The following is a 546,486-nucleotide window of genomic DNA, read 5'->3' on the forward strand; positions in this document are numbered from 1 at the left end:
TTTGCAATTGTTTGTAGTAACAATAATTTCGTTTGTAGTTTTATCAATTAATAAATAAAAAAAATTTTTTAAATGATTCGCACCCGACATTGAGATATCGCAAATCCGCTTGCGCAGTCTTCTTTAGAATCGTTTGTAGTGATTTTCCTTTCGTTTGTAGTTGAGCGGTTCAAAAGTTATAAATTATAAACAATTGTTTATTCGTCCAAAAGGTAAATTTGTTAATTTTAAAGATATCGTAAATCCGCTTGCGCAAGCGAATTTAAAAAATCTTAAAAATTGACAAAGTTAGTTCTTGGACGAATAAACAATTGTTTATAACTTTTGAACCGCTCAACTACAAACGAAAGGAAAATCACTACAAACAACTACAAACGATTCTAAAGAAGACTGCGCAAGCGGATTTGCGATATCTCAATGTCGGGTGCGAGTCATTTAAAAAATTCTTTTTATTTATTAATTGATAAAACTACAAACGAAATTATTGTTACTACAAACAACTACAAACGAAATGCTATCATTTTCCATTTAAAAAAATTAATTTTTAAAAAGTAGGGTGCTAGGTTCACATAGCTCGTCGTGTGCGAATAATATTTTATTACTTTATCAATAGAATTTATTATTTAAATATTTGTAAATGAAATTTAAAAAAAATTGTAAGAAATGATAACATTATTAATGCTATTATCGCGATATTTGTCGAAATTATTCGAACGAGGAATGAAAACGTGCAGGGATGAAAAGAGTTCGGACGCGTTACTATTGTCGCTTATATCGGACGGATAATCACTGAAATTGGCTGACCAGTGATACTTTCTATCCCTGATTAATCGCCAGATTCGGTAAAAATCACTTTCTCATTATTATTGCATATGTACATTATATTGCATATTATATGCGCGTATATAATATGACTCATTCGAGCGAGATTTGTTAAATAATTTTGTCGAAACGCCCATATATACATGATGTTATATGATATAAAACTTTCTGTTTTTTTCCCCCCGATTTCAAACGGTAAGAGTTTCATACGTCGTGTGAGCTATGTGAACCTAGCACCCTACTTTTTAAAAATTAATTTTTCAAAACGGAAAATGATAGCATTTCGTTTGTAGTTGTTTGTAGTAACAATAATTTCGTTTGTAGTTTTATCAATTAATAAATAAAAAGAATTTTTTAAATGACTCGCACCCGACATTGAGATATCGCAAATCCGCTTGCACAGTCTTCTTTAGAATCGTTTGTAGTTGTTTGTAGTGATTTTCCTTTCGTTTGTAGTTGAGCGGTTCAAAAGTTATAAACAATTGTATATAACTTTTGAACCGCTCAACTACAAACGAAAGGAAAATCACTACAACCAACTACAAACGATTCTAAAGAAGACTGTGCAAGCGGATTTGCGATATCTCAATGTCGGGTGCGAGTCATTTAAAAAATTCTTTTTATTTATTAATTGATAAAACTACAAACGAAATTATTGTTACTACAAACAATTACAAACGAAATGCTATCATTTTCCGTTTAAAAAAATTAATTTTTAAAAAGTCGAGTGCTAGGTTCACATAGCTGTATTCAACCACATCATAGGAAATTAAACGTCAGATCACATCGCGATATTACGCGCGTTTTGAACCTTTGTGTGAATTGTAAGGACATGTTCAAATATACTATTAAAATGTTAAGTGAAATAGTGAAATTAAATTTTTGGCATATGAGCAACTCTTCGATAAGAACGAGAGCAAAATGTATAGTTAAAACGAATTCTTTGTAACAGTGTATATTGTATTGATATGCAATCGTTGAATCTTGCAAAAATAAACAAAATTAAATAATATCATATAATCATAACAAAGATATGTAAAAATGTTATAAATATAAAAAAATGTTAATTAAATTTTATATGAGACTAATAGTCCCATATATTTCCGATTAATCAATGGCATCTCAAAAATATCACATTTCGATAAAAAAAAACTCTGTTTCATCTATAAATGCTACTATATTTTTTTCTTTAAATTTCATTTATTTAATATAACTTTAAGTTCTTTAATTTTGCTTTAGACTGCAGCATGAATAACGAGCGAGTAGAGAGCTTCGGGATGTGAGATTCGTCGCAGTTTCAAGTTTCTTTATCGCAATTTACGCTATAATCAATCCGACATCACGCTGCTTCTTACACAATAGCCAGAATCGACAAGAGGAATAAACATCTTCTCGCATTTCTCGCTTTGTTACAACATTTTCCTCTTCAAAAACTCATTAGAATTGTAAAAACGGAGGAAAACATTTTATTCTTTCATCTCGCAGCGATACTTATTTCGACACAAAACGATACGTTCTCGTATCTCGTATAAAGTATATTAGTCCATTAGAACATCTTTCATCCCTGCGTTTGCCGCTCTTTTTATTTCGCCGATTCAACCAAAGTTGTATGATTCACGTTCGTGTAATCTGCGCATTAACTTCTTCGCGTAAATTGCGACTTGATAACGTGTGCTTTTTTTTAACGGTGTCCAGCTGTTCCCTGACCGTGCTAATTGCCGCAAAAAATATGCAGAGTGTATCTTGCATCATCGTCGACCGATGTCCTTTGAATTCTAGCGAACGTTATAGACCAGAAGGGTTTATTAGGGTCATTGGAAAAGTCTCGACCTAATTTTTCAGTTAATTTTAACGTCACTTCATGTTATTTTAACAGAGCTTTAATTCAACGCTTAATTGAAAAGAATATTTTTATGAAGAGAAAAATTCTCAGGGAATATATTCTCTCAGATTATAAGTACGGTGCTTGTATTTGCATAACGTGTCAATGAACTCTGATTTTTACCAAAAATATTGATCGTTCGTATAATGTCGGGAAAAAAAAGAAATTACAGTATAGCCAAATTCTCTAATTGTTGTACGTTTAAGCCCGCATCCGGATCGTTACTAAATTTCGGTGCATTTACAAACGCTAGTCAAATATTGTATGTACGTTCGATGGAAACAGCACCAGGATCGCTCGTTCCTCTCATGAAATTGTTTTATCGCTTTCACGAAAAATACGAAATGATTCATCGGATGTTGGCTCGGATGTTGGCACCGATCTTGCGTTTTTTTCAGAAAATATGTCAAAAATTTCGCGAGTAAAAACTGAAAAAGTTCGCACGAGCTAAAACGTCGATTTCGTTATCTCGAATGATAAAATATACATATAACGGTGTCTTGTCTCTTAATTGAAGAAGCTATATGAAAAAAACCCTATTTATAAAAAAACTCATAAGAAATTTATAAAAAAAGCCTTCCCCTTCTCTTTCTCTTTCCGAGTCTCATATTTGAGATAGTAATTAAGCAATATAAATAAAACTTTCTCGCTCTAAAAAACAAAAAAATTCGCAAAATTGTTAATGTAATGTAATGTAATGCAAATATAAATAATATTATACCGCCGTCGCGTATAACGCTAAGATAAATTAAGCTCGACTTACGTCGCTATAGTTACGGCAGGTAACGTGCAAACTGAATATGAAAGCCGACATGTACTTAAGTATTATAATTCTCTTATGTACATTTCTCCTCATAAAATTTTAAATATATAAATTAATGTGAGGCATATTATATTTTCATACGACGCTTTCTCTGAAATAAATAGGACAATGCATCATATCTCTCGGAGATATGTATTAAGTCAGAACTAAAATTGATGATCTCATTAGACAGGAAGCCCCGAGGGATTCGTACGAGTAATAGAAAAGGGATAGAAGGTCAGTAGGTAGGTATTAGAGGGAAAGCGGAAGTAACAGATACACACCGCCGAATAGAGGATGGCGCATCCAGAAACTCGGTCGACCCTTATCACGCTTGGCAGTAAATCCACGCTCTGGCTTTAATCCTGTTTAAATAGTAATTAATACGTTCGAGTTATCACGGTAACCAATGTAATTTAAAGACGCACCACCGTGCGCGCAAATCTCCAACCTCGTACCAATGAAGCATTCAAGAAACTTGGAGAGGATTTTAATCTGAGCCACTTCGCGTTTTACACGTTTCTCTCGTAATCTAAACCGCCTTCTCTTCGAACGACTCCGCGGAACTTTTATTTTAACGCGAAAACAAGATTTCAACTCGGATAAACGTGGCACTGTTTCGGACACTCGACAAAAATGTAACAGAAACGCTGCGACAAATAATCACATTCCCTATCAATGCGGGTAACGACAAACGGAAAACGTGATATTGCATTTTATCAAAGTGTAAAACGTGATATACCGATGGAAAATTCGTTTTCGCGAAATTACGGCTAAAATCGGACAAATATAGCATCGTTTGACCAATTCGATAAAAAATAAAACGAAAAATGATACCCACGCGCTATCAACGTCAATAATATTGAAAAAAAATTTATTGTGCTTGTGTGCACTGTGACTTGTACAATATAAACGTCATGTGTAATAATTGGAGCGTTGAATCTCGTTAATCATTCTACGTAAAATCGCATTCTGCACTTGCTATTTGCAGTTGATCTTCAATATGATTTTTTGAGAATAGTTTTAATAATAATAATCTTTGTTTCCCTGTAGGATTAAACGATAAAGCGACTTTCTCGAGCCACGTTGCAGCAAACACCGCGTGTTTGCGCCAACCAAACCCTTTCGTTATGCTCTTTACGCTCTAAAACGCTCTCTTTACGCTCCGAGACCGGGATCGACTTTGAGCAAAAGGTCCGCGAATTCGTTTCCGCTCACAAGAAAGGTACACCGCGTACTCACGCCTTTATCAGCGCACAGCATTCCCTCGGAATGTGCGAGCGAGGCTTTCGCAACATGCGGCGGATGCCAACGCCACACACATGGTGGTATCGCGCTCCAAAGTCAGTAATTATGCATCGACTGTTTAATGGATGTAATGCAGACGAGCCACGACGATGCCGCGGAATCCACGATGCATGAGCTTTTCGGCGCGCTGGTATATTATATAACTTCGTCGGCCTCGCGCCGATGTGTTTGCGCGACTCCGCGTAACAACATCAGGAACGCACAATATTGCGAGCTCTAGAGCACTTTGAAGTTACCGAGTGCGTGCAGCGAGGAGACGCTTTTACATTAGTTAAATAATATTTAAACGATAAAAAGTTTCATAAAAAATGTACTCGCGACTTTAAGTATATCCCTTTCTTGCGTCCTCGAATTCTCGTATTCCTTGCGCGAAATAAATTCCACGAGATTTCCGAAATATCGTTACATGTCGGCGTAGAAAAACCTTTTACGAGCATATCATTAAGCAAACTGTTACATCGCCCGTGGCTCATATCGCTCTTCAAGGCAGTCGGTTTGCCGGAGAGATCCGCGAGCGCGTCGAAAAATCCGCGAAGCTTCCCTCTTTGAAATGTGTGTGGAATTTCAACTTGACAAATGGTATCTTCCACTTCAGGCCCATAATTCGAGGTCCGACGCAGCGTTTTGTGATAAAACTTTTATATAAATCCCATGGTGCTTTTAGCGGTGCGCTCAAAATGACCCAGTGCTGGTACATTATTCAACTTGAGTTACAAAGGTAAGCGAATGGGACTCGTTTCGGAAACAGTTACAGGTCGCGGCGTACGAGTTAAGGCATTTCAATTTTACGTGAAAAGCACAGAAAGAGAGAGAGAGAGGGAGAGAGAAGAGAATCCGCCATCGTGTAGCGGAAACAGAATGTCGCAACTGTGATAGCGTCTCGTATCAGAGAGACGATCGAAAAGTTAAATAACGCGATGGAGCGTGAAATATCTCGCATGTACGGAATTTCCCGAGTAGAAATTTGGTCCGGCATTCCTGATCTAGCGTTTGCCAAATAAGGCACAAATATGGTTTTTGAATGGTATACCGAATTCGGTAAGCCAGATCCGGTAATTATTTGGGTTTTATCAGTTTCTAAATAAATACAAAAAATTCTTTTTTACAATAATAAATATATACATTTATGATTTGTTAAAATTTCAATAGTGAATAAACAAATTCTTGTGCAAATAATTGTAATAAAAGAAATTAAATAATGTATTTTAAGTTTGGCGCATAAGTCTGGTCCGAATAATTGCCGGATCTGACTGCCTAATCTGATTATTATTAGGCAGTCAAATCCGGCAATTATTCGGACCAGATTAATGTGCCAAATCTAAAAAAAATATATGTAATTTCTTTTATTACAATTATTGCACAAGTATTTGTTTATTCATTATTAAAATTTTTACAAATTTTTAATTATATACATTTTACAAAATTTTAAATCATATACAATATGTTGATAGCGAACATATATACAATACGTTGGTATCGAAAATATTCAGATATTTTCGGATATCGATCGTAGCGCCATTAGTGCGTATATATATATGTATTTTGAACTTTTATTGACATTTGAGTCTTTGGGCTTATTGTCGTAACGAAAGTTATATAAGTGAGTTAGTGTTAACAAGATTTAGAATATTTAATTAAACATTTTGTTTCTTATTTGAGTGTTCAGTTTTTGGTTAAATGGATGAAGTAGAGCGTCATCGTATGCGTATACGTGAATTGGCACGTTTACGAATGTCAGAGCATCGAAGAAGACAAAGAGAGAGAAGACGAGAAGACATGTTTGAACATAATCGTGAAAACTATGATATTTTATTAGAAGAAATGCTAAATAGTGACGAGCCAAATATAGAAAATTTTAATTTAGAAAACTCTAGATCCGAAAACAACGATAATCGAGAATTAGAAGTAGAAGAAAATTTACATACATCCTCAAATACTAATGAAACAGCAAGCGATTACAATGAAAGTAACGATAATGATGAACACGGCGAAGAAAATGAAAATGAACAGCAAATTCATGTAAACGCGGATATTCGTGAAGCCAGTATCATAGAAGATGATTTTTCAGATTGTTTTGAATGTTATGACACAGAGATTGAAGAACTTCGAGAATGGGCTTTATTAGGAAATCCTGCAATTTCTCATTCTCGTTTAGAAGCATTGCTGAAGATTTTGAGGCGCCGACTATTACCTCAACTACCATGCTGTGCTAAAACTTTCCTGGGAACTACATCAAATTATAAGATCGAAAAATTTAATAATGACGAAGAAAGTGAGTTTATTTATTTTGGTCTCTCGAATCACCTTCAACAATATGTTAACCCAGAATTACACGAAGGAGCGGACACAATCTATCTTATAATTAACGTTGATGGAGTGCAATTGTTCCGCTCAAGTTCTAAACAATTTTGGCCTATACTGTGTCAAGTTGACTGCGAAGACACTCCTTATGAACCTTTTCCGGTCGCCATATTTTCAGGTAATAAAAAACCTAACAACTTGGACAAATTTTTGGAAGATTTCATCAACGAAATCAATGAATTAAATATAAATGGATTATTGGTAGATAATCACTTGTTCAAGATTTCTATAAAAGCATTTGTTTGTGATACTCCTGCACGTGCTTTCTTGAAAAAAATCAAGGGTCACGGAGCTTATTGGGCATGTGAAAGATGTACGGTGCGGGGAGAGTGGATTGAAAATCGAGTAATCTATCCTAGTGACGATTCTGAAGAGAGAAGTGATGAGTCTTTTCGTCAACAAACTAATTCCAGTCACCACACTGGTGTATCACCTTTAATTAATATTAGACCACCTGTAGATATGATTTTTCAATTTGTCCTTGATTTCATGCACCTCGTATGTTTGGGTGTAATGAAAAAATTATTACATTATTGGTTGCATAGTAAACTAACAATTAAATTGAGTCACAATGCTCAAATGTTATTGTCAAAACGTTTGATAAATTTGCAGTCTCAAATACCTGAAGAATTTCAGAGAACTACGAGATCTTTAGTAGATGTTGAAAAATTCAAAGCTGTTGAATTTAAATTTCTCCTTTTATATGCTGGGCCAATAACTTTTAAAAAAATATTGCCTGAACAAATTTATAAGCATTTTCTGCTTCTGCACGCCGCTTGTAGAGTATTATGCTCGAAAAAAACAGCTTTACAATATTGTGATTTTGCGAAAACATGGCTCAAGACCTTCGTTAAATTATCAGCATCGATGTACGGAAAAAGCAGTTTGATTGGAAATATGCATTATCTTGTCCATTTGACTGATGACGTAAAATATATGAAACGTCCTATTTCCAGCATTACAGCCTTCCCATTTGAAAATGCTCTGGGGAAGATAAAAAAATGTTTGAGATCAGGCAATAAACCTCTCGCACAAATATGTCGACGTTTACATGAAAAATTTTCTATATCGAAAAGACCTGAAAGACTTCCTTCCATAAAAATAGTGAGAAGTCTTTGTGCAGATGCATCTGGGAAAATTATTATAAAGCGAGTATTTTATAAAGGTGTAATTCTAACGCCAAAGGCACCAAATAATACAATTTTGTTGGATAATGGAACACTCTTGATGATCGACGAAATCTACCTTCCACCTAATGAGACTTTGGACAATATTAAAATTCGTGGCATTAAGTTAGAGAAAAAGAAACCGCTGTTTACGTATCCCTGTGATTCAATTGATTTAGAAATGTGGTATGTTAAGAAAAATTACAGAAGTGTAGTCGTGTGTAATTTAAATTGCACTTCGCAAAAAATGGTAACTTTGGATATGAGCGACGAAAAAAAGGAGAGAATTTATACGATGCCATTGTTACATATGTAACATTCTGATGTGTAAAAGCATGTAAAAAATTAATCTTTTAAATTGTTTTAATTGTCCTTAACGCGATTAGGTATGTATAATTTTGGATACCATATTATATTATAAGTGTTCTTGAATTTTGTTTGTTCTTTAAACATCCTGAAAATGTATTTAAATTTTTCATAGATTCTTGATTTTTTGATTACTTCTAAATATTCAGCTAAAGAGTAGTTGAGACTATTCGAGAAAAAATATTTTATCTTATTTTGTAAATAATATATACAATATATTTTTTATTTATAGATTTTTAATGCATATATTAATTTTCAGTAACATGCAATTATATCGACTTGATAAAGAAAATGAAGTTTTTAGTTTCTTCTACATCTTTATAATACTATTGGAAAATCGTGCAATTTCCTTGAAATGTCCTGGAAATGTCCTTAAATTTCATTTTCAAATTTTACTAGACACCCTGTTTGTAAACAAATAAAAAAAAAACAAAAAAGGATAGCGCATAATGATTATTTGTTTGGCAACGCTAGTTTCAATATGTCAACTGAAAAGGTATGATATAACCTTTGTGATATCTTTATGTACTCGTAATTTTTTCATGATTTAAACAGTTTATTATAATATATGTTGATGTATCTTATAATTCTTTTCTAGATGCAATCAAAGTATAAATTAGTGGTTTTTGTGCAAAATAAAGGGAGATTGAAGACTATTGAAATTATACCTTCAGCATGGATTTATCACGATAATTTACTTGATAAGTTATTTGCTTATTACCCTGAGAATAAATTAAATAATAAAGATACGTGGAGAAAAATTGAGGAATCAATTAAACAATGCAAACCACCACAAAAGTCGTGGCCTGTATACGAAGTAGATATACGTGGCACTGCAGGTAAAAAATATATATATATATATATATATATATATATATTATGCGTTATTATGCGATTGAAATCTGTCAATATTAAGTGTGTACTATGCATAACTAGTAAAATTTATGCTTAAGAACAATTTTTGACACATTATGCTATTATGCTCAAAGCATAAAGTACCTATCCCTAAGTATATTATATTACAATATATTATATTTATTATATTATTTATTTATTACATTATTTATTAAAAATGTGTGTAATACAACTGTTACAGATACTTATCGAAACTTCACTGTATCTCTTGCCTGAGGCTTCTAACGTAATCTATTTTACTTCAAATTGGTCGAGATGTTTTTATTCTCGCGTTGAAAAAGACGCATTCCGCCAATATTTTTAATCGAATTGTCCGACTAATCACCGATTTTTTAAATGATCAAAATTTATGTTGAAAATTTAAAATATATAATACCTTTGATTGTATAATAAAATGTAATGCGTTTAACGATATTGGAAAAATTGCTGCTGTGTAATTATAAAAATGACGAATTAAAGATCGTCAGAGGAGGAGGCGGGGAGGTCGCGCTAATTACGGCGCAATGTTCGCGCAATCGATCGCGACGCGATACTGCCACACGCACGGAATTTCCGTATGCGAGATCGTGTATACACAGCTATAGTTATGTAAAGCAGACACCGTCGCGGCACAAAGAGAAGCCTGCGGAAAGATTGCGCGACACGTCCCGCGCGATTTGGATGCGAATTCAGGCAGAAGTCACGGGCAACAGTCGCCGCGGGACTGATGTTGACGATGCGTTGTTGATAATGATGATGATGATGACGAGGAGGAGGACAGCGATACCAGGGATAGCCGGAAGGGGACACACGTCGTGTCATCCGCGAGTGACATTCCGGTGGACAACGGGGTTTCCGGTTTCTAGTGCTTCCCGAGAACCTCCTGCGACGAAAATGACAGATATATAATCCACCCTGTACCCCGTGTATACATAACGGATGGCGGTATCTCTCGAGATAGAGCCGTCAAAGTGAATCCTGCCAAAGTACACCAAAGGATTTGCCGCCGCACTGCATCGACAAAGACGGACCACCGGTTCGCCGCAGCTACAGGAAGTTACGGCGAAAAACATGGAAATCCCCGGTGGGTAAGCAAGATTCCCGTATCCGCAGGAGCACGAATTTTCGGCAAGGATCAGTCGCAAGGTCGACGCGATGCTTTCGACCGTGTTTGACGCGCGAATAAACTGGACCGGAGATCCCGGGTATATATACATAGATTGACCGATCGTTTAATCAGCGAGAGATTGAACGATCGCGCAATGTTATCGGTTATGAAGTTAATGGATTTTGAAAATAAATGTAGCAACGGCAATAATGGATATGTATGGCGATATATAATGGATCAATTTAGACCTTATCGTTATTAAATCTCCATTTAATAACTCGCAATGATAAATGTAGTAAATAATGGTCAAATGCAATTTTAATGTTACGTTATTATGTAGCTGATAATTGTTGCACTAAATTAGTGTGTGTGCTAAATATAATACTAAAATATAATACTAAATTACAGTAAATGTTATCAAATATTGTGTAATTGAATTTTGATACATAATAATGACATATATAATAATAATTAGGAATGTAATTCAATATATCGAAATCTACTCACTTATTAAAAATCTCCGTTTCGACGTTAAACGACTCTACCGTATAATCTCAATTAAAATTATTTATATTTTATTTCAAGAAATTTTGTCTAATAATAACAATATTGTCAAGACGACGTCGATGATCCTTTCAGAGATCCGAATTTCGCGGATTAATATTCGATAGAAGAAAGTGACTCGTAAAAGTACAACGTTTGCGGATAGGCAAGCAAATTGCGAAGCAGATTTCCATCTTTGTACCGTCGAATCCAGTCGCTGAGTGGGAATATTAAAAGCGATACGTCGTGTTGACGTATCGGCTTGTCGAAAATACCGTCACGTTGATGCCAACCAACGAAAAGCAGACATATAACGGTGAAATACGAAGCTGTTCTCCCGTAAATCTACGTGGGAAAATATGCAATCTTGCAAGCTAGACATCAATTTAATTAGAATAAAGAGCTCGCTTAAAAATTGTTTGTTCTTTCTCATATATTCTGTTAAATATGTTCTCGCAGCTCTAGTCTATTAAAATTAATCGAACAATTTAAGAAAAAATTTTTTTAAATAAAATATAAAATTTATATTCTGTCTTTTACTAATATTTTATATAATAATACATTATGCACATTATATTTAAATGTAATGTGTCTGTGTGTGTAGAATGATGATTACACAAACATATTTAAATGTTAAATATGTAATATAAATGCGAGACGGGCGAATTAAAAGAGCGCCAAAGTGCCAGAGAAAAGTTGAAAGAAAACGGGAGAAAATTTTTGCACTATATCTTTTTGCACCCCGAGTGCGCTCCTAGTTGGATATCTTCCTCGTATTTCTCAAAAGTAACGAAAAAACGCGGACACATTTGCATTAGAACAAGTCACTCGCTTGCGTGCATTTTCCAAAACCGTACATTAAAACCGACTATAAATCCCCGACCTGGATTTCAGTTCCGCTCGCAAATTACCAGGAACAAATGATGCCGTCCACTCTTGTGCCTCGATAAAATTTCGTGGCATGATAAACAAAAAAAAATATATGAGAAAGAAAATAAAGAATTTTGTAGGAAAAAAAATACCTCATCAAAAGATCAGCGATAAAAGATATCAGAAAATATAATCACGAAAAATTAATAAAGAAACTATAATCTGTATGCATGTGCTTTGCATATAACATATGAATTTAAAATATAAAATTTACAAATACAAACTAATTGAAAAAAAGATAGACTCTCCCGCATTGCCAAAGACAATAAAAAGATAGATGTACAGTGACAAAAGTAGAGATAAAATTATAATAAATTGTTCTGATCTAGAACCTCTGAGGACAATCAGAAATTATCTAAAAAAATAAATAACATATAATTCGCACAGCTGATTTAACGACAGGCAAAGAGAGAAAGGGAGAGGATATAATCTCCCGCATTACCATCAAAGACAACAATACAAGAAATAAATTTAAAAAATCGTATACAGTGACGGAAATAGAGATAAAATTATAATAAATTGTTCTGGTCTAGAATCTTTGAGAACAATCAGAAATTATCTAGAAAAACAAATAACAATTTGCACAGCTGACTTAATGACAGGAAAAGAGAGAAAGAGAGGGAGAGGAAATGGAGAAAAAAAGAGCGAACACTTGTCGCGAATAAAAGGGTTCGCGCCGTCGAGCGATTTCAACACACTGGAAGGTTGTAATTTAATCTACCGTAGAATATTCAGTACCATCGGCACGCACATCCGCCGGCCGGTGTGTATTTTCCAGGGACGGTCTACGCCGCGTGTGTAAACCGCACGGGGGTGAATGTGTGCATGTATGCACTCCTGCAACGGCACACGTTCTCCAGGTAACTAAGCGCGGGCGCGTTTCCGGTTCGAGTGCTCCGTGGAATTTGCGGGAGCTGGATGATATTCGGAGAGCCGGGCACCTCCTCCCCTTCCCTACTTCAACCCCTTTATCCGTCTATCTATCTCTCTACCCTCTCGTCCGATCTTCGTTCGTTCCGCGCGCACGGATTTAATCCGCGGGGAATTTCCAGAGCGAGCCCCAGACAACCCCCGAATTGGCGCAACCTTTGAACTTGGGACCAGTGATTATCGACGCCTGCGATCGCCAAATCGGTCGAATTCGAATTCGCCCGATCAAAACGCGATAACGCCGTTGCGCTTCCATACGGGTCGTGTACCGGGTATACGATGACGTGGGGGTGAGATTTCAACCTCTCTCTGTAAGGTTATCGCGCGTGACACGGCACGTTTCGTATCAACGACCTTTAGGTGATTTCGGCAGACATTAAATACGTTTAAAGAGATGTATATTTTCATAGCTACATTCTATCTCTCGATATGTGTCTATTTTTCTCGAATAAATGTATTTAATTCTATTAGCTTCTTTCTTTTTCTCTCTTTCTCTTTCATTCACTCGTTATTCCGTGATTTCTGTTTATGGCGGATCGCTCAGTTGTCCGACACAAAGCCGTTAAAATTATTAGATCGTTCCATAAAGTTTTTTTGTACGTTTTGCTGTTTTAAACTGCGCGGGTAAAACACCAAGATTTATGAAAACGTTTTATACATATAGTGTCATATACGTTGTACTTATAGCTCGTCGTTTCGAAAGTTTTATTCCCGAACACTTTATGAGACTTAGTTAGCAATAAAACGCTCGAGATTTAATGCTATTAAAAATTAGAATTGGGATAATATAGCTGAAAAATTTAAATATTTTGTACGTTGGATAAAACTTTCAGTCAGAGTCTCAAAATAATTAAGATCAACTAAAGAGGCTGAACATTTTGCACATTAGATAATCGAACATTGACGTCATTGAAAAATTACCGGCGAGCCACCTATTTTCAGAGAGAAAAATCGAGGTATGAAGATTTAATGAAGCATAACAGTTAAAAGAAAAGAAAAAAAAGAAAAAAAGAGAGCGAGAGCAATCAAACTGTAGAATTTAACGGTCTATTTCGCATTGAATCTATCGATTCAATTGCTTTATTCCCTTAACGTTAATCTCTGCTTCATTAACACTCGATTCGGGTACGAAGTAAACGAAAAATGCCCTTCCTCCCACGAATCTATTTCTCTTATACCGCGTCGTTAAATAATACATCGTTCTAAATAAAAAACGTTAAATATTTTCGAAAAGAAATTTGTTGCAGAAAATCGTGCAAAGATAAATACAGAATTCTTTTTGCATAAGAACAAATAATTATAATCATGAAGAAGATGTTTATATATATATCATTGTCTATATGTAAATTATTTGTGTCAAAAGATAAAAATTATTTTATTATATAAAAAAATTATGTTCAAAAATATTCACGTTTTCGAGTGTAAAGCTTAAAATTTTCTTCGTTTTTCTCTTTCAATTTCTAATGCAATTATAATAAACTATAATGTAAGAAGCGATTAGGCAAACGCGCGTGCTATTTCCATCAAAGAAGCAGTCGCGACATCGCTTTGAGGGGCTCGAAAGGATAACTTCAAGCTCTCGCCACTGAATTTCGTTATGACGTTGAAAAGTTACAGTCGCGCCCCTCCTCCTCTCTCTTCTATATTATCGGAGTTTCATATTACGAAGGAAGTTTCTGCTTCGTAGATTATCGAAGCCGGATACAATCCCTGCACCAACGGATTTCTCAGCCTCAGCCGGCCAGATTGTTGCGCAAGATCTGCGAGAAAGGTCTGCGTTCGCGTAAAAGCGTCCAATTAAAAAAAAGGGACGATAAATGGATATTACGGAAGTAATTCTCGAATAAGTCTCGAACGCGCGAGCGCTTTCGAATAAATTTTAAACGAACAAGTTACTTAAATGCAACGCGATCTCACACCTTTGCAAAAAAATGAGCTGATGATACAGCTGAATATATCACGCGATTAAAACTTTGCGCAGTCGCACCCCGAGGAATGGCAACACATATACTCAACTCCGAAATCTTGTGTACTCTTCTCACTTCGCGAAAGGCAACTGTGTACGTTAGTACTTTACGAACTCACTCTTCTAGCGAAGAACATTTGCTCAGCGTGAAAATTGATGAGATACATCGCGCAGAATTAGAGACCGCAATAAAATACGCTCCTTAAGAGTAGCGAAAGTAAACTTGTCTCGCTCTCTCGCGAAAGATCAATCGTTTTTCGTTTCCCACCCGTGTTTTATATTTTACATCAAATCTCGCACTACGAATATTACAGATTCTACAGATTCTCATCACCTCGCCGACACAATTGATAGCTTTTACAACGGAAGACGTACGCTCTTGCTGTAATAATCAACGCCGCGAATTCGCATGCGACTGCGTTAAGGATTAACGTTCACGCCCATACCAGACGCCACTGAGCTACGTATATTCGATGTCTCGTTTACCATGTCTGTGTGCTAATTGTGAAGTAATAGACAGACTTTACCCGCGCGCACGTATACAGACGCCGCGCCGGGGTTCGCAAGAAACAAGGCGCATTAAGCGTAAACCGCGCGGTAACATTCCGCCCATCTTGGCGCATGTAACTGGAAGTTGCGGAATGGAGTTGGTGGAGAAACTGCGCGCGCGGAGGATAAATGTTAGATTATGTACAAAACATATACACACAGATCGCCGCGGAAATCGTGGCGCGCGAATTAAGGCGCCACGCTCAAGAAAGAAAACTGTGTTGCCCCCCTAAAATGTACAACCCCCAATCCTCGCTTTTATACACAATCGCGTTATTCGTTAACTTCGCCTTACCGCGAGTGTTGCGGTTGCACTAAAGCACACAAAACGGTCTCTCTTTAAAAATCTCTTATTACGTTTTCCGCAATTGAATTTTCTATATCCCCTGCTCTTGCGCGTGAAATAAATTTCTCTCGCGCGATAAAAAAGTTTAAAATATTAATATTAATTTCTTGTAATTTTTGTATCATTAATAATTTTCGATTGGATAATTTAAAGCGCGTGACACATCCTGTATTATATATACGTTATTACGCTGTATGTATAGCTTTCGCAATAGAATTCCAATTGAACGTTTACAATAACGTTCGTTAATCAAAACTTTGATCACGCTCCAATTAATTTATTTAATGTTACATGCATTATTTTGTATGCGCGTATTCCGCGCATCGCGAACACAAATATTATTTCATGCGTTGTCATGTACGTGTCTTTGGTGCGATTAGTTCATGCTTGCAAATTACATTCGTGCAACATTCGGCGTACCATTTCGACGACTGTTTATAATTTTTCGCGCTTAATTGCTATAAATACCGCGCCACGTTTGCTCTTCCAATTACAAGCGAATTACGATTACTGCGTTGCGTGTTGCAAAGTGAACCTATATATGTGAATCGCGCGCTTCTCGCGCTCGAGCTAATCTACATTGTTAATATATACACGCGCGTAGCGTGTCACAAAACTGTAGTTAACGTTTTAAATGCGTTACAAAAACAGAGGAAAATACGACGAGCAGTCGTGGGCGTTTTTAATGACAATTTAAATGAGAAAACTCGGCGAGAAAGAGAGAGACCGATGTCGCGTTTATCCGTTTCGCAAAACGAAATAACGAGCGATGACATATCCTCGCGAAACATTATTTTTTTCGATTACGATATTACACGATATTACACGTGTCGCTGCAACTCGAAGCAGATTGCGTCGATTTTTTTCGGGACAGATTCATGATCGTGCCGATCCGATCGCAAACTCGATCGCGTAATCGATCGACAAGTCGGCTTATCGCGGATAGACATTCGTGTCACGCATTAAAATTCGCATATATAATGGCGACGCTGATGTCCGAATATCCGGGCGGACAGTCCAACAATGATGGTCGGAATCGATTATCAAAATTCGCTGAAATACGCGCGCGATCCCATGCGAAAACCGCGATATTCTGAGGTATCGATGTATCGATGTAACAGAGTTAATGTCGCGAAATGCGATCGTGATTCTGACGTTTGCAAAAAATATTCTGCAACGTATATGTTATCATCGCGGATATAAGAAATACCATGTGCCAAGTGTCAAACGTCAAAAACGTCAAAATGATATATTTATGGTGAGAAGAATGAATGAGGGATGACGATAACGCGATCAATATTTCCGCGAACAAATTGTCATTCGATACAGCCGGACACAGTTATACTTACTTTGTAATCCCACGGCTTTAATTGCAATCGAAACTAGCTGGTACTAGGGCGAGGCGAAGCGCATCGACGCCGAAATTTATACGCTCACGTAATTATGTTGGCTTATTGGCAACAACGGCCGCGTTATCGAGCCGCAATAAAATGCCCAGCCAGCGGCGGCACAAAGCGATCCATCGTTCGCTAGTTTATCGGAATAATCCATACTAGACAAGCTATAATAACTCGTAATAATAGGCGGCGATAATGTCCTGGAATGGAAGGCGCGCTCGTTCATTCAACGTTTTAATCAATTTCGCGCAAACCCGCGAAGACTCGCAAACTCGATGATCCTGATCACGAGTTGGGATTAAAGTTACATTCTCGAGTTTAACGTTACGCCCGTAATATGCATAAGACCAAGCCGAATTGTGCCGAATTTAGATTTCAATCCCGAGTTTCCCATAGGAATTATAAGCGCGCAATTTCAACTCGGTCGAACAATATGTTCTGCTGAATGTGAAAGATTATAATATTGATAACATATATATGGGTCTTCTAACTTTGTCAAAAATAACTCTCTGATTTTCCCAATTCTTTGGAAAATGCAGAAATGTGATATTCTGAAAATTGTGTGCACGTATGAAAGAAATATTCGCTTATCATTTCTGTTGCAAAAGAAATGCGGAATGAAAAATACTGTGTATATAGCTTTGAGAGATCGGTTTTGAGAAGGAAAAAATGATTCAATCTGCAGATACTGGAGGATCAGAGGATATTCAAGTCTTTTTATAAACGATCACAAAATGTGACAGTGATTATTGGCATAATCGTAAAACAATCGATAAAATCAAATCCCGTATTTCGCATCGACGCGATAGCGATGATTTTTTTTATTGCACTCTAAAAAAACGATAGAAGATACTCGGTTAAAAAATCCCCTGTTTTTTGATCATCTGGTGTTACATTGTGCGACGAATTACATTGACACGGTAAACTGTTTTTTATAATCGATTATTACCTCGCCTGGCGTTATTACTACGGTAGGCTTCTATTTGCGAAGGCATTTATGCGAGGAAAAACCGATACCGAAATTCCTTCATCCACAGCCACTTTAGATACTTTGGCGAATATCGGTATTCCCATAACGTACAGTTGCGGCTAAAATTTTCATTTATTCATGCTGTACTGTTATATAGCATCTCACAAGATAACCTGACCTGACCATTTGTACGGAAAAATATTATTTCATGTATCATATAAAATAAAATAAAAATAATTTATGCTTGAAAAGTAAGTTTTGACGAAAAAAAAGCGTTTGAGAATTTTAAAAGATGTAGAAAATAAAAATTTAAATAACCGCGCTCTTCTGCACATATTTCAATTATCTGAAGTAAATTATAATTAATATGTTATTTATCTGAAATAAATAATAAAAATTTAAAAAAATATCGCGGTATTTCGTATGGCGTACGAGCGTTTCATGGGTTCTACGCGTCCACCCTCGTCTTGATCATAATCACGAGAGAAGGGTTTTAATTTCCGTCCTCTATCCTCCACTCTTCCGCTCGCTGCCGCTTTCCTTCAGGACGATACGACATGGTCGTCGATCGAACCGATCGCCGGGAGGAATCTCGCTTATCTCCTACGACAACAACAACGACGGACGACGAGAGGTGGCGAGAAGAGGAGGAAGAGGACGAGGAAAACGAGAACGAGAACGATAACGGAGATCAAGCCCCGTGTCGGGCTTGTGAGAAACAGCCATATCGATCGGGCATTGCGCATGGAAGCCGGAGGAGCGTTTCGAATCATCGTGGTCGAGCAAGCCCCGTGCAAGCCCCGGCATCGCATCGCCTTGTCTCGCTTCCTCCCTCGTCGTTATCCCATCCAGGTTCCCAGCTGGCGGTCCTCTCCCGCCTTTTCCGTTTCGCACGCCGATGTCCCGATGACATCGGCAAAAGGAGCCGAGCGGTGCTCGCGACAAGATTATCCCGTTAACAATGCGCGCCAACTCGCCCCCGAGATCCATCCTGCATTATCGCGAAACTTTTCCCGTAGCCGTTTCCAGCCAGTCCTCTTCCCTCCTCGTCCTCGGCTCCTTCGACGAGAAAACGGCTTCTTCGCGCGCTTCTCCTCTCGAAGTGAGAAGTATTACCTTGCCTTCGCCTGTCGCCAGGGCGACAATGTACTCGAAAAGTACCTTTCCTCCCATTGCATTTAGGCGAGAGAGAGAGAGAGAGAGAGAGAGAGAGAGAGAGAGATCCTTCTTCGCAGCATGATAAATTCGTACGTCCATTAAGCCGTACGCGGCTAAATCGATTATGCAGCTGTGTACAACGTTGCGGTGGTAACAGATCTTCGAGGCCGTAAATCATTAGCCACATCGATGTATAATCCAAAGTGGACTGATAGATCCGTACGTCCACGTAGATTCGCATAGATTCTCGTTTATAATTAGATACAATGACAAGAGATTTGATGGACGACCTATAGTCGCTTCTCTCTACTCCCCATCCCGAATGAAATACAACAGTTCGAATTATTCACGCGATATTACATGTTTCACGAAATCATTTTTACGCATCCTTTTCATTGACGCTCTCGTATAAAAGTTTTCGATTCAAATTAATTAATATATTATGAATTCTTCTTTTTCCCCAAATTCTTCATTTTAATGCAAAATTGACCTATTCATCGGTGTATAATATATATACTATTATTATTCTAACTTATTTATTTTTGCATCTTACTAAAGTATCATTTATAAAAATATTAATTCTCAAGAAGTAGATAAAAAAACAGTTTTCATTACTAGTTTAACGACGTTTCTCTTCCGATTTAGTTTATTATATTCTAGTGAAAAAAACTTGTTGCAACCAGCAGAACTCAAATGCAGGTTCTTGCAGACATTTTATATTTTTATTTTCTGTATAGTGGTAATAAAAAATGCAGGTCTCGCAGGAAGAAGAGAACTCGGAGATCGTGAGCGGCATACGAGAAACGTCGAGGGGGGGCAAAGAAATCCGAAGAAAATGGACACGTTTCCGATACTTTGGCGTGAGAATCGCGCATCGTTGATCGCGAACTTCCGATTTGCCGCACGATAGCTTCTTTAGCTCTGACGAGTCCTTTCATTCTCACGTCAGGACGTCTGCTCTCACGCGAGTGAGTATCATTGATCCTTCCGCCGCGAGAGAGAACACATATACGGTGTAGCGTGACTTCAATCCCAGCATACTACGCGGCTGAGAAGATTATCCTTTCCAGGGAATCGAACCGAAACAGAGAGTCCCCTCCGCGAGCGTATTATAAGGATTGTATTTCTCTTATTCCCGAGGAAAATCGAGAACCTATGCCGCTATTGCAATTTCAGAGTCGGAAATTCTCAATTAACGTACGCAAATATTATAGGTTCGCGATCAGTATGTAAATATTAATCAATCAAAAAATATTCCTCTCCTTCATCCCTGTCTCTATTTAAAATCGTAATGTTTTATTAATCGTCAAAATATGTACGAAGTTTCTATTTTTTAGCATCGTTTGACTACATTATGTTTTCATTTTTAAAAACATATATATTTCAAAAGCATATTTTGCAGAATTATTTTTTCATCGATATAATTAATCGATAAATATTGAGCACAATGAACATTGAACATGGGAAAAAGAATTTGCGAAGTTAAATGGAAAAGTGATACTAAGAAGAATTATATGTTTCTATACCAGACCTATTATTTGGATTAGCTCCAATGTTTTCTTATACGGTACGATATATATGTTATATTTGCGAAAAGCATTACTTTCCTATGTGGCACGATTCTCGATATAATATAAGAAAGATTAATTTTTCGTTGAACGCGTCTTACGATGGTGATACATCGATAATGTGCGGGAAAACGTGCCCGTCGCGAATGAAAGTCTGCGAAAAGCTTGTTAAGCTTTTCATATTCGTCGAAATAACGACGAGGATGAAGTAGCGTTACTCAAACTTTAGATAAGGGACCGTACATATTAATCATAATTTTACCTTTTATTTTTTTTCGCACGAGACGTATGTGACTTGCGTAATTACGTCGCGGAGCAAGGGACGGATGAAATTCGTCGAGTTAAAATTTCGCTGCGCAAGACTACCTCTCTGCGTCGGAGATCAAGACGGAGAGAAAAAGAGCAAAATAAACGGAGAAATGAAAAACTCGACTCCTAAAATTTCACGAGACGCTTTATCAAAATGAAATGAGTCGTAAGATTATATACACGGAGCGTCTCGCGACTCTCCGTGTCATAACTTCGAAATCTAATTTTCCAAAGTTATCTTGAATTAAAAATTCTACGTGAATTCTACGTGAATTCTACATGAATATGGGTGGCCTAGAGTTGGAAACTCGAGGAATTATTCAGAATCGGATCCATGCTCACCTAACATTCTACAATCGGGATCGCGTCAGAAATCTGATCTCAAAATTACGGCATAAAGTCTGCGGGGAGTACATTGTATAATGTCATTTCATCTTTTTTTTTAATAACGTTCTACAAACAGCTTCTACAACATAAAAACCAATTTCAAGCTTTCTTGTGTAATAAAAATAAAAATCTTATTGCTAATTATTATATAACATTTCTTTATAAGAAACCTTATAAACGTAGTGCGAGACTTCGTAAAATTGTAAGTACTTTAAGAATTCGTAAATATACAACTACGGTGCAACTATAAACGAATTATAAACGCCACAAAGTGGCAATGAGACAATCAATATGCGAGGATTTTATCATAAATGATTTTCGGCCTCATGTCAGATCTTTCTCTATATTTCCGAATGCAATTTTAGCGCAAAATGCCGTCGTTGAGCAACGTTATGTAGCTTCTTTACCGGGCATATCGAGAAGCTCTATCCAGATGCGAAAAATAATTCAGACATGCGAGGAAGAAAAGCTCACGTCATGCTGTACGTAAGGTTTTTCTTTTTTCTTTCTCCGTCCTGTTCGATGCGTGAAATACGCCGACATATCTCGGCATCGGCGGGAAATTATATTTTTATACGAAAGATCACACGCATAAGATACGGCCACGTGTTGGACACGTATTGGCAATGAAGCATAGAAACGAATGTAGGTTGGACTGTGACAAGGAAACATTCGCGACTGCTGCTTCCCGATTTTGACAAACTTTAAAAAGATCGGAGCTCACAATCAGAGTAGCTCAAAGTAAGGGACACTCGCATTTTTTTGTACAAGATGTTCCAGCCATCGAGATTATATTAATTTTTTTTTAGAGTTTACCCTGAAAATCATGAATATTTATCACAATAAAAAATAATAATATTTATCGTAATAAAATATAAAATGTTTGATTAATTTTACTATATAGTTTAGTAAAAACATAAACATAAAATTCTTTCCATACCATATTATCCCATGATTATCATGATTTTTAGGGTAAATTCTAAGAGAAGATTCTCTTTGTGTATCTTTCTAATATTTTTTCCTTCGCACATATTGAAACAAATCGATAATTATGATGCCAATTAATAAGATGTTTTAATTCCTGAATCTTAAGAAAATTTAAGTTTATTATTTTAATTAAAAATTTTTAATTATTAAAATATATAAAATGTTAAAAATGAGATAGTTTTCGATTATTAATATTTAACTCGCGACAGTGACATTCACACTTGCAACGTGAAAACAAAATGATAGAAAAGTATGACCAATGATTCGCGGGGTAAGCGACATGTGAAAATCTTCGATGGAAAATTTCGCATGGATACTTGAAGGCAGCTTTACGCTTTCTGCCTTGCGACGACGCGGATGCGATATCTCGTCGAAAAATGAGACGATAAAAGCGCGGCCTGAATAAAAGTCAAGATGTTTTCGTTTTACACACAGACGCCTGTCTCACATGTGAGCGAAATATGCGTGGCAAATTTCCGAGATCGGCTCACTGGAAAATTCTGCACGCCGTCGTAGAGTTTTATTTAAATTTTTCCAACAAGGACTCTTATACCTTTGGCGCAATACGCGCACTCGCTTTATTTATCGCTTTATCGCGTTAACGTTGTTTATTCGCGTTCGCGAGTTTTTCGCTCGATGATCGCCAGTGCCTCGCCCTACATCCCTTTTGGCCTTTTTATTTTTATATTCCGTTCGTTGCGCCGCGAAATCGTACCGATAACGAGGAAAAAGCGCCGTACCAACGAGGCGACGAACAAATTCCCGCGAAATTCCGCCAATTATGAAATCCGCGCACGCGTCCGTAAATAACGGAAAAAAATAACGCGTGCGCGGCTTGACGGGACAACAATAACGAGATTTCGCTGCAGCTGAACGTTTCTCGTCGTGGATTTCGCGAACGTGATTTCTGCGGCAAAAATTTCTACACGATGCGGCAACGATCTTTAGAACAAAGGGACAGAACCGAAGCGAATCGGAGCAAAAATGTTACTTTCTTTGCTTCGCTTTGAAACAATGCCATTTTATCCAAGTCGTCACAAGAACGTATGGTTACACCAAGATGATCGCTATTAGAAAGATATTTTTCTGGAGTAGAAATAAATGATACGAAAAAGACCGCCAGTATTAATATACCTGATGATATTTCTCAGATTCCGAAACTATTATATTCGAGTAAGAAAAACGAAATAAAAATCTAGAAAACGTTGAACAAACAGCTGATTAGAGTGTCGTATAAAATAATTTTTCCACAAATTAGCCAATTTTTCTCTCTCGAAATAAAATTTTTTCTTTACTTTCGTTTTAACTCAGTGTGTTCTCGGTTGCGCTTATATAAAGACCCTTTTCATATTCTCAGATATATAGACCGTACGGTTGAAGTTTTGACATATTTCTCACCCGGCAAGAAGATTCACTCGAATGCGTGCGTCGAAGTGTCTCATCGCGGTGACACGCAGCACCATATGTTCGAACGTCAGAGATACGCGCGGAGTGGAGCAGCAGCCGCTCGAGATAATCGCTCTTATTGTTGCCGAGAGAATTTCGCCGTCGTTGCTCTACGCGACTGAGGTGACTCGAAAGTTTTGCCGACTGCAAGAGAGAGGATGAGCCGCGGCGACGATCATTTCAGACTCGCGACTGCCTCGCCCTCGTCTTTCTCAACAGCCGCGAAAAGTCTTCGGAGAAACAGTTGTATGGAAGGTGAAAGAGAGAGAGAGAGAGAGAGTGAGAAAAAAAAGCAAGAGCTGGTGGAGAGAACAAAAAAAAAATGATCAAAGAGAGAACGAACAGCGAGAAGGAGAAAGGAAGGCGGAGGAGGAGGAAAACGAAACCGAAGAAAACTCTGAAAAGCATTTCCGCGTCTCCGGGAAAATTCGTTATCGAGAATCGAGGGAGTTTACGCGAACGTGCGCGCGTATCTAAATGAAGCGCGTACACGTTAATGCCATATCGAAGGGTCTGTCTCTGTCTGTCGACTGCTAAGCTTTGAAAGGACGAGTACTCGAGAGACTTTCAATATGAACAGCAAGAAACGCGTGAATCCCTCGAAAATGAAGGTTTAATGGGTCGTGACTTTTCTCTTCTTCGAGTCTTTCGTTCGACGTGGAAAAGCGGGGACAACGATATCGAGGATTTTTTTTCATTTCCTTGGCGCGAAATAATTGTATAAAAATATCGTATAATCCATTCTTTTTTAATGATATTCATGAAATGTGAGCTACGAATCTGCTTCACAATTCGACGTATTTTTCCTCTCAACGTAATTTACATAATTTAAAATAATTATAAGAACATATCTATATCGCGCGTCAAATTTTTATAAAATTAAATTACTATATCAAAATTCAAATTAGATATGAAAGTTTTAGAAAAAAATTATATCACGGTCGCGTTTAAATTTGTCACGAAATTGATCAAACATTGGAAATCGCACGTCGTATTCAATTCTCGCTGAAAACGCGTACTTTCCCCAGTTGCGGCTTTTCCAGACGCTGTGCCAGTTATTTATTACCTCGCGATCCGATTGGGAGGTCTCGTCGTTTCGATCGACTGCGGCCAAACTTGCCAACGTGGAAGTTTAAACCCATGTGCGAGAGAGAAGCGCCCGCGCAACCTGACAGATCCGATTTAAATTAGATCCGGAGTTGGCTTAATGGTCACGTCTGCGCGTACGTCTATGCATGCACCCCTAAGAGTTATTTATTGTCTCGACTGGCTGGTTTGTCGATGAGCTAAGCAAGGTTGAATAGAAGCTTCCTCTCGCCATTCGCAAACTTTATGCGGATGTGAAAGGAAAGGCAGGAAAAGTTATTTATGCGTAGCAAAGAGATTTATCTACAAATATATAAAATATCTATACGTTCGCACATCGCTCTAAGCAGAATTTTATTACACAATCTCTTTTACTAAAATAGAATTCGTTGTATATTTCTATAAAATTCCTTCCCCTTCCCCAAATGATATATCATCGCTTTATGTATAAATGCAATAAATGTGACTAAGCAATCTCTTAGTAATTAGTATAAATATCTATTGATTTTTTAATGAAAAAATGACCAACGCGCACAATCTTTTTTTTCTTTCAATTGTGATTTCTGAAAAAGCGATTCAGCAGCTATAATTTCTTTTTCCATTGTAAGTGGATGAGAGAAGAAGAAGACTTTAAAGATCAATTATTGCGAACTTCTTTAGAATTTATCAGGATCGTTGCAGCTATTTACGTTGATAAACAATGTCCTTCGATCTAACAAAATCCCCGCGGGTTCATCTTCTTCCACGGAATGCGATCCAATTATTCGCCCGGGGTTATCTCATATCTATCTCGGTACCTCTCGAGAACGACGAAAGTTAGCCATGCAGTAAGACCGACAACGAATGAGGACGGCCTTCATCTCCAAGCAACGGGGCTGCGAGTGGCTTCTCCGATCAGTCGAGATTTCGATCAAAGAAGCCCGGTAACCGATGAAGAAGAGATGGCCGTCCTGGATAAACTCCATTCCTTGTCTACCTCCCACTTCCCCTTACAAGAAGTACGAGGAGAGAAAAAGTCGACAACATCATCGAAGTGAGTAAGAGAGGGGATCGAGATAATAATGACGTTCCCTAATAAAAAGAGAAACCGTGATACTAGCGTTCGCTGGAGAGAAGCGACCTTTCTCGTCCTCGTCCTCGTCCTCGTCGTCGTCGTCGTCGTCGTCGTTATCATCCTGGTTGCCACTCGAGACGAACGAACAGTCCACCGAGGAAAATTGTGTCTCTTGGAAACGCCAGATGAGTGAGTGAGGAGGAGAGAAGAGGCGACGGAGAATAAAGAGATGGCGGAACGGGATGGAAATGGTACCGGTGTTGATGGTGGTGTAGTGGTGCCGGATGGTCCCGATGGTAAGTTAGAATAAGGACTCGCCCGTAGGGAGGAGAGCAGGGGAGACCAAAGGAATTTACGATACTCCGTGCCAATAGTCGTTCGAGGCTTTCGCTTACTTACGATTCGCGCGAGATTGGGCCGAGGCGAGAGTGGCTCGTTCTCTCGTCGTCCGGCTCCTTTCCTCCCTCTTCCAGGACGGAAACGCTTATCGTTGAATTACGAGCGCGGGACACGGTTAAATTCTACAGAGCGGACAAAGGGGCGATTCAAATTAAATGCTCGCCTTTTCCACCTCCATCTCGTCCTTTTACCTGTGCGCCACGTTGCCGCCACCATTCCTGATCCTCCTTCTCTTTCCCTCAGCTTTTCTTAGTGCAACCCTTATCCCTCTTCTCGTCTCTATTTCGCTCCGCCATTGCTTTCAGAAGCGGCCGCTTTTCTCCTGGGCCGTTCAGTGCCACCCTCTCTCAACCACCCCGCACTCTTTCTTACATCGTATGTACGAGAGGGTAACGACCGAAGAGTAAAAGACGAAGAGAGAGAGAGAGAGAGAGAGAGAGAGAGAGAGAGAGAGAGAGAGAGAGAGAGAGAGAGAGAGAGAGAAGAGAGAAAAGAGCATCGCACGTACTAGTCCCTTTCCCGCTTTCATCCACTTTCATTAGCGGCACCGCGAGCCCTCGGCATCCCTCTCGGCATAGATTACGAACTGCGCGCAGGAATTATCCATCGCAAACCCTTGCGAACAACCGAAAAGAGATTTTGCTTCGTCCAAACGACCATTGTATGGAGTGAAAAAAAAGATGTTAATGACTTGAAATCTCTCTGACGTGCGAGCGAGAAAAAACAATCGCTTTGACGAATTTCCATTTTCACGACAACAATGAGAATTTGATTTGTATGCTCTTTATATATTGATAATTCAAAAATTTTTGAGAAATTTTTGATTTCGAAATCAGAATTGTTATTGGGGTCTCGCAAATGAAACGGTGTCTCCTCATTTTCGACAAAAGATATTATGCCTTGTTCATCAAATCTTTCAAATTACTCAATACTCTGTGTATAATAAATATAATTAATATTAGCTTAACTGTCAACTTTGTCTATTTTGCTTTGTCTCTGGCAAACGTATAGAATTCATAGCACATATGTAGGCACATACAACTATCTGTATTTCACTGTTTACTCTAATATAATTGAATTATATTACACATATATTGAATATTCTGGAAAGTTTGTAAGAGTATTTGTAAAGTAAAGATAATAAATGCACTTATTCAATATACATTTAAACAGTTTTCTTTTCGTAAAAAATTATTATGGAAAACTGCACATACTTTGTATGTAATATTTTGCATTATAGATAATTTTCACATATTTCATATTGTATTATAAATAAAAGAATATTTTTAAAAAATTGATATGATACAAATTATGTACTCCTTTCTGTACCGTTGTCTATATTCGATATAAATATCGAATATTTGCGCGATTACTTCATTTTCATATTTATACGATGTAACTAAAACCGTTCGGGAGAAAAGATCTACATATACTCGTATCATATATCCATTAATCAAGATATCAGCGAAAGATAATGAGAGAATGAACGAGTTACTCGAGATTACTTATTTGTTCTATGAAAGGAAATTTGGTTTAATTATGCTTCGCGGAATTCTTCGTTCTTTCTTACGAAAATCTCTTTAGATAAACATTCTTTCTGTTATACTTCTTAGCGTATTTGTGCGAAATAATATTTTTAAAAATGTACTTCTCTTTTTCCTCTAATTTTTTTCTCTTTTCCTCTCTTTTATTTTATAAAGTTTTTAAATTATGAACAAAAATGAAAATATATAGTTAAATATCTACTATCGAGTAATAAAAAGGAACATTATTTTTCATGTGCTTTTATAACCGATATAAATGTACACACATATACATATACACAAATATTAAATATTTTTTAATAAAGTAAAATGTGCGTTTAAAGAGTCAACTAGACAAACTTAAACATGTTAAAGTGACATCATCGAGTATATATGGGAAGCTGCAAATCTAGCAGATAGTAAAGCATATTTTTGAAAACCCGGCGAAATAGTATTCAGACTGAAACATTAATTTATCGTAATAGCAAGAGCTACGTATGGGTTACGAGCGCATGACAGTATCTGGATGATCCGGATGAAGCTTATTCTAAAATTTTCATTGTTACGCGAATGTATTATTGAAAGCATCAATTATTCATGATAAAAGGTCGGTTAATGGATCATGCGAAAAAGGACCGTATGGAAAGCATTTGTAAGCACTGTTCATGAATCGATAAGCATATCATAATGTAATTGCAATCTTGTTCTTGTAACTGCAATCTTTTTCTTGCATTCTTCTGCAATTACAATTTTTCTCTTTTTTTTTTTCAGTCTTTCATAGACGTTTGCGCGGCTAATATTTCTAGCCATGCTCTCCATAATCCGGAAATTATTAATTCGCTTTCTACAATCCTGAAACGGAATAAATCGGATTTATCGGTCAAAAAGGAAGAAATTAAATATTGGTCTGTTACTCGGCGCTTTTGCATTCAGGTCACCGAGTATTCACGATAACGAGCCACTTCGATATAATGACAAGTACTTGGTGCAGCTTTTATGGAAGTGGATGCACTCCGCTCGGTAAAAGTAGACGACGCTTGCCCCGATAAGGTCTAATTGTAGCTTTTCGTATAATGCTTATTTTTTTACGCGCGACGCAAATATCGCTTGCTCGTCTCGATGATTCTCAAACGTGCGTAGAGATAATTTTTCTTTACTACAATGTGAAAATATGTGTACATATTGTGTACATCAACAGTCACAAAATTATATAAAATCCTAAATTTCAAAAAATTCTTAATAAAGATAAGCCTAATTAAATTATATAAAAATTATAGTTCAAAATTCGTCGAGGAAATTCTGGGAAAATGTTTGACTTTTCGCAACATGCTGTGTAAATGCTCTTGTGTATACAGAGCAAAAGCCACTGGTTTTTTGGGTTGGTCTTCGCGAAATTGAGAGAGCTACATTTCGTTCGTTTCGATGCTGCGCGACGTTATTTCGATCTTGCACAATGGTTCCGCGTTTCACCGTTCATATTTATGAAAATAAAATCGGGCGAGCGCGGAAACACACGTGAAAGGGAAAGAGAGAAAATTAAAGATAACTATGTCTCAGTGGAGAACGAGCACCGATCCGGATCATCGGCTATTTATGACTAGAACGGAGACTCGGTTTACGATTTTCGATCTTCTGAACGAAATAGCTCGGGCAAAATTGGACCCATGCGACAGACGACCGATTCTACGGTTTTTTGATGATCAAAAAGTCAACTTACGCAACCGAGTACCTCCGCCAACGTCGTTGCAACGGAACTTTTGGAACTTTTATCATAAAGGATCTCCTATCCACGAACATCATGTTATCGCTGAGCGCAAGTGTTGTACATCCCGTAAATATTTCTCGATTTTACTGTCGGAACATGCGGTACCGCCGGAGTCTGGATCGTGTATCAAAAGAGACAAATCTTGACGATAAAGTTTTACAAATTTAAAAAATTTATTAACACGATTTTTGCATTTTTTAAGAATGTAGATTTTTGCACTTAATTTCATTAAGTTTATTTTATTAATTTTATCAAGAATCGTTGAATTGATTCCGAAACGTTGCATAGCGAAAGACGTTCTTTGAATTTTAAACTCGAGAGATTAACAATCCAGAGACCGATATGACAGTGCATCGCTTCTTCGTGTGCTATAAGATCTATCGGCGATCTTCCACTTACGTTTGTGGATTTTGACGCGATGCTATTGAGTATTCAGAGCAGCGAATGGCAGCGCTCGTTAATGACTCTCGGTATTCCGCTAGAAGTGCCATCCGTCGAATTGGAATTTCTCATTGGACGCGTAGTCGGCGAAGCACACAAAGTAGGAGAGATAGATAGAGAGAGAGAGGAGAGAGGAAAAGGGAGAAAGAGAGAACCGATTTCGCGACGGAAGTTGACTCTCTCCCTGAGCTATTGGCTGCCTTCGGCATTCGCGGGGAACAAGGATCTATCGGCTCAAATACAATCGAATTTTATTAACCACGCCGGATGAAGATATAGCTGACAAGATTATGTGGCTCATTCGCCGCCCTTTCCCGGGTGTCTTTAGCTCCTTACTTTCCTCAAATTTAAAACGCTCTCCCGATGTAATTTTTTATGCGCGTTCGGAATAAGGTAGAGTTAAGTAGAGTGAAATGTTTCGAGGTCACCCAGCCTTCCGAGTAAAGTCTTTTTATAGAAGAGTGATAAAAAAAAAAAAAGAATAAAGATATAATCTTCGCAAACTCTTATTCACGAAAGTGGTTCATGAATTTTGACGGAATTGTAAATTTTATTGTGCAAGTTTGAACGATGTAAGCTATATCGTGCAAAAGTCTTCCACAGGATACAAATTTTATTTTTTCTTGAAAAGAAGAAACTATTCATTTTTCTTATTATAATTTTGAAACCTTTTTAATTTTGTCGAATTTTGAATTAACTGTTAATAAAATATGCATAAAAGAAAAAAAAATTTAATTTAAAGATTTTGGAAAAAAATCCCTTGATAAATTGCTAAAAAGAGTCTCAATTTAAAGATAAGAAACATTTTCTGGAATTGTTGATAGTTTTATCGTAACCGAGAGATTTTCTGCATTTGTCAGGGCATCAGGGTCTTTTATATAATACTGTTAAGAGAGAAAGGATATAAAACGGCAGAACGACCGGCCATCTCGATAATGATCGCAGAAAAGAGAAAGCGTCAGATTTACTCCTTAATAAGGTGGTGGCAATATCCTACGCGCCGAAGCGCTTCGTTACTCTACGACAAACGATTCCATTACTCGCAGGCAGGTCGTTTTCATCAACGTTTCTGATGGAAAAAAAGAAACCTGTATAATATCACCCATAAATCATTCGACGGTCACTGCCAGACTGATATATCAATTAGAGGGAAAAATGGAAGCGGTTGCGCATACAGCAGAGTCGAGAAAAACAAACGTGGTAAAAAATGATGATTAAAAAGAGAGAGATGTTCTTTAAAAAATGAAAGTTAATGTGAGACAACTAAGCACGAATAAATTCCACGCCTGCTGGCATTTGTTCTCTTGCTAGCATTATTACGAAATTTTCGCGAATTTCGACTTTTATAATTTCATAGTACTATTATTGCAAAAATCAAGAATACTACAAATATATTGATGCAAGCACAATATTCGAAATTTCAACTTGGTATTTTTAAGAAAACAATTCAACCCAATTAATCAAGATGCTGATAATTTACAGTGATTGCAATCCAGAAGCATTTTGAAATAATTTAATTACTTTCTCATCGCATATATGTATATTAGTTCCCGCGATGCGGAATGGTAATAATTTGACGTAGACCAAGAGAAAGAGAGGGGGGGGGGAGGAAATACAGAGGCAGAGAAGTTGGTAAACGTTGCTGTTTGACGTAAGGGCGGTCCGGCAAGAATTTCAGTTGCGCGCGTATTGTATATAGCGTTGACTGCGAGATGGTAGCGGGCAATGGGAATATATGGACCGCTATAGTCGTTGTACGCGTTGGTCTCATCGTGAGGGGAATGCGTGCCTCCGGTCCGCATAGTAATACAGGCGGTAATGCAGCGGTGCCCTTATTGTAAATTACGAAGGGAGTGCTTAATGCACTGCCGTAGGCGATATGCACTGCGGATTTCCCACACTGCGCTGGAGAGCGATCGAGCCGAGAGAGAGATGTAATAATTGAATACTTAGTTATACAGATCGATGAAACAATTCTCTCAATTGTCTATCGCTGGTACGCATTAATTAACTCGCGAATGCTAACGTCTCCCCTCGTCTCATAATTACATCTGTAAATGTCGCGAGAGTCTTTCCTCAAGGTTATTTTATCTAAATCGAAAAAATATCCAGCTTTAATATTATTTTTTGAAACAAGACAGATGTACGATCGAATAAAAAACATATTTTTCTGCGGTTTTTGAAGAAAGGATTTGCTGGCCGAGACAAACGTCCCATATGAAGTAAGAGTCCAGTTAATCGAACGAAATAAAAAAAGGAAATCAATCTCAAGTGATTGATCAAAGAAGAAATATTAGTAAAGTTTAAAAAAATCGCGCATTTATCCAAAAAAGAGGTAACGCGTGTAATTGCAATGTTATAAACGCGAATATCGCTCTAAGTAACATCTATGGGTATCGCTCTGGTATCGACTGCATATCCGGACAGATACCTTTTGCGTCACAGTTCCACAATCATTATCCTTCGTATCGTGCAATACGGCCCGACGATATCCAATGGGACAGCTGCGTGACGCGATAAAACGTCGGCCGGCCGCATCGGCGGGCATCAGCTCGGCCGAGAGCTTTTACGAGCTCGCTCTCGCCATCCGGGACCGATCGTCGGATTACGTGGGAATTTGGATCACCCCCTATACGTCTCCTCGTTCTCTCTCTTTCTCTCGCCGTCGAGCGAAAATTACGCCGCAACGAGCACTTTGGCTCGCGAAACGCGCATAGCCCACGTGCATAGCCGCTGCTTCATTGCTGAAGCCCCAAAACTGCTCAGTCGTAAACAACGCTAAGACGCGACTGCTTTTATCATTTGCATAATTCGAATAATTTGCAACGTCCTACATTTTGCATGTGCTTAATTCGTCGATAGCGTTTTCACGCGGAATTAAAGATCATGTGTTGTGTAGTAATAATAAGTGACAAAATTAACAATTTTTTAGAGTATATAACTACATATGTAATAAAAAAAATATATATGTATATATAAAGATATGATAAAATTATAAAAACAAAAAAATGTTTATTCGCGAGAATTTCTCTCGAGAATATTTTATTTAACTTGAAAAAATATCCAGCTCTATAGTATTATTTGCGTGTTGAAAGAAGAGAGACGTTTGGCCGTTTTTATAAAATGGAAAATAGTTGTATTAACAAACGCGCACGTGAAGACAAATACAGTAAAATGTAATTAACGTAAATTGCCAAAATACGGTACGCGCGAGAAATGATAAGTCCGCGGGCGGTGAGTAACATCATATAATATGGAAGATGTATCGTCGAGTTTATTAAAGTTAATCGCGACGCGCGCGTGCGCTTTATTCGCCGCGATCGTGCATACAGAGTCGACTGATTAAACAGATTGTCATACATTGCTTATCACACGTACTCTATTTACAGGTGTATAACGCGGCGTATATATAATAAATGCGCGTCCAACCGGTCAGCCCCGTATGTTCGCCGACACGTCTGACGGTACACAACGCCGACGCGATGTATGTTTCAGGAAGTTTGCCCAGGCGCCATGGTTATGCATTCGGGCGTCGTCGTGGGGCCAGTGTCATCAAATTTTGCATACCCGGCTTTTATTCGCTCGTGGTCCGGCGATTTCATTTGCATTCGAAATTCCCGGTCCGGACAAGAATTTTCGCTTCTCGATCTCTCTACTCCCTTTTTTTTTTTCCTGTCGCGAGACAACAAAACTGTGTTCTCCGATTCTCTCCCGTTGAGAGATAATCGAGGAGGAAAAATCCCATGGCGGCGAAAGGAGAAAGGAGAGACAGTTGAGAAAAAGTAGCACGAAAAGAATGCCGTTAAGTTCGATTCACTACTCATTGTCAATTTTGTCAATTCTCGACAAATTGGATGACGATGGGATGATACTCGCTCACAATCAGTCGCGATCGAAAAGAAAACTGGCCGCAAAAAATCTCGCGAAATCTTCGCAGGACTCGAGTCAATTTAAAATTCCTCGCAATGAAAACGCGCATTCTCCGTCTCGCCAATAACACGACGATCACATTCCATCGAGAGAAACGAAGAAAACGCGAAAAAACGGCATGTTGTAGAACCAAAAATTAAAAGAGAAAAAAATTATTTTCACATAATTGGCACTTTCATTAAATTAACAACTCTTTTTATTACGTGAATTTTCATAAAATTAAAAAATAGCTTTAAAGCAGAACGCAAAGGAAAGTTTCCATGTGTCCCGGCTATTACTGGCTTGTATAATAACGAGATAATCAACTTTTCCTGACAGATTGTCACGCACATGACGTGCTTCATCTCGAATAAAAAACGTTTAAAACTTTAACCTTCATATTTATGCGAAAATACTTTTAACAAACAAATTTATCGTCGCCTTTTTTCATAAGTGATGTCATAGGCGATGGATACATATATATGTATAAACGTATTCCAGTCATCTCTCGACGGAGGTCGTAGCTCCCGCGGTACCGAGCGAACCGTACCGGATGCAGAACTGTTACGACGATCCACGAACGCGCTGAGTCAGGGTCAAGCCTCGGATTATGAGAACTGGCATCACCAAGCGTTCCCCTCCGAAAACGCTTCGGCGACACATTTCTACTTACACATGTGTAATTTACACCCCGCCGTAATTTACACCCTGCCCCACGTAGAAATTGCCCCTTCTGTTTGCCAATGTTTTCGGTATGCAAATGCAGGAAATGTAATGTCTAATATATATATATATAAATCGAGAAAAGCTCTGTATATACGTAATTAGAAAAGCTATCTCTAAACGTATAATATTTACACTACACTGAGAGAATTTTCTCTTGGAATTTACCCTGAAAAATATGGAAAGAATTTTATGAGAATTTCTATGATTAATATTTATCACAATAAAATTAATAACATCTATCACAATAAAATATAAAATATGTTTGATTAATTTTACCAAACTGCATAATAAAATTAATCAAACATATTTTATATTTTATTGTGATAGATGTTATTTTTATTGTGATAAATATTAATCAACAAAATTCTTTCCATACCATATTGTCCCACGATTATCATGATTTTCAGGGTAAATTCTAAGAAAAAATTCTCTGTGTATACGTACATGTATTCTGTAAAAATATCGCTTTTAAATCAAAAACAGTATCCCAATGTTTACATAATTATGACGCGAATATCGTTACGGAAGAGCGCAAATGTCACTGCGCGAAGAGGATGATATCCACTATCGAAGATATACATAGCTGCATCTCGCGCGCATAAGACGACTTTACGGATAACTTTCGCGACACCCTCTCTCCTTCCGTTTCCTTGCCTCGCTTTGCATTTTCGCCGGTTTACCATTTCCAGTGCGAGTGCATCGTACCGCCGGCAAACAACCCCCCCCCCCCATTTCCGGTTCTCCCGAAAGGATTCCGCTAAAAGTTTCGACTATTTCGCGCGATAACCGTCGCACCGCCGCTAACTCGTTCATGCATATAGCTGCATACGTCTGTTCACAGTCGGTGTATATCTACTAGTACGAATACATACGTACACAGGCGTGCGAGAATAAATATAGCGTGGACGCGCGGAAGAAAGGGAGAAAAAGAGAAAGAGAAACGGTAAAGGAATATCCCTCTGTTCACCGGAAATGCACCGCCTTCTTTGTTCACCTAGCGCCATTCACTCCGTTTCTTCACGATATTGTAAAACCTGTAATACCAAGCTTGGCCCGCGGTTAAAACGAAAATAACAGTCACGTTAAACTCGCGTTTTAACACCTCCGAGGCTTTCGCCATAGGAAACCCTGCTCCCGAATTCTCTTGCTAAAATGGTACTCCTGCTATCACCGAATTTAATTTTGAATATTACATTAATTTGCAACAACGTTCATTGACGTTATATTGTAACTGTATGAATATCGTATTTGTTTATTCAGATTAGGATTTGTTTATTTAAGGCATATTGTTCTCTATATATCGTAGTGCCAATGAATTATACTATGCATATATATTGTACAATTAAAAAAAAAGATATGAGGTATCACAAAGTTTTTTTATTGCATGTCACCCCTGTGTGTCACCAGGTAATGCCAGTTTATGGCAAAAATATTTTTTTATCTCTCACACAGAAAGCGCAACATTACAATTTATATCCTTCGCACGACACAAGTATCGAAATATGTTACATCGACCGTACAAATTAGTAGCCTAACGTAAGCCGGATTTAATAAGCCGGTGCATTCAAGAGCGAAGAGTCACTCGCTTGGAGAGAAATTTCTCGCGAAAGCGAGAAAGCAGCTCTCGCATTTTATTTCCCAAAATTCGATATTGTTCGGATACGATCCCGTGAAGCGTCGATTAACGACGCCGATTTATATTCGGGCGCATTTCTGCGTTACTCTCGCTATCGCTGCACTTGGTCGGTCGCCGGCTTTTATTCGCGGATTCGCGCGCAGTGTCACGCAAAAATGCATCACCATTGTGTGCGAGAGGAGACGCGGCTTTGAAGTCGCACGGAATTCACATTCGCGGAATGCTAACTACGTACACGGGCTTTATGAACGGATGTGATGCGCGTCTGGAATCTCGGCTAACGCGCCGCTGTCGTGATGATGCTTACCGGCGACGAAAATAAAACGGATGTTGGCGCAATATCGTCTTTATTTGCGTACATTTTATTACCGAAAAGATCTAATTGTAAGTGCGATTTCATATTGGAAGGTGTGGATTGTTTCTACGCGGACGAATCGTCGCGATCTCGTTTTGTATAGAGATTCATTGGCGCATAAATTATAGCGACGCCTAAAGTGATGGAAGATACGGCCCATTTTAAATAATTTCCTCTCTAGCGTATAATAATGTAAAGAGAAACTGATATAATGTTATTTTAAATTGTGTAGAGTCAGAGAGAGAGAGAGAGAGAGAGAGAGATATATACATATTGAGAGAGTTGCATATTGTAATTAAAGGTAAAAAATTATTATATGTATCTTACTTGTACTCTCAATTCACTCTTAATAGATTGTAATATCGATTATTTAAATTGTTTAATTAAAACTTTGAATTAAATTGAATTATTTTATGAAATAATTCTCCATATATTAATAAACCCGTATTTTCATATCTTTGCTTTAAAAAAGTTAAATACAATAAAGTATAAAATGTGTTGAAAATATATAATTCGTTAATTATATAATTTTCAAGCATATCTAACAAAAAAAATATTAAAAATTAAATTATTAAATTGTTGCAATTGTAATTACACACTCTCTTCTCTCATTCTTTATTTATTTGAGCGGCTTTTACGTGCAAGTTCACGAGGAACATTAAATCGTGCGTCACGTGCGGCATAAATATTCGCGAAATATTCGCTCCAACCGTCTCGTCGCAAAAATATTTAATTTAAAAAACAAAAAAAAAACTGACAGGATAGTTTCTTTCGCCTTTAAAATGTTTCGCAAAACTGAGGCGTTCCTGTGAAACTTGATAATGACAATCGGCGGTACAAAGAAGCGGACTTCTCGCATCGGCGAGAATTTCCCTCTTGAACTTTCCCGAAACGTTCTCAGCAGCTTTGTATTGTGACATCGTAAAACGCGCGAAAGAAAGGGCCTTTTGTCGTACTCGGTATTGCGTCTGAAACTTTGCGATTTGCACGCTCCATACATAATCGTGAAGAAAGAATTCGGCCGCGTGCTAGAATGAGTACTGCATGAAGCGTGAATATGAGAAGAAAAAAGAATTGAAATCATTGTTCACATGCCATATATATTGTCATTTTCTTATACATATACGCGCGTGTAAATGAAGATAAGGTTTATCTGATAATAAAGTATCGTTCAATTTTCTCGTCACTTTGGTGATGAACAAGAGATATGATTTACAAAAAAGCTATTTTTTTCCCCTTCTCGCCTGTCAATTCGGCGATTGTTGCTGCGTCAATACGCGTGTATTCGATAATCAATTCATCGATAATATGTCAGGTGGGTTTCTGCGAGACAAAAAAAAGGAATGGCCGACTGAAAGCAGTATTACGCTTCATCTCTCATTACCGAAAAGGCGTAGCGTTCGTTTTCCATACGAAAAATCTCGGCGCATTCGCGCACGCGGAATCAGCGGCCGGGCAAATAGAAACGAAAGAGTTGTGCGCGTCGACGAGCGCGCCGAATGAATTTTTAACCTGATTTCGTAAACGAGCGAAATGAAAAACGCGTCGACGCGTCAACAGAAAAATTGCGCCGCCTCGGTACCAAAAATTTGCCAATCAGGCAAAACGTCAATTCGCGCAACGCGCTCGTCTCACTGCGAAACTGCATCCTTCCCTCCCTTCGTTTTAGTGACAAATATGTTAACATTGTCTGAAGAAACTCAATATTTGAAGATAAATAGATATTAATAAGATAGATGTGCTTTAAGAAAAGCAAAATAGATGAGCATTATTAATTTTAGAATTACAATATAAATTAGAATATAATATAAATTAGAATATAATATAATTTAGAAAAACCTATAGATATTTATTTTAATTTATATTTTTTTCGAATTATTAATATAATTTAGCAAATATAATAATATTATATCAATGTAGAACAATGTGTGTAAACATGTCATGAATCAATAATTCCAAAAAAATTAAAACTGTTTTGTAAAGCAAAAATAACAATGTTTTTTCGTGTTTTTTAATATCCTTTTTTACGAATGATTATTACGTTCAAATATTTTTTCATGAATATTACGCTATGTATTATTTTATATGACAAAAACAAGTACGACTTGTTTTGCGAGAAAGAAATTGAGTGGATGGAAAGCTTTGTATCTATCGGTGCGCGTACGATGTGCGTAAAAGGGAAACAAAGAATATCTTTTCGCGAAAGTACCTAATTTCGCAATAGCGGATCAAACGACAAAGTCTCTTCAGACAGTTAGCGAAATGGTTTCTTCGACTACAAAGGGATTTTCAATAAGTTTTAGAGCTATTATATAAATTATTTTCCGAAGTCGTTTGATCGAACAACTTTCTATCATATCTTTGTTTAAAGAGCCCTGCTCCGAAACTTGCAACTTATGATAAAAGAAAAAAATAAATAAATAAAGCTAACATTAAATCGTTCATCATATACACAATACTCATTTTTCACTTTCCAGGGCAGACCTATTAAATACAGATCCGTCTCCCCTATTCGCCAAGTTGAAAATCAATTAAATGTGAATTTTTTTTAATACGCCTGGGTTAACAACTGCGTTCAATTTCAGGGAGTACATTATTTCTCTTTCGATTGTATGTGTTTATCATTTATTATTTTTAAGCCGAACACTCATGTGATGTCGGTTTTATGATTTCTCATATCTACTGAAAAGTGAAAAAATGCAATGTAGTAAAGTATCGAGAAAATTATTTGATAGTTTCACGCTGCTTTTATTAAAAATTGCTGAAAATATAAAAAAATGTTTCCGCTTTATTTACCGTAAGCCATTTGTCTTTATTCGACAATACTTCGTTCGATACCATCGTTATTTAAATTTTTTAATCAAAATAATCTAATATTTTTTAGTTTAAAGCAATTCATATTAATTATCAGAAAAACATTATGTTTTTAGACTGCACGCGACGAACGTAATTGCATAAGTGATACGAAAAGCGATATACGAGCATAAAACATTTTTCTCGATCTTTTAATAATTTTTTTCAACTCAGTTTGTTTTCTTTAAATTACAAGATTTTTCTTTCTTGTAACTTTTCTGTTCACAAATGTGAAAATAAATATAGTATTTATTATACATATATTTAATAGATTAATGAATATTTTCGAGATGCCATTTAGAGTATGGCCATTTTTTAAATATAGAAAGAAGATAAAACTAATTAATTTTGTTTTAAAAACTCAAATTAGAATATAAGAAGTTTTTATATACCTATGGGTTATATGCAAAAATATAAATAAATCAAAAAGTTTTAAAATATCAAATGATATGCTTCACGAAACAGTCAAATCCCGTGAAGAGTTGGCGCTTTTCGGAATTAGGCAAACTGCCATGATCAACGGATGCGGATAAACTAACGGTGAAAGCGTCGCACGTTTCGCACTCTGACGCGTCATGAAAATTCGTTTGCCATCATACAATCGCGACGATTAACGATGTTGAAAATTCAATCGCGAGATCGCATTGACGATGAATATAAATCATCGATTTACCGATTCCGAGTCCGACGAAGAGCGTAACGTGTCGCAGAGAAGGAATATACAATTCGATAGTAAAATATTCACCCTGATCCATTTTCGTATGCATTTTTTAATTGTCAGTAATGGGGTTAGTGAAGCACATTTTAGCACGATTTACCTATCGCATATTGGCTGAAAGTGGCATTTTTAACAAATGTATAAACTGCAGTATACAATTAATAGGACTGGAATATACTGAATTCTTTATATATATATTAAAACCCGTTACTTAATAATATAATTATATTTTTTAAAATAAAATCCTGACTTCAATTACCTCAATTAGGAAAAAATATCTCGCGCTTTTCGCGTCCCACCGAAATGCGCGAGGGATAGACAGAAAGTAAAATAAAAAGCTCTGAGGGTGGAAAGGATATGCTCGACTCTCTCTCTCGAGAATATAAACTTCCGCAAAGTGTAAGGGCGGTGGAGACAAACAGATGCGCGAACTTTTGCGCGCGGCGACGTTGGAAAAAAGGAAATAAGCGATTTTTGAAAGATGTAATTTTCCCTGAACGAGACAGCTGCATCAGAAATGAGAGTCCTAACATTATCGATGACAATTATACACGAATCTTCAGATATCTTTGAATTTGCAGAGAAATTTTTGCACGATAAAAAGATACGCGAATTGATCGAGAAACGAAATGTCGCATTGATTTTAAAATTATTTCAGAAATATCCATTATACGATGACAGCCGGTATCCAATTAAACTTATCAATTGCTTTCTCGTGCATCGGTCGCGAAGGGCCGAGAAGCTCTTCTTATTACGGCGTACAGTTACTGCGGTTCGGTTACGGCAATCGTTGTTGCGCGAGAACATCGTGGCTTCCGGCGTCTTGCTGGCAAGACGCGCGATAGCGAGAGGCGATTCTCGGCGAGACATGCAGCAGCAGCAGCATCTTCCTCTCACAAGTTCTCCCTCTGTTCCCTCCAACCCTCTTCCCAACCCCTTCGCGCCCTCTCTTTGCCGCTGCACCCTGCTTTCACGAGAAGAGACGCGAGAATCGATCCGGCGCGAGAGAAGAGATGCACTCCACCGCGACACCCGACGACGACGTCGGCGTCGACGTCTCCTCTCAGGCGGCGGTAAGCCATCTCTTCTCTCGCCGGTTCCTACGAAACGAAAATCTTAAAGCGAGAGAGAGAGAGAATTTGGGCGACGACATTACGGCGACATCACGGCAGACCTTACCGCCTCTCATCAGTCTCTCGTGCCTTTTAATTGCATCCATTACGATGGATGTCACCTTTTCTCGTCTCGTCGTCACGCGACACTTCTCGCATTTAACGACCGGCCGTTCTCCACGCTCGATGATCCCATCCCGTAACAATCTTTTTCCTATTGTATCGCGCTTTTTTTCAGTTTTCTTTTTAATTATTTATTCAACGTCTTTGGAAATTAATTTTCGTAGATATAAAAATACATAACAGGACGGAAATTTTCATGTGAATCACAATACATTATAAATAATTTGAGTGTTGAAATAGAATATATAAATAAAATAAATTATTCTATAGATAACTGATATTAGATATCAAAGAATTCTCTCAATAAATCTTCTGTCTAGCGCATAATTTTAATTACGAGCGCAACTTATTCATCGTCTTAAATTGATATCTTATAAATCGTGATGTAAAGATGCAACTTCTCGATTACGAATGTTATGAGTGCCAACGAGAATGTGGTGAAACTGGAGTTACGGTATATTTTCGCCAAACACGTGTTAATATTCATGAAACTATCATCGCGCCATGCGCGCGAAGCTCGTTCGAAACGACATATTGGTCGCGCCGGCGGATTATGCGTTTTATTACAATAAATAATCGCGACCGAGTAAAACGCACTCACGTCAACCGTGTCCGATGATGGATCGGATGCGGCGCGGAGTAAAAACACGGCGTAAATCACGCGAGAATCGATACGACGGGCGTCCCATCACCCGACGACAAAAACTTTCCCGTACCGTGTACATCGGCGCGAATTTTAATAGGCATCTATAAACATTTGCGTATTTTATTATAAACCAAGTGGGACAGAAATCCTACCGATTTGCACAGAGTTAATATATAGCACCGTGTAACTCAATCGCCGCGTGTAAATCAATAGCGTTACATTTCCGCTGTAAAAATCACGTTCGATAGGGCGTTTCGAGCTTATGCCTGACATATTTTCCACGTTTCCGCCATGCCCGATAAAATATATATCGCCGGTCGCGTCGATTCTTCAGGCTACAGCGGACAATGAAAAGCGGAAAATCGAATTAATTTACACTTAAAGCTTCGAATGATCGGTGATTGGAAACTGGATTTCGTCATGCCGCCGGCAGTGCGAGCACGGATTGGCAATACGTTAAAATTGAATTTCGAGTCGCGCCCGAAATATTGTGCCTCTCGTGTTTTTAGTTTAAAACAGCTTTGTTCTATTCCGCTCGAAACTTTGTGTATATATATATATACATATGTGTGTGTGTGTGTGTGTGTGTATTGCTCAGTTCAAACTAAAACGAAATATTTGTGACATTTTTCAAGCGTCTTTCTCGATAATTGGGTAATTCCTTTAATAAACTGGTAGATATTAAATTATATCGAAATTTAGAAAATCTAGCCTATATTGTATAATAATTTTCAACGTTTCGTATAATATCACTGTCATTATTATGGTTTCCCACGGGTATGCTAAACTATACGCTGGTATTCAATATATTTGCTTACTGATGAATAAATATCTTGATAACAAGCCATGCATAACATTCGGACAAACTTGTGATACATGACACACATGTTCTGAGCTGGCAAATACATTCAATTATTACAAAATTTAACTGTTGCGAAAATTGATTGCGCTTGCCAAATACAGATCGTTTACATTTCATATTGCTTAACGCGCGAATGCCATTTCCGCGTCGTATAATAAATATCACGCAAATATATCGAGTCCTTCGTTCGATTAGTGTGCCTTAATAAATGCAAATTGAACTAAACTTTTCGTGCTTCATCCAAATTCTGCGCCATCAATTTATTTTCCATGATGTATGAAGCTTGCGTTTATAAACGCGACGTTGAAATAAATGGAATTAAAAAAAAATAAAATATCAGAGATATATATCCCCTGATATTGGAAATTTTTTAAACGGCAAATTCTTTGATATAAATTTGAAATTGATTTCCTGCATTTATGTTTACTTAAATATTTAATTTGAGTTTTAAATATAATACGATCGTTACGCATGCACAGTAATATGCAAAACGCAATAAAAGATTAAAATCAAATCTGTGTGCCGCAAAGTAGATTTATAAATTAAAAATACATAATAAAAAATTATTTTTGTCGCAACAACAAAAAATTTTTTTTTTTTGCGACAAAAAAATCGGTTTCGAAAATTCGTCAAAAAAATTTGCATAAAAAAATTGTCTGAATCATATTGCGAACAACGAACCACTTTCTGTATCTCGTGACAATGGAATGAGTAAAAAAAATAAATGCTCGTTCGTGCGTATTTTTAGAGAATGAGCGAATACGTTCGCACCGCGTAAAAAATCGCTAAAAAGGCAGATAATTTTGCGTGGCTGGTATCCGCAACACGTGTTTCGCGACAAGGGCGATAAGATGCCCTGCTCCCCCTTTTACAGTAAAGCATAAAAGATATCGCAGAAAATGCGTGTTTCATAAGATACGAGCAATCACCGGAGATGGAAATCCTGAAAACCTGAATGATACTCTGCGAGAGCCTAGACAATATCTTCCGGCATCTCCGCCCTACGCGGCGTCGGACGTAAAACAGAGATTTATCTTTAGTATATAACAGTCGCTTCAGCAACACACACACACACACACACACACACACACACACGTACACATATATATATAATATATGCACGGTGAAGTCAGTGATGTCAGAAGCGAAGATATGTACCGAAATTTTCGTGATATACAAATTACGCTTTCTTATTAAAATATGTGCGATTATAAAAAAAAGGCTTAAATTGATCTAAAATTTTTGAAAATATTTTACGTGTCGAAATAATTCAATAATGATTACATAGTTTAATGCAAATCTGACAACAGTTTGTATTTATGATCCTCATGCATGTATTACAAAGCCGCTCTCCAGATACAATTGCTGACGATATCAATATAAAATCCGAAATTTGAATGCTGACAATATTACGTCAATCCTTGAATTATTATAAAGACCACTATATACACCATCATGCTATTGTTGCCCGGTATATATTGCCACCGGCGACCATATAAATAAAGATACACCCTCTCGTTCCGACCGCCCTCGATTATTATCCGCGGAAAATCGAATCGATTACACCCAGGAGGCCCTATTATATCGATATTGTTACCCTCGAAGCTCAAACATTATTATTAGTTGAGGCGAGTCTCTCTCTCTCCCTTTCTCCCTTTCTCTTTTGTTCTCTCTCTCTCTTTCTATCAACAATGCGAAGCGACAATTTCATTTGCCATTCAATTCACTAAGCTATATAATTGCACGATGTGAAAATGAGGGCATCGTGATGTTATAATAATTAAAATCTAGGATTCGTGTTACATCAATAATCTCAGTACGACGATAATCAATAATTAAAATTTACATATATACTATTTAAGGATTATTATTCTATGTTATTAGTCAAATTTTTTCATTTTAGATACTAGAGATATAAAAGAGATGTCAATTATTTCAATGAAAAAATTTTTATGATTACAAAAACCTTAATTTTCAATTTTTAAGGCGCACATTCACAGTTTATGTTGTGATTAAAATGATTGCAAATATGGCAATAACAAAAAAAATATATAAAACATTTAAGACATTGTCGCATTCTATGTAAAACACGCACACGATAAATATTTGTTAATTGAATATTAAAAATCGAATAAAAAAGAAATTGCAAATAAAATTGTAATTCGATAAATATATAATAAAAGAGAATTGCCGTCAGTGCTTTTCTGGTTTTTATATATATCAAAGCGCATTTTGATTTTCGGATTCAATGTTGGGCGAATGTATCGAAAATGTCTGTGCCGACGTGATTGCGAAAGGATGGTAGTGTATTTTTCACGTTACAGCGACAGGTGGACATGATCGATGGTTAGATTCGCATCCTTTGTGCGATTTGCGCCAGTGTAAACTAGCAATGGGATCAAACGCTAATCAAATCAGAAATTTTTTTTTTATGCAAAATTACAGTCGCAAGAACAGAATTAATTATTTTGAGTCAGAGAGAGAGAGAGAGAGAGAGAGAGAGAGAGAGAGAGAGAGAGAGAGAGAGAGAGAGAGAGAGAGATATTTTAATTAAAAAATAATAATTTACAATTGTTCCTCTTTAAGATTTTTATATAGTAATTAAATATAATATAAATTGATAAAGAGAATTAATACTCTTTTGTGGAAACTATTTTTCTTATTACTTTTTTTGTACTTTAATAAATATTCCATACTACTTTACTATGAAAATATATGATAATAAATTATGCAAGTTTACATTTTTTTAGTTGTTCAGTAATATTTTTTTGAAGAAAAGGTAGTCTCAATTTTACATTTGCTACAGTGTCTACACTGTCTGTAAAATTAAAACGAATGGAGCGACTAAACAAGAAAGTTTCATATTAGCCAAAGACAGACGGAGAATATTTCTTACAGTATGGTTACAACTCTCGTTTAAGAACGACCAAATAAGAAGTATAATATGCAGCGTGTAACAATCTCCCGAGGAGAATTTAATTACTCCCACTGGTTTTAAATGTAGAAATACACACTGAGGTCCACCAAAGAATATGTCCATTATGTTAAAATTTCTCTTTGAACATTTCTTCCTTAATTATGTTCTGTCGCAGGAGACTAAATATAAAAGACTGAATATATAATAGTATACATATATAAACATAAATATACATATATGTATATAATTATAATATATACATAAATTATAAATATATACATATGTATATATTTATAATTATATGTATATATTTATTATTTATACAATAATTAACTCTTTAGGGGAGATAAAAGATATTTTACAATTTGTATGATAAATATTACATTCAAGGTTAAAAATTCATTAAATTTCAAAATTATTTTTCCATTTTCCATTAACATTTCTTTTGACATTTAATTATATTATTATACATTTAATTATTTTTATTATTTTTTGTACTCTTTGACATTTCATAAATAATTAGTACATAATTAATCGTTAACTATTTCGGAGAAATTAAAAAAATATGTCAGATTTATTCAAATCCATTTCACTGAATTTAACATGTTTCTATTATAACAAAATTTTCTGTCTAAAATATTTGATTAAATTTTCGTTTAAATTCATGATAAATTAAATGGGCAATAGTCATCAGCATTTTTGGAGGAAAAACTAGAAAATAGTTCGACTTGTATATTGATAAAAAAAATGTTGTCTAAGAGTACACTTTTTCCAAGATTACGTTAGAACTTTTTTTACGAGAAAGAGAGATTACGCAGCACTAAATATTATCATTATTAGAATTAGGGGGGATAAAACAAACTTGAATCGATTTTAACGAAAGGGTCTATGATCGCTAAGGAAGAAAGAAAGGACGAAAATGAGGATGAGGAACTGTCGTAAAGGACCAGACTTCAACAGCGATTCTTGTCACTTCCGAACGCGAGTCGGAGCTCCCCTCTTTAGGCAAGGTAGCAGATGTTCTCTACGACATGCTCTCGCGCCAGAGAACTTCCCTCCTCCGACGGAAATGCGCTTAACTAGCCGTCACCACCCGATGCCATTCGCCGTTTCGGCCTCCCCCGAGCAACCAACCAGCCAACCATCCACCTTTGTCGCCTCCAGCAGACCCTAAACAAATCCTCAACCGCCGAGAGAACAACCCTTCCGCTTTTCCGACTAAGACTTGCAAACCATTTTCGACTAAGCCGCGCTTTTCTTTCAATAACCTTTCGTCATTGTAGGGAAAGAGAGAGAGAGAGAGAGAGAGAGAGAGAGAGAGAGAGAGAGAGAGAGAGAAATGAGGTAAAAAATTGCATAATTAACTATCGAGATATTTAACTCTCTTGTTTTAACTCTTTCGCTTCTAGTGTATTATCGACAATGGTGAACGTAATTTTATTTGCTTGCGTAATAACTTTAAAATTATTTAGCAATGCAAAACAAGTTGGGGGACCGTCATCAATGCGTGCGATATACGGTATTAACGTTATTACAAAGTTTAACAGATTAATCAGTTTATTAATTCCATCGCAAATATTTTAGTTCACGGACGTGTTCTGAATTAAGTCAAGGAAAATTATGTTGAAACTCAGAGCTAAACAGAGCCCTTGAAGAATGAAAGCGTGAGATATTAACGTGAAAGGAATTCTCTGGCACGTAGATAATGTAATCGTATCTCTCGCAGTGAGAAGAGTATTATCTTTATAACTTCACATCTCAGAGTAACAGGAATACTATGCTTTTTACGAAAGATGTATTAGAATTGTTTCGTATCTCCCTCTGCAAGGATCTCCATGTGCATCGCGTCATAGTTTCAAGAGGAGTCATTGCTTCTTTAATTAAGATTATTAAGATAGTTTAACTCTTGTGAGCGAAGATAACTTTATCACCGCTCTCGAGAGTTGCCGTAAAATCAATTGTATTGTCAGCTAAATAGAATCGCTGCTAGAATTGCAAAATGCAGAGCTATTCCAGCGAAATATATTGCTAAAATAACTAGCTCGATATCACAGGCATGCGATGTCAACGTAATTTAGTGAACGTGACAAGAAAAAACTGTCTGCGCGATAACATTTGCATGAACATTCTGTGCCAAGTGTATATGTATCACATTCGAAAATATATCAATACTTATTTGAATAATAGTTTGAGTAAATAATAATGATGTGATATTATTCAGAATAATATCTCTGAAAATTCTATATTATGTGAAGAAGTAATAAATTATTATTACATAAAAAGAAATATGTATATTCAAGTAAAAATTGTTATTCTTCTAAATATTAACATAATGATAATATTAATAATTAAAATAATAATTATATAAATCCATACAAAATTTTATATATATTCGTTATACAACTAGATTAATTTTAATCAAAAAGAAGTGAATATACATTTTTTTTGCTTGCTTGTTAATTTAAGATAATAAGGATAAGTCAATCAAATGTTATTGATCGAGAAAGTGGTTTTCGGAAATTGTTAGCTTGGTCTGTGCATAATGAAGAATCTCGGATGGGATTCTTGCGAGAGAGCCGGGATTGTAGGGAAAATTTACAAAATGCGCTTGGCGATTTCTCACGAGCAGGCCGCGAACCGCGCGCGAATGGAACGAGCTTGCGGGGACGAAGTGCTTTTGCACGTGTTACATCTGTTAGTTCCGACTTGCAATACCGACTTGCGTCGCGTGACGAGAATTTCGCCAGGAGCAAGGAAATGCGCTTTTAACTAACTGTCACCGCCCGATGTTATGAGCCACTCCACGAGCCAAACCCGCCCTCGTAGTCCGCGAACAAATGTCCGCTTCATAGCCGACCTATCCAGGAACTTACAATTAGTTGAGTTCTCGAATAACTGCCGCGAGACGTAATTATCATATTTCTGTACGTAGCAAGCACAGCTTCCGAAAGCGGTTTACGGTTATTTAACTATGCATATATTGTACATATTTAGCGCAAATTTTTGATAAATTAATTAATTATTTCTTCATCAACATATTTTTAATTAATGATTAAAATTCATCAGGATAAAAAATCCAAAATACATAATTTACAACGTAATCTGCTGTAATCTGTTCGAATATTTTAATTGTGATCCTCACAATAATTGTATGATTTAAAAATTATAAATCCTAAAATATTTATTTTGCTTGAGTTTCACATAGTTTTTATTTTCTATTTGCGAATCTAAATTCGAGGCAAACGTGGTCCGAAGATTTATTCGTTAAATCGGAAATGCTAGACGGCTATTAATTTCCGGTAATCGCGCAAAAAGAGACAAGTGACGCGCGAACTCCCGGGCAAAAATGATTTACAGCTCGCGTCATTAGGCGCGGGAAACACGTTCCCAACTGCCAGTCGCACTCTACTGCCACACATTCGGTGCCCACATTCATTCCCCGCATTCTCTGACCCTACTAAACAAATGCCCTCTCTCCCGTCGTGGGCAACCCTTCCTGAGAGCTTAATCAAGTTTGCTCCTAACTAAAAGTTACGAGCGCGCAGAACGTTCAGAATCGAGAATTGCTTTCGCGCTTTACTATTGTAACTCCTCACTCGCGAAAATATTTTTCATACATTTCATACGTTTAGCTAGAAGTGCACCAATAATACCGATCTTTAGCGAGATAACCTGAATGTATGTGATTGCAATTTCTTTTTAATTCTCCATAAATCTACTTGAATTCACGTAAAATTTTAATTAAAACTTTCAATTTCTTTTTCTACCTTGTTAAGAAAAATATTTAATTTATAAATACTCTGTAATTAGTGTAAAATGATATAAAAAGAAATAATTTCAATTTTTTAATTATATTTTCACATTATAATTTGGAAGAAATTTATTTATGTAAATAAAAAATAACTTTATTTTTTACAAGATAACATTTCATGTTTTAAAAGTAGAAAGAAAAATAAGTCATTAATTAAACATAATCTCTGCTAAAAAGAGGCATGTTGGAAACATCCTATATATATATATATATATATATATATATATATATATATATATATATATATATATGTATATGTATATGCAATTCGCGCAACTACATCGGTAAGGCTTTTAAAGATATCACAGACATTCTTTTTACGCAAATAAAATCCCTTTCGCAACTAGTAAAGTTTCAATTCTCCCGATAGAATTTTTTGGTTCAATTCCCTTCGTAAATTGAAACATTGCTTCACGAGTGATTACAGTAAGGTTCTTTAAATCGATATAAACTGCAAACTCTTAGCTGGTAATAAAAATAATTAAATCCTCGCCAAAAATCAATAGAGACAAAAAGAGAAAGAGAACAAAAGAGGGAGAAAGAAAAAAAGAAAGAGAGTCGCGCAAATAACAAAAATATATTATGCATAAGTAATTAAGTTTTTAAAATTATATCGCACTGCATCCAGAAACAGATTTATAGAATATTAAAGAAGTTAAAATATTAAAACATAAAGAGTTTAAAATATTTAAACAGGATGGTTCACGTAACACGATTTTTGAGACATTTCCGACAGTTATTAAAAAAAAAGTATAATAAAAATTAATCTGCTTTACACAAGCTATAACATGCAATAAAAAATTTAAAACAAAATTTTTTTTTATAAAGGATCAATGTCACCTTGAATTTTTAAAATGGAACCACCATATTTTTTATATAAATCGATTCCTCACAATATTCTGCATAAAAAGTTATAAGAGTAGGATGGTCAAAAAGTCAAAAAGTTTATACTTTAATTTGACATAATCTTACATAAATTATGAAATATCTTTCGATTGATCAAAAATCAATATTTTACGAGATATTTCATAATTTATGTAAGATTATGTCAAATTAAAGTATAAACTTTTTGACTTTTTGACCATCCTACCCTCATAACTTTTTATGCAGAATATTTTGAGGAATCGATTTATATAAAAAAAAATATAGTGGTTCCATTAAAAAAATTCAAAGTAACATTGATTTTTTAATAAAAAATTTGTTTTACATTTTTTTATTGCATGTTATAGCTTGCGTAAAGCAGATTAATTTTTACTATATAAACTTTTTTTTAAACTGTCGAAAATGCCTAAAAAATCATGGCGACTGTTATATGAACCACCCTGTATAAGATACTAAAGCAACGGTGGATAATAAATATTTCTAACGAATCCGGTACGTGTCATTCATGTGAATAGACTTTTAAGTCGAACGGTCGGACTTTAGTTGGTTACAACGAGACCTTTCTAAATATTGCAGTCTTTAATCCGCAAATGTGTTGTAATTAAAGTAAGGCTGGGTTAAAGTTCTTGTAATAAGCTAGGCGTGCAGGCCCACTCCAATTTCGGTTGCTAGGGAACTAATCTTCCGAACACTTCGTGGATTCCGCGCATTTCGATTTGCCGAAATTACTTTGATCTAACAAATGTGTCAGTGAAACTATGCGATAAAATACGATTTACGTTCAGTATAGAGATTATTGATGAACTCTATCAACGCAGGATGGATTTAAGATTCTGGGTCAATTATAATAGTCATGTTTATAATATTTTCGCAATGTAATATTTTCCTTTTGTCATATATTGAAATATAAGTTCAATTTTTGCCTTAATTTTATTAAAAAAGAAATAAAGAATATTTATATTTTTAAATGTTTTCAATAAGAATTTACGAGAATTAATTAAATTTTACAAATATTTGACAATTTAATATAAATTTGAATGATAAAATGATAAAAATATAAAAAGCTTGATGGAAATGATTGTACGCGTGTACATTTTTCGAGATAAAATAAGTAAAAATAGATTTCTTGCAATTGCGAGGATTAGTATTAAACTATTGAGTTTAATTAGCATTAAACTCTAGTCTCGTACTCTCTTATCTCTCACAATCAGTATTTTTAAAACGTGAAATGTGTCGGGCGTGCCAGCTTAATTCTTTGATTTTAGATATCGCATGGTTCTAAAATCGCTCGGGATTCTCGAAGCGGCTTAAATCGAGATCATGTATAGCGTAAGAATTTTCGTAAGACAGTTCGTTTCACTTACCCTATCGGCTGTTTCAGGCATCCTCGATTTCTGCATTCCCCTCTGAAAAAGAAAAGAAACATTTCATTATTAATAAATTTCATAGCTTTGCACGCATTATCCTATCTAAATGTTATGAATACATCTATGAAAGATCGATCCTCGGATCAGTTTGTGAATCCACATATCATCCTTCTCTACTGTCGGATTTACTGTGATATGCAGCTGAAGAGGAATCATCCGGGGAAAATAAGAGAGATCGAAGGAAAGTATATCGCGGGCCTCTTTTCTATCGCGGCTCGCACGTGCCAGGAAAGAGAAGAAAAAAAAAGAAGGAAAAATAACAAAACAAGAAATGCATCACATCGCGAATCGGAATGTACCCCGCGCTGAATTTCCCTCGAGAAAATCACCTATCCCCCAACTTCGATCCTTGTTCCCGCAGACAGGAATGAAATATCTATTTGCATACGCGAGCCCCGGTCTCGCGGCGGTCTCTGAACTCCCGACAAGGTAAATAACGATCTGAAATTCTCGCGGCGGCACCTTCGATGGCGGCGGCGGCGGTTGCGAATCGCCGAGAGAACCGCTTTTCTTCGATAAATGAGTTATTCACCATTTAGTATTCGTCGAACAGTGGCCCAGAGTGAAAAGAGCAATGAGCATTTGTCCTTTTGCAACTTTGACGACAAGGGGGAAATTATTTCGCGGATCCTGAATACGAAAATATTCACAATGAAGATGTACTAAGAGCGTGCAGGCATAGAAAATGAAAAATTTTTAATAAATTGTCAAGATAAAGACATGACATTAAAAAAAAGTCAGAGTCAGAGATTAAGATAAGATCATTTCTCTGATGATCTTATTAAATTGTTCAGAAACAGGCTTGCCTCTCTCTAAATTCCTATCTCGATTTCCATCCGCGAGACAAACGCAGAATATAATGGGACCTGATTATAATTTTTTTTTCTTCAGCTTGACGTTACATCGAGACATAATCCGATAAATGTATAATTTCGCAGCGCCGTTGTGTATGCAAAGAGATCAAAGAGATCAAAGCGCGAGTGGATGCTCTACGACGCTTTTATGTCGAGAGGCTGTTGGCTCGAAGCTAAGGAAAGAAATTAAACGCAAACACGAATTGTACAACGAATCGGCAAAGTAATGTCGAAACGTATTGACTTACGTCTATGCGGAGTACTGCAAAGAGATGTATATCAGTTACAGAACTATGCTATCGAGGCAATTTCGAGTGAATCTTCTGCCGCAAGAAAGTCATAACTCCATCCTCCATACTTCAAGTCAGAATCCATATATCTCGTATATATTCGCTCTCGCGTAGAACATTTTAATCTTTATTTTATAGATTATTTTATAGATTGATTTTATATTTTCCTTAACTAAAACTTTGTACTGTACTTCTGGTCTATTATATATGTATAACATCGATTAGAATATTTATTTGAAATAATTTTATGTTAAAGCCAATTCTTTTTAATAACAATTCAATATAAATATTTTTATATCACGTTATATATTTTTGAATAACATTCTTTCTTTCGACGGCACGAACAAAAAGCATAATTTTTCGATGACGTGAAATAGAGGAAAGGATGGAGAAAATTACGTATAATACAAACATGATACAATTTGTTCTGTGCGCGAATTAATACTAACGCGTATTATGCATAATGAATACAGATGTTATAAAGCCATAATAGATTAGAGCACTTTGTTGCGCATCAATATGCTATAGAAATCCGGTCTGCTCTATATGCGCCAGAATTGGGAATCTATTGTGATGCGTTTCGCTTCGACTGCAATTCGGTAACTTCATTAATTAAACAATGGCGCGTTCAGCGTGACGTCTTAACGAGGAACAGCGACGACTGTCACAGTTCCTCGACCGACCTGAATAGCAGTCTCTTAGCTTGAGAATAATAGTGATCCATAAGTCCTATGTGTAACGCGTTTAAAGGGAGCCGACCTTTGTAATTAAATATAGATATATAGATTAGTTATGCAAGGTAATATTTAAGCCTCAATTTCAAAATATCTATTTTCCTTCTCGCATGTAAATCCCGTCAATTACGTCACTATATAAAATAAATGAATTCCCGCATTAAGTCACTATAAATAAATGACGTACTTTAAAATTAGAGATAGAAATGTATTGATTTCTAATATTAATTTAAACTCGACAAGAAGAACCAGCATTAATTTTTAAAAGCAAAAAAAAAAACATTTTAGTATAAAAATTCAATTTAATTGCGAATATTCATAAATTCGTAAATGTATGTGTGAATAAATAGAAAGTATACAAAACGATACAATTTAAACCGATACGTTTTGTATAAACAAAAAATGACTACGTAGCAACATTAATCCTCTTGCCATAGTTCATCATACTGTTAGTACCGTGAAAGATAATATCACAAGACGAATATATTGCGATAATACACTGAAGTGGAGTGCAGCAAGTAAAGTGCCACGCGTGTCTATATATGTACGCTCGTGCTAGTTAAAGGGTTGACTAACGTGATCCAGCGCGTTAGTTATGATAAATGGCCAGACAGTCGTGGCGAAACTCCGGCTTATAAATCTATCTTACTGTCAACCTTGCACGGCCTACGACCGCTGACCGTTCTCGAGGCAATAGATCGTATAATATAACTTATTTGCCTCTCGAATTTGAGATTGCGGTGAGCATCGCGATTATAAGCATGCGATCTAAACTTTTGAATACCTAATATATGCAAACGAATTTGACACGTCGAATTTAACTGATATAAATAGATCTGTCAGTTATTACGATTTTCATCAAAAGTGCAAAAATAAAATTGAAAAAAAAACCAAAATATTTTAAACTCTAATTGTATGAAGAATGCTAACAAATTAGAATTTGCTACAAAATTATTTATGACGATATATATATATATATACATATATATAGATTTATGGGGATTCGAAACATAATTAAAACTCATATTTTATTACCGAAAGTTTATTTATAGATTTATACTTTTGCAATATTTCCAGCCACAAATAAAGCATCGGGAGAACGAACGTAAAAGAAGAATATGAGGTCCCTCGCGAAGACGGAAAAACTCACGCAGCTGGTCTTCGAACCATACTTTCGATTAGTCTTTCCCGCAAGAAATTTTTTCCTTGACGTCGCAAATGGAGCTGTCAGTCGCGACGACGAAGCAACGACGGACAGTTTTATAGTAAAAGTTTCTTCGACAGCGGCAAAAGGGGAAGAACAGACCGAAGTAACATGACGGTTCGAAATCTCGAACGAAGGCAGTCTCGAGAGCTATACGTACATGCCCTTTACGCACGTGCTAACGCATGTCTGACACACTGTAAGGCTCCAAAATAGCTTGCGACTCCTTATTACATTGCAAACGCTGACATCTCTTTCAAAGAATGAAAGAGTTGTGAAAAATTGAAAACAAAGGAAAAGACGCTGGTTCCTCTCCTTACTTGTGTTTGTACATTTTATAAAAGAAAAGAAATACGAATAATACATTTGTATTCTTCTTTCTAAAATATTAAACTTTACGTTAATAAGCCACCGTTTTGCATCATTGTGATACTTTTATTCGACATAAAATCTGAAGTGAATTTTTAATTTCAAGAAAATCTGGATTTTCAATTATTTATAATTCCAACGTTATGAACAACTCAATGTCTCTTCGTTGAGAAAAATAATATTTAAAAAATGACGTAGAGAAAGAGAGAGAGAAAAAGTAAAAAAAGAAGAGAAACGGTAAGAATAGCTAATACTATAGGATACTTTGTGCAACTAAAATATAGAGCTCCAGAGGATCAATGGCCACAGACACTTTGTTGGCGAGCCACGAGTATGTCTGATTTAAGAGTTGAGTGCCGGTGATCCGCTACGACAGTCACTAACTCACATTTCATGGCGGTGAGAGAGTAACCGCGCTTTGGGAGGGAAACACACTGGTGAAAGAACGGTAATCCCGCGAGCAAAGTTGAGCGCGCGTCCCGTTTCGATTAGAGATCTCTGCATCTTGCGGTTTCGGAAGAAAACGTTCAACTCGCGTAGAGCAGTAAAAAAAAAGAACCATCGTGGAATATAAAACTTTCCGACGCGGAAGAGTCAGAAAGAATAAGCATTGTAATAAGTGCCCGGCGCCGTGACGTCTGAAGCGAATCCGAAAGAAGATTTCGCTACAAAAATATTTTCGTAAGCGTCCAAAGAGAACGGATCGTATAGACGCGAAAGAACCTAATTAAAGAGTGCATCTCTAATAAGCAAATACTCAAAAGAGCAATCGTCCGAGCTCTCTTTACTGGGTATAATAATGCTTTAGGGAACAATCTATTTTACGATTAGAGACTGGTGGATAAGTGAAATTAACTGCCTTTTACATTAGAGAAAGAACAATGAACCTTATCTCTTTTTCTAAACTCTGTATTCTCTTTCTTTAATCGTACCAATTATTTGAGAGACAAAGTAAGTCATTTTATTCTCCTCCGTAACAACTGTTTCCTCTGAGAAAAAAAATGGTCAAGTATTTTTACATTTCATTACAAACTTTTTTTTTAATGTCAAAATGTTTAGCATATTTATAAAAAATTTGAAAGTTTTCAGTGATTTGTACTATTTCAAAAATAACTAATACAATCTTAAGATTTTTTTAGATATACCTAAAAAATGCTGGAAACCATCCAAAGCCGCAAGGCATGAATTAAAAGTATATATAAATAACAAAAAAATTTCTATACTACATATCATATACATTTTCTATATACTATTTAATATTTCTCTATTATAAATATTAAAAATATTCTATTTCTATTTTAAAATTCTTTTCCGAAAAGGCGTTAAATTGTTAAAAAAATGTTACGTAAAATGTCTCATTAATGCTGAATAAAAATTATTTTCTGCGAAATACGTTGCACAGAAACTACTTTTAATTATTTTTTACAGCGTGCTTTGCAAGCGAGGATTAAGCGTACGGCAACGAAAATTAATTTTCTTCTTGCGTTTGCCTTATATATATTATTTACTCCCGGTTACGTGTTAACAAGAAGTGACACTATGCTAAGCAGGTATCGCACATTTAAGAGGATTTAATTGTATCGCGCATTTTATATTCTAAAACGAATTTGTTGAACGCGTACAAAATCGTATCTTTTCGTGACACATTAGAGAAAAGAAATTATTATTTACACGAAAAATATACTTCAAATATAGAATAATATATTTCAAAATTGCTTTAAAAAAATTGTCTAATAATAATTAGCGATTCTTCAAGCGTGCAAACGTTAAAAGAAATTCCTTCGTTGTACATTCTAGGAATGTCGACCGACCGGGGACTTTCTACAAAATGAAACGGGGAACCCGTCAATGCGCGCGCCATCGTGTCGCTCGTTGAAAGTTCTGACTTAATTAACATCGAAATTCGTTACAATTCCCGTGCTCGTCCGTCGCTGCGGCTTGCGTAACTGCATCTGCTTAAGCACGCGCGACGTAATCCTCGGCGCTGAGAGTTAATTAGTTCATAATTCTCCTCAACAATGCCTTTATTTGCGCGAGTAGACAATCAACAGCTTCGCGTAATTCACAGCCGATAACGGCGTGTTATTAAACAATATATTATTTGACAATCATATTGATGTTTTCTTGGTTTCCTTCCGTTATATTCACAATGATAAAAAAATTAGATATCCAAAGTATTAAGTAAACGTAAAACATATAAAATAATTATATTGATCTTTCTTTCTCTCTCTTTCATGCTCTTTAATTTTCGATACTTATTTCTCTTTATTATTTTGAAAAAATAGATTGCTTGATATATAAGAAGAGTGTATAGTTTAATTAAAAATCGTGTGTTAAGTGACTGTAAGTGCCTCACTTTGTTTCAGCATGCGTTTCAGCAAACCATTTGTTATTCGGCATCTTTCGAAGATTTGTACGTTTTTCTAGCAAAGCGGAAATTCTTTCAAACCAAGCGAATAATATCAAAAGTTTACGAAATTTGCGAGCGAAAAGGTTCTGGAGATAAGGTTCTGGAGATGCCTACTTAACCTCCATCTCCTTTGTGTCCCTTTCTCCCTTATTCTCTGTTCGATAGTATCTACCTAATTTCCCCTTCTTGGTCTATCCTATTAGCTAAAGCTGATCATTAATGGAAGTCGATTGACTTAAAAAAGTAATCAAAGCGAAAGCAAGCGGCTTTGTAAATACTCGACTAACGATTTAAATCACAGCGATTACTAAGGAATATCGAACGTGGACAAAAATGAAAATCTCATTAAAATCTTATTTATTTCTATTTTTATGTTTAACTGTAAGTATTATATATTATAAAAATAATCATCTCTCATATATTATATTATTATATACCTATTTTATATATACATTATTCACGCGCTTTTCTCTGAAGTTTTTTTCTGATTTGAAAAAGCAGATATGCATTCAAACGTTTACGCGTTTATATTTTCCATTACGCGAAAAAATCAAATAATATCAGCGAGATTCCAAACTCAATCGTCGCAAATGCGTGGAAATATTTAAATGACCACTCGAGGTGTTGCAGTCTCGCGTTTCGATAAAGCATTTCAAACGGTTTGAATAATATACTGAATTCTCTCCATCGTTGGTCGGCGATTCGAAATTTTAATCTCGTCCGGCGGTGGTGCGACTGCCGAGTAAGATTAACTCTGTTTTTCACTTTCACCGAATTAAAATCCATTTTCATAAGCGTTCGCGCGCGGCCGCCGCATTCGGTGCGACGCTTTAACTCAGCGCAAAACAACGGGACCGTAACTTTTGATTAAGACGACCGAGGAATTAAAGTCCTTCCCGCCGGTAAAAGAAGAAAAAAAAAACACGAAGCGGGCGCGAAAGAAAGGACAGAAGAGAGGAAAAGCGAGAAAATTTATGCGCATTTACGTGAAAACAGCGCCGTTTCCGGTGGTTGCGCGCGCAAAAAAGGATGGCGGAAAAAGAGGAAGATCGTGTGTAAAGAGAAGTGCAATTCTAATCGCCTTTTCTTTGTCATGATGGTCGCCGCTTTTTGAAGAACAAAGGAGAGACGTGGAGCTTTCCTCCTCTCTCAATCTGACGAAAAGAGACTTCAGGATCGATCGATGAACTTTACAAACGCGCGCCGTCCTTTCGTCGCGTAACAAAGAGATTAAAACGAGAGATAAACGCTGAACAAAATTGTATACACCAATATCTAGTAATGGCTACTAAAAGATAAGATCTGAGATAAAATATAAAATATATTCAGTTTTATATATTAATTTATTCCTTCGAATATCGATGACGAATTAATATTATACTACGTTACTATTGATTGGAGAAGATCAACCATTTATATCTGTTTTTGAGAGATATAGTAGTAATTTTATTGTTTTCAATCTGCATGTGTTGCAAGACGTGAAAATATCTCGAGTATGAAAGTATTGAGTAACTCAATACCCATCTTTCAAAGTAATACTTAATTTTGTTAAATAATTCCTATTTTTTAAATTAAAATCAAAGCAGGCCTCGAATTTGTACACCAAAATGTCCTCAGCAATTTATCCCTTGGATTAATACTGTCTTTGATGCTGCAATACAGTGCGGTTAAAGCGTCATCTCCGCACAGCTTTTCTTGTCAGTAATTGCTACTTAATGCTTAATTGTTATTTAACTCGAAGACTTAAAAGACTCTTAATACTCACGTCAGTTATCTTGCATTATAATTTCAGAGACCGAGAAGATTTCAAGAAAATATAACAGAAACTTCATTTTACTAAAATTAAAAGTTGGAGAATTGAATGATAAAGAAACAACAATAATGCAAATAAAGTAATGAAGAAATGTAATGTGTGTAATTAAATTTTTCCTTAAAATAAATTATTTAGTTGCAAAATATTTTATCATATTATTCTCTAGAGTTCTGTATAGAAACTTCCTTGTTTAACATAATAATAATTAAGAAACTGAAATCAAATATGCGACCAAAAAATATTTTTCAGATCTTAATGCAACAGATCTAAATGCAATGCTCTTGTGTGTCATAAATTTTAATTAATATAATCTTCAATATTTTTCTTTGAAATGAATTGTATTAAAAAGATACGTGAATAGATTATATTTCACTTCTCGTATTTTTAGCGGACAAATCACGCAAGAATCGCGATTTAATTTCGGAATGCGAGACGATTCGTACAATCGCACAGTCGTACACGGAGCAGCGCTCTTCGTCCGAATAACGAACTGTATCGCGGATGTATCTTACAAGATGAAGACGACTTAACGGATTTCACCCTGCCTTACGTAGCGGAAGCGATTACATCCGCCGGATTACCGTAACACGCGACTATACGTTCCGTCGCGGTTCCTCAGAATATCCTTCGGCGAATTTGTCTTTTAGAGTAAGTGCCCCAGTCTTAAAATCGAGATTCCGTGGGGTTACCTATGTACTCACGTCGAGAGGAGTTGCGGGCACGAGTCCTACCACGAGCAAATCCGCCAGGTTCAAATTTCATTAAGCCGTAATCCGCCAGGATCTCTCGCTCTTCGACTGTACACGGTAATTTAGCAGATTAAGCGATGCGCCGTACGTCCACGAGATAACGCGTACGAAAAGCCACGCCGCCCTTCTCCCCCTTTCCATAATGTTAACCTCCTTCTCGCCGGAAAATAGAAGAAAGAACTTTGAAGACGCAAGTTACGCGAAGCTTCACTTGAGAACTTCTCATGATAGTCATTTAAAGTTTGATCGCGGTGTGTCCGCAGCAAAGAAAAAAAACAACATTACTATACACAGAATGTGACTTTTTTTATGAGTCCGCTGAATATCAATATTATATAGATTTAAAATTTAATATTATTTAACTCAAATTTTGTATATGGGAGTGATTCTAAAATTCTCTCACGAAATATACTCTTCATCCAAATTTTAACGCGACTATTTTGGTGAATTAAAAATCGACACTTCTTTAATATATTTAGGCAAAATTCATATCAATATATGTATATAATTTTTTACTTATAATTATAATTTTTTAATTATAAGCGATGGGTTAATTAAAGATTGCAATTTGCAGGCATGTTTTTTGCTGACATGCAATTAAACCAGAAGAAAGTTTTATCGTTCACTTAAATTCAAATAGACTCGACTCTTTTGTTGAATATTTCATCTCGAACTATATATTGTTAGAATGAAGATGGATTGCGATCAGCATTTATTCCGCAGTGGGATTCAGATAATCTACTTTCGCCCATACAATTAGTTTACCCGACGTAAAACAAACATTCTCCTTTATCATTAATTATCCGCTTGCCAATCTCATCGACCACTACGATCAAACAATCGATTCAACACAATCAAACAAGGCAATGGAATTATTCGGCACATTGAAATCATCCTAAATATTTATATTACTCCCAGTAAGCGACAGAATATTTTCCAATCATTTATATTAGATATAATGGCAAATAAATTATGCGGTCTGTATTTTGCAAAATTGGGTACTTCTCATAACGCTAACTATATTGTCTTAAATAATTGAAAATCGTGCAATTTATAATTATATTTTTGTTAAAATAATCCTCTTCCTCAAATCAAGATACACAATTTGCTCCGTTATATATTTTTCTTCATCTTTTATCTTACATAATATTTTTTGACTGCAAAAAAATATTTTCTTAAATGTTAATTAAAACTGTCCTTAAATGGAAAATTATCGAAACATATAAAAAAATTAACATTTAATCATAAAAATCTCTCTCTTTCTTGTTTCTATCATTATTTATTGTTCAAACATAAAACTCTGTTTTAATTATATGTATAGTTATTTAATTGTTGCAAATAAGAAATAAATAAAATGTATTTATCTCAAAAATATTCATAAAAATCTATAGTTTTTTTTAAATCCACATTACGAGAGTGATTATAAGATAGCTGAAACTTATATTGAAGCATAACTTATTTGCTGATATTGATATTTCGTACACCGATTTTTTTCCAAACATCCTAAATATAGGGACAAGCCATCTGTCGCGTATGTGTTTCGTCATGTTTCAGACAAGATTCAAACACCTCGTTATCATTACCGTACAGAAACATGACACAATCAAACTCATATACCATCCTCATCCAATCGAATGGACTAGCAGCCTTTGATAAGGCACTTAAGGTTGTAGGATCGTGTCTCTGATCAAGCACAGTCAACTCCGATCGAAATACGGATCACGTGTGTCCGCTGACGGCAAATCTGGTCCCTTGTATCGAGGCGCATTTGCTGCTAGTATACACGATGCCTAAATACGGAGCCTACTTGCTTGATTACTCCTTTGATCCTCTCCGCCATGTTCCTCTCATTAAGCTGCGCCGCGTTAAGATCCCGCCGTATCCTGGCGAGCGAATTTATCGTCGCGAAATGCATTTCCGCATCGAGCAAAGCCTGTGGCTTAAATTTCATTATGGCGATTACGCGCGACGGACCATAATGCATCATGAATAAAGCCGATGTCGCATCGTGCACAGAATAGCGATATCTCCCCTCTGTATATGAAACACTCGTGTAGATATAGCTTCCTTCCGTATCGATATATTAATCATTTTAGATTTACTTCCTTTTACTACATCTCTTGAATACAGAAATATTTTTGAGATAATTTCCGATTATATATGATGACAAATCATAATGTTTCTTAAACTTTCCTCTCAATTAAATTTTAATTTTTCAGAATTTTTATTCAGAGTTTAATTGTCCAGAAAAAGAAAGACACAGGTAGAAAAAGAATAAGAGAGAGATAGATATTATTCATTATTGAATATTCAAAAGTTGCAACAGATGTCGACTACTCGAAATCTTCTCCGAGAAAAAAAAAATCTATCCAAATTAATTAAAGCACAGTTTCGCCATGAACATTTTATACTTAATTAATTAGTTAACTATATGATACTTTATTATAGAACTTTGCAAACTTTGTTTAAACTGTAATTATATCACAGTGCTACGTAACTATCTGCATCGAGTGAATCAAACCTGAGGCAGTTCTCGTAATGTCTGTCGGGTACGGCTGTCCTTCGTTATTTAGTTCCGAGGGAATTTAGTGGACCAAGTGATATTACCAACTCCGGGATTATTTAGAAGCCCGCGACCGCAAGATCCCACAAATTCTGGCGCGCAAGGTGCGAGCGCAATACACTGCACACTCGCTACTGTACTACAGATGGCGTATTTACGAATATGTTTCACAGAGAAATCGACATATTCGCCGGATATGACATCTCCCGATATCCGTACTATTTCCCAGTCTATATCCCGTCGCGTGACTGATTAATATTTCTTTCTCTCTCTTTCTCTTTCCCTCTAATCAGTTATAGTAACAGCTCTTTCAAATAATAGTCTTGACTGAAAATTTAATAAAGCATTTCCGGTTTTACGTGAACGATATTATGCATTGAAAAAAATATGTGTTGAGAAAATCAAAGAGCATATTTTTAACATACACACATACACAAAGACCGGATGCGGCAATATATTTTTGCGCCTCTGTCATTCACCTGTGAATGGCATCGCAGTTATTGCTCGCACAACATCTCTCATTATTATCTGATATCGCGTTTTTCATGGCAAAAAAAAAAAAATAAAAAAAACAGACATACCAATTTAATTAAAAATTAATGCCAGATTTTTCTCGTAAAATATAATCCTCTCATTATAAGTATTAAGAGAAACGTGATGCAGCATGTAATTAAAATTGAACGAATTAAAATTTAACAATAAGTCAGTGCTTGAAAGTAGAAGCGAGTTTTCCTTCACGTTCATTGAAAAAATATTACGACATTGTTCAGGGGAATATTTTATTTCTAAATAGTACTTTGGAGAGAGCAAATACATTTGCGTGATCCTTTTGAGAAATTCTACCTTAAAGAAAATATTTATAATTATTCCTCAAGCAATGTCAGAAGTATTTAAGATTTGTTCAATTCGTCAAAGAAAATCGCCCAAGCGCGTTGCTCAAGTTTTGCGCAAACCTTTCGAAACTCTCTCGCACTAAGCGCGATTCGTTCGCCGAGCGAACATCCGAGCAAAAATATGCGTGCGCGATGTTATTCCATCTCTACTTAGAGTTTCGCAGTGTTTTCATGCAAAGTAAAATACGCGCCTGGCATCGCAGCACCTGGACAAACTCCGGTTAAGGGAGACGAGATGGAGATCGTCAATAGTGTTTCCTCGGGACGATGTCTCGTGAACTAGAAATCCATGTCTATTCACCCGTAAGACGCGATATCGTAGACGTCACTCGCGATTTCTTCGCTTCCCCTCCCTTCGCGAAACTCTCTCTCTTTCCTCTATAACTCGGAGAAAATCAACGACGACAGGGATGAATAGAGTACATGGCAGAACACGGGATATCGTTGCACTTTCGATAAAACGCGCCGCCAACCGGAAAATATTTCATAACAGGCACACGATCGTGCTCTCCCTCGGATACTCACATGCAATTCGAAGCGGTAAAGTAGAAAAAGGCTCTCCCCCCCAAAGTTCATCTTCCGTTATCATATCGACCGTCAGATTTTGTACCGTTTCGCATCGTAAAAATCGATCGAAGAGTCTCTAAAATTATGATCGGAAAAATCTGACACAATCCATCAATCTGCTATATCTTTCAATGCGGAGCAACAAGTGCTAGTGACACGAATACTAAAAGATTAAATGTATATGGAGTGCTTGCGGAGTACGAATCTTTCTGCCTTTCGATCATGTGGTTGTCGAGGAATAGCAAATTCACTTCATAAAGTTGTTCGAGACGCAGGGATTCCGAAATATAGATCATATATGTACACGTTACACACAAATAAGCATGTTCCGGAAGTATAGACACAAAGATACGCGCTGTCGATCTTCCTCGCGCGTTCACCAAGCTTCTCCCTCCGGGAGAGACTTTTGTCGCGACACGAAGGGCGGATCGGAAACATATCGAAGTGGTGTTTTATATTTCGTTTCGTTAGCCCATCGAAAGTTCAACGAACCGTACCGTGTACCGACGTCGCGTCGATAAACAATTTCGGCAACTTCGTGCAAAATTCGCTCTCGTACAGTTGTATCTGGTATGCGGGTTACTGCGCGCGAGTGTGTACCTTTTTTATTACAATGCAAACGAAGCGCGCGATAGTTAGAGGTTTTCCAAAACAACACGATTGTACTTCGAAAAATAAGCGTCGGTCGATCTATTCTCACTTGACGGTGCACTTGACGCTTAAATGCAAATATATATTTTTTAATATTTATAGTTATATAGCGGGTTCTTTACACACGTTGAATGTAAATAGAAATATTTCAGATAAATTAGCTCAATGCGATATTACAGTTAAATGCGATATGCAGTCTGTATGCTTAAAATCTCTTTCCTAATATAGAATATATATTAAACTTCCCGGAAATTTTATGTATTGTATGCACTATACGTCGGCGCTCGCGTCAAACTATTCATCGCCATTAATTAACTTTAATTGAGCACGTTTATGAAGGCCAATTTCGTAATAGATTTTCGTTTCAGAAAACTTCAGCAACAAAATTTTATAGTATTACATTCAGAATAAAAAGCATTACATGAAATATGTTTCTCATTTTCAATTTCAAATTAATGTTTATTATATAAATATAATTTTATTATATCTATTAATTTATTAAATATTATTTTACGAGATATACAAGAAGCTAGACATATTTCACTTTACTTTAAAAATCAGTTTTTGTTTGTCCATGTGATGCTTGTGTATTGTATATTATATATACTATTTTTTTCACATATGCACAATATAATAAATTGCTAAAAGTGTGTGAGCTAGCTGAAGATACTAAATAATGTGCTACTGTCGTTCGCTCACGATATCGCAAACTTCTTTGATTCAATTTTTTAACTGCGCTCTTTCGCATAAAAAAATCAAGAATATTTGCTTATAAATATAAAACAATAAATTTGTCACCGGTCGGATGCACTTTTTTATCAAGTATCATTAAAGTGAACGGGCTTGGTCGTATAAATGCATCGCGCGTGATCAAGTTAAAATTTTATGAAAGGTTTCGCGAGCTGTACTCGCGCGAGCGAGTAAAAGGATTATTAACGCGAGTATAGAAAACTGGAGCTTTTCCTGTCCTCGAAAGTTCCTCAACGCGCCTCGTTGAACTTCCGGTAACATTATACATTCTCACAATTTCTCGTTGCAGGTTCAAACGACACCAACACATTACTTCTTTCCTCTTCAACATTTTTTAAATATATGTAAATGAGTCATGTGTGTGTATAACAACGAATCTATTCGGATTTTATTTTTTTCCTGAAATTTTAAATTGCAAGAAAGATGATGTGATGTATTAAATCGTAATAAGAATAAGAGATTGTAAAAAAAACGACACATTAGAGTCACGTTATTCTTTGTAGCTTTTCATTTACCCATATGCCTAGCAATGGCAAACTCGTCGATAAATCGGGTGCGTGAAGTTGGCACCCCTATGTTATGCTATCATAGTTCTGTTAAGAGTTCTGAGTTAAGCCTACGGCACACGGTACGATTTTTCGTACTGGATCTAATAAGATTTAGTAAGATATTAGAAATGCTGCATTCTGATTGGTGCATTTTTAGTATGTTACTAAATCTTATCAGATCCAGTACGAAAAATCGTACCGTGTGCTGTAGGCTTTACTCAGAACTCTTAAAAGAAGTTCTCTTGCAGGGGCTTATCGAACGAAGATGATCAAGAGAGCGACATCGCCGCGACGCACTGAAGTCGCCGAAAGACACAAGCAAGACGAATATTGAGCGAGATTCACGGCCGACGAGATCAATCTCGCGCGTGCGACGCGATCGGATTTATACAATAATTAACCGCCAAAAGGTTGCGCGCTTCTTGCCGGTCCGCGAAAGGACGAGTGTATTAATTAGCGTCTTTGGTGGTTAATTATCGTATAAATCCGATCGCGTCGCACGTACCAATATCGTAATCGCGATCGCACGCGCGAGATTGATCTCGTTGATCGTGAATCTCGCTTGCGTCCTTCGGCGACTTGAGTGCGTCGCGGCGAAGTCGCTCTCTTGATCATCTTCGTTCGATAAGCCCCTGCGAAAAGTGGGTCTTGGAAAAAGCGGCAACGCGAAAATGGAGCTTCGGTTTTATTCGCGCGCGAATAAGCTCTCGCGAGTCTCGCGTTTTACCGAAACGCGTCGAAGATTATGATAGCTAAAACCCGGGCGTCGCCGCGAACGAAAAGAAATAACGCGAGGGCAAGTGTTTCGAAACTTCTACGAGAAGGAGGCCCGGGGAGGCATCGGACAACAAAGGAGCAACCGTGAAGTGAGTAAATTTACATTGTTGAATAGTTACATAGTTCCTGATTAGTTTTTGAAAGAGTTTTGCAATTTTTATAGAGATAAAAAAACAATTTCAATATCGAAGATATTTTTAAAATATCAAGTTCTGGGGAAAGACGTTAGAGTTCTGAATCGTACTCGATAAGACAAGAAAAAACGTGAAAACCGCATGGCTCTATCTATTATAGTTTCGAAGAGATTGATTTTTTAAAATTAATACACTTTTACGAAACATTTAGAAAATCACGAACTCTAACGTTTTTCACGAGAACTTGATATTTTAGAAATATCTTCGATATTGAAGGTATGTTTTTTTATCTAAAAATTGCAGAACTATTTCAAAAAATAATCAGGAACTATATAACTATTTAAAAGAACCTTAAAACTCTGATCAAAACTATTAGAACTCGATGTGTAAACAAATGTGAAGTTGGGACCCCTATTTTTTGAAACTGATTTTCGTAATCGTAATGACCGGAACTATTTCTAAAAATGATCAAGAACTCTTCCTATGGTTCTAAATAACTCAGAACTCTTAACAGAACTATGATAGCATAACATAGGGGTGCCAACTTCACACACCCCGATAAATCTGTGATTCATAAGCACGCAATGAATACATTTATATCTGCATAATACATGACTAATCATGCAGGACTAATCCTGTTTACCCGATTACTTATTAAACAGAAAAGATCGTTCCTCGAGCTTGCATATTTGTAGGATATAATGTATATTTGTTGACGCGTTAAAAAGTTTTTAGGATTTTTTAATGATAAAATAATATTTTAAGATAATATTTTAACACATCAGTATCGTAATGCCGAAATTGTATTGTATATTGTATATTCGGTATTAAATAAAAAAGTAGCGAAAAAGATATTAATAATCCACGGATAAAAAAGCGTTTACATAAAAAAAAAAAAAAAAACAATTTTATGAAAAATATCCAATAAACCGTTTTTATTGAATATTTTTCACAAAATTAATATTTTTCGCAATTGCAATTTTTTCTCTTTTTTATCTATTTACAAAAAGCTTACAAAAATATGATTGCTAAATAATATTGATAATATAAAGGTAAGCAATAAAATTTGTATTTCGATTTACGTAAATATTAAAAAATAAAAAAAGATTTTATTCCCACATTTATAATTTAGTGTTGAAAAATATAAAAAATATCAATATTCATGCAATGTATATACATATATCGTAAAAATATCAATAATTTTATAACTTCTTGATATATGATTAACGCAATAAAAAAAATTTAGTTAGAGACAAAAATAAAAATACGTTTATAATTATTATTATAAAAAACTTATTCAACTTTTTGATCCGTAATTATACCTATGATATTTAATCGACAATGTATTGCATGCTGTCATAAATAAAATATTACTGTGTTAGACGAGTCTTGAAGACTTTAATTCTCAGTAATTGCTCAATCCTACGACGTGACATCATGCATATATATCTGACGTCCTATGAAATCTTTCTTTATTCGATAAAATCTAGCGATACGTCATAAGTCTATGTAATATCGCAGAAAATGCATCTATCGTCGCATGGCAACTTTCTACAATTCGCATCGCTTCTCGATTCGTGCAAATGTTGCTCTCGCGACTCGATAATCTCGCCATAAAGCGCCTTAGGTCTCTAATTTTGCAAGTTATAGGCGAAAAAATTGTGCCGCATTTATCGTCACATTCACTTAAGAAGTATGATAAAGTCACTTGTCGTAAAAACGTATAATGATTGAAATAATATCATGAAAAAAATATGTCGTCAGAGAAACCTAGCGCACAACATTTAAGTTGTATAATATTCTTCGGATAGCTAACAGGTTCTCGTCAGTCTAATAATTTTTATAATAATTGATACACGCGATAAATTTATTTTCAAGTGCATATAATTAAAATAAGTAAAACCATCTCCAATTGGATAAAAAAAAATGCGCGTGCAAGAGAGACATGATAGAAAAATTTTTATCTCGAGAAATTCTTTACAACGTTGCTTGAAATGTAATATGGAGAAAGATAGCGACTCGCTAAGTATCAGATCTAATCATTATTGATGCAATCGCGGTCGCAGGGGACGGCGGTGCAGAATGCAGCATCATCGCAGAAAATTAAAATGTTAAACGGCACGCAGATGCAAATGAGATATCGACTCTTATCGGGATGTACGCTGAAGAGAGTATCGCGCGTCTCATCCTGCGTTTCTTATCGCATCGCATCGCAAATATCGCGCGAATACGGACACGTTGGTCCTCTGCATCAGCAGAGAACAGGTAAAACGGGCGGGATATCAGCGTCGAAAACGGCCGGCGACGACGAGCGCATTCTCTTCCTTGCCAGGAATTTCGTGAGCTCTCTGTTTTCAGCGATCGCGCATAAGTGTAACGCGCGCGAGAGAGCATACCGAGATAACGCGAGTATCACAACGGAAACTATGTTATTCGCTCAGCTATATCGCCTTTCATTATGCAACCTGACGTAGAAATTCCCATGACGGCGAATAACCGTTCTCGACAAAAGAATAAGACCGAAAATTCATACGGGCGAGCGATTTTTCTCCCGAGCGTGTTTGCGATCGAGATGAATCGGGCGAGAGATTATTTGACAAGTAGAAAAATGTTAGAATCTACGATCCATATTTTTATGTCGCGCCACATTCGACGCAAATATGATTCGTATAAAACAAATAAATAAAATTGTAAATTAGACGACATGTGTGTATACCGCTAAATACAGAGTGTGCAAATGGGCTTACGTAAATACGATCAGAATGCGTGAGATAGATATGATGCGTGAGGTAGAATATTTACGAATTAGTAGTGTTTCGCACGTTTAAAACGACTAATGCGAGCAAATAGCAATAACACTTTATTCGAATTTTACTTCGGTCAGTTGGTTTCAATGGAATTTTTGGCTAATAAATGTCATTTCTAAAAGATGAAGTGTTGGTGTTTATAGCTTGCGCTCATATTTCCCTCCGCTAATTCAGTTTACGCATGAAAATCCATGTGTACATACATAGCTTTTAATTTTCGCTAACTGGAATATTATTTCACCAAAATATAATGCGAATTATAATTCTTATAAATTCTAATAAATTTCTAATAAATTCATAGTAGTATAAATCGAAAAAATATGTAATGGAAAAAATTCAGGATATTTGCAATTAATTTTGATCAAAATAATACGACAGAGAAATTATTTATACATTAAGATGTATTAATAAATTCAGTTTCAACAATATACGTGACCTTTTAAAGAAGAATCACAACATTCAATGCAAAAAGAATATTATTTAAAAAATCGTGTTATATTTAACACAAGAATGAATTATTAATGATTAATTATACTAATATTTTTAATTATTATATTATCTTTTTATCATGTATTAACTTTTTTGTGTGTCACATCGTAAGTGTCACATTGTATGTGAAAAAAAGTATTATCAAATGAGTGATCACTCGAGTGTATTCCGAAACAATACTCTTGTTACGGAATCAAGAGCGATCGCTCCCTACTTCATCAAAGAAATTTCGTGAACCGGATGATCCCACACTGGAGCATGAATAGAAACGAAATCTGCATTGCGTAAACGGAATCGGCGAGTGGTGGCAGAGCGGCGCGTTCTTAACAGAGGCGTGTTTAAAAAGCGAGAGTCGATCTTAATGAGGCGAGTTACGTGTCTATCCCAGGCCTAACGCGATATCTCCGCGCTCTATGATGCAAAGAACACACGGCGAAAATAGCATTCACAGCGTGTCCCGCTCTTGTACCCTACATTTGCTCATTACGTCACGTCGCACTGTGAAAAATTACAATAAAACCTGGTATGGTATAATTTAATTTAGCCGCGCCTAAGAGATCGCATGACTATATGCATAATGGCAGCATAACACGTACGTACAAACCGTCGTAAACAGTTAGCAGATTGTATAACGGGAAAAATGTGTTGTGCGAGTATAGTGTACGAGTGGACCGAGGGGATCAAGAAAGAGAGAGATGATAGACATAACTGTGAAATTTTATCGCGTCAAACACGATATAGATTTCAATCAATGCGCCGCAACGGGAGCGTTCATTTGATAAGAGTAATTGATAATGTGCGCGTTCTGCTGAAAGTAAATCCGAATACCCCGTTTTGTTCGATATTTTCAGTTAGATGACTCGAATTCCATTGATAACGGCAAATGTTATGTGTATATCAAATGTATTTCCGTTACATCTTTCGAAAAGAGCGAAACCGGAATTAACGTCACACATCACGCTATACATATACGCATGCGATTGATCATGAAATACCCGGAGCGTTAATCAATTGATGAAATTGTCGAATGTAACGTTAGCGTCTGCTAAATTGCTTCATTTTACATACGCAAAACATATATGCATTATTTTCAGAATTAAACATTTTGAGTTTTTTTTCCGTCGCATCATATAATTTATGCCGTTGTACTTTTACAAGGATAATATAGTATAATTAAACAGAATAATTAATTCACACAAATATAGAATTCCAACGTAACACTCAAGAAGAAAAATAAAAGAATCGCAAAATGTATAATTCATTAGTTTAAAAGTTCAAGGTGTTCACATTCGCGAAATAATACGCGAATCGCGGATTTAATTGTCTGCAAAGGTCTTCCTCGACAATTCACTGCAGCACAAAATGTGCGCTGTAACTGAATAAAAGAAATCAAAATAAATTCTGTTACACTGTTTGTGCAAGACTGAATAAGTGGAGTTAAACCTTTATGCGACGCATAAAAGCGAACGACAGGGCGCATCGACGATTACCAATAAAAACGGAGAGAGAATATAGTGTATATATACATGCGCGTTACATCGCGGTTGTATACAATTGTTTTACAGCTCGGCTTTCCACGGCACGATTTATATCGCCGTTGGCTTTCGCGCGACTGCTGTTTTACCGCGGCTACGTCACCGGTCCGAAGCGGTCCTTTTTACACCGGAGAGGCCGGAATAACGTCAGGCCGTTCGTTTCCTGACGAGGAAAAACAGCCGTAAACGCTATCTTTGATTGCGCGCACAATCCTAAATATTAATCCAATAGCTATCTACGAGTTTTACCAATATGTAAAAAGTCGCGCTCATCTCGGGAAAGTTACCGAGAAATTCTTGCGCCTCAAGTGAGGAGAATTTGAAATTTATTTTATTAAAGTACAATAAAGTAAATAAATTTATTTATTAATACGAGAAACTAGTTTCAAACGACAAGAAAATTTACTATCGGCATTAATCCGATATAGCCAGCTGCGACTTGTATCATTCATTATTCGTTTACGAGTTCGGTAAAAATTTGTGCACAACTGGGAAATTAGAAAATTATTATTTGTTTTATTAAGATAAGTTATTTGAGAGAGTATTAGGATATGTGTAAGGGAGAGAACTTTTTTTTCGCGCAATCCGGAAGAGAAATTTATTCGATCCGCGGGGAATTTTCGAAGCTTCAAAGTTGTGGCAGCTCCATGATACGAGATCCGCGATACGTGCGCGACACGTGTAACTCTATTTCCTTAGGGAGAATAAAAATCGACACGATACGATCGTCGTTCGATCGTTTCTACCGTCGTCGTGAGGCTTTTACGACGCTTGTATACGAGCTCCCGTCACCGCTAACTCCTTTTCTCCCCTTCTTTCTCTCACCATTCATTAAATTCTATTACTCTCGTGCCTTTTTCACTCTCGTTTCACAACGCAACAGCAGCGCCTTCAAATCCCAGACGTTTTCAGCCTTTAAAAACGAGATATTTCGTTTTATCGCTCGGCGAAATAAGCAAAGTGTTTACACAGAGCAAACCCGATGCGAAAGTCACCGCACGACTGATCGTTGATCTCCTTTCTGTTAACGGTACGCAGATTGTTACGAGAGAACTCCGCTCTACGACGTACATCTCGACGGCATTGACAAGCGCGTAATTACACGTTATCAGCGTTGACCTTTATTGACATGATTTTAATTGCGTTGTAACTAGTAACGTACTAAAAGCACCTATATATTGCGTAGCGAAAATATGGATTAATATGATACCTAGACTTTCTCTTTATAAAATTTAGAAAAAAAAATTATATTTCGGATTAATAAACATTCTATATACCTTGTTTTTCTTAAAGATTATTTCTCATTAGATCTCATTTAATTTATTTCGATAGTAAAATTTATCTAGAAAATCCTCCTAATATATACAAGTTCTTGCATTATTCCGATTTTCAAATGGAAATGCATTGATTTACTATTATTATGTAAATATAATTTCGCTATTTACAACTTAAAAAAATCATGTAGTAAAGCGCGATAAATAAGTAAGCTTCCATCGATATATCCGTACATACGTGTTACCTCGTCATTCAGTTATAAAATACAGCCTTTTCCGTTTATATCTTCGTATTATATTCCTCCCTCCCCGTGCTATAACGCATTTCTAGTTCACATCTATAGGCATGAACAGCTCGGCTTATTGGGTGAGCAGAATACGGTAAGCGGCATCGTCGACACGAAGGTTGTGCGAGCGAATATACCTGCCGTGGATGCACGTGCCAACTCGTGAGGATACATGCCGGTATTACGCTTCTATATGTGTGTCTGTGTGTGTGTATTCACGTGCGTCGCACATACGGGAGATGTATTCGCGTTGATATATAGCAGTGCACCGAGTGCATCACATATATATACACCATATATATACACCATATATGTACATACATACACACGGTGTTGGGCAGCCGCCGTGGTTAGAACTGTGTACGACGTGCGTGACAGGAGCATCTATGTACGACCGCGCAATGCATATACAAACACATACGGAGTGCACCAAAAATGATTCACGTACATACACGTAACAATCGCGCGCTCGTGAAACGTGGGAAACTTCTTACTTAATACAAAAAAAGAAAAAAAAATATCATTCGCGCGCGAGTGCTCAGTGTTGGGAAAAGTTATTAGTAATTTTATGTGAGTGTTGTAATATTATTCAAGAATAGTTTCTACACGTCGCGTTTCTCTCTCTTTTCAAATTATAAATTCAAAATGTTTTTAATTTAATTTCACTAAATGTTTCTTTGACTTTTCGAAAGTTAAAAAGCAGAAATAATAAAATTTGATTAGTCATTTATTTTTAAGTGGATTTCACTTGTAAATTAGTCCGCGATCTAAAAGAAGATATTTAATATTTATTAAGCAATATAAATTGAGCAATTTACTGTAAATGAGGTGGCTCGTTGAAGCTAAAATATATACTTTATACTTATAGTAAATTACGTTTCGTTTAAACGCTAATTGTAAGAAATTGTAACGAGTCTAGATCTGTTTATCGCGTTGCCCGAAAACATCCAACAAGCAGCGACTCTCTTCGGGGTCTCTTTATTCGGTCGCACGTTGCGATCCGTTAGCACATCCTCTGGGTCATCGACCATGCGGCCGCTACGCGTAGGAGATCGCGCGCAGGTAGCGATGGCCCTCGACCCGATACTCTCGCTTGCAAATTTTCAAGCGCTGCAAGCACGGGCGCTTGTTAAGCTCCTTCGATGTCCTCAGAATTGTTAGCATTACCGCGAGTCTCGCGTAAGAGTGCTTGAATGCCAATGTACTTGAAAGCGATGTATTGTGTATATATGTATTATGTATATATTAGTTGCATACAAATTTGTATAAATAAAATTGAAACAATTTTAGCAGCGACTAGAAGAGCGTTGCTTTAAAATAGAAGTGCGAAACGAAAGCATACATTTCATAATTAATTTTTTGTCTTTACTATAGTTTTCACTTTGTCTCTTTGCAATATTTACACATTTTTTCCCATCGTCTCCTGTAAAAGCTAATACTTTTGACTTTAAAACGTAAGAAAATATGTTTATAATAAATTTCCTCACATTTTCCGAATCATTTGCTTCCATAAATACGAAAGGAAGAATCTGCTGCATTTTATTTATATGCGACGCATTATTTCATCATCTTCAACAACGCGAACGGTTTGACGCTTTGCCAGAAAATTCTTGATAAAATAAATAAAATTTAAATCTCTTTTCCGTACGCGTGCACAAAGCAGGCATTACGAAGAGTTTACGCCGTCGATTATTTTCGATACGTCGCGCGAGAGTATCGATGCCATCGCTACTAGCACATCTCGCGTTCGCGAATATCCTCCGGCGGATCCTGACCTCGCCTCGAGCTCCTCGCGCGTGGTATTCCGACTCGAGATACCTCTCCTCGAGTAGAAGAGATACTTCCAGTACGAGTGCGTGGCATGCGAATCTCACGGGGGAATGCGCGTTATACAAGGTGTTTCCGATCAAAAATACGCATAAAGGAATTATTTCTTTTTTATTCTACGTTATACGCAAATAAACAAAATAATTTATTAAAATACTTGAACATTTCTGAAATAAATTTTTCACGTTAAAGCGAAGAAAATGTATTTATAAACGTGTATTTGGAATGCGCGAAAGTAACTATGTCAGCTAAATAGAGATGAAATGAGAGCAACTCCTTAATTAAAATCAAAATGTTTCAATGTACAATAAACTTGCTAATATTACAATCGATACAAGTACCATAAAATGTTCTCATATTTGAACAACACTCTGTATTAATAATTATTTAACGTGAAAAGCTTTCGTGTGTGCTGTAGAATTTGAAATTTGCGTTAAAACGCCAAGCTAATGTGTTATTCGTGCTTTTACGGTGTTTACAAAAATTTGCGATGTTTTTGCGGACAATTCTTGAATCATCCGATTGATGTAACATGTTTTTTTTTTTTTTTACAAAGCACCCCGTACGTGGCGTAAATACCGAGGGAAATCCTCCAATGCAAAGTTCTGTCGGATCTCCCAGTCGACCGTATGATAAATCACTTTCCGGACACCCATACATCTGTATACCAGTATAGTTTCGGATTCCTATCTATCATATCCAATTGAAACAACAGCGTAACTTCGTTACGAGATCTGCGTGAGTCCGTGCATTTTTTTCCGTCGTCGCACGCAAGTTATTTTCCGCGGGAATGCAATTATGGTCATGTGACGTTGGTCGATTAGCCGCATGCAATTAGAATTAGAGAATCAGACTTCGCGTCGCGGGAAACTTTCGCATTGCAAATTCGAGCGCATTATTGAATTCGGAGCGCGAATACGTGTTTAACATCGGGATTTAATCGGGCGAATACGTGCCGCGATTTGAATATCGAATTTAATTTTTCGATTCGTCGATACACCGATATAATCCCTGTTGGAAATTCGTCGTTGGATAGTCGCCGCACGACAAAAATCGCGAAAGAATTTGTGCTCGAGGAAGTCGGAAGACACGTTACGCACGTACGCAATAAACGCGCCTCGCGTCTGCTGTATTTCCGTCTACTATAAAGGTAAAGCGACATACCGGAATAACGGTTTAAACTAACGTTGCCTACATGGTATATCATCAAGATCGCAGGACCGTCTCTAGTCGGAGACAGTTGGGGACGATACTAATTCGGCCTTTAATCGAACATTAATGTTCTAGAGATTTAAAGAAAGTTACTCTAAAGTTGTTCTAAAATATTAATTTAATATATACAATTTTTTGACATACAAAATATCTCAGCTGGATTTTTTTTAACTGTAAATTCTTTAATCAATTGAGCAGATATAAGAATTTTTATTTAAAGCTTGGTTATTAAAATATCTCTATGTTGACAAATTTACAAAATTGTAAAAAAATAATATGCTATATTAAATATATAATACAAATAATCTGTATCAGCTGTATCAATAATTTTTAAGTCCTTTTTAATTTCTTTTTACTAATCGCAGATTGATTGGTATTTCCTCGCATAGTTTTTTTTCTATGAACAAGCTGATTGATGATATATCTTTAAAATAACAAAAATATCAGCGAAATAAATTACAGGATATTACAATTACGTGTTAATTCGAATCGTACATTACTTTCATATTAATTCCGTTTCAAGCGCAAAGTAATATCGATAGAACAGACCTGGAACGCGACCGCGCTTAATTTAATAACGACTATATACGAGCGCGTGAGATTGAATTTATGAAGTCGCAAACTTCCAGTTTTACGTCCTAACAAGATTACAAGTTCGCAACCTTTTCATTCCGGAAAAGCCGAAATGGCGCGAGGCGCGTCATATATATAGAACGCTCCTAGAAGCGAAATACTTTAATTGATTCTAATAAGAGACGCAATAATCTCTCCACGAAATTCCATCTTTGCGTATATAGTGTGCCCGTTTTATTTTATACCTAACGTTTTCAAAAATTTAACGAAAGTTATCTTCGCTGTTCTAATAAAAATGATAATGCATATATAATGTTCCAGAATTATCAATCTTGTGAAGCTTTTTTTAACATCAATAATATCGTGGAAATTGAGCATTTTTAATTTCTTACTTTTTCATTTTTAATTTTAATGTAAAGTAACTGAGACTCAAATTAAAATTTTATTAAAGTAAAGTAATTCAAATTGCATGATAAGTAATATTGCATTATTTATGAGCGGCTCTCTAGATTAATTCGAAAGAAGCAGTTCACTTATCGCACTTATTATAGTTGCTCAAAAAACTATTAATATATCAATATACTTTTAATGAAGAAAAAATCGGTATCAAATTTCACAAAAGTAACGTTAATTATTCATTTATCATTAAACTTTGCATTATTATAGCTATCACAATGTGTGAATATGTGTAGCATCAGGTAAAAGCTTCGATTTAAATTTTAATGATAGATCTTTAACGAAAAATCCGCGTGCTTCAATATTAATAAACCTTGAAGCGCTTCTGAAAGCGCAACAAAGCATTCGTGCGTAATGATCAAACTTGTTATATATCGAACATACTCCACGAGAGATATCTATCACGCGGGCTCGTTTGTAGCTCTCCCGCATAATCACGACAATCAAGTGCCTATTTCAGCAATACAATCAAGGCGACGTATTGTTTGATTAGCCTAACAAAGACACACGAGGCTAATGGATATCTTAATGGCGATTCTGCTGAATGTGGTAGATCAATTTCATAGACGACTCTCTGCATTCAAGAGGATAATAAAAAAAATTGCAATAGCTCGTTTAAATCGATTATCGAATTAAAAGAACAAAACGATGGAAAATAAAAAGAATTTCTTGTAATTGAACTAAATCCAAAAATTCCAAAAGAATCATAATTCTAAAAAGATCTAATCAATATAATTCTAAAATAATTAATTTATTCTAAAAAGATTTCTCAATTTTTATATATAAATTTGCCTGAATTCTTAAATAAAAATAAATATGCCAGTATCTCGCAAAAGTGCTATTTATAATACATGGCAAGATCGATAACTGCAAAGATTCTACGGCTTAATAATATATTTAAATAAAATAAATTTTTTTAAACAAATATATTTAAACAAATATATCTTCGGCGAAGTTTATTTTTTAGATTAATAATAGAAATTTTTTTTGTCAATCTAATTTGCATTTAATTTAAACAAAAACTTTATTTTGATTTGTTAAAAATATTATCGCAGTAAATATTTCCATTATAAAGCTTTCCTGTCAGCATAAAAAATTACTAGTGCGCATCAAAAATATTTAATAATTAGCGGCGCGGTAAATAAGATATTAATATTTTACAATTTCAAAAAGCTTTATCACAAAAGTGCGCTAATTTTTAATGCCGTTTATAATTAACAATCGAGACCGACCGTATAAAAGTTACGAAAATAGCCTCGTGGTCAGCAATATGGGGCAGCAATATTTCAATACGCCCAATGTTTACCGGAAGCGTATTGAAACCAGTTTAATATCGTTCTATTTTCAGCTTAAAATGTTTTAATCGTTTTGTACCTAGTTACATATTTGCCTACTTTTTACTCAAACAGAAGTGTTTAACATTGCCATAGATATTTTCAACAAGTTAAGCAGCCAAGTTATTATTTATTTTGTGGAAAATATCAGAAAGATTATATATAGCTCTAGAGAAAAACACTATCAATTATAACGATACTATTTTTAAAAAAACAGGTGCTAACTTTACGGGGAGGTATTTAAAAATTTGACGTTTCGAATACGTAGACGCAATTCTTTCGCAGCAGGTCAGTTGAAGTTTTCCGACCCGGAGACTTTCGTTCCCGAGAACGATTCCGTGTTCATTCCTGCATGAACATACGGAGATCCCTACCACGCGGATAGACTTTCACCGCGGCGTTCGCCAGCACCTCGGTGACGATCGGCCGACCTTGCATGCCTTGAGTACCAATACTCGTATTACGCGGAATAAACAACCAGCTCGCTTACGAATCGATACGGAATCAGAATCGAAGTTAACAATTCCAACAAAATTCACCGCAATCGCGAAACGCGAGATTTTTTTCAAATCGTGAACTTGAGTGACTCAGGCAAGACGATGCGAATTCGGAATCATATTTCAACGAGAAACGATGGAAGAAAATATGCGATAAACAACTTAAATCTTTTGATTTTTCGTTGTAATATAATTAATTTGCGTGTGAATATAATTTATACGAATCTCGGGATTTTGAAAATCTAGGCTATGAAAAATGCAGGCATCTGTAAATGCGGAAAGTTCACGATTTATTGCAAGCTGTCATTCATTAGACCGCATTAGACTAAGATTCGCATCCATTGCAAGGAGAGAAAAAGGAAGAAAGGCAACAAGTAAAAGGAAATTTCAAGTCTCGCTGTGATATTCGGTTTCAATTAAATCCGAGGATTCGCGCGCTTAATGAAAAATGTGCCGAGAACTTTCCGCTTCAAGCGCTCTTCTCCGGGAACGATTATTGCCTGGCGGATGCGCCGGAGCATTTCTCTCGGGAAGCCGTTTCCTACGGTTTTATAAAGCGATATGCTCAGGTTCCCTCGAAACGCAACGACGAATACCGAAAGCAAAGCCGCTCGTTCACTCATTCGTTCTTTATAGCGCACAAATTCGCTTCCGCGTCTTTGCCTCGTTTTTAATTCACATAACTTTCACACGTTCGTAAGACGCTAACCATTATAACAAAAGCTTGCACAAAAAAAAAAACAATATTCTCAGACTGTATGTGATATAATGCTTTTTCCATACGAAATAGATAGTTGAAAAAGTAAGTAAGCTAGAAGAAAAATGTATTCATTTAAATTGACGAATAATTAAATTGCCTATAGAAATTGTTAAAGATAAATAAGTTTTGCGTTTTTAGCAGATTTATATTTTGCTCTTTTTATATTTATATATTGTTACAAAATTAAAAAATAAATTGTCAAATACATGAACATGTGGACCGGTGAAAAATTAATTCGCGAAGCTAATTAAAAGTCATTTTCATCGAGATAACTAAATCATACAAAAAATCGATCTTTCGACCGAAGTTTTGGAAGATAAAAAAGAAATATTCATAGAGCGTCGTTCTCTTTCTCTCTCGCAAAATAATTGAAAAAAATACTGCAAAATCGGCGACTCGAACATATTTGTGTTCTCATGGAGAACCGTTGCTCAAGGGTCAAAAAATCGGTCGACACTGGCCAGCGGTGATGCCGTTTTACGCGTGTTGCAAAATCAATGGGTGGTAACAAGGACGCGATCGGTAAACAATGCGCCGCGGCAGAAAATATTGCGCTGCTGCAATAGACCCGTGTAACACTTTGCTTTTACCTCGACGAGCCTGCCGCCGAAATACGACTGGGTAAATATTTGGAAACGCTTTCCTCTGTATAAAATATAAAATCCGCGCGCGAAAAACGTCGAAAAACATCGCTCTGCAACTCGAGCGATAGACACGTATTATTTTACCTAATTATTGTATACGCGACGAGAAGAGACAGCCCACGATCGATTGTTTGTGTCCATTACAAATGCGACGGTAACTTTTAAAGTACACCTTACATCGCACGTGAAAAATTTTCCTGTGTTACACACGGTGTCGTCAGACGAAATCAAGATGAATCTCCAAAGTTTATCTTATAGCAATGGAACAACACCTCGTATACGTACAAACGTTGGCAAAAGAGCATGTTTCTTTTTTTAACAGCATATTCTACACAGAGAGAACTTTCTTTTAGAATTTACCATGAAAATCATGGTAATCGTGGGACAATATGGTATAGAAAGAATTTTATGAGAATATCTGATTAATATTTATCACAATAAAAATAATAATATCTACACGTTAAAATATAAACCATGTTTGATTAATTTTACCGTGCAGTTTAGTAAAATTAATCAAATATGTTTTATATTTTATTGTGATAGATATTATTATTTTTATTGTGATAAATATTAATCAGAGAAATTCTCATAAAATTCTTTCCATACCATGTATTGTCCCACGATTTACCACGATTTTCAGGGTAAATTCTAAGAGAAAATTCTTTCCGTGTATATACAAATTCTTCCAAATAATTTTTGAATTGTACAAAAAAAATTTATATATAAATCCAATTACGGAGAGAAAGGCGAAAGGGCTATTTCGAGAAAGGGGATGCTGTATAGCATCTCTCTAATTATACCATTATTATTTCAAGGGTTAACGCGCACTGTGCTCTCTCCAAATGGTAACATATACACTATGTTGTACCAGGAGACCGCACGGCGATTTCGGTTCATTATCGCGACTGCTCGCGAGGCAAACTTAGACCGCGAGTTTCGTAATTGCTACATCCAGCGAAGTGTTGCATCTCCGCATGAGCGCGAAAACAAGCCGAATTGAGTAAGGCGTTCGCAACCGGCGAAACTTTACATTAACGATATTACACCCCCGCGCGTCCGTATAAATAAGATTTTGTCGAGCGGTGGATGCGCATATTTTGAAAAGATATAGTCTTTCGTGAAACTTACAATTGCATATTCAGCTGATTTACGTGGAAAAAAAAAAAAAAAAAAAAAAAAAAAAACTACACGTAACATTACAATAGACTTTACGACAAATTTGCTATTAATATAAACGAGAATCACAAAGAAAAATTAATATAGAGGATTATAAAATAATTATAACATATTATATCATAATTGCAGCATATTTTACTTGTGGAAAAAGCGTGAACGATATTGTTCGAGTTAAAATAAAAAATATCGGACGTATTATATTCGCGCTAAAAACATTCCAGATATTATTGTTCAACATCAATCATTGTTAATATCAAAAGTCAGAATGTACTTCAATTATTCATTATTTTTTTAGCTATAGAAATATTCGAATAAGAAATGTTTTTTATCTAGATCAATTTTACATTGGAAAAATTTATTTGTCCACATAATCTATTTTTATTTGTTGTCATCATAATCAATTTTTATTGTGTGTATTTGTTTTTTCCGCCTCACAAATTTAAATGATAAATATTAATATCTAGATTACAAGTCAGAAATAGTGCACAGCTGCACAATGAAAAAGGTTGATGAACATGAAAATAGCGTACGATTCAGGAGCAAATCGAAATATTACAATGCCTGAAAACCGGACAGTTAAAACAGGCAGCGACCCAGAAATTTTTAATATATATTTCCTCTCTTTATATCGGATCAACTTATTATTAGAAGAATCTCGGACAAGTCAATCTTTCTTTAATGGAAATGTCATTTTCTACTAGTTCTCGATATTGAATATCCTTATAGAATTAACAATCAAATTAAAATTCTATAAAGACAAAATCCATTTAAAACTAAACAAAGAAAAAGTATATATAGATATGTACATATACATACATATAAATAATAATAATAAAATATATATATATTTATATATATTTCTCTTCATTTAATTTTAAATAGATTTTATTTCTCTCAACAGAATTTTAATTTATTTATTAATTCTAGAGATATTCACAATATCGATAATTAGTTGTGATGAAAACATTTCTGTTAAGAAAATATTAATTTTAATATGTATTTTTTTTTATTTGTTTATTTTCATACGTACTAGAATTTTTTCCACTCGCTTATGTAAGAAACTTGCTATTAACGGTAAAATAGTAACGATAGTATAGTACAAGAATAAGATATAGAGAGATAAGTCTCTATAATTCCTATATGGCCCCCCTAATTACACGATTTAATATTTAAAACGGATCTCTAAATTATATATTATTGAATATAATCATTTAGATAATTCTTGCTCAAAAATACAGAAACTGCATGGGATTCAGATCGCAAAATAATACTCATATAATCGCAAAAAATATATAGTTGAAATAATTCTCTATGCTTAAAACATTAATCCAAATATCTTTTTTCGGAGAAGAGAGGGAAGTGCGAATCCTCATAGATTAGACATTAAAGATATTATTAATAAATTATTACTAATAAATATTAATTTTTCTTATACTTTAATAAATATATTATTAGTAAATATTAATTTTCTCTATACTTCTTTCTACTACTTTATATCAGATAATTATTAGAATAAGAAATACGATCATGAAAATAAATTCGAAATCTTTGATCTAGCCTTTATGTATACATGCTGCTTCCGTACTCTTCTCCTGCATCTACCTATAGATCTGTTCGTTTCAATTGCTCTTTCTATTCTTTGCCTCTCTCTCTCTTTCTCTCACTCTTTTCCTTCTTCCTAAAACATTCAACTCAAATATAATTTTTCCATTTTAAATGCAAAAAATACAAGAAAGTGCAGCTAAAACGAACAAATTTTATTTTCTGAGCCTGAAGCGATAATATTTGCCGCATAGTTGCATCTGCAGCCCTCAAATGCTCGTTTTTTCTTTTGAAAAGGAAAAGGGACTCACCGAATGGCGACGACTCGTTCCGCGTGTCTGCCCGTCATTCTCGAAGAGTCCTGGGCAGGTCGTTCTGCGTGGGAAGAGTCACGACGAGCAGATCACTCCATGCCAGGAAATCCGAACGACGACGACGACGCGCACTAGCCTTCAAAGCAGAAGATGTCTCTCGCGAATTTTGCACGAACGGAAACGAAAGGCACACGGAAAGAGACTCCCGCCGATTCTTGCCGCGCGCGGAACACGAAATTTGACGTCACGATTTTCGTCGTCACACGTTGGCAATCCTCGCTCGAGTTATCGAAATTTAGCCGCGCGTCTATGAGAGCGCGCGCGAAATTTGAAAATTGCAAATTCAGATTTGCCCGATTAAACGCGACGTCGCGCTTCGCGAGTTTTTTTTTTTTACTAGTTTGCAGATATTTTACATATGTAAAATATCGATATTTTTCTATTGTTCACTATTATGATACATATATATATATATATATTTAAAGATGTACATACATATATATATCTAAAGAAAAAAAAGAATTAATCTTGTTTTTAATTTTATTTCTAATTTTATTTCTTGAGCTGAAAGATAAAGTTTTATTTATTCTCTCTCCAATTTATTGTGTGATATATTAGGCATCGTTAATAATAAGTGAAGATAATATAGCACTCGAGAGATTAAAGAGAATTAAAGAAATTACACTGATTGAGTTACTTGCTTTCAATTACGTTTCTAAAAGATCGAGTCAATAAAACGAAGACTTCGTGTACTTTGATTTACTCAATTCGTTACAAAGGCAATTGTAATTAAATTCCTTCCATCTGTGCTCCGATGCAACCATAATTACGCGCATATATGTGTTCGTTAATCCTTACCGCTGGGAATAATTAATAAATAATCATTTTAGTTTATAAACACAATTATGTAAATTGAATATAATCGATTATATAGAAAAATTGGCCATTACAATAGCAAAAGTATTTAAAAATAAATAAAAAAATAATTAATATCAAATATATTATTTATCTGTAAAAACTTTTTCACACAAGTAATAAAATTATCAGATATACGATAAAAAAATTATCTCACCGATGTAAAATATTTATCACAAAAATCAAACATAAAAAAGAACCTCACCTCAACTTTTTATAACTTTATTTTATAACTTGCTTTTTGTATTTATAAAATTCGATAAAAAATGCTTAATATATTTTTTATTAATTTATTATATTATTAATAATTACGCGTTATAGTTTTGCACAAAAAAATATTACCAATCGGCAATGTATGTGCATAGTTTTATGAGCAAGAAAAATTTTAAATATGAAAAAGTACTTTAATAACACAATTTATACGTTTAAGATTAGTAAAATCAAATTAATAATATTCTTCCTATCACAAGTAATCCTATCACGAGCTATTCTTTTTTCTTTTTTTTTCTTTGATTATAAATATATATTCTCTGGATAAAATTCAATCTTCACAAAATGTTAAGAAAATATTGAGAAGCTATAATAGTAAAATCTCCGCGTTATTGATAAAACATCTTTTAATAATATACAAGAATATATATAATGTAATTTAATATTATTACATTTTCTTTTACTTTTGCGTACAACTTTGATAACTGATTGTAAATCTCGAAAACATCGGTCAGAAACATCAATGTCAATAAAGTATTTTCTCAATGTAAACATAGAGTAAAAGGACTTATCTGTATGAGAAAGACACTTCTTCTTCCGCGTCCTCGAATCATTATATTAAAGTTTAAAAATTACACAATTTTCCGACACGATGAGCGATTCACTTGAATGATATTAACAGCGAATAAACAGAAACCGGCTTCAACGGATGCTTCGAGATAAAGTCCGACAATGCGAAACGAGCGAAAAGAAAGAAAGATTTTTGCTCGGACGGCAAAACTTTTCCTCGAACTCGAGAATTCTGTGAATTGTACGCGCGGCTAGCACCAATCGCGAGCGAGGATCGCCGGTAAGAGACAATCACGCGCGAACGGACGCGAACGTGCAACGACACGTAAACACCGGCAACTTCATACGACAGCAGCGAAGTAAGTCAGACAGAGACGCGGCAATCTTCAAGACGAGGAAGAATTTTCAAAAAAAAACTGCCTCGCGTAGAAGAATGAGACGCGCGTCTGTCATCCTCTACTCCTCCGTGTTGCACGAGATGTGTGCGGAGAGAAAGAGAGAGATATTCGCGTTCCTCCGGGATATTACACTCTCGTCCCTGCTCCACGCGATTTGTCACCGCGAGCCCGGATCGCACGGCTCGGCTCGTAACGGAACGGAACCCGGAGAAAGAGATACGCGTGTCTGTACGTGTTGTATTATGCCTGCGTATCGTACGATCGAACAAATTAACTCACCGGGAGGCGGCGGAATTTCCGAGAAACTCAGACCCGGGACGAGATCGTGATCGCGAACGTTTACGTTACACCAGCCCCGCTTGAGCAACCGACTCGACCGTACCCGTGAAAGGCGACTACCACTCTGAACTAAGCGCTGCGTCGCCGCGAGTGGGGGAGCTCGGCCTTTCCTCCCCCTCCCTCTGTCTCGCTCGCGCTCACCGAACACGCGCATGTTCTCTCCCTCCCACTACCTTGATCTAGCGGAGCTCGTCGAAAGAGCCGCCGGCGGGGACCTCCATAGCTTTAGACATTGCTCACCAGATGCCACTATTGAACGGCGTGTATCGATGACAACATAGAGATATATATATATATTTTGTATTTGTGTTTCAACTCTGATATTTATCGAGTGGAGAATTCAGGCTTATTTATAAAATTAAAATATATATGTACCTTATAGAGTTGTTTATACTTTCATTATCTTTCTCATTACTTTTGTAAGTTACGTTTTGTATAAATATTATACATATATTCGATAAAAACATGCACATGACATTTTTTAATATTCTTAATCTTTGTTCCTTTATTTCAATTACATTGAATTGTTTGTGAAAATAAATCATTTATCTCTTTTTTTCTTTTTACAGAAAAAATATAAATTATATTTTCCTAAACTAAGATTTTATATAAAATATCGTAGTAATTTATAGTTTTTTCAAGGAATATTTAGTAATAAAATTTATCTTTATTATGAAAAAATGAACGTTTTACATATGGCTGGTGTTTAATATACGGTGCGTTATTCCGTAAAGGTACAGTAAAAATTATGCTAAATCATACAGATAACGAAGAAGTGACAAACATCAAAATAAAAAAGAAAATGATTAAAGCAAAAATCAAATATCTTGAATCGTATTTCTATATCTATCTCAGATTATATTTTACAAGAGCTGAAGTGTCAGTCTTCGCTATTGTTAAGATTGTAATGTCCAAAGAATTTGTAATAGAATTAAACAATTTAAAGTTTAATTATTTTATCAAAGTGAAAGATTTGTTTAATTTTGCATGTTTGAGGCATAAAATGTTCGATGATTTTATCAATTATTACATGAGCTTTCTACATTTAACTAAAAACTCTTGGTACACTTTGAATCATAATTAAACTGTCAAAATTCTGGAATTGATTTTTATAATGACTGTATTGTGATTCTGACAGGAAAAACGCGCAAAAAACTTGTATACTAGTAAAAGAGCAAAGAAATTTTAAGATATTTAAATAGCAGTTCGAAGATTGAAAACTTTATCATATATTTCTATACACATTTGGCAAAATGTGGAGTCATTCGAGTCATAAACTCGGAAGTTACATGTGTAAACGTCCGCCTTGCATTTCTTTTTCTTTCTTTTTCTTTTTGCTGCTGTGATGAATCCGACGATAAGGAAATCTTTACTGCTTAATCCATATGTTGGAATATCGCACACTGGCGTGTTAAAATTTGTTTAAACGTTAAATAATAAACCAAATTACAACGTCGTACATTAATGTTTTTGTGAAGATAAATTGTCGAAAATGATACTTTGTTTAAAAACAAATTAACAAAACGTATCTTTGACAGTACGTGACGCAATTTAAAAACGATTTAAATGAAATAAAATTAAGCACAAATGATTCGGTAAAAGAATCGATAGCTTCGCGATATATCGTAAATAATTAAACATAGTAATTGAAGACGTTTTCACACGCCTTCTGATGCTTCCGCAGTGTTCGTAAATTGCAAACTGTACCAAAGACTGTCGTTATCTCGAGCAAGCCATGCTACAACGCATCGCTCGCAACACACTAAAAATTTCCTACTCTCGGTCTACAATTCTCCCTGTCTTGCCCATTTGTCAATTGTATGATGAACATTTGTCTTTTCTTTACTCTCATTTTTATCTATATTAAATTATATCAATATACTGTTTTATTTATATATCTATATATATCTCTATGTATATATCACGCCAGTCTCCTCATCGATTTAGTAACCTAGGTACACTTTGTCAACAAACACTGGATCAACTCTTCCATCCTCCCATTTGCCCACGAATCTTGAAATGTTCAATATCAATTATCGCTAAATTATGCTGGCTTCTGCGAACCCTTCTTGCCAATAAGCGATTTGTGGATATGTGGAATGACACCTATAATCAAATAAGAAACACGCATAAAATTTTTGCATTTTTATCAATGTAAATTATGTGAAGAAAAATATTAAAATTTTGTATAATAACTAAAATGTATACAAAAACTTTGATAACACAAGAGTACAAACTGCTACACTATATTATTACCTCAATTAATAATAAAATTAATAATTCTTAAAGTTATATATTGACAATTAAGTTACGCATTAATAATTAGTATAAATTATAGGTTATACAAAAACAATAATAATAAAAGAAATACCTCCTCCTGCAATAGTTGCTTTAATGAGACTATCTAATTCTTCATCACCACGTATGGCAAGTTGCAGATGTCTAGGTGTAATACGTTTGACTTTCAGATCCTTTGATGCATTTCCCGCCAATTCCAATACCTGAACAGAAAAAATTATAATTATTTAATAAAGTATTTCAACTTTCAAAGTTTAACAATAGAAACTTTGGAGCACGATCATATAATAACACATTTAAAAATAATATTAATTTCACTAACGCATATTACATATTATCTATTCAATTATGTATCCAACATCAGTCTTGCCTTAAATCTTGCATCGTTATAATAAATGCAAATTATTATACGTAAGACATTTAAAATTAATATTATTTTCACTAGTATGTTTATTCAGATTCAATTATATAACTGTTATTTTAAACTCTTGTGATATGAATACAAATTAAAGTTACTATTTTTGTAAGACAATTGATCGATTAATACATATTTATATATGTAATTTTTTTCTCTCTTTATATCATATTCTTTACTTTTATTTACATATAATGACGCAATAAATCTATTAAATTATTCAAAAATTTTATAGTTTGAAAGATTAGTAATTCTAAATATTTCAAAGCTTAACAAAAGAATTCTATCAGTTGAAAATAAAAGCAAAAATATCTGACAAACACAATCTCAAGCACAATATATATATCTAATATTTCTTTTTATTATTATATTCACTTTCTTTTCTTGCCTTTAATAATTATTCAAATAATTATCACAACTAACAAACAGGTTTACAATGTTAGCTAGTGTTATTTCTTTTACATAACAATATTTTTTAAAGAAACTCTCAAAGAGGTGTACAGATAAATAATGGAATAAAATTGTTAATGAATAAACAAAACATGTATATAATATATCGATAACAATTATAATCACATAAAAAATAAAAGAAAATAATAAATTATACAAATTATATATTGTTTGCTAAATAAAATAAACTTCTTGAAAATTTTAATCTCAATAAGCATGTAATGTCCTGATATTTTTAATTGACCATGAATTTCGTTTAAAAAAAAGCGGGAAAATAAGCCATGTTGTTTTGACGACTGCAATGCCCTCTGCATTCTGTGACGTTGCTGTTTATAACAGCTGTTCTCTATCGCATATCTACATTCTCTCTCTTTATTCATTATTCAGTCTTTCTTCCTCTTTTCGCGTTTTGCGCTGCCGCAAAGATTATTCGATATTTAATATTTAATTATTAAATATATTTATGTTCAATTAATTACATTACACACAGACGTAATACAATTATCGTAAATTTAAAAAAAACTTACATTTATATCAAATAAATTATTAAATGTAACTGTGGTGAGAAAAGAAATATATAATTTAATAATTAATGATTAGATATTAATAGCACTAATGTATTGCAACGCAATAACAATTGAAACAATTTTTCAACGCCGAACATGTTAAAGTTTCTTTTAATCTTCAATCTTATCCTTACATTTTGATCATCTATTTCATCGTTATCATTTTGTAATATGTATTTACTGTTCGCTCCTTACACACATTTCATTTCCCTTCTCTTAATAGCTCGTCATTTTTTGTAAATGTTTTTATATTTTTATTGTTACGTTATTATATTGATATATACTCAATCTCTCGCAGGATCTAATGGAGAGCTTTAGTTTCAATTTCAGAATCAATTACAATCTTTCTCGCATTTTCTCTTCTCTCTCCCCTCTTTCTCTTTCACTCACTCACACATACATACACACACTCACTTACCTCGGCCGTGAGGTATTCCAAAATGGCTGCGCTATACACTGCCGCAGTAGCGCCTACTCGACCATGACTCGTGGTTCTGTTTTTCAAATGCCTGTGAATTCTGCCCACTGGGAACTGCAATAAACCACTAAATTAGCTACGTTTTTTTTTTACTCCAGACACGAGTCAAATGAAACAAGAACGTATTCGTAATTGGACAGACGGTATATACAAACATATATACATATACATACATATATATATATTTTTAAAGACTGATGAAAAAAACTAACGTTACACTATGATACGCAGGAATGTACATAATACGTGTAGTGATACAAAAAGCTCGATCATACATCTGATTGAATTGTAAAATTGAAAATTCGCAAAACAAAGATATTCGTAGTTATAATAAATTTTATAATTTGATCAACAATTATTACGTTACATCATATTTTTCTCTCTTTCTTGAATATTATCAATAATACACGTAAAATATATTTGGTACCGAATTAGAAATTTTGCATTGTATCCAATCTATTTTGAGAGAGAGTTCTATCACAAAATAAATACTATTTATATAATTATCAATGACAGCATGGTAGATATGACATAACAAGAAAAAACGTATAAGAAATATTAGTTTTATATATGCATTTTATTCACAATGTTGCTGAACATTGAATTTGAATAACACACATTAAAGTAAATAAAAGACTTAAAACAATTTGAATAACGATAGAATAAATAAAAAGCAAACGTATTGTAAATACTGGCAATAAAGCAAAAATATTATAAATACTGACGTAATGAATAATAAATCTAATTAAATAAAATCGTGGAAAAAAAATTAACGAAGTTATATAGTAACATTCTGTGTATATAGAATATTTCTTGATTATATAGAAAGGATATAATATATAAAAACTCTGGATTAAATATAAAAATGACAAAAAATATATATATGTATGTATATAAATTTTATAAATCTTTTTAATTTATGTAAATTTCTTAACATTTATATTTTATTTGAATTTATAAAACTGCTTAAAAATTGTGAAATAATTTGTGATGCATTAGATATATTTAAAGATATGTGTTTAGGAGTAGGCAGATCATTTTAAGCGTTTCTTGGTAAAGTGAGCAGTCGTTCGTAACATGCTAAAAAACACCCTGTATATATCTAGCGAATAAACTATATAAATAATGTTTGATCCGAACGTAGTTCTCAGAGCAAACACTCTCAGCTAATATGTATTCACAATCATTGAGTTATAGAAGCAGTTTTTTCTCCAATACACAAGACGTTTCTCTAGATTTCTATGAATCTTTTAAGACTCCAAACAATTTATTTAAAAAAGGTATATTACAAATCACATTAAAAAATAATTAATAAATCTTTATATAAAGATTTAAAATATTTAATATTGATTCAATATTTTTTCCTACTGTCATCTTAAATATGCTAGTCTCAAAATCAATAATTTACTGTCGATTGACAACTTTTATGATCGGAAAATTTTATATTAAAATATTTTACACAAGTATATATATGTAGAATAATGAATAATATATGACAATATGATGAGCGATAATATAATATTAATCAATGAGGGATATTCTTCGTGTGTGATACAATCGATATACGAGAGCAGAAATTAGTATTTCATTATCTATATCAATATGAATAACGACGTTAATAGTTGGGATTAATTACTTCGAAATTTTTTTATCGAAATTTTAATTCACGCCCGGTGTCCTCGCGTGTCTTAATTCGCCACTGACGATGCGTCTAGTGACTTCTGCCGGAACTTGTACCGACGACGTCGTCGTCCACGAGCCGAATGTTTTTCGGACGAGATTTACGCACGCGTCTACTATCCGTCCACGCGACATCCGGTCATCGGTCACGGCGTCAGCAGCTCTCGACGAGGTTGAATATCGAGCGATAAACGATGACATGGATTTCCGCGACACGTTCCGCGAGACGGCGAGCCCGGGATCGTCGTCCAGCCTCATCGAAACTCGTCGTCGTCGACCCGGGTTCCGTTTTCGCGGAAATAACGCGCCAACGCACACATTCCGCCTCGTCATTTCGGTATCTCGCGTCGCTTTGTGTCTGTGCTATATTTCTCCGACGAGAGCAGGAATTTTCCACTCCCTCGCCGAAAACGCGCGCGAATATCGGACCTCATCTCGTTCTCACGCTACGAATATCGAGCGGTTACGATTTGGCTCTCTCTCTCTCTCTCTCTTCCGCCTCTGCTTCTATCCGTTTCTCTCCCTCCTTCTCTCGCGCACTACAGCTTTTGGCACGAAGTTTCGTCATCCGATGTACGCCCAGAGACGCGTTTGAGAGAATCTCGCTCTAAAGGCGCATCCCGATCGTTGCTCTAAAATTCCGTTCGTGGATTCTCTCTCGCGCGTCGATTGCATGACACTCTCGTAAATGCCTGCTTTCCCCTCTCCCCTCCTTTCTCCCCTAGGCATGGTCGATATTGTTGCACAATAATTTTGTCACCGCTGATACCGAGTACATACACGATCGACATGTCGAAATATCGCGCTTCCATGAAATATATATAAGACTGAGATCGATGAAAATAAGAATCTGAAGCGTCTATCTAGCAGCCGAGAAAATTAAAAAATTAATCAAAATTTGAATTTTATACATAATTGTATCATTTTTTATTCGTCCACATTTATCAGATCGTATCACACGAGCATACGTTTTCTTTATTATTCTAATCATAATACATTTAACTTCGAGATAAGATTAAGACACGATATAGTCCACAAAAGTAGTTAAAAATTTTTTTATCTTCCAAGCACACACTAAACATACCCGTGTTTTCACAAAGGTATCATTCAATGAATCACATCGTGTAACAAAAATATTTAGCTGTCAATTGAAGCTCTTCTAATATGATTAATTTCTGCACGTCCTGTACATATGTATGTTTCAAAATACGATCGAAGCATAATTAATTTGTCTGACGTTCGTCGGCGAAATGTCTCGGAAGATATCTTGTAGACATGCTGATCTCTTTCCGGATACGAACTATATCTCCAAGTAATCTTATTTGCCAAATATTATTAGCGACGAAATTATCGCGCAGTAATATCGACTCGTAACGTAGGTGCCCGCCACTTCAGGTCCCTATTCACATGCCGCATTTAGCGCTAAATCAGCTAAATGTAGCCGTGCTGTGATCTTCGTAGACAAAGAATGTTGGACTGCGTTTTTATGTCAAATGTGGAAGGTGGACGTGTGGATTTTGTTCATCGATGTGGACATGGAAAAGACGGACATTCAATTACCATTCGAAGGACAGATTGTGCTTTACTTTAATTTACTAAGAAACCTTAATTAACTAAGAATTTTAATCACGACGGTGGAAACGACACATGATAACGTATCAGAAACAAAATTAATTGTTGTAATTCTCTCTCCTCACAAATAACGATAACGCTAATTCCTAGACATGTATTATTCCATTTCTTTTATCAACCGAAGGGAAATATTTAAATATTTAAAAGTACTCGGATTTCTATTAAACCAGTTTCAATTAAATCAAACGGAGAATGTATAAATCTAAAATTCCAAAATTATTAAAAAGCATTTAACTTTGCGGCTGCTAACTTTTATTACGAGCAAACTTGATGAAATGATTAAATATTAATATTTAATTATCCAGTAATCTATATTGCAATCGCGTAATAATTTACAATAATTGTAAATTAAGTAAAAAATCGCGTTCACTTGAATTTGTGTGGTGAAGAAAGGTTTATCAGGTTTGGAAAAAAAATAATATCTTTTTCGCTAGATATGACTGCTTTCGAACACGTTCTGTATTATGTAAGAACTTCGATTTCATTCGATGGAGTTTTGCCACACGTATCATCGAAATATATTAGTGTAAAATTGCATTTCGCGTCGAATGGCAGGGGGAATAAGGGAGAGCAAGAGAGGGAAGGAATATTCCTGTTCGACGAGGCGTACGAATTTTATTACAGAGCGATAATAATCTAAAAATTCGCGATGCCTCTTATGTGCGTTTAATATGATGAACCACGAGCCGATCGATGAGATAATTACGATTAAAACGACGCGCGATTGACGAATGGATAGACCGAAGAGCCGTTCGAATTTGCACTTCTCGCGCCTCGTCGATTCGATCCGACCGCCAAATCGTATTAAATAATTCCGTGTAATCGGCACGAGGTGATTAAGTCGATGGATAAATGCCGGTGCACGCGATGGTCGTTATCTATATATTCTCGAATATCGTCGCGATGAACGTAAACACGGTACACAAATATTTAAAAAAAAGAAAAAAAAAAGAAGCCGGCGTCCAGTGTATCGATGACAACCGCAGGGACGGAAACAACAAACGCGAACGGAAACGACGCCTCGCTCGCGTCGCTCGTCTGAGACGGAGCTTCCGATTGTACACAAAAGTCGAATTGGCGCGATCGCGACGAGAAATAACATTTTTGCGCGGCAAAAATTGATCGGCGATTTACAGCGCGTCGCCGAGGTCGCCGAAGAGTCTGCTAATCGTCGCCGAAACGATCCCGGGGAACGAGTAATTTTAATCGAAGAGGCCGGTCTCTCCCGGCTCTCTCACTCGCGCGTTTGAAAACGGTCGCTCGCCGCACGCGACATATTCGAAAAATAAACCGTCTCCGCACGCTCGCTTCTCGAAGCTTCGACGTGACGCGTGTAAAGCGAGAAACGCGGCGACGTATCCGGGCGAGCAGCGAGACGCCGAGAAGCTCGTTGCCGGTCGCGAGTGCCTAGAGTCGGCCGGGATTTTTCGCGCCAACCATGATGATTTAACCTGTAAAGCCGTGCGCGAGAGAGAGAAGAAGAAACCGTTAATCGGTCGAGTACGCGCGAGCGACGAAGAGCACGAGCGTGTTTGCTCCGAATCGATTCCGCCGAGCCGTAACAACACGTTCGACGTCTCACGTAACGACTCACCTGCAGGCCGGCCCTAGCCGAGCGCGAGACCGCCTTCGCCTTCGCCTTGCCCGAGTCCTTGCCCGCCTTACCGCCAGCCTGTTCGGACACAAAAATCACGGTTAATTTGCGAGCTGCAGCCGCGAAACTCCGTCAGTGCACGGGGCAGGGTCCGCCGCGCGCGGGGACGTCGACGGCGGTCGCGGATGGCCGTCGCGCGCGTCAAAAACACGCGGATACTCACCATTGCGCGACGTGGATATTCGGCACACACACAGCACGAAAGACTTGCGAGCAGTCACGAACGACGCCGTCTAAACGCGACGAGCCCGCCAAATGCGCTTGGCGCTACTGACGCGTCCCGCGGTCGCATCACGTGACCGAGCGCCAGCCAATGGGAGCCGAGCGGCGAGCGAACCGAGCGCCGTCTGGCGGCGCACTCGACGAGTTCGCGAGTCTGCCTGTATAAGCATAGACTATGGAGTTACTATAGATAGACATGCGCGCTTCTATTGTGAAAACGAATGGACGACATTAGTGAAAAAGAACGATAGAGAGTCGAATCCTCTCTTTCTCTCCCGATTACTCGAAAATATATTTGATTTTCTATTATTCTGTCTCTTTTCTGACTTTTCTATTCTGTTATTCTCTCTGATACTGATTTCTTGCATCCAGTGAAAACGCATAATCTATGTATAAACATGAGTCTATGGCGAAGACGTTTCCGGCCAAGACTCGTGCGCGTCACGCGTACTTATATGCGTGAACAATTCCTGGTCGTCTCGTCGTTCGTCGTTATATGCTCGTCGATAAGATACGACGGGTCGTATGAATAAAAATGAAGTAAAAACAAGGTAGAGTATACTTACTGTAATTCGTTTATGTATCTCGATATAAAAAACTGGGTAAATCAAGCCGTATATTTATTGTTGATGACTTTTTCGACGTTACGCGTTACAAGCGTACGTATTGTGAAATGTACTACTATAATAATTGCCAACTTCATCCTTTATGTATATGTACTTTTATATATATATATATAATTTTATATTAGAAATAGATTTCGATATATATATACACACTCTCTTTTTACAATATCGAAATCTATTTCTAATGTTTGGATATATAAATTGAAAACAATTTTTTACTATTATTAAAACAGGTGTTCCAATCTCATTACAAATAACAAAAAGCTGTCTTTACACATTTAATGTGACTAAGTGAATAATATTGACTCACAATAATATATAAAAAGATTCTAATATAAAATATATGTTTACAAAACTTTATTTGACAAATATTATTTCTTGCAATAATATTCATTAATAGAGCTATATATGGTATACGTTAATTTAAAAAATATATTTTCATATATTAATAACAGAAATATCTTAATTTTGAAAAATAATAAATCGAAATGCAACACAATATATAGATCATAGAGAAATATATTGTTAGAATATTCTATGATATATGGTTTAATTACATTTCTTTAAACGGATTAAATTACATATTTGTTACAACAAAAAAAGAATAAGGAAGAATAATAAATTTATAAAGAACGAAAATCTAGAATATATGTGCATCACGATATTGCGTGAAAATAAAAAGCGGACAAACGGTAATTATTGCTCTTTATTGGCATTTAAAAAGGCACTGATTTTATACAAAAATTTTGTATATAGAAAATATATATTGCTACGGAGTAAACATGAAAATGAGATACTAGAAGGAGCGCGAACGCGAATTTTTATATTAATTAAACCTTGTGATCTAACGCGTGATCTAATTTCGTAATATATATTTCAGAACAGTATACATTCTCTCGGAAGACGGAACATTCTCTCTGGTTCTCGGAAGGAGAATTAATTTCTACGATCAATTTTATGGATCTATTGTTGGACGGCGAAACGGACAATTAATAACATGGCGAGGCGATCATAAAATGGTGAGTAAATATTATGTAATTCGTACTATTCAAATATCTCGATTTGTCGATAAAAAGTCCAATAGTCCACTTATATTTATTTTTAACTTTACAGTCGCATGACTATTTCTCGAAAAATTTTCTCTTCTTTTAAATGACAAATTCTATTTATTATAATTTACTTATCATTTACGTTCTATTTATACGTTTATAATTGAGAGATACATCTTCCCTTTATCCGAATTCAAATTCTCCAAATTATTTCTAAATCGAATCCTTTGTATTTCTCCGCCTGGAAAGAGCGAATATCTGCTCTTGCATGGTTTAGTTGTACGTACACCTTGAATCGTATAGTTCCTTCGACTTGAATTCGAATTAATTGAATCATGCGACTGTAAGTATCGAGATGCATCAACGTTCGATTGCATATTGGAATTTGAATTCTCCCTGTATATCTGCGTAAATCGATTGTATAATTGCGAATTGCATCAATCCGCAACGATGAGGCTTATATTATTGAGGAGCGCAGTTGAAGCAGTTCGATTGTTGGTTGCTTGGCATATATGTAACGAGGGGACCAAGGTATATCGGCATCGCGACGATGCCTCGTCGCGCGGTATCGACTCGTCGATGCGTGCGGACCTGCGTGCTACTGCATCCGCACATGCGTGTTTGCGACGATTTTTCCCGCCATTTTTATCCATCCTCCCTGCCATGTCCTGCCCTGCCCTGCCCTGCCCTTTCCTTTCCTGCACGTCACCTGCGCCCTTTGCGCCTTCCTTGACCGTTTGCCCGTCCTGCTATTGTGTTCCGTATCTATTCTGTCTCGTACTGTCGCTCGCGCTCGTCTTTCTCGTATCCTTCTCCGAGGAGAAGGATTCAGCATTTCTCTAATGCTCATGATTCGCCTCGGCTAACTCATCGCATTTGTCATCTATGTCGTCCTGAAATTATAATTATTCATGCTGTCAGAATTAATTATATCACGCAATGTCAGAAAAATCTTGTCGAAGGATAATAATTTTACATAATTCTACCTAATACAGATGCCCGATTAATCTGATTTTTTAATATTTCTATATATCATCATTAATATCATTACTATTTAGAATTGCATTAAAGAATATTTTATTTAGAAAATAAACAGAAATATTGCACATGTGAATGGAGAGTTTATGTAAAAAATGTTTGACACATTGTGTAATAAAATATTCTTTCTCGTTTAGGAGGAAATAGTCAGGAGAAAAAGATATAAATACCTCGTTGAGCTCTAGACATTTGCCCCACTCGATCAGCGTAATCTTATGATCGTTGTCGGTGTCGCAGGAGTCAAGGAAGGGTGCGATGCAATGTTCGAGGGCCATTAAAGGTGCCCTGATCGGGAAGAGCTCGTGCCTGGACACCGTTCGATCGTGCGGATGTCCGTCCAGGTCGCACCATTTCCAAATAGCCGCGTTCGCCCAACGCAATGTGTGATTGGTTTCGGCCTCGCGTTGCATCTTCAGATAATGCGATGGCAATTCTTGACGATCCGCCAAATCGCGCATGATATTGAACAACCAGTCGCGCATTCGTCTGGGAAAATCAACCCTGTCCTCTTCCTTGCACATCTGCGCGCATCGACAAACAAATTTAACATTTATAAAGTGATCTGAAAAGCATTTTGAAAAGATTTCGAGAGAATCGATAAAAATTTTATCTCTAAATAATTTTTTAATCTTAAATCTATGAGGGCGAATACGTCGGTTAGTAAAAACATTGTTTACGTAATCATAGCAATCATTGCAACATTATTTTGCTGTATAAAAGTAATAGATAATAATAGATAAATAGATCATATATCATATTGATAAATCGGAGCGTGTTCGTTGTATCGAGAAACAAATATTTGGAAAAAAGAAATAACGAAACATTTGAATTTGAAAAATCTCTGGCTTTTTCTTTTTCAATCAAGAAAAAAAACAAATGTTTGTTTATAAAAATAGATAGATGCACAAACAAATATTTTTTTTCTATAGAATACAAATTCGTAAAAGTGTGATTTTTTGTTTAACAAAATTTTGTTCCTAGAAAAATACGGTTTTTGAAAAGCGATATAGATATTTTTCCAAAAGACTAAAATAATTGAGGTTTCAGTTTCCCATTTACAATTAACGGTATGAAAAGCGTCATACCTGTAACGGAATAATACTTACGGGCATCTGTCGACATTCGCCATAATACTCGATGTGAACATGTTGATAGTCGGGACCCCTACACCTGGCGTCACCGGTATCGCAAAAGCAACGTGCTTGATAGACCTCACAGTCGCTGCCGAAGGTCTCATTATAATTGGTGCAGACCTTGCGGCGCGGATCGACCTCCTGGTTACAGAGTTCCACGCAAATGCACTCGGCCGTTCCCTTCTCCGTATTCTAAAATAAAATCGAAGAAATTCCACAAAACATTCTCCTTTTTATTATATCGTCTATCGCATAAAAAGAATATTAAATTCTTACAGGGTATTGAAATATTAAGAGATGCACTCTTTCTGATTCCTTACATTTTATTTATTTTTGCATTTTTGCTTCATTGAATATTAAACGTTGGAGATGATAAAAAAAGATCTGATGAAAGATCACAAATAAACTCAAGTGAGAGCTTCGAGATTTTTTAAGAATCTTAAAGATTAAAAAATTTAATTTAGGATAAATTATCTAGGACAAATATTTTTAAGCTAATTATTCGCAACACGCATGAATCAATCTTTATTGTTTGCCATATGTTGTATGGCAATTATATTAGAATTTGTATAAAAAATATTTTCTTTTCGACGAACCTTGCAAACGCGACCAGCGCCGCAGTGTTTGTCCAGGCACGGGTCTGCCTGGAGCTGCTGCTTCGATCCAGCCTCGTTTCTACCATTTTCGAGAGTGACCTCAGCGTCCTCCGCCTCCTCGGCTATTTCATCAGCTTCCAGCATGTTCATGATCTCATCTTGCACAGGTACCTCCGTTGTAGTCGTACGATGTCGATATTTCCGTCTGCGCTGAGAATCGATACAGATTAAATTCGATTAAATTGCCCTTTCTCTCTCTTGTATTTTTTATATTTTAAACAATAGAAGATAGTCCAATAATTTTATATATAACCAATATTCTCTTCTTTTTATAGAGTATTGTATTTTAAATAATTTATACGTAACACACGGGGGAAAAATTGTTGGAAGAATTTGAAAGACGAGAATTCAATTTAATTATTACATCTTTGAATTAAAATTTTTTTTTGCATGCGACTTTGTGACAAAATTGAAAAGATTTTATGATAATTGATTAAACGTGTCGTTGAACGATAGTAATACCTGTTGGGCAGACACGTCCACTATCAGGACCGCCAGGACCAACGCGACCAACAGTAGCTGCAGCTTCACCCGCATTGCGATTTCTATGACAAATTGATATCGATGAATATGCGCGATGCATCTCCCTTAAATTAATGAATATAGAGTAGAGAAGATGATCTCAGTCTTAAAGTTTAATAGCTTCTGGAATGCAAAATCGTATCAGTTATCGCTACAAAACGGAGAGCTAAAAAACTAACTCTTCTATTTTTTTAAGTACGATCCCGACTTGAGTTATCAAGGTCTCATTCCTCTTCTAGCTGACTCAGAGTAATTTATCAAAAAAATTTCCGATAGCCTTCGAATTCTGCACATTTCAATACCGTGAAAAATAAAAAAATTCAGATTTTTCTCGGAATAGATCCAAGCCTCGGTGTCGAAACGGGTTAATATCCCTGGGCTAAATCGGGTGCAAGCGAGTCTGAATGTGTAAATAAATCAACCATCCATTTCTCGCGTCCATTGCTTTATTACCACGACGTTCTCAATTGACGTTGGCACGAAAGACGAGAGAGAGTGAGTCGTTCGAAAAATCTACTTAAGTCGACTGCGTAACGCGAACACGCATGCACGCACGCACCGATGAACGCGGGTCAACCCGAGACCAACGATAAATCTTGTGGACCTTAATAGGAGCAACGAAGCGATAACCTAGATATATATATATATATATTTAAAAATCAAGAATCGCGTTTCACAGAGATACATCCGGACGAGCGGATCTCGAGCGCGCTTTTAATCCGCGCGACTTCGTTCCTTCATTCTCGTCACCTTTTGCGGATGCATATGACATAATAATCGGTCACGATGTCGCCTCATTATTGCATTTTAACGACGACGAAGGACGCACGCGGTATAACGTCAGCAATCGCATGCTGCCTTCGTCAGCGATGAAATTTGAACATGATCGAATTCGCTTTATATCTCAATCATGTGATTGTAAAATCTTTAACTTAATAAGAAACATATTTAATATTTGAATGTTACATGATTATTATCTATAAGATGAGCAATACTTCTGAATTTATAAATTAAAACAGATACCATTAATGTTACTTATATAAAATTTTTTTTTTTTTGCCTAGTTGTCATGTTGTTTTCAATCATATTTTTTATTTTAATATAAATAAAATGACAATTATATAAAGAGAAAGAGAAAAAGAGCGATGACAGATTCAACGCACACATGTGAAATATTTACAAAAAACTTACGATGTATACATGTCGTTGGAACGTAAATATCTCGCGATGATACCATGTATCAGTGTTCGGTTAATAAAACACAAGCGTTTCCGAGTCGTCCATGAGTTAAACACATTACGTTCACTGTCGAGCTTTAATTCTGCCTAATTGCATTTGAGATGTCTATGGTTTGTTAAGTTAATGTTGGATTAGTTCATGAATTTTGTAGTCAAAAGACAATTTGTGCTACGTTTTTTCATTTCTCTGGCATGAAAAAGACCATAGATATAATAAGTATAATTATGTTATGTTATGAGAGGGTAATTACCACAATTCACGAATAATTGGTGGAAATTCCAAATCCGTGCTTATCCGATGTAATTTTCATTAAATAATGATCGTCATTTATAGAAAATTAATTCTCTCTAAAATAACATTTTTTATTGAGAAAAAAAATTAATGTAAAAAGAAGCAACATGTTGATATTCGATTGTGCATAATTACTTTCGAGAGAATTTCTATCCAAAATGCAAACACATCCTTATATTTCAATGTATAAATAAAAAAGTGAATATATATTAATTATATTCAGGTTTTAATACATCAAATCATAAAGAAATGATAAATGAGAACTGGCCATTGGATTAATAATTGATGTCGTAATGTGTACATCCAGAAAGACTGCTAATCTTATCAAAACAGTCACAACTTTCCGCGAAAAATTGCGTAATACTTTATTTCGGTGGCTATTAATACGCAACTTATATAGACTGAATGAGAGAAGGGTTACGTCTTTTCCACGCGGAGATGAAGCTGGATGCTGATTCGCGACCGCTCGACATCATCTCGTCGTTGCAGCGCGTTCGCGGTGTGTCGCGCGGTTCTCCGGAAAGCGTAATGATCGTACACGCAATGTGCGTAGGAATCGCACGCGTGGCACATGGCCCCTTTTTTTATCTTAACGTGGGCGAATCGTTTGCGTGGGCGGACGAAAGACGAACGAGAATTTTATTTTAACGAATAAGCTACATCTCGAATATTACTTAACTTCATATTATTTAAATTATTTATATGGAAATAACTGGAATTAATGATTCGTGCTACCAATAGGATCTGTAATACGCCGATTGATCAATGTGCGCACAGAGATTTTCGCAATTTTAATTAGAGTACAATGCAAAATTAATTTTAATTAAAATACAATGCAATAAATGATCTAATGATAAAACAGATGAAACGCAAAGTACAATTTATTTCAATACGGATTGTAATGAAAAGCAAATCAATATGTGTATGAATATACCTACATACATATATAATTTTGGAATATAATAATAAATAATGTCTCAATTAAAATCGATACATGCGTGAATAAATTAATATGGAACAAATGTATTACTTTCTGAAAAAAAATAAATATATATACATATTCCTATATCTATATCCGTATATATATACATATATACATATATACATATAGAGAAGAGAGAGAAGAGAAATATAGAGCGAATTGATTTTATTAATAAAGAGTAATGTATAGATTAAAAAATGTGGATGAATGTATCAATGTAAAATGAAATAATATAGAAGCTAGTATGTTGTAGTAGTAAGATGCTGGAAATACGTTGTTTTCAACATTTCATCCACTTAGGTCAACCATTACGCCCACGAAACATATAATCCTATAAAGCTTGGAACATCAGGAACTTGTCTTTCCCATGTTCAAGTGTTAGCTCCACCAACGCGGAATTAAAAGTTAATTAGTTTGCTGACGAATTATTCGAGCTGAATGCGTTGATTCAATTCATTTAATTGCTCGTCCAAGTCGTCGTTATTTGCTCATCGAGGAAGTTTATACACAAATTAATATTAATATGAATTATGTGTATGTAGAACATATAAGAAACTGTATAGGATATATAGACAGAAAGAATTTTCTCTTATTGTTAGAATTTATCCTGAAAATGGTAATCGTGGGACATGGTATGGAAAGAATTTTATGAGAATTTCTCTGATTAATATTTATCACAGTAAAAAATAATATCTATCACAGTAAAAAATAATATCTATCACAATAAAATAGAAAATATGTTTGATTAATTTTACTATATAGTTTAGTAAAATTAATCAAACATTTTTTTATATTTTATTGTGACAGATTGTGATAAATATTAATCAGAGAAATTCTCATAAAATTCTTCCCATATCATATTGTCTCACGATTATCATAATTTTCAGAGTAAATTCTAAGAGAAAATTCTCTCTATGTATAATATAAAACCTAATGAAAATTATTCAAATGCATTTCTACGAAGTTATTCTGGAAAAACAGAGCTGTAAAAATTTATTGCAAGATTGTGTAATGTGATGATACGTAATTTAATCAAATTTTCACAGAATCCAGGAATTATCTGATCTATGATACTCAAGATTTTAAATCTTATTACTCATTTTTTAATCTTGTTTTTCAAAGGAATGATATATATCTGTGCATTTTCTTCAAAGGAATAAATTTGAAAAAAGAGTACGTTTGCAAGCTTTTTATCGATCTTACAATTAATCTTGAATACCATGAAAAGAGGTCGAATGATTGTGTGTATGTGAGTGTTACTATAGTTCGAAGTTACAAAATCACAGAAAGACGATTAGTATTCTATTTTAAATTCTATTCTATTTTAAATCTATATTAATAGAAAATTGTGAATATCGTATTTTACGCTATCTTTCATATACAAATTAATTTTCTTATTTATAACTCTATATTATAAGTGCATTATTTTAATGAGTGAGTTAAGCATTACATAAACTATAAATGCATACGCGAGACTTTTCATTAACAATTATAATAATATAGCATCTTTCTTTTCTGGGTCTCCGTATAATAAGAGTATCTCAATGAACAAAGGATGTTGGATTTCCGTCTGAGAAAGGATACGATTTCCGAATAATATAAAATAGGAGATAAGTTAGTTGTGACTACGCCTGATATAAAACGTATTCATCGTATACAGTTTTATAACTGACTCATACTAATACTATGTTTATGAGACGCTTTCGCCGCAGTAATTAATTTAAAATATATTATTTTCGTTTCAATCAATTTATTTGTGTGTAATTCGGAATGTGAATTATGTATCTTTATTTATTTATTTATTTATGAATTTATAAATAAATTGGCGCGCGCGATAAGAAAGTTTAACAGAAATTTAGTTTCTAAAAGTTTTTAAAGTTAAAGAAATTTCGTTAGAAATTGAAAAATCCTGAAATTATCTGTAAAAAGGGTCTTTTATGACGGTCCTTTATGTATATATCTATAAATTCTGACCGTAGAAGCAATCCACTGTCAGTCTATTCATTTCCATGAGTGTCTACGTGCAATTTTTCTAATTCTAACAAAACGTCCAGGTACCTGCGTTATTTGATTTATTTGATACGGTGTCCCCTATATACCATAAGTCTGACACATGTATTTTATTACTTTTACTTTTAAAGTTGTAAATATTACTATTATTATGTTCTATAGATTAATAACGATCGAATTAGTTCGAAATATTTCTTGATAGCTCTTCGTGTTTTAACATATAGAAGTATATCTTTTTTATAATATAAAAAGCAAATTTAACTATCAAAGAATTGGACAGATTAATTAATTTATTAGATATGAAAATTTTAGATACGAAATGATATTTCAAATTGTAAAAATACTGATAATATCCGCAAGATATCGTACAGTAAATAAACATGCATTTGGATATAAATGATCTATTATATTAATTAATTAACACAAATAACAACAGTGATAAAAAATATATCAATATAGAAACCGCACGATAGAAGTCAAGATAAGATCTTGACAAGACGAAAAGTCACAAGTCGATCGTACCTCGCGTTGGCTTTCCTCACGAACCGCTTTTTCTGTCGTTCACCCGGGGCTTTTCTTTCTCAAGAAGGATCGAGAAACAGCCCTCCAAATCGGCCGCTGGACCGTTACTGACTGCGCCAGAAGCCAGAACCAGAGGCGCGTCGCAGCATCGCGTCGAGTTGTCCGGAGCGCGCGGTCAGAGAGGAGAGATGATCTCATCTCCTGCGTGCATTTTTTCTTTCTTCCTACACCCTCGTCTGATCTTTCCGCCGCGCGTATGCTTTGCTGTCACTCTTATGCATCCGTCTTACGCAATGTGCGTACGACTCGCGCATAACAATTGTCTCCGCAAAATTTTTACTTTCTTCTTCCAACTCGATACCGATATTCGCGAGGGTTGCTTTAATTTCTAATCAGAAATTTCGTGACGCTCTAAAAATTGGCGTGAACTTATTAATAATCGAATCAAAATTGGATTTAATCATGCCTAGATTTAAAAAAATTATTGTTTTAATGGAAATTAGAAATTCACGTCTTGATATTAAGAAATTTGTTATGCTAATCGGCAGTAAAAATATTTTAAAATCTTGCTTGCATTATATCTAATTCCATTAATATATACATAATGACGATAAGATTTAATTTATGTATAAACATGATTATAAATTTCGCATCTATACTATATATATGTATATACATTATCTAGATGTACATTTTATGACGAGTCCATAATGTGCTTAGCAATTTCGGCAAAATCAATTACGGTCACCGGAAATGTGACTTATTTATGCACGAAACCAACTAACAAAATTCGTACTAAAATCAAAGATGAGCATGTTGCGATAAATAAAGAGATGCTATAATAAGGGTTGTAGTAAGGTATAGGTATATGTATTATATACTAAATGCAAAAAGTTACAATACATCTGTTTGTTCTTTTTCATTTTTTTTTCCCCTTTAACATTATCTTTTTTTTCTTTTTCTTCTTTATCGCAGTAACGTTGTTTTCAATTTGTTGGTATACACACAAATTGGCCTGGCAGACCGAAATAAAAATGTATGCTACAAAAATTCATAACTTATTAACCGCCATCTTCTAATTATTATTATTACATTATTATAATTATTTGTATAATTTTTCTGCATATTCTTTCCTTCGTTTTCATTATTATATATATATATATATTTATCTTTATTATTAATTATTATATAATATAGTTACTTAAAAACGAAAACATTCACACCAAAAATTTGCAGAGCTCCTCTTTCAAGTATGTAAAGCGATAATCTCGCGTGAACTACGGTTTTTGAACACGTTGTACTTGAACACACGGATATGCATATGGACAAGGATGTAATATATGGAATCAAACGGTGTGAGACTGAATGTGTAGAACATTTTATAGTAAGTGGCAGGCGAAAATTTCGGAAGTCATATAATCTGCAATTACAAATATTAAATAACTACTATATTATCCAGCGATTATATCGTCAGCGTAAAATATTTTTTTTTTTCTCTCTCTCCCTCATTATCTTTTTTCTTTGAATACGTAAATTGCGCAATTGTTTGACTGAAGTACTAGATATATATTTATATAAACCGGCCTCTTAAATTGGAATAAAAATGATCATGGAGATATCGTCTATTTCCCGTGACGTTTAATGTACAAGTGGATATATAATTAGAGACAATTTTTTTTCTTATTCATACAAATATTCCTTTAAATATGCTCTACATATGTATACAAAGTCAAAGAGCAACTGGCATTTTATTATTTGAACTTTCTCCTTCTAGGCGCGTATATCGGCATCATCTCTTGCATATGGTAAAGGAAAAATATTTTACCACTGCAGTATTATACGTGGATTTCGTTTAAATCAACGAATATTGAATAAATTTACTTTTGCAAAAATTTTGCATTAATCAAGCACGTTCCGCATTTAATATCAGCACGCCAGTTTCGTGTTTATTCTGTTTTGATGTTAATTGTATTTCCTTGGGAATTTGGCACAGAAAACATGCATATATCATTTTAATTTCCTTTTTAATTTGCATTTGTATCTATCGCTCATAAAATATGAATAAAAGAAAAGTAAGATTCTTAACTATTCGCGAATGTCCATGATTTCCAAGGAATTACAGATGTTAACTTCAGTCAAAATGTTAAACGAGTTTATAGCGAGATAATATAGCGATAAAAACGTGTTCTATTTAGTACGTGTTTTATATGGTAAGAAGATGTCATGTGTAAATGTTATAAATATCTTATTTTTATTTTCGAAGATGTATAAACTACGGAATAGAATGATCTCGAAAGGATTCTTAATATTTTAATTAAATTCACATTTTTATGACATTTGAAATAAAAATTAATATTTTATGTGTTATGCTATAATCTTAATTCTTGTAAGAATTTTATATAGGTATTATTAATCGCTAATCACACGATAAACGTTTACCATATCTTTAAAACACGATCAAAATCATAAAACACACGCCATATATTTTATTTTCTGCCGCAAGGAAGAGAGAAGTGATAAAGTGCTTCACATCCTGTATATTTTTGTTTCAGATTTAATGATAAATTTTTCTTCTTTTTTTATAACAATACTAAAGTGCCAATTACGTGATAACTATATCGACAAAAATCCGGAAATACGTTTCCGCGTATACTAAACTAACTTAGAAAGGATTTGATAAATTTAATTTTCATTATGTTTTCTATATACGTAGTGTTTAATATCTATAACGAAATATAGATATAAGTTTAAAATTGAAACGCGTTACATTATCCAACGAGGACGCATATCCAAAAAAAGGATGCTTAGCGGCAAATTTTGTTCTTTCTTTTTTTTTTGTTTTCGCTAATTATCGAAAATAGTAAACCGCAGAAGCGCAGCCACGCGAAACCAATATCTTTATCCGTCTCTGGATCAGAGTGGCCGCATCATCGTCATCGTCTTCGCCGTCCCGGGGCTCTATTAAAAACGAGACATCAATATCGCGCGTAAGTAATACTACATGATGAATATTATTCACTAGAGGTTGCATGTTAAAAAAATGTAACATTAAACGGGTTAAGGATGGGGTCCCGGGCGGGCGCGCCGAGGAGTCGCGGGAACGCGGTCATCATGTCCCAGACACGCAGAGGTATCGCAACGCATTTTCTTTATATTTTCGATTACAAACTACTGCGGTTGTGGAATCGCGTTCGTTCATGATCAACGTTAAAAATCTCTACAATAATCTCGACGAAATGCAAGCTGGACAAACTTTCTTTCGCTCTCTCACATACACATCACACACACAAAATACTCGTTTTCTCTCTCTCTTTCTCTCGCGACATGCTTTTTGTCGACATCATAAATTTAGTTATTGATTGCAACGCTCTATTCCTCATCTTCCGACGCGTCGATCATTTACAATTTACATTGTTGTCGTATCGCCATATCACCTCGATTTTCTCACGACTTTGATTCTTTGACATTTTCGACACTGAAAATTATACAATAGTTTCGCAGAGGTGAGTGAGATGAGGCAGATAGGCCAGAATAGACGCATTACCCAGTCACTAATAATTGCAGAATTCTTTTCGCACACTACTTAAACTGTTGCTGACTAGAATTCTTGTTTTGCTATATTCTAAATAATTTAGTGCATATGAATGTATTGCGTTGAGAAATATGAATAGATTATATTATCTAAAGAGAAATTAGAAAACATGTATTCCAAGAAAAATGCTGCTCGTACAATTTTGTATGTATTCTAATTGAATCATGGCACTTTTGCATAACAAATCGTTATTTATAACAAGAGCAGCACGATGTATGACGATTTTACATATTGAATTTATATGAATATGTGTGTCGGTAGTATTCCTGACTTGTATATAGATTCAATATTGTATAAAATTTCTCATATATTCTGTGTAATTTTCTCTAAAAATTCACAGAAGGATAAAGTCTTCTTTTAGATATTTATTAAGTAAAAGTTTTATAATTCAATTAAACGAATACACAATTGTACAAACAGCATTTTTCTTGGAATATGATATATTCTAATTGTTATTCATGACAAACTTGCGAAAGACTTTAATAAATGGCTGAGAAAAAAAACTATTACGCGTAAAAACTACATATAGTTTTTCTTTGTCGAGTATATTTTTTGCTGGTTGCAGTTTCCGTTTAATGTTCGGCGCGTCGCGAATTCTGCGATCATTAGAAAACTTGACCTTGGCCGAAATACTACCTCGTGATCGTAAATTTAGCGATACGTCAGATCATGCGCGTGCGCGATTCTTATTAATTTTATACCTAAACAAAAGTAATAATAATAATAATATGTGTGTATAGGAAAGGGAGGTAGATGCTAGAATAGAAAGATTCTATAAAATGGGTTTGTAGCGTAGAAAGATATTGGGAAAAATAATGGTTTTTAGAAGAAAACTGAGAAAAGAAGAGGGAGGGAAGAGATCAGGAAAAAGGTAGGCTCGCGAATAAAAAGTTCTGGACTGCAACAAGACGAGGCCAGAGTTGCGGAAAAACGGCGAGACCAGTTGCTGCAGTCTAGAAGTATCGTCCTCTTTACGATCGATACCGGTCGATCGATGATCGGCAACAAGAATAGAAAAAAGAACGTGTAGGAAAAAAGAAATTAAGCTTTTCTTTTTCCTTTTTTTTGCCGCGTGCAACCGGGATACAACTTTAGGATTTTGTGTAGTTGTTACACCGGAATTCGTTCCGCGCTATCAATACAGATTCTTCACCTGCGACAACGGGACGGTTTCGTCGACTCAAAAGCGTACAAGACTATACAGCGACATTCCGTTGCCATTTTTTTCGATGCAATCTTTGATCGCCCCGTAGTTACATGGTGTGTGCAATGAACTTTGCTTCGCTGTCATCTCGTCTTGCAATTCGGTGAGTAGAAGGAAACGCGCGAAGTGACAAATGCCACGCAATATTCTAAAACCTCACAAAAAGAGAGTTTCGACACAATTTCCCGATTTCAGATCACGTCCCGTCGCCTCTTCCTGTTCATTTAAATTTCCCACACTCCGATAACGTTCTCCATTAAGCTTCCTTTGGACTTGTCGCACGGCTGCACGTGTGTGTCTACATTTACGTTCCGTTTGTATGCTTGGCGTCGTAAAGTCCTCCGGGATTGCCCGATTGTCGATGTACGAAGGACGAACTCGAACCGATGATCATCGGCTCTTTTAAACTTACAACACGTACCACTGAGCTCGAGGTCTCGCGCGAGAAAAAACGTAATCCTCGTCCGAGATTTCGACGAAGTCGTGTCTTCTGATGTTCGAGATCGTGTTTCGTACGACTTCTTTTTGAGCTACGTCATCTAGTATCGGCTGTTGTTGTTGTTGCTTGTCGAACATTGTTGCAAGCGACATTTAAGCGTATGAGGGTGGCGCCGGTGATATAAGGTCGTGCGGCATACGAAATAGTCTTGGATTTCATTTCTCGAAATGAAGATGGCATATGCATGATGGTACTGGTGTGACTTTTACTCAATAGAGAGGAAATTAGGAGGTTGTTGCGACTGTTCCGTACTGTGGCCGGTATTAGCGACGGTTCTGGTAACCGGGATTGCTTGGATTGCCCGGTTGCCGCATGCCACCGCCGCCCCTGCTGCCATCGCCGCTCCGTGAAAATCCTCCACGACCACCCCGCGGATGTTGTCCGCCTCTCATTACGCCTCCAGGTCCACCTGATATTAAATCAATATCGGATCAGTAAACTGAAAGTTTTATTAATTTCAATAAATTGGAAAATTAATCTAGAAATTACCTGGTCCACGTTGTTGTTGTTGCTGCTGTTGGCCCATGGAACGCATACCGCCATCGCCGGAGTTCAATCTTCCGCCACTGCCGTCCATCATTCTAGGCCTCACCTTCTTTTCTTCCACATTCAACTTTTGTCCACTCTCGTCGGGATAATAAATAGGCTGAAACAACAATGGAAGTTTCATTTTTATTAAATTTTCTTAATTATTTGTCTAAAGCATTGTCGATATTTATCTAAAAGACAAACGTACCAGAGAGTTCAACACCTTTGTCACAACTTGTTGATCTTCGAACGTAATAAATCCATAATTAGGCACTCGCGCAGTGTTGTTTCCGCCTTGAGGGCCTTTGCATCTGTCGTTTGATTTACTGTGCACGCGCAGTTCAGCAACTCTACCATAACGCTCGAATACTTGGCGCAAATCATTCTCGGAAGCGTTGTGTGGTAAATTACCCAAGAAAAGTTGATGAGCATCACTGTATTGTCCCGGTCTTGTGCCACGACGTTCTCCATCTAAAAAATATTATCATACACAACAATATAAAATAAATATACTTCCCAAGAAAAAAAGATAAAAAAATAATTAATATAAAAAAATGTACATATATGTAGATCTTATTTTCATAAAACAAGATTTACATCCTTTAAGTAATCATTTTTTAAGTTGTCAATATCTATTTCATCTTTTATATTTATTGCATTTTTTACCTCTTTGTACTAGTCCTGTTCTCAGACCACGTTGCTGCTGGGGATGTTGTTGCTGTGGCGGCGCTTGATTTCCGCCCACTCGATGCACCTGTTGTTGAGCCGCGGATACGTTGTTGGGAACAGACATAGAAGTCGGTACGTTATTTGCAGGATGCAAAGGCGATCGGTCATCCAAACGTAAATTCGTCATAGGTGGCTACAAAGAAAGATTTATTATTCATCGTATTCTTCAGAAATCACGATGTCACATTGAGACGATTGTTACTTACCGGAGACATGGACAGTTTAGGAGCTTGAGGGCTAGTAACACTGGTGGTACTTGGGAAAGACTTTACTAAATTAGCATAAGTCTTGGGTCCACTATTGTTGACAGTAGTACTCGAAACTTGATGCTCGGGCTCGGCCTCTTGCGCGGACGCAGTAAACGATTCTGCCTCAGGCTGGTCATTCCTTTCCTCCGTCTGAGTCTGCGGTTCATTTTCAACCTGTTGTTGTTGCTGCTGCTGTTGTTGTTCGCCATTACTCAACTCTGCTTCTTGCACAAATTGGGACTGCGCGGTTGGTTCCGTTATATACGGATGCTGCTGGGCTGGAGGTGGCGGCGGCGGTTGTTGTTGCTGCTGTGGAGGCTGCTGATTGATCACCTCTTCGTGCACCGTTCCATTCAGAACTTGCTGCATTACCGGATGAACCTGACCCTGATCAATAAATGTTTGCAAATAGAACTATAATCAATGATAAATTGTAAAAATTAGACAGTGTGCAAATTCAATTTATATTCAAACTATACATTTATCTTTTTTAACAATGTAGAATTTCTATATTTTATTTTTGCCTTTCCCCTTATTTATGCATATAATTTACTGCACCCTCAAATAGTTTTTAATTTTTGTATAATAATTACATTAATATAATAATGTTTTATATACTAACATGTGGCTGTGGTGCCGCAGCGTAATACATCGGTTGTTGTTGCTGAAGGGGAGGCTGTTGCGCCGGAATGAGAGGCGGTTGAGCTTGCTGCTCGGCCGCTTGAGTCGGAGCTGTCAATTGTTGCGCCTGACTCTGGTGTTCATCTTCTTCAGGTTCGGATCGACCGATTTCCTCAACCTCTCTCTCGCCGCTTTCACCGCCGTCCCCTCCGCTCACATCAGCCTCATCCTCCTCGGGGAATATCAAGTCTTGGTAGCGGAAGATATCGTTGTGCACATAGTAGGTTTTAGGTGCTTGCACCGCCAACACGAAGGTTTGCGTGAACCGACGCATTGGTTGTCCAGCGTTGGACAATTCTCCGGATACCTATGAAATAAATATATAGTAATAATCACATAATAATGAATACATATATATATATATATATATATATATATAAACATATAATGAAATAAATATATAGAAATAATCGCATTAAGATATTCTTGAAATTACAAATACTAAAAATTAAATATTTTATCATACAAAAATGTTATTTTAAATAAATTGAAGCAAATTATCATGTCTATATAAAGCAGAGTGATGATGAATCTCTAATGTTAGATGGGAACGTAAAAATGATACATTCAATACATTGTATGTACATATTTAAACATTGTATTTATTTCTCTTCATAAGAGAAATAAAATATTATCTTGTGTAATTCTTTTATACTCGATCTAATTTATGTAAAGTTGACATAGTTTACCTGAACAACAACTCCATTCTCGAGAGTAAGCTGAGAATCCACTTGACTTATTTTTGCATGACAATCACGAAAGTTCAGTTGTTGAATTTTCTGGTGTATCTGTTTTTGACCGATCGCCGGAATACACTCTCGATTGGAATCCAAACCTCCATGCACAAAGGAAGAATGCTGATTGTAGAACCTAATTCATAAAATTCATAAAAAGTTTAGTTGCGCAGTTGAAATATTCATTAAATTAAAAAAAAAAAAGAAATTAGGTTTGAATAAAATTCAAACTTTTATGTTGCTCTAATTGTGATAAGAAATCTTTAACAAAGATAAAACTGAAAAAAATTATAGATAACTCAAATACCTATGAAGATGGGCAGGAGCTTGATTCAGCAAAGTATAATATTGTCGGACAAACTCACGACCTACACTTTGTGGAGAAGGAGATGCCTCCATGACCATTTTCTTACTTTCTATCTCTCTCTTTTAAAGTGATATTTTGCTGGAAACAGCAAGTTAAATGTTTAGTTGTAAAATCTTAAAATTATTAAGGCAGATATCTGAAACAAAAGAAAACATATTTATTAGAATATCATAATATATCAAAAATCTAAAAAATTATTAGAATTGTGCGCAGAACATATCGATAGAATTTATATATTTTAATATAGTGCACAGAGGTTCTTTATAGCAACATAATCTAATAAAATTCATAAGACATTAATATATATTAAAAATTATATTTATTATTATCAATTATACAATACAAATTACAATATAAAGTTGAGCAGTAATGTTATTATAATTGAGTTATAATATCTGAATATAATTTTATCGCATATTGTTAGCAATATACAATTAATATAAAAAAATCAACTTATTATTGATTATACATATACAAATTATAAAATTTCAGAAAATATATATTGCTCACACAAAATTTCTTCAGCATTATTATTCATATATGACACATATGCAAATATAAAATTATATATAACAATATATATATATAAAAACAAGTGTGCATCAATTTCAATTATTTTTCTCGAAAAAATATATAAATTTTATTACTTATTATTATATAAAATATATAAATACGTGTTAACTACATATATTACTCATTATTAAAATATATTATTCATTAATATTTCATTATTCGATGCCAGTCGGATTTTAGACATAGATTGATTTGATTAAACTACTTATTATATAATAAATAATGTATTTTATCATAATAAAAAAATATTCCAGCAATTTTAAAGGTCACATAAATCGGAAATCGTCAAATTTAAGATATACATGCATCTCTCTTTCGAGTATAAAATTCTCTGCTAATATCCTAGGCTATCTAAATGATCGCGCGTGCAAGAGCTTATCCAAAATCATGTTTCATCATTTATTACAGCGTTCAAATAATCGGAGCGATATGGCATGCGGCAAACACAAAGGGACAGGCGACGCGCGTAGAGGTAGAGGATGGCAAAATTTTCGCATGCCATCTCTTCTCTCCTCCCCCACTCTCTTAATCTCTCTCCCTCTACCTGGCGATTCCGACCACGCTGAGCTACAACGTACATATTCCGTAGCACGTGTCTCTCTTTCTCTTTCTCTTCGCTCTCTCGCCCCCCGAAGAATTTATCTATCTAGAAAATTCGCTTCGTTTGCATCCGCGACGCGGAAGAGAAAAAGAAAGAAAAAAAAGCTGAGGCGGACGGCCGAGATCGGTTCCATCTCGCGGATGCGAGAATGCGCGGTCGCGCCCGGTCGCTCGCGCAAGCATGGCGATGTCTCGGGAAACATGGGCCGCGACACGACAACGCGAGCGAGAATAATCGGACGGCCGAGATGAGCGAGTCGTCGACGACAGACGACACCCCCACGAGAGCGATTTCTCTCGCTCGTCCCGTCCGAAATCGGAGCCACACGACATTCGACAACGTGGTCCCTCCAGTGTTCCTCTCGACGGGGGTCGGCTACGGAGAGCGAGCGCCACGAGAGCGAGAGCGAGCGCGATCGCTTCTTCTCGTGGGGCAGGAGGGCGAGAGCCCGATGAACATGCGAGATGGACGAGATTATGATGGCGAAATTATAGCCTTTACCTGACTTGGACAAAAAACGCTCTCGCGTTTGCAGCACTCTCTTCTGGCACCTCGCCGGTTGTGGGTGCTTTTGTCGCGCGGGAAGCCGACGAACACGAACGCAGTAAACGAGGGTTCGCGAGGGTGGGACGCCTCACGCGCGAGCAAACTCCGAGAACGCAGAGTCCACGGTCGTGATATCAATTATAAAAACAGTTCGCAGCGTCCTATGTATTATCGTATATGTGCGCGAGTTTATCTTACTTCTCTTGTGTACTGATCGTAGCGGCACTGTGTCAGCAAATGCAGATGCAGCACGCAAGACAGGAGGAATCAGCAACATACGAGAGGCGTCGTTGTGACTCAGATGGGAAAATATCTACCAGTATCGTGCCGGAAGTGTACTCCCTGGTGGCGGAAACGCAAACTACCTATTTTTTATCCTACAACTTTTCCAGCGCATTTCTCTTCCACCCTTTCGTTCCTGTCATTTTTTTTACGCACCGCTGACTTGTAAAATTTATGAATGTAATTATCTCTTTACAAAAGAATACGTCTCGCCCTCGTCTATAAAATTTGAGAAATCAAAGATCCTCGCATCTATATAATCTTAAGTCAATGGTACGCAGGCGCAAACGTCGACCACGTGACGTCTAGTTGACAAGCTAGTGCTTAGGGCGATATTACATGTGGACAAGTTTGACAGATACGCTGATTGGCTGGAGGATAGGGAATTTTTAAGATTCCGAAAGAATTCTAAATAGTTGTTCTCGCGTCCACTAGGGGCGCTGATAGGCGTCCGTCCGTTGGTGATCCTTTCGTGCGTGAGTTTCCCTGAAGAGCTGTTAATTTCTGAATCCCATGTTGTGTCGCGTAAAATCGTAGTAAGTCGGAGCAAGAGGTACAAGTTGACCAGGTGTGATCCGTCAAAAGGAAAGCTGATAGAAATGTAGCTTGCCACGAGTCGAACGAGCTCTTTCGTGGCTTTCTAACGTTAAGGAAACTAGTTCGATTTGATAACGTTATAATAAAGGAGCCCGCCTTCGTTCCATGACTTCCCCACTCGATCATACGTGAGTAAATGTATGCAGCATTCAGTGTGTTATTTTCCGCGACACGATTTAACACTCGATTTAGTTTGGAACGTAAACGAATCTCGCGGGGAGAATCGACGCGTGAAAAAAAATCGACATTAACCAGGATTTCCGACGTACGCGAGTATGCGAATTGGACGGAGGGAAATTCCGCGCAACGAGAAACGTCTGTTTCTTGCGCTCCGTTTATCAATGCACTGTTGCATTACACAACTTATGATGATCTCGATTGATATTTTAGGTTAACAGAAGATGACAGTATTAGAAACAGGGGAAGAAGCAGATAAACGCTCGGTTCCTCCCAGAAAGAAGTTCTGCCTGTCTCTGTCGGGTCGCGGACGTACAATTCCCATCGTCGTCTCGCAGCCCCCTCATACATCTACAAGAGGGGGCCTTCTGGATACATCAGACTATTCACTCAGTATGCGTTTTTCTTTTTAGTAACACATTTCATTGACAATAGATATATAATTCCAATGAAACAGTGACATCTTAATTACATAATACCATTCTGTTTGTAAAGGTACAAGCAAAATGTTGAATGGCTACCGAAATCAGCTGAGCAATCACCAAGACGGAAGTTACGATGTTTCCGGTGGTACAGAAGGATTTAGGATAGCCACCTTGTGTAATCTAGGAAATACCTGCTTCCTCAATAGTGTATTATATACTTTACGGTTTGCACCTTCCTTCTTGCACAATTTACATCACTTAGCCACTGATTTATCTAATCTAAATGATAAGCAACTTCAAACAAAAGTAAGTACTAGACAAATAGATTGCATGTAAAGAAAGGATTTTATATATATATATATATATATATATATATATATATATATATATATATAATTTTGCTATATAATATTGTATGGATGAATTATGATTGCTTGCAGCACTCATATTCACATTTGTGACACTCAAAAAGAAACTTTTTATATTAACTTTTAATATTAACAAAGCACAATAACTTTAATACGATAACGACAATTATAATTTCTCTGAGAAAAATTCTATCACTCAATTGCAAAACATTTCTTGTGAAGTGCTATGAATTGTGTTAAACTTATAATCAACTGTTCTTTTTATCGATTTGTTGTCTCAAAGAATTTATTAAATGATATTTGCATATGATATAATTTTAATTTTATAATTGTTTCGTTATTTTTATTGTATTGCTGAATATATATCAGTATGGATGTAACAATATTATATATTATACTATATATTATATATTATACTAACATCTCAAGCTGTTAATTTTTTTTCTTTACAGGCCAAATCTTCTTCATTAGGTAGAACAGGTGTATCATTAACATCGAGCAGTAGTCGTAGCTTGAGCAGTAAAGATCTATTGACATTGGCCGGACCAACAGTGGAAGCCAATAAACCGCATATTCAAATAGCCACTGAAAAATTACATGAACTCTTCATGGCATTGCGAGCATCGGAGGCAAGAGAGAATAATGAGCCGTACCAACCGGATGCCTTTTTACAAGCTCTTAGGTATATAGATTGTTATTGTAAAAATAATTTGTTCCACATTGTTTTATTCACATTGTTTTATTGATTTTTATAGAGAGGTAAATCCGATATTCGAAGGAAATCAACAGCAGGATGCTCACGAGCTTTTGGTCTGCTTACTTGATAACATCAGAGAAACTTTCCAACTATTGGTCAGACACAGAGAAAGCCAATTTGGTCAAAGCAACGGTGGCTTTCCCGACTTCACTACGGATCACTCGACGACGGATGTGCAATCGGAGAGTAGCGGTTCCGGGAAGAGGAGTATTCGCAAAAGAAAAAAGAAGAAGTTTCCGAGTAGGGGAAGCTCAGTCTGTCTTGTACAGCCAAACACGAATGGTGTCGCGACAGTCGCGAGACCGTATGAAAACGGCCACGCGGAATTCGTCGAGAGTAACGGCGAGATAGGGACGCGCAAGCCAGAGAGCAAAAAGTGCTTCATCTCGGAGGACTTCGAGGGGATCAGCTTATTGCGCACGACGTGTCTTGAGTGCGAACATGTGACAGAACGTAAGGAAACGTTTTGCGACATATGCGTACCCATCGACATTGATCGTTCGAACGAGAAAGGTGTGTATTTAATCGATTAATTTTGAGATCTATTTGTAAAAATACGCGATATAAAGAGACATTTTATATCCTTCTTCGTAGACGACGACGGTCGATCGGTAGATAGCAGCGAAGTGTACAAACGCGCCGTAGTAACTAGCGAATTGCTTTGGGGGACGGAGAAATATTGGTGCGCACGTTGTCTACGATATAACGAAGCTCGCAGAGCCGTATGTTTTCCCTTGTTGCCGAGACTTCTCATCTTGCAGTTGAAGAGATTTTCCACCGCCGCTGGGTAAGTTTAGTTTACGATTGTTTGATTAGAACTATTAAGGCTAGAAGCAACAGGTTACATAAAAGTTATGTAATTAATATCGCGAAATTATACAGTTAAAACTTTCTTGAAAAATACGGGAAATAATTGTTTGTAATATTCTTGAAACTCATTTGATTGTAATTATAAAAATTACAATCTTTAAATTTTTATTGAAATAATCCAGAAAAACTGGCTTAACTTATTCTTTAAAAATTTAACTACATTTTTGACTCTCTACATTTAGATTATAATGACGAAAAATTTTCTTCGATATCCCGTATTGCGATTATAATTATAAATATACGTATTGCGATTACAATTAAAATATACGTGTGCAGTTCAATGGAGAAGATCAATAATCACATGCCAACGCCGCTTACCTTGCAATGCTTTTGCGAGGAGTGCAGCAACGATCAGACCCGCGGGACAACAGATGGTGGTGGCGGAACAGAGTCGCGGCATGTATACAAATTGTACTCAGTCATAATGCACCAGGGTGCAACGATGACCGCCGGCCATTACGTCGCTTACGCACGTTTGCCGGATGACTCCGCGTATGCGGAGTACTTCCATTGCGATCGTGATAACAAGCGGCAGAACTCGGGCCAGGGCAGCGTTATGAGTGTGAACTCGTCGTCGTCGTCGTCCTCCTCTTCCTCTGACAAAGCATCGGGCATACTCAAATACTTCAGGAGCAAACCCAGCGCGAGCGAGAACAAGGAACAACTGGTGAATAGAATCGGGTGTCGCAGCGTGGATTGCTGCGGGATCAGGCGCAACAAGCAAGTTGTCAGTCCTTGGCTGGAGTGTGATGACGAGGCGGTGCATGTGATCCCGCTGCGAGAGCTCGAGGACAAACTGGCGCCCAATCCGCGAAACTCCGCCACTCCCTATCTCCTGTTTTACGTAAGGTCGACGACATAAATAGGCGTACTTTGTCTTCCTGAACCGGAAGTGTACATCAAAATGTCTCTGTTTGGAATTCCAAGCGAAGCAGCAGCGAGCAGTACGGTGACAAAATGGGCCTCGTTCTTCCCAACATTGTTTCTCCTTTCCTCTCTTCGCCTTCTCTAACGACTGTGTTGTGATGTATCGCACATTCCAGACCTGAATTATTCTTCCTGTGTATGTGTCGCATCAGGCGCTTTAGATGCGTGAGCGTGTATAATTTCGTAGGGTATAAAATTGATAAAATTGTTCGCCAAACATATTACGTTAGATTTTCAGCAATCGGATGATGTACAAAGAATCGATATGTACCCAGTAAGCAAAATGTGCGCGAATGTCAGCAAATTGGCAATAGATTTATTCAAAGTTGCTGGTAAATTGAGATTAGTTATATCTAATTAGGCTTGTGACCTGCCTAAGGCAGAGCCTGCTCATAGAAGTTGACCGCAGATTGGCGATGGAAACCGAGCAGAATCTGCTAACAAACTTATAACTTGACGTCATATTTTATTTAAACGGTTAAAAGTTGCAGATCCCATTCGGGTTTTATCACCAATTCGTCATCTTAATCGGCAATAATAGATATTGTTCTTTGTAGTGTTTTTCCTGTAAATTTCTTTTTACTGACAACAAAATTTGTCAGGTAAGATTTGCTCTCGATAGACTTGGCTATTTGGGTACATGAAATATCGTCAACATAACGAAATATGAGCGCGTGTTCGCGTGTAGACTATTTTAGCCTTAGTTGGGACGTGGAACGTTTTATTATTGAGTTAATTTTAATTGTAAAAGAATAAAAAAAATTATGTATTCTTGACATATACTTTTGCTTGTCTTCGGGCCATATCGTAAGTCGTAAGATGGAAGCACCTGAACCAACCCACTCATCGCCGCGCATGATAGACGTCATTACGACGTAGCTTGAATATTTTAGATCGTCGTTTATTGTGAACATCCGTCATTCCCTCGAGTCCTTTCCGAATTAATCGATTACCTGCTGGAAAGCAGTACAATTCAATATCTAGCTTCGAGCCTAAATAAAAACATCCGCGTAACGTTTGATAAATTGCGAATTATATACAATCTATAACGAAGAGTCTGTTGGTAGATAAAAAATTAAAAGATTATTTTTATATTATTATATAAGGAATTCTTGGAAATTCGTTAATTCGTACTTTAGATTTTAGACAAATAATAGGCGGGATTTGTCTTTACCGAATATGCGCACATACGTTCGGAATGTCGTGTGTATACATATACTGAAATATTTGTATGGTGTCAGCTCAATCATACGTGGCTACATCCATATATCGATTATTTTCATAGGGGGTCAGTAGTGGAGTAGCGTTCCACCTGTCAGTCGGACATATAGTAGTTGCAACTACTTCCGGACGTGATACATTCAGTAGTTCGTATCTCTTAGATAGAACACGTTCTTACACTGCTATGTTCTCGGCACTTTCCGAGTAAGGCAAAGGGTAAGTGAATAAAATAATTGAAATGTTTAATCAAATATGCTTCCGTATTTGAAGATGTAATTCTATAATTATTAAATATATGTACGACGACGCGAATGCAAAATTAAAAACTGCGATGAAAAACTTTATACATAATATTACGTTTGTTGAGCCTGAAAACTGTATCAGTAACTTTTATCGATATATTATTTTTTGTTTATATTTTTCTTTATTTTAAAGTCAATAATAGTTTATATTATATATACTTTGTATTTAAAAGAAAAATCATCGCTGTATTTAATGTTTTCGCATACATTATTTTATGATTTTACAAATTTTTGATAAGTGTGCTTGTGTGTAATCTATATTATTTTATCGGATTTAAAGCCGACGCTATTACTAAAAAGATTTTTTATATAAAAAATTTATTATATCTATGACTATTTTAATAATGATCAAATTTTACATTCCAAGCACTCTTACATATCATTATTCATTTTGAATTTCTTAATAAGTTTTCTTCTTTATGTGCATATAATGTCCGACTATACAACGTGTGCGAAACACATTATTAAACATCGAATTCATTATCATTATGGTGAGTAAAGTAAAATCAAATAAAAATAATTATTTGTTGACGTGAATACACGCATCAATTTATGCAATCGAAACCACGTAAATCATACAGACACAATTTTCAACAAGAAATCTAACAAGATCATGCAAAATTTATCTTCGTGATTTTTTTCGGCATTTATTTATGTATAGTAAAAGTTCACGAAATTTCAAGTTTTTCTTCACAGTGCATATTATTATATATTTGCATTCTGTTTCACTGAACGAACATGATCGATACACCAGTCGTTCACGACGAAGGCACCGATAAATGGATGTCACGATATATATCTGCGCATTGTTCACGAAATGTCACATTTTATCGTCACCTAGACGAAAATACTTCGTTTCCGTCGCGAAATTATTTTCCTACGTTATCGAAGCGAATCAACCCAGATACGTCAAGTATTTCACCGCGAGGGATGCGCGTTTCAACCCTTCTTGGTGTTTAAAGATGCGCACGACAAGATTCGTAGTAGGTCACCTATCACCACGTGTAATCATCCTCGAGTCGAACTGCAACGTAGTGCACTGTCTCGTGAATGGTATACTTATGCAATGCTAGAGTGAACGATAGGCATGAGAAAAAAATATTACACGCGTTATTCGATCGATTAATCAATGATGCGTAATAAGGGAGAGTAATTGAATTAACGAGTCGAAACAAAGATAAAACAAGTCTTCTTAACAGAAAATACAAAAAACATAATGAATGATACAATGCTTTTACTTGTTATTTGTTAGAGAAAAATTAATGATTTAATATCTTTAATTTATCTAATAAATAATAGCAAGAGCACTTTCGAAGCGTTTGCTTCGTTACATGAAATCATTTTCTTTATCTTCTATGATCCAAATTATTAGTCATATTTTATTCCAAAGCATTTTTTAATTAAAAGTAAATTTGTACCGCTTCATAACTATTTTTCTCTTTGATTATTTCTACTCATTATTATATTTATTACAGACATATTTGAATCGAATAAATTATCATTATGAAGCACCAACAAATAACTGTGGATATGACGAACATGGTGTTTACTGCTTGCTCTTATTTGGCGCTTGCCGGAGCAGTCTGGATATTCCTACGTCTTATTCAGGCATGCTTTTGGCTGCCAAAACATTTAAAAAGGCAAAATGACGTTCAAAGAATGTTGCAAGATAAGGTAAACTTGAATATTTATTAATTCAATTTTAATTATTTTTGTTTCTCTTCAATCAATGTATACTCTCACAAATTATTTAAAATTTATCTGATTTTATCTATTCTTCTGTGTTGTATTTGAAAAAGATAATTAATTTAAGAATAAGCGTTTAAAAAGAATTTTATCAAAGACTTATTGATTATTTTAAACTAATGGCACGTTCTTTCAGGTTGACAGTTATGAAAAGTATGTGTTAGAATCCGAAGAGAAGGAAAAGGCGGAAATGTTGGATCAGATCGACGACGAGAAGAAAAGTCTCGAGATGTCAGAGAAATGGAAGGAACGACGGGAATGTCTAGACATGCTCAAGCGAGAGCTGCAAAGAGTTCGCGAAGGCAAAGATATGTCCGATTGGGACGCTTTGCTAGAAGAGGAACTAAAGAAGCATGAACTAGACTCCAATCTTTTAGATGAAGAGGAAGAAGAGGAGGAAAACTCTAAGAAGGATCTTAATAAGGAAAAAAGCGAAGAAAAAAGTGAGAAAAAGAATAAGAAAATCGAGCTGAAGAAGGAAAAGTAACAATTACATCGAGTGCTTTAAAAGTGCCTTACTAAGACTGTTGAATTGTTTTATGAGAATTTATATACGTAGGTACGTAGAAGAATATTTATAAAACGTAAACCTCTTCAAACAGTTTTGTAAAATATTCTATATACTAAACAATAATATTCTATACACTAAAATATATTCTGTATTAATAATTAAAAAATGGGCTTAATATATAGGACAAGTGTTCTTACATTGCTATTATTATATTGATAATCTAATTTTATTCACGATTTAATTTATCAATATACAGACAGAATACAGTTTTTAAAATAATTCTAAATTTAATCAAAATTTATAAAAAACATTTATATTGTGTGAAAATGCAATCAGTGTAAGGAATGCTTCTCGTAGTAATTACCACAATACAATTAAAGAGAGATGAGCATTTAAATAAAGGCGTATTTAAATATTTTCAAAGCAGAAATTACATATATGTATATATATATACATATATAAAATGTTGTTTTATAATTAGTGTAAAATTATTTTTTTTTATGTTAAAAAAAAGAATTATAATATTTAAGAAAAAAAAGTGATCACTTTTTCATATTCAATAATTATCTGCTAAGAGTGGAGAAGCTTTATATATATATATCTAAACAGATATAGACTATATATATATAGACAAATAATATCACTAATTCATTTCATTGTGTTGCCATTATTGCGATCAATATACAAAACAAATGTAACGTAAATGCCTACCTCGACAAACTTCTGCCTCTGTTTCTAATAATACCTGCTTTTACTAAACGTGTCATGTGTGTCGATATTCTATGTGTGCAATAATAATCAAATTAATTTAATTGTCATGAAGCGGTGGCACTATCTGCAAAAACTGAGCTTAATTAGGGAGATAATGCAATTTTTAAAATATTTATTTACATAAAAATATTTATATCTTAACGTTACGAACAAAAAATACGATATGTATTAGTGGTATTATATACACACATATTTACATATTTCTGTATAAGCATGTGTTATTTTACGAAGGTTTCTAGGTAGATATAAGAAACACATTTTTGCAAATCAAAATAGCGTGACCGAAAGAATAATAATTATATATGTATAGAAGAATTATATGGACCATATGCAATAATGATTTATATATGGTATAACTATTGTATTTTTAATTGTTGAGTTTGTGTGTTTTTATATAACATATTATATTACCTTTATTGTGTGAAATTAATTATTTTTGTATAGAAATTCAATTCTTGATTTATTAAATATTGTCTGAACGATATATTTTGGCTTTTAAAATGTAAACATTATTTTGAAGAGCTACTTGTTTTATTTAATCATAGTACAGCTGTGTGTTGTTAGTTGTATAGTGTGTTATTGTCTTTGGCTTTAATGCATTGGTATCGAATAAGCAGGTACATGCGTCACCTTTCTTTGTTCTACCTGTCGGTGCCATTGTACGAAAGTCAAGGTCAGTGGCAGACTAATTTAAAAAGCAATTTACTGGCGTAGCTCCAACTAGAACGGTGATTATATTTTCTTCAGCAACAGAGAGAACTCTCTATACAGATGAAACAAAGATTTAGACATTTTGCGGTGTCATAATGAAGTCTTAAAATTTTTTGTTTTATTTTAATGCCAAGTTGTTGAATTAATTTGTATGAATTTTTTAAAACAAGATTCGTTTTTTATATTTAATACAATATTAGATTATGATCGATATGCAATATTAAATAATTAAACTTTAAATTAAAATCTATAAAAAGCAAAGATTTCGAGCAAGCAAATAGTACATGAACAATAATTTATTTTTGAAAATTAAAATGTCTTGATGTTTTAAGAGAAATTCGATGTACAAGTTAATGAAAAAAATCTTCACTTAAAATCAAGAATTTATTGTGTCACTTTGTACATGTCGAGTATATTATATGGTGCATTTCGTTGCATGCAAGATCACTTTTTTCCATCGAGATTATGTCAACTTGAATGGATGAGCATCAGTAGACAGATATTGATTACTCTACATAAAATATTATGCATTTACGTTGACATAATGTTCACATGGAGAGTGTACATATTTTTTTTCATACGACAATAATAACAATCTTTTATATCTTTATATAGTAAGCGCACATTACATTGAACAATATAAATACTAAAAAAATCTTAATAAACATGTATTTTAACACATCTTTTTTTTGTTTTTCGCTATTATTGTTTTTTAGCAATAATTATCAATTAATAAATTTTCGATGAGTTATAGTTTTGTATTTTCCTGCAAATACAATTACTTTAGATTAATTTTAATGCTCAATTCTCTTTATTACGATAAATCTAAATTTTTTTCATTAATTAATCTTTATTTTTTATTCTTTCAGGTGATTACATCTGTTGAGCACGATGCAACTTGGCTACGTAGTTACCACATTCGCCGCTAGATGGCGGCAGCGTCGGGATTTCCGCCATTTCGCGCGACTCGCGAAGCACAACAGTCGTTGGTCGGATGGCGCTGAGTGTGTGTGCGTGCGCGGAGTTCGGAGTGTCGAAACTCGGAGTTGACGAACGAGCACGGGGAACCCGTTCCCTGGGACAAGCAATAAGCGAACGTTTCCGTGTCGTCGCTCGCGTGTCGCACGACGCGAATCGCGAAAACGCGTGAAAGTGTCGATCGTGTCGCGCATCGCTCTCGCGCGCGTCAGCAGCGATGTCGGCCTCCGACCAACGGCGGATCGCGCCCCTGTGAAAGTGCAGACGTTCGTCCTATGTACAGCCGCGTCGCGAACCCGAAGAGGATCGGTCACGATGGGAGCCGTGTCGCCAAGCATCCCCTTAAGGACGTGGCGAACGTCGACAACGTCGACAGCGACGATTCCGCGTCGTCCTGCCAGCTAGGAGGACGACACGTTCCCGCCAAGTAAGTAAGTGCCGAGTCTACGAAACAGTTTGTTGTTCTTTACGTTTGACGGTTTTCATCCATCTGTCATGCGTGTCAATTCGTTTTTTGATACATTTTCGATATTGAACGCTAAATTATGCGCAAGTGTCCCGCAACAATTCTATTTTCATACAATTTCGATGTACGTTAGTACGCTATTAATAACGACCAACTTCACGACGTACACGATGAGCCTCGTGAAATTGACATGCACAGTGCTTATCTCGACGAATTATCGAATATATACATTTCTTGTCCTGCATCACGCGATTACAAATGCGTCGTTCACGTTGAGCTATGGTGTGTGCAGATTTTTTGTTCGCATTTCCGTGTATATATTTCATAAGGATAGCACGCGAGGAATCAAAGCCGCGCCTGCGCGCCACTCGCGCACGATTCTAACTTCCTCCCCCCCCCCTCCCCCCTCTCGTCATCCATTTCAATATATTCAAAATGTTGCTTAAAAATATATATTTTCATAGATTTATTTTTAACAAATGTACATTCCCATTTTTTCGCGTCTTTGAAAAATTATAAATTATTCCAATGTATATTCACGCATGTATCAAAATAAAAGCAATGAAATATATAATCTATATATATATATGTATATATTATATATTTAGATTATATATTTAGATAAATTTCATTGCTTTTATTTTGATACATGTGTGAATATACATTGGAATAATTTATAATTTTTCAAAGACGCGAAAAAATGGGAATTTCGAAGGACGACATTGGCAAATGAGGGATTAAATAGTAATAAGAAAATCAATCTTCTCTGCACAAGTGATGCACCGTGAACACAGTTGATGTACGCGGCGTTTTCGCTTTGCTCGTGCAGATGAAGAGCATGGACGATCGATACGTTTGCGTGCCTTTTGACGATCTCTCTGACGCAAAATCTCGGTTAACAAAACGTCATTGAGAAGGTCAAGGATTCCCGCATGACCCTGTTTCTTTAACCGGGAAAGGACAAGACTTATCTTTCGCAGTGTTTTCGATCCGCACGATTTGCATTTTTACAAAACAATTTATGCTTTTTACTTAAAATAAAAACTATTCATGAAAGTACTAAGAATCTATGCGTTATTTTACATTGTTTTTGCATTTTATCTTACATATTTCAGTCTGTGAAAATTTATTTAAAAAATAAAATATATATAAAAATAATCATCCATTTATATTGTAAATCACTCATCATTTTAAACCTTTACAAATTTTATCTGAAAAAATGAGTTTTTATTCTTCTTTTATTTCATTCTTCTGCTATCAAATGCAGAAATTGCTACAGCAAAGGCCAAGCTTCATGAAACTATTTAATATATGTACAATCAAGGAGGCCTCTCGATTCGGAATTCTAGAATTAAAATTTGGATGTAAATAATAACATAAAATCAAGCTTAAAATACTTTTTATGTTAAAAATTTATCTTTATTATACTTTCACAACTATTTCTGATTGTGCAAATCGAAAACACTATTATAATTAAAAAAAAAAAAGATTCGATAAATTCGTAGAAATAAACCGCTTACTTATAATATTTCGATAATATTATTTAATGCGATACACATAGTACCCTTTTCAGCTTATACAAAGTTATAAATCTTGCACAATTTCCTTTATTCTTTTACCCACAATTACTTTTGTTTTATCTCTCTATCTATAATAGAGTTATTAATACAGATTTACCAGAGACACATCTTTATCTAATTTTAATAATCTTGTTGGCCAAAAACTCTTATTAATTTTTTTAATTAGAACTAATTACATGCTTGTCTTTCAAGCACTGTTTTCTATTAAAAAATGATGCTGCGATCTCGCGCATTCTATATATGTTCGAGTACAAAGGATAAACACGCGTAAATTATCGAGTGCAACATCTATTCGAGGTAGACGCATCGATTCTGCGCAATACTATTCACAGCGTTACGCGTGCATTATGAAGGCACTGCAGGTCGTGCAGGTTCAACAATTCGCGAATGAGAGCTTTGTGTATTTAGAATTTCGTTACGCAGGCAATGAGTACCGTATATGGCTGTCAGGTGATCGACGACGAAGGTCAATGACCGTTGACCTCCGATCGTACATATGATGTCATTGATTAAGAGTTCCATCGCGAATCTATATTTCTTTTGACACGGATGTCTCCAAAGCGCGGAATAATTTTTTTGACAATTTGTCAAAATCTTTTTCTGATGTAGATATTTCACATTGAGGCTAAACAGATTTTCACGAATTAAGTTTTAAAAGATATTAATGAAAAATAAAACTTTGTTTTTCGGTTTATTTTATATTGCTAACTTTATCTAAATAAGTTTTAATTGAGACCTACTTTTTTGTGTGTGCTAAAAAATGTTTAATATGGAAAAATGAAAAATGAAATTACGGTTTTACAATAGTTTCATTAAAAATATCGAGAGATAATTTTCGATCTTTTATTAGATTACGATAATAATGAGAATTAATAAGAATTAATAGATATTTTTTAAATATATTAATATAAGGATTTTCAGAATGGTATGTCGATACTTTAATTTGCTGATTATAATTTATATACCATTGTAAATATTTTATTCAATTATTCAATTATTAAATTTATTTATTGAAAGAAAAAATTTATTTAAATTTATTTATTGAAAGAAACATTAAAATAATTTGACGGTATATTATTGTGTACTGTACACAGAGAGAATTTTCTCTTATAATTTACCCTGAAAATCATGGTAATCGTGGAATAATATGGTATGGAAACAATTTTATGAGAATTTCTCTGATTAATAATTATCACAAAAAAAATAATAATATATATTACAATAAAATATAAAATATGTTTGATTAATTTTACTATGCAATTTAGTAAAATTAATCAAACATATTTTATATTTTATCAAACATGTTTTATATTGTGATAGATATTATTATATATTTTTATTGTGATAAATATTAATCAGAGAAATTTTCATAAAATTCTTTCCATACCATATTGTTCCACGATTATCACGATTTTTAAGGTAAATTCTAAGAAAAAATTCTCTCAGTGTAAGAATTACTAATATTCGAGTATTTTGGACTAACAAATTTTTGAAAGAAAATCATATTGAACAAAGATTTAACAAAACCTATAGATTATTTGATGGATACTATACGATTTCTCGTGTGTGCCACTGAGCCAATTTGTTTCGTGCCTGGTTTATTCTCCAAATTGCAAGGGAGAGAATTCTATTTGAATTCTATCGAATTTCACGTTCGCTATTCAAATTGCATATAAAGAATCGGTCGGCTAACAATAGCGAATTATACATTTCATCTCTCGATGGATCGTAACAGTTTAACAATTAATAGAAAAGTTATCAGGTCTACTATTCGACAGTATAAATTGCGCAAATGTGGTAGAGACAATATTTCTATATTTGATAACAGAAGAATAAAAACTCATTTTTCAGATAAAATTTACGAAGATTTAAAATGATAGGTAATTTACAGTACTAGAACAACACAAGCATGCGCTATGTGCGCGCCACTCCTCGATTTTTTTATATAAAAAAGAATGATGTTTTTATATCAAGTTTATTTAAACTTGATTAATATTTTTTGACAGAAATCAGCTGTTTGAAGCGTTAATTTGCTAATTAAATTTTAAAATAATAATAGGTTGTAAAAATTAAAATAGTAACATGTTGTAAATAATATGTTATAATACCTTATCTGTGATTAATATTTTTTGACAGAAATCAGCTGATAACTGTCAAAAATATTAATCGAGTTTAAAGAATTATGACATATTATTTGAAACATTATATAATTTTAATTTTTATAACATATTTTTATTTTAAAAATTAATTAGCAAATTAACTCTTTTTTCAGCTGATTTCTGTCAAAAATATTAATCGCAGATAAGGCATTATAACATATTATTTACAACATATTACTATTTTAAATTTTATAACCTATTATTATTTTAATATTTGATTAGCAAATTAACGCTTTATTAATATTTTTTGACAGAAATCAGCTGATTAAAGCGTTAATTTGCTAATTAAATTTTAAAATAATATGTTATAGAAATTAAAATAATAATATGTTTTAAATAATATGTCATAATTCTTTAAACTCGATTAATATTTTTGACAGTTATCAGCTGATTTCTGTCAAAAAATATTAATCGCATATAAGCCATTATAACATATTATTTACAACATATTACTATTTTAATATTTTTAACGTATTATTATTTTAAAATTTAATTAGCAAATTAACGCTTTTTTAATACTTTTTGACAGAAATCAGCTGATTAAAGCGTTAATTTGCTAATTAAATTTTAAAATAATATTATGCTATAACAATTAAAATAATAATATGTTTTAAATAAAATGTTATAGTACTTTAAACTTGATTAATATTTTTTGACAGTTATCAGCTGATTTCTGTATCATTCTTTTTAACGTAAAATCGAGGAATGGTTGTGTTCTAGTCCCTTTCTAAAAAAGGTCGATTCTCACAAATATTGTTGCCTCTTTTTCGCGATGTTGATTAGCTGCCTTGATTTGCGTTGTGCGTTATATTCATAGCATCGAGAGGCTGTCATCGCGAGGATTAGCAGTTTGACAGTTTGTCCCAAATAAAATAAAATAAAATAATATTATGTTTTGAATAATGTTATAATACTTTAAACTCGATTAATATTTTTGATAGTTATCAGCTGATTTCTGTCAAAAAATATTAATCGCGGACAAAGTATATTATAATTATATATTATAACATATTATATTATTTACAACATATTATAATTAAAATAATAATATTATGTAAGTAATATAATACTTTATCCGCGATTAATATTTTTTGACAGAAATCAGCTGATAACTGTCAAAAATATTAATCGAGTATAAGTATTATAACATTATTTAAAACATAATATTATATTTTTTAATTTTATTTTGGACAAACTGTCAAACTGCTAACCCTCACGATGCCAGCTGCTCGATGCTATGAATATAACGCACATCGCGAATCGGGACAGCCAATCAACATTGGAAAAGCGACAACAATATCAATAACATGCCTTTTTTAGAAAGGGGATAAATGGATGATTTATTTTATTTTTGAAATAAATTTTTACAGACTGAAACACATGTAAGATGATATGCAAAAATAATGTAAAATAACGCATTGATTCTTAGTATTTCTCCATGAATAGCTTTTATTTTAAAAAGCATAAATTGTTTTGTAAAAATCTATGTTACAATAGAAATTTTCTTGTATTATACATATACTTCGAAATCATTTGCAATGTATATATATTGCAGTATGGAAATTATTTATCGTTGCAAAAATTTGTTTATGTGACTTTTAGCTTCTGTTACACAGAATTAAATTATTAATGTTAATTAGTTCATATTTATCGCAGATTGCATTTTCTTAAAAAATTCTACTTCCATCAAGCGATAAATCTCTTTTTGGTTTTAGCGAAAATGGCGTATTGATTTTACAATATCGGTTTTTTTCCATATTCTCCACAATACAGCTGAATATGCGTATTTATCGTAAAATATAAATATCTTGGGGCGTTCGACATGCGATGTTTTCACTGCGAACATATTTCAGTCTTGGTTGCGGATTCACAAATAGCGCGATGTTCCACATGTGAAATTGCACGTTGCTGCATTTGGCGGGAGATGTTCGCATCTTCCGGCAGTTAAATAAATCGTATATGCACTCTCTCTCGTGAAACGAAAAAATCCGCGATTCGCTACGAACTGTCATAACAGTTTGAAGCGATCAAACGAAACCGAGATATAATAGACATTTAGAATTTGAATATTTTAGAAAAATAATTTTATATATTTACCAGCATATACTATAATTCAATCAGTATTAATTGCGCTTTTGGAATTGCTTATTTTTTATTAAATATATTTAATTTAATTTAATTTAATTGCTTATTATTTTATTAAATTATTTATGAGCTTTGATATTGCTTGTTTAAAAAAAAATAAGATTAAAATTTTCTATAATTTTTGGATTAAAAATTTGACATTAGTGACAATCAATCAAAAAATCAATAACTACATTTTTGCTGACTAAAACATTTCCGATTACTGTGCAGTCGCGTATTTTTTTCTCTCCTCGAATATCAATAAAATTTATAACTTAAAGTTATATTATTGCAATTTGCACTCGATTTCTATCAAAACAAGTAACAATTTTGTTACAAAAAATTTTATTACTTTTCCGATTCCGATTTAGTTTCAAATGGATTTGATAAGGATTTTAATTTGAAGCATACCTATGCTATATTATAAATTAAAGCCTGATAAAAGAAAACTGTTCCAAATTATTTAAAGACTCTGTTGATGAAAGAAAGTCTGTATACTGCTTAGAATTCGTAATTAGCTATTCAAGAAGAAAATTCTAACCGCGACTGGATATTTCATGTAGCGATTGCTGTTTGGATTAGTCCGCTCTAGATACGTCATTTATCGAAAATACGCGCATATACGTGCCATTTCCTTCAGCTGCATTCATCGCGGAATCTGCATATGCCATTCACTATTCTCGGTTTATCGATTTTCGGTATGTAAAGCTTTATGTGATGTATTTCTAATTAAAGTATCATTCTTGCTGAGGGTCAATGGAGTTACAAGACGAAAATCGTAATTGCGTCTATATATTACATTTTATACATATTATTTGTGTTTTGAAAACGTAAATTTCTATATATATACAATGTCTCATCGGTTGATATTTTAATTTGCATCTTATTCAATTATAAAGAGTTAAAAGTCTCTTTATCGAAAAAAATAATGATCGTTATCTGTTTGGAAATATTTTATTTTCAATTCTTAATATTTTTGTAAACCTTAATTAATTAATATATTCTGTCAAAACAAAATTTTAAACTTTAATAGAAACTTAAGTCTTGACTGTCGAACTTTCATTAAACTTCGCGATCCATCGCGAAATTACTATCTAAAAATGAAGTTTTAAAGCTTATTACAAGTTGAACGTGAATAAAGTAAATAGACGTGCTAAAACTCGCTTATGATTAATATAATTTTTGGTCTTGCAATCTTATTTATCCGCTGTCTTAACACGTGCGTTAGCTCATATTAGAATATATGCGTTCGTAATAGCACTGCAGATTCGACAAAGGATTGGCTGACGCAATGGAAGTCGAATCGCGAATAACTTGCATACTCGCAATTTCCTCCGACTATACCTTCGTCATCGAGTAGACCGTCTGTCTCATTCACAGCGATTCCCGGCATCTATCTATGTAGAAAGGCCGACTATCACGCAGCTCCGTTCTATCGATCCGCAGCAGCCGGGCATCCTGCATCTCTCCCTCCTCCCGACACATACATACACATACATATATATCTTTCTCTCGCGCTCTTCATCCCCTCGTTCACCTCTACACTTCTACATTCGTGCATTACACCCACGCTTCCCTCAATCCACCCTCATCCTCCATAGTTTCCGCGGATGAAGAGACGAGTTCCTCAACCTCCGTTTTCCATCGTCTATATCGAAAAACGCGAGCAGCAATGAGATCTATTTCGTTATAGCGTTCGTTGTCTGCTCGGTCGCGATAGACAGCTTTCGATATTGTTCGTGACAGTCAAGTCGATCAAGATTCTATCGCTAATTCTCATATGTTGAAATGCGAAATTATATTTCATGCTATTAGGATTTCCGTACGGGATGCTTCAGACAACTGTAAAGATATAGCAGTCTAATATACAATAATGGAAAAATATGTGATCTTGGCAAAAATAAAAAAATTATATTTACCCTTTTTTTTAACATCAATTTTGCTACTGAACATGATTGATTAAAATTCGGAATTACTTTTATAAGTTTTTCTCGATATATATGTCTCGCGTAAAGCTCGCGATAGAAACAGCTGGAGCGACAAAGATCCGATTCACGCTTCTTATTGTTCATTGCAACGAGAAATGAACGGAAAGTGCATTAACTCGTCGCAGCTGCGTCCTTTCTCCGCTGCTGCTACGCTTCTCCTCGATAAATTTCTCGGAAACGTCACAATTGCATTGCGCTCGTAATATAATTCGCGACTATCGAGGAATTTCGTCGTGCGGCAGCTTGCGAATTCTCCCGATTCTTATTTCGATCTCTCTTGCGAGACTGCAAAGAGCAACACGAGAGAAATTCTGTAGGAAATAAAGTGCCATTTGTCGCATTCTTAATGCAATTTTTGTCGACGGAAGAAAACTTGTTTTTATTCGTGATTTCACTTATTAGCATAAAAGATCGTTCTGTTTGTAATAGACACGCTCACTGAGATATCAACAAAAAATATATATTTGCAGAAACCTTGCATTTAGTAAGATAATTTTATAATAATATAAAATAATATATTCATTATATTTATTCTTTATTCTATATTCTAATGCGTATATTAATATATACCTATTAATAATAATATAATTATTATCATATTAATAATATATCATATACCTATAATATTTTTGATTAAAGTTAATTAATTCAATTTTTCTCATTCGAAGAAAGACTTTCTTTAAATGAATTTCTTTGAATGACTTTCTGCACTCGTCTTTGTTTCGAAATTACGCTACTAATTTTTCTCAAAGATGAACTTTTAAAGTTCACAGATTCCTCGAGTAATTGAAAATATAAGAACATTTTATCTGGAACTCTTTTAAATATGTTAATTGTCTAACATTCCATTTGAAAGAATTTCTCTGTGGCTCTTTCCTTCTTATTATACTTACAATTAGCATTTCATGTAGAACCCTATGCAGCTTTTTTCTTTCTATCCCCCCTTCCTCCCCCATAAAGAAATAGTTACAAAATATGAAATAAAAAAAAAACATCTAAAACATGAAATATAAAAAACTTTTTTTGCAAAAATTTTTATGTTTTTTTTATTGTACTTATTCCTTAATAATAACTTTAGAAATTTGAGATCATATGACATTTAATAAAATATTAATAGTCTTTTAGATCGGTTTTACGCGATTTATCTTTAGCCTTTTTAAACAACTCAGGCTCTGTTACGCTTGGGCTGACATTCTCGATATTTTCGTAGCCTCCAGGTCCTAGAATGCAGTAGGTTGCCCTTTTATTTATAGGAACCGACGGTGTCAACGGCCCAGACGATTTGCTTGCCGAGCTTGTCTCTAAGCTCGTCTCAAAAGAGATTCACGATTATTTGTAGAAATAAGGAAACAGAAAGTCTTTTTTATCGCGAAATCTTCGGTCTTACTCAGCATGAATTTTATTGAGAGATGCCGGATCTCCATGGACTTTCATTTGAACACAAGTCGCGAAAATTTACATAATTACATAATTTCAGTTTAAATTGCAGTTTCCATTTTATTAAAACGCACGATAATTTTTTAAAAATAATTTACAATACACGCGCGTTCTATGATAAAAGTAATATAAGACAAAATTTTATTCCTTCACATTTATATTCTCCTTTATCATATTCTTTAGAATTCTAAATTTTGTCTTATGATTTCCAATGATGTTTCATTCTGTATAATATGTACATACATCTATGAATCGGCCGCCTATGAGCACGCGTCGCAGATTTCGAAACGGCGCAATTTTTAACCGATGACGACGCCAAGTTAGATAACCGAAGTTGCATAGCGAAAAGTCATTCTGCTTGCCAGAATGTCATCAGGAGGCCTCGCGAACGATTAGTCTGTAATCGGTCTCGTCGACAGGACGATCATTTTCTCTGTAAACGATCGGCGCGAGTATCATGGGCGAAGTGTACTCCATCTTGCGCGTAATTGAGGGATGGACCCAGAATAACGTGGATCCGAAGACTGTCCGAAGTTGTTCGAAAAGCGAAACTGTAGATCGCGAAATCAAATCTGTCGATCGATCCTGTGACAGCTTCCTCGTCGACGAGCCGGTCCTTCGCGATCTTCTGCGCGGTATATCCACGGAGCACGATCTCTTTGAGGTCGCGTGCACGATCAATCGGCTAGTCTTTTTCTACGTCATCGTAAGATGGATCAATCTCGAGCTGTGGATTCTCTTGGGCGGCAGCTCCTAGGCTACATAACAAATTCGTGGCAAAAAAAAAATTGCGCAAAGAATTTTGGAAAAAATGCAGAGCGTTTTTCGTCGTTGGATCGTTAGAGAAATGTTCTCGAATAGCTTCAAATAGATGAGAGAATCCGTGGAATAAAATTAAAACCTCCGTGTCTTGAATAGTTGACTAGGATAAATTAATAATAATTGTGAGTCAGCTTAATTGCGAATGTGTTTTAATCGAGTCATATAAATGAGATTTATGAATGCATTCATTTAGAAGTGCTGTGCTGGTATCTCGAAAATCAGTTTTGCCATTATGATATACCACAAGTTTTTTTTCATCTTGCTATTCGTCGATGCTTTTTGTATAATTGAAAATAATTCTGAATTACGTGAATTATTTTTGTCGAGAAATAAATATGTACATATTTATCTGGAGATTTTAATGTAATATCTTTTACCTTTATTTTGCTATATGTAGAATGCTTTCTAGATTTTATGAGACATGTTTATTTTTAGAAAAATATTTTTATGCAAGAGAGATATTGAAATGTTTTTAAATGAAAGATTTATCTTGTTATATATTTATACATGGGCAAAACGCATTAAATTATGCATCTGTTTTTACAAATTTTAAATAAAGTAACTGCAACTATATCAAAGGAGTAAAAGAATGCAATGTTATGTGTATAACAAATAAGAAATTTTCTGAATTTAGGAGGAAAAACTTGTAAAAACTTTATATGTAATAGTTGATAGAAACGGGAAAAAATATATAAAGCATTTATTAATTATTAACATTAGAAAAGATAATAGAAAGTTGTGTGCGTATATGTGATATTTTCAACAAACTTATATTTTTAAGAATGAAGCTGCGCGCGTTAATAATTGCATTACGGTCACATGATTTTTGGCATATGTATATTATGTAATGAGGGTAATGCTATAAATAATTTGTTGCAACATGCTTTTTACTCGAACGTATACGCGTGAATTTCTTCGGCACTTGAATATATTTTTATCTGTTATGGGGCAGAACTCGCCATTAAATTTGCCTCAAGTTAACGCGAAAAAAAGTATGCGATTCTCGGACAAATGACGCGGTCTTATTTTCGTATGTCTGACAATTTTCCAGGGACGTTCCTTCCATAAATTTTCGCGTACCTCGAAACGTAGATTCTCAGATCAAGTCCCATATGCAATGAGATTTACGAAGAAGACAGATATTTTTAACTATGATGAACAAAATCTAACGGATTTATAAATAACAATATTTTTTTTAATGCAAAATTATTAGCAAGAGAAACGCATTTTTGAGCACTTCTATCATAGAAGTACGGCGCGATTTATCTAAAAAAAAGTAAAGATCGCGAATTTGCCTTTGGCATTCGTTGTTCACAAATAAGTTTGTCCACTAGATCAATATCTATAGTTTGAGAACAATACCTGATACTGCTTTACGAAAACTTGTTCCGGAAATATTGATCGACCATTTGCACACCATTGTGTAATATATAATGGAGCTTTTATTCATGGACATAATAACAGGAAATACAGACAATGTCGGATGTAATATCACCTATAACATGATATTTTAATATCATCAAAATTGTTGCGAGAATATAGTAATACAATTATACTAAAACTAATTTTGTTTCTTTTTTAAATTAAAAATTTTATAATTTATTCGAGAGAGCCGAATATATTCCATATAGGCTGTATGAATAGTTTTATTTATTTAGATTAGAGACCACTTTACCTTTTCATAATTCCATCCAAGATACATTTGATATCGCACATTGTTCATAGACTATATTTACAAGCAAAATAATGAATCTACGATGATATGCAGTACTAGTAGTATAACTACGCGAATTCGGTTCAAACCGAGAAGTGTAAATTTATATAATGCGAAATACGAGATTGTCATACCCGATAACTAGCGAACGTCATTTCCATATTACATTACATGGTTCAATTACAGTGTAGTGATATATATCCATCCGAAATTACACGTCGAAATCACGAGGCGCCGGGATTCGTTATCGTTTGAAGGTTGAGTTTCGCAGAAGCGCGCGGAATTAATACGTATATCATTTATACCCTCCATTGTATCGTCCTTTTGCGCTCGCAAAGTTCACAGACCGAACGCGTTTTGAACCCAAGTCGACTATGATGACGATGACTTACGCTTCAGATCCTCGTGTGGGATCGTCGTGTGAGATCTATGGGATGACTCAGCGCTCAGAAAATGCGAAGGGGCTACATGCAAAGCTTTGTCCCGCACGGTGGGAAAACGCGTGCAGTGCTTCTGTTGTGCGTTTTGCCTCGCTTTAAAGCGACGATGTGTGACGCGTGTTATAGCCGGTTTAACTCACCGTTGGCGTCTCATTAGAGCGAATAATTCCTCCTCTACGCTCGTTTGAAAGATGCAGCGATGTCCCAGTCGTTATTTAAACAGAGTTTATTTAAACTACAATAGTCTTGCGTCTTGTATCGCGAAAGTATCTCCGTCAGTTTTTCCCCACTGGGGAGAAATGCTGAATATGCTTTCCTTCTCTTTATTTAATTCCAAAATCGGCAAAAAACTTTATTGTCCGCTGCATTAATTTTTGTAAACTTTTTTTGTCTAGCTGAACTGTGTTTTATATTCGTCATATTATTTCTTTTATGCATCAGATCTTTCGTTCTTTATTTGCCTCGCGAATTATCCTGTAATAAATGACGTATGTCACAGTCGAGCGTTAACCTTGTGTAAAAACAATTTGCACAGAGTCTAATTCGAGTCTAACAGCATTCCGGAGTGTCTCGCTGGGAGATGGCCTATTTCTAGAATCTGTCACGTCCTGAGTCTTGAAACTTACGCGATTTAATTTTCAATTCATCCTCGATGTGTCATTTATAGTATTACTGCGACACACGTAGATATCTTATTCCTAGAGTTCATTAAATACGAAACCGACTTTCTGACATCGTATCTCGAAACGTTATATTTTCCTAATTTAATAATATTTGATAATTTTCTGTTAATTGGATAATACATAGTTGTGTATCTATATGAAAACTTAATATCTTACTTTTAATAAATTAAGTTTTCAATACAGAAAATGATAATGTTTTATTCGTATCTTAAAGTCAGGCGAGTCATTTAAAAAAAAATTTTTTTATTTCGACTACAAATAAAGTTATTGTTATTATTATAATATTATATAAACAAAGTATCATTTTCTCAAATTATCATTTTCTATATTAATAAAATTTAATTTGCTAAAAATAGGATAAATTCTCACATAAATTGGTCTATATGCTTGTTATACAATATAGATATTTATAATTATTATATCATATATAAATAGGAGCTTTCTGCATCTTGCAACAATGAAGTGCTAATCTAATGGATTATTATTATTATTATTATTTATAATTATGGACAATTATTATTAATAATTAATTTTATGAAAACAATTTATTCAATTACTCTTTTATTCATAAATTAAAATTAATAATGAGGTCGATATATAAATTTAATCGGATATGAAATTGCGTCGATCGGCGACATTATATAGAAAGGATCGTGTCGGTGACATGCCGTACCTCGCGTGACCAGATATCTCCTCCAACTTTTGGATAATTTACAGCTGCCGCGAGAGTGTTCCGAGTCGAAGGTTCAAGGATACTGCGGGGAAGCGTCGTGTTGGCGCACCGTAAAAAATCTCGTAACGTTAGATCGTACGTCGTGAAAAAAAGATAGACAACGAGTGAGAATTATCAGGGCGACTCAGGCGGTCTGGCGCAATAATTTTCACTTCGGTGACGCGCAGTATCGAGATAAGTAGCGAATCGTTTGATAAGAGAGACGCTCGGCTTGCTCCGATTTTAATTCCGTTCTCTTCTCGTGAAACATCGATTATTTTACGGATATATTAACGAGAGAAACGGCGCGAAAGCGAATTATCAGTACCGTGGAATAGTATTTTAATTCTCGGACCGTGATCTCGTTTTAATTCACACTCGTCCGGCCGACTTGTTCGCGACTTTTCTCCTTAATCCGCCCTTTCGTTTCTCTTGAAGTTTCTTACTTTGCTATCCTAATATTTTGATAGATAGCTCTTTAACGCAGCGTGTATTTTTAACGTACATTAAGAAACGAACTTTTGTTTACGTTCGCAGTGCTCGGGATCATTGTTTTCCATGAGTTATGACATTCCATTTTCATTTATTATCAGAGCAATCGCGTGAGAAACTGAAAATGGCGAACACATTATATTCATTGCTACTATTTATTTTCGCATATTTTCCGGGACGCCTTCTACAAACAACTTCACATTCATTCTTTTATGACATGTGTTTTTTTAATGCTCAAAGCTTCTTTCTCGAAGTAAGATTGATTCAGTTCACGTCACGGAGTTATAAAAAGGCAGCAAAGCGCTTCTAATTTTGATAAAACGGTGTCGATATGGATCTCTGTACTAATGAACTATTATCAATCAAGCGTCAAGACAGACCGTGCACTTATTTTGGGCTTGTGCTATTTTTCTCCTCATCTTGTCGCATTTAATGGAATATAATGGCTATTAATCTCGAGAGAATAAGTTAAACATTAGCTCTGCTCTTAAAGTTGAAAATTTATTTTATATCGAGATGAAAGAACCGCGAAAGATTCTCACAATAGTTACTTAACTATTATTAAGATAGTATTTATTGCGGTCTTTGTAAAGTAAGAAGATCGATGTCGTTATATTGTGCACTTCCAGCTATTAAAAAATATTTTTAATCTTATTGCATCTCTATATATATTCGATATTTTAAATAAAATATAAAGATAAATACATTTTTTTTTGCATTTTTTCGCGTGTATTAAGTTAAACATTCTAAGATTGCAATGTAATAGAATTTTTGCTAGTTAGAACCATCTTTATCAGTAAATTCAACTATCTTGGGGGGGGGGGGTATGATGGTTTACGTTAAACTCACGCTATCTCCGTCGACCATCAGCTGTACTTTATGAACATACTGCATTGATGCACTTTGCAGCTCTCGAAAGTCACTCGACGCGATCACGCTTCATATCGTTTCGTGGCTGCAAGCTTCGGTTATGAAGCAGATTTCGGTAGATGAAATTAAGCTCGTAGATCCACTTCCTCGGGCATTAATTAGTTCGTTCTAACATACACGGAAAAGCAATCTTTCAAGTATGACTTGGGAATTCAGCGTTGATACGTGATATAATTTAAAAATGGTTCATTTCAAATTCTATATATTTTTTAATAACCCGCGATTATTATATTAATTTTAGAATATGATTGCTCGATTGTTAAAAATATTACTCGTACATAAACTCATTTTTATATGAAATTCCAGGCTCTTATTCGATTCGCATAGTCTCTCACAAATTTTTTTTATTCTTCGGCATTTTAAATCGTAAAAAAAAAATGAGGAAAGGAAACAAATTGTCTATCATTGTCTTGAATTTGTGGAAAAAAAGATTCGAGTTTAATTTCTTCAGGAAGATTATTAATTTACATTTTTAAAAATATTTATATTAAATGTTGTACTCGTTAGAAAGAACGTAACAAAATAAAGATACTTTTTAATCGTGCGCAAGTAGGACGTCGGATGCCTCACGCTTATGCTCCAGCGAGCGGATGATAATTATCATAATGCGCTCGCACTACTTCCTGCCGCTACTCGCTCGGCGATACACGGTCGCGCAGGCTGCAACTGCAGTCTCGTCCTTGTGCATCTCGGTCATGACGTAGCGCACAAAGCTCGATCGAACATCCGAACACCCACACGTCCGAGCGAGAAAAGTTTTCGTCCATCAGGAATTTTTGCGAGTTATTTCAACTGCCCGCAGATTTTGTGAACGCCTTGAACAAATTGCAGTAAATTAGAAAATTAGATAATATAAATGTGTATCAAAGTGCTAAATTTTGATATTATATCTGATAAAAAATTCTCCTAATTTTCTAAACGATGGAAATCGTTTATTATACAAAAGAACATTATATTATGGAACGGCTCTTTAATTTATTAAATCTACGATTCGTTTATTTTAAAGATTCACGGTATCTTTAGTTGCTAGCTTAAGCAAAGCAGCTCTTGCGCTCGACTGATGATACCGTGCTTTGCTAAGACTAACGATGAAAGATTTACGTGTCTCGAATAGATGTGGCTAAAACGATGAGTGTTGAATTTATTTTGAGTTGACCTACACTCGCAGAGTTCTCTGTAACTCCATCGTGTCTCTCGTTCGTGCTTTCTTCCGAGATCTTTCTTTCCAAAAATTATAAGAAAAGTGTCACTGTAATCTCGATCTATAATAATTTAGTTGACTCAGAAATCCCTACGCAGCGTCGTCATTATTAAAAAATTACTAATGATAGCTCGCGTTTTCAAACACTTTTAATATCATGTTTTTTATTTATCGAATCGAACCGAAATTTATTAGGACGCGTTCTTAATAGTTTTTAAATTAAACTTGTTCAGATACGGTATGTATAATGATGCATTTGCTACATGGATAACATAAATATATTGCGCTTGTAATATCGTCCCTTGGGAGCTCGGTTTACTCGTATCATCAACCTCAGCCTCAGTTGTGGCATAATTAATAGCTTCATCCTGCTTGTGCAAGTTGGCGAACGCACATTAAAGCAAGAAATAGTGGTGCTAGGTTTACGAAGCTCGATACTTGTTATCGCAAATCTATCGCGAGACTTCGAAAACGTACACGAGAAATGTATATATGTGTATCCGATAAATTGTTAATTACCAATCATTATCACCACTTAATTTTGTGTGTTACTGATATAATATGAGTAACAGGCGATGCACAACAAGTTTTGGAATAAACATATGCGCGAGAGAAATGAATTTAGTTTAAAAAAGAAATTAAAGAGTATTTGAGATAAAATATAGTTTAATATGTCAAATGCGCATTCGCGACATTCAACTGCAGAGAGAAGAAAATTGAAAAGAGGAATAATAGGATTTCAGTGAATTCCGGGTCTTTGAGAGGATCTGGAGATAGCTTCGCCGTGCAACGCACAATCTCGTGTTCACGCTCCGTTTCCTATCCAAGTATGTTTAAAGCGTTAAGCGATTCCTTTGCACATCGGTATTTTCGAGTTTTACTGCGTCGAATTTAATGAGCCGCCGTAAATGAATTAATAGGCCACCTTAATTAATCTATTAATAATTTAATTGATCGAAATAATTGCTTTAATTATATATACGGTATCGAGCAGCCTGGTATACATAACAGTTCATGTACCTACGTGTTACGGGGCAGGCAAAGCAGTCGATTACCCTTTATCTCAATTTACCCGTGATTTTTCCGCCTCTCCTTTTTTTAGCCCCATCGTGTCTCGGAGCCTTTTTCCAATCCTCTGGAGCCTCTTATCGATCCGCAATCCACCCATTTGGAAATATCTTGGGGGATAGGTCAAACGCTTCGGCAGATAGTATGTCGAGAGATTGAAAATAATAGGGTGACGTCGGATATCTGACGGATTCTACATCGTTGCGTCATAGATTCGCGTCTGCCTCCGATTTAGCTTGGTCCGTGCGATCTTGTGCGGTCACGTTATCTGCGGCGAAAAAATTTCGATAGGATAATCCATTAAAAACAACGGAAGTGCCAATATATTTCGATCGATAACCTAATTAAAATAATCGACTTAAAAAGCATAATGCCTCTCTCTCTCTCTCTCTCTGCGAAAAGTTACATTTTTGAAATATTAACCGGATCTTTGCAATACTTTTAAAAGCTTCTATAAAGACATTTCGAGTTCACTGCGATATACGAGAGCCATATTTAACTTTTAAGGATTGAGAAATATTGGAGAGATAAAAGCAAAATTAAAAGGTCAACAAATTTCACGAAATATTAACTTGAAATGCTTTTAATGACATTTTTATTTTTTCTCGCGAAATAATAACAAATAAATTATAAGGTATACGAACTGTGCAAAAATACAATAAAATAAAAAGTATAAAATCTCTCTCAATATTATATTTTCTATTTTTTTATTGTATTGTTCTATAATTGAAAGTACGCAAAAAATTTGATCATTGTTTTTGCAATATCGCGCCTTTGTTTAATTTACAAACAGATTTTAAATAATGAACCACCCTGACGTCTAGATGATGACGTCATCAGAACATCAATTCTTTCTGCATTGCAGAGCAATGCTCATTCATTGTCGATGAGCTCGGACATAAAGTAAGTTATGTCCGGCACGGATGAAATAATAAGTATCGAGAAATAGCGTTAGCACCGACGAAGTTACCGCGGATGCCTTTTATATTTTCATCCCACGGGCGCAACTTATTTTCATTCAAACGCCGTGGACGCGGTATATCAGCATTTCCATGCATGTATGAAAGCTTTGCGACCGACAGTTGCTATTCTACAGCAAACAGGTGTTCACTTATTCCGGTGACGTCGTTGTTGCATCCGTAAACCCAGTATACTCGCATTATTATGTCCGGGATGTATGGGAGGGGTTTGATCACGTACTAATGTCCGCGCTCGTAAACCGTTTTACGAGTGTAATACACGTCGGTGTATACCTACCTTCCGATAACATCAATAATTTCTTACGCAAAATTATTAATAAACGATAAAGCCGAAATTAATTTACATATTTTCGCATATATCTTTCCCTTATAATAGATCATTAACGTAAAAATTACATCGCGAGATGAGATACTGCGTGATGTACCCATAGTCATACCCGAACGTTATTTTAGGACACGTAGGGCTAAAATCGACGCGTTCCGAAATACCTGACCGGGAACACGATGACGTACCCCGTTTGCGGTTCACGCTCGTCTCCGTTCTCGCCGCTTTATCTAGTGTGTGACACGTGTTCCTCGGAGGTTCGGAGGTCGAAGCGGTCGGTGGCGACGAGAGGGTTGAAGGTATCAACCCTCATGGTACGCGGCACTGCGACACAGCTTTGCTGCGCCGCGGGGGTGGTGACGGCGATGATGACGACGACGCTGGGTGGCGGCGGCGGTTGTGGCGCGGCGAGGAGATGGTATAGCGGCAGCAGTAGCGGCGTCAGAGCCACGTCGCCCGGCATCGCATCCTCTCGTCGGATTCAGTCGGCTGCCAGGCGCGACGCGAGCTAGTTGTGTAGTCCCGGTGTGTAAAAGCCTTGCCTGCCAGTCTTCTTCGCTGCACTTCGGCCGCGGTCGGTCGATCCCGTTCTCTCAGGGCTCTCCTCTTCTCTCTTCCCTTTCCCTCCTCTCTCCTGCGTGTGCGCGCGATCGTTACTCTGGTGAGAGAACGTCCGCGAGCGCCGTGGACCAGCGGCAGGTGAAAAGCCGGATGATAGTTGGTACAGTTTCCGGAGAGACGACACGAGACGGGATAACACGTTCGACGTGCTGTCATCGCGCGGCTATTGCAACGACGCGATCGCCGAATAACGACCCGAATATCGGAAATACGCGTTGACGTTTCAGCGGCGTGGGTAGAGAAATTGTGTGCTCTGCAGTGCCCTCAATAGGGATAGACAGATATCCCGCGAGACATTGAGAGAGTATTCCGTGAGAGGTTTGAATGATAGTTGTATAATAGTTTGAAGAACATCTCGTATCGCGCATCGAGAGCGAAAGAGAGACCTTGAAGAGGCTTTGGAATTAATCGAGGAAGCATAATTATTGCGCTCTCCGTTAACGAAATCTAGACTGATTGTGAGATAAGTCGGCAGCGCGATTGTTTCGCGAACAGCAAGTTCAAATAGCGATTTTAAGCAGGATTTCGCGTAAAAATTAAGGCGTTCGAATTGAATAAAAAATACACAACATTCTAATAGTGACGAAAATTCAATTTGAGATAAAACGATACGGAGATAGAAAATTTATAATTACAACTTAAAGCAGGACAACTTGAACGAAGCGATATCGAGATAAGCAGCAAGACATATTTAAGCTTCGAAACTGATCAAGACCGGCTAATCTCCGATATTCAACAGGACAAATTAGTGGCGCGGATTAATTGTGCAGATAGCAGTTCCAAGTTATGATCGCCGGTGGAATAGGAGAGCGAAATTAAAAGATAGTTTATTTTTCGAGCGGATCGAGGGGCAGCATGCTCTCGAACAGCAACGCGTATTCAACACGAGACAAGAAATAAACACAAGTCGGAGCAAAATTAGCTGACGCGATAACGAAACAGGCGTCGGAATTAAATACTCCAGATTCTGGATATTTGTAAATTTTATTTATCCGGCACGAGATCGACGCACATCCGCGCTGCGTGTAGAGCCCACCTATCCAGTACACAAGGCGAGACGAGTCTCACAACAGCAGCGAACGCGATCAAGCCGGTCGTTGCACTTCGCCTGCTCACTTTGGTAAATCTCCTCCGGGGGACGCCTCCTCGCAATATACCGTTATTACCACGATCAGACGTGGCCTCCGCCTCTCGTGTGTCTTCTCGCAACAACTGTCCCACATCAGTTGCAAGCAGACCATCTCCATTCTGCTTTCCGATTTAAACGAGGACGTTTCGAGTGTTTATTTTTCGTAGGAACGTCGCGGATTAAAAGGACGTGTCCAGAGATACTATATTATCGTCCTAGAACTTTGTTTACAACGAAGCGGCGTTAAATTGTCGCGCGAACAGATTACAATTAGACCGGTATCAAGTCGGTGATAGGCCGAGCGGATAGGAAGAGGCGTGTGCGATTTCGATTGTTTTCGAAAACGCGCGTAGATTCCAATCGAGTGGAAAAAGTGCCAATTGTCGCGTGGAAGGAAAAGGCTAGTCGAGCGATACGCGAGAAAATTTCAACCATTGTTATGCGCACGCTGACCGAAGCGATGAAGCATCGCGCGATCAGCTGACTAGTCGAGCTATTCGGCGGCCGGACCGCTGATAAGGACACTTTCCGGGACAAGCAGTCCGCTTGCTCTGTCATGACATTTGGCACGCCGTTTCACACCGAGAAGTCGCAGTTAGCCAGCGAGAATTCCACTCGGTATGTATTTATTTGCTCGCATTCTCACAACAATGTATATCCGTGCCGTTCGATCTGATTTCTGAAGCGAGATCTCGATTCGGAGCAAGTATCAAATCTATTTTCTCTCGATGAATTGCATCGAACTACATCGTCAATTTATATTCTTTATTATATTTTATTCTTTAATATTATTGTCTTATTTTTTTTACTGTGCACTGGTCTTTTTTTTCGATTTGTAATTTTTATGCAGTATATATGTTAAACACAAATATAATTTGATTCGACGTAATTTGCAAGAATAATAGCAGGGAGTTAATGTTATATTTTTCTTATGTTTAATTGTGCAATTTTGTATAATTTTAATTGACGAGAATGTAAGTTATGTGCGGTTACACGTGTATGCAGTGTTGCTGCAGCTTCTTACAAAAAGTCACAAGTTCGCGATCTTGATAATTATTGACGTTTACATAACATTTTAAAGACTCTCGCTTTTATATTGCGAAAAAAATAACATTATTCTTTGTAGTCAGCATTATTCACTGACTGAAAAAAAATACTAATTGTAAGCTGTCATTCGTCTTTCTTAAACATTTATTTTAAGATATCGATATACAGAATCGATATACAGAACTTAGAGATATCAGACTGAGTTTGGATAATTGAATTATTTATTCTTACACAATACAATATAAATAACCCACGTAAATAATTTACGTAAGTAATCGTCTCTCAAATGCTTTTTATATCGTTTGAGAATTTATATGCTTCTTTTTTATTATTATATAAAAAATCTCTTATTAAATTAAATTTTTATATTGTCACAATTATTGGCCATTATTTTTTTTGTAAAAAAGATCCGAGAAAAGTGATCATAAAGCATACTTTATTTTGTCCTTTGCGCGCAAAAGCATGACTAGCATCTCGATAGAATTATATACGTAGCCACGTGCGAATCCACGCGAGAAGAAAAAGATGAGCATTGCCAAGCACGTAGTACATATGTGTTGCGAGCGGTGAGTAAGAAAAGAAGCGAACGCACGAGGAGGAATGCGAACGAGAAACCCGCGCAATTCCCGTGCGACGTTATATATTAACGCTCTTTGTTGGCGCACCTCGATGTATAGCGCGGCCATGACGTTACTTTTTCGCGGTTACGTGAAACTTACCACCATCTCTGAGGGAATGATAAGTTTACTCATAAAGAAAGGATCAGTCGGACGGGAATTATAAATTTCCCCGTTCTCCTCGCCGCTCATATTTTTCCCTTAACGTTTAAGCGATTTATTACTCGTGCGAAAACTGCATTTCATTAGGGAAATATTTGATTCTGATTCTCTCGCGATTTCACCCTAAGTAAAACAAATATTTTTACAGATATTGGAATATATTTTTGTCGTGTTTAATACGCGAAAGGTAAAAAATATATATTGGAATAAATTGAATGCTAACAAATGACATAGGATCTCAACGAGAATAAATTTAAACAATTTTTACTACGAGTTTATTTGCGGTAATTTCTTTATTTTAATGTAATATGTTAATCAGATAATATAACCAGAGATAGTAAATCGTATCAATATAGTTGCTGTAGAAATAATTTGCAAATATTCTTCAGTAGAATTATTATTGTAAGCGTTTTTGAATTTTTCTGCGATGTCTTCACTTGAAGATTCGTGGGAAATTAGATTATTCTCACTGATAAATTAGTTCCAACATTGTCGAATTAAAGCTGATCGGTGAACTAGAAAAATCCGGCGATATCGCGATTATAGAAACGAGGAAGTAAGATTTGCATAATAAGATGGATTATTATGATCTTATTATTCGGCATGCAACGCGAGTCAAAAATGTAACATATTATAAACATGTTTTAAAGATACTATAAAACGTAAAAGCACAATATTAAAGTATGCAGATTCCAATATTTTTTGTCACAGAAAAGGATACGCAAATGCGTTTGAATCATAAATGCAAAGCTGTACATGCATAGTGTAAATGCATCTCATTATATGCAGAGTGGTTCATCATCAGCATAAAATTTTAAACCGAATATTGATAAAATACGCGGTCAAGTTTCTCTAATAGAAAAAGAGGGACTCGAATTGCTAGAAAGCTTTTATAAATATTCATAAATATGTTTAAATGCTTTGAAATTTTATTTAAAATTTGTACTAAATTTGTATTAATAATTCTTAATATGAGTTATTTGGGAAAGTCCAAGAGTTAACAAAAGTCTGTGTTTATATGAAAGAATATCAAATTATTATTTTATTATAGTTGATGTGTGTAAACACGAAACGTAATTAACAATACTTTTATCATTTTGAAGCCTGTTTTCAGACATATTTAATTATAGAAATTATAGAATTTTTTATTTATTCGAATGCCTAGATATACCACTGAAATACGGTTCTGTCTGACAATGAGTCATGATTGCGAGTTAGCGAAACGTACGGCAAAAAAAGTCTGATTTTTAAACTTCGCGAATTCGCTGTCTTAGCATAGGCGAAGAAAAAAGGGTCGCATATTCGTTACGCGTTGGACCCCGGTTATGGTCATTGCGCCAATTCAGTCCGACATCCGTCCACGTCATACGTTCGCGTGTGGACAGGCACTTCGCTTCGCGGTTAAATACTCCCGTTAGGACCATGTTTTTTTTTTAAACCGCTTCACTGACAATGAGATAAAGGAATCAGTCACATCATTCATGAATTGAGGGTCTTGCGGAAGACGCTGTACAACGACTTTTGAACCTTGTCTGTGAACCCAAAATTTATAGGCGAAACGCTTGAATTTGAAATAGGATATTAGAGTACTTTTATTTGCAATCAAAGTACGAAGAAGCTATATTATATTCGATATTTTTATTAATATTGAAAATATTGATATTATGCAATATCTCGAACACTGACAATTGTCATGGTGATTATTACAAACATTTCTGTGTTTTTGATTGATGGAGATTAATGCAAATATACATATATATATACATATATCAGTATATAATATACATATATGTATATGTATTGTAAAGTTATTCAATTATATTCATATTACAAATATAAAAGTAAAATCGTAAATTTGTTCTGGGGAAATGTCAGGCTGATTGCGTCATTTCGAACGATAAACCTTTCATCAAGTAATGTGTAACTCGTGAAAGTTTGCATTTTCATAAATTAAAAAGTCGTCGAGATTTGATTAATGCAGTACCGAGATTTCTGATTACAGTCGCATTGAATTTCGATACACATATATATATATATATATATATATATATCTCTTTCGTGTGCTGTGTATTTAATTACATCTAATTATTATTCTCTGCTAATTAAACACAAATTGCATTGATGCAACACGTAAATATTAAATCTTTTTCTAATTGAATCACAATTGTAAATTATATTATTCAACATTATTATGGTAACAAAATGTATTATAAAGCACGATCGGTTACAGTAATTTAATTTCATAAATATTTATTTAATGAATATTATATGAACTTAATTAATAGAGATACACGAGAGAGATAGAAAAGAAAAATGCGTGTAAAGAGAAAGATCGAAATAACAAAGGATCAGTATATCATGAATCATAACTAGCCGGTGTATTGTTACCATTTTACTGCGTTCAACCGTTGCTGAGCGAAGTTTCTCATTGTAGAGCGGAGCGTGTCGTATTATATATCGCTCTCGCATGCAGAGTTAAAGGGTCAAGCTACCAGCGCTGCGCGCTCAGGAAAATGGTAATTAGCAAGCGGACGTACGATAGCATATGCGCACGTACGTTGTATTCCGCGAAAAATTAGCTAATCTACCTTAGTTGTCCAACTCGCATTCGTACACACGCATTCGTACACACGCATTCGTGATCGTCGTGGCGGAGAGGGACAGTGACACGTCACAGGATGCACGTGACGAGGCTGGGAGTGCTCGAGGTTGCAGTCAAGGCTGTAGAAAGGCGCTGCCCGGTTGCATCTTGCGAGCTATACCGAGCGGTCGTCGACCCCGAGCGCGTTTGTGCAAGGTCGTTTTACTTAGGTTCGTCTTGATCGACCTAAGTTGATGCGACGCCTCACGACCGACTAAACGCGCTTACGGTAATAGCGATGCATCAGAGTGAGTTGACTAGGTGTCGTGATATAAATCATGTTTAGAGAGCTTGGCTACTCGCGTAGAAATTTTTTTTAATCATCTCTGATTAGTTTGAAACGATAATTGGAAGTATTAATCGTTCGAATGATTAGGAAAGCTAACGAAACTCGAAGATAAAATGCTAATAAGATACAATTTTTATCGAATCTTGAAAATTAAGCTACAAGAAGATAAATAAAATATTTAGGAAAAAAACAGAATATTAATTTGAGACTTTATTTTAAAGACGTATAGTATAATATTGAGTTTGGGTGATAATTAATGATCTTCCTCGGCATTTTTCCTGGAGAAAAATGGACTTTAAATTGGTTAAAGAGACATTACGTCGCGTTACTGCGAGATATCCTTTACAAGTGCTATATAAAAGGAGATAGAAAGTCATCGACCCCAAAGAGGGCCAGTTGCATGAACGTGAATTAACGCTAACCTTAATTAATTTTATAATTAATAGGACGTATAAAGGAAATTACAACATTAGGTAGAGAAAAATATTTGTGTAAGCGTTACTGTGAACATCACGTGCGAGGAATTGCTTATCATTGCGTTTAACGTCAATGCAGTTAATGAAGTTACTTAATAAATTGTTTTGCTGGAAGACGAGAGGTGAGAGAAAATCGGTCGATGTAGAAAAATATTCCCACAAACACGGCGCGTCGAAATTAGCGACTAATTTGCTCGCCATAACAAAGAATTTTTTCGAATGCATTTAACGCGTTACGTGATCAATGTGAGCTATCGTTAATTATTCTTTCTTGCTCTATATTTGACTTTCTCAGCCGCGCTCTTTGTATAAGAGTCCCGTTCTCTCTGATTAAACTCTTTCTTCGACTCAGTTCTCTCGCGCCTAGTAGAAACTCTTTAATTAAAATATTATACCTTTGGCAAAGAAACTGACTACAAAAGAGCGACTTTCAAGTTTTGATTATAGTTTATGATAGTCAAGATGATTATAGGATATGGAGGATTATAGGATTTAGTAAGACGTGCTCAATTAAGAAGATTGGTGAAAAGAAGCGAGATAAAAAAAACAAAAGAATATAATTGCTGTTGTAATTGTCTTAATTTAGAATATTAGAATTATATAGAAAAGCGTAACGTAAAAAGAAGAGAGAATTATATCGGAGATATGAAAAAAAAAAAAAGAAAAAGATATGTGTACCGTACAACGTTATATATTGCGCAACACAACGTATAATTAAATAAATATACGTGATTGTAATCACTGTGACATTTTTTATTCCGGAAGAATAAATTCCGGAAGAATAATGTTTATTCGCGATTATAATGAGAGAGAATAATGATGAAACAAACAAACCATAGATATAAATCTTTCATCGGTCGACTGATTCTTACGTGGTTCTTACGAGGAAATTGCATTCTGTTTAATTAGTTTTCTGTCAATTTACACGGGAAGGCACAATTTCGTCGTGGCGGAAGAAGTTTCCTTTCACGAAGTCATTATATTGGTGTTTCCAACCATAGTATGTGATTTTTTGTGTCATTTTATCATTGCCTGCATCTTTTTCTGAGAAATTCAAGCGACTGGTGCGAATTTCTTCCCGATATTTCGTGTACCTCTACTCCTATTTTTGCAAATAATAGTGCAAGTAGTACGAGAAGTGTATATGTTAACGAGATTGGGCGGACTATGAGAAAGAATAATTTCGCGCGTTGATTTTCCTTTCGTTAACGCCTCGATTTCTCCATACTTCCGCTGTTTCATCTCGATCGATCCGAAGGCGGCATCGTAAAGTTGCCGCAAACGCATAATTTCGCGTGTTGCCAAGTTTATCTTTATGCAAATTTTATGTGTGTGTGTATCCTATGTGCAGAAAATACGGTTTATATAATCTGCTACGCTATAGTTATAATTTAAGCGATTTTAGCCGCATTTTTATTAATTTCAGTTCGTTACGTAATGTGTATTCGCGCAGCTGCTAGTCAAACAATGTATTCTATCGTGTTACAGTAGAATATAATTGTGAATTGTGAATAATACAAGCATACACTAATTCCATTACATTCAGTTGTTCCGTTACGTTGTCTCGCTATTGACTGTCGTAATAATGGTTTCTATTATTGCACACGTCAGCTGTATGCGCGTGGATCAATTACTAGGTATCATTACGCTGCTAAATTGACAGTATCTGTGGTATGCGATAGAGAAAATTTATTAAACGGAGAGCAAAAGCTTTTGTAAAAGAGTATACGAACGTAACTCCCTCATCGTCCACTTGCCTCTTCATTTATCAGTCCGCTCATCTCTCCCTAGCGGAATAATGAACTTGGCGTGTCTAATATATCTTCCATCGTGAATCGTGATGGGATCATATGGTTGATGCGCGGAAGATGAACGGACTTCCTGGCCACGATCTCTCTCAGCCAGGCGTTCGGGCATATTTTGTCCTAGCGGTAAATTATTCCGTCGCGTTTCGCAGCCTCTCTCTGTGCTCGTCATCATTTTATCTATCAAACCGCTCATTACGTAATCACGTCAGGTGGAGGAGGCTTCGTTTATGCCATTAACGATGCGGGTCGACCGGCGGGAACCGGACTCTCGACTGGCATAGACTCGATTAACTCGCTCGTGGAGAGATCAATCGCGGCCTCGAACTTGACACGCGGCATGATTCGCGATTACTATCTCTGATTTCTTGATTTGTATCGTTTCTCTCGCCAGGAGAAAAGTTTAGATATCTCGCGACAAATACTCAAACTCTACTATGCTCGTTTTCGTCTACGTTTTAATCGATCTCTTGTCGATTTCACTTGCGCGAAATTTTAATTAGACATCTCTTTTTGACGTGTAATAGGACATGTATTACACAAAAATCTTTTATAAATTTTTAATATGATTTTTACTTTTACCTTATCATTTAATTCTGTCTTTTCAGTATAAAATTTTATAAATATCATATTAAATAATTCATTTGATATATCAAAAGATGTGATATTTATAAAAAGTTATCATATTTTTCGTAAGAAAAATTTTACTTTAAATAAAATTAAAAAGATCTATTGATATTACAAATTTATATTATGACAAAAAATCTATAAACATTGGAATAGCTTTTATAATCTGAAGAAAGTTTAGTGTCGGTATTTTGAACTAAATATATAAATTTGTAACTTTTAGAATAATAACGTGATAATTTATGGTATATTAAATTATGTGATAATTTTTCGTATATTAAATTATGTTAATTGTGATGTAATATTGTTGTATTTATATTGTTACGTTTCAAAATTGTTTTATATTGTGCAAAATACGCCACAAAAAATTTAGTCGAATTAAATATTTAGTTTGTTCTTGAAGTTTTGCATGACAAACTCGCGAAATGACAATTTTGCTGGAACATATGTATATAAGTACGAATAAAACTTTGACATTTGCGCAAAACATATTTGTAGATATAAATTATAACTACGTGTGAATGACTATGTATGTTGTCTTCCTTAAGGAGAGACGAGTTTTATTTATGCGAAAACTTGTGAATAATTCTGTAATTGAATATTTTTAAGATGTATATCTTTGTATACATATATGTGGCATATTTTACGTAAGAACTATAATACCAATATTATGCTTCATCTTTCGTGTCTATGACGTATAAGAACTAATGATATTTATAGTGTTTAATTAATTATAATATGACAATTTTGTTGTAATTTTTATCTGAGATGTATTTTAGATTAAAAAGAAAATAAAAGAGAAGAGCGTTTTACATATTTTAAATAATTATTAACGAAATTTAAATTTACTTTTTTTTAGCTTAAATAACACGTTATAAAAAAGACGACATACGTAGACATTCGCACGTTGTTATAATTTATATCTACGAATATCTTTTGCGCAAATGTCAACGTTTTATTAATACTTAATATTCCAGCAAAGTTGTCATTTCGCGAGTTTGTCATGCAAAACTTCAAAAACAAATTGAATATTTAATTCGACTAAATTTTTTGTGAACGTATTTTACACAATATCGAAAAATTTTGAAACGTAACGATATAAACTGCTTTCGAGATATACATTTTATAAAATTATTTTTATAGAACCAATCTTTTTTTTTTTACAAATTAAAACTGTTTTTATAAATATTCATCGATCGGTAAACAATTATATTCAATTATCAGTAATTATTTCAATATTATTACTATTACTCTCAGAACAATTAATATAATATTAATTATTAGAATTTCAAATTTCGTTGCCACTGTCGCAAAGCAACCCTAATTTATGGCCCTTAAAGTGTCGATTTTTCAATTTTGTCTCTTTCGAGGCACAAAGCTAACATGGTGGACGCCTATTTATAGCCACTGGAGCGAGAGTAAGTGGCACTCGTTCTTGTTGCTTCAATTGTTATCCCTTCCTCCGTTACTTTTCCCCTCCGACCCCGATGACCTGAAACATCCGGGTAAATGGGGCAGAGGGCGAGGCAAGTCAAGAATCGCCCGGTTACACGGGTTATCTCGTCGACATCTTTGCAATAAGGTCACGTTGATCGCTACATGTCTTCTACGTCGTTCAGTAAACCCTTGTGATGATTGCGTACACGAACTTCTATAAAAAAGTAGATGAATAACCAGCCATTTCTCTTTAAATGATATCGTGCATATGCCAAATTTACACTTTCCTCTAGCTTTAATAAAATATTAGAAGTTATCAGTGCCGAATAATTGTGTGGAGATAATAAAGTATATGTATATTAAATAATTAAATTAAAACTCTTAATCAATATCTTTTTGATATAATATTTTTCGGAATATTGTAAAAATTTATAAACAGTTATAAGATAGAAACTTTATATAAAAATTATAAATGTTATCATAATAGCAGAAAGAATTTTAATGTATTATTTAGAATCTAAAAAAGTATTTACAGTATTATTTCTTTCCTCTGGCGCGACAAAATGTATATATATCATCAGTACAATTCATGTTTATTAATATCAAAATTCGTGATCGAAAGACGTAGAAATCTGCAACTGTCGGAAGATGAAACTTGAATTCTACATAGATAGAATGTAGTGCGTATTTCTCGCGTAATTCTCACAAACTTTGATCGACCGAAGTACGAGTGTTATCAGCAGAAGCTGCGATGCTATTCGGTTCCTCGCAAAGTGGATGCACCAAACGATATGTATATACATATATATGGTAGAAGTTATCGTTTTCGAGGAAACCTGTTTCACTCTTTGGCCATGTTAGTAAACATTTTAACGAAAATTTTTGATTTCGAGAGATTTCGATTTATTTGTTAATTTAGTGCCATTAAAAATAATACATAAATAATTTTCTAAATTAAAGTTTTTTGCTTGATTCTGTCCCGGACGTTATATATTATACAATTCGATTTGTTCGAGTTTTTGTTACCGTGATAAATAATGACACGAAACAAAACTGAATAAATAAATAATTTTTACTGTGTTTTTACGGCAATCATTATTTGTCGCGCATCTAGTTACAATATAAATTGAGGAACGTAACGTACTACAGGCAATTTACGCTTGACGCCTGATTTACGTTCGATGACGTAATTTGCATATTCTGGCGTGTATAAAAAAATAAAAATGATAAGTTTGCCGCCTCGTCAGTTTTTTGTTATCGCATTGGGGTTAAAGAATAAAATTCCGTCAAAATCGCCGAAGAGACCAGTGATTTTCTGACGGTCGAAGCGTGCGCTTGATACGAATATTCGCACGAAAATTGATACGAATTCGTTCGTTTCTCGATTTATCGCCAAGTTGGCATTAATACGCGGAGATTGTCGAAACAGTTTTACGTAACAAGCATAGCTGTCTTTTAAGAAAAATCCAATTACAAGTGAATGAATTTATTATAAGGTAGACAATTCAGTATTTTCAACAGAACAAATAATCTCCTTTGTTGTCTCCTCGAAAGAGAAACGACTTGAATTATAATTATTGGACTTAAGTCCATTGTTCTTCTGTACCGAAGGATCGTAAAAATAAGAATAAAATATTTTGAGAAGTGAAGATTTTTTACTTAAAAGAATGAAAAATTTAATTGAAAATATAACACGAAAACAAATAAATATGATCTCACTTCGGAGAAAACACTCGATAATTAAATTTAAGTTTTAAAATACATAAAAGCACATAAATATACACGTGAAAAAATATGAATGGGAAATTATGTTGAACGCATTGCATCATTATATCGCTTTCGTTTATTTTATCGCAGATGTCAAAGTTTCATGTTATCTATATTCTTCGAGATATTCTTGCAAAGAGTATGTGGTTAAGCGTCTATTATTGTTAAGGAGTTTAACTTGGTAAGAAAATGACGAGTTAAGCAAAGAATATTCCGGCAAAGAATACCTATTTCGTATTATCGTTGACAGTTATACATTGACAATGCAATTAAATGTTTATGTGTGTATGTACATTGCCATTCCATAATACAATCTTGCATTGTATTTAATCATAAATATTATGTTCTTGCGCGATTTTTTTTACGAGACACTCTAAAAAATTAAATTTCTCGTATTTCGTTTGTAACATTAGAATAATTTTTCACAGACCCGTCGGTTACATGATTTTGTCTGATTTTTCTCAATTATATTGAATTTAAATGAAAAGTAAAATTTTAATGTAAAACGATATTGTTTTTTGCTATACTGACAATGAGTATTGCTATCACTATCGTTTTGCACTATCGTTTTACTATTAACCAACAATTTATGGTATGTAGGAAAAACAGAATTATTAATTCCGTAATTAAGATTTCGCATAATATGCACCTGAGTATTCAGATACACCTGCAATATTTGTCAACTCAGTGAGCCGCATAGAACATTCATCTTAATTATCCTGCACTCTCGGTATGCCTCGAGTCTCAGTTTCCACATCAAATTAGTAACTGTACACGATGTGCAGCTGATTGATTCAATTATTCTATCGTTACAATTTACTGAGAATGAACCTTCATGCGATTTTACGCTCTGATCGGTCATTGGAAAGGTCGGACGTGTCTATGAGGAATATATCTTTCTCTTTATATAGAGTTTGTCGAAGCGTGAATAAGATGTCTAAGCTTGATCGGAAAAAGAATAACGAGAAGTTCGGTACCAGTTTTATTTGTGAAATCTATTGTTAATATAAAGTCATGTTTAAAGCGAAATATATATGTAGATTTAATGCACTTTGAATGTTTCATATAATTCTCTCGTGAATTTTACACATGACTTTTTCTTACATTATAAAAAGCTATGATAAAGAGCTATAAAAATATGAATATATTATAAAATTATTAATTTAAATGAATATATATATGTATATTCTTGTAGATATCTCAATCACGTTTCTTCAATTTTTAATAACTAAAATTGTAAAGATATATTTTTATTTTTTAGGCATTTTTTCAATTATATGCATATTTACGCACGTTATTATTAATTGAAATTAATAATTGCAGTCTATTCTTAAGAGCATATTGGTGAAAGACCATCAAGTGGCTCAGTGGTCTAGGGGTATGATTCTCGCTTTGGGTGCGAGAGGTCCCGGGTTCAAATCCCGGCTGAGCCCAATTCTTTCTTTTATTTTTATCTTCTTTCACATATATATATTTTTTACTATGTTTTTTTTTATATATATTACTTAAAAAAATTTTACACATAAAGAGAGTGCGCCCTACCTTATTCGATGGGTGATCACTCATCCGCGCAGTTTTCCCCGGGAAGCCTTTATTACAGCTCTGTAATTAGTCATGCTTATTGTTGCAGGACCGGCAGCATGGCGGCCGAAGAGGGGATGCTGGGCGGTGGTCTGGGCATAAAATTGAAATGCCCGACTCCCATATCGCGGTTGAGGGTGGAAAAGATCGAGGGCGGTCTGATGGTCGCCGGCGTTGTAATAGCGGCGAACTGCCAGATCGCACTTCCGGCGTTCGGTACCCTCTTCATGCTCGTCGGCGCCGTACTCACTGGTTCGTATTTCCGGTTTATATCATTTAAAGTCACTTTTGTTTTTTTTTTTTTTCTTTTACATAAGTATTTTAGTTACATAAATGTATGTTTCGTGCAAATTTATATGCGTAGAAAGCGCGGATGAAAAGGATTTTATTGCGATACTAACATGAGCTACTGCTAAAGAGAAGGTGGCTTTAGAAATCTTGTATTTTTAAAAGTGCGTACTTTGTGTCAACCAAACAACGTTCTTTCTGATATCGTTATACTTTATAAAACACGTTGCACGTTGTCTCTGTAGAGCCTGCGTTATGTGTTTCCTCTAAAATTGCAGACCCACATTCTAGGCGCACATTCAACATGAAAATGTTGCCGAGCAAATAAAATATAACATTAAACAGACATTATAAAAGTGCGGCGGAAATATAAATTCATCAGAGAATGCTACACATGTTAAATAAACGACAAGCATACTTGTATCTTCTGACGAATATTTTTGCAAGGTTTTACACTGCGGGGCTTCTAATCGCGCATAATTATCATTTTTTTTCACAATTATACAAATGCGCTCGCGTAATTTGGGATTTTGCAAAAGTATACAGTGTGTCGGACGATAGTGACGTTAGCCGAATGAGTCTCATGAATATTCACCAGTTTCGTGAATATTCTCATAATGCTTGTTTTTTCGTTTTTTCCGCATCATAATTTCATAATTGTTTGCATTCGCATTTGCATTTCCCAAACGTATAAAATTCGCGGAAGCGTAATTTCAATTGATACGACTAACAATGAAAATCATTAGCTTTGATTTTCTCGAATGGACATCATAGACAATAAACATTCTGAAATATCTCTCATTTTGAATTATTCTATTATTTGCGATTCTAAAAATATGTAATTTTTCACAATGTCGCGGTCGCACGAATGTGTGTGTGTGTGTGTATTATTTTTGAACTTTTATTTATTCTCCTTTATCTCGATGCTTGGCCGAGAGTTCGCAATATAGAAATGCATTATGGCGTGATTAGTTGTGAACATAATCTCAAGCTTTCCATTTCAGAGAAAGCATAGGCTACATAATCGCATGTGGGTCGTGTTTGAAAAAGAGAATCGGTATTTATTTCGGAACGAGAAATCATAATGATTAACGAGAAAGTGTCCTATTTCGTTTAGCGATACACTCTAAACTTGTTATTATTTGATTTAGCAATATCTGTATTATACGTGGTATGCTATTTTCTTGTTAATGAAACATGCGTAGACAGACTTGATATCGATTTTTCGTGAATATTATTTAAATATTATTAGAGAACTACTAAATTTTTTATTATTTAATATTATATAATATTAATATTAATAATAATAGAGACATTTCGATTGATCAAAACCATCAAAATATTTTAGTTTTAAAAATTAAATAACTCGAAAAATATTTTAAACATTTCACAATTTTTCAGTCTATAAACATCTTTTATATACATATTTATGATAATGATAGAATAGTGTAAAGCTGAAATTATATGAAAAACGGATGTTTTGAACGACAGCTTACGCATGTTGATAGCACAGACGTAACGAAGAGAGATAACTCTTCCAAGCCAACTTTGTTTACATACTATAAGCGGATTAATAGAAAAGGAAGCCATTTAACAAGCCGAAGCAGTAGTAGAGAAGTGCGAAGTTCTTAGAATTCCGCGAACACATTTAAATCGCAAATTACTTGATTGTATTTTATAATAAATTATGTCGCAGCTACATAGAGTTTGCTGTGCTTCTCTCTGTGTTATGCTGTTAAAAATATTAATAATTCCATGAATTTCCATGAAGAAATCCAAAACCAAGAGAGAACAAAATCTCGAAAATCTCTTTCGCAAATAAAAATATATTAATATAAATTTATATTAATTTTATATTATATTATATTTTTTATATTATATTAAATTATTTTATATATTATAATATTCAAGAAAAAAATATTCAAAAATCCGTAGTTGATTTTAAACCTCGTGGAACTTTGGAACTCGTGGAAAAGCGAATTTCAATTAATTCAATATTAATAAATGTTAATGTATTATTACGCGGAAGAGACAAGGCGTCTTCGAAGGCGAAAGACCGCTTGCCATTCTTTCTCGTTGAATTAATTTATTAGGCGCTACAGTCCGTGTATGTCAGAACGCTGACCCCGGGGATAGCACCATAGATATAGCTTTCGTATCACGAAAAAAAAAGCGGAAGAAAACGAGCAAGAAGGCTCGGACTGTTCGCCAAGCAACAGCTGGCTTCTCACATCGCGCGCACTGTTACTTCTTGGCCACGCTTCTTCACATATATACGGGAGATGCCGAGTGTTGTTACCAACCGATTTATCAAAACCGGTCTGTCCTCCTTTCTTGTCCTTCCTTTTTCCTGCCATCACCGTGTCAAGACCGGTCCTGTAGCCCATTTCCCTTTCGTTGTTTCTCTAAGCGTCTCCCTTCTTCTTGGATACTCTAGATATCCCTCTATCTTCATCGCTTACTCATGCTGCGTTAATGTCTTTGTTACGTTTATCGTGCCCGAGCCTCCTTTGATAGAGTCAAGTGGAACGGGGGGGGTTTTATTTTTGATTACGGGATAAATCGATCTTTTGCGAATGTAATACATATTTATTCACGTCCGCGTCCTCTTTTGAAATATATAATAACTAGAATAACTTTTTATAAATTACTCTTTATATTATTTTACATATTATTTTCACTATGCTTTCGAAATCTGCACTTTTGTTACAGCGATTTTCTTTTGCAATAAATCTCTTGTCACTCCAACGATAATATAATACAAGAAAAAAGAAAAAGAAAGAATTATAATATTTATACACGCGCGCGCGAGGGGAATTTTACATAAATGTGTCATTTTATTTATTATTTTGTTTATTTTACTCACATCGTAGTAATTTGCTTATCTTATTCCTAAAAAAGGAGACGAAGAGAAATCTATCGAATCTGTCAATCGTTTATGAAGCGTTTCGCTGACGTTATCGATTGAAATATGCTCGAAGGCGAACTCTTCATGACAACGTATTTATGTTCATAATTTCCGCTGTTCGTTTATACAGACGAACATTTTCTCTTCAAATATGCCGCGATATTATTCTCACTTCGCGATCGGCGAAGATAAGACGAGTGTCATTACATTCCCGAAGAATTTCCTTTAGACGCACATAAAACTTTTTTCTAGAAAAGTTAACGCATTTGCATAGTCGATGCGCATAGTAACGCGAGTCTATTCGAACCTCGTCGGACCAACGCGATTATACGAGCTTTACGGAGTACGAAACGATTTTGCGGCATTGTACGTGAAACACGCAAAGAGAACATAAAGCCTTATCCGCCAAGCTCTGAGCTTTACTTTACTTCCGCGAAAGTCGAGCACAATGCGACTGAGATTGTGTTCGAATAACCTAGAGAGATCGTTTAATCACTCGCGTTGTTGAGGACTATCATCTCTTAAGAGCGCATTTAATGGTGGAGGAACAAAAGTAGATTATTTTCTATTGTGAATTTTGCATATTGTGAATTGTTGATAAAAATTAATGTACTTTTATGGGAGAATTTATCTCGTTTCTGCTAAAAATACATCTCGTCTAGTCAAAAATGACTGCTCGAAAATATATTAGATAAAAAAAAAAGAGTAGTTTTGTACATGATAATTGTAATATAATTAATTATTTAATCATTTGTACATAATTATGTATTTAATCAATTATTTAATTATTTGTATTCAATTAATTATTTAATCAATTTTTGCGGTTAATTAATTTCGAATCGCTTGTTTGTTGCAGCTGCGTCTTATCGCGGCCCCGGAGAAGACGAGGACAAGAATTCGTACGCGGCGCGAATCGCCTTTACTGGCAATTCTCGTATCTTGGGGCCGATTTGCATAGTTGTGGGCGCCCTTATGCTTGCCCTCGGCGTGCTGCTCTGCACGCTCACAAGACGCGCCAGGCGAAGGGAGCGCAGGGTGGGCTTTCATTGCCCGCTTCACGGGGACTTTTATCCTCTTAGTCCAGTTCAGGGTATCAAGATGCTCGGTGAGTTGATTTCGATTATACCACTCGATCTTTAAAATTTTTTGCGTAGATCAGCGTTTCGCAAATCCTGAAAGGAATGAAAAATTTGAGAAATTTATCGATTATATAGTCGATTAATCTGTGTATTAATTCATGTGATATTATGTCGCAAGTTGCAGAAAAATCGCGACTCCAAATTAATCAAAATTTGTTGCTTTTAATTCTGCTTAATATAATCTCGTGTCTGTCGTTTATTATTATTTTTAAACAATTGTATCTATAAATTTATTTTTAATCTATTAATTGCTCCATTCCTATCAGGATCTTTATTTCAATATCTATTTAATAAGATTATATTCTATTAAAAATTCGTTCGTTGTTTTCTTTTACTATTATCATATAAATATATCGACATGCTTCTGAAAGCAAAATACACACAAGTACTCTCACTCACGCGTGAGAATCGAAACTTGTTTCGCGTTTCTTCAGAACTCACTCGCTATGTCTCATCGTAATCATTTGATGCGTGCAATTAACCCTTCGTATCCGCATATAATAAACGTGCCTGCAATTTCGACCTTTTCAAAGAACGGAATGGCTACTAAAATGCTTCTCGAGAAAAGATCTCGACGTTGCTTTCCAGCCAGCATCGCTAGTCATTATCGTCATGTCACGCGATGTTATTACATACTTTTTACAGATATTCTTTTAAAATTATAGTTAAGTGGTATGATCTACTTCGTGCAAAGATCGTGCGTTATCAGGCCAAATTACAATCGCAATAGTTGGCGTTAAAATGTCTGTCGTTGACAATTGGCCGACTCGCCGTCCATCTTATCGTATAAAAACCACCGTTCTTGACGATTATTTGTCCTAACTTTGTTTTCGGGTTACTTAAATCTCTGTAAATCTCTGTAAATCTCTTTCGGGAAGCAAACGTGACATATCAATTATCATATTAACCAGGTGTTTACTATCGACGATAATTAATTTGACAGGTCGCGATAAAATGGGTTTATGAGATATTTGCGGCGTTTTACGACTTTGAAGCCGCGTCTTCGGCTATACCGTCTTAGAAAACCTATGAATTCGTGTTGCCTTATTATCGCGAGCGTGCCAGGTCGTGTCAATTGCTTTGAATTCAGGACGAGGCTGGATCAGGCAAGGAGTAGGGTAGCTAACTGGATTGTCGGAATTCAGGCTAATACAACTCTATCAGATTATTGCGTAGGTCGATTGCGCGCGTAGCGAATCCTACAAGTTTCCGCGTTTGAGAGATTGCTTCGAGAATCGCGTGAGTAGTAAATCTTTAAGAAAGGATCAAAGTCTTTTACTTTCAGACTTTCGGGATCGAAGAATCGGGGGCGAAAAGGGCGATAGGGATTTTGAAAGTTGTCGAGAAAGTTATCGGTTGCCGGCTCCGCGTAAAATAAAATTTAGTATACGAAACATCAGGACGTTAGATTATCGGTCTGGCGGAGAGACGAACAATTTTCGATCGGATAAATATTGAACGCGCACGGAGTTAGTTATTTTCCGATAGGAAATGGACATTGCGAGTGAAGCTAAAATTTTTCAAGACTCGGAATAGCAGCGCATGGTATAAAAAATTCAGAATCGTTCTGCGAGAATTTAGAGCTTGCACCGAGCTTACATTTTGATAGGAGACACGTATTCCCGAGAGAATTGTTGCTGCAACGATCGCATGTTGACAGTTGTTGCTACGGATAGGAAACTCGTCGGTGCAGCGGTAGTAAAAATTGCAAGGTAGTAGCTGGTCTGTTCACGTACGAATATCCCTCGCTAAACACGAAGCAACTTAACGTTCTCCATATAAACTAGTGTATAGTTAAATAGAATATTCTAACATACTTTTTCCTTGAGCATAAAATTTTATTAAAAAATAATATATTTATTAAGATGGCAGGATCTATATTTTTTCTGAATAAAATATATAAGTATATATAAATATATAAGTATTAAATATAATGTTTAATTTGGAAAATATATAAGCACTAGAAATTTAAAAATATTTTAGTAAAATAAATATATGTATCAACTTCACGAACAATTGAAAGAAAAATGATTCAAAGTTTGATTGGCCCTTACTTTCATAAATCTTCTCACGTACGCGTTCTTACTTGGGCTTTATACGCTGATACACGTTTTTCCACTCGTTTCCACTCGACGATTTATTCGAGTCACAAAGCTCGGAACTTGACTGATTGCCCAGTCGCAATTTCTTTCGCGGCGTAGCACGCAATAAGATCTTATTAGAGTCGAAGGTCGCTTTTGCATACTCTCGCGGAACATTTATCACTCGTGATTCAACGTAGCTCAACTTGAGCACTTCTTGAGCTTCACTGATGCGCGAAAAACACAAGGCAGTCATTCCGTTAACGCGGAAAGGATAATTCGTAGCTCGTTTCGCGAGGATTTCTCATGACGTGTCGCTTATCGCGATAAAATATGAACAACGGAAAATGGATAGGGCGGGGCAGACCAGTGTTTGATATCATTCTCTTAGATTTGATCGTTTTTTTTGCGTCGTAAACAGAGCTCGCTAAGTAAAAATGAAGTATAGTATAAATTATAAATCAGCGATAGAGCATCACTGTTGTGATAGAGCATGTATTAGACTTCTGCTAATTAAATACAAAACACTCGAACAGAAGACGTACAGTTTGCTAATGACTTCCGCATTTCGCGAAAACACGTCAGTGTTCGTGAAACATGATTACGAAAATAATTACGTTAAAAAAATAAAATTGTTATTGATGATCCAAGTGTCGATCTTTGCGCGTGATTCTTTTCGTATAATTTTTTCAATGTTGACATTTTTTCTTATTACGAAATTGTATTAATTTTTTTCTAGATGACATTTATTTAACTTTAAAATTACAATTTTGTAGCACTTTTGAAATTACTTATCATCACATTGTTTAATACAATTTCGATTTTGTGCGATTTTGAGCTCTTTTTTCGAATCTCCTTTTCAATATTTTTTTCTCCTCTTTAATCTGGATTTTGTGATGACGAAGACGTAATCTACTCTGTCGATCACGCCGACAGTGAGCGGATAAAGATGCATCTGGAGAAGATGTTCTAGTGTTAACAGCGTCAGGTTTATAAAAGGACGTTTTGAGAGGGATTGATTTCACGCTGCGAGGGTCGTCTCGATCGTTTCTCGTCGTGCAAAATCCCAAGACAAAAAAAAGTATCGGGGGTCGGAGCATACATAGCGCATTTCAGTATCATCCATTTAATTTCAGCTCCAGTGAATCCTTATCCTTCTCTTTCTTCCTCTCTTTCTCTCCTTGGACCGATTCGAAAACGCGTTCCTCTTCATGCAACTCTGGCGCATCCGGAGCATCGTTCATAAATATCTCATCGCGTATATGCGCCGAAAGAGTATCTTTAGTCTATTCTGTCAAGGACGAATCCTCTCGTTCTTCTCTTTCCCTGTGGTAAGATACGCCCTTTGTGCGGCCTCTGCGAGACTGATCATTTTCCAGAAATCTCATACCGACGATGGCCGCAATGTTCTCGCTCAAGTACTCCAGGCGAGTACATAGTGAGCAAGTCGTTTCAAGAAGATGAAAGTCTTTCATGATATCTAGTTTCGAGAGAAAGGAATACGTATACTTTTCAGATTGCTATGTACGGAAAGGGAGAAAGAGAAATCAACTACAAGAAAACATTGATAAAACTCGTTATCTTACGATTTATTTTACACTACTCAATGATTTCTAAATGTAACACGACGTGTTTTGCCGCGAAACGAGATAATATTTTTATTGAAGATTGATATGATTTTAAATATTAAAATATTCTTGCTTGAAAATTAAAATTTGCGTCAAAAAAATGATAAACGATAATTGTTTAAAAATTTTTTCTCGAAATATTTTCTCTATATTTTCTGCAAAATTTTTGAAAGAGAAGAGAAAACTAATCGATTTATATAATATATATATTATAATATATAAAAAATTAGATTTTGATTCATTTTACTGCCGAATTTTTTCACATTTTTCCAATTGTGGTTTACGAACTTTTTTTCAAACAAGTATACTTATGTTTGTTTTGTTTGAAGAGTAACATTAGATATTGCTTTTAGAGCAATCTCGAGCATTTCAAATAGAATCTCTTTCTTTGCGAAGACGACCGCACCGAAGTTTCCGCTTCATGATAAAACGATGAAATTATGTCTGGCTTCGCGAAGCGTAGATAAGTACAGCTTGTCTCATGAACTCGCGGAAGGAGTCGCACAAAAACATGAGCAAAGGATGTCTTACCTGGATGTAAACAATTAGGGCGGTGGCATGGAAAGCGTGACCAGTGGTGCGCTTTTAAAAATCTCGCTGCGAGCAATAACCGAACGCAATTGTGAGAAATTGTGAAGAAAACGAAAGAACAAAAGCGAAGTGTGCGAATATTCTTGACAATCATGCGCATAGATTTTAGTTGCAGAGAATAAATTTTAGAAGAGACAATCTATGCTTGTAACACTATTAGGAATATCGTATGAATTCGTTCGATTTTAGAATCTTGGAATCGTAATAATCGTACCCAATTAATATTTATAATAAATTTTAACAGAAATGACACTTGTAGAAAATGGGGAAACAATATTTCACTTAACGAGTTTGCTATGAATTTTTGCTCCGATAGGTAAGAAAAAGTTGATTCCAAATTGATCGAGAGACTCGTCGATGAAATTAGGATCCGATATTCCCGGATACTTTGCATGTTCCCCACAGCAGACTGTTCGCAAGTTTGCTATCTCCTATGTTAACACGGATATCTTCACGCTTCGATAAATTCATCTGGTTGTTGTCGGAAACTCGCCCCAAGTTCGATCTTCTGCGGAGCGCAAGCGGAGTATGATTCAGCGATAAGTTTCGTACGCGAGAATATTTTCTCGCGAGAACATTTCTCGGCGATGCGTGAAATCTTCACCTCGAGAGGAAGAGTCTGCGTGTCGCGCGCCTACGGCGAATCTTTTCTCGCCGTCGTCGGAAACGAAGCGGAAAAACTCGTTCGAACGACATGTAGGTATCTGTGTAACGACTGATTGTGCGTCGATCTAAATGTAAATTCGCCCCGACGTCTTCGTGACAAGTGCAATCTTGATGCATTCGGCGCGGAAACGCAAATCACATACGGCATGCGATGCGAAAAGACCAAGTATGGCCGTAAAACGAAATACAATCGACAATCGACATCTCGTCGGATCGCCTTCGTCAGATGCAATTGAGCGCATTTTTCATTATCTCATGGATTTAATCTCGCGAGATGCACCTGCTGCGAAGCGTCTGATTGGTTCCATATAAAATGCAATGTACTCTGTACTTTTTCTTTCTTTCTTTCTCGTTTATTTTTAAATTTAATTTCGAAAATGTTTCTTTAAATTTGTTGAGATTCATTCAGAAACTTTAAAGCTGGACTTTAATGTCATTTTTAATATAATTAATTTATATAGAAGTGTATAGAGCAGTTTAATTTCGAGAAAATAGTTTATTCTCGCGAGAATAGTTTAATCTCAATAATTTTTTTTAACGATGTCATGAAAAAGTGCATACTTTTTTCTCTGTAATATGAAAATCTCTCATTTTATTTTGAACGAAATTTGCAGTCGAGGCATTCTAAACTTAAATGCTTTCAACTCGCGCCACGCTACCCTGTAACATTTACGTATCTCGCGAGATGCGAACGACCATTCGAGCGAAAGTGACTCTAGTCACCGATGAAAGATGCCAATGACCGTTGTATCTAGATGGGTGCCGCTGCCGAGCTGCTGGCTGGCTCCGGACCGGAATCAGCTCCGACCATGGCCGTCGTTGAACGTTGCTCGCCGATGGTAGTTGGGCATTAGCTGGTTACACGTTACAGGACACGGCGATCTGGGTCGCGCGAAGCTCCCAGGGTCCATGACATCTGTTGCCCTCAATCCTATTTCTCTTCTCCTCTCCTTGCACCATCCGCGCCCCGTCTCTCTCTCTCCGACTCCCCGAATATGGGTCTTCTCCGGGTGTTTTAACCCCTTTTCCGCCCGTCTATTTTAACGAATACGCCATGGCAACGACGTCGCCGGGTAATATTGTTACCGCGCTTCGCTTAATCGCATTTCGTATTTTACGAGCGTCCGTGAACGTTGCTGAAGATGAACGCGACGTTATTATTATCACGCGACCGTCGAAGAAGACACGATGGGAAGCACGGCTACCGTTTTCTTAGTTAGACCCTCGCGAGAGCACTCTGCTAATAAACGATGAAGTTGTGATTCTATTAAGTCTCGAGTGACTCATATATCCTATCTCTAGTATAATACATATATATATACGGATCGAATCTATCTAAAGATTTATTTTGTTAATACTAATCAGAATTATCTTTCAATTTAATCAAAGATAGAGATGCTTAAAAAGTATCTTGTAAAAGGAAAAAGGGAAATAAAATTATAATAGATTGTTCTAGCAGAATTTTAATAAAAATCTGTAACGTATATCAGGTAAATAATATCGAATTATGAAGCTATCGTGGACAAATGGCCAGCCAATATTAATTTGAGTAGAATTAGAAAGACTAATTTGAGTCCAAAAGCTTTTAGACTCTGATTAAACTCTCTTAAGCTGTATATAATTGGCCTTTCTATTCTTATTATGATTAGAGAGCTTCCTTAATTTACTTTATTCAATATTAATCAATGAAAAATCATAGATGGATTATAGTTATTTAATAAATTCATGCCACGCGCATAAAATTCTTGATAATTTTTGATGGAAAAAAATAACTTGAGAGAAATGTACAGATTCTAAACGTATCATTGATAGACATAAAAAATTGTCTGTTCTCAAGCTGATTCGTCCGGCAAGAATTGTTTCGTTACCGCCTGCATGAAAAAGAGACACTTGAAAGCAATGTTACTTGGTTGTTTGAATATTCAAAATATATGTATAACGCAGGTGGGACGACAACGGAGTTTCTTACAGCTTGCACTTAGATGCCAGATGTTGCCGTCACGTTTTCAGGGCCGCGCGTGCACACACGGATACACACATACATATATAAATATGCGTCGATACACTATATATTTTTCTCTATATCTACTTTATGCCGTAACGCACACCTACGCGACTTACTGTCTGACTTTCTCCGATTCTTCAAGTATTGAAACGTTTTTCCGTAGGCGAGAGTAGGCGACGCGAGAAAGAGAATAGTGATATGACGACAAAGTGCTCGAGGTTTGAATTGTCTCGAACGACCGTAGCGGTCAGACATTTTATCGACTTAGGTTTCCTGGTCTGTTAAATAATTTGCATTGGACGCCTTTTCTCTTATTTGCGGACAATACGGAAGCGATCTTTTTTTTCAGCGAAGATATTCCTTCCGAACCATTTGACTTGATTATATTGCGGAATTATAAAGAATTTAAAGACTTCTCTCTTCGGAAGAGTTGAGCTTAAAAAATTAGCAGAGATAAAAAAGCTTACTCTTTCAGTTAGGATTTAGTAGGCCTTTACTTAAGACTTAAGAGAAATTTAATTAATTTGAAATTTAATTAATATTAATTTGAAGATTAAATATGAATAATGAATCCATTCGGTATAATTAAATTTAAAAATTTGAAAGAATTTGATAATAAAATCTCGTGAATTATGGTAAATGAAAACTACAATAGTATTATAGATACACGCTTTATCATAAAATCTTACATTTATAATTTATCGCAATTTAATTTCACGTTTTAAATGTCTTTTCTACAATAATGACATTTCATTAATTAAACAAAGCCGTTCTGATATTGTGTTAATTAAAATATTAATTGTAGCGATGTAATTAAATTGCCGCGTACAGTATATGCAGATTCTACGTTATTACATTATTTTAGCAGGATAATACCTATGTGAGAGATTATGTGATGCTGCCTATATATTAAGGCTATTGTGTGGCTACATGATAAGACATAATGCATCAGCAAATTTTATCCGTAAAACGGATAATCTGTGTATGAGAAAGCTTAAAAGAGTTTTTACATCTTTTAATTTAATACTATATAATATAAAAAAACCATTTTAATTAATTGTAACATTTAAAGTAAATTTTTTATTTCTTCAGTTAAAATATTCCATATTAATATATTTACTTATATAAAAAATACAGAGAAATATTTTGTTTACATTTTGTTTTATATTTCGTGATTTATTTTTGTAAGTAGGATTTTTGAGAATTCTTAATTATCCCATCAAATCATCAACTTTCGATTTTCCATTTTCCATGAATGCGGCTAGAGGTAGTTATTCCACACAAGGACTTGGCAGTATTTAGGTCTCGAGAGAGGTTGCATTAATAACATATCTCGCCGAGGACCGAGCATATTCCACGAGCGGTTCGCAATTTATCAGATACCGATCGTCGTTTAAACGCCAATTAATCTCCCGCAAAGATGCGTTTCCTGCAATCCTCGCGATCTGACGGTATATTTTATTTCTTTGAAAGGTCAGGTTTATCGTGCACTGCAGAGGTATGCTAGCGCAATCTGATAAATGTGATTAATATCCTATAGCGACGTGTGTTAGCCGGATAGATTTAGTCTTGGCCTTTACCAAAAGTGGGTTACACCGATTTCGGTGATGCCCTGTCGACCAATTAAACGTTGATCGCCAATGGCCGAGTTGTGGAATATACCCTTCGGCTTCTTTCGACCTGTTTCAGTTTTGTTGATCGATTAAGTAGAAGTTTAATTAAAAAATAGTGTTATTTCCTGTTATATGTGTCATATGTAGTTGTTTGCATATATGTGTATGAAAAATTTCAAGTATGTAAAGGATTAGTTAAATAATTCGACAGACTCGTAATAGTTAAGATTTAATGCACTAATTAAAATCTTCTTTTAATTTTTAATTACTTCTAACTAATAACGTTGCGATATTGAAGCAACTGTCTTTTTTTTTCGCTTCGATCATTCGCGATTAAAAAGGGGAAAATCTGGGACATATCTACAGATACATGAATGCGAGTAATCGATTGGCGGTTCGTCGTGAGTTTATTAAGATCCAAGATGTTGGTCAGGAACAAATCCCGACAGATTGTCACTTCCAGACTGCGTTGCTTCACTTCTCTCGTCTTTTCCCTTCCTCTTCTGCGATGAAAATCTCTGTTAAAAGAGCTTCATCTCGAGAGACGAACGGTTTTCCGATACTTTCAGCTTTTGTATTGAGACGTCTTCTTCTTATTGTCCGCGCGATTTGTTGATGACGGACGGCAAAATATCCACTATGCCGTTGCGTCATTCTTCTCTGCCTTTGTCCGGCTTTGCGAAGCCCGAGAGATTCAACTAGAATAGAGTGACAGCTTATATTGACTTCGAGATTAAGCAACCCTTGCGCGATTACTGTGCGACAGCGAGATGACAAACGTATATTCGAACTCGTATATTCGAACTCACACTCCCATACCTGTCGTTAAATTCAATTTAGCTCGGAGCTTTTGTCCAGATACCTTAAACAAGAAATGACGAGAGATCGAGAGAGGATAATTGAAATTGTTAAACAAATGGAGCATATTATTATTTTGTAATAAAGTTAACAGTTGTTATTGAATTGCTAAAAAATAAAGTTAGATGTTTATTTAATTCATTTAATTATTATGAAATTATCAGAAACTTGTATTTCCAATTTTACCATTGAAACTTGTAATACTGTTTTACGTATATGTCTAAAGTTCACGTTAAACCTGCGTCTTAATCCTACGTCAGTATAATCTTACTTCGAGGACTTTATTTATTTTCAGTAAATATTAATTCGACTCTAATCTCCATAACCTTCATTTTACAATAATATTGTATTATATTGTGTTTTTGAAACTTTTTTATAAGTAATCTTTTCTTGAAAGGTAGAATTTATGTTGTTTATTTTACGATTATTTATATTAAGTTTTGACGTTAAATTAAATTTATTAATTTAACCCCTTACGAGAGGCGAACGTGCTTCTATACATAATGCATTGCTCGTGTTTTTTTTGTAAATTTTCTGATATAAAAATATATTTGCAAAAAGAAAAGAGATTTCTCGTCAAATATATCTAAAAAAATTTAATGGGAAACGAATTATTTTTTTTTTCACACAAATTATGAGTTTCATATAAATATTGACCGCATAAGTATTCATAACACATTTGATTTTGATCGCATTAAAATGATTTTGCGCTTCACGTTATCGATGAGGAATTCCAACCGCGTTACGCTCGTATATTGTGCGTCCGCATATCTATTTATCTTGCCTTTTCTCGCCTTGTGAGGATGTTACGACATCGCGATGGTGGACAGTCATGCATTTGATAGTAGCCATCATTCTTTCGCTTTCGTACTCGTAACACATAGCTGGGAAGAAAAACACGGAGGCTTACAGGGGACTTTGTCGACGCGGCGCTGATCTTCCATTGTTGAAAGACCGAATTGCAGAATCGCTATACTGCTTTGCGTTATGCAGATCCTCTCGTCGAGAGAGAGTCCGACCGTGTTACAAATTCATGCTTGTCCACCGCATTGCATCCGCGGACAGCAGCTTCCTTCTCGTCTGAATTATCCAACGACGTTGGAAGGCAGGTGGAATTTAATTGGCAAGTGATCGTAATCCCCCAAGAATGCGCGCTCACCGGCGTTCATCTTCATTTGAATAATAAATCTGATAAAATTATACAGCGTGTTAGAAGAAAGGATTAAAAATTTTAAGATTTTTTTTCGTCAATATTGAATTGATTTTAATATTAACGCCTGAATTGAATACTTATGTGAGCCTGGCACCTTTACTTTGAATAAATTAAATTTTTAAACAATTATATTTTGTTCGTAATGGTTTGTAGGAACAATAATTTCGTTCGTGGTCGAAGGCATACAAAAAAATAGTATTTTGAAAAAATGATTCCCATCCGGGAGATTTTAAGATAAAAAAAAATCGCTGATATATTTTAATTTATACTGTTTATGGTGATTTTACTTTTGTGTACATGTTACGTCTAAAAATTACACAGGAAAAAGGAAATTGGATGTAATTGCATTTTAAATGCAATATGTGGTACGCGCTTGCAATTTTTATTTTTTTTTAATTTTAATTTTTTAAAAATCTCTTCTACCTAATGAAGACGAGTGCGTTGTTTAAAGTCCGTATTATAACAACTTTGGCCGATACGAATATCAAGCGGAGAGAATTGATCTACATAGTTATCATTCATGCATATGTGATCGTTGTGTTTGCTAATGTGCGTTCGGTTCTTAATCTCTTAACAGAAATCTAAACGACCGAGAGACGCGCGTATCGCCTCGTCAAATCAAAAACAGCGCAATGTATATTCAAATCGCAGTGGATTTGAAAGAGGTTGGAAAAAAGTTCTCCCTTTGCATACTAAACGTCGCATTATCTTTGCGCTGTAATAATGTCGCCGGAGCGCAATGACTCCGATATAATATACGTACAACGGGCGTGCAGCACGCATTATTCTCCATGGTAACATAATTATTTCATGTCTTGATGAATATCGAAAAAAATTAAAAAAAAATGTTTTCTTCTTTTTTTTCTATATTTTTCTCCTTTAAAATTGTTCTTTTATAGCAACAGGAATTTCATTAATGTCGGGAAATTTTAATGAATATTTTAAGTAAAATATATTTTAAGTATATAAGATAAGTTATTATTTACGAAAAATTTATTTTAATTATTTTAAAGAAAACATTTATCTCTGATATGTGTCATTAGGTGATTGAACTCACTGCATGTATGTTTTGGTTCATCAGTTTTTGACGCTTACTCCTAAAATAATCGACGACATATTGTATTGTTCCAGGGGTATCTGGCAAGGATGTAAGTGGATGGCCGAAGATCCCCTGTCTGAAGGGTCGTGCGTCGAGCAAAGGCGGTAGCGGTGCGGGAGGGCCACATGCTGGTCCACCGCAGTGTCCGCACTCTGTTTTGAGCAGCACTCGCAGCTCCGTGAGCAGCTCGCCTTTGAGTCCGTGCCCGACCCCCATGCCCTTCCTGGTGACTTCGGGCTCTGTCAGGTAAGTTTAATTAAGCAGTTTGCTCTTCAGTATATCTCGCTTACATTATCATTATGTATTTGATACCGAAACTCGATTTATAAACGCTAAGCCCGAGAAGAAATCAAGGAAATAAACTGTAAACTGTATTATAATGAAAAATATATAAATCATTCTGAATGCTATTACACTGATTGCGAAGGCAAAACACGTTTTTTTAAAGTTTGACATTACGTTTTAAAAAGCAAGCGTGTATGTGGCCTAGTTCTGTCATATTTCATTTATATTTTTTGTTCTAATGCAATTTTAAATTCATTTTGTTCCTTTTATCGAATTCAAGAGTTAGTTTGCACAGCTTATCTCGGATCAATCATTGAACATCAAAAAAATATTGAGAGAACCAATTAGCAATACTAAAAGCCCCTTGTGCAATTTCGCGGAACAATACAAAGAGCTTCTTTTTCAACGTAAAAACGACACCAGCTGTCGTTCGTGTAAAGGCCGCATTCACTAAAAATAGGTTTAATACATATTTTATCGAGCACTATATCCAGCTATGGGACAAACATAGCTTGGTACTGTAAGTCGCATAAAGTTTATAGTCGTGGACGCAGTCAATGACAAATTTTAATTTGTCATTGATTTATTATTATGTATTTCTTACTGTCACATGTGTATGCACATATTGATCTCCTTTTCATTTTTAAAAATATGTTTGATAAGACAGGTGATTTTTTTCATAATAATTATATGTAATCCCAGAAAAAAAACAATTCGAGTAAAATCAATTTCTGTCGCGATAAATATTTTATTCGTAATTATACGTTACAGCACGCATTTAAAGAATATTTATATGTACATTGAATTGTACATCTGCTTTTAAATAGTTATAAATATGTGTGAAAAAATGGTATTTTTTTCTTTTTTTTTTTTTTAATATATGCAATTAATTTTATTACTGCGTTTTTTGGGGGGGATCAAAGACGATAACAATATTGTTGCGCTTTTAGTGCGAAAGCAATATCGCACGATGATCGATGAAGGTATGATAACTAAGGCTCTTTTATGCAACTGTTTTTTATCGCGTGTTATGACGTAATAACAATTAACGTTGTGAAAAATGAAAAAACCTTCTGATACGCGCGTTGCACATCTCACGTTGCACTTAACATTGCATTGATATACATAATTGACATATATTGATTATACATAATTCCAGCTATTATCGATACCATTTTTCCGATAAATTATTAACAACACTTATCATTTCATTAAAGTTCTTTTTTTACTTTAACACTCATCGATATGATTTAATCTCATTCGTTAAAAGTTTTCTTTCTCTCAAGTCACTTCAATGCTACGTTCGATTCTCGACAATCGAACAGATTAACGATCTATTAACTTTTAATTGTGATTCTTTGCGCTCGTTACAATGATTGTAATTATTTCCAACTATGATGATCCTTGTTAATAAGTTACGAAACAGAAATCTTATAGGGCCATCACGTGTTGTTGAAACTTTATGAAATCTTTTAAAAACTTTGTATTATCTTTTAAAAACTTTTTTATTAAAAGTATTGCTTTTTTGTATTTGTAAATTTTGATTTAAATGCATAAAGTTAAAGCCTGAAGAGAGCGATAACTTTCGCGCTTTGTACTTACATGGAAAATACGAACTTTTTATGATATATACGAGAAGTCCTGCTCAATTCCCTTCGTTATTTTTTTTTTACACGAGAAAATATTTTATGCCCAAGATTATAAAAGTAATACAAGGCAACGAGATAAATGCACTGTAATTTTTTATACAATGTGTTGTGAAGTCAACTCATAAATTGGGGGAAATAAACATATTATCCAATAGATAAGTGGAATAAGAATCATGAAAGTTTTTTTTTTTTTTTACGATATATGAAACGTTATTATTCGCACAATTTAAGAGATTGTTTTGCTCTATATAGGGTCGATTGTTCCAACTTCTTGGTAAGTTTTACCCGACAGGTAGCTCTTTTCAGATAAGTTCTAAAAAAGAGACGAAGATATGCTACCTGTCGGGTAAAACTTATCAAGAAGTTGGAACAACCGGCCCTTAAAGTTAACTTTGTTCAGAGTCAGAGTTTAATTCGAGATAGCTCATATCTTGTATTTCGATTATTTTTTATTTTTTAATTTTTATTATTTTAAATTATTTTTTTATAAATTTCCCCGAAAATCTTGTATGTTTTAGTCTCAAAGTATATTTTTGATCTACTTATATATAGATAAACTACTCTTAATTTTCGCAAAAATAATAATTGCTGCGATTTTTAAAACTACATTTCTTTATTGTTAAACCTCTTTTTCGCTTTTTTGAGAAAGAGACGGAGGTTTTTCCAGAAGACAAGACCTTCATCTATCTTCCCGAGAGAACCGCTTTTTTTTCGAAAAGTTCGCGAATTTCACGCACGCGAGCGGAATAGTGAGTTTGTCGGATATAACTTCGACATCCATCGACGTGCCGAGTTTGAATAATTCATTACGTCTCCCGAAGCACCCGACCGCCGTTGCAATATCGATAATCATCCACTTTGACCAACTATTTCCCCTTCCCGCCGACTTTGATAATCGTTTTGCGAATTCCCGTGGCACGAAAGCAAGTCACGCCGGAATCCATCTCAAATAAGCAGGCTTGTCTCATCAATCTAGCACTATATGGGGTGCTGAAATAAATATTTTACTTGATATATATAAATTTTTACTTTATATATATATAAACTTTATATTATTAAATATATAAATTTCTTAATTTCTATATTTTTATTTATTTTATTTTAACGAAACAATAATATTCATATAACATAAAAAGCTCGATCTTTTTGTATATTTAATTTTAGCAATATATATTAATAATAAGTTATTACAGATTTTTTATTTAATTTCAATTAAATTAGTAGAACTTTAAAAATCATTTAATTAGCGAAATATTTAGTTAAATATTAAAAAGATGTGTGGATATCTTTGCAAAGAAGAACAGATTGATTGAATTGATTCAATTTAGTTAGAAATGTACATAATTTTTTCCCAAATAAACGGAGCATTTATGATTCATTCGCTTAATAGCGAGATCTTTAACATATCGCGTATCTTGCGTTTTAATCGCGTTTGGGGACATTCTGTGAAGAAATCGCGTCGCGATTATGTCTCTTTGCTCGTGTTTTAAGCCTTAAAATAGTGTTGCGACTTTTAGTAGAGCGTGGGACAGGAACGAGACGTTCCTGCGAAGGGCACAGATGCCTCGCGTGTAGAGGCAAATTGAATGCGTAGGCGTGTCTATAACCCGTATCGAAGTTATCGATTAGCTTCTTACTCTGCTCTCAACTCCAGGAGGCTTTTCGTCTCTTGACAAATGTTAACGGCACGAGAATAGGAGAGGGAGAAAGAGGACGAGAGACATGACTCGCGTAAAAGCCGTATATCAGTTATAAGCCGTAACATATGGAACTTTTCAAATGTCAGCCTGCAAATCTTTCCGTGCACTCTCTCGAATCTCTCATCTAATCGATGAGCCGCGTCACATATTCATATTCTTTCATATCGACGAAATCTGTAATTTTTTTCTACAACGGCGAAAATTATTTCAATATCAAAGAGAATAAATCACAGTTCTTTTTATCAAATCACAAAGTATTTGTAACTTGACTCTTTCTATCATATTGAAAAACGTAATTGAAATTGTATTTAATAATATGATTCGGAGTGTTTTTATTCGATGCAAATGCGAGAGAAATTAACATCTTGCGTGTAGCATGAATTGCTTCTCCGTAACGATTTAGTAAAACCTCGTATGACAAAGTGCAAAAGTCCTTAGACTTGTTGGAAAAAAAACCAATTTGTTGCGTCACTTTGCAATCATTAAACATACTTAATCGAGGACTAACATATTAGAAGAAATTGCAGGAGGTATTATCGAGTTTTTTTGCTATGTATTTAAAAGCACGTTTGACAGCACCAGTACTGGTGTCTAAAATTAATTTTTTTATTCTGAAATTTCTTAAAATTTGTTATAGAAATTTTTTTAAAAGCTATTCGGAGGAAGAACCAAGTGTATTCCCAAGACTTTTAAAATTCTTTAAAAATTGAGATTTTTTTGAAAGACTATTACACTATTTTATATCTCACACACAAAAATAGCAATAATTTTTATTTAATTTTGTGCGAGAACTTTAAACTTCGAAGACAATAGAGAATATTAAAGAAATTAGTTTAACTTCAAAGGTTTCTTTCATCTCCATAATGTCCACTATGTCTGTGCAAAGTTTCAAGTTTATTAGAGTTTACGGGTTGCCGAACTTCCCTTGTTAGTCCACTCTCAGTCTGTACACTACCTACAGACAAATGATTAATTCACGTTCCTTCTGAAGAAATAAGAACAAAGCCGACGTTGACTCATACTTGAAGAGAGAAAGAGAGACGCTCGTAGGGAGCTTAAGAATATTGAGACAAAAGCGACGCCGCATGCACGTATCGTGGACAGTTTAATTGGCAAATTAACCAATGTCCATGTTCCAGTAGCGGCATGGTGCAAAGCGTCGGAGCCAATTTATCGCCGGACCAAACATTCGGATCGATCCGGTCGCTCTCGGTGACAAGGGAAGTCGCCAGTTTCCCTCTATCTCGAACACCCACGCCGCCCCCGCAGCATAGGTAAGTGAAGTCCGTTTATTTACTTGGCTTGGCTGCGTCAAATAAACATCAATAGCGATCGAAATACTTTGCAAAGCTAATCAAACATCTCTTCGAAATAAACAAAAGTAGCCTCCGATTCAAGTTTAAGTTACAATACTTGATATATATACAAAGTCAATTATTTAATCGACAATTGACAAATTTAAATAATTGCATTTATTCTCGTAAATAAAATGCATGAATTTCCTATCGTTTTTTTTTATCTTTCAACTTTCAGTCCGTAAGATCGCTTTAAAGAATCCACGCGCGTCACTTTACTTTTTAAAAAATTCTGTAAATAATAATTCTTTAAATAATTTGGAACAAAGCGAATTAATAAATAGTGGAAAATAAATAAATGTATAAGGATCTTCCATAAATATATCGATAATATATAGAAATAGAATACAAATTCGTCTTGCGGACTGACGGTTTAACGCGGCCGAGGCGAGACGCGCATATTGACAAAGGCGAACGGCCTTTCGCGGTCGTCGTTGCAGAACGTCGGCATCGCTGGCGGCGAACCCCGAGGAGCTGGTGGGCGTCGATAGCCCTCTAAGGGAGGCTTCCCCCAGGCCGGAGGTGCGTGTGGTCGCGCCATCGCATCGGCCGCCACCGACATCGGTCCTGGGGGCTGCGAACGGCAGCCACCATCAGCACCACCACGCCGTCTCCTCGGCGAGCCGCAAATCCGTCAGCATACTGCTGCCCGATCAAACCAGCGGATGACCCCAGTTGCTGCAGCAGCAGCAGCAACAGCAGCAGCAGCAGCAGCAACTGCGGCAGCCTCAGCTGCAGCCGCAGCACGGCTTCGTACACCGTTGCGACGAGGCGCCGTTCTCGATCTAGAATCCGTTGCTCGTCCGCGCTCAGGACGTTTCCGGCTAAGACGATGACAGGCGAACGCGCGCGATCGTCCGGGAGAACTGAGAATTAATTAATCTCGTAGCGCATCTCTAGTGCTGCTGACGAGTTTGCATCACGCCTCCGATCTCGGGCACAATCTCCGCATAGAGCGCATGAGTAAAGGCAATCAGCTGTGAACTCGGAAGGGAACGAGTGATTGATGACCGGTTAATGTCATATAACATTAACCATAGTTTGACCAACTCCTCGTATGTAGTTAGCCTGATCGTTGTAATAGATGCGAGAGCTGGAGAACGAGAGAGAGAGAGAGAGAGAGTTGAACTATGGTTGACGTTGGGAGACCGGTCGCGTGAAATAACCGCTCTCTCTTATCGCTCGAATAATGAAACGTTCGTTCGCGAACCGATATAATCGGATTATTACGAACCATCGTTGCTTTATACGGAGATGTTGCTCAACATTGATCTCGACTAGAAACCGTGCTTAGTGTCTCCACATTTTAATGCTCGGTGACAAGTCTTATCGTTAAAACCGTAAGATAGTTTGCCACATTGAAAATACTATGATCGTAAATTGTGTGTGTGCATGTGTGTATGTGTATATGGTGGAAATTTTTCTCTGTATTTTGTACATAGTCAAGAGAAAAGGGAAACGACGACGTTGGAAAAATTTTACATTTCCGAATTATGAAGCGTTCGTGCTTCGATTTACGCTCGCTGTATTATTAGAGCGTTTTTAATGTATTATTAATGATCTAGAGTTATTCAACGTGCAGTACTGATCAAAAGGTGCTATTTTAACATGCACACGTTGATTTTCATATGAATCGATAATTTTAGGAATCATAGGAATCAAAAATTACAAATTAATGTGCATCGCAGTATATAAATATACTGCGGAATATGATGTAATATGTATAGAAAATTATCAGACTCGTAGATAAAGAATAACATGCAAGACTACAGGCTTAGGAGAATTTTCACTTTGCTTGATAAGTAGAACACATATATTTACGTTGGGAGAACGTATAAAAAATTGTGAAAACCACTAAAGTTTGTGTCAATTTTCTATTTGGTTAAAAGCGTATTGATTTTTATTTTACACGTGCGATGAAATTTGTATGCAGTTTGCAAATGAAGATAATCGAAATTATTCTTGACAAATTGCACTTGAGCTATTATGCTATCGCACTTCGTATAAATAAAATTCTGATAATATCTTTAGAGGTTTTATCATCAATGTGCGTTCTCTCTGTTTTTATTTTTTGCTATCGCGATAAAAAGGAGGAAGTTTCCGCGAATCAAATTTTTCAAACATCGTTAGTTCTTTCGATGCCATGTAAAAAAAAAAGATCTACGCATGAGCTATTTCTTTGCAATATTAGATCATTTTTGCAATTTAAATGAAATATGTATCAGAGAAATTATTGAATATTAAAGTATTGAGATAATTATAGATTATTAATTGTGTTGTGGCTTATTCCGTTAAGAGTTTAATTCTGTGGAAAATGTTTGCAAATTAATACGAACATAATTTACCTTTCTGCGCATCAAGGATTAATCTTAGCGGTACATCAAAATTCATAGCATCCTCTTCCCGCGCATCGAAAGGGTTAACGTCTGGCAGAGAAAGACACCCAGCACGGTTTCGCACTAATTAAGTGCATTAATTAAGTCTCAGTTATTCTCGACTCGCGCCGGACGACACACCCTTCCTACCTACACCGCCAAGAGCAGCAGCAAGCTCTCGCGATTACAGAGATACATCCAATAGCTATATGTCGCAGCGGCGCGCGTTTCTGGCCAAAAGTAGTCCTTAATGTATCCTCGCGCGCGATTTTAGCACGCACGTCCCTCTAAGGCGGGAAACATGATGATCCAACGAAGCGAGAGAGGTTGAGATCACTCCGAATCTTCTCCCTCTTGCGAATTGACCCTCTTTAATTTTCCAACCCTGAAACAAAGTCTCCTGGATTATTAGATTTGTCGTAACAACAATCTAGAGTCACTGAACAGATTAGATTTACATTTCGTTATTATTTTATTCCGCAATCTCGAAATTTGATTTACCATAATTTTTTATTAGAAATAAAATAGGCCTCTGAATATTGAGCGAGAGTGACTAGAGACTCGACTTTAGGCTGACTATTCTTATTGTATTTCCCTGGATGGGCATTCTATGTATTCGAGGCATCTTAAACATTTCGCTGACTTCGATGTTCCAAAAACGGTCCTTGATGCTCGAGGGAGGAAGGAAAGTTGAAAGGACGAACCGTCGTCTCTCTTGTGACCCCGAATCTCCGATGTCGGTCACGAGATGAATCGATATCGCGAGAGTGGCGGAGATTTCTGTTTTCGATTCAGGTAGGTAGGTAATTAAATAGACAAGTCATGCGAATCGTTGGCAGACGTTTAAGCTGGTCTATCAACAAGACCGATGTTCGGCTCAATTTGCACAGGATCGAGGTGACACTCTTATTTTTAGTCCGGACGGATTATCTCTGGCCCGTTCAGCTGATTCAACGAAAGACACTTAACCGGTGCTCATGCTAATAAGATAGAACGACGGATTCCGATATGACAGCAGAGAGATTATAAATAATAATAAATCCTCCCCGCAAGCTCTGTAGCGCGATAATTTATTCTTTTTTTTTTATATCCGCGATTTTTTTGTAACATTTATCCAATCTTTTTTCAAAATCTATTTAACTTTAAAATATGCAACATAGACATTCGCACGATTGTTAAACAAATTATTTCATTATTTACGATCGCTGAATGTTTGTTTTTTAAAAAAGTCATGTATATTTAATTATGTTGAATATTACTGACAGATATACAGAATTTTTATCAGATTGAAATGTCACTCGCGGATTTACATATATACTTCTAAATCTGCAATCAAATAATTTGTGTAACTTTCGAAATGACGACTGAAGAGTTCATAATTCTGTATAAAAATCGGTATCTTCGGGAAAAATTACTCAAAGTATCGACTAGATCTAATTGAGTCTGAACGAAACGAGGACTGACAGAACAACTATAATTCTTGACAATCTACCTATCATAGAGATATTTATGTTACGCTAAATCGCGAAGAAATACGAGAGAAAAATTACAGAGAACTACTAGAACGAATGGCAAGATTGAAATTTAATTCGATTGAAACGAGTTTAATAAGAAATCGGATTTCGAATAACTGAGAATAATAAGGTTGAAGTGCAAGAAAGCGGAAATTTCAAATATCCAACATTTCATAGCAGCGAGCTCTGCATGTATCGAAATGAACGTTAAACGATAATTTTCGAATAAATTTCGTTAGAAAATAATTGTTTTTTTATACAAATTTTTATGTATTTTTACTTTTAAATTTATAATGATTATATTAATTTTATGTTATTTTATAATAACATGTATATATTATTTTACTATGTTATAATTTTATAATAGATATGAGAAATTAATAGTTTATGAAATAGTTAAGCTTTATTATTTTTATATAAGATAACTCACGCAGAAAACATTTGTACAAAATTATGATATATTAGAGTTAAGAGTTAATAATAATGTATAAAAATTAGAAATTTAGTAATATATATATAGTCTTAAAAATCTTTAGTTTGTTATGAGCTGTATGTAAAATACATAGATCTGAATTTAATCCGATTGTTAGATAATGCTTTAGTTGAGAGATTAAAGTCGTTATATTCTAATTAGACGAGAAGAGAACAATCCACTCTACGTGTGCATAACGATATATATGTTTTTATAAAATAAGCTCTTGTTAAATTCCATTTTCATTAACGTTCGCGAATATGTACAGAGCTCGCTGTTCCATATCGAGAATTTACATGTCAAAATCAATGAATCGTGAAACATTTCATTACATTGAAATATACATATGTATATTTCTATTTAAATGGAAGAGCGCGAACTCGTTAAAATTGATAATATTTCGAATTTCGAATATTTTATATCGGTCAATCCTCTAATTCTCAAATGTCGGCTTTTTTTTTAAACTCGCTATTTCACGATTGAATCGAACATTACAGACACGCGTAACGCTTCGTAAGAGATGTCATTAATGTGAAAGAAGAAATCGAGACTTTATCTCGATAACAAAGTGAAACTTTTCCCATGCGGTTGACGTAAAGAGTAACACGATTTTTAACACAACACTGGCCCACTGATAATCGGATTAAGTGCTTTTAATGGAATTGACCGATACAGGACCTTTGCGACGCTAATTAACACATATCGCTCCAAAAATTTGCGAAAATTAGAAACAGACGTGATAACTGAAAAATATCACGAGCTCCATATAGAAGGAAACATACCATCTCGCTTTTAAGCTTGATAAAGTGAATTTAAGATTGTGTTATATGAAATTTTTAGAAAATAAAAGCTAGAAAAAATCATTTTATAATTAGTATATATGTATGTTGTGATATATATAAACGCGCCATTATATAACCGAGAGGTTTAATTATTTTAGCAAGCAAATTTAAAAATGTCACACTTTGTGTAATAAAGAAGAAAACATCGAATTAGAATAAAACAAAAATATACCTTAACGAACGCTAAGTTTAAAGATATAAAACATGGAGCGATACGTGTTAATAAGTGTTTCAATGGGACTTCGCAGAGGTGCTAGCTGAAATAACAATAGAATTTTCCTTCATGAATAAACTCTTATCGTAGGAGAAGCGGTGGGTACTAATCGCGTAATATACATATTTAAAGGTAAGGCTAGTCCTTAAGATAACACACGCATTATGCTCATAACTCTCTGCTTGCTCGACGATTCTCGGTCATCCCGGATTTGAAATCCTCGAACAGGCACAAGATTTTTAAGTAAGACTCTAGTCCTGTAAATACATATAGATAGAGAAGGTATTGAAGAGACGAATGAAAAGGATGAGCGTGTGATGAGTTTATGGAATGCATGTCACGTTTATGATTGTATCGGACAGGAAAGGATATCGTTAACGATCGCACTCTCTGTAAAGCTGTATCGGGAATTAAAAGGACGTTGTTAGCTCTTTCAGTGAGATATTTCGTTAAGGGGAAAAAAATATATTCCTTCTCCGAAAGAATTTTGCTACAATTGTAATCGTTATTTTATATTTAAAAAAAAAAAAAAATGAAATCAGAGAAATCAGGTCAAGAAAAGTCGAGAAAAAAAATTTAAAGAATTTATTCCTTTCGTTCTCTTATTTGAAATATTCTACGTAATCTTCATTATTCATTCTTTTTTTATAAAAAGAGCAAGCTCGATTCAAAGAGTTAACGAAATGGATGTTATGCGCTTTTATATACGCGCCGTTCATCTTTAAACGAATCAAAGCCGTGAATTGCAAAGCCGCGTGCAGTGATATATATATATATATATATATATACACATATATATCGCTCTTCTGGGAAAGCGTGATACTTACAATTAGACAACACCGGGGCTGAATTATAAGCGCCCTTGTTCCTTAAACGTATAGATGGGAAGATTAATACGGTAGAATTAACGGGCGAGAACCGCAGCATATATCAATCATGTCGGCGGATGAACTTGTGAACTTTCGCCCAGTCACGGCTTCGATTTTACGCGGAGCTTTGGAAAGTAAACGGTGCATAATCCGGCGGAGAGCCGTCTAAAACCTCGTGCTCTTGTATTAACGACGTGCTAATTATTCCGCGGGTTCTGATCGAGGATCTCGAGCGACTCCCGTTGATCGAGAAACCCGTTTGCGGAAACATTTTGCCCGAGAACTCGCTCGGGCACGCTTGGGTTTCTGAGAGGGTCCGATCATATATCCGACAATATATTTACATTAATTGTAACGGTCTAGTAAAACGCATACTCTCGTGTATGTAGCTCACTCAATAGCATTTGTTCGTGCTGTCGTAGGGTAATGATTGACGGAGGAGAAGAGGGAATGTGTGTGCGAATGATCGTACACAGGCGATTCATCGAGATTAAAATCCATGATTTCGCTGTTTATCTTGCGGATGGCGTAAGTCACGTTTTTCTTCAAAATAAACAAAAAAGAAAGAAAAAAATAATCCGTTCTTGTTTGTATTTTTCTTATTAGAGCAGTCGCATTTTTAATTGTCAATTAGTCGCGAACGATCGTACGTTGGAAATGCAAAGCCACTTCAATTGCAAAACGAATTATTACGTCGTCAAAGATTTCCAAAGCGTGATTTATGCCACTGTTATGTAATAAGCGGACCAAAGCCACGTCTATGATAGACAAGGGAAGCGTGTGCCAAAAATTAGGACAAATCTTTCTTGCGGAACGAGACAATTTTTTTTCTTTTTTTCTTTGGGGAGGAGAAGATATACTTCATCTCGTCCTACTGTTCTATTTTTGGCAGAGTAGATTACATCTGGTAATATAACAATGAAATCGCGAGGGATGCTACGATATTTATTTTAGAATCCCTGCGACACTTATAATATCTTCAAGATGGAATTGTGGGATCAGATGGATTAAATTTGAAAGCTTATGAGAGAAGTTTATGTGACAAGTTAACGACGTCGTTTTGAGAGCGATATTCTCGCGATTAAAGGATTTCAATGCAGCAATGGGGATTAACTTTCCTGAAAACTTGAGGAAAATAATCTTAAAATGTCGTTTCATAATTTCAATTCCTTAAAATTAAAATCGAGATAATTAAATGCAAATTAATTTTCTCCAAAAAGAGAGAGAGAGAGAGTGGATTAATCATTTCGATTATTTTCGCGACACAGGCCAGGCCGAATCTTTGGCCATGCTCAAGTTTCAATACTCGATTCCGTTCTCACTCTGTTCTCCTCCAGTCGGTCAACTTATTTTATTTTCGCGAACGGGGATAATTTGAGCGAGATGTGCGATACGGATGAATTGATTCAACGTGAGGATAAGGCTCAGAATCGGAAATTAACGCGACTCTCGTCGCTCCTCGTTGGTGCATCCTTTCCCGAGAATGCATTCTCGCGCCTGCAATCGATGATGGTAGGACTTCGATTGCATAGGATAAAGATAATTCTTTTTTTTTTTAAATATTTTAGACAAATTGTGATAGAACGCGTAGCCACGTATAAGCCATAAGATTGATTAAAAAATGACTATAATATAATTACGATTTTAATTCTCACTTATACGAAGCCGATAAGCGGGTAAGTTTGCAGCTTGCGATTTTATAAGAGTTTCGCGTACCTACACGATCTTTTTCTCTGTGATTTAAAACAATCACGATGACATCCTTTTGCTCTTCGTTTTAATTAAAACTGAATTTTATTGAAAATAAAATTAAGGAATAAAATCCTTATTAATTATAATTTATCTATTAGTCGATGTCGATAAAATTGGTTCTGATTATTGTCAGTGATTTTCGGGAAATAAATGATTTCGTTTACAGAGACGAGGATTGCTACTGCATTTTAGCCTAATTGCGTGATAACAAGCTGGCAAACAGATAAACCACATTTGTACGACCTGCCCGCCTACAGGCTTCACGTGAATTAGACATAAGTGTGCGATTTGTAGACGTGTCAAGTGTCGAGTCTCCTCTCGATGGGACTCGAGCGACTCGCGTTCACGGTACATTTACGATTTACATACACATATACGTATACATAGCTAAGACGCAACTTTACTATATTATACATCAGGATGAGTTTTATATAGCTGTTGATTATAAAGAGGCTGATTAAGTTTAGATATCGTTCCAGTGTACTCGATACATTTGATATAACGTAGTTTAAAGATACTCACGCGTACAGTAGACACGCGTTATTATTATTATATACATATTATCATCTCATTTTACTATTATACTTTAAGATAAATATATCTGACGATCTTGTCCAGTCTCTTAGGCGCGTTCGACGCGATTCTGACGCCAGGACGAATAGAGGATATAAGCGGAGTGTTTTTAGAGAATAGAATTATTCCTCAACTATGATTATATAAAATTCAGAAAATGTTGAATATTAATTCAAATTTGTTCGCTCATGATCAATGACGTCAATATTTAACAGAGAATGGAAAGGAACCATCAACTTTACATCTTATTGCTTATCTTAATAATGAAAAATGAGGAAGGAAAAATGGCCGCGCGTATATAAAGATATCAGACAAAGTTAAAAAAAAAAGAAATAAGTAGCATATATATTAATATATATTCTTTGTGATACTTAAAATTATATCTAGGATTAAATTTAGCCTCATTATTGTAATAGTTGGGGGATCAACTTTTCGTTCGTCGACAGAGAAAATATGCGTTGCATTTAAATATATTGATTTTACGACGGAATTTCTAATGTGTGCCGATTGACTTCGTTTTCGAAATGAATAATTCAGCGGTCAGAAGGTTTGAAATTTCGCCGTAACAGAATGCGGTGAAATCACTTTAATCTATGCTGCGCATAAGCCCATCTGCAGTCTCGTATTGGACGTAAGGAAAGTTCGATTTCGCAAAATCGATCGGCGATATATTTGTTGTAACGGGATTCCACTGCATTGGGGTCGGTCTTGCAACCGGCGCGGTTTTATATTTACGTTTTGTAGCGAGGGAGGCGGCAATAAAGGAAAGCAGTTATGGCCTATGTATGTGTATAGAGACATAAGGAATGAAAATACCAGACATAAACTCCGACTATGTCACATTCGAGGTATATACCGCACGTAACTCCCGTTACAGCGCGTTATGAGACACAGGACCAGGTCAGCCTCTATCGAGGAGGCTCATTTTTCTCTCATTTTTTATAAAAAAAAAAAGAAAGGAAAATTTATTTGATACTGAATTTTGATCGATCCCGGTCCGATGCCGCATAACGCGCTTCTCCATGTAAATACGATAATTAAATTCGATAATTAAAAAAAACTCATTTCGTCGCAAATCGCCAATTTTCTCTGTCGCGGACGGAAGTGGTCTGGAAAAATTAAATGTAACTGATGGCGTCGCGCTCGCGAGACGAACGCGAACGAAGAGGATGCATGTGTGAATCTCCCCGCAGGCATTTAAAAAAACATTTTAAGCGAGATCCAATTAGCATAGTGAGATCGTTACGGCTAAACATTTATGTCATCGTTATCTATACGATTACTATCATCACACTCTATCCGTCGTTATTATTACCCCATCATCGTCCGCTCGATGACGAGGTATTTGCGCTCTATACTCGATATTGTGTGTCGATACCTACACCTAATTGTATATTAACAATCATCACACTGTGTAAGGAGTTGAAGTTCCAGTCTAATAAAATCGCTCTTCATAACCAGGTCCTTCTATTCGACGACACACCGCTCCCGATTACCGTGTGAAAACGAATCCAAGAGATTAACGATATCCTTAACATTCCTAAATAAAAATCAACAAAGATCAACGTCATATCGTTTTCCAATCGTTAATTGAATTTTAATTTCATTTTAATTGTCTATGAACTTTATTAATAGATTGAGTTTCTTAATCCCGGATTCCATCATAGAAAAGTAGGATATTTGATTTATTATATATATATATATATATAAAAAGAAAAGATTTTAAAGAATCCTTAAAGTTTTTCATTGCGAGAGAAAATATAAAAAAATATGAATTATTTATATTTAATATCTAATATATCGATTGAATTCGAAACGAGATTCCTCGGAATATATCATGGTATGTCAATCCATTTTCCATTTTATATGCGCACTTTCCACGAGAGATAAGATATGCAAACCGGACTTATTAATCATTCGAAATTCATAGAGTGAAAGCTGATCTATATTCGAGCATTTCTAATTTAGGTTTGTCGGAGATAAACGATTGATTAGCAGAAAACTGTCAAAAATAAAAAAAATTCTCTTTCTCGCAAAATCTTTGCGAATAGACCTTTCGTTGTCCTAGCATTCATGAAGCATAATATTGCATTTATCCCCGATAAGACACATACGTACTATTTATTTATTTATATTATTTTAGGGAATAAATATGCATCCTTACAGCTTCGGTCCGCTTTTACATATCTTTTACTCTCAATTAGATAATAAACAGTTTTTCGCTCGAATCACGTGAATAATCTCGTCTGATTATTATTTTCAGACTTGGAATGAAATTGAGGATAAGAATCAATGCTACTAGATATTTTTTTTATTGTCCTTTTATAACGCACAATCAACAACGTTTTTTTTTTTTTTTTCTTTTTTTCTTCCTTTTTCCTTGTAACTTATGTACCAGCAATTAATTTTTAAAAGGACATATTAGACGTCTCGTGCAGATTAATATATAAATAATCGAATTTATACAGTGAGAGAATACAATTAGATAGTTGTATATATGTATTAACGAACTTACGAATAACAGAACATCCCGCTGATATCGAGGGGACACTTTATTATAGATTAATATTATAATAGTTATATGCGAGAGAGAGAGAGTGGTGTAACAGTGAAGGTTTTATAGAATAAATATTATAACATCATGAGTAGGAGAAGTAAGCGTTATGGATTCACGAAGAGAGTAGAGATAAGATCGAATAAACATATACATATGTATATTATACATATCAACGTTAGGTACACATTTTTGTTAATATTTTTCGTATATGTTATAAATATGCATCACAGATATGTCGTTGTTCGTGGAACGAAAGGAAACATATATGATGACGATAAGAATCGGTGAAAAAAAATATAACCCGTTTGTTCCGAAAATGTGCATCAGAACGGAAAAAAAAGAAAGAAATTTTTCTTAAAAAGATGTATTTTAAGATTTTTTTTATTATTTAAATATTCAGCGCAAAACAATGGCATACTCGATAAAAAAAAATCAATATAATTCATTTATAATTTTAAGATCTATCTTCTAATTCTCTTCTCTCCACAAAAAAAAAAAAAATAAATTCATCATAGATTTTTTTTGTATTGAATTCTTTAATTTTAAAAACTCGTAGAACGAAAGGATTATCTGAAGGTCGCATTTTGCTATATGTGTGCTCAATCTTTTTGGAACATCCTGTATATTTTATTGCCGGCGCCTAAGAATAATTGAAAAATGTAAAATTAATATTTAAGCGCTCCTTGCGAATGAAAATAGTATTTCTGGTTGATCAAAGTGCAAAGAAAAATATGGCAAGTACAATGAAAAGAATTCTCATTTGTTTGATACTAACGACGTGTCGTAATGAAATAAATATTTTTTTGGGTACATATAAAATAGAGAAATCGCGCATATAACAATGTCAGTGATCTATTATATTACATATCGAAACTCTAAACTCTGGAGTTTTTTGCGTCGCGATGAATATGAGCGACGAATGCAAATCGTATCCATTTGCTAGCAACAATCTTAACCAAGGTGTATCATACAATTATACAACTTTGCTATTTTTCTCTTTCTACGATAATAGAATATTAATAATAATAATAACGAACATAGAGTATAACGCGAACGTTCAGGGCTGGACAGTATTTCAAATATATGTTGTTTAACGTTATGTTTGACACATAAATAAAATTATAAATAAAATGCAATATATATATTAGTTTCTTTTAAGGACTTTCGTATTCCGAATAATATCTTTGCATTCTTAATACCTTATAGTATGCAATGTAATAGTATTCATAAAAATTTGTCGAGTAAAAAAATGAAAAAGCTGAAAAAAATTTTCTGCAAAATTTTAATAATATCTTTTGCCCAACCCTGCGGACAAAATATCACGATTATCGGTCGCGTACTTGTTTGCCACTTTTCGCTATAATTTTGTAATTTCTAATTTGTGATTAATAACGTACGATTATCATCTTTTTTTCGCATTTAAAATGCTCACGATTCATATAATTCGCTTAAATATGTATGAATATTACATATTTGTGTGAAAATATTGGTTATTTTGTGTTGTGAAAAATTTGTCCATTATTTTGACAAAAATATACGAATTACAAATGGTTATTTGAGAATGAAGATGAGAATGAAGATTTGTGTATTTTTTTCTGAATTTAATTTCTAAGCAGAATTATAACATTGAACACTTGAAATTAGATTTATTGGTGTATTGGCCAATACTTACAGAAAATGTTAGCATGTGGCAGTATAACGCACATTATTGCAGATAATAATTAAATTGCTCGTGATAAATCGGTCGTTGCCATTTGAACCAGTTGTCATAGCGCATTTATTATAGTGTAGTACACTCTACATAATCTTCGATTATCTTGTTTCAACAGTATTTAATAGAAAACTCAAATCGCATTTTTTGCACACAATAATGAGATACAATACATAAGACTAATTATAAATATCTTGCGATATGGCATTGTACAAGTATCTTGATGGACCAATGTAACGGGAAGTTGAGAAAGGATTAAGAACAATATTTATTGATTATTTTTTTTCTTTCGTTCCGCGCCACAGTTCTTTTTTCAAAATATTTCGAAGCGTTTATAAGAAGAATATAATTTGCCAGACAACAATCTCCGTTCAAACGTTACTTTTATTACAATTCCTAATCCGATCTCCGTAACTTGAATCATGATTGGGAATATTCTCAAAATTTACATATATATATATGATACTCCCCGGTCTATGTTACGGATAACAATTGAACGAAAACACTCTAGTTCTTCGACTATATATATATATATATTTTTTTTTTTATATGGAATGTGTGCTATCAAACTTCCTAAAGTGTTAATATACGTATATAGATTCTTCATATCACCGCGTATGTCTATTATACATACCGGCGATTACGCGAGGCTAAATGTATAATTTTTCTCTCGAAACTGCTCTCGATACAACAGGCAAACCGCGGATAGGTCCGTTAGCGAACTTTTGTCTAAATCCTCAATATAAATCCCTGAAAATTTACGAGACAATCGTCGTCACTCATTTAGGGTATAATAGAAAATAAAATCTTCGTGTTTAATCAGCAAATACGCGAACGTTCTTGTCTCCGTGAATCCTAAAATTAAATCTCTACGAAATGTGACCAATTGCACTATAATTTTGATTAACTCCCTCCGATTATTCCATTTCCTTATCATAGCCGCAATTTTAATCCTATATCTGAAATTTGCTGTTTTGGTTTTATAGACGAAAATTTAAGTGACGAATTCATTTCAATATTATAGATTACAAGATATATTTATTATTTACGATTCGCGTTAATCCAAAAACGATGCAACTGATCACAAAAGATATGTGTTTGTGAAAAATGTGCATGGTTTTCTCGTTCGAGCGCAGTTTGTATATTTTTGCACACTTTGTACTTGGGTCACCGCGCGAAATAAACGGTGAAACTTTGATAGTCGCTTCGACATTGATAGTCGTTTTAATTTTCTTATGAATCTCAGGAATCACCGCATCATTGTCGCGCGTACGGTGGTTTTCTCGCAATGCGAGAAATTATATAATTCTTGGCTAAAATTGCTATCAATAATTCATAAAATCCAAGGAGCCCAAGCAATTTTTTCAATAAAACATTTAATTTAATTTTGAGCTAATTAAATATTGAAAGGAAATGATATACATCAAAATTAAATATAAAACAAAATTGTGCTACTTAGTTGTGCAAGTTATCTGTACTCAAATATGTTCATTCGATAAAAAGAATCATAAATATTTTAATCAAGGATTTTATCAGAAAATTTGAATATTGGGGCAGATTTCTAAGTAATTTAAATATCACGTAGAGCAGCGGATAAAAAAAAACAATAATAGAAATTTTATATGTTTTGCGTTATTCAAGAAAAAATTCTATTACGCCGTACAATATTTAAATCGATCAAATTTGCTCTTGTTTTTCTATATCCCCCGTCTATGTATCTTCTATTTCAAATCAAATATGACATTTTCGCGCGTCTCTTGCTACGCGACTCATCTTATGAGCAAAATTGTTTTTTTGCAAATAAATAGATGAATACGGGGCGGTTTGTGCGGAAATGTAAATTAATCGCGAACGCCGACTCCAAAATCGAGTCGATGTGTCCGATCGCATCGTAAGCCCGGGAGATTTTCGTAGCAGCAGTTTCCAACTCGCGTCGCGACAACTTAATCGTAATTCTCGGATTCCTGCTGTACCAGTTTGAACCGACGCGGACTCTTCACGTACATAGGACCGTATCCTTCAAGAGAGAGACGACCCTTTCGTAGAAGGTACGTAGTGATGTAGCGAGCGATCAGCTGCTGCGGTCGCATCTGCCATTCTTCTAACACTTCCTTGGGTGCTAGAATCTTTACAAATCACGAAAGCAATCGATTAGATAGCATCGAGAGACTATATATCATAATTGCGAAATCTTTTCTCGGTTTTAATCATTTCCCGTTCAACAAGTATTACACTACACGTCGCAAAATAAATCTTGGCAAGTCCCGCGAAAGATAAAATACAGAGGTGTCTTGATAATCGCTCTGTTTGCAAAGCACACAAATATATACGCGATATAGGTCAAGACGCGAAGCGAGCACAACGATATCGAAAATGTAGGTATTTCTAATCTACACATTAGATATACCTGATCGCCTTTAAGTCGGTCCAACAGCGTCACGCATATAACAGCGGACTGGATGCCGGCGTAATGCGTCAGAGCGGCGAAACACAGGCTCTCCATCTCGATGTTCACCACACCGGCCTTTTGTAGCTTGGTGAGATACTCCATTTTTTCGTTCTCCGTAAATTCGCAGAACGCGCCGTCCAGTCGACCCTGACCCTCGTAAAAGTCGTTGGTGCACATAGTTTTGCCGACCACGGTGTCGTAGGGATCGTCGCGATGGGCCAGGCCCTTAAGATCGCGGGCCAGCTGTCGGTCGAGTTTGGCTGGCCTGCGCACCAGCTTTCCGAGCACCATCTGCAACGAGAAACTCGCGTTTATAATCCTCAATCTTTTTATATAATAGATTTGCAAAAATTTGTGTGATTGAATTATTCGCTCTTTTTTTTTTCTCTTATATATATATATAATACATGAACATTTTAATTAAGACTGACCAATTCCATGTGAGGTTTTACCGTCTCGTCCACAGCCTCCTCCGAGATAATCACTGTACCACCTTCGTAGCCAATACCACCGCAAGTACCGATTCTGATGAAAACTGGATCCTTCGCTTTCGCATGGTACATCAGCTTGATCACTTCGTGTAGCAGGATGCTGACCGAAGGTACGCCCATACCATGCTAGATATATACATATATTTTTTTTAAATAATGACGTTCGCTTGAGTTTTTTTTATTTTTACGAAATTTAAGTATTATTAATTATATAAATCTCAGTACTCTTTAATTTAAATCTGCTGTACGTTTAGATAATTCTATTATTTCATAATCACCATTTTTACAATCCGTTTCAATGGAAATATGTGGGATATTTTTATTTTATTTAAATAAACTGGTTATTTGTACTGGCAAAATTTTCAAATTCCACGAATAAAATATATACGCTTTGTGTTAAAAATCTGCGGCATCGAGAAAGCATTCACTCGTGAAAGGCTCTGTCATAAATAATTCTTTTCATCATCCAAATAATAACAAAATTGCGTTTCAAATTTTGCGCGATATACTGTGTGCGTAATTCGCACAAAACGAGACGGTGAAAAATGATTTAACCATTCAGACACATAAAAAAAGTATTTTAATGGCAAAAGCACGTATGATTAGCATGAAATATTTTCAAATTTTTTCTTTACTAAGAACTGTCTTTATTAAGGTCGATCTCATCGATGCTAATAAACTTGGGAATATCAAGAATGCTATTCTTTTTTAAAGTAACATTTTAATAGTATTACTTATGATCACGATATGCTTCGTGAAAATGGCAATGACTATCATATTTGAGACCATTTGTTTTCTGAAGATATCATTTATTTGAAATCAATTTTTAATGTACCTTTGGTACTTAAAAAAATCAAGTTTTAATAAAATATAGTACCAATGTTTATTATTTTCTAATCTTCGAGAGTTCTCTATTAAAATATTAATTTTGAATTTTTTAAATAATTTTGTAATGATTATTTGAATATACATATATTATTTGAATATACATATATTATTTGAATATACATATATTGCGACACTATAAGTGTGATTATAATTTCTTTTTATGTTACCATCGTTATAATATATTATTGATATACTAGCAATTTGTAGAAATTATTTAATATGTTATGATTCAATATGTATATGTGTATGTATATTCAATATGTATATTTCTATGCAGAGTTAACGTAAATTCAGAAAAATTCAACGCGTATCAATTTTCAGTCGAATAATGCGAGATCGGTCACGATTTGCATGAATTAAAGGACAACAACTTTCAAGCGTATCGCGAGCAATGTTTATCTCATTAAACGCTGCGCTAAATAAATACGACTCGACGTGTTTGTGCGAAATTAAATCTGGTTGACGGCGTAAATGTTTCACCATGAACGGGTTCCAATTACGATGGTACAAGCGCTTTAAAAAAATTCAATTCATTCCTCGTTTGTTCGTCTACTTGACTTTCCTCGCTAATTGAGCGGCAGCGGAATAAAATAAAATTTTCGTCTTATAATGTCGAAGGAATGTTTCGGAACGATCGTAGTACGATGGACTTACACTGATAGAGAGAACCGGGCCAACTTTGTACATAGAATAGCGGTAAGAGTTCTTAGTGATGTCGAGAAGGGTCGTTCCGACTGGCAGCTTGTGACCAATTTCCTTCATGATGAAGTTGGCAAAGTTTTCCATTCGTTTCGGTGTGCCACCCATACAGACGAACTACAACGTAAGAACACGACCAGAATGTTATTAAGAAACTAAAAAAGTTGAAAAAAACGAAAAGAAGAAAGAGAGAAAAAGGAAATACACGTGAATTGATTGCTAAAGCGATGCGCTCGGAATCTGTCACTTCGGAGATGTCACATTAATTCTTAAATGTCAAAGATCGTGTGGTTAAGATGATAAAAATAAACCAGTAATGGTCGATGGTGTAATTGCATGTCATTGAAATATATTTCGCGATTTATCGACGTTGACCGACATCACGAGCGTATTGCGTGACATTATCAGCCGCAATTGTGATACTGTGACTAGTATATGTGCATACATATATATTTGCTGTTCACGATCCGAATCGAGTGTCAAATACAGAGAGGAAAGACGCATTGACTGAATCGATTATTGACAAATATAATAAATATCGGTCGAAAAATGCTAACTACTCTTATCAAAGGAGGTCAAAAGCCCGATATTTATGATTGATGTAACATCATATTTTTAATAATATGGCGCGTCGCTTTAACAGTTACGAATATTTCCTTTTTCTCTCTTTCTTCCTTTTTTCTTTTTCAAATTTTTTAGTTTCTTGATAATGTTCTTGTATAAGTTTAACGCGACTATACGCGTTAAAAATAAGACTGATTACTTAGCTTAATAGCTAAATAGCTAGAAAAAAATAGACTACAAAGAGTCTATAAAAAAATCAAGTTAGGATATAGATTCTTATTTATATATTATATCATTTCCGTGATATGTGCACTACACATACTTCGCGATATAGTATTTAATTACAATTTTATAATTAAATTAAAAATACACGAGAGAAATCTGTTTCTGCGGATATACTTTATATGAATACGGCGGAATCACGTTGATATAATTATCGCCTGATTATATACACAATTACATTTCGTTGAAAAATTTCATGTAATATTTATCAATGTGCATTATGTAATCAATATAATGTATGAACGCAAGAACGATGTAAATTAAAATACAGCTTGTTAAAGAAAACAGAATGGCAACTAGATAATAACATGATAATTTTGTCTCATTTTTATAATATCTGACGACGCATTAATATGAAATATACATATTTAATCCAAACAGAATCAGGCATTCGGTATAAAAACTACTAATAATAAGACATCTAATAATAATATAATAATAATAATTGTTTAAATATTTGTCAATAATCATATTGCTGTAAATTTCCAATATTTTGGTAAATTATTAACACATGCAATTTTTTAAATTGATTGGAAATGAAACAAATCGGCTTCGTAAATCGAATTTCAAGAGTGTGTAGAAATAAAAAAATCTATTATTCAATTTCATATGACTTTTATTTTAATAGAGTTTTAATTCCAGACTTAGTTACCAAGATATTGAATATTGAAAATTAAAAAGTTTGGAAAAGCACAGTTAATTAATTTTTTATTAAGTAAAAAAGTCGAGAGATGTAAAATCAACTAAAGAGTACGTTTGTAAAGTTTCTTCAAGTCTTGCAATCAGGCGACTTTCTGTATTCGTCTCGCAAGAACATTTCGCTTTATTTTCTTGAGCAAATATATAAATGGGAATTATTTATCCGACTTACTTTGACGTCGCCGAACATTTCGACGAGATCGTGGGAACCGCTGCCGAGCGCGAGATGATACAATATATCCTGATCCATGAGCTCGATATTGGGATTTCGTAACCGTACGGAGCCATCGCTGTACCTGCATGAAAAATGAAAAATATGTATTTTATTTACATTCACTCACGCAGAACATTTCAAAAACTAACGTTCAAAGAGCTCTCTCTTTTACACAGTTATTATATTTAATACGATAAAGAAATAATTTCACTCCGCGGAAATATGTAACATAAATATATATAACATGCATCTTGATCTCAAAGCTATATAAAAATGTTTTATTTACATTTCTGTAATATGCGCTACACATGTATCGCATGTATCACATGCGTTTATGAAACGTTATAACTCTGAACTTAAACAGGACCAATTAGTACTCGATAATTGTTTGCTGCGCCGTAAAATAATACTCCGTAAATTATTGAAAGAATTTCGGGCGTTTATTAGTGTCTATTTAAGCAAAAGTGTTTACATTCGCACTAATCTAAATTAAAATTTTCTATTCTCTCTCTTCGCTCGTATTGTCATCAAATTTCGTAGGCATGTGTCTATGTCGTGTAAAATCATGAATCTGTACTCGCGCTCAATTTTTTGGATCGTCGGGAACAAAAAAGCGAACGAACGAGCGAAATCCGATTAAATTCCACGTATGGCCTTTAACATGATGACGTCACAAACGTAATTTTCCGGCAAACGAAGGGCATATTGCTAATTACATCAGCGTCGAAAATTGATCTCGTTAATGCGCTCGTAAGCCTTAATCAGTTTCGGCCGCCGACGGAGTCGCGCATCGTAATTAAGTCACATATCTCCGTTCATCGGCCGAATAATTATACTTCATTTCTGACGTCTCTCGGCAAGCGATATAAAACGCGCAATGTGAGTGTCGGAAAAGAATTATTTCCCAGATATCGGATTGTTGCACTTGTGACATTTGTGGAGAACGTTTAATATTATTATAACTTGTCAAGTAATTTCTCACAGAATATAGAATGTATCCGGAAGCTGTCACGAAATATGAATTTCAAATCGAAGTTTTTGATGAATTTAGTATCAGTTTTTCTTCAACTTTGTGCACATTTATATATATATATATATATATATATATATATATATATTTATGGAGCTATAAAATAGTTATTTTTAACGCTTGATTAACTGCAAGCCAATAAAATTATAAAAATATAGTACAAATTTATCTAAGCGAAAAATCTAAAAATAAAAATTTGGAAAGGCGAAACTTAAAATGTCAGAAGACATCAAAAATAAAAATGGGTGAAAATCGATCCGAACGGAACAACAGAATCATGGATGTTTGTTCATCTTAAGGTTCGTCCGACTGTTTGCCTTTCTAGACTTATACCGAAAGTTTTCTATAGAAGAAAGTATCTGATAGTTCACCTTCTTCTCTCCCATTGTTCCTGAACATGTGATATCGTTTAGCAATACAAATGTATACATTTCTTTTAATCCCGATAGACTGTTGTCGAGATTAGTTTCGATTTACGGTCGCGAAATCGCGCGCAGCTATTCATCCATTTAATCACGTTATATTTCGGTTACACACATCTATTTCCGGATAAACCGTAAATACCTAGCAATAGGATTTTTCTCAGAAATCATTCTCTAATTTGAATTCAATTATGAATTTTATTGCAGGATTGACATATGCAGATTACACGAAATAAAAATACTTGTTTCGTGAGAATTCTCTGTCATTATTGTGATTTATTTTTACTCGTTTTGTTTTTTTCTTCGAAATTTTTATATCTAATTTAATGTATATAATCACATTTATAAATACCTCACCTTGTATGAAATATTCAGAATTACCCTTTACTTTTTCGGACATAGACTTGACTAGAGTAATTACTAGGTAATTATTTTTTAATGAAGATTTAAACATGTTTTCCGTCACATTTCTCAATTTTTATTTTCAACGCGATAATTAACAATCAAATTATGCTTTATTGATAAAGTAAAGTTCAGCTAAAATTAATTGAAGAAAATTAATTTTAGATAGAATTATTTAACACAACAAATAGAAAGCTTTTAGCAAATTAAATTTTATTATAATATTGCGTAAGACTATACGCGCGCAATTATACAATTTTCTTTTTTTTTTTTTCTTAATTAAAAATAATATTGAAGAGTGAAAAATTGCAATTAATTATAATGATGGTATATCTTTGAGCGCAGATACGCATTAATCCGTTTACTGATAAAGGAGTTTCTTCGAAACGTTTCCTCTTATCGGATAAAAATGAAGGTGGAAAATCAAGTACAATCTGACCTTTAACAGTCACATCTTCCTATTGATCACAGGCGTAAATGGGTTTCTTCATACCTTGTCACATTATCAGATAAAGTAATTTCTTCGAACAATCGTCTCCTTTATCCGATATCGAAGGGGGAAGCTAATTGTAAGTGTAACCTGACAGCACTTTTTTTTATTATGGCTACAGATAATAGTTTTTCTATCCTATGCTGTTATCACTGTTTTTTTTTAATTTTTAAAAAGAACTCGTTGCTTCCTACCACTTGAGATACCTTTGCTCGTAGACTTACCAAGGTGTCTCCGTTTTTGCGTTATCTGTCTTTCGTAAACTGTCGCTAGCTTTGCGACGAGGCTTCCTATTATTCTCTTCGCGGTCCGACGGAACTCAACGGAAACTATGCTCACGCAAATAATGTGAGGAATGTGTGAAAATACATAGTCTACGTTTCGCGGAGTTGCGTTCACCATATTTCCGTCATTTCCATCGCGAGACACAGCTATGCATCTTCGTTGTAGAATCGCGACGAGTTATTGTTCAATGTTTCGCGCATCTCACAATAACTTCTGATATTGTTCACATTCAAAGATCAGAGAATTTCGTCTCGTTCTTTTCGTGCAACGTTTATGCTCGAAACATAGAATTATATACAAAAAGGATAGTAGTATTAAATTTTACGAGTATGTAGTACTCGTAAAAACAATCCAAAAAGTTTATACTGTAAAGTTACATCGTTTTCTGTAATATGCTGAACAAGATACGAAGCGAACAATGTAGTTAAAATTAATGGAGTTGAAATTAATGATTCAATGACATTTGAGAAATAAGAGAGCGTATTTTTCCGATAAGTCACGAGCTTGCTTGACGTTATATCCTCGAGTAACTCCGTGAATAAAATCGATTCTTGTGGTCAGTCGGGTCTGTTCGTAGAGACCCGATCCGACTGCCAGTTCCCTTCAGGAACAAGGTATTTTGCTTAACCGAACTGTCGTACTTGTACCTGACCTTCCTATCGCAAGTATGTTCTCGTTTAGCATCTCTTTACACGGAACAGACGATTCAATTCTGTATTATAAAACGGAGTTCAAACTAATCTTTAAGAAATCTTTCAGGCATCAATCCATTTTTTTTCTTTTATACTATTGACAACGAAATGAAATTGATCGCAAAATGTTAATAAATATTCTCGCGATAACAGATTTAATTACTTGATAGTGTCTTTCTGAATTTTAGGATTGACAAATATATTGGAAAAATATTTTGTTAACGATGTGGCAGAATGAATCTTTTCGATAGCAAACGTTAATATAGAGCTCTTTTCCTTTTCAGAGAGGGATTAATTTAGCGAATTTATCTTTGATGAAAAAAATCGATTTTTTTTAAACGTATAAAACATTTTAAACAATTGCGTTTTTTTGATAATGTGAAAGAGTTAATTAATTTAGAAAAAAAAATAATTTACATAGCTAGTTTAATAATTTTAAATAAGATTTCAAACTTTAAGCTTCGTTCATTTAAAATTAGCTGAGGAATATATTTATTTTTAATAAAATGAAAACTTTGATATAATATTATAAATACAAAAGTTCAAATAGGAAATGAAACTAATAACAACCGAGCATAAAAATTAAGTTAGATTGGATAAGCCAATGTGCGTCTTGTTCTTCATTTGATCTTCGATCGCTTTGAGGATCAAAACGCATGAATATTTTGTCAATCGATCTGTTGAAGATGATGCAAAGAAAGGGATTATAGTGATCAAATCAAATAAAAAAAAATTTAAGACAAGTTTATCACGCTTAATTTTGACGCCTGGCTATTATATTAGCTCATTTCCCATCTAAACTTAAACATTTTTAATTTTTGCATAACTCGTTTCAATCGGCGACGTAGAAATCGAATCAGAATGTTATTTCCTCTATCTTTATCTATCTTGTCTTAAATCGGTTGACGTTATTTAAACCGAGTCGGATCGAGCAAGAATGACACTTTCCAGTTCTCTCTACAAAAAAAGCGCTTCTACCTAACCGGACTGGTGTATTCTCTGGTCTCTTTGGTTTTGTCTTTCTCCACCGATAGCTTCAGGGAGCAAACATGTTCCCCCGACTCGTCCAGAGTCCCATTCTGGCAGGTACACGTCGGCATTATTCGATCCTTTCCCGCGAAAGTAAGAGAGGCACCAATTTTTCACACGAAATTCACCAGCACTTTGACGAAAAATCGGCGGTTCACCGACGTTGTTCCTTACACGTCCTCACAGCCTATCCGGTGGGAGATCTCTTGCGTAACTAGTCAGTCACGATAAGCCACGATACTCGGAGGAATGTCTCGCGTTTCCGGATCAGGTCGTGTCGAACAAGACGAGATTTTTTTCGTGATCGAAACAGGGCCGGCACCGATGTTAGAATAATTGACGGCGGTCGCGACGAGACTCTTTATACATCACAGGGTACACGCAACGTTCCCACCACACCGTCACCAATTGCGGCTGCCAATCGTTCAACATGTCTCTCTCCGAGCACAAGCGTAACCGGTCGCGGCGACTAGTTGTGGGTACCAATATAAGCTGCTGTCGAATACAGACATCGTGCGAGTAGCAGCGAACGCGTATACGGGGTGCCCGGGGATGCACGAGTCTTTGAAAGCAATTTCATCGTTAATGCAGTTTACGTGGGGACAAAACGAAATTTACGAATCTCATCCAGATGGATAAATTTGTTGTGAGGATGAAGTTCTTATCGCGCGAATCTTTCTCCTGCTTTTGTTACTGAGCAAGCGCGATCTGAAAATGAAGTCTGACGGCATGGCATATTTGTATGTATGTGTGTATAAGATATATATATTTCATCTTATTTCTATTTTTATCCTTTAGTCTCATCACGATATTATTAGAAACTTTACTATACTACTCATTATAGTTATTTTACCGTTTCAAATGATAAACCGCTAATTGATCGCGCTAATGATCTACTATTTTCAAAGACATTTTAATAATGAATTCATTAACCTTTCTGCCGCTAATAATGAAGAGACTTTAATATTGTTACAGTAAGTACATCGCGCAGATTAGAACCGGCAAATATTATATTATGGCGTTCGACTTATCAAACAAACTTTGTTCCCCTAACATCTTTTTCTCGCTCCAAATTTATTCCCCGAAACACCGTTTTCAATTATCAGGGTCATGTGTTACATAATTTCTTGCATGATTTGTGTTACATAAAACTTTCATTATAAATTATCGAAATACAACGGTTCAATATTCCGCACATTACGCGCGCGCGTATCCTTAATTAGAAATTGGACGCAAATTAAAATCACCAGGGGGAAGCTATCCATCGTATTAGGATCGTCAATCTCACCCGGGAATGAGATACGCGTTTATCGAGTTTTTTGCGATTGCGAACTGGAAGCCGAGAGGTAGGTAACTGCTTGGAATGGAATTCACCATCTCTCCACTAAGCCGGGAAATTGGAGTTATTCTCGCGCGGTTATGAGGGTCGGGGATATTACGTAACTCCTTCGTCCCACACGATTGCATCCCGCATCCGTCCCGCGAGAAATGTCTTTCGAGATTTTTTTTTATTTCCGTTTGTGTGACCATTTCTTTTTTCCGGCGCGTGGGTGTGCTTTTCCATCGGGGGGAAACGGGTTGAAGGGGGTTGAAGTTCTAACCACGGGGCTTCCCCGAGCAATTCGCTCATAAATTGCCTCGAGGCTTCCTGCGAGATTTCGATAAACAAGTCTCAGCCGTGTCGACAAACCGGCTGTAATATTTTCTTAATAATCCGTTACGGAAGATTACTTTAATTTCCGCTGCGCGATTAATTACGTGCGAGATTTTATATTGTCGTAATAGAGTCATGCTTTTTTTCCGGATGGAACACATTTATCGGGATTAAATTAGATAGAGTTAATCCCAAGTATTCAGGATTCCAATTATGCTAAAAAGTTATAGAAATATGTGGATATTGATTAATTATTTCAATGTAATGTGTGTTATAAAATGTAATGAGAAAACTACTATTTATATTTTGTTAGAATTTTTATGAGTTTTCTAGAGTTGTTAAAATATGCGAAGAATGAAGTATTATTATTAATTTTTATTAAGATTCTTTAAAATTTCGATTCTCCTAATTCAAATTCAATAAAAATTGCAATGAATGTCGACAAATAAATCTCTTCCCGTTGAATTACACTTTTAATACCGTCCTGAGAATTACTTTAATTTCCGGCTTTTATTGTCCATCTCAAACCACTTTTCCAGTATTCTTGACATTAATGATAACAAAATTGACGATGATCTCACATCGCAACGACGCTTAGCCGCTATTTCGTTCATTACGAAATTTACTGTACGCTTTAAGAAACACACACACATTTGTTACATATATTGATAGATATGTATATATTTAAAAAATTCATGGACCACTCTATTAACGAATATGTAAGTCTCGCGAGACGGATTCAGCAAACGAAAACGTTAGTTCTCCAATGATCTTTTGCGAGTCGGTGCTGGATCGTTGCTACTTTTAGACTGGCGATGCCAACCAAATGCTCTGCTTTCCAAAATGCGCTTTGCACCATTAAACTGACTCATCTTTTGGCAAGCGGAGAATAAACGTGAGCTTAAAGTTATTGATATCGATATGAATTATTGTTAACGTTAAGTAATAAATATTAAGTCTTAGCATATCTTGATTTAGTTATAATAAACGATAATATTTTTGTTAAGAAAAAATCTCGGCTTTAAATTTATTAAATATTTATCATTAAAATCAAAAATTTTGAAATAACTTGTATAATAAAATTAGCTTCATTTTATTCAGATTTAAAGGTTAATTATATTCATCATTAAATTATGGGTGGTAACAAAATTTCTTTGGAGAAGAGATATATTTGATTGAGAAGTTTATCCTTTCGAAAGATCTGTCACGCAATCATCGAATGCACTATTATTGTACATTTAATAGAGCAGTATGCTTTGAACAGATACCAATCTTACGGTTATCGATTATCTGATAGAATACGTTTTTTTTATAATGGATCAATTACAGATTCGAATCAAACAATATTGTAAATAGACAATAAATTGGTTCGCAATATAAACTAATCCACACAATCTAAAAATACTATATTTAATTTAGCAGTACTAAAACAAAAGATACTGATAATTCCGAGATATATCCATAGATATATTACATATAAATAGAGCTTTGTGCCATCTCTGCCTTAGAGCCGCGCGTATCAAGATAAATGAAGATTTTCCTCCCTCGTACATGCGCATTCGTCGTTTTTTTTTCCTCGGCAGATGCTTGAACGTAGTATTTTTACATAAAATAAAAGACGCTATTTTCTAGGCTGTCAACAGAAATGCGCGATTGCACATGCGCGAGGGAGGAAAATATTTCAATTATCTTGGCACGCAGTAAGATAGATAAAGCTCTATCTATACGTAATATACATATCTGTGGACATATCGCAAGTGTTTATAATAATCACGTGATGTTTGACTGCTATAAAATTATAATAGAAAAAAAATATATATAATATATCATGCTTTTATATATTAGCCAATCTTTCATTCAATGAAGAAGAATTTTTTTTCAGATTTAAAACATCAGTCATGGAATTTGACTTTTAAGTTTTGTAGTATAAAAACCCTCTTGGGTGAATGGAAAAAAAATATTTTTAGAATTTTGCACTCTCTAATCAACACATTCAATGACTTTGAATTCAATCGCAAATGCACGAATTTTTTTTCTCGTGATGTAACAATTCCTTTCACATTTTAGTTATATTTCAAACTTATTTTTCTTCACAATAAAAGTACTCTCCTGTATACAAGAACGAACATATTGTCATCTTTTGTGCTTGCTCCTTCAATTTCTCTCGCTATCGTACGCGTGACATATAATAGTGAGCACGCTTTCACGCCGACGTCCATCGATTTTGGAACTGATCGATAACGTATGAATTGAATAAGCCATATCGTACCACAGGCAATAGCACTCTTGTGCAATATCCCGCGCATATCCGGGACCGATATCTGATAGGGCGCGTCGATATCTCGTCGATCCAAACTTTGAAACTCGTCATCGCGCGCATACAATGCGCGTGCAATCACTGCGTTATCAAACGTAATCGCACGAATCAGAAACGCAGTCTCGCGAATTCGGATCTAATGCAACCGCTAACAATCGCGACCGCATAATTGAGATCATTTATGTATGTGCCGCTCAAAACGTAATATCTTAATCCGTTATAAATGTCAATGTGATATAATGAGAAGCGTCATTAATTGTAAAACGTACACACAGAAGGAGGAAATGTATTGCTGATACAAGAATATCGATAATGATACTCAACGATTAGGACTATATTTGATATTGTCATACATAGAACATTCGAGTATCCCAATTCAGACACTTTAGGCGCCTAATGTGTCATCGTTATGCAGGGAACGTGTTATCGCATTGCTCCTGACCTCTGACCTCCTTTTGGTGTATCCGGGCTTAAAGTAACACCGGGCGCACGCGTTATATACTGCACATGTTACGTCGTTTCCTTAAGAGTTCAAGGATTCCCGATGAAAATTCCTTGCAATTCTTCATGTTAAATATTTTTGTTCACCTTTCTGTTTCATTTATCATCTTCAAATTCCTGATTTCTTCGTGCTATGTACATATATATACATATATTTATAAATGTGTGTGTATTGTGTATATATCACATTTTGATAGCACGAAGAAACAAGGAATTTGAAGATGATAAGCGTAAGATGCCGCTTAATAATTTATAAATTTATGTCCATGTTTATTCATAGTGAAAATATATGACGTTTCATAAGTAAATATAATTTTTATCTAAGTATAGATATGTATATGATTATACATAATTGATATCCGATGTATTTTTGATATCGCTGAAAAGCTTGGGTGGTTATTGATCGAGCTAACGACGTAATCAAAGTTCGATGTAAACCGGGCTTATTTTGCATTACGTAATCTAACGCGAGCAGTGAAATTAAACATTGATGATATCGATTGTTTGAGCAACGAGGATACGACATATAGCGCAGATGTTCGTACGATTTTGTGCAACTGCTTGTTGCTTGAATTCTGTGAAATTGTATTAATTTCTTTATTACATGTTAATATTAATTGTACTGATAATTGATGTAATAATAATACAGACACGCATACCCCTGCTCATATATAGAGTATATATATTGATTATATTATTATTATTAAAGAGAGATAGAAAGGTAGGATAAAATAAATTTATATTTATATTACATTTATCGAAAAAATATATTATTAAATTTATTTTTTATTAAAAATTAAACATAATTTTGAAATTGTGATGGTTTTAATTATGAGAAACAAATAATTGCCGAAAACTTTAACAGAATTCTGCACGCGTGCAAGATTTTGTGATATATATTGTATATATCCTATAACTCCCTGAAATTGATTTTCCGGCTTATGTGATCGAAAGATAATAATGTGTCCCGTGAAGTCGCGTTCCCTTCAGAAATACAATAGATTACCAAGGCCTATGTGTTACTATGGCAACCGAAGAATCAGAAGGGTATGGTGAGCACGTGCGAGAGAGAATTTTGCTTATATTAACATTAATTAAGTTACCTCGCAAAAGATAGGACATTAAATTCTTGGCAGTCGGACATAAATTGAGTGTACAAATGAACAAACTTTCAACGATTTTGGGTCACAAGGTCTGAAACAGTACGAGTACAAAAGAGATCAATCTTCATGCCCATTGTGTGACATTTAACTTTAATTATATGTATATACATTGGAAAATTTATGAATAAAATATGTATGTACGAAAAGTTAAAAAGAAGTATATATATGTCACAGGGTCTTCTTACAAATCTTCAGTCTTTTTACAACAAACCTAAGCTTTTTATAAATAGCCGACCTATAAAGATTCGGATTTTACACAAGAGGTAATATATACATATGAAAACGCGATAAAGATTGTCAAGTATATAGATTAAAATTGCGAAAAGCGAATATTTTTGTTAAAGAAAAAGGAAACCTTGTGAACCTTGTTCAACGATACTTCAATTTTTAAGTTAATAATTTTTTTATTCAATAATTTTTATAGCAATATCTGATTTCCTTTTAATTGAAAAGGACAATTGCCCGGCTGAAGATTAACTATTATGAGATAGATTATTGATAAAGAGAGTCAATATGAGGATGAGGATTATCTGTCATTTAAATTATTATTTAAGTCGTAAATTATAATATAATTGCTTAAGTTTTAGATACGGAATACATTAAATTACACTAATAGATTCTATTATAATTCAAGATAATATAAATTTCAAGAAATAAATTTCAGTTTAAAAAAATAAGAAAACAATTTAATTTTATATATTTTATTATTATATTTTAATATATTTAGAATATTAAATGCAGATATTTAAAAAAATATTCTATCGTTAAATCAATGAAATCAACACGTGCATTTTTTTAATCATATGTGTGTGTGATTGAAATAATCATGTGTATATATAATGATAATAATAAAGATAATTGATAAATGCATTTATTTACTCAAATAACTAATCAAATAAAAAAAAAATGGAATTTTATATACTCAGAATATATGTAGCGTATAATGCAATGTATCGTATCATATATGCAATACACTGTGCATATAATTTATAGATAAAAGGAGAATCTACGACCCTATACTATATACTCCTTATGGGAGGATGTATAAAGTATGGCCTAGTTTTATAGAATCTTCGCAAAGTGTCCACCTTGCAGGAATACTTAAGCAATCTCATATACATTTAAATACAAGGCTAAGTTTCGCACGTGTCATCCGATAAAAACGTCACGTTTTTTCGCCTTCAGATTTATCGGTGACTCGTACTTGACCAAGTGATTATTTATTTATTATTGCGCTTCCTCGCACTCGTCGTGTATCGATCTACTTCGCTATCTATTACATTTATACATTTACTCGCGACGCGGACAGCGATAAAAAGTGCCTGACAAGACAAACATCGAAATACATCGTTGAATAAACCGACATCGTATCTACACGGTGTGTAATTACTGAATCATGGGATAGCGCGTGTTGTTGGCTGTTGAAATGAGATCGAGACTTCCGGTTCCGGTTTGTATCAATAAATGAGATCGTGTGAGTGTTTTGCATGCCAAGGATATTGCCGGCAGGTATATTAGATATATATTTCTTAGAAATTGCGTATTTATTTTAATCTTTTCCTGCTCATTAATTGTATTAAAATATATTTTTTCAACGACAAAAAGAAGATTTTTTTTCAAGATTTTTTATTGGTCAAATAACTTTAGAAATTATGAGAAATTTCATTTAAATAAGAATTTTGTATAACATTTTTTTGCCGCGCAATATTTTAAAAATTAATCCTTTGTATAAATTTTTAGAAATTTTATTTATATTATGAAAAGTATGTGATTATATTACTGATATTAATATTCTGTTTGATTTATGCGAGATTATATGGGTGGCAGGCACAGAAAGGTTTTCCTCATACTTCATCCCTTTACGAAAACAGTTGGATATAATTATGTAAAATAACAGTGAACACCTTGTGTCCATTACTTCTGTAGTAACCCATTGCAATTTCCTAAGCGAACGCGAAGCTGAAGAGATGAAAGGATCAATTTGTCGTGCAAATAGCTCCCGAATTTATTCGTAAAAATATATTCCTATTTGCAATAACAACTGTTTCTTCATCAGAAAATATTTATATGTTATATGTGTAAAGGCGTATTGCTATTATTTTTTTTCATTTGCTTTTTAATGAAACATATTTGTTAGACTTTAAAAAAAAAATTTTTTTTTTACAGAAAATAATTAAATGTGCTCACATTTTCGTTAAGAGAAATTGAAAAATATATGATATTTCTTGTGACAGCAAAGCAAAACTATACTGGGATCTATTGGACCCCAAGTGTTAATTCTTAGGGTTAATTCACGAGGGGACGTGGTTGGCACGGAGAATATAGAGAAGGGCACAATCTGCCTTTCACGTTCTTATTAATAGAGCCGCATCGATCGTCCACTTCGTTGCCAACGGAAAGCATATAAGTCAATGTACACGTACTCATGCGTTTTATTTGGCTTTTCTTTCGCATATTGTGTGTAAATGTTTTTTAACGATCTGTTCTGTGTGTTGACAACCTACCCAAGGAGAACCGAAAATCAAAATAATGTCAATTTGATGTCATATTGATTAAATTTGGTCCAAATTTTCAAAAATAATCTGAAAATTTCGTATATATAATAAAAATTTATATTGTGTCGCTTTTAATAATGTTTTGAGAGAACAATTTTTATTAAGAATAAAATAATAATAAAAGAATTAATGATAAAATAGTACAATTTGATACCAAAAAATTCTAAGTTATACAGAATATTTCAGAAATAGGTGGCCAAACTTTAAGGGCCCTATTATACTCACAAAGAATGAAAGAATTATATTCTATTAGAAGTAAACAATAATAGTACTTTATCGAATGGCTCATTAATTTATGGAAAATGAACATTTTAAGACTCTTGTTTATGACTCGTTATATTCCTGTATTGTTATGGAAGTACTTCGAAATCATATTGTTGTGTGACGAAATACGAAATATTTCGGGAATTTTTGAACGTCTTCAACAATAATCCTCAAGACATCGATGTGGAAGGAAATCATTCCCAGCAATTTCTTTAATAAGTTTTCCTAAAGTCTATTATATATAAAAAAATCTTTGTAATTTGGAAAGCAAGCAGTTTGGATGTTTACATGTTTTTTTCGTCCTTGAGTAGAATATGCTCTTTTAAAGTTTAGCCATCTCTATTTTTGAAATATACAATAGACAATATAAATTCTATTCTACACGAAATTTAATTCAATTTGGATTATAAAATTGAGTTTTAGAAAAGAAAATAGATTATAAAATCATTGTGTTTCATTCAATTTCAAGATTACATTTTATTTTAATAGAATTTTAATTTGTATCTACAATATATATGACGCTAAGAGTCAAAAATTTATGAAAAACGATTGTATTTTTAAGAAAAGATGGACTCAACATCTGTTCAATTCAAAAGTAAATAATATAAATAATTATATGTGATATTAGTGTGTGTGTGTGTGTATATAAATGTAAAGATATATTTGTACAATACATATAAATGTAATTTATATAATCATGAATTTTTCTACTTTAGTTTTCATGATCACAGTTTTTGATACAGCTAGTTTCCTCTTGCATAACTATGTTCGGTTAATCTAAAGCAATGGTTTTCGATGGACACTGACAATGAGTACTATACAATTACAGTTGCCCTAATTAGTTGCATCTGTGAATGACATTAACTTTGAAAGCGTGTGCAACAATAAATCGTTTATCGATATAAACACACTTGACTGATTCTAGTGATGATCGCTGGTCTGATTGTCGAAATGCGATTCCGGAACAATATATACATGTGGTCTATCTTGATAATTATTTTCTAGCTATTATATCTGTGATCTGCAAAGCGAGTTTAAGCAAAATTTAATATAAATGTATGAATTATGTAAAATACGCACATCTTGCACTTAAAATTCGCTATCAATTCATATTATGATAATATGATAGTGAAAGAGAATCGATCAATCATTTGATCTGATTAATTTTTCTTAGACCGTGCTTTTTTGCTCCTTTCAAATATGATTTACTTTTTAATTAGTTGCGATCCTCTTTAATATTGCGTTTAAAAACTTTATAACTTTAAGATGACTAAATAAAAATCGATTTTCCACATTTCAAAAAATTATTATTCAGATATTATAATTGCATTGTAATTTTAAAGGTTTTCTCAGACATATAATTTATGTTAGCCTTCTTTATTTTATATAGACCTATTTACTTTGAGAAAAAGTAATAGATATCTTTTTCATTGTACCTAAATATCTTTTGTAATTAAAACTCCTCCTTTCATTTTTAAACACAATGACAAAGAATGCGAAACAATAGAAAATCACGCGTTGATAAAAATATTTTAATATTCTGTGTATAATATATATACTAAAGTTGTAATATAATAAGTATATTTCGTTTCTCTCTTTTCACTAATTTACTTTCTTATTTGAGAGCGAAAGTATCTTTTACAATAGAGAAATTTTTAATTTAACAATCCCCGCATATTTTGCATTCTCGCAGCATCCATATTTCTCAAATCTCTATTCAGCGCGATGCTACGAGAGTGTCGCGCAAAATAAAATTCATCAACCTCTCACAAAATGTCAAGGATATCCGGAATAAAGTTTAGACGTATATCTTTCTTCAAATTTTACACGAATCAAAACGATATATTTGTTTTCATCTGTCAAAGTATTTTCTAAAATTGCTGTTGCATTAAACACACTAAAGCAATCTATGAAATCTTACATGTCAATTATTTTTTCAATGCTTTTTCCTGCTATTAAAATCACGGATATGATCAACGTAATGCGTGCAACTCTTTTCGGGAGGCTCCCTTTAATCACAGGGGCGCGATTTCGAAAATCTATTCGGGTCACCGCGAACGTGTCGATTTTAGTTAGAGCACTCGCGACAAAAGACGGCCGCGCGATCGACTCGGTGGCCAGCCCAGCCCTTTTTCGCGCGCCCTCGAGGAAGGCGAGCGCGTGTGCGACATTGTGAGGGGTGAGACATCGAGAATCTGACAGAGCCTGTCTCGATATTTTTTTTTATTAAACACAAATTTAATGAGAACTCACTCGTCGAGCTCCTCCTCGTCCAGCAGAAGACTCATCCTTTCCGCTTCGGAGCAGCGCGCTATGTGCGATGTGCGGATCCGCTAGGGGTTGCTCCTCCACTGCGGCAGGGGTGTAGTCCTCCCGATGATCTTCCGCAGCACTATAGCCGCGGAAACGCGCCACGATTCTACTGGCGCGCTTTCTTCCCTTCCTCCCTCTCTTTCTCTTTCTCTTTCCGTTTCGCTCTGTCTCTTTACCCCTGCATCGCTCCGTCCTTTTCTCACTATCTCGACATTTTCCCCTCCTAGTTAATATTCTGTCCCTCTTTAATTCGCAGAGACACGTTCTTTCCTCTTCCCTGCCTCTGTCTTTCTTCGCGCATGCGGTCTTTCTCCTTCCGCCTTGTTTTATCCTTGTCATGCTTGTATGCGATCTATCTCCCTCTCTATCATCATCGCGAACTGTCCTTCTCGTTTATTTCTCTTATCATTGTGTTTCCTTCTGTCTCCTTCCTTCGCATGTACATCTCTTTCTGTCAACCGCTATCCATCCTGCTCTTTGGCTCGCTCCGTTCTTCTCTCGCTCGTAAATCAAAGGCGTCGTCCAGGTGGTGGTTACTCTCGTCCCTCTTGTACATGCGCACAATTCACGTAATTCTACCCCCTCCCCTTACTTTATACCTTACCCAGCTGTTTAACGTACGCGATAAAGATCTTCGCGTGGCCTATTTTGCGCAAATCGATAAATCAACAATTAAATAAATATATCAATCTTCAATCGCCAATTTATATAATTTAATGCTGTTGAAGTATAATAAAACATTATTATAAAGCCATAAATTTTGATTAATTTCTATTATAAACGATGAGATAGAACATGCACTCGTCGTGATAGTAGAATTTAAGCAGTTGATATAAAAAAAATAGACTCCAATTAAATGTGTATTAGTCATTATCTCGTTACATCTGTGCATATGATATTTCAATCTTTTTTTTCTTTCTATTTTATGCGTAAATATTATTGATAAGTATTACACATATTGTTTCAATTTTTGTGCAAATAAGATTAATGTACAATAGAATGAGATGACAGCAGTGTCTATATTAATAAAAAGAACAAAGACAATCATCTAATTTGTTGTAGAAATTTTCTCAATGAAATGCTTAGACTTTCGCTTAGAAATTTTATCGCAATCTTATTCTATTAAAGGGACAGCAGGATGTCGGATCGCATTCGGAAAACAACCCCGTGACAACAAGGCTCACGAGATAGTGAAACTGCAAGTATGCGGGATCGAGGGAGGGATCGTCTTCTATTGAGGGATGAATTCTCTCGTCACGCTCGTCGATGCTACTGTCACAAACTGTGTGTGTTTATTTTTATCATTAATGTATATTATTTATTATAAATAAGTTAGAAACATTGATTTTTTGGGCTTGGTAGGTGTTTACAATTTTATACACAGAGAAAGAATACCCAACATATTTTATGCTTTCGGAAGGGTGGTGTACGCGTCTCCTGACGAAAGAGAGATGATTTTACAAATGAACCTAACAGCCCCTTGGAGACTCTTGCACGTCGTCACTCGCCGGTTTCTCGATTAGGGTTGTACAAAGCCTATAAGTGTCGCGCAACCGATCTTTTCTTAATTTTTTCTTTCATCTCTCATTAAAATGTCCTCACGCACGCACATTGAAAATCACTCCCTCGCCTTTTCTTCGTTTTTCGCCTGCTTCCTATTTTCTCGCCAATCCCTCTCTTCTCTCACACATGTACACGCAAACGCGCATATGCCCATACAATTGCACAAATACGCATAAATATGCACGAAGACGCACACACGAAAATGCACATACATACGTTCTCTCTGTCTCTCATTCATTTTTTTCTCACTAGCATAGTTTTACATTTCGTGTCCTGCACATGCATTATCTCTCCCTCCCTCTCTGCCATCATCCGTTTATATAATCACGCGCTCTCACTGAAAACCAAGCAGTATTACTATTATTAATTATTATTTTATTACTATTATTATTAATATTTTATCATTATAATTATTATAATTATTATAATTATTAAATGTTATTATTCAATATTATTTGTTGCGTGGTATCCGCTTAATATATAATATATTATCCAATGTATTTATATATATACTTTTTTTTTCTTTCATATATAAACTCAGTGTTCCAACCAAGGTGGGTGTGACACAACCAAGGTATATGACACATGCTGCCCGGTATGTGCGGTGCGTGCGCGGCGTCGAAGGAATCGGGGATGACATATTTGGGATGCTGCGCACATTCATGTTGAAACGCAAAAAAAAATCTTCCGGTTTCGATCGACGCCGCGTAGAGAGGGTCGTCTCTATTGGCGCGACGTACTCTCCGGGTTCGCGCGCGGCTCCCGTCATCTCGCAATTGCATCTAATGACTCTCGTCCTTGACTCCTGGTGAACATAAGACGCATAAGACGCTTCGCGTTTCGTAGAAGCGAAAAAGCTGGCAAGGTCCAGTCTTTTTTTCTTCGTCGAAGTTTCTACGCGTTCTCTTTCCTTCTCGCACGCTTCGCTTTTGAAAGAACCGCGAGTTCAGAGTCGAATAACTTAGGAGAGAAGATTCCTTCGTTCCTCTCCACCGATGACGTACACGCGTGTTCGTGAAATTTCTTTCTTTCTTTCTTTATTATCCCGTATTTCTTTGTTATCGCGTCTTCTCTGATGGAGGAAGAATATTGAAGAAATTAATCTCGACTTTGTATTTTTCAAACTTATACTTTTTTCGCTACTTTATCGCAGTAATTTGTAGAATGTTCTCCTAATTTTTATCTCATTGTTATATAATTTATTATTAAACTTTCTTTTATCGCGTTTCTATTGTTCATTCGTGCTTCAGCACACGTCATCGGGAAAGAGGAGAAAGGATGACGCGAACCGCGACTTCCAAGTGAATTGAAATGATCGAACCGTCAGAGAGTATGAGCAACGGGCAGCGCGCTAGCCGGCATATGAGCGAGCGCAGGCAGTGAGCAGTTCATACGTACGTACACTGTATAATGTGGATACGGGGCGAGCGAGGGACATGAAGCCCCCCTCCCTCTCTTTGAAGAGAGAGAGGGGACCTATGGCCCTGGCTGCACGCGGTGGCTGTGCCGCCGTGTAACAGGACGAGGGCCAGACGAAGGGAGAACCGCGACGAACTCCTCCATCATCGCTGCTCCCGAGAAATTCCGCCCTCGCGATGTTTATTCATAAGAAATTTTTTTTTTCATTTTTCTAAGAATTCGATTCTTTGCAAATTCAAGAGACATCACCGGGAATCTTCACATTCTTCAGAGAAATTCATCGTTGCAGATCGAAACTCCTCGTTCTCGAGGAATTGTGACCGTCGCAAGTCAGAATTTCTCTCGTTTCTTGGGAATCTATTTCTTTACAAGTCGAAATTTCTCATTCTCGAAGAATGAATTCGTTCTGGAGGGATTCGCACGCAGTTCGAGGATCAGGTCCCCTCGCGCAACCTGGACGCACAGCCGGCAGAGAGAGGAGACGGCAGAGAGAGATATCTGCGGGCTCCTCCCGCGCCCCTTAATTACCTAAGTCACATCGAACAGACGCAGTTTCCCGCAGTACCTTTCGCTTCCTTTCGCAAACACGAACTTTCCTCTTCATTTCATCACACACGCATAATCTCTCTCTTTCGCATTCGTTCTCACCTTCTTTTCCTCTCTCTCTCTCTCTCTTTCTTTCCCTCTATCACTGCCGCTGGTATCTATTTTTTCTTCTCACTTCTCTCTCTCTCTCTCTCTCTCTCTCTCTCTCTCTCTCTCTCTCTCTCTCTCTCTCTCGCGCTCTATATATATAATCTATATTTCATTCTTTATATATTATATATAACAATATTTATACGATGAATTTTTAATAGATTCGAGAGAGTCACATGCAGAAAAAACTTTGAGGCATTTCTGGCACGGATGTAAAAGGAAGAAACAGAAACACTTTGGCCTTCGCGTAAAACTCTAAACGAAAGACGTTCTCGCAATTTAGCATTTATTAGTAGATTAAAAAAAGGAAGAAGAAAAGAAGAAGGAAACAGAAAGGAAAGAGAAAAAAAAATACAACACCGTACTAGTAAATGGCACTAGAATTGTTCTCACTTGTGTCATCGAATCTAATTCGCGATTAAAAAGCCCGTTTCTTTCTTTCTTTCGTTCGCCCGCTCGCTTTGCCTCGCCATTTCGCCTCTTCAGTTTTTCTTCCTCTCCGCTGAGATCTCTTGGACTCGAGAGACGAACAACACAGGCAGACGCGTCGTTAAAAATGCGCGCGTGAGACACGTTCGCCCTTCGCGTTCGTTCGTTTTCATATATTATATAAAAGTCAGACAACGACATGCCCCGGGGCCCCCGGTATCGACGTTATTCCTCGGCCCGAGAAACGGGGAAAAGAGGGGAGGCGCATTCGCGCGCGCAATATATAGTATATCGACTAAGAATTAATCTACAAAAGAAAGGTAACAAATCCCAAAACACGGGAACCGGTGTACGAGAGAACCGAATCGACTCGCGCGAGTTTCATGGTATCGACAGTGAAGAGAGATATTTTGCTCTTTTTATTTCTTTCTTTTTTTTCCCCTCATATTCCGTTTCTTCTCGAAGAGAGAAAGAATCGCTCGTGAGACGCTTTTAGGTCCTTGTTCGCTCTCTTTTACGTCCTCTTTTTTTTTCTTTTTTTTTCCTTTTTTTTCTTTTTTTACGTCCATCATATAATTAACGTGTCTTACGCGTGTCTAGCTACTTGTTGGTACAAACACACACTCTCTCGGCACGACAAAGCTCGACGATCGCACCACAAGTCTGTATCGTTTTCTTTTTGTCTCGCGCATCTCCGTCGTTTCCTCGGATCCGCGAGTCAACGGAGTAGCAGTCTCACACACTGATACATTGGTCAGGATTCGAGAGAAACTGTGGTCGTGTCCGCTCGGATTCGCAGCGCGTCGATTTCGCCGTCTTAAACCAGGTTGTACTCCTTCAGATTGGACTGCAGGATGGTGTCCTTGACCGCCGCGAACACGAATCTGATGTTCTCCGTATCTGCGGAACAGGACAACACACGTGCTTAGAGATCTGAATTCATATTCTATATATGTATATTCATAAATGTTTAAAGAGAAACGTTGATTTTCCAAGTTGCATAAAGCGTTGTTCGGCACATGCTATGAATTTGTCATTGTATTTTGACTTGTCATAACATTTAAATCGATTTCTGATACACATACGCACAATTAGATACTTTTCGAGAGAAGATTGAAATTTAATATATAACGTAATATATTATGCGTGTGTATCATTTTTTTACAAGTATACATGCCACACAGAATTAGTTTTTCAATATGATATCAATTACATATTGGTCCTTAACAACTTTAACATTTCTCAAAAGGATTAACACAAAAGTATATGCGCAAGACGAAAGTCAACTTACCCTAAACAAGAAGCTTCAAATCCTGGACAGTCGTGACACACATGCAGCATGCAATTCCTTTTGAAATACTTTTTATAGCGGAGAAGAATACATGAGAAAGAAACCATAAACATACACAGTCTATACAAATAGTCTACAGTTTCTTTTTCGATGCTTATGTTAGAGAAAAGCTTAGCGAATTAATTCAAAGATTAATAATGCAAAAAAAATCCGAAGAAATTGTTGCAATATTGTAAGTACATATTTAAAACGTAAAAATAATTCGCATTTAAGCGTGAATTATTTTAGTTTATACCATTAAAATACTTGGAAGAGTATATATATATATATATATATATATATATATTTTAAAAAATCCATTTCTTTTTATAAATCGCAGGAAAATTAATCAAAGTATCTGAATTACGATCATTGTAAACGTATTATCTTCTTGCAAGAAGCAACGTTTATAAATGAATACAACACAACTTTAGCCACAAATGATGGAATATTCTATTTTTGTCAGACTACGATAATATAGCGAACGCAATAAAAATATCATCGAAAGGAGCCTTTGTTTGTTGTAAAGGCATATTAAGCAACGCAATGTTGCGAGAAATGGAGTAATTCTATAGTAATTATTAGAGCGAACATCAATTGCTATGTTCGTTTTATTTAGGTTACAAGGTCCTGTTATATCTTTTATTTAATATATGTATATTGTAATATGTGTTGTCGTCCAACGATTAAAGCTGGAAGTCGTTTTCAAAGGTAAACGAGTCATTAAGTATTCGCATGGCATTTGAAATATTTAGACGAATCGCCGAGAGCGACACAGAGCTACGCTACACAGATTAAGTTTTTTATAGAAAAGATCAGCATACATATATAACATTTTTAAAAAATGACTCATGCTAATTCGCTCCTTGCAATAGTATCTGCCGATTGCTATACTATTTAATTACTCTTAGCACTCGAGTACTAAATCAATTTCGTCACAGACTCATATGGCGCAGATCTACATCGCTGTCGGCGTTCAAATATCAAATGGCATCGTCAGGAGTCTATGCACACATTTGATAATATCTATACAGTCCGATGTGATCGCGTTAAGCAAGATTAAACTCCTTAAGCGCGGTTTGCATGATCGTATCCTTAACAGCGCAGAACACAAGCTTGATGTTTTCCGTATCTGATGGTTAATTATCCACAACCGCAGCATGCAAAATATAAATCGGAAGAGATCATTGAGATTGGTTAGCACCGCATTATGCCTTCGAAAAATCAACCTGATACTACAAGTAAATGTACCTCGATAAAAATATATAATTGTGAAAAAATTTATAGATTCTGTTATATTTTTAAATTAAAATAAAATTAATTTATCTCATTTCTCTACATTTAATCCTTTTTTTTTATGACTAATTATCTATCTTTATATATGTATAATCAAAGTTATATTTGTCTAATTAGATTAGTTCACCCAACTGATCCTTTTGTTTTCGTGCAATCTCCTATGCATTAATAAATGTATACAGAACATATGTGTTTACCAAAAAAAGACTGCTTTCATAGATAATAATACATACGTAGGTTGATTTTTCCATGGCGCGCGTTTATAACATTTGATTACACACACCTGATCATACGGGAGGCAGGCAACATACAAGCTCTGTACAAGGCACAACACATGGAAGAACTGTTATAAAGCGAGATAAGTATATACGATATTTTTGTACACACGGAGCTACACCGAGTTGCTAGCCTACCTGTGGCACACGTAAAGTGGGAATAAATAATCTTCTCACTGTCCGGGTTCAACTCAACGAACATCCTCAGAATGAATTCTCTAGCTGCTATGGCGTCTCTCTGCGGACCTGCGAAATATACAAGCGAGAGAGGGACATGGTGTTACTTCCGTTTATTTACAAAGCAGGTAGGTATCAGCTTCTTTTCTTTTTTTAGCGGTCGCTTAATCGCGGAACGATTAATTGCTACGCATCGTTGAAAAGTCGCCAGGTGTAAATACTACGAGCTGCGAGCTGGAATCTAGCCAAGGAAACTCGTCCGTTTTACGTTGTGTTATACGATATATTTCTCTAAGTATCTATTTTACCAGATGAATGAAAATCTCGCATCGAAGGGGATGTTGCCTTCGCGTGAATCAACGACGCTATAGCTTTCGCTCGTGTGCAGAGGATAACGCGCGAAATGCAGACGAATATCGATCTATTTTAATGGAATAATGTTGTACTTTGCTCAAATCCAATATACGCTCTCTCCAAGGACAGCTTATTGAATTAGTCATAGTGAACATCAAAGAAGCCTTTCGAAAGCTCCATTAATAAGCTAGAGGGCTTATATAAGGGTATTTTCGCATAATTTGCATAATTTCGCAAATCTGAAACAGCTGCTTGCATATAACTTATTACACGTAGTTTTGAGATAAAATTCGAAAAAATTTCTCCTCGAGCCAAGATCTAGCGGATATATATACGCCCGTTAAGAATTTCGATACAACAAAGTATTTTTCTTAAATATTCAGTGATTAATAATAATATAGAGTGTGTAAAATTCAGCGAGCGTTTTTCCGATTATTACAAGACATTAACTAGCTTCTCAATCTACGAACGAGTTAATTCTATATATCAATGTATTACGTGCTACTGATTATCATAAATTACGCGCAGAGGGAAGTTGTTGTATGCACCGAAATAGCTTTTGAACAGATTACTGCTAATATAAAGACTGATTACGCGGGTTTTGGCATATGTGTATATATCGAAGCGGCAAAATTACAACAAAGCATATAAGAGTTACACGTAACGTTAACGAATCACGTTCGACAAATCACTACTAAGGATCACTACTAGTCTTTTGCTCGGGACACACTCGATACTCAGACAGACCTGTCGCACACGTAAAGTGAGAGTAGCACATTCGATCGGAATCGGGATTACAATTGAGATACACCTTTAAGATGAACTCCCTGGCCGGTACGTCATCCTGTTTCGGGCCTATACCACAGAACTTATTTATTTACTGATGCCGAGATAAATAATCTCATCGAAGTTTATGCGCTTTGAAGTTATTTTTAATAAATATCAATTTATTTATCTTAATTTTTGAGAAAATAAATACTGCATTACTACAGTTTAAATATATTTTTAATCATTTAATAAATGTTTGGATGTGCTTATTATTGTGTTTCTATAATTTTCACTTTTAAATATAAAATCTAGTTTGATTGATTAATAACGAGAACGGATACGTAGCATTTAATATTAAACGGATAATGATAATATCTGCGTATCGATTCTGGTAAGAGAGAAGAGAGAGATGCTTTTTAATATCATAACTTACCATCGTATTCCGGAAAGTAGTCGACGAGATGAGAGTACATGATCTTTTCCTCTAGTAGATCTTTTTTGTTGAGAAACAGGATAACAGAAGAGTGTTGAAACCAGGGATATGTTATAATCGTTTTGAAGAGTGCTTTACTTTCCTCCATTCGATTCTGAAATAAAACGGAGACCAAATCAGATCACAAGAGCCATTCAAGATCGTCGGTACATCTTTACAAAAGTGTGTCATAATTACCTCGTTTTCCGATTCAAATAGAATTTGATCATATTCACTTAGAGCTACTAAAAATATAATTGAAGTGACGTTTTCGAAACAATGGATCCACTTTCTTCTTTCCGACCTCTGTCCACCGACGTCTACCATCCTGCAAATAATATTCAGTTGAACTGTGTTGCTAATAGCGTATAAAAAAGAGAAATGTACAGTCGAATTTGTATTCTTAATTTAAAATAATATATCGATACATTAAAAAAGTTTAGATTTTTCAAAACGTGGATTCGTTGCCGATAAGAATCGATATAAAAAAATATACGAGGAAAAAAAATAGTATCTCGAAAAAATACGCGTCATATTGGAATTTAATTTGGAATTATTTGTGCCAAAAATCATGTATCGAAATATATTCTTTTAATAATACATAAAATAATCTCTCATTGTACACACGTGGCAAATGTGAAATAGTGAAAAAGCAGCATAAGAAGAGAAATGATTGAAAACAAATTTAAGAATACCGAGATTCGACTGTAAGAGATTTTGCCAAAGAGACTGCCAAAAAATATAATCTATTAAATAGTTTCTACGCGCTTGTGGACATTGATAAGAAAACACGTAGAATGAATTGGATCATAGGACGAATAAAGTGGTCTTTAAATCGTCAGCAAGATACTCTAGCAGCGAATCACATACAATGAATCGCTCTTGCGAGCACGCATCTACTGCGAAGAGCGTGTGCTCTTCATCTTTTATACTTCAGAATTTTTTTATAGCCTTCAATAAAGATGCAAACAAAAGACAAGGAGAAGCTCACTTTGTGTCTTTTTTTATTGGCCATTTGCGTGATTAAGAACCTCTAATCGAGTTAGAGAAGACTCCTATTTGAGGATACATTGGATGAAAAGAAATCAAGGTGTTATATCTGAATTAAATTTTTTTATATAGTAAAAGTCTATAAAAATTTTAAAATATATAGGTTTTTCTCTCGTGACCCAATTCATTCCAATTTATCTTATGATAATCTATGTATATACAAACTCTAAATTATTTTAATGCATTCATAAAAAAACACAATTCATTATTCTCACACAATCATTATCCAATTATTAAATAACATTAATAATCCCACACATGCAGTAATATTACCACAATATTGAAAAAATATAAAACATATAAAAAATATAAAAAAAATTAAAAAAAAACATGCAACTCACATCGCGCTAAGCTCCTTAAACATTTTATTCAAGAATATAATAGTACATACAAATTATGTATGTATGAATAAATATATGTAGACTTACTATTCCACCGTTTTTTAATTGCATAACAATTAACTTTAAATATCTTTTTAATTAACAGATTTATTAACGATTAAATTAAAATTCTATTAGTCTGCTTAAAATTAAAGTAAAAAATTTTATTATATATTGTGTGGTGCATTTAAAAGTTTAATTTTTAAAACTTTCTAAATTTCTCAAGTTTCTAAATCTCTGGATTTAAAAATTAAAGCTACAAGATTATTTTCTTACATATATTATATGAAAAAATATACATTTTATATATTTTATATATCTTTTTAACGAAAGAAGAAAGTTTATATTGCTCCCTTATATATGATTATATTTTCGTGATGCTGAAAGACTCGAGTATTTGAAGATGTATAATCGAATTGAATAGCTATTAGTACCTAAATATGATGGAGTCCAGATCAAACGGATATTCTATAATGCCGGTGGTGGGAGCTCGTGCCCGGAGGATGTCTTGCTCGGTCGGAAGGAAATCAGGCTTTTCGATACGCTCTAGATCGCTAAGATAACTGTAAAACGAAATAAAAAGCCACTGGAAGTGCATGCCATGCATACTTTTTTGTACACTAAAAAAAACTATATATATATATATATATATATATATATATATAAATATAAATAATCGTAAAACAGAACGGGGGAGGGAGGGAAATAATGTATATAAAACAGCTCTCACACATGCTCGTCCATGGGCTCAGCCTGAAAGAGTTTTTTAACGTCGATGTTGAGTCCTGAGGCTTACTTTGGTATTTATTTTACACGATATATTTTTGTTTTCGGGATACGCAATCTGTATTCAAAATTTTTCTTTAAATATATAGAGTAAATCTAACTGCGTTTATATATATTAAGATAAAATAGAGCTAAACACTATACATGTATAGTGATTATATTCGCAAGTTTTAATTGATATTAGATACTAAAATAAAAAGATTACAGTTTATTAAGCAGTATCGATCGAACATATAAAACAGAAAAAAGTCGTGAGATTTCTGATTTCCATCTACGATCAATCAATTGATAAATAGATAATGAAAGCGACGGTGCGATAGTTTGTAACAATTCTGAGAATCTTATAAATCGCTTTAACGAAGAAAGCCGCAGGACTTGAGACGACGGGATGGGGAAATAGGCGAACACTTAATCGGACAACGAATCTCAGGTGCAGCGCGAATAAATCACAGAAGACAAAGAATGCAGAAAACGGTCCGATGCGGGTGGTTTTGCAGGCGCAGGCAGGCAGCTCGCTTCTCCTCTCATCATCGTCGTCCGGCGACCGCGAGTGGCACACATACCTAAATCGGATCTCTTCCAAGTCAAAGGGATATTCAATTATACCGGTGGTGGGCACTCTCACACGAAGAATGTCCTGTTCTGTGGGGAGGTAGTTTGGTGCCGCGACTCGATCTATCTCCATTAGGTAACTGAAACATCGTGTTCTCAATACCCGGCGTACGGGAAGAAGACGGAGGATGGACGGGAGGAAGGAAGGCGGAAGCTATCGCGAGAGAGAATTAAATCTGTATCCGGTGCGCGCGTTAATATCTGAGAAATTGCTCGAAACTTGAAAAAGGACACGATCGGGTGAGCGTATGTGTTTATACGAAATTTAGAAAGGGCTCGATAAAAAGTGAAGGCTCTGAAAATTAAGACCTTACTTAAGTTTCCTTTTAAAAACGAGAAATGTAGTTTTATCCCTTTAGGATAAAAATAATCCAAAAAGGATGAAATAAGAGTTCCGAATCTCTTGTTACATGCGCAAAATCTAGGATGTTTTCCCCTCACGTATCTTTCATTATAACATAATCTCAAGTTCGTTTCCTTAGTTTCGCCAAGAATTAATAACTGAATTTTAGCGACTATCGAATATCAATTAAGCGACTTAAGATGTAGACTATTATTTCGCGAATAATACTGTCTTTATTAAATTAAATCAAGTTTTAAAAAATATAAATATAATCTTTTACTAATATAGTATATTCTATCAATTATCATATATCTATGATATTCATTGTCTGTATATATTCCTTAATTTTTTTTTTTAATTCCTAATATATTTTTCGGATGTGATTTATCAGCTGTTTTAACGAATCACAGGATGATATCAGGTTTTCCACTCTTTCTTCCGATGAACTTTTGAACTAGTTTCTAAAGTCGATATTTTTATAATGCGATTCTGATCAAATACTATCAATCTCTTTTCACAGCTTCCGGACATTATGCTGTAAATCTCTGCTAATTAAACTGAACATGAAATTAAACCAAGATCTTAGCCAATTCACTAATTTAAATCCTTTATCGGACCTCTGTTTGTAACAGAAAGAAATTAGATCAGTGTTTCGATGCTCCTGTGAAGGAAAAATCGCAAGAAAGAGAGGAGGAAGAGCGCGGTAAGAACCTGAGTCATCCTCTATCAGCGGTTATATGGATTTTACGTGAAAGACTCCAGGCCAATGTTAGAGGCGGGGAAAGGAACGAGAAATAATCACACTTCTCGGTTGGCGATAAGACACGTAGTAGACGAGGGAATGCGCGCCGTCCTCACGTAAAGGAGGGCACATAGTGCAGCCGGAATACTCACTACTTGGCTGAGTCCGTGAGCTGATATTCCCGTCTGCGATCGTAACACTCCTGTATACCGGCGTCCGCCCACAGGTCCTTAATTGCCTCTACGTATGGGCTCTCGAACGTCGTCACCGTTTCGAAGTCTACGCTTCGTACGAGTTCCGCTTTTTCCTGAAAGGGAAAACGTATGAGTGTCCGGAAACACGGTATGCAACCTCTGCAAGTCGGAATGCGATACACATACAAAATTATCGTTAACCTTCTTAACCGATGGGAGGGCATGGTTAATTAATTCTTAAATTCGTAGTTCGACCTGTATTCTATGTAATCATGAATTAAAAACATTTCGTAGCACGCGATATATTTCAGAAAACGTGCAGAAAATTAACTAATAAAATAAAATAAAATAAAGTAAAATAAAATAAAATAAAATAAAACGAAATAAAATAAAAATAAGTAAATGAATTAAAGTAAGCTAAAAGATACAATGCTCTTGATGAGAGAGTCGCATAAGTTTTATACATAAATTATCATTTTAATATTTAAGATACGTCAGTGTTAATTTGATGTAACGTGATGACATTTTACGACGAAACACAATTATAAATGTTTACGCACTATGTTCGAGGAATCGCCGTACTGGATCTTCAGGAGGTCCATCGCCCGGATCATAGACTGCATCGCCATGAAAATGTTTTGATACACAAGTTTGATGAACCCTCTCTTGTCCTCGTCCGAGTAGCCGGAGCCGTGGATGATCCTCATCTGCTTAATGAACGTGGACTTGCCCGACTCGCCGGTTCCTGCAACAAAGTTTCGGCCTCGATTAGCTCGCAGTCATAATAAACGGATGACCGTCTCTCTTCTGATTCCGACAACTACCCCAAAAACTGCGGTTCTCTTATACATATAATAAAGTAATAAAATAAAAAATATATAAAAATAAAATAATAAAGTACAGAAATTATATAGAAAAAAATAAAAAATAGAAACGTATGTACTGCTCAGATTTATTATACATCTCCATAGTATAATCGGCATGAAACAACGTTATAAATTAACGAGATGCATTTATGCGTTAAACCTTCACACGCGTAACGTTCAAGCTCGTCATATTTAATCCGCCGTATAATAATTCCGCATAAATATTCGTGCGTCGCATCAAAACGATTGTCAATGATTTTTACATCGACTTCCATTGCACTATAGCTCTCTCGACTACGACGTTCGCGCGACACCCCGTATGTCATCTCGCGACTCGCGCGATACGGAGATCGCGCGAAGATTGTCCGTTCCTGGGGAATGGTGGGACGGCTATACGCCGGCTAGATGATAGACGGAGAGTGGTAGGCGACGGCGAAGGGGTGCGGGGACGTCCGGGTGTAGGTGGCGCTCGTCGCCATCGTCGCGTTTCCTCGCGAAATCATGAATGAAACGCGTCCGCGCGGTCGGCGCGACACGTAGAGCCTTCTTAACCCTGCGAATATCAACGACGGGCATAATAATGCTCTGCGCTAGGAATGTTATTCAAGACCTTCACCTTATCGTTCATCTCTTGATTAAAATTATTACGTAAGAGACAGAGAATTATTGTACACGAGACAAATCACGAGAAGTAGAAAACATTCAAGATCTTCTTTATTATTAAAATAAATATTTAATAAAATATTAATAAAATAAATATCTCCTTAAATTACAGAGATAATATATACATTTATATTTTCGATTTATTTTTGTTAGGCAAGATAGAATAATAGAAGAAATGATTTTTTATATGTTTCAACATTATACATACTAATGTAATAACGTAATGTGTAATTAAGTTACTCATTTCCTGCTCTAGTGATAAATAAAAATTCCTCGAAAATTCCTGCAGTTGCCAAAAAGTCCGGTTGCCAAAAAGCTTGGACACAGTTCAGAGAGAAATATGAGGGTGTTTAATCCTTTCTGACTCATAAGATATGCATGTGAGTTTTCGAATAAAATATTATAGATGATTAAGCAAAATTTATATTTTCTCTCTCATCCACACATAAAAAAATTACTACACTAAAGCTAAACTTAAAAATCACGATTGTGCATTTAAAGATCGAGTGAGTTCCTTTAAAGTTGAGAGATTCGATAAAAGAGAATGAGGTAAATCAATAATTCGAAAGATCTACTTTAAATACGACAGAGTCGTGCTTGAAGGTGGACCTTACAAATTATATATTCAGCTCATCCTTGTAATTCAACTCTTCAATTTCCATTCTTCTTAACCTTTTAACTTTAAATTCTGAATTTAATTATCAACGCACTTTTTATGTAAGATATTTACACGATATTTTTTAATCGATAGCTTTCCACGAAATTTTTCCCAACTTATTCGTCGAAGTAGATGTCTCATTAATTAATATTAAACGATCGCGAGGGATTACAGATTTCCAGGTATAAGTATTTCAAGGAATTGCTCTCGATTCCATTTAGATAAGGGAAGGGAGGAGTGTGTTTGTTACTTTCTAGCTGTGTAATAATGTTGGGCGTGCAAAGCTCGCGTAACCTGAATCGATCTTCATGCACGCGAGGGACACCCTGGGTGCGAGAGAGCTTTTTATGCGCGTCGCCAAGAAAAGACGCTTCGCGCGCCCACAAGCACGCCTTTCTCCGCCTTAATGAGGATGCAAAAAGGCCACCGCAGGCATACAGGGGTACGCCTTTATCGATAAAAAAGACGGGTGTGTGTGTCATCAATTGAAAAAATGCACGGGACACCCTTCGATTGAAAGTGACTTTGCGCCACGAGAGGAGGAAAAAAACAACTCTGTGTATAAAAACAGTAAGAACTAGTAAGTTGGTCGGTAGAAATCCACGGAATTCCTTTTACTTGTTGATTATTTTCCCAGATATCATGAATTAAAAATATCCTTATTTTAAGATATATTATTTCAGAAACCAAGTTTTATTTTTAAATTAAGTAAAAAAAATTACACGCGGCGTGAAATAATTAGAAAATTCTTTTCGATGATTCCGTATCATTTTTATACCGAATAGCACATACAAAAGACCGGGCCCAATCTATTTTTCATAAATTATTTTCCGGTCATTATGTTCAGTTCGATATTAGAAAAGTCTCATAGACATTATATAATGTGTAGATATATCGCATCTTTTTTCTATAAAAGTATGTCAATTTTGTTAATGTTTTAAATAAAAATCTAAATGTTGAATCCCGTTTCATTAAAATCCCTGTCAGTTATTGTACGATGAGGAGACTCGCACGTGCAACAACAGCACGATTATACGACGGGAACAGTGCGTTTGTTGTGCTTGTTTGCTTAGGTGCTTAAGACTCTCTTTGAAGTCTGTATCTTCGCCACGAGTTACGGCTCTATCGCCGATCAATGTCAACGATGATTACATCATAATAACTGCATCGCGCGCTAATCTTCTCGCTTCTTGCGTTTAGCGTATTATTCACAATACAGTTAATTAAGATGCATAATTAATTAAATGGCGCATACATCTATGTATATCTGCCGAGTATTTTTCCAGAAAATTTATTCATAAAATATATGTTAGGTTTTTTTATATATTATATTCAATTGTCTATTTTTTTTAAATAATAATTGAAATCAAACATATTCTCGCGGAAATATGTCTGTACTTATACATTTATATTTTTAGTTAAATATTTTTTCTATTTTTACATCGTATAATAAAAATGATATCCAAAAATGTAAGAGAAATGATTTTATGATTAATCTTTTAAATAATTTTTTTCAAAGCTATTTTTCAATTTTAAGAGTACAACAAATTAATGAAGAGTAATAAAAAGTATACATAAATTAAATATTAGCTTGTTGGGATAATTAATTTTACCGTCAAATTTTTCTTTTTTTAGAATACTGGTGCCTTGATATTTTTATTAAGAAACTAATTTTTCGAAAGTCACCGTTGGATTTCGGAATCGCTCTATATACATTCTATTTTAATTTTAATTTAAGCGATGCGTATTCGTAGCGCGAATATACTAACGGGTTAATATTAGTTTGCCGTAACATTCTCTCTAATTGTGTCGAGACGATGGGACGGTGTTGGCAGCGATTTCGCAAAGTCGCGCGATTCAAATCGACTCTTGAACGCAAAAAGGAAAAGCCAGGATGAGAAGCGAGCGAAGAGCGGGTTAATGAATGAATAAGAACCGACACGGTAGACACGCAACCCAGGCTCTCTTCCGGTATTCCTTCAATGATGTAACTAGAGCTAGAACTCTCTCGTTCAACTGAGAAAGAGAAAAGGAGAAGATAGGGAGGAACTCAACCCCCTATGGAATTACATTCCCTTCGCGAAAGAGTACACTGACTCCGTTTATCGAAATTCCGATCGGATGATAAATGCATTACGATTTCACTTTTTTGATTTTCATATCTTTAAAAATATCGAGTACGATTCTCTCGACGGAGACCGTGATATCCAAACCAATCTCCTAATCAATGTTTTAAGATGATAAAGTTTCTCTTTATATATATATATATATATAAATCTAATCTCATCTAGATAAATTCTTTTTATCAATGATAATCTCTTTAATAAAATTTACATCTACTTAATTACTTTGTACATAGACACAATGATATCAATAATTCATACCCAAGTAATAGATGTGTGCTGTTTTGCATTTTACGGTTTCAATCAACGATAAATCTTTTAACATTCGCATAAAAGCGTACTATACCAATCAATATATCTTTGCAATCTTTGATATCATAAAATTTAAATTTATAATTTCTCAAGGCTTTCTTTCAATGACATCTTTAGAAATTGATGTAACGAATGTAAGAAACGAATAAATGTACAAAAAATGCTTAAAATAGATGATATGAATTGCAAATTACACCACATATTCAAAAAATGTACAGGTGCGAGATCAGACGGACATGGCATTTAAGTCTGATGATTAATTTAAGAGACATCTCTTTTTATCCTTCTTATCTTCATTGCCTTGTTTTCCTTCTTAAAACAGGTTGCTATGGGAATGATCGTAGTATACCAAAGTATCCATTCTCCTTGCTCGACAAGTTCGAGCAGTATTCGTATTCGAGAGATGATATCTTGTACGATTATCTCTAACACACACGCACACACACACGCACATACCAAGGACACAATGGATCGAAAACACGCGTAGAAGAGAGAAAATTACTTAACCAGAATTAATCCTACAACGTATAACTTCTTTTTTCTAATAATTGTACTAAAACGCGAAAACTATGCAAAACTATACAAGGTAAAAAAATAATTCTTATATGTGTTGAATATTATAGTGCAGTGGCGGGAGTTCAATCTAAAAAATATTTATGTAAATCTATGTAAAACAGTTTCAGAGTTCTCTCTTGGGTATATTTAATAGACGTATACAAATATCCAAATATCTGCGATTCAATTTTTAGATTTAATTATTCAAATAATTCTGATAAAATTCAAATATATGAAATAAAAATAAATAAACAAATAAATAAATTTTATATATATAGAGAGAGAGAGAAAGAGAGAGCATTTAACCGTTTATAAACTTGTTCTTTAATTGTGAGTTTACTTTTGTGAATTTAATTTAATTTTTTTAAACGGAGTCGATTTGACATTACGAATTATTTCACGTTGCTGCATGTTGCGCCATATCGTCGAATTTATTACATCGTTGCGATCAATTTTTTTTTATATACAATTTTATAATTTTTGTAATATTTGCATAACGCAGTGTAATAAAAAATTTTATTTTCTATTATATTCTGTAATACTTAAATTATTTGTGTAATCTTAATCTCTTGTTTGTAAACTTCGAATTTATTCGAATAATGAAAGTAATACGATTATATTTGATTATTTTAACCCTAGTTAAGTTGTTCTTCCGGTGGATTCCACGACGCCCTTCTCGCGTAAGGACGAGGCATTGCTCCGCCCTGTGAAGAGGCACGACGACGATCGACAACCCTTCTTCTTCGACGTACACGGGTGAAGGGAAAAGCCCGAATCGACGGACGTGTACGCGCCAAGCGCGGAAGCTTTCCGGGGCGGTGGAAGCTCCACCGTTGCCGGGGGTGGGTCGATAGATGCCGACGTGGAGAGATAGGGTGAGAGGAAGAGAGAAGGGAAGATAGATAGAGAGAACTGGTTAGAGCGAGAGAGAGAAGTAGAGCAGGGCTCTTTCGCCTCCCAGGCCGCAGTACCACCGCGCCCCGATATTAGCACGCCACCCTTTGCCGGCACCCTTAAGCTGTCTTCACACCGAATCATGCGTTGCGTTCGTGTCGGAGATAGAAAACGTCTGAATAGGGGTTGCTTCTAAGGCACGAGTTTGCAGTAAGAAAATTTTATGAAAATTATAGAAAAAAAAAAGCAGAATATTTTCCTCCCTATTTTAAAATATATAGATGTACCTTTAAAAAAAATTATATTTTTTGTGTATACGGTTATTTTATGTGTGTGTATATACAATATATATAATTTTATATAATATATATATTTTTTTCAAATAATTATATTAATATTTTTCTCTCTTCCTCTCTATTCGCCGAGCTCCCACGTCGCGATCCCTACAATACCCCACCACTAGGACTCGGCGCGACGTATCGTTGCGCGTTCCGAACCTGGCAGTGCCAATCTAGCTTCACCTCTTCTTCGATTGGCCGTGATCAACGGTCGCGCGCTTCTTGCCGGTCCGCGAAAGAACGAGTGTATTAATTAGCGTCTTTGGCGGTTAATTATCGTATAAATCCGATCGTGTCGCACGTACCGACATCGTAATCGCGATCGCACACGTGAAATTGATCTCGTCGATCGTGAATCGCGCTCAATATTCGTCTCGATGCATCCTTCGGCGACTTCAATGCGTCGCGACGAAGTCGCTCTCTTCATCATCTTCGTTCGCTCCTGCGAAAAGTGGGTCTTGGAAAAAGCGGCGACGCGAAAATGGAGCTTCGGTTTTATTCGCGCGCGAATAAGCTCTCGCGAGTCTCGCGTTTTACCGAAACGCGTCGAAGATTGTGATAGCTAAAACCCGGGCGTCGCCGCGCGTCGCCAACGAAAAAAAGTAACGCGAGTGCAAGTGTTTCGAAACTTGTACGAGAAGGAGACCCGTGGAGGCAACAAAGGAGCAACCGTGAGGTGAGTAAATTTAAATTGTTTAATAGTTACATAGTTCCTGATTATTTTTTGAAAGAGTTTTGCAATTTTTATAGAGATAAAAAAACATACTTTCAATATCGAAGATATTTTAGAAATATCTTCGATATTGAAGATACGTTTCTTTATCTAAAAATTGCAGAACTCTTTCAAAAAATAATCAGGAATTATATAACTATTTAAAAGAACCTTAAAACTCTGCTCAAAACTATTAAAACTCGATGTGTAAAAAAATATGAAGTTGGCACCCCTATTTTTTGAAACTGATTTTCGTTATCGTAATGACCGGAACTATTTCTAAAAATTATCAAGAACTTTTCCTATGGTTCTAAATAACTCAGAACTCTTAACAGAACTATGATAGCATAACATAGGGGTGCCAACTTCACACACCCAAAAAGTACCTATATAAATGTATGTAGTTATAAATAGTATAGAACATTAAATTTATCATGTAACTTTGTTTTACATTTTCACACATAACAGATACTTGTAAAATTTTATCGTTACAAAAAGATTATTATGATAAAAGTAAGTATTTTATAAATATATTTCGTTCAATTCTAAAGGAATGTCTTTTAATAATTTAAAGCATAAAAATGAAAATAGAATATTTTAAAATTTATTTTCGTAATTATTCGAAGGGAGGAGATTTTTAATTGAACTATATCTAGTCTCACACACACATAATGTCATAGTAATAGTGATAATGAATTAAAGACTTATAAAATGTTTCTTCTGAGAAAATCCGAAACGCACTATGAGTGGTTTTGTAAAAATCGCGTTCGTGATTTGCAATTATTTCCTTAATCCATACGAAATATCCTTCATATACTTTCCTCATATATATCACGAGGTTTCCTCAATTAAGAGTCGGTATAATTTATAATTCTGGACTACTGTACATCAATGTCCCAGCAAAAATGTCCTTTTGTATTGCCGCGATCCATTTTTACACAGAACGAGAACAGAATTGTGTTATTTATTATTTCATTTAATACAATTAACTTGTATAAAAAATTATTACTTCGAATATCGAATAACGTTAGAGTATTATATAAAACAAAGTTGTCAAATTCGTATATTTTTACAAAACTAGAACGATAGATAATAAAAGATTATATTCGGAACAATTCCTCGTATAAACCATTTTTATTGCTCATATTGCTTTTCGAGTAATGGACAAATAATCAATCTGATTCTGACGTATCCCAAGTATAAAAGTTAAGTCGTTTCGATGACGAGTCGGTCACGCGTTGATATTTTAAACGTATCGATCGAATTCGCAAACACACTTGCGGTCGCCGATATCGGCGAGTGCCGATTGAATTAGCCCGTTCGCGAATGCAAAATATGCAAATCGTTAAGTATTTACGCAATTCGTGTAAAACGTCACACGTGTTACGATAGCCCGCCTTCGTTAGCCTTGCTCAATAACGATATATATGCGTATATTCTGTGCTATATTAACGATATTCGTTGGTACATTATTGTTCTAAGACTAAGTAATTGAAAGATTACATTTTTAAACGTTACACGATTTTGTATAAACGTTACGATTAAAAATCTAAAAAAAAAAAATATATATATATATATTGTATATTTATCGAGAATTTTAAAGACGTGATGGAGGGGAGGACGCTAAGAGAATTATACTTTATAATATCAAGCCATAATGTGCATTATAATATGAATAATATGAATAATATGAGCATTTGAGGAAATAATTCTGATTTATTTGACACATATGCAAATGTCTTTGATATGCTTTGATAATTGATTATTAATATTAGAGCTTACGGTTTGTTGCAATCTATAATTTATAATAATTAATATAATTTATAATCTATAATAATATATAGAGAGATTACTATGTAATAAATATCTGATAACTTTAAGAGTTCAATGGAGTTCAATGGAGAAATAAGATCGATAAAAAATGAAAAAAGTACCGATTTAAATTTATTCTTTCAATCCGCGAAATATATACATATTATATATCTGGATATATACTGTTTAATTATTTTGAATATTATCAGAAAAATGTTAATTATAGAAAGTTATAAATAAGAGAAATAAAAAAGAAAATCTAAGAATTATACTTTCTAGATAATATCTTTTCTATATACAAATTTCTAACCACCAATATTCATTGTTTTTTGTTAAAACAAAATTGACTTTAAATTTCATAAACAGTTTCTTTCGGAAACTTCGTGTAAAAAATCCACATTATTGTTGAGAATAACTAAAAAAATTTATACACGATAAGAAAAATAAAAATAAAATAAACAGTAGCGATCGCAGTAATGCGTTCGTAAAAGTATCTTGGATCTTTTTTTGAAATTTTCATTGATATTAAGTATTTATAAGCGATTTTACTCAGTCAAGAGAATATGTTAGCGACCGCATTATCGACATTTGCGGATGCGGTTTGTCTATTCGCGGTTTTCCGCAGTGTTGTGACAGTACGCGCGTGTGATTACTGTAATTTAATTTCTCACTTCTTGTTGATGGATTATGCGAATGATGCGCTCAAACTTACATCGTATTATATGCATCGGATATGACGAATAAGTAAAAAAAAATTATACAGAATACAGATTTATCTACCGTTTATACTTTTCAAAGTATTCGAAAATTCAAATGTATATACAAGAATCAAGTCATCTATTTAAGGTACTTACTTTTTGATATCATATTATGTTTAATAATAGTACCTATAATTTCGATAAGTTAAATAGATAAAAAAGATAAAAAAAGATAGATTGTATTGATGTAATTACAATGTTATACAATAAATTATTCGTACGATATTTTAAAAAAAATATTTTATCATTCAATGAATTGCAATAAGTCGTGATGCGAAAAGCGAATGTAAATTAGCTCTAAGTTTGACACATGTATACCAATTCAAAATTATGGTAAAGACAGCTACAAGAAATGAAGAATTAAGTTTCACAATCTCGAAATAAACCGCGCAATAAATTTAACGAAACACCTGAGATCAAGGCATCCCCTAAACGGAGCTCCGTAATTTTGTTCCGTTTGTGAGGATCGTACGTAATAAAATATTCAACAATTCTTACTTTGGTGTGAACGTTTTGAAGCAGCACGAGATATATTATACAAGCAATTCGATGAATATTTTCATTACGTATGTACCCACATATACATACATGCGTACACGCGCATAGCAAATAAATAATGCATCAAAATAATGCAAAAAATTAGATTAATATACTAATAATTATATATACGTCATGAAATATAAATTACACATTATAATAATAACAGCGCATGACAACTGCTGCGTTGATAGTAAAGTTAATTAAAATGATCAAGCATAAATAATAATCCACGAACAGCAATGTACAATATATAAAGAGTCTCACAATACTGTATATTGGGAGATATATATTTTTAACACATATAATCTTTTTTCTTTACATCTTATTATTTAGAGTTAGTTTCAATTCTATAGCTTCATTCGCAAGAATCTTTCATTTCTCCATAATTCACGTAAAAAAATAGCTTTTCAGCTGATCGGAAAATCTATACACTGAAGAATCTATACATTGAAGATGTGATTATGTGATATGCAATATTCTCTGTATACATATCACTTCGCTGCAAAATTGGGCAAATAATCATTTAAACTTCTCGACCAGGAATAATCGCGAAAATGCTTAATTCGATCGTTTTATTATCACCGCGACACCTTATATGCGAGTATATCCCTGTTTTCCGTGTACGATTATTCCTAATATTAATTGTCCATAATTATTAGCTAATACGGGTAAGCGATGAGAATCATTCAGTGGTATTTCCCGATACGTTCAATCCAGCCGCTGGAAACGTGAATTGACACATTTCAAAACGCCCCACTTTAACACTACTAGCGAATTACTAAAATTATAGTCTTTTGATCTAAACTAAAATTATACTCTGTCTTTCTTCCCTTTTGAATAATAATTAACCGATCGGCCGAGCGCAATCAGTCCTTATAAGCATACGCTAAATCTCTCTTAAGTTCCTATAATACTAAAGTACTCTCGAAGAGGCAATCTACATAATTGCAGTTTAATCCTTTCGCATTCCTGTCTACCGTGATGTCTATTTAAATAGACCTATAGTATCTATACTGTCCATTCTTTGGAGAATTAATGTAAAAAGAAATAGATATATGTATGGTAGATATACCAATTAAACTGTAAGTTACATTGAAGTCACATATTAAAGCTGCGAATAGAGTTAAAAATTTTAAATTTCCTTCAACGATGATATTTTTCCTTTCTTCGATAAAAATATATATTGTATATAAAAATTATTAAATTAAAAATTAATTCCAATTTAAATTCTTTCGCGATTTATTGGCAAGTTATATTTTATTATACTTGTAATAATTCAGTAAGGGATGTTGAGGGATCAATTCGGTCGAGATTTTCCATAGAAATAATTGTTTATAAATCACCGTTCGCGTACCCCTCTTCTCTTTTCCCCCCTCTCAGGAATATACATATATATTCTACCGTCCGTCGTCGATACACACGCGCACAATGCACGTGAAAAGTTGCGGGGCTGTAAAAGTCCTGTCGACGAGGCCTTTGGCGCACAATCGTGACATTATTTCCCGTACTGAATGCCAACGCCGTTAGGTACATTGTTCAGGCGCGACTGAATGAGCACCGATTAAAAATAAATGGCTATATAACACCACTGACGTAGGGAAGGAATTTTAGTTATTAAAGAGGGACGCTCCCGAAGAATAAAATGTTGCGTCCGAAGTAAAGGTGAGGTACCGATAAAGTGACCGGTTTTTCCGCGGCTCGAACCGCGATCTACCCTTTCCCTCTCCTTTACGTACGTAAGAACGGTAAATTACAATTAACCCTAGAACGTCACGTTGGAGCACAATGCGTCACAACAACCTTTGGAAGGTGAAACTTTTGTGACGCTCTTCGTTCATTATTTTTAACTCTAATCTTCGTAAGATTTACACACACACACACAAACACATTCACATATATACACACGAATTCCCCCAACCGATTTTGCAAATGAAAAGAGAGATGCTTGAAGAGAGCTTACGATTGAAATTGCCGGATCTATTGGATTCCAATGTGACGTTCCAAGTTGACTCTTGAAGCATGACGTTTGAAGATTATTTCACTTGAATTAACATTATCGATTATATTTTCAGATATATCAAGTATTTAGCAAAGAGAAGAGAAAATATTTAATATTTCTCCCATTTATCAGATATCCGATAACGCGATCTTATTTTTAATATTCTTCGACCAATTAAAAATCAATTTTTCATATCTACCAGAAAAATCGCGTAAAATTTTACGAATAATCATATGAAATGCTTCGATACTGGACTGAATCTCGTTTGAATATATATAATAACATAATAATAATAATTTTAGTCCGACTAGTTTCTGCAGCGGGTTTCTTTGCTTTCTTCATCGCTCTTTTGGTTTTAAAAATAGCTGATTATTGTATGGTATTTATGTCTGTTCTTGACTTGTTTGTTTGTTTGTGTATGTGTGTGTGTGTGTGTATATATATTATATAATTTCCATATATCCGCAAACTACTTTATATATATTATCATTTTTATAGTATAATAAATAAAATTTATTTTCGTCGTACAATATGTGGAAAGCAATTCTATTTTTCCCTTTTAATTTCATTAATTTCTGTCTATTATTTTTATCTTGTATGCGAACTAACGTATAATATTGTCGAAATTTAGAGTAAAAAAATTTGGCAGAGCCGTGTCTTATTGTTAGAACTTGAGAAAAATGCATAAAAGGCATAACGTTATATCTTGTAAAATTTGTAATTTATTCTCATCATTTTCTCTTCTCTCACTCATTGTCTTTAAAAAAAATTATTTTTAAAATAAATATGCTAATAGTTTTCAAACTAAACATGAAACATAAAATGCTTTTTCACATGAATTAACCTTTAAAGTTGCAAAAATGATGCTTTATCCGTCTAATACAAAGTGGATTTTATCTTAAGAAAATTGCTACCGGAAGAAATAAAGAATAATGGCTCTCTCGATAATTTATATATAAAAATAAGTATAAAGATATTCATTTAAAAACAAAAATAAAGCTATCACTCTCGCTAATTTCCGAACACTGTATATTTCATATTTTTGGATATGATATGCGCGCGTTGCAAGTATCGACGCGCCCGTGGAATTATACTCTTATACGAAGTCACGCACGCGTTTCAGTGTTTACGCCATCCCGTCTATATAAAAGCGATTAAGGCGCGATTAACGACCGCGTGTTTTCAGCGATCGCGTGATTGCGCAATCAGCGACAGGGGTTTCAGCGATTCAATGAGCTCTATTTTTAAACACACACCGCTCACACATGGGCCCGAAGAGAGAGAGAGAGAGAGGAGCTCGCAACGCTTTTTTATCGGCTTATCTGTGTTTATCGACCATCGCGAATAGTAGAGAAAAGCCCGGTATATATACATATTTGTTGATCGTTAGCGCGGCGATTGTTCGCCGCGCATACGTGGAATAATTGGGCGGCTTTTATTCGGAGAGTGTGTAACATTATATGTGGCGAATATTTATAGATCCGGTGTCGCGATCTTGCAACGACGAAAAAAAAACGAGCTTCCTGCAAAAAACACGTGTGTGTGTGTGTGTCCAAAAAGGTATGGTTTATAAAGTGACGATTAATGAGTGCGTTGGCTAATATATCGAAGGTAAAATATCGATACTTCGATAGTTCAAAGTGTCATAAGTATTCTTACATGAGTCGTGTGGGGTGCAATGTGGTGATGTATAAGCCGTGAATAAAATTGGATAAAAATATAAATTATATTGTATATGCACCGATATACTCGTACGTAATTATTACGGCCCGACGTGAACTCTTGGATTCTTCATTTTATGATGAAAAGGTGACGCGATAAAGCTAGTTATATATATATTATATTAAATGGAGAAATAAAAATCTGAATACCAAACCATCGAGTCATCTATATTTTTGGAGTTAAGAGCGAATTATAAGAATGAATGATTTCGTAAACTAAACTTTACAAGAGTCAAGTAGATAGCCAAGGTGTGTCTTATTCTTTATTTAAATTTTTTTATTACGTAAACTTTTTAGCAGACTTGTAATTTGGATATATCGGCATATTTAATATCGAAAATCGAAAAATTATGACAAAACGATGATATCCATATTTTATATTCTCGTTGAGAAAAAACTCGACTAGAAATTCAGGAATATCGATTCAATTGAAACGAAATGCCTTGTACGATATGAATATGATGTAATACGATCTCATCATGATTTTCTGATTTCAAAACACAAATATCGTAATCTGTAGAATTATAAATCCGACGAAATCGATATCGACATCTTTCAACTATCACGGCAGTGAGTTAGCACCACTAGTTCGCCATTTAACGCGAAATAGACGGAATATTCGAAACTGGGATTAACGTAATATTCCGCTCGATCGAACGACGTGCGCTTCAGTAGTATATGGACTCACACGTACATACATGTATATATATCCACACAGATGCAAACACGCAACACACACACACACACGCACACGCACGCACGCAACCCACAGGAGCGACACTATATGCAGAATCCATACTTACGGAGAGTATGCAGATGCTCCCGATATATCGAACACGCGTAAATTTGCTATAACTTGCCAATGAGGATAATTAAAGATTATCGGGAGACATCGTGAAACAACATTCTCCTATTATACAAACGACTAAATTGATTACGCCCTGTTTAACGATAATGCACGATAAGATTCACGACTTGTTACCGTCTGATTATGATGTGTGTAACGCATATATAAAAAAGCGCTCAGAATTGTCAGAAAGATTGAAACATTCGTCAGAAAGATTTTCTCTTGAAGAACGAGAGAGAGAGCGAGAGACAGAGATTTATTTTCTGCTATATTTTTTCATATTTGTATATATCATATATTTTATTATATATATTACTTTTCTTGCATGATTCTTAATAAAGATTTGCACAATATTTAAATATGTTAATAAATAAAATCGATTAAATGATTCTCGTTTCCGCGAAATATTTTTCAGTTTCCCTGATTTTTCTCCGTATTCTTTGATTATTTTTACCTACTTATTCACGAACTTTTCCCGGTTTTCGTAGTTGTCCAGAGAATTGTATAGCAATCCTGCATGATGTGTGTTAAACGCACGGTGAAAATAGCGTCGCGCGGAAAATACTCCGGCAAGGACCTTCGCGGGCTAACGCACACGGATTAAAAAATAACAAATCGATTTTATGTGATAAACTTATTTATAAGGGCCTAATTTTAGTTGTTGCTCGCGATGGAACGCGCGTCGCATTATTGCCTAAAAGACGGAGAAGTAAAATTATCATTCCGCGATATTCATATTACTATTGTGATAATATTACATATTTTTAAAAATTATATATTTTTTATACAGCATTATTAATTTTTTAATTTTATATTATCGTTTATTATTAATAGTCTTTTATTTTTAGTTATTATTATTTATGATATCATTTATAACAGATTTTACGGTTTGAAGATTTAACATAAAAAAAAATAAAATATAATTGATATTTTCGAGAAAATTCTAGTTTTCTTGTATAAAAAAGTAAAGCCACTATTTTATTGTAATAATGTAACAAAATTGTATAGCTATATATTGTTACACACAACAAGTCCAGTAGCAAAATTAAAATGCCATTTACAGCAAGATTTATAGGATGCAAAATGAGAAAACGAAAAGAGTATTTTTTCTTCAAGAAAGATTTTGACTTTCATTTAATATTGAATTTTTAATTATAGTGCTTAATATATTATAATGCAATGCATCTGATATAAGTGTAATTTTTTAGAGATATAAAGTTGTGTGCGATTTTTTTCTTAGAGAAGATTTAAATGGATTAGTAGACTTTTAATTATGGAGTTATTTACCTCACTGAAGACCTTCGCGGCTTAACGCACATGAATTAAAAATAATAAATCGATTTCATGATCGACTTATTTATAAGAGCCTAATTTTAGTTCTGCACAACATTATGCGACGAGAACTTGCCTAAAGTAAAAACTGCTATCTCTCGATTCTTTCTTCCGCACAATAATCATATTTTTGAAATAAATATATTTATGTGTATTTTTATATATCTGTCACGCTCTGAGAGAGATTTGAGAAATTTATCTATTCACGCCACATGAAATTAAAAATTTTCTATGTTGAAAAAAAATTGTTAGCCGTAAAAAAAATATATCTATACAAAAAGTATGTCGCAAACGTGTCCTTTCTTTCGTTTATTTCGGTCAATTCGCGGGATATCACATACATTTTCGGGCATTGCAACTTGGAGAAAAGAAATCCCCGGGCGTTACAAGTGTAGCGTGCGTGGCTTGTTTACTACACGGTACAACTCCGTTAAATAACGGCCATTCTACCATATTGTTCGACAAAGGTCAACGCGGATACGCAGATATAGGTAGCAGATCCGGTTGTACACGGCCGGCTCACTACGCGGCTACGGAAGCGACCGCAATCTTTAATGTCACTACTTCCGGGACCGCTATTTACGAGCGCGCTAATAATACTCCGGCGGCAGAAGCAGAGGCGGCCAACTTGATACCAGAGAGCGGAATTACTCCAGACGAATTTACTCCTCTGTGGTTTTTCCACCATCTGGAGGTCCGTACTTGTGACTTTGAGCAACTTGAAAGTGTCTTATCACGTTCGAGTTTTTTTTTTTACAAAGAATTTCGAAGAGAAAATGCTGAACACCAGCGAAGCTGCTCAGTGAGTCAGTGTGTGCTTGTTATATCGATTAATTAAAAAATAATATATCGCGTAAAAAGAACACGGGAGATGCTAAAAGACGCGAAAATTTTAAGTTGGATTCGACGACGGTGCAGAGGAAAATGCGACTAAAAAAATTATACCGCACTTATCAAGCTACTCACGTGGCCGGAAGAGGAGTTTGAAAGAAACCTAACGTATTCTCTTTCTCTCTCTCTCGCTTTCAATCTCTCTCTCGCGATATTTCTTTCTGCGATTCCTCCGTTATTTCTCGATAACGGTAAGACAAACGTGCTAGGTGCGCCGGAATTATTTCAGAAATGAAAGAATGGTGCAAGTAGACTTAAGTTACATTTATGGCACAACTGAATCAACTTCAGATAAAGACTGTAAAATGCCTCACCTGTTTATATCCACAATTAAAAAAGCTGCTCTAATCATAGGTCATAATTTTCTCAAACCGGTTTATGATTGTTCATATAAATGCATTGGTGATTCACAAGTGCCTTACGAAACGAGTTAAAAACGAGTTCTTTATTTAATTCTGAGACATGAAAACATTTTTGAGAAGATATCGTAGGAAGTCATTTACAATTTTCTTTTATTTTCGATATTGAATATATTGGTAACAAAATGAAATTGATCAAAGTCCGTTTACTTAAAATTAAATAAATTTAAAGTTTTGATTATTTATTTGTACTCTTAATTCACGGAAAAAATGTACTTAAAATTTCATACTTTAAGATTTTTTTATGTTTCTCTATTTTAAGAAAGAATTTTATCTTAGCATTAAATAAAATAATAAATGTTTCATATGTTATGTGCAAAGCAAACAAATTTTTAATGTATACATGATAATTTCTCTTATTCTCATTTAGAATTTTTTTTTTCAAAAAATATGTATAAAAAACCTTATTCGTTAAAGTTACAAGCAGAAAAAAAAATGAATAAATAAAAAAATAAAAAAAAGATAATGCTGAGATTATATAATTAACGTGCTATTATTAGAAGCATCTCGAGAAAAAGAGAGATATAATACAGTTATTTTATATAAATTCTTACAGAATCATGAAGCGAGAGAATGCATATAAGTATACACAATCGTGTGCGATGATAAAAAATTCGTCGCAGGATCACGTATTCTGCGATCGAAAAATATGTATGTTCGCGTGTTAGTTGACATGCATTTAGCAAATGCATTCCACGGAGGAAGAACGCGATGATCGCGAATTTCATTTTTCGAAACGCGACTCCTCTTGATAATCAACAAAATGCGACAGTAGACACCCGCGTCGGGGAATCACGCGAGAATTGTTCTTCCAAACTCGCCAATTATTGTTTCGCGAGCTGCATGTATATTACTACGTGTATTACGCATATATATATATATATATATATGTACGTACATCCGTATGCACGGATATGTGTATGACGTGGCCGCGATTCGCCGCGAGCAATCGTCGAAATTGAATCGCTGCTGGCTCGCAATTTACAATTTCGCCGAGTCGACAGGCTCGTTTCTGCAGTTCGACAGCTTGGAACTTGGCCGGATGCGAGGAAAGGCCGCTGAATCGGCGACCGCCGCTCGGCGATCTAATTGAACCCTTTATTTATAAAATTCAATTTGACAAGTGCGAATTTTCGAAACGCGTTAATTCGCAATATATATAATTTATAATGACGCACGATTTTCATCTCGCAAAAGTTCGGTCGAGCATTAATCAAATATTGGAAATTATTAAAATACGAACACTATATCAATTGTCATTGATTGAAAATAAAGAGAGACAGGATCGATTTAGAATAATTTATAACATGTAGAATGCCTCTCTCTCTCTCTCTCTTTGAGTATCACCGAACGTTCTTTCAATTGCAGATAGTGGTGAATAAACGTGGAAAATTAATGATTGCTCTAATGGCGAGGCAATTACAAAGTTTCCGCAGATCTCAATGTTGAAAATTAAAGAGTTTTGGCGAATCAAAGTCACTCGGTGTGATGTACAAGCATTTACATAAATTTACATACAGCAGACATTTGCGTTTCTATTGCTTTTAAATAATTTTTGTTTAATGACAAATTAAAAAAATTTAATAATTAAAATATATTAAATATCAAAAAATTCCAGTACATGATAATTTTTCTCAAAGTGTTATCTAAAAAAATCGATTAAATTTTCAAGCTATTTAAAATAAGATGAGGAACTCTAAGGCATTCTGCAATCGAACGACTCGTTGAAATGCATTTCATACGATGACAGCGATGATTTTGCTTCCGCAATAATGAAAATTCGCGCCAAGTCTATTATATATTCGAGTCTATTAATTCCCAAAACGAATGTACAGGCATAACAAGGCGATAAACACATCGCAAGAACTGATTTTCCATTTCAAGGGTCATTATCTCCGAGAAAATGCACGATTAGATAATAGTACGACTAATGAACGAGTAATGCTAATTATCGATAACGAGACACTCATTATACGATTACGAAATTAATCAATAAATCAGTAACAGCAATGTAAAAGTGATTTATCAGAGATCTCTGATTAATTTCAAGTATGTTGAAGAGTATTTTTGTTCGAGTGTTTTAAATTCTTACAAATCTAACGTGACGTAAAAATTTATCTGATGTCTCGAAACAGTTTAATTTTTAACAAGTACCTTATGAAGACGCAACACAAAATATTTAAAAAATTATGAAAAAAAGTTATTATTTATATATTATACAATTTTAGGGAAAAGAAATATCGATGCAATCGTACAAATAATCTATTTTTAAAATAACTGTATATATATTTGTCATTCTATATAAATATTTGCACAGTGCAAAAGCAAAAATGGAAAATATACTAAACTGTTAATAAATTTTACTAGTTTACTAGAGTTTTTACCTCGAGAAGATCGAGTTATTCACTCCATCGAGAGATGATAGACTCGCGAGATTGTAAACTTGTAAGAGAGCATCTCTCGAGCATACACGCCCAGCTAAGATTTCATTTCACGGAAAAGATGAGTAATATATGGCACATGTGTGAATAGAGCAAAGCCACAAAGAATATTCCGGGGGAAACAATGCGCTTAACGAGTGCGCAACGACTTCTCATCAGCAAGGCGCAATTTAATACGCAAAGTCGGCGCGACACAAAAGAACTCCGAGCTGGCGAGCTCGTGTTACCGATTCGCGGTGAAAAAAAAAGCTCAAAGTTGACATAATCAGAGGACAAAATCTGGGGATCCTGAAGATTTCGCAAGCTTCATATTATTGTAAATTAAAGTTAAAATATGAATGAAATTCATATAGAGATGAATAAATCAATTAAATCTTACAAGCCATCTGAAGCATTAATTCTAATTCTAAAAGTACTCTAAATTCTAATTCTAAAGTTTCCTATTTGAAGTCGAATGTCAGAGTTCCCACGTCAATTTTTCGCGAGAAAAAATTGAGATTTGATCGAGAAATAATTCGAAAGATACGCGAAAATATACCCTGTATATTATTTTGTTAATTGAACATATAGAAATATTTTAATTAAATCTAACAAAACGTATATTTGACTTAAATAAATACTAATATATGTTCAATTAACAAAATAGTAATTTAGTTGAAAGGTTTAGTCAAGTTAACAATTTTTTTTTAGCGAGGGCAGCAGATATCGTGCGGCCGGTCGAGAGAGGAATGGAGAGACAAAGAGAGAGAGAGAGAGAGAGAACTGTCAAGCGCACGCCGGCCGCGCCGATCGACCTCGTGCACAAGACGAGAAACGTACGTGACGCGCGGATGTCGTCGTCTCCCGGGCGGCGCCGGCGTCGGCGTCGGCGTCGGCGTTGGCCGGCACGCGGCCGCTCGCGAGATACGCGCATGAATGAAACGGAGCGGAGCGACTCCTCTAAAGGAGAGCACGTAGGGTCAATCGGGGTACATAATCGTTGACACTTAGGAATAAAATGTGCGACCGCCGATCGTGGAATTAATCGTCGCGGCTCTTTCGCGTTTCTTTCTTTCGAATTTGACATTTGTCGTGTCGTAAAAACGAGCTTTCGTCATTTCGCATATATTATTGGCAATATCGCGTAATTATTCGGTATCGATCATTTTAATTAACCCTACAAAATGTCGCAAGAGGGATTTTATCATCGGGTCTCTCGAAGTTTTTTTGTAAAAAAAGTTAACGAAATTATATGACAAATTATGCTCGCGACGTGATTAATAAGTGATGACAAAAGTAGAAAATTCTTTAAAAAATTCGGAAAAATTTGGAGATAGCACGTTGTATCATTTCTTTGTTTAATTATAGATAATGAAGGTGTGAAATCGAATTACTTATTCGGGTTATCTCGCTCTTTCTGAATAGAAAATTCTATTTATAAATAAACTGTATATACATTCTGAAGAGAGAAGGAGGGAAACGAACGAAATTTGCATTACGCTTCGGGATTTGCCGAATCTTAAGCTCTTTTTTACTTAATTTTCATTCGATGACGCTAATACCGGATTTATACGAAACCAGTAGGAGGCAAGACAAATGACACGTTTCTTTCACCCACCTATACCATCATCATCTTATTACAACTTTCTCTTCTATCGATTCTTTGTGCGAATCTAGCATTTTAACAACATTTTATGACATCATCATTAATTTTTTTTTTCTAGAGAGAGAGACTGTATCGTCTCTCTATAAATCATATAATAAAGATAAATTTCCCTAAACGAAAATCTATATATATCTATTCTACTTTCTTTGTGGTTGAAACAGTGTGAGGTAAACTTGCTATTAATTTCTCTATCAGATTCATGTAAATCCCGCTCTAACGCTTGATATCTATCGCGCATCTCTTTTTATAGAAAAAAAAGCAACATGCATTATTTCATTAGTTTTCTTCAACACAAGAGGCGAACGAGGTAACTTGGCCGCCTCGCTTTTACCGGCTTCGATATATTCCCGACTAATGCTCACAGCTTATATCGCGTATAGATAGCGGGGAGGCAAGTCAAGTGGCAAATTACTCGCTTACCTTCCCCGACAAACGACGATACAAAAGTTAGCCATCTCGATGCATCGTTATATGCGTTATTCTCCAGAGAATAATAACGGGCTACACTAGTGTCAATTCAGGGGGGGGGGGGGTCTGTCACTTTATCGTTTTGCGAACGAAACAGATGAGCGAGCAATTTTTTGTACCCTACTCTAGGTCGGCCACCCTTTACCGGCTTCGCAAAAAATATATATATGTATATCTCTCGTTGGGAAAACTTACCGAGCAGCAACAACTTGAGCTCCCTCCTGGCATCCCGCTTGTCCCTCCGCAACTGCCGCTCGATCTCCTGGTTGATGCGTTTCTGTTCCTTCGCCTCTTCCGACAGGCAGCACGCCATGGCTCAGGACAGCGGAATCCTCCTTTGACGGAGGAATTGGTGCCGGCCAAGAAGAGGAGGTGGTCTAAGAACGACGAGACGAAGAGGCACGAAGTACGCGAAGAAGATCGTCGAGAAGAAGAAGGAAGAGAGAGAAAAGTACGCGCGAGTGACAGGGAATGACAGCTCGCCGACCGGCGGCGACCTTCGTTGCGGCTGCTGCTCCTATCCGTCCCTTTCCTTCTCTCTTTCGATGCTGCCGATGAACCCTGGGTCGTCGAAATCCGAGTAGACGGTCGTCCCGAGACGGGGAAAGTGTATTATCTCGCCACCGAGGCGACGACACCTCGTCGCCGTCCTCGTGGTCCTCGTCTTCTCTCTCTCTCTCTCTCTCTTTCTCTCTCTCTCTCTCTCGTCTTCTCTCTCTCTCTCTCTCTCTCTCTCTCTCTCTCTCTCTCTCTCCCCTCTCTCTCTCTCTCTCCTCTCTTTCTCGTTCTAGCGGTGTCTCACTCCCTCCTACTATCGACACCTTATCCACCACCCCCGGCGACGACGACGGTCACGTCGACGACGTCGTTTTACTTACTCCCGACGACGACTCACCACCACCATCAACACTGCCACCATCAACACTATCACAACCGACACCAGCACCAGAACCGGCACGACGACGGTCACGACGACGACGACGGCGACGGCGACGACGGCGACGACGGCGACGGGGAAACGTCCCCGGCGACGCACCCGTGTTTCCCTCTCAACGACGGCGGCGTCTACGCAGCACCGCTGTTCCTGGCGGGGCTCGACGACGCCAGCGACGCATCAACGCGCGTCTACGCGCACGCACACGAGCCCCTCGCGCCGCCTCACGCCTGTCTGTCGTCCTCTGCTGCTCGCTCGCGCGGTCGGTCTGCCGCCGCTGTTCCTGCTACTCCGTATACCGTTTCTTCTTCTTCTTCTTCCTCCCTTGCTCTCTCGCCCGTCACGCCTCGTATCGCTCCGTCTCGCTCGCGCTCGCACTCTCGCGCACGAACGAGTCTCGTCCCGAGTGCGAGAGTTCGCCGAGAAGCGCGCACTATACGGATCTTCTCGCGTATAAATGTATGTGTGTGTGTGTCTGTATATTATATACTCTGCGTTCTTCTCTGTCCGATGATTGCTCACGCACACACGCGCGTAACACACATATAAATCACTGCGCACGTTTCGTCGCCTTTCTTTCCCACGAACACGAACGCTCCTGTAAACCGCGACGATCTCCCGAGGAACGTTTTTCCCCGCGAGGAGGGCGAGGTCCGTCTCGTTCTCACTCGCACCTAACTTCACTCTCTCTCACACACACTCTTCCTCTCTCTTTCTCTCGTACGTGTGTCGTCGCTGCTTCTTCTCGCCGCGGAGGTGCTCTCTCTCTCTCTCACCCCCTCCCTGGCGCGGTGGATGGATACTTTTGGCGCACTTGCTCTCGGTGTGACACACTCCGGATGACACGGAGAGTCCCTGGATGATGCGGGCGCGCGTTCCTCACCCGCGTTATACTAGACGCACGGCGCGGCTAGAGAGAGCTCCCGAGAGAGCGGCGACGTTCGGCGATCGGCTCCCGGCTCGCGCGGTGTTGGGTGTGGTAACCCACCGGCGCTCCGAGTCTCCCTCCTCTCTCTTCCCTCTCTCTGTCTCACTCTTTCTCTCTCGCTCCCTCTGTCTCGCTCCCGCGAGCCCGCTTTTCCCTCTGTCGCGCTTGTTCCACCGTAACACACGCGAAAAGCTGTTGTCGCCGCTGATGCTGGTGCTCCTGCTTCGGCGCGCCGATGAGTGGCACGAGAACTCCAAGACACGAGGACACCACGATGAGTCGAACGCGGCATACGACAGTCGGTCACGTTAACAACGACGACAACGACGACGACGTGTCGGGTCGTCGCGAGAGAGTTTACCGCGATATACCTCTCGTCCTCTCTCTCGCTCTTTCTCGCATACACATACACTTTCTCTCTCTCTCTCTCTCTCCCTCCCTCTGTTTGTCTGTCTATGTTGCTGCCGTTGGCTGCTGCACGAGCGCCCACACCTCACTAGCGAAGCAACTCCTCCTTGCGACACGCGCCGCGCCCGTCCGGCGCGCAGCTTTTATGAAGCGTCGCGCGAGTCGAGAATCCTGTTAGACCAAACCAGATTGGTGAAGCCCCGGCGACGCGGCCAGCTAGCTCTCGGTCCGCTCGTGGCTGGCTGCCTGCGTATCACCAGCACCGTAAGGGCGCGGGGGGCGCGCACGTGTCCGCTAACGAGATTAAAATCGCCGAGTAGGAGGAGGCGCGGCCGCCACCCGCCGGGGAGGAGGTACGGAGAACGTAATGGCAGGGCGCTACGATCGCCCAGTTCTGGCGCCTCTACCGAAAAACCGCGAAAATTCGAATGTAAATAAAGAAATTTTATTTATTTTTTTTTTATTTACTGTTCTCTTGTGGGGATTTTTGAAACAATTCGAACTTTACAAGTTTTTTCTCACATTATCCTTTTGTTATCTTCTCTGTTGTTATTTTTATTTGTCTTGCTCTATTATTCACTTGCAGTATTATTTATGCAATATCTTCTTGCATAAATATGAGCTTCTTTACTTTCCATTAATTGTTCTGCTTCAAATTTTCATCCAATTCTTGCTTTTTATATGCGCACGAATTATGCGTAATGATGCTGAAAAAATACTATTGACATTGTATAATTTATTAATTCTATATTAATTTAAATTGAATGTCATTTTGTAAAAAATGCGCAATAAGACTTAAATTAAATTAATATTTTTTAAATCAAGAACATTAAATATAGTATAAAAATCTGTTGATTTTTTCCATCTGAATTTACATGCATCGTTTTTCTACGTATTAGAGAAAACACATGTCACAAAACCATTACCATTGTGTGATGAGAGGATTAAGTTTCGAATGTGAGGCTTCACGAAGCCCATAATTCCGACAGATTTCTAAGACTTTATTCAATTCCTTAATTAATCAATAATTCTAAAATATATTTGAGAAACTGTTTGGCTTGTGCTTATTTTTTATCCACGTGATTCTCTTTACATTTTTCACATATTTCTTTATTCGTTTCTTCCTCGTGAAGAATGACTTTTCCTAGATAAATGACACAAATAATAATTAATGTGATGATTTGAATGTCAACATTACACAAAAGATACTGTTAAAAAATTAGAAATATTATAAAAAGCATTATTAAATTAAAGAATTGAAAATAGAAGAAAAATTATTTGCATATATACTTGTTACGATAAAGAGAAAAAAACATATAAACATTTTATATAAATGTGAAAATGTTTTATCTTCTCCTTTTCTCTCTATGAATATTTTAAATTGCATCAATTTTTTCTTAAACATTATATATAAAATAATCATTTTAATATATTTTAAAAAATATTATTACCTGTGTCTGAATCAATTTGACGTAAATTCATTGAGATTAATTCGAACAAATTCGCAACATACATGTTATAATTCACGTCACCAAACAATTCCGCAATCTTGTGGAAGAATTGCTGAAGGGCTTCCAACCGCCTTTATTTCAGCGTTAATTTTGATAAAGCTCTTTTTAATATTTTAATTTATATCTAATTATATATAGTTAATAATAAAATACGATAAATACAAGTTAATTAGCTTTGGTAATTCCTTATTTAAAAGCAAACTGCTTTGTTGGAAATCCTTCAAAATCGTATCGTGTTGCTGTTGCAGCTTCTCCATCTGCGACACAGACAGTCTCGAGTTCTCCAGTAGATTCTTAAAATTCGCGGACGCGAGAAAAAAGTTTTTTCTTTTGTTCCAATGATCGTCCAATAGCGCACACATGTCTTTAGGGAAAATAATATTTTTCGAACAACATTCCATCAATTCTTGCAAATTTGACATTCTCTTTTCTTTCTCGATCTCGATCTGGATGACAATTGAAGGAATTATGATAAGGAGCTTTTATTCATATTATACAATCCAAAGAAAGAAATTTAAAATAATCTCTCTCACACACACAATAGCATTTTGTGTTTGAAGATGAAGCTAAATATCTTAAGTTTCAAAAGTGAATATAAGCCAAATTTTTTAAAAGTTTTATTAAAATTGAAATATAATGAAATTTTTCAACTACTACTAAAATTTAGTTGGAATAATTGAAAATTAAATTAAACCAATTAAATTTTTTTTCTTTCTTTGTACTTTATACGTACAATTGTCAATGTTAATTATCGTAATTTCGAAATATGAAAATATAAAATTGAGCGCGCTTAAAATTACCTGTTCGTGATATGATACGAAATCATTGTTTGTGTAATTTGCACTCGAAGAAGGATGACATGCGAGTACGGCGTGACTCATATCGAACACTCTTTTCGCGGCGAGATACGACACTTGTAAGGATTGCATATGTTGAACAGCGGCTTCGAATACATTGCTGATTAAGCTCAGCTGCTGCATCAAGGTCGCCTGTTTATCGTCCATCGCAGCCTCTTCCACTTGGGTCCTTATCAAATATACTTGTAGAGTTTCCTGTAATTGTCGCAATCTCTACTTAAAAGATACGTTTGTTAAAAATTCTAGAATTGCATTCTAATGTTATTTCATAGCGCTAAGCGTTTTATTCATAAATATAAATTAAATGCCTTATAATTAATAGCCGCTAAACGCCTCGACGACTTTAATCCGTTGCACTGTTCGCAGCAAATACAGCAAGCAGATGTGAGCTTTTCTTGAGTCAGCAGATGTGAATGTGTAGCGGTCAGAAGGGGTGAATAGGTTTGCGAAGCTTTTTCCTCATCTGATGTTGGCGTAGAATGCAAAGAAGAGTATTTATGAATACGCTGCTCGCTCCGTCTCGAATGAGGATTTCGCTCGCGAGATTGCGACATATTTGATATGTCTTACTTGAGTTTATCTCTAGAATAAATATTATGATTCTGCTAAAGTAATAAAAAACTATACAAGTTATGTGTTATTGTGTTAAAAAATTCAAATTTGGAATCGCTTACTGATTGTCTCATCAGCCATATTTCTCTAAGTAGATCTACGTCGTCAATGTAACACGGCTGTTCTGCGGTCTAGAAGCTAGAAGGATGTAGGTTGACATGTGGCATTTGCGTGTGCTTTTACTTGTTGATCGTTGATCGTATTTTCTTCAAAATCTCTTGGGATACTGGTCGATGGATACTTAGGAACGATATATTTATTATAGGCTAAGAAATCACGTTCTAAATATTAAATATTAACGCGCTGTGTATATATGTATATTACAAACCAGTAGTTATTTATTATATAATCATCTTTAGTTGAAAAAGACAATTAAGCGATAAATATTTAATACATTAAGGTTATAAAGATACGACTGACTTTGTTTCAATAAAGTAAAATAACAAGACGTAAAAATGACAAATGACATAACGATTGGTTGCTCCACTGCTACACTAAATCTGCGAATCTTTCGGTAAACTTTTGATACATATTACGTTATGAGCGCATAAAGTCTTTTATCATTTGCATATTAACGTAATATAACAATTTATTACATGTTATATTAATACATGCAAGAAAAAGATGAAGACGTATTGCTCCAACTTTCGTGTTTGATATTTTATATTAAATAACATCTTTGATTATATCAGGTATTTGTATACGTTATCAAAAAATATCCGACGGATAATTAGTGAATAAATTTCTTTTGTTTTTTTTTATATGTTCTTAATATTTAAATGCACATCTCCCACTTGGTATAAATACTTGATGGTATAATCATATAATTAATATTGCACATATAATTTAAATTGCAAGCTCAAAGGAATGAAATAATCCATTCAAGATCTTTCGAATACAAATTCTACACACATATTTATATATAGATTTTTCTTTTCTCTTTTTCTTTTTTTCTTTCCTTTTTGAATTTTATGATATTTTTCAACTTAATTTTTTTACCATGGGGAAACTCGATAAATCACGAAACTTGTTAATAGCTTCTATTAAATTAATTATTAGTGTGACAATGGATCAATCCTCGAAAGTGGCCTTTCTTATAAAAGGAACAATCCAACTTTCCTATATTCTCTGCGCGTTTTATAGCATATAATAAAATAAACAGACACACGATATATCAAGTAGAAGCTGAAATTGATATTCTCTCTTAACGCTATTTTGTAAGTATATATGTATATATTATTACAACACTATTTATTATACAAGATGCGAATACAAGTTTATTTTTCGGCAGATCTAACGAGTATTGATCAAGTCTACAAAAGTTTCGATTTGTTACGTATTCGTTTTCTACTTCGACAACATGAATAGATAGGGAGCGATAATAATTATATATAGCAATAATAATAATAATAAACAATAGTAATAATAATATAATAATAAACGCTTTCTTGTCGCTACCCAATTTTCTACATACATATACATAAAATTGCGGATACAAGTGAATAAAACTTGCAAAAGATTTCATTGATAAAGTTTATACTCCAAAAAAAGGAGAGACAGAAAAAAATAATCATAAATACTCAAAAAACTATACTCATCTCATTTATACATCGTAATATTCATCTTTCTCTTACGTATCACCTGAACGATATCTATTATTACGTCGTTGAAAAATTTGGCATTTGGTGAGAAGTTTAATGGGATCTATCGCTAGAATCTTGAAGTGTAGGCGAGTAAATAATGTAGAATCTTATATTTTACGAATGCAGATACGTAGTTGGACCTTGAAGATTTTACGGCTTACTTCCCGTTGAATGAGAAGGGGCTTTTCACACGTCGCGCGTGCTCTTAAACTTTAAGATATATATCTCTTAGTGATCCTCTCTTTTCAGTGGCCACAAAGTTATCTCGTAAAATACTCTTAAGTAATATAGATCTATGTACAATTTCATAAAATAATATTAATTTAATATATACCTTTCGCGTTTTTTTATATTATAATTATGCATATCGTTGTGTACGTGTAACGTGTGTTTGTATGTGTGTTACAATATATTAGTCGCTTAAATATCTCATTTGATTATTATTTCAAAATGTGTATTCGTACTCGTTTGATATGAGAGAATCCCATATTTTTGACGAATAAGAGTGAATGTTGGCACAGACAGTGGCTGGGTTAAGGCACTTTGGGGTGATTGATTCTCTCCGCAGTACCATCCAGCATAACTATCTTATCGAATTCCCCGCCCCCTCCCCCTTACGCCTCCTGCAGCCCGTCGCCTGGCTCTTCTCAATTCGCTTTTACCTATATATACGTCGTCATGCGTAATACTCGAATAACCACGTACGACTCTTATGTATCTCCCATTTAATTAACATGACTCTTTCTACTACCTTAAAGTAAAATACGCTGTCTCTGGTGAGCATTGGAGTGTGAATGGCGAACCGACTACAGCCCTCACAGCGGTTTCGTGAAATTCGCCGGGAACATTCCCTTCTCGTCGGTGCCCTCCTTCATACCCATCAACCATCCTTCTTCCTGCAAACAAATGCAAGAATATCGTGAGAGAAGGAGCTTTAACGCTAAATATTTTTGTATATGTGGTATACAATTCGATTCATTACAAACCTGTTCCTCGGGATCATCATATTCCACGACGCAAATGATCTCGCCGACGTCAAACGACAGCTCGTCCACGTCCTCGCGATTATATTTGTAAGTCGCTTTAACCCTGTACAAAACACCCGGCGGCAGATTGTCGGTGGTCGCCCCTACAGAGAAATTGGTAGCATTTTCATATTCCGCTTCTAGAACGACCGAGTCCGCCCCGTTAGTCATGGACCTGCCTGTGATTTTGTCCGCATGGAGACTTTGATATATATGTGTACAAAATTTCATATTTATATCTATATATCAACGACGATTTTCATTCCACAACTAGGTCAAATTCATTACGATCTTGTTTCGGCAAGACCATGCACAAAGGGGCAGGTAGCGTACTAATATTATATTAATAACCCGATGCTGCGAATTTAATAACATTCGATTAATTGTGCCATGTGTTACGTATGCGCATATTGATTTGAAATTCGAAACAATATACTGACCTCAATCTTGCGAAAATAAATTAATCGACGATTAAAATATCATGCATTAGTTTATTCTTGTAAACTATAATTTAATTATTTTATTTTATCTTTATTTTAAAAGACTTTTATTTATTATTTAATAGCAAGAAATATAATAAATATAATATATATAATGTAATATTTAAATTTAAATATATATAATATAAATGTTTATATAATTATAAATATAATATATAATATTTAAAATATAATATTAAAAATACAAAAAATCTATAAGAGAAAAAATTCAATTTATACTATTAAGAAATATTTGTTCACGAAGTTTATCAATCTCAACATTATCTTATATCATATTCGACTTTGGACAATGTTAGAAAAAAAAAGCACACTCACAAGTTTAAGTTATGCAAGCGACTTACCAACTGGAATATCGTACAGCTCCTCGACCTGTTTGGAAGGCGGGACTGCGTTCTGCGGCGACGCATCCTGATTATTGAGGGAATTATCATTGCTGTTAGCATTGCTATTAGCGTTGCTGTTAGCGTTGCCGTTTATCTGGGTGGTCGGCGACGTGTCTCTGGCAGCGGGCGCGGTATCGTCCAAAGCTGAAACACGCGAGAGAAAGCGCACTCAAAAAAACTGGATGGCCAGCCACAACATGGTCTTGTCAAAGACATCGGGAATTTTTCAAATCCTGTATCTGTTCTACGCGTAGCGAGAACATTACAAGACACGCATGTATTAGTGCAACATGTATGTAATTAGTACACGCGCACGCGTACAAAACAAACTTGAATAAAAATATGACAGAATAATTACCTCCTGAAATATTGTTCTGTGCTGGTTGCGTGTTGATTATTAAGCTGAAACAAATCAGAATTATGCAACTCTTATGTCTCGCTAATACATTTTTTCATGTATAATTACTATTATTAGTGTTATTATTATCGTATCATGTTTTATGTAACAATTCTTATTTAATATTATATTTTTAGCAACATTACATCTTGTGTTTTATAAATTCGGATTTAAATTTTATTTTAATATAAATAATTCTTTCAATACATTATTCTTTTGTAATTAATGTCTTTATATAATTTCTATATTCATATTAATTAAATTTAATTTCATATATAGGTATATAGAATTGGTTCACTTACGACGAGTTCGCGTTAGGCGATTTCGGCGATGGAAGTTCCGTGTTCTTCTTAAGTGTGTAAGATCCTCGCTGACTTTCATTAGCCAATTTATCGACGATCGCTTCTAATTCCGAATATACCTAGAAACACAAATAGAAAAAGATATAAAGATGCCATTGCAATTTTCTTATATATCCGAGAGATATAAAGTCAAATCAATTTTTCATTAAAATATTTAATTCGATAAGATATAAAAAAAATTCTGTTGTATTAAATCTAATTCTATTACACTGAGATTCACGCTTCTTTCAGGCAATCATAGATAAATTAAATACCTTGGAACTTTCAATGTGAAACACTTGTTCAGCGGCAAAGAGCGTCTGCAGATTAGTAACGAGGAAAAGAACGCGCGAATCGTATAACGCCGGCAATTCGTCGTGCAACTCGGAATTCAGCTGCTCGTATGTACGTTTTGCCTCCTCCAGCAGCTCCTTCCCTCGGGACACTTTGAGTTCGTCTCTCTTCTTTGGATTGCACTGCAGGGATTGGAAGTTGTGTCTTTGACTGTCGTAATCTACCAGCTTCCGGCCGCGCTTGTCGATTTTTTTCTAGAAACAAATAAAAATGTTGAAGCGTTGATGCAAGACACATTATCATAAAAATTGTATAAGATGTCGGGAAAAAAATTCTTAATCTATGTGCTTTTATCTTTACAAGAATATCTTTATGATTTTACAGTATCATTTTCTATTCATTATAAAACAAGAAGTAAAGCATTAATTAAAATAAATGATTTAAGACATAGAAATTTTATGATCTAACAACTGTGTATAAGAGAGAACAATAAAAAGTATTAATTTAGTTTTCATTAAAATATCGAGTTTATATCTACTAGAACAACACAAGCGCGCGCTAGGGTGTGTGAAGTTGGCACCCCTATGTTATGCTATCATTGGTTTGTTAAGAGTTCTGAGTTATTTAGAACCATAAAAAGAGTCCTTGATAATTTTTAGAAATAGTTCCGGTCATTACGATAACAAAAATCAGTTTCAAAAAATAGGGGTGCCAACTTCACATTTTTTTACACATCGAGTTCGAATAGTTTTGAGCAGAGTTTTAAGGTTCTTTTAAATAGTTATATAGTTCCTGATTATTTTTTGAAAGAGTTCTGCAATTTTAGATAAAAAAACATATCTTCAATATCGAAGATATTTCTAAAATATGTCGGTACGTGCGACGCGATCGGATTTATACGATAATTAACCGCCAAAGACGCTAATTAATACACTCGTCCTTTCGCGGACCGGCAAGAAGCGACCGTTGATCACGAAGAATCGAAGAAGAGCACTGGAGGTGGAGCTAGACTGGCACTGCCAGGTTCGGAACGCGCAACGATACGTCGCGCCGAGTCGTAGTGGTGGGGCATTGTAGGGCTCGCGACGCAACGTACGTGCGAGGTTCAGCGAATCACGTCGCGACTACATATCCCCACCAGGTCGTAGTGGTGCCAGGTCCGGAACGCGCAACGACCAACGACACGTCGCGACAAGTCGTAGTGGTGGGGCATTGTAAGGCTCGCGACGCAACGTACGTGCGAGGTTCAGCGAATCACGTCGCGACTACATATCCCCACTAGGTCGTAGTGGTGCCAGGTCCGGAACGCGCAACGACCAACGACCAACGACACGTCGCGACAAGTCGTAATGGTGGGGCATTGTAAGGCTCGCGACGCAACGTACGTGCGAGGTTCAGCGAATCACGTCGCGACTACATACCCCCACCAGGTCGTAGTGGCCGTAGTGGAGCTAGACTGGCACTGCCAGATTCGGAACGCGCAACGATACGTCGCGCCGAGTCGTAGTGGTGGGGCATTATAGGGCTCGCGACGTGGGAGCTCGGCGAATCACGTCGCGACTACATACCTCCACCAGGTCGTGTGGTGTCGCACGTACCGACATCGTAATCGCGATCGCACACGTGAAATTGATCTCGTCGATCGTGAATCGCGCTCAATGTTCGTCTCGCTGCATCCTTCGGCGACTTGAGTGCGTCGCGGCGAAGTCGCTCTCTTCATCATCTTCGTTCGATAAGCCCCTGCGAAAAGTGGGTCTTGGAAAAAGCGGCGATGCGAAAATGAAACTTCGGTTTTATTCGCGCGCGAATAAGCTCTCGCGAGTCTCGCGTTTTACCGAAACGCGTCGAAGATTGTGATAGCTAAAACCCGAGCGTCGCCGCGCGTCGCGAACGAAAAAAAATAACGCGAGTGCAAGTGTTTCGAAACTTCTACGAGAAGGAGGCCCGGGGAGGCATCGGGCAACAAAGGAGCAACCGTGAGTAAATTTAAATTGTTCAATAGTTACATAGTTCCTGATTACTTTTTGAAAGAGTTTTGCAATTTTTATAGAGATAAAAAAACATAGTTTCAATATCGAAGATATTTTAGAAATATCTTCGATACTGAAAAGGTACGTTTTTTTATCTAAAAATTGCAGAACTCTTTCAAAAAATAATCAGGAACTATATAATTATTTAAAAGAACCTTAAAACTCTGCTCAAAACTATTAGAACTCGATGTGTAAAAAAATGTGAAGTTGGCACCCCTATTTTTTGAAACTGATTTTCGTTATCGTAATGACCGGAACTATTTCTAAAAATTATCAAGAACTCTTTCTATGGTTCTAAATAACTCAGAACTCTTAACAGAACTATGATAACATAACATAGGGGTGCCAACTTCACACATCCCGCGCGCGCTATGCGTGCGCCTTCCTCGATTTTATATAAAAAAAATTGATATTTTTATATAACGTTTGTTTAAACTTGATTAATATTTTTTGAGAGAAATCAGCTGATAACTGTCAAAAATATTAATCGAGTTCAAAGAATTACAACATATTATTTATAACATAGTATTATTTTAACTTTTATAACAAATTATATTAAAAATTAGCAAATTTTAAAGGTCTCTTCAAGACCTACAAAATGAGCCCTCAGAAAACTTCTACGACTTACACTTAATTGTTGAATTCAAAGCTTAAACGTTTTTTGCGAAAATTAAGACCTGTGTAAGTCGTAGAACATTTTCTGAGAGCTCATTTCGTAGGTCTTGAAGACCTTTAAAACGCGCCCTCGGAAAATGTTCTTTCGAGAATCGACTTAGCATGCCTTTTTTAGGAAGGGATTTTTCCTAGAAAGTTTTGCAATAATAAAGAGTACCATTGATAAAAAAAATCGCAATTTGGTGCAATTATCGCAAGCTACAGAACGTACCCTCATCTCCGGGAATTGGCTCTGATATGTGTTGAGTGGTACAAGAACCTGGTCCGCGAGCTTGTGAGTGAAATCTTGCCACAGCATGTCAAGATTTTGTGCCTGCACGTACAACAGATCGTGTCCAGTCCATTGGCTCTCGTAAATTTCATTCAACGAGTCCATAAGCGTCTTCGAGGCAGCTTGCACCGCTGAGAAATTAAATGTAGGCATTGGTTTTTGTTTTTTTTATTAATGATTTTTCAATTATTGCTATGAATGCGTGAAATTGTCGTGCACAGCGAGACTAATTTTTAATAGAGAGAAAACTTTCTCAAACTCAAAGACGTCTCGTAATGCGATCATTAGAAGAGACACAGAGCTATTTTGTAAGCCGTGGAGAAACTTTTTCACGCCGATTTTTCACAAGTGACACATGTCTTTTTACTTCAGGAATACACACGACGCAGGTGACTACTTTCCTGACCTACATCTAAACCTCTTCTCGTGCATTCACCTGCGACGATAAGGCGGTTGTTAACAAATTCCTCGCTGCAAAAGTTGCAAAGTGGCTGTCATTCGCGTTGGATTTCACACTGACGGCTATTTAATTCGAATCACAACAAAACGAGATGAAATCAGAATTCTAGAGTCGATCTCTTCTACATCGTATAAATCGGTGTATCATTATCAAATTTAAATAATAAATTTGATTAATACTACATAACATTGCTCTTTTCTTATTTGATTACTATATGCATGTACTTGATTTACATTTTTATTTTTTTGCAAATGAAACTATCTATATATAACCAATATATATTATAATTAATTTCCTTTACATATTCTAGTAAAATAAATCAAGATATTTTCTAGGAGAAAATATCAATGATTCAATAATAAGGAAAATACATAATATGAAAAAATTATGGGCATTCTGAAAAATCAATTGTATCAAATAATCATATTAATTAATGAAAAATTAAATAATACCAATGATATATCTCCTAAATGAAGTTACATTATAAATTAATTTTGATTAATGCTATATTATGCGTAAAATTGAAGGTAACATAATTCATTGTGCTGATTCATCATTAGTGCAAATTACGACAAGCGACTACCGCAATTTTTCATGTGATTATTTTTTTAGGTCTTAGGTACTTCAATTTGCAATGAGCTGTGCACGCGTAGTCGTTAATTTTTTTCTTAGTTCGTCACCTGGAACTTGGACTTGTGGACTTGTGGAGCGTGTAATGATGAAAATTGCGACGATGAATCGTCGATGATATGATTTGTAATACGTTGAATACGAAACATATTTCGTCGTATTTTCCCGTTAACGGTTACCGCGACTTTATGGCGACGAAGTCGCCGACTATTTATCGACAGGTTTCACATTCGGCTTCCGCATGCGGGTATTTATACGCGTCGAACGATAAAAGAAAAGCTGAGAGCCATTGACGCGGATTCCGCAATGCTCCAGAATTAAAACACTTCCGTCCAGAAAATCGCACATCGCTGATTGCATTTGTTTAACGGCGTCTTCGAAGCCTGCGTGCATTTTTTTCGTACATTCCTGATTTTCAATTGTATCTTCGGTATTTATAAAATTCAAGCAGTTAATCGTGTGGAAGAAATGCTCTTCGTTTATTTTTCTGTAGCTGAAAAGCGGAAGTTGTAAAACGTATGCAAATATCGACGTAGCTGGTGCAACCAAGTATAGAAACATTGGCGCGACTAACTCGAGTGGGATTAAAGATCAAATGACATTTCTATACTATTGATTTCGCGCGTGTTTGTCAGTCTCGTCAGTTGTCGAGACTCGCTATTAAAGTAAGAGAGAAAGAAACCATGAGATGCACCGTCGAGTCTTCAGCTTTTAAAACACATGATCCGAGAAGCAGTTAGAGATATCTCATTGAGATGTGAAAGCTCTTTGCTAAAGATTGTCGTACGCGGGCATCAATATCTAATATAATTTTCTGCTGCATGAATTGATAACAAATTTATATTAATGCATATAGTAGTTGGTATTACAATGTATTTCTACAATAATATGCGCTGTGATATATGGATTATACTCTTGTCAATTATTTTCATTATAAAGTATACTAATCTGTCATAAATACGAGGAAAGAGCAAGAATAATTATTTTTCTATTAAAATTTGGACATTGAAAAATTGATATATATATATATATATATATATATATATATATATGTACATATATCTATTACAGAGGAATGCGAAATAATTATCTTATCATACAGATTATTGGAAAAGTCATGAAATTTGCTGTATCAATTTCCACGACTACAGCGTTTCGATTATTCAGCTGGTGATACTCGCGCGTGTCTCGCGTATGTGTGTATCGATATATCTAAAATATATTATCATGACAGATGTTTAATATTTCGGGCAGATCGACTGGTGCCGCAAAATATTGCTGCGAGTTACGCGCGGAGAGTACTTATTTCCTTATTAGAGTATACTTTCTTCCTGTCGAGTCTCGTTTCGTCTGTGCACGTGTATGTGAGATTTACTCGTGCATTATTGAATATAGTACATGTGCGATTAAAATATTACGTCGATTCCTTCCGACGATAATTGAAAATCCCGGTGAGTCTGCGCAGAATCGCGGTCATTATTCAATGTCTGTTCGTCATTCATCCGCGATAGAAGTGTTGGCGGATAGTAAACAGTGATTTTCCCGATTGACCATAACAAGCTTTCATTAAATTAACCGAAATTAATATCGAACGTGGAAGAAAGTTTTTAAATAACATTTCTTTGGCATTTATGATATAATAGAGAATTATTTATAATTAAATAACTCTCTTTAAAACTCGAAATAATTAAAATTTTTTTATTATATTCCTGTGCATGATGCAAATATTTTGCTATTAACATGTATAAATGAATATAATTTTTACATTCATATATAAAGGAAGCTGCAGTAAATCTGGGATAATATATTGTATAATTTGCTGAGTTAAGCGCATGTATCGATAGATATGTATGTTTTTTTTGCGTATTATCTTTGCAATTCGCAAAAAAACACAAGGACAAAGTACGAAGTTATACATTAAGTAATTCAACCTCCACGTGAGTTCAAAACAACCAGGTCACGGTAACGCAAGATTGCTCGAACAATTATTTCTTTTTAATATCGCGTTTCGCAGAAATCTGTTAATTCAAACGCTGATCATATAAATAAAAGTTCTATAGATGTAAAAAATGTTCTATATTGCTTAAATCATAAATACGACAAAAGATTACATTAAATTTTCAAAAATTCACAAAAAATATATTTAATATTTTTATATAAATTTTAATTTTTAAAGAAGCTTACATATTATATGTGTTTATATGCCCAATTAAATTTAATAAACTATAATAATTAATAACTCCTTTTCTCTCGACCAAACTGGCAAATGTATTTATTAATTACTATCACAGAGTGATAGTAATTAATTAATAAATACATTTGCCAGTTTGGTCGAGAGAAAAGGAATTATTAATTATTATTTTTATTAACTGGTGATTCCCAACATCTATCTCAAAAAATTTAATAAACTATATATATATTATATGTGTTTGCATATGTGTAATTAAATTTAATAAATCGAAAAAAAAATAAATGTAATTTATCGGAGAACTTATCTGAAAAAGAAACTTTCGTCATAATTTTTTATTGTTCTGCATATTGAATTATAAAAGTTATATTCAAGATATTGACTTCTTTTGCTTTAAAAAAAAAAGAAAAAAGAAAAAAGTAGTACATAAATAGAATTGCTCCTACTTTGTAATTTGTGACTATGCAATTTGGATTTTTTATGATAGTTCAATCTCCATAATTATTGCTAAATTAGCGTTTATGTAAAGTTTTAATGCCACATCAATTTCATATGTGTTATAAATAAAATAGATAACCAAACACTAATTAATCGAAGGTTAAGACATTTAATCCCGTCGACAAATGCCACGTAATCGCCACACTTTCAAATGAAGAAAATCTCTTTAGTAAAATATTAAAAATGTAAATTCATTTACAGATGTAATTCATTTATCGATAAAAGCGCAGTATTTTCCTGTGCACTTATACATATCTAAACTATGGCGCGCTTAATAAATAACGACCACCGTTTAAAGGAAGGACAAGTTATTAGAGAGTTTTGTTTCACGCGTGACGACTTACCTCGAACACATCTGATGTAATTGTTAAACTCCTTTTGCAGTCTGTTGGCGGAGTTCTGCTGCCTCGTGAAGTTCTGCAGATGTTCGTCAAATATATCGTCTGCAGTTCGATCGACCTTGCCTAAATTTTGAAGAAACTGTAATGAGAAAAAAATACATCTTCCATTAGTTGTATCGTAAGTTACACAATTTTAATATGCGCGAATAATAATTTATAAAAATTATAATATACACACAACAGTACATAAAATAATAATATAGAAGTGAAATATATTTATATATTCTCTTATAAAGAAAGAAGATATACAAATGTGACTTACACATTTATATAAAATTTATTATATGTGGATATAAAAGAGTGAAATCTTTATACAATATTCTTATATAAATGATGACTAATGAGACATAAAGTGAAAGAATACAATCGTGATTTATTGAATCACCGCTTTTATTTAATCGAAAAGCTTTTTGACGAAGTGGAACGAAGCTTGCGTAGGTTCCGTTCCCATAAATGCGTATTTTGCGTAGGTGTAAAGTACCTCTATATATAAGATACTCAACTTTTTTCTCCTCAAACTTTTCAGTTTAATCAACTCTCAGAAAAAAATTTTTTAAATATGATTTAAGTATGTCTAATTTTTTTCATCTTAAATGTATTTATTTCATATATTATGGTCACTTTTGAAAAAGATGACATTTCTTCGTCAAATTGTCTTTTTTATAATTATTTATGATATTTATCGTTTTAATTTTTGACAATAAAAATCTTTGTGCTCATATTATTCACCATTATCGAACATCATGTATATTTCATAAATGTATATTTGTGGTTGGATACAGAAATGCGGTCAAACGTATGAATGTCATAAATGAGGCCTTTGAACCGTCACGAAATGATGAACGACACTGCCTGTATTATCGTTTTGGAAGAATCGTGATATCTTACCTAATATACATATAAGCCTGTTATCCTAACTTTATTTATTTCACGAATGTTTTATGTATTAACATAAAAGTATTAATGTTATAAAATGTTGCACATGTTGTTCTGTAAATTATAAACTGTTTAATTGATAAATATTTTATAAATTTAATTATAATTTAATAGATAATATAAATAAATATGAATTATATATATATATTATATATATCTCCGACGAATTTCTTCATTAAAAGAGTAATAATAAACTTACACATAAAATAATAGCAGGTAAAATAGTTATTTTATCGAATGCGTGAAACTGATTTATATATATGTTACTTTCCTGGCTTCTCATAGCCAATTTAATAAAGAAATCTATTAAAGCCTCTATATCCCTACTACTATTGTTGTTGGCAATAAGGCGCGACGCGTTGTGAAAGGATGCGGATGATGTAACAATAGCTATCGACCGCGGAGAAATTTCACGCTGGGAATGCTATTCGTCCAGTTCGATTTTCATTTAGCTCTGTAGCACCTGTTCGATTTTCAATGACGGTAAAAGACTCGCCTTTCCGGGAAATTACGTAAAAAAACCGCAACGATCAGGAAACTCACAAAAACTTACTTTTTAAATTTTAAATCAAATAGTTTTGATATTTATTAAAAATGTGATATATTCAAACAAAGCAAATCTATATATTTGAAATAAAATTTAGTTTTATTTTTCTGTCGTTTGAGTCGAAAAAATTTCATAATAATTTTATCGCTTTTCTTCTTGAAAAAAGTTAAGTTTTTTTTTTTTAAATATTAGATAATAGTAAATGATGTATTTAAAGCGAATTTCGTTCTAGATGGACAAAAATTGAATGAAAAAATCTTTTTAATTTATCTTTCGCATACTAAGTGAAATGTACAAGTATCCTTTATACGATAAAACGTAGCTTTTGATATTTCAAGGGTTAATCGAACGCTAAGAAAAATGCTGTCGGCGGCATCTCTCTTGGGCTGGGTGAGAAATAAAAGGCTGTAATGTTCGCGATGGAAATCACGAGGCATTGCGCAACCACGTCTATCGCTGACTCTATTCGCGGAGAGTCTAGTAATCCATCTGCGAAGGTAAAAGGTGCGCCGACCTTCTGCAAACATGCTCTTCGTCCCGTCCCGGGAAACAAGGAGATCGTGCGCACGCGTATCGTGATATACCACTCCATTTCCGTTTCCATTTTCCGTGAATTAATCGTACTAATTACATACTGTTCGAATCTTGTAAGGAGATAGAATGACAAATGTTCGAGACGAACTAGTTAATCTTTCTCCTGGCATGACCTTAAACCATACTTGTATACCGCAAGTTGAAAGTTTGCAATTTACAGATGGTTAACGGTACAATATGCATTGTATAAATCTACATTTGGAATGATGAATATACAATTAGTAATGTGAGAGAAATGACTAATTAAATTTTTAGAAATTTTATCGAGATTTAGCATTTAATTTTCGTTAAGCCATTATAAATAAAATTAATGAATTGACAAATAATGTTGTGACTCCGATTATCAAAATAATATCAACCATGAAACAATGATATTGTTTTTATTTATCTGATTGGTTGTGCTTATGTGGCTAAAAAAATTCATCATAATAATTCATAATTAATTCTTGAAACTGATATACAAAGAAATGGATATATGATATGTTATATAAGAAGATAGAGCGAAATGGGTAGATAATATAATAAACGTATCACATATCCAAGTCTCTTTGTGAATCCAGTGGTATCTCTATCAAAACGTGACATAGTATAACATCAATAAAAATAAAAAAGATAATGTATATCGGAGACGCGCGAGACATCGCAGCTGCGACAGTATAATTATGAGATCCACACGTTTAATTACGTTTATTCAACAAAGAGAGTAGCTATAATAAAACGCATGTGTGCTGCCCGTGTCCGGCCCATGTTTCATCTGTTATCAGAAGCACAAACGTTTAAATTAATTCTTTCAATCATTTCTATGGCGTTATTAAGGACGGTTGATCCGCGCAACGATGTTATTTACCACGTCTCTCTGCACGCTTTATTCCGACAGAACGATTTATCTTTTATGGAGAAATATTATTCACGGAAGCACAAAATGCAGAACTTGAAATAAAAACTGGCTCGATATTATATGGCATTTAAAAAATAGCATAATTAACTTTTATATCTTTAAATAAAAATTCTTTGTTAATCTTTCTTAAAAAAATTTTTTTCAATAAAAAACAATAGCTAGTGCGTAACATTATTAGATCGTTTTATTACAATTGTACGTAAATTTGTTGGAATATGCGTGAAATATATCAAGTTGCAATTTTAATATAATAAGCTCAATCGCAATAGACTTACAAGGTGCCAGAGAGCGAGATTAAAGGCCTATTAACTTTCGAGTCAAGATCATTTCCTGTGTCTGCTGTATATAATTTTCTCGGTGCAATCTTAAAGATACTCTACGTTGCTGCAATTTTTGTTTTGCTCCGTCGAATTGAAAGATAGCAATGAGAAAATTTGAAGTTTTATTTATATACTTATTTATTCAAATATATATATTTCATATATATTATATATACGCCACATATATTTAAAGAAAAGAGATTAAAGTATATTAAAAATAGATTGTCTTCGATATTTAATCTTTCGTGAATCATCGTGTAAAACGCACTTTTATCACGAGATAAGTTTTCGGACGTGTCCATATTAGTGAACCAACAAAAATAATGTCATTGGAATGAGTCAGATAAGATGATGCCGAGAAAAATTCCGTCCCGCAAGCTGCACCAGTTGAATATATGCAGATATACTATATTCGATATACGGTATATCCATTATACCGTTAAGCATCGTGATGCGTAATATTTGTTTTATGGAATAACGCCTAAAACTTGTTATTCGTAATACAAGGCATAAGCGTAATATCCTTTTTTGCACTATAATCAACATATGTTTGTTAATCGTAAATTTAATAAAAAGTTATCGGATCTTAAGGAGGCGATATCGCGGTCGTGATTAAATTTTATAAACCGGGACTAATATATACAACCTTGATTAGTAGATAGACGAATAGATGATGAGCCTCGCATCATTGACCCGGCCTACTGTACACGACTATTGACGTTTTTACTCTCTCATATGATGCGAGACACGATTTTTGTCACGATTCCGTATGCCTTCGCGTACCGTTATTCGGTTAACGTATAGTCTCTATTCGATACCTTCGATAGCAAGCGAGAATGAAGACTGAACTCGTTTACACGCAAAGCCGACTTGCATATATTATACACAACGCGCGTGAAACATCTACATATATAGCAATACTTGTAGTTATAAGCGCATCAAATACTGAGACAATACAAGAAATTCTTAAATCACGCAATTTTTATAAAAAATAAATAAATAAATATTGATGATCTTTCACAGATCCTAAATAAATCTCTCGTAACATTTCATATACAAATAATTCCATATATGGAATTAAACTTTATAAGTTTAATAAATACCACGCATTCTACAAACGTTGTAAAAAATTCCTGATGGTTTTAACGATTTTGCCTGATTGGAAATAGCTGTCAGCACCTAATCGCGCCGTGACTCTCACAACTTTTTTTCGAGACATTACTGTCGACAACCAATTACTCGCTGCTTCCGGCGTTTTCTGTATAAATAAGAAAACTTTCTCTCGCGCTTTAGATAACGTGGTTCTAACGGGAATACGGAAGATTCCTCATCATGACGTTTGGCTCTTACGTCGAGCATGAGCAGAGAGGGATTTTATTTAAAATTCTGAGTCGTCTTTCCGGTGCGAAAATTCTCGTCTCGATCCGATTTTCTAGAAGCTCATGAACAGTGTGATGAAAAAGCATTAGAAAGAAATTAATAAAATTAATGATTCTTTTTACTTCGCTTTTATATCAAGGAATAGTTGGAAATGGGTACTCGTAATGATCGAGCATTGAAACGTGACCAATTACAGTTGTTCGGCTACTGGTACATTCGCGTGCTGCTGGTTTTCATGTACACGAATAGTAATAGCATTGATTGGCAATGACAGTAATTATAGTATAGATGTGACACATATAGTTAGCATTAAGAAAACGATTCTGTAAGTCTTAAAATATCTATATCCTGTGTATGAAATAATCTTTAAAGATTAATATTTTTTCTTTTCATCAAGTTTAACGTTATTTTATATAGAACATTAAAATTAATGAGAGTATATTTGAAATTAGATGTTATATTTTTAATAACATTAGATCTTCAAACTCAAACGGACCCGGACGTGTCGTTTCCGAAATAGATGGTCCTCTCTCGACTTTATTAATAGTCGAGCAGATGACGCGAATGTGCCGTTGCATCGCTATTATTGTGCCATCCTATGGCCCCGTTTCGCCACTTGCCGGTTCACATTGTGCTCCGGGAGAACCATTGTCGTAGAGACGTCGCGAGTGATGTAGAAAAAATAATAAAGTGTAATAACGCACGATAGTTGTAAAAATTACATAAACTGATTTTCTTCGTGATGCTATAAGAGTATTGTCCACATTTTCTATATAAAATAATTTTCTTTTAACGTATATACAATCTCTCTCTCTCTCTCTCTTTCTGACACAGATTGTTAATTAAGATTGCAAATTAAGATACAATAAATTTTTTCATCTTAAATATATAAATTAAGATTTTTTAAACCCGTCGTATTTAAAAAAAATAAATATATATAAAATTATTAATTATTATAATTAAAAATATATGTCACATGTTTCTCAAGTGATCTCATTAACATTTCGCGCGATAAAATTCGTATGGAAAATTCGCAAAATAATCCGGCGTGTACATCTAAAAGACGAGATGATAGTAACCCGTTAACGAAAGTGACGAAACTTTTCCACGGTCGCGACACGACGAGCGAACGGAAAAAGAGGCCTTTTTCTCGAGGTTCTCGGCCGAGGCGAGCGCGGAACCAGTCGCTGAGACCACCAGGAAGGAACGAGAGGAGTCGGAATGTTGGCGCGAGGTTCGGACATCAACCTCTCGGGCAGTCGGCCCGCCGTTCGCCACGAACGGCCAATCCGGCGCTCATCGGTGAACGGTAATTCGTGCCCATACGCGACCCACGGTTTGAACCCCCTCTCGATCATGTAAAATGTAAGAGCGATTTGTACTTGAATACAACACTTTCGTACTTACATAATAAAGTGAAATGAATAATACTCGAGTACATAATATTCTTATGAAATAAAATTCAAGATATCAATTTGAATTATATTTTTAATGATTTTTTTTGTATAATTTTTTCTACGAGAATATTTTTTATATTTATTTTTTGTTTTGATAGTTAAGCGAACGCGCGATATCAATTTGATAATTGCTCTCTATGTCTCTCGAGAACTCGCCTGAAATTTTTGTGCTATCGCCAATTACTATAATGAGTCGGATGCAGTAAATATACATGATCAAGAGCTACCATTATGAAATAGTAAAATTACAATTCATTGCATGATCAAGGAAAAAAATTAAGAATCTTAATTTAAAAAAAAATTATTTGTTTTATCCGCAACATCTATCTCTCCAAATATTAATTTCAATACGTTATTATGTTATGTCATTAACTTACATAAACGAGCTAACAATGAGCAAAGATATTAAGAGAAGTCCTGATTCCAGCAATTCGTTAGAAAGACTATAATTTTTCGTTCGGGATTATTATATCCCGGCTTGTAACATAATAACAGAGCGTATAACAGAGAGTATTACAATTTCTTACATTGTCATGAAATCGTTGTTAAAGTTACACTTCTATATAGTGTTACTACCTGTTCTTCGCTAATTATATTTAACCAGACAGATACGTGAGTTTGATATTGTAGGTCAAGACGGGAATTTTACGAGCACTCTGTGCACCGTTAGAAAAAAAGAAACGATGCGAAAAAAATATGATGTTTATGCAGGGCGGCTGCAGCCGGTTGCAACCGGTACATCGCGACGTGCATCCGCAGAGTATAATATCGTATAATATACACATAGCATATTATTGTGAATTATTATAAGAGAAAGTCATATAATATATATCACCTCAAAATAAACGATATATTATAAGCTAAAACATGTATAATTTCACGCATTAACATATCAACGAGATATATGCAATAAATATTTTTAAATAAACTTCAGTTTTACAGAAAATTCTTTCTGTTTCTTTTATATATCTCTCTTCTTTATTGTATTATATAATATTTATATTATATTTATAAATATATATTTGTATTATATTTATATACACGTTCTATTATCCTATAATTAACAGAAAAAACTGACTTTTAACGAAAAAATACTATAATTATTTTTTCATAATTATTTTATTTTTAAAATTAGGTACGTGAAATGCAGTAAGTATATCTCATATTAAAATTCAGAACGCGCTATTAGAAGATTGTATATAAAATAATCGGATACTTAATTCTATACCATGTAAGCCTTGCAATCATTATCATCTAACGCCCCATGTATTTCTTTCTCCTTACTACCGATTAGAACCGAAAGTATGCTATTGCAAGATCGATAGAGAGTAAGATATATAGAGAAAGAGAGAAGGAAACGATGAAAAGAGTTCGGAGTGAACGGACGCGGGAGCCCTAGTAACCAGATTACTGACTTGTATGGCATTTTTACGTTTTACGAGACCTGAATTATCAATCGAAACGAATAAAATTAATTCGACACAAAATGTTGTATATGTGTCGAACTTTTGATAAGAAAGAATTTATTTTATAAATTTGCTAAATTTTTAAATTCTAAATTCTTAATTTTTATCTCTTTAGTAAAAGAGAAATAGATGACATACTTTTTGAAATATGCGAATCAATAACGGAGATACACCTATAGTTTCAAATAAATTTCATCCAAAATGTCGATATTATAACGGATTATTGCTGCAATTTGTTATAACGGGAGTTCTCTGGCGAGATATTTTGCGAGGTCGGGCCACACTCTAAATTTATGGCACAGCAACTGCGGTGCATATACTGAAACCTGGGTTGCAACTGCAACATTATTAGCCGTGCACCAGCCAAGTTGGTACACGCCTATGGAAGTTTGACGAAATCCGTAAATGAGGGGAAAAATGTTACAATTTCTTAACTTATCAATCTTATCATGTGATATTCCAGGCAGAGATGCTGATATAAATTAATTAAATTTAGGCAGAACGAAACTTATCTCGCTGTCGAACATCAATTCTGTGTTTATTAAACTTACATTACTCTGAGAGAGCAATACCTCCCCCTCCTTCTCTCTCATATTTTAATATTTTATATAATCACACATTTTTAAATTTTTTGTTCAAATGCACATAGGCGCACATATATTATATGTTTATATAATATTTATTTTTGAAAGTCTGCAGAAATAAAACGATTAATATTGATTGTGATCTATGAATTTTGTAAGAGATGCGAGATATTTGAAAGCATTTACAACGAAGATATAAAGTATATAAAGGTATTCGCGCGTGCCGTTATCGTCCTTGCGAGGGAGCTGCATTCATAACCTTTCCTTCCTTTCTCACCTGGTTTAAGCATCCTGGCTGGTCGCGGGCTGGTCGAGCTAACGGAACCATTCGGACGTTTAATCCGTCTCGAGTTGGAACCGGCCGAAGCCGATAGAGAGAGACAGAAGAGAGAGGGAGAAGGAGATATAAAGAATGCCGAAACAGCTGATCGATTATCCGGCCCCTCTTAAGAGATGCTTAAATAATTTAATACGATACCGGTACTGTTATTTCGGTCTGTATCAAATATCATAAATATCAATACCGCTTACAAGGTACGCCATAAAATCTACATTTCGTAAGACAATATTATTTATTGAATATTAATTAAATAATAATATTTATTGGATTCTCTCTTCTAATTAATTAAATCGATTTAACCGTTATTTTCAAGTCTTTCATTTTATTATTCATTTAAATAAAATATTTTTTGCACGAAAATATCGTGTAAATTAATCGCAAGAATCTTGAGATCAAGCATTTAGCTATTATACTACCGGTTAACTAATCCATTTGAGATTTCATAGCTCGCTGTCTTTTGCATAAAGATATGGCAAGTATACTCGGAATGTGACTTAGACAATGAGAATGGGTGACGGCTGTTGCAAGGGAGATTGGCATGTGCAAAAATTACGACATTGCACAGGTAAATCGTACGACCTTACATCGTTATATACATGCTCGTCCCATTGGCATCAAAGTGCTCTATTATTAATCTCGCTAACAAGCGTAATCTGTCGAGCTCAACGTATATACCTATATATATATATACTCTAATCTTCCGGAATGAATGTACAGGATGTTTCCAAATGCCATACCCAGGAAACTTTATCTATAGATTTCGAATAATTTTTATTTGATCCGTGTAAAAAAAAAATAGAGTTCATTTATAGAAAGAACTTACTTGGAACTTGTTTACAAAATTTCACAAATAAAAAATTTTTCGCCATAAAGACACAATAAAAAATATAAAACTGACGTTGCTTTTCAGCCTAATAAAGTTATCATGCTATTTACTTCTGGAAAATGATACCAACATATAGTAGATTTACTACACAAATTTATAAACGTAATTTAGAGCCATGTGTAAAAAAAATGACAAATTTGAACGCCGGATTCGAGCCAAAACGGTATTATCCTTTCGATAGAACAGATCTCCATGTGTTTGCGACACACACACATACATTATACACGATGCCACCAACGCATCGAATGCTAATTGGGCAGGTATTAGATGATCACCGTATTAGGTATGATGAAGTCGCGCGATGATGCTTGCGAAACCACCGTGCATAAGTGGTACTTATTTGGTCTCCGAATTGTGGTAAACCGTATAGCCTTTTTATGGTTCTCTCATTTTCATTTATGATAAATGCGATTGTTTTATGAAAATACATAATTACACATGTCGCGTGTCTCTATGCAGCGTATAATCTAACATTTTACATACGTAACTATTATTTCAACACATAATCAACTATCGATTAAGATATGTGAATATATGTATATAAAGTTTAAGGGAATATTGCTAAAAACCAAAAGTTTAAAATGTTAATTATATAGCTGTTAATAGAATGGTTAAAGAAAAATACAGCGTTTTTATATAACTAATAATAATTTAAATTCTAATTCATTATATATTAACTAATGAGACAAAATTTTACTCTTATTACAACTTAATCCTAATTACTGTGAAACTTTTTTCGCACGATTTATTCTGAATAATATAATTAATTACATGTGATGCAACATCATTATTTTCGTAGTCGCATTAATAACTGAAGATTAGCGTCACGTCTGCTTCAACTAATTGATTTTCAAGCCCAGCAGATTAATGCAATATCAAGATCGACTTTCAATTATATGATTATCTCTATTTAATGGCTACGCACATATTTAATCCGTTATATTACGATAAGTTTTGGCTAATAGTTTAACATTGGGAATTTTTATTTTTGAACATACTTTGTTATTTGCAAGATTTTTTTGTGCAGATATTTTTATGCAGTAATTATTTTTTATTATTTGTAAAGTTTTTTTTAATTGTAAAATAATGTTTAAATAAACCTTTATAATTTTATACTCGGCTACTAGATTTTTACATCTAAATCGGCTATATGCATATATTTCTCTCTCAACACAGTATTAGTGTTAAGAGAGTTGCGTCGTATGTGGATGAAGGCTAACCCAATTAGTATGTTTGATTATACTGCTGCGAATAATAAATTGAGCCGTGGCGAGATATAATAGGGATTCCTCCTAACTCTATGTGAAATTCTCTTCCATCCGAAATTCTATAGCTGGCATGCAATGTACAACGTGCAACGTTGCTCGTTCTGGGAACGCAGATGCGTTTTAATTATTCATCGACAATTTGTGTAGGGTCTAACAGCTACTGGCAATTGTCAGTTAGCATTTCATTAATTCTTTCCATGAATCTTTTAGAAAATTCCTGCTTTTGGCATAATAATGTGTGTGTGTATGCAAAAGAAATATTTTTATATGTATTGTACATATTTATTTTATGTGACTATCTGCATAATAAATTTTAGAAATTATGAAAATAAAAATGTGAGAATATTATGCCTTATATAACACATGCAATACATATTAAAACTCATTAGGTGAATAATTTTCACATTTAGAGAATTGAAAAAAATTAACTTAGTGTTTCAATTTTTTTTTAAACGTATACATATATCATCAACGTATTGCATATTTATTTTTATCGGATCAAGTTATCTGATAGAGTTAAATATTCAACATATTAGCACAAATAGAAATATGGTAACCACATTTCTTCTGTTTATATATATCTGCGACATTTTTAGCATTGTTAGTCAAGTGGTACAACAAAAGTCACGCTTCGGTTTCACAGTGATATTTTCGTTCGTAAAGGTAATATATTTTTCTAAATTTCACACATCATTGCGCACGACTCGCGATTCGAATTGCTTGATTCGCGCCGTATGCGCTTCAAGTTCTCCGGTCTGCTTAACGCGGTTTAACCATGATAAAAAACGGCCTTGATAACTCGTGCTGCACGCTGGGCACACGAAGGGTTAAAGCACGTCGAACCCCATTGTCGGGAGTGCGCGTTGATCAAACTGAATTGCCTTGACGATGCAGCACAGCGCGTAATCGAGTGGCAACTGCGGCGAAGGTCGACACGCGATTATGCGTTTCATCCGCGAGACGAATTATCCTCACCTTTAAAACGCGTCCTGGTATAAAAGTGTTACAAATTAGATTTTTAATTCGATTGAATTAGGAACAGATTATGTGATTAAACACCGATTAAACGCGGACTTTGATTTATAATCCACTTAAATCGTCAGGTTTTTAAGCATGACCTTCGTTTCCACTAATACTTGAAATAAATTTTACATTTTTTAAATCTAGATATTAGCTCTACAAATATTTGATACGATAAAATTAATAAGCTGAAGTTAGATTTTTTCAAAATTTTTCTGTTTTTAAATTTTAATGGTAACTTTAACATGTATTAATCTGTTCTATTTTCAAGTAAATTCGGATATCTTATATTCTGCACGGAAGAGAATAATATTCTCTGATATAATATACGCGATTTCCCTGAATTCTTTATGTCCTAACACTTAACATAAACCTCTCTTTCAGTCAGACTGTCATAATCCAATAATATTACGCTTCTTCCTGATTTTTCGAATTCATGGATCGCGTCCAAGTGTATACGGCGCCGCGAATTCGAGAATGCAGCAATGAGACTCGATTTTCCTAATTGAATGCAATTAAATTTGTTGACTATTCAAGTCGGCTCCATTCACTGATCGACCCTCGCAATTGAAATTTTACTGTCAATGTGACCTCCCCTCTAAAATACAGTGAAAAGTATTCTCAATGCTGCATTCGCTGCAAAGGAGATGTCAATTATGTTGACATAGCCACTTTAATATAATCGAATAAAAGATAATAAACGTGCAAAGGGAATATCAAAATCTGTCCTGATAATGAAATGGACAAAATTATTTTATCAAACTTGTTACATAAAGTAATGCAGTGCTAAATTTTTTTATACATATAATTTTTTCGACAAATTTTGGGTCTCGACAATTTTCGACAAAAATTGGGTCACTTAATTTTCTAAAGAAATTTCAATAGTAGAAATATTATTTTTTTATATAATCATTTTTGTTAATTATTAAAACTAACTATCTTTCTTAAACTCCTCAAATAATAGTAAAGTCTAATAAAAAGAACTTTTATTATCTAATACATCTTGAATGCTAAAATTATGTATCTTAATTCAACATGGATTAATTATCAGTCTTTATAAAAATTTGAAAATCTGAAATTCTTAATGTGAGCACAAGAGAGAGATTTGTATTATTTATATGTATATATTCTCTGGACTCTGGCTTAAATTATTCCGAGTTAAATCTAGTGGAATTAGCCAGAACAAGTCTGACTGTATATTTGGACTGTGGTTGCAAGGCAAACATCATTTCGCTACTGGGTTAAGTACCATATTAGGATTACACATCAGTTTACACGTCAGTTTACGAGAAGGTTAGAGAAAAGTCAGGAAAAATATTCGGACTCTAAATCCAGATTCAGCCATTGTTTTCTTACGAATAATTTCGTACATGTATATGTGTGTGGGAAAAAAATTCTGAATAAATAAAGAGATAAATCAGAATTACTTGAAATAGAAAAAAAAAACATTACATATACTATCTTAAAATACTTTTGCTTTTATTTTCCAAATTGCAATTTCATTGAAATTTAAATTCTCGGAAAGTTTTAAATTTATTTTTGCATCGAGAGAAGTAACGATATAAATTTTAATAAGTATTCTCTACACAAAGAAACTAACGTTACGTAAAACAAAGACCAGATACTTGACACTTGCAAACTGAGTCATACTAAATGTTCTCATTGAAAGTATACTCAGATATTCGCCGGTTATGTGTTCACTTTTTTGGCGGTTGACAATGCATCTCTGGCGTTTTCTAATATTAGAACTGGGTCATAACCCACAATCGTTTTGATTGTCTGTATAAACTAGCAGATTTATTTATTCCAAATAATAATCATATTAAACGCGAATTAATCAAGTTTATTTGTTTCATAATTATTGTATTGAACAAATTATTATATAGAGGTTTCAAAATAATCGGACGGTTGTGTCTAGTGTTTAATATACGAGAACCGCGAACGGAGAGAAAGGTCGCTATCGCTGAAAACTATTGTTATCTCACGTATGTCTGTCATTTGTCTCGTCTGTGCTTGACCATTAACTTTTCTTCCTCATATTAATTCTGGCTTGCTTTTTCCGGAGAGCACAGTTACCGTTAACGATTTATTTATCTTTGTTAATGTATCTACTTGCGATGTAAATGGCGTAACTTGCGCAAGTGCGCACAAGACGTAGTATTAGGCAATTCTGCGTTTTAACCGCGACAAGTCCCGTTGAAGACATTAGTAAAATTACATACGGTAGTCGTTTCCCTCAAAAAATATAAATTAGATAATAGTAGTAAAAAAAAGGAATATCCCTATGAAAGAAAACTTGTTGCCTCGTGTTACGTACATGTTTAAAAAAAAGCGGACACAGTATACCATTCGAAGCAAGAACCTACTTCTCACAATTTTCTTTTCTTACACACGTACGGGATAAAACAATATGTGTGAGCAATTAACTATAAAATAAATGCAAATGATTGACACCGCTTCATCCGGTATAGACACGCCTAATACGCGTAGATTAATCTGTTTTATCCGCGATAATTACATCATAACCGTAAAATATATGTTTTATCAAAACTTGTATTTTCCTATGGTAAACCCAAAGTCACTCAAGTTTGTTGCGTTCTCGATAAAATCGACATGTCGATGAATGCGCCGGTGACCGCTGTTGGAATTGACCGGGAATTCAAATGCGAATCAAGTATGCAAATGGATACGAGAAACCTGGCATGCGTGACGCACCGAGATGTCGAGTTTATTCGCGTATCGCGCGATATTTCTCAAATAAGGTTGTTTAACTCTTCCAAATTGATATTGTCATCGGTTAAAATTAATTAAAAGAAACATTGTATATCAAGATTCATGGTTGAAAGATTATTTCCTTACTTTCTTTGATGTAATAGAAGAAATTAAATTTAATAAATCAATATAAAATCTATAAAATAAAAAGAAAAAGAGAAACTGAAAGAAAAAAAATCTTTTCAAAAAGATATAAATTTATAATTTCTTTATTATATAATATTATCACAATATCTTTATCTTGTGAAAGGTAAGAGTATATGTTCAAAAAATCTTTTTTCATTAACTTGTTTTGTACGAAAGTTATAAATAAGCTGCTATATATTAATGCAGTCTAAACAAAGAACCGAATAGTAAAAGCAAATTGTCTTAAAGACGCGATATGTTTTCCGTCAAAGAGCTAAACAAAATCGCGCGATGGGCGAGATCTATTTTCGCGTAGCGGTGCAGAATCCGCGTTACTGGGTCGCATAAATCACGTTCACGTACATATGTACATATATCTGGATCCTTCGCGCGCGCTGGCGCGTAGAACAGGTGATCTCGACCTGAATTCGCAACCCAATTGGTCGGAACGAACGACGAACGATTCCGTTCCATTTCCGCTTCGAACGACGATAAAATAGGCCTCTCTCTCTCTCCCCCTCCCCCCGTGGCACAATCGCCGTGCCTTCGTCACTTCCTGCCGTGTCTACATTCCCTATGCAACAACGTCGACGGCCACAACCGACCGAGAGCTCTCACCGTGTGATTCAGGAAGGCTCCCGTTATCGCGAGCGAGAAATACCAGGACCGGTGTGCACCGGAGAGATCGGATCCTGTTCGTCCGGGTAGCCGTACCTAATCAAGGTCCGTTTCCTTCTGCGCGAACAACGATTGTCTACGAAAGTTTTTCGTGTTGTATGCAACAGCGTGGGATATATGCAATAATCTTATCACGTTTTACCGATAAAAAAAACCTGTTTCATTGCATAAATAAAATCGCGAAACCGCAAAAACATCGCCACATTATGATAATTTGTACGAAACACATGTATTGTTTAATTTTAATATTATTTTTGTATCATTTTTATTTTCGACATCTCTGCGCGAATGTTTATTTAGTTTATATATATATATATATATATATATATATATATATATATCAATTTAAATACTGTTATGTATATAGTTTCAAATTTTCTAAAATTACGAATGATGATTTATGCAACATGAAATAAAAAGATCTGTTCTTGATCTGATCTTAAAACTGCAAGGTATAAAATTTATACATTGAAATCTCTCGTTATGATCGTAAATTTATATACTAATCTCTACATTACAGACTAATATATGCTGATTCTTATTAATGGCCTTAACCTTGTACACCGAAGTTCTCCAACAGTTTAAACTTCGTTTTAAAAAACACACGGGGATCTCAACGATTCTTAATACAAATGAACCTCCAGAATGCCGCGAGGAAAGATTTGGAGACTGGAATATTGAACCGGTACCAAAGAATCCTGTTCCACAGGTGGCTGTAACAGATCTTCGCTCAACACCGACGCATCAGGTTGTCTCACGAGTTTTTTGAGATTCGCAAAGATTCGTGCATAATTCTTCGTGAATAATTTCTGATTATTCTATTATTGCACAGGCGACTGTGCAACTGTATTAATAGAAATAGTAAATTTCTACTAGCGAATTTATATAACTTGGAGATGTGATAAGAGAAATATGCAATAGCCAAAATTGTCAATTAAAAATTAATTATAAAGTTTTGAAAATATTGAAAGCCTTTTTGTTCTCCAATAAAATTATTGAGAATTAAATATATTAAAAATTAATTACTTCTTCTCAAAGTAAACTTTGGCTAGAAGAAAAGTACGACTTTATTACATTAATTACACTGTCAAATATGGGTAAATCTTTAATATATTTGAATTGTTATTTATTGTGCACGATTTCTCTACTTTATGTGTATAATCATGATGATTAATTCTTTTTTAAAATAAAAAACATCTTTTGCTGTTATTGATATACTCATTATAAAAGAAAGACAAATTTAATATATGCAAAAATATTTTCTTTAACCATAGTAATCTTTGCTTAAGCAGAATCTCAGAAAATAGGTGAAAAGTTGCAGAAGAGAAAATCAGTAGTTATTAATATCCGTAAACCGCGACGTCATTACGCCCGCGCGATATTTCCATACCGCATGAACCGCCCAGTAGATGATGTAAGAAGGAAACACCGCCATCGGATGCAGGTTGTTCCGCAACGAGGAAAGGGACAAGTGACTTGATTGGAAATTTTTCTTTTTTCATAATATATCATCATTTTTCTCTTTTTAGAAAATGTGCACATTTTGCTCCGTAAATCTTATTTAAATTTGGAAACAGATACGCCCTTAATTTATCGCCCATAATTTTAATTCTTTGCTTTTCTATGCATAAATGCAACATTTTGCGCGGAAACGATTTTAATAGATATTATAATTATATAAAAAATATATGTTACGAAAACTTTTACTCACTAGGTACTAATTGTACTTCACTAAACATTTTTTTCTCTCAAAATAAAAGAAAGTTGCGTCTAGAATGAATGAAAGAAGACGAACAAATGTAACGCAAAAACGCGTCGTTAGGAGACAAATAAGAAAAGCAAGAATGAGGAACGAGCGCAACATATCGTTAGAAGGCTAGCAACAAGCGCAAAAAAATATGAGCCATGAAGAGTGGCGAGAGACGAGACATAAAGAGAATCCGAGAACGACGACCGTCTCCGTCTGCATTTGTCGTGAGTCGTATTTATAACGAGCCCATTGGACTCAGGCCAACGTTATCAACTCTCGACGGTGATGTTTCAAACGATTGTGCGAAACTTCGTCGAAGCGATGTCTCGTGCGATGAATGTTATGCAGAGATAAACAAGTGCATGCGCATTTATGTGTAAACATTCAAAATATATTTTTTTCCCCAAAAATTAATTTCGACGGAAATGTATATTGCGCGCGTATACATATATATCTCTACAAAAAAATTATTTCATAGAATTGACAGAATTTAATTTAAAAAATGTATTAAATTTTTATTAGAAAGTTTATTCTTATAATATCTTGTAAGGAAAAAATTTGACTTATATATTTTAAATATTCAATAAATGTAATTAAAAAAATACAAAAAAATAAAATATTGCAATTTTCTATTATTCTGTGTTTAAAAAAATAGTTATAATTATAATATCTAAATATAATTGAGAGATTATATAGAAAATATATATTGTAATATATGTAGGTAGAAAAGATTTTTTCTTCAAGAGAATTTTTTTTATTTTGCTATCTTTTCAAAGAATGAATCTTTATCGCGCTCATTATTTCTTCGATAAATCAAGGGAGAGACTTTGGATGAGAGGCGGTAGGAATATTTGGCGCACAGTGAGTGTCGCTAATTTTAGTGGAAAACCGGAGCGTCTATATGTGCCACCGCGCAGGTCAACATCGGCATTTGCGACTAATAAACGACTTTTTGCAAAATTACGAAACAGAGGTGGAAATACCGGTATGCTATTGATGAATTCAATTATCGGTGCTGCAAGAAAATAATTTACGTCAACTATTGCGTTCTTATGTCGTTGAAAATAAAGACAGAGATCGTTCTTACCTCTAGCAACAAAATCAAACTCGTTAAAATTTAAATGACCGGTTTTAATGTATGAAACTGCAAAATCACGATGATAAATTCTGAGTTTGATGAGAGCAATACTTGTATCAAGTAATTTTATAGATTGTCGAGAAAGAAGAAAAATTGTGTGATAAACGTGAAATATTTTTACGCTAAAAAAAAGAATGCTATTAATTTTATTAAATTATTATTTTTGCAAAAATCGCATCTCTTCTTTCGATGAGAGAAGTACATGTGTTCTCGAAGCTGAGGATTTAAGCAATCACCTTCGCGAAAGAGAAACATTCACGCACTGTTATTCGTGGCAATGTGTGCACACCGGGACGCCTTTCTATTTGAGAAGAAAGGTCATTTGGATGCCCGTCTCAACTGCGCCTTTCTTTCGAATTCCACTTTACGCGACGAGATTGGCTTTGGATTATCTCCAAAGCGACGAGAAAAATAACGGAGACGCGTTAGAATAATTAATGTTTTAGGCTCGTTTTAGGCGCGCGAAGCAATTGAAAGAGATAAATTCGACTCGATTTGTCGTATTGCGAGATAATGTGAGTGTCGTGCAACTATGTGTGTCACAGAACATCCCGAGATGAGCTCTCTCACATTTAAGCGACTTGCGTAACGCAAAGAGCGCGTTACACCGCTGGTCACTACGCATATTACATTCGGTAATGTAAGTTACAGGAGTAAAAACTCGGAGAATTTTCGGTGCGCAAGATCGAGGCCTTTAAAATTAGCGGATATTAGTTAATTAATAAATTTCCATAATAATCATCAGTTATTTTGTAATTTTATCCCATATAATTTGTCGCATTTTAGGAAAATTTAACATATATATTCTAACTAATATTCTAATGAGATATTTCAACGAATTTAAAATATATCTCGTTATAGACTTGTTTCTCGAATAAATACTTTGACTACATTTTCCTCATATCATTAATCAGTCTGACACAGCGAAATCTAGACGCATTCTTTGCCGTTTCAAGTCTAGGTGTAGATTGCATTTCCATGCTATATGTGTGTGAATAAAGCAGCGATAGACAGAGAGATTTGATAAATGTACTGAGATAGTATCACCTAAAGTGTAAAATAAGCATAGATTACATCTTCATACGTAACAGAAGTGAGAGTATAGCATTGCACGTATATAAAAATGATAAATAATTATACAAGAAATCGACTAAGGTGTAAAACACGAAGTTTTTTTTAAGGATTAATAAAAATAATAAATGGCAAGCTAAAAATTGCTGGAGAAATTTCTTCTTTCGAGATAAATCGTTATAAAAAAAATATCATTGAAGGCAAATTAAAGTAAAAATAAAAACTTTTTAAATTCTAAAAATTTCGGTTCTGCAGTAGGCTTTGAGAAACACTGTTGCGGAAACGTGAAACGACGCGAAACTCAAAAGCGGTGTCTCCAAAGCCGCGGGCTCGTAGATATATTTGCCGGCGGTCGCGTCCGGGAACATGTCTCGGAGGACGAGAATAGTAGCCGGTCTCCCGGTCGCGAGGTGAGACACACTTAGAAATCTAGCGTCTAGAAGAACGACTATGTGACGGATACGGCGAGAGACTTGTACTATTAGGCGACTTCCGCGACAAAGAAATATATCGGCGGCCTTATTAAGAAGACGCCTTGCCCAGACGTCTTGTTTGAACGGAAATATGACAAATCGCGTTTCACTCTCTACGCGTCAAAATGATTGGAGACTGATTTTTCGAAGCGCAAAAATAAGATTAAAAAAGAGAAAGAGAGAAAGTATATAGGTATATCTCCGATAGGCGAAAAAAGATATATATATATTTGTTTCAATGTTAGCGCCGTTTCATTGTGGTTTGCGAATGTGAATGTAATTTCTAATACCACAGTTCTTTCTCCACGATACCGCAGTTCGAACTTTTGCGGTGAGAGAGGATACAAGTTCGCATTTTCTCGCCGTGCATTTTACGCCAAATGTGCTTTTCAATCTGTACAATGTCGAGTCAAAGCGATTTTCGCATTAGCAGACCATCAAGACTCTGAATTAAACAATCATATTTACCGTTAAATATATAATATAAATAAATTTTAATGAAAATATAAATATATATATTTAAATTAAATATAAATATAAATAAATTAATAAATCAATGCAGTCGAAATGTACGAGTATCAGAGGAAAATCTCAAAGTCCAATATTATTGTTATATTACTCAAAAATACTGCTGTGTGTTTGTGTCGTTACTTATATGAATGTTATCATTGCGTCATCGATTATTTTTCTAACTATGAGTTCATCGATATCGCGCAATCACTGACAGCATCGATATACGAGATGCTGATAGTAATTATCGTGTGAGGACCTCTCAACGATCATCGACCCACGCTTTCCCTGCCTCGAGTACTAATTGAACCTTCTGCACGCGAATGCAAGCGTGTGCTGGCACGTGCGATCAAATCTATCGAATGTTACCTCTTCCTTATTTTGCGCGCAAATAACAGTTTTACGAAAAAATATCAACTGCATTTAATCCTTTCGCTGCTTCTGGCGATACGACGTAATCCCCAAGAGTTCAGCTTTACTTCTTTTGGCGACTAATGGGTTATGCATGTCTCTCAGAAAGTTACACATAAATATTCAATATTTTAGTTAACTATGCGGAATGTAAATATGTTGACGAATAATATAAATTATATAAGAGCGATTTTTATCAAGATACAACGGTGCATATTAATAAAAAAACATTATTTGCCGCGTGAATGATGAATATCGCAAAATACTACGAATGATAGAGATCTAATGATTATCTATTATAATGATGAAAGGTTATTTAGATTTTAGAGTTTATAAAATTTACGAAATATGTGATAATAAAGTCTCGATTTTTTTTGAAATTGTAATGTAATTATCGTAATTATATATTGGAATATTTAATACATTTAATATTAAAAATATAAATTTCTTAATATTAAAAATAAAGAATGGCACGATGTCTTCTATATATTATCCTCTTTATGTTTCATATATATATATATATATATATATATATATATATATATATATATTGTGCAAGCATGCTTTTCTATCTACCTATTGTCCAAAGGGTATCGGTTTTATCTCGCTTCATTCTTAAACAGATAGTATTTTTATCACGATGCATTCAGTTCCTCTTATTGTCTGCTAGATAAGATTTTTATAACACTATGATTATATTTGAAAACTAATGATATGCTGGGATAATAATAAGACTGACTTTGTCAATAGCATCGTAAAAATAAATTGAAAGAATATTCTTCAGAAACTAACTCGTGTCTATTAAATATATATCGTGTTTTTAAATATCGTAAAGTGTGCATCGAAAAAATTCGCGACTTCACACTTCTCCAATAAATTCAGTATCTTTATCTGCGTTCGAAATCGCAATTCTCGATTTGCACGCAGGAGAGAACAACAAACTTACAATAGCTATAACAGTTTTAGACCGGTTTCACCAGATAAATCGAAATAGCTCCCTCCCTCTTTCCTCCTCCCTCGTGTTAAAATTATCTACGAATAAATTATTATGTATAAAAAAAACTTTTTGCTAAAAATAATTGAAGAAATCAAATATAACTTTGTGAAGCTTCGTTTTGCAACTTCACTTTCCTGGTGGAAAATAAGTAGATTTTCTTAATTTCGCGCGCTTCTTCGTTTTTCTCGTAAAACTGCATTGCGCACACCGTTGTTTTTTAACGACGATATATTTTATCTGCCGCGGCGAAACCGGAAAAGTCTGGAAGGCGCGAGACGCCAATTGTTGAACATTGTTATTCGCGCGTATACCGAGAACACGCGAATTGCGTGACGAGTCGCTTATACAATGCTTGCATCGCGATGCATCAACGAGGGCCGAGGGGTCCTCGCAGGTATATATGTACGCGCTCTCGATGCCGGCAAATCGCGGAAGTGACGATCCGTCGACGTGCACCATCGCGAGTGCAATCTATAATGCGCCTTGAGAAGCCCCTACTATAGATTATTATAGTCCCTCCCATAAGCAAATTTCCACAGTAACAGTTTGCATCAGCACTTCCCAAGCTCTGTATCACGAATCCCCGGCGATTTCAATGAGTTCGTGTTAACCGTTAATTATGTGGTTTAATACATGTGCGTACTTCGACATACGCAGTATCTCGTTATATCTGTGCGAAAAGAATTGTGCATTTTTGTAAATAAACGAATGACGAGGATTATAGAATATTTTTTTTTATCAGTAAAATTTTACATGACGAATGTAAATTGTAGAAAGATATATGTGTGACATAAATACATATATCATTAATTTAATGTAAATCTCTCAAAGAAAGAGACTAATCAATTCGAAAGAAAGCTTGGAAATTATTCGTTTCGAGATGATATCGTCAAAAGCATAAGAAAAATACACGGCATAAACACGCAGAAAGCAAATTCACATACGTGATTGTGCACATTGTTTCGTGTGAGGAAAAGTAGAGAGAAATTTCCAACTTTCTTCCGCGCTTTAGACCATTATTGCGCTGAAATGATGAAATGTCCAAAGTGAAAAAAAAATAAATAAATAAATCGCGTAAACAACATTTTTATAAATACGAAATCGTTGAAGGTGAATGACATGGAAAAAAATAAGAGAGAGATTCTCTTCTTGTGCGGAATCATCAAAAGTAAAATATGTAAACAGAGAGTGCTTCGTCTTGAGTGATTCGTGAGAATGTTAGAAGAGGGGTTTCGTTTCGCCGTAAATGCGCGAGCATTTATATTTAATCGCAGCGATCATTCGTTAGACTCAGCATAATATAACATCCTATACCGTCTTCCCTTCCCCTCCTCAATCCCCCTCGCGCTATATCTAATAGCTGTCATATCAGTTCCGCTTCGGATCAAGAACAACCGATGTCATTCTGTGACATGGAGATTGAAGGAAATTGTCAGATAGGATATTCATTGTTTTATCTTTAAATAATAATAAAATAATTATGTAAAATTTTTTTAAATAATTAGCTCTCCCTTTTAATGCATTTGACATATTTTTTGTAAAATATTATTGTAGCTTCAAAGATTATTATATTATATAGAATACTCTCTACAGAGAACTGCGAAAAATAAAGGACAAGCTAAAAAAAATTAATGTCGATTATATTTAATTCAAGTGTTAATCCATGAAAGATACTAACGTTGAAAATTCACCGAATACGAATTTTTCGTAATCATAAAGAATTAATTGAAAAGTTACTCGATGAAATATATATAATGACGCATCTTGTATAACGAGCACGAAGGTTGAAGCCGGCAAGGCGATCTTTGTATAATATAAAAAATTGTAGATCATGCGACGAGACGCGCCCGAAACACACGCGATCTTCGTCGATCGAAATAGTGAGGTGCATTTAGATGCACTTGTACACGCGTTTCCTACATCGCGTCTGGACGTGAATCTGTCGTGGGAGTTGCATAATTATCATTTCGAACGATACAAAGCTGCTGCGAATATATTTACCGATTACGTAAGAGCGCAATTTTGCGCGGCGAATCGGCAACACAAGTGCGATTGTCGCTCTTTGAAAAGAAAAAAGTATCTCACCGCCTTTTTTATCAAATACACTCTTTGGGACAAACGGCGGTGTAGTTATTTTTTTTTTTCGATTCGTTCAAAAAACCACAGTATAAATCTTTTCTTTCCCCCCCTCTCTCTCTCTCTCTCTCACCATCTTTCGCTGTTTTCTGTTCATACTTGTTTGACTGATAAATTTATGTTATTCATATCTCTCGTAAATCAGTCTTATCAAGATTACAATAGAGAATATAACACGCAAATGATAGAATTTTCGGTTGATATACATATTTACATAAATAAGGTTAAGAAAAACTTTGGAAAAACTTACTTTCGAGCAACGCCGAATGCGCCAAACACGATGCTCCAAAAATGTAACGTTTATTCTTCAAGGTCAGAGGTATTATTTAGTCGGACACAACGATACGTCTTATTCACCCGAAACCCACACAAATAACGATGCTAGATTTAATTGTTGCGATGCGATGTAATTACCGCGCAACGATGACGCGTGAAACATTAACCCTGACCACTCTGACGTTGGCGAGTATCGTCAGTCGCGCGACATGGCACAGAGGTTAGGGTTAACTCTTGTCGCTCGCAAGTCCTCGTGCTAATTTCCGTTTCCGCGAGGACGAATCGGAATGCGATCGCCGGCGATTCGCGAGCGTTCGAGGACGATAAACGCGACGAGAGGGAAAGAGACAGAGAGAGAGAGAGAGAGATAGATAGAGATAGATAGATAGAAAACAGTAACGGACACTTACCTTCTCTTTTGCTCTGCCTGCATGTTTCTGCACCGTCTTCGCGATTAACGCGCCCTTGCTCTCGGCCATGATGCTCTCGTAACGTCGGTCGCGGAGTACAAGAGTCCCGAAAGAAAAAAAAACCAACGAAGCACTTAACTCTTTTAACTTGGCCGACGCGACGACAGCTATGCGCAGGGGAGGGGAGGTAGCGGCGCACCGTTTGCGCAGACCGAACACACGTATCGAAGCGCGGAGAGACACTGACTGAGATGCGAGCACGCACGCGACGGCGCGCAGCCTTCTCCCCCCACCACTACCATACGCGGCGGCCATATTGGCGTGCGCGCTCACCGTGTGACGTCACCGCGCGCGGTTTATTCAAACAAGACTCGGTGACGTTTTTGCGATCCGACTGAATGCTGTCACTATAAATCTTGATATTTCCTATAATTTATAAAGATATTAATTGAAAGACACTCAAAATTTATCTTGTAAAGTTATGAATTCAAATTCCATTATTTTGTGTTACTTTTAATTTTCAAATTTCATAGAATGATAAAAATAAGTAGGAAATCTGTGGAAACATTTTATAAACAAAATCAGTTTGTTAGAATAATAATATGAAGATAATTTTCATCACCTTTTATTGTAAATAGCTGATATAAAATGAAAAAAATTTATATTTTGCTCATGCTAAAAACATCAAAAAAACAAAGTAAAAAATTGAGATTTAGTTGTTATTATATATAGGATACACTATCATTGATTTGTATAAATGTTTTTATTAATAAATTATCTTTTCTTATTTTGTGTGATGAGGATTGCTCGAAATAAACAACCGTTATGATAAAAATCCATTTTAACAACGGAACAGACAGACAATACGCAGATGTAATATATATATATATATATAATGTAATATATCTGATAATAGGTGATAGACAAATTTTTTTTTCCCTTACATAAATGGTCTATCCAAAATCGCAATTGACAAAAGTTATATGTGTATGTGTGTATGTGTCGCGGGGCGCGCGGAATATGTGTTTTTAATTATTTATAATTTAAATTCTTAATTATTTATAATTTAACTCTCTTAATACGCTTCCGCGCGAACCGCAATTACAAATTGCAGATTGGAAATTTACAGATTTGGACCTGTACATGTTCACATATACTCATTGTACCTAATATAAATTTGCTTTTAGTCTTGGAAAAATTGGATAAGGCCATAACCAAACTGGCGACAAGGAGGCGCCAGGTCCTCGGTACTACCGTAATTATTATTATTTTTCTTATAAAACCGATCCTCTCTCCTCGCACTTTCATTCACCACCACGCTCCCATCCATTCTCACACGATTACGTAGTTAATTGGTTGTCCTCTGTCCAGTCTACATTCGTCGCAGTCTCACCATTAACTACATCGTCCGATCAATCCTTTTTTATCTTGCGCCTGTTTCGTTAAATGTTTCTTTTTCACATTTTCCTTTTGTTTTTGCCCCAAGTCAAATTTTGTATTTCTGACTTTAGTACAATTCACAAAAGTGCGAAAGCGCAAGAGTATAAATATTTTGTTTCTTAAAATCATACTCGTAATTTAATGTTAATCATAATATTGATGAATCTCCATTACTTCCATTATCATCTTCACACTTCATCACGAAATGTATCAGCGCAATGGTAACTTCAGAGACAGAAATTAAAGGTTAATCATTTGACGCACACGATGTTGACTCTTGTTTCTGTAATTCGTTCCAAAGACTGAGGCCTGCTGCAGTTATGTATACAGAAAAATTAATCACATTATCAATCAACATAATTATACTTTGGCATACACAGGATGTCTTAGAATTATCGTATCTCTTTTCGGTTTGATAAATCACATTTTATTTTTACTTAGAGCGGCAATTTAATAAAAGTTTATGACTCGCGTTACGAGTTTTCTAATCTTCAATTTAATATTTTATTATTAAATAAGATATTTCAATAATTAATTAATATTCAATTTCTATTTTAAAAAACTTGCTTAATATCTATTCATGATAAAATACATAAATGGATAAATACAATAGAGAAATATATAAATAAAAGAAAATACGATAATTCTGTGTATATGTGTAAGTGTGATGCCCTATATACATAACAAAAAAAGGAAGAGAAAAAAGAAAGAAAAAAAGATTGAGTGTTACATAGCTGTATAATTATTTGCAAAAGTGAGAGAATATCATAAATCGTAATAATAATCAAATTGATTCTTTTATATTAAAGGAGCATCACTTTTACGCGATGCCCGAGAGTAAATAACAATAATCTTAACAGCCGTGCATTGGGCCGTTATGCGATCGCCGTTGTATATCAGACATTGTATAAAGAATATCTGGAACTTAAAGCTTACTAGAAAAAAGTCTAAGTTAAGTTAGGATAACATCATGTCTGCGTTTATCACGCGTAACGCTCGACACGTCGATCGAGGTGTATTGGAGAATTTTATATCTGGATATAAACGATCTAACTCTCTCGCTCTCCTGTCATCGGAATCACGCGATTGAAAACAATAATAAATATTATGATATTATTTGCTATCTCTTTTCCCCCCGTTGATACCGTATCTCGCGAATATTTGTAGCGCATCTGTAGCATAAAACATCCTCGCGAGAAATGCATACGTTTGCTATTGATTATAGCGCGCGATAGTCCTGTTTTATTTTATAACATATATTTCCCCATCCCACCCTCGTCGGATATATACGCTCACATATACGAGCAATATATTTCTCTCTCTCTCTCTTTATTTTCTGTCCCAAAAATCACAGAGGCATATAATGCACCTCGATGTATGGTGTAAACCTGTACAAAAGTTGTTCCTCGTTTACTCTATATACTTATTCACGGTACAATAATAATGTATTTAAAATGTAACTTATGTAACCTTAGTACTGATTAACGAGATGACCGCATTCCAGCGTGACCAGCCTTTGGCCGACTGGAGCTAACAGACAAGATGCTCCTTCAAGTGTAAAACTCCGCTACCTCCTGCTCTCTATTTTTGTCTCTTTCGCACGCACATATACACGCGCACTTTCTCGCTCTCGCTCTCGCTCTCTCTCTCTCTCTTTCTCTCTCTCTCTCTCTCTCTCATACTTTCTCTCTTTGAATCATTTAATATTCTGATCTTCCGTTCACTCTATGCAACACCACTAATACTCTAACTATATACTCTATATAAAATATCGTTAGTATAACTAAAACTGTGCTGTGTCCAGCTGGAATGCAGCCCTATTTTTATGACATCATTATCTATTTCTCTCCCCTTCTTCTTCTTCCTGTATCTCATTCCGCTTCTACCATATGGTAAATCTTTTGTTGTTACGCAGACAATTTCCTCGCAGTCAATGATTTACTGATAAATTCACATCACTAACTGTAGTCTGTCATTGGTCGATCGATTAGTTTGATTCCCAGCTGTTCACTCGGCGTCGTTTATTGTTATTATTTATACGAATTTTACACTCATTCAACAGTACTGTAGACTTGTCCCTCATCTTAATCGTTCAAGTTCTCACCTACATCTTCAATTTTTCTTTTCTTTCCTCGAACAGGAGATTCTTCTGCGCAAAAATAAATCAATATTGTTGTAAACAAAAACAGTAGAAACTTCTTTATAAAAAGTAAGATGTAAGTAAACGCGCGCAAAAATATAAAAAAAGAAATTAAATATTTTGAAAAAATTTCATTATATATATATCTGAATGCTTCATATTTGTTACATTCTTTACTAGATAGTTTGAAAGTTACTAGATAGTTTGAAAATTCTAAATCAAGTAATAACAACAAAATTATAGAAATTGATTATTCATACCTTCTTCTTCTTCCTGCTCATCATCTTCATTATCTTCATCATCATCTTCCTCTTCTTCCTCCCCCATGTAATCTTCCTCATCACTCACCTCATCCTATACGTATTGACATTTATTTTTAGTTTCATTAAATAACTAAGTCATCGTACTTCAATCTATAATCTACATATTATCGTAATTACATTATAATAAATATTTAAGTGAAAATAAATATATTAAGGGAACAAATATTTAAATGAAAAGACCTCGAATATTCTATTGAATTTTAAATATGTTAAACAACATGTGTCTTCGTATCAATATCAAACAGACTACTTAAAATATAAAAATATGAACTAAACTCACGAGTTTTTCCGAATAGACCGCATCTAATCCTGGATCGTCATCTAAGAAATCATCTTCTTCATCTGAAACTGCATTTTAACATGCATATTCATTATTATTACCTGTGTGTGGAGCTCACTGACATCATTTATTTCATCATTAATTTACATCTCTGTTTATAATCTAATTTTTATTTACTACAACTATTTTGCAATTAAATTCTCAACCAACCTTCTTCGCTGTCTTCTTCGTTGTCCTCCCCATCTCCATCTTCGTTTCCATTGACTTCGTCATCCTCACCTTCACTGTCAACTTCGCAATCATCGGCATCAAATCTATTCACAGACAAATAATTAATTAATTTAAGAAAATAAATAAAATAACAAAACAAATTTAAGTAAATATTCTCATACCCATCAAGATATCGTAGACTGGGAATAAGACTGAAGACTTTCTCTCTGTAATTATCCATATTTGTCACTTCATTGTTGAACAGATCCAAGCTCTTCAGATTCTTGAACTCTTTCTAAAATAGAAAATCATTTTATATTAGTAAATATGTCTTGGCGATAAATAAATGTCTTCAATATTTGTGGCGATGGGTGTGAAAACTTACCAATGGTTGTAGCGTATCAAGGTCTTTAATCTTGTTTCCACTCAGATTCAGATGAGTTAATTTGGGGCTCGAATCGAGCAGATTTAGACCGCCCGAAATCCGATTGTCGCTCAACTCCAACTGCACACACAATGCAAAGACAATTGTAGTTGTAACGAACAAAAGAAAAGTTTGTCTGATGAGTAGACAATTGTATTATGCCTTATTAAATTATATTTTTCGATTATTATTATTATTTATAGGTACATATTTCCTCTAATCATAATTGTGATAGAAACTTTTCATTAAAAATTTATATCATAAAAGAGATCTCAAATAAGAGATTAATATCTTGCATATGCTTTACAATAAATCAATGTATTTATATATACCTTTTTAAGACTGGACAACTCTGGGAAGCCTTTTAGACTGGTAAGACCCACATTGATGAGACTCAATGACTCCAGGGCGGTGAATTCATTTGTCAGACCCACAATGTGCGTACTCCGGCAGTTATCAAGAACAAGTTCTTTGATCTATAATGAAACATACATCATGTAATAACATTCATTAACAAACGAAAAAACTAAGTTTTGATGTAAATGTCAGAAGATTGCAGATTTAAAGAATTAATATCAAGTTATCTAGAAATAAAAGTGCGTGGATGGAGTGTGTCAGATGTTTCTCTCTCTCTTTAAATCATAATTAATATTAAATATTCTAAATCAAGAAGAATCATTGATATTTTTGAATTCAGATCGAAATCGTTCTCGAATTGTCATATAAGCAAGCATCGCGGAATTGTGGGCATTTCGCGCGGCATCGCCGAGGAAAGAGGAAGACAAATAATGGCCGAAACGACGTTCGGGCGTTCATGGTCGAAAAAGTCGGCTAAAATTCAAACGAGCGATAAGCTTTCGCGGGAGATGGGCTATTTTATTGATCGGAGAAAGAGAAAGGCGAGAGGGCGAGAGCGGAGCCGGTAGGAGACAGAGGTGTTACGGGGGACGACGGAGGGGTGCGCGCGGATGAGGGTAGGTAAGGGTGATACCGGGGGGAGGACGGGGAAAGGCGTGACGGTAAACGGAGTATATGCCGCGTCTTGTTTAGCGGCATCGGAAAAGCCGGTGAGGGACAAGCACGGACTGCGGCACGCGACGCCGAGTATTACGAGAGAGAGGGGGGGGGGAGAGAAGGTGGGGGAGGGGGAAGTTGGCTATCATCGATACCGGAAGTATCGATGCTTGGATATTATGTCACCGCATTCTCATTTTCCTACGGACAATCCGAAATGACATTAGGATAGGACTTTGTGTCATGACGTGCTTCTCCCAAATAAAGATGAGACCGATAATAATCTTCCTGATTTCTTCATCTCTCGATATTTTTAGCATCATTATTTAACAAATTGTGCGAATATTAATATACCGTACTTTGTTCTTGACATTTCGTATCGACAATATAATAATAATAATAATCTGCGAATCGAATCGATTTTTCGCTAAAACGACAACACATCGTATATTTTGTTCTTGTCACTTATGATAATCCGAAGGAACAAATGAATGACGCAGTTAATGCATTCTCGTAATTAATTCGCGAATTGTTTTCAGTTGAGGTCCGCTTTAAATTTAAAGGGTGAGCATACGGTGTGTGTTCAGTTTCACATTTTGAAATTCTCCGATCGATTTAACAGTTAAATTATGCATTACTTTTTCCGCTTCGCATCCTATATTCCTCACCTAGATATTTTATATATACTCTCATGTTTATGCGACGAGTCGGTCAAATTGATTACGTTTGGTGTTGCGCCGATTAAAATGACAATATTACAAAGAGCATAGTCATAGGAGCGGATCAATGACATTCACGGATCGAAGAGAGAACCAAGGAGAATGTATCATGAAATTTCTAGATATTTTTAAATTGTGAAATTATTATCGTGCACCTCATTTCCTATTTCCTTGATAAAAAAATATGCATATTTACACAAGCTTTATAATTGCAATATCTTCAAATTTGATATTTCTCATCTGCGCTTAAATTCTTTTATCAAAATATGCTCTTTTTTATAATTATTCAATGAAAGGAATGTTTTCAATTTTAATAAATATTATAGTTATATATGCTCCTAAAAATAATGACACTGTTGCATACGCGGGTGGTCAACGCAGAATATAATAGATAAAGTTTCAGAGTCGTAAAATATAAACGAATCGATTCGCGATCGTAATGCAGGCGCATAAATTTGAACACATTTAGGAAGAAAAAAAAAGATTTATATGACAACATTAAAAGGAGCTCTCTCCTTCTCTCGATATAAAAACAATTTGCAACATTTTCTGCGCGATCCACGATATATTCGATCACGAATTTAATAAGTAGAATAATCTTTAAGCTTTTAAAGGGACAAAAATTTACTAATTTTTCAAATTTGCGTCGCAATCGTCGGTGCCATCATGTGACGCCACACCCTAGCTACGGCTCTGCGAACGCCCACGCACGTACGCATGCACGCAGAGGCAAATAGAGACGGATAGACGCGACGATGTACCTGAGAAAGTCGATCGGCACGACTCGACAATCGACAACATGACGTTTCATCTCGCGTCGAGGGGGGGAAAAAAATTTCTCTCGCGCGCAGAAGAGTGCGTATGTACGTGCGTGTCACTCAGGACGGCGATCGACCGGAATCAGCCGGCAGAGAGTGGACTCGTCCAACATGGCGGTGATTAGCGACGCGTCGTATGACGAAACGCGTACGACGACGACTTAGGCACGCAACTACGCATTATATTACGCGCGCGCGAACCAACGAGCGAGCCGGCGTCGAGAGCATAAGGTATAGCTGAGGATCGACTTGTCCGGCGCGTCTTCCGGGAACCGTACGTCGACGATGCAATGGCGACGTCCAGCTGCCGCGTGCAACACGCGCTCCTCTCTCATGGCGGCGAGCGAGCGCGCGCGCGAGCTGCCATTCATTTACATAACGCGGTGCTGACGCGCGCGCAACTCGGCTTTTTCGCGCGGTCCCTCGTTTCCGCATCGGATCGGTGGCGACGCCTCGATGCTAAAAAATACATTAATCGAGTAAACATATGTCGCGTTCGTTCTTCGTATACGCAGGACGTATCGCGTAACGATTTCTCGAGTATCGCTGTATAAACTGAAACAAAGGATAAAAACAAGTTCTTATCTAACGGGATTATTATTCGAGATTACTTTCTCGCCTGGAATTTGTTAATTAAGCGTTCTCCGAAGGTTTTTTTTCAATGTCAAATAAAAGCGCGAGAACTTCTTCGAGGCAAAACTTGTTTCACGATTTGCATTATCACGTTTCGCATATCATTACTATGCCGGCAAATGTACCTTACCAATGACGAAATGAATAATCAAATTGTTGAAGAAACTGAAGCAATTTTGAAGCTCATTTTCAGATTGATAGATGTATTATAATTAAACTTTTTATTTGATCAAATATATTATACAAAAAATCTTTCTATATAAAGATTAAAAATTTCTTGAGTAAAAAAAATGTCTGCAAAAAAATTATGAAACATTTATTATATATTTAGTGTTCATCATCAAATTTGAAAACATTTTAAAAAAAGAATAATTACAAATATTATAATCGACATGATATCAGAAAAGAAATTGGACAAGAAATAGTTCCCATTCAAGTTTGATTAATTTAAGCAAAGTTTTAAGAGTTGACACAGTTTACTGCACAAAATAGTTAGATTAGATCATTCTTAATTTTCTAGTGCAGATCGATTAATTATGCGGCAAGTACTCCGAAAATGCATAAATCATCTCTGTCAATATAAGACATATGTGGCAATATATTAAAGTTGAGACCGATTATCATTCAGTTCTTTGCACAAAGTTCACGTTTAATTAATGGACAATGTGTCTCGTAATGGAAAATGTGATGCATTTCGTTCGCAATGCAATCTGCGAAAAATCCATCGTCAAAGTATTTTATCGATTGATCCTAATCACATTTTACGATACAACATCGGTGTCCGGTTTCTCTATTAAATTTTGTTACACGAATAGTTGTACGGATATTCGTACAGAGAGATGATTCAATTTCGCAAGTTTGCTCTAAAAATTCTGTAGACTGACTTCATTTAATTAACTCATTGCAGCGACGTCATGAGAACTTTTACGCAATTAATCATATAAAGGCCCACGAAATAATCATAAAGAGATTTAATCGCGTTCACTTACATAATTCATTCTATCAACTATCTAAACAAATTAATCTCTAATCTAAACGATACAATTAAGTTGGAAGTAGCAGCATGATTTTTCTAAATGTAAACAATAGCGTGAAATGTGATTCATTCTCAAACATCGTCAAGATTCATTCGAATACATAATTTATACAAGTTTTGTCTTAATAATTTCTTTATGCTTATTATTGCATTTTTAGACGAAAATATGTAATATTTTTCTGTCTTTCTAAAAATTGCGAGATATACAAATTTATTCTAAAAATACTCATTCTCAATAAGAGAAATTAGATTCAAACTAATTAGATTAGTATATACATATAATATAAAGTATGATGCAGATGCAAAGGAGAATATTCTAATATGGAATAGCAATTATCTATATATTGAACGTAATTATTTTTAATTGTACGCAATCATGCTTAATGTATGCATTTTTTTTTGCATCCGATTCAATATATAATTATCGTTACATTGAAAGTTAAGTCATATAATTGAGTGCAATGTTTATCGAGGGGGATAAAAATATATCGCGGATAAGTGAAATAAATCTGACTGCATTAATATTACGATCAGCCACGAATCGGAAAGAGGGAATCGATCGGAATGGGATAAAGTCAGTCGACGACGACGTTGGTCGTCGGACTTTATCCGCGCCATTAATCAAACGCGAGAGAGTGCATATGTAACGTCGTTATGCACTCGACGCGCCCAGTCGATCGCGGTTTCGACGTGCGTGTCCTCGCCGCGTCTTTTCCAAGAGACGCACGCACGCGTGTTACTCTAGAATCTAGAAAAATGAGATAAAACTCCTCCAAGTCGTCGCGCTGTGACTGCGCGAAACTTCTGGCGCGCGTATATCTCTCGTTAATAAGAGAGGCGTCGCGATAAGGAGAGAAGGAGCGCGGGAGATCGCGGAGTAACAACGCACGCAGTTACGCACTATTGCCCGCGCGTTTTCGGCGCAATCTCGCGGCGTCTCTCCTCTCGCGTCTCCGAATTTCTTTCACTTCCCCAGGGCGATTTCGAGTCGCGTTGACACGCCGCCTCCTCGCGACAGCAGCGATGCGAAATGAAGCGAAGTAGAGCGGCAAGGCGAGTATGTAGGTAAATTACGTAGTCGGAGAGAGAAGGAAAGAGGGACGAAGGAAGGGGGAGGGGATGAGGAGGAAGGAAGAAGAACGATGGAGAAATGGAGCGCGTTCCGAAAAGTGTACCGCGTGGAAACGCGTTATTTTATTTTATTTTTTTTTTCGTTCGATCGCGAAAAGGTAGAGAAGAGAACAAGACGAGAGGGAACAAAAGCGCGATGAGAGAACGATACGAAGCTTCTATAGTAGAGCGGCGCGCCATGCTCGCGTTCGCGATCGGCCATGCATCGTCGTCAGGATATGCGTGCATATGCCGTCCTCTCCTCCCGGGAGGAGACGGACCGATCGAGAGAGTCGGGACGGCCACGCGGTCGCCGTAAGGACGGAATGTCGCGGTCGGTGCCGAAGGAATTGGAAAAAGAGAAAGACGGAAGTGCGAGAGACCGGAGCGGCATTAGCCGCATTAGCCGAATGCGTGGTGTTTTGCCGCCGAGAGAGGCAACACGACGACGAATACCTATCTTTTCTCTCTCTCTCTCTCTCTCTCTCTCTTTCTCTCCTTCGTTCTATCACGGGCCGATAGCGCGTTTAACACTGTCGCGCGGCGTACTTGGAGCACCCAGGTGGTAACAACGACGAACTCGTTCGTTTTTCGCGACACTGTATAAATAAATGCATGCACGATTGTCTATCGCGAGGATAATGTAAAGAAGCGCGTGCTGGAAGCTCGGAGAGAGAGAAAAAAAATCAGAGAGAAACGTATACAGACAGAGAGAGAGAGAGAGAGAGAGAGAGAGAGAGAGAGAGAGAGAGAGAGAGAGAGAGAGAGAGAGAGAGAGAGAGAGAGAGAGAGAGAGAGAGAGAGCGAGGGAGGGAAGGGAAAGAAATGTGATATAGAGATTGCTGAAGAGCAGCGCAAAAATCTGAAAGGGTTGCCTTACGTCGCCGGGCTTCCTTCCCCGCTTCTCGAGCTCTATCCGCTTCTCCATGGCCGGCAGTCAGTTCCCAATCGCTCGTTTCTCGCCTTGCTCCGTACGCGGCACACAACGTCCCCTCCGCCTCGCTGCGTCGCAACACCACCAACTACGTGTGCCAGCAACCTTGCTCTCACTGTCTCTGTGTGTCTCTCTCTCTCTCTCTCTTCCTCGGGCCGGGAATATGACGGACGGACACGGCCGAAGCACGATCGGTCACCGGACAGGGATGCCACACCGTCGTGTTGCCCGTTCGCGTTGCGTGCGTTTTCCCTCGCTTGCCGAAGAACGATATATAGAGGAGAAGCCAAACTCACCGCGGTTCGATTCCGCTCTAAAAGCCCTTACGCGCGCCGCGTCTCTACGTGTCTCCACGGATCCAACTCGCCGGACTGTGTGTCCCCTGTCCCCCCTCCTTACCTTCTTCGTTCCCTCTCGCGTCGCCCTGTCCCTCCTCCTTCGCTCTTCACGCACAACACAACACAAGCCGTACCGGAGGCGGGAAACGAGACATATGTCGGGCACTACTTTCGAAGCGGCCAATCCGAACTGCTAGCGCGACCATCGCGTTGCCAACTGTCAAACCGCCGTGACGTAGAACGTAGGCGAAGCGCGCCATTTTTCGGAGCGTTCAAACGTGGTCTTTTTGCATAACGTCGTCGTCCATCATCTGAAATATTATTAACGAGAATAATATTATCTAAAATATATTCATATCTCTCGAGTGACGTTTATAAGAACGTCGTTGAAATCAATTATTAGATGACTATCTATTATATTGGGAAATGTGCGTCATTGTCTTCCACTTCCGGGCATTTTCGAATCGAACGTTATAGGGTCTAAATTATTCGTGAACCATGACTGTTGGTTCAAAAATTGCCGTGCATTTTTGCATCAAGAGCACGGTGATCTAGATATTCTTGAATCATGACTGTTGATTCTAGAAGAAACCGCGACAATGAATGACAAATTGACACGCAATTGTCACATTTTTATTTTATGCATTAATATCTCAATACTTTAGCTTACAAAATTTTCGACCCTGCTTTCGATAAATAATTAATATAGAGATTAAAATCAGATGTTAGACTAAACGATAAAAGAATTGTATTATCTCCTAGGAGTTAATTATTCTCAAAAATAAAATTATTTAAATGAAGTTGTGACAGCTGTCAAATTTGTTTAGATAAAAATGCCGGTTTTTTTTCAACCGACAATCATGATATATTGCTATTCATAGACGATCTGACAATGCATATAATTTTGAAAAACATTAATGACATCTCTAATAATGTATTCTATAATATTTTATTTATGGATATTTAAGCATTGCAACTGCACTATGCAAGCAGCAGTCACTTGCAATAATATAAGACGCAATTTTAAAATAGATATAATACATAGTTCAAATATAATATTTAACAATTATTAGCACATTAAAATAATCGCAAATATATTCATTAGGAAGTTTAAGTATATAAGCGCTATATAAAATCAAAATTATTGGAAACTTCTAATTAAATTCTCAATATGTTTGTCTCAATCGTCAATAAATATCAAGTCTCATATATTACAATATATATATATATATATTATTTGTACATGCATTACATAAAAACGCATGTTTTCATAAATGCAATATAAGATATTACACTTTATCTAGATACAACATGTGTTGAAGCTTTTATAATCAGAACTTTTATTTTAATTTCAAATTTTATTGCAAATGCAAATTTTAGAGTGTCGTGACTGCGTCGACGAAATAAAAATTATCAGCATGTGTGATTGCGCATTCATTGATTTGAAAGAGTCGTGAAGGTGAACAATCGAAACATCAACAATCTTATCTTTCCACATTTATTCGTTCCAACAAAATTAGAGTAAATAAATTTATTATCTTGTCGTAAGCGACTCGAATTTATTTCTATTTCTATTTAAAATTCTGTCAACAAATTAAATCAAGTTTTTTTTATGCATAGTCAACATTTTTGTAATAAAAAATAAAATATTGATAACACATTGTATGTAATATCGAATCGATATGAAAGCGAATATTTCAAGATCAATTCAATTATATTTTCTGAAAACAACAAAATTGTTCGTGTCATTTATTGTTACAAGAAATGTCAAGCACAATTGCGTCAGGTGTTGCGTCAGTAGTTAGAAACTATAATTTGGCACAGAAAATCTGTTTTGGCACTAGGTGTGAATGTAAACTGCTTCTATCGATATAAATAAAAGGATTAAACGAAAGCGGTAGAAAGATAAGAATGTTTTGATTTTGTAAAAGTATTTTTCGAAATAAAAAGCTATACGTTCATTACAAATTAATTATGCCATTCAGTCTAATCATTAATTCGTCTAACACATGTTATTACACTTTGTAATGAATTATTTTTTTATATTATTAATTCTTTTCATTTCATAATATCATCGTGTTTAATACATAGAAGATTAATATAGCCAAACTGTATAAATATATATAGTATATATTGATTTTTTTAAATATAGAAAACTAAATATCGAATGCTATCATAGTTTTAAAAGATAAATAAATAAAATTCAAACTTTTATCAATAATGAGCGCAATCTTATCTTATACTGGGCATCATCGTTTCTAGATCTAAAAACCTAGCGAAATAAACATTAAATAAATTTATATTTCAATATTGAAATAAAAAATCAGATTATTCGTACACATGCATACATAATTGTCGAAAATTTTTGCATCTTTACCGTTTTATTAAATCGTAAAAAAAGAGAGGGGGAGACAGAGAACGTTTCACTCGTGTCTCGTTTGATTTACGCGAATTCCCATCTCCGATGGGTCAAGAGTCTTCGAAGAGAGTGTCCAGCAAGATTCCAGAGCTCCGAGATGATCGCGTCTCTCCGTTCGCGTAGGGTGATCCGCCTCTCTGCAGGTGTTAGATTCTGCGAAAGGTTGAGATCAATATGCGCTCATTGATTGCATCGTGGCTGCGCTGCTGCGTCGACCTCGTCGAGCTCGTCCTCCTCCTCGGCGCTAATCCGTGGTGAACGCGTTGGCCCGTATTCTCGGCCCGTTTGACATTGGAAGATAACCGATTCAACTGATTATTTCTCTCGTCTGGTTAAACCTGATTTCCCATTTCTAGGTCGTAGTAATATCTACGTAACAGGCTGATTGTAATACTGAAAGTGATAGACAGTTCAATTAATTATGACAAGCTTGTTAACTGACATTGATAGAACCGGACCTAAAGGTCTGAGCGTGAAATTGCGTAATTATTGAATCTCCCAATAAATTATTTATCGGCGATCGAAGCGAGAGATTGTGTACAAGATTATAATTTTTGACAAAATTATAAGACACGTGGCATTTTCGATTTTAATATTAATTGCTGTATAACACCATATAAAATATAATTATATAAAATGGCAACAGATGTAAGAGAGACCTGTGTGTACTGATGAAATTTATATTCACACACGCGACTTTATAAAATTAAATTTCTCTATCAAATTTGACATATCTTTTTTTACAAAGAAATTACGTATTTATAGAAACGTAACAATTTATGCAGTTTATCTTGTGAATCAGTTTTGCATAGTAAAATCTTATTGACCAAAATCTCCCGATTAATGAGTTCGATTATTACGTGGTGTTACCGAGCTTGAATAGTTTACTAGTTCTAGGGGCTGTTATTTATATACCTTAACGAGAGGAATTTATCGCACGATGTGCTTAGACACGAGGAAAAAAAGTAAAACACGTGTAATATCTTTTTTTCTTTCTCGCTGACTTGATAAAAAAATTCATTTAAATTAGTACAATTTGTCTAATAATCTGGCTATTATTATATACTATGGTGAACCATTTTTATCTATAAATTTTGAATTTATATTCTGCATAAGTATATTGTATTAATATTATATAGTAAAGCTGCGATAATTTTTTTACTTATTTTTTGATACTTCGTTCCGTGAGAAAAAATTATATTTTTTACAGTATTATACACAAAACATGCATAATCTAATAACCAGATTTTGAGGTAAATGTGAATCAAATACGTGGATCGGAGTCCGTGTGTAATATTTGTGTTCATTCATGTACCTAATCAATTTTCAATATGTGCGCGTGATATCGAGCCTGATCTTTCTTCTGGGTTGACCTAAGAAACAAGTAAATACGTGTACACTAATAAAGATCGCCGTCTATAGTTGCATATAGATTCGTCGTATTCGTGCGTCCAATGAAATTACGCAGCTAAAAATAGAAACTGCTGTGTTTCTTTCTTTAATCTCTATCTTCCTGCGCAGTGTCAAGACCATGTGTATATCGTGTAGTTGCAGTACGCTATCTATGTGTGCTCCTTCAATTTCACCTACATTTAGAAGCATAAGATTATGTAACATTAGCATTAGCATATAACTATAATGAGGATATATTTAATATTAAAGTTTTTATACTGTAAATAGTTAGTATTTTTTAGATACATCAACAGATCACGAAAATTGCAAATTCCATCAAAAAAATTTATTGTGAAAAAATATATATGTATGTATGTATATGTACACATTCATGTTATATTTCAACACTACTTGTGATTGTTATTATATGGATAAACAATCCCTTTACATTGAGCAGTGACTGTTTAATTCTAAGAATACTGTAGCTAAGTGTACAAAAAACGAGAGATAATTGTACAATTTCTAAATTACGTCTGATAAATTTTCTTTTGCAAGTACATTTAACATTAAAAACGCGCAGTTTTACAATGCAGCTTTTGAAACACATATAGGAGCTTTGTTTCCGTGCATACAGCACATTTTCCTTATTTCGAGTTAGTTGCCTATATAATTGTTTATTTGAAGTTAAAAGACACATTTTTTAAGAAAAAAGATCATAAGAAATACTTGATACTAAAACGATAAATTATCGCTACAATATTCTGCTATATATTCCATATAAATTACTTTCTATTCATTATACTAAATTCATGTTAAATTATATGCTAAGATAACTCACGAGATTTTTTCGAAATGTTATTGTTGCTATACTGATAAAAATATAAGGTCTTATAAAATTGCTTTCTAACGTAAAAAAGTGTCTAATTAAAGAACAAAAATTTATAAAAATAGATTATCATTGTTTTTTATAAATGTGATATCGTTTCCAAATCCTGTGTGTAATATGTTGAGAAATAAATTATGTTAAATTAAAAACAATCATACTAAATTGAAATAAAGCAATCGTATTCACAATACGTTCTTGAACCTATTACGAATATTAAAGAAAAAAAAAGAAACAGTATTTAGTTGAAACTTTGTTGAGAAGTATAACAAGAATATTATATAGTTCTTCTATTATCCTACTCAATTGCAAATAAGACTTAAAACTAATTACAATTAAATTAAAGTTATCAAAAATATGAAATTACGTACATATAATATATAAACGGCTTAAGAGATACAATTCTTTTTACAAGTATAATATACGTAGCCGAAATCGCGAGAAACATTTGTTTGTGCAACAATGTACGTAAAAATATTTCTATTTACATTTATATAAGATTACTTTTCTCTCAGTGTACAAATTGCGACATATATGATATTATAAATGTTACAAATGGACTCTAAATATATGGCGAGGGAAATAAATATTCAATCTTCAATATCCATTTTAAATATTCTCGCAATGTAAACTTAAAAATAAACTCGAGAGACTATTATTTCAATTTTTTTGCTGTCTTATTTGCGAGAATGTGTTAACACCATACTCAAAATACGTTTTTGAAAATATTTGAACTCTGACAGATTTTATTGCGAATTTTTAACCTGAATCACACATGTATTACTTACCATTTGCTATGTTAGTCGCCGGCAGGCTTGTAATCGAATCTGGAAGGAACCGTTTACGACTCTTTACGCACTGCGACGATGCTGTTCGTATCTCTATGTGATACACGGTGTTCGGGCTCTCGTCACTGTTATTGCCATTTTGCTTTTTCGACGGTATTATAATGTCTAAGGGCGTGCAGTTTTTCCGCTTCTGGCTATTAGCTGCATCTTGTTTTAACGGGGCAACTGACGAACGTGTTTTGCGCGGTTGATAATCCGGCATCGCCTGCATCTTCTCCAAGGCGGTTCGTAGAGGTAGTAAGCCAACAGCGAAGGGGATCTCGGTGTTGGATGGGTATGCGTGCAAGTCTATCTCGCTTTCCCAACAGTCTAACGTGTCGGACATATCACCCCATAAGGCGCGATTTATGCACTCGCATGTATTGGATTTGAACGAAACAATGGAGTGTTGATCCGACGACGTTAATCTTTCCGTATCAGCTTTAAATTTGTTATTAGTCTTCGATTTTCCCTCTTCCCTCGGTCTCGACTCTTCTTTCTCCTTACTACTGGCCATTGTACATGCAGACTTGTTACTTTTTCTCACCATCAACTTCGAATTATTCTTCCTGCTGTTGGGATTCTTCTTGTTGGATTGCACCGAACTTGCGATCGTGCTGTGATCCGGCACTTTACGATCCTCCTTTCCTTTGCGTTTCGCTTTCGCGTACGATTCCGTTCTATTGGGAGAATTACCTTTTTTGAACGGTTTCTCGGTTCCCGCGAAGGTTCCTGAAGAGAAGCCATTATTCACAACTTCATCGCTCTCTTGTTGATTAAGTCGCGTGCTCCGTCTTAGGACTGGCTTCGTGCAATCCGTGTCACTCGTTGGAGTATTCAATCGCTTATCGATTTCGTCTTCTTCTGGATTTATTTCTCTACATCCGATCACTGTATGTTGATCGCTTATAGTACCACCTACTATCGATTGTATGCTTTCTGTGCTTAAGCTCAAGATATATTCGGCACTCTCCATATCTAAAGACGTTAATAAAGTAACTGGTAAATCGTTAGCGGACGGCTCGTCTAGTAAATCTATGGAATCTGTAGAATGCGGTGGGGTTGGCACTAAATTGCATTGCGTATATACAAGCTTATTGCGGATCTCGTCAATGGATTTGCGTCTCTTGGGTGTATAAACCTTGACGCATTTCCCTACTATGCTAGGAACATCTGTGCTACTCCCGGAACAGTGTTCCAAATCGCTTTCGACTTGTGGAAGGCAAGATTGCGATAGTGTAGAAATAGAGGATTGATCGCGTTCATTTACACAGGAAAAATCACAGCATTGCTCATATAAGATAGGTTTTAAATCGAGACTGTTACAGTACGTTTCATCTCTATTGCTGCTCGTGCACCTTGTTTGTACTTCGTTTATCTTACTTACGTGCATAGATACAGTATCAGTAGTATCGCTATGCATACTTATATCTACATCAGAGTTTGAGAACGGAGTATCCACATCTTCCTTGTTGGCATCAATCACGTCCGATTCTTCGTATAAAGTGTGCTCTACATCGTGCTCAGTAGCTTCAGTCATTTCGTTCTCGAAAGATTGATTCTTGACTGAGCTTACGTCGTTATTATTGTTACCAGTACAGATATTCTCGTCCATACTTATTAGTTTATCACATTTAACACAGACATAATCATTTTCCATAAGCAAATCATTTGCAACTTTTAAATTACAATCTTCTCTCTGCTGCTTCAGACATTTTCCATAGTCGTCCAAAATCTTTTTTGAACCGACAATAGTATCAATCACAGATACCAATTCTTTAACCTGGAAAAAAATAAGGAATACATTAATTTTATATACTATGAAACTGGTTGTATGCATTATGTTGCTTAGATACAATTAAATTACCTTAAAAATTTGTGCCGCAGTATGTAAAGATGACAAATGCTGATGAGATATCGTAGTTTCTCCACAATACATGAATTCGACCATGGCCTTCAAAATTTCAAAGTCCAAGTCATGCAAAAGTATAATTGGTTCTTGCCCCAAGTCTTGTTGCAGTATTTCCTATAGTAAAACAGAACAGAACATCATAAGAAATATTGAACGAAGAGAATGGAGACAGTTGAAGAGTGAGAAGTTGTACAGAAGAAAAATGTTTATATATTCTTAAATATTATTTCAATATATCTGCTTATTATATATATGTATTTAAAATGCAAATTGCCAAAACTGTTGAATATTATTATTTTGTTCAACAATGACTTATTAAGTTGCATACAGAAAGATAATGATATCATGCAGGCAATATGTTTCTATCTACCTTATAATATTGATATGAAAATAATAACTGCACTTTTTGAAAAGACAGAGACACCCGAGTGTACACACTTTACTACCCTTTTAGATCATATGAATTAGTTATTCAATACCTTTCTAAGGACTGTTCTTCAAAAGTTGCATGAAAAGTATTCCCCGCAAACTTGGTTTCTTCAAATGTTTGTTAAGAACTACTGAAATTCTGATATACAAGACTTTCTTTAGTTTATATATTTTTTATATTATCCCTGCAAAATTGTTCTACCATAAGTACATTATACTTCCCACGATTTTGAGATAAAAATAAAAAATGTCTTTTTTTCCTATTAGTTTATACTATATCAGACAAAAAGATTCAAAATATTTTTTTTATAAATATAGAAAAACGACCAGAACAAATGTGCGGCAGACATTTCAGTAAAAAATATATCAAAGAGTTTTTGCTTAAGAGCTTAAAATAATAATTATTAGAAACTTCTGAAGTAACACATAGTGTGTTTGTAATTATATACATATTTATATTTTAATAATTAACTTACTATAACTTATATTTTAATAATTAACTTATAATTAATATACAAAAAAATATTACTTTTATATATATGTATATATATATATATATATATATATATATATATATATAAATAATAAAACACATTTTTTAAAATTAAGGAATAAGAAAGAAATTTTTCAAAATAAGTTAAAGAATCTTATTCATTACATTAAAAGAATAAGTATAAATATAAAGAAATAATTTCAAATTAATCATTACCTTGCTTCATTGAGCAAATAAAATGTCCTTTTTATCAATAAATTCTATAGATAAATAATATTAAATAATTTTAAAAGAGAAAATAGGACATCTTTAAAAGTTTATTTAATAAAATTTCAATAATATAGCTCAGTCATCAGCAGATCTGTAAGGAAAAGAGATGCAAATCGAAGTATTAATCAATAATATATTTTTTAATAAATTTAATATGAAATAATTTTTTGTTACAATGAGTGTCAGTGAATAAATTACTATCGTTGTCTCTGTGAAATATTAAAAAGATTTTCCTCAAACTGTCTTTATAGTTATATATATATTACAGTTATATTTTTGTTAATACACATTATATTTCTTTCATAATATAATACTTGTAAAATCTTGTAAAATATTTTATGAATAGTCGAATATCCTCCCTCCCTCGATAATTCTTAAATATATTTGATGATAAGAAAATGATAAAAGCAGGTTATAAAATATATAATTTGTAAACATACACACGCACACACACACACACGCATACACATATTTGGAATTATCAATTATAAATTACAAAGTCTAATAAATCTTTAATTCAGAAAGACATTGAGGAAAATAACCTGTTTTCATTTAATTTTATTTAAGATATAAAGTATTTAGAATGTATAAATATTAATGTACAATATAAGGAAATATTTATTAGATTATATTGCTTTGACAAATTAAAAAGAATACAAATATTGCTACGACAACAAACAAATAAAATTTAAACACATAAATGGTTGAATCAATATAAGATTTTTAGAACATATATATTACATAGTTGTCTTAAGTAGATTAACGAAATGGTAAAGAATATGTACTTTATTATACTTTATTATAACATTTAAACAATTTATTATAATATTTGCATACATACCTCAAAGTATATACTATTCGAAGCTAAAACCAGCTTGTGAACACGTAGTTTTTGTTCATCGCAGATCAATGTGACATCGACTAGAGCCTGACGTGCCAACAGACCACTGAATCTCTCTGTAATATATCCCGCATGGCCAGCCCACTGCAGGACACAATCCTTTGGTATCTCAACCATGGCTACTATAAAAGAAATATGACATTCATATTGAAAAGAGATTCATATTAAGAAATATATCAGATTTCTACAATTTTATTTATTAAAGAGAAATTCTGTTTTAAAAAGTATTTTGAAAATTGTCAATAATATATTACACATAATATGTATGAGAAACGAAAAATCAACATGAAATTCGCTAGACAGTATATGCCTAAAATAAACTTTGACAGAGGTAGACATCTTGTGTATCAGATAGATTGGAATAAATGGTAAATTCTGGTTTTGAATTCAAATATATACATGCATACTAAATCAAGGTACATATAAAAAAACAAATGGTTATTTCTTTTACAAATTATTGAAGAGTTTCTGACTTTGAAATACCTCAGCTTTGAAGATATCTGAATTTGTGTTAGTTATAAATATATCAAATCACTTTTAGTCTCTTTTATCTCAAATATGCGAGTGGTTCTTCGGATGATTGAACGTGCGTTCAAATCACTTTCAAGCAAAAATAATAAGACATCCCAATAATAAGGATAATTGTAATTTCAACGCTAGATTTACAGATTTTCGCAGCGATGCCAGAATATGAAATATGAAAGTACGATCGCTACTGTTTGACAATAGAAAGTACGCGTTTGTCGAAGTAAAAGGCACCTTTCTCTCTCTTCATACAGTCGTTAGGATTGAATTTGTCAGTTGGCGAGATCGGGAGATCTCGGGAACATTCTGGTACTCACCGGTAGCAACGTGATCGTCGTCGACGTGCGCACCTGCGATCGGGAAGCAGCAGCAGCGTCCTTCCCGCGGTCAGACATAGATCGTAGAGATGAGACGCGTTCGTTGTAACGTCGTTGATGATGCGGACGCATACGGTCGCTCGTCGTCGATCGTCGGCAGAAATGTCGCTTATTCTCACGTACCCCGCCGTCAAGGCTCATGAAAGGCCGGCGAGATCGTTGATTAGCAAAACCGACGGCCTTACACGACATTGGCCTCGCGATTTGACTTGCACCCCGAACCCCGATGATCGCGTCAGCCAAGAAAGCGCAGTATAAATAAGAATAGTAGATGGGCGAGTGTGCGCATGCGCGGGAGTTTGGACCGCGCATGCGTCAATTGTCGAAGCGATGTCGGTAATTTAGGTAATGTCGATTCCGTCGAGTTGTTTTCTATCTCGCCAGAGGTCGCCTTATGTTTCAAATGTGAAATTTACTTGTATTAACGGCGCGTGAACTATATCCTTTCTTTAAAAAAGGCATGTTAAGTCGATTCTCGAATGTATCGCAGTCCACTCGAATGTATCGAAGTCATCTCGAAAGTCTCGAAGTGTATTGTTGCCTCTTTTCCGCAATGCTGATTGGCTCTCTGTCGATTTGCGTTGTGTGTTATATTCGTAGCATCGAAAGGCTGTCATCGCGAGGGTTAGCAGTTAGCAGTTTGACAGTTAGTCCAAAATAAAATTAAATAAAATAACAATATGTTTTAAATAATAAGTTATAATACTTTAAACTTGATTAATATTTTCGCGGAAAAGAGGCAACAATACTTGCGAGAATCGACTTATGTCTTTTTTAAAAAAGAACTAGAAAAACAAGCGCGCGCTACGCCATTCTTCGATTTAATATAAAAAAAAATGATGTTTTTATATAAAGTTTGTTTAAACCTGATTAATATTTTTTGACAGAAATCAGATTATTAAAGCATTAGATTGCTAATTAAATTTTAAAATAAAAATATGTTATAAAAATTAAAATAATAATTTTATAAATAATATGTTATAATGCTTTATCTGAGATTACTATTTTTTGACAGATATCAGCTGATAGCTGTCATAAATATTAATCGAGTTTAAGGAATTATAATATACATTATTTAAAACATTATTATATAAAATGTTATATTCTTATTTTAAAAATTAATTAGCAAATTAACATTATAATGAATTTTTGGCTCGTCTTAAAATATTAGAAATTGATACTTTTTTGACGCGGACCCTGTGCGACGCATCCTTATTTTATGTTTATCGTATTAAAAAATTTGTACGCTGGTGTCTGCATGGTACCAAAAGATTTTGTAATCAATGTACTATTAAAATGTATAATCGATGAATTTTTGGCTCGTCTTAAAATATTAGAAATCGATACTTTTTTACCGCTGACCCTATGCGACGCATCCTTATTTTGTTTATCGTATTAAAAAATTTGTACGCTGGTGTCTGCATGGTACCAAAAGATACTGTAATCTATGTACTATTAAAATGTATAAACGATGAATTTTTGGCTCGTCTTAAAATATTAGAAATCGATACTTTTTTACCGCTGACCCTATGCGACGCATCCTTATTTTATGTTTATCATATTAAAAAATTTGTACGTTGGTGTCTGTTTGGTACCAAATGATTCTGTAATCAATGTACTATTAAAATGTATAATCGATGAATTTTTGGCTCGTCTTAAAATATTAGAAATCGATACTTTTTTACCGCTGACCCTATGCGACGCATTCTTATTTTATGTTTATCATATTAAAAAATTTGTACGCTGGTGTCTGTTTGGTACCAAATGATTCTGTAATCAATGTACTATTAAAATGTATAATCGATGAATTTTTGGCTCGTCTAAAAATATTAGAAATCGATACTTTTTTGACGCGGACCCTGTGCGACGCATCCTTATTTTATGTTTATCGTATTAAAAAATTTGTACGCTGGTGTCTGCATGGTACCAAAAGATTCTGTAATCTATGTACTATTAAAATGTATAATCGATGAATTTTTGGCTCGTCTTAAAATATTAGAACTTGATACTTTTTTGACGCGGACCCTGTGCGACGCATACTTATTTTTGTTTAGCATATGAAAAAGTTTGTACGCTGGTGTCTGCTTGGTACCAAATGATTCTGTAATCAATGTACTATTAAAATGTATAATCGAGGAATTTTTGGCTCGTCTTAAAATATTGGAAATCGATACTTTTTTCTGCTGATCCTATGCGACGCATCCTTATTTTGTTTATCGTATTAAAAAATTTGTACGCTGGTGTCTGCATGGTACCAAAAGATTCTGTAATCTATGTACTATTAAAATGTATAAACGATGAATTTTTGGCTCGTCTTAAAATATTAGAAATCGATACTTTTTTACCGCTGACCCTATGCGACGCAACCTTATTTTATGTATATCAAGTTAAAAAATTTGTACGCTGGTGTCTGCATGGTAACAAAAGATTCTGTAATAAATGTACTATTAAAATGTATAATCGATGAATTTTTGGCTCGTCTTAAAATATTAGAAATCGATACTTTTTTGACGCGGACCCTGTGCGACGCATCCTTATTTTATGTTTATCGTATTAAAAAATTTGTACGCTGGTGTCTGCATGGTACCAAAAGATTCTGTAATCTATGTACTATTAAAATGTATAATCGATGAATTTTTGGCTCGTCTTAAAATATTAGAACTTGATACTTTTTTGACGCGGACCCTGTGCGACGCATACTTATTTTTGTTTATCGTTTTAAAAAATTTGTACGCTGGTTTCTGCGTGGTACCAAAAGATTCTGTAATCAATGTACTATTAAAATGTATAATCGATGAATTTTTGGCCTGTCTTAAAATATTAGAAATCGATACTTTTTTACCGCTGACCCTATGCGACGCATCCTTATTTTATGTATATCAAGTTAAAAAATTTGTACGCTGGTGTCTGTTTGGTACGAAAAGATTCTGTAATCAATGTACTATTAAAATGTATAATCGATGAATTTTTGGCTCGTCTTAAAATATTAGAAATCGATACTTTTTTACCGCTGACCCTGTGCACGCATCCATAATTTATGTATAGCAAATAAAAAAGTTTGTACGCTGTTGTCTGCTTGGTACCAAAAGATTCTGTAATCAATGTACTATTTAAATGTACAATCGATGAATTTTTGGCTCGTCTTAATATATTAGAAATCGATACTTTTTTACCGCTGACCCTGTGCGACGCATCCTTAATTTATGTATAGCAAATGAAAAAGTTTGTACGCTGTTGTCTGCTTGGTACCAAAAGATTCTGTAATCAATGTACTATTTAAATGTACAATCGATGAATTTTTGGCTCGTCTTAAAATATTAGAAATTGATACTTTATTGACGCGGATCCTGTGCGAAGCATCCTTATTTTATGTTTATCGTATTAAAAAATTTGTACGCTGGTGTCTGCATGGTACCAAAATATTCTGTAATCAATGTACTAATCAAATGTATAATCGATGAATTTTTGGCTCGTCTTTAAATAATAGAAATAGATATTTTTTTACCGCTGACCCTGTGCGACGCATCCTTAATTTATGTATAGCAAATGAAAAAGTTTGTACGCTGTTGTCTGCTTGGTACCAAAAGATTCTGTAATCAATGTACTATTTAAATGTACAATCGATGAATTTTTGGCTCGTCTTTAAATATTAGAAATCGATACTTTTTTACCGCTGACCCTATGCGACACATCCTTAATTTATGTATAGCAAATGAAAAAGTTTGTACGCTGTTGTCTGCTTGGTACCAAAAGATTCTGTAATCAATGTACTATTTAAATGTACAATCGATGAATTTTTGGCTCGTCTTAAAATAATAGAAATTGATACTTTTTTGACGCGGACCCTGTGCGACGCATTCTTATTTTATGTTTATCGTATTAAAAAATGTGTACGCTGGTGTCTGCATGGTACCAAAAGATTCTGTAATCAATGTACTAATCAAATGTATAATCGATGAATTTTTGGCTCGTCTTTAAATAATAGAAATCGATACCTTTTTACCGCTGACCCTGTGCGACGCATCCTTAATTTATGTATAGCAAATGAAAAAGTTTGTACGCTGTTGTCTGCTTGGTACCAAAAGATTCTGTAATCAATGTACTATTTAAATGTACAATCGATGAATTTTTGGCTCGTCTTAATATATTAGAAATCAATACTTTTTTACCGCTGACCCTGTGCGACGCATCCTTAATTTATGTATAGCAAATGAAAAAGTTTGTACGCTGTTGTCTGCTTGGTACCAAAAGATTCTGTAATCAATGTACTATTTAAATGTACAATCGATGAATTTTTGGCTCGTCTTAATATATTAGAAATCGATACTTTTTTACCGCTGACCCTGTGCGACGCATCCATAATTTATGTATAGCAAATAAAAAAGTTTGTACGCTGTTGTCTGCTTGGTACCAAAAGATTCTGTAATCAATGTACTATTTAAATGTACAATCGATGAATTTTTGGCTCGTCTTTAAATATTAGAAATCGATACTTTTTTACCGCTGACCCTATGCGACACATCCTTAATTTATGTATAGCAAATGAAAAAGTTTGTACGCTGTTGTCTGCTTGGTACCAAAAGATTCTGTAATCAATGTACTATTTAAATGTACAATCGATGAATTTTTGGCTCGTCTTAAAATAATAGAAATTGATACTTTTTTGACGCGGACCCTGTGCGACGCATTCTTATTTTATGTTTATCGTATTAAAAAATGTGTACGCTGGTGTCTGCATGGTACCAAAAGATTCTGTAATCAATGTACTAATCAAATGTATAATCGATGAATTTTTGGCTCGTCTTTAAATAATAGAAATCGATACCTTTTTACCGCTGACCCTGTGCGACGCATCCTTAATTTATGTATAGCAAATGAAAAAGTTTGTACGCTGTTGTCTGCTTGGTACCAAAAGATTCTGTAATCAATGTACTATTTAAATGTACAATCGATGAATTTTTGGCTCGTCTTAATATATTAGAAATCAATACTTTTTTACCGCTGACCCTGTGCGACGCATCCTTAATTTATGTATAGCAAATGAAAAAGTTTGTACGCTGTTGTCTGCTTGGTACCAAAAGATTCTGTAATCAATGTACTATTTAAATGTACAATCGATGAATTTTTGGCTCGTCTTAATATATTAGAAATCGATACTTTTTTACCGCTGACCCTGTGCGACGCATCCATAATTTATGTATAGCAAATAAAAAAGTTTGTACGCTGTTGTCTGCTTGGTACCAAAAGATTCTGTAATCAATGTACTATTTAAATGTACAATCGATGAATTTTTGGCTCGTCTTAATATATTAGAAATCGATACTTTTTTACCGCTGACCCTGTGCGACGCATCCTTAATTTATGTATAGCAAATGAAAAAGTTTGTACGCTGTTGTCTGCTTGGTACCAAAAGATTCTGTAATCAATGTACTATTTAAATGTACAATCGATGAATTTTTGGCTCGTCTTAATATATTAGAAATCGATACTTTTTTACCGCTGACCCTGTGCGATGCATTCTTAATTTATGTATAGCAAATGATAAAGTTTGTACGCTGTTGTCTGCTTGGTACCAAAAGATTCTGTAATCAATGTACTATTTAAATGTACAATCGATGAATTTTTGGCTCGTCTTAAAATATTAGAAATCGATACTTTTTTACCGCTGACCCTATGCGACGCATCCTTAATTTATGTATAGCAAATGAAAAAGTTTGTACGCTGTTGTCTGCTTGGTACCAAAAGATTCTGTAATCAATGTACTATTTAAATGTACAATCGATGAATTTTTGGCTCGTCTTAAAATAATAGAAATTGATACTTTTTTGACGCGGACCCTGTGCGACGCATTCTTATTTTATGTTTATCGTATTAAAAAATGTGTACGCTGGTGTCTGCATGGTACCAAAAGATTCTGTAATCAATGTACTAATCAAATGTATAATCGATGAATTTTTGGTTCGTCTTTAAATAATAGAAATCGATACCTTTTTACCGCTGACCCTGTGCGACGCATCCTTAATTTATGTATAGCAAATGAAAAAGTTTGTACGCTGTTGTCTGCTTGGTACCAAAAGATTCTGTAATCAATGTACTATTTAAATGTACAATCGATGAATTTTTGGCTCGTCTTAATATATTAGAAATCGATACTTTTTTACCGCTGACCCTGTGCGATGCATCCTTAATTTATGTATAGCAAATGAAAATTTTGTACGCTGTTGTCTGCTTGGTACCAAAAGATTCTGTAATCAATGTACTATTTAAATGTACAATCGATGAATTTTTGGCTCGTCTTAATATATTAGAAATCGATACTTTATTGACGCGAATCCTGTGCGACGCATCCTTATTTTATGTTTATCGTATTAAAAAATTTGTACGCTGGTGTCTGCATGGTACCAAAATATTCTGTAATCAATGTACTAATCAAATGTATAATCGATGAATTTTTGGCTCGTCTTTAAATAATAGAAATCGATACTTTTTTACCGCTGACCCTGTGCGACGCATCCTTAATTTATGTATAGCAAATGAAAAAGTTTGTACGCTGTTGTCTGCTTGGTACCAAAAGATTCTGTAATCAATGTACTATTTAAATGTACAATCGATGAATTTTTGGCTCGTCTTAATATATTAGAAATCGATTCTTTTTTGACGCGGACCCTGTCGACGCATCCTTATTTTATGTTTATCATATTAAAAAATTTGTACGCTGGTGTCTGCATGGTACCAAAAGATTCTGTAATCAATGTACTAGTCAAATGTATAATCGATGAATTTTTGGCTCGTCTTTAAATAATAGAAATCGATACCTTTTTACCGCTGACCCTGTGCGACGCATCCTTAATTTATGTATAGCAAATGAAAAAGTTTGTACGCTGTTGTCTGCTTGGTACCAAAAGATTCTGTAATCAATGTACTATTTAAATGTACAATCGATGAATTTTTGGCTCGTCTTAATATATTAGAAATCGATACTTTTTTACAGCTGACCCTGTGCGACGCATCCTTAATTTATGTATAGCAAATGAAAAAGTTTGTACGCTGTTGTCTGCTTGGTACCAAAAGATTCTGTAATCAATGTACTATTTAAATGTACAATCGATGAATTTTTGGCTCGACTTAATATATTAGAAATCGATACTTTTTTACCGCTGACCCTGTGCGACGCATCCTTAATTTATGTATAGCAAATGAAAAAGTTTGTACGCTGTTGCCTGCTTGGTACCAAAAGATTCTGTAATCAATGTACTATTTAAATGTACAATCGATGAATTTTTGGCTCGTCTTAATATATTAGAAATCGATACTTTTTTACCGCTGACCCTGTGCGACGCATCCTTAATTTATGTATAGCAAATGAAAAAGTTTGTACGCTGTTGTCTGCTTGGTACCAAAAGATTCTGTAATCAATGTACTATTTAAATGTACAATCGATGAATTTTTGGCTCGTCTTAATATATTAGAAATCGATACTTTTTTACCGCTGACCCTGTGCGACGCATCCTTAATTTATGTATAGCAAATGAAAAAGTTTGTACGCTGTTGTCTGCTTGGTACCAAAAGATTCTGTAATCAATGTACTATTTAAATGTACAATCGATGAATTTTTGGCTCGTCTTAATATATTAGAAATCGATACTTTATTGACGCGGATCCTGTGCGACGCATCCTTATTTTATGTTTATCGTATTAAAAAATTTGTACGCTGGTGTCTGCATGGTACCAAAATATTCTGTAATCAATGTACTAATCAAATGTATAATCGATGAATTTTTGGCTCGTCTTTAAATAATAGAAATCGATACTTTTTTACCGCTGACCCTGTGCGACGCATCCTTAATTTATGTATAGCAAATGAAAAAGTTTGTACGCTGTTGTCTGCTTGGTACCAAAAGATTCTGTAATCAATGTACTATTTAAATGTACAATCGATGAATTTTTGGCTCGTCTTAATATATTAGAAATCGATTCTTTTTTGACGCGGACCCTGTCGACGCATCCTTATTTTATGTTTATCATATTAAAAAATTTGTACGCTGGTGTCTGCATGGTACCAAAAGATTCTGTAATCAATGTACTAGTCAAATGTATAATCGATGAATTTTTGGCTCGTCTTTAAATAATAGAAATCGATACCTTTTTACCGCTGACCCTGTGCGACGCATCCTTAATTTATGTATAGCAAATGAAAAAGTTTGTACGCTGTTGTCTGCTTGGTACCAAAAGATTCTGTAATCAATGTACTATTTAAATGTACAATCGATGAATTTTTGGCTCGTCTTAATATATTAGAAATCGATACTTTTTTACAGCTGACCCTGTGCGACGCATCCTTAATTTATGTATAGCAAATGAAAAAGTTTGTACGCTGTTGTCTGCTTGGTACCAAAAGATTCTGTAATCAATGTACTATTTAAATGTACAATCGATGAATTTTTGGCTCGACTTAATATATTAGAAATCGATACTTTTTTACCGCTGACCCTGTGCGACGCATCCTTAATTTATGTATAGCAAATGAAAAAGTTTGTACGCTGTTGCCTGCTTGGTACCAAAAGATTCTGTAATCAATGTACTATTTAAATGTACAATCGATGAATTTTTGGCTCGTCTTAATATATTAGAAATCGATACTTTTTTACCGCTGACCCTGTGCGACGCATCCTTAATTTATGTATAGCAAATGAAAAAGTTTGTACGCTGTTGTCTGCTTGGTACCAAAAGATTCTGTAATCAATGTACTATTTAAATGTACAATCGATGAATTTTTGGCTCGTCTTAATATATTAGAAATCCATTCTTTTTTACCGCTGACCCTGTGCGACGCATCCTTAATTTATGTATAGCAAATGAAAAAGTTTGTACGCTGTTGTCTGCTTGGTACCAAAAGATTCTGTAATCAATGTACTATTTAAATGTACAATCGATGAATTTTTGGCTCGTCTTAAAATATTAGAAATCGATACTTTTTTACCGCTGACCCTATGCGACGCATCCTTAATTTATGTGTAGCATATGAAAAAGTTTGTACGCTGTTGTCTGCTTGGTACCAAAAGATTCTGTAATCAATGTACTATTTAAATGTACAATCGATGAATTTTTGGCTCGTCTTAAAATAATAGAAATTGATACTTTTTTGACGCGGACCCTGTGCGACGCATTCTTATTTTATGTTTATCGTATTAAAAAATGTGTACGCTGGTGTCTGCATGGTACCAAAAGATTCTGTAATCAATGTACTAATCAAATGTATAATCGATGAATTTTTGGCTCGTCTTTAAATAATAGAAATCGATACCTTTTTACCGCTGACCCTGTGCGACGCATCCTTAATTTATGTATAGCAAATGAAAAAGTTTGTACGCTGTTGTCTGCTTGGTACCAAAAGATTCTGTAATCAATGTACTATTTAAATGTACAATCGATGAATTTTTGGCTCGTCTTAATATATTAGAAATCGATACTTTTTTACCGCTGACCTTGTGCGACGCATCCTTAATTTATGTATAGCAAATGAAAAAGTTTGTACGCTGTTGTCTGCTTGGTACCAAAAGATTCTGTAATCAATGTACTATTTAAATATACAATCGATGAATTTTTGGCTCGACTTAATATATTAGAAATCGATACTTTTTTACCGCTGACCCTGTGCGACGCATCCTTAATTTATGTATAGCAAATGAAAAAGTTTGTACGCTGTTGTCTGCTTGGTACCAAAAGATTCTGTAATCAATGTACTATTTAAATGTACAATCGATGAATTTTTGGCTCGTCTTAATATATTAGAAATCGATACTTTTTTACCGCTGACCCTGTGCGACGCATCCTTAATTTATGTATAGCAAATGAAAAAGTTTGTACGTTGTTGTCTGCTTGGTACCAAAAGATTCTGTAATCAATGTACTATTTAAATATACAATCGATGAATTTTTGGCTCGTCTTAAAATATTAGAAATTGATACTTTATTGACGCGGATCCTGTGCGACGCATCCTTATTTTATGTATATCGTATTAAAAAATTTGTACGCTGGTGTCTGCATGGTACCAAAATATTCTGTAATCAATGTACTAATCAAATGTATAATCGATGAATTTTTGGCTCGTCTTTAAATAATAGAAATCGATAATTTTTTACTGCTGACCCTGTGCGACGCATCCTTAATTTATGTATAGCAAATGAAAAAGTTTGTACGCTGTTGTCTGCTTGGTACCAAAAGATTCTGTAATCAATGTACTATTTAAATGTACAATCAATGAATTTTTGGCTCGTCTTAATATATTAGAAATCGATTCTTTTTTGACGCGGACCCTGTCGACGCATCCTTATTTTATGTTTATCATATTAAAAAATTTGTACGCTGGTGTCTGCATGGTACCAAAAGATTCTGTAATCAATGTACTAATCAAATGTATAATCGATGAATTTTTGGCTCGTCTTTAAATAATAGAAATCGATACCTTTTTACCGCTGACCCTGTGCGACGCATCCTTAATTTATGTATAGCAAATGAAAAAGTTTGTACGCTGTTGTCTGCTTGGTACCAAAAGATTCTGTAATCAATGTACTATTTAAATGTACAATCGATGAATTTTTGGCTCGTCTTAAAATATTAGAAATTGATACTTTATTGACGCGGATCCTGTGCGACGCATCCTTATTTTATGTTTATCGTATTAAAAAATTTGTACGCTGGTGTCTGCATGGTACCAAAATATTCTGTAATCAATGTACTAATCAAATGTATAATCGATGAATTTTTGGCTCGTCTTTAAATAATAGAAATAGATACTTTTTTACCGCTGACCCTGTGCGACGCATCCTTAATTTATGTATAGCAAATGAAAAAGTTTGTACGCTGTTGTCTGCTTGGTACCAAAAGATTCTGTAATCAATGTACTATTTAAATGTACAATCGATGAATTTTTGGCTCGTCTTAATATATTAGAAATCGATACTTTTTTACCGCTGACCCTGTGCGACGCATCCTTAATTTATGTATAGCAAATGATAAAGTTTGTACGCTGTTGTCTGCTTGGTACCAAAAGATTCTGTAATCAATGTACTATTTAAATGTACAATCGATGAATTTTTGGCTCGTCTTAAAATATTAGAAATCGATACTTTTTTACCGCTGACCCTATGCGACGCATCCTTAATTTATGTATAGCATATGAAAAAGTTTGTACGCTGTTGTCTGCTTGGTACCAAAAGATTCTGTAATCAATGTACTATTTAAATGTACAATCGATGAATTTTTGGCTCGTCTTAAAATATTAGAAATTGATACTTTATTGACGCGGATCCTGTGCGACGCATCCTTATTTTATGTATATCGTATTAAAAAATTTGTACGCTGGTGTCTGCATGGTACCAAAATATTCTGTAATCAATGTACTAATCAAATGTATAATCGATGAATTTTTGGCTCGTCTTTAAATAATAGAAATCGATAATTTTTTACTGCTGACCCTGTGCGACGCATCCTTAATTTATGTATAGCAAATGAAAAAGTTTGTACGCTGTTGTCTGCTTGGTACCAAAAGATTCTGTAATCAATGTACTATTTAAATGTACAATCGATGAATTTTTGGCTCGTCTTAATATATTAGAAATCGATTCTTTTTTGACGCGGACCCTGTCGACACATCCTTATTTTATGTTTATCATATTAAAAAATTTGTACGCTGGTGTCTGCATGGTACCAAAAGATTCTGTAATCAATGTACTAATCAAATGTATAATCGATGAATTTTTGGCTCGTCTTTAAATAATAGAAATCGATACCTTTTTACCGCTGACCCTGTGCGACGCATCCTTAATTTATGTATAGCAAATGAAAAAGTTTGTACGCTGTTGTCTGCTTGGTACCAAAAGATTCTGTAATCAATGTACTATTTAAATGTACAATCGATGAATTTTTGGCTCGTCTTAATATATTAGAAATCGATACTTTTTTACCGCTGACCCTGTGCGACGCATCCTTAATTTATGTATAGCAAATGAAAAAGTTTGTACGCTGTTGTCTGCTTGGTACCAAAAGATTCTGTAATCAATGTACTATTTAAATGTACAATCGATGAATTTTTGGCTCGTCTTAATATATTAGAAATCGATACTTTATTGACGCGGATCCTGTGCGACGCATCCTTATTTTATGTTTATCGTATTAAAAAATTTGTACGCTGGTGTCTGCATGGTACCAAAATATTCTGTAATCAATGTACTAATCAAATGTATAATCGATGAATTTTTGGCTCGTCTTCAAATAATAGAAATCGATACTTTTTTACCGCTGACCCTGTGCGACGCATCCTTAATTTATGTATAGCAAATGAAAAAGTTTGTACGCTGTTGTCTGCTTGGTACCAAAAGATTCTGTAATCAATGTTCTATTTAAATGTACAATCGATGAATTTTTGGCTCGTCTTAATAAATTAGAAATCCATACTTTTTTACCGCTGACCCTGTGCGACGCATCCTTAATTTATGTATAGCAAATGAAAAAGTTTGTACGCTGTTGTCTGCTTGGTACCAAAAGATTCTGTAATCAATGTACTATTTAAATGTACAATCGATGAATTTTTGGCTCGTCTTAATATATTAGAAATCGATACTTTTTTACCGCTGACCCTGTGCGATGCATTCTTAATTTATGTATAGCAAATGATAAAGTTTGTACGCTGTTGTCTGCTTGGTACCAAAAGATTCTGTAATCAATGTACTATTTAAATGTACAATCGATGAATTTTTGGCTCGTCTTAAAATATTAGAAATCGATACTTTTTTACCGCTGACCCTATGCGACGCATCCTTAATTTATGTATAGCAAATGAAAAAGTTTGTACGCTGTTGTCTGCTTGGTACCAAAAGATTCTGTAATCAATGTACTATTTAAATGTACAATCGATGAATTTTTGGCTCGTCTTAAAATAATAGAAATTGATACTTTTTTGACGCGGACCCTGTGCGACGCATTCTTATTTTATGTTTATCGTATTAAAAAATGTGTACGCTGGTGTCTGCATGGCACCAAAAGATTCTGTAATCAATGTACTAATCAAATGTATAATCGATGAATTTTTGGTTCGTCTTTAAATAATAGAAATCGATACCTTTTTACCGCTGACCCTGTGCGACGCATCCTTAATTTATGTATAGCAAATGAAAAAGTTTGTACGCTGTTGTCTGCTTGGTACCAAAAGATTCTGTAATCAATGTACTATTTAAATGTACAATCGATGAATTTTTGGCTCGTCTTAATATATTAGAAATCGATACTTTTTTACCGCTGACCCTGTGCGACGCATCCTTAATTTATGTATAGCAAATGAAAATTTTGTACGCTGTTGTCTGCTTGGTACCAAAAGATTCTGTAATCAATGTACTATTTAAATGTACAATCGATGAATTTTTGGCTCGACTTAATATATTAGAAATCGATACTTTTTTACCGCTGACCCTGTGCGACGCATCCTTAATTTATGTATAGCAAATGAAAAAGTTTGTACGCTGTTGCCTGCTTGGTACCAAAAGATTCTGTAATCAATGTACTATTTAAATGTACAATCGATGAATTTTTGGCTCGTCTTAATATATTAGAAATCGATACTTTTTTACCGCTGACCCTGTGCGACGCATCCTTAATTTATGTATAGCAAATGAAAAAGTTTGTACGCTGTTGTCTGCTTGGTACCAAAAGATTCTGTAATCAATGTACTATTTAAATGTACAATCGATGAATTTTTGGCTCGTCTTAATATATTAGAAATCCATACTTTTTTACCGCTGACCCTGTGCGACGCATCCTTAATTTATGTATAGCAAATGAAAAAGTTTGTACGCTGTTGTCTGCTTGGTACCAAAAGATTCTGTAATCAATGTACTATTTAAATGTACAATCGATGAATTTTTGGCTCGTCTTAAAATATTAGAAATCGATACTTTTTTACCGCTGACCCTATGCGACGCATCCTTAATTTATGTATAGCATATGAAAAAGTTTGTACGCTGTTGTCTGCTTGGTACCAAAAGATTCTGTAATCAATGTACTATTTAAATGTACAATCGATGAATTTTTGGCTCGTCTTAAAATAATAGAAATTGATACTTTTTTGACGCGGACCCTGTGCGACGCATTCTTATTTTATGTTTATCGTATTAAAAAATGTGTACGCTGGTGTCTGCATGGTACCAAAAGATTCTGTAATCAATGTACTAATCAAATGTATAATCGATGAATTTTTGGCTCGTCTTTAAATAATAGAAATCGATACCTTTTTACCGCTGACCCTGTGCGACGCATCCTTAATTTATGTATAGCAAATGAAAAAGTTTGTACGCTGTTGTCTGCTTGGTACCAAAAGATTCTGTAATCAATGTACTATTTAAATGTACAATCGATGAATTTTTGGCTCGTCTTAATATATTAGAAATCGATACTTTTTTACCGCTGACCTTGTGCGACGCATCCTTAATTTATGTATAGCAAATGAAAAAGTTTGTACGCTGTTGTCTGCTTGGTACCAAAAGATTCTGTAATCAATGTACTATTTAAATGTACAATCGATGAATTTTTGGCTCGACTTAATATATTAGAAATCGATACTTTTTTACCGCTGACCCTGTGCGACGCATCCTTAATTTATGTATAGCAAATGAAAAAGTTTGTACGCTGTTGTCTGCTTGGTACCAAAAGATTCTGTAATCAATGTACTATTTAAATGTACAATCGATGAATTTTTGGCTCGTCTTAATATATTAGAAATCGATACTTTTTTACCGCTGACCCTGTGCGACGCATCCTTAATTTATGTATAGCAAATGAAAAAGTTTGTACGTTGTTGTCTGCTTGGTACCAAAAGATTCTGTAATCAATGTACTATTTAAATATACAATCGATGAATTTTTGGCTCGTCTTAAAATATTAGAAATTGATACTTTATTGACGCGGATCCTGTGCGACGCATCCTTATTTTATGTATATCGTATTAAAAAATTTGTACGCTGGTGTCTGCATGGTACCAAAATATTCTGTAATCAATGTACTAATCAAATGTATAATCGATGAATTTTTGGCTCGTCTTTAAATAATAGAAATCGATAATTTTTTACTGCTGACCCTGTGCGACGCATCCTTAATTTATGTATAGCAAATGAAAAAGTTTGTACGCTGTTGTCTGCTTGGTACCAAAAGATTCTGTAATCAATGTACTATTTAAATGTACAATCGATGAATTTTTGGCTCGTCTTAATATATTAGAAATCGATACTTTTTTACCGCTGACCCTGTGCGACGCATCCTTAATTTATGTATAGCAAATGAAAAAGTTTGTACGCTGTTGTCTGCTTGGTACCAAAAGATTCTGTAATCAATGTACTATTTAAATGTACAATCGATGAATTTTTGGCTCGTCTTAATATATTAGAAATCGATACTTTTTTACCGCTGACCCTGTGCGATGCATTCTTAATTTATGTATAGCAAATGATAAAGTTTGTACGCTGTTGTCTGCTTGGTACCAAAAGATTCTGTAATCAATGTACTATTTAAATGTACAATCGATGAATTTTTGGCTCGTCTTAAAATATTAGAAATCGATACTTTTTTACCGCTGACCCTATGCGACGCATCCTTAATTTATGTATAGCAAATGAAAAAGTTTGTACGCTGTTGTCTGCTTGGTACCAAAAGATTCTGTAATCAATGTACTATTTAAATGTACAATCGATGAATTTTTGGCTCGTCTTAAAGTAATAGAAATTGATACTTTTTTGACGCGGACCCTGTGCGACGCATCCTTATTTTATGTTTATCCTATTAAAAAATTTGTACGCTGGTGTCTGCAAGGTACCAAAAGATTCTGTAATCAATGTACTAATCAAATGTATAATCGATGAATTTTTGGCTCGTCTTTAAATATTAGAAATCGATACTTTTTTACCGCTGACCCTATGCGACGCATCCTTAATTTATGTATAGCAAATGAAAAAGTTTGTACGCTGTTGTCTGCTTGGTACCAAAAGATTCTGTAATCAATGTACTATTTACATGTACAATCGATGAATTTTTGGCTCGTCTTAATATATTAGAAATCGATACTTTTTTACCGCTGACCCTGTGCGACGCATCCTTAATTTATGTATAGCATATGAAAAAGTTTGTACGCTGTTGTCTGCTTGGCACCAAAAGATTCTGTAATCAATGTACTATTTAAATGTACAATCGATGAATTTTTGGCTCGTCTTAAAATATTAGAAATCGATACTTTTTTACCGCTGATCCTATGCGACGCATCCTTATTTTATGTTTATCATATTAAAAAATTTGTACGCTGGTGTCTGCTTGGTACCAAATGATTCTGTAATCAATGTACTATTAAAATGTATAATCGAGGAATTTTTGGCTCGTCTTAAAATATTGGAAATCGATACTTTTTTCTGCTGATCCTATGCGACGCATCCTTATTTTGTTTATCGTATTAAAAAATTTGTACGCTGGTGTCTGCATGGTACCAAAAGATTCTGTAATCTATGTACTATTAAAATGTATAAACGATGAATTTTTGGCTCGTCTTAAAATATTAGAAATCGATACTTTTTTACCGCTGACCCTATGCGACGCAACCTTATTATATGTATATCAAGTTAAAAAATTTGTACGCTGGTGTCTGCATGGTAACAAAAGATTCTGTAATCAATGTACTATTAAAATGTATAATCGATGAATTTTTGGCTCGTCTTAAAATATTAGAAATCGATACTTTTTTGACGCGGACCCTGTGCGACGCATCCTTATTTTATGTTTATCGTATTAAAAAATTTGTACGCTGGTGTCTGCATGGTACCAAAAGATTCTGTAATCTATGTACTATTAAAATGTATAATCGATGAATTTTTGGCTCGTCTTAAAATATTAGAACTTGATACTTTTTTGACGCGGACCCTGTGCGACGCATACTTATTTTAGTTTATCGTTTTAAAAAATTTGTACGCTGGTTTCTGCGTGGTACCAAAAGATTCTGTAATCAATGTACTATTAAAATGTATAATCGATGAATTTTTGGCTCGTCTTAAAATATTAGAAATCGATACTTTTTTACCGCTGACCCTATGCGACGCATCCTTATTTTATGTATATCAAGTTAAAAAATTTGTACGCTGGTGTCTGTTTGGTACGAAAAGATTCTGTAATCAATGTACTATTAAAATGTATAATCGATGAATTTTTGGCTCGTCTTAAAATATTAGAAATCGATACTTTTTTACCGCTGACCCTATGCGACGCATTCTTATTTTATGTATATCATATTAAAAAATTTGTACGCTGGTGTCTGTTTAGTACCAAATGATTCTGTAATCAATGTACTATTAAAATGTATAATCGAGGAATTTTTGGCTCGTCTTAAAATATTGGAAATCGATACTTATTACCGCTGATCCTATGCGACGCATCCTTATTTTATGTTTATCGTATTAAAAAATTTGTACGCTGGTGTCTACATGGTACCAAAAGATTCTGTAATCTATGTACTATTAAAATGTATAACCGATGAATTTTTGGCTCGTCTTAAAATATTAGAACTTGATACTTTTTTGAAGCGGACCCTGTGCGACGCATCCTTATTTTTGTTTATCGTTTTAAAAAATTTGTAAGCTGGTGTCTGCATGGTACCAAAAGATTCTGTAATCAATGTACTATTAAAATGTATAATCGAGGAATTTTTGGCTCGTCTTTAAATAATAGAAATAGATACTTTTTTACCGCTGACCCTGTGCGACGCATCCTTAATTTATGTATAGCAAATGAAAAAGTTTGTACGCTGTTGTCTGCTTGGTACCAAAAGATTCTGTAATCAATGTACTATTTAAATGTACAATCGATGAATTTTTGGCTCGTCTTAATATATTAGAAATCGATACTTTTTTACCGCTGACCCTGTGCGACGCATCCTTAATTTATGTATAGCAAATGATAAAGTTTGTACGCTGTTGTCTGCTTGGTACCAAAAGATTCTGTAATCAATGTACTATTTAAATGTACAATCGATGAATTTTTGGCTCGTCTTAAAATATTAGAAATCGATACTTTTTTACCGCTGACCCTATGCGACGCATCCTTAATTTATGTATAGCATATGAAAAAGTTTGTACGCTGTTGTCTGCTTGGTACCAAAAGATTCTGTAATCAATGTACTATTTAAATGTACAATCGATGAATTTTTGGCTCGTCTTAAAATATTAGAAATTGATACTTTATTGACGCGGATCCTGTGCGACGCGTCCTTATTTTATGTATATCGTATTAAAAAATTTGTACGCTGGTGTCTGCATGGTACCAAAATATTCTGTAATCAATGTACTAATCAAATGTATAATCGATGAATTTTTGGCTCGTCTTTAAATAATAGAAATCGATAATTTTTTACTGCTGACCCTGTGCGACGCATCCTTAATTTATGTATAGCAAATGAAAAAGTTTGTACGCTGTTGTCTGCTTGGTACCAAAAGATTCTGTAATCAATGTACTATTTAAATGTACAATCGATGAATTTTTGGCTCGTCTTAATATATTAGAAATCGATTCTTTTTTGACGCGGACCCTGTCGACACATCCTTATTTTATGTTTATCATATTAAAAAATTTGTACGCTGGTGTCTGCATGGTACCAAAAGATTCTGTAATCAATGTACTAATCAAATGTATAATCGATGAATTTTTGGCTCGTCTTTAAATAATAGAAATCGATACCTTTTTACCGCTGACCCTGTGCGACGCATCCTTAATTTATGTATAGCAAATGAAAAAGTTTGTACGCTGTTGTCTGCTTGGTACCAAAAGATTCTGTAATCAATGTACTATTTAAATGTACAATCGATGAATTTTTGGCTCGTCTTAATATATTAGAAATCGATACTTTTTTACCGCTGACCCTGTGCGACGCATCCTTAATTTATGTATAGCAAATGAAAAAGTTTGTACGCTGTTGTCTGCTTGGTACCAAAAGATTCTGTAATCAATGTACTATTTAAATGTACAATCGATGAATTTTTGGCTCGTCTTAATATATTAGAAATCGATACTTTATTGACGCGGATCCTGTGCGACGCATCCTTATTTTATGTTTATCGTATTAAAAAATTTGTACGCTGGTGTCTGCATGGTACCAAAATATTCTGTAATCAATGTACTAATCAAATGTATAATCGATGAATTTTTGGCTCGTCTTCAAATAATAGAAATCGATACTTTTTTACCGCTGACCCTGTGCGACGCATCCTTAATTTATGTATAGCAAATGAAAAAGTTTGTACGCTGTTGTCTGCTTGGTACCAAAAGATTCTGTAATCAATGTTCTATTTAAATGTACAATCGATGAATTTTTGGCTCGTCTTAATAAATTAGAAATCCATACTTTTTTACCGCTGACCCTGTGCGACGCATCCTTAATTTATGTATAGCAAATGAAAAAGTTTGTACGCTGTTGTCTGCTTGGTACCAAAAGATTCTGTAATCAATGTACTATTTAAATGTACAATCGATGAATTTTTGGCTCGTCTTAATATATTAGAAATCGATACTTTTTTACCGCTGACCCTGTGCGATGCATTCTTAATTTATGTATAGCAAATGATAAAGTTTGTACGCTGTTGTCTGCTTGGTACCAAAAGATTCTGTAATCAATGTACTATTTAAATGTACAATCGATGAATTTTTGGCTCGTCTTAAAATATTAGAAATCGATACTTTTTTACCGCTGACCCTATGCGACGCATCCTTAATTTATGTATAGCAAATGAAAAAGTTTGTACGCTGTTGTCTGCTTGGTACCAAAAGATTCTGTAATCAATGTACTATTTAAATGTACAATCGATGAATTTTTGGCTCGTCTTAAAATAATAGAAATTGATACTTTTTTGACGCGGACCCTGTGCGACGCATTCTTATTTTATGTTTATCGTATTAAAAAATGTGTACGCTGGTGTCTGCATGGCACCAAAAGATTCTGTAATCAATGTACTAATCAAATGTATAATCGATGAATTTTTGGTTCGTCTTTAAATAATAGAAATCGATACCTTTTTACCGCTGACCCTGTGCGACGCATCCTTAATTTATGTATAGCAAATGAAAAAGTTTGTACGCTGTTGTCTGCTTGGTACCAAAAGATTCTGTAATCAATGTACTATTTAAATGTACAATCGATGAATTTTTGGCTCGTCTTAATATATTAGAAATCGATACTTTTTTACCGCTGACCCTGTGCGACGCATCCTTAATTTATGTATAGCAAATGAAAATTTTGTACGCTGTTGTCTGCTTGGTACCAAAAGATTCTGTAATCAATGTACTATTTAAATGTACAATCGATGAATTTTTGGCTCGACTTAATATATTAGAAATCGATACTTTTTTACCGCTGACCCTGTGCGACGCATCCTTAATTTATGTATAGCAAATGAAAAAGTTTGTACGCTGTTGCCTGCTTGGTACCAAAAGATTCTGTAATCAATGTACTATTTAAATGTACAATCGATGAATTTTTGGCTCGTCTTAATATATTAGAAATCGATACTTTTTTACCGCTGACCCTGTGCGACGCATCCTTAATTTATGTATAGCAAATGAAAAAGTTTGTACGCTGTTGTCTGCTTGGTACCAAAAGATTCTGTAATCAATGTACTATTTAAATGTACAATCGATGAATTTTTGGCTCGTCTTAATATATTAGAAATCCATACTTTTTTACCGCTGACCCTGTGCGACGCATCCTTAATTTATGTATAGCAAATGAAAAAGTTTGTACGCTGTTGTCTGCTTGGTACCAAAAGATTCTGTAATCAATGTACTATTTAAATGTACAATCGATGAATTTTTGGCTCGTCTTAAAATATTAGAAATCGATACTTTTTTACCGCTGACCCTATGCGACGCATCCTTAATTTATGTATAGCATATGAAAAAGTTTGTACGCTGTTGTCTGCTTGGTACCAAAAGATTCTGTAATCAATGTACTATTTAAATGTACAATCGATGAATTTTTGGCTCGTCTTAAAATAATAGAAATTGATACTTTTTTGACGCGGACCCTGTGCGACGCATTCTTATTTTATGTTTATCGTATTAAAAAATGTGTACGCTGGTGTCTGCATGGTACCAAAAGATTCTGTAATCAATGTACTAATCAAATGTATAATCGATGAATTTTTGGCTCGTCTTTAAATAATAGAAATCGATACCTTTTTACCGCTGACCCTGTGCGACGCATCCTTAATTTATGTATAGCAAATGAAAAAGTTTGTACGCTGTTGTCTGCTTGGTACCAAAAGATTCTGTAATCAATGTACTATTTAAATGTACAATCGATGAATTTTTGGCTCGTCTTAATATATTAGAAATCGATACTTTTTTACCGCTGACATTGTGCGACGCATCCTTAATTTATGTATAGCAAATGAAAAAGTTTGTACGCTGTTGTCTGCTTGGTACCAAAAGATTCTGTAATCAATGTACTATTTAAATGTACAATCGATGAATTTTTGGCTCGACTTAATATATTAGAAATCGATACTTTTTTACCGCTGACCCTGTGCGACGCATCCTTAATTTATGTATAGCAAATGAAAAAGTTTGTACGCTGTTGTCTGCTTGGTACCAAAAGATTCTGTAATCAATGTACTATTTAAATGTACAATCGATGAATTTTTGGCTCGTCTTAATATATTAGAAATCGATACTTTTTTACCGCTGACCCTGTGCGACGCATCCTTAATTTATGTATAGCAAATGAAAAAGTTTGTACGTTGTTGTCTGCTTGGTACCAAAAGATTCTGTAATCAATGTACTATTTAAATATACAATCGATGAATTTTTGGCTCGTCTTAAAATATTAGAAATTGATACTTTATTGACGCGGATCCTGTGCGACGCATCCTTATTTTATGTATATCGTATTAAAAAATTTGTACGCTGGTGTCTGCATGGTACCAAAATATTCTGTAATCAATGTACTAATCAAATGTATAATCGATGAATTTTTGGCTCGTCTTTAAATAATAGAAATCGATAATTTTTTACTGCTGACCCTGTGCGACGCATCCTTAATTTATGTATAGCAAATGAAAAAGTTTGTACGCTGTTGTCTGCTTGGTACCAAAAGATTCTGTAATCAATGTACTATTTAAATGTACAATCGATGAATTTTTGGCTCGTCTTAATATATTAGAAATCGATACTTTTTTACCGCTGACCCTGTGCGACGCATCCTTAATTTATGTATAGCAAATGAAAAAGTTTGTACGCTGTTGTCTGCTTGGTACCAAAAGATTCTGTAATCAATGTACTATTTAAATGTACAATCGATGAATTTTTGGCTCGTCTTAATATATTAGAAATCGATACTTTTTTACCGCTGACCCTGTGCGATGCATTCTTAATTTATGTATAGCAAATGATAAAGTTTGTACGCTGTTGTCTGCTTGGTACCAAAAGATTCTGTAATCAATGTACTATTTAAATGTACAATCGATGAATTTTTGGCTCGTCTTAAAATATTAGAAATCGATACTTTTTTACCGCTGACCCTATGCGACGCATCCTTAATTTATGTATAGCAAATGAAAAAGTTTGTACGCTGTTGTCTGCTTGGTACCAAAAGATTCTGTAATCAATGTACTATTTAAATGTACAATCGATGAATTTTTGGCTCGTCTTAAAGTAATAGAAATTGATACTTTTTTGACGCGGACCCTGTGCGACGCATCCTTATTTTATGTTTATCCTATTAAAAAATTTGTACGCTGGTGTCTGCAAGGTACCAAAAGATTCTGTAATCAATGTACTAATCAAATGTATAATCGATGAATTTTTGGCTCGTCTTTAAATATTAGAAATCGATACTTTTTTACCGCTGACCCTATGCGACGCATCCTTAATTTATGTATAGCAAATGAAAAAGTTTGTACGCTGTTGTCTGCTTGGTACCAAAAGATTCTGTAATCAATGTACTATTTACATGTACAATCGATGAATTTTTGGCTCGTCTTAATATATTAGAAATCGATACTTTTTTACCGCTGACCCTGTGCGACGCATCCTTAATTTATGTATAGCATATGAAAAAGTTTGTACGCTGTTGTCTGCTTGGCACCAAAAGATTCTGTAATCAATGTACTATTTAAATGTACAATCGATGAATTTTTGGCTCGTCTTAAAATATTAGAAATCGATACTTTTTTACCGCTGATCCTATGCGACGCATCCTTATTTTATGTTTATCATATTAAAAAATTTGTACGCTGGTGTCTGCTTGGTACCAAATGATTCTGTAATCAATGTACTATTAAAATGTATAATCGAGGAATTTTTGGCTCGTCTTAAAATATTGGAAATCGATACTTTTTTCTGCTGATCAAATGCGACGCATCCTTATTTTGTTTATCGTATTAAAAAATTTGTACGCTGGTGTCTGCATGGTACCAAAAGATTCTGTAATCTATGTACTATTAAAATGTATAAACGATGAATTTTTGGCTCGTCTTAAAATATTAGAAATCGATACTTTTTTACCGCTGACCCTATGCGACGCAACCTTATTATATGTATATCAAGTTAAAAAATTTGTACGCTGGTGTCTGCATGGTAACAAAAGATTCTGTAATCAATGTACTATTAAAATGTATAATCGATGAATTTTTGGCTCGTCTTAAAATATTAGAAATCGATACTTTTTTGACGCGGACCCTGTGCGACGCATCCTTATTTTATGTTTATCGTATTAAAAAATTTGTACGCTGGTGTCTGCATGGTACCAAAAGATTCTGTAATCTATGTACTATTAAAATGTATAATCGATGAATTTTTGGCTCGTCTTAAAATATTAGAACTTGATACTTTTTTGACGCGGACCCTGTGCGACGCATACTTATTTTAGTTTATCATTTTAAAAAATTTGTACGCTGGTTTCTGCGTGGTACCAAAAGATTCTGTAATCAATGTACTATTAAAATGTATAATCGATGAATTTTTGGCTCGTCTTAAAATATTAGAAATCGATACTTTTTTACCGCTGACCCTATGCGACGCATCCTTATTTTATGTATATCAAGTTAAAAAATTTGTACGCTGGTGTCTGTTTGGTACGAAAAGATTCTGTAATCAATGTACTATTAAAATGTATAATCGATGAATTTTTGGCTCGTCTTAAAATATTAGAAATCGATACTTTTTTACCGCTGACCCTATGCGACGCATTCTTATTTTATGTATATCATATTAAAAAATTTGTACGCTGGTGTCTGTTTAGTACCAAATGATTCTGTAATCAATGTACTATTAAAATGTATAATCGAGGAATTTTTGGCTCGTCTTAAAATATTGGAAATCGATACTTATTACCGCTGATCCTATGCGACGCATCCTTATTTTATGTTTATCGTATTAAAAAATTTGTACGCTGGTGTCTACATGGTACCAAAAGATTCTGTAATCTATGTACTATTAAAATGTATAACCGATGAATTTTTGGCTCGTCTTAAAATATTAGAACTTGATACTTTTTTGAAGCGGACCCTGTGCGACGCATCCTTATTTTTGTTTATCGTTTTAAAAAATTTGTACGCTGGTGTCTGCATGGTACCAAAAGATTCTGTAATCAATGTACTATTAAAATGTATAATCGAGGAATTTTTGGCTCGTCTTTAAATAATAGAAATAGATACTTTTTTACCGCTGACCCTGTGCGACGCATCCTTAATTTATGTATAGCAAATGAAAAAGTTTGTACGCTGTTGTCTGCTTGGTACCAAAAGATTCTGTAATCAATGTACTATTTAAATGTACAATCGATGAATTTTTGGCTCGTCTTAAAATAATAGAAATTGATACTTTTTTGACGCGGACCCTGTGCGACGCATTCTTATTTTATGTTTATCATATTAAAAAATTTGTACGCTGGTGTCTGCATGGTACCAAAAGATTCTGTAATCAATGTACAAATCAAATGTATAATCGATGAATTTTTGGCTCGTCTTTAAATATTAGAAATCGATACTTTTTTACCGCTGACCCTATGCGACGCATCCTTAATTTATGTATAGCAAATGAGAAAGTTTGTACGCTGTTGTCTGCTTGGTACCAAAAGATTCTGTAATCAATGTACTATTTAAATGTACAATCGATGAATTTTTGGCTCGTCTTAAAATAATAGAAATTGATACTTTTTTGACGCGGACCCTGTGCGACGCATTCTTATTTTATGTTTATCGTATTAAAAAATGTGTACGCTGGTGTCTGCATGGTACCAAAAGATTCTGTAATCAATGTACTAATCAAATGTATAATCGATGAATTTTTGGCTCGTCTTTAAATAATAGAAATCGATACCTTTTTACCGCTGACCCTGTGCGACGCATCCTTAATTTATGTATAGCAAATGAAAAAGTTTGTACGCTGTTGTCTGCTTGGTACCAAAAGATTCTGTAATCAATGTACTATTTAAATGTACAATCGATGAATTTTTGGCTCGTCTTAAAATATTAGAAATCGATACTTTTTTCCGCTGACCCTATGCGACGCATCCTTAATTTATGTATAGCATATGAAAAAGTTTGTACGCTGTTGTCTGCTTGGTACCAAAAGATTCTGTAATCAATGTACTATTTAAATGTACAATCGATGAAATTTTGGCTCGTCTTAAAATAATAGAAATTGATACTTTTTTGACGCGGACCCTGTGCGACACATTCTTATTTTATGTTTATCGTATTAAAAAATGTGTACGCTGGTGTCTGCATGGTACCAAAAGATTCTGTAATCAATGTACTAATCAAATGTATAATCGATGAATTTTTGGCTCGTCTTTAAATAATAGAAATCGATACCTTTTTACCGCTGACCCTGTGCGACGCATCCTTAATTTATGTATAGCAAATGAAAAAGTTTGTACGCTGTTGTCTGCTTGGTACCAAAAGATTCTGTAATCAATGTACTATTTAAATGTACAATCGATGAATTTTTGGCTCGTCTTAATATATAGGGAAATCGATACTTTTTTACCGCTGACCCTGTGCGACGCATCCTTAATTTATGTATAGCAAATGAAAAAGTTTGTACGTTGTTGTCTGCTTGGTACCAAAAGATTCTGTAATCAATGTACTATTTAAATGTACAATCGATGAATTTTTGGCTCGTCTTAAAATATTAGAAATTGATACTTTATTGACGCGGATCCTGTGCGACGCATCCTTATTTTATGTATATCGTATTAAAAAATTTGTACGCTGGTGTCTGCATGGTACCAAAATATTCTGTAATCAATGTACTAATCAAATGTATAATCGATGAATTTTTGGCTCGTCTTTAAATAATAGAAATCGATAATTTTTTACTGCTGACCCTGTGCGACGCATCCTTAATTTATGTATAGCAAATGAAAAAGTTTGTACGCTGTTGTCTGCTTGGTACCAAAAGATTCTGTAATCAATGTACTATTTAAATGTACAATCGATGAATTTTTGGCTCGTCTTAATATATTAGAAATCGATACTTTTTTACCGCTGACCCTGTGCGACGCATCCTTAATTTATGTTTATCATATTAAAAAATTTGTACGCTGGTGTCTGCATGGTACCAAAAGATTCTGTAATCAATGTACTATTTAAATGTACAATCGATGAATTTTTGGCTCGTCTTAAAATATTAGAAATTGATACTTTATTGACGCGGATCCTGTGCGACGCATACTTATTTTATGTATATCGTATTAAAAAATTTGTACGCTGGTGTCTGCATGGTACCAAAATATTCTGTAATCAATGTACTAATCAAATGTATAATCGATGAATTTTTGGCTCGTCTTTAAATAATAGAAATCGATAATTTTTTACTGCTGACCCTGTGCGACGCATCCTTAATTTATGTATAGCAAATGAAAAAGTTTGTACGCTGTTGTCTGCTTGGTACCAAAAGATTCTGTAATCAATGTACTATTTAAATGTATAATCGATGAATTTTTGGCTCGTCTTTAAATAATAGAAATCGATACCTTTTTACCGCTGACCCTGTGCGACGCATCCTTAATTTATGTATAGCAAATGAAAAAGTTTGTACGCTGTTGTCTGCTTGGTACCAAAAGATTCTGTAATCAATGTACTATTTAAATGTACAATCGATGAATTTTTGGCTCGTCTTAAAATATTAGAAATTGATACTTTATTGACGCGGATCCTGTGCGACGCATCCTTATTTTATGTTTATCGTATTAAAAAATTTGTACGCTGGTGTCTGCATGGTACCAAAATATTCTGTAATCAATGTACTAATCAAATGTATAATCGATGAATTTTTGGCTCGTCTTTAAATAATAGAAATAGATACTTTTTTACCGCTGACCCTGTGCGACGCATCCTTAATTTATGTATAGCAAATGAAAAAGTTTGTACGCTGTTGTCTGCTTGGTACCAAAAGATTCTGTAATCAATGTACTATTTAAATGTACAATGGATGAATTTTTGGCTCGTCTTAATATATTAGAAATCGATTCTTTTTTGACGCGGACCCTGTCGACGCATCCTTATTTTATGTTTATCATATTAAAAAATTTGTACGCTGGTGTCTGCATGGTACCAAAAGATTCTGTAATCAATGTACTAATCAAAAGTATAATCGATGAATTTTTGGCTCGTCTTTAATTATTAGAAATCGATACTTTTTTACCGCTGACCCTATGCGACACATCCTTAATTTATGTATAGCAAATGAAAAAGTTTGTACGCTGTTGTCTGCTTGGTACCAAAAGATTCTGTAATCAATGTACTATTTAAATGTACAATCGATGAATTTTTGGCTCGTCTTAAAATAATAGAAATTGATACTTTTTTGACGCGGACCCTGTGCGACGCATTCTTATTTTATGTTTATCGTATTAAAAAATGTGTACGCTGGTGTCTGCATGGTACCAAAAGATTCTGTAATCAATGTACTAATCAAATGTATAATCGATGAATTTTTGGCTCGTCTTTAAATAATAGAAATCGATACCTTTTTACCGCTGACCCTGTGCGACGCATCCTTAATTTATGTATAGCAAATGAAAAAGTTTGTACGCTGTTGTCTGCTTGGTACCAAAAGATTCTGTAATCAATGTACTATTTAAATGTACAATCAATGAATTTTTGGCTCGTCTTAATATATTAGAAATCCATACTTTTTTACCGCTGACCCTGTGCGACGCATCCTTAATTTATGTATAGCAAATGAAAAAGTTTGTACGCTGTTGTCTGCTTGGTACCAAAAGATTCTGTAATCAATGTACTATTTAAATGTACAATCGATGAATTTTTGGCTCGTCTTAATATATTAGAAATCGATACTTTTTTACCGCTGACCCTGTGCGACGCATCCATAATTTATGTATAGCAAATAAAAAAGTTTGTACGCTGTTGTCTGCTTGGTACCAAAAGATTCTGTAATCAATGTACTATTTAAATGTACAATCGATAAATTTTTGGCTCGTCTTAATATATTAGAAATCGATACTTTTTTACCGCTGACCCTGTGCGACGCATCCTTAATTTATGTATAGCAAATGAAAAAGTTTGTACGCTGTTGTCTGCTTGGTACCAAAAGATTCTGTAATCAATGTGCTATTTAAATGTACAATCGATGAATTTTTGGCTCGTCTTAATATATTAGAAATCGATACTTTTTTACCGCTGACCCTGTGCGACGCATCCTTAATTTATGTATAGCAAATGATAAAGTTTGTACGCTGTTGTCTGCTTGGTACCAAAAGATTCTGTAATTAATGTACTATTTAAATGTACAATCGATGAATTTTTGGCTCGTCTTAAAATATTAGAAATCGATACTTTTTTACCGCTGACCCTATGCGACGCATCCTTAATTTATGTATAGCATATGAAAAAGTTTGTACGCTGTTGTCTGCTTGGTACCAAAAGATTCTGTAATCAATGTACTATTTAAATGTACAATCGATGAATTTTTGGCTCGTCTTAAAATATTAGAAATTGATACTTTATTGACGCGGATCCTGTGCGACGCATCCTTATTTTATGTATATCGTATTAAAAAATTTGTACGCTGGTGTCTGCATGGTACCAAAATATTCTGTAATCAATGTACTAATCAAATGTATAATCGATGAATTTTTGGCTCGTCTTTAAATAATAGAAATCGATAATTTTTTACTGCTGACCCTGTGCGACGCATCCTTAATTTATGTATAGCAAATGAAAAAGTTTGTACGCTGTTGTCTGCTTGGTACCAAAAGATTCTGTAATCAATGTACTATTTAAATGTACAATCGATGAATTTTTGGCTCGTCTTAATATATTAGAAATCGATTCTTTTTTGACGCGGACCCTGTCGACGCATCCTTATTTTATGTTTATCATATTAAAAAATTTGTACGCTGGTGTCTGCATGGTACCAAAAGATTCTGTAATCAATGTACTAGTCAAATGTATAATCGATGAATTTTTGGCTCGTCTTTAAATAATAGAAATCGATACCTTTTTACCGCTGACCCTGTGCGACGCATCCTTAATTTATGTATAGCAAATGAAAAAGTTTGTACGCTGTTGTCTGCTTGGTACCAAAAGATTCTGTAATCAATGTACTATTTAAATGTACAATCGATGAATTTTTGGCTCGTCTTAATATATTAGAAATCGATACTTTTTTACAGCTGACCCTGTGCGACGCATCCTTAATTTATGTATAGCAAATGAAAAAGTTTGTACGCTGTTGTCTGCTTGGTACCAAAAGATTCTGTAATCAATGTACTATTTAAATGTACAATCGATGAATTTTTGGCTCGTCTTAAAATATTAGAAATCGATACTTTTTTACCGCTGACCCTATGCGACGCATCCTTAATTTATGTATAGCAAATGAAAAAGTTTGTACGCTGTTGTCTGCTTGGTACCAAAAGATTCTGTAATCAATGTACTATTTAAATGTACAATCGAAGAATTTTTGGCTCGTCTTAAAATATTAGAAATCGATACTTTTTTACCGCTGACCCTATGCGACGCATCCTTAATTTATGTATAGCAAATGAAAAAGTTTGTACGCTGTTGTCTGCTTGGTACCAAAAGATTCTGTAATCAATGTACTATTTAAATGTACAATCGATGAATTTTTGGCTCGTCTTAAAATAATAGAAATTGATACTTTTTTGACGCGGACCCTGTGCGACGCATACTTATATTATGTTTATCGTATTAAAAAATTTGTACGCTGGTGTCTGCATGGTACCAAAAGATTCTGTAATCAATGTACTAATCAAATGTATAATCGATGAATTTTTGGCTCGTCTTTAAATAATAGAAATCGATACTTTTTACCGCTGACCCTATGCGACGCATCCTTAATTTATGTATAGCAAATGAAAAAGTTTGTACGCTGTTGTCTGCTTGGTACCAAAAGATTCTGTAATCAATGTACTATTTAAATGTACAATCGATGAATTTTTGGCCCGTCTTAAAATATTAGAAATCGATACTTTTTTACCGCTGACCCTGTGCGACGCATCCTTAATTTATGTATAGCAAATGAAAAAGTTTGTACGCTGTTGTCTGCTTGGTACCAAAAGATTCTGTAATCAATGTACTATTTAAATGTACAATCGATGAATTTTTGGCTCGTCTTAATATATTAGAAATCGATACTTTTTTACAGCTGACCCTGTGCGACGCATCCTTAATTTATGTATAGCAAATGAAAAAGTTTGTACGCTGTTGTCTGCTTGGTACCAAAAGATTCTGTAATCAATGTACTATTTAAATGTACAATCGATGAATTTTTGGCTCGTCTAAAAATATTAGAAATCGATACTTTTTTACCGCTGACCCTATGCGACGCATCATTAATTTATGTATAGCAAATGAAAAAGTTTGTACGCTGTTGTCTGCTTGATACCAAAAGATTCTGTAATCAATGTACTATTTAAATGTACAATCGATGAATTTTTGGCTCGTATTAATATATTAGAAATCGATACTTTTTTACCGCTGACTCTGTGCGACGCATCCTTAATTTATGTATAGCAAATGAAAAAGTTTGTACGCTGTTGTCTGCTTGGTACCAAAGATTCTGTAATCAATGTACTAATTAAATGTACAATCGATGAATTTTTGGCTCGTCTTAAAATATTAGAAATCGATACTTTTTTACCGCTGACCCTATGCGACGCATCCTTAATTTATGTATAGCAAATGAAAAAGTTTGTACGCTGTTGTCTGCTTGGTATCAAAAGATTCTGTAATCAATGTACTATTTAAATGTACAATCGATGAATTTTTGACACGTCTTAATATATTAGAAATCGATACTTTTTTACCGCAGACCCTGTGCGACGCATCCATAATTTATGTATAGCAAATAAAAAAGTTTGTACGCTGTTGTCTGCTTGGTACCAAAAGATTCTGTAATCAATGTACTATTTAAATGTACAATCGATGAATTTTTGGCTCGTCTTAATATATTAGAAATCGATACTTTTTTACCGCTGACCCTGTGCGACGCATCCTTAATTTATGTATAGCAAATGAAAAAGTTTGTACGCTGTTGTCTGCTTGGTACCAAAAGATTCTGTAATCAATGTACTATTTAAATGTACAATCGATGAATTTTTGGCTCGTCTTAATATATTAGAAATCGATACTTTTTTACCGCTGACCCTGTGCGACGCATCCTTAATTTATGTATAGCAAATGAAAAAGTTTGTACGCTGTTGTCTGCTTGGTACCAAAAGATTCTGTAATCAATGTACTATTTAAATGTACAATCGATGAATTTTTGGCTCGTCTTAAAATATTAGAAATCGATAGTTTTTTACCGCTGACCCTATGCGACGCATCCTTAATTTATGTATAGCAAATGAAAAAGTTTGTACGCTGTTGTCTGCTTGGTACCAAAAGATTCTGTAATCAATGTACTATTTAAATGTACAATCGATGAATTTTTGGCTCGTCTTAAAATAATAGAAATTGATACTTTTTTGACGCGGACCCTGTGCGACGCATACTTATATTATGTTTATCGTATTAAAAAATTTGTACGCTGGTGTCTGCATGGTACCAAAAGATTCTGTAATCAATGTACTAATCAAATGTATAATCGATGAATTTTTGGCTCGTCTTTAAATAATAGAAATCGATACTTTTTACCGCTGACCATATGCGACGCATCCTTAATTTATGTATAGCAAATGAAAAAGTTTGTACGCTGTTGTCTGCTTGGTACCAAAAGATTCTGTAATCAATGTACTATTTAAATGTACAATCGATGAATTTTTGGCTCGTCTTAAAATATTAGAAATCGATACTTTTTTACCGCTGACCCTGTGCGACGCATCCTTAATTTATGTATAGCAAATGAAAAAGTTTGTACGCTGTTGTCTGCTTGGTACCAAAAGATTCTGTAATCAATGTACTATTTAAATGTACAATCGATGAATTTTTGGCTCGTCTTAATATAATAGAAATCGATTCTTTTTTGACGCGGACCCTGTCGACGCATCCTTATTTTATGTTTATCATATTAAAAAATTTGTACGCTGGTGTCTGCATGGTACCAAAAGATTCTGTAATCAATGTACTAATCAAATGTATAATCGATGAATTTTTGGCTCGTCTTTAAATATTAGAAATCGATACTTTTTTACCGCTGACCCTATGCGACGCATCCTTAATTTATGTATAGCAAATGAGAAAGTTTGTACGCTGTTGTCTGCTTGGTACCAAAAGATTCTGTAATCAATGTACTATTTAAATGTACAATCGATGAATTTTTGGCTCGTCTTAATATATTAGAAATCGATACTTTTTTACCGCTGACCCTGTGCGACGCATCCTTAATTTATGTATAGCAAATGAAAAAGTTTGTAAGCTGTTGTCTGCTTGGTACCAAAAGATTCTGTAATCAATGTACTATTTAAATGTACAATCGATGAATTTTTGGCTCGTCTTAATATATTAGAAATCGATACTTTTTTACCGCTGACCCTGTGCGACGCATCCTTAATTTATGTATAGCAAATGAAAAAGTTTGTACGCTGTTGTCTGCTTGGTACCAAAAGATTCTGTAATCAATGTACTATTTAAATGTACAATCGATGAATTTTTGGCTCGTCTAAAAATATTAGAAATCGATACTTTTTTACCGCTGACCCTATGCGACGCATCATTAATTTATGTATAGCAAATGAAAAAGTTTGTACGCTGTTGTCTGCTTGATACCAAAAGATTCTGTAATCAATGTACTATATAAATGTACAATCGATGAATTTTTGGCTCGTCTTAAAATATTAGAAATCGATACATTTTTAACGCTGACCCTGTGCGACGCATCTTTATTTTATGTTTATCGTATTAAAAAATTTGTACGCTGGTGTCTGCAAGGTACCAAAAGATTCTGCAATCAATGTACTAATCAAATGTATAATCGATGAATTTTTGGCTCGTCTTTAAATAATAGAAATCGATACTTTTTTACCGCTGACCCTATGCGACGCATCCTTAATTTATGTATAGCAAATGAAAAAGTTTGTACGCTGTTGTCTGCTTGGTATCAAAAGATTCTGTAATCAATGTACTATTTAAATGTACAATCGATGAATTTTTGGCTCGTCTTAATATATTAGAAATCGAAACTTTTTTACCGCTGACCCTGTGCGACGCATCCATAATTTATGTATAGCAAATAAAAAAGTTTGTACGCTGTTGTCTGCTTGGTACCAAAAGATTCTGTAATCAATGTACTATTTAAATGTACAATCGATGAATTTTTGGCTCGTCTTAATATATTAGAAATCGATACTTTTTTACCGCTGACCCTGTGCGACGCATCCTTAATTTATGTATAGCAAATGAAAAAGTTTGTACGCTGTTGTCTGCTTGGTACCAAAAGATTCTGTAATCAATGTACTATTTAAATGTACAATCGATGAATTTTTGGCTCGTCTTAAAATATTAGAAATTGATACTTTATTGACGCGGATCCTGTGCGACGCATCCTTATTTTATGTTTATCGTATTAAAAAATTTGTACGCTGGTGTCTGCATGCTACCAAAATATTCTGTAATCAATGTACTAATCAAATGTATAATCGATGAATTTTTGGCTCGTCCTTAAATAATAGAAATAGATACTTTTTTACCGCTGACCCTGTGCGACGCATCCTTAATTTATGTATAGCAAATGAAAAAGTTTGTACGCTGTTGTCTGCTTGGTACCAAAAGATTCTGTAATCAATGTACTATTTAAATGTACAATCGATGAATATTTGGCTCGTCTTAAAATAATAGAAATTGATACTTTTTTGACGCGGACCCTGTGCGACGCATTCTTATTTTATGTTTATCGTATTAAAAAATGTGTACGCTGGTGTCTGCATGGTACCAAAAGATTCTGTAATCAATGTACTAATCAAATGTATAATCGATGAATTTTTGGCTCGTCTTTAAATAATAGAAATCGATACCTTTTTACCGCTGACCCTGTGCGACGCATCCTTAATTTATGTATAGCAAATGAAAAAGTTTGTACGCTGTTGTCTGCTTGGTACCAAAAGATTCTGTAATCAATGTACTATTTAAATGTACAATCGATGAATTTTTGGCTCGTCTTAATATATTAGAAATCGATACTTTTTTACCGCTGACCCTGTGCGACGCATCCATAATTTATGTATAGCAAATAAAAAAGTTTGTACGCTGTTGTCTGCTTGGTACCAAAAGATTCTGTAATCAATGTACTATTTAAATGTACAATCGATGAATTTTTGGCTCGTCTTAATATATTAGAAATCGATACTTTTCTACCGCTGACCCTGTGCGACGCATCCTTAATTTATGTATAGCAAATGAAAAAGTTTGTACGCTGTTGTCTGCTTGGTACCAAAAGATTCTGTAATCAATGTACTATTTAAATGCACAATCGATGAATTTTTGGCTAGTCTTAAAATATTAGAAATTGATACTTTATTGACGCGGATCCTGTGCGACGCATCCTTATTTTATGTTTATCGTATTAAAAAATTTGTACGCTGGTGTCTGCATGGTACCAAAATATTCTGTAATCAATGTACTAATCAAATGTATAATCGATGAATTTTTGGCTCGTCTTTAAATAATAGAAATCGATACTTTTTTACCGCTGACCCTGTGCGACGCATCCTTAATTTATGTATAGCAAATGAAAAAGTTTGTACGCTGTTGTCTGCTTGGTACCAAAAGATTCTGTAATCAATGTACTATTTAAATGTACAATCGATGAATTTTTGGCTCGTCTTAATATATTAGATATCGATTCTTTTTTGACGCGGACCCTGTCGACGCATCCTTATTTTATGTTTATCATATTAAAAAATTTGTACGCTAGTGTCTGCATGGTACCAAAAGATTCTGTAATCAATGTACTAATCAAATGTATAATCGATGAATTTTTGGCTCGTCTTTAAATAATAGAAATCGATACCTTTTTACCGCTGACCCTGTGCGACGCATCCTTAATTTATGTATAGCAAATGAAAAAGTTTGTACGCTGTTGTCTGCTTGGTACCAAAAGATTCTGTAATCAATGTACTATTTAAATGTACAATCGATGAATTTTTGGCTCGTCTTAAAATATTAGAAATCGATACTTTTTTACCGCTGACCCTGTGCGACGCATCCTTAATTTATGTATAGCAAATGAAAAAGTTTGTACGCTGTTGTCTGCTTGGTACCAAAAGATTCTGTAATCAATGTACTATTTAAATGTACAATCGATGAATTTTTGGCTCGTCTTAATATATTAGAAATCGATACTTTTTTACAGCTGACCCTGTGCGACGCATCCTTAATTTATGTATAGCAAATGAAAAAGTTTGTACGCTGTTGTCTGCTTGGTACCAAAAGATTCTGTAATCAATGTACTATTTAAATGTACAATCGATGAATTTTTGGCTCGTCTTAAAATATTAGAAATCGATACTTTTTTACCGCTGACCCTATGCGACGCATCCTTAATTTATGTATAGCAAATGAAAAAGTTTGTACGCTGTTGTCTGCTTGGTACCAAAAGATTCTGTAATCAATGTACTATTTAAATGTACAATCGAAGAATTTTTGGCTCGTCTTAAAATATTAGAAATCGATACTTTTTTACCGCTGACCCTATGCGACGCATCCTTAATTTATGTATAGCAAATGAAAAAGTTTGTACGCTGTTGTCTGCTTGGTACCAAAAGATTCTGTAATCAATGTACTATTTAAATGTACAATCGATGAATTTTTGGCTCGTCTTAAAATAATAGAAATTGATACTTTTTTGACGCGGACCCTGTGCGACGCATACTTATATTATGTTTATCGTATTAAAAAATTTGTACGCTGGTGTCTGCATGGTACCAAAAGATTCTGTAATCAATGTACTAATCAAATGTATAATCGATGAATTTTTGGCTCGTCTTTAAATAATAGAAATCGATACTTTTTACCGCTGACCCTATGCGACGCATCCTTAATTTATGTATAGCAAATGAAAAAGTTTGTACGCTGTTGTCTGCTTGGTACCAAAAGATTCTGTAATCAATGTACTATTTAAATGTACAATCGATGAATTTTTGGCCCGTCTTAAAATATTAGAAATCGATACTTTTTTACCGCTGACCCTGTGCGACGCATCCTTAATTTATGTATAGCAAATGAAAAAGTTTGTACGCTGTTGTCTGCTTGGTACCAAAAGATTCTGTAATCAATGTACTATTTAAATGTACAATCGATGAATTTTTGGCTCGTCTTAATATATTAGAAATCGATACTTTTTTACAGCTGACCCTGTGCGACGCATCCTTAATTTATGTATAGCAAATGAAAAAGTTTGTACGCTGTTGTCTGCTTGGTACCAAAAGATTCTGTAATCAATGTACTATTTAAATGTACAATCGATGAATTTTTGGCTCGTCTTAAAATATTAGAAATCGATACTTTTTTACCGCTGACCCTATGCGACGCATCCTTAATTTATGTATAGCAAATGAAAAAGTTTGTACGCTGTTGTCTGCTTGGTACCAAAAGATTCTGTAATCAATGTACTATTTAAATGTACAATCGATGAATTTTTGGCTCGTCTTAAAATATTAGAAATCGATACTTTTTTACCGCTGACCCTATGCGACGCATCCTTAATTTATGTATAGCAAATGAAAAAGTTTGTACGCTGTTGTCTGCTTGGTACCAAAAGATTCTGTAATCAATGTACTATTTAAATGTACAATTGATGAATTTTTGGCTCGTCTTAAAATAATAGAAATTGATACTTTTTTGACGCGGACCCTGTGCGACGCATACTTATATTATGTTTATCGTATTAAAAAATTTGTACGCTGGTGTCTGCATGGTACCAAAAGATTCTGTAATCAATGTACTAATCAAATGTATAATCGATGAATTTTTGGCTCGGCTTTAAATAATAGAAATCGATACTTTTTTACCGCTGACCCTGTGCGACGCATCCTTAATTTATGTATAGCAAATGAAAAAGTTTGTACGCTGTTGTCTGCTTGGTACCAAAAGATTCTGTAATCAATGTACTATTTAAATGTACAATCGATGAATTTTTGGCTCGTCTTAATATATTAGAAATCGATTCTTTTTTGACGCGGACCCTGTCGACGCATCCTTATTTTATGTTTATCATATTAAAAAATTTGTACGCTGGTGTCTGCATGGTACCAAAAGATTCTGTAATCAATGTACTAATCAAATGTATAATCGATGAATTTTTGGCTCGTCTTTAAATATTAGAAATCGATACTTTTTTACCGCTGACCCTATGCGACGCATCCTTAATTTATGTATAGCAAATGAGAAAGTTTGTACGCTGTTGTCTGCTTGGTACCAAAAGATTCTGTAATCAATGTACTATTTAAATGTACAATCGATGAATTTTTGGCTCGTCTTAATATATTAGAAATCGATACTTTTTTACCGCTGACCCTGTGCGACGCATCCTTAATTTATGTATAGCAAATGAAAAAGTTTGTAAGCTGTTGTCTGCTTGGTACCAAAAGATTCTGTAATCAATGTACTATTTAAATGTACAATCGATGAATTTTTGGCTCGTCTTTATATATTAGAAATCGATACTTTTTTACCGCTGACCCTGTGCGACGCATCCTTAATTTATGTATAGCAAATGAAAAAGTTTGTACGCTGTTGTCTGCTTGGTACCAAAAGATTCTGTAATCAATGTACTATTTAAATGTACAATCGATGAATTTTTGGCTCGTCTAAAAATATTAGAAATCGATACTTTTTTACCGCTGACCCTATGCGACGCATCATTAATTTATGTATAGCAAATGAAAAAGTTTGTACGCTGTTGTCTGCTTGGTACCAAAGATTCTGTAATCAATGTACTAATTAAATGTACAATCGATGAATTTTTGGCTCGTCTTAAAATATTAGAAATCGATATTTTTTTACCGCTGACCCTATGCGACGCATCCTTAATTTATGTATAGCATATGAAAAAGTTTGTACGCTGTTGTCTGCTTGCTACCAAAAGATTCTGTAATCAATGTACTATTTAAATGTACAATCGATGAATTTTTGGCTCGTCTTAAAATATTAGAAATTGATACTTTTTTTACGCGGACCCTGTGCGACGCATCCTTATTTTATGTTTATCGTATTAAAAAATTTGTACGCTGGTTTCTGCATGGTACCAAAAGATTCTGTAATCAATGTACTAATCAAATGTATAATCGATGAATTTTTGGCTCGTCTTAAAATATTAGAAATCGATACTTTTTTACCGCTGACCCTATGCGACGCATCCTTAATTTATGTATAGCAAATGAAAAAGTTTATACGCTGTTGTCTGCTTGGTACCAAAAGATTCTGTAATCAATGTACTATTTAAATATACAATCGATGAATTTTTGGCTCGTCTTAATATATTAGAAATCGATACTTTTTTACCGCTGACCCTGTGCGACGCATACTTAATTTATGTATAGCATATGAAAAAGTTTGTACGCTGTTGTCTGCTTGGTACCAAAAGATTCTGTAATCAATGTACTATTTAAATGTACAATCGATGAATTTTTGGCTCGTCTTAAAATATTAGAAATGTATACTTTTTTGCTGCTGACCCTGTGCGACCCATCCTTATTTTATATTTATCAAGTTAAAAAATTTGTACGCTGGTGTCTGTTTGGTACCAAATGATTCTGTAATAAATGTACTATTAAAATGTATAATCGATGAATTTTTGGCTCGTCTTAAAATATTAGAAATTGATACATTTATGCCGCTGACCCTATGCGACGCATCCTTAATTTATGTATAGCAAATGAAAAAGTTTGTACGCTGTTGTCTGCTTGGTACCAAAAGATTCTATAATCAATGTACTATTAAAATGTATAATCGATGAATTTTTGGCTCGTCTTAAAATATTAGAAATTGATACTTTTTTGACGCGGACCCTGTGCGACGCATCCTTATTTTATGTTTATCAAGTTAAAAAATTTGTACGCTGGTGTCTGTTTGGTACCAAACGATTCTGTAATAAATGTACTATTAAAATGTATAATCGATGAATTTTTGGCTCGTCTTAAAATATTAGAACTTGATACCTTTTTGACGCGGACCCTGTGCGACGCATCCTTATTTTATATTTATCAAGTTAAAAAATTTGTACGCTGGTGTCTGTTTGGTACCAAATGATTCTGTAATAAATGTACTATTAAAATGTATAATCGATGAATTTTTGGCTCGTCTTAAAATATTAGAAATTGATACATTTATGCCGCTGACCCTATGCGACGCATCCTTAATTTATGTATAGCAAATGAAAAAGTTTATACGCTGTTGTCTGCTTGGTACCAAAAGATTCTGTAATCAATGTACTATTTAAATATACAATCGATGAATTTTTGGCTCGTCTTAATATATTAGAAATCGATACTTTTTTACCGCTGACCCTGTGCGACGCATACTTAATTTATGTATAGCATATGAAAAAGTTTGTACGCTGTTGTCTGCTTGGTACCAAAAGATTCTGTAATCAATGTACTATTTAAATGTACAATCGATGAATTTTTGGCTCGTCTTAAAATATTAGAAATGTATACTTTTTTGCTGCTGACCCTGTGCGACCCATCCTTATTTTATATTTATCAAGTTAAAAAATTTGTACGCTGGTGTCTGTTTGGTACCAAATGATTCTGTAATAAATGTACTATTAAAATGTATAATCGATGAATTTTTGGCTCGTCTTAAAATATTAGAAATTGATACATTTATGCCGCTGACCCTATGCGACGCATCCTTAATTTATGTATAGCAAATGAAAAAGTTTGTACGCTGTTGTCTGCTTGGTACCAAAAGATTCTATAATCAATGTACTATTAAAATGTATAATCGATGAATTTTTGGCTCGTCTTAAAATATTAGAAATTGATACTTTTTTGACGCGGACCCTGTGCGACGCATCCTTATTTTATGTTTATCAAGTTAAAAAATTTGTACGCTGTTGTCTGCTTGGTACCAAAAGATTCTGTAATCAATGTACTATTTAAATGTACAATCGATGAATTTTTGGCTCGTCTTAAAATATTAGAAATGTATACTTTTTTGCTGCTGACCCTGTGCGACCCATCCTTATTTTATATTTATCAAGTTAAAAAATTTGTACGCTGGTGTCTGTTTGGTACCAAATGATTCTGTAATAAATGTACTATTAAAATGTATAATCGATGAATTTTTGGCTCGTCTTAAAATATTAGAAATTGATACATTTATGCCGCTGACCCTATGCGACGCATCCTTAATTTATGTATAGCAAATGAAAAAGTTTGTACGCTGTTGTCTGCTTGGTACCAAAAGATTCTATAATCAATGTACTATTAAAATGTATAATCGATGAATTTTTGGCTCGTCTTAAAATATTAGAAATTGATACTTTTTTGACGCGGACCCTGTGCGACGCATCCTTATTTTATGTTTATCAAGTTAAAAAATTTGTACGCTGGTGTCTGTTTGGTACCAAACGATTCTGTAATAAATGTACTATTAAAATGTATAATCGATGAATTTTTGGCTCGTCTTAAAATATTAGAACTTGATACCTTTTTGACGCGGACCCTGTGCGACGCATCCTTATTTTTGTTTATCGTTTTAAAAAATTTGTACGCTGGTTTCTGCATGGTACCAAAAGATTCTGTAATCAATGTACTATTTAAATGTACAATCGATGAATTTTTGGCTCGTCTTAGAATATTAGAAATCGATACTTTTTTACCGCTGACCCTATGCGACGCATCCTTAATTTATGTATAGCAAATGAAAAAGTTTGTACGCTGTTGTCTGCTTGGTACCAAAAGATTCTGTAATCAATGTACTATTTAAATGTACAATCGATGAATTTTTGGCTCGTCTTAAAATATTAGAAATTAGTACTTTTTTGACGCAGACCCCGTGCGACGCATCCTTATTTTATGTTTATCGTATTAAAAAATTTGTACGCTGGTGTCTGCATGGTACCAAAAGATTCTGTAATCTAAGTACTATTAAAATGTATAATCGATGAATTTTTGGCTCGTCTTAAAATATTAGAAATCGATACTTTTTTACCGCTGACCCTATGCGACGCAACCTTATTTTATGTATATCAAGTTAAAAAATTTGTACGCTGGTGTCTGTTTGGTACCAAAAGATTCTGTAATCAATGTACTATTAAAATGTATAATCGATGAATTTTTGGCTCGTCTTAAAATATTAGAAATGTATACTTTTTTGCTGCTGACCCTGTGCGACCCATCCTTATTTTATATTTATCAAGTTAAAAAATTTGTACGCTGGTGTCTGTTTGGTACCAAATGGTTCTGTAATAAATGTACTATTAAAATGTATAATCTATGAATTTTTGGCTCGTCTTAAAATATTAGAAATTGATACATTTATGCCGCTGACCCTATGCGACGCATCCTTAATTAAGTATAGCAAATGAAAAAGTTTGTACGCTGTTGTCTGCTTGGTACCAAAAGATTCTATAATCAATGTACTATTAAAATGTATAATCGATGAATTTTTGGCTCGTCTTAAAATATTAGAAATGTATACTTTTTTGCTGCTGACCCTATGCGACGCATCCTTAATTTATGTATAGCAAATGAAAAAGTTTGTACGCTGGTGTCTGCATGGTACCAGAAGATTCTGTAATCAATGTACTATTAAAATGTATAATCGATGAATTTTTGGCTCGTCTTAAAATATTAGAATTGGATACTTTTTTGCCGCTGACCCTATGCGACGCATCCTTATTTTATGTTTATCATATTAAAAAATTTGTACGCTGGTGTCTGCATGGTACCAAAAGATGAAAAGATAAATATTATAATTGTTGTATAATATGTAATTAACGTACACGCTGTGGATCGAGAATGCGCTACGGATAATTCGAAACATCATTCTATCTTTGTTCCATATTAGTAGCACATTCTCGACCGCAGCTTATATTGTATAGTTGAAGGAAATAAATGGCGCACGCGAAGCGCGCGCTTTGTAGTGTTCTAGTTTTATAAATAATATGTTATAATGCTTTATCTGAGATTAATATTTTTTGACAGAAATCAGCTGATAGCTGTCATAAATATTAATCGAGTTTAAGGAATTATAATATACATTATTTAAAACATTATTATTTTAAATGTTATAACATATATTCTTATTTTAAAAATTAATTAGCAAATTAACGTTTTAATCAGCTGATTTCTGTAACAAAAATATTAATCGAGGATAAGGTATTACAACATATTATTCACAACATATTGCTATTTTAATTTTATAGTTTGCTGAATTTGCCCGATAAACGTTTAAACTTGAAAAGATTAAGGCCTCTATAAAGCCTAATAGAACATTTTTTGTTCTAGGCTTTATAGAAGAGATCTTTAAAAGATTTCTTCAAGACCTACAAAATGAGCCGACAGAAAATGTTCTGGGCTTTATACAGGCCTTAATCTTTTCAAGTTTAAACGTTCTTTTAAAGATCTCTACAAGACGAACTTTTGACGATCTTTTAAAGATTTCTTCAAGACAAACAAAATGAGTCCTCATAAAATGTTCTACGACTTAAACAAACCTTACTTTTTGAATTCAAAGTTTAAACGTTTTTTGCGAAAATTAAGGCCTGTGTAAGTCGTAAAACATTTTGTTTGGACGTGTTTTAAAAGTCTCTTCAAAGTCTTAAATTTTAAATCAAATTCCAAAAGAAAATTCTTTCTGTAAAATATTATTATTTTATTATTTTGTAACATATTATCATTTAAAAATGTATTTAGCAAATTAACGCTTTAATCAGATGATTTCTGTCAAAAAATATTAATCAAGTTAAAACAAACGTTATATATAGAGATCAATCATTTTCAATCAAATCAATAAATGGCGCGCGCGTAGCGCGCGCTTGTTAGATCGAAAAGTTTGTACGCTGGTATGCTGATGGTACCATCATAATGTGCAGTCAATGTAATGTTAACATATATGAAAGAATAATTTTTGGCTCGCTTTAAACAATTGAATATTAAAATTTTTTAATCGCGGATCCCATACGGCGCGGATTCATTTTACGTATATTAGATCAAAAAGTTTGTACGCTGGTATGCTGATGGTACCATCATAATGTGCAGACAATGTAGTGTTAAAATATATGCAAAATAAATTTTTGGCTTGTTTTAAAATATTGAAAATTAAAATTTTTACACCGCGGAACCCTACGGCGCACAATTATATTACGTGTATTATACCAAAAGGTTTGTAGGCTGGTATGCTGATGGTACCATCATAATGTGCATATAATGTACAGTTGAAATATATACAAGATTAATTTTTGGTTCGGTTTAAACAAATGAAAATTAAAATTTTTAAACTGCGGATCCCATACGGCGCGGATTCATTTTACGTATATTAGATCAAAAAGTTTGTACGCTGGTATGCTGATGGTACCATCATAATGTGCTGTCAATGTAATGTTAAAATATATTAAAGAATAATTTTTGGCTCGCTTTAAACAATTGAAAATTAAAATTTTTAAACCGCGGATCCCATACGGCGCGAATTTATTTTACGTATATTAGATCAAAAAATTTGTACGCTGGTATGCTGATGGTACCATCATAATGTGCAGTCAATGTAATGTTAAAATATATGAAAGAATAATTTTTGGCTCGCTTGAAACAATTGCAAATTAAAATTTTTATACCGCGGATCCCATACGGCGCGGAATCATTTTACGTATATTAGATCAAAAAGTTTGTACGCTGGTATGCTAATGGTACCATCATAATGTGCAGTCAATGTAATGTTAAAATATATGAAAGAATAATTTTTGGCTCGCTTTAAACAATTGAAAATTAAAATTTTTAAACCGCGGATCCCATACGGCGCGGATTCATTTTACGTATATTAGATCAAAAAATTTGTACGCTGGTATGCTGATGGTACCATCATATTGTGCAGATAATGTACTGTTGAAATGTATAAAATACGGCGCAAATTCTATAACGAATAATTATACTATGTGTATTAAACGAAAAAAGTTGTACGCTCGAATCTGTTTGATATAAAAGTAATCTGCATAAAATGTACTATTAAAAAAACAAGCGATGAATTCTATGCTTTTTTTAGAATAGTTAAAGATGAAACTTTGTAGCCGCGTACCGTACACTGCGCGGACTTATATTATGTATATTATATAAAATAATTTGCATGCTCGTATTTATTTAATATAAAGTGCCAATAATTTATCGCTTGTTTTTTTCAATAGTACGTTGTTTGCAGATTATTTTTATACCAAATAGATACGAGCGTGCAAATTCTTTTATTTGATATACATAATAAAAGTTTGCGCCATATAGGATCCGTTGCTACAAAGTATCGATTTTTAATATTAAAAATTTATTGCTTGTATACTTCGATAGTACATTGTATTATATATATAAAAGTTATATGCAAACAATGAAATATATTATTCGAGTTTTAAGTAGTAAACATATTATTTGTAATATTATTTATAACATTTTTAATTTTTATAACATATTTTTATTTTCAAATTTTATTAGCAAATTAACGATTTAATTATCTGATTTCTGTCAAAAAATGTTAATCAAATTTAAACAAATTTTATATAAAAATATCATTTTTTTTTATATAAAATCGAGAAATGGCGCGCGCGTAGCGCGCGCTTGTGTTGTTCTAGTAAATATAAATTTTGCAGTTTAACGTACCTTGATTTCTCTCTCTTCCGGAATACATGCAGAGAAACACGCCTTTTATTATATATAAGGTAATCATATATATATTCAATAAATTAATATATATACAGCGTTTCAATTAATATACATTGAATACAACTGTACAATTAATACGAATAAATAATATATGAAAAAGTACGTATATATATATATATATATATATATATATATATATATATATATATATATGCATATACAACATGTGTTAAAAATCTAACATTATATTACATTACATTAATTTTATTTATCGAAATACTTTTACATTGAATCCTAACTAAATTATTTCATGTTATTTGTGCGAGTATATAATGTTTTCGTATAATTCTTTAACCTGAGAAAAATACTTTGACCATCTGTGTCGATAAAATAAATACATTACACAAGCGATATCGATTTTCATTAGTTTTACAAAAATAAAAATTTAATATTTAAAATATGTAATACAACATTATTTTCAAAATTCAGTATCTCTAAATTACTATATATGTATATCTAATATGGGGAAAGGATGTTACTGTTCGCTGCGTTTTAATTACGCCACTACCGCATATCAGTCCTCGTTGAGAAACACAATTCTCATATTGTGTTTTGCATAATATACTCACCAACAATTCTAATCAACGTTACATATAAGAACAAAATTATTGCGACGCTATATTATCTATTTATCAAGCAAACTAAAAGATATCGCTATAATTACGTTAAAAAAAAGAGGAATAAGAAACGAATTTTGGTGTAGCTGAAAAAATGTAGATTACACGGGTTATAAATATTAAAATTCCAAATTTTTTAATTAGTCACCCATGCTCCGCAAGTTTCATCTAGCTGCTTAATCTGTCGTTGTAGGTATGGCGGTCGTGAAGAGGACGGAGGTAGACGTCATCGAAGCCGCGATCGCCTCCAAGTCTTCCTTGGACAGGTTCTTCGTGAGCCAAGTGTCGATCACCGGCACGTTCTCCTCGTTCCACTTGGTCTCCTGTCTAATGATCCTGAGCGCCTTTTTGATGATGGCATCCGCCGACTCGAATTCATTCTGATGGTCCATGTAGAGCTGGCTGACCCTGTCGTAGCCCTCCTGCGTGTTGAACGACGACGTCGCAAAGTTGACAATGCCATCCCAGAGGTAAGTCTTGTTCTCGAATCGTTCCTTCACGGTGTACCAATGCTCGTTCAGGAAATTAAACAGAGTTTTATAGCCGTTTGCGCTACCGGTTAACATACTGAAGATCAGATGAATGTCCGCGTCCGTGAAGTTCTCGTTCTGATCTAGCACGGCCACTTGCAACAACCTGAGGTGTGATTGATCGGCATCGATATCGCAGCAGATATGAAAATAAAGCGATATTTTTTTAAATTTATTATATCGACACATTTATGCGAGATATGATAAAATTGTCTTTTTTTTCTTAAAAAAAATTGCGGTTTCAAGCCGCCTTTTTCATTTAATTTTTTTTAAGAATCAAACTTTTAAATTATGTTCGCTTTGTCTAAAAGCGTTCAAGTTTGTCGGAAATGACAGGACAAAGGAGGAACAGGATATTCGAGAAAATTTAATTACCTTCCCTGCATTTAATTACTCTCTCGATTATTGTAAGAAATGAAGGGAGAAATGAGAGCTGGAGTCAAATGGTATTTCATAACTATACTGACCTTTCGATCTTATTCGCATCCTTCGGACATCCGGCAAGAGTCTTTAGTAAGTAAGTGCGCTCGTTCTGCTTTCTTGCCAAGCTGGTCTTCGGGAAATTTATGACGCGCTGCAATCCAAACTCCCATTCCTCATTGGTGCCCCATTTAAACACCGGGCACAGGAATTTATTCGCGACCCTGTAAAATATAATTTTTCGCGCAAGTGTTATACGTTGTTCGTTTATCAATAAAACGTTTGATTCTCTTATTCTCGTTGTCAAAAATAAAATTATTATGTGAACTAAAGTCGTTTAGTACATGTATCAGTTTTTTTTTTAGTAAATCATGTTATATGATATACTGACGGATTTCCTTTGTCCGGTTCCTCATCGGTCAACCATTTCTTGAATTGATCCCTAGCTTCCTTAACGCAAGGTTCGTATCCAGCTCGGCATAGGAAATTCTTCATAAGACCACGCATGTGAGTTTTCCAGGAGGGTTCGTCAGGTTGCGAGTTTTCGCCAAGTTCCAAGTAAAGAGGCTTCAGCAAACTTCGAATGTAGGCCTGATTAAATGTATTTTTTTAATTACTAGAACAACACAAGCGCGCACTACGTGCGTGCCATTCCTTTTAATACTTTAAATTTGATTAATATTTTTGACAGTTATCAGCTGATTTCTGTCAAAAATTTTAATCGAGTTTAAAGAATATTATAACATATTATTTAAAATATATTATTATTTTAATTTTTATAACATAAATGATAAATGAAAACTACATATTTTATAAAATGGGAAATTTTAAAACAAGGTGACAAAAAGAAGAATAAATAAAAAAACGAGGCAACTAATTAATATTAATAATTCACATTTTACGTATTTTTATGCTAATGCTAATATTTTTATGCTAATATTTACTAAATTTATTACATAGACATTAATGTATAAAGTATATGACAGTAATATGGATCGGCAAACGATATTTAATATTGACTGCATCTCTTCTAAATTAAGTTGCTTAACGCCAACATTTAATATTAATTATGTCTACTGCAAATTTTGTTATTTAACGCTAATATTTGATTTTAATTAGACCTATTTATTTTTGCTTTTAATTAGACTCATTTAATGGGGTGGTATTTAATATAGATAAATCCACGCGGCGGTTAACTCGGTTAAAGTTTACTTGCCTCGAATTTCAAATACACGTCCAATCCCTCGATTCGTCGACCAACATGATGAATCATCGTGAACACCGGTTCCCAAACCACATGGCTCTTTTCCTCCTTTAGGAAGAGAGTCACATTCATGGCAATGCTAAAGCACAATTCGCCGGCGTACGCCAAGTTCCATGCGTCGTGCAGCAGCTTCGCTCTCGTTAACGGGGGTATCTTCTCCCGGTCTGGTCCTTGCAGATAATGCGACAACATCTTCCAGTTGCAGGAGTCATAGTTTACCGGAAACATTCCTGCAAAGAGATCATTTTGTATGCTTCCTCACGTAACATGCACGCGATATCCGCGAATATCTCGGGTTTGATCTATAATAAATTTCTCTCGAATGTTCAGCGATTTTTATACACAATATTCGAGTAACAATTATAGATTTAACAGCATATTTCGTTAAAACGTGTACAAAAATTTAATAATTTTACATAATCACATATAATTAAAATTTGTGAAATGAAAATCTTTTTCTAAAAACATTTGCCTACCTATCTCTTCGGGATTAACAATGATAAAATTATCTTTGCTGGTGATGTCTGTAATAGTTAAATTCTTCGGCTCAGTTTCCTTTTTCAACCACACGGTCGGTGTAGTATTATGGAAATTCAGATTATTCTCAGCCTGCATCACAATTGGGATGTCCCACTGATACGATACTTTTGCTGTCGATTGTGGCGGTATGTCTCTCAGATAGACTTTCTGAAAACGCGAACAAAGAATTCGAATCTTATTATTTCGAAAAAATAATGTTATATTATTTTATTATATTTTCATTTATTAGACGTACATTATTTATGTAAATGATTACGTCTAAAATAAAGTATCAAAAGAATTAACAAATATTAGTTAGAGATAGAAATTAAAAAATGTACAATATGCTAAATACATCTATTGTAAGAAGTTAGTTAAATTAAATTGACAGATTCTGGTTATCCATGAGTTATTAAAAATCTGGAATTACACATTTCGCTGAATAAAACGCGTGCATACAAATTACACGTGGAATTACGATTTCTTGTAATCAATTTATGTATTTCCATAAGAGCGAGATGTGCAAATATTGCGTAATACGTGTTTGCACACCAGTTCTTGATTTTATATTATTGCTTTTTTTCAAAACTATGTGGTTATATAATATATGTTACTTCAGGGTATAAATAATATTTTACTTATATTATATTACTTCTTAATATGTTTCTTTGTATGCGCTATATAAACGACACATCCTTTTGAGGCATGACGTTGCGTTTAATAATTGATTTAATAATTGCAGCTATTTATATAATAAAAAATATATTTTTTAGTATTATTTATATTTTTATATCTATTATATCTTATTATATATCTTATTATTTTTATTTGATATTATATTATTTTTTTATTCTTAGCACACACACACACGTACGTATATTACATTCTCATCTAAAAAACTTTTAAGACGTGTCTTTATATTACGTCTTAAAAATTTTTTAAGGGACAATGTGTAATGTACGAGTACGTATATGTATACGTATATGTATTATACAGAATGTGTATATTAGTGTGTGTTTGATATCTCACTTTTACATAATTTTTTATGCAGGAGCATTTAGCATGCTATGTATTCTAAAATCAACATTATTACTTCTTAGTTTCGCGTATTTCTGTTTGTTGATTCTCGCTACCGAAGTACATATGTAACTTCCGTTAGCGAGGAATGCCTTAATCGTGAGTAAATAGCACGCACGTGGTCATCTTCGTCATTTTATCCGTGTGAAAATCGTATCTTTGCCTTCTCTCGCGCGTCGTATGTCCTTGCGAGGAAATAACACTTTTGTTTAACTTACCTGACTGAGATTAATTTTTCCAGTTTCGTAATCGCGAATGACCATGACCAACGGCACTCTGTCCCGGTTGATCCATGACGCGGCGATGCCGTTGATGGTCAGACCTGACGGCAGATTGTTCGTTTCGTTCGCCACGTCGTTCAGGTAAGTGAAGATATCGTTGGCGAAGAAGGTTCTGCGGTCTCTAAACACGAAAGATGCGATTTTGCGATATGTAAAATCTGCGATTATTCTAATTATCGACAAAAGTAGCCGAGAAGCAGTGCGTATATATAGATAGATAACAAATTTTACTGTTCACAATTTTTATCTATTCGCAAATTTTATTTATACGTAAGAATTTATTCCTGAGGATGCGTATTGTAGAAATAATTCGTCTCTTTACGTAAAAAACTTTATAAGTAAAAGTTAGTTAAAGAGAGAATCTGCTTCCCGACTAATTAATGAAGGCAATTACTACTCTTTCGACTGCTGATGGAAGAAATTTCTCACGCTCTTCTGGAACAGTTCGTGACCAAGGGTGTAATTAAACATTCGGAAAACCAACTCGGCTGAAAAATCCGAAAGAATGAATAATTAATTTCAAAGATTTGTAAATTGCTTGAATATTTAATTTTATTTGAATTGTATATTGAATAATTGTACACTTGAAATTACTTGAAATTATTTCCTTTTTTTATGCTGTGTTCATATAACATTTAAAATATTCTCTTGAATATTATCTCTCTCTCACGAGTAATATAAATTATAATGTACTTTTATTTGCTATTTATGTCCATAGAAGAATTCTAAATTATAGGGTAATTTATCTTGATTACCTTTCGTCCATGTTGCTTCGTGTCTAATTCCGGCTACTCTAGAGAAAGGCGCCGTCTGCGCAAATTCATAATACAAAGAATACAATACTGTCATTGGCCATTTTCCTTCCATTTCGTCCGGACTAAGCTGTCAAGTGTAATATTTTAATATTATATTTTTATTTTTTTTGCAAACTAATTATCACAATTTTATTATAAAAAATAAATTTAATTTATTATTAAAGATAAAATTAATTATTCGCTAACATTCTACTCTGTTTATAATATTTTCTAGTATAAATTTTCTTTCAATGTTTTTAATTATAACAGGTTGGCATTGTTAAAATGAAGAATAAAATGAAAGAGAAATAAATAACTCACATCAAGTGTTGCCATAGATGCTAAGAACGAATTAAGAGCTTTGTTAACTGGCGCATCATTTTTACGATATGGAGTGACAGATTGACCAATCCATTGATAGAGAAGTTCGTAAGCAGTGGTCCACACTAGAGAACTTCTGAGTTCACTTTCCCTGAAAATAAATATTTATTTCATATATGAGCGTCAGAAAAATATGAGATTATTCTTACTTGAAGAACATGAGACCCCAATTGTCAGAAGCTTTAGAAGTGCTATACATGGGAATCGCCATCACGTCCAATTTGGGTAAACAGAAAGAGCTATTGAAATATTTTTGCAAATAATTAACGATGTCTACGACTTTATCGGGAACGTTAACCAACGACTCCATGAACTCCTTGCGGCCCCAAACTTTCACTTTCAATTTCCGTCCGTCCACTTCATTTACTTCCGTTACCGGTTCAATGTCTTGTAGGTCCGATATTACGAGAGCCAGTTGATTCGTCGACATTTTCGGTGTCTCTTCAAATTCTTCCTCGATCTTCGCTTTGTCGGTTACATCACGTCGGAAACTTTAGAGAAAAAAAAGCATTAAAATACATGGTATCAGAGAACAATTTGTGGCTTAATACAAAACTTAAAACTAATAATTTTTAAAATCCTTTTTAAATAAATAAATATCTCTTTATATCTAGAGACAATTGATTCCGACATGATATTCTCAAAATCGAAAGATTTGATTTTAACATTTTTGCTATACTTACACCGATGGTGTATTTGTGCGTGCCTTTAGATCTTTAGGATACAACACTCTCAATTTGAAAGTCGCTTTATAGGGCGGTTCATCCATGCAGGGGAACATTTTCTGCGCGTTATCTAATTGTAAATAAGTGGCGATGAAGGGGCTGAAATAAAAGAAAATTAAAATTTAAGATTTAAAAAAGAAAAATTTCATTACTACAATTTTCATTACAACAATTTTCTTTCTACATCGAAATTCTAATAAATTTTTTAATATTATACAAAGCATTTCGGGATTATTTTAAACTTTTGTAAGATTGAAAAAAACGACACATATACTGTATTTTAGAGAAAAATTTGTGGCAGATCATTACTTATTGAAAATGTGGAAAATTTTAAAGCATTTGTATTGCTTTGTATTGCTAAAAAAATAATACAGATATTGTTATACTTACTGCTTTCGGCCTTCGGAATCCATATACGCGCTTTTGTAGAGGCCAGTGGTTTCATTAGTCGTGAGATTTCCATTGTACGTGATGTCCACTTCGCAGGCACTTCCATTCTTCAGCATTTGTTCTAAATGGATGATATACCAGGATTTCGGTCTTTGACGTTCCGTCCTTGCAATATTGACGTCCATCGGTGCGCCCTTCCCTCTTTATCGCAAACACGACACAGACGATAAAAATTTTATTACAATTTCAAAATTTATGAGATGATAAATTTTGATTATAATAATATACAGCCGATTAAAATTATTATTATAAGAATTACATTATATACTGTGAAAGCTTGACTTTAATAAAAAAGGTTGAGGCTTTGTTGAGCTTTGTGAAGTATTTTATTCGCTTACGCTTCATCGGGCGCCAGTCGAATCATCCTGATATTGACGTGCGAAATCTCAAGATTTTGATGAACGTTTAGAGTTATTCTATCGCTGGTGTCAGACCAGGTGAGATTGATCTTGACGCGACCGTTGAATTGATCGCTCTCGATGAAGGGCACCTTGATGTCCAAGTAGTAATTGGTCGGCGTAACTTCGTTTGGTAATCTGTATCGACGCATCTTCGAGTAGTAAACATCGTTCAGATCTATACTACGCTTCCACCGGTCCTATAGGATGTCAAATTTTTTAATATTCTGACGATTGAATTATTGTGATTATATATGATATTTTTTAATTTATGGGTACTATACTTTAACATCCTTGACGTTTTGTGAAAGACCGGGTAGTATCCCCGACAGTAGAACAAGCCCTGTGAGCAGCGTTGCCCACATCATGGTTAGAGAGTAAACCTGGATCATTGTTGACATTTAATAAAAAGTTATTAAAATGTATACCTGTTTATAACAAATATATATTGAATTTTAAGTAAACTTGATATGAAATCAACTAAAGATTTCACATGCATAATACAGTAATCTAATTTATTTTGTTGAAGATCTTGATAAAATTAATTTTACTGCTGAGAATAATTTAGATTTACATAATTAAATTACAATAGCGCTGACATACTTGAAATAAATTGAAAATGAATAGAGAATGGAGTCAATTAAAAGCGTAACAATGCAGCTGAATCCATTTGTTTTAGGAATTCGATAAAATTAATTTCAATGTTGAGTAAACTGAGTTTAAAATTCTAGAAAAAATTAAATAGTTGTCACATCTTTCACTTAGATCTGTACCAATCTTAATAAAATTTTATACCGTCGATTTCACACAAGTATATAGATTCTTTACGGGAGGAATTTACGTCGCGTTACGGAAACTTATTGTTTTAATCAGTCCCGAATGCTTACGATGTTATCCTTGTGACGGGCGTGCACGTCTGAGGGACGCAGAGGACGATCTGTCAGCGACACGCGACTACGGTTCACCAAGAACCAATTCAGATGTCACCACGCCGCCGCACGGGTTGACCTTGATACCCTCTTCAAGAAGGGACGGCTTACCCTGGGAAGGAGGATATTCCGATACAACCGTATGACAGCGTAGCCGTGTGCGAACTGTGAAGCGCTTCCTCGTAATCTGATGGTCGTCAAAAAGCGACGGAAACATGCGGAAAAACGCATGACGTGACTACGTCGCGTCGGGGAGTCGGGTCCACTTAGGGCAAATCGGCGGATCGTCATCCAATTATCCAATTTGGCGATCGCGGCCGCCGTCGCGCTGAAGGGGAAGCTTAATCGCAACGAGTCAATCCGGACGCGGCCAAGAGGCAACGACGTCAACGGCCAATCTACGATCGACCGTTGCTGCCGATCAATGGAGAACAAAGTGTCTCGTACACCCGCTTGCCCAATGTCCCCTAGGACCTTGGCGCCATTGTGCTCCTCTTTAGACTCTCTGTGTCATTGCGTCGCTATCGCCGGGAACACGTGCCGTCCATTTGCGTGCCCGATGTTCCTGGTACCGATCCCGGACCAAGCCCAATATGCACTTGGACCGTACGACAACATCCCCATATCGCCTCAATTGGATTTGATGAGGTGTTTTGTTCGCGAGTTTCTCTCGCGCAATAACTGGGTCACTTCTAAGCTGCTCCAGGCAATCGAGAACGCGACTGCTACGATTTCGAAACAATGTTATCTAACTAACTACTTTACAGATTCTTTAGAGAAATGAACAGAAAAATTTGGAGAACATTTTTCATCCAATGTTGCTATTGTAAATTAAAAATCCGTTGAAAAAGATAATTTGATCTTGCTATTTATATAGATACTGTCAAATAACTTTTCTTCATACATTTAATTTTAATTTCTTCAATCTCTTCTTCTTCCTCTAATTAGAAGTATCATTTTAGTTCGTCAAGATCAAGGAGAAAGAGAATTCATCGCTCTTGTTCTAATGCAGTATTATCACGCGAGATTTTGTTCCACGTGTCACGACGAAGAAAAGAGAAGGCTATAAGGCGAGCAAAAAAAGTTCCGATAACAGGTCTAATCACGAATTATGGCAGAAGCGCATAAGAATAAGAAGCGGAACGAATGGTTGCGAACGCCGCGCGGTGCTGACGAACCAACAGCATAGTGGGGGCACCCACGAGTGCTTCTCGGCCAACATCCGCATCGCAAGGTAGAACAGCTAATTGCAGTTGTACCTGCGTCACCTGTACGCCGTCGCGATCGCGAATTCATTTCCGCGTCGAAAAAAGTGCTCGATTTCCAATCACTCCTTCGTGATCATCCTTTTTCAAGAATAACTTCTTCAAGTTTGAAAGATGCGGCGAGGATCCGTCAGTAGTTGGCAGACCTATGGACAGCGAAATTGTAAGTGATGACAGCTGTTTTTCTGTCAGCCTACATTAATTCTATGGTTTCTAGCTTCCGTTTAAAAGAATTTAAAATAATCTAAAATACGGTTTTTTAAATTAAAAAATAAGAATATTTTCCAATTCTTTTCTTACAAATTAAAATCTTACTTTAAACTTAAAAAAAATATAATGATATTATCTTAAAAAAGAGAGAGAAAATATGTAAACGAAAATATGAAAACGTACGCATGACATGTTTAATAGTTTCCGATGACTATTATCATTCCATTCCATTGATAAAATACGTCGCTGTTACTACAATTATTTTGTCATTGCAATATTAGTTACGCTAATTAGACATAGATATTCAAGAAAAAGATCTTTCTGGTTTTTTATTGAAGCATCTTTATTTTAGATTCGTATTCGAGAATCGCTACTGAAAAGAACATTTGATAAGTCTACTCGAGTCGATGATGCCTGTTTTATGTCGATCTGCAAGTATCAAATTGATATATCGACGAATGCGCCCGTACATGATTCAGCAATTAATTTAATTTTAATCGGTAAATCGAATCGTTGGAGTTAGTCAATCGCCAATTACAGTAGTTATAATCGTTGTTCCACTCGAAAGGCATCCTGCCTTTCGCGCGAGAATTTGAGAGAATATATTGCAGATGATTACACAAAGCTTACGAGAATTTAATTTACCTTTTATTTATTTATTTAGTACACTTTCTTAGGTTTATTTTTTGGTTTTACATTTCTCCAATTAATTTTATAGATACTTTTCCAGAATTGCTAAATGTTAATGACAGCTTCTCTGATGTTTAACTTAAAAAAAGTATAATCTTTAGAATTTAAGTAATTAAGCTAGTTGTTCAATTGAATAATCAATTTGGAAATCATATTGAATTTTGTAGATATATATGTTACTGTCAAACAACTCAGCGCATTAATCATATCAAGGCAAATTTATAGACGCTTTATGAATGATTGCAAAAACAAAAAAGCTATCTCAGGACGTGATTTTTTAAAAATATGCACGTACACGTAAAAGCGTTGTCACATCAATTTTGAGTGTTTAGTTGGAATTCCTCCGACATTTTAATTATGTTGTTACTGATATTATCTGTTCGCTGCGTATATACGCAACTTGAAAATTACATCAGACCACTTGTGATATTCTCGTTAATACTGATTTTGTTGTGTAAATTTTTGTCAATAGCTTTGCACGAGAAAAAGTTTAATTATATTAAAGATCAAACTAAAGTTTGTAATAGTATTTTACGTGTAGAGTGAAGTAACATGACCATCTAAATTTAAATGGACGATACGAGTATAAAATGCTACTTGATTTAATTAATTATTCATTTAATTAATTTAGTCAATTTTAGAATTGCATTAACGATAAATAATTGATTGAAATTTCATCAAAAAATCCAAGTTTAATTCCTAATAGTTTGGTATATATTTAAGTTTCTCACTCTCAATAGCATTTTTCTTCTGGTATATTTTTCTTTCTTAAACAAGATATTGACGTCTGTTTATGTGACAATCATGTGTGCATGGTATAACAAGGAGCATGACTTCACATGATTTTGAAAATCGCTACGACGAAGCATATGATAGAATTAGCGAGCAAACTAAGCAGAATAAAGATATTATCAGTCATAGATCTGCGGACAGTTATAATTCTTAGTGTCAGGTAATTTAAAAAAAATATCTCAACATCTAGGCATCTTCCGGCGCATTCTACTCGCTTCGAATGCATCTCAATTTTTAGATCTAATTGAGAAAGTACAATCTTGGGGATGCAATCTTGGGGATAAAATCTCTCCTATACATTTCCAATATAATCTATAAATATTATTTAAAATCGATTACACATAGATCAAAATTATGCTTAACATATTTTTTGAATTTTATTTTTTGTTATTTTGTTTGATTTTTACCATAGCATTTGATGAGATGTAATATATGTAGTATATTTTTTTAATAATACTCTTTATTATATTCTTGTTATAAAAATATTTCTCTTAAGCCGCTAAAATCAACGTAGAGTGTCGCAGCTAATGCCGATACGAGCGTTATCGGTGAGGCGATTATGCGAATGCTGGACTTGATATATAGTCAGCGAATAATGCACGAGGTAGGACCTTGAAGCCGTCTCTTGCCGCATTTACAAGCGTGCTCCGCGCGGGGCTATCGCGGATTCCTGCATCACGGGGAACCAATTTTGTTGACGTCATCTGCGTGCACTTCGCGCTTCTAACGCGTTGCACTACTAATACGAAATTCGTTGCAGTGCAATGATGACTGATCGCGATTTCTTTCGAAGCTTACAACATCTCGAGTAAGTCGAGAGAGAGAGAGTTCCAACTTACCTATTTGCAAACTTTCCTATAATTTCCACAATCCTCCGTAATTGTGTTTTAAAATTCTATGATCTAATCGATTGATTAGACATGAAAATTACTGGTATCAACAGCTTGTCGCATTTGTAAGGGAATAAATGTCTATTGAGATTGAAAGATGCTGAAAAGAATTTAATATGCAACAGAGAAAAAAAAGAAAATTTCGCTCCTTCAAAGTCATAAACACATTAATAATATAAAATTTCCTTTCACATATTTTTATAAATATCTTTTGATTTCCTTTTTTCTATTTCTTCAAAATTCTTTGTGTTATATCTCATTGTATCTCTCTTCTTCTCTATTAGATTCTTTAAAAATTTTAATATTTTTCTTTATGTGAATCAGCATTTGTAATATTTTTAAATGTCTTAATTTTTGATGAAAAAATCTCTTGAATAAAAAAATTCCATACCATAAGAATTTTTAAAATCTCTTTCTTCTTTATGTACCTGCACAGAAGAAGAATATTAATTTTTTTGTAATCTTTTTAATTTAATTCAATTAAAGAGAGAGAAACAAAATGTTTTGTTATTTGGGATCTTATTACTATTATTATATATTATTACTATTATTGACAGCTGATATTTATAATGTGCTAAATGACCCGCATCATCGAGTACTGGTGATCAAAACGTTACGGTCAATAAAAGAAGAACAATTGGTATCAATATTAAATGCGATGATTTTTTTCAGATCATGTATTTAATATTTTCAGCCGACTGCATGATGGAAACGTATTCCGGTAATACCGCACTGGCTTCACCCACCGAGGAAATTACTCACCAACGGAAGGGCGGCTGGTTTTTAACATACAAGAAAATAATTTCCTTTATAGTCCTGATTGTAATTGTTATAATCGTCGCCGGTCTAATCGGGTGGAACATCGGCACGATGCCCAAAACGAGAGTGCGTATGATTCGTTATACCAAATGACGCAAATTAAAATTATATGCCATTGTTGACAATTTAATATTTAGTATAATTGACGAGCAAAATATTTTATTGTATCCATTTTTAAATATTTCTGTGTGGGAAAATAAAAATGTGAAATGTGCAAAACAGCGCAAATTTTCTGACATTATATAACTTGAAATTACTTCTTCATTCAGGACTATATAAAAGAGATCATTAAGCATAAGAAATTGTATTATCTGTGTGTAGAAAGATGGTGATAACAATAGAATCAGGTCGGTGAAAATAATCTTATTATCTGAAAATTTTGATTAATGCCTCGGCGCTGTTTTGCAGATTCGCAGATTTAATGTGAATGATCTACTTCGCGCACTGATAATTTTTTCTCAAATTTTTCCGCGCGTTCTGTGTTAATTAGATATACGATCCATTAGCCCTCATTGAGGGCGAGACGGAGGAAGGCGATGTCATTGTCGTCTCGATATCGCCTTTCGTTCATCCCTTGAGATACGATCTCGAATTGACTCCGCCGAGCGACGTCAACGCGACGTTGAATCTGAAAGGACGAGTCATTATCAAATTTCGCGTCGATGGCACACCATCCTTAAGCAAATTGTCTCTCAATGCGAGGAACATCACGGCAACACGATACAAGTTGTCGCTCATAGAAGAGAACAATGCGCGGGCAAAAAGAAGACGTAGGAGACGCGCCGAGGACAATAAAGGCAATCAGGAGGTCGCGAACTCCGGTATTTACTTCAGAGACGTCACATACATCTTTCATTTTAGAGATATCTTTCATATTTTTTAAAATTAGTTTGTTTAAATTAGTCTATTTTAAATTTCTATTTCATTGGATGCAATAGAAATAATATTTCAACTGTAGTATTAATATGAGAGAGATGAGTGATATGCTAATTAATTTTGCAAAAACAATTTTGTTAAAACTATTTAATTTTTGTACGTTTTTATTAATATTATGTTAAATGCTTAATCTTTTTCTAATAATTTTTTGCCAAGTGCAAACGTTATGTTGCGAGCTGTCACGAGCTAGATACACGTTTGTCAAATTTTAATCGTTACTACTGTGACTTGTGTCTTCTTTCATTTGTATTATAATCTATAATACGAATATAATTAAGATGTAACGGGTTAACGTATACGTTAACAAAGCAAATTCTTGATAGCGAAATATGCGCGATAAAACAATCATTAGTAGCTTACAGCTGTGTCAATATCTGACATAATAGCGTGCAGATGATTACATAACATTCACGATAAATTTTAAAAATTAAAAGAAAAAAGAATTCACATTATTTTTACTGTTTTAAACATTATGTAATTAATCTGATTTTTCTCTCATCAGTTTGTATGAAAAACTTAAAAATTATAATAGCACGTGATTATAATTTAGATAAAAATAAATTCGCGCGTAAAAATTGTATATTTAACCCTAAGAAAAATTTACTCTTGATCGATTGTCTAACTGTACAATGATCTATTAACGCAGGCAATGAAACGACGACTCCTCTCACAAACGTGACATCTTCTCAATTGGAAAATCAGGAAACAACGCGGAACGAAGTTACCGAGTATCCTTCAGGAAACGTGACCTTCTCCGGCAATGAAACCTCTTCTGTGAAGAACGAGAGCACATCCGTGACCGATGGGCAATCTAGGGAAGCTGCAAATATAACGACGTCTGAGTCGACGACATCTGGACCAGAGACGCCACCCACGATAACTTCCGGTAACGGAAGTGTAGGCGAGGTGGCGATCCAGCGATACGAAGAGGATGCTAATAACGGATTACATGTAATACATCCGGCCGTCGCCATGAGTCCCGGAACGTACAGCTTGGAGATCGATTACGAGATTATGCTTGACGGTAAGGCGATTTACGCGGCAAACTTCGGCGAGTCTGGCGAAGAAAGGTGAGCTTTTCAGTATAATAATAAAGTATCAATTAGCTTAAATTATGCATTAAAATATTTTATTTTAAAAAATATATATATATAAATATTTCTTCAACTATAATATCACGTAATGTGTGTTCTCATTTTATATATTTTACATGTGTTTTCTTTTTTAAAAATTTAAGAAAGCGTTCGCTCTCTCGACAAATAAAAAGGTAAATTTTTAAATAATTTCATCTGCTTTAGTAGAAAATCTGCTTAAACATATGCTTTAATAGATCGTTAATCGGGACGCGATTGAAGCCTTTGGGAGCATCACGTCTTCTGCCGGTTTTCGATGACGTGAATCTCAAGGCTATCTTCTCGGTGTCTGTAGTACGTCCGCCCGGAGCGAGGGTCCTTTCGAACATGCCTCTCAATATCTCGAGGAACACGTGCGTAATTCATGCTGTATTAATTGCAGCTGTGTCAATGTTTGCGTACTTAAAAGTTATATTAGTTTGAAAATAGCGAAACCGTCCAGTTTTTCCAACTATGTTCTGTCAAATAAAAATGTAGAATAGAAAATTTACATAACGTAAAAAATAGAAGAGAGTTTTATATCAGGAGGTGATTTTAAAATATGTTTCGCCGGATTTTTTATAATAATATTTCTCATTGTGTGTCGTTATTCTTCTTTCTTTTCTTTTATGAAAAAATAAAATGATCAATCTGCGACTTGTTCTTTTCAAGATCGAACAATCAGGTGATTGACACTTTCGACGATACCCCGTTACTAGCACCTTACAATTTGGCCTTCGTAATGGGCGAGGTTGAATCGTTAAGCGAAACAAAAGCGGAGCCCGATAAAACGACAGTAACTTTCTGGGGCGATCCAAAGAGACGATCACGAGGGCTATACCTTTATGACAAACTCAACCAAACTGTTATACATTTAAACGACATGTTCTCGTTGTCTTATCCGCTATCAAAATTAGATATCATCGCGTTACCACCACGGATCGTTGATAACGCCGGAAGCTTGGGATTAATATCGATGAAGTAAGCGAGATCGTAATACTATTTTTTATCTATCAGAAAAAAATAATTAGATTATATAAAATTAAATTAATAAAAAATTAAAAGGTGTTTTTCTGGTATAAATCAGCTTCAGGAAGATTATAAATTTTTATTTCTTGAATTAATTTTAAACGAATTTTGGATTAAAAAGATATTTAAGAGATTAATTTAAGAGATCTCTGGTATCATACAGATATTTTTAAGTTAAAAAAAAGATTTGGTAATGGAATAAAATTTTATCTATTTGTTTTAAAATTTGACAGAAAATACTATTAAGATAATTTTTCAAAAGTAAACAATTTAACAATTTTACATTTAAAAAAATCTGATCTAAATTGCAAACGATAATATATTATATTGTTAGACTTAATTCATCATATTCATACAATTGTTCTACGCACGATGCCCTGCTGCACATCGATTTAAATTGTTTTCAAGGCAATCGCTCTTCTACGCCGCGGATCGATCTCCCATGGTCACGAAGACAGACGCGTTAAGCGCTCTGATAAGCCTGATAGGAGAACAATGGTTGGGCGGTGTCGTGAACGTGAAGAACTGGACGGACGTTTGGCTCCTAGAAGGCTCTACACTTCATTTGCGACATGCAATGATTCAGAAGGCACATAATTTCTGATATTTATTAACTTTCAATGCACACACATTGAAATAAAATATTTGAATGTTGATTCTCACTTCTTAAATTAATTTTATTGTTTTACTGATTTCTTGTTCTAAGATATTAAAGCATATTGCAAATTTTATATTACTTTTTTATGTAAGAAATTAAGAGTCAGATGTGTATTTTATTGTATTAAGTTGTGTGTATTTTTGAAGTTAATTTGATATTAAATTCTGAATCAATTATTCTTTTTAAGAAAATAAAATAAATGAGAGATTAAATAAAAAAAATTAGTTTGCATGCTCACAAAATTGCGAAGTTTGTAATGCAAAATTTACATATTTTTAAAATGAAATTTTAGGTCTTTATATAGAAATGATTTAATTTAAATTAAAATTTTCTATATAACACATTTGTTATTTCATGTTAATTTATCTATAATGGAGATCTTTTATTTCCTTATAATTTCAGTATATAATTTCTTATACCTTTTCGAAATAATCGACTTACATCTGATTAAGATGTCCAGATAAAAACAGCATCATTCCTTGTCGAACAAAAGAAAAAGATTCTCATGAGATTCTATTTTCAGATAGACTTGTCACTTGACTCCAATCATGCTTTCCTTGCCGACATTCAATGGGATGCTATGGAAGAAGATGGTTATAGCGTTTCAAGACCGTTGCAATCGAATGTCAATCCCGCTCATCTGGACTTCTCGGACGACAATGCTCGACATAAGAAAGGTAAAAATGTCTATCAAACCGATTGTTTTTTTATTGAGTAACAATGCTTATAATACTTTTAAATATTTTTCTGATATATATATATTGTTGTAAGTATTATTAACTTTTAATATCAATTTAATATCAATTGTACTTGGAAATGCAACTGACTATTTGAACAATATAATGTTTGCATAAATAAATAAATTTGCATAAATAAAATATTTAAATATTCTCACAAATATAAAAAAATACATTTACATTATTATGTATTTAAGCACATTACGTGATACTTTATATGCAAATAACATTTATCTTTGGAAATTTATTTTGAGATCCTCGACGTATCTTTCGATGCAAAAATAAATTTTAAAATACGACACACTTGTCGCCTCTCTAATATTATGTCATTAATTAAATTTGATAAATATTATTGACCTCTTTAAAAATATGCGAATACAGCTTGTCGAATAGCCTCAGCTTTATTTAAAAGGCAGTATCGAATATACACACACTCTCGTCGAATATTGCATAATATGAATTCTGCATTCTGACTGCTTCTTGTAGGTGCATGCTTGATTCGCATGTTGCACGGCGTGATAAACGATACAGTCTTTAGGAACGGCTACCGGAAATTCGTAGAGAGGTGGTGGGTATATATCACATTATCTTGTCGATTTTATCTTTCGACCGGCCATTGTCGTTCGTTTATCAATCGCGATCCGCGCGTTTAAATCACTCGTGCGTCCGCGTGATTCAATCGTCGAAACCATAATTGATGCGTTTTACAGCGAGTTATCCCATCGGCTTTATGATAATGTCAACCATTGAATGTCACGAGTTGCCGATCATTATTCCTCCATGCTTCTTTGCCGTGGTTGTTACATAAGTGGAGCCATCATCGATATATTTCGTTGCCATTGAATCGCAAAATATATAATATTGATGCGCGTAAATAGCGGATGCATCAGTAATGCATAATACGATGCTTCAATTTTCGTCGTAAATGCATTATGTGAAATGTTAGAGACGTTAAAATTTATATAAATTAATATCCTTTTTTTAGGAATTACTCGACAGTAAGCATCGATGATTTTTGGGAAGCGATGGCGGAAGAAACTGTCGGTTTACCCCTAGAAATTACTCTGTCCGAAACGATGAATTCTTGGACCTCGAATCGTGGATATCCAATCATTAGCGTCACGAGAAATTATAAGGAGGACACTGCTGTTGTTCGACAGGTGCGACTTAAATAATGCGTATCAAATCGTGTGCATTTGTGTCTTTAAAAAAAAGAAATTATAATTTGCGTCACTTTGGGCGCCTTTCGAAATATAAAAATATTTTTATCATCGTCAACTATTGTCGTGCAGCAAAGATTTACGTACGATCAATCGTCATCTGACACTCAACCAACATGGTACGTACCGCTTGACTATATTAACAAAACGAGGAATGATTGGTCATCTCCGACGAAGACGTGGTTACATTCCAAAGCGGAAACTGTGGTACATGATGTTGCTGCTCAAGATTCTTGGGTCGTATTCAATGTGAATAAAACAGGTTGGTTGCAATAAATAATTCTCTTACGAAAATCCATAAAAATTATATGTATCAAATTGTCTTTTTATTAAAATTGACAATACTTACAACGTCTCTTTTCGTTAATTACAAAATTTTATATCCAACTTTTTTGTAGATAACAATCTATGTGAAAATGAAATATGAATCATAATTATAATTTTACTCTGTTTAAATAAACTTTCTAATAATAAGAGATAAAAGTAAAATTAATTTATTAAGCTGAACACTTACAAATATTTATATAGACTTTGCGTATTTCTTTGATTAGTTTCGATATACATACTTTAATCTACTTCTGGCGCTTTTTTCCAGTTTATATTCTTCTTCTTTGATTGTTCCATATATTAAAAAATAATTTTTATTTTGCATATAAATGATTCATGTCACTGCCGCTCATGTGGAAAATAATTTGCCTAATTATTTATTAACTTTAATATTCTACAATTTAATGAGAAATTGCAAGACGGGGCACCACAATTGCCCATTTTACCGCTGTTAACGCTAACTGCTTTCAAGGTTATTACCGTGTGCATTATGATGAGGAAAATTGGAAGCTCCTGGCGCAGGCCCTCGAGAAAGATCACGAGATCCTTCCGGCTGAAACCAGAGCATCGCTCGTCGACGATGTGCTCGGGCTCGCTGCGGTTGGCTTGACGAAATACGCGACCGCTTTCGACTTTATTAAATATATGCAAATGAAGGAACGACATTACGCTCCTTGGAGTGTCCTGATGCGTCATCTGTTGAAATTGAACGGTCTTCTTTATGAAACGTCGAGCTTCAGTGTCTTTCAGGTAATCTAGTGCATGCCGATGTAGGGATAGCAAAACACTCTAAAAGGATATATTTTTATAATTAATCGTGAGCAAACTATTTATAATTAATGGCCAATTTAGAAAGTTGTCAAGTTTGCAAAATATTCTATAAACATTTTGTTAAAAATATATTGCTACATGTATATAAAGATAAAGATACAATGATATAATCAAAACATAACTTCGACATATATCTAATAAATATGATATTTAATATAATTATAATTTACAATGCACTTATAAAAAATAATAAATAATCCATTATTATTTTTATCAAAACGATAAAGATGATAGCTATAAGTATTCGAAATTTAAACAATTTAAAATTTATGTGAAATTTTTTTAAAGAAAAACTAATAGATTTTGATTAAAAATTATTAGTGGATAGTAATATGATAATGGAATAAATTATTTGCAGGAGTTTACATTGCGATTCACATCAAAGTTATATTCAGACGTAGGATGGAAGATTGATGAAGGATCGGGGTTAACTTTGACCGCCCTTAAGATAGCGTGCGCGTTCGAGAACGCTGAGTGTCTCGAATGGTCCAAAAATCATTTTGTGAAATTAAAGGATCGTTCCGACGCGGACGAAGTGTAAGTTCGATAAAATATTTAATCTTTTATTCGAAATCCGTAAATTCTTCGTGCAACCGTATCGTATATCTCTCAAATGAGGGGGATAACATGTGTGATTCAATTTATAAAGATTTTATATAAAATTTTTTCTTCACAATTCCGTTAGCTGAATGGAATTCTGATCAATGCATAGCAGTTGTACACGTTATACATTCTCCTTCCATAGCCAAATGCTGAATTTTTATTGACATCCATGTTAAAATTATTTTGATGTGTACTCTCGGATCAAATAAAATATTAGCTGTTCTTTTTCCTCTCATACAACAGTTACATCGAAACGCACGTGTCATCCAAACTTCTCATGTATAATGCAGAACATAAATATATTCAGCAACATTTTCAGCAAGATACTTTAATATAAAAAATAAAATTTAATATTAAAATTAATATTAAAGCAGAACAATACAAGCGCGCGTCATTCTTCGACTTTATATAAAACAGAACGATATATTTTTAAACATAATTAATATTTTTTGACAGAAATCAGCTGATAACTGTCAAAAAATATTAATCGAGTTTAAAATACTATAACTTATTATTTAAACATATTATTATTTTAATTTTTATTACATACTATCATTTTAAAATTTAATTAATAAATTAAGGCTTTCATCGGCTGATTTCTGTCAAAAAATATAAATAAAGCGTTAATTTGTTAATTAAATTTTAAAATAATAATATCTTAAAAATATTAAAATAACAATATGTTGTAAATAATATGTTATAATATCTTATCCGCAAAACAGATACGAGCGTGCAAATTCTTTTAATATATATACATAATATAAGTCTGCACCGTATAAGGTCCGTGGCTACAAAATATCGATTTTTAATATTTTTAAAAGAGCCAAAAATTCATCGCTTATTTTTATACAGATACAAGCGTGCAAATTTTTTTATATAATATACATAATAAAATTCTGCGCCGTATAGGGTTTGCGCGGCTACAAAGTAACGATTTTAAAAGATTATTCTAAAAAGAGCCAAAAATTCATCGCTTGTGTTTTTTAATAATACATTGTTTACAGATTATTTTTATACCAAACAAATACAATTATACCTGCAAATTCTTTTATTTAATATATATTATATAAGTACGCGTTGTATAGGGTTTGCGGTTACAAAGTATCACAAGTATTTTTAAATATTCTAATAAGAGCCAAAAATTCATCGCTTGTTTTTTTCAATACAAAACAATGTGCTATTGAAAAAGAGCGATGAATTTTTGGCTCTTTTTAGAATATTAAAAATCGATACTTTGTAGCCACGGATTCCATATTTACGCAGACTTATATTATGTATTAAATAAAAAAATTTGCACGCTTGTATCTGTTTGGTATAAAAGTAATCTGCATACAATGTAATATTGAAAAAGACAAGTGATGAGTTTTTGGCTCTTTGTAGAATATTAAATATCTGTACTTTCTAGCCGCGGACCTTATACGGCGCAAGACTTATATTATGTATATTAAATAAAAGAATTTGCACTCTCATATCTGTTTGATATAAAAATAATCTGCAAACAATGTACTATTGAAAAAAAAGCGATAAATTCTTTTAAAATACTAAAAATCAATACTACAACGCGAATTGAGAGCCATTCAGCATCGCGGAAAGGCAATAAGAATGTCAAAAACATGTCTTTTTTAGAAAGTGAATTAATATTATTATAATTTATTTACATGATCGACAATACTAAACCGCAACACATTCATTATTAACAAAGTAGTAATAAAAAAATGAAATAAAGCGAATAGTTTATGATGACATCTTCGGAATAATTTTGATCTTTCGGATGATATCGGCTAGACTTCGTGGTCCATTTCGGAGATAAAACTTTGATCGTTTCAGCGTACCGGCGTACGCACGCGAAGTGCTATATTGTACGATCGCGAGATACGGCACGCGAAACGAGTGGAATTACTTTGTTGAGAGGGCAAACTCTACAGCGGATCGAGAAGAGAAAAATCGCATTTTATCAGCATTCGCGTGCTTTCAGACGCCGTGGATTTTACAATCGTAAGTATGAATTGAAAACTGATATAGTAAAATTGAGAATATAAACTGTGTAAAATCAAAATTTCTCTTTAGAATAAATTTTAGGAGAGAAATAATTTTTCTAAATTACATTATCTTTTTATTTAATTTAAAGAGTGGATTTTTATTTTATAGAATTATAATTTAAGTTGTATATTTAATGTTGAAAATTAAAAAGACTAAAAAAACAAATAGTGTGAAAATAAAATCTTCATTAAGAAAGATTTTAAATTGATCAAAGAATACTTGAAAGAATATAAACAATTTTCAAATATCTTGCAGAAATATATAAAATTTATTTAGCAAAAGATATTTATGCTCTTCACATTTCTGTATTAATTAAAAAATTTATTTTGCAACACAATTTTAATTATAGAAAAACTCGAGATTGATTCCTCGAAAAAAACATATGCTTGGAGATGTATAATGTGTTAATACTACTTGTTAAGGCTGCTTAGCGAGCTTCTCGAGAGCAAGATCTACAACGAGGACGAGACGCAAAGGATCTTAAGAAGTTTTCCGCAAAATCCAGTTGCTGCGCAACTCGCCTACAAGTTTATGCGAAATAATTGGCAGGCTATCGTCACAAGGTACTTCGCAACTTTCTTATCTCTGACGAACTTATAAGCAGATTATTATGTGCTCTCGTATCTGTTTAGATTCTCGAAATCTCGCCTGATCTTGAAAGCTTTCGCGCTGGCAACGATGAATGGTTTGAGCAGCAAAGAAGATCTGGATGACGTAAATATCGTATAAAAGAAAACAAAAATTTTTTCCGAGCATATTGCAAACTTTGAGCTCACATTTACATTCCATCTTTTTAGTTTCAGACTTTCAGCGAGGATAATCGCGAAAGCATAAAGATCGTGGGATACACCATGGCGATGGTCGAGGCTCATGCTAATTTCGCGCTAAAATGGTTGAAGGAATCCTTGCCGGAAGTGCAGGAATGGCTAACGGCGAACAATGCCACAGAGGTACAGACATGAATATTTGAGAGATATCTTTCCAGGCTGTAACAGGATGAAGGTGACACCCTTATTGGGTACGATTTTATCGATTCACACTTGCATGTGTGTGCTCGGATGCGAAAAGAGAACTGCGAGGACTTTTCTACGACAACAAGTTTTATTTCTCCGTATGCTTTTGTCAAGCATGATTACAAAACCAAGCAACAAGAATCTCGTCCTTATATCGTTTAGCCTTAGAACGACGGTCGTTAGTATAATTAGTGTTTGTAAGTACATATTTAACAAACGATATATATATATATATTATATATAATAATCGTATCTCTAACGATGGTAATTATTATTCCAATGTTTATCGTAAACTCTTCACTCGCGCGCGTCTCCGCTCGTTAATGGCGCTCTATTACTATACGGTACGCTCATTTTATAACACGCTATGTTATCGTTACAATAATCTATCCGTACCGTTGTCCTCACTTCTTTTTAGTCATCTAACTCGTTAAATGCATTAAGTACGGTATATATTCGCAAGCTATCAAACACGCGCGGTTTAAGGGTGGAAGCGATGATTTATCGTCGGATGAGGCTCGGGCCGTCAGAGATTAATCAGCGGCCGATGTTTAATCGAGATCTTAAGCGCACGCGAGGCGCGCCCTCGTATGTCGGTTTTCACGTGTGTCAAAACCCTTCGAGATCTCAAAATCGCACACCCGTATAACGTCGATTTTATATATACCTTATTGGCGATGCGTCTAGCTCGCATCTCACTATGCTATTTAGCGCTAAATGCGATCCTTCTTATTCCACATCCATCGATATGGAGTATATAACAAACACGCGTATTTAACGTTAAATACGATCTCTTTCTGCCTTTTTTTTTCTCTTTCTCTCTCGTCTGTTTTTTTTATCTCTCTTCTTTAGTTAAATACATTTTCACGCTTTACGAGTGATGTTTCAGAAGTAAAGTTAAACATTCGACGGTCGTATTCAACGTTAGATATCGTTGGAAAGTTTTTATTTCATATTTATATTAAACAAAAAATCTCATATTAAATAAGTAAACCTTTTTAGCATTTATATCTCTTAGCGCATTTGGCGCTAAATCCGCATTCATCCGTCTGCAAATAAAAGTTTCTCGATATACACGAGAATTGTTCAAAAGCACGTTTTTATTTCTTTGGACAACGCGCAAAAATACGTTATTCTCCAATCTCTTATTGAAGGGGTTATATTTTATTTAAATGAGGCACATCTATATATATATATATATATATGTATATATATATATTTTTTTTTAACAAAATGCGAATTGATTGCGTGCATGAATATTTCCTCACACTTTCAATACGTCAATCATGATTCAAAAGCGTTCCGTATCTTTTATCCAAATTTTTTAAAATGAATTTCCTGCACAACCTTTCTATCCTTCATTTCCTTCGTTCGATGTAAGTATGTATGTTGTCTTAGTTCATGAATAACCCCTTCAATCAATCGCTTGAAAAAATTTTCGATCGTTTATTGTCTTCATACAATTCACTCAATTTTATCAAACGCATTTATTATATCAGTGTCGCGTGTGAGCGCATTGTCGACATTCTAAAACGATCGCATATATATATATATATATATATATATATATATATATATATATGTATATACATCGGCACGATGGAATATAGATTGTTAGGATATTGTGCGCGACGAACAAACGCGATTTCATCGAATTCTGCGTTTTTTTAATTTTTAAAATTTCGTATTCGTTTCAAACGCGTTACGTCCAAAAGATCCGTTTCCGTTCGTTATGTTTGGTCATGCCTTCCTGCGTGTAGTGTTATTTTTTTTTTCGAATGCGGCTAGTTTCGCTCGATGCATTTAAAGCCGATACCGCGTGCAGTACTTTGTATTTCGGTGTCGAGACTTTGGTTCCACGCTCTTCTCATTGTGACCAAACGGTTAATTAATGGTGCTCGAAATTTCGATAATCCTACATCGAGAGCACCAATTGTGAAAACTGCTATCGGAACTGGGATGACTGAAAGGGATCGCGCGAAAATATACGCTCCATAGGCGCTATATCGCTTGCAAATTTTTTAAGCCTAAATAAAACTATCAATTTTTGACGAAATATTACGAAATAGTTGCCATGTGTTAGGCGAGAGAGTAACATAAAATCGCTTTCACATGGCAAAAATTATGGAAAATAAAAACAGTACCTTTGTCTGCCATACCTTCTCGTGTTTCTCTCATCGAGAAGAAACGTTTTATATTATTGGGATTTTAGTTTTCTTTGTAACGAATTACTTTGATGAATTGCGTGAATTTTACGCGAATAAACTATATTTATGAATTATTTATAGTATCCGAAAAACTCCTATACTTTTGTGAAAATTTCGAATTTTTTCGAATTTTTTTATTCAAACTTTGTCATTACTTTCTGACAAAAAAAGAACTTCTCTGACAGCGTTTTTCAGTTAAATGAAAATTTAATATATCTTTATCTGGATTATATTAATATAAAAAAAAATTAAAATGTTTAAGTGACACGGATGATTATGTTATCCAAGTATTACGATGTCGCTGTTAAAGAGTCCCATGAAATTTTTCGAAAGAATATCTAATCGTCTGAAAATTGTAAAAAAAGGCTCAATCATTATAGCCTTTACTTACTGTTACGATTCGTTATTTACACAGTATATTTACATCTTAATTTATACTGTTAATTGTTTATTATTTAAATGTGCATACACACACTCGCTCTATTTTTCTCTCATTCCTTTTTGACTCGTAATCTAAAATCATCCTAATGATCGAATTTTTCGATCATATCGACGTGATTTTCGCAATCGACGATGAATATTTGTAGGACGTTTTCAATAATAATAGTACAGCTACAAAATAAAATTAAGTTATACGAATGGTGACAAATTGCTAAAAAGATACTAAAAAATTTCTGCTAATAAAAATAGATTGGAAGAAAATAATTGACAGGAGAGAGAAATTTATTTTGTAAAACACAAATTTTTTTTTAATTTGTTAAACATACAGAAACTACACACATATAAATTATTTAACACTTAAATATCAATCACAGTATAACATATAACATATTTGAACAAAAATCTTTTCTAATATTTTTTATAATTTAAAATTGAAATTTTCTGTACTTTGAAAAGTATAGCGGAAATTTCTCCACTATTATCTCAACATTTAACTATTTACTTTAACATTTAATTAAATTTTAAGCAATATGATTTACTATATTTTTGGAAGATTAAGAAATGCAAGATAATTACAAGCATAAAATTAAGATTATTGAAGAATTATTGAAGAAGTTAAAAAATTAAATCGAGAGCTAAAAATGGCTCCTTAATTTTGTCTGTTTATTCAAAATTAAAGCACCGAAATGACTTTTATATGTTTTCGTATGCCATGATGGTTAGATGCCGTCTTTACAACAAAATCGCCGTCGACACGAAAGTCCGTTCGCTGCGCTATTTCAAGTAACAAGTAAATATTCATAGCTCTATTATAGAAAACGTGTGCGTTGTTTTCCTAACGACCTAGTGCGGAATAGATTTGTTTCGCTTCCTCGTAGGAGAATAATCCTTCGAACCTACTATACCTACCTAAATGTACGTCTTTCTATTTCCCTCGAATTTAATGCGTTCGCTGGACGATTTTCAATCAGGTAGCGACCACGTGTATCCTCATCCTCGCACGTGACGTCGTTCGATAATATCCGGCATAGATCGATCGCGGGCGTCGATCAGGAAGAAACAATCGTCCGAGTCTCGAGAAAAAATTATTAAAAATTTTATTCTTCGGTCGATTCGATCGGCGATCGTACGAGGGACGATCGTATGCCGGAAATTGCCTTTTACGATCGACGGCGATCCAAGTAACAGCTTCTAAAAACGCTCGTAAAGTATCGGGCTTGCGTTTTAATGGCAGTAGTAATGGGGAATCGTTATTCCTCGCCGTAATAATATATATGTATATATATATTTACAGTTCCAAGTACTACGGCATTGTACTTAGAACGCGCAAAATTATCCTTTAATTATGACTAAGTTCTAAGAACGTCGGAGAATCGGAAATGCAAATTTCGATCGCCGATCGAAGGAGCAATTCGGCTCCTTCTTCATGTCTACGTATGTCGGAATGGAATAAAAAATCGTAGATTTCTTTCGATCTATAATAACCGATTACTTTCCTTCAGTTCGACTTAATGGAAGCTTCAACATAATTTTATATAAATTAATGATACTCAATGTCTTCATCAATTTCAAAGTAAATTATAAAAATCACAGAAGGTCCGAATATACGAAAAATTGAAATTGTGATTTAGACAAGGCTCCAAAATTCTCCGATGTTGACTTACATTCTCGCGAATAACAGTCCGTACGACGCGATATTCGCGACTATAACGATCGTTTAACCACAATGACGAATATCATACATGACGCGTAACTGTCTATAAAAGAAAACGAGGAAAAAAAGGGTGAAATTATGAATGTGTGACAACTCACAGTGACAACGACCACGAACTACGGTATTGAACAACGGCGTCAACGGTCGTTCAATTCCCTACAACTATCAGCTTTAGAATTCGTATGCTTTACTTGTTCTTACCGTACTATCAATTACTCTTTATTGTAGTATTCTCGCGTGTTTTTTTTCACCTTTCTCGTTACAAAATACAATATTTCTTATTCTCGGGACGAGGTGCGTCGGCGACGCGAATTTACTCGTTGTGCATCCTCCTCTTCGCGAGGAGGATCGCGGAGAAGTTGCAGGAAACGATGACAAATAATTGCACACGCGTGAATAAATATATTTACACAGCTTATCGATAAAGGGAAAATAAACGAGAAGCGCTGACCGAGAGAATCAAATGTGTTTGAAGATACGAAGCGTTCGTAGAAACATTATTTATGGAAGTATAGTAATCGATAATATCGAGAAGAGAGATTATGTCATATATAGTTGATTAAATATAATATTTAAGAGATAGAGAAGAAAGTTTCTCACATATAGTTGAGTGAAGAAATAATTGCTCCGCGCTACCGACGCGCCATCGGTTCGTCCATCGCTCTTAAATATATGTAATATATATAATATATATATATATATATATAATATATATAATATATATATAATATATATATGCACATATATATATATAATATATATATATATATAATATATATAATATATATATAATATATATATGCACATATATATATATAATATATATATATATATAATATATATAATATATATATAATATATATATGCACATATATATATATAATATATATATATATATATATAATATATATAATATATATATAATATATATATGCACATATATATATATAATATATATATATATATATATATTATAATATATATATAATATATATATGCATATATATATATATATATATATATATATCATATAAACGCGGATTAGGTTTCTAAAATTATTAACTGGTTATATATTTCAAGTTACCTTAAGTCTGTGTACGACGAGCTACCTACGCGGTGATTACCTAATTAACTCGCGTAATGAGAGCGGTTTACGACTCGCATTACAATACAAAACGCGCGTATACGCTTGCGAAACGCGGCGAAGAATCGTTCACGCATACGGATTGAATATATTTATAATATACCGCGTTACGCAATGCGTATATTACTATTGCAGTATTTTTTATTCGCCCGCTGCGCGTCGCGAAGCTCTTGCAAGCTCAAGTGTCAGTAAATGTACCGCATTGCGCGGCAACAAAGTACGGAATTACTCGGAGGAACATCTCGTTCGGTATAAAAAATGTGTGTTCTACGTTTAAAGAAGAGAAATGCTCGCTATATATCGGCGCTACTTTTCCTCCACGCGTAAACTGCTGTGCGTAAAATGCTGCTGCGATACAGCCGCGATATATACCATATTACAGTTAAAAGCCGGTCGTATAATTCCGGTTGACCAGTTTTCAATATTGGCTGCGTCTCTGTCGCGTTCTAGATTATAAATTTATAACGTACGGATTGAAAAAAGACATTAATTAATCTCGTGTTTTAATTCAGCTGAGCCCTACTCAAACGATACTTGACGCTTGCTCGCGCGCGTTTAGGCGAACGCTGGCGAAGATTCCGGTTCTCGCTCTTTCGTTCTTGAGACATTAAAATTACTTACAGTTTTATATCGTAAAGTCCGTCTGATGTGTGTTATGGTTTACCCGATTAAGTAGTGGCAGCTTCGTATTACTTGAGCAGACTATGTAGGTTTATGTAGGTCACCTGGCGAATCTCGCGCCGGTCAACGCGTCCTTAATATTTGGGAGACATCGAGTGCAGTTTTGTTCCAGAGACGATGTCCTTCTTCTTCTTTCTCGAGAAGCAACGAATTCTCGTCCTTCTATCCACGAAACTGTCTTTCCGAAGTCGATGACTTTTTATCTCATCCTTTCAGTTTTTTCTTCTCTTAAAGAGGAACATAGCCTTCCATTCATCGTCAAAATCACCGGTCATATACTTCCGGTTCATTCTTTGTAAGATCGGAGCCCTTTGCCGTAATTTCATCGTTGAGAATAAGGAAGTGGAGCTTGCGGACTCTCCTAAGATTAGGACGGGGGGGAGGGGTCCGTGCTTCTGATCCTTAATCTTTCTCTACGGTGCAGGGCTCGGGCATGGACTACTGGGGCGGACACTTGACCACCGTCGTGGTCGCGAACTCGCTAAACTTCTTGTCGATGGGCACCCGATCGTCGTACAGGGTGGGTGCTTGCAAGATGATGCCCGCGGTGCCCACCAAGACCGCCAGGGTGAAAATCCAAAGAAACAGCCGATCCAGCACCATTGCCACGTACTTCCAGTCCTCTTTTACCTGCAAAGAGCAAATTGATCATGGTAATAAATATTACTGTTGTCTAACAATAATTAATTAAAAATATTTTGAGATCATAGATTTAATAATTCAAATACAATATATTTTTCTTTCTATACGATTTTATAAAACTAGAACAACACAAGCACGCTACGCGCGTGCCATTCCTCGATTTTATATAACAAAGAAAGATATTTTTATATAAAGCTTGTTTAAACTTGATTAATATTTTTTGACAAAAATCAGCTGATAACTGTCAAAAAATATTAATCGAGTTTAAAGCGTTAATTTGCTAATTAAATTATAAAATAAAAATATGTAATATAAATTAAAATAATAATGTTATAAATATAATGTTATAATACTTTAAACTCGAATAATATTTTTGACAGAAATCAACTGATTAAAACGTTAATTTATTAATTAAATTTTAAAATAATATAATATATGTAGAAAAAATATAAAATCATAATATGTTTTAAATAAAATGTTATAGTTTAAACTCGATTAATATTTTTTGACAGTTATCAGCTGATTTCTGTCAAAAAATATTAATCACGGACAAAGTATATATTATAAGTATATGTATATTATAATATATTATATTATTGACAACATATTATTATAATTAAAATAATAATACTTTGTAAGTAATATAATATGTTATAATTTATTCGCGATTAATATTTTTTGACAGAAATCAGCTGATAACTGTCAAAAATATTAATCAAGTTTAAAGTATTATAACATATTATTTAACACAATGCGAATCGAGATCGCGGATAAGCGACAACAATGTTAATATCTTAAAGAATATTATTAAGAGAAACGCACATATAGATATAAAAAAAGAAAAAAAATTATTAATAAGCCCGATTTTTTATATATTTCTCATTTATTTATTTTTATTTTTTTATTAGCGTTTTATTTATTTCCTTATTTATTTCAAAGGATTTATACCTTAGTCGAATCTTCGAGCATTTTGGTGTGCTCGGCGATGAAACGCACGCAAATACAAGATCTGTGTACTTCTGGTGGGCAACGAGAGTGCGAGAAGGCAGGCGGGCTTTGGTGTGCCGGGCTTTTAACTTCCTCTATGCCTGCATCTCCGGAAACCGAGAGATCCTCGCACTCGGTGTGCAAAGGTAAAGGAGGACCGTGAATTAAGCAGCTACCTCCAAACCTTGCACCGTCTGTAAGACTGAAGCGAATAAAGGGCGAATAATATTGTTGATATTATTCGCTCCCATGGATGCACATATTTTTCCCAGTATTGTGCAGTAATTTTATTCAATATATTATAAAGAAAATAATATCTTATAATTAAATTTTAGTTTAAATTTATGATTAAAAAAATGATTCGTACGAAAATTTATTCAGTAAAAAATTATCTCAAGTTTAGTGTAATTGCATAATTTAATTATATAATTTATTGTAATTATCCTAAATTTGTAATTATAATTCTTTATAAATATATGTCAATAATAGCTTGAAAAGTGTCTGTAGAACAAAATATCAAGTTCAAAGAGAGGTAATTACGAAGCGTTTCGTATTATCATAAATACCTGGAAGGCGAGAGGTCTTCCTTTGATGGAGGACGGCTGTGGAATCTTTTGGGTGTGAGGTGCTCCTCGCTGTCTTCCTGAGTCGTCGGATGGTAAGGGTAATAACAGGTCTTCTCCTTTCCCCTGACGGTCCTCATTAGTACTCTACCGGAAGTGAACCTGTAAACACACACAATCGGACGCGGAGAATTTTAATGCAGGTTTCGTATGTTCTAGAATGCAGCGCGGCTAGAATGACTGACTGAGAGTGGATTATTGTTGAGACCAGAACGGAAGACAAACTTGAGTGCGCCAAGTATGTATAACATTATTATATCTCGAATATAAAACGATATAACATTATTGTTACGAAGTAATCTTTGCGTAACAAAACTCTTAACTATTGATTTTTATCGCTGGTATAAAAGATACTTTAGAAGCAATGATTTTACTTTTATTTGCGGCTTTTTTTGATCAGGTTAAAGTCAACTTGTTCTTCGCGAAAATGTGACATTTTTTTTCTAAACATTTATAATTTTCAATATTAATATTCTATATTCTATCAATTGATGAATAATTCTAACATTAAATATTTTTTAAAATAATTAAGATAAAAGCAAAACAAATTATTTTTCAACAATCTTCAATTTTAAGTTCTTTAAAGTAATTGAATAAAATACATTAAAATGGCAAATTTATTCATATCTCTAAACAATAAATATGAGTTCTCCGATTATATTTGATACCTGTTAGGTTCAAACTTATATTGAGGCCTTCTCATGACCAGAAGTCGCGGAAGAATGTGTATAAAAACCCTTTTCACCCAGGGTGCCATTTTGTGCGTCTGTGGTGAACGGAAGTGAACGTTGAGAACGACCACCGTAACGCATATACTGAAAAATATAAAGAGAGAAATAATTCAGACATTATAAATGTATAGAAAATAAATATTAGTAAGTGTATTATTAAAAAATTAGAGTTAGCATATTTATATATTATATTATTACAAGTTATTTTGTTATTTATAATACAAGTATGTTATTTATAATATAAGCAACATTTTTTTAAATAGTACGTGGGCTAAAAAGTATTGATCACGTAGAGAGAGAGAGAGTTTTAGTAAAAAAATTTATTGCATATACCATAATGTAAATTACTATAACTTCAAATTCAAAATTAACACATTTTGCATAGTAATATAATCAGAAACCGACTGCAAATTTTAATAGAAATTCTAATTAAATTTTTAGTAAGCACTGCTTCATTACAGTGGAGATTTTAATCCGCGGTAAGCCAGAAAAGAAATCTTCCTATGCACGGTATACATGATAGATTCGTACCATGTGCAATTATAAACGTATAAGTTCTGATACAATGGCTTTGTTATCTTAATAGGAATTGCTAATTTTCGCTGAAACAAATATCATTTTTGAAGAAATAACGCATTGCGTTTTATATGATGTATATACTGTTATACAAAAGTCAAGTATGTTTTTACTTTTAATATGGATTTCCAAGATGCCAGAACTTTGAAAAAAATGTTTGATTCATTCGCGAGCTTATCTTGTCGAACGAAGGCAAATTGCTGTAAGGTATCATCAGAATTGGCATCGGAGGTAGAACGGAATGTAAATCTCACGGAGTCATTCATAACGCAGATCCGTTCGACGATGGGGAAATCTGGCCGGTTGGTTGGGTAAAGGACAGACCGCGATTTAAATTGGATCCACTTCCTTTGACACGACTTGGAACCATTTATCGATTCGGGCTACGCTGCCGCAGCGACGCGGGTCCTCGATCTTCGCGTTCGCTTTTTATCATTCTTGGCGAGCTCGCGCATTAGTCATTCCCGGGCAAAATGCGCCATAATGTTCGCGTATTAGACATCCTCGAAGTCATCTTCGCTCTAAATGTGTAATCCTATACGCTAGGTACGTGACAAGAAAGATATTTCCGCTAAAGCACCGGAACTGATAAGTTCAAGATAAACTTTATTTAATAAAAACTATTTGATTAAATATTTAATGAGAGATAGTTAGAGAGAGAACAGTAATTAATTTACTGTAACAGTAATTGTTAAATTAGATTTAACATTTTAATATAAATTATTATTTAAATGCTACATATTTCTTATGTTTTATAACAAGAAAGTCTTTATATTTTATATAAAGCATTAATTTGATTATTATATTATTTATCTTTTCAAATAAAAATATTGCATTAATTTTAGTGTATCGTATATTAAACAAATGAAAGAAGAAGAAGAAATAATAAATTTTCTTTTTGTAATGAAAATAGAGACTTTGCAGAGATAAACGCAATATGCAATTGTGAAAATAAATAAATGCTACGCGTGGAATTTTTTGCACCCTTGCCAGCGGAAATTTATAATGATGTCAAACCAAGAAAAACGAGACGATCCCTTTGAAATTTTGATGAAAAGAAGGATTTGACGCTATACAGGATATGGTAGAGATTGCACTTTATCTCAACTATAAATTTCTTTGTAAACTTGCAATTCAATTTCTTTGTCTCAATTTTTTAAAAAATTTGATTAAACGCATCTCTTTCTTTTTGCGACTTTTAAATTGTCTATGCATTGTAATGACAACATTTTAAGATTCTAAGGCTCTGCCCGTTCAAAATTAAACAATTAAAAAATAATTTATTTTTTATTCGTGCAAAATTCCTTTCGTTAGTGTAACATTCCGTATTCTTTAAGTCATCAATCAACTTGGTAGCTTAAGAGCTATCAATATCTCGATATCAAACCGGCATTTTTTTTTTCAATTTATTTTCAATGTCCGGAATCACGAGAAATGCACAGCATCCGAGCGAGACGCTGTATGTTTCAAGATTTGGCTCCATGGGTGGCTGGTGCCCACCCTTGGCGAACGCTGCTACTGATTAATGTGTTACACCTACTGCATCCTTGCAGCGTCCAAAGCTATTAGGAGATTTCCACACACACACACACACACACACACACACACATGTACGCATACACATACATTTATACATATACGGGAAGACACGCTTCCACTCAAACAACAGCCCGCATGCTGTCGGCCCAATTCGCCAATTTGCTGACTCCCTCGTCTTCAAGGAGACTCATCGCTTCTCTCTTCGTTGCCCAAGTAGATCATCGATTTGCTCGGCATGCGTCTTAAGGCATGAGGTTATATCGCCCTGTGGAAACACGTTCAACATCCTCCACGTCGATAATGGTTAATACTCGAGACTCCCTTTCAAGTTTCAAATCGGTGAGCTTCAAAAACGTTTCAGTGTCACTCTTCCGTGCGCTTAATTTTATTTTTATTTGTTCATTTTAGAATGTGTATAAAAGTAATTTTCTTTAAAAAAAAAAAAGATATTTAATGCGCGAGAGGATTAATTCTCTCTGTGAAGCTTATAAAAAATAATAATAAAATATTTTTTATTCTCTAAGATTTTCAATTCTTCAATTCAAGATTCATATTCTTAATTAAGAAAAATGTTTATAATTCGTGTAACAGGGCGCATAGAAATTTCTGCAAAAGCTGCATCGTTGAAAGAGACTTTTTGCTTTTCTCAATGCGCATTCATAAAATCGGAATCTTTCTTAATGAAGAAGGTCGAAAATCTTTTCTTGAAAATAATAATTTACGACGGCCGTCGCACATTGTTACGCTTAACCGGTTCTTATTCCTTTTCTTTCTTTGTGATTTTCCTTTATTTTTCAATGAAGACCAAATCCGCCCCAAAGATAAGTAATCTTCATCTCGCGCTCATCGTGGCTCGACTTGGCCGCGTAATCCAGAGAAATATTGCAAATTTGAGAACTATCGGGGAGTAAAAAGCCTTTCGCTGTTCCAAGGCACTCGTGGACGTGGAATGAATCGTGAAATCACAGGACGATCCACTACTTCTCTACCGATTTTTCCGAGAAAAGGACCATTAGGTCCTCGGATGCTCGTAGTCTATTGCTCGCATTTGCCAGTGTATATCTAACAATAAGAAGAAGAAGAAGAAGAAATATGTTCCTCCACTCGAGTAACGTGTATTATGCGAGCTAACGCGTTTTTTCCCTACGTGACACATCGTTTAAAAGCAATCATTTACGTTTGCCATTTGGTTAAAAATATCCCTCTCGGGTTAAAATGCTGATATTGAAGAGTTTTGACAATAAGGGAGAGCATACCTTAAAGAAGACGTATCACTTTTTATTATACGTTGCCTTTAAAGATTTAAATGGTCACCTGCTTCATGCATAGAGCTCTTTTCCAGCAAAGAAAATAATGATGCGTGATTTTTCGAAGAAAACGCTTTCGATCCTCGGCTATGAATCGGCCGTGTCACGCCCGAGAAACGACGTCGTACAAATTTCCAAGTTGCTTCATCATCGTCGACCATCAGTTACGAAGAAAAGAATGTTACATGGAATGGTAGCAAGGGTCCGGAAAAGCTTTATAAAAAATGTAGAGGAAGGGAGGGATATAAAGGAGATGCGCAAGAGACGCAAAGGTTTAGGAAAATGGATGCGGCAGAAAAAGTGTAACGGTAGAAAGCGACGACAATAATTACAATACATCAAAATTATCGTATCATTATTTATTCTTGCGTTATATATGTTCCCATCAATAATAACAAGATGAGATAAAAAGCAGACAAAATAAAAAAAGAATTATTTCTTTGAAAGAAGCTGTATATTCTCGGAGAAACAACGAACGGAAATGTGTTAGACCGTAGAAGTTATAATAGGCTCCAAAGCCAGGTCGAGCTAAACAGGAAATAACCTACATCCGAATGATGCATTACACTGATACGCTGTCGCGTTTTCTTCGTTCTCTGAAACTCCTCGCTCTTTCGGCGAATCGAAATATTTCTTCCAGGACCGTCCTCGCGGGCTTGACCTACTTCGCGATTTCACGTACGTACCCCGTTTTGCGACCGTTCATCTTCGGGGCGGCAACCGCATGAATCCTAATCACGTTCGAAAAAAGTCGTTCACGTATCTCGAGCACGTAGACCGGCGAGTGACCGGAAGAGAGGAACTCTATGGCGTCTCGCCTGATCGAACTGCAACGAGTGAGTTTTCCATGGCCCGTAACCGTGAGATGACTCTCAACAAAGTTTCCGCAGGAAGAAAAGAAGGAGAAGAAGATAGATAAGTTGTCGCGCATACTTTGTTTTTTCTTCACTAGTTAACTTTGTTATATCCCCGCCGGAAGATGCGAAAGAGCGATTAAAGTTACCGCTTATCGGGGGTGAGCACCTTGAGACTCATGGTGCACTTTGTAAACTATAATATATTGTTCGTTGTGTGTTAATGCAAGAAAAAGATGATCTTTTAAAACTTCCTGTCATAGATATATTGCGATATTAATACAGTAGGTGTATGTACAATATATATAATAATATTATATACATATAAAATGATTCGTATAGTTTCTGCAGAAATAATTAATATTTTTAACATTATATATTAACTTGCACTGCTATAATATATGTATATTTATAATAATATCAAAGATAATTAGAGTGTACATCACGAAGATTACATTAGAGATTAGAAGAGAATTTATAAAAATTATACATTTATAATGTTTATATAAATCTATCAAAGTGAAAATAACTTTCTAACACATCGCTGTAGCAGTCTCATTTAAACTGCACATTTAACATTTGAATTAAACTAAAGTTCCCAAGTGCGGCTTCTTATTAGCGGTATAAGCGTGATCTATACAAAAGTTTAATTAATGTTTCGAAACATGCACAAGAGAAAGAGAGAGAAAATGCTGTCCGTTTGAATCGAATGATTACATCGCGAAACTACGGTGAACCGAATTCTATTTCTGGATAGAATCTCAACCAGCAATGTAAGGAGTGCCCGTGTTTGCTGATGCTCGCGTATCCGCTGTTATCCGCCGGCAAATATTGAATTCGCAAATGAAACGTAAACGTATTAATTCGGGTTAATGCATTCCGGTTGGTGTGGTCCCGAGGACTTTAGCGAAATTATTTATCGACCGCAACATCGTTGGAAATTGCAACGTGCCTCAGAGTTACAACGGAATTCATTATATCGTATATATGCACAATTGAGCATGTGAAAGATAGTGCGAATTTCCACGAAGATTCCTTAATCATTTAATCGTGTGTCTTACTAATTATAAACTGTTTATATGTATGCTTTATTATTTTATATTATTATGCACGTGTGCATACACACGCGTAATTTCTTTACGTGTGTATACAATGATAATTATTTTATAAACATGTCTTATTAAATTATTAAAGAATTGTTTAATGTAATAATTTAATAAAATTTTATTGAATTAATTTAATTTAATAAATTTTATTAAATTAATTTAATTAAATAAAATAGTTATTTTATAAACATGTCTTATTATAACTTATTAAAGAATATTGTTTTCAATATACTTCTCGGGAATAGAAAAATCTGAATATATTGAAATATAAAATATGTAATTTGAAGAATCTGCTGTTCAAAGACAGTTAGGGGACTCGCAATTTTGATGCACTCTGTATAACAAAATCGCGGAGAAGACTCACGTTTCAAGGATCGCAAAAGTTCGCAACATTTCCCTCTCGCCGTTTAATGCGCCGATCGGCGTCGTAATGGGCCCCGCGGCCAGGGTCCGAGTTCCAAACTTGTTTAAAGTTCAGATACAGTCCTATCAGTAACGCGAGCACGTAGAAACTTTCCCGCTTCCTTTCTTTTTGTCCCCTTTTCCCGTCGCATTGTCTACGAGTCTACGTCGTTCGACCGAGGAATGTATCGACTTCCCTTTCATCCCCTTCGCGTACTCATGTGTACGGCGTTTCTTCTTCCATTTTTCGCATCGACGGCGGCTGAGTTCCGACTTGTTCGGAATATTTTTCCACGCCGGACTCGGATCATATTGGACGCCGCTGGGCAATAACGTTTTTCAAGCCGGTCTCTCAAGCGAGGTAATAAATCCCATACGATCGCCATTGAATATTTAATAACGTGTCCTAGTGGTAACGTGTTCAAACTCGTTATTGCGATGTCGATAAAGATCGCATAATCCTATTTAATACGATGCTCATATAAAAAAAGCGCGTTCCCATATAAATTGATGTACCGTTCGATCACAAAATTTTATACGATATATAATATGGTATATATGTTAAAGGCAGAACATATTTCGATCGTTAATCATCAGCAGAAAAATTATACTTTATTAATCGTTTATAGTTAATAAAGAATTTGTGTATGTGAAAGGAAATCTGTATCAGAAAGAAAATGTATCTCTTTTAACATTGAGATACATCTTTCTTGTAAATGTGAGTTCTAGAATTAGAGGAACATTAATAGTCACAAAAATTTAGTTGCACAGAATCCATTTCGTTAATGAATGTAGCGTGCTGTAGGATCTGTGTAACTATTGCTATTCATTCGCATTTATCATAAATCTTCTTGTCACAAACCAGTATCGAGAAGATGCTTCGTCGTTTCACTCAATCACTGTAACTGGCGTCTGAGAAGAACGATGGTTATTCGGAGAGAGGAGAGCGTACCATCTTTTATTCTTTATCTTTTTGCTCTATCAATCCGCACCCGAATTTAACCCCTTGTGAATCGATCGTCCATTAGATTGCAAAGAAATTTTGCATGCGAATATATATGTTCTTCCAATTTCCATCGGCAGATATTTTTACATTTCTTCGGGAACTTTAGCTGAGTATGATATTTCGGCATAGAATATTATTAATAATTTTTTAATTTTTATAATGTTGAAAAATATTTTCATTTTTCGATATTGCTAACAATTTATTCCCAAGTAAAATTTCCAAACCAAATATTCAAACAGTTTATATTCAATTTTCCTAAATCATTTTTCTGTGTCGTTTGTAAATTATATTTAATATATATATAATTTATTAATTAATGTACATTTTTGTCTTTTTTCTCTTAAGATCTAGACATTAGCACAGTCTCTTTTTATGCTTGAACGCTTTTCGTCAGTGAGTGTCATTTTTAAGATCCTTGAAAGTGAATCGACATTTGCGCCTCTTCGCCTTTCCGTCGTATTTTGACATAAAGACGCTGTCGCACGAACGAAACTTTTAATAGAGAGGCTGACACGAGCTGGGACATCGTTGCCGTTTACAAGCGTGACAAGTCGAAGAGAGCGGCACTCAAGGCGATGAAATTTACTTAGCAAGAGTAACGACATCACTGTCCACTCGGAAAAGGTACTCGACGAACAGAGATGCAAGATTCAAAAGCGGCGAACGGGAGCGAAAGGTATTAGAGAATAGAACGAAATACGTAAAAGAGAAAGGAATCTGAATATAGATTGTGCATTCGGTTCCAATTCATAGCGATGATATACGTGAACAAACGTTTATCTAACATAATTAAAACGAAATATTTGAAATAAGTTGTGAATAGCTTGAATTAAAAAAAAATACTCGTGTTATCAAATAAATTTAAAGTAATAGATAAATACATGATAAAAGAAAATTTTTCGCGCAGTTTATTTCGTTACTGTTATCTCACATATTGTCATCATCTTTTTCATGCAATCTGCTATTTTAAGATTTTAATATTATTTAAATTCTCTCTCTTTCTCTTCTCACTGAGTATAGAAGAAATTATATTTTGCATCTATTAATAGATCAAGCAATAATATATCACATTACAAAATTAATCATATCGAAATAGGTACATCATACAAAATCTCTTTCACCTCTTTTAATATGTATGACTTTATCACGTTGGAGATTTCATAAAATAACAACGATATATGATACTCATGTATGAAACAAGGGAATAATTTACAAAAGAATCCCAGAGGAAAAGCTCCTATATATAAAAAAAACTCATCAAATATGCATTTGCGAGAGTTGATGGTCCATCCACGCTAAAGTGAGCGAGCAGTTTAACAAATTCATTACGCGAAATAAATTTTGTTGATAAATCTCACTGTTTACTTTAATCGCGTATAAAGTGACGTTAATATCCTCATGCTCGTAAATTTTTCGCGCATATTTAGCACTCGTTATCGCGCGCGTTAGCGAAAACAAGTTTGCGCCTTCTATTTTCAGAATATCCCTAAAGATACCTTTCAAGTCGACATCATTCGCGTTAAAATATCGAGATCATGTATCGATTTTTCAGGAGACGATCTGTCGTAATCGCGTGAACGGGAATGCAACGCCGGTATATCGGGATGCATTTTCCATCGCGGCTGTAAACTCCGACGAGTTACGCGATTTTATCTCGGGGTTTCCATTTACGAACGTCCATTTGCATCTCACACACGCTCTATAAAGAGCGCAAGCACATATCACATTGCTATCAATTAGAAAGTTTTATCAACGCTTTAGCATAGCATTTCGCAAGCAATATTTTGCAAATTACCCTACGAATGAAATCGTCAAGCTGAAATGTAATTATGTTAATCCTCTCGAGATATATTCCTTCTTATTATTCTAAATTTATAAGAGGATCGTTATTTATAACAATTATTAAAAATATTAATTGCAATTTTTTACGTTATTCTTGACATAATTTCAATTATTAAAAAATTGATACTAATAAGATGTTTCCTTTTCTGTCCACTCAATGTGTTTCCTGAAATTAAAACTGAAATTAGATGATTCTGGCTATTTCATATAAGTGTTAATGTTATCTCAGTAAGACAAATCAAGTAGAAGACACAAGAGCGCAAAGCGACAGAACTCAGTTAATTTGCCAGACTAATGCCATTATTGCCCACTTGGGTGAGTGGAAAAGCCCCGTGTAAGGCGAGACAAGTGATAACTCACGCGAGTCGTCGACCCTAAGGCGGCGGGTCTCCATGGTATTAATATTTGCGCGAATGTCTTAACATGATGAATTAGCGAGATCCAGTCGAGCTACGCTTAGATAGCACATATGTGCACTTTGACTATTTTTAATGTTATAACTACTTATTCTTACATGATAATATGTTGTATTACGAGATACATTTAAAAATATATACATATATATATTTTTTTATAAAACTTTCTATATGTTTTAATCAATTGTCTATAGTGATATTTCTATACACTTTAAATACCTTTAAAAAGTACATAAAATGTTTATATACTAATAATTTAGTAAAATTATACACTGAATATATTTCTAACGTTATTAAAAATTACAGAGTGGCTCAAGTTTCAGTATCAAAGTTGTCAATAATTTCATCAAAAAGCTTTAATAAACTTTTGCTTTTTGAGTTTAAGGAATAACTCAAAGCTTTTTTTCTATGTTTTCTCAATTGTTGCATTCAGCAAATGCCTCGTTTCTCTCTTAAATTGCCAATCTATTTATGTTACAAGCCAAATAAAATTTGTAAATTGTTTTACATGAATTTTATATATAAAATATGAATTTTTATCGAATTATTAAAATAATTATTTATTTATTATTTATTAAATGTTTAAGTATTAACGAGTATTTAAAAGATTATTCACGCATTGCGTTAGTAAGTCATTTGATCTATTACTTTTAATAAAAAATATTTACTAATTTATATTAATTATATTAATGACCTATATATATATCACATTAAGAGACAATGCATATACAAGTGATAAAACAAAATACTAAAATATCAGTTAGTTTTTATCACAAAGATTTGCAAAAACTTTATGAATTCAAAGAGAGGCGCGACAGTAAGCATTTATTCTAAGCGAACTTTCTTAAGTAATAAAATGTGCTTTTTCAGTTCCTTTGCGACGAAGCACTCACATAATTTTCATCGAGTTCTGTATTAAGAAGAGAGAGAGAGAGAGAGAAAGCAGGAGAAAATTTAATGGCTCGGTGATTCAAAGGGCTTCTGCAACTCAGGGCGAGACTTTCTCTTAATCTTTGTTTATACAGTTGCGACGTTGATTTCCACTATATTAACTGCAGATCATAAGTGCCCGATGAATAAATGCAACAAAAATTTATTTCGTTTCTTATATATATATTATACCAGAATTATATCGCTTTTTCAGCTTTAGATGTTTTAATCTTTTCAGCAATAGTTTGAGTCTTACATTTAGGTTTATTATTTCTCGAAACTCATGAGAAACAAAATACCATCTGAATATTCTTCACTACTACGTATTGTAGTATAAAGAATGACAATCCTTTTTAAAATATAAAGCAATTTTTTAAATATGCGCTCACGTAAAAAAGTTAACTCGTACAACCCTCGCAATAAACGATTCAATTTGAATATTAAGTTATTTTATTTTTTTTATTCTTTCGATATAGCGTGGTAGCGAGTCGGAATACATATATTGTGGAAGTACAATTTCGTGTGCAGAGTGCGCAGTCGCGCGTTTCAGAAAACTCGTATCTCACGTACTAACACAGTGACGTTTCTCCATGCGCGGCACGGTGGGATCATCCCTTACGAGTTTCGCTTATCGCGAAAAGGATTGCCGTGTCCTCTTGCGCCCGACGATGGGACGCGAAGGGGTAGTACCAGTCAACCGCAATCCGAGATAAACCTCGATAGCGGGATGCGCACGTAAGGATTTGTAACCACCTATATATGTATAGCTGCACTCTGCACGGATTTTCGGCGCTATCACTCGCTCCGAGCACCCAAAGAACTTACTCGATAGCGGGACGAATTGCCGGCAAGTTTCTCCGAAAAGCAAAATCCGGCAACGATCCAAGAGCTTAGCTATTGTTACATCTTATAAAGGATATTTGAGCTCGCATGATTAAATAAAACAATCCGATGATTGTGCGATAATAAAATTGATATTCTTAAATATCGACTTAAATATGTACAAGTTATAGTTTGATATCTTTTTAATAATTATTGAAAAAAATTCACTTTATAATTGTATATTAAAAATTAGTTATATCGCTGTGAAAAATCGGTGTATTGTTTTCTATATCAGATTATTTAAATTGTATAGTATAAGTATATATATATATATATATATATATATATATATACAATATATAATGTATACATGTTATATAAAGTATATATGTATACGTAACGTTCAGAGCATTATATTTTAGTTAACATAAAATAGATTCCCAAATACAATATATCTTCTCTTCATTTGTTTCTCTTCGATCCGTGAAATCAGCAAATATTCTGCCTTATTTGGAACAGTGAACATGAATTGAAGTAGGACATTAGTTCTATAGATATGTAGTAATCCCAAAAATGACGCGCGAATAAAAAGCGCTTTAAATCATAAATGCGTTACACGTTGAAAAAAAACATTTCTGCCACTCATTTCTTTTCAAATTATTTTCCAACTCGTCTGTACTAAAAATTGTTCACTCGCTTGGGTAGCAATTTAGATCGAAAGTAACTGGCGCTAGTAACATCTTTATGTTTGACGAGGACGGAGAAACAAAAGTGATGTTCAGAGAGTTCAGTTTAATTTCTTCCACTATCTCGGTACTTGCAATATTTCTCCACTTATCTTTCACTATTTATCCATTAGTGCACAGGGCAATTTTATATAGAATGTTTTAAAATAAAGATGTTTAAAAGCGAACCTATCTTTAGATTATATCAAATTATTATTTTAAATAAAAAAAAAATAAATAAATAAAAGCTGTAAATTATTTAATTATTAGATATAAATTAGTTAATTATTTGCGGTAATTTAACTTGCCGACATTAAACACTTTTATACTTTAAATTAAAATAAAACCCTCTTGTAAAATCGATTTTAGAATACAAATTCGATCTTCATCGATAACTTTCTAGGTTTCAAAAACATTATTTTTTTATAATTTCTTTAACATTAAATATTTTATCTCATCTTTAAAGCCTATTTAAAGTTAACAAAATAAAATTTTATTAATTGACAAAAATTTTTAATTCTTGCTTCAAAGAATAATTTGATATCTCGATATCGACAGAACTGTCATTTTCAATTTAAAGCGTTTCTCATTGGTTTCGATATCTCTCGTAATGCGTTTTACTTTTGTATGCAAAGGTTGCAGAGCCTTCGAATTCGACACGTTGATGCAACTCGCATTAAGATCAGTGATGCATGGGATTTTGATGGATATCCGGGAGAGCAAGTAGGACGCTTCTAGCATCGTTGCGTGTCGCCAGGGATTTATGCCAATCTTTTGGATCCGGCATTGTCTTGTGTGTGTGTATGTGTGTATGACGTTAGAGGAATATAAATGTTATTAGCATCAAGTTTTCTGTTCGTTTCGCAATAAACCCTCTCGCATTGCAAAAAATACATTTTTCACAATGCATCCAAATATTACATTACACAGAATATTGTATACACATGACATTCTGCTCGAATATACACACTGAAAGAATTTTCTCTTAGAATTTACCCTAAAAATCATTGTAATTGTGGGATAATATCGTATGGAAAAAATTTTATGAAAATTTTTCTGATTAATATTTACTAAATTGCATAGTAAAATTAATCAAACATATTTGATATTTTATTGTAATAGATATTATTATTTTTATTGTGATAAATATTAATCAGAGAAATTCTCATAAAATTCTTTCTATATTGTCCCACGATTACCATAATTTTTAGGGTAAATTCTAAGAGAAAATTCTCATAGGCTTGGAAAAAATGTTTGAAAAATTCTCTAGATGGAAAAATTTCGATCTAATTTCAAGGGAACAGCGTTATAAGTCCACTTTCCGACAATTCTGTGACATCTCGTGTATATCGCCACTTGAGCCATTATGTCAATTTCAGATGTCTCCACTTTGTCCGTACGACTGTAGAAAATATGACAATTTGCGCTCGTGCAAAATCCTCTTTGACGCGAATATATAACTTCCGAGAGGCAAAATGCTCGCTCGAATAAGCGCTAAAGGCAATCCTGCCAATTCAGCCATAAGAAATAATGTTGAGACATAATAATGAAACGCAGAATGTAGAAAAGTTTTCGCTTGACGTTCACAATGAGATTGTAAAGTTCAATTTTACGAGCTTTAAAGCTTTAAGCCCGATCGGATGTAATTATATAGCCTCAATACGAGATCGCAGTTATTTTCCGACCGTTGCGCAGCTTCAGCGCTGTTCTCATTTTTTTCATCCAGTTCCCTTTTTCCTCCATTTCTGTGTGTAAATTAAATTCGATTATTATTCGGCGCCTCCGCGAGGAATCCTCCCGTATATCATTTTCGTGTGCGAAAAATGGCTCTGTAGGATAAGACACGAAGTCAGATAATGGCACGCGCGAGAAATTCCTTATTCGCGAAGTTATTTAACGATAAGATTGGCTTCCGTTTTTAAAGGATTATGAGAAACGCGGTCGGGCATCAATTAGAAACGTTTGATTAATCTTATGAGAGAATTTACGGCATTATAAAAAAGTAAGTAGAATTAATGTTCACGTCTGGAATTTTTCTCCGTAGTATAATTGTAATCTTCTCTTCTCTTTTTTTTTTTCGTTTCTAAATTACATTGCACGCTTATCGTAGTATCTGCAAGTCCAGTTTTTAATCTAAATCTTTAATCTGCATTCGCAATCATAATTAAACATTCGCGTTTCAAAAGATTCTTATATTTATGAAGATAACTAGATATACATTTAAATGTGTATAATAAGATCGCAGGAAGTTTCAAAAAAGATCCGTACGTGAATAGAGAGACGTGATTTTAAATTAGTTCATTTGATTAGTAAAATAATAATTATTTCAATGGATACAATAGTATTTAAAAATGTCTCTTTATTTATATCTCCAAGAAACTTGGGCGATTTGATTAGAAAATTCCCAGTATAAAAAGTAGCTCGGTTCGCTATACTCTATTGTGAGCTCCTGAGGGATAATCTTTCTTGTCAGGAATAATAGGATGATATTTATATGTTGTCATCTTGCAACTTATAACTTACTTGATAAATGTTACTTAATTTTTCATTAATGTTATAATTATGAATAAGTGTATGACGTTTCACTCTCTCTTTTTCTCTTCGAGATTCTATTCTCGACTGACTAATGTATTTCAAATAACGTCACTTTTAAATATGCATGTACAGCGAGCATAAAAGAGGATGTAATAATGATTTTAACGTTCTTCAAGGCAAGTTCCATTAAGCATATCCCTTTTCCGATTTTGGGCGCGGATGCATGACGCGATCGGTGCACTTAGGTGAACCGGTATCTCGATTCGGAAATCGTGCCACACTCAAATTGGATTTTGTTCCCGCAGGAGCAGCCGAGGTTCGCGGTCTGCGAACGGAAATCTCCCAGCGCTACCTCCGCCTTGCGCGACTACCGGCTGGAATTTCCAATTTAGCTGTCCGGAATAAGCAACCATATTTAGAACGGATCTTGCATTAAATCGGGAGTGCACCTTGCGAGGCGAAACGGAGCGGCATCGATTTCCGGCTTGGAGAACATCGCGCGTTTATCGGGGATCGCTATTATCGCTTTTAATTTTTGTAACGAGAGGAATCCCTAGAGAGAGAGAGAGAGAGAAAGAGCTCCTGATATTTGATGTGAGTTTCTTGAAGAGACATCAAACACAATCGTCTGCTAATGTCGATGTTACAACGCGCAGAGTTCAAATCCCCGTGACATACCAATCGATATTTCCATATTTCCGTAAAAATTTCATTCCGGAGATAGATTCCGGACATGTTCAATTTACGATAGAAGTATTTTCTGCAACTGCTTCCGATAATTCCGGCTACGAGGGCTTAACTTCGCGATGACGAATGTATCGCGACGGCTTGCGAATCCACAGAGCCATGTCAGATTCGTATAGCAGAGAGAGAGAGTTCTTTCTACCCTTCCATCAAAACTTCACGCTTTACGACTAGCGAAACGAGTTTTTCTCGGAAGTGCTGATATTGCGGGCGTTCTTTATATGAGACACAATCATCGCAGACAATAGCGAAGTCTCGGTTCTGCTCTTCACTTGAGCGTACTTATTCTTCTACTTCTTCTTTTTCTTTTTTCGCTTTCCCCTCTTCCTTTGCCCGATTGGCTCTCGCACTCCGACTTCGGTTTACGAGGATCAATGAGAAATGCTGTATTTACGAGATCGGCATATCTTTATGGAAGATAGATGAAAGTCTCGGTAGGGATAGTTTCGTAAAGTTTTCTCTTGAATCGAAAATCGTCCAGAACTTCTCGACGAAATTTTTATAAACGTCGATGCGGGGATATAAATAAAATTTTACGAACGAATTCCGAAAATATATATTTGTTTCCGTCTCATAATTTACGCCATCTTCTGGAACGTATTACGTAACTGCGCGAGATGGAGAACGACTTGCGTCCAATTAAAGCGTCTGGGTCGACTTAACATCCGTCATATTTTTTTTCTTTTTTTTATTCCACGAATAAGAAATTGCGACGAAACCTCGCCGGACTTGTTAATAACGAGCGAGAGCGAACAGGAAAGCGACGAAATCGTTATAATTTGCTTTACGACAACTTGCTGTCAGTTCTAAAATTTTGGGTCGGGATATAGGGACCATGCGGGTTTGGACCGGGTCCAGGACGACTAGCGATCGTCGCCTTTTCTTTCCGCTCCATAAAGCGAATGTCGCGCTTTGCCGCTTTTGTCGAAATCGTGGTCCTCACACATGCGACCCCTAGATCTTCCATTATCGCTGTTCCATGATTTCCCGTCTATTTCGAAATCGTTCTTTCTCTGCTCGCACGATTGCTTTAGTAGACAACATAGATGATTCTCAGAAAATTTTAAATTTGATTAATTTCAGAGACAAGCGGTATATAATCTTTTGAAAACATATTAAACATCAATTAACAGCGCAATTTTTAAGTTGAGTATTTTTCTAGTTCTTCTCCTAGCTTTTTTAAATATTTTATTTGACTCTTGATTCGATCGATTCCATATCTTTTATGATAAATTATCCAATGCAATATTGGATTTCCTGAAGAATTCCTATATTGTATGAATAAATTTCTACATTGTAATTTTAGAAGCATATGAGGGTCTAATGAAAGCGTATAATAATTGCAGAATTCTTTAATGTATAAAGAACGAAAAAAAAAAAGCGGAAACACCGCACAGACTTATCGTCGCATAGCACAGGCATAGTCCGTTTTTCATCATTTTGCTCTTTAATCCTGTCTCTTTAGCTGAGTTGGTTCGAAAAAGCAGAACCGAGAACATACCATGCCGTGGTGGCACGTAAAAATAGCGAGGTAGATAGACCGGCTCGTTAGTTAAATGTCGCCGCTACGAAGCCGGCAAATGCCGTCATTAATATTGAAACGAGGTCCCTTTGAAAAGGGATGCATGTGCGCTCCAAGCACTTTCAAAAGGGTGTGAATACACACATTCTTCAAATTGATGTGCCGAAATGTCAATGACCGATTGACCGATATATACGCCAAGTAGTCGGAAATAACGAAAGTAGTATAGAAAAATAAGATTTGCTTATCTACCTGTGTGTATCGAAAATCTTCGATTTATTATTTCGTAAATTATATAATAATGAATTAAATGTAATGTTTAAACATATTTATTTTCGATAAATTATAGTTTACCTGTCTTTTCGGAGATGATAATTAATGATAGTCAAATAAGTGATCCAAGAAATTGAATGGATTTCGAATCAATAAATCGATCGAATAAAATCAAATTCTCTAAAAAGCTAAAAGAACTAGAAAAGTGTATCGCGTACCTATATTCCGCAAAATAAAATCTGCAGAAGAGTTAAAGATTAAAATATTTGAAACATATTGTGTGCATATGTTTAATCTCTCTTCTATATAAAATTATATAGAAGAATATTTTTAATAGAAAATACGTACACAATGATATAATTATTTAAAAATGAGATATATGTTAAGATTCAAATTATTTTTATAATCACGAGCGCTTTCGTGAGGATATGAAAGTTGTTCGCAGTAAACGTTGATCCGTACTACTTTCCGATTATACGAAATCCGATTAATAAATCCGCGAATCTAATTATCGTTAATATCATTGGCAGCGGATCATCATCACCGTCAAAGACAAACATCAACTCGACATATTAGTCGACGATAAGTTCGGGAATTAGTTTCATACTTGTTTAGACTCCGGACGATTATAGCGTAACTTTATAAGTAAAAATACTACACTCTCTGTCGGAGTCATGTATGCTTCGCTTAATTACATACACACAAGCACAAGATCCTCATTAAAATTCAGAATTTCAAGAGAATTGCAGAATTTAACCGAATTAATTCGCGGCATGTTCCATACATATATCAAAACAATTAGAAAAGTTTTTAGATCTTGGTTATATTTAAATAATATTTCAGTAATACATATAATTATACTACTGTGTTAATTATAAACTATATTAGATCATATTTTATCATGCAAATATCATTGATTGAGTTTTCTTGCCATAAAACATATTTTGTGTACATGTTTAATTAATATAAAATTATAAAAAAAAAATATTTTTAATAGAAAACACATACACAATAATATACAATATATAATTATTTAGAAATGAGAAATATGTAAAGACTCATTGTCAGATTATTTTCATAATCTCGAGCGCTTTCGTGAGAATATCAAGATTGGTAGCATAAGCGTTGATCTACACTACTTTCGATTATATGAAATTCGATTAATAAATCCATAAATACTAAAATTCTTTGTTTATTGTACGCAGTTAATAATATATAATATATATATATATATGCACATATAATTGTAATGTTTTAATTAAAAATATAAATCCATTTTTATTATTTGAAAATTTACTGCTCGTTATAAATAAAAAAAAATTAAAATATATTAACTCATATATTAATATTTATCGTGTATACTGTCATCTTAAGAAACAATTGTCTTCATGATAAGATTATTTTCATAATCTCGAGCGCTTTCGTGAGAATATCAAGATTGGTAGCATAAGCGTTGATCTATACTACTTTCGATTATACGAAATTCGATTAATAAATCCATAAATGCTAAAATTCTTTGTTTATTGTACGCAGTTAATAATATATAATATATATATGCACATATAATTGTAATGTTTTAATTAAAAATATAAATCCATTTTTATTATTTGAAAATTTATTGCTCGTTATATATAAAAAAAAATTAAAATATATTAATTCATATATTAATATTTATCGTGTATACTGTCATCTTAAGAAACAATTGTCTTCATGATAAGTCAATTCACTTAGACATTCGCTCGACGCAATGAGATAGCATGTATGTTTCGTTTATGCGATAACCTAGATTCGAAAACAAAAAGCTTCTGTTTGTCTGCACAATATCGCAATGCCGGATCTTCATTATCCGACGGATTTCGGGCACCTCGGGTTTTTGGTTAACGCGGCAGGAAATGAAGGAACATACGAGAAAATCATGTTATACAATGGAAAATGCAAAATATATATCTTTGATCAGTTTGTTATTGATTATTACGATCTCAATATAAAGAATTATTACTGCACATGTATTCATAGCTTTAAAGCTAAAATAATAAATTATTAAATAATAAAATAATTAAATTATCGTAAAAGAAAGATTAACTAATAATTAAAATAATAAAATAATAAAATAATAATTAAAATAATAAAGATTTTAAGAAATTTACAAACTTTTGCATAATCCAATATTAATTTCAAATATATCGGATTAAAATAAATTTATATGTGAGATGTGTGTGTGTGTGTGTGTGAAGATATTTTGTCGATTGTATTTTTAATATTTCTAGCATAATTATTAATGCGCTTTAAAATATTAATTTTACATATATATTTTAATATTTTATTAAATATATTACACATTGAACAATAAATTTGTAATTGATAAAAAGAGAGACCATCTCGCTCATTGCATTAAATCGCATTAAAATATTTACAAAGCACTGAATAAAATCTCGTATGTTACACGATATCTGATGCTATTAATGGTACCTATTTGCTTATTCAATTTTATTCCCTTATCATTAACATACGTAATAAATAAATAATTAATTATTTGTACAAAATACTTCTCGTGTAATGACAAGAGAAAAATAGATAAATACTAAAAAATATATAAAAATAGATACATAAATAGGTAGATAAATAAATGGCTAGATAAATAGCTAAATAAATAGATAGATAAATGTCCATGCATATGTATGTGCTGTTTTTCAGTCAAGTTATACTTGATATTAATTAATTATTTCATTGGCTGACAATTATTATTATGAATATAATACGCGAATCAATATTGTAAATAAATGTAGAAGCACATATAATATTTTATTATTTTTAGAAGTTTAGTATTTAAATCGAATTTTGCTTCTTTTTAATCAGACATTAATATGTTAATGCATATAACTGAATAATATTAATTCAATTAATGCTTCTCGAATAAAGTTACAGATATGCTATCGTGCATTATTTAACATTCGTAAAAATCACAAAATTGCAAAACGAGGAATTGTATTTCGATTATAACTGGATTTGTCGATTGGCAACAGAATGTTGAAGCAGATTGTATAAAGATGAGCAGCGTTATGCTTTTATGTTTTCATTGATAGTTCTTCGACAAATTTTAAATTTATCGTGCAATTTATTATTTTTCAAAATTACAATTAAATACAATTTGTCCATGTAAGGTGACAATTTAATTTGCTAAATTTTTTCAGCATAGTGAGATTTCTGTCTTTATAGAATACAGAACTCTTTCTTTCTTTTTCAGGAAAAAAGGGACAGATTAAAGTTCAGATTAATTAAGAGAGTACCGAGGCAGATTATTAGCAACAGATTGTGGCGCAGAGTGTCGTCAGCGAAAATGAGAATATACCCCTTGTCAAAATGAAAGCGTACACGAGCGAGAAAATTCGCTAACGACGATTTTATTCGGCGACAAATATCATCATAATATAATTTAGATTTTTTTTCACGTGGCATAAATTTTAAATTAATTTAATTTAATTTTTTTCGAAGTTAGTATAGTATATATATGCTTCTGGTTTCTCTTGATCTCTACTGAAATGTAGAATGTATATCAATTAGAGAATTGTTAACTTTAAACGTGACAGTATATTTTTTTATAAGATCTTTCTTTTCTTTTTTCTCTCTTTTGTTTTTTACTATTATGATTTAAAATTGTTACAGAAAAAATTCTTCTTAAAGAAAAAAAAAAGTATATTAAAAATAAAAATCTTAAACACTTCTTACATTTTCATTTCAACATTTTACTTTTCTCAATCACGTCATTCATCGGAAAAATCTCATTTTCGTCGATATTTTTGGTAAAATCATATTAATGGGAAACGTGCCTCTGTGTGTGTCATCAGAAATGTATGTGCTTGGGATAAGTTTCGAGGTCATAAAGTAAATCGAGGGTGCTTGTTATTTGTTACTCATCTCATCACGCCTATTTCCGGGTAATTCGAAATCTTGAGATTGACATGCACATCGAACACGCACAGATGCGTGTCATATATATGGACGGGTCAAATAAAAGTAAGATGATGGTGAAATAGAGACTATGTGAGAAAAATTAAAACTTTGTTTCAATAAATATGGATTCAAAAATGCTGTATTTCAAATTATCGCAGACATGCGTTCAGATAAAAAAATGTGTCAAGATTTCATAGATTGAACAATGTTGACATTGTGCACCAAATTTCTAATGTATTTTTCACAATGTATAATAATAATTGTTTCTTTTACATCCCATGTGTTTGTTACAATTTCGAAGCAAAGCAGTTATAAACCCATATTTACATATAATTTATTTTTTATTTTTCCTCATAAAATATGTCATCGAAATATGAATAGAAAAAACGAAAATATTAAATTATTTGATAATAAATAATAAAACAAAACTTCATATATAAATATATAACTTTATATATAAATAATAAAATAAAACTTTATATATTTTGAATCGCATCTCCTAAACAGCATCTTTCTAATCGTAATTCGCACCTTTAGAGATCGACACTGTAACCGACACTCTCTATCACAGGTGAGGATTTGAGAAGTGCACGGTTTAGCGTTAAATGTTTCACGTTGAGGAGAAATGGAACGCATTGTGGAGAGCAAACAGCTGCGGACGATGCTTCTACGAGTTGTTACGAGAATTAGCGTCCATTTTCGAGAGAGCGAACACGAGAAAACGCGTTTCCAACTCTCGTTGTCATTTTTCCGTTTTTTATTAGTAAACACGAGTGTCGTCGTATCGTCTTTTTAGATCTTCCTCACGGGGGCTATATTAATTGCTACGAAAGCGTTGCTGTCGTAAATACGGACTGATAAATCGCCGCCGAAGCGTTATTTGATAACGTTGATAGCGAATAACACGACAAGTAAGAAAATGCGAGCAAAATAGGACAATGGAAACTGCTTCTTCCCTACAATCGAAAATTGTGGAAAATTGCTTCTCTACTGCATTTAGTTTGTTACAATCACAAACGCATTTTCTTGTCTTAACTGCGCTACACGATGCACTAATTTCGCGAGCGTGTTGCGCGAGAGTAATTTTCTGCTGAAACTCTTCGTCTTTCATTGCTATTATGAATCGTGTCGAAGCACTTACCTTATCGAAACGAGTATCATGGCGAATATCAGGTACTTTCCAAGCAACGGCACAACCAAGGATGTTGGCGGAATGATCTCAACGACCAGCAGGAAGAACACGTGGAGACTGATGAGAATCGAAATGGAGAGCGTTACCTGTGAAATTGAGAGATATTCATTGAAAATCTTTAACGTTGTATAAAAAATAGTAAAATATCTGAAAAAATTGTTTTATATTACATTAGATGATATTATAATTATATTAAAAAAATGTTTGCGTGTGCTTCGAAATAATCAGATTTATTTTAGCAATAGGAAAAAAGTTGCAGAATCTTTAATTATATTTGCATCTTCTGTTCAACTGTCTTTCGTAATATAAACTCTCAGAAGCCAAAATGATCAATTCGATTTTGTAAAGTTTTTCATTTTAATGCCAATATTAATCGTGTGTGTGAAGCTGGTGTATCATTTCGTAAAAACCCATAAAATTTTGGCGATTAAAAAAATACATCATAAATTCACATAGTGTCTCACTTTGTTTGACGAGATTTTCCTTAAAATATTTTATCTAATTTCAAAAATTTACAATTTTACTAGAGTTCTAAAAAGTTCTACCTTTTAAAAGCGAAAAATCGATTAAAATAAAATAGTCATAAGCGAACGCTCACATGTACAAGTATCCAAATAAAATGCAAATCAATTTTCAAAAATTCTGTTCACTCTAAAATACATAGTTCTTGTACCGTTTTAAACATATTCATGCATTTTATAAAAAGTTCTAACAATAAACAATATTGAAATATTTTTTAAACAATTTTTTTGTCTGAATAAAACATATAGATAAATAAAGCTCTGGTTGATTTTTCGATTTAAAATTCTTTACAAAATGTATATACTCAGAACTAGAATAGAGAACTGTAACAAAAAATTATCAAACATTGACCAGTATTTTATATAGAAAAATTGCAAGAAGATAATAAATAATTGTAATAAAATAAACAGAATAAACTACTCCTGAAAATCGAACAGTTCATCTCGATATTTTTACATATCGGTGTTTGCTCATAATTATTCTACTTTACGTAATATTACTTATTTTAAGCAATATTTTTTTTTTCTTTTTAGTAAAACTTGTTTAGAACATATTTCAAGTTATAATTTTTTTTTAAATCTGAAGATAAATGAGATGGAAAATATTGAGATACTGCGTCAACTTGGTGTACCAATTAGTTTTAAAACATTTTATTATTTGGTTTTATGGCCAGAACTTAACCTCAGGAACTATTGAAAATAAAGCCAGAATTCTTAAATTGTTTATGAGTTTAAAATAATACGTCAGCTTCATACACACATACATACACATATACACGCATTAATCATGTTCTGAGAAATTCATATAATTCTTGTTTAGAAATTTATAAATTTGCACAAAATTTATGTGTGTTATAGATCACAAATATAAGTATTTTTAACATAACGTTATTTTGCATCTATTTCTTAATATAATAATCAATGTATCTCTAGTCTATAATAATAAATAAAAAAAAATATATATACAATATAACATAATATTATATATAATATATAATATAATATTATATATTATATTATATATTATATATTATATAATATATAAAACATATATGACATAATTTATTTATTAATTTAGCTTTTAGTTTATATCACATACAGAAAAAGATCATTTTGTTATCGTGACCATGTTATTTTAAAAGAAAAAAAAATAAGAAGTAGGTAGCAGACGAAGATATATGTTACTTTTCCTTCAGAATGTGTCCCTTGACAGGCGACAAATTTTAGGCCTATTCGAAGAAGGCAGGTAAAAGGTAGCGAATAGTCAAGCAGAAAATTCGTATTTATGATTCGCGTAAAGAATGTACGAAGTAGCAATAGTCAGAAGGATAAACGGAGCTGGCCCCGTGAGATAAAAGTTGCTCGTTGACAGAATTTATATGTGTCCGTGATCCATTCGTTCTTATAAAACTTGTAAACGAAGAACATCAAGTACGTGTAACACGTTTAGAAGTCTTAAGGCATATTGATAATAAAAACAAGCATAAGACGATGAGAAATGTAAAATAACATGAGATAATTTTACTTTATATTTTAATATTCAATATGCATAATTTATCAAAGACTAGTGAAATTAATCCTACATACTAGTATATATATATAGTATACATGTAACAATATTAAACAACAATATTTTTTGTTAGCGAATGAATAAATCAGCATTATTGTAATATAATTTATATATATTTGTATAAAGTAACGTCATTGCATTTGTTATCATTAAATCTATATATATTTAATTCACGATATTTGTTTTGTATAATACTTATTTTTTAAAAGAATATATAATATGTGATAATTATAAAATATAAAAGTATAAAAACAATAAATATTCGAACGAAGAAAGGAAGAGAAAAAAATGAAAAGAGAAAAAGAGATACTACTTTTCCCCTTGTTTTCTCTTCTATTTTTTTTTATTTCTGTCAACATTTTTCTTTATTACTGCAGGAAAAGAACATCCGTAACAATCAGCAGCAAGTGCAGTAACAATATAATCTATTAAGTATATTGAATAACTAGGATGTCAGTCTATTATCTCTCTTTCTAATTCGTTTTTGACGTGATAGGAAATAAACACCATCTCAGTTAGTCAACACCAAGCAATTAACTGGAGTTTTTGTACAAAGTGATTACTCGATGTGCTTCGATACGTTTTTCTAGAAAAGGTAGTATCTAGTATTGCAAGATACAGTGGATACTGAGAGATGACACACGCGAAGTGTCTGCTTCACTTATTAGCTTATGTTGCTATGTAAAAAGAAATTTATCTAAGACGTGAAAAGAATCTATTCAATAGACAGTAAAAATAAAAGCTCAACAAATAAAAAAAATAAAATAAAATAAAAAAAAAATAGCATCCCGCAAGAAAGATGTCTTGTGTAGTAAAAAATTTAATGATTCGAAAGAAACAATCTTTTATCAAAACCTAATTTCTCTTTCATTATAGACAAACTTAAAATTTAATTTGCGAGCTGAGAAATTATTGAATCAATCAAATTCGATGAACATTAATAAAAAGATATTTTAATTGTCTTACATAGTCTCTTTTATTTTTTCCTTTAATAATTTTCATTTATATCAAATTGTAATTTTATTTAACAATATCATATCTTTTACATTAATGCATCGATATTACGGAAAAAAAATTAAAGAAGAATGAGACGGAACTTTATAAACTGCAAAGTTTGATTGTTTGCTGCAGTTATATTATGAACATGCAAATATCACAAACAGGACTAAATCTATTGTAGCTATAAAAAAAGATATATTAAAAATTTTTCGTGAGATTTATCGTGCATGTTGTGGAAGCGGAAGTTAACCGGGTTAACGATTACTTAAAGTCTTCTTCCGTAAAACGATTCCCCTGTGTTCGAAAGTTTTATTATATTTTTTTATAATGGGCATATTACGGGTTGAAGTACAAGTTGAAAAGTCTGATATGTACTTTGCTAACTAATAGTAATTTTTCAACGTTAAATACATTTTTAAACGAAGTATAGTAATAAAATGCAAAAATTTTTTAGTAAAAGGATTTTTTCTTCACAAGTGTCCAACAAAATATATTTTGATATTATTATAAATTTGCATGCTATATGAATTGTTGTTAAAATGTTTTGTAATTACAGAAATATTTTTGATATATATTTCTTCTTTTTATTATTCTATTATTTTTATTATCTATTTATTATTTTAATTTTATTAAAATAAATTTTGAATTTATATAAGAACTTAGTAAAATTATCTTACAGATTTAGATTTAAGTTTGTATTGTAAATTGATCGGCTATTGCATTCGCCTTCGAGTGGAAAATAACAAACAAGATTTTTTATTGTGAATTTTGTCGATATCGTAATCACGTAATTATTTTTCGGGACAGAATGATGAAATTTGGTTGATTGAAATCCACGTGAGATTTGATACGATGAAAAGCGACAAATGAAAAAGCAGTCTGACTTGATTATAAGATCGATTTTCTCTTTTTCCCCCAATATTTTCGTAACTAAATAAAAAATAAATTTGTCTATTAATAACTCAAATAAAAAAAAAAAACGATACAAAAGTTATATCTGTACTAGGTTTAGTGACGAATTTAATTAAAAGTTTTTATCTCTGTGTAACATCGATATTCTTCGCAAAGACAAAAATTACAGAACGAAATCGTTTTGATATCATATAAGTTCTTTGATCCGTTTCTGCAAACTTTCACAAAGTCGGAAATCTGTCAATAATATCTGTTACAGACTTGTATTGTGTAAGCTTCAGTGAAATAATTTCCAATAAACAGTTTTCCGAAGTCAGAAACTATTTGCGGACATATAAATACGTAATTATATCGGCCTCAGTTTCCTTTTATAATTGAACGCAACGGTGGCTTTTCAATGACGATTTGTGGCGTTTCAGGACGATTAATTTACAGCGTGGCTAATCGTTGCATAAAACCGTTCATGCGTCACGTCAGTCAGCCAGACAGTGTTTATCTCTCGATCGAAAATTTCACTGGCTGATGTATTTCGTTCAAGCGATTTCCAATTTTACTATTGCTATTCTCACTATTTACTGTATATTAACGTATTTTATTTAAGTTTTCATTTGTACCAAAATTTTAAACATTTACAATATTAATTTTATGATGTCTATGTCTGTAGTTAGCTATTATGTTTATTATGTGTTACATAAAATTTATTTCAATATACACTTGTCATTTGACAATTTTTAATATAATAAAAAGATTTGTCCGCATCTTTATTTTTGATTGACAAATATCTAGATGTTGTTTTTCAATCGATAAAATTATATGATAGATTGATGTATATGTATAATAAAAGTAATTGTTAATTTCTCTTATAACTTGAATATAAAACGGATCGTTTATTCTTGAGGCATTTTTCGCCGATTAGATGGGACTTTGCCACATTCGCCGAATAATAGAAACCGGTTTACATTTTGTTTCCAACGATCACGAGTGTACATACAACGCACAATCATCGACGATGGCTCTTATCGAGAATCGAGTCGGTGGCTCTTATTGCGAATTGGACGAACGCAAGCGAACGCTTCATTTTTACTGCGGTTTCGCCATTTGCAATAGCGTCTCGTAGCGATTAATTTAAAGGATCGACCACTGGTGCATGATAGCGTTTATCGGGCTGCTGCCGTGTCGTCAGCTCCGGCGGCTTTCATCGATGCATTCGGATCGATAGTGCACCCGGTTACTCTTTCCATCCGACCGCGCCTTTAATTATTGTCGACTACTCTTCATCTGGCATTTGCACGCGTATCTTGCTGTTGTTGCTATCAAATATTTGAGCAAACGTTGCTGAATCGATTCTGCATGATCCGATAATTATTATTGCCTGTATCGCGAGGGAATATATATATGGAATATATAATGTTTTCCTTAAAATAATTCTCCATTTCATAAAATATCCCATGCGATTTGTTTGTAGCTATTTTCAAAAGATTTCAATCGCTACAATTATTCATCATTTTAATTATTCGTTGACGATAGTCTCAGATTATCAAACTCTAAGTATTCTATAAATTATATAGAGAGATAAAATCACGAGGATTTGCAGGAAGGAACCTCCCTCTTCCGGAGGAAACAGTTCGGTGTAATCCTGGTGCGGTTTGACAAAGGAATAATTGAGATATTCCGTAAGCTATTGAGTTGTTTATAGCCGCGTGTATGATCAACAGTATGATGTGAACCAATATTCAAAAGCTAGTGTCTTGTCACGGCATGGTCCGCTCCGATGCAGTAAATCCGTCGTTAAGCAAGAGCTGCGTATGCAAGTACGTTGACGTACGGTTAACGTGATACGCGCTGTCGTGTACGCTTGATTGTATAGTATAGTACATACAGTATGCACGCGTGATATCGGAAGCGTCGGGAACTTCACGTTTGCGTACGATATCGGCGATACGTCCGGGAAAATGTGATATTACTCATTTTGGTATGTAAAATAAAATTTTCAAATAAAATCCTGTAAAGCGGGTGATAAAATGCCACAGAAAAATGTGTTTTAATTATCTCGAATTCTGACGGCAGTTATCGCGTTTTACAAATTACAGAGAATTGAGAGATTATTATTATTGTTATTATTATTATTATTATTATTATTATTATTATTCATTGTACATTCGCATATTTTCAGTAATGAATATATAATTATATTCAATGCGAGCTACTTGTAATATGTATTTCGAATTTATTCTACATATATCCATATATTTAGTGCTTGATTTAAAGCAATAATTTTAATTATCGTGAGTGTTGTTGATATAAAGAATCAATTATATGTATATATCGAAAAATCCCGAGTGGCAAAAAAAACTCGTGAGATTGTTAAACGTCGAAGAGAAGTGTCACCCGAACATCTGCGAATATACGCAAAGCTCGATTCATTTAATTACGCCGATTAGTTTAAGCGATCGAATAGCATTTAGGAATTCCCCCGAGACTGTAGATACTTCGAAAATCGGCGGTCCCAACGGCGAGATGTCAAAAGACATTTAACTTCCCGGATTCGGTAATGCCGCACTCTCGGATCTGGCGTGCTTTTGCCAAAGCTGTTGCCATCGAGGGCAAATTGTCACGATCGCGATAATAACTAAATCAGTATTTGCCCAACGGTATTGTAGCCAGCTGGTGTTGCAACGATTTCGAATATTTGTTAATAGAGTTGACTTTTTTTTACAAATATTTGATTCTCTAATAAATTAGTCATTTTAGAAAGGAAATTATTTTCCTAAGATCCTTTATTTTTCAGAAAATAAAAGAAAATATCCGAGAGATTACATAATATAAAAGAGATTATAATATAAAAATGTATATGATTTTATTACTTGTATCAATTATTCAAAAAAATTATATATACATACAAATGTGTGTCTGTATAAAGAAAGAATATTACCTGCAATTAACGAGGAAATCAGTTTTCGATAATTTTTTAACAAAGTCCTCTAAAATGAGCAACTCTATTACCTAAAGTAATAAATTTAATAACCAATCTGTTATATAGATTCTACTTTATAAGTTAATGTGTGTAAGCAGAAATTAATAATGTAAAAAAATTCAATTAGGAAAAAAATGTGTACCGTGTAAATGTTTCCCTCGTAATTCACGAGAGAAAGTTACCAATTTATTTTCGATTGATGAAGGCAATCGATTTTCTTAAAGACGCTCGGTATTTGCTTAATTAACGTGGCTGAATTTTGTCAGACGGCAATGAAATTGGCTTGCTTATGTGCGCAAACTGTCGAATTACCTTTGAACGGGTACGATAGGACACGATAGAACGGCATAAGGCAAATATGATTATATTGTTCGCGAGACCGCGCTTTGCTTCATCTCTCTCTCCCTCTGTCTATATGACATAATAATATCCTGAGGTATCAATTTTCCCCACGCGTTATACCCGATTCTCCTCGCATCGCATCAGTCAAATAATATAATAATCTTTGAGCAACAACTTCATGATACCCCAGATTGCCCGTGTTGGTTCGGGCGGAAATCGATTTCTTAATAACTTTGCATCTCCATCATTTGCGATGATCGAGATCATCACGAAACAGTCAAAAATGAGTAATAGAGATATATCAATTTTTTAAAATAATAATTACACTCAAATACAATAATGTTTTAAATTACATATAAATTACGAAATATATTTCTACATACAATTTTCGACACAATTCTGTACATTGTTTTATTTCAGCTATTATATATATAATTTTATTTTCATTTTGCAGATTAGTTGTTATAGCATTGGTTTGATTATTTCGCCACAGAACATAAAATTAAAAATTTTTCTTCTCTTTAAAATACAAGAATGCTATGACGAAAAGCTGTTTTTTTTTGTATTAAATAATTTCGCAAAAATTCAAAGTGTGCTCGAACTGCACACACATAAATCTTTAATAAATAATAATAGTAAAAAGTAGAATTGGAACGAAATGATGCGATGCATAGAATCATGAGGCGCATTATAAAAGGTAATGCGGGGAATGCACGTGGTATGTGCAATTTCGGTAGACGCAGTCGCTGCGGGTCAATCACCGAACCGCGATATTGCTTATCGATTCTCTCTGCTTGATTGACGTGCCTAGAAGCTGCGATAGACGCGCGCTCGTAGCTTTATATTTTGTTTTTTTTTTGTTTTTTGTTTTTTTTGAAAAAATTTCTGCAAAGTTTATTTTTCTTCTTCTCTATTGCTTTTCAAAAGCTACTACATTATTATTTTATAAATTTGCCCTTTTTGTTTTTATACGCAAAATGTTCCAAGCTTTTCGCGCTTCAAATCACATTTCTATCTTTATAAATTTTATAAAACGACGCATTATTATCTCTTTTTGGCTGCGAGATTTTAGTTAAGAGATTGCGTCAGTTGCGCTCGCCGCGAATATTTCAATGTTGTCTAGCAAGAAGAACAAACTATTATTAAGGACAACATGACGCTCGCAAACTCACAAGAAAACGTCTAAGCGTAAAGCTGGCTTACAACTTTGAGTTTAGGCTTGCGTGGCATGTGTAACCATCGTAATAAGGGTCGTCCTTGTATAATATATCAAGAGATTCATATATATGGTTTGTTCTACATGATGCGTAAGAAGTAACGCAAATAATTATATTTTTAATAAGTCGATTCTTCATCAATATAATATGTGAAACTGACAATTGCACTTGTCAAAATTCTATTTATTTTTAAATTTAATATATATTTGGGTAATATTAATATTTAAAATCAATTTCCAGCAAAGTACATAGTTGATTCAAATTGTTTCAATTTATTTGAAATTAAATAAAATAAGTTTTATTATCTATTTGTGCTCTTAAAACTCGTCAAAATGCTTTAATTTTTAAATTTTTAGTAGAAATAAACTGTGTCATGAACTGTGTACATGAACAAGTATTGCATTTCTTAGTCTCTAGTATATTCCCCTGTGACATGCGCGACTCTCTTGACACAGTCTGCATAACTTTCTTACATTTTTCCGGCATGAGCCATGACGGAAGATCCGTATATTCCAGAGCGCGAATGGCGATAGCAGCAGCTCTCGACTCAACAGCCATTCAAACGAGAGACGCTTTCGCGAAAAGTCGCTCGCGAAATTCTTCGTGCCACTTTCTTCATTGAGCGCTCGAATTCGTAGCACGTCTTTCCAAAGTATGCATCTCTACGAAGATATCGCTAAAAATTGCACGCTTGACAGTTTCGAAATACGAATCATATGCGTGACAAAGTTCCTCGAATGTTATATAGCTGCGTCTCCCAAAATTACACGAATTAAATTCGCCCGAAATCTCATCTTTTCGGCGAGAGATTAAACCGAATGATAAAACTTTAAGCGCAGTAAATTATATATGTTGCGCAATATTTTTCACAAATTTTGTCATAAACATATGTGAAAATTTGCACGCGCGAAACGTGTGACGTGCTTATATTTTTGCTTGAAATAGTGGATGCAGGGATATATGTATATAATGGATTCGTATTTCCTTTTCGCGCTGGTTGCTTCTCGAAAATAAGATCAATAAACGGTTAAAGATAGAATGAACGATTGACTCTGCGCTTTCCTGTCGAATTACACCCATGGCTTTTCAGAGAAACGTCGAATATATCAAATAAAGGGGTTGTATTTTTCCCCATTCCAAGTGGAACAATCGGAATTGACGCAATGTAAACGGATGCTGCAACTGAATATTTTATATAAATGGATTTCCGTATATAAATATTCTTGATACGACGGAAAGTAAAAACGATTTATTTTAAAAACAAATAAACATTGGAAAAGCCATGAAATTTGAAATATATGGCACATGTTGTACGTGTAAGATTCTTCCGATTATTCTGTCGATAATTAGCGGCAGTTCGTGTCTAAAAACTGGTTTACTGGAAAAATTTTCTGAAAATTTTCAACGTATCCACGTTCGACAAGAATTGACGTTTCCTCTCAGTCAACAGGAGACGTTCAAGAGATTAATGAGAGGCTGCAAAATACGATATGTGTGTGCGCAAACATTCCTATTACCTTTTTCCCGCGACTTCGGGACGCAATTGACTGCTGCCCGTTTCTTCATTATGACAAAATGCTAATTACACGCGCGATCGATATTTCTTCACCGCTCGCAAGCACGATAATTGCCGTGCTCTTTTAGCGAGAAAGACAGAAAAAGAGAAAGAGAGAGAGAGAGAGTAAAAAAAAAAGAGAAACGACTCGAGCTTGGTCCTACAGAGAAACAAAGAAGGCGACTAACGGGAAACGGGAAAGAAAAAATATTTTACAATGCTAGTTCGCATCGTAACGAGTAACCTTTGTGGCAAGTCGCGACGTGCCGGGGACGTTAACGGGGAAAAAGCACGTGGGGAAAGCTTTTATGCCACGCTACGTCGATAACTCTGCGCGAAGAAGACCGCTTCGGGAAGAACGTCAGCTGCGAGCGTCGTTCTCTGGCGGAATAAAGTCTTTTCTCAAAAATATCATCCACTAGGGGGAGAGAATGCGTAAGATCCTACCTTACGGATATATAAAGAAATATCCAAAAAAGAATATTTTCAAAAAATATCCTCACAGATATTCAATAATATTCATTGATATCATTTAAAGAATAATTAATAATAAGATCTGAGAAATATTAAAAAATATATGTAACAAAGTCCAGAAAAAGGCCATGGAAAAGTTTTTAGGTAGATATCTAAAAATATCAATGAGTTTTCCACAGAATTTTCCAAGATGTTCAAGTAATGTCAAAGAATTTCTAAAAATATTTAAAAAAAAACTCCAATGTAACCAAATATTCAATATCGTGCGGTATGGACGACGTTTATCTTCTCGGTAGTGTTGCGTATTACATATTGACAGCGTGGAAAAGGATCTTTCCTTAGGCGAACGAGAACTGTGGGAGTCGTGGTAACGGAAAGTCGACCTCGAAGAGAAGGCGGGGTGGAAATGAAAAATCGCCGGCGCCGTCGAGCCAAAAGTAACCAACCACCTACTAGCTCTCGCCTACAGATAAGAGAAAATAACGAGGCCGACAGACACGCGGAAGAGAACTAATTCGCCGCATATTTCACGCACGTCCGCCCCGTGGTCGCTTCCGAGAATAAAAGGATTAATCGTGGCTCTCTCTCTTTCTTTCTCTGAGATGTATTTATATTTGCGCGTCATATATTTCTGGACGTGTATTAGATACAAAAATACGAAGTATAATTAGCCTAAATCTTTGTCAATTTTTTGTAATTCTCGAGAACATTTATATTTAGAATTAAATTAAAATGAAAATAATTAAAAACTAATTAGAAATGACTTTACAACGATACTTTTAATAAAAATATTTTAAGAAATGTTGGAGAACAGTTAAATGTGCTGAAAAAATTAGCTATGTGAACCTAGCACCCGACTTTTACAAAATTAATTTTTTAAAACCGAAAATGATAGCATTTTGTTTGTAGTTGTTTGTAGTAATAATAATTTCGTTTGTATATATATAGTTTTATCAATTAATAGATAACAAAAATTTTTTAAATGACACCCGACATTGAGATATCGCGAATCCGCTTGCGCAGTCTTCTCTAGAATCGTTTATAGTTGTTTGTAGTAATTTTCCTTTTGTTTGTAGTTAAGCGGTTTAAAAGTTATAAACAATTGTTTATTCGTCCAAGAGGTAAATTTGTCAATTTCTAAGATATCGCGAATCCGCTTGCGCAGTATTCTTTAGAATCGTTTGTAGTTGTTTGTAGTGATTTTGCTTTCGTTTGTAGTTGAGCGGTTTAAAAGTTATAACAATTGTTTAAACCGCTAAACTAGAAACAAAAGGAAAATCACCACAAACAACTACAAACGATTCTAAAGAAGACTGCGCAAGCGGATTTGCGATAACTTTAAAATTAACAAATTTACCTCTTGGACGAAAAAACAATTGTTTATAACTATTGAACCGCTCAACTACAAACGAAAGAAAAAACACTACAAACAACTACAAACGATTCTAAAGAAAACTGCGCAAGCGGATTTGCGATATCTTTAAAATTAACAAATTTACCTCTTGGACGAAAAAACAATTGTTTATAACTTTTGAACCGCTCAACTACAAACGAAAGAAAAATCACTACAAACAACTACAAACGATTCTAAAGAAGACTGCGCAAGCGGATTTGAAAAATCTTAAAAATTGACAAAGTTAGCTCTTGGACGAATAAACAATTGTTTATAACTTTTGAACCGCTCAACTACAAAAACGAAAGGAAAATCACTACAAACAACTACAAACGATTCTAAAAAAGACTGCGCAAGCGGATTTGCGATATCTCAATGTCGGGTGCGAGTCATTAAAAAAATTTTTTTTATTTATTAATTGATAAAACTACAAACGAAATTATTGCTACTACAAACAACTACAAACGAAATGCTATCATTTTCCGTTTTAAAAAATTAATTTTTAAAAAGTCGGGTGCTAGGTTCACATAGCTAAATGATTTTTATTAATCTTTACGGTCCTGGTATCGCAAACCTAAGTAGTAAGCCCAGAGATTGGTCAGCCTAATTGCACCTACGTAGTTGGAAGTATACGAATACGTTGAGAGCGGCCGCAAGGCAGAGACGCGTGTAAAAATATTTAAAATAAACGAAATTTATATAAAATAATCTTTATTGATCTTTACGGTCCTTGTATCGCGAGTCTAAGTAGTAAGCCCAAAGATTGGTCAGCCTAATACGTTGAGAGCGGACGCGAGGCGGAGACATATGTAAAATATTATTTTAAAAAACGAAATATATATATATATATATACATACATATATAAAATAATCTTAATTAATCTTTACAGTCCTGCATCGCGACCGTAAGTAGTAAGCCCAAAGATTGGTCAGTCTAATCGCAACTACGTGGTTTGAAATACGCGAATACATTGAGAGCGACCGCGAATCGGAGACACGTGTAAAATATTATTAAAAAAAAAAGCGAAATATATATAAAATGATCTTTATTGATCTTTACGGTCCTTGTATCGCGAGCCTAAGTAGTAAGTCTAGAGACTGGTCAGCCTAATACGTTGAGAACAGACGCGAGACGGAGACACGAGACACGTGTGAAATATTATTTAAAAAAACGAAATATATAAAAAATGGAAGTGATCTTTATTGATCTTTATTGATCTTTACGGTCCTGTATCGCGAGCCTAAGTAGTAAGTCCAGAGAGTGATCAGCCTAATCGCATCTACGTGGTCGAAAGTCGCGAATACGTTGAAAGCGAGATGGAGACGCGTGTGAAAATATTATTTAAAAAAGTTAAATATATCAAATGATTCTTTATTAATCTTTACAGCCCTGCATCGCGAGCCTAAGTAGTAAGTCCAGAGAGTGATCAGCCTAATCGCATCTACGTGGTCGAAAGTCGCGAATACATTGAAAGCGAGGCGGAGACGCGTCTGAAAATTTTATTTAAAAAAACAAAACATATAAAATGATTTTTTATTAATCTTGACAGCTCTGCATCGCGAGCCTAAGTAGTAAGCCCAGAGATTGGTCAGCCTAATCGCATTTACGTGGTCAAAAGTCGCGAATACATTGAAAGCGAGATAGAGACGCGCCTAAAAATATTATTTAAAAAAACAAAATATATAAAATGATTCTTTATTAATCTTGACAGCCCTGCATCGCGAGTTCAAAAGTATAAACAATTTGTTTATAACTTTCAAACCGCTCAACTACAAACGAAAGGAAAATCACTACAAACAACTGCAAACGATTCTAAAGAAGACTGCGCAAGCGGATTTGCGATATCTTTAAAATTAACAAATTTACCTCTTGGACGAATAAACAATTGTTTATAACTTTTGAACCGCTCAACTACAAACGAAAGGAAAATCACTACAAACAACTACAAACGATTCTAAAGAAGGCTGCGCAAGCGGATTTGCGATATCTCAATATCGGGTGCGAGTCATTAAAAAAATTTTTTTTATTTATTAATTGATAAAACTACAAACGAAATTATTGTTACTACAAACAACTACAAACGAAATGTTCACAATCATTTTCCGTTTTAAAAAATTAATTTTTAAAAAGTCGGGTGCTATATAGGTTCACATAGCTGAAAAAATTATGCAACCGATAGATTGAACAGAGACTAATATAATAGATCGAGTTAGGAAATATCAGTTATTCATAAAAGTGGGAGAATAAATATTAATATTTAATGCGCTAACCTTTTCACCGCTGTCGCTAGGTAGATAAAATGTAAGAACCGTGAGGAATGATATTCCCATACAGGGAATGATAATGTTCACCGTGTAAAAGAGGGTTTTCCTTCTCATCGTGATGTTGAACGTGATGTCCAAGTAGGGCTCGTCGCAGCAGGTGTAAAACTTTTCGTTCCTGCGAAAAGAAAAGGATTCACGGTTAATCGCGGTTAAAGGATCGATGAGCGGCTGCAAACTGCAAAGAAGTACGGAGGGAATTATGGCGATATAAAGTAAAAAGAAAAATAAAAAAAAAACGCTCGCGGAACGTAAAATTTCCGCCATTGGGCGGCGAAGTGTTTGTACCCAACAATAAGTACGTTTTAAGTAAGTGAGGTCGGCTGTGAGCGAGACTTATGAGGAAAGTTTCGCGGGATCGTATAACTTTGCCAAGAAGAGGTCCCTATAAGTCGGTAACTCGGCTCGACTCCTTTCTCATTCTTCTCTTTTTTCCTATCCCCCCCTTTTTACAATAGTCTCAAACCGGAATCGGTAACGTCTTGTGTCTCGTGAATAAATTTTAAATAGTTTTCTTTTTCGAACGTTCAACAAAGTTTTCACGAAATTGAAGAAAGTCTCGATACAGATGTATAAAAATTGCGAGTTGAACGAACGATTTCTTGAATACTGACTCAAATTTTGTCCTTTTTTTTAAATATAGCAGTCGATCGAAATATTTATCGAGATTATATCGAGTGTCAAAACGTCAGTATTGCAATTAAATTTCTATAGTCGATCGATCAGAATTTCTCGCAAAGATTCCACTCTCGGGAGCATGACACAAATAGGGACGTTTAAATTGAATGAAGTATCGAGTATAATATCGAAGATACGATATCGATACCGAAAGTATTCAAACGGTAAAGTATCGATATTTCGAAATATATCGTGAACATCTCTAGTGGCAAGTCGCTTCAAGCTACTGCGAAAACATCCACTCTGCCGTTACGCTGGCTTCCGGAAGCTGAACCCGGTTCCCGTCTCTGCATCACGGTACGCTAAATATCGGGGATCGAATCGTGCCCGGAAGCAGCCCGGAAGCAGCCCGCTCGCTTATACCAGACGAACATATTGAATGCGAAGGAATGTTTCATAAGAAAAGAGAGAGAAGAGCCTCTTATTCGCTGGTCGCGCTCTAAGATTCCGATACCTCTCGATTTGATGCTTGAGAATCTCGAGGAGATTATATCGAGATTTTTATTCCGCAAAAATAGATAAATTTCCTAAGTCCCACATCTTTATTTAAACTTTGCAACATCTTTACTTAAAATTTCCGCAATGTATGATAAATCATAAGTTACGCGCGTGTGTTCAACTTATAAAAAAAAATTTCTTCTTTTTTTTTTAAATTCGTATATCTTTATATAGTTATTTAAATTTAAGAGAAAGAAGAGTAGAAAAAAAAGAGTTATTATGCGATGCTAAAATTGCACAAACAATTTTGTTTAGTATTTGACCGACATATTCCGCATATTTGAGGATTTAAATAAAGCGATACGCAAACAAAAGGGACACACTTACCGCACTGCAGGCACTTCTAGAATATCCCATTCTACCGACATGTAGAATTCGGACAGGTCAACCCCTACATCCACCACGTTGCTCCCGGATTTTTCGTCCATGTGTCTTAGATCGACCTAGAGTGACAGAAAAAGCGGCTGGCATTAAGCTCGCGTGTGTGAAAAGCTCGACGTCGTTGTAACGTTCGAACGCCATGCCCACGTAATTCATCTTTGACGTACGAGCGTGCAGTCGCGGAACATTTACGTCGTGAAAACGTTTAAACAAAAAAAATTATTTCTCGAAATACACACATTCTCTGAAATCTCTAAACAAAAAAAATAATAATTTAGCGAGAATACATTAATATAATTAATATACAATTAATATACAATGCATCAGTCGTCGCGACATCAGTCTACAACTGCACGCTCGCGATTAACTGCTTAATTACGAACAATAATAATTTAGAAATGAACTTTTAGTGCATGTCTTGAGATGCACTTGGTGTTCGCAGAAGCGCAGAGGGAGCACAAGAGATCTAAAACTGTCAAGGGAATATCAAAAAACGGAGCGTCGACTGTGGTGGTCCGCAACAACAGGACACTCTAGAGCAGCAACTAGATCAGCAAAATATTTATATATATATCGCCTTCAAATACATATAAATATATATATATATCGATATCTATGTATATGTGTGCACCACGTTGCAGAATAAAAAGAACACGCACAGTCAAAGAAAGAAATCAGACTAGCGCACTCGATTCGGGTTCACTCGATGAATCCGAGGGGCTAATAGCGGCTATGCGCCTAACTCTAACGAGGTGTGTCGTCCCTGTTTCGGCCGTAACTTCTCTCGGTGTGAACGTTTCTTAAAATTTCGCTGATAGCCGCCTGTAAACTGCCTGGGAGCTTTGTATGTGCGGAGCTAGCTCGGAAAATGGGTCGATGAAATTCCTGTCTCGACCCAGAAGAGAAATTGGCTCTCGTAACTTTGACGATCCCTCTCCCCCTTCCCCTCCCCCTTCTTTTACTTTATAATAGTCACTATTATATTCCGTTTTTGATGATATCGCGAATTTCTGACACTATCTTTTTATAATTAATGTTTAGTTTCTTCTAATTCTGAATTAAAAAGCTAACATTGGCTGTTTTAATTTTCTAGAATTTTAATTGAATTTTTTTCATCTAATAAAATTAAGTTTTTTTTTTATCGAAACTAATATTGTATTTGTACATTCTGCTGTACTTTCTTTTATGGCGTTGAATATTTATAAATTTATGGAGTTTGTAGTTACAAAACGTATCGTATATTACTATCATGTCAAAGTTAATGCCCGATGCGGAAGTATTATAGTTTGCCACGCGGAGAATAATTTCGGTATGCTGTTAGTTGCCCACATTGTCTTCTCTGTGCGGGGCTATTCGAGCGACGTGCAGCAAGATTAAAGCCGGCGGCGGCTTTAATGTAACGTAAGTGTCTAACCATTGGCCCTGGCGATCGCGCGCTCGCTCTGCAGTGGTATTACCGTGAAATACGTCCGACAGACGCATCCCCCGGTGTGATTCGAGTAACGGTGCACTTTGCGGACGATACTTTGTCACTGCTGCGGGGCGAGATTAAAGCCGGCAAACAATTTCGATGCAACGCGGTGGTTCCGCGGTGGTTCCCGAAGAACGCTATCGTCCTAAATTGCCTCGAAAAATCTGACGAGCCGCTCGGTTCTTGCGACAATAAATCTTTCTCGTGCCACACTATTATAAATCACGTACCGGCTATTTTTGCAGGAAATGTTTGTGTGTACAACATTGTTAAAAAAAGAAAATTTAGGAAACCATTTATCTTTAAAAATAGAATTGTTATATGTAGTTAATAATGGTGATTGAAAAACGTAATAGAAACTATAGTAGAGAACCCATTTATTTTTCCTCCCTCCTGTCCTTTATCGATCTGCGAAATTGCACAGCTACAAAAGCTCGAGTAATGTAATTTACTACGACCCACTTTTCTCACTTGAATCTAATAATTGTTCCTTCCGAGAAGAAGTTTGGATCCCGAGATTAAATTCAATCGTCGTGGAATTAACGAGAGCAAAATATCGTAGATAGATGATGTAGATTTCGCTTGTTTTTTGATCGATAATCAACAACGTGTCTCAAAAACGATTTTTATTAGTTATGCAGAGACGTCAAATTTCTTTTCTCGCGACTTTACGCACAATTAAGTGCTATTAAAAAAATATATATCGTTAAGTTTCTGAAACGAAAATTTCGGGGAAACTTCGCGGGCACTTCGCACCTGCTACAAAATAACATTTCAATTAGGTTCGTCCAAGGAAATGCTGTGCGGATGGAATTAATTAAAGGCGCGGGATACCGCACCCATCTGATCTTGGCGAACTTTGCTAAAGATCCTTTGAGGTGTAGACAGGCTGCTACATTAATCTCTCGCGGGAACATTTCCAGACGGAGGCGGAATTAAAACAAAATCCACGTTACAAGTCCAAGCACGTCGCGTAATCTTTTTTCTCTAAAAATTGCGTTATCTTGCACGCCTCGTAATCGTTACGTGTGATTCACCCGTTTCGCATTTATCTCGCACCAATTTACTCTTGCGTTTTGCGGAGAGAATTAATAGCATTCGTGCGCGACATCACTTTATTACAATTATTATTTATTTATTATCAAGTCCATTTAATGTCCAGCAGACTTTTTTTCTTTCGTTCATTTAATTATTATCGCCGTTTTCTTTTTATGAAATATATCTCGTGCTACATGCACAAATAAATAAGTACAAACGAATTAATTTTAGCGTATTAATTATTCTTTTTACGATAGATATATAAATTATTAAGGCTACAGTAATAATTAGATTTGTAAGAAAGATGTAATAAGCGTCGCATTTTCAAGAAGCGTATCAAAAATTTTGTTGTACGATCTATTTTTGGTCTTTTTTTTGTAACTACATACCACGTATTCGAATATTCCGAAAGAGAAAAAGATGATTCCATGGCACTCTTCCAAATTGCGTTCGCGTTTATTTCAAACTAACTGACGTACAAAAGAGAATGGAAGTCCGATAGAAACCCGACGCGACGAAGGGGTTTGTGAACGTTTCCTCGCGAGAGAGTTGGAAAGAAAAACAGACGGGAACGTAAGAGAAAGACGCGCGTTCTTTTAAGCAGTGGTAAAAGTCGCAGTAAGATTCCTCAAAGCTTTGAAACGAATCGACTGGTACAAATGATTGGAGCTCGATATATAAGATCGAATCGGTCACAGTTGACGTTCCTTGACCCGTCTTTGTAGTTACGCGTTGAGATCAGCTATTTAAAGTTTCAATGCCCGTTCCGGCAATGTACATATATACTCTTCGCTGATATAAGAAAGTCGAAGTGCTCGTAATTTTCGCCGAGACGCGGACGTTAAAGTATATCCGTAGGAATAACGATGCGTCGTAGTTGCTTTTTTATTGACTTTGACGGAGAAGGAGATGACACCGTCGCGAATCCTTGTACGGAATCGAGAGAGAGTTAGCTCAATAATCGCATATCGGAAATTGCTTTATTAAAGAGCACAGCGCTATGATATTTTTACGCGTTTCTACTTATTACATTGTTATTATTGTTTTTATTATACGAATAAATCGATCGCGTAAACAATTTTAAATTCACCTACATTTATAAAAGAAAAAAGATAACACGTTTGTTTTCCACTCTGAGAGAGACAATTATATGTATAAATATTCTGTTTTTTTTTTTATATATGTTATCCATTGCCTTGCATTCCTTTCAGTTTTATAAGGATAAAGTTCGATTCGGTAAACTTTGCAATTTTGAATTCATTAGTTCTCGAAAATCGATTTCTCGCAAAGCGCACGAGAACACGAGAACGTTGATCGAAAGATCAGTGTTGATCTTTTGTCACGATAGGGGCGGGTTTGATGTGATGGAGAGAGGGATGAAAGGGGCAGTTTGGGGAGATGGGGTTTTAGATAACCGACGGAGAAGAGATATGCGGGGGATGATGACGGCGAAAAGTGTAGTACGGGGTGCTGTATTCGCAATAAAGGATGCGCAATGAAGGATTTCGCACCGTGGGCGGTTAAATTGCACTTTGTGGTACAAGCGAGAGTGCAACGGCTACTTAACATTCTAAAATACTTGCCGTTCCGCCCGCTCGTATCGCAATGCATTTTAATTGCGCTCACTTTCACGATCAGAGAGAACAGAGGAATTTAGCATTACGAATAACGGCCATGTAAAGCAGACGGACGGATCGTTCAGAGAGACTTACATATGTACAAAAGGGATGTAAGAATTCGTCTTTTAAAATTCTTTCTCTCCTCTTTACAGAAGCTGAATCAATAACGTTATAAGAAGCAGCTATTGTCATCTTATTGTTAGTACATTCTCATGTTTCTGTCCATCTATTTTTTTGGTCTTCCCTCTGATCGACGACACGGAGAAAAAGAATGCGAGTAAATATTTCGAACGCAAGACGACGTGTTTCTAAAATATTTTTTTCTTCGATATAAAAGCTTTACGTGACAGTTAATATATAAAATCGTCCTTTCTTACTATTCTCGTATATATTTTCGTCTTTCCTTTATTCTCCGGTATCTAAATGGCAGAAATGCGGACGAAGCAATTTTGATGCGTCCGCATCACGTCGACTAATTGCGTTTCTTTGGATCCGCAGCTTTTTGCCGGCCTGCTCTTGATATCGACGAAGAAGTTGCGACGGGCGGATGGATCGATTTCCGCGGGACAGTGATTTTTTGTCATTAACTATCGGTATGGCATTTGCGGTACAGCGTATGATGAATTGCGGCCGACGGATGATGGATGCAGCGATTGTCGTTCTTTTTTTTTTTTTTTTTTTCATGGCTGATGCCACTGACTCCTCGCCTCTCTCTCTTTCTTTTTTCCCTCTCTACTTCATCAAGGGATTCGGACACGACGAAGATCTTTAATTATCTCCGAAAGTTGGCCGCACGCTGAGTAATTGAGGGAGAAGACCGCGAAGGAAGCGAGCGAGCCGCTACGTAAGATGAATAATCGCGAGAGAGATTCGCGAGATTTGCAAAGTGAAACTCGAGATTTGCGAAATTCTCATTCCGCGGGAAAAGGCAATTCTCTCCAGGACGAACGTTCTTCATTTTATTTAATTTCGAGCTGCTTTTACCTTTAGTCTACATTGTCTAGTTTTGCAAAGGGAATTGTCTTCAAGTGTTTAATACATATAAACGGAGTAAAGTTTATTTAAAAAAGAAACAATATATATATAAATTTTAAGCGCACGTATGTTGATCAATTTAATTTATCCCAAAAAATAAGTGAGAATCAAATTATGCAAAAATAATTAAATGCTTTATGGCCTATTGGATCAGCATACATAAAATATTCGAATATTCAGATATCCAAACATTGTTAAAATATAGATTTATATATATATATAGCTTTAATGCTGCAATAACTATTAGTTGTCAAAAATATGTAACGTTATATACCCGTACTTTTGCCGTTCCAATTCTCTTGTAAAAATTATTGGTGCATGTCGCTAGCAAAGGTGTGTCCTTTATATACGAAAGTTGACGGCATTCTGAAAAATCTAACAGCTGCGCAACTCTCGCGAATAGTCGCTCGGGAGTCTCTTGAGTGGACGATGCACGAGCTGTGCAAAGTGGTTTGCATGATATTAGCCGGCGCATAAATTCCACGTGTTTGCAACCGAATGAAATCGTAGTTTGCATAATTCCATCCGCCCCCGTTTCTGCAAGCGCGAACCGGAGCTTTTATAACTGCGTTTTGCACTTTCGTTTGGCTGCACAGGCGTCCCAAAATGCGAACCTTTCCCGGCTCTGATTTAATCCCGGCGTGAAGTGCGGAAAATGAATGGCCATTTCTAGAAATGTGTGAAATAGTGGAACCAAATTTTATCTACGAATCCTTTGTGCAATACGTATTCAATTTTCCATTTTTTTTTTCATCTAAAAATGTAGTTTTTCGAAGAAAATAAAAATGGAACAGTCTTTGCTGAATCAGTCCAACAAAAATTTCTCGTCGTTGCAATCTCGTGATTCGTTTATCTTATATTGCGATGGATAAAACAAATATCTATTTATCATATAGCAAACAAAAATAAACATCTTTATTGGATATCGAGCGAGGCTTATCAATATCGGTCTTCAAGTTTCGAAAAACTCAACAAAGTTCAAAGTTCGCGCAGTTTCACGTTTGAGACAAAATCGAGCGTTCAAAGATTAAGATCGTTGAATTACCGAGAATATCTATATATTCAGCTAAAATTCCATTTTCTAACTTGCATCATTTATAAGAACTCCTTTGTTACGTGATCAATGCGATCGACGATTGAGTTGGTGCGTCATTAATCTACTCATTCATCGCAAGCCATGAAAGCAATAAGTGTTCTCTCGTTTTCTCGTGCAAAGTTTCATTAATAGTAAATTTTTATTATTAAAATATTTGAGAAGGAATTGTGCGATATATAATATATATCTTTTTAAACGAGTGATAAAAAAGACGAAATATAAATCCTGATAAGCAAGATTATTTCACGCAAAAGAATCATTTTCGGATAAGCTGCGGAATGAGGATTAGTTTTTTGAAAAAAAGTTTCATTGTAAGAATGGTGGCGGAATGATGTAAAAAAAGAAAATAAGAGCTAATTACGGACAGGCGATTTATGAAAGGCGCCGTTCATCGCGTGTTCGTCTGCTGTTTCTCTGTATGATATAATCGTACACGTAAAAACATTTCGCACCACTGCGAGGGAAACGACGGATGATAATGGCGACCATCTCATAGAGAAAATATAAAAGAGAAAAATATAAAAGGGACAAGTGAAAATTTCAGATTATTAAAATTTTGCAAAATTATAAATTATTATAATGTGTAAAAAAAGTGTGATTGTGTATCGGAAGCCTGGATTAAATGAGTCTAATTTAGCGACTCTTTTCTGAATTATAGAACAACGTTTGTAATATAACGAAAGGAAGAAAATTTAATTAATCAAAGTAAGCTGTTGATGCAACTGGATTTAAAGATTCAATTATCTGCGCAACTTCTTGTAAACTTTAATTTCGTTTCCGTCTCACGCGCATCGACAAAGTCTATGACTTCTCTCGTTCATATAATCGGGAATGTTGCTCGTGTGTCATTTCGCAAGGGGGAAGTAGCCTTACCGGAAATAGCACCCCGGAGAACCAACGGATCAAGATAAATCGGGCTAATGAATTCCACGTTGAAATAGTATCGCCCGATCGGTGGCAATTATCGAGTGACCCACATTTCACGTTGCGGAAAATTCTCGCGGATGCTAAACGCTCGTCATCGGTCTTCGAGGGATAGAAAATAACGTTCGATCAGTAACAGGCGCCATGTTTTTCCAATAAAAGCAGCATTACCACGTATCGATTACATATGAAGAGAAATATACGTGCACCGTTCTTCGAACAGCCACTATCGAAAGTTCGATATAGTAATACTAAAAGCGATCGCGATATTTTTGGATTTGACTTTGCCAACTAAAAGTGATTGGACATCTTGAAAGCGATTCGGGTATTTTTATTTTGTTAAATTAGAAATAATTAGGATATTTCGAGCTTCGACATGATCGTTTGAATTTGCATTTATGAATTTAAAGTGAAAGTCAAAACATTTTGAGAGATTTTTTGTTTTGGCTAAAAATGATCGAATAATTTTCGAGTTTGATTTAATTGACTGAGAACCGATTGAAATATTTTTGGTCGAATATATAGCATACTTATGACTTCGATATTTGTATTACTTTCGAAGATTTTTGATTTCAAAATTTTGTCTCATACTTTACATGGTGTCCCGCAAGTATGCAACTGTCTCTCTACTTACACATGCTTTCACGATCCGTGCACAAATCTGCCTAAGCTGTCTTGCGGTTACTTGCGGATCACCTTGTAAAATAGTGAACGAGACTTCGGGAGTCTAGTCGTTGCAATGCAAATTGACCGAATGGATTAGCTTTGGTCCCGGATTGGATTAACTCTCCCTCTGCAACTGATTGCGCAGACGCTTGATTGCAAATAACATTATTATTCGTTATCTCCGCGAGCAAGTCGGTCCGTAAAGTTACGCCGATAGTGCGCAATGTGCTTATTCTGATTGGATCCGCGTTGAATTTTCATGTTGTTCATGTGGTCCCGATAATTACTGCGGAGACAATTTCTCAATCAGCATTGCGCGGGAATGCTTTGTCAATCATGGATTGATCAAGAATAGCGTAGCGAGCATGTTTAACGAGATGCAACGTTGAAATTGAATTTACAATGTACGAGTTATTTAATTTAAAGGTTTCATTTTTTCCTACATACGCATATTGATCGACAACAAAAAAATTTTTGACGAAAATATTTATTCGATTTATCGAGATAGAATGTTAAAATTTCCACAATTCGGTTATTTAATTTGAGCTTTGTAAGGATTCATTGAAAAATAAAAAAAAGAAAGTTAGTTGACATTATGTAACAAATAAAAAACAGAATCCTTATTTAAATCAATAATTCATGTATTTACTAATTAAATGTAAACAGAATCGTATAATATCACTGTAAAAAAAGAACATGTCAATCAAGAGAATTCTTATTTGGATGCAAGCAAAGCTTCATTAAATAATTTATAATAAAATTTTTTATCTTGATCAATTTTATGATAGACACTAATATATAATAGTTTTAATTTACTGATATTAATTTATCACGAATATAACACTTATAAAATTAAACATTCGTGCTTAGAAAGCTCTCGCGCGACGTACTTTAAAATATTATCTCTAAACCGAGTGAATTTAATTTCTTTGGTATGTATGATTCTTTTTCGAACAATACTCAAACATCGAGAAGATAACGAATGGCGAGATGCATCATCGACTGCGGCACATAGTTGAGGGTTTTATCGAGGGTAATTTCGACGGATGCGCGTTTCTATAGTTGGTCCAATTGTTCCGGGTGGGTCGCTGACCCGAGCATAAATCAGATTAGATCGTAAGGCACCTGGTGCGGCCCCAAGATTACAGGAAGTTCGAGCTCGCGGACCAAACTCGCCTCAGACTGTTATGTATAATGTGTTTGCGTAATCCTTGCCGGATTATTCCATTTACCGAAGTAATATCGATTTTATTGATCTTATTGAATTATTCTCTCTTTTCAAACGCGCACGGCAAGTGCGAATATTTATTGTTTTCATCTTAAACAATTAGCTTCTGAATAATCTCATTGCTTCGTCCGCTTTTCTTACACGAAATTAACGATGCAAAAGTTTTGAAGACACGAACGAAGTCTAAAGAGAAAATTGCGCGAGCTCATTCCTAAGAGAATCCTCGACAAAGTCGATTTTTTAATCAACAGTCGGCAAATAATATGTTCAGAAATACGGTGCTTTCGAGAAGCGAATCGAGAAGGTGACTTGATTCAGAACAGAAACGAGCTCTTCATTTCGGAAAGACTAAACTATTTCACAGATTAAGACTTTTTTCCCGACATCAGCAAACTCGCTAATGAGTTAGTTGATTTCCAGTCAGATTTCTTGAAACTTTCTCGACCAAACGAAGCCGGAATTATTCTCGCATTTCCATAATATTCAATCTGTTACGTTTTTTACGAAGAAAAATGAGATTTTATTTTTATTCAGCGGGGCCAAGATCTTTTCTTTACCTTCTCGAGTTTCATATCTAGATATAATAATGGTTGCAAAATAAGAAAATCGCGTTCTTGAAACTCAAAACTAAAGTGTATACGCAATATGCTATTGTATACAAAAGTCGAGTAGTCTAAAATGTTTTAATGAAGAAAAAACAAAAATAAACCGTATATATATTATACATAATTTCTCAACATTTCGCGGTTTCTCAAAATTATCGATACAATATATTAAGAAAACTTCTTGCAAATGTGATTCTGGATGAATCCAGCTATCAATAGAGCAAATGATTTTTCTTTACGATCTATCTCGCTTGAAACGCAATAAAATGTTCGATCTCGTTTTACGGATAATTAATGAAACACAAAGTGTTTACTGCCTTGTTGTATGACTATTTAGCTAAGCTGACATCAAACAGGCAATAATATCACTTCGTCACAAAATGTACATGATTAAAATAAAACCTCTGGAAATTTAAATCCTTTTGTAGACGAGTTGAATTTTGAATAAAATGGATGAAACTGGAGACATAAATGCAGTGGATCAAGTAAAGAAAAATTATATATATGTATATATATATATATATATATATATATATATATATATATATATAAACGGAAACAATAATTTTTCACAAACTTTTCCATAAATGTCCGAATATTATATCCGCGTAACGCGTTGTAAAGAATGAGCACCGAAAACGTCAAATGTGTTTAAATCATAACGCGAGGAGTTCGCCGCTTAACCGAGTTTCGGTACGATGCGACCTATTTTCGCGAGAAAAAGAAAAATTGCGAGTTCAATTTAGAAGAAGTGGGGTCGGCGGACGCGGAAGTAGAAGTAGAGCTGAAAATCCTGGCAATTTTTCACACTACGCCGGATTCTACTCGTTGACAGATCGCTGCATTTCCAGCGCGCAAGGGAACGTTAGCATAAAGTGCATGATTATCGGAATGTTCCTCATTCTTGTTCTACGCGTTTGAATTACGAGCGTTTTATCATTATATTTCTTCCTCTTCTTCGTGTCGACAACAAATATTTTAGTTTTGGTATAAAAAATCTTGACGTATCAAAATACATAATTGTAATATAAAATAGATATAGAAGAAAATGTATGCACAATGACATATTTCATTTTAATAATTTTTATATTTATCATTTTTTTCTTATAATAATCAGTCATCCTTGCTACGCGTTTCATTGAATACTTTTATAACATGATTCTTACCCCCCCGCTCAAGAAAGTTTATTTAAAAGACAAAGAAACCCCTATTCTGAGGGACAAATTGAATCGAATTTTTGATAGACCTAGATAGAAGAACGATTGTGAGTAACATGTTACTTTGGTCCCTGTTCGATAAGAGAAACTATGAAACTACACAGAGATTCTGTCCCCCTTTGATCGTGACGATTTACCCGTAAAATCGCGGCGTTCCTTTGGAGCGACAGAAAACAGAAGCCCCCTTCTCGATTCAAACGTTTTTCCCTAACGATATTGTATATTGTTGAAGCTCGAATTGGTACGCTTTCCTTCAATATACATATTCACGCCGCGTCTTTAAAAATTCGCTCTACTTGACTCTGAATTTTAATATTGTCCTTTTTTTCGTATCTTGTTAAATCGTTGTATGGAATATTATTTTTCAATCAATATTTTTCACACGCCTCTATTTCACTTTATTTTTCTTTGTTGCGTGAAAAATATTATTTCAAGTACACAGAAAGTTCTCATTTTTTTAATTTCCCGTAACTGAAAACAGTTATTTTTAACTAAAAATAAAGAAAAAATAATATCGCAGCTCGAGATAACTTCGAGACAGGATTTAAATCTAAAAGTTAAAAAAATAAATATATTTTATCCTTAATAGTTAATCCCCAAAATAAAACAAAAAAATGATAATTGATTCTAATGGAAAAATAATGGCATGCTTTACATGACGATCAATATTATCTCGTATATTTGCCGTTGTATAAAATCTCCGATCATAATGATATAATGGATCGTTCTTGGGATTAAAAATTCAGGCATAGAAATTGCACATCCGGCGGCAAATAAAATTCGGCAGTCCGACAATCGGCGTTTCTTTACATCTCGATGATAGGCCTAAGCTATTAACATCGTAAACGCCACATGGCTCAGGATGGGATGGTGTAAAGGATGCTTCCTTCACACCTGTCGTGTCCCGAGCGACACGTTTATACTGTCCCTCTTGTTGCGTTACATTCACACTTGCAGCCCTTCTAGAGACAGAAAGCTTTCCTAGCGCGCAAGCACATTAACGCTTTGCTACGCGCAACAACACATCGAGCTTGCGGTACTTGGCTTTTACTATCGCATAACGTACACTTACATACACCCAACAATGATAAACATACATAATTGTGTTTGGGAAAGTGTAAATGGATCGTGGTTGAGAGTAAACTGCGTGTCTACGGGGTGGTCCGAAACTCACGCGCGAGTGGAACCTTTCTAAGGAGAGAAATATAAATATATGCGAATAATATCTCTAAATATAAAATGCAAACTTTCTCTAATAAACAGATACGATCTAACGATTTTACATCAAACTTTTTACTTCTAATGGGTCTCGTCTAGCGGTCCGTTTAAAAATGCATGACAAATCTCTTTCGCGAGCGATATTCCGAATGTCTGTATCCTATATGTTCCATAATTTGATTCGCGTATGGAAACCTGCTAAAAGAATACGTTTTTGAGGACGACGTGAAAGACGACGTGTGGCTTTAAGGTTTTTATCTGGCGGTTTCGGAGCAGCCTGTACGTGTGTAAATTGTGTGATTTTGTGTACCTTGTGAAATATATGTATATTACGTGCCAACGTGTGCGAGAATGAACTGCGTGTATGCAGCGCTTGGTTGCAATCGCGACGCATCCTTTTTTTTTTTTTTTTTTAATTCTCTCGCCCCGTGTCGCCGTTTCTCCGCGAAAAAAGGCTATCGCAGAGCTAGCTGCGCAACAAAATTTACCGACTTCCAGATTAAGTTCTAAGATTTAAATAAAATTCTCTCTCGAGCAATGATTTTTTTAATCTCTTTCGTCGTATAAATTTAACGGGAGCAATGTAGGATGTTTTTAAATTAAATCGTTGTGCTTGACTGGCAGATTCTTTGAAAAATTTAAAGTTTCCTTAACAAAAGCTTAACCAAATGTTGGTCCTTTTATTTTTTGATTGTTTAATTTTCTTTATTTTTCGAATTTACTAAAGATTGTAATGGCAAAGTGTGATTTAAGAATTAATTTCAAATCGCTTTATATACATAGGCTGATAATCTTTGTGCAATCATAGATTGGAGAAATACAAAAGATGATAGCAACATAATTCAGCCATATTTGTCAGAGAAATAAAATAATATTATATTACCCTGTTTTATAGTATATGCACTTGCGCTCAGTTAGCTTGATACAAAGTCAAGTCACTTCTGATTGCATCGTGGAAAATGCATTTTCGATGTGACGTGTAATGTATATACCGGATGTACGTGTGCACATAGGTATATCATGTGTGTGTTATAAGCGTATGTAGATATGTGTGTGTATTTTTGTGCGAAATATGAAAGCGGAACGTACAAAGGCGCCGACGCCACTATGGAAAAGTCGAGCCCCCATGGAAAAGGTATAAAATTCGTGCGCACTATTCGGAAAGGAATAACGGCGTCAATCGCCGCTTTCAATATATATTTATATATATGTCTTAATTTTTTGCTCCTCCTTCTCCTTTTTCCTCTCGTTTATTTTTCATTGTCCATAACACACAGTCGGTTATATAACCGGAAAATTCTGTCCAGAAGGCGTAAAGGCCATTTCTTACAAAAACCATTTCTTGCAATCGTCTTTCTATAGACGTTTACCGGTAGAAAGGATAAATGATAATGTTCACCTCTTTTAGTTTCGGTCTTTCCGTAAAAAAGAAAAAAAAATGAAAACGCTTGACGTATAAATGCGATTACAGTAATATAAAAGCTTTCCCCTTCTTGTCTGATAATCTTTTCTTAGATTAGCGCAATTCTCTGAAATAGTCTCTGATTCACGAGCATTTCATGATAACGAAATGAAATTGCACATTGGACGCGTTATAAATGATTACAATTTAAATTCCATTAAATATTTTATCTTGTTCGTATGCATCTCATATGATTATTGGCAAAATGATAGACATTAAATATCGAAGCATGTACTATTTTACCCTCAGATTTTGTAAAGTTATTAAATTAGTTTGACTTTCTTTTTGTCCAGATGTTAGTTTTTTCTTAAAAAATATTTGAACGCGAGCTATCTTTATTTCAATATATTTATCATCAAAAATATAATAAATATAATATAGAATAATAAAAATATAATAAAGAGAGAGTTACATTTTTTTATATAAATAAAAAATTTTATTTGTATAACTGCTGCTTCTAAACTACTTTTCCTTTTCTTTTATAACTGTAAAATAGTTCTCATGAGGCGCAAAGCTATATATATTCCAATTATAAAGCTTTTGAAAATGCGGATTTTACGAAGACACGAAAAAGCTTTTTTAAAAATAGGACATCTACATAGAAACGTAGAAAACGAACATTTCATGTGTATAATTGCGAGCTTTCTCTCTGAAATAATGAAAAACCTTCATAATGCTTTCAATTATCAATACAAATTTTTAAAAAAAATATTCTAACTATAAAATGATGGTCTCCAAATTTTACATAATAAAAAGTTTTGCAATCAGCATAACGTTTTTAAATTTCTCCCTCCATTGTTTTGTTATTACCAAACCAGTCCATAAGAAATTTAGAAGCTAAATTAAATACATAATTTATTATTTAATCAATAATATATGCTTTTTTATTATCAATAATTATTGGAACGGCGATACTGTTATTTTATTCGTGTCACAATAAGAATATTTACGTAATAAACATATATATAAACTCTTATGTATTATATATTATGGACTGATTTGAGAGATATTTCACAAAATTCTGAATATCTTTTCAAGCGAATGGTTTAGCGTTTCAGAATCGGATAAAACAGAATCAGTTTCTATTTCTGAGACGAAAGGATCGATTTTTCCAGAATCCCTATTCTACTTCGTCAAAGGACGCAAGTGTTTACCTGGCCATATAGTCGTACATACTAATGCGCTTATAGGATTTCATGCCGAAAGCGTGTGATGGACGTATCGCGATCCTGATGGCGTGTAAGGTCGATAGGATGGATAATCGATGGCGCGTCGCGTCTCGTCGGACCCGGTAAATATCTGGAAGCATTCTGACCCGGTCACGTTGACACGAACCACTCAACAAGTCAACGACTCGCCGCGCTGCTAAGTTAAAGTCGCGCGAAAGTACTATACTTTCCCCTAAGGGCCCCTTAAAGGGGATGCGGCCTTTCCTAGCTCTCTTTCTCTCCCTCGTCATAGTTCCTCCGCGTTTCTCTCGCGATGAATATCCTGCCCTGCTCGTGAAAACCTATTCAAACGGAACGACTTTTGACGGCGGTGCAAGTTAGCGCGATCAATCGCCGCTCCTGTGTTTCATTTCGAGACGGAGTGGAGTTATAAAAGCGGTCGTAAAAAAATAGCAAACGAAAGAAGCCGAAAGATATAAAAACGTTTCTCGATCTTTATAGGAGTTGATCAAAAATATTGCGCAAAATGCAGTTTACGATATTGATCGGGAAGCTGCCAAAAGCGATTCTTTCCCCTGAATTGGTTAAGCTAAAAAATCTCTCAAGAGGTTTTTCCATGATATATTTAAAAATGCCAAGTTTAATGTCATTTATTCTCATATAAAACATTTAATTTAATTTAATGTTTAATATAGTTATCTTATGTCAAAATTATGTTATAATGCTTTATGTTTTAATTTTTCTATACGATATGTTCATTAATTTAATAATATGCAAAATGTTTAAAAAAGACTTTTTCTGTAAATAATCGCACACTTGAGAATAATAAATCCATACAATCGATGCGTGAAGTGTATAAAAAAGCAGAAGAAAGATAAAGCAAGCGTAATAAATATGCACAAACATATATGCATATGAATATGCATATATATTAAAAGCAACATTTTTAGCGGCGTACTATGAAAAAAACATTGCTTTTACGCGAAAGCAAATTCTTTATTAAATTCTATATGCTAGAAAAAGTTGTTACACTATCTAATTCACTTATTTAAAACGTTTTACATGGCTTTTCGATAAATACTGTAAACTGCACATAATTCTGATATAATTTATTTATTTAACGAGATATTTAATACACGGCTATTAAATTAGCTATATTTTTAGAAAAAGTTGTCGATTGTAAATTCAATAAAAGAATTTGTGACCAGAGAAATATTCCTTACAACTATAGATATTTTCCGTTTTGTTTGTCTATTTGTGAGTAGAACTTTCGGTCTAACTGGATTCGGATCAAATGATGTTGTCGCGTATTGGAAAAAGAATTATCGCGGAGAGAGAAAGTCTTAATCAACGATGATGCGAACCAAGCGTATAATCCGGCTTCACTTATCAATTCGATGTTGACATCGGTCATCCCGACATTGGACGCTGTTATCACATTGTGCTATTAGAAATATAATTTTTCAATGCACACACAAAGCGTGTTATCACAGTCCGTTGATTACGAAGTTACGACGGATATGTTAAATCGGATTAACGAATCAGACAATTTTGATCCCGCGCTTGTATCGTTTAAATCCTTTGTTACAACCGCTACACGATATGAATAAAAAATCAATGAATAATCGATCGACGAAAATGCAATTGCATGATATTTTCTTTTTCGTTAAATATTTCTTTGCTAATTATATTTCTCTGTAATTGTGTAATATTTTTCGATATTTTTATATGTGATTTATATCTGTCATATAAACTTTTCTCATAATTTTTCTCATACTGTAAAAACTTGATTCTAAGTTTAGAAAGATTTATCGCGAATTCCCAGCTGGCTGCATTAGCCCACATACATCAGGTGCACTTAAAGGTCATCGCGCACAGATTTAGTTAAATCTTGACCAATGAAACTTTGAGTATAAATCGAGCAAACAATATGGTAGCTTATGCTAAGCGTATCTTCGTGGTCAAAGTAATACGCTTTTGCGAATGCTGGTCAATTTGTACAACGAACTTTAATAGAGATTAATGTTTAGTTGAACTTATTATTAAATTATCATGTAAAGAAATAAAATAATCTCGCGAAACCCGAGGCCATAATTCACTTTTTCGAATTTTGATCCGTTTACAACAATTACATTTTTCTCTTGTTTTACCATGATTTTTTATAGTTATAAAATGGCTCCATTATCTTGTAAAGAGAGTCGCGTTTATTTCTGATCCGCAAAATCTCCTGCTTCGATTGACAGAGCGAGCGAAAACCGAATCCGTCATTCGCGGGACTCAAAGGAATTCAGGAAATTGAATTATTATCGTCTGTCCGTCCCAAAACTCGCGTACGTCCGGATTCGGATGGCTGATCCGGCAAGAATTGCCGCATTTCCACGGACAATCGACGTCGCAGTAGAGCGGATAAATATCGGAACCGCCAGGAGAATCATTCAACCGCGCGATATTCGACTGATCGAGCAAAACGCGAAGTTCATTTGGATGTTTTTTTATTTTTCTGTAAACCTGCAAAGCCCCAACGTACACGGATGATAACTGACATAATCAAGTTGCGGCGATTATTGGTAGCGCAATATAAAGTTAGACAGAATATGTTTCGTTTGCCATCTTTTTTTCATCGGCCAATTTCTTTTTTCGTTCCTCGAATAAAGTAGTACATTACCGGGATCTTTCCGTGCCCTGAATATTTATATAATTAACGATTGAATTAAAATTTGCATATAATAGAGAGACGTCTCGTATATTTTATCATTATTGAGCGTACCGAGAGCCAACCCGGCACACCGTGCGCTATTAATGGCGTCATTATAGAACGAGCGCCCAAATTATTCCCTCGTATAGGTCACACGGCAAAGTAGCGCGCTGACCCCGCCTATCAACCGATTTTATTTATGCAGCGCGCAAATTGTTCGATACTATACCAGTGCTAATTACGCGGGTAATTTATCGAGAACAAAGACGTCGAATAAAACTGCCGCGCATTCCGAAGAAGAGACAAAAGATATAAATGTCGTTGGAGAATAAGAGGTTTTGGTTTCACGCAACTCGGGGAAGAGTGTTACGATAACAAAATACGGCTCTGGGATCAATCGCGATCGGGGGGATCGGAATACATTGGAGGTGAACCGTCACAATTTATCAGCGCATCGAATCGCGGCCGCAGAGCAAGCATTCCGATATTCATTCCACGGCGCGCTTGAGCTTTATATTATGTATCATCTCTCTGATAACCCCACAGACGAGACCGAGCCGGCTCGGTCGACGTATAGATGAACAGACGGGAGAATGAACGCACAGAAGCCATCGTGTATACGTATAACGGAATATCGATTCGTCCTTTATCGCCGCAATAAAACACGCTGACGAGAGGAAACTCGCTGGCAGGAGAGACGGAAAGTCAAATTATCTCGCGTCGCGCGACTGCAATCGCCGGATCCGGATTGATAGAGCGCGCATGGAGCTGCATTCTGTACAGTGTAAATATTTTTTGCTCACTTTTTCTCTTCCGCGATCTTTACGCGAATATGCAATATATGTATAAATAAATAAATAAGTAAATAAATAAATATATATATATATATATATATATATATATTTCGAATTAATTTTCGTTGACAGGAGTGTCAAGGTGATAGTTTTTGGTTTACACGTCAGAGAAATATTTTTAAAAATATTACAGAAAGATATACATTACGGAGTGGAATTAACTGAGCATCGTTATCGAGACGAGAATTTGCATCCATTATATACGCGGCTTTACTGGTTCTGCGAGAGAAACTTGTAACGATTTGTCTTACAGAATGTAACACTTTCCCGTTTAATCCGGTTGGCAGGACTAACGAGTGATGCGCCGTTTGAAAAAAAAAAAAAAAAAAAAAAAAATTTTGCGACGGAAAGTTTTAACGATGTATTGATGGATAGTACGCGCGCGAATTTGTGACTATATTTCGTAGATATTTTGACGATGGGAACATATGTACCAAATGTAACTGTTGATTATATTTACACGAAATTTAGTGTGCGTAATGTGAAATTGTGAATATTATACGTGTAGTCTTTTTTAGAAAGTTTGATTTGTAAGTATACGATAAAATGTATGCCTTGTAATATAAAATAATCTCACATATATATTGATTGATTTTGTATAGAGCGATTAGAAGAATGATAAGTTAATTCATACGTATTGTCTAGATAATGAGTTTTTTTTATACCTGCATATTAAGCATTACTAAAATACTGCTTTTTACTGAAACACGGAGAATGGGAAAACATTTTTTATATAAAGAAAATTCAACGTCAGTCTCGACTGGAAAGGGATTTTGTCGTTTGTGTTTCATTTACCAAAAGGCGTCAAGCTTTACTCTGCTTTGCTGTGCTCTAAGATGCTTTTAATATTACATCGTAGAATGCAATAAAAATTATTTTTTTAAGAGAGAGATACTTTAGATCGTATTCCTTTCGCTGGAACGCGAGAATTTTAATCGCAAGCCAGAAATTCAAAAAGCGTATCGATCGCGTCCTACTTTTCTCGTTTGTTTGTCGGTTCGATCTAGACGGATAAATTGCGTTGTCGACATGCGTTTAACTGCACGCTCATCGGATCAACGTTGGTAAAATTTAGAATCGAATCTATGCGATACGATTGATAAAATAACAGATTGCTTTTAAATGCTCGCTTAATAGACTGTTAAACTAAATGGCGGATATTGGAAAAAGGAATCCGTTTATTCCAATGTTCCGTATATTTCGTTTTAAGAAATATTATAAAATATATTTTTTTAGTACTTTGTTCATTTCTCAATTACACTCTTTCGCGAAAATGTGCTGTTGATTTCTTTCACGGATTTGACTGTGTTTTATAGCATACAATTATTATAAATTAATAGAGGTGAATAAATGGTTGACGAGAATCGATCATAAAAAGTAAGTTGCACTCTTGGATAAATATAAAACAACAAAATATAGAGCAATTTGTTAAGAATCAACAAATACATAATAATTTATAATGGTTAAAAAATAGATTAAAATTGTAACAAGTTTGCGCTAATCATTTCTGATAATCAATTTATTTGTTTTCTATTTATATTATTTTTATATTATATTGTATATTCTATTTTATATTTATATTTTATTGCAAGGGAGCGCAACTATCTTTTTGATTTGCTCCTCGTAGATTAGCCAATTTATGATGATTAATAGTGGATATAGGATAGATGGAGTGACAATTTGTGCGACTGTCATATTCATAGAGGAAACAGAGTGTTTCTGTAGTGGCACACGGGTGCATGTGGCTAACGTCTCTCGTTTCGTGTGTCATGGTGTTTCGAGAATCTTGTCGCGAGATTTTATACCTTTCCCACGTGTGTCGAGTAGTGACGCCCTAAAGTGTCTTGTAAAGAGAACAAGCTAGAGGAACAAACAATCATAAGAATTCACGGCCGGCGTTATCGATCAATTTTGTAATCGCGTCGTTAACGATTTCTGAAAAAAAAAATCCGGCTGCTAAATAAATATCAAAGAATGAAATGAGATGACTAACCGGAAGCGGACATTCGCTTTCTTCGGCGTGGATCGTGACCGAGACATCCTTCGACGTATCGCTCTTTCCGTTCACTTGTCGAAGCGAGGATCAAAGAGATTATATCCCTTTTTATATTATGTAACGCGAAAATGTGTGTCTTGCAATATCTCGTTCGCAAGGCAAACCTGATAAATTATTCGCGAATTTTTTATATATTCATGACACATAGAATCTCGCTAGAATGAAAAGTCGGATAAAACTAATTTTCGGAAAATGTCAACGCAGAAAATAAAAATTAATCGATATGGAATATTTGCTCTCTCTTACTCGGAAACACGATCGATTACTTTCAATGTCATTTCCCACGATTATCGCGTCTTTTTCCAATCACTGAATTAATCCGCGGTGCAACAGGATATACCGCTTAACAAACACACGACGGTGCAATTCCATCCGACATGCAATGGTAAATCTCTCGAATCGTCTCTGTACGCGCACTCCATTACAGTCTGACATCGTGGACACCGGATAAGCTCGTCGATCCTCGCCTAGACAGCAAACACGAGCCGCATTGACAGATGCGTTCAGGTAGCTCGCGAGCTCTCACCCGATTTCTCGGACGCAGAACCGTAGAACGATATTGAGAACGAGCCGACCGCGCGACGTAATCACGATTGGAGAATGGTGGTCAATAAAATAACACTGCAGTCCACACCACGTAACAATATCCAAATATACGTACGTATGTATATCTATAGGGTGCCCCGTATTTTTCTTTCATTTACGGATTTCTCCATCAATTCGCAGTTGATCTCTTTCAAAGGTATATATCGAGATATCGTTGATGAAATTTTATCACATTATTTTCACATTGAAATTATGAATCACATGCATCGTGCAAACAAGTAACGAAAAGCAATTATTCTTCGTTCACTCTTTCGGGAGTTTCAGTTTTTGAAATTTAAAAGCTAAAAGGAATGAAAAGAATCGATCGACTTAATAGACCGACTTGAAAAATTGATAAAGAAATCCAATGACAGGGGAGTATCCGGCGCACCCTGTATACATGCGTAGAAATAGACGGATGAATATATAAATATACGTAAATATATATATGTATCACGTGACGTCCAAGACTAGCGCATCGCAGTAAAATGATTACGGGTGATCGAGGAAGGCATTCTTTGACAATGAGAACACAAAATGGAAAAAAAAACGAGCTAAAGGATAACGTTAGAGTAGACCGATGATGAGCAAGTATTCTCGAGACTAAATGCTTGGCGACTGCGCTTCTCGTGCTCGTTGCGTTGTGGTAGTGCGGCACGACACCTTAAAGCCGTCATAGGTCCAGGAGCCTAACTTCAAAACACAGGTCTGTACGTCGTACGGAAAGAACTCAACGTCGATGGAGCAGGAGGATTTATATACGGCCGGCGGTTGCCACACGACCAATCCCGAATAGTAGACCGTGGCCTTGGTCATCAGTGTCACCTCGTAGTTGCCATCGGCGCTGGAATCACCGAAGAAACGAGCCGAGCGTGATCACGATGGGCTCGGAGAGAAGGTCTCCGGATGCTGCCGCCCTTTTTCCGCCGCCTCTCTATCTATCTCCTCTCTCCTGCAGTTGCTTTTGATATCCCGGCTTCACGTATATCGACGGACGCATTCAACGGTTATCATGGTACATTCGCCGCTTCGCGGAATGGCTTTTCGATTAAAAATTTCGAAATGAAAAACCGATACCTCGATCAACTCGCGGAAAGGCCGATGGTTTCAAAAATTTATACAAATCTCGAGATTTTATTTCATTTTATGTATCATGATAATGATCGGTTTTGTGCTTTTTTTCGTTCGAGGCAAGATTTTAATCAGAAAGATTATTTATAACAGCATTTGATCTCTCTTCATTGTTTTGAAAAAATACTCAATTATGTGTATAGAAATTGACATTTTCCTTTTTGATTTATAACGATTCATTGACCGCGAAATAAGAAGCACGACAGCGTCACTTCGGGGGGCTATGTGGCAGCATCCGTCTTCCGGGGTGTGACTTCCGGCACTTTCTCCCTCTCGATCGGAGACCCACGCGGCGAGCCGATCGTCTGTGAGATCTAATCTAAGCTTAAGATCTACAGCTGACTGTCATCCCGGAGACGCATCCCGTACGAAGCTATGTCGGATCCGCGTCTCGGGCATTTTGGGGGGCTCGATATCGGGTTGTTCGGGGCACGAGAGGGGGTGCGGGGGGGTTGGGGTTGGGAGGACTAGGTCTTGGAGGTCCACGACTTAACGGCTACCATGCGAATTTACCTTGAAGCCGTCATAGGTCCACGAACCGAACTTGAGGACGCAGGTCTGCTCGTCGAATGGGAAGTACTCCACGTCGATCTCGCACGATGACTTATATATGGCGGGCGGCTTCCACTCGACCAATCCTTGATGGTAGATCGTGGCCTTCGTGGCCAAGGTCACCTCGAAGTTGCCGTCCGCGCTGCGAGCGAGCACATTAGTGGTTCTGGGCGCTGCGGCGGTCGAGCTTACTTTGTACTTCCGATTCGATATCAAGCCGTCTTTTTTTTTCTTTTTATTTCTTTTTTAAAATTTATTTCTGTGTCGTGTATACGTGTATGTATGCGTTTTTTTTTTTTTTTTTTTTTTTTGCGAGTGTGATTATATATACGCTATCGTAAGATAGAGGCAGACAGAGATCTTACGTGATTATTGGATTACGTAGCAAATATCCGATAGTTTTGATCGAAAAACTGATTCTGATCGACAAGAGGAGAAAATAAATGAGCATAAATAAAAGTGATCTTTTCGTCGAATCGAGGGATAAATGAAAATGATCTTTCCGCAACTATAATCCGGATACAGGAATTATCTGACTCGCGAAACACTCGTTAAATCGGATCAGATTATCGCACCATTACGGGAGCAGGCTCTTATTTCGATCCACTAAGCCCAAAAGCTAAGACATATCAATAATCCGATTTTAACTGACTAACAGCGATTCTCGTTCGTTCCTTTCTTGATTATTATCCTATTCATTCCTATTATCATAATTTAGATAAGACTGGGAAATTAATTTTTTTTAAATTAGATTTAGCGTTTTCTCTAGATATTGGCGTGTTATCTGTCTTTTCTTAATTTATATTTTATGGCGTAGTAATATCGATTAATAAAACGTAATGAGTTCTTTTTTTTCGAGTTTTAATTTATAACTTATGCAATTTATGAAGAAAGATAACAATTCTAAGGGATTACGTTCATTATCGAATTATATTTCACCTAACGGTTGCCAATTCTATACTTCTGAAATAACAATGTTCCTAAGCTAGAGAAATCTATCGGTAGATGTTAGATCGTTATAGTACAAATATAGATATCCGTAGCCTATAGAGTTCCGTCGACTATCGAGAATTGAAGTATCGGCCACGTGGGGCTGCGAAGTAAACTAAGCGCGATGGTCGAGTTTCCTAAAGTCGGAGGGAGAATCCGGAGGTACTAAGTCATCGTGGATGATTGCGGACTGTCGGGATTATTTTGCTATCGACTTCCTTTCCTCCCTCGCGGACTATCTACCGACCCGAAAGTTACAATCAAGACAGGGAATATAGTTTATACCAGCAGTTGCTGAGAGAGTTACAGCGTATTATTGAGAAAATGCAATTTTGCTCTGGCTTAACTGGGAAATTGTTGATCTTGTCAGTTGTCTTATCTAACCGTGCGCATATCGCGCAATTGTGTTTTATTTAACGTCTAAGTATTCCTAGTTCGAAAATTACGCGATAAATTTATCTAATGTAAATGTGCCTTAAATAAAATTTTTTACAATTAATTCCTTAACAATTAATTTCTGTGATGTAATATTGGGCTCTCATTGAAAATAAATATAACGAAAGAATTACATGATGTAAAATATTAATGCATTTAATTAATGTAAATATAATAAAAGATATGATACGTCACAAACATATAGGTATAAAGAATATAATTTTTACACATTCTGTTAAAAAAATTCGATGTAATAAAAATCTTATTTTAAAGATAGCATTTTAAATTTCATTGGACTATTTCATTTTATCATTTTTATAGATGCGAGCAATGATAAATTGCTTCGTTTTCATATGACTCAACTTTTCAGTGATACGACTCCGTATAGAGACAGCCTCGATTGTATCGATCGTATCGGCGAGCTACTTCTTCGTCCCGAGTGTGTCGCCAAGCTTTCCACCATATAACGTCTCGGGGAAACAAACTGCATTAATAATCCAGCCTGCCTTGTCGAACAGTTTATCCTGCCGACTTATTCAACGTGTTCGCATGCAATTTTGCTGAGTACTTGACGTAAATAAATAAAAGTAGTGTTTATCCGTATAAATGAATATATACGAATCGCGTTCCTTCACGTTTGTTCAGTCGTAGGTCCGAGAGCATTATAATCTTTCTCACTGATTCATACGTGATCATTTTTCGCAGATATTAACCGAGCTCGCATGAAGCACCAGGATTGCTACGAAGAGAAGATTTGCTCGAGATGAGGCGAGAATTTCAGCTAAAAATTTCACGCGCTACATTCAATGTCTCTCCGCGTAGCTTTTTTTATCTCTTCTATTAATTATTAAAAATATTTTTCCATTTATTATTAGACATTCATATGTAATTTAACTTTTCTTTCGCGTTTTGCGAAATACTAGTTCGCAATTGTAATAATAGTGTGTGCGATACATTTGTTCTCCGCTGCTGAGAAAGATGTCTCGTCTGCGCGCGAGAATATATTTTTCTTCTCTCATCCTTCTTGCAGGTAGCAGATCGTAGATCTATGTGCAAATGCACAGATGCTTCCCAGCTCTACGTGTCTCGAATTTCCGGTTGGAAGGGAAAGCGCAGCCGGACTATTCCGGGTTTGTGCGACACACGTGGTCCAGAATGGCGACGTGTCGAGGAAGAGATCGAAGGGCTCGTAAAGATTCTGCGAAAGAATTCCTAATCGGGACAGCCCATCTTCCGCACGATCGCGTTACGATTATCGGAACGAGCATTGATTCTCGCGTGAGAGTGACTCTTCAAGCGATAAAGGGCCAATTGTCAGACACGATCTAGCAGGATTACATTTCGCAGAATATGATACGAGGCGTGGTGTGTAGTCTCTTTGTTGTGCGAACCCTTCGCTTGTCGAAATCAATTTATAGCTTGATGGAGAGATACTCTCTCTCTCTCTCTCTCGTATATACACAAAAAGCTATCGATTTGTCTGACAGCAGGTCTGAGATACGTTGAAATGGCATCATTGAGATCGATTGCCAAATGCACCAGCCCTTTCTCATTGATGTCAACTGTGAGCTTTTCGTGCATTATTTGATTTTATACCGATTTTAATATCAAACATAATTTAAAGCAAATTAAGCCGAAATTAGGAGACGAATTTTTTAAACAAAATAGAAAATTTCCCAGAAACAATGGCAATAATTATATCTCTAATGTAAATATAAATACAAATCGTTAAATATTGTACATTTTTACTTTTCTGCTTAAAATCGCGAAAATAAATTGCTTGAAAGCGATACGGTGTCACTTACATGATTGATTCGAGATTAAGAATGATGGATTTCGATTCTCTTGTTAATCCGGATCAAGTGCACATTTGCCGCTGCACATTTTGATTTCGAGTCTATACAAAGCGTGTATCGCAATTTGCATATACCCGTATCCGCTCTCGTCTATCTCCAGGTACAAACGCGAAATCGCAATTTCCTGCAGCGAGAGCTGCCAATGATTCTCGATGAAGATTTACCGCAAAATGTGCGTCGCGCGATGAAAACCTTTTTGGACGCGAGCTCGCGTGAAAATGGAGGTTCTCGCGTTACCTATCAGCCGCAAAGTGATACGATATCACGTTATATGTGTGATATATTCTGTACCGAGTATGTGCCCTAAATTCTTTTCCTTCTAATGTTTAAGGCAAATTGCTTAAGGCTGAGTTAAGAAGAATGAAAGAATGAAAATGATTATCGTTTTAATATAAAATTGTCACCAATTTGCATTTTTAATTTTACCAAAGTAGATTAATATATAAATATGTAGATTGCATATATATTTAAGTAAGTGATCATTAGCTAAAATTGAATAAATTTGATAAATGTGATAATTTATTGAAACTATATAATTTTTAGTAAAAATTTGTTTTAATTACTACGATATTTACTGTGATGGAAAAATTACAAATTAAGAAAGAAGACGACTTCATCAAATTACAAAAAAAAATTTTACATTTGTCAAGAGATATATCGCTCAAAGAAGCAATTCAAATTGCAATTATTACAGATGATCAAAAGCACCGCGTAGGATAAACTTGTTCATCTCTATTCTGAGATTAAGAGATATTCATAGAGTTAGCTGTGAAAATCGCTCTGACTAAAACACTTCCGCGTGTCGATGAATCACCATCATTTTCCGATGCACGGAATATGAGAGAAAAAAACTCGCGTACTGCACACGGAAAATAATTGACGAATCGAAATGTACCGGAATAAAGAGAGAGACAGTATAACGGAGGGAGGGGGATGTCGAGGGTAAAATGAAAAATCACTTTTACTGGAGCAGTCTGTCGAAGTGTCCATTATCAGGAAAGGTGCAGGCACCGATATTTCACGGAATTAACCGGCGACGACCAGATATAGCGGCTCTGTCGCCGCTGAAAAATAGCCTCGCCTTTACCGTTTCCGCCGGAAACGATACCACCACCAAGAGAACTCTATCAAGAACTGTCGAACGGAATTCCGCTATTGTGTAATGTTCTTTAGATAAATCCGGAGAGATTAATCGTGAATCTTTCACGCGCTCTCGCATCTCTAGAAGGTATTTCTTTTATTTTATATTTTTGCCTATCCGCAAAAAATCGACGGAAGTCGATTAGATTCAGTATTCCGGTTAAATGAGAAATAACAACATCCTCCCTATATCATGATCGTGCATAACGTTGGCTGTGTAACGTAGAGTCGTTATACCCGTGAAAAGATGATCCGGGTTCTTGAGAGCACATGTCAGAATGTGTGTTGCCAGAATCGAATCCCACTCTGTGATATCTATCATCCCTCGTCCTCTCCCCGATACATCAACTGGCAGTTTCTGGGCCGACCTTGTCGGTTCTCTCTCCCGAATACTTTATTTGCTGTATCCTTACTTCGCTGAGATTTTTCGCAAACCGCGAGCGGAAAAGCGCGCGTCACCGATCATAAATCATCTCGCTCTCAATAAAAAACCTTCGCGCGCGATTCTGGTCCTGCCGCCCCTCGATATCGTTGGTTGGTCGCGGCAATTTATTTAGAGGGATATTTCGCTGTCCTGTAACAGGGCGCGGCACCGCGACAAGATTTAACCGCACACGTTGCTAGATCGTCCCAAAACTCGCAGTGGCAACGAAACGATTCTCCAGCTCGCTGTTGTCAATTTTCCTCTTCCCTCCTCTCTCTCTCTCTCTCTCTCTCTCTCTCTCTCTCTCTCTCTCTCGCAGAGATTAAAAGGGAACGAAACTATTGCCCAAAGAGCATGACCGGCTGGTCGTGTCTGCTCGTATTTCGCAAGCTCAGTTTTCATCAACAACCCAGACTTCAATTTCACTTAACCTCTGACCCTCTCCCGCCCGTCCTCGCCTTCACGTACACAGTCCACTGGTTACCATCAATCCTGGAAGTTGCTTCTGGTTGGATCCCGTTATTATTTCCACACTGTCGATAGCGAATATCTTTTCCCGCTTCGCGTCTATTTATTCCTTCGTCCTTTTCCGCACGAATTGCAGCAATTACGTAAAACGATTGAATTTTGTATGCTTTCTACGGTACGGAATTTGAATTATAAAATCGATAAATTAAAAGAATTTTTACAAACTTAAATATAAAGATAATTATTCATATTTATTATATTCATATTAACTCATTTGATTATTTAGATTCAATCGTGACCGCATTTATGTGTTGCAAATTTGGCAAATTTGCAATAATGCTAATATTGTAATAATGTAACATTTTATGAAGACACCAATTATTGAGAAATTATTATACAGTATACTGTAGCTCGATGGGACTCATTAATCTCGATCTATTGCAGACTAAAAGCTTCCCAGCGTTATACGAACCTCGTCATAGAATGATATAAATTGCTTCTCAACTTTAATTGCAGTTTATATAGCTAGTGAAAATGGATAGCATTTATTAGTCGTTTAAAGAAAAAATGCTATTAAATTTTGATAAAAGAGGAGACTTTTTCCATTCATTTTTTTTTCGATAATATAATGTAAATTTTTCTCATAAGATTCCCCTATCGCACATACTTCTCTTTCAGAGCGAGCTATGCAATTCATCTCGGTGAACGTTTCTCCTTCCGCGTGATTTCAAGATCAATTTGGACCGGCGACATAAAACAGAGTTTGAATCATACCTTTCGTCGGGATGTATAACGGTTGGCTATCTTCGATATACAGAGAATTCGATTTGCTACAAACGCGTCGCGGGTGTTTCTCGATCGGGCGAGATTGCTGTCGCGCACCGAGGGATTCCCCGGGGAAATACTCGCATCGTTATCTCGAAATTCGAGATTGGAAGTTTCGTTCGCGTGGACGGACCGCGTAAAAGCGTCGCTTGTCAATCGCGCGAGATGAAGATCGTCGTACGATCGAAGTTGTATCGAAAAAGTTTCTTCGAGTAGTAGAATTAAGAAGAGCGAAGATTGCTCCGATATCTTGTCAGTGATCTTCAAGTTAAGAATCCAAAAAGAATGTGAAAATTTTAGGATTAAAATATAATTTGATATATGAAAATTAGAAAACAACTTCTCATAAAACTGCGCGTATATAAATTTATCAGCAAGCATTTTTAACGAACGCGATATTTTAAAGTATATATAACTTTTTAATTTGCCGAGTTATATTTAACAAGATTTATGTGGCAAATAATTTTGATGTATATCACGTAAAGTTGTATACAGTGTAAAAATAAAAATTTCCAAATTATGTTCATTACATTATCCACTTTTTAGATTACATGGGATTTAATTAGCTTTTATATTTTATTTGTTTGTTTCTGTTCAAGAAAAATTTTAACATGTAAAAAATTACACAAAAAAATTAATATATGTTTGATGCATCGTGTGTGATAGATAATTGAAAATATTTAACTTTTTAATAAATCGGCAAAAATATTGTTTTATTCACGGCAAAGGAAAAAAAAACGAGAAAAAAAGGAGAGAAAGAGAGAGTGAAGCACGAGATTGAACGAAAAAGTTCTCTAAATTACATTGTAATTAAGAGCGCTTGTAATCGGAATCGCTGCTTATACTAATGACCGGACGTGGTTGGGGAGCAGAACGAGAATAGAGGGGCAGAATAGAGGAAGGAAAATACGAACAGAGAAATTCAATTATACTCTGGTAATATCGCTGCAGAGTCGGAAGTTTAATCGGGATTGCATCTCCGTCCTAAAAAAATCCTTCTTTATTAACTTCCTGAGTTTAAGTAGGCAATTAACCGGCCATGCTCGGCCGGGGCCGACTCACGTCATGTGAAAAATTAATATTTATTTTCCAGCAATATGTTATTTTAGTCACATGTATTCCTTTCACTGAAAAAATACAGTGTCATTGAGTATACAATATCTCTATCTCTCTTTAAATTTTCCTAAACTTTAAAATCAATTATAAAATCAATTATATATATATATATATATATATATAATTATAATATATATAAAAAATATATAGATTTCCCTATTTAAATTAAAACCTTTGAGGTCTGAGACATGATCATGAAAAAGTAAGTCCATCTATAAAAATTTTTTAAAGCGTTTTTGTGTATCTTCTTTAATGGAAATATTTAAAAGAATCAAGTAGATATATCTGGATTCAAGTACAAAAAAAAATAACCATATAAATCCGTATGGATGATATAGCTTTCGAAAAATATCACAAACGTGATGCGAATAAGCCATTTTAAGAACCAAGTCACATATATCTTTTTTTACTTTTCCGCTGCTAAATATTTTTTACTTATTTGTGCCATTATCATTTTTTCTGATAAGAGAAGGTTATAACAGGAGGTTAATGAAAGATCTCGCGGCTCTTTTCGCTGTACGATTCTTTATATACCTCAGGTTACTTCGCGCGCTACCCAAGAAAACCAGTGCTAAATGTTACGCGCGAGAGAAATGAATCGTCGTAGCGGTAACCATTTATCTGCTTGTCGTTGAATGATGTTGGTGTGCCTCTCACCGAGAGAGAAACTTCGGAAAGAACCCGGAAAAAGTAGCAAACCACCTCCCAGCTTTAGCTGCATCGTGAACGATGTACTTATCGATTTTTCTGACGCGCCGTGTGTAAAAGTGTGGCAAGTACAATTTCTGCTATTTTTATTCACACATTCGCGAATCTAACAGGAAATGAACACAGTCGTTATTTTATAAATATAGAATTGTAAAATGGATGGCGTAATCTATCATTGCGTAGTCAAAAATAGACTTTTACATAAAATAAAAACTATACTTTTTTTATAATTAAATTTAGTTGACGACAATAATTCATGTGTACGCTTAAAATATATTTTAAATTAAAAAAAATTACCAAAATTTAAAAAAACAGTTCTTTATTTAAATTTTAAATATTAAGCTACTTTAATTCTAGAGATTATCTGGCTACATATCACGCAAATTTATTTAAAAATATAAAAGTTATTCATTACTCACGATTAAAAGCGTTTTTACGATTAACTTTTTTATTTGGAGCTTTACGTGGAGTAGAAATCTCTCAAGAAAAGAGCAAACGAACAAAAAAAAGTAAGTCGAACAGAAAAACGGAGTTATATGACAGATGTTCGTGTGCGAGTCACGACAAGCTTTCCGCGCTTTCGAAAACGAGAACTTGCTGAAATGTACAAAATCCGGCGCTTAGGATTGAACCCGAAGAATTCGGGCCGGGCGTAAGAGAACAGAGGGCTGAGATAAAAAAAAGAAGGACAAGAGGAGCTCTTTAAGTATCTCGTTACCTCGACTCAGCTTCCGTTTCAGCCAAAGTTATGCATCGAAGGATCGTTTGAGGAGTCGAGAGAGGAGAATAAAGAGAGAGGAAAAAAAGAAAAAAAAAATTCACGCGAAAGTATGACGATTTATCGGAGATTGAATTCGGAAACCAGCTAAATGGATTGATACAATCGTGCCGAATTCACTTACGTGGCCGTTTTGATATTCACTGCCCGTGCAGAAAACGCCGATGCTTTCGATAAGAGGGTCAAGCGTTAACTCAACACTAGACGGACGATGTCGCGCCAATGCTAGTCCATTACTACTTAAAAATCAGATTTACAACGTTCCTCTTCTCACAGCGACTTCAGATCAATGCGAGTAAATTATCATCGCAACATCGACGCTGTGTCAAATATTATTTAGTGTCAAATACGTTATAGTGAATAAATTATAAAAAAAATTACATAATTTTCTACTTTTGAGCGTAATTTTCTAATGTAATATCGACAATGCCTATTATAATCTTAAGGAATACGTACATATATAATATTATTCTGGTTATTAATTCTATAGTCGAGAAGCGATCTGAATTGATATTATCCAACTTCGAATTTACTCTCGGAATACTAGGGGCTAACTATAGCGCACATCGGCGTAGTAGTATTGGCTTGCACTTGCTGTCGGCGTTTCACTGCAGAACAGTGTTACACTCCGGTGGTCAAACCTAACTGGCACGATCCTGACAGGTCAGTACTGGCATGACTGGCGTGAAGATATTCGCGTACTATGTTTGTAAATTTCCAAATGTTCGAGCAAGGCATGCTGAAGGAATTGCTTATTGGAGTTGAAGACTACGATCGGAGATGTTGATTCATTAATTCAGTTATGTACATTGTATATATATCGCGGACTTTCCGTAAATTTAATATTTTCACACGAAAAATGTTTATAATTTTTATCTACAAAGATTTGGGCGCTTTATAAAAATGTTGATGTTGTATAAAAAACTCGCAGCATATATCGTGCTGAATATTTTGAGGAGTTTTTATTCTAAAACACGTCGGACTGTAGATTTCATTCTTCTACACGAGAACGAATAAAACGATGAGTATACGCGATTGTAATTGAGTTCTATTTAATTGCACGCTTCGACATAGCGAAAAAAATTTCATTTCCCTGCGAACGTTCTTGCGACGTGTCCGCGTTTAATCCAAAATTACGACCGTCTCTGAATCCTTCCCCGCTTCCGACATTCCGAACGTCCAATCAGAATTAATCCTGCGCGAATTCATATTCAAGGAATTCGATGACATCTCGGCAATCATCTCTTTTCTATGGAGATCATAGGACTAAAAATAAAACGTTTAAAAAATCGATATATATAGAATGTACCAAGAATGGCACCCTCGCTAATCATAAGTATTGGAGATTATTGTAATATAATGGTTAAAAAAATACTACAAATTGTGTTAAAATGTTCTGAAAGAAGAGATAAAGTAAAAACAAATATTTGCTAAAAAAAAAAAATCAATTACATGTCGTCGAGAAAGACCACCATGTGGCTTGTGACAGTATTCGGTGCTTTTATGAACCCTTTTATAAACTCCCCCACGGTAGGATATATCTATCTGAGAATGCTAGGATATAAGAGGAAAGGTTCGCGCGCGTTGGAAGTCAATGCGAGCTTTCAGAGAATATTTCTTTTCCTCCTTTTCTCTTTCTTCGAACAGGAAGGAAAGATATTGGCAAAAGTAGAATCTTCGAGAATTTGAAAAAAAGAACATGTGTGCAGAGCTATAAGAATAATATCGATGCAATATTTGCGATACTTAAACTTTTCAGAGCGTGATAATGTTTCGAGCGAAATAATAACTGTTACTGAAAGTAAATTTGTAATTGTTTGAATATAAATTTTTATATAGTTTATATCTGCAAAGAGAGAAATTTTTCTTCTCGCACTTTTTTTTTATTGAAATAAAATGATAAATAATAAGATGTTTTCTTTCCATGTAAAAAAAATATAAATTAAATAATTGAGTCTTTAATTTATATTTTTTCATAAATTGCTTAATAAACCGATATTAATGATGGAGACAAAGATTTTCCTCTAAAAAAAAAAAACGTTATCAATAGGCGATAACGAAGCAAGATTCGAACAAAGCGAGGATCAAGCGAGAATTCCACAAATCACGTCGTCGATTATTTCCTTCGGTTCCAGCTACTGTTCCCTCGGGTGCTATAAATTTCCGCCAGACGTTCGCTCGACTAGGCGCGCTGATATAAAATTTGTCAAGAAAGATCCTCGCTTTGAAACTTCTCTTTTACGCCTTACTAAAAGTCGCGCGAGGACTTTTGAAAGTGCATGTGACGTAAAGATGGCTTCGTGAAATTTCCGAAAGAGACCCAAAATGCGCGAAACTAGTAATGCGTAATAATTATTAAAAAGTCTATTTAATTTATTAAAACAAACTATATGTGTCTGTGTAAAAATAGATGAATGAGATTGTATTTTGTAATTACTCAGAAGTAATCAAATAAAGGCAATGAGTATTAAATAACGTTACGATGATTGATCATAACGACGATAATAAATAATGTTAATATTCGCTATTCTGTCAAAAATAAAACTTTGCAATAAAATAATAATTATTTATTTGTACACAAATTCGTTTTTCCAATATAATGTAATAAAATATGAATTAAGATATAAAATTCAATTTTACAATTTATATTGAAAAATAATGAAGATAAATTCTTGTTAAAAAGTGTCAAGCAGTTTGATAAATATGATTTTAATACGTTTTTTTCGATACTTTTCGTATATCGCGCAAAATATTTTTCAGGGAAATGAATAAAATCACTTATACAGATTTTATTGCTTCCTTGTGATGCTGTATATATATATATATATATATATATATATATATATGTATATGTATACATATATATTACGGCTTTTCGAAAGTGCGCTTTATACCTCTCTTGTATTTCCGATACTTCCTTTCGAATCTCAATGTGAAACAATAGCGCAAGATTTTATATGCAGACGTTCGAATGAAAAATTTATTACCAATCATTTTGTATAAAGGCGTCTAACAATAAATAAAAAATTTATTTAAGCGTGTTGAGGTGTCGAGAGGACGTAATAAAAAATTGTATATCAATATAGTATTGATACACACAATCGAAAATATGTAATATAATTTTATATTAGTCAACTGAGAAAAAAAATATAATTTATTTTTCACGTTGCAGATCTAATTCATATCAACACAATTAATTAATTTTTAAGACTTTTTTTGCATTTTGTATAAAATTGCATAAAAGTAATTTCTACTTTGAAAAAATGTAGCGAAGGAAATCATAGATTGGAAAGGAAAAAGTTTTGAGAAAAAAAATAGAAGAGATTAGATAGATAAATCGTTATCAAATGAAAAAGTAAGAAGCATAAATTTTTCTAAACTGGAAAAATCTGGGACATGTCATCAGATTCGGAAGGAGTTAAGGAAAGACATTTGTCGCGGCTGAAAGTAATCTTTTCGTCCGCTACAAAACGTACTCAGTCGAAAGGGTGGTGTTTCAAGCTCTGGGATATTAACTTTCCGTGGGTGGTAAGCAGAGTAAGAACCATCCTGCTTATATTCTTTACGACTATCTCCCCTCTCTCTCTCTCTCTCTCTCTCTCTCTCTCTCTCTCTGCAGGGTGTTCCTACATTCTACGCGTTTGCCGAGAGTAAGTCCGGCGGTAGTCCGGTCAAGTTGAACGCGTCCACGAAGGTCTGCGGGGACCTCATGAATCTAAATCCGACTGCGTTCAGGATGGGTACTCCGACCGGAGTTCGTGAGTTTTATGTGTATAAAAGTTGAGCATCTTCCGACCCTCTCTCTACCGTTTGAAAAGACGCCGATCGAATTTCTGCCACGGTTTGTCCGCCACCCTTTGATATATTGCGTGTTTTAGTCGCGCTCTCTGAGCAGCTTCTGTGCAAATGCATCCTGATTAAAGATTAGATGGACGACAAAATTGAACCGTAAATATTTTCTTAAAGTCTTATTATTTATTTGCATCTTAAAATTTAGTCCGCTTTTTTTTTAATTGCTTATAATTTAAATGTTATCAATTCCTTTGTTATCGTAAGAAAAATATGAATTTTAAATTAGATAATTCCTAAATTAGTGTCTAGTATACTCTAATATATTTGTTTAATCAGACTTGCATTTCTTAATTACGCGCTAAATTTGAAAATTTTTTACCACAGCAATAAAATCTAAGTGAAAAAAAATATAAGTGAAAATAACGAAAATAACAAAAAAGTAATTTGCAGAGCTGTGTTTTTTTGCAAATTATATAAAGGAAAAGATAAGCTCTTGCAGTATTGTCGTTTATATATTCTGCTAAAATATATATAGTTCCGTCTATGTGTTTTTCTTAGTTTTTTCCTAGAACTTCGTAATGCGTCCTTCGCAAAAAAACTACGTACAAATGTTGTATACTCGATAAGAAAATGGCATTTTGTACATGCGCATGTTACTTCAAAAGCTTTTCTCTCAGACAGTTTGTGCATTACAGTTTTAGGAACTAAAACCAAGAATAGAACTTAATGAGGTGGAAGAAAATGCGACGCGAAGGCGACAGCCTCGAGTTTTTATCGCAACTTGAATGCATTGCACTCAGGTCTTTTTCATTAAGCGAGAAGTCGGCTATAATTAAGCTATTAGCGACCAGTCTTGTATTTATATGGTGAACAGGATTTACTCGCGCAGACAGTGTAATTATAATTTACGACATTATGAGCAACTTTAATTAAATATCATGAATAATGGAGATGCATTACCGTGCATTATCACGCTTATTTCGACTTTGAAAGTATATATGTCAATGTAATAACATCATAATTGGAAAACTTAAGGAAATAATATAATAGATGTGCGTTCAATATTTCAACAATTCTAAAGAAATTATTTTTGACATTAAAAAGATTAAAAATATCTCATGGGAAATACATCATCATATTAAGTATAATGTTCCAACGTGGGAGGACGCTGTCACTCCCTCCTTCCATTTGAAAATAATGGCACATAGCTCTCATGTTAATATAAACAATTATTTTTATATTGTTATATAATAAAAATGATATAATTATATTATCATTAATTATTTTATTAAACACAATTATCGAACGTTGCATTTCACCTTCATGGGAGAAATTCATTAATTTGCGTAACCATGCTTTTCAACCCTGATTTGTCATCGTAGGAGCATAATGCGTGACATTGATGTTACTTGTCCGCGTAAATCGATTGTTAATATTCTGAATCTCATTAGCGCGTACGTGGGAGACGAGAGAGTGGGAGATACTGGTTATAATTCGCAGCAGGAAATAACGCCGGTCAATTATACAGCGCGCCGGCATTATTTCGAAGTTCTGGTGCGAGTCCGTGCCATACTGGCAATTGAAAATCCATTGATCCCCTTCATTACGTTCCTGACACGTTCGTCGAGTGGTCGATAATTGCATCGTGTAACGGCAGTCTCTATGAAGCATTATTGCTATGGGGCAATATTGGTTTCCATTACGAGTATACACTCCGTTTATGGCGTAATCCATGGAGAAAGCGCGCCCAGGGAGAGGAAGGGAGATAGTATTTCGATCGCAAAAAAAAAGATGTAATCACGTGGTAATTTACTATCGCGCCGATATCGTTTCATCATATTTACATCGTTATTATAGTAATCCCTCACATGCATTTAACGTATAAAAGTAATACAAAAAGAGATGCTTCTCTCTTATTATCTTGTTTCTTAAATAGATTTTTGCGTAAATGTTAATACAACACAAATGAGATGCTAATTACACGTTCGCTAAGATAATATAATAGTAATAATTAAAAGTGAAGAGTTAAAATTATCTTCTACACGATTATCTCTTACTGCAATGCAAATACGAGAGTAATATACTTGGCTCGATTCAAAACAAAAGAAACACAATTATTTCGTTTCAAACATGGAGGCTGTTTACGATGTAATTTAAAAAAAAATCTATACTGCGACATAATGTAAGTAACGTGTTGAATCATGTGTGTGTTTTGTGCAAAATATCTTTAAGTTAAATTCTGCGGGCTAGGTCATGGAAAATAAAACAATACATGCGCATAAAAATGTTGCAACTGAATGTTATCAAAATAAAGTGCCTCGGGAACAATTCACGCAAAAATAACTATTTTTTCGATTTGACAGCCGACACAGTTAAGTTAAAAAATTTACATATGATTTGTTTGAGCTCTTAAAAAAGAGATGCAATTAATCGTATTCGAATTATTCTTTGCAATAATGAAAAAAATACAATATTTGTCATTTATTCTTTATGAAATGAGAAATTAAAGATAATTAATCGTGTTTTAAAATAGAATTCTGTAAACAATTTTTTAATGAATTCTAATTGATAACTAAAAAAAGCTAATATATAACTAAATAAATCATATGAGATTTAGAATTTTGACAAATTAAAAATGTGTTATAATTTATAATATTTTTCGAGAATCAAATTCTAAATTTTTCATTATTTTCAAATCAAATGAACTATTCCACTTTACAGATAAACAAAAATTTGTACATTTGCGATAATTACGCTTGCTGTGCCATGAGAGAAATGGCACAAAGTATTTAATCATCCGCGATATTGTTATGATGAACAAATGGATATTCTGCTCGTCCAACCATCACAGCGCGAAAGTTTCTATAGTATAGTTTCGGATTAAACACAATGAATGTATCATTCTCTCCAAATCGAAACGCTGTCATCATGCTGCCTCATCATTACGCTTATTAGCCAAAATTGAAGAAAAACAGAAAAAAAAGAGATGGAAAATAAGAAAGAGAAGTGAGAAGATATCATGATAAATTAATGAAAGTTAAATTACTATTATATAACTATGTTTAATTTATTAATTTTTGTACGTTCTTTTTTATATAAATAGGTTTTAAAATGAGAATTTAATAACAATGTACGAATAATAAAAGCTTAATCACGTTACTCGAAATTTATCCATTTTAATTAAATATTAATTTGCCGAAAGAATAGAATATTAATTTTTAAAAAACTATATATTTATAAATATTTAAATTTTCTAATTAATCAGCAAATAGAGAACGATGTTATTGAAGCAATAACACGTTAAGTTTATTTATCGCTGTGTTGACGATGAGATTAATTCCCAAAGAAGTATGCTTATCGATCGCTTAAGAACTTAATAGTTTAAGATTGTTGTCGCCAACACAATTTAGGCGGTGCCTAAAGATTATTACACTTATTTAATTAGAATTTTTTGAATGAGCGCGTATATAAATTCCTATTTTAAAAAAATTCAATACAACGTAAAAAAAGAATCACTTTTATATCTCTTTCTCTATCTTTCTCTCCTTTTCTCTGTTATATTTTAAGTTTGAAACTATATATTTTGCTGTGACATTTTTCTGGTGAAAAGTTTTCAGCAGGTATCATAAATTTTTAGATGTCACTCCTTCTTAAAATATTATTTTATATTATTTTTTAAAAGAGAGATTTGGTTGTCTTAAAATCTTATTATATCATAACTTGTTTCAAGTTTATCTTATAATATCTATAAATTTTTAGTAAAATGCGTTAAAAAAGTGGTGAATTTTCTTATATAGTTTGATGAGAAAAGTTTAAGAAAAATTTCTCGTTTGTAATATATTTCCAAGATAATAATAATAAAGATAAAATATAAAAAAGATATACGAAGATTAAATTAATGTAGAAAACTTTCTTGCAGAAGGCACAGATTCAATGAATATGCTAAACATGTTCGTGAAAGATTATTATCTCAATAATGTGCAAAAAATTCTAACGATGCAAAATTACTACCTAAAGTCGCAAGATTGCGGAAGTGCGTCTGATTCGTGATGCAGATGACCGCGAGGGTCGTGCAGCTTAATTAAAACGTCAACTGTCAACCCTTTCGATGCAGTCACCCTTTGCCCACCCTCAAAGTAAGAGAGATTATAATATCTCGATTAAGGTTCACTCTATTTCTATTTCGAAATCGAGATTCGAAATAAGCGAAGCAATATGTTGATACTTAGAACAGTAATTCCTCCGTTGATTAATTTTCTGTTAAATATATGTATATCACAAAAGTCAAAGCTATAACAATTTTGGAAGAATTTCATGTGATTTTACGATTTGATATTATAATAATACAAAATTTTATATTAAGATTAATTTTCAATATTATATATTTTAGTAATTAAATTTTAATTTAAATTATTTCAGAAACAAAATTTATTTGACATATAAAAAATAAAGTTATTTTCTCTGTGAATCTGAAACTTTTTGCAAAAGGGTTTGTTTTTAATAATAAATGTTTCAATAATATTATTACGCGTTGTTTTTGTGAATTATAAATATTCATCTCTAAAATTCAGAGAAATTGTAAGATAAATTTGACAGATGCTCTGCGAAATATTGTGTATTTTATATAATAATTACCGTTTGCCATATTTTCGCTTTGCGTGCAATGCGATTCAATCTAACTACATCCCGACGCATCTCGCATCCCGATTAGTTCAAAGTTGCACGGACAAACAGCAGATTAAGTTAAAGTTAAGCATTCGAGCATGCTCTCACGAGAGATTCGCGGCTTTCTTCAAAGTAAATTTTCGAAATAAAGTAAACCTCGCAGGGGAAGAACCAGCGTTGTTTTCGGTCAATCCACATCTGCTCTCAAGAGGAATAAAAAAAAAAAACGTCAAAGCCAGAGGCTTTAATTAAGCAATGTTTCTAGTCTCTTTACCCTTTTCCCTTCGTTCTGTTTGTCGACCAATCGACAAGTGTACAGGGACGCTAAGTTAAATAATGGAAAAATAAAATAAACGCGAAATATACGTTTTGCTCAAAAATTCTACTCCTGAAATAAAGATATTCTGTACGTTTTCCGTCAAATATTATCTTCTTCGAAAATTCTTTTCGTTGCTTTTCAAGAAGTTCAGAAGTAGATATAAAGTATCGATTCTTTCGCTTTTATAATGTGGAAATTCTTTATGAGCACTCGATGCTTACGAATCAGAATAAAAATGTATTTGAAATTCGATTGATCGATGTTTCATGCTCGATCTCTTGACTCGCAATGAAATCGTTTGAAAAACATTTCGACATTTCTCAGAGAGTCGACATAAAAGATAATAAAAATATTTTCCAATAAAGATAGTACCTATTTAATATACAAGAACAATTAGTTGGCATAAGAAAACTTGGAATTGTTAATAATGGGCGAAAAATATGAATGAAAGAGAAAACATTATTCTTTGATAACGATGTCGAGTTTTTTTGACGTTGCCTCGCATTTCGGAGTCAAAAGAAAGAAGATTGTTATTGTTATATAGATAGTATCAAACAACTGTAAAGCGAGCTTCAGGTGTTTCTATAATCTTCTAGATTCGCGCTATTTGCTTAATCCTTTTCCAACTCAAGAATTCACATTGAGAATATTGCCCAACTTTGCATCTCATCGTTTGCATATTGAAACTTTCTGTGATATTTTTATTGTAACAGTTATTATGTAAATTTATATTGCTTTTGTTTTAATTGAGCCTCTTAGAAATCAAACTGATCAACTCTACTCTTTTGTAAATTTCTTAATTCTAGTATAGCAGATAATCTGATATTAAAATTTAAAAGTTTACAAAAAATGTAGTTGATTAGTTTGGCTTCTAAGAAAATTCAATTAATAATAATAAATTTATATCTAATATTTCTCTGTAATTAAAAAATAATTTTTATATTATAAAACAAACATAATGATTTAATGATTTAATGATAAAAATTAGTCAATCATAAATATATTCTAATCTATTTCTCAAAAATCCAATCTATCTTTTAAAAAAATTTAACTCTTTTATACAATTCAAAAACTATTTATAAAAAAATTTATAAAAAATTTTAAAAATTATCTTTACTTTCTCATTAATACTCTCCTAGCAGTTATCATGTGAAATATTCAATGTGTTAACTCTTTGAAACACAGATATTTTGTTTTTTAAAACAAATTGAAGACTGATTAAAGCTAATAGGATAGCTCCTACATATACAATATATAATAAGATATTTTTTATATCTTCTTATTTATTTTATATGCAGTAATATGATTTGATTTGATCTAAAAGTTATTGTTAGTGGAAGAGTCCAAAAGTAACAACAAATTTTTTTCTAAAAGCACGATTCTTGTGTTATCGATTTTCAAAATTAAATCAGGAAGGAAAGGGCGGATATTTTAAACCGTTTTGAAGCTCGATACCTTATGTAAACGCTGTTTTAGGGATGCGGTGTTTACGTATGCAACCGAGGATACGTAGGTGTGTTATCTCGCATTTCGTGCGTCTGGCAGCACGTACCGTCAATCTCGTTGCCACAGATCCTCGAAACGTTCGCGAGCTCGGCTCTTTCACAGAGATCTCTGAATGTAATAGTGCTGTCTCGGTCCTACGGCAACCCCCTTCCCCCTCCCTCCGTGAGATTATGCTGACAATGGCGGCGATTCGTGTCACCTAATTCATGCTCCTGTCGAGACCATGCTCCACCATATCTAACTCTCGCGAGTGTTGCTTAAATATATACAGATACAATATATCATATACGGATACAATATATCTTAATATTTCGACGACGCGGCTGAGAAACTTCTCTTGACATTTGCACGCGGCATTGAGAAATATTAAAATATGTATTATATGAGATTAATTATTTATTATATGCAAAGTATATTTTTATGGTCAATAATATATCGCGAAAAATGCAAATATGATAACAACATATTGTCATTGATGAAAACCGGTAAGTAAATCGAAAATTTTAATAATTATTCTGTCATCTTTCCGGGTTTGCGTGTAAAATTAAATTTCATTACCGGTTATTGAACAAAAAAGCGCATCAATCACTCCGAGATGGTTTTACAAGAGTGTGTTCTGACGTAAACACGACATTCATTCGATATGAAACGCTTCATTAATGCGAATCTGCTAATATAATGATGTTGCACCGACTACCAGGAAACGCGTGATCATATTGCCAACGCGGGAATTCACGAGGGACGAATGTATTCGCAGCTTTCGTGTAAAGCATATTAATCGTTGTTTATCGCTGCCTCATTATACAACCATGATCCGTTAGATAGCCTAGCATCGGTGTAACAACTCAGCAACTTCATGATCGAGTTCGTGCCGATTAACGTGTTATAATTGAAAACGAATAATCGCTGCGAGAGATCGCGCGAGGGAGGAGGGTATAATGAGACATCAGGATGGATATTGATTAGAAATTTGTTACTGAGATATTACACGCCGAATATTGAAAAAGTTGTGAGGAATGGAGTTTCCGATCCGATAAATTTGTCGACATTTTATCGCGAACTGTCAGAAGAATTACATCAGCTGCATTTTCATTGTAAAATTCTTTACACGATTAATCGTTTCATTAACTCTAACTAACCATGTATGTTGTATTAACTCTACGAAACTAACAAATTAAATCTAATTAACGTAATTAATATTTTATTGTAGTATTGCATTTGTTACGTCAGACACGGTGCGTTATTTCAGATGACGCACAAAACGAGAATTAATTCATTTATAAATTAATTTCTTGAATGGGATATGCTCGCGTATACGATGCATGCAAGCATATCGCGATCGCTGTGAAATAATGCGCCGCTTTTATCTCTTTGCCCGAAATAATGTCTCTCCGCGCAATCGCAAAGTTTTATATCAACGCTACAGAAATGATGTTCCATGCTCTCAATACCCGAGGTCACGAAAATTCCGTTCGCAACTTCTCGCGTTAAAATCGAGTGAACAATATCGCTATATCGATTTTATAACTCGTCCTTTATGCAAGCCTGCTCGAATTGTATATATATGTATGTACATGTGTGTGTGTGTGTGCAGATATGTATGTATTAGTTCTCCTTAAAAATAAAATATTGAATATTGAATACGCGCGTAAAACCCGTATATGCTTCCCGAATTTTTGCAGAACGCGTCAAGATGTAAATGTATATTTAAATAATAAAAAATAAAAATTATTTCATATATACATGTTGTAATATTGAGATACATTCTTATTTCAAACCTTTAACTATATTAATATTATCTTTTGTCATTCTAATTAAGATCGGAGCTTTTTGGGACAGCTTACATATTTCTTTCATAAAAACGTTCGATATTACTTTAATAATTTAATTTGATTTACTTTTGATATTAATTAACTTCTTGATATTAAATCTTGAGACACTAAAATATGTAGCACATTCTATTATTGAAACGTATAAATGAAACGTTAATTATGTTATTGCATAATGATAAGGTTAATTATATTCTTAGTTTGGATGAAGATAGAATCCGATATATAAATTCGACAAGATATAATCGTACATGTAATGCTTTCACGAAGATTCACGGTATTGCATTTCGCTCGGCTCTTTGTTGGCAGAGTTTACGGTACGCCCAATGAGAATATTTGGACGTGGTGAATGGAAACCTTTAGAGCCCGCGGCTCACAACGTATGCAAATATGTGCGAAACTCAACTTTATTTCGCGACGAGGTTTAATGTAGCTTTTGCGAGGCATTGAAATCTCGCAAAAATCAAATAACGAATAAATTAAATTAACTTTTCAATAAATTCCGCTTAACTTAAATAGAAAATTTATTTGACTGATCCTTTATTCTCTCTCTGTCGTATATATAGCATCCCTCGTATACCTATATAATCAAAAATTCGACATAAAAAAAACAACTATTAAATTCACGAGAAAAACTGTTCGTGTCTAAATAATACTTTAGTTAAATAAAAAGTAAAAAAACGTATTTCATTCTTTCTTTATAATTCATAAATGTTCTTTTAACTAGCATCTACAGGATTATATAGCGCTATCAAGAAACTTTTAAAGAGACAATGAAAAATTAATTTTTGAAAGCACGATACTTTTTATACGATCTGCTTTTTTATGTCAAGTCATCAATTTATCGCGTGTTTCCGCATTTCAATTTTCGGAAACGAGAGGGTGGACACAAGAGATAGCGCGAGCTTCACCGCTTAAATTTTAACGTGCAGGAATTTCAATCTTTTCGGCCGAGGGATATAAATATATACACGCTCTGATACCGTATCCAGATCACTCGTAAACCATGGTGCCGCTTAGAGAATCCACGTAGAAAAGCGTGATGTTTTTCAAAAAAATTGCGTTGCGTTCTCATTCGTTCATTTTATAAGTCGATATCTATCCGGGACTAGCTTTCTGACGTTGGCTCCGATAAATCGCGGTCGGTGTTGAGCGATTGCGAGGTGGAAATAGTTTATAAAAGAGGAATATTTGTTTTCCTTCTCGAAGCAACAAAAAATATGTATATGAATCGAGTCATACACTGAGAAAAATGATTGCATGAAAATTAGCGGATTTTTTTCACATAAACGTCAAGTTCACTGCACAATTAATACGTTGATGTAATTTTTGTCATTATTTATATTAATCATAATGACTAAATTAAAATATTTGTTGCACATTATTCATGTAATTTGTTAAAATTGATTTTATAATTTATAATTTGAATGTTTGTTAGTATATTTTTTTTATATTAGATAAATAATTTCAAAATTACATCTAACGATAAATATTCAATGGAAATATAAATTATAACGTCTACTAAGCTGCTTCTTATCTGTCATTTTCTGTTTTTTTTCTATCCATTATCTTATAGAACTTGCAAAGACGCGAAGATGTTATGACGAGAAAAATAACAAGCAAACTAATGGAATTCATGAGAAAACTCAGAAAATATCCTTGGGTTATTATTGATGGTGAGAATTCATTTATCGATATGCTTTGCTGGCGAAAGAAAAAATATTTTATCTTTCAATTTATTACTGTCACAAATATTTTCGAACTGGTAACAGATGTAAAACACTTTTGCAGCAAAAAAATTATATATGTATATGTATACATATATAATTTTTTTGCTGCAAAAGTGTTTTACATCTGTATATAATGAGTTTCTGTATTATTAGATTATTATTAAAATTGCAATTATCATTGATATCTATTCTTAACCTTTCAGAAATGTTTAAAGTACATCAGAGGCTTTTCAAAGAGTTAAATGTATCGTTAATAAAAAATTTAACTGTCAATGCTTTTTATACGAACACAGCTCATTTGATGTTACGCTTGACGGCGTGTATTTTATTTTTTTATAGACAGCTATATATATATATATATATATATATATATATATATATATATATCGAAAATGGATGCGCGTTTCTTCGTCTGTGATATCTGGAATATTCCGTCGGCGAGTGGATACGGACAATGTTTGCTTTTCGCTTCATATCCAGACGTAATATTCATGATCTATACATATATATATATATATATATATGTGTGTATATATATAACATATATATACAATATATACATATACGTTATGCAGATTCGATATTAGTAATGCATCCGTCTCGAATGCAGAGAAGCGCGAGCTTTATACGAATTATTAATGTTGTACAATCTATGTGGAATGTCGAATGAATTATTTAATCAATTACAGTATTCTCTCGCCGTGCGAAAATTATTTATAGTTTTTCCATTATATAATAACTGAAAAATGCGGAGGGATACCGTTGTCTATTTTAGAAACAGAGATAGTGTTGATTGAATATTGCTTTACATTGAAAGCTGATAGTATATTCATTCGTTTTCTGTTGTTAAATCTCTATTACTTTTAAATATTAAAATTGCAATCACCACTATCATCATCCCGTTTTCGATCGAAATTAGAGCCTGTCCATATATATTTCAATTTTTTAAAAATTAATAAGCGAATTAATAAAAATATGTGCGATTTGTTTTAATAAAAGTGACGGGCTAGAATGTAGATATTCCTATAGTATGAGGAATGTAAATTATTACTGTAGCCATTATTCTCATGTGCGATTATACCTCATTAGATTCCTTAAGGAAAGCTTCTCAAAGAAAAGACGAGTAAAAAGAAAATATAGGACACGTCGCGCGAAAATACGTATGTAAAAGTAGGTTACGATGCAATGAATTTTTATGTGTGAATATGAATTTACCACGGTAAACTTATAATCATTTCTGAATTTTGCAAAATCTTGTCACATTAAAATACGTAACTGAGAGAGTATCAGTAGAGAATAATAATATGTATAATGTTATTAAAATATATATACGAATGCCGATTATTGTAAAATAGCAGACGTAATAGCGCGAACAATAGATTTAGCAATCAATTAAATAAACTTGATATGATATTAATCCGAATCATCGTCTGCGTCTTCGGGCTTTGATAAACAAAAAAAATTTCCATTTAAGTAGCATGTTTTTTTTTTGTCGAATCGAGAAGTGATCGGGCATTACTTTTCATTGCGATTGCCCATATTCGCACATTTTCTCAATCCATCGAATTCTAAATGCATTCGCGTACGGTGGTAAATGTTTCAGTGATGGGAATCAAGGCTGTTCAGACGTTGGCGCAGCCATTTCGTCGCGATTCCCTGAGATCATGACCCCGGTTTATCGAGGCTCCTTCGCGCATAAGATTTCGCCGCAGCGCCCATGTTTCATGCGATATGAATAATAATCTAGAGGATGACTACATCGCTTGCATGTGCCTCACGCAAGCGTGAGCCAACGCAGGATTTGTAATTTTTAATCGAACTTTTATCGACAATCAAATATTGCGCAGAAATATTTTTTAATAATAAAAAGCTTCGACAATAATATAAAGCTGTGTATATAAATATAGATCTTCTCGTTTCATTTATAATAAAGTTTTATATCGATTTCAATTTTTATTCTCGTCCGAATGACATTCGTAAATAAATCCTCTCTTTATAATTTTCGATATTCGCGACGAAAGAAATGGCTCGAAGTGTTAATCGCGAAATAATGTACGTCCAAATTACAAATTCCGTGGTAAACTGGAGAAAAAACTCGCGCGATGTTGGCTCTCGCTCGTTAGGCGACGAGCGCGGCAAAAGTTACGCAAATATGTGCAGATAATGTCGGGAAAGGATGTTAAGAACGGGATGTAATTACAAGCTAGTGCAATACTTTGTGGGTCTAAAACCCTTTGCTGTTCTTGGGGCCGATATTGCGTTCCCAAACGTTCCACTCGTGAAAGCGCCGGAAGTTTGTCTCAATTATCGCGCGATGTAAAAATATCTTTTTTGCGATTTATCGCGCAATAAATAACATATTATAGCGCGTATATATACCAGCAGAACGTTCGGTGCATGTTTTATTCAACGGCCACTCGATAATAGTCGGCAAAGGATCGGAGGAAGCACGTGAACGTGTCAAAATCTTTGAGATAAGAATTTCTTTTTATATTTCCTCGGATTATTATATTATCGTGCACCTCTATCGTTTCGCCCTCGTATTTATTGCATGTGCACGGAAACATTTATAACAACATGAAAAAAATATTTTGCATGTATAATACATGCAGAGAGCATAAGCTTACTAATGTAACTACTGCAATGCAATATAAAATTTTAGCATATTGTTTGCATTTTATTCATTATTTATTTATGATGAATTTTTGAAAATAGTTACGCCGTCCGATAAATTAATGCTTGCATATAAATATTATCCTGTTTCTACTGTGCATATATATTTTTCAAGATATATATAACTTTATTTTATAATATTATATGTATATTTATTAGTATATGTATAAATTAAAAAAAAATTCCTTTAGAAATTTAAAAGCACTGTGCACAAGTGCCTTATATATATCTAGGATATCTTTATATTACATTTAAATGCAAAACTCTTTTTTTTTTAAATGTCCAGTGTTCTTTTGTGAGTGACAAATTATTATAAACAATAGAAAAAAAGCATGTGAAAAGCTGTTGTTGCAACACTAATTATGCAATCAAAAATTTAGTTCAAACTGTCTCGAATCTTAAAATTCACGAGCTTCCTCAAAATCGCCGATCAAACTGTTTGACATTTTTCCGTAACTTTTGGAACGATGCAGCAGTATGAGATGTACCGTTCGCATCGCGAATATACCGTTCTACTTTGAAATGCAATATGCACGACGATGGTACTTCTCTTGTCGAGGTCGAGTGGACACTCGTTTCTCGTTTAGTTTCATTATTCATCACAAACGGTTATATATCGGTACACACACATGACTTGTAATATATATCGAAGAGTTACTTTCCGATCAAGTTAAATTAACTTATATATTAATTAATAGTAAAATGATATGTTACAACAATTCGAAAATAAAGAAATATGTGTGCGTGTTATTAAAAGTCAAATGTAATTTCAATCACCAATTCAAGAAAGAAAAATAAATCGATCCAAACTAAATAATTACAAGTGATTGTAAATGATAAATCGTAATTATTTCAGTTTATCCCGAATGAAATAAAGCAAACGTACAACAGAGAATTAAATTGAAATCATCGCGTGTCAATATCGCGGGATATCATATCGTACGCGCGATGAAAAAAGAAACACGTGCGCAATATTTCGATGCTGATTGCAATTTGCATCGACGTATCGGCACGCAAAACCACGATGTTAAACGTGTGTTCGCTCGACACCCGGTGTGTGTGTCTCTCTCTCTCTCTCTTTCTCTCTCTCTTTCTCTCTCTCTTTCTCTCTCTCTCTCTCTCTTTCTCTCTCGGCAACATGCTGTACCGCTACAATATGTATATATCAGATCAATGTGTCATAATAATCAAAATCCGAAACAAGACGCAGCTGATGAACTCACTTGTTGTAGAGCACTATGTCGGGCCGCCATATGTGATCGGACGGCACGTGCAACATTTGAACTCCTCCGTACTCCTTCGGCTCCCATCGCAATTTGTAGTCGTACCATGACTTGAAACAGCCAATACAACAAATATAAACACATTATTGACACGCTTCTGCGTGTTATCGCGTTATCAAGTTTATTTATAATTATTATAATTTATTATAACACGACAAATCGTGGAGTTATAGATATAAGTAGAATAGTGTATTCTATTCATTTATAAAAATTATAATATACGATATTTCGCAACTGTCATATTAACTTAATAATAGATTTTTTAAATTAATTGTGATATCAATAATTCTTGAATAATTAAATAAGAAGTAATGAAGTTTTTGCAAATCAAGTTTTCTGGCTACAAGTAGATAGTAAAATTATTTTTCACTTAATTTCAAATATTTAAGTAAAATGTTATTTTACTTAGAAATTGGTTACAGAAATAGATATGCTAAAAATTAAAATCATAATAAATAATAACTTCTATATAATTTCTTTTTATTCGTTGAAAAAGCCAATTTCATACTAATCTAAACATCTTTTATTACATTGATATAATAATTGTGTGATTCCCTAGATATTATACATATATTTATATAATAATTTATATTTTTCTATACGTTTTCTTTTATATAATTTAAAAATTATTTAACAAATATATTTATATTAAAAAAGAGTTTATATATTTAATAATAGCCAACTACTTATACGTAAAAATTTGATTAAGATATTAATATGCGATTAATTGTACGATTACTACGTGCAATATAGTATGATTTCGATAATTTCGATCTCTATATTGTTTTTTTTTCCACTTTTTCAGCCAGTTGTTACTCTACAGTCCAGACGTAATTTTTTATAATTTTTGTTGTTCTGTGAGACAGTAAAAGCCGCGTTCTCCGACCGTCGCGAATTAAAAACCCAAGAGACAGTAACGCGTCGCGTACTTTCTCCAGCAAATATTTCCTTCCGACATTTCTCCTAAAAAAACTTTCTTTGTCTACGATTTGACAGAGAATTTATTTTGTGCAGCTAGCGAATACTTGAGCAAGCTGCTCTCTCACATATGTTTTCTATAATCTTTATATATATGTATAAAGATTTCAATAAGTGTAAAATTTTGAACATTTCTAAATCTCTAATTTTTTCATTATAAATTACAATTAACGTCGCAAATATAAAATGTAAAAATTAATAATTGATATATCCGATAAAGAAAAAAATGAGAAAAAAAGAGAGATATGTATATATTTCTCTATCTTGCCTTTTTCTTTATTTCTATGAAGACATAAATTTATCGATGCATGAAAGAAACATCTATGTATGTTTATGAATAAAATAATATATAATAAATGCAATCCCCAAAAAACCAGGTCAACATTGCGTCAAGAAAGCAAGAATTTATTTAATACTAAGTTAAGTATATATTTATATACACATACACACACACACACACATACATTTAATCCTTTCCTATCACTTCATGTATTTTTAATTACACAAAGATATTTGTTGTTATAGTATTTTTAATAACTATTGTATAATTCCTTTATATATACAAAATCAATTTCTTTACAAAAAATTAAAAATAAAGAATAATGTAACAAATGTTGATAAACATCATAAAGAGGCTTCAAAAAATCTTCACAATCATAGAGATATTTTTAGGAATCTCTAGAAAGATTTTTACATAAAATAAAAAATAATTTATATAACTCACCGATGCGATGCGCAACAGCGGAGTTGTGGTATATAATGTTGATTCTGTAAAATACAAATATATCCAAATTATAAAGCAGTGTCCAAAATATTTAAAAATAAATATTTTTTAAAATGATTGTTTGCGCACTACTAAATATTTCATTCGCGAAATATAGATATTTAATTAAAAAATGTCATAAATAATTATTTTTATGGATAAAAACTTTTATAAAATCTAATACATAAAAATTTAATTTTTATACATATAAATAATTTAAATTATTATAAATCTAAAACAAAATATTAGAGTATTTTATATATATATATTTCTCCACATATAAATATTTGTTAATTATCATAATACTTTATGTGATAAATACTTTAATATTACTTTAATATATTTAAAAATAAAATAATATTTTATTTGCATTATATTACACGAGATGATGTAAAATATATAATAATCGCAGAAGAGATAACGAGCAATTATTAAATTAGTAATTTTACAAATAATAAACAAAAATAAATTAAATTAAATTAAACTTATTAATCGTGCTCACCCTATGATTGCTCTGCCACTATTCGATGCCTCCCCAGGCTTCCTCCTCTTCCTCTCTCATTATCCTCTGATGCTTTTTCATGGCACACGCATAATAATCACTCGTGAAAACACGATTAATTACCATTGCGTGCTAATCAGCAAGATTCGATGTTTGCATGGCACTTTACACAGCACTCTCGACGATTATCGCACTCGGATACAATTTATTCAATGTTTGAAATTCACTCGACATGATAATTCAGTTACGACATTTGTTGCCAACAAATTACAAATTAGAATCAAATATCCGTAAATTGTAATATTCAAATGTATTATTATCACTTTTTGCTGACGTCTGATAGATTTCGATCGAATAAACTACACAAAACACGCGTTTTAACAGTACCAGTGTACAAACGTCAAACGTCGATTTATTATGCAACAATTTTAAACCAATTTTAATGTTATATGTATATTAAATATGTCATTAAATCCTTCCATACTTTTTAATTAAATGCGTTATATAACAATGCTCAATTCCGAAATCAATATGTTTTGTATTTTCACGAATAACATCGACAACTAATACTGGTGTGAATCGAATTAATTAATATACGAAAAATCATACAAAAATATACAATCCCGCGATATTATTTCTATATATTTTTAAAGAATAAACCGGAAGCTGAAATGCCCTTTCGACAAATAGTCATCACTTATAAGTCACTAGTTAATCGTCGATTGTAATAATTACAACGAATAATCACATTTGACGTCTTTTAATATTACACGCATTTGACAATTTCTAGTACAACTTGACACACCTTGTCACGATGATAGTTTACGAAATAATACGATCTGTCAAGAGTACGATTCGCGCTACACATGCCAGTCCTCCCCTACACTATCCCCTCCGAGGCTCGCCGCATGAATGGCAAGGCCGCAAGGCCGCCGGGCTGACTATAAACAATGACGTACTACTGTCTGCCTTGGTATTCAGTAGTATTCACGCGCGCGGCGAGCCTGAAGAGAGAGAGAGAGAGAGAGAGAGAGAGAGAGAGAGAGAAGAGGGAAAAGACTGGTATGTATAAACGTGCTAACATTTATCGAAACAGATTTCACGTTTATTTCTTTGAAATAAGAATAATTAACTAATTTCTCTCACGAGATAAATTTTAATTGTACATTTTCCATCGCATCTTAATTATTTATTAATTTTTCTCGCGTACTATTAATTCCCAATATCGCGATAGTATTAATTGCTGAAATATTTAAATACGAAACGTATATCGAATCAATTTCGGAATTGAGCGGCGTTATTTAATTTGACATATTTAACTAAAAAATACAGTCGTATCTAATTATATATTTTAATATTCATCAATCGTATAGTAAATATTCGTTTATACATATGTATATCAGTGATTTGTTAAAGCATAAATCGGAAATTTTCGAATTTTTTTATCATGAATAAAAGATAATAAATAGAGAACGAATTGATTCCGAGTCGAGCGTCATTGAAATGCACGTTTGATTAATATAGTCGTATTTAATCGTATATTTCAATATTTTTCAATCGCGTAACAAAAATTCGGCGCTCTTGTTTTGCTTTCGTATGGCTCATTATTGTTTATAATCTTGTTATTGTTCGCACAGCGATAATCGAGTGAGAAGATAGTGATATTCGAGTGAAGATAGTGATAGTGATTGTTCATATTATCTTTCGAAATACAATCGCGACAAGCACTAGAAGACGTCAAATTCTTTTCTTGTAATTAGCATTTTTCGTAAGCGATGTCTTATAATCGAAACAGGCATTATTCCTTTGAAGTAATTATGTAGTAAATAATTTGTATTTGTTGGCAACAAATATCGAAATAGCGAATGAATTTCAAACGCCGAGCGGATCGTAGCATCACGTGTTATTAATATCAGGAGTGCTGCGTAAAATTCCATGCGATCATCGAATCATGTTTATTAGTGCGCGTGATTGCAATTAATCGTATTTTCACGAGTGAATATTGTGTAAGTGCCATGAAGAAGCAATCGATGATGACAAGAGAAGAGGAGGAAGCCCTGGGAGGCATCGGGCAACGGCGGAGCAACCTTAAGATGAGCAAAATTTAATACTAGAAAATTAAATAAATAAGTTATATTTAATTTTCTATTTGTGAAATTAATTGCTCGTTTAGCTCCGTGATAATTTTACAATCAAATCGTGTAACATATGATGCATATAAAATATCTTTCTTATTTTTAAATATTTAAAGCATTTATCACAAAATATTTATAATAATTAACATTTTGTTAGAAATACATGTAAAATATTCCAACTTTGTGTTTGATTTATAATTATTTAAATTATTTATCCAAGAATTACAATTTTTATTGCACTATAAAAGTTTCTACGTAAAAATTATTTTTTTCGAACATTTTTTAAATTAAATATTTAGAAGACGTGATTGAAAAGTTTTATTGCGCGCAAAATTTATTTTTTGAAATATTATTTTGGACATTGCTATATAATTTCAACACATTTGTATTTTACAGATCAACATTCTATGCTACAACTCCGCTGTGCATCGTGTATCGGTGAATCATAGAAATATAACATATAAATTACCATTTTTATATAGCCTTAGGATAATATAAATCGCGAAAATTTTGTAAAAATTATATATATCAAATATACTGATATAAAAGATATAAGACAAGAAAAATATTCTAGAAAAATGAAAGAATTAAACTTTTTTTGAAAATTATAAATATGTAAAAATTTGAATTCGCAATAACATAACAAATGTGTAAATAAAAAATATTATATATTTATTCTAATAAATTTCTTATAACACACATGTGTGAATTTGTTATATTTATTTTTATAGTTATTATTATATGTATAACAAAAAATTAAAATAATTCAAGTTAAGAATAATAAAAATGTTATATTATGAGATGAATATAATGTGTCATATATAAATCTAAATACTTTTAAAAGGAATTAATTTATAATAATTTCATACGATAAAGGGAGTTCTATAATACGAAATTCATTCTTTGCTTCGCGTAAGGCATTGTGAGAGAAAATAGCTACGGGGTTACGACTATTTACATGTCTATTAGTCACGACATATTGAAGCACATATACATATGACAAGCCATCCTAATTACGCGAAACATTCATCTAGGTTAGCTAAACACTCAACGCTGCATATGGTTCCACATTATGCGTGTATATATACATCCACGGCTTCGTGCCGTAGTGCCATCGCTAATATAAACCGTAGTTCAAGCACTATAGCTAGTAATTAGGTGTTCATCTATAGCTGGATCAATTATTTCGATAGACCTCCAATACTCGATCATTGATGCCGCAGATTTGAAATCTCGCGAAAACTTGCGGTTAAAATATTCGATCAAACATATAATTTTGAATATTACTTTCATAATAAAATTAATTAACATTGACAAGCAATTAAATAACAAATAAGTAAGCATTCATAGAAACGTAAATTTATTTGATCTAACACATCATTTCTTGTTATAAAGTTCGAAAAAAATTCAATGACATAATGAATGCATCTTATAAATAAAAATTAATGTAAAATAGCTTCAACCAAAAATTCATAATTTATCAAATTGTGTTGTAACCATGATGTCCTAATAAAAAGTCCTTTATATATTTCATATATATACATATATATGTCTATCGCATTTTATGCCATCCGTCTTTACTGTCAAAAATTTGGCACACGTTCCAGTTTGACATTCGCGGTATAATAAATTATTCTCATCCCTGTGTTAATACCGCCATTAATATATTTAATGCATAGTACGGTGCAACGCCTCGTTATACGGCTCGTGCATTTGGAGGGCCCGTATAGATTATGAAGTACATTGATTTATGGACCAGCATCTGGTCTCGTTAAGTAAATATTCATATTTCGCACATATCGCGTTACACCCGTTAAGCATTTACGCCTGTATGATCGATTGAGTAACGTTTACCGCGTATTTTATTAATTAAATAGCGAGCGGAAAACTTGTGATAATATTCTTTGTTATTCCATTACGACTTGAAACGTGGAAGAAAGCTATCACGATATCTTTTTAAACAAAAATCTTTTTTTTCGGTAATTAAAAAGCTTCTATCATTGTATAATAAATTTATAAATAGAATTACATGGATAAAATATCGTATAAAATGGTATTAAAACAAATTAAACTTTTATAAATTATTCAGTTGACAAAAAGTATCGATCAAATGGAAAAGCTGACGGCATTTGCTTTGCTGAGCAAGGGTCATCGACCCTATTGAGTCTACAATTTTCCCTCACTCATTCGTTCCTTCCTCGGCGTTTTTCCACTCGCTCGATTGCGCTCGGACACGCTCGCACACATATATATATATATATATATATATATATATATATACGCGCACAATTGCATGCGTGAATATTCTACTTACAAGGAGCAACACCGGAGGAAATATACGTGCTCTGTATGCCGGAAAATATCGAAGCGGAAAATTGTGCATTGGGATTGCTCGGGATTTCATAGATATTTCGCTCGAGAAAAGTGAGTAATAGGTTCCTTCAAGAGAGGATAGCTCGAAGATCGAGAGGACAAGAGGACAGCGGAGTGGATGAGCACGGATCCACTGACATAGCCCTTTCTCGATAACACGAAAGGGAAGAGAGAGAGAGAATGTCTCGAAATCTTCACAGCAAATACATATGCGAATATATACGAATACGTTTTTATATACGTACACATATGTTTCGAAAGTTTCCCCTAAGGACTTCGATGTTAACTTAAATAAATCTTGTCACGTTATATAAATTATTTTCTATTTCTTTTAATTCTTAATAGTTTATGTGATAAAATTATAATATTAACTTGACAATATATCACTTTTTATTGTAATTGCAATCTTTAGTATATAAAAATGTTATTTTTAAAATTATTGATAAATTTAAAATGCAATTATAATATATTGCTCTTATTATTTTCATATTTGTTAAATACTGATAAATCTAATAAAATATTAATGTGAATATAAATATATTGATAAAATAACAGTCATAAATAGATAGCGAGAAACATTAAATCGTTTACTTAAAATTTTATTTGCTTTCACTGCAAAATTCTCAGAGTTTAAGTTAATTTAATTGTGGCTGAAAAATCTATGATGGTACCGTGGACAACGTGTTCGCACATTAACGTTTAAACTAAACTCTTGCGTGTTTCACTATTGTGTCGTCACGCTGTTTTAAACCAGCCGAAAACTAAGCGTTTAGAAAGTCAAAAGCAAAAAAAAAAGAGCAGCTAATTTTACGGTAGCTGCGTATGCAAACATTAGTATTTCTCGCGTGAAAAAATAAGCAAAACTCAACGGGCTGCATTGGACACTTCCGAAGTTAAATACTCTTTCTAAAATTCTGTGGCCGGAATTGCTATTTACATTGAGAAATGTATAAAAATCGCGAAAAAAATATTATTTAATTATATATTATTTAATATGTTTACAATTTTTTTAAAGACAAAATTATATAATAAAACAATGAAATAATGAAATACAGAATTAGTGAAATAATTAATAAAATAATGCAACAATGAAAGGATCATCGTATAGACCAAAAGTTTGTATATATTTATTTAATCATGCTTTTTAAAATCGAGGGAGACTTGCACGATATTAAAAGATATTAAAACATTAATATGATAAATATTTATTTCAAGATTATTAAAAGTTATCCCGTTTATATACATACAAAATATCCATTTAATTTTTTCTTTTTATAAAATAGATATAAATAGTTTGATGTGAAGAGGTGTTGCCGCTGGACAACGAATTCAATCGCGATATGATTCGATTTTTTTCGCGGTGCACGATGAGAATAATATCATTCGAGAGGAGCTCGAGAATTTCCTCTTGCGAGAGATGAAACTTCGTGAAAATTCGATTGCCTCGCGGCCGTTAATTAGCGCCCAATTATCGCAGCGAGAGTCTGCAGATGGTGCGGGATCCGATGGGAATTTCTTCCAGACAGAATTCAATCGGGATAGTGAGAGGTCTAAAGAGAGTTCGAAGTTTTTTAGGGAACCATTCGCGAATCGAGCGAGATTGGTGACGCGATAAAGTGGATAATTTAGTAGTGATTAGAACGACTGTCTATGTCAACTTCAATCGATTGATTTGAAAGCTAAAACACAGAATTCAATTTCATATACGTTTAATTGAATCTTTGAATTTAATCAGGTTGAGAGGGCATTTATATCTTCAAATTGATATTAAGCAAGATTTTTAAATGATTGAATAATAATTTCTAATCAAATTTGCAAACTTTATATAAAATATAATTAAATTATAATTAAATTAAAATATAAATAAAATGCTAAATATATATTAAAAATTTAAATTCGAGCATTAGTCAAAATAAAATTTAAATATGTATCTTTCTATAATTATATGGGGAATATAATTAAAAATTATTATATAAATGTATTGCAAATATCTCTCCATATCAATAACTTGGTTTTTCTAATCTCGTCTGCTTTCACAAAAAGTTGTCGTATAAATTCGAGAATTGTTTTAGCCGGCAATTATGCATCGGTGCAAACAGTGGAAATAAATTCAAGCTCGACTACAAACGAAATGCTTATGCGGGAGCTGCATTTTTGTGTTGGCGGCGGCAAACGTAAATGAAGTTTAGATTTATGTGTTTTTCGGTATGCTTCGCCACGAAATGATAGGGGGAAGAGATGCAGCATAAGGGGAAAGGGAGGAATGTTGGAGTTGTTTTCGGGAGCGGAGTCGATAGCACCTCCTCTCTCTTGATGCAGCTTCTCCCTCTGCGACGATGCAGTTTCTCCCCTTCTCTCATCCCGGGTATCTGCGGGGGCGGAAAAGTGCATTCGCCTGAAAAGTTGCTATCTGGGATCGGGAACGATCCTTCGTTTCGAGTCGAGAAGCTACCCCGTCGAGAATTTCGAGCGACGTCGCGGCAATTAATGTTCGCGAATTGAATCGGTGATCTCGAGAGAGAGAGAGAGATAGGGGGAGATGAACGCAGAGTTGACGAGGTTGCGAAGTTTACGCTCGAGAAGTTAAAAAACGATACTGATGATAAGCGACGACGGCGTTCTTGGCGATTACGTTCGTGTTGATTAAAGAAGAAACAAGTCTGGTGGAATTTGGCTTGACACAAATTGCCGTTGCTAATAATAATTCGCGATGTTTTCGCGAAGAGAAACCGGTCGCCGCCACGCAGGATCAAAAATAAAAGTTTTTCTTGGGACGATCGAACAATCTTGCCGGAAGCTTCCCGTATTTCCCGAAACTTTCCTAACTCTTTAACTAATGGCTCAAGAGAAATACGGAAAAAGTTATATTGTTATTACGCATCCTGAAGGAACTTGTAACTATACAAAGTTTAAACAGAGACGGCGCGGATAGACTAGTTCTTTCCCATACGATTTGACAACGAGTGCTATTTTATTTACTTCAACTGACTAATATGCTAAAAAATCGATTTTTCTCGCCGAAAAAATGGAAGCAGATGCGCTGTCGTAAAAGTTGACTTCGCGAGAGGATAATGGTGGAGGCTCATATGATGCCGAAACGATGATCGGATACGGACATGTCGCTCGCGAATGCAGAGAAAGCGTCGCTTTTGCCAGAAAAATACAGAAACAAGCTACGACATTTCCTGTTTAACGTTTCCGAGACTCGCATCTACTAAAATCCGCAAACTATTCGCAAATTTACACGACACTATCACCAGGATATCGATGATACTGAATTGTATGATCCGATAAGTCATCTGAACGAGGAAAAAGAAATTTACTTAACTTTTGTGATTAAAATATTCTTTTCGCAAAGATATAAATTGTGTACAATGGTGAACGAGCGAATTATGTTGAAAGAAGATAGCGAAATCTCTGTGTGCGCAGAGAGAAAAAAATATTTGCAAGACGGTGTTTGTACGGGAAAATTTCGCGGGAAAATTTACTTGACGCGGAAATCTTGTAACTGCCTGAAAAATCTGATTTATTTTGTAATCGGTCGGTGTATATATCGCGCGCGTTGTATATTTTTGGCAAACGCGAGCTTTTATTCGTAACAGAGAGAGAGAGAGAGAGACTAAAAGCAAGATTTTGCTGTTCTTGCGCCCGGAAATCCGATTTATTTAGATAACGACATGGGATTGGAGAACAAAAAAAATAAAAGATTATTAGTCACCTAGGGCGGATTGTCGACATGCTAAACTTTGTTATTCGGTATCGACGAATCGAGGAGAGCCAAACTGACGAGGGCAAGTGAGCTCGAAATGCAAAAAATGGGAGAAGAAAAGACAGTGCGGATGAGAGTGAGAAAATAATGGAGCGGAAAAAGAGACATGGTGAGGAAAAGAGAGACCTGATGACGCTACGAGCGAATAAAAAAAGGATGAAAGGAAATTGAGGTGACAATAAAAGAAGATATAATGGACAAGAACTATTAGAAGTTCAAACAATAAAGAAGCATAAAAACTAGAAAATAACGTAAAGAGGAAAGCAAACTTAAGCTGGATTTGAAATAACAAAAGGAAGATAAACGACGGACAATAAATTATTAACAAAAATAAAAGGTAAGAAAAATAAAGGCAACGGAAGAGAGAATTTAAGTTAAATTTTAAATCTGTCCGTAAACAAGAAGAGGAGAATAAAGAGCGAAAAATTAGAACTCGTTAAAGGCGACAGAAAGAAACAAATGCACAAGATTTTAAAAGAAGAGAAGTTGGAAAATAACGAGGGAGAGTCGAAAGATAGATAAGGGTAGATCGCAAGTGGCGTCTGATAAGCATATAAGTGATACGCAACTGTCAAGATAAAAAATACGGGAGTCAGGGTAAGGGTGTGAACAAGGTGTTTGCAGATAACAGGATCATCGACAGGAATGGTGCCGTTGCTATCAATTTATTCTCGACGTATTGACTGCCGTTCGTCTGACTCACTCATTGTCAGAAGAATGTGGCTCTGTAAATCTTCGTCTTGAAATCTCATTTTCTATCTATCGATGGCAAATGCAGGAAGAGAGAGAGAGAGAGAGAGAGAGAGAGAGAGAGAGAGAGAGAGAGAGAGAGAGAGAGAGAGAGAGAGAGAGAGAGAGAGAGAGAAAAGGAGACAGAGAAATAAATCCAAATATATAATTTTTTTCATAAAATTTAAATTGACGAAACACTAGGGAGAAAATAAATAAAATAACAGTTTGCAGTCAAATATGCATTATTATTGAAAAGTAGCTGAAGGAAAGAGCAAAACTGCTTGAAAATTAACAATCTCTCTCTCCCTTTCTCATACACACACATAAGCGCGCATATGTCTTTAGAAATAATTTCTTATATTGCTTAATTATTTTTTTTTTAATATGTCTATATAATAAAATAAAATGTGACTAAAATAAAGATTTGTTTTTCATTTTTTTATCAGAGTTTAAACAAATCATTAATCATATATTTTATATTGCTCAATTATTCATGAGATGTGATAATTAATATTACATCTTAAAATTACGTTGCAATTTTTGCACGTCAAGATCGACGCTTGTATACAATTTGCACAAATAATTTTTTCTTTCTTTTTAAAAGATGATTGCTTAGTTCTGTATTTTATTGCTTCGTCTGAAAGCATGCCGAATAGTATTTACGTATTATTCATTTCGCAATATCTTTTCTTCCTTTTTTTAAAGCGATTCCATTGCCTACACAATTAATCAAGTTTGCAGACTAACTGGCGACGTACTTTGCCGCACAGTTTAATTCGTTTTCGTGCTCGGGCAAGGAGAAGTAATTTCGCTTGCGGATTCGTCGATATGTATGGGGTCGATTTTGCGGCATAATTAAATTCGCGCAACTCGGCACATACGGGAAAAGCTTCCGCAGGTACTTCGCTATTTTGTCGGTGAGTAAATCGTGCAAGTATCACGCCATATGCGCCCCTGTGTAAGAATTACGTTTCACATTGAAGGGAATAAGGGGACATGACGAGATCTCTCGATATTTCGAGGCATAGTTAATATTGTCACACGTCCCGCTATTTTTATTTTTCTGAAGCAGTATATATATCAGAATATATTGCAAAGAAAATGTAATGTAAATTATTAAATATTTTACTCTTTTTATGAATATATTATATTTACATACATCCGTTTTTCTTTCATTTATTTTTGATAAATATTACAGATATTTTATAACTTTGCAACATTCTCCTTACTCTGCGAAATATTATCTTCGCATGTATGGACAATAAAGCAAATATGAAAGTGAATTATAGATAAGAAATAGCGAAAAAAATAAACTTTTTATTACGAACTTTTGCAAACAAACCGTAAAGAACTAAAAAAGATGAGTGGCGATGCTATATTTTTGCAATTAAAAATTACAATTCAAATTATAATCGGAAGATCTGCACAATCATGTAAATTGTGTCTGAATGTAAAAACGTTTTTGCCTCTTGTATTGATCAACTATTTATATTAATTTATGTCTGTCCATTTTTCATACAGAAATGACATTAATCGAGAAATATGCAAGTCAATGCAATATTTTTCAGTAAATACTTGGATAATTTATTGGCGATATTTATTTTATATATTCCATAATGGTAGGCGCAGTTTCTTTTGACATAAGTATGCACTTATTCATCCACCAATCGATTCAACCGATAACCCGATCGATAAATCACTCGTAATTTTCGAGCCTGTGTATTATTCGTGCACAATTCGCGCATGTAAAAGCTTTTTATCTTTCTCCCTTTTTTTTTCGTTTTACCTTTTCGTTATATCTTTTAAAAAGTGGATTTATTTTTATGTAGAGAATGTTTAAAATCCAGAAAAGAGATAACATTGGATTACGTTAAAGGGAAATTTACGATGAAAGTTCTGACTTTTAAAAAAAGTTACTTTTTACGTGTGTTACATGAAAGCGTACATCGCAAAACCTGGATTTCGTTATCACTGCGTGTCGCACATGTAGCACATTGCACCAAGAGCAAATCGGTTAGCTACATGTTATATGTTAGTTATATGTCTGTGTCAAAGCACTACTACGAGATCAGGAATGACTCTAACTAACAAAATTAGTATCGTGGCCTTAAATTTCTTATCAATTTTAAAAGATTGTTTTATCTTATATACTTTTGTAAGATAATATGTGTATAACAGGATGTATGTATATATATATATTATAAATGTATTTTTCATTCATCAATTAAAAATTAACAAATTCTTTTTTTATTGAGTTATACATATCTAGATGTTGAAACGTAATTTGCATAATAATATAAGAATTTAGCAATATAATTAAAATTATTAACAATAACTTTAAGTAATTGCCAGATTTCAAAGTAATATTTTCTTTACAATCGAGAATTAAAGCTGATCTAAAATATTATTTAAATTCCTGTCCAAGCAACATTTGTTAATTCCTATTCATACATTAATTAATTACGTATCGAACAACATTATCTAAATATCATTTTTCATCATATTCCGCGTGACTGAAAGATTAACTAATCTAAAGGATTAAAAACTGGAAGCGACGTAACGCAAAGGGCTCGCATAGAGACGGTCCTGAAACAAGAGTGCGCGCCCGACACTAACAACAACCGGGGTTGTCCCGGTCGCCCTCGAGAGTAGAGGGTGGTTTCGACATTGAGGGATGGTGCGTCGCTCCGCGAGACGCGCCGGGAATGCTTCGCCGTGTACACGTACAACACACGTGCAGACAGAAATGCAACTCGCGCAACGCGGTCTGCAACCCGACCAGACGTCAGTCCGCGAAAACCGTATGGTTCGGGTATGAATCGTGTTATGAATCGACCGACGAATAGCGGTTCGACATATGATCTATTTCGCGATTTTATCGGACACGCTACGAAAAGCGTCAAACTCGCGTTCTGCGTTAATTTTGTAGTAATCAGAGGTGCATCGCATCAGAATATGATATATTTTATTGAAAATAAATGATTAATTAAAACTTTGCGATTAGATTTGAAAAATAAATTTAAAGCGGCAAAAATAAGGAAAAGTTATATATCTAAATATTGCACAATTAAAATATGTATATTGTACTGAATCTTTTAATTATATAATTAAATTTATTTAGTTCTCATGCGACATGAATTTATATGAACTTTTTTTAGACTTGCTCTTTTGAAAACCCGTTGGCGAGATTTTCATATATGCATTTTAGTAATATTCTGTACATCGAAATAAATGCTCGTCTTACAAAAGCAACGAACGCTTTTCTAAAAGCTATACTATCATCTCAATATTACCGAGATCTGTTAACGAGAGTTTCGCGCGTCGTTTCGTTGAAGAAATATGCCGTAATCGTTACGTTAATCGACCTTTGTTCAATTAAATCACTCGATTATGCTATCCATTGGTTTGTTTTATTATATCCTATTCTATTTAATAAGAGATTATAACGTCACGCAGATCGATAAACATAACAAGATATAACATAAGTAATTTGCAGTTATTGCAGCGTTCAAGTAACGCGCAGTAACAAAACACCCGTTGTTTCCCAAACTCTCTTGCGCTATCGTCTCCTTCTAACATTCTAACATAAAGGTCCAATTACGAGCACTAATGTAAGTTGTTTCTCGTACTTTCTTTTCTATCAAACTTTTCGCGTATCGTGTCGCAGATAAAAAAAAAGGAACGATTCTTTACGATATATTTTACAATATATTACTTAACTTGGATTATTTAACTTGGGATTAAAGTTGTTGGATAATGTTAAAAGTTTGAGCACATTTTATCTTATGATAAATTATGAAAGATCATGAGGAAGATGTTTAAAAGAGATAAAAAAAAAAACATTCACGAATTGAGCACATTTCAAAGTAAATCATTTATCGCTTACCTGTTCCACCCACAGGTTTGTTGTCATTATCTGGTTCTTCAAGTTCTGTAACAGAAATTGTTTTCTCTGATTAAAAACAAGACCTATACGTTCATCATTAGTTATGCAGTCACGTGAATTAATCTATCAACAATTATTATCTATTTCTACAGTTTATTATAATTATTTTCAAATTAATTATGGATATTTGTCACAATATTTTTGCAAATTATTTAAATCTTGCTCCGATCTTTTATCAATTACTTCTTTCGATTGAATCATGTATCCAACTCTCGATAATGATTTCTGCGCCATTTGGCAAGCGTTTGGTAATAGGACGCATTCTATAGAAAGGGTTACGACATCCCTCACGTCTCCTTTTTGTGCCTGTCACCGACAGCGCATTGTAATTTCCGGATTCAACGTCGGCCGTCGACTAATTGGACCAACTAGCTGGTCGAGCGCATAGATGGAACTTGCAGCAGTAATCCCAGTTATGGACTGCTGGTATGCGATTTTGGACTTTCCGCTATTTCGTGAATCTCCGACATTCACAATTCAAACCGTGCCGCACGTGGAATCTATGCACGCGACTGCTTATATTTGCATGCATGTGGAAATCTAATTCCGACTGAATGCAAACAATGTGTGTAGGTTTACCCTCAAATATTTATGTCATATTGATATACATAATCGTCATTTCACTTTGGATTATTGATTATGTAATTAATAATTGGTAAAATTATACTATTGAGAAAGAAAGATATTATCCTAATATCAATTATTGCAATTGACTATTACAATTCTCGCAGCACTATTAATTTAATATTATATTAAAAAATATTATTTAATACTCCGATTTACAGTATTAATTACGACACAATAATATATTTTTTATCAGCGATATATTTTTGCATTTGTATATAAAATCTCCTCATCGTCCTTCATTTTTCTGCTCTCAGCGCGTGATGAAAATTTGTTTATAGCTCATGAATATTATCGCGCATCATAATAACAAATATTGTACACTCATTATGTTGATGATTCTGTTGTGACATCGGTGAGAAGATGTCCGACAAGGTAATCACAACACCCATAGTAGCATCGAGGGCAGGTATTGAATGGATATTCACTGTAGGGTGAATTATTCTCTCGCGATAGGAAGGCGAATTGCATTCACATGCAAATGTAATAATACCGATATAGCTTCGGTCTGTTTCGCTGGATCACAAATGTAAATGTAACGTGAAGAGGAGAGGATGAATGTATTATCGTGGTGCTGTCAAGGAGGGCCATCATTAACGTTGTTTCACGCATAAAGATTGTCATTTGAGCCATTATTTAGAATTATAATCGTGTCGTATCGTATAGAGACAATATTGGAAGAATTAATATAAAAAAATCAATAAATATGAACAAGAGAAGAAAGCGTTTCTTTTGCGGATAGCCAATTCAGCAATTATTTATAATAATTTATCATGTTCTTTCATATTTCTCTAGTGATTCAGAATTTATCTTGATCGTTCAGATCAGAAATAATGTCTAATAAAAAAAAATGTTATCTTTCTACGGCAGAAAAAATAATATTTGACTTTGGCAAATAGGTACATTGAATTTTCACGAGATTATAGAACTCGGTGGCGACGCGTATTATAAAAGCCGTTAATTAATTCGGGCTCATCCGATATACGTCCTCGCGCACTTGCCGATTCGTTTGAAATTAATGTCACATCGATTGTGGCTGCAGGAAGTGGAAAACTCACATGTCGGTTTGTACGGTTGAATTTCCGATGCGATGCGAAAACGACTGCATTCGCCGATGCGAATAATCAATCTTGACGCGGTGCGATATCGACTGTCTCGCGTAAAACGGCAGCGATAATAATAATGGTAATAATCTCGCATCTTTTAACGGTATACGAATAATTTAATAATAGCAAATTCAATAATAATAGCAATAATAACACAAAACTAATATAAAACAATATAGTGTGTCTCCAATATATATTTACATTGAAATCATTATTGTGTGGCACAAATCGCTGGTAACACTAATAATAGTTCGTTATTCGGCTTATAACGTTACCGTGAATAATTAATCAACAATGCAATAATACTGGCAGCGATTGTTTTATTATTACTGCTAGCAGTTTATTATTATTATTGTTATTATTATCATTATTATTGCAGTCAGCTGATTGCGCTAATCAGTCACGAACGGTCGAAATATAAAAGGATAGTAAACTGTCCGAACTATCGATCCGCAACGAATTGCCAATTGCGAGTATAAAATAAACGGTAATTAGCAAATTACTATACATGTAATTAAATTCTGATTGCGGCGGTGGCGCGCGAGTATACCCATCTACCTGTCCACCCTTCGACCATTAGTGCGAACGCGCAATATATTAATTGATTCGAGCATACGCGACGGCTTCCAGGTACACAGGTGCGTATTAATCTCCCAGTGTATGTGTGGTGTCCGTATGCGGCTCGTAAATGGAAAATTCCTGTCGAGTTACGCGCGTAGACGCAAGAGCACCGTTCCTAATTAATTTCCGCGCTGCACCACATGTCGCATTGCGCTGGTCGGCTTCGAGAAAGGATGGACTGGACTCTGCTTGCTTTAGTAATGATAATGAAGGTGGTAATTATTGCGCAGGGTACATACCCGATCGCTTCTTTATATAGGAGGCGGGAACACGCCCTCTAACGAGAGAGGAAAAACAAGAGCGCATGTTATGGATAACAATTGTTTATTATCCATCAATATACATATAGTGTTTGATTAATTATTCTCATTTAATTAGATCCAATCAATATCGATATCACAATCAAACTGTAGCATTTTGACGCGCGTGATCGGATATAATCTTTTAACATTTATTTTAATATTTACTGTATAATAATATGTACAATAAGCTCAGAAAATCATATCTAAATATGACAAAACGATACATTCATTGATATCGATCGATTTAATTAAATAAAATTAATCAAACAATATTAATTAATGGTAAATAATAAAAAGTTAAATTATAGATTATAACTTATATATTATATCAGATAAAATCGTATCGTAAAATTTTACTTCAGTGAAACCGGTTTTTCTTTTTTGTTCTTTTAAGAATCCACTTAAGTGAAAATGTGCACCGTCTTATATTTTACAGTCATCTCTCGCAGCAACGTAATGTTGCTGAACGTGACGCAGTTACGAGAAACGCGATCGTAGGAAGTGAGATAGGGTGGCAAGCGTTGTTGGGGCAGATCTAATTTGTATCGCTTTTCGAGAGTGTAACGTCGATTTAACATGATTTAGACTCGGCGATAGATAGATAAGATTTGCACCTGTACGAGCTACCTCTAAAACAATATAGAGGAAGATAAGAAAATCAGAACACGAAACATATAGTATCAACGTTTAATCGATAAATAAGAGAGATAGATTATTATTTTAGCAATATAAAAATATATTCTGTAAAAGTTGTATATATTTAAATTTTAAATAAAAATTTTTGCACATTAAAGAGATAAAAATATTTCAGGCAATATTTTTGCAGATAGAAATCTTGTAATAATTTCAGATGAATTCAATCAGATTAAGGCTTTAAATGTAAATTTAGTTAATTATAGATACGAGAGAAAGAAGAATATTTTATATGTAAATTTTGCACCTACATATATTTATATACGTATTTAAAGAAATTTTACGTATCTTTAAATTATATTTATTTTCAAAGATTTTTATTTTGCTAGGCGCGTGAAACATTAAGAAAGCTAATTAAGTTTAACAGATTTGTATATTTTTTTGTAGCAAAATATCGCGCTATCCAACATATACACAATGCGATATTCGGGATAAATCGGTGACTGTAAGTCATACCAGCGGAAAATGTTAAGAAGGTGACAACATGACGAAGAACGAAGGTAGCAATGCTCATGCTCTCGAGAATAATTTCTTCATTTCTGACGTCGTAAATCAAGATGCCCGATTGAAGTGGGATTAAAGTGGCAAAAATGGATGTATGCTTGGGACGGCTGGCACCGTGGAGATGAATAATGTTTTCCGGCGTTGAATATTTAAGATTGTTGAATATTCACGAAACGCGTGAAACGTTTTGACGTGACAACACAAATTTACGCGGAGCATAAATTTTTGCTCATAACGGCACATTTTAGACAAGTACCGATCGTAAATGATTTTTAAAAAATTTCCATGTCAAATCTCGTAATCTAATTAAAAAAACACATTATGCTTGAATTTATATATTCGAATTAAATAAATTATCTTTCATTACATTTTTTATAAATATCTCTCTATCTTACATTACACTTACTGCTTTGGATGAATAGCAGATAGCCTCCTGTTATTTTGTAATACTTGTTTAAATTCTTTTGCAAAATTTCGAAAACATGATATTATTTCATATTGAATGTATAGATCTCTGCGATGACATAAATTTAACACATTCAAATGCATTGGGAGCAATGTGAGTCTTTAAATATATATTAAACCGCAATAATTAAGAATTTTGACGATCATTGAAATGCGGATGAAAAATTATACTTGTCAGTTCCGATTGATATATTTTCACAAATCAATTTCTTATCAGCTGTGTAGCAGCTGTTGGAAATGAATAGCAAGATTTTCCACACCATTTCCACGCAATTAATAAAATATTTGCACATTACTTCGAAAAAAACTGTTACATTATCTATAATAATAATTTTTATTATAAGAATTATATATTATAAAACGGAGTATAATAGGGTTATTTTAAATTAACTTTTCGAGAGACTTTTAACGTTATTTCTTTGTCACGGATACTTACATTTGCTTGGTGATTATGTAAGATTTTCAGGGATTTCTCTCTGGAGAAGATATTATTTAAATTCAAGTTAATATAACTGTGTGGTGAGGTCAGCTAAAAAGGATTATTTCATTAGAAAGTGGGCACGTTTAAAAGAAACTTTTGGGTCAAGGAGGGAAGCCCGTTTATTTAAAAGTTTCTGGTGGAAATAGCGTAGAAAATTCGCTCGTGTGAAAAGGAACGCTCGGTGCTCTTAGACCTGTCGGAGGTTTTCCGCGGTTCTGAAACTGTTTCTAGTTTCTACGCGATACTCGTACGGCGAATAGAGTACGTCAAATTTTACGCCGCAAATTTTAAACGCGCGATTCTGAACCATTTTACCGAGGAGGCAAGTATAGAGAAGTCTCGTGACCCTCTCGGAAATGCATTTAAAATATATTTGGCATAAGTGCGCTTTTTTATAGAACCTTTGATGCGTATACTTTACTTATAAAAATGTTATAGATATCTAGTTATGGATAGATCTAAAAATAAAATAAAAATTTTGAAGTTGCAATTTAAAACAACATTTTCAAATATAACAATAATTTTTTAATTTATGAATTCATACTATTTTATTTTATTATTCCATTTGTCGAAGTTTCTTCTTTATAATTTCTCATAACTGAAAAAATTTACTCTCTCTCGCTTTTCTTTCTCTGAGAGATTATATCTATTTATTGAGTGATTTGAGATATGTGATAGTGGTCGTACGTGCAAGTGCAGATGTTGCATTTTGTATTCAATCGCATCGGACAAGTGTAGCTTAAGAAGAATACAATATTATTACGGAATCATAACAATGCATGACGTGAAAGTATAATGAGATGATCCTTATTTTACACTTGAATCGTGGTGCATGAATAATGCGTGAAAATCCGAAAGGCATCCACGATGAGAAAATTTCCGTCACTTTGCAAAGTTGTCAGTGTCAAATTATTCTTTGCATTGTCGGAGATAGTGATTGATTATTTTTACGATTACTATAGCAAGTGATTAATAAATAATTTTATCGTGATTAAAGTAATCGCTAATCATTAATTTAGATTAATTTTATAGACTATTTCTAATTATTAAATCGTTACTGAATAATCAATAATTAAAAATATTATTCCTGCAATTATTAGAATAATCTTAATAATACATTAATTTAAACATTAATTTACTGAAATTAATTTTAATCATATTGCAATCACATTATGATTAATCTCTTTGATCAATTAGAAATTATAATTTCACTTTTGATTCATATTTGATATCTTGATAAATCGTATGATTAATCACATAGCATAACCATGTCATTTAAATCATTTGATTAATAATACTGTATCGTAAGATCTAAAATCAAGATGTTAATAAATTACATGATAAAAAGCGGATTAAAAAGCCTAATTATGTACGTAAATGAAATAATGTTAAACTTTTCGTCGCGAACCGCAGTTATATATTCGCTTCCCAGCATAAATCGCCGTATGTCGATCGTAATTGAATATCCATTTGTATCGGCAGCTTTCGGCGTGGCCACATTTTTACCTCGCCGCCCTCGCGCATAACCTGGGTAGGTAAATTTACATATTTATGAGGAAATCCCCTTCTGCCTTCGCAGAAAGCTTACAGCAAACGTAAGCTGTTTGTATGTGTATGCACATACAAGTACTCTGAACCGAGTGCTCGCGTCCGGGAAAAGTATGAGCAAGTAAGCTTGCTATTACGCAAGAGTTGCCCGCCAGTTTCGATGCATATGTACTTACGCACATTCATCTGTATTAAACTGGACCGAAATCTCGCTGAACGAGAACAATTTTTATTGGATTTATTTTTTTAATTTATTCGGTATTTGAGTTCGTATTTTATTTAAATATTGCGGGATTCAATAAATTAAATTAAATTTGATTTAATATTTATTAAATTCGATGTCATGATAAATTCTTCTAAATCTTTCGGTTCACTTAATTAGTCGTTTTAATATATGTTGATTTTTCAAACGTCTTTCATACGTTTTTTAGATGGTTTTCTCCATAATGTTCTTTTCAGTAAAAATATTTCTCATAACTAATCACAAGCATTTAAACGTACGATGGTTCATCTACGCGGAGAAAATGTTATGATACAAATCGTACATGAAAAATATATTCCCTTTTACAACATTTATTGTATAGTTGGAATATAACGACACTAAGATATTTATTACTATAAAGATTGTAAATTGTACATGTCTGTTCTATTATTTGTTAACGATTATGAATTTGTTGCGCATCAAATTATTTGAATTACAATATTCTTGTTATTTAAATATAATATATTATTAATATATAATATTATTAAATAAAAATATCGTGATTTCTCTTATACATTTGTACGTATATTTTATACATGTATTTTGACGATTATAAGAATCACGTTGTAATTTTTAGAATATTTTTTTCGTGTACGACCATCATTATCGTGATAATCCACTTGACGCTTGTGCATTAGCATCAGGATGAATCGTGGCGCTGAAGGGTGCAATTCACGCTGCGAGTGCACGGGAGGGGGGGGGGGAAGAAGGGATGCTTATCGCGAAGAAATTCTGGTGTCAGAAATGGGGATAACCAGATAGTGTTTGATCAATGAGCGAAAGGGGAAGCGGATGACGTGCGAAGGGTAGAGAAAACGGAAAGACGAGGGCGCCTTACAAAGAGGGAACGAAGAGACGTCGGGCACTTTAAGAATGTTACACGAAAAGCTACTCAACTGACTTTGTGCGTCGATTGCGATACTCGGGTTAATTAGAACGCGCTTAATTGCCATAACCGTGAACGAAAGAGCGCAGAACTAACACAATATAAGAAGGAAGAAATTATTCCCGCGAGAAAGATCTCGAAATCGATAATATAGTTAACAATTTTAACAAGCAGTTAACAGTTTTACAGAGATTGTGTATCAATTGACTCCAGACTGTATAGATAATGTTAGTGGCAAACAAGGAAATTGCGCCCGGAAGAACTTCAGATATTCAAGATCGATCAAGGGTGGAAGATTAATGAAGATCGAAGTCACTGATATGTATTAGCGAGCGTGCTAGACAGGTTCTTGCCGTAATTTCACATTCCTGAGCGACGGAGGCGAAACGACGAGATTCATTATGATTTCCATCATCTGTCGTCTGACTCTCGTCTTCGTCTCTTAGACAGCTCGATTAAGCCCAGCACGGTCATGCCAATCTCGTTGACTCGTCTCTAATTATGTTACATTCCCTACAATTACGAGTTCTCGTATGTAATTATTCTCTTCCGTCGTGAGAGAACAGTTTCGTGAGGAAGAGACAAAAAGAGAGACAAAATTCATATATCCAGTGCTACTAATTTTTGCTCATTAAATCCACGTCTAAGCATACATGTTAATGCTACGCTCTCATAATTAATGTTTCTTGCTTAGTATAAATTTTGCAATTTTTGGGGGATCTGAAATTTATTACGACACATATCTACGTAATGCGAATATGTGTTATTGACCAGATAGAAACGATAACTCATGCTTCGCGAATAGATTAAGATGAGTTATGCTCTTCGCCGGATATCGTAATTAGATTGCGATGCTAATCTGATTCAACGTGCGCCTTCCGATGCATTTATCGCCCTACAATGCATGATCTCGCGTACAATCTACAATATCGATTGTAATAAGACCGATCGGTGGTTTTCTGTTACTACTCCGGATCGGTCCGCAACATTCATCTGTGGAATCATAGCTCTGGGAATTCGAGTAAACAGCTGTTGGGTATTCATATCGAGAGGCAGTATCCTCTCGACCACTTTCGTAGATTAGCAGCCTCGTTTATCCCTTATGGGCGATGTCTAACGTAGCCGTCGCCGCGTATCATGCGTGAAATAATTTTCATTTATGTAGCGACACGTTTCGAAATGAAAATTAGATAGAACGAAAATAATTTACGCGTTTTAATACAAAGTTGTGAATAGAAAACGTCAATTTAAAAATATCTATTTTGTTTAGGAGAAATCTATGACAGAATTAAATATGTGTGAATACACATATATTTTTATTATAAATTAATAAAATAAATATAATTTCTTTATTTTCTTTCTCTATTTCTTTTGCATAGCAATGAATTCATTTTGTCTTTAAATAAATTCTTGAACAAAGCATTGTTATTATAACAGATAAAATTAATCGGCATCTATTTATAATGTAAGGCATCTATTTAATAACCACGAATTTTTCTGATAAAAAATTATTTATCAAATAAGTCAAGATCGCGCAATAAGATCGATTAATAAATAATTTTCTAATGTAACGCATTTTATAGTACGCGGGCAAACGAGATTTTGCAAAGAAAAAACAGTATGATTATGCGTCTATCAAAGCGCCAAGGCTAAAGTATATAAAACGAAATTTAAAAAATGAAAAAATATAATGTTATTTATGATAGAGTAGAGAGACTGCACACGCGTGCGAATATTTTGTATAGAGTAGATTTCTTTATAAATAGCAAAATAGTTTCTAAAAGCACACAACCTGCGGAAACTTTAGTTTATCGAAGTTTACTAGTTGGTATCTACATTATCAATGTGCCAATTTTCCGAGAGTTTGCAATGTAATTTCAAACTTGCTATCTTGACTCCGCAATGTGCAATATATGAAGTTTCTTTCACACAGTTATATTCGAATACAAACGATTTTAATGGCAAATCCTTCAATCAAGCCGCAGACGAGCTTATACGCTCGCGATTGATATTCTATGAAATTCAAAATATCGCAACTCTGAACTTATATATTGCTTTCGAAATGAGTGGCTTAATTAAAGATACCGACGAGTGTCATTAACAGAGCAGAATACCATGGTTAGTTTAATGATGACGTATGCACTCAAGAGGCATCTGAAGAGCCGCAACGCCACAAAGCGAACCCCCGACCCAATAATTACGTAAATACCGATGTTGTCGTGGCACGTCGCACGGGGATGATGAAGGTGTCCGTTAGGGAGCATCGAAATTTGCGTAACGGCTTTGCTGCTAAATTGTATGGTGGCGTCTGGATTTTAACGATTAACGGATACAGCTTGGCAATAATCGGTCGCCGATTTATTAACTCTCGAGCTTTTCCTTTATTCATCGTGGAGAATTGGAATATTATTTAGAAAATAATTTCAATCTCCGGGAAATAATCCAGGCAAGTTTATTATAATCTACGATGACTACGATATATTTAATACGTATGATGAAAGATTGGACAAAGAAAGATTTCGTTAATTTATTTATTAGTTCATGTTATGGCCCGGCATTTTGGTCACGAAACAGCAATAAGATTCGGGCGCAAATGAATATCTCTCCGTAAAGTTCCGGAAACTTTCTGCTTCGCGTTCATGCGGCGGCACGATTTAAGTTGCTGTTATGCAACGCAGGAAACGTTCGCGAAAGTTACACGAGCCAAGTACATCGCGGACTATCATTAACTCCAAGACACGGTCTCGAGCCTAATTTGCGAGGTTCATGAATTTAAAATATCTTTCGTGTATCACGATCAAGTTAGCATCTAATTAAAACTTGCTTCAAAGAATATTGAAGTTGAAAAGGTCGAGATCTTTTTAATTTTACGCGTTTCTTTTTTCAGTATCGACAGTAATGTCACTGAAAGAGTTGTATAACGTGCTTATCTAAATAGACTTATCTAAATGGAATGTACATAAAAGTTTGGAAAGAGATTGAAAAGTATACTGTAAGAATTATTACTTTTACAAATAAATTATAAACTATATTTCTCTTTTTACTCTGTAAATATATTACTGTTTTAATTTTAGTGATACAGTCTAATAAAATTATGTTGCTTGAAGAAGATACTTTTGAAACTAAAATCAATGTTCCCCCAAAAAAATTTATATTCTGCAATTTTAAAATTTAGTTTCAGACAACTTTAATTAATCATTCTATATGTATTTCTATCATTCTACGTCACACCGTATATAATGAGCTGTAATAATCATGCATCTTCTCTTATTACTGTTTAATGTAAAATATGTTTACGACAGGCATGTACTATGAGAGTACCACAATTACGAGTTATATATAGCGTCGGGGGATAACACGAATATTCCGAGGGAATTTAACGCAGAATCAGACGGGGAAGTTTCCTCGCGGAAGAGTCGTGATCGCGAGTGGAACAGGGTCGAGAGGTGACGCCGCCATTATTGTGCAAATTAAGGAAGATGTAAATTCTTTATCATTTGCATCGCGCGTAACGCCGGAGAATATTCAACTATGAGACGCGAGACGAGAGAGAGAGAGAGAAAAAAATCGTCGGACAATTTCTGCGCGAGACGAAAGTAGTCGACATACTATGGGGATTCTACCAGGGGTTACAAGATTTTCCGAGGTTAACGTGGCACATTGGCGATGACAATTTAGGACACTTTGTATGAATAAGAAATTTCGTCCTTATACAAAGAAGACATTTCTTCTTGCTATATACGTAATTTATATGATTTACACGAAGAAATTAGAGTAGCGTCGCCTGAAAGGAATATATAATGTCGATATGGGAAATTTTCTCGAATATTATTTCGAATAAAATAAAATGTAATGCGTGGGAAAGACTGCGATAATAAAATCGCAGAATCAATATCTCAAAATCTTATTTCGAACAAGTAATATGTCGCGCATTTTAAGTAAGTGAATATTGCAAGCGTTGTGAATAATTGCAAATACATTTCCATTACATTCTGCGGTCGGGGTCGATTTTTGTGAGACATTGTGTAGTCTCGTATATTTTAAAGAAATAAAATTTCTCCAACATTGCATTTTGTCTCATACATATTCTGAGATTCTTTATTCTGGTATTTGCGTAATCATCTCGAAAGCCACCGATCAATGAGTGGCCTCGACTGTCATGTTGCACAAGCGAGCTATTGCAATTCCTGGACAAGCTCGTATCTGATTCGGGTTGACCTCCGGTTTAGGAATGCCAGGAATTCCAGGGGCTCATGCACTATAGCGTGGACACACGCCCACGGTTCATCGCCCACGAATTGCTACATATATACGTACAAATCGGTGGTTTGGCACGGATGAGCTTCGGTAACCACAACAAGGCCTATTCGTGTCATTAACGTATACCGATACGGATATACAATTCCGGTTTGTTTCGATCAAGATCCGTCGGATATGTAGATGAGAGCGCTTTATTCATCAAAGAAATTACGCTGCCATTCTAATCTCGATCAAATACACCGGCAATTCGGTCTAATTTAGACTGATCTCTAATTTAGGAGAATATCAATTGAGCAAACATATTCGTGCACGCTTTATGCGCGATAATATAGCATTGTTTTAAGCTGTAGTTATTATTTCCTCAGCTGTTAAGGTGCATTTTTCGATTTACCGATAACATACAAGATATATATAAAATAGATACAAAAATAGGATGTGTACATGTCCTGATTCATTGCATCTTTGAAATAGCTTGAAAAATTTGACAAGTGCACTCTTTGGACAATTTAGAATCCATTTTATCTTGGCAAAACATTAAGAGCACTTAAGCTAAAAGCAATTAGAAATAAGAGATTTTTCTGTGCGAATTAAGAGAATTTCAAAAGTTTTATTCTGCATTTATATAACTTTGTACGATATTTAATTACTTTAAAACACTGATTGCATCAAAAAGTCACTTAAATTTTCTGTTATAAGAATTTTTTGTACACAGTAATGCTGCAATAAACGCCGTCGCGACATAACGTATTTTGTATATTTCATCTGATAAGAGTTTTTTTTATTAACACGGCTTACTTTAATATAAATATTCATATGCGAGTATTTTACGTAGCGCGCCGGGCCGCAGATGCACTGCCAGGAAATGAAAATTGTTAAAAATGTCTGCAGGAAAATATTTAATACCTCCGTATATTTCGTTCCCCCATTTTTTTGTGTTCTTGCAACTTTCGTAAAAGTTTTTTTCACGAATCGGGATGGCCTCTTCGCGAAATATTAAAACGCAGCATGCGCGATGCGGAGGGATTTAATTAAATTATGGAAAGTTTAAGGTATTATATAATATTATTTAGCCGCGAATATAACGCTTGTTGAGCTAGTAAGCAGTGACAAACAATTCTAACTCGCCTATTACGCTTTCGTTTTTTTCTTTTCCCCCAGACAAACTGTATTAAGCTACATGCTTGCTGTACTTTAATTAAATCCGCTCTACAACGAGACGTTCTCGTTACTTCTCGACAGCATTCCGAAAAAAGAGAGATAATAGTAAGGTCGTTACAGATATTGTGGCGCCAGTTGCGCCAGGTCCGCGTTTTGTGGCAAAAGTTTATCGTCGCAATGGACTAAACCCTTACTTTGCAGCATCCAACTGGACATTTTATTAGATTGCAGTTTGACGTGAACATCATTATTACGTTGTTCATATTAGATATTAAGCTTATCACAGATCGTGTGTGAATAAATATATAAAAAATGTAATATAATACTATAGAATTAATTCACTAACATTCATGAATTTTTTAATCGACTCATTTTATTCATTGAAACAGTTAATTTTTTATAATTACTGTGGACATTTAATAAAATGCAGATTTAATTTAATAATAAATTAAAAGTAGAAATTCTCTATATGGTGCGTGTTTGACAATACTACGTTGACATGTAATATAAACTCTTTTATCATCAATATCTCTTTTCTCTACAATATTGCGCTATGGTTTGAAAAAAAAGTTTCCATTTCCATGACAATGGATTTCCGAATGTTATATACGCAAAGAATAATCTCGTCGTGGAAATCTGTGAATGGGGTCAAAATCATGTGGCAGTTAATCACAAAATGATATCGGTGAACGATTTAATTAAAACATTAAATTTCGCGAACTCAATTAGCACGTTTCGGCGGCGCGAGTTTTTCGACAAACCATGGTGGTAGAGAGATTGCGCGGGAAGAGGAGGAGAAGATACATAAGGGATGAATAATATATTTTATGGGCATTCATTACGGATGGATCGGAAAGAGCAGGTGACTGTCATTTTTCAATATTTGCAATGGGATCGATACCTATAACGCAATTGTGTACGGGATTCCCGATGGACGCATCGAGCAGGAAACGCATTTGCATCCGCGGTTTCCGCCCGAACATTGCGAAATTTTCGCATTAAGTCATCGGGATTTTCAATTTTACTAAACAAAAAATTTTAATTTTAATCAATTGCAGATATATATAATTATAACAAATACAATTAGAGATATAATATGTCTTAGAACTTTTATAAATTTTAAGAAGAAGCTGCCTGGATGTATCTGACATGTTTCAGAACTACTATGAACTACTGAGTAATTATATCTCTAATGGGTGATTTCTCTTCAATGTTCATCGGATGCGACAAAGTGCTAGAGAATGCATAAATTACGTAACACGAACGAAATATGTCACTGAGAATCTGCAACATGCAAATTATTGCACATGAGCGAAATGCGCGACGCAACCGTAAATAGTTATATTTTCGCGAATAAATCATCGTTGATCGCGATGCATGACGCGACATATCTTTCCGCGTTCCGAAATAAAAATTTCCGGTAGATAAATATCAAATGCAGTTGTCACATCACGTAGCATGTATGTTTGTAACATGTACACATGTATGCATATATGAAAAAAACCCTCCATATTGTTCGTATATTTCCAGTTTGGTGGATACTCTTTTTTTATGTAAGCGTGCGCAAAGAAAGTCGCGCTTCACTCTTTCAGTATGAACACTCTCATCTAAATAAGTGTTTCCGAAAGATTCTTTCCGGGCGCGAGCTTTTCACTCCTCGCGACGTAAAGCTCTGCGCGAATGTATTCATGTATATGTGTCAAACGCAAATTGCAGTTTCTTTGACGACAAATTCACGCCTCACCGCCAGTACGCTTATTTCCGGAACGCCGTTAGATAGTCATGCCTTAAGATAAGCAATAAAATGATTGAAAAATTCGTAGAATTGTGCGCACGTGCGAATTCAATTATAGACAAGTGTAGCAAGTGTTGCATAGCCAACCCAAAGGCAAAGGAATCCCATATTTCTCGCCTTGTTTTGTCGATGCTATCGACGAGCGCGCGGGAGTATTCGAAATAAATCGCAGGAACGTGACGAATCGAAAGAGAGAGATAAAACGCGTGAGAATTTTGCCTCCAGAATGCACCTTACAGCTGCATGCATCCCTTCGTATTTTCCGCAAATATTACTGAGCGATATATTGCGCCTGCGGCGTCGAATTTCTTCCTCGTCCGCCCTATCGCTAATACGGGGATGTTCAGATATACAACACCCATCGATGCAACGCGTCATATAAACGTGCATCACACGCTTCTGGAACATTATTAACTCTCGGGATTTTACGTCGCGCGGATCGCTCGATTGCCTTATCGCTGAAAACATTTTTTTAAACTATCGCGTGGAACTTATTTCCTAAATGAGCCGGTAAGGTTTATCGCGACGTGAAAAAAGAAGCGAAAAAACAAGTCGAGCTAAATAACGATGTGAATGGGATAAAGAAATAGAATATACATCGGTATGAATAGCCAATACGATCCACAAGTATTTCGTACTCGTTAAAGAATTATAATGATTATGAATTAAATATATAATCGGATCTCGTCGCAGACAAATAATTTAAGTCCCTATTGTAAAAAAAAATAATAATTAATAATTAATAATATTTAATAATTTATAAGTGCCTTAACTTAATAATTTAAGTGGCTAAAATTTCTTTAAGAGTCAATTAAATACATTTTAACAATCTGAAATTGAATATGAAATAGAGAAAGCAGAAGTTGAATGTAATCATGTAAATATGTAATTTGCAATGTAATTACTTATTCGTATAATACAGTATTCGTTTAAATTATGTGCTAATTAAATTAAATTTTGTTGCGTAATATATTAAAAAATTCAATTAAACTCGACATATGTTTTGTCATATTAGTATTTCTGATTTTAATATATTATATCATTATTTAATTTTAGATATTTCCTTGAATATTGTTATTTGAATCAAAATCGATAATCAAACGTCAATTAAATACAATAATATAGCAATGTATATATCTCAATTCAATGTATAAACTTTTTTCTCTATTTTCTCTGACTTAAATTTTTATAGAATATATTTAAATATTTTCGTAACTATTTAGACGTATAAAAAATATATATGTCAAATTAGAGACACTTAAAATATAAAGTTTTCAGATTAACAAGGCGATTTAACGTACAGACATAATATTAGAGCAGTGATATGATAAATTAACCGCTTACGACTTTAATTAGCGTATCATCGTCTGTTACTTCGTGTCTGGTAGTCAGATGTATTGCTCCACCCTTTGCACGCAACTCGAGATCACGCGGTTCAGGTCGAAATAAATAGAACGAGAACGTCGAAAGAGAAAAAGAGCGAGAGGGAGAGAAGGAAGGTTGAGTGGGTGGACGACAATAGTGGTGAGCGAGCATTGGGGAAAATTACTGCCCTAGTTGGAATCCCAGGGCAAGGTCCATACCGACTAGGGGTAGGATACGTAGAAGGCACTCATGTGGTCCTTTACGTATGCGATACCACAATAAGGCACCACCGGACCGGTCTACGTATCACACTTCCGAAGTACATTTGTCACAATTGTGTGAACCCGCCATATTTTCCCTACAAATTTTCGCTTTGCGAAATAACCTATATCATTCAACAATATAAAATCGCTCATCAATATAAAATGTAATATCGGATTATTCTATAAACCCATGCGCGTTTGTTACGTGAGTATATCTGTCAATATCTGGATAGAAGATGGAATTATAAATAAAATTATCAATAAATTGTTAATAATTAGAGAATGTATATTATCGATTAAGAAAGATCTTCAAAATTAAAAAAAAATATATTATTTGATATGGGTAGATAGAAGATAAGTTACTCGCATGCTAAAGAGACGAAGAATTTATACTGAACGACGCAAAATATCGTTGCACGGCGCGGTCGTTATATATATGTATAGTGCAATTCTTAGGAAGCAGGGTATAAAAGATATAATGGTGAAACGTATTATGCAAATCTCTAGTCATTTCCAGACACATTCGGTGCGAAGGTAATGTTGCATGTGTTTTTAAAAACGCATCTTAGCAGACGAGACGAGAGAATAACCTTAGCTTAAAGAAACGCGATGTTCCCAACTACCTTCGAGAGAGTTTAAAGTTTAGGTAATTTTTTAAACTCGCTGTCTTAGAGAGAGTGTTGTATATGTTAAATTTATGTCGAAAATTTGGAATGAAAAAGTGTAATTATCAGTTTATCTATTAGGATTATTTGGCAATATTAATACATATTATTATGAATCTTTTCCTTTAATGTTCAATTACGTTAGCAAACCCAGAGGAACTAGAATTTCGTAATAATTACACAGCATTGCTCATCATAATGTTACGTTAACATGCAATTTAATCGTAATGATAGCAATTTAATATATAATGAAAACACAATATGTTTCTCATTACATTAAATTAAGCATGTATAGAAATATTCTTTCAAGTTAATAATAATTTCATAACTGACAGAATCAGAATTATCAAGAAAATATAACAAAAAGCATTGCGAGAATAAATAAATATAAAAATGAAAATAATGAATATAAACGAAGAAATATAAAATAAGTGGAGTAAAGTGTTAATTACTCAGTAGTCGCAATATTATTGTAAATATTTTTGTAATAATAGTTTCCATAGATATAATATATGAACAAGTATTTCCATGCTTTATTCCTCTCATTTTCTCATTCCGCTTCCCAACACATTACGATATTACGCTTGTAATCGGCATGTGACCTCAGGCTACATATCTAGAGGAATTGACGCCGTGCACGCCGGTAATTTAGGTCGCACGTGACTCGCAATATGGGACTTTGTTGCTTTCAGGGAAAAGAGAAATGTATTCAAATTCTAACATGTGCCTCTATTACGACGTCTTTCAAACCGTGTTCAGAACCGGAAATCAAGACGCTCGATCTTTGAAAATCTTTCCTTCATTTTTTTCTATTGCTTTAAAAAATAGCATTTTTAATTATGAGATTTATTCTTACATTATTTTCGAAAATAATTATAAGATTTAAACAATTATTAGTTTTAGAACAAAAAAATATATATATATTTTTTTTTAACGTAATTAAAATAATAATATATAGAAAAAAGTGCTTAAAAAAAATAATAATAATTTTGTTAGCAATAAAAAACTGAGAAAAAGAGACAATCTTTTTTCTCTTCAACATTCTGCTTATACACATTTATGAGACAACACTTAATCACGGCAATGCTCGTTTGCCAGAATTAAATTTAATTGCAACAGCGTCGCCATATAGTTCTTATCGCTGTCGGCGTAAAAATGGTAGTTCGTTTAATCATCCCTAACACGCGGAGTACACAACGTGAATTAAGCGCGGTAAGCGCGAGGGGAGGATTAGAATATCCTCGTCTCGGCGAATTTCTCAGGTAAGAGCGACTTTCCCGGATACTCCTCATTCCCCAACATTACCCGGGACTTCCGACGAAATTATTACGGGCTGAAGGGGAGTTTCGGCGGATACCCGTGCGGAGAGTAATTAAATTTCGGTATGTGTGTATGTGCGCTCGAGACACATCGGGTGACAGCAGGGAGAAGGCGGAAGCCACGAGGATGGTATTTGTAACTGTCGCCAAAAACAGGTACAGCGACAAAGCAAAGAGGCGCGCGCAACGTTCTGTTATTAACTGACTTAAATAATACCGGAGTAAAGTGAAGGCGGCCGGGTCGGCTTAAGTTAATTGGAAGGAGAATACGTTCTTATTCTAGAGTGTCTATGCCTCCGATATCGCATGCTTGTCACGTATGCACGAGAGGCTCGTTACTGAATTTCCGGCGTCACAGACAACGTAACATGAGTTCTTTTTTCTTTTCTCTTTTTTTTTTTTGCATTTTTTATTCTTACTTTTCTTTCGTTTGCGCGGCACACGTTGGACTTTTCAGTTCACCACGAACCTCGTAATAAAACTTTTATAATCCTTTTTATCGGAAAGAAGCGAATGCAAAATGAACGAATTATCCATTTGCGTTTCTGGTGCGTTACGCTGGCTGGCGTGAAACGACTAAGCGATAAAAAATGTGAAGTGAATCATAGACGCTTCACGGTCGAAAAGAAGAGAATCGGGCATTTACGCGATGGTTTTACGAGGAGGTATCTCCGAGATGTAGGTCAGGACTAAAAGGGAGAAGAACTGACCCAGCAAAAATGCGAACGCGACGAGCGTGCCAGCGGTTTGTCGCGCGGAACGAAGAGAAGAAAAAAACGAGAGGGCAGAAGAGAGAGAGGGTCTCTATTGTATTGTGAGGCAATTTTTGTTTCACCTGCAACAAATAGAATTATATAACAAATGAAGGCTCGACATAGAAAAAAGCTGCGAATATACCAACAATATAAAGTCATAGAAGGAAAATATATATAACTTTGCTAAACAATATTCTACTTTTTTATTGCGAAAAAAGGAATATAGAGAGATAGTATCATTTCTTTTTTTTATTGTCTCTCTCCCTCTCTTGTACCTTATCTTCTCTTTGTACAGTTATAAATCTCTATGTTTTTCTGAGCGATGATACAAATAAGTGCATTCAAGAATATTTTGAAAAATATATCCCAGTTTTTCGAGAAAATGGATGGCGTTCTTTCTATAAATGAAATTTAGATGTAAAGTCGTCGAGGGAGAATGAAAAGAGGCATCAGCACAAATTACCATGAATCTGGAAAAAGAGCCGGGATTTTACACATGTTTCCGTTTTTCTTGATATACTGGATATACATATTTTTATTGATTATTCGACGATTCTTTTTAATATTTGTTATAAATCTTTTTAATATTTATTATAAATCAAATGAAATCTGCAAAAAACTTTAAACATTTTTTATATATTTTTTTAGAATACATGCTTATTTATTTATTTTTTGGCGCAATTTCAATGGAAATTTCGTGTAACGACATACCCTTGCTCTTTTTCTGGAAGGGACGAAAAGAGTTTTTTTTATCCAGACCTATAATAAACCAGCATGTCATGCAAACTCGGCATAATTCACTAATCGATTTTCTGCCGCACAGATTTTAACAGGTTTCGGAAGCTCGAGGTTGGAGCAGGCTTAACGCGAATATATGACTGCGGATAGCGCAATGTCCATTGGCCACGTGTTGTAGCCATAATTCCTGGCGGATCTCCCGCGTTTAAAACAGTGCTGTCTGGATAAATTTCAAGTAGCACTACAATAATCTGATTCGACGTGATGTGGCATCGGTGATGAAACCTTGGATAAATATCTATGTGTATGTATGAATGTTATACGCCTATGGCAACAGATGCGAAACGGATGAGCGTTATTGCTATTGCAATTATAATGCTATGCACTACCGATTAGCGCGAATACATTCACCGCGACACCACCTGACCCTTAACTAATGGCGTAAACATCTGCGCATCTTTTATCGATTAATTTCTTGAAAAGGATATTTTATACAAATTTGTATAACACGAAGGCGGCTAATCTCAGAGATAACGAGAACGATTTATTTTGAAACTTTAATTGAGCTTATACGACTACAACAGCTATAACCAATAAAACGTAATCTAGTATTAAAATCTTTCGACATGGATTTCATTTTAACATGGATATAGGATGAATATGTAGCAGCACTGGAGATTTTTTTTTTAATAAAACATTTTCTAATGTAAGCAGCAGGGAAGATATTTAAGAGGGAAGCCGCGATGTGCAAGTTCCGAGGGTCTCAACGGAAGAGGAATTTCAGAATTGTTAGGAGGAATGGTAGGACCCGTTGAATCCGGCGGACTGCATTTTCAAGCAGTCTGCATACTTCGAAGTAGATTACGTTAAATAAGTTGGGTAAACAATTTTGAAATAAATCACTCTCGCACATACACATTCCTTTCCAGACAAACGTAGAAAATTACAAATGATCGCTCGAGATGACCGATAGACGTGAAACGCGGAAAACAAAACTGTAAAACATCGGGGTCGAGCCCGAGCGCGTGATCGGCGAACCGATATCCATCAGGTCGTAATGATAAACCCGATTTGCATTCCGCGTTGCGCTACCGCTGTGATTTAAACCCGCTCGGATCTGCCCCGACCCCGACGTCGTCGACGCCACCGCGATTCAACGTGTGTGTCCGCCCCCCGATCGGGTAAATAAATGTCGGACTGGCAAATTGCGCGGATATCCCCCGCTCCGATTTCGTGCAAACGAAAAGGCCGAATTCAGCATTTGCGACACGTATACCTGCGTGCATCAAAGCTCTCTCTCGTTAAAACGCCCCTTTAACGAATACTTAAATACTCCATAAACATTGAATCACATAAATACAAGCGTAGCAAATGATCTCTTAAAACGAGAGAGAGCTTGAGATGAAATTTACGGAGAAATTTATTTTAAAACAAAGGTATCAAGAGAGCATTGCGCTGTAGCTGGTATGAATAATTCCTTTACCGAGTATTTGCTTTGCATTTTCAAGTATTTGTATGCAAACGTCGCGTCGTCGCTGTTAAAGTATTAATATATAACACAGGAAATGTGTGCGCAAAATTTTAATATACAATATAATTTGTATTGTTTATTCTGCATATGTTTATGTGAAAGCAAATGTTTTACTAATTATTTTTCAAAAATTTTTGCATGATAAATGCAATACAAAGATTGTAATAAATGTTTAATCGACATTATCATTCAAAAATCGATAAAAAAAATGAATTATTAGCACATAAAGTGTCGACGCGCACGTTTATAAATACTTTATATTCTTACATGGAATGTTAAGTGCTGAATGTGCAGGGGAAACTACTATATACATATGTATGCATGTGCCGACGATGCTGTGAGTGTGTATATATATCGCGAATGGCGCGATGCATTGATGCATCGAGATACGTGACTTGCACCACGAACGGTATTGAGGCCAATCGAGTTGGCCGATTGCCAAACATGGAAATATATTAACATACGAATAAGTTCAGATATCCGTTGAGCGGCCGAATAACGTGTTTTATAGCTCAGCGCGTCCGCACATCGAGCGGACTTCCGGTCCTGTCGCCGATCTGGTCGCTAGTGCGCTAGAAAGGCTATGAGATTTCTCTTTTGTTTGCAAGCGAAACGTTGCTTCGCTGTAGACATTGTCTGCAGACGACAGGATCTCTGTGTTTGCGAGGTAATCCAGTAAGTCGCGATAGACAGATTGGAAAATATAGTTTCGATAGCTCGAGCACTTTTTGGGAGAAAAAGCGATAGTTGAATATATGATTGAAAATCGATCTTCGAATTTTCGTAAAATCAGAAAATTTGGAGAAGTTTCAATATATAAAATGGAAATGTATAAATTTTTATGAAAAGTTTTTTATACCTAAAAGTTTTTTATAAAAGAGTCTGAGGACATATAAAAATAATTGAAATTTTAAGTACAAATATTGAGAAGACAAAAACGAATAAAAGAAAAGATACGAAGACTTAAAAATTACTTTAAAAAATTAATTTGGCTTTTTAATTTAGCTTTTAATGCTATTTAAATTTGTATAATTCAACTTCTATTCTCTCAATTTAAAGTGAGAATATCCTTTCCTTTTACATAATATTCAACTGTTAAAGTATAATCTATAATTATCGAAGTTCAAACTTCAACTGATTATTGCAATTATACACGAGCAAAAGTTTACATAGTCTTAACTTCAATCCTCCAATTGTAGAATCGCTTTTCGTTCTCCGTATTGTCTTACTTTTAAATTATTCAAACTTCCAAGATAGAAAACTTTCATCAAAGATCATTTTCAGATCGGATCTTCACAGATCTCCCATATACATCGTATATTTAAGAAGAAGAAATTTAATGAAATATATCTCTATTAAATAATTATCTCTGCTAAATAAATATCATAATATCTGCAATAAAATATACATCAAAATATAATACGAGAGCTTCGAGAGTTTATATTACTAATGAATGAAGCCACACACAATGTTAAGCATCTACTTTACCACGGATGATGAACAATGTGTACAGAGCAACAACGTGCGCGTTAATGATGGTCTCTTGCTCACATGGGGAGCGTATAAACTTATGTTTCAAACACGCGAGATTTGCGCATGAGGGTGCATATAACGTGAAGTTACATCATGACCGACCGGTGAAAACTTTCGGACTCTCGTCGTGTCGGAAAGCTTCGTAATAGGCTTGCAAGCTCTTATCGGCGAGCAGGGTCGTTACTGAAACGGGGAAAACTTACGATTTATGAAAACACAGTGAGTTTACCGAACGGCTTCGCCGAGCGGAACTCGCAATCGCCTCTCGTTGACGAGATAGGGTAATTTCCTCAGTCTTTGAGAAGACACGGGAAGTGACATTGATTTTCCTACTGTCCTGCGAAACCCATTATTTGTGTTCTCGCTTTTATAATCCTAAACTTGGCGAATCTAAGAAAACGAGCTTCATGATGACATAAATACGAAATGCGAAAGGAAAATGCAAAGGAAGTATAAAATTTAATAATAGAATCTACATGTTACGACAGAAAGATTTTCATATAGTTTAATGCAATTTTTCTGATTTATGTATTATTTTTAATTCACATTGTAACACTGTACGCGATCTTTGGATTAAATAAGTAAATCCGAATATCAAACATAGCAATAAACGCGATAAACGCGATTTCAGGCAATATATAACTTTAATGCGCGCTTTTAAAAGTTCTTGTGTTGCGCGTAGTCAGTGAAATAGCTAGAGCTGATAAGCTAAAATACATTAAATATATAGGTAAAACAGCATAAATTCGCTTCTGATATCGCAACTTGATGTAAATGTGATTTAAATGTAATTTACCATATCTATTCCAAGAAATCATTAAGTTATCATCAATTTAAGTGGTAATTAAATTGACAACAACTTCAATAACTCAAATTTATTTAGATATTACTGTTTTGCTTATATCTTTATGTAGTCTAGCAATCAGTCTAACAATAGCTTTTGAAACACATATTTTTGATTCATAAATTAATATTTTACTATTTTCGTTTTGTTTTGTATAATATAATATATTTTTTATTTAATATAATTTAAGTATAATTTGATTTGCCATTTAAATAAAATTAAATAATTTTCAAAAAATCAGAGAAATTTTTGAAATTTAATTATTAAATTATCTTGAACTATATAAAATAAAACAAGAAGGATGAGATATGATTTATTCTCACAGTACACATCGAAATAAATGCATTTTCCGACTTGACGACACTCGCGATCGATAAAGCGTGCTTGTGAAATATGCTGGACACTCCGGTTTTTGCTCGTTAATCGACAAATGACCGTATAATTTAATCCAATTGCGTTCTACGCTCACGACGAAAACGATTTATACGCTCATTTATTGAGTAACTCTTCAAATAGCAGTTTCCGAGAAATTTGCAAGAGAAACTTATTTATTTCAACGTTATAGCGTGAGAGAATAATTTCCATATTATTCTCGTTTCTCGGATTATCATACTTCACGATGATTACGGTAAGAAATCAGGCATTTTAAATATTCAAGTCTGATGGAGGCTATACAGGAGATGTAAGTCACTCGAAATAGATCGCGCGATATCACAAATGATACATTATAAGTGTACCATTAGTTTCCCGACGTGTTCTTCTCTCTTATTGTACTTTCACGATCTAACGACCACTACTAACGCTACCGTTCGATTTTAATCTACAGCCATCGATTGTTTCTTCGACATTATTCCTCGCGCGCGGTTTTCTCTGGGAAAAATATAGAAATGTACAAAAGAGGACGCGTTGCATCCATCAATCGCCGAGTTAGCCATTCTTTCAGCATAATTCGCGGCATCTACTGAGCTACTCTTCGCATTGTTCGTGGACGCACCGCTGTGTCCACTGAAAGATAGCTTTCGGTTGTTGTACGGAGTTGCACATATTGTTCCCGGGCAGCAGCGATTACGTCGCATTGTCTTGTCGCGCCAGAAATCAGAACGGCTTTATGGCGAAGCTTCATTTTCCGCGGGTGGACATGACCATTCATTTGCAAGTTGACCCCGAGAAATCCTCGCAAACGACGCTGCGGCGTATTGATTTCTAATAATCCGGAATGTCTAATAGTCGCGATAGAGGCAGTGAAATATTGCGACGCATTCATAATTATTAATCCGGACAATCTCCGACTCATGTCAGTAGGCAGCGATTAGCTCCATTAGCCAAGCCTTACATTAAATCTGCGATTTAGACATTATTTTTTTTTTGGATTATTAGTTTTTCGTTTAATTCGGCTCGTATTAGAGGGGAAAAAACATGATTTATTTTAATATTTTATTCTCTTTTATAATTAATAAATGTTAGTAAAACACTATATTTATATTATAGATGTAACGTGATAAAGGAAATTGTCAATTATTTTTCCAACAGCAAATAAAAGATATTCATTTTGTATTTAATTATGCATTATTCTTAGATAAAAATACGTATAGAGAAATAAACTCTAAATTAAAATTAAAATGAAAAGAATTTCCAAGATTAAAGATAAATTTTGAACAACAAATAAATTATTAATAAAACAAGACGAATCTATATTCTACCGAAACTAAATCGACCTGAATAAAATGTGCATTTGCCAAACGATTTCCACGGTTTTGTCAGTTAAGATATCGATAGATATGCGAAAGAAGGAGGAGCAAGAAATATATTTCAAAGCGGTCTCTTGCGGAATTCTTCCCCGTGGACCATAATAGATTGAAATTTTCTATGCAGAGATGTCACAGTGTGCGACATGACATAAGCAATCGCTTTCGCGATCGTCGATTCGCTCGATAAATCGATGAGCAAATGCGCGAGATTATTATTGACCGAATGTTTTCATAGTCGTGAGAATGAAGGGGTTGCGGACGTCTCGTAATCGGGTTCACGGACGATATAGCGCGATGCTGAATTCCGTCCGTGGAATTAATCGTTTGTTGGCCGAGACAGGGGCCGGAAACGCTCGTTCATCACGCCGATCGTCGGATCGATATTCCCTGGTTTAGCTCGCGAATTTTTCGATTCGAACGAAGAAACGATTAAAAATAAGAAATCCTGTTACATATGTAGGCCCTCGTTTCGATATTTTTAATACTTTGTATAAAATTGATTAAATCAAAAGTAGAACCTTTAAAATTTTTAAAGAGTTTCATATACATTGGAAAACGCGAATTTCTCCCAGAAAGAAGACCAATTTCGTTCGCAGAGGAATATCTAATTATAACGCGGTACGATCAATAAGAAGCGCGTTGACTTTCTGTGAGTGTCGCTTTCATCGAGTTTTCATTTCTACGGCGGAAAAATTTTTTATCGTGAAATATAGTAAGTGTGGTATAAAGTGTGCTTGCTTTTACGTAATATTTATATAATTCTTTTTTTTCACGCTGGAATAAAATTGCTGCTTCGCGGGAATCGTATCCGGGAATCATATCCGATTACATTCAATATCGTTTTATGTGTCGAAACACGTTTCGAAAACACGTCGTTATACCGCGTTTTTTTTTGTACTAAAAGTCGACTGACCAGAGATCGATCTATCGAGAACTTGCGCACGGTTATTGCGGCAAATCATTGTCGTTGGTCTGCTCCTAATCGAAATAGTCCGTGACCAGAATTTAGTGTCTTCCGAGCCATTGCCCATGCAAGGCGAGCTTAAAGGTGGTTTGCAACCCCCGACCGGAAAGACTAACTTACGATGCTCGCGTTAAATCGTGCTATCCATCAAGGAGTCATTAAATCTCTAGAGTAAATCGATACCCCCCGGGCGAGCTTTCGTATGAACATTCGTTGTGTGATTAATGAATGCATTCTTTTACTTCGAGAGACTTAGAAAGAGCGAGAGAGAGAGATATTCAGATTTATTATTAATATATAATATATCCTGTAAAATTCGCAAAAATATTGTATGTAAATTTTTATATAATGTTTGATTTTCATATTATTATATAGTATAATGTTATAAAGGTATATATGTATTGTGTGCGAATTTTATACACGGGATTAAAGCGAATAATCGAAATATATGCATATGTCACAGACATTTTATAAATTTAGCCTAAGCTTTTTATAAAACATTGATCAAAAATTCGATCAAAAACTTTAAAAATAGATCGACAATTTATACAAAAGGTCTGCAATATATACCCATAGTAACAATTTTCTGCCGAACCGCGTTTGCGAGATGAAATGTGTCATTCGACGAGTCGAGAAAGCGGAGAGAATATTTCTGAGATGGTCAGATGATTTAGGTCAAACCGCGGGATCAGCCGGATATTGAAGAACAACACGAGGGCGTGAGCAAGCGAGAGCGACGAATGTGCTCGGAAAAGATTACGATACCAAAAGACGTTTGTTTGGGAGAGATAGATATCGAGAGACTTCCCCGGTTCGCGCACCGTGGAAATTTCTATTGATTCTCAGTTAGGTCGGATTCCCAACGTAGTTTCCGCGCCCCCGTATTTCACCCTCACCTCTTAACCCTTACTTGCCCATTCTCCGATCCATTCTCTCCTTCCGTCTTCCGCCATCCGTTCGCGGATTCGAGTCGCTTTCTCCTTCTGTTCACCGATATCTCGACCGAAAGGGTTTCTTGCATAACGATGCCTTTATCTATCGCGTCTCCACTTCCTTCCTTCCTCTCCCCCGTCCTCCTCTATCTCTGCATCTCGTGGAGATCTCTTTTCCATTTCTCAGCTTACGAAGACCGCTTGGAAACTCGCACAATAAAGTCTTTCGCCATGAGTGTCAAATAAACGAATCTCCTTTCGATAAATTTCAATTTCCGATGTTTGTTTACGAAATCGCATCTCGTATTTTGCTTACACTTTCGCAACGAGAGAGTTCAAGCCGTTCGCTAGCTGACGGGAAAGTTGTACACAGTTCGCCCCTCGCGTGAGCATTATGAGACCGAATCATCCCTGGCAAAAGCGTATTGCGCAAACAATCAGAGAGCTTACTTATTGTTAGAAAATTAATTAAAAAGAAAAGAATCGATCTATAAAATATTATAAAATATTAGATAAAATATTTCAGTAAAACATTTTTAGTTACATGAAAAACGAATGACGAAACGTCAAGTGTCTTGACAAAGGAAAATCATGAATATGTATCCAAGCATGCAGGTGCTCAGAGTTTGACAGAGGATACTCGGCAACTATTTTGAAGCCATAGATTGACGTTGCCGATCCATCGACATAAGGTCGTATCGTCCGAGCGAACCCCTAAAGTGTAGTGATAGCACTCGGCAGCAGCTCTCCGAAGAGCTTTCTCTCAATCGTCGTAAATATCGAAATGTTACATGGACGATGACGACGACGACGACGACGACGACGACGAACATTCGACGGAATGCATCAATATCGGGCTGCTTGTCTGAGGCACTTTAGACCAAGACGCTCCGGGGCCCGTCCGACTCGCAAATTCCGTCTCTCAAACCGATCCCTTCGCGCATCTCTCGGCATAGAGAAACGCGTTCGCTTCCGGCTGTTATCTTTCGCCCGTTCAATGCACCGCAAACGCCTTCGGCGTGTATATTTCGGCACGCTAAAAGCCGCCCCGTCAATCCCCATCGTGGTTTCGCTCACGCAACGCGCGATTTACAACCTGATGCAGTCACGAAAATATCTTTTCGATGCGAGAAACTGGGAATGTAACGAAACGAGTTCTCGTCTGTCGTATATTTTAGTGATACAAGATGGGAAATATTAACGCTCGAGAAAATATGCACCGACTTGAGATTGTCGAATCGCGTCGATACTGTTATTTCTTTGTACGGTATCCCCTGGCTAACAGGATCTCTCACTTTGCCCCGGCGTCTTCTAGATTCTCTTCGGGTTCTTTTCTCTACGCTTCTCGATAACGCGCCAGTGTTGTCGAGGGACCCGACGTGAGTGGCAGCGATGCGCCGACACCCGTATTAAATTGGATTTCGAGAGGTGGCTCGAATATCGAGGGCACGAGCTCGTTTCTATTTCTCCCCTCCGCGCGAATCTCTGTCCCGAGGCACTGTTTAACTTAGGAAAGTGCTGAAAATACGTCGTATCTCAAGAGATTAGCTCTGTCATCGCGTGTCAAGCGAGCTTACGATCGCGAAAAAAAAAAAAAAAAAAAAAAAGAAATCGCTAATGAAACGATGAATCCTGCGAATTTATATTTCAGAGTTTTTAATTCGAATATTTCTCTCACGTACATGATGTATATGTGTGAATATGTATATATATATGTATATATATATATATGTATATGTATATATATGAATATGGTACATGTATATAAATTTCAATGGATATTATTATAATATCAAATCCGTAAAATATACAATGCATTTTAATATTTAAATTAATTTGATCGTTTAATTAAATATTTTGATTTAATCTTCTTTTGAAAGCAGTAAATACGCGATGCTTGTAAACGTCAAAGCAAGAATATGGATAGTTATGACGTTTATTCGTCAAAGCTTTATAGCAGGACATGATTAATACGACGCGCATATCCTCGAGCAATATAATACTGTCGAGCAAATATAAAGCAGAATGGTTGGTACAAGTTAATTAACAAAATGCGATTAATGTTTTGCATACAGACAATAAAGCTTATACAAAAAGTAGAGGAGATTCATTATCCAAATTGCACAAGAAATGCTTGACATAAATCTGTCAAGTACAAATAAAAACATAAATGAAATTAATTAAAATTAAATAATAAAACATATGCATATATGATAAATTTTGTATCAAAAATAAAGTTGACTCTGTATATATGACGTAATATGATATGAATATGCAGATTAAAATTATATCATAATTATCATAATTAGATAAGATTCGTGGAAATTATGGGAAAACATGGCTTATTATCTTTCAATTTTCTGAGTTTCTCTCATTGAAAGTAGATCATCTTTACACTTATTTATATTTTAATCTCTCTCTTTTTTAAATGTTTATAAAAAAAAAAAGAAAAAATAGGAAAAATGACAAAATAATATATCAAAATTAAGGTGCATAATCCAGATTACATTTTACCTATCTTAAATCAATTAGTCGTGCAGTTACCTTCAAGATAATATTTAATGAATGAGATTAGCCCTTATCCAGGGAACCGAGATCCGCAGACTCGCTTATAATAAAACAGAAAATAATTTTATAGAGTCATCATTTCGTTCTTACCCAAGTTTACGAAACTCCATTTACTGGCATGACCCTAATCACGTTTAACACGCGCCTCTCAGTGTGGAGCTTTGTTGTTTTTTTTTTAACGCGAAACGACGTCTTTTTTTTTTCTCTCACCACGTCTTAGAGAGACAGAGAATCGCCGGATCCTTCCTATCTCGTATTCTTAAAACGCTGAAACAGCCTGATGGGACACCCGGACTATTTCCTTGGCTCATACGAAGTATTTCAAGGGCAATTTCATCCCGATGGGCTGTGTACTCGTTCCTCTTTTTTATTCCCTCAAGGCACATAAAGCGTCTTTAGGAAAGCTGTCTAGTGGAATTTTTGAAATAACAAATGTTCAACTTCTTTCATATATTCTACCGGGTTTCATCCGATTTTTTGTTTCAACCGAAGTAGGCACGTTAAGTACGCTAATTTTAAAAAATCATATATAATATTGCATAATATTTCCATAGTTTCGTGTAAAGAATATACTTAAAAAGATAACGAGAAAAGATTCAGTAATATGTGTTGCGAATTAAAAAATTAATAATCATAAGCTCGCAAAATTTAAAGACGTTACAAGAATTAATTGTATACATAAGATAAAATTTTACATTATTATATTATATCTCGCAACTATATGCATTTGCGGGAGAATATGCAACGCGAATCTTAGTGGTTTAATCCTCGCGTAATTAGGAGACAGACTAATTAGCTTTGCAATCAATTCTTGTGCCGGATCAATATTAATGTCATTACACAATGTGTACACATTGCAACATTATTATATAATCCGAGCAAGATTGCGCACTGCCGCGAAATACTCCGCAATTAATTATAAACAGAATACCGTTCAAATAACCATAATTTTATAACCTCGTTCAAGATGAAGTTACGAACAAGAGAAAGATCCTACTTTTTAATTACTTGTAAAAACAGTCAAAAGCGCGTTTTCTATTTTACAATTTTACAAATGCTACAATCATACGGTATAATTCAAATATAAGTCTAGACCGTTTCGTTAGACTTTATTTCGCGAGACTTTTCTGGAGTAAAAAAAAACGTGCGTTAATTTAAAAAAGTAATTGTTTTCGAGCCTTTAATGTTTGCCGCGGCAAACGCGTAATACGCGCATACGTCTGAAACTTTTATTAAAAAATTTTAGCCTTCCTCGGCCAACAAGCTCGCATTAAGTGCAGTTGATTTAGCAGTGAAATTCGGGTATCAACTTCGGGAAACGCCAAACAACTGCTATGCTGCGAACAAAGTAAACGTGGCTGCACGTATAAAGCGCAAACCAACCGACGTCGGTAGAGCTTTGTGGTTCCATCGCAATTTGTTTGCCGATGCTTCCATTACAATTTTAGTCAGAGAAGTCTCCATTTGTAATAACAAATAATAATAAAATTACCGTGCAACATAAAACATGATATTATCTTCTATTCGAATTAAACCATTCAATCCATATGAATCAGATAATATGTATTGTTATGTAAAATTATTCGAAAAGGCTTTCATATAATGAATTGTATAATAATAAATCAAGACGATTAATGTTCGCGAATTAAAAAGCGCAATAAATATTTTAAATATTACGGCAATAATTATATTTCAATAGTTATAATAATAAAGTAATAATTCTTTGCATGTTTGAAAAATTATTTTTAATAAGTAATATTTTTTAATGGGCTTATATATGTGTATATAATCTGGATTAAAATATATATCTCCTAATCTCGGTATATGTTTATGATATATTGTTTTATACGATATTTCTTTTTCCTTCCGTTTTACAAAAGTGTTTAAAATAAGAGAGATTAAAATATGAATAAGAATAAGGATTATTTATTTTCGATAGGAAAAACAATTTTTCTTACGAAAGGTAATAAACCATGTTTTTCATTGAATATCGAGAATTGTTTTGGTATATATAAGTGCTGCGTGCAATAATTTATTTTATATTAACTTTGCTAATAAATATTCTTTATCTTCGATGAAATTTTAATTTTCACCGCGAAACACAACGAAATACGTCTCATCGATAATCGACGGAGACAGCAATTTTATCGCGCAACCAATGAACTATAATATTGGCAAGTAGACAACGTCGATATTGTCGTAGTTGAGACCGAAAGCGCCAGTACGTCGATCGTATAATCGACAGCTTCCGCTTTCGTATTAAGTCGTGGGTCGTCGCTTAAGACTCAGCGAGTTTGGGAAAGTTATTCATCGGATGACAAACTTATCGAGCCAAACTCATAAGCGTTTCTCGAGCGCACTTCATTCGCAAAGATGTATTTCCAAAGATGCGTGTATCAAGTTGATAGAGTACATCGTGTTTTTAAAATATTTGACAATGCAGGTTTCAGTTTAGAGTCTATTTTGTCATTAAAAAGATATCAAGATATTAATAAATTCTAAAAGTTACAAGCTTAAAATATATAAAGATATAACGCAATCTTTTATTCTACGTTTAACTTTAAGTAGATTTTATGATAGCGGAATTTTTATTCAAAGTATAGACACAAAGGAAATGTCGATATTCAATATACCTATATCGAAAGGATAGAATACGACAATGTTCCAAATATATTTCAAAGATGAGTAGAGCTATACGTCTATAAAATATGGCATCGATAATCTCGAAATAATTTATTTTAACCTGGATGCATTCACTATACTCGTGTCTCACTTTTTTCCCTTACGCTGTAAATTTTTAATGCCACAGAGCTCGAGACGTTTATTCTTTCGTTAATCCCGTTCTTTCGCGATCGAGCTGTATCGGACGGAGATTTCAGGATTTTCGTAAATAGGCATGATGGTACACAGGTGCACGAGTGTACATGGTTCATTTATCGCGGCGTTAATGACGGCCGCCGGGAACGCCAAGGAAATCCCGCTGGATTTATCCTTTAATGATTCCCGTCTAAATTAATTGAAAACCACCGAGACTTCTGGTCGCAGACCTCCCGACGGGCTGGCTCTTATGTTCGCGGTTTACGGAAACGAACCCCGGGATCTCGACTTTCGTATCAATCCTCGTGTAATGCGAGAAAGAGGAGAGGGACTTTTGCGTTGCGATCGAACTCGGTACTCGGATCCAATATTATTCGCTGTTCCTGCGGGAATACGAATGCCGGAAGATTCTACGTATTTTCCAGGGAGAGGTCGATCTCGGGGAATCGACCTCGATCGTCTAAAATTACGGCTAAGATGATACCGGTATATGAGCGGATATTTCTTAAATAAAAACGAAAAAATACTCGCAAGCCAGACTTATTAGGATTTATCCTCCTCAAAAGAGGAAGACCGATACAAAATTATCGATTTTCTGATATTTATACCGTTGAAGTCTAAAAGGCAAGCTTTGCAGGTTAAACAAAGTAAATCGAATCGAAACTCCTAAACATGAAATACGATATAAATATATTGTAAAGAAATAATCCATATAAAACGAGATTCAATCTATTATTAAAATTATCAAATGTTATAAAACCTGGAATAGTAATAATCTACTTATTACGAAATTGCTCGATAATTAAGTATAAGCGCCATCGTGGTAATAATTTAAAAGGAAAGACGAGAGACGGAGATCGATGATAGAAATTCGAATTCTAGGAAGGAGAGAACCTTTGTCGCCCTTCGAAAAGAAAACGGCGAATCTAGGGGGCTTACGGGGACTTTTCGTGACAAATCGTCGGCGTTCCGGAAATGCACGGTCGCATTTGCGATATTCGCGAGGGCACGTACCGATGGAAAACTTTTGCAATAACCATTGCTCATTCGTGTGACGTATACTGAAAGCCCTGCTTGTTTATATTTCCCCGAGCATTTCCACTTTCTTCTTTTTCTATGTAAACTGTCCTTTTCACTCGCTCCGTTCTTTCATGCCTGTTTTCCATTAACTCTTTTTTCTCTACTTTCCTCTCTTTAATTAGCATCGACTTTAATGTGATTGAAATTTTCTCGATGCTACACTCCTACAGCCTTGATGTATAAAATGTTTGTCGTTTCCGACGCGACAAATTTTCTCTATTTTCTGCATTTTTCCTTTGACGAAAATTTGATTGGTTGTCACCTTTTCCAGAACAAATTTTAAATGAAATTTCCCTACACACGACGCAACGAACTGCATTCGAAATTAAATAAAACTAGAAAAATAAAAATAAAAATATTACGCGCTATTAGAATTAAAATTTGATTTTTTAAAGAAATATGGACAATATATTTGTTTTACAAAAATAGACATTTAATGTCAGATAATATACGTATAAAAAAATGCTATACGAAGAGAAGTAAAAAGTCTCGCGCCAGATACACGTTTAATAAAAATGTTACGACACTATTGACGAGGGCATAACAGACGCGAATTTGTCTCGTCGTTGCACTTGCAGTTTCGTTCAAAATTTTGCGGGATCATGCCAAATATCAAAATAATTGCATCAGGCTGCAATATAACGAAGCCTTCGGCGCGTTGTTATGAATATCAAAGCAGCGGCGACGTCGACGTTGATACGAAAGACCTTGGGCACTAGGTCAATAAAGGTGGTTCTCCATAATGCAAAAAGCCGTACAACTGCCTAAATTATTCGCTTACCGGTCTCCTCTCGCTCGCATCATCTCTTCGATTTAATGCAACAACATAACGACAGAGCAACAACGAATTTAACGGGACAATCGATTGCTGGCTCGCAGATGGAAACTGTGTTACATCGTTGCATATAAATATTTCATTCGCAAAACTCTTTTATAAATATAAAACGCGATAATTGATATATTGAATTAACAGCAATTAACATATTATATAATAACGTGTTTCATAATACATTTAATTTTCGCGATCCAAAAGCGTAACCAAACGTAAAATTTAATTAAGCACAATAATGATAGACCTCAGAGGATAACCTCAGAAACTCGCGGGATATATAGGTACATATGTAATATTCAAGATGATTTCGATGAGGAGACAATGCGAAATCGTTCAGTAATTAATTCAATTAGTTTAATGAACGCATCACGTCCGTTATTCTAAGTGCTTGCACGAGCGAATCAGTTATAATAACAACGCGCTCTGCGATTGTGATTCTTATTACACGTATGTACAACAGGCGGAAAAACAAAATTCAATTTTGAAAGTGCATAAAATGCGACACGCGTGTATATATAAATTTTTCTATTCACAGTATACAACCGGAAACCGATCAACGAGCGCAGCTTGATTTACGCGATGGTATTAAAGCGATATACGCGTTCGATATGCATTCTGGTATGCAAATTTCTCCCGCTCATATCTCGGCAAGTAGCGTGTAATTTATAAATTTATTATACGCGCGACGCGCATAATCGAGTAGCCGAAGTAACGACGATGAAATTATCTCACCGATGTCGCGTATCATTCGATATGCCCGCGTGTGATGGACAATGCGTTTTTTCTTTTTTCCAACACATCGCTCTGGATATTGTGACCGGTATCCTTTTGATAACATTTTGATAACACTGATGCACGGGAGGGCGGATAGAGATAGGATCCCTTTGTGCATCGCGTCGATTATTTCTCGTCGACGTGAAACCATTACTCTTCGCACTGCGGCTAATTAGTTTCTGGCCTCTCTCTCTCTTGCACGTACTACTATTTATAAACGCGCGACAATACTATTCGAAAGCCACTATTTCACTAAACATTGAGATCAGGCGATACTCTCTTGAAATGAAATCAGTATTATTGAAAAGCAATGAATAGTCATCGATAATTTTAGTTATAAATAAATATAGCACTGCAAATCAATTAAATATATATCAGGGAAAATATCAATTACTAGTAGAGGTTATTTCAATCAGGAATATTTTAAAATGCATCTTTATATTATAATACTATAAATGAGATAAATTTATAACAATATATTTTATTAAAGAAATATCTAAATTTGATCAAGAATATTGTTCATTTTGTAAATTTGTCACATCTTAAGAATAAAACAATAATATGAATATAATTTTGAATACTAATTATACGTGTTTCATTTTAAATATGTATATATACCGAAACTTCTCCCCAAAAATAACAATTAGAAATAAATAGAAAAAACTTTAAAAGCTACAAATGTAAACATATACGATTATTACTGATTTTTCAATAAAATCTCTGTAATAAATATAAGACGGAGGAGCAAAGTGTGAATACTATTATATTTTTTAAGAAAGAAGATCAGTGAATATTTCATTAATCTTTGGTAACATCATTGCTTGAGTCAGTGACGTTTTACTGATTCAATTAAAGAGAGTGCTTAATTACGCGGCGGGGTGAAAAATTCAAAGTCGATGTTCGTGACGAGAAGCCGATGATTTTAACATTGAAATTTCCGGGACGATTATCTCCGCTTCGGGACTCGAAGTGGATGGATCGCCTTGCTCAGAGAGATGAGGGCCTTCGTAATAAGCTTTAATGAACTCTAATGGAATCCAATCGGCAATCCTCGAGAATTTCGCATCGCGCCAACGCGTTCGCTCGTGTCCGTAATGCCTTCGCCGTATATCGCGCCGCGCAAAGTGCACTGCTTATGATGGATCGTCTCGACAATGGAAGCAGAGCAGTATCTAAGCCGTGAGGTCGTAAATAGTAACGTACATGGGCGGTAGCACCCCGTATATGTATAGCACTATCGCATCCGCTGCTATGCATGCATGTGAAATCCAAAGATTTCTGCCACCTCCCTCTATTCGCGCGCTTCGCGGTCTCTCCTTGCTCTTCTGCGATATGAGCTGTTTCAGTTTATTGAAATTTATCAGGGATTTAATTGAACGATTTGATATTGAAATGGAAGAGTAAGTTTCAAAATATACTTAAAATCTGAAGTTTTTTTTTTATTTTTTATGGATTTTTTAATTATATTTGATAATTAATTATATTAGATCCTTTAATGCGTCGATTGTGGGAACTTTCTCTTGAATTTTTTTCATAATTAATTGAAGATAAAGCTTCATTAATTTTTATTAAAAGACAAGCCTTTATTGCTGCTTTTTTATTCCCTATGGATTTAATTGAAAAATTAATTAAAGATATAATTACAAAGAAAAAATGTACATATATTATCGTAATAATAATTTCACGACGAATTAAATTCCCATAGCATAAATCAAAGCTTCATTTTTTTATATCATGCTTTAACGCATTTTAGCTTGCATTTAATATGCGTGTGTAAAAAGTAATTGTCACAAATTAATAAAAAATTAATTTATTATTATTAAAAACTGTAAATTTGCTCGACGTATTAAATCTCCGCATAATTATATCCTTAATTTATTAGATTTTCAGAACGCTAGGCTCTAAATAAATTAGAGATACTTGAGTTATTAAATTTTGAAATATTGAAAGAACTCTTGACTCATTTGTTATCAAATTTTAATATTGAAACATGCGAAATTATGAACGTCATTTTATATTCGCGATATTTAATATTTTTAATAATTTGCAGATTCAATATTTTGATTGAATGATGAATGCATTCAAATATTTAATGTTGTTAATGTTGTTAATAATACTTATAATGTGAAAGATTAAAAAAATAGAGGAAGATAAAGAAAAAAACAGAGAAGAGAGGCACACAAAATTTTAAATATATTTTTTAAATTCTGTTATTGCTTTATCTTCAAAATACTTTTAATATAGAATACCTCTATAGTAGAGGTAATATACGGATATTTCATTTTCATTCCGTGTAATTTTTTTCACGAAACTTTGCAGCAGAATTCCCAGAAGCCACACCAAAAATATAATTTCCGGCGAGTTTTTTTCGCCAATCTTTAGTCTGAATACAATTGAACATTGACGAAATTCGCGAAAACTAACTTTTATAAAGACAACTTGTGTCATCCTATAAAAACATTTTTAATATCAGATGACAGCTGCAGGAATATCGGAACGATATATAGATGCACGAGCATCTGTCTATTACATCCTACCGTAGTTACTTCAAAGACAAATATTATACAAGCGAGAGATACGATTGAGTAGATATAACTGCCGCACATTGTAGCGTGTCCATAAAAAAAAATTATTATTGACGACTGGCTCGTTTATCTTCTCGAAGTATTTAAACACTGAACAATTTTTCTAAAAAAATTAAGAATATTCCGTCACGATTTCAACAAATCATTATAAAAGAGGCGTCGTTTCATACTTATATATTACCCCATACTTTATCTTACGAGTCTTGACTGATGAAAATAAGAAGTTGATAAGTAATCTAAATTGCAAGTGGATTCTTTCTACACGGATTAAAGCTTCTTTACGACAAATCCGTTACTATATAAATAAACGAGAAGGAACAAATTATATCCACGAGAAAGAATAGGAATCTGTAGGAATGCGATGCATCTTCTTCACCAGCTTGCCGCTTCATTTGATACAAATGGATAAGAATTCCTACTCCGGCGAGAAGACGCGACTGACGCAGGAATGAAACTTTCACGAGGCTCTATAAAAGCACGAGGAATTTTCGAGATGTTGGACAGGAATGCTCGTGGATCTGGTAGCGTTGATGGATATGCCTCTTAAGCCCGATAAAATCGGATGCAATGATCGTCCGCGTGTTTATTTCTCTTTTCTTTCCAGTTTTTCCATCTTTCGTTAACTTTCAACAGCCTTCCTCGACTTGTGATATTGCAGGCCCGCAATCCCAGAGAAAATTGGCTGAGCGCCTTTGACGCTCGTAAAGCTCGAGCTATCCCCGGGAAAATGAGAACTCGCGTGATCGCGCTTTGATCACGCAAGAAACCGCGGCGCTGATCGAACGTGGCGCGAAAGCATCCATCAGCGACTCGCGAGGTATGGCGAAGTATCGATTCGATGCCGTACACACAAAGTTACCCCTCACGATGATGGCCGCCATTACGTTACTTGCCTTTCGGCAAGAAGTACGACGAGTAGAATCTCTTGAGAAAATAATCTTAATATATTCTCTTTATTACTAGTGCATACTGATTGTTCACATTAATGACAAATTTCTCAAGTAAGCGGAGACGAATTATCAACATTCGATAAATTTGTCACTGTCACACTCTCTTTAAAGCAATCGTCAAGTCTGCCTATCAATTGTTCATTCTCGAGTGACCATTAATTTCTACTTTATTTTCTTTTTCTTTATATATATAGAGAACGAGAGTCGAAGAGAAAAATATATTTCGTGACGTACAATTATGCTCTGAAAAGGGCAGAGAACTAATGAGTTCCTAGTTCGAGAATCGCTTAAGCGATTTCCGATAGTTGCGTCGGATATTGCAATTTACAAGTTATAATATACGAAATACATAGGAGTCGGTTAAATTCCAACGTGACGCGTGCGAAATTTCGCCAACGTGAGATGCCGCGTTTCGAAGCGGCACGAAATGCTCGCATTTTTACAATGCTGGCGGTCACGTAAATTACTACGTAATTACGCATTCTGTGCGCGGATTCTTCGGGTCGGAAAAATATAACTGCGGCCGCGAATGATTCGCTGTAGAAATTTTTATGACACGCGCGCGCATAATTACCGGAACTATTTGCTGCGCGGATAAATCGGCCGAGAAGGACTTGGCGCGTGAATTTATTCGAGTTCCGGCATTATATAGGATAAGATAACGTGACTTTCCATAACCTCAGATCGTAAAAGCGAAGACGCGGGAATATCCCTTTCCGAGAATCACATTTGCGTATCGCTAAAATTGCGCTTCCGGGAGGAGGACGAGGGAGTTACGAGAGGTCACGCAAATCGACCGTGGAGAGATTTAAGTAGTTTGGATTTTATATCGAAATAAATTCCTAGCGCGGAGATTTCTCGCCGAACGAGCGAGCTCTTATCATCGTCATTCTAAAGAAAATTGTCTGCTCTTGTTATTACGTTGATTGTTATGGTTAATCAAGAGTTAGCCAAATTATGGCTATTTTCATTAAAACTATACAATGTCTGAATACGTAATACAGAAATATATATATCTGCATACTATGCTTATCAAAATTAATGTAAAAAATTATTCGAAGGACAGATTTATTATTTAAATTTTAGAGATAAACTCTTGTCAAAAATCTTTCTTTCATACTTTCGAGACTATATCGATATATGTTCACGTGCACGATACATTGATAATTGTAAGTATATATAGGAATTTTTTAAATGGTCCAAATATTATTGAAATTTTCGTCGGTCAAATAACGATACCAAATGTCCATTCGCAAGGAAATTTGATGTTTGGTCATTCCCGAGAATGTTATAGTCGCGGTCGAGAATTTTAAGAAATGACTCTGCCTCGGTATTATACGTTCTCATGAGACTGAAATCGCGATATTATTCTCCACGGTCCGAAGTGGACGCGTGGTGTTATGTCAGGTATATTACTGGTGAGTCTCTATATTCGTAAATTTTATCGCCGCTAGAATCGTCCACGGAAATTTTCAGTTGTCCCGCGCGTTGTTTTATCGTCCGACGCTTGTCGGTCTATGACTCTCATGTGCCACACGATAAACTCTCGCAATATCACACTTCACATCGAATTTCCACGTCTGGATGACTGAATTGGAAAGGAAAGAATATTACTTCGCGCACGCCAGTTTTTCAGAAACGCCAGAAATTTTAATAAAAATGTTTGCTCTCTTTTTCATCCGTCAAACATAATAATATTTTATCGAAAAAGCGCGTCATGAAAGAAAAAAAGATTTAACTGACAATGAATTAAAATATCTATTTATTCTTGCATCTGTATAAAATATAATTTTTTATCGGCAAGGCACGTCATTAATAGATTCTAAATATATCATTTAACAAGTAAAATTTGCAATTACTAAAATACCAATGTTAGATCAGCGATGAACGGATTTCAACGACTGAATGATTTAATGACTTTCCCCCATTTAATTTATGCGTATGCTGTCGACTATAATAAGTGCTTCGTTGCTAAACAGATGTAGGAATTAAACGCAAGAGGTTTTAGCAAAATTAATGAACAAAAAGATTCTCCTGTTTCTCCATTTATCGTATGCTTGTATCACCCTAATTAAAAATATAAACGTATTAATTCAAAGCTACGCTGCATATTTGCTAATTTTACAGGCTTTGTTATAATTCCTTAAGCCATCAAGTGATATATTCTGTCTGCTTACAGAAAGTCCTGAATATCACAAATGTCTCTGTAGACTCATTAATACTACAAATTAATTAGTAACACAATAGTATTTATCAAAGATTAAAAGACGCTTTTAAGAATCTTTTCGAAGAAATATTATATTTGATAAATAAAAAGGAGCAAATATTTTTCTTTTAATTTTCGATGCTTTCATGATTTAACTTTCAATCGCAACATTCACTAAAATTCCGTTAAAGTTCGATCAAGTAATTATTCCAATTATTTAAGTTTCGTGCCATTTTCCTTTGCGACACAATTTCTACGGTAATTTCCGGGGGAGTATCTTATCCTAAATCGCAAATTGGCCATGTTAGAATTGCCCGTAGACTTTACAAGCTATTGATTTTATAATAGCTATAATGCGCGCTTTAATACTTATGCAAGTTTAATCACAGTCTTAGAGGGTTTGTAATATTAGCAAAGTTTGAAAATATTTTGTACAGATATCTCCTTAAGAACAGATAATATTCGGTAACACTCTCTCGATAAATGAAAGGAAGAACATTTCTCACAAATTTCAGACAAATTAATTTTTTAACAATCATAAGAATAAATTATGCCAAATCTAGCAAAAATTATATAATTAAAAAAATGTATGCCAAATATGGCAAAAATTACTGAAAGAATAGGCCTCTGATGAAAAATAAATTTATAGAAAGACTTTTTTAATTGTGAGAATTTTTTATAAAGAATTATCTTCTCTACCAGATTATATTTTCATTTATGACGTACTCTTACGAGATATTTTATCCGCGCTAATATTAATGAGAATCCTTTGAAATGTCGTTAATAAATCGTAAATGGCGCTTCAATTCATTTTAATTGATAGATAGCTGCCAATTAAAGCATCAACGATCTCTACAATCACTTAGGATATACCTCAGCAATTGTTAATTATTGCAATATTGGATTCATATTATATGTCATTAATGATTATATAAATATCAAATTATTTCCTCGGTTATCGACGCCAAGGACGATCGAGCAACTTTTTGCTCGAAATTTTTGGAAATTTTTCAAATAGAATTTTTTCGACTTACCACATCGATGAGTTGCGAGAGCTTCAGCTTGATGCACACACGCAGCACGTCCGAGGTGTTCACCACAGGGCGCACGAGTTTGTTATAGTTGGATAGCAGATCGTCGTAGAGGCGCTTCGCGTCCGGATTCCCGGCGACGGCTCCGTGAACGACCAGCGCCGAGAGGAACCATACGCGCAGCGTTTCCCCGATTATGGGGGGCATCATGATCCCCCGAATCCTCCACTATGAAAGATACGCCTGGCCCCTTTGTGCCCTTTCTCAGCCGCACAAACCACGTATCTAAAATGAGAAGATAGAGAGATTAGTCGTTCGTTTTTCTCGCAATTCGCGCAAAGAAATTCCGCTTTTGGGAATCCTCTCTCTTAATTTACTTCATTATTTAGCATTCGCGAGTTTCGCGTTAAAATAAAATACAGTTTAATTTTAATTTATATAATGATTGATTTTTAATCTTGAAGGTTAATTAACGTTCATTATAAAATTTCTGGATCTTTAATTATAGTTTCCTAATTAACTCCCGTATTAAATTTCAGCTAAAGGGAAAGAAAGATACAATTATTTAGGGAAATTTTTCATTTGAGATTTAATTAAGAAGTTATGGGAAAAGATGACTTTATCTGGAATTTTTGGTTAAAAAATAAATCTACACAATTGCCCCAAAATGTAGCCAGAAGAGAATGCATAAATTCTAGTATGCCATGTATACTAACACGCGCGAACGAAACTCTATGTCGGGCTGCTGTATTACACCTTGCCAGACTACACTTCGTTACGGTACGTGCAATTCCCGCCATATAGCACACCATGGACCGGGAACGATACAACTTGGTCCGCAGGCGGATTTATGGATACAAGTAACGAGTTCACGACCCTCTCTCTTCTCTCCTTCACGCAAAAAAAAATTTCGCTGTGTTGAATACAAAAATAATATTGGTCGATATAAAAAGCGTACGTTTTCTGCTATTTCTGAAAATTTTGAATTTCTTTAATTTATTTTTTCTTTTTTTTTTAACAAAGCTGCGAAATGTTTCTCTAAGGCCGCGAGAGCCTTTCTATGTATATCTCTCTCGTGATGAATGATTACGATGAAGCTTTATGTATGCGATATGCAAACGAAAATGCAATCGTAATCGCAATCCTAAACGTAAACTATACGGCGATACGGGCAGTAAATCGGAAACAAATAAGGGCAAACGATCTCGCGATACGTAACGATGTTAAAGTGTTCACGTGGAATCGGGCCGATTAACGGCGAGCCGACACTTGGCATGGTGCGGGCGTTGATTTTCGACGCGCATTAAGCCGCTAATTCGCGCTCCGTCACGGGACGGATTGATCGCGCGTTGCGGAAATCGCGAGGTGCTTTGCGCGGTGGAATTCCAGCCAGAATTTAACGGAGTCAAACCAATAGAACGGGTCTGATCGCGTCATTACGCGATCTACATCGTGACAATTAGCATCCGCGAATGCTATGATTAAACCGCTATATGAGTAAGCCGATCAATTTTAAATACGAACAAAAAAGGGCTTTATTCTCCCTCTTCAGTGCTATATACAAACGAAGAGAATGTTACATGACAGAATTGCGACAATTACGACAAACCCAGCGGCACTTTGCGACTTTTAGTGTTTTACGACCACAATACGTGTATCAAATACATGGCATTGTTAAAAGGCATAATAGGATTTTATAATTTAATGATGCGCAATATATATATATATATATATATATATATATATTATGGAAAAAGATTCTTTATCCTGATATTTCGCATACCCTCAATTATAATATTTTAAACTAATTGTAAAGGGAGTTATTGTCGATATATTTTATTTAAATATATAATAATTATATAAAAATAATAAAAATTTTAATATATAATAATTTTTCATAGCCTTTAAAATTATGTCAAATATATTGAGTATGGAAAGAAAGTGCAATATGTTAGGAATGTTTGATTTTATTAATAAAAAAAGTGTAAGGAAGATTTTTATTTATTTACAATAGCAATATGTCCATTATCTATATAATCAAAATGTATAAATAAAATAAGAGATCAATAAGAGAGAATTAAATTATTTTATTTCGGCTATTTTGAACGCTCACAGTGCACACTCCTCCGAATTCTCTTCTCCCTCCCCCTCTCGCGATCAGATATAAAAATCCCCTTCGTGGCTTTCAGATATAAATCCCAAACGATATACGACGTCAATCTGATTCGATCGTCGTAGGCGTCCAGTGTGGGATTAGCGGATAAAACGTTGCACCGTTTCGACGATTAGGATTATCCGCGAGGATTTTGCCGCGCCCTTCGTAAATCTGGGCACTGATAGCGGCGTTGTATCGTCGATATTCGCGCAAATGGGAAATTGATACTCGGGCATTGATGCTTCGGTCAAGCAGACCTCGAGAGTGCCTCAGATTTCCGCATTGCGGAAAATGTAACCACAACATAAGCGATACAAGAGTATAAGCCATTTTTCTTCACGTAATAAAAATATCGCGACACATTAATTTTAGTACCGTTCCCAGATCAATCGTTATTGATATCTCGTTATTGACGATCCCTTCACTGATATGTTTAATGTAATAAACTTTAAGCTTATACATTTTTTAAAAATTTCGAGACAGGTTTAGATTCTTTGGTTTGATTTTCATTTTGATCGGCATTTTCGTATATTTTTTACCAGTTAAGTATAAATTAAATTTAAATATATATTTTAAAAAAGTCTACAACAATTATAATAAAATTTAATATATCAACGCGCAAATGAATAACTTGTTTTAACGTGATAATTTGCATGTGCTCTTGCATTACTGCAAAATATAATCCGAATGTAATGCATAATAATACAGTTGTTACGGATGACAATTCGGACGAGAACATATTCGTGATTATTAATTTATTATAATACAAAAACCAGTGAAAGAGAGAGAAAGAGCGAGAGAAAGAGAGATTTGGATATTATTATTTATTTTTTTTTCATGTTCCATGATATTTCAAAATTTTAATATTTTCTGAGATAGAAAAGAGTACACGAGTTTTAAATGCGCCTACCTGATCCTGCTATGCAACAAAGCTGCTAGTCGAGAAAGTAGAACCGCTAATGAAACAATACTTTAAAAGCTTTTGTACTTTCTGTGAAATTTTTTCTATTTGAAGAAGAGACAACTTTTAACGTCGAAAGATGTCATTTTTGTATAATTAATATTGCAGTAGATGATTCAAATGTGTATAACTTATCTAAATTATGAAGATCCTTTTGATTTATTTGTAATAAAAAAATATATAAGCATATAATTTAATTCAATTAATTAACTTCAAATAAATTATCGTATTGGTGCCACAACATCTTGTGATACGATAATTATTACATAATATGTGAGAGAAGATATGTAATATCTATCTTTAAAGACACTCGATAGCTAATATTGCACGCGAGAGATACGTGGATAATTTTTAAACAGAGAAGAAAAAATATATTAAAAGAATACAAATATAAGAGAGAAAAAAATAAAAGTTGTTCACGAATTTTCAAAACTTATTAAAATCACACTTTTCCAAGTTGTTAAAGCATTCATTTATGCTTCATTTATATAAGATCAATAAATATGAAATTATCGAATCGTTATACCGAGATATTTCGAATCGCACCGTGATCAGGCAGATTTCTCTCCACGTCAGGTGAACGACTCCGTATAATTTACATCGATGTCGACGTACGCGGCTGATACGCGAATATGAACGGCGGGAATTTACACGAGTCCCTATATACGCCCGGCGACGAGGAAGGATCGATCAGCGCCCTGGTCCCACTTCGTCTGCCGCCGCGCGAATATCTAATTGCTGTTGCGCCCCGCTCTAACTGGGTCAGCGGTATATTATTTCGGATTAGCAGACCGAGAAGAGCCGATGTCACGACGTTATCATCAACCTGAAATCTATCTTAGATCCAGGTAAAGTTGGCACAAGCGCTAAGAACATCTATTCAATATTAAATTCGGTGTGCACTATCAACACCTTAAAATTAACAATTTTAATTTAATATAACTCCAATTTCCATAGTATAACATTGCTTTTAATATTTGTAAAAGTCTGATTTTTTAATTTTCTATTTCTAAAATAAGAATATATTTGATTAAGATAACATTAAAACGTGTACTTGCGCGAATATACTTATATGCAGAGAGAAAATGAGAGAAAATGAAGATTAAATACAGTTAATAAAATTTGCATGGAAAATTTCTAAATATAGATTCAAAATGAGATTTCTGTTATTGTTGTCGTTGTATATGTGCAAAAATATTTCTATAACTTATTGTTTCATGATTACGCGAGAGAATTTTATCCCTCAGAAGCTCACATAGGCCCGTTTCTATCAACGTCGGTTAATTTTAACCTCCGATTAAACTATATCTTTGTCTCTTTTTAAGAACGTATCTGAAAAGAGACAAAGATATAGTTTAACTAGAAGTTAAAGTTAACCGACGTTGATAGAAACGGGCCATAGTGGTGAGTACGGGCTTAGCAAATCCGAGATATCCGAGTTAACAACGAGTTAACACCTGGAAGTTTTTAACCAGGCCATTAAGAGTCTTCGAGACACGAATAAATAAGAAAATATAACAACATATATCGAGCGGGGGGGGGGGGGGTGCTTAAAATATTCTAATATTATAACATAAAAATATTAATAATCGAAAAATAAATCAATATTAATAAACTAATAATATAATAAAATAATAATAATTAATAAAATAATATTAAAGTATTAAATGTTAAACACATTGTCTCAGATTTTTGTTATTCATATTCTACACAGAGTTTTTAAAAACTCTTTCCATGACTCTCTACTGCATTTGAATGTTTCGTTAATTATTTAAATTAAGAAATCGCAAATGTACATCTACAATAAATACAGACAAAACTTTTATATATTGCGAGACATTCGTGGAAAAAAGATTCGAGGAAAGGGATACGTCATCGATTGATCCAAAAGCGTGCATAATGCGCGTATCGAGCACAATTGAGTCGCACAATTCAAAAAGATTTAAAACATCTCTACGGCTCAGCATACTTTAAAGTCCGCTTCGTCCTCGTTTTACACTGCTTCCTTTCTATTTTTCTATCGGAAAACTAAATTACTTTATATAGCGCTCTTTGTGATCGCTCGAGTGCCTCCGAATAAGGATCGTTTCTATCGTTTCTAGTGCGCGAGCGAATTCGATGGAAATCGAGACAATGAACTCGGTTGGCAATCCATATCAGGATACTGTAGGATTAACGATCCGACCAGGCAATAGTTTTTCTCGCGCCTATTTGCATTTATAGTGCAGAATGTTTAAAAAATCTTTGAAATCAAAATTAAAACAACATCAGCTGATCAGTGCCTGTATATATTTAGTGTCTTTATATGCATTAATTTAAATTTATATAACAATTAATTTCATCGAAATTTTTAATCATTATTAATCTTGGAAAGTTTACAAAGCATTTAAATAATAGTTATCGATTTTTCACGCGCTGTTTTTTTTTCTCTTAACATTTGATAATTATATGATACGACATCGTCGGTGGACAGTGATATATGTATTCCGCACGATGTGTGACTCGCGGATTAAAAAGTTATCGTGTGGAAATGGCACGTTGTTTTCAGCGACGTCTATCTCCGAAACTATTTCAGTTTCGGCAGAGAGGAATACGGTCCGCGGAAAATAGAATTGAAAACATTCGATTGTGTGTCTGCATCGAACGGTCAAGCCAACGATCGCCAAAGCCACGTGAAGTTTCTATTCTTGACAATCCATTAGCCCTTTCGACCGAAAAGGATTTTCCACGGTATATCGCGCATCGGGGCATTCGATTGGGACGCATAATTGAAAAGATCCAGAATGTACTTTGCGCCGACCATGAATATTTCAACGAGAATCTGCCGATGGACCTGCTCGTCAAAACTCTCTCGGGACTTCTGATATTTCGTTATTCAAATTACCATTAAATACGAAGTATATTTGCGATTCGAGATAATAAACATTTCTCCAGGAGTGAATCTATTAAAAAAAAATTTCTGCGTCGATGAGAATTTATAAATGTTATTACAGATACATTTACAAAAATCATCATGAATTATGAATGTTTGTAAAAAAAAAAAGAATCCATCAAAAAGTTTTCTTACTTTATTTTCAAGTGATAATACGCATATAACTATTGTTGTAGTGATAAAGAAAAAAACGGAAGAATTTTATAAACTGAATAGTCTATATCTTTCTTGATATAAAGTGAGATAGCACAATCGGAAGGATTCCACAGAGATATTGAAAGTTTCTTTGTGAATAATATTCAGAATTGAAACGTTTATTAAACTTTGATAAAAATTGCGGCGCAATTCCAATTGGAGCACACCGGGCAAAAGTTTTCAAAGCGTGCGGACACAATGAAAAGGATTTTGCACGCTGCAGGATATTGAATCCGGCGAGAGATGTGGCGATGCGGGGAATAATAACATAAGATAAAAAGAACGCCACGCGACATCGCGTGTACGTGCATCCGAAATGCATCAGAAATGCATTCGATAATCATTATCGAATCTCGCGATTAGAGGGACAACTCCGCGACATGGATTCGCACCGTCTCATAGAAATTGCGCGAATCGCGCTCGCGAATCTCTCCATTTTGCCTCGCGCGCTCTTACTTTCCGCGATTAAAGTTTATGCGAATTCAAATTAGCACAGCAGCTGTCGAGAGAGAAAGAGAGAAGAGCGCGAACGCGAACCATTCCCGCAAAACTTTGCTCTAATTACTCGCGATTATATCTTCCGCGCTATAAGTTTCTAAAATGTGAATTCACGCAGATCCGAGTACTGTCTCTATTTGAAAACTCTTGTTTTCCACGATTATTACATTTTTGCACGATGAATATTTAACTTTTATCTCAGCACTCTCGAAAAATCATAATCGTTCATAATCGTCCTTTGCGATTTTATCATTGAGAATTTCAGTTCGCGCCAAAAATATTGAGGTTATATGTAGGTTAGAAAGTAATCTAACAGTTTCATTTTTGCAATTATTATGACAAATATTATAATACACATTAATATGTTATATAAATGTCGTTTCATAGAATTATATTACAAGAATCCAGATTTGCGCAATCAATTCTGAGAATTTTGATGCCATTTTTATGCCATTATTTTTATACTTTAATTATGCTTGTAGTTTGAAATTTGCGTATATTTCAACGATTTCGCAGAGACGGTTACGCAAAGAGATTTTTGAGATAAAAAATACACAAATCGTATAAATACGAACCTCCGAAAATTCGCGTCGTCCGTTTCTCCTCAAATGCCTGGCGAATGCGAGGAGAGGATTCGCGACAACAGATTCCTCGGAGAGATGTACATCACGCCTACCAGAAACCGCGCGCGGCGTTCCAGGGGTGTCCGGAACCCCCCCCCCCTTCCCAACGATGTCCGATGTCGATCGCGGAGTGCGGAATCCCCGGGTGCCTTCGTTTCCCAAACGGTGCCCGGCGACGTCGACGTCGACAGGGTTAAACACTGGCCCTAACCTCGCGCGCACTCCAAGCCACGCCGGTCTCTCGCAGCAGCTCTCGGGACCGCTGCACACTCGCACGCACTACACCCACGACTGAAGGCGGGCACCGTCGCGGATAGTTGTCGCGCAACGGGGTGCGACGCGCCGGGCGGGATATCGCGTGATGGCGCCACCGGGTTGCGCGCCACGGCGAGGAGAGACGACGAGCGTATCCGGGAGGATCTGGTCCACGCCGGGCGGGGTGGATTCTCCGCAGGAATCTGGACCGATCTTTTCTACGAGTCGTCTCAGTTAACCGCGAAGACACTAATGACGGGGGAAAAGTCGCGCAAGAAATATGGCGGAGATCGAATCGACTCGACTCTCTCGAGATATATCGATTGATCGATCGTGCTGAGGCGCGCACTCGCGCCGCCGCGCCGCGCCAAAATTTGCTTCATCGATCGATAATGTCCGTCTCTTAAATCATCCCGAGAATAACTTCTGGTCGACGAGCTGGAATATACTATAAGGTGAGATTTATATGATGTATATATAGATATTGATAAAATGTGTTTTATATGCACAGACACAAAATAATAATTAAGAATTAAAACGATCCAAGTTTCAAATTTAACCTAAAGAGATATAGAAATATTATTCGGATGGTTTTATTTGAGAGAGGCATTAACGCAATTGGAAGAATTAACTTTATATCGTGCCTCTCTTTAAATAGGATGTATTTAAACTTTTATTCATTACTAGAACAACACAAGCGCGCAATACGCGAGCGCCATTCCTCGATTTTATATAAAAAAGAATTATATTTTTATATAAAGTTTGTTTAAACTTGATTAATATTTTTCACAGAAATAAGCTGATTAAAACGTTAACTTGTTAATTAAATTTTAAAATAAGAATATGTTATAAAAATTAAAATAATAATGTTATAAATATAATATGTTATAATACTTTAGACTCGAATAATATTTTTTGACAGAAATCAGCTGATAATTGTCAAAAAATATTAATCGAGTTTAAAGTGTTATAATATATTATTTAAAACATATTATTATTTTAATTATAACATATTCATATTTTAAAAATTAATTGACAGTTTAGATAGCTAATCAGCATCGCGGAAAACTCACAACAATTCAATTCTCTTGTCAATAACAATTCAATTGTTAATAACATGCCTTTTTTAGAAAACAAAATGAACATCTAATTTTTGTTTTTCTGTTTCTGGACCATAAAACGAAATTTTATTTGATGGTTCAGCGCTCGTGTGTTAATAAGATTAAGTAATTATTTTCTAAAATTAATTGCTTGATTTTTCGAGATTATAGTAAAATAATAAATTCTATTATAATCTCTGTGTGAATTATAAATTCTTTTATAAATACGATATATCCCCCAGAGAATAATTATTCATATTATTACTGTTCGGATTATCTTGTTGAAAAATTGGCTATTTTACGATGAAGCCATTCGACAAATGTCTAAAATAAGGATAACGAAATGTGTGTGTGCGAATGTTACATAATGATCATAAATTATTAGAATCTATCTCTTTAATAAGAAAACATTATCTCTAATAAGAAAACATTAATTTGTATTATATGCTTCATGAGACTTATGATGACAGATATTTTACATAAGATATTTTGAATTAATTTACTGTGTTTTCTGAATGTTATATAACGTCTATTATAACGATTATATCAGAAAACTTTTAGCTGCGAAAAAATAATGTAGAATAAAATTTGAAAAATATGCAATATATGTAAATCTTGAACATCTTATATACGAAATATATTGTAATGTAATATATTATTAGTCTTTTACATTGAATGTGAAAAACCTTCGAATATTTATTAAAATCGATATACTGTATCAATTTAATTTTATCTCATCAAAATTTGTTACGCTGTTTTCGTATACTTTTCGTGGAAATGTAATTTATCTTAAATAAACGGTTGAAATTACAATGATATCGAGAATACGGTTAGTAGATAGGAATAGTACGAGCCAGCCCTCACATGAATTTAATTTAATGTTGCTCATGAACCTAGACCCTTCATTTTATAGCATAGACTAAGCTAGCTCCGTGAAAAGCACCGGGAGCAGCGGATGTTCCTTAGCTAGAACAATGGATCGGTGGCATTATACTGGCTGCACATTAACCGCGATCCCTTTAAACCACCGGTACGAAATATCCGGCTTTCGATAGCGCGTCGACATACTGATGAATTAAGATTGAAATTATACAGAGATAAATATTATAGAGATAAATTCAATCCTAAATTTTGCGAATCTAATTGTAAGTTAGGCTGGACCGAGTGAAACAGGCGTAATAAAGCGATGTGTTTCGATTCAGAGTAGCTCATTTATCATGTCGGACTTCGAATGCCAATCTTCCTCCCGGCGAATAAGAAAAAAAGGTTGAGACGGATGGAGAGACGCCGGCATCGAGAACGGAGGATAAAGGGACTGGGTTCAGGGAAAAGTTCAGCGGATGGTTGTTTGTCAAGAATTAAATTTCTCTCTTAATTCACCCGAGAC

At 34.5% G+C, this 546,486-nt stretch overlaps 15 protein-coding genes, 4 long non-coding RNA genes and 1 other non-coding gene across 55 annotated transcripts; 6 read left to right on the top strand and 14 right to left on the bottom strand.

The window, feature by feature from the left end:
- Positions 1 to 52,251: 52,251 nt before the first annotated feature.
- LOC145935256 (uncharacterized) lies at positions 52,252 to 87,177 on the bottom strand. Its single transcript, XR_014425180.1, has 3 exons — positions 86,846 to 87,177; positions 84,471 to 84,609; positions 52,252 to 52,419 (listed from the first exon to the last, which is right to left on the bottom strand). It is a non-coding gene; the product is annotated as an uncharacterized LOC145935256 (long non-coding RNA).
- Positions 87,178 to 87,524: 347 nt separating this feature from the next.
- On the bottom strand, positions 87,525 to 96,351 carry His2av (Histone H2A variant). Its single transcript, XM_083036658.1, has 5 exons — positions 96,242 to 96,351; positions 96,019 to 96,096; positions 91,053 to 91,166; positions 89,277 to 89,406; positions 87,525 to 89,011 (listed from the first exon to the last, which is right to left on the bottom strand). The coding sequence occupies exons 1-5, from the start codon at positions 96,242 to 96,244 to the stop codon at positions 88,950 to 88,952; spliced, it is 387 nt and encodes a 128-aa protein (XP_082892784.1). The 5' UTR covers positions 96,245 to 96,351; the 3' UTR covers positions 87,525 to 88,949.
- Positions 91,094 to 97,945, top strand: LOC145935377 (uncharacterized). Its single transcript, XR_014425211.1, has 3 exons — positions 91,094 to 91,255; positions 96,673 to 96,851; positions 97,807 to 97,945. It is a non-coding gene; the product is annotated as an uncharacterized LOC145935377 (long non-coding RNA).
- Sparc (secreted protein, acidic, cysteine-rich) lies at positions 97,615 to 106,523 on the bottom strand. Its single transcript, XM_083036651.1, has 6 exons — positions 106,369 to 106,523; positions 101,265 to 101,347; positions 100,743 to 100,952; positions 100,120 to 100,338; positions 99,184 to 99,534; positions 97,615 to 98,868 (listed from the first exon to the last, which is right to left on the bottom strand). The coding sequence occupies exons 2-6, from the start codon at positions 101,337 to 101,339 to the stop codon at positions 98,815 to 98,817; spliced, it is 909 nt and encodes a 302-aa protein (XP_082892777.1). The 5' UTR covers positions 101,340 to 101,347; positions 106,369 to 106,523; the 3' UTR covers positions 97,615 to 98,814.
- A 2,410-nt stretch (positions 106,524 to 108,933) lies between these two features.
- On the bottom strand, positions 108,934 to 116,966 carry Rin (ras GTPase-activating protein-binding protein 2). 2 transcript variants are annotated; one of them, XM_083036650.1, is made up of 9 exons: positions 116,869 to 116,966; positions 114,891 to 115,086; positions 114,539 to 114,719; positions 113,791 to 114,156; positions 113,127 to 113,555; positions 112,858 to 113,053; positions 112,400 to 112,662; positions 112,153 to 112,309; positions 108,934 to 112,072 (listed from the first exon to the last, which is right to left on the bottom strand). In XM_083036650.1, exons 2-9 carry the CDS (start codon positions 114,986 to 114,988, stop codon positions 111,927 to 111,929), a joined length of 1,836 nt encoding a protein of 611 aa, XP_082892776.1. In that variant the 5' UTR covers positions 114,989 to 115,086; positions 116,869 to 116,966; the 3' UTR covers positions 108,934 to 111,926. The 2 variants fall into 2 exon arrangements, with proteins under 2 accessions (XP_082892776.1, XP_082892775.1); XM_083036649.1 differs by having other exon boundaries at positions 116,626 to 116,965.
- A 413-nt stretch (positions 116,967 to 117,379) lies between these two features.
- Positions 117,380 to 121,849, top strand: Usp1 (ubiquitin specific protease 1). Of its 2 annotated transcripts, none has more exons than XM_083036648.1 (7): positions 117,380 to 117,687; positions 117,940 to 118,119; positions 118,222 to 118,457; positions 118,972 to 119,201; positions 119,275 to 119,789; positions 119,871 to 120,063; positions 120,423 to 121,849. In XM_083036648.1, exons 2-7 carry the CDS (start codon positions 117,951 to 117,953, stop codon positions 121,006 to 121,008), a joined length of 1,929 nt encoding a protein of 642 aa, XP_082892774.1. In that variant the 5' UTR covers positions 117,380 to 117,687; positions 117,940 to 117,950; the 3' UTR covers positions 121,009 to 121,849. The 2 variants fall into 2 exon arrangements, with proteins under 2 accessions (XP_082892774.1, XP_082892773.1); XM_083036647.1 differs by having other exon boundaries at positions 117,381 to 117,677.
- A 143-nt stretch (positions 121,850 to 121,992) lies between these two features.
- LOC145935375 (uncharacterized) lies at positions 121,993 to 125,968 on the top strand. 4 transcript variants are annotated; one of them, XM_083036654.1, is made up of 3 exons: positions 121,993 to 123,649; positions 124,072 to 124,270; positions 124,479 to 125,968. In XM_083036654.1, exons 2-3 carry the CDS (start codon positions 124,100 to 124,102, stop codon positions 124,827 to 124,829), a joined length of 522 nt encoding a protein of 173 aa, XP_082892780.1. In that variant the 5' UTR covers positions 121,993 to 123,649; positions 124,072 to 124,099; the 3' UTR covers positions 124,830 to 125,968. The 4 variants fall into 4 exon arrangements, with proteins under 4 accessions (XP_082892780.1, XP_082892781.1, XP_082892782.1 ...); XM_083036655.1 differs by having other exon boundaries at positions 121,993 to 123,087; XM_083036656.1 differs by having other exon boundaries at positions 121,993 to 122,510.
- A 1,347-nt stretch (positions 125,969 to 127,315) lies between these two features.
- On the top strand, positions 127,316 to 218,015 carry LOC145935078 (uncharacterized). Of its 5 annotated transcripts, none has more exons than XM_083036133.1 (6): positions 127,316 to 127,740; positions 160,683 to 160,885; positions 164,686 to 164,934; positions 176,755 to 176,968; positions 181,496 to 181,630; positions 217,122 to 218,015. In XM_083036133.1, exons 1-6 carry the CDS (start codon positions 127,589 to 127,591, stop codon positions 217,162 to 217,164), a joined length of 996 nt encoding a protein of 331 aa, XP_082892259.1. In that variant the 5' UTR covers positions 127,316 to 127,588; the 3' UTR covers positions 217,165 to 218,015. The 5 variants fall into 5 exon arrangements, with proteins under 5 accessions (XP_082892259.1, XP_082892254.1, XP_082892257.1 ...); XM_083036128.1 differs by lacking the exon at positions 217,122 to 218,015 and adding an exon at positions 182,152 to 191,364; XM_083036131.1 differs by lacking the exon at positions 217,122 to 218,015 and adding an exon at positions 182,152 to 191,364 and having other exon boundaries at positions 127,612 to 127,744.
- Positions 143,299 to 146,891, bottom strand: LOC145935084 (uncharacterized). Its single transcript, XR_014425164.1, has 3 exons — positions 146,623 to 146,891; positions 145,134 to 145,397; positions 143,299 to 143,675 (listed from the first exon to the last, which is right to left on the bottom strand). It is a non-coding gene; the product is annotated as an uncharacterized LOC145935084 (long non-coding RNA).
- Positions 160,414 to 160,485, top strand: Trnap-ugg (transfer RNA proline (anticodon UGG)). The gene has a single exon. It is a non-coding gene; the product is annotated as a tRNA-Pro (tRNA).
- Positions 164,863 to 167,261, bottom strand: LOC145935083 (uncharacterized). 3 transcript variants are annotated; one of them, XR_014425161.1, is made up of 3 exons: positions 167,023 to 167,250; positions 166,568 to 166,716; positions 164,882 to 165,001 (listed from the first exon to the last, which is right to left on the bottom strand). It is a non-coding gene; the product is annotated as an uncharacterized LOC145935083 (long non-coding RNA). The 3 variants fall into 3 exon arrangements; XR_014425162.1 differs by lacking the exon at positions 166,568 to 166,716 and having other exon boundaries at positions 164,863 to 165,001; positions 167,023 to 167,261; XR_014425163.1 differs by lacking the exon at positions 166,568 to 166,716 and having other exon boundaries at positions 164,865 to 165,001; positions 167,055 to 167,261.
- Positions 193,020 to 216,199, bottom strand: LOC145935080 (uridine phosphorylase 1). Of its 3 annotated transcripts, none has more exons than XM_083036135.1 (6): positions 215,934 to 216,199; positions 200,835 to 200,958; positions 199,073 to 199,234; positions 197,471 to 197,656; positions 196,998 to 197,330; positions 193,020 to 196,716 (listed from the first exon to the last, which is right to left on the bottom strand). In XM_083036135.1, the coding sequence occupies exons 1-6, from the start codon at positions 215,966 to 215,968 to the stop codon at positions 196,534 to 196,536; spliced, it is 1,023 nt and encodes a 340-aa protein (XP_082892261.1). In that variant the 5' UTR covers positions 215,969 to 216,199; the 3' UTR covers positions 193,020 to 196,533. The 3 variants fall into 3 exon arrangements, with proteins under 3 accessions (XP_082892261.1, XP_082892260.1, XP_082892262.1); XM_083036134.1 differs by lacking the exon at positions 215,934 to 216,199 and adding an exon at positions 205,176 to 205,971; XM_083036136.1 differs by lacking the exon at positions 215,934 to 216,199 and adding an exon at positions 203,445 to 203,846.
- Positions 218,016 to 219,161: 1,146 nt separating the features above from the next.
- On the bottom strand, positions 219,162 to 251,336 carry Galphaq (G protein alpha q subunit). 5 transcript variants are annotated; one of them, XR_014425159.1, is made up of 9 exons: positions 251,069 to 251,336; positions 229,440 to 229,624; positions 228,838 to 228,992; positions 226,637 to 226,765; positions 224,971 to 225,100; positions 224,734 to 224,887; positions 224,280 to 224,387; positions 221,392 to 222,562; positions 219,162 to 221,000 (listed from the first exon to the last, which is right to left on the bottom strand). XR_014425159.1 is itself a non-coding variant. In XM_083036139.1 (9 exons), the coding sequence occupies exons 1-9, from the start codon at positions 251,184 to 251,186 to the stop codon at positions 220,918 to 220,920; spliced, it is 1,191 nt and encodes a 396-aa protein (XP_082892265.1). In that variant the 5' UTR covers positions 251,187 to 251,336; the 3' UTR covers positions 219,162 to 220,917. The 5 variants fall into 5 exon arrangements, 3 of the variants coding, with proteins under 3 accessions (XP_082892265.1, XP_082892263.1, XP_082892264.1); XR_014425160.1 differs by lacking the exon at positions 226,637 to 226,765 and adding an exon at positions 227,552 to 227,680; XM_083036139.1 differs by lacking the exons at positions 221,392 to 222,562; positions 224,280 to 224,387 and adding exons at positions 223,140 to 223,247; positions 227,552 to 227,680.
- A 2,551-nt stretch (positions 251,337 to 253,887) lies between these two features.
- Positions 253,888 to 256,325, bottom strand: LOC145935082 (uncharacterized). 2 transcript variants are annotated; one of them, XM_083036142.1, is made up of 6 exons: positions 256,186 to 256,325; positions 255,820 to 256,093; positions 255,455 to 255,706; positions 254,817 to 255,100; positions 254,595 to 254,725; positions 253,888 to 254,287 (listed from the first exon to the last, which is right to left on the bottom strand). In XM_083036142.1, exons 2-6 carry the CDS (start codon positions 256,063 to 256,065, stop codon positions 254,208 to 254,210), a joined length of 993 nt encoding a protein of 330 aa, XP_082892268.1. In that variant the 5' UTR covers positions 256,066 to 256,093; positions 256,186 to 256,325; the 3' UTR covers positions 253,888 to 254,207. The 2 variants fall into 2 exon arrangements, with proteins under 2 accessions (XP_082892268.1, XP_082892267.1); XM_083036141.1 differs by lacking the exon at positions 253,888 to 254,287 and having other exon boundaries at positions 254,524 to 255,100; positions 255,820 to 256,113.
- A 1,227-nt stretch (positions 256,326 to 257,552) lies between these two features.
- Amph (amphiphysin) lies at positions 257,553 to 292,539 on the bottom strand. Of its 5 annotated transcripts, XR_014425158.1 has the most exons (10): positions 292,304 to 292,539; positions 267,803 to 267,938; positions 263,623 to 263,813; positions 260,688 to 260,960; positions 260,374 to 260,492; positions 260,033 to 260,076; positions 259,633 to 259,818; positions 258,753 to 258,970; positions 258,518 to 258,662; positions 257,553 to 258,428 (listed from the first exon to the last, which is right to left on the bottom strand). XR_014425158.1 is itself a non-coding variant. In XM_083036125.1 (9 exons), exons 1-9 carry the CDS (start codon positions 292,370 to 292,372, stop codon positions 258,582 to 258,584), a joined length of 1,242 nt encoding a protein of 413 aa, XP_082892251.1. In that variant the 5' UTR covers positions 292,373 to 292,539; the 3' UTR covers positions 257,553 to 258,581. The 5 variants fall into 5 exon arrangements, 4 of the variants coding, with proteins under 4 accessions (XP_082892251.1, XP_082892250.1, XP_082892253.1 ...); XM_083036125.1 differs by having other exon boundaries at positions 257,553 to 258,662; positions 258,753 to 258,895; XM_083036124.1 differs by having other exon boundaries at positions 257,553 to 258,662.
- Positions 292,540 to 293,047: 508 nt separating this feature from the next.
- On the bottom strand, positions 293,048 to 303,770 carry Mapmodulin (acidic leucine-rich nuclear phosphoprotein 32 mapmodulin). 2 transcript variants are annotated; one of them, XM_083037333.1, is made up of 8 exons: positions 303,331 to 303,770; positions 297,453 to 297,596; positions 297,082 to 297,201; positions 296,879 to 296,991; positions 296,697 to 296,800; positions 296,487 to 296,554; positions 296,144 to 296,237; positions 293,048 to 295,889 (listed from the first exon to the last, which is right to left on the bottom strand). In XM_083037333.1, exons 1-8 carry the CDS (start codon positions 303,376 to 303,378, stop codon positions 295,828 to 295,830), a joined length of 753 nt encoding a protein of 250 aa, XP_082893459.1. In that variant the 5' UTR covers positions 303,379 to 303,770; the 3' UTR covers positions 293,048 to 295,827. The 2 variants fall into 2 exon arrangements, with proteins under 2 accessions (XP_082893459.1, XP_082893458.1); XM_083037332.1 differs by having other exon boundaries at positions 293,048 to 295,892; positions 303,331 to 303,769.
- A 58-nt stretch (positions 303,771 to 303,828) lies between these two features.
- LOC145935743 (uncharacterized) lies at positions 303,829 to 314,232 on the bottom strand. Of its 9 annotated transcripts, XR_014425264.1 has the most exons (7): positions 314,091 to 314,232; positions 313,189 to 313,370; positions 311,111 to 311,269; positions 309,205 to 311,026; positions 307,457 to 307,727; positions 306,100 to 306,534; positions 303,829 to 304,033 (listed from the first exon to the last, which is right to left on the bottom strand). XR_014425264.1 is itself a non-coding variant. In XM_083037330.1 (6 exons), the coding sequence occupies exons 4-6, from the start codon at positions 311,192 to 311,194 to the stop codon at positions 307,558 to 307,560; spliced, it is 2,076 nt and encodes a 691-aa protein (XP_082893456.1). In that variant the 5' UTR covers positions 311,195 to 311,269; positions 311,635 to 311,723; positions 312,294 to 312,438; positions 313,189 to 313,330; the 3' UTR covers positions 306,567 to 307,557. The 9 variants fall into 9 exon arrangements, 7 of the variants coding, with proteins under 7 accessions (XP_082893453.1, XP_082893451.1, XP_082893456.1 ...); XR_014425263.1 differs by lacking the exon at positions 303,829 to 304,033 and having other exon boundaries at positions 305,943 to 306,534; XM_083037330.1 differs by lacking the exons at positions 303,829 to 304,033; positions 306,100 to 306,534; positions 314,091 to 314,232 and adding exons at positions 311,635 to 311,723; positions 312,294 to 312,438 and having other exon boundaries at positions 306,567 to 307,727; positions 313,189 to 313,330.
- Positions 314,233 to 360,112: 45,880 nt separating this feature from the next.
- On the bottom strand, positions 360,113 to 368,084 carry LOC145934840 (aminopeptidase N). The gene is made up of 15 exons (XM_083035634.1): positions 367,858 to 368,084; positions 367,255 to 367,353; positions 366,911 to 367,170; positions 366,513 to 366,713; positions 366,081 to 366,221; positions 365,547 to 365,888; positions 365,338 to 365,488; positions 364,978 to 365,104; positions 364,620 to 364,710; positions 364,160 to 364,343; positions 362,822 to 363,032; positions 362,298 to 362,575; positions 361,473 to 361,672; positions 361,129 to 361,305; positions 360,113 to 360,767 (listed from the first exon to the last, which is right to left on the bottom strand). Exons 2-15 carry the CDS (start codon positions 367,336 to 367,338, stop codon positions 360,308 to 360,310), a joined length of 2,907 nt encoding a protein of 968 aa, XP_082891760.1. The 5' UTR covers positions 367,339 to 367,353; positions 367,858 to 368,084; the 3' UTR covers positions 360,113 to 360,307.
- Positions 368,085 to 368,905: 821 nt separating this feature from the next.
- LOC145935074 (endoplasmic reticulum aminopeptidase 1) lies at positions 368,906 to 384,292 on the top strand. 2 transcript variants are annotated; one of them, XM_083036117.1, is made up of 19 exons: positions 368,906 to 369,327; positions 369,727 to 369,874; positions 372,441 to 372,631; positions 373,056 to 373,386; positions 374,148 to 374,571; positions 374,739 to 374,768; positions 374,832 to 374,987; positions 375,286 to 375,594; positions 376,051 to 376,231; positions 376,824 to 376,977; positions 377,524 to 377,605; positions 378,023 to 378,197; positions 378,330 to 378,519; positions 379,057 to 379,334; positions 379,774 to 379,952; positions 381,846 to 382,013; positions 382,481 to 382,621; positions 382,691 to 382,772; positions 382,856 to 384,292. In XM_083036117.1, exons 1-19 carry the CDS (start codon positions 369,313 to 369,315, stop codon positions 383,018 to 383,020), a joined length of 3,399 nt encoding a protein of 1,132 aa, XP_082892243.1. In that variant the 5' UTR covers positions 368,906 to 369,312; the 3' UTR covers positions 383,021 to 384,292. The 2 variants fall into 2 exon arrangements, with proteins under 2 accessions (XP_082892243.1, XP_082892245.1); XM_083036119.1 differs by lacking the exons at positions 369,727 to 369,874; positions 374,739 to 374,768 and having other exon boundaries at positions 368,911 to 369,327.
- A 4,180-nt stretch (positions 384,293 to 388,472) lies between these two features.
- Nachralpha4 (nicotinic acetylcholine receptor alpha4) lies at positions 388,473 to 544,045 on the bottom strand. 4 transcript variants are annotated; one of them, XM_083036121.1, is made up of 12 exons: positions 543,697 to 544,045; positions 536,384 to 536,665; positions 494,116 to 494,160; positions 478,918 to 479,027; positions 451,421 to 451,601; positions 429,766 to 429,881; positions 428,212 to 428,380; positions 413,933 to 414,069; positions 392,179 to 392,325; positions 391,454 to 391,612; positions 390,849 to 391,089; positions 388,473 to 389,888 (listed from the first exon to the last, which is right to left on the bottom strand). In XM_083036121.1, the coding sequence occupies exons 2-12, from the start codon at positions 536,588 to 536,590 to the stop codon at positions 389,697 to 389,699; spliced, it is 1,704 nt and encodes a 567-aa protein (XP_082892247.1). In that variant the 5' UTR covers positions 536,591 to 536,665; positions 543,697 to 544,045; the 3' UTR covers positions 388,473 to 389,696. The 4 variants fall into 4 exon arrangements, with proteins under 4 accessions (XP_082892247.1, XP_082892246.1, XP_082892249.1 ...); XM_083036120.1 differs by lacking the exon at positions 451,421 to 451,601 and adding an exon at positions 452,402 to 452,582; XM_083036123.1 differs by lacking the exons at positions 451,421 to 451,601; positions 536,384 to 536,665; positions 543,697 to 544,045 and adding exons at positions 452,402 to 452,582; positions 480,680 to 480,723.
- Positions 544,046 to 546,486: the final 2,441 nt, after the last annotated feature.

This window comes from Prenolepis imparis, unplaced genomic scaffold (assembly GCF_030444845.1).
Source record: "Prenolepis imparis isolate NDT839.2.m4 unplaced genomic scaffold, iyPreImpa1.0 SCAF_4, whole genome shotgun sequence".
NCBI lineage: Eukaryota > Metazoa > Arthropoda > Insecta > Hymenoptera > Formicidae > Prenolepis > Prenolepis imparis.

Excerpts from the sequence above, each read along its gene's own strand:
- His2av (XM_083036658.1), bottom strand. Across the intron at positions 89,407-91,052 it reads TGGAATACCTCACGGCCGAG|GTATTGGAATTGGCGGGAAA; the intron begins GTAAGTGAGTGT and ends TTTTCTGTTCAG. Across the intron at positions 89,012-89,276 it reads AGCAACTATTGCAGGAGGAG|GTGTCATTCCACATATCCAC; the intron begins GTATTTCTTTTA and ends ATTTGATTATAG.
- Sparc (XM_083036651.1), bottom strand. The coding sequence starts at position 101,339 with ATGCGGGTGAAGCTGCAGCTACTGTTGGTCGCGTTGGTCCTGGCGGTC. Across the intron at positions 100,339-100,742 it reads GCGCTGGTCGCGTTTGCAAG|AATACGGAGAAGGGAACGGC; the intron begins GTTCGTCGAAAA and ends ATTTTATTTTAG. Across the intron at positions 98,869-99,183 it reads AATGTCTAGAGCTCAACGAG|GACGACATAGATGACAAATG; the intron begins GTATTTATATCT and ends TTATAATTTCAG.
- Rin (XM_083036650.1), bottom strand. The coding sequence starts at position 114,988 with ATGGTCATGGAGGCATCTCCTTCTCCACAAAGTGTAGGTCGTGAGTTT. Across the intron at positions 114,720-114,890 it reads GCTCCTGCCCATCTTCATAG|GTTCTACAATCAGCATTCTT; the intron begins GTATTTGAGTTA and ends TTTATGAATTAG. Across the intron at positions 113,054-113,126 it reads CTAAACTGTCCATGTCTCCG|CCACCTATGACGAATTTACG; the intron begins GTAAGTAACAAT and ends CTTTCTTTGTAG.
- Usp1 (XM_083036648.1), top strand. The coding sequence starts at position 117,951 with ATGACAGTATTAGAAACAGGGGAAGAAGCAGATAAACGCTCGGTTCCT. Across the intron at positions 119,790-119,870 it reads TGATCGTTCGAACGAGAAAG|ACGACGACGGTCGATCGGTA; the intron begins GTGTGTATTTAA and ends CCTTCTTCGTAG. Across the intron at positions 120,064-120,422 it reads AGATTTTCCACCGCCGCTGG|TTCAATGGAGAAGATCAATA; the intron begins GTAAGTTTAGTT and ends ATACGTGTGCAG.
- LOC145935375 (XM_083036654.1), top strand. The coding sequence starts at position 124,100 with ATGAAGCACCAACAAATAACTGTGGATATGACGAACATGGTGTTTACT. Across the intron at positions 124,271-124,478 it reads AAAGAATGTTGCAAGATAAG|GTTGACAGTTATGAAAAGTA; the intron begins GTAAACTTGAAT and ends ACGTTCTTTCAG.
- LOC145935078 (XM_083036128.1), top strand. The coding sequence starts at position 127,589 with ATGTACAGCCGCGTCGCGAACCCGAAGAGGATCGGTCACGATGGGAGC. Across the intron at positions 127,741-160,682 it reads GGACGACACGTTCCCGCCAA|GACCGGCAGCATGGCGGCCG; the intron begins GTAAGTAAGTGC and ends TTATTGTTGCAG. Across the intron at positions 160,886-164,685 it reads CGTCGGCGCCGTACTCACTG|CTGCGTCTTATCGCGGCCCC; the intron begins GTTCGTATTTCC and ends TGTTTGTTGCAG.
- LOC145935080 (XM_083036134.1), bottom strand. The coding sequence starts at position 205,297 with ATGCCGACGTGTACCTGCCAGAATGGGACTCTGGACGAGTCGGGGGAA. Across the intron at positions 197,657-199,072 it reads GCCCGGTTCTCTCTATCAGT|CATGGTATGGGCGTACCTTC; the intron begins GTAAGTCCATCG and ends GTATATATCTAG. Across the intron at positions 196,717-196,997 it reads ACCGACTTAAAGGCGATCAG|ATTCTAGCACCCAAGGAAGT; the intron begins GTATATCTAATG and ends TGATTTGTAAAG.
- Galphaq (XM_083036139.1), bottom strand. The coding sequence starts at position 251,186 with ATGGCGTGCTGCCTGTCGGAAGAGGCGAAGGAACAGAAACGCATCAAC. Across the intron at positions 224,888-224,970 it reads TATTTGAATCGGAAAACGAG|AATCGAATGGAGGAAAGTAA; the intron begins GTAATTATGACA and ends GTTTTATTTCAG. Across the intron at positions 223,248-224,733 it reads CTACTTTCCGGAATACGATG|GTCCGCAGAGAGACGCCATA; the intron begins GTAAGTTATGAT and ends TATATTTCGCAG.
- LOC145935082 (XM_083036142.1), bottom strand. The coding sequence starts at position 256,065 with ATGTCGCAATCTCGCGAGCGAAATCCTCATTCGAGACGGAGCGAGCAG. Across the intron at positions 254,726-254,816 it reads TTACCAAAGCTAATTAACTT|GCGGTTGGAAGCCCTTCAGC; the intron begins GTATTTATCGTA and ends GCTGAAATAAAG. Across the intron at positions 254,288-254,594 it reads TCAAATTGATTCAGACACAG|GAAAAGTCATTCTTCACGAG; the intron begins GTAATAATATTT and ends TCATTTATCTAG.
- Amph (XM_083036124.1), bottom strand. The coding sequence starts at position 292,372 with ATGGCCGAGAGCAAGGGCGCGTTAATCGCGAAGACGGTGCAGAAACAT. Across the intron at positions 260,493-260,687 it reads TTCACATTGAAAGTTCCAAG|GTATATTCGGAATTAGAAGC; the intron begins GTATTTAATTTA and ends TTGTGTTTCTAG. Across the intron at positions 260,077-260,373 it reads TCGCCTAACGCGAACTCGTC|CTTAATAATCAACACGCAAC; the intron begins GTAAGTGAACCA and ends GATTTGTTTCAG.
- Mapmodulin (XM_083037332.1), bottom strand. The coding sequence starts at position 303,378 with ATGGAGAAGCGGATAGAGCTCGAGAAGCGGGGAAGGAAGCCCGGCGAC. Across the intron at positions 296,992-297,081 it reads TTGATACGCTACAACCATTG|AAAGAGTTCAAGAATCTGAA; the intron begins GTAAGTTTTCAC and ends TTTCTATTTTAG. Across the intron at positions 295,893-296,143 it reads TGAGCAGGAAGAAGAAGAAG|AAGAATCTCCTGTTCGAGGA; the intron begins GTATGAATAATC and ends ATTTTTGCGCAG.
- LOC145935743 (XM_083037324.1), bottom strand. The coding sequence starts at position 313,365 with ATGGTTGAGATACCAAAGGATTGTGTCCTGCAGTGGGCTGGCCATGCG. Across the intron at positions 311,270-313,188 it reads CGAATAGTATATACTTTGAG|GAAATACTGCAACAAGACTT; the intron begins GTATGTATGCAA and ends GTTTTACTATAG. Across the intron at positions 307,728-309,204 it reads GGCGACTAACATAGCAAATG|GTGAAATTGAAGGAGCACAC; the intron begins GTAAGTAATACA and ends TTCTAAATGTAG.
- LOC145934840 (XM_083035634.1), bottom strand. The coding sequence starts at position 367,338 with ATGATGTGGGCAACGCTGCTCACAGGGCTTGTTCTACTGTCGGGGATA. Across the intron at positions 365,489-365,546 it reads TGGGGTCTCATGTTCTTCAA|GGAAAGTGAACTCAGAAGTT; the intron begins GTAAGAATAATC and ends ATTTATTTTCAG. Across the intron at positions 361,306-361,472 it reads GAACCGGACAAAGGAAATCC|GGTCGCGAATAAATTCCTGT; the intron begins GTCAGTATATCA and ends TATATTTTACAG.
- LOC145935074 (XM_083036117.1), top strand. Across the intron at positions 376,232-376,823 it reads GACATGCAATGATTCAGAAG|ATAGACTTGTCACTTGACTC; the intron begins GCACATAATTTC and ends TTCTATTTTCAG. Across the intron at positions 378,520-379,056 it reads ATTCAATGTGAATAAAACAG|GTTATTACCGTGTGCATTAT; the intron begins GTTGGTTGCAAT and ends ACTGCTTTCAAG.
- Nachralpha4 (XM_083036121.1), bottom strand. The coding sequence starts at position 536,590 with ATGATGCCCCCCATAATCGGGGAAACGCTGCGCGTATGGTTCCTCTCG. Across the intron at positions 414,070-428,211 it reads CTAGCGACAGCGGTGAAAAG|GTAACGCTCTCCATTTCGAT; the intron begins GTTAGCGCATTA and ends TCAATTTCACAG. Across the intron at positions 392,326-413,932 it reads ATGATACTCGTTTCGATAAG|TATATGCGTTACGGTGGTCG; the intron begins GTAAGTGCTTCG and ends TATATTTTTCAG.